Below are 576,716 nucleotides of genomic sequence, written 5' to 3' on the forward strand. Positions count from 1 at the left end.
AAAAAGTGCCCTTTTTGAGAGTGAAGAGCTAGGCGATTGTAAACTTTATATAAATTTTAAGAAAAAAAGACAGGAGACCTTAGATTGCTTTTCTACAGTGATTTGTTGTGACTTAGAAAAAGGAGAACTATAAGAATGCCATACTTGGAAAGGGGAATACTCAGTGCTGGCAAGGCTGTAGTGATATGGGCATTCATACAGCACCAGTGGCAGGCATAAACTGGTGAGGACCTTTTGGAAAGAACTTTGGCAGCATGGGTCAAAGGCCATTAAGTACACATTTATTTTAACTCAAGATATGCATTTGGATGTTGCTGTAATAAGGAAATAATCCAAAAATATAGGAAAGTTGTTTCTCAAAGGTAATATTGGAAGTTGTTTTCAAAATTTTTAAGGGAAGTAAATACTCATCTATAGGAATGATTAAGTAAATATCAAGTCTATTCACTGGAGTTTTAAGCAGCAATTTGAAAGAGTATATAGAAAGACTAAAAATGTTTATGATTTTATGTTAAATGGCTGGTAGACTATATACTGCAGAGTGTCTATGTGAGTGCCCATTCAGACAATTATAAATCCACACAGAAAATTTTAAATCTGCCACATGTGATACATCCCCCAAGTCTTTAAGTCAGTGTCTCTGAAAGACAGATTAGCTGAAGAGTAGTTTTTATTCTCCTTTTTAATGAGCTGAGACAAAATACTCTGTAGGTTTGCTGCCAAGTCCAAGCCTGTACCACTTACCACATGACATGCCAATGAGTGGAGAGACAGGGAGTTGGGGCAAGGAAAATGACTTTATTTGGAAAGCCAGCAAACTGAGAAGATGACAGACTCATGTTCTAAAGCACCACCTTCACTCAGGGTTGTTTGCAAGCTTCTTATATGCCAGTAGGAGGGGGAGCAGGTTAGGAGGCAACTGATGACTATGGACATCTGGGTACCAGCGAGGGTCTAAGGACAGCAAATACACTCTGTGCCCTTGGATAGTTGACTCTTGCCAACCTAGGTCTGGTCACAGTGTTCCAGAAACTCTTTGACAAGGCAATCATTATTTTCATACATATTTCCGTATCTCCAGGAGGAGACAAATTTTGGGTATGTAGCTATTCACAGAAATATCAGACTGTAAGTATAATTTCTTCTGATGATCAACAAGCCTGCTTGCAGAGCTGCAGCCTGAGTGAAGCCCTTTCCTGTTTGTCCCTTTTGGCCCAAAGTTTAAGACAGAAAGAGTAAAATACGACATGAAGACAGAAAATGTTAATTTTTTCACTTGGTTGCAAGTTAACATACCTCCAATCTTGGACCAGTGTGGTCCTCCACAAACAAGGAGAAATGCAGGAAGTTTAAGAATATATGTATTTTCAAAATTTCTCAGATGACTCAGTGATTTCATTCTGAAATACCCTCCCAAAGTGGGGAAACACACCAACATATGTTTAAACAATTGCTTGTGGATGTTCATAAAAGGATTATTCACAATAGCCAAAAGGTAAAGCAATCCAAATGTCCAACAATTGGTGAAAGGATAATTGAAAGGCAGTGTGTCTGTTCAATGTGATACTGTGCAGTAATTAAAGGGAAGGAAGTACTGATATTTAGTCTAACAAGTGACCCTCAAAAACATGCCAAATGAAAGAAGACAGAGGCAAAAAGATCAACATTGTAGGATTCAATTTATATGAGCTGTCCATATAAGGTGAATCTATGGAGACATTGAGTAGATTAGGGGCTGCCAGGGCATGGGAAAGAGATTAACTCTATATGGCCTAAGAGATTTTACTGGAATGATGGGAATGTTGTAAAACTGGATAGTAATGGTGTTTGCACCATTTAGTAAATTTAATAAAAAGCATGGAATTTCACCCTTAAATATTTTATGGTATACAAATTATACCTTAATAAAAGTGTTGAAAGAGTTCTGGAATTCAAGATGGCAGTATGAGAGGTGAGACAGAGAACTCCTCCCAAAACACATATAATATGAAAATACAGTTAATAAAACTAATCCTGAAAGAGCAACAGGAAAGAAGCTTGTGCCAGACTACATAAACCTGGAGAACAGAGTAGACCTCAGGAAACAGGGCAACAGGGCCTCTCCCCTGTGACCCCCAATATCGCTCCATGGGTGGAGCAGCTCTGAAGACGAGAACTTCTGGGCACTAGTGGGTGCCACATACAAATATGAAACATCAAAGGAATCTGGATCAAACAAAAATCTCACAAACACCAGAAAAAGGGCCAAATGAAACTGAACTCACCAATCTTCCTGAAAGAGAGTACAAAATAAAAATCATAAACATGCTAATGGAGGTACAGAAAAATATTCAAGAACTCAGGGATGAATTTAGGATGGAGATGCAGTTATTAAGTAATTCCATATCAGAAATGAAACATACAATGGAGGGATTTAAAATCAGGTTAGATGTAGTAGAAGAGATGATAAATGGAATAGAAATTAGAGAAGAGGAATACAAAGAAGTTGAGGCACAGAGAGAAAAAAGGATCTCTAGGGATGAAAGAATATTGAGAGAACTGTGTGACCAATTCAAATGGAACAGTATTCACATTATTGGGCTAGCAGAAGAAGAGAGAGAAAAGGGATAGAAAGTGTTTTTGAAGAGGTAATTGCTGAAAACTTCCCCAGTCCAGGGAAGGAAATAGTCTCTCAGACTACGGAAGCCCACAGAACTCTCAACACAAGGGATTCGAGGAGGACAACATCAAGACACATAATAATTAAAATGGCAAAGATCAAAGACAAGACCAGAGTATTAAAAGCAGCCAGAGAGAGAAAAAAGATCACCTACAAAGGAAAAACTATCAGGCTATCATCAGACTTCTCAACATAAACCTTACAGGCCAGAAGAGAATGGCATGATATATTTAATGCAATGAAAAAGAAGGGCCTCGAACCAACAAAACTGTATCCAGCAAGATTACCATCTAAATTTGAATGGGGGATTAAACAATTTTCTGATAAGCAAAAGCTGAGAGAATTTACCTCCCACAAACCACCTCTATAGTACATTTTGGAGGGACTGAGATAGATGGAAGTATTCTTAAAGATAAATAGTTGTCACCAGGGGAAATAAAACTACAGCAAAGAAAATAGAACAATTAATTACTAAGCAGAAGCAAAATCAAATCAACTACCAGCAAAGTCAATCAAGGGATAGGCAAAGAGTACAGAATATATTCTTTATGTATTAGAATGGAGGAGGAAGAAAAAGGAGGAAAAAAAAGAACCTTTAGGTTGTGTTTGTAATAGCATATTAAATGAGTTAAATTAGACTCTTAGATAGTAAGGGAATTACCCCTGAACCTTTGGTAATGATGAATCTAAAGCCTGCAATGGTAATAAGTACATAACTATTTATAATCAACCTAAATGTAAATGGTCTGAATGCACCAATCAAAAGACACAGAGTCACTGAATGGATAAAAAAACAAGACCCATCTATATGCTGCCTACAAGAGACTCACTTAAAACCAAAAGAAATACACAGACTGAAAGTAAAGGGATGGAAAAAGGTATTTCATGCAACCAATATGGAGAGAAAAAGCAGGTGTTGCAGTACTTGTATCAGACAAAATAGACTTCAAAACAAAGAAAGTAACAAGAGACAAAGAAGGACATTAAATAATGATAAAGCGGTCAGTTCAACAAGAGGATATAACCATTATAAACATCTATGTACCCAACACAGGAGCACCTACATATGTGAAACAAATACTAACTGAATTAAACCCTCTTACACTTCTGGTGGGAAAGTAAACTAGTGCCACCATTGTGGAAAGCAATATGGAGGTTCCTCATAAAACTAAAAGTAGAAATACCATTTGACCTGGGAATTCCACTCCTAGGAATTTATCCAGAGAAAACAATTTATCAGATTCAAAAAGACATATGCACCCTTATGTTTATTGCAGCACTATTTACAATAGCCAAGATATGGAAGCAACATGAGTGTCCATCAGTAGATGAATGGATAAAGAAGATGTGCTACATATACACAATGGAATACTATTCAGCCATAAGAAAGAAACAAATCCTACCATTTGCAACAACATGGATGGAGCTAGAGGGTATTATGCTCAGTGAAATAAGTCAGGCAGAGAAAGACAAATACCAAATGATTTCCCTCATTTCTGGAGTATAACAATGAAGCAAAACTGAAGGAACAAAATAGTAGCAGACTCACAGACTCACAGACTCCAAGAAGGGATTAGTGGTTACCAAAGGGGAGGGGTGGGGGAGGACATGTGGGGAGGGAGGGAGAAGGGGATTGTGGGGTAACAGGATTGTTGTACAAGGTGTGTGTGGGGTCACAGGGAAGACAGTGTAGCTCAGAGAAGACAAATAGGGGCTCTGTGGCATCTTACTCTACTGATGGACAGTGAATATAATGGTATATGGGAAGGAACTCGATAATAAGGGTGAATATAATAAGCACATTGTTTTTCTTGTGAAACCTTCATAACAGTGTATATCAATCATACCTTAATAAAAAAATAAAGTGTTGAAAAAAATTCTGTCGTTCTTCTCATCTGATATAGTCAATATTAAAAATAGAATTAATTTTTGATATTTTCCATGGTGCACCAAGGTATCTGGTCATGGTCCATTCAGAATATTCCAGGCTGGAATAGGTGCTCTCTGGAGATATGTAAGGCTTCTTTATTTCCTCTCTGCTGGAGCTTATTTGATACATCCTTCAAGGACCTGATGTGAGGTAGGGTCACTGCAACCCCCAGGATGGAATGGCAGGTCATTCTGCTAGTAATCTGCAGAGCTGTGATGTGACCTCAGTGCACCAGCTATGCTCTGTTTTAAATACTTCAAAATGCAGAAAAGTACCCAGTACAACATGATAGACTCATTAAAACCTACTACTGAGATTTAGGAAATTTTAACATTCTTGAAATTCTTTTGTCATATTAAAAATAAAATCTGATTTGGTGAAGTCACCCTCCCACCCTGCATGCTGGTGTCACTTTTTCAGGGGTGTCCTCATAAACCTTATGTATGCTTCTGCGCCACTTGGTATGTTGGTTGCTGGAGTAACAGATTACCCAACTGCATGAGGCTTCACCTGTTCACACATGTTTCAGGCCCCTTAGCAAGGAGGCTGGGTTCAGCACAGTGGAGTGGTGGAGAGCTCAGCCACCATCTCCAGCTCTCCCCTCAGAGCTGCAGGCTGGCTACAGCTCAAGCATCACTTTCCCCCGTAGCAAAGTAGAAAATCAGGAAAGCGTGAAATTTCTCTTTACAAAGGTCTCACTTATCATTCAGAGGAACAACATTAGAAACTTAAATTTCACTTATATTTCTTTTGCCACATTTAGGATCATGCCCACACTATGTTGGGTTGGACTCTAACATAGCCCCACAATTCCTGCCCCTGACAAACATGCACTGTGTAATGGACACCCTTAGTGTGGGTGGTGATTGTGATCATGCTGCAAGGTCATTGCTGTGGACAAGCTATAAATCAGTCAACTCTGAGTTAATCTAAAGAGGGTTGATTCTGGGTGGGCCTGACCTAATCAGAAGATCTTTTAAAAGAAACTGAAACATCAGCGAGGGGAGCTGCAGGGCTGGAAGGAAGCAGCCACATCACGAAATGCCCATAAGTGAGCCTGTGTTCTAGAGCTGAAGGAAGTCCCCCATCTTACTGAGACAGAGACCATGGGTGTAGTTAGAGTAGGGTGAGGGCCTCTGAGAAAAGCAGGGCAGAATATTTAGTCAGAGCAATGTAACAATGGGCAAAGAAGTCCCCATTGAAACTCTGTTAAGCATTATGCAAAGTCAAGGTCACACTAATTCTCTAGGAGAAGATAGCTAAGAATATAGACATCTTTAGTGAGATCAGTTAAAAGTCAAAAGGCCAGGAGCAACTTGGCCTAGAATGTTTGAGTGTTCTGCAAGAGTATCAGCATAACCCGTGACCCCACTGTCACTCCTAGCAATCAGGCTATAACCCAGCCCACCTTGACAGGGCCGGTGATGGAGGTCCACACCCCTAAGTTTTTTTCATGTTTTCGAAAAATCCTCAACTGCCTATAAAATTCTCTAGACAATGCACCATTATGGGCTCTCTTGTCCCCTCCTGGCGTGAGCCAGGAGCTCTATTCTCTCACTTTATTTCTAAATAAAAGCCTGTACCTTGCTCTCCTACCTTGACTGTTTGTGAAGCTCATTCTTCAGCTCCACAAACAAGAACCCCGGCATCATTACAATCAGCAAAAAATGAGGGATCTCCGTTCTGTAAGCATAAAGAAAGGTATTCTGCCAAAAACCAGTGAGCTGGAAGAGGACCCTGAACCTCAGACGAGACCCCAGCTCTGGCTGACGCCCGATTTCAGCCTGGTGAGACCCTGAGCAGAGGATCCGTCTAAACTGTGCCCAGACTCCTGGCCAACCGTGGAGAAAGTAATGGGGAAATGGTGTTTTTTTAAGCCAACATGCTTGAGATGACTTGTTACTGAATAGTAGAATACAAATACATCCCTAAAGGAATACCTGACAAAGGCAATTAGATCAGTTCTGGTCTTCTTTGGATTTATTTCTATCATGTTATTTTATACTTTCTATGTTCCATCCATCTTTGTTGTTCTGTTTTTCTTTACTATCTGTAGCTCCTGGGGAAGTGTGTTCCTGGCCTGGGGTAAATGAACTAGTGTGACCGAAATCAGTCTAGGGAAAAACTAGATTGGGAGAAACCTATTTATTGCTCAAGATGCTGTTCTTCCCCTCTGGCAGCTGCACTCCCCCACCATCTCTCCTGACCCAGCAAGCGCTGCCTCTCCACCAGGCCCTTCTGGGAGAAACTTCGCGGGCGGATCCCTGGTAACTGACAGGCTCTAGACCAATTAAGCAACAGAGGAGAGGAGAGAACAGCTTCTCTCCAGCCCTTGTTCTAGAGGCTGTGGGAAGAAATACCTATTGATATGTAAATGAACTGAGGCCCGGCGAGAGATTATGGGAATACTGCAATTTTACCCCACACGATTCTTAATTAAATTAGCCAGATTTGATCTTTTCATACACACACACACACACACACACACACACACACACACACACACACACACACACACACTTTTTTACTCCTGCTGATTTTCATTTTTGTTCTTCCAGGGGACTATTCTTAAATAATCTTGACCCAGTAAATACCAAAGTGATGCTATATCACTATTATGTTCACTCTCTTCCTATCTTTCATGTCATTATTGCTTAGCATTTTAATTCTTCTTTTTTTAAAATCCTTTCTAAATAAATAGTAAGTCTAAGTATTATAGTGATTATAATAAAAAATATTTAGATTTATTTACATGACTACTAATAACTTAGTTGCTCACAATGGCTCTTTGCATTCGCCCTCCTGCCCCCTTGGGAGGAGCTCCTGGCGCTGAAGACCCTCTTTGGTAAGCAGGGTGGGGTGAGGCTGAAGCAACGGGGGGATGAGAGGGCAGAATGTGCTACCCCAAAGAGTGTGCACTGTTGGTAGGAATGTAAATTGATGCAGCCACTATGAAAACATATGAGAGTTCCTCAAAAAATTTAACAATACAGCTCTCATATGATCTAGCCATCTTCTGAGTACATATCCAAAGGAAATGAAATCACTCTCAAAGAGAGATCTGTGCCCCACCCCCATGTTCACTGCAGCATTATCCACAATAGCCAAGACACAGAAACAACCTAATGTCCACTAACAGATGAATGGATGAAGAGAATGTGAGGTCTCACACACATGAACAGATATACAATTAAATATGAATATTCAACTTAAAAAAAAAAGAAATCCTGCCATTTGTGACAACATAGGTAGACTTGGAGGGCAATATGTTAAGTAAAATAAGACAGAAAGAAAACTACTATGTAAACTCAGTTACATGTGGCATCTAAAGAAGTCAAATTCATTAAAACAGAGTAAAATGGTGGTTTCAAGAGCTTTGGGGGTGAGGGAAATGGGGGATGCTGCTCAAAAGTACAAACTTTTGGTGATAATATGAGTAAGTTCAGAGGATAGAATGTACAGGACAAAGACCATAGTGAACAACACTGCTGTATATTTGAAAGTTGCTTAGTGAGTAGATTTTAAAAGTTCTCTTCACAAGGAAAAATGTCTTGTAACCATGTGAGGTGATAGACATTAATTAAACCTGTGGGTATCATTTCATAATGTGGACAGATGCTAAATCATTGTTTTGCATACCTTAAACTTACAAAATTATGTATCAATTATATCACAACAAAACCAAGAAAAAAAGAATATTTTCGTCTTATAATAGGATATAATTGCTGACCTTGGTTACATAACTAAGGCTTTGACTGGCATGTCATATTTGAAAATGATGTGCACAGAATCAGATGTGATCAGATAGTTTTAAGGAGCTCAGGTTGACTTTATGAAGCCAGTGCTTATAAAACTGTCTTGGAAAACACTGAATTGATGCCTGCCTTAAAGGGTTTTCAGTGTTACAGGTGAGTAAGGAAGGTCACTTCATGACAGGCCCAGGAGTATTAGTGTGTTTGGGAGTCCTTCAGAAGAAAAAAATTCATCCAAATCTATAAATACTACAGATGAAATCTGATGACAAATTCTTACCTTGGCTTCAGAGCCTTGAGAGAGTTTTAAAAATCCCATCTGAGTTTCCTTAAAAAGTTCCAACAAAAAGAACTCAAAAGACTTATGTGATTGATTACCATTATTGCTGAACTTATGTAAATAATCAGGAAAATTAAATGAGATTAGACTTATTTTGCAAACAAGACTAATTTTACTCTGGTTATCTTTAATAACAACTTAAAGATAACCATGGTGTGAAAGTTTATATTCTAAGAGAAAATGGTAGTACATCTTTGTGGGTTATCAGATCTCAGTCTTGTTTATTGTTTTTAAGGTATTTCCCCCTCTTTGTAAACTGAATCCTATTTTCTCGCACATTTTGTCATTGATTACCATTTCCAGTTTTTCTTTCCACCCTCTTGACTTGGCGTCACTAAGAACTAAAACTAAGCTTTCCTGAAAACCCTGAAAATTAAAGCTGGATGATTTGTACAAACTTCAAAGGATTTATCCCCACAACAGTGTGGGCCATCCAAGAATTCCACCACAAAACAGCATCTGCCGTGCTTTGCTCCAGGAGACAGCCATGACTGCGATGCCATAACTAAATATGCTTCCAGCCCCACATCTAGAAATCTGACTGACAACATTGGGTTTATCGTCTGCTTTAACCATGGATCTTTGCTCCTTGTTTTCTCCTTCTAATCCATGTTCTTAATGGGTGTAGATCTATTATCTCACAACTTCTAATTGGAATCTCCCTCCAAGCAATCTACCCAGCAATTTGTGAAACTTCTAGAAATATTTTAGATGGGGGAATTGTGGGGACTACTCAACGTTCAGAAGTGATATAAAGAGTAGTTTAAACTAAAGATATTTGAGATTCAACAGATACAGAAAGAAACCTTCTTTAGCTCACTAAAAGCAGAAACTTCAGGGAGTGAGGCTGTCAGGAATCCCCTCTCCAAAGTGATTTTCTGGCTGCGTAGAAAAGAATGGAGAAGACCACTCACACCTGCATAGACAAAGATTATCACAAACTTCATTTGTTCTCCTAGAAACCTAGTTGTTCTTCCTATATAAACCCTCTCTCTCCTAACCCCCATGTTTGCTTTAGAGTCACTTCTGTTGTGCATTCTGTTTGTATATGAATAAACTCTGTTTACATGCATTTTTTTCTCTTCTGTTAAGGTGTCAGTTTCAGTTTAAATCACAGGAACCCCCCCAAAAAACCTAAGAGGCTAAAAGAAAAGTTTTTTTTCCTGTACAAATACTAAGCTCTCCCAGGTTTTATCTGAAAATGTCATTACATTGTCCCTTCTCTTGAATGATGGTTTGGATGGAAATAATGAGAACTCAGACAGATGTGGACAGTCCTGGTGTTGTATTGGATGGGAAAGGAATTGACAGGAGAAGAATGGTTATAAAACCAATTTCTTTTGGATTCAGTCTGTGCCTGATTCCCATGTGACAAAGTATAGCACTTGAAAATAAGATCTTCAGATTCTACCATCTGCTAGAATCCTGAGACACAAAGAGGCCACCACTATGAGCTAGAAATGCTTCTTTATGATAAAATCACTTGTGTTCAATTTTTGCATATGGAATAGTATTCTGAATGCAGTTTTCAATAAAAAGTGAGGTATACAAGCGGAAGGAGAAAACAAAAAGACTATGCCAAAATACGTAGGAGAGCTGTGTTAACATAATAAAATCTGACCTCTTATTATCATCTATTTTCTAATTAAAAAAAATTCTAGCTATCCTGGTCCATAATGAAAAAAATAGTGTTAAGTTTAGATAAAGGGTCAAGGATTATGGCCTTGCTGCTGGCTGCAGCGTATGTACCTCTTAACAGCTGTCTCGTTGTGTTCTGAATACTGTGGGGATTTTACTGGCTCAAGCACCACAGATACGATTCCAGTAAAATTATAATCAAAATTCAGTAAACAACTTGTAGTAGGCAGTGTATAATTCCAAAATGTCAGGGATCAAGAAAACAACATTAAGGTGCTGACTTTGAAAAGGATCACTGTCACTTTTTAATAAAAACATTTATTTAGCATCACAAACATGCAAGGTATTGGATGTCCCTGTTTTGGGCTGTTTCTTGCTTGAATGAAAGTGAGGATTGCCTCAGATCTCTTTCTGAGGGTTACAACTCTCACCTATCATAAGGCGATAGGATTCTCATTTTGTTAATGGGCACATGGCTACACAGAATAGAGGAAACATTTCCCAGCCTTCCTTGCAGCAAAATGTGGCCATTAGACTAAGTTCAGGTCTGCAAGACAGGATGAGAGGAGTATGTGTGGCTTCTGGGGCATGACCTTGAATGATACAATTGCTCCCTTTCCTCCTCCCCTCCTGCCTTCTCAGACCTGCATGGGATGTATCAGGGAATTGTGCCATTCAACCAGAATTAGGGCATTACTTTAAGGCAGGTCCTGGCAAAATTTTCCTGTAAATAGCCAGACAATTAGTGCTTTAATCTTTGTTACGTAGTGTCAAAGAGGAGCAAAGTCTGACACTAATTAAAGTGTAAGGACAGATTCAATTGGTAATATGATATTGCAGTAGGGAAAGTCCAGCATGAACTCAACTCAACTACAATGTGTGCAGAGGTGACTGGGCATTTTAGAGGGAGGATGAGTGGGTGATTGGGGGCTCAGTAGTTCAGGGAAGGGACACATTACAGGAAACAGGAAGGAGGGTCCACATGACACCAAGGTGGGTTTGCTGATTGGCACTTAATGAAGTTAAGCTCCTACCTTCCTAGAGTGATGGGAAGAATGGGCTTCCATCTTCAGGTGTTGGCTGGAACAAAGAGTAAATTCTGGCAGCATTGAGTGTTCCCAGGCAGCACTTCATGGAGGGCTGGGGTCACCCAGGATGCTGCTCTGAGCTGTTACAAGCTGTTCAAGTCTGTCCAGGCAGAGATTGAGGCCCAGCAGAGAAGGGCCTCCGAGGGACCTGGCTAGCGTTCAAGGAGAGGGTCTTTGTTAATAGTCGTAGTGTAAGTGTTGTACTCTGTTTAGCATGAAGGTGGCCATAAACCATACTTAAACAAGTGGGTGTGGCTGGGTCCCAGGAATACTGTATTCACAAAAACAGGCTGTGGGACTCATTTTGCATACAGCTTAGTTTGTGGTTTCCTGCTCTAGGGAGGATGGAGCCAAAATGTGGAGGTCCTTGCCAGAGGGTGGGGTCCAATCTTCAAAAACCTTAACATACAAAAAAACACAAGAACTTCAGTGTAGGATATCAGTTGCAAAGGTACCTGGGAGGCCGAGTAGGGGACAGGAGGGCATCTCAGAGGCCAGGAAAGGCAGCAGCAGTCTCCTTGGCAGGTGGGAAGAGTACCAGTAGGAGGTGGGCTCAGGGAGCCCTGGACCTTCTCCCTGTGAATCTCTTCCTCAGAAAGAAGATTCCTGCTTCTGAAGCCATGGCTTTTTGCATCTTTGCCAAATGCAGGCCATCCTGCATCATAATTCACAGAATGAGCTCTCCAGCCCACGGTTTGCAGCACTGCTTGAAAAGAGCAGTGTCTGGCCTGGAGGCTCGCACACCCAATCCTTTGAGCCAGGATTTTGGTGAAGTTCTGGAACAGCACTGCCTTCCAGAAATAGGAAAATAATTCCACGTGTAGGTGGAAGTAGAGACCTACCCATCATCCCTAAGATTTTCTTCTGTCCCTTTGTTTTTTCGTTTCTCTTTTTTCCCCCTTTTGGTAAAGCATTTAACACAACAGCTACCCTCTTAAAATTTCAAGTGCACACATGGTTGACCATAGGCACTGTACTCTACCGCAAAAAGACTCATTTTGCAGAACTGAAACTGTATACCAACTGAACAGCTCCCGTTTCCCCCTTCCCTGGCCCCTGGTAACCCCTATTCTGTTCTCTGCTTCTATGTGGTTGAATATTCTGAGCACATATTACAGGTGGACTTATGCAGTACTTGCCTTCTGTGACTGGCTTATTCCACTTAGCATCACATCCTGTAGGTTCCTCACTGTTGCCACAAACAGCAGGATTTCTTTCTTTTACAATGATAAGTAATATTTCAGCATATGGATAGACCACATTTCCTTTATCCATTCATCCATTGATGGTCATTTGGATTATCTCCATAGTTTGAATATTGTAAATAATGCTAGAATTAACATGGGAGTACAGATAACTCTTGAGATCCTGAATTCAATTCTTTTGCATATGTACAATGAAGTGGGGTTGTTAGATCAGTTGGTAGCCCTATTTTTATTTTCGAGGAAACTCCATAATATTTTACATAATGGATGCACTGTTTTACATTCCTATCAGCAGTGTAAATGGGTTCCAATTGCTTGACATCCTTGCCAACCCTTGTAATTTTTTGTTTTTCTGATAATGGCCATCCTAAAAGGTATAAGATGATATCTCAAAGTGATTTAATTTGCATTTCCTTAATTTGCATCAATCATTAGTGACGTTGAGCACTATTTTCTATGTCTGTTAGCCATTTTCATGTTTTCTTTGGAGAAAAGTCTACTTAAGTCTTTTGCACATTTAGATAAGATTTCTTGCTACCAAGTTGGTTTTAGGAATTACTTAGATATTTTGGGTATTAACCCTTTATGAAGTATATGATGTGATGGTTAATTTTATGTGCCAGTTTGCCTGGGCCAAGGAAACCCAGATTAGACAATATTTCTGGATGTGTCTGTGAGGGTGTTTCTGGATGAGAGGAACATTTGACTCACTAGACTGCCCTCCCTGATGTGGGTGAGATTCATCCAATCCACTGATGGCCTAAACAGAACAAGAAAGTGGAGGAGGAAGGAAGGATTTCCCTTTTTTGTTTCCTGCTTTCCAGCGGGGTCATTTGTGTTCTCCTACTCTTGGACTGGGCTTCACAACATTCACTCCCCTGATTCTCAGACCTTTGGATCAGGACTGGAACAGCTCCACCCTTTCCTGGGTCTTCAGCTTATCAACAACAGGTCATGAGACTTCTCAGTCTCTGTAATCACATGAGCTAATTCCTCATAATAAATCTCTTCATCTCTCTCTCTCTCTCTCTCTCTCTATCTATCTATCTATATCTGTCTATCTATCTATCTATCTATCTATCTATCTATCTATCTATCTATCTATCTATCTATATCTATCTGTCTATCATCTATATCTATCTATCTATCTATCTATCTATCTATCTATCTATCTATCTATCTATCTATCATCTATCTATATCTATCTATATCTATCATCTATCTCTTTGTTTTTGTTTCTCTGGAGAATTCCAGTTAATACATTAACACATGTAGTTTGTAAATATTTCTCTCCATTCCTTAGGTTGTCTTTTTTTTCCACCATACAAACTTAAAAATTTTTTCTATTGTGAAAGGAACTGCTTTCTCAGCAATTTTAAAATTTGCAATATAATATTAATGACTATAGTCACTATGCTATATATTATATTCCCATGACATTTATTTTATAACTAGAAGTTTGTGCCTCTTGGTCCCCTTCACTCATTTCACCCATGCCCCCAGATCCTTCCCCTCTGGCAACCACCAGTCTATTTTCTTTACCTATGATTTTTGTTTTGTTTTGTTTTTTAGATTCCATATATAAGTGAAATCATACATTTTAAAAATCATTGCTAATTTCATTAATATAATACCCTCAAGGTTTATCCATTTTGCAAATGGCAAAGTTTCATTCTTTTTTATGGCTGAGTAGTATTCCTATATATATATATATACACATACACACACATATATCTATATATATATGTGTGTATATATGTATATGCACACTGCTTGTTCCTAATCTTAAAGGTAAAGTTTTCAGCTTTTTACTATTCAGCTGTGGGCTTATCAAATATGGTCTTTATTATATTGAGATACATTCTATCTATTCCTAATTTCTTGAGACTTTTTACCATGAATGGATGATGAATTGTGTCAAAGACTTTTTTCTGCATCTATTGATATTATACGATTCTTTTTCTTCACTTTGTTAATGTGCTGTATCACACTGATTGTGAATATTGAACCATCCTTGCATCCCCGGAAAAAATCCTACCTGATCATAGTGTATGGTCCTTACTGTATTGTTGGATTTTGTTTATTAATATTTTGTGGAGGATTTTTTCATCTACATTCATCAGGTATATTGACCTGTAATTTTCCTTTCTTGTGGCATCCTTATCTGGTTTTGGTATCAGGGTAATGCTGGCCTCAAAATGAATTTGGGACCACTCCTCTCTCTTCAATTTTAGGAGTATGAGAAATATAGGTATAAATCTCTAAATGTTTGGTAGAATTCACCAGTGAAAGCATTTGGTCCTGGACCTTTGTTGGAAGATTTTTCATTACCGATTCACTCTTCTTACTAGCAATTGGCCTCTTCAGATTTTCTACTTCTTCATGATTCAATCTTGAAAGATTACATGTTTCTAGGGATTTATTTATCCATTTCTTCTAGTTTGTCCAAGTTTTTGATGTATAATTGTTAATGGTATGATATACCTTATAATCCTTCCTATGGTATTGGTTGTAACTTCTTATTCATTTCTGATTTTATTTATTTGACCCTTCTTTCTTTTTTTCTTTGTGAGTCTAGCTAAAGGTTTGTCAATTTTATCATTTCAAAGAACTAGCCCTTTGAGCTTCACTTTCAATTTTTCTAGTTTCTTTAAGTGTATAATTAGATTGTTTCTTTGATTCTTTTGTTTGTTTCTTGAGTTAGGTATCTCTATGAAATTGCCTCTTACTGCTTTTGCTGCATCCCATAGAATTTGGTATGTTTTATTTGTATTTTTATTTGTCTCAGGGTAGTTTTTGATTTCTCCTCTGATCTCCTTGTTAACCTATTGGTTGTTCTGTACCTTGCTGTTTAATCTCCAACATGTTTGTGATTTTTCCAGTTTTATTCCTGTAATTCTATTCTCATACCATTGTGGTTAGAAAATATGCTTGATATGGTACTAATCTTCTTTAATTTATTGAAATTGTTTTGTGACCTAACATATGGTCTATTCTGATGAAGGTTTCATATGCACTTGAGAAGAATGTGAATTCTACTGTTTTGCTGTGAAATGTTATGTATATGTCTATTCAATCCTTCTAGTCCAACGTGTCATTTATGGCTAATGTTTCCTTATTGACTTTGTGTCTGGATGATCTGTCCTCTGATATAAGTGGGATATTAAAGTCCCTCACTATTTTTATTATTGAATTGTTGTCTATGTCTCCGTGATAATATTTGATTTATATACTTAGGTGCTCCTATGTTGGGTGCAAATGCTTTTATAAGTGTTGTTTCTTCTTGCTGGATTGACCCTTTTATCATTATGCAATGCCTACCTTCATCTTTTATTACAGTCTTTGTTTTAAAGTCTAAATTATCTGACACAAGTATGCATACCTGGGGATTTTTTTGCTTTGTATATGTATGAAACATCTTTTTCCATTGCTTCACTGCCATTCTGTATCCTTACATCTGAAGTGAATCTCTTGTAAGCAGTATATACATAGACAGTATGTTTTATCCATTCAGCCTTTTTACTGGAGAGCCTTAGCTACATTTAAAACTGTATTTCTTTAAGAATGTGTTGATGATGATGATGACTGAGTTCCAGAACCTGGAAGTCCATGATCAGGGTGCCAGCCCAGTTGGTTTCTGGTGAGAACCTTCTCTAAGATTGCAGGCTGAAGACTTCTGGTTGTATCCTCAAGTGGCAGAGAGCAGACCATAGGCTGCCTTTTCATTCTGTTGATTGTTTCCTTTGCTGACAGGAGCCTGTTGGTTTGATGTAGTCCTATTTGTCTATGACTTATATATAAAATAGAGAGCCCAGAAATAAACCCATACATATTTGGTCAACTCATTTTCAACAGGGGTTCCAAGAACACACAATAGGGAAAATACAGCCTCTTCAACCCATGGTGTTGGGAAAACCTGAGACCCACAAAAGAATGAAATCTGACCCTTATCTTATACCAACCATGAAAATAATTTCAAATGGGTTAAAGACTTAAACATAATTCCTGAAACTGTAAAATTTCTGGAAGAAAGAATAGAGGAAAAAGCTTCTCGATGTTTAGTTTTGACAATGATTTCTTTGATGTGATACCTAAGGTACAAGTAACACATTCAGACACACACAAGTAGAACTCCATTAAACCAAATCTTCTTACACTTTGAGGTGGATCACTAACCATAGGTTAAGTTTGAGAAGGAGGTAGTTTGTGGACACTGGGACTGAGCCCTGAGTTAGAACCTGGATGGCTCAATGGCCACTCTGATGTCACATCTAGACAGTGATTTCCAGAGGAATGACACTGAACAGGTCTGATGCTTGTCTTCACAGGGCTTGAAAAGAAGGAAAAAAACAAACGGAGATATTGAGTAAGCACCTTCATATTCCCACTTGCCTCAGCATCACATTTATCTGTACCTGTAATTCTCCTGAGTTAGTTTCCTGATACATTTTTTCTTTTCCCCTTTCCCTTTATTTATAGATGGCTTTTATTTTTTTGACTTTTTGATATTGATTTTTGGTTTTATAATAACAATGCCTTGAATTATTCTAAATTCTGTTGGAAATGGTAAAGTACATAGAGAGGCAGAGAGAGAGGCAGAGAGAGAAAAAAGAAATGCGCCCTTCCAAGGCCTAAACTATAGTCATTTTATATTTTGATTATAATAGAGTCATTTTAGACTATGTATTTGAGGAAATAATTTAAATGCAAAGAAAGATGAAATATTAAAGAAAAGAGAATGTGAAAAACAATGAAACCTTTACTTGTTGTTTATTACTAGAGCCACTGGAATGTATTACTGGTCTGGTTTACTCTTTGTTTTATATTAAAACAGGTCAAGTGGAACCAGGCTTGTTACCACTATTCCAATAACTGGAAGATTTCTATTGGTACGACTGATATTATACCTTGCAATATAAATGCACTGGGAGTTCGCCTCCATTAAATTTCGAATGTGTTTAAGCAGCTGGGCTTTTAGAAATGTATTTACACTGGCATATATTTTAATGCAAGATTTATAACAGAGAAAGGTTGAAAGTCAAATATTTCCCAAGTGGTTGCATTCTTATCATAGATTTTTTTTGTCTATCTTCCTGAAGAAATTATCAGGCAGAAAACTGAATTTTAAACTTGGAATGATGAAATTCATCTGGTGTCTAGGAAACTTCAAGTCAAAAGAGTGAATTCCTTTTTTTCTTTTACTTAAGTATCATGGATATACAATCTTATGAAGGTTTCACATGAACAACATTGTGGTTTCAGTATTCACTCATGTTGTCAAGTCCTCACCCCCTGGTTGCAGTCACTGTCTATCAGCATAGTAAGATACTACAGAGCCTAACAGGAGTGAATTCTTGATGGATTCTGTGACATTATCTGATAATAAACTATGGAAAGTTGAATAGCAAAAACAGTGTGTGCTTTATCCATCTTTCCTTTCTCTTTTTCCATCAATCATTTAAAATACCCCAACATGCTGCTTTTCCTGAAGTGTTTACTTCATGAAATACTAACCTTGCAAGAGCTTCCAGTAAAACACTAAGGGGTGATTCTTATGTTTGCATGTTGTGAGTCTGGCTGGGAAGCATATCTTTCTTCAGGCGTTTGTAACACAGACATGTGTGGAATAGGCCGTAATGGATATGACTGACCCACCTCCACCATTTGCCTAGAAGTGATAGATTGGTTCCAATCAATTACATACATATTTTCTTAAATGATTGTAGTTCTGGGTGTTCCTAAAATGCTTACAAACACTGGCATTTCAGTTTCTTAAAAAAACCAGCATCTCTTCCAAATTTTAAAATCGAGTACCTCTTTTTCTTATAGTGCATCTGGGTCCCTGTCTCTACGACTTTAGCTTTATGTCTGATTTGTTGTGATGGACACAGAAGAGCTTGGAGTTCATCATCTTCAAGTGCTCAGTGATTTGATTGAGGAGACTGAAGATTTTGAGAAGACTGGCTTAGTTGAATGTGTCTTCTTGATGTTATGGTAATTCTCTCATTGCAAATTTTAAAACCCTATTACTGAAGGCTTCACATTCATATTACCCTCTCCACTTGAAGAGAATCTGATTAAATTGATTGTAGAGAAAAGAGAAGCATCCTTTAATTTTCTGATATTTCCATTTTATGCCCTTTGCTGTTATTAATTTGCTTATTAAGCCTACATTTCTGGCTATGTGACTGCCTATCTAATTAATGGATTCCTGTCCTCACACCCCTGCTCCCGACCCCGGGAACACACTGTGGTTTAAGTGTTGTGATGGATGGAAGGTGTTATTGTACTCAAAATGGGGTTTCTACAACAAGGATTGGTTGCTACAGCTTTTATTTTCTCCTTTGTAAGTTATACTTAAGGGCAGGCAGGGGTACTAAACAAAATCTTGTCAGTTAGTTGACAGAGTACTTATACCAATGAGTCCAAACTCAATCTAAAATTCAACTCACAATGTGACACATTTGGACATTTTCTGTGTGACTCAAAAGAAATTCCACTCACCTCTGAGTCAAAATGTCTACTACTCTATCACTATGTATTTCATATGATACAAAGAAACATCCAATATAAATTTTAACTTTAAAATGCAACAAAAATATTGTTTCTCAGTTGTCTTCTAAACAATTACAATTTGGATTCTGTTATTTGAAGGCAATGGAAAAGACAATTTTTACAACATGACATTCCTTTCCTCAATAAAAAACTGCCACAAGTTTATTGAAGTACATTTTTCTATTACAGAAAAGTAAAAATAAGGGGAGAAAGATGCTTCTGTAATCTAGGAGTAGGATTAAAAGAAAAATAAATGTTTTAATTATAGGGTAAAAATGTGTATACATTTATACATTTATAGAATTAGAATCATGCTCTTTTGAAACACATTCTACATTTATTTAACTATGAGCATGATTTTCCCCATGGCATTATATCTCTTTTTAACATAATTTTGAATAGTAGAGCCCTAATATTTGGAAATGTTTTTAAGGAACACAGTTATAAGAGTAAAGAATGCAGATGATATTATTTCTATCATCTTTTTTTGGTGATTTTGTGTCTTTTACCTCTTTTTATTTAAACCCTATCTGCTTTTTCCTTTAATTATCTAATTTAAAAATTTTTCTTTGAAATTTAAAAATATATACTCTCCTTTAAATTTTTTATAGGCTACTTTAAAAACATTTTTCCAAAACAGTTTACTAATATGAGCTAACATCCACAGAGAGATGTGATTTAACGTATAGTTTAAAAATTATCAACGTCAAAAATGAAATATACATAAAACTCAGAATGTATGATTTTACCTCCTTACATCTCTCATGAATGTTGGCTTGTTTGAACTGGGATGTCCTCACTTACTACATTGTTACTTACTTTTATCTTATATATAGAATCCTCTCTCAAGAATTACTTCTTGTTTGTATTCTGTTTGGGAAGCATGCTGGAATCGTTGTTTATTATTTGTTTAGCTTGTTGCAACGGTCATTGTTACTCATTTTCTATTGCAATACCACCATTCTTGATTTTTTTTAAAAGATTGATTCAAATATCTGTAAGCTCAAATACCGTTAGCAATGTTTCCTTGGAGGATATGTTAATAGCTTATACTCAGGCCTTTGGATATTTGTGAACACATTTTGTTGCCTGCGCTCACAAACTATGACTTGTCAATTGTCTTCAAACTCTTAGATGTAGGCCTTCAGTTGTCTCATGTTTTAAATAGTAACAATGTTGATAACAATAACAGAAAGGCCAGCTGCAGGAAATGACCTGTTTTTACCCACATGCTTTTTTCTAGCTCATCGTATCTACCCCTCTTGTTGTCAGAGCTTATGTCTGACAGTCACTTCTCCAAGGGGTGCAGTCCTTGTTATCTCCCCAGAACCTTCCATGAGTTTGCTGGGTCCCATCCTCTACTGGGCCAAGGTCACTGGGCAAGTCAGCCCTCACCTTCTGATGCCAGCATCTTCCATCTCTGATGGATGGTTCCTTTTAATTCTCCACTTCCCACATATTTTCTCTGCTCTCTTTTACCACCAGCACTTCTAAAGAGTAATCTACGCTCATCTCTGAATTCCCTCCACCATTTCTCTTCTAAACCTCTCTCAACATGACATCCACCACCACCACCAAAACCACAGAAGACCTCCTGGTTGTTTCCCAGTGGGTAAGTCTTCAACCTGTTTGTCCCAGAATGATTACTGGGTGCAGCTAATGGTTCCCTCTACCTTGAAATCTTTCATCTAACAGTTTCTAAGACACCCTACTGATTTCCCGCCTACTGCACTCATTTCTTCTTTGCCATATATATTACCTGTATTTTTGTTGTATCCTCATCTCTCCAAATTCTTGACATTATAAAGTTCTCAGATCTCTAGTCATAGGCCTCTCCAGATATAAGGATACAACCATGCCATTGATATCTCCTCTTGAATGTATAATTTGGCATTTTACCTATAACATTCCCAGAAGAAATTTCTTGATTTTTCTGCTCCAAGTCTGTGCCCCTCCCCCATTTTTTCTTTTTCTCAGTTAGTGGCAACCCCATTTTTCCTGTTGATAAGACCCAAAGTCTTGGAATCATTTTGCTCTTCTTTCTTTCATATTCCATATAGACTCCATCAGCAAATCCTCCACCTTCATAGCATGTCCAGAACTTGTCCACTTCTCCCACCATCCTCCTGACCCTTCTGCAACCTACCACGACATCCTAACTCGGGTGTTGTAATGATCTCTCAGCTGGTCTTCCTACTTGTAACCTTGCTCTTCCCCCCATTCCAGTCTGTTCTCAGCACAGCAGACATTTAATTGCCTTAGGAAATGTCACTCCTCTCCTTCAAACTCCCAGGGTCTCTGCAGGTCACTCCCTGTAGCATGTGAAGACTTCGCAGAGCCCTAGAGGGCACTAGACTGCCTGCCTCTTACCTCTCTGGTTGTGTCTCCTACTGAGATCCCTCACCCACTGTTCTGCAGCCCCATGGCCTCTTTGCTGTTCATTCTTCAATGATGTTTTTTAAGTGAGGCCTTCATTAAGATCATTTTAAAATTTGCAACTTCCACTTCCCGAGATTTCCTAGCCTTTTTCTCTGCTTAATTTTTTCCCTGACTTTTATAAATAAGTTTCTACTTTAATGCTTAGATGTCTGTGCCACCTTCCTCCTCCCATCTCATCTAAATGCAAACTCCATGAGGGCAGAGACTCTTCTGTTGTATTCATTATTGCTGGGCACTAAGATCATTAACTGGCATGTAATAAGCACTTTATAAAATTTTCAAATGAATGAAGGATATATCACAATGTACTATAGACCAATTGGTCTAGTAATGTGACAAATATATAGTTGTATGAACACTTTTCAAAGCTGTCAGTGCATTGCTGAATGTACGTACAAACCCTCTTGTATACAACAGCAGAGATCATTCTCTCCACTTTCTTCATTTTCCTTCCCACCTTGTGATGGACACACCTCTCTCTCTTAGCATCTGGCTGCAGGCTGCCTATGGCCAGGTTCAGTGGACTCAACTTGGTCTGTGTATATTACATTTCTTATTTGAAATCATGTTTCAGAATTTATACTATTTTTACTTTCTTGAAAGGCTGAAGTGAATATTATTTTATGTGTGCACATACTTTGAAGAACAATGCTTTTCCCATTTATCATGAATAGTACCTTATTCCTTATAGTCACAGGATATCTTGGTCCACTTTCACCACTTTCCATCTTCCCTGAAAGAGGAGCGGTCCTTTCAGCTACATGTTTTTGCCTAGAATAATGAGGCCAGATTCTCATTATTCTGGTGGTGTTAGGTCCCTCCTTTTAAATCTGAAGTCTCAAACTGGTGGTGTGTGTGGGGCTGCTGGTCAAATTCCTGCTCTCATTAGATTATTTCACATGTGAGCTGGACCCAGGGCAGAGTTTCTCTCCTGTTTTACAGGAAGATGAGAAATACATTAATTGTACATCTGATAATATCCTTATTTCTTTCCATACAGGAAAGAGTGAATGAACAAATATCAACCTAAGATTGCAAAGCTTATTAAACCTGTTTATCACAGGTTATCATCTAAACCTTGAGTCTAAAGTATTATAAGACATCTACTTCCATCCCTGCAGATGTTCATGCACTGGGAGTTCAGCGTGAAGGACTGATGTTTAACAATGAGGATTTATGCTGACAAAGGGTTACAGAACCTGAACAGGAGAGGAACAGCTTTCAGCGGCTGGTTGACTTGAAGTGGTATATCTCTCTGCCCTTTGAGGGAAGTGACGTGAGACATGAATTAAACTATCCTTCTCACCAATGGCCTTTTCCCCAGGAAGAAAAGTGAGAAATTAGCAGTGTAAGCTGCAGATTATAACCATTCCCATTTCAGCTTTGCAAATATTGAAATTTATAGAAATTGCTTTTTAGAGTTTAACAGCAGTCTTCATGGTTGTTACAAGAAGCATTTTAGTCTAATGTTTAAAGTTTTCATAACTAGTATCAGACAGACCTGCATTTGAATCCCAATTCTTTAATCTTCTAGCTGTAAAACATAAAGAGTTAGAATTCCACCTAAAATTTTATCTGTAAAATTAGAAACAACCATTAAGGTTCACAAGTGACTGAGATAATGCTTATAAATATTATCAGAGGTGGTATATAGCAGGCTTGAAATGTGTGCTGGTAATTATTGGGAGATTATTCATGCTCATAATTGCAATATTGGTGAAATTGAATATTGAATTCCTGTCCAGATACTATCTATCATACAGTGAGTCCCTTGTCCATTATTCTGTTATTTTTTCCCAGAAATGTTTGGAATAGAGTTGATCAGTGGGGTTACAATAGATTTGATGTCATTGTTGGAATATAATCTCAGCAATTGTCTGTTCTAGCATAAATGTGTGGCTACCTGGACAAGAAAAAAGTGAAGAATCAATCCAACTTGCAGAATCTTCTATTTTATTGGAGAAAATAAAATTAGAATCAATGTGTTCCATCAAGGGTGAACCAATAATTCATTCCCTGGATCAGAAATTGCTCTACATTTTTAAGCATAAACTATGTCCCTCCTAAAATCAATGGAGTAAACATGAACTGCTTTATAACATCAAATTTATATTAGGTTTCTCACAGAACAAACTTCGCCTCAACAAGAGATAATTAAACTCTACCATAGGCAAAACACAGACAGCATCTTTTAGCTGGTGAAGAACAATGATAGGTTTTTGTTTCTTAGGAGTTGTTTTTGGAGTCTCATCTCAACTTGAGACAACACACACTCCACACACCACACACACACACACACACACACACACACACACACACACACACACACAGAGGTACACATGGAAATGAGCTGTAATACTTCTTGAGTTTTATGCCAAAGCACAGTTAACATAATCACGATCTGTTTGCCTGCTCATATTAACCCTTCCTGGAATATTTCTGAGAAGCAACAGTAGAACAACACACTTGAGATATTAGCACATTTTACAAGGAAAAGTAAAAACTTGGAACCATCTGTGGGACTTAATTTGTATATCTTTGAGCTGAAATTAAAATGCCACTTTAGGAAAGGGAGAAGCAGCTTACCAGTCCCACTGGACGGTACTGTGGCTGCATTTTCAATGCTTTTGTTATTCTGCTTAGATGTAAAAGTAAAACCCCAGGCCTCGTGGGTCTAGTTTCAGATATCTCATCAATATTTCTGTGCATGGAAGATTAGAAAGTGATTAATAATTTTCTATGCTTTCATCTCAAGACTGTTCTTTTCTCTCCTCTTGGGGACAAAGCCCAGGAAGCTATACCTGGTTATGAAGCTGTGGCAGAGTATCTGGAAATTGTACCATCTCAATTTGCTCCATTTCAGTGAAATGATAAACACATAGGGGGGAATTATGAAAAAAGAAAGGAAGCAAAATAACATTACAATCCCAAACCTGAGACATGAAGCTTATCTCCACTCCTCACACCTTAAATTTATAAACAGCTGGTGGAAAGAAAGATGTTCATATACACATATGTGTATACATACAGACCCACATTCATATTTTGTCTTGGAATACAAACACACACATGCACACATACACATCTTTCTATATACATTCTTTGTTTCATTTCGTAGACTTTTCAACTTGCGTAGTATGACATGGAAAAGGTGGCTTCAGAGAGTTTGCATCATGAATACATAGGCAAAGCATCACAGACCTCCTTCCTAATGCATAACTGATTTAAGAAGTCCAAAAATGAAGCAATGTGTCCTCAGAGGATGGTACCAAAGGCCAGGGAGACACTGTGGTATCTTATTTTAGTACAAGCTGTTTGGTCCTATGCATGAAAAACCAAAATATTTGAAATGTTTCCAATTAGGAAAGGAAAATTTCTATGGGTTTGAAGTAAGATTTTGTTTGTCAGAACTTTCAAGTTCATTTGCTATTATTTTATGAAACTTTTGGAGAAGGCTGACTTCCGTGTCCTCCAAGCTCTTTCGCCTCTTGATGCATGTTCATGCCAATTATCACTAGTATTCAAAAATCCTTTAGCTCTATTCTCCTTGCCTTTTAGTTATATTCATCTGTCTAGGAAAAAAAACCCATGGAGAACAGAGTTCCAGCAGAGGTGAGGGATCAAGAGACCATGAAGCAGCTATTTAGGAAAATGCCTCCATAATCTGTAGCATTTTAGACTGCTTGCAACGTCCCTGGATTCATGATACTACTTGAAGGGACATAGTTTTAGAGCTGAGGCTTTGGTTCTGACAACCATAGCCTAAGGGGTAAAGAAATAGGTTATGAAGTTCAACAGAAGTATATTTATTTGCCTCTATTCTCTTAATTACTCATTTTCTTTGCAGAATACTTTGGGGGATAGAGATAAGGTGGCTTCAGAGAGTCCCTCCGATAGGAGGGATATTTTTCAAACCCTTTTTACTATATAACTTCTTTATTTTTTTGCTATTTTCACCAACACTTAATTTTGAAATAATTCAAGTACACAAAAATTTGAAGAAAACTGTAGAACAATCATCGGTACCCAGCTAGGCTGAATAATTGTGGCTATTTTGCAATAATTGGTCTGTATATTTATCTCATCTATCTGTCTTTCTTCCCCCCTGCAGAATGTCTCTAAACCAAGGAACAAATTAAATTTCACATGTGCCCATCATATTGTACATACTTTAGGAATTAACAAGTTAAATTCCTGCTTTTCAAGATGAGTAAAGTAAGACTCAGAAAACATGTAGTGACTTGTGTTAAGCCACATACTTGGTGGTGACTTTCTGAAAACAGTAAGGCAGCAAGATCAGGGTAAGCACATCCTTTTTATATAAGTGCTTAAGAAAAGCAGGCTGTGGAGCCATGAGTCCCTTGTCCAGTGCATTATCGAAGCATTTGTTTCCTCCATGGCCACTTTTGGCATCAGCTGCCCTACATTGGGCATCCAGAGTACAGAGGTCAAAGACCATCTTAACCTCAGCTAATCTTCTCACGTGTACAGATTTTAGAGGTAGGGCAGGTCAAAACGATGATCTGATTCAAGTTTCTGGCTGCTAAATTCTTACTGATTCTACTAAATGAGTGATTCTTATAACCGACATGCGTCAGCATCCGTTGAGGGTGTGTTAAATGTAGATGCCCACCCTCCCAGAGATGCTGATTATCAGCAGGTGTGGGATGGGGTTCAAGAATGTACAGGTCTAACAAGTTCCCAAGTGAAGTGGCTGCTGCTGGTTCAGGAACCACACTTTGAGAGCACTAGAAAAATGATACCGAGTCCCATGTTGGGATTCTGTGGTGGTCATCCTTTAGGCCAATTTTATTGGTTAATATCTTGAATGAATCAGAAGTGATGTAAGCTTAGGAAATAGAGTCCTAGACCTGTCCTTGAACTTATGAATTTCTACACCATATGTAACTATTGGGTTACTTCTTACTTAAATCTGTTCTCTACCTATTAAAGGGAAATGCTCATACCAGGTTATCTCATAGGTTGGGTAAAGGTCAATTAGGTAATAGATGAGACATTTTTTAAACTGTAAACAGTCAGATTCTGTAAAATACCACTGAGATACTACCTTCCCAATGTCTGTGCCCTGTGGAAACAGAAACTTGGCAAGAGGGAACAGGCCAGACCACTGTGGTGGATGGACCTGGGACTTGGCCATGGTACAGGGAAGAGGCTTATTCATTGCTTGCACTTGGTCCTGGGAGCAGACACAGAGAAAATTAGTTAGTGACAAAAGTGAAGTGATGAGTAAGTAAAAAACTATTAGTTTTTGCGATGTAAAGCACCACTATTAGGGGGATGGAAGGATCAAAAAGGAGAAATCACTAAAGTCCATCCCCCTTAATTAAGACAGACATTTTTCTCAATCCTTACATTAGTCTTAAATTAAGCACCATTTTAAAATACATGAATTCTATTAAGTTTTGTTTTCAGGATATGGCCACTCCTCTTAAAATGGGGAAAAGCAGAATTGGTGTAACAGAAGATGAGCTTTAGAGTGGGGCAGAAACCCTTTGCATGTCTTTCCCACCAATCGTATGGAGCATGAGAAGACACTGGGCCTTCGTGAGCCTTAGTTTTCATGACAAAACATTCACCATGCTCTCTGGGGCTAGGTGACTTTTGTGAAAGTGCGTAGCAGAGTACCTGGCCCAGGATGAGTGTTCAATCACATTCAATTGACATGTTTATATTTTACAATCTTAGAGCAGATAATACCACTTTCTTGGAGCATAGATTATGTTCATTACATGGAAACATATAAAAACATCAAAAGAAAAGCTAGGTACTAATTATATGTATAGATTTTGAAGAAACTGTTGTATTCCATAAGCATTTGGCATTATTTACTCCCTCCAAGTTCAGTTTTAATGCTATTATGATTGATGCTGCTCCTGTTTTCTCTTTAAGAGGTTTTTCAGCTTTACTCTAAACAACTCATCCCAGGCTGACTGGGCCATAAAGTATGGTACTCATGTTCTTTAATTTATCATTCTGGCCTGATTATTCCTTTGTATGTCTCACTGTGAAAGAGCCTTGCTGGAACAGGGAAGTTACTCTGGAGGTGCTGGCAAAGCTGAGAATCTTAACATGTGGAGCCTTCACCTTCCTTAACTTGCGTTCTATCCATCCTTACATCTACCCAGACTTATGCAAACATTTCAGGTAGCCCAGTGGAAATCTGTGATGAGGGGCTGCTTGCTCCTTGCCCATGCATGTCACTGAACAGAAGCCAAAATTTGAGGTCCCTTAGGTTTGAGTTTATTCCCTCAACCTGTTTTTGCTCAAGGATTGGAAAAATGTCATATGAAAGGACATATATCCCTTCACAGATGCTGTCATGAAGTAGCTGGTGGCTACTTCTCCATTTTGTTATCTATGCTTTGTGACACAGATTGCACCCTGAAATGAAATCTCAGCTAATGGCAGAGGTAAAAACTATGGGGTGAGAGGTGAGTGGGATGAAGAAGATTTAAACAGGAGAAATGAGATACTCTAGGAAGTATAGAAATTGCTAATGAAAAGTCACAGACACTGAGACAATTAAATGTCCATCAAGATTTCAATAGCCTAAAGCCAGCTTCAAACAAAGTATCCATCTCAGTAAGTGGGCCTTTGTAGTACCATCCATTAGATTTCCATACAGCATTTCAAGAGTGGCCAAAGTTTCAGAGAGTCGGTGTTAGTGAAGAGTGATCCCTGAATTAACTGTCTAGGGTAACTGGCCTATTAGGGAATGATGCTCGCAATCAGTCCCTTCCGGAAAAGACACTTAGAGAGGAACCAGTGAACTAGTCACGTGGAACTGCCCTGAGTGCCCTGGCCATGGCTCCTGTAGGCCCTCCGGCTTTCTAGCTATCATTCGAACAAATGGGAAACAAAAAGAAGCAAGCAACTCATTTAAAGCAAAGGAAGAACGAGTAAATGATTCAGGCATTTTTTCTGGAAATTTATTGCTTTATGGGAGGCTGGATGGGGAGCCCTGAGGGAGGAACCATTTACGCAGAAAGATTTATCAGGCCAGGCATACCGCGTGTATACAGTAATAAAGATGCTAAAAAGGAAGAATTGACGTGAGGAGCAGAGTAGAGCTCATTTTAGATAAGGAACCAAGTTCCATTGAACAACAAATGAAAGCTGAGAGCATGGATGATATTGTGACTTCTTCGAAATGGAGCTAATGATATTAGGAATTTAAGTCAATTGCTAGTACAGGTGCAGTTTGGTTGTAATTAATCATGTTTCAAAGGGCAGTGTGAAGGATGTTTCACAGAGTCCAGTCAGCAGGTTGCCCCTTGTGAAGACGGTGTGCGGCCAGGATGGGAGGCAGCCAGACGTGGAGCCCAGCCAGGCATTGGAAGCGGAAGCCTTGCCCACACCGTGAACCGGCCAGGATCCCAGGACTAGGCAGTTGTTTTTCACAGCAATGGCTGCACAGGGCATTAAAGGAACCATAACAGCACCCTAGCTTATGGGTGTTTCTCTCGTTCTCTGCAGAGCCTCGACCGTGTGTGTGTGTGTGTGTGTGTGTGTGTGTGTGTGTGTGTGTGTGTGTTGCTCCTTCTCAGCAGGAATACAGTTCCCAGTGATTAGAAAATATCTTTTGAAATTCACCTCAGAAGATTCTCTTTTACTGATGGCTGCATGATAAGGATCTTGACCTTTCAAACTACTCTTTATTTAGCTAATTTTTCTTTATTCTTCAAACTCAGTGGTTTGGCTAATTATGTCACAGATAACGTTGTTGGGGTTATTCTTTTATAATTAAGATAATTTCTCTATGGTGAGATCTTCAATTAAATCATCCAAGGAGTAGTCATTGAGGGCTCACCATGCTCCACATTGCTTCCTACCAGTCAGCTGCATGAAAGCTGGGGTTTTAGGAGGGAGCCGTGCGGGCATCTCTTTGCGCTGCTGGTGACTGAGCAGCTCCCCCTGGGAAGGGCTCGGGGAGATGGTGTCCATGGAAAATAATATAAACTCTAGGGAGACTTCTTCCACTGAATTATTTCTTGGGAATAAATACCCAAGGGTTGGATTAATGGGTCAAAGATGAATGACTTTCACTTAGCTTTTGAAATATATTCCCATTATGTTTTCCAAGATTGCACCAATTTGCAATGTTTTCTGGGAAGAAATTAGTGTGATTCTGTTTGTCTCATTTTGGATTAAATCCTAGCATGTATTTAGATTTATGTTAATTTAATAGGTATAAAATTGAATTTCATTGTTGCTTATATTCCTATGCTTTCATTACAAATGTTCTTGGACATTTTCCATATGTTTCTTTATTGTTCCTATTTCCTAGTTTGTGATGGTTTCACTCATAATAATTATTCATCTATCTATTGGAGAGTTGATAATTTTCTTACAATTTTAAAACCATTACTATTCTTGTGAAAATGATACTTGCTAATTGCAAAAACAGTAAGTATGTATACAGAAACACAGAGAAAAGGTGTGATACTATCATTATGCAGAGGTCTAGTACTGAGTATAGGCCAACAGTGTAGTGTGTATCTCAGCTTTGATTTTCCTTAGTTCATTGATGAACCCATTAACTAAAAAAAAATGAATTCCTAATTTTACTCCCAAGTATTATTTTCTTCCCATAGTCTCTGTCCTAAACCCTCCACATGGGGGCCCCACTTTGACTCAGGCCTGCATTCTGCCAGCAAGTCTCATTTATTTTACCTTTTGTAAGCTTTTGAAACATGTCACCTTCTCACATTTACACTGCCTTATTTAAGTCCCTTATCATTAATCACTTGATCAGCTATCTCCAACCTTTTCTTTACATCACTGCCAAAGGTGATTTTTCTACAATCCACTTCTGGTTACTTTAAACAATACTTTGATGATTTCCCATTGTTTCTAGAATAAAGTAATTGAATTGTATTTTGTACTAGTTGAAAGGCATTTCAGCTTCATGATTGCATTACTCATCACGAGGTCCAAGAGACTTTTTTTTCAACACCGAAAAATGGACCAGGCAGGGAAAATATGCTCATTAGGGTTCTGTCTCCTTGGGCGTCAGCACTAGCAGCTGGGATCTGCAGTGGTTCTCAGCTGCCCTTGACAGCATGATGCCTGCCTGAAAAAGTACTGACCCCCTGTCCTAAGCGTTCCATGGGCTATTACATAAAGTCTTTAGTTGCAATTTGGGAACCTTGAAACTTTCACTCCTGCCTAAAGCTCCCAAGGCTTTGCCTTGTACTTCTCAGGAGTACTAACAACAATTACCCTTGTCAATACACAAACAGGCTCAGATGGCTGTCCCCATCTGGCTGGGAAGACAAAATGATGATTGTGGACTTCAGGAGTTGATCACAGTACATGACATAGAATGCCTTGATAGTATTTATGTTGGCATATTCTGCCTCATTTCCAACCACTTTAACTTCTTGTTCAGCAATATTAGTATTACCTAAAGTTCATTGATTTTTGTTTATATCTCTTGCCCAATGTCTTTAACATGTGCTTTTCTTTATACTTAAAATTTCATTTCTGCTTTTTTCTGTCTGGTGAATGCCTATCATCATCATCAAACTGTAGTTCAAATATCAAGTGTTTTGCACCACACCACTCATCACTGTTCCTTGAAGTGTTGATATCCACATTCCTTCTGTACTTAGTGTACATTGTACATATTTATGTCACAATTGTCATTGTTTATTTTGAATATTTATCCACCTGTTTCCCTCCTTGGTCAGACTATGAGCTCCTTTAGGAAAAGGTCTTTGTCTTTTTCATCTTATCCAAATAGATGCTCAATAAAAGTTTGCTGTTTAAAAGAAAAGTAAGTAGAAAATTTGCAAAGCTATAGGCCTCCATAATCAAAGAAGACTATCTTTATTTTATTAAAATACCTTAAAAACATCTACCAGGTTCATGTAGTGTGCTTTAATAATTAAATACAAGTTACCTAAAAAAACACCTGACTGGTTATAGAAGAAGTACCATTTATTATTTATTTATCTTTTACTTTTATGATGACCATTTTCAAGCATACAGGAACATAGACTATTATAATAAACATAACTTTGGGCTTAATATTGGTAGCATTTTTCCATATATACTATATGATTTTTGTTTAATTTTTTGCTGAAACATTTTAAAATCAATTTGATGAACTCGTGCTAGTTGCTGAGTTGTTCATGTCCTGCTGATTGATGGTCTTTTTGTGTTTTTAATGTTCTTGCTTGTTTTATGTCTAGGTAGTACATCAATTGTTAAGAGAAAAGTTGATGTTTCGAGCTATAGCTATGGATCTGTCTACTTCTTTCAGTTCTATCAATTTTTGTTTCATCCTTTCTGAAGCTCTTTTATTTGGTGCATATATATTTAGGAGTACTATCACTTCTTGGTGCATCAGCCCTTTTCTCATTGTAGTGTTTCTTTCATTGTCTCCGGTAACTATTTTCTTTATCTGATATTATATGGTTACTCTTGCTTTTCCATGATTAATGTTTATATATCTTTTTCTATTCTTTTACTTTCAAACTGTCCAGAATGTTATATCTGAAGTCAGTTTCTAGAAGACAATATATGGTTGTATTCTGCTCTAGTAATCTTGGTCTATGAATTGGTTTATTTAGACCTTTTAGCTTTAATGTAATTATTTTATAATAGGAGTAGAGTTGATTCTCAATATATATTGGTTTCAAGTATACAACACAGTGAATTGATATTTCTCTACATTATTAAATGTTCACCCCAAACTAGTGTAGTTACTATCTGTCAACATAGAAAGGTGTTACAGAATTATTGACTACATTCTCTATGCTGTATTTTCATCCCCATGACTAATTTATAATTGAGATTTTGTGCCTCTTTATCTTCTAAGCCTATTTCATCCATCCCTAAACCCTGTCCACTACAGCAACCACCAGTCCCTTCTCAGTGTCTCTGGTGTCTCTGAGTCTACTGTTATTTTGTTCATTTTATTTTATTTTGTCTTCATAGTCCACAAATAAATTAAATCATATGGTATTTGTCTCTCTGCCTTGCTTATTTCAGTTAGCACAATACTCTCTAGGTCCATCCATATCATTGCAAATGGCAAGTTGTCCTTTTTAATGACTAATAATATTCTATTGTGTTTATGTTCCACTTCTTCATCCATTCATTTACTGATGGAAACTTTGGTTTCTTCCTTATCTTGGCTACTGTTAAAAATGCAGCAAAAGACACAGGGGCACATACAGCTTTTCAAACCAGAGATTTTGTTTTCTTTGGGTAAATTCCTACAAGCGGAATTACTTGGTTGAATGGTATTTCTAGTTTTGGTTTTCTGAGGAACCGTCATACTGCTTTCCACAGTGGCTGCAGGAATTGACATTCCCACCAACAGTGTAGGTGGGTTCCCTCTTCTCCACATACTTGTCAAGACTTGTTATTTCTTGTCTTTTGGATAGTGGACATTCTGACTGGTGTGAGGTGATATCTCATTGTGGTTTTGATTTGCATTTTCCTGATGATTAGCAATGTGAAGCATCTTTTCATGTGCTTATTGGCTATCTGTATTTCTTCTTTGGAAAAATATCTGTTCAGGTCCTCTGCCCATTTTTAAATTAGGTTATTTGTTTTTTTGTGTTGAGTCATATGAGTGCCTTATATATCTTGGATGTTAACACCTTAATGGATAAATCACTTATGAATATGTTCTCCTATTCTTTAAGTTGTCTTTTTGTTCTGCTGATGGTGTCCTTTGCTGGATAGAAGCTTTATGATTTGATGTAGTCCCACTTGCTCATTTTGCTTTTGTTTCCCTTGTCCAGGCAGATGTGTCCAGAAAAAACTTCTCATGCTCATATTCAAGAGATTTTTGCCTTTTCTTTCTTCTAAGAGATATATGATTTTATGTCTTTCATTTAGATATTTGATCCATTCAAGTTTACTTTTGTGTGTGGAATTAGACAGTAATCTGGTTTCATTTTCTTGCATAGCTATACAGTTTTCCTAGTACCAGTTATTGAACAGACTGGCTTTTACCATTGTGTATTCATGGCTCCCTTATCTTATATTAATTGACATGTATACGTGGGTTTATATCTGGCCTCTCTATTCTGTTCCATTGACCTATGGGTTTGTTCTTGTGCCAGTACAATACTCTTTTGATTACTATAGCTTTGCAGGAAAGCTTGAAGTAAGGCAGCATGATACCCTCAGCTTTGTTCTTTCTCATGATTGCTTTGGTTACTCAGGGTCTTTTGTGGTTCCATATGAGTTTTAGGATTATTTGTTCCAGTTCCTTGAAAAATGCCATTACCTAAAGAAAACAAAATCCCTGATATGAAAAACTGTATGTACTCCTATGTCTATTGCTGCATTATTCACAGTAGCCAAGATAGGGAAGCAACCAAAGTGTCCATCAATAGATGAATGGATAAAGAAGTGGTACATATACACAATGGAATATTTTTCAGTCATAAAAAGGACAGTTTGCCATTTGCAGTCTGGATGGACCTAGAGAGTATTGTGCTAACTGGAATAAGCCTGGCAGAGAAAGACAAATACTATATGATTTCATCTATTTGTGGAATATAAAAACAAAACAAAACAAATGATCCAAATAGCAGTAGACTCAGAGACACTGAGTAGTGACTGGTGGTTACCCTGTGGGAGCAGGAGGGGTGGATGGGTGGTGAAGTTGAAAGGGATAAAAGAGCACAAAAGTTCTCAATCATAATGTAAGTTGGTCATGGAGATGGTAGTGCAGCATGTAGAATATAGCCAATGATTCTGCAACATCTTCCTGTGTGGACAGATAGTAACTGCATTAGTTGGGGTGAAGATTTGATACTATGTTTAACTGTTGAACCACTGTGTTGTATAATTGAAACCAATATACATTTGTATATCAACCATACTTCAATTAAAAGAAAAGAAAAATGCTATTGATATTTTGATAAGAATTGCATTAAACCAATACATTTCTTTGGGCAAGATAGCCATTTTGACAATATTAATTCTTCCAATCCATGAAAATGGGATAGATTTCCATTTAGTTGTGACTTTTTCCATTTCTTTCATATCAGTGTCTTATAGTTTCAGAGTACAGGCCTTTTGCCTCCTTACTCAGGCTTATTTTAGGAAGGATGGGTATTAGCTCTTTTTTAAATGTTTGGTAGAATTCACTCATGAAACCATCTGGTTATGGACTTTTGGTTTTTGGGAGATTTTTTATTACTGATTCAATTTCACTACTAGTAATTGATCTTTTCAGATTTTCTGGGCTTTTTTACTAGGCTAGTCTTGGGAGATTGTGTATTTGTAATAATTTATCCATTTCTTCTAGGTTGTCCAATTTATTGGCATATGATTTTTTACAGAATTCTTTCATAAATCTTTGAATTTCTGTCGTCAGTTGTAACTTCTTTTTTGTTTCTAATTTTATTTATTTGTGTCTTTTTTTCTTGATACGTCTGGCTAAGGGTTTTGTCTATTTTGGTTATCTTTTCAAAGAACTATCTCTTGGTTTTATTGTTTTTTTTCTATTGTTTTCTTATTCTCTATTTTATTTATGTCTGCTCTGATCTTTTTTATGTGCCTTCTTCTACTAAGTTTGGACTTTGTTCTTCTTTTTCCAGTTCTTTTAGTTGTGAAGTTCATTTGTTTATTTAGATTATTCCTGTTTCTTGATGTAGGTATGTATTGCTATGTACTTCCCTTTTAGAACTGATTTTGATGCATCCCACATATGTTGAGCTGCTGTGTTTCTGTTTTAAGTTGTCTTCATGTACTGTATGATTTCCTCTTTGATCTGTTTATTGATCTATGGATTATTTAGAAGCATGTTGTTTGGCCTCCATGTATTTGTGGTTTTTTTCCAGTTTTTTAATGTAGTTGATTTCTAGTTTCATGTCACTGTGTTCTGAAAAATTCTTGATAGAATATCAATCTACTTAAATTTATTGAGACAATTTTGTGCCTTAATATGTGATCTATTCTGGAGAACATTCCATGTGCACTTAAGAAGAATGTGTATCATGCTGTTTTTTGGTGGAATGATCTGTATATATCTGTTAATTCCATCTGGTCTTACGTGTTACTTAATGTCTCTGTTTCCTTATTATTATCCAGATATCTGGATGATCTATCCATTGACAGAAGTAGGGTGTTAAAATCCCCTCTTACTATATTATTGTCCATATCTCCCTTTAGGTTTGTTAGTACTTGCTTTATATATTTAAGTGCTCCTATGTTGGGTACATAGATATTTGCACCTGTTATGTCCTCTTGTGGACTGATCTGTTTATAATTATGTAATGTCCTCTTTTGTCTCTTTTTAATTTCTTTGTTTTGAAGTTTATTTTGTATTGCTACTCCTGTTTTTTTCTCTATTTTATTTGTATGAAAAATCTTTTTGCCATCCCTTTGCCTTCAGTCTGTGTGTGTCTTTGGGTCTGAAATGTGTCTCTTATTGGTAGAACATAGATGGTCTTCTATCCTTATCCATTCAGTGACCTTCTATCTTTTGGTTAATCATTTAACCCATTTACATTTGAAGTAATTATTGGTAGGCACGCACATATTGTCATTTTCTTAATTGTTTTCTGGTTATTTTTGTGGTTCTCTGTTTCTTTCTTCCTTTTTTACCCTCTTCCCTTGTAATTGGATGACTTACTTTAACATTATGTTTGGATACCTGTATTTTTATTTTATGTCTTTATTATAGGCTTTAATTTTGTGGTTACCATAAAGTTGATATATAGCTTCCTAAATATGTAACAGTCTATATTTAGTATGTGTTTGCTTGATTTCAAACACATTCCAAAAGTACTATTTTTAAAAATTTTTATTTCTCCTCCACATTTTATGTATGATGTCATCATCTACATCCTTTTTTGTGTGTGTTTCCTTTGACTAATTTTACATGTAATTGATTTTACTACTTTTTTTTTTTGAACTTCATACTTGTTTTGCTGTATATTTGTTTACACTGGTGAAAAACATTTAAACTTGAAAATATTTCCAACTAAAGGAGTCCCCTTAGCATAACTTATTAGGCCAGTTTAGCAGTGATTAATTCTTTTACCCTTCATTTATCTGGAAAACTTTTAATCTCTTCTTCAATTCTGAATGATAGTTTTGCTGGGTAGGGTATTCTTGGTTGTAGATTTTTTCTCTTTCATTACTTTGAATACTTTCACCCATCTCTCTTCTCACTTGTGAAGGTTCTGCTGAAAAATCTAATAGCCTTATAAAGTTTCTCTTATAGGTAACTGCACACCTTTTTCTTGATGCTTTTTAAATTTTCTCTTTATCTTTAATCTTTGCCATTTTTATTACTATGTGTCTTGATATGTACTTCTTGTGTTCATTCTGTTAGGGGCTCTCTGGTATTCCAGTGCCTCAGTGTCTGTTTCCTTCCCCAAATTGGGGACATTTTTAGCTATTATTTCTTTGAATAGACTTTCTTCCCCTTTTTATTCTCTCTCTCTTCTCCTTCTGGGACCCCTCTTATGCAAATATTGTTTTGTTAGGAGTTGTCACAAAGCTCTCCTAGTGTCTTCTCATTTTTAGAAATTCTTTTCTCTCTCTGTAACTGAGCTTGTTTGCTGTGCACTTCCTTATTTTCTAGCTTGTCATCCATTCCTCTGCCTCCTTCAGCTGCCATTCATCTCTTCTATTGTGTTTTTCATTTTGGTTATTGTATTCTTCAGCTACGAATGGCTCTTCTTTTACATTTTCTATCTTTTTATTGTAGTTCTCACTAAGATCTTCAATTCTTGGATCCCCACTGCTAGCCTTTATTTGCTTTTTGTGTGAGGTCAGGTATTTCTATTGGGATTTGTTTTGGATGGGGCCACCCTCTGCCTTTCTGTAAGCAATGGTGGACTTCCTTATGTACTGGGCAGGGTAGGTATGTAGGGGAATGTAGGGCTGAGTCAGTGGGGCAGGTGGAGAGTTTCAGAGCTGGCTTCTGCAAGCATCTAGTCAGTTGGGATGAGGGAGGGCTGGAATAGTGTTATCTGCTTGCCCTTTCTCCTCTGGAGATAGGTACCTGGGATCCCCATTCCTCTGGTACAATCCGTTGGCTAGCAAATCTTTCAAAATGTTACCTCTGTGTTGGTACTTAGAGGTATCTACAGATCATGCTGGTCCTCCACAATTTGAAGATTAAAAGGGCTGGATCCCCACAGTTCTCCAACTCTCCCTGGTGCCCAGGGAGAGTTTTGAATATTAACTTTCAATATTCAAAACCTAATGCTATGGGGACTCATCTTCTTGGAGCATTGCTCCAGGGCCAGGTATGCTGGATCCTGAACATTTATTTCTACCTCACTCTGTTCCTCTTCCTCCAATGTGAGGACTGGGATGGCTGAAGAGCTCTGCCCCTTAACTCTTCTCAATGTGTTTTTTAGTTTGCCAGATGTAGATGGTCTGTTCTGTAGTCTTCAGGCCATTTTCAGAGTTGTATTTGATGTAGCTGATTCCTCACTGTGTATGTGGGAGGAGGTTATCACAGTGACCTCCTATTCCACCATCTTCCTCCCAGGCCCCTCTAATTTCATTATTGATATGTAAGGGCTTAAATTTTCCATTTTGTGTTTTGTTTCCAATTTTTCTGCTTTTTTTTCTGGTTCCCCTTTCTTTTCCCTTCCTTTTTGTTTGCTATTTGAGCATTTTTTAGAATATTTAAATCTTTTATAATGTGTTTTAGCACATATCTTGGTTTAGCATTTTTAGTGGTTGCTTTAGGTACAGTATATATACATAACATAAAAATTCACTTGTGTCATCATTTTGCCTTATGTATAGAAATTTTCCCCCATTTATGATTGTTTTAAATACATCCTCTATAAACATTTGAAATCTTAACAGTATTAAACTTTTGCTGTAACTGTTAAGCATAATTTAGAAAACTCAAAAGAAAAGGAAAACCTGTTTATTTACCCATATTTTTGCTTGCCAGTTTCTTTCTTTTGTCTTAATTTCCAAAGTTCTTTTTATCATCATTACCTTTATGTTTAGAAAACTTCCTTTAGTTATCCTTTTATGGTAGCTCTGCTGGTGATAAATATTCTCAGTGAGAATTTTCTTTTATCAATTGATTTCCCCTTCATTCCTGAAGAATATTTTGGTAGGTTATGAGTTCTTTTCCTTCATAAAATATTGTAGCTTGCTGGTCTCCATGTTTACTTATGAGAAATCCACTATCATCGAGTTTGCTTTTCCCTATAGGTAAATTTCTATTGTATTGCTTTTTAAGATATTTTTTCTTTGTCTTTAGTTTTCAGGATTGTAATTATGAGATGTCTAGGTGTGTAGGGCTTGTTTGGCTTGGTGTTTACTCAGATTTTTGAATCTGTAGATCTGTAACTCTTGCCAATTTGAGAAGTTTTCAGTCATTATTTCTTTCAGCCTATGTATATATATTTTAGCCTCACCTCTTCCTTTCTTTCTCAAATTCTGATGAGACAAGTCTTACTTTTTAAAAAGTAGTTCCTGTGGTCCTTATGACTCCATTAAAAAAACAGAATTTGTTTTCTTGCTGCTGTTTGGACTGGGTAATTTCTCTTGTTCTACTTTTCAGTTCACTGGTTCTTCCCTCCAGTATTTTATTCATTCTGTTATTTTGTTTCTTCACTGAGTTTTTTATTTATTGTATTATTTCAGTTCTAAAATTTCCATTTTATCTTTTTTATATTTCCTATTTCTTTGATGAGGTTTTGTATTCTTTAAATTTAAGCATGCTTATAATTGAAGCATATTTATGGTGGCTGCTATGAAGCCTTTGTTAGATATTTCCACCATATCGGTGATTTTGGTGTTGGCATATGTTAATTCTCTTTTGTTTTATTCAGTTTGAGATCTGTTCTTGGCATGATGACTGATTTTTTTAAGTCCCAATATCATTTATTCTTCTTTAATTCAATTTTAAGGCTAACTTGCAGAGGGAAATGAGCTAACATTTTTAATTCAGGCAACTGCTGTTAATTCTCTCAGTAGTTTGTCTCCACCTTGGGGGGAGAAGTCACCTTTTATCTTTTTATTGTTTTTATTTTGGTATCATTAATGTACAATTACGTGAGTAACATAATGGTTACTAGACTCCCCCATTATCAAGTCCTGACTACATACCCCATTATAGTCACTGTCCATCAGCATAGTAAGATGCTATAGAGTCACTACTTGTCTTCTCTGTGTTGTACTGCCTTCCCCGTGCCGCCACTACATAATGTGTGCTAATCGTAATGCCCCTTATTCTCCTTCTCCCTCCCTTCCCACCCATCCTCCCCAGTCCCTTCCCCTTTGGTAACTGTTAGTCCATTCTTGGGTTCTCTGAGTCTGCTGCTCTTTTGTTCCTTCAGTTTTTTCTTTGTTCTTATACTCCACAGATGAGTGAAATCATTTGGTACTTGTCTTTCTCTGCTTGGCTTATTTCACTGAGCATAATACCCTCTAGCTCCATCCACGTTTTTGCAAATGGTAGGATCTGCTTTATTCTTATGGCTGAGTAATATTCCGTTGTGTATATGTACCACATCTTTATCCATTCATCTGCTGATGGACACTTAGGTTGCTTCCATTTCTTGGCTATTGTAAATGATGCTGCGATAAACATAGGGGTGCATCTGTCTTTTTCAAACTGGAGTGCTGCATCCTTGGGGTAAATTCCTAGAAGTGGAATTCCTGGGTCAAATGGTAGGTCTATTTTGAGCATTTTGAGGAACCTCCATACTGCTTTCCACAATGGTTGAACTAATTTACATTCCCACCAGCAGTGTAGGAGGGTTTCCCTTTCTCCACAACCTCGCCAACATTTGTTGTTGTTTGTCTTTTGGATGGTAGCCATCCTTACTGGTGTGAGGTGATAGCTCATTGTTGTTTTAATTTGCATTTCTCTGATAACTAGCGATGTGGAGCATCTTTTCATGTGTCTGTTGGCCATCTGAATTTCTTCTTTGGAGAACTGTTTGTTCAGATCCTCTGCCCATTTTTTAATTGGATTATTTGCTTTTTGTTTGTTGAGGTGTGTGAGCTCTTTATATATTTTGGATGTGAAGCCTTAATCAGATCTGTCATTTACGAATATATTCTTCCATACTGTAGGGTACCTTTTTGTTCTATTGATGGTGTCCTTTGCTGTACAGAAGGTATTCAGCTTGATATAGTCCCACTTGTTCATTTTTGCTTTTGTTTTCCTTGCCCAAGGAGATATATTCATGAAGAAGTCACTCATCTTTATGTCCAAGAGATTTTTGCCTATTTTTTTTCCCAAGAGTTTTATGGTTTCATGAGTTACATTCAGGTCTTTGATCCATTTTGTATTTACTTTTGTGTAAGGGGTTAGACAATGATCCAGTTTCATTCTCTTATATGTAGCTGTCCAGTTTTGCCAGCACCATCTGTTGAAGAGACTGTCATTTCCCCATTGTATGTCAGTGGCTCCTTTATCGAATATTAATTGACCATATATGTTTGGGTTAATATCTGGAGTCTCTAATCTTTTCCACTGGTCTGTGGCTCTGTTCTTGTGCCAGTACCAAATTGTCTTGATTACTATGACTTTGTAGTAGAGCTTGAAGTTGGGGAGTGAGATCCCAGCCACTTTATTCTACTTTCTCAGGATTGCTTTGGCTATTTGGGGTCTTTGGTGTTTCCATATGAATTTTTGAACTATTTGTTATAGTTTGTTGAAAAATGTTGTTGGTAATTTGATAGGAATTGCATCAAATCTGTATATTGCTTTGGGCAGGATGGCCATTTTGACAATATTAATTCTTCCTAGCCAAGAGCATGGTATGAGTTTCCATTTGTTAGTGTCCTCTTTAATTTCTCTTAAGAGTGTCTTATAGTTTTCAGGGTATAGGTCTTTCACTTCCTTGGTTAGGCTTATTCCTAGGTATTTTATTCTTTTTGATGCAATTGTGAATGGAATTGTTTTCCTGATTTCTCTTTCTATTAGCTCGTTGTTAGTGTATAGGAAAGGCAAAGATTTCTGTGTGTTAATTATGTATCCTGCAACTTTTCTGTATTCTCATATCAGTTCTAGTAGTTTTGGAGTGGAGTCGTTAGGGTTTTTTATGTACAATATCATGTCATCTGCAAATAGTGACAGTTTAACTTCTTTACCAATCTGAATTCCTTGTATTTCTTTGTTTTGTCTGATTGCCATGGCTAGGACCTCCAGTACTATGTTAAATAACAGTGGGGAGAATGGGCATCCCTGTCTTGTTCCCGATCTCAGAGGAAAAGCTTTCAGCCTCTCGCTGTTCAGTATAATGTTGGCTGTGGGTTTATTATATATGGCTTTTATTATGTTGAGGTACTTGCCCTCTATACCCATTTTGCTGAGAGTTTTTATCATGAATGGATGTTGAATTTTGTCGAATGTTTTTTCAGCATCTATGGAGATGAACATGTGGTTTTTGTCTTTCTTTTTGTTTATGTGGTGCATGATTTTGATGGATTTTAGAATATTGTACCATCCTTGCATCCCTGGGATAAATCCCACTTGGTCGTGGTGTATGATCCTTTTGATATATTTTTGAATTCGGTTTGCTAATATTTTATTGAGTATTTTTGCATCTACGTTCATCAGGGATATTGGTCTATAATTTTCTTTTTTGGAGGGGTCTTTGCCTGGTTTTGGTATTAGGGTGATGTTGGCTTCATAGAATGAGTTTTGGAGTATTCCCTCCTCTTCTATTTTTTGTAAGACTTTAAGGAGAATGGGTATTATATCTTCTCTGTATGTCTGATAAAATTCCAAGGTAAATCCATCTGGCCTGGGTGTTTTTTTCTTGGGTAGTTTTTTGATTACCACTTCAATTTCTTTGCTGGTAATTGGTTTGTTTAGATTTTATGTTTCTTCCTTGGTCAATTTTGGAAGGTTGTATTTTTCTAGGAAGTTGTCAATTTCTTCTAGGTTTTCTAGCTTCTTAGCATATAGGTTTTCATAGTATTCTCTAATAATTCTTTGTATTTCTGTTGCGTCTGTCATGATGTTTCCTTTCTCATTTCTGATTCTGTTGATGTGTGTTGATTCTCTTTTTCTCTTAATAAGTCTGGCTAGAGGCTTATCTATTTTGTTTTTTTTCTCAAAGAACCAGCTCTTGGTTTCATTGATTTTTTCTATTGTTTTATTGTTCTCAATTTTGTTTATTTCTTCTCTTATCTTTATTATGTCCTTCCTTCTGCTGACTTTAGGCCTCATTTGTTCTTCTTTTTCCAAGTTTGATAATTGTGACATTAGACTATTCATTTGGGTTTTTTCTTCCTTCTTTAAATATGCCTGGATTGCTACATACTTTCCTCTTAAGACTGCTTTCGATGTGCATTCCACAGAAGTTGGGCCTTTGTGTTGTTGTTGTTATTTATTTCCATATATTGCTGGATGTCCATTTTAATTTGTTTATTGATCCATTGACTATTTAGAAGTGTGTTGTTAAGCCTCCATGTGTTTGTGAGCCTTTTTGCTTTCTTGGTACAATTTATTTCTAGTTTTATACCTTGTGGTCTGAAAAGCTGGTTCATAGGATTTCAATCTTTTTGAATTTACTGAGGCTCTTTTTGTGGCCTAGTATGTGGTCTATTCTGGAGAATGTTCCATGTGCACTTGAGAGGAATGTGTATCCTGTTGTTTTTGGTGTAGAGTTGTATAGATGTCTATTAGGTCCATCTGTTCTAGTGTGTTGTTCAGTGCCTCTGTGTCCTTACTTATTTTCTGTCTGGTGGATCTGTCCTTTGTAGTGAATGGTGTGTTGAAGTCTCCTAGCATGAATGCATTGCAGTCTATTTCCTCCTTTAGTTCTGTTAGTATTTGTTTCACATATGCTGGTGCTCCTGTGTTGGGTGCATATATATTTATAATGGTTATATCCTCTTGTTGGACTGAGCCCTTTATCATTATGTAATGTCCTTCTTTATCTCATTATTTTCTTTGTTTTGAAGTCTATTTTGTCTGATACTAGTACCTGCTTTTTTTCCCCTATTGTTTGCATGAAATATCTTTTCAATCCCTTGACTTTTAGTCTGTGCATGTCTTTGGGTTTGAGGTGAGTTTCTTGTAAGCAGCATATAGATGGATCTTGTTTTTTATCCATTCAGTGACTCTATATCTTTTGATTGGTGTATTCAGTCCATTTACATTTAGGGTGATTATCGATAGGTATGTACTTATTGCCATTTCAGGCTTTAGATTCATGGTTACAAAAGGTTCCAGATTAATTTCCTTACTATCTAAGAGTCTAACTTAACTTACTTAGTATTCTGTTATACACACAATCTAAAGGTTCTTGTCTATTTCTCCTCCTTTTTCTTCCTCCTTCATTCTTTATATATTAGGTATCAATTTCTGTACTTTTTGTCTATCTCTTGATTGACTTTGGGGATAGTCAATTTAATTTTGCATTTGCCTTGAAATCAGCTGCTCCACCATCCCTATTGTGATTTTACTACCTCTGGTGACAGCTATCCAACCCTAGGAATACTTCCATCTATAGCAGTCCCTCCAAAATAGACTGCAGAGATGGTTTGTGGAAGTTAAACTCTCTCAGCTTTCGCTCATCTGAAAATTGTTTAATCCCTCCTTCAAATTTAAATGATAATCTTGGTTCCAGGCCCTTCTGCTTCTTGGCATTTAATACACCATGCCACTCCCTTCTGGCCTGTAAGGTTTCTGCTGAGAAGTCTGATGTTAGTCTGATGGGCTTTCCTTTGTATGTGATCTTATTTCTGCCTCTGGCTGCTTTTAACAGTCTGTCCTTATCCTTGATCTTTCCCATTTAATTACTATGTGTCTTGCTGTTGTCTTCCTTGGTTCCCTTGTGTTGGGGGATCTGTGGATCTCCATGGTCTGAGAGGCTAGCTCCTTCCCATTTAATTACTATGTGTCTTGCTGTTGTCTTCCTTGGGTCCCTTGTGTTGGGGGATCTGTGGATCTCCATGGTCTGAGAGGCTAGCTCCTTCCCCAGACTGGGGAAGTTTTCAGCAACTACCTCCTCAAAGACACTTTCTATCCCTTTCTCTCTCTTTTCTTCTTCTGGTATCTCTGTAATGTGAATATTGTCCCGCTTGGATTGGTCACACAGTTCTCTCAATATTCTTTCATTTTTAGAGATCCTTTTTTCTCTCTGTGCCTCAGCTTCTTTGTATTCCTCTTCTCTAGTTTCTATTTCATTTATTGTCTCCTCCACCATATCCAACCTACTTTTAATACCCTCCATTGTGTTCTTTAACAATTGGATCTCTGACCTGAATTCATTCCTGAGTTCTTGGATGTCTTTCCATACCTCCATTAGGATGTTGATGATTTTTATTTTGAACTCCCTTTCAGGAAGAGTGACGAGATCCATATCATTTAAATCTTTCTCAGGAGTTGTATTAACAATTCTGCTCTTGACAAGGTTCCTTTGGCGTTTCATGTTTGTATATGGCGCCCTCTAGTGTCCAGAAGCTCTATTCTGGAGCTGCTGAACCCCTGAAGCAATGTCGGTGGTTTCAGGGGAGCGGTACTGGTGCCTGGGGGTAGGAAAGAGCTGTTCCCCGCCTCCTGGCTGCTGTGTCTGTCTCCACTGCCTGAGTCAGTGGGCTGGTCACACAGGTGTAAGTTTTTGTCCCAGAGCAGCCAGATATGGATCCCTGCTTTCCGCAAGCAGCTGGAATCCCAGTGTCCCCAGGAACTCTGCCTGTATTAACTTTCCAACCCAGTAGTCATGTGAGTCTCATGAAAGCACCATGAAATGTAGGTTTGTGCTCCCAGGGCAGATCTCTGGAGCTAGGTATTCAGCAGACCCAAGCCTTCCACTCCCTCCCTGCTCCATTTGTCTTCCTCCCGCCGGTGCGCTGGGGTGGGGGAAGGGCTTGGGTCACGCGGGGCCACAGCTCTGGTACTACCCCATTCGCTGAGGTCTACTCTTTTCTCCAGGTGTGTGCAGTCTGATGCCATTCTCTTTCCTGTTGCTCTCTCAGGATTAGTTGCGCCAATTAAATTTTCTAATTGTATACAGTTTTAGGAGGAAGCCTCTGTCTCTCCTCTCATGCTGCCATCTTTAATCCCTATCTGTCTTTTTTAATTAAATAAGAATCTTGCTGTACTGGAAAATATGGAAGTTCTCAAAATTGAATAGGGTTCTAATAAAAAAGATCTTCAAGAATCAGCTTGGAGGAGATTCTCTGGGACAAAGTTGGAACAATTAGATCATTACCTCTCCCCCAAAATAATGACTGCAATCAATGGAAACAATGAAAAAAATCTATCAGGGTATGTATTCCTAAATTATTTAGTAATATTTACAAAATAGAAAGCAAAATAAAAAAATTAACATGTATTTGACACTATTGGAGGTGACTATTTCTGCTGAGTCCTTTCTTTGAAAATTGATCATTTGAAGGTAAGAAATAAATATTAAACTGCCTTTCAAGGTAACTAAAAATGTCCATTTCTCAAACAAAAGCTCTTTATACAAAAGGAATCATTGAATTTAATCATGCCCATTTTGCAAATCATAATGGAATAACTGATTTTGGATAGACATCATCAAAAGGTGATAAAATTATCATTTGAGAATTTCTCGGAAATATTCTGACAGTACTGTGAAATATTCAAAGTGTGCAAAGCTATCACTTCATGTATCATTACTAGTCCTGAGGGCTGCAATGTAACTTCAAAGGAGATGTCTGTCTGTCATTGGCTTAACCCAGAGATTAATCTCAGCATCACTGTTAGAGACCTTATGTCCCTATATGTACCCCCTGAGGTGGCACAAATGAAGTACATAGGCCCTCCAGTGAAGAGTCTTCCTAAAATACATAACCTGATCTAGCCAAGCCTGTAGATTTAACTTGAAGGTAACAACATTATATAAAAGACAGAAGAACAAGTTAGAGCACATCAGGATGAAATTTTTAAAATTCAGAATGTGGATCATTTAACAGCACAACTGTGTCATCTTTTCTCTATGTCAATAACTTGAGTAGAAGAAGGGTAGTGCTATTTATTTGAACTTCATTTTAGCTCAGTCAGAGACTTTCATTGTTTTTTAAATATTCAAGCTGACCACAGTAATTATCCTCAAGCATAGATGGGACAATGTCTCATGCCATACGATGTTGCCTAGTCATCACTCTTTATGTAGAACAGATCTGCATAAAAAAGAAAGATGAAAGCGAGGAAGAACCACACCCTAAGTCTAAAAAGCTATGTAACTTGGTACCCCAGACTTTCCCAAGGGAATCCTTAGCCCCTTTTTTCCCACCCCAGATACGGTGGTCATTATAGACAAATGGTCGGAATATGCAGATTCTGAAGTTTCGGTGTTGTCTTTTGCTGTTTCAGAGGTAATTGAGGGTAGTGGCAAAGAGCACGGAGTCTGGATCCAGACCCCCTTCCTTATCCCAGATCTGTCAAGTGTTAACTACAACCTTTGGTAATTTCCTAAATGTATTTGTGCTCTACTTCTTCATACATAAGATGGAGGTAATAATAGTACCTATAGTACGTATAGGGCAGTTTGAGGATTAAACAAATTAACATAAGTAAAGCAGTTAGTAAAACACCTGCCACCTACTATGGCAGTTTTAATGTTAGTGAATATTGCCATTATGACAAATCTTACAGTTGAGCCAAGCCAGATGATTTCTATCTAAATTGTGCCCTGTATAATCATATCCAAGCTCTATCTTCTACCCAAAATGGCCTGAGACTAACTCTGCTCTTGACTTTCACCATATCCTTGAAGGCTTAACTCCTATGTTGATGATGTCTACTATCTTTAGCTAGAAAGTGATCTAATGTATGTCCACTCATCTCTTTTATGATATTCATTCAACTTATTTTTCATTGTAGTTATTATTTCACCTAACATGACTGAAACTACAGATGGTTGTAGATCTTATATTTACAGAGTGTTTACTGTGTGCTAGGACTAATCTGATTGATTTACATGTTTTAAATCATCTAATTCTTCCAACAATCCTGTGAAGCTGCTCTACTTCTTATTCAACCCTTTTACAGATGGGGAGTCTGTGGTGCAGCAAGGTTCTTAACATGCTGAAAGTCACTGCTCAGAAGGGTGGACCTGGGATTTAAGCCCAGGTGGCCTATTCTGGTGCTTGAGCTGGAGCACTGCATTATATCCTGGAATCCTGAATGTCCGGGGGTGTCTGGGAAGAACACTGGGGTGATAGAGTGAGCTCTGTCCTTCTCATCTCCACCCTGTTCAACCACACATTGAAGCACACACTGACAGTTGGGCAATGAAGAAGCTGTGGAGGATCTTCAATGCCTCAGTGTCCCCTTCTCTATATTGGGGAAACTATTTTGCTCAGTTACCTCCCATGGGCTCTGCACCAGAGGAGGCACTCAGCCTTTATTAGCATTCTGATCATTGCTGTCCTCCCCAATTTATTAACTTACTCTGTTCAGTTCAACCTGAGCTGTGTTGGAGACCATCTTCCCTAAGAAGTCCTGTTTGAACATGTTGATGGCATAATTGGACAGCATGTGTGAGCCTAAAGTGAAGTCCTTTATTAGTTTGGTCTGAATGCAAAGCTGCACTCACTTTTCCTAGGTGCTGGAGTCAAGGTTGTAGGTGAACACATACTTTGAAGGGTTAGACCCTAGTGGGGATTGTACTGAATAAAGCAGCTGTTTTTCTTTTCTTTCTTTTTTAAATTTTTAATTGAGGTGTAATTGACATATAATATTATATTAATGTCAGGTGTGCAACCTAGTGATTTAACAATTATGTACAGTATGAAATGTTACCTCATTAAGTCTAGTTACCATCTGTCACCACACAAAGTTATTACAATATTATTGACTATATTTAGGACTTTTCACCCCTATGACTTACTTATTTATTTGTAATTGGAAGTTTGTGCCTCTTAATCCCCTTTGCCTATTTTGCCGGTGTTTTCTTGATACAGAAGTCTTGGCAGATGCTTCCTACTGTTTCTAAGGGATGGAGTCAGCATTGGACATATTTGCCTTGTTCGCTGAGTAACTTCATCAGTTGCTTTTTGTTTGTAAGTGCAACAATCAAAACTCAGGTGACAGGTAGGTAAAATGCATTCTTCTCATAGATTTTCTTTAGGTCTATTAGAAGATGACAACATCAGCAATATTTAGGTAGCATTTCATCCCGTGCCCCTTAGCTGTCCTTGGAGCTTTATAAGTTAGCTCTCCCTCAGAACAACCCTGTAAGGGAAGTGCCATTTGCATCTTTACTTTACAGATGAGTGGCCTGCATCATGGAGATAACAGCGATTCCAGCTCCAGAAGACATAGTGTGGTCATCACCTCTCAGTAGATAGCGACCATGGTTTCCTGCGAAGCCAGCAGGGCCATTGTAGACCCCACCCTCACAGGAGTGGGCAGGACACCAAATTCCCTGGCTTTCTGTGCCTTCAGAAGAGCCCTAGGCTGTGCTCATTGCGGGGACACTATTGCTTCTGATATGGCTATCCTGATACCCTCCCCTGTACCCAGTTGTCAGTGGATGAAAGATGTTAGTGTTATGATCATCTCAGAAAGTGTTTTGCACTTATCAGAAAGGCAGCTGGGCTAAGGTTTTGGCCTGGAGAGTCTTTGGCTCTATCCAAGAGGTACATTTATCCTGCTGGTGCCCTCAAGCTGCCTTTCATGCTTTCATGTAAAAGAACAAGTCAAGATAAATCAAAATGAGGATATGACTTAAGATTTGATTTATTACAAGAAAGACTTGATTCAAGCGTCCTAAGGAGACCAATATACATCACAATTATGAGCTCTGGATCACATTTAGGCATTTCAATTTTCCCACCAATTCTGGGACAAAGTAGACTAAAATAAAATCTTCTGAAGAAATGGCACAAAACCTGTAATCCCAAATAACGATTGCTCCACAGACATGCCGCCTTCTGTGAAAATATAGTCTTGACCTTTCTTCAAATTTCAAATGCATGAACTATTTGAACTTAAAGAAAAGAAACTTGAAATGCACAAGAGGTTTTGGCTGAATGAATAACCTTGAACTGTGAGATCAGATGTATTGATTTATTCTGCGCTTTAGTTTTCTGAACCCTTGAGATGACACAATCTGCTTTCATCCAATGGTCTCAGTCCTGCTGTTCCTCAGGTGAATATTCTAGTCCGCTTGGTGACAGGCTCAAGAAATGCATGCCTCTCCCCCAGTGCCCTGGATTTTATTGCACGTGCCCTGGAGGATGTGCAGAGCATCAGGGCATTCCTGGAGGATGAATCCCATATTACGAGAGTAGGGTGGTTGGAACGGGCGGATAGAAACCATGAGGGGTTTCATGGCATCCACACACAATAGGCAAAAGGCAGACAAAGCACTTCCCATGCAGATGTAATCTAGGAGTGTATGATTTAAGAAGAAAAATCCTCCTGCTAAAATGGGAGAGATAGAAAGAGAATAACAGAAACTCCAGGGGGAAGTTTTCTATTGCCCCCTACCTTAGGTAACTCTTCTTGGCACAGACATGAACTATGTCTAAGATGAAAACAGAGTAATGACAGGAATTGGTGAAGGGCTCAAAGGTGTTTAGTATTAAGCCAGCTGATGGAGATTTATATTAGATAATCTCATAGGTCTGCATATATTCGACTCGGCTTCCCTGGCAGTCTTTGGGACAGCATGTGGGACACACCATTCAGTATATGTTCCTCTGCTCTTGTGTCTGCCAGCAAAGAGAGGCCATGCATTTTCATGCTTATGCATTTCTTAGCACATGGAACCAATTTGCTTTCCTTCCTACAGGATTGTGGCTTGTGAATAAAATCTCTTTCTCTTCCCCTCACTGCTACTTTCATTTATAAATCTCTTCTCGTTGTGCCTCTGAGCATCCTATGTGGCTGAATATCTTCTCTGTGAAGTCCTTAGATCTGTCAGCTTACTTCCCTTCTTAGTATGGGGTCCTCGGTAGCAACTGCCTTTCCTGTTTTTGTCTAGAATACTCCCACACCTTAAGTCTGTTTCTTAGAAGATGAAATCAATTTCACCTGGCTTTGTTGTTTTCTTGCAGCTTTGCCCCCTACCATCTCCAGGTTCATTTTTCAAACCATTTGATCAAATCAGGTGGTCTCTAGGTAAGCACACTTTGCTGTGTTTGTGTGAGGTGCCTGCGCATGAGAAGCTGTTTATTCCTGTATCTGAAACATTAGCCAGAAAAACAAACCTTTCAGCAACTTGATCTGTATAACCCTCTTCAGTTCCCATTTCTTCTGTGTTCATCCAGACTGGGGATCCTTTATGGAAACAGAGGAAAATGGAAATGTTGCCTGTGCCTGCTGCCCTTCCTTCTCTCAGTATATCCCCTTGAGCCGCTTCTCAGGGGTCATCACGTACCGTGCATCCGGGAGTCCGGCTACAGGCAGCAGGTGTGATTTTCTCGGTGGTCTCCCAGCTGTAGAGCAGGCAGAGGGCCCTGTAGAGCACAGCTTTGGCTCTTGCACTCACAGCCTCTAGCTTCCAGATCCAGCTCCCTTTCTGTCCAAAAGTAATTGTTCTCATGCCTTTATTACTAGGCAGAGCTTGCCCACTTCACAGAGCATGCCACAAAATTGTTGAACACTGCATCTATAGTGACCTTACAAACCTATGTTTTTAACAGCCTGTAGGTTTGTAAAATAAGGGGATTTTGAGGTCAGGAGCAGAATGCATTTTTGCATAAGTGTTGTGCATTCATTTGTATATCTGTGAACATTAACTTGTAGAAGAAACATAAGAGTAATTAAATGAATATTTCTTATTGGTATTGAACTCAGAGTAGAGAAGGTCAGACCTAAAATATGTAGAGTATGATTAACATAAGAAACTGGGGATTGGATTATCAAAAGTTTGTTCATTTGTAAAATAGGGATTAAAATAGTTTTTGCCTTATCTACTTATTATGAAGAATAATGAAGTAATCATGTAAGACTCTTAGAATTGTTCTGGATCTGACACATAGTAAATACACAAATATTATTTTTTTAATAAAAGAAAAGTGAGGGGGGAATTTAGAAGGTAATTACATATTTTATAGTTTAGGCAGCATTCCTTCCTTCTGAGGATGGAGAAGTTTAGGCAAATACTGGGAAATTTATCTTAATCAGTAATTTTTTAGAAATTGATAATGCATATTTAATAGGTTTATTAAATATGAAGAAGTGTTATTAACATATCTGTTAGTCAAATTTATATTTTCCTGACATCATCAACTTAGGGATGATCATGATGATGATAAACTGAGAAACCCAATTTAAATAGAGAAGTTCCAGCAGTATTAATACCACAGCTCCTTCTGCTCCCCAGAAGTTTTTCCTTCAAGGTCTCCCACAAAAGAATTTGAGATGCAACATTGAGAGGCTGTGGTGAGCTCATTGGTGGTCCCAGGAGCCAGCAGTCAGGTTGGGGTGCTGGGGAATCGGGGACACAGAGGATCATCCTGACGTACCTGGGTACTCCCCGGGAGATTTGTCCAGGACGGCAGGACTCCAAACCCTGAGCTGGGGTAGTAGGCTGATGATCTAGGTCAGAGGAGGGCTGGCAAATGCTGACAAGGCAGCAGGCTGCCATGGCCCCTGAGCTAAGTTCCAGACCTGGAGGAGTGAGAGTAGCAGACAGCATGCAGGGGAGGGGCGCTGTGCAGTCCTGTGGGGGGCATGCCCACTGCTCAGGGGCTGAGTAGAGCCTGCGGCATGGGGGCCCTGAGTATTTAGACCTTGTCTCCTGGGACCCTGTGGGCTGGCAAAGAGACTCGCGATCTGATGGAATGACTCAGTTCTACCAGTGTGCAGATGGAGCCTTGATCCCGGGGAGCTTGGGTCTGAAACTGTGTCACAAGTGATGTGGGTGTGTGTACATTGTGTGATGTGTGGTGTGTGTGTGTATTGTGTGATGTATGGGGTGTGTGTGCTGTATCTATAGATCCAGAGGTGGGAGACCTGGAGTGAGGTTGATTTGGGGCACAAAATCAAAGTGAAGATGAGATGAACAAAGTCAACAATAACAGTGGGTGTCACTGACTGGGGCTTGAACCCAACGTGCTGTGCTAGAACTTTAATGTAGCTTATGTATCCAGAGACTCAGACAGTAGTTCTTGCTATCCCCATAGAGCAGTTGAGGAAATAGAAACTTGGAGCAGTGAAGCCAAAGGGCCAAGATAATGGAGGAATGGCAGAGCCAGCCCTTTTAGCCAGGCGTATTTGGCTGTAAAGATAGCATCTTTTGATTATGGTCCAGATACTGTCCAGAGCTAATGAGCGCATCTCTCTATTAGGGGAGAGTTCTAGGGTGCCCAACGGCCCAGGGAATGTTGGCTTTGGCTTTGCTTTTCTGCACAGTTGGCTCCTACGTCACTAAAGCCAAGGTCCAGCGTGGCTGCACACCCCACCCATGGTATCATGATCTCAGGTCATCAAAGAAGAAAATGAATACGATGAAGGAAAAGCCAAATCCACTTCTCAAAATAGTCTTAATATAAATGGAGATAGTAAAAAGTTATAATAATGTAATTACCTTTTTTTATATTTGAAAAATAATTATTAAGTACTTGTTATCTGTGTCAGTGTTGGAAGGTTAACAAATGATCATTCTTGTATTTAATCCTCAAACTAAATTTGTAAGGAAACTAATGTTATTTTCAAAATGCATCTCAAAGAGGTTAAATAAATTTCCTTCAGTATTTTATGGCAGGGCTAGGCTTAAAATCCATGGTTTCCTGATTTTTTTTCCTCTACGTGACTTTGCAATTGGAATAATGGTGCCAAATAAGAGGAAAAAAGAAACATTTGGAAAAATAACCGGTTCTTTCAAAGATCTATTTATTTTTCATCTGAAGAGTAACAGCTTCAGATGGGAAGAAATGGCTGCAACAAAGTAAGTTTTTGCCATACTTTCTAGAAAACAGGCACATTGTAACAGCATTAATATACTGAAAATAGTAAGAAGTGGGGCAGTGGGTGTCTTTTTGCATAGGATGGATACCATCTTGAAGTCCTAGATAGAAATAAATATGCTTTGTGTTCAATATTGGGAAGACAGATACAATAGCATTTCCTATATTAAAAAGAAGCAGATAATTAGAAGGGCTTACTTAGAATGTAACGATTTATTTCTTCTTTTGTCCTGGCCCTGCCACAGCTGTGCCTGTTATTGCCAAGTGTCCCATCTGTTATCAGCCGTCACAGGAGTTGTGTGGATAGAATGATACATGCAGCTTTCTCTTGCATTTTTAAATAGGTGTGGACACTTTTCAGGGTGCTGGGAGTGAATGCTTACAGGAAGACTGTGATGTCCCCACAGTAAGGTAACTATATTTTGATTTTTCATATTTAACAGGTCACAATGTCTATTTGTAGATCAGCTCTCAGGAGCCAGCACCTGGGTGGGTCCTCTGTTTTGCCCCCAAACTGAACATGGAGGCCAGGGCTGCTTGCTGGGGCACTGACAGAACTTAGGGCTGGTCATCAGCGATGCCAAAGGTGGAAGAGCTGGCAACTGCAAAAGAAGGAATATCTTTCCTTTCTGATTCATCCCGAGGAGATCAATGGAAGAAGAGAAAATAAATGTTTGATTGTGAAGTTAGGGTTTCCCATGCCAGTTGGTGCTGTGAGTCAAGGGCATCTCCCGTTTGTTTTGGTGCCTACTTTCCTTGGGGGGGGATTCAGAATTCACAAAGCTGTGAAAGGTCTGGGGCTGTCTCAGTGGATTAATCTATAATATTTCAGCCCTCTATCTCAATTGGCTCCTAGATAGAGACACATGTATATCAGATGAAGAAAAAAAAGCTAGGTAGTTGGAATTATTTGAATTTTTAAAAGCTTGAGATTGGATATGATCTTTCAGATGTTTGTAGTTACTGAATAGTATTAAATCAGTGGCAGAAATATTAACAGACTTTGCTGAAAATACACTCCCACCTTTTTTTAAACTTTTCAAAGGCAACAAGTAAGAAAAGATTGCCAGTACATTGTACTTTTTTGACGAGATTCCTCCAGGGAAATTCCATTCTTTGGTAAACTCAGATGCTGAAGGAAAGAGAACTTAATGTAGATGACTGCTTTGTTTCTCCAGTGCCACACTGTGAGCTTCTTGTGCATAATATTCTCATCTAAAGCATGCCCATGTTCTCATGGAGCCTTGAACACACTAAGTCTTTGCAGTTAACAAAGGATGATGGATGTTTCCCACCTCACTGAATATCCTAACATGCTGAGGTGACGGAAGAGATCTATGATGTTTCTAAATAAGTGGCACAATATAGAATAAAAAAAGAAGAAATTGTTTCATTTTTAAATCATTTTTTGGAACACAGAGGCAAGAACCAACAGTATCCATTATTTCTGTGCTGCATCAAAGCTATTCTTAAATAACCTTTGTGTCAGAGCCATGAGCTAGATGACCTCACTTAGTTTCAGTTTTCAGCTGACCTGAGCATCTACACCATAGACCCAGCCATATGGAGAACTTTTCCAACTCAAAATTCATGATAGGGTAGACTGACCCAAACGGATGCTGTATTTATGCTTTATCCAATCAACTCTGGCACCAGGGAGGGTTTGCAGTAGTAAAAAGACAACAAAAAAATGTCTGGGAGTAGATTAGGAAAATAGAAAGTTCTAGAAAACAGGAGATTGTTCTTGATTAGATGTTCAGATTTGGCCATAATGCTTTGTTGAACAGAATGATTCCCTGATGAGAGTCATTCTCCAGGAGGGCTACTCTGGTAGCAGAGATTTTACCTGGTGGGGAAGGAATGGGAGTATCAAGGAGGCTTCTGCAGGCATCCACTATGGGGTGATGAGGTCTGAAGGAGCCAACATTGCAGGAAGCCATTGGCACACCTGAGGGCCACATGAACTTCAGATGGCGGCAGAGAGTTCATTTGGTTTTAACTGTTGTGCAGAGAATTCACGGCACGGCACAGGTGTCAATCCGGCTCCCGGGTACTATGTTGCGAGTGAGACCTGGCAGAGAAAGTGGAGGGAGGGCTGTGTTCCCAAGGGCATAGCAGCAGAGTCAGACCATGAGCATCAGGATTCCCTGAGCAGCAACATGGCCCTGACTGGTGACTGTCCAAAGAACAGTGATATTCCAGGACAGTGGCAGGGGGATCCCAGACTTGACCGAGGCAGGGACCTGTCTACTAGAAATGAGACACAAGTGGGTTGATGTAATCCTTTCAATAAGAATAAAACGATGGCCTCTGTTTAGAACTGGGTCAGAAGAATATTATGCTGAGAGATGTACCATGAGATACTGCCATATGCAGGTGGCAGCCGGACACATGGCGGGGAGCCCAGGCTGGAGGCTCGGGCCAGCACCTCTGTGACATCCATGATCCACATCAGGGGATGTGAGGAGGAAAATGGAGGAGAGGTTGGGGAACAGGAATCACCAGAAAAGGAGGAAAGGAGCCAGGCAGCCAAAACCCCCGAACCCAAAGGGGAAAGGGACATTAAGGAGGAGGGAATAATTACCAATATAAAGTACTACATGAAGATCAAGGAAGATGAAAACCTGAGAATAAGCCCATAAATTTTGGAACCAGGAACTTGCAGGTTGTCTGAGTTAAACACCCCCGACACACAGGTTCAGTCTCTCATTATACATATTTCATATGTCTGAACACTTTGTGTCAGTCCCTGCGAGGTATACAGAGTCAGTCCCCTAGTGGACCAAGGACGCATGCTCTGGCTCTGGTTCTTGATGCTTCTCCACGTTCAGCAGCGACAGACCATTGCATGGTACTTTGACAACATCATTGGCATGTTTCCAAAGCAAGTTGACAACAGTGGTTTCTAATAAGAATTGATCCCTGTCAACTCACTTTCAACACCCCCCCAACCTAGTTGGTGCTGCAGAAAATCTCTAGCTCAGGGATTCATTCTGTGACAGAAGTTACCCAGTGAGTCATTTCCTAGTTCTGAGATTATTTTGGAAATGAGTCATGCTAGAAAGCTTGAAGAGGTAGGAGAAAAATAGAACAGATGCTGGAGGAAGATTCCAGAGAAAGGTCAGTGTGCTGAGATGGAGGACATGTGTGCAGACCAAACTAAACAAAGGGAGAAGTTTGCCCTTCACCGAGAGGAAATTAATGCCTCATGTAGAAGTGCACACATTACAAAAAGGCCTCTCCTCTGGGTAGGCAAGTGGCCAGAGAACTCCCTCTCTCATCAGACAAATCACATGGACTCTTACCTCAGCATGCACTGGGTTTTAGTGTCCACTCTCCCCTTCAGCCAGTGTCTCTGCACAGTGCACATGCTGCACACCTGTACACAGCAGCCCTACTTAATGGCTCTGCTTCATTTGTGAATTAAGAATGTGAATCTTCTACTCACAGGAAAGAGATTGATAGAAAGGATTGGAGGGAAATCCTGTTCACTAAAAATAGTCACCGAGTCAATAGAGGAACAGAACTGGATTCAGAAGATACAAATGAGGTTATGGCCACTTCTGAGCTTGCAAGCAAAGGTAGTCTTGTAGCCACATTCATGTCTGTCTAGATGGTTAGCCATGTGAATGGCAAGGCAAACAGTGGATGAGTAAGTGATGAAGGTGAGGCATGTTGCGAGAAGGCCAGTGGAGAGGAGTTAGGAGTGTTGGCAAGACGGTGGCAGAGGTGATGGACTGTGAGGCATACAAGGCAGGGCTGGGTGGGCATGCATGGAAAGGTCCTGGGGCTGGAAGAACTGATGGTCTAGGAGACAAAAGCCATGGGCTTAGGGAGATGAGCACGCTGGAAGCTCAGAGTTTGTGATCAGAGCACAACACTGGGTCCCAGTTGTGGACCAGTTGTGGGTGGTGACAAATTATGGGATGGTCACTGGACAGCTGTGGTACCATGCAGCTACAAGTCCCAGGAGAGGAGTGTTGGGGAAGCACGAACATATTAATTGTCTCCTTGGCACAGACGTCAGTGTCTTCCTACAGAATCGAGTAGGTGGAGTAGAGAGAGGAGGGCCGAGCAGGTTGTGTGGCGTGAGGGCAGGCCTGGGGCTTGAATCCATAGGTCCTTGTGCCATGGATGTCAGCAAAGAGGAAAAGGGATTTCAGATGCGTAGAAGTGAACTAAGATAATCACACCTCTTGAGTTGCCTTCTTAGCCCCAAGGCAGGGGTCTGTGGAGAATGAGCTGCCTCCTCCTTAAGCAACCACCTTCCTCACAGGAGAGAGGAGTGAGTAACTTTGACGGCTGGGGGTGCAGTGCCAGCCTGGGAACCTAAAGCCCTTGGGGCACATTTATCTTCTGAAGAAATCTATCTCCATCTGCCTCCCAACAGCATCAGTAGCATAGCTGGCACACCCCCACTTTTTTTTAAACGCTGCTGCTTTCTTCCCTTTGACTCAGAACATTTTTCCAGATTTCCAGAACAAAACTTTCTGCCCTCCAGGTTTCTGATCATTTCTAAGTATAATGCTGTTTCTAAGACAGCTGTGACTAAAGTAGCAGGTGTCTGCCCTCAGCCTGGGCATGTTGCATGGCTGAGTGATATTCACAGAGGGTACCCAAGATGCCACAGGTACCTGGACCCAGACTCGGACCCACTGGCTGTGTGCCTGGGCAGTGCCAGGCTGGGTGAGCATCAGATGGAGTTCTTGCTTCTGCTCTGGTATAAAAATAAATTCTGCATTGCCTATTTTTTGGTAGTTCTAAAATCAATAAAAGTGATCAAAGTCCTTTAAAACAATTTTAAAATGGAGTAACCAGGATGGAGGTTTGCATAGACAGGTTCCAGCAACACAAGTACTGCATTTTCTGTTTCAAAAAAGGAGGAAAATAAAATGCAGGCAATTAATGAAAATCATAAATGGGATTCAGTATATAGAATTCTTTAGTGTTCTTTATGAAAAATATGAGTGTAAGTGTAACAAAAGGTAATGGTTCTCGGGAAAATACCACTTTGCAAAAGGGAAGGAATTTCGTTTAACTGCTATCATTTCTCTGATGAAATATTTAGTAAGGCAAAACGTCTTTGAAAGATAGGCACATTTTGTTCTAAATCTAGCTTCTAAATCTGTCCACTTCAATTCAGACAAACCCAAAGGATGTTTCTATGCAGCTCAAAAGACAGTGAAGAACAAACAAAACATCAGAATGACAAGGAAAACTCACAGATAGCACAAAACAATACCATTCTCTGCTGCATTCAACTCTCTATCTGCCGCAAGACAAAAAAAAACTTGATATACTATTTCCTAGGAGTATTTTCTAACCATAAAATAGATACCAGAGAAAATTGAGAAGGGATTAAAAAAAACCGAAAATGGCAGCATTCATAACCTGAGTATAAACCAGTGCTTACAGGGGTTTAGGTACATGAAACAAAATTGCATCTTGTGGAGACTGTTTTGGGGGTGGGAAGAAGAGGAGTTTTCTGGAGGATGTAGTGCTGGAGTTGATCCCCGCTGCTCGAGGGGAAGCTCTCTTTCCAAGAATTCAGGGACTGCTCTAAATCCTTGTATCTCCTTCAGTAGCACTTTTTGAACAGTTGGCAGTATGAACACTCTCATATCATGACACAGTGCAACCATACACGAGATACATACTCAAACCTTCACTGTCTAGTCTCTTTCGCTCTTAAAACAGTGATCTTGACCTATGTTGATTTCAAAATCTACTAATATGTTTCCCCCATAGATGGAATAGTGACCTACTTATGATACATTCTTTTTATTACTGAGGTATAATTGACATATAACATTAGTTTCAGGTGTATAACATAATGCTTCAATATTTGTATATATTGTAAAATGGTCACCATCAAAAATCTAATTAATATCTATTGACACACACAATTTATTTTTCTTGTAGTGAGAACTTAAAGATCTACCTTCTTAGCAACTTTCAAATATAGGATGGAGTATTGTTAACTATAGTCACCTTGCTGTACATTTCATTCCATTTCCTATTTATTTTGTAACTGAAAGTTTGTACTTTTTACCCCCTTCACCTATTTTGCCTACCTTCCTGCCCCTACCCACCATCTCTGTCAATCACCAATCTGTTCTCTGTTATTTGGGTTTTTTTTTAAGGTTCCACATGTAATTGAGATCATATAGTATTTGTCTTTCTCTGTACAACTTACTTCACTTAGCATAGTGTCAAGTTTCACCCAACTTGCCACAATTGGCAAGATTTCCTCCTTTGTTATGGCTGAATAATGTTTCATCACATATATGTACCACACTTTATTTATCCATTCCTCCATCCATGGGCACGTAGATTGCTTCCATGTCTGTAAACAATGCTGCAATGAACATAGGAATGCACATGTTTTTTGAGTTAGTGTTTTGCTTTCTTTGGATAAATAGCCAGAAGTGGAATTCCTGGACTATATGGTATCTGTAATCTTAGTTTTTTGAGCAACCTCCATACCACTTCCATAGAGGCTTCACCAATTTACATTCCCACTGGCAGTGTATAAGGGCCCCTTTTCTCCACATCCTCACCAACACTTGTTATCTGCTGTCTTTTCGATGTTGGCCCCTCTGATAGGAGTTAGATGATACCTCACTGTGGTTTTGATTTGCATCCCTGATGATTAATGATGTTGAGCATCTTTTCATGTGCCTGTTGGCCATCTATATGTCTTCTTAAGTTCTTAATAAACATGTGCTGATGTGGCTTTTGATGCCCCTCTTCTTTCTCACCTTTTTGAAGGTTTTTTCCCATCATGACTTGCTCCCTTTATCTGTGGAACTTGATTGTCACCATCCACTAGGGATGGTGTGCCTCTGGGCCATCTGTGAACACAGCCCTCTTAACATCTAATACTGGTGTTCTAGCATGTGGCTGGAGAAATGAGCCTCTGAGACTTTTCACTTCATCTGAACACAATTGTGTCCGGACTCCAGGGCTCACAGCTTGAGAGGGTGAAACTGTTGCCATGCGGCTCTCTAAAACTGCTGTCATAGCAGGTACCCTGCCTTACATTTTACAGAGAAAATTAATCAATGGGGACATTCTATTTTTCAGCCACCAAGTCCAAGGCTGGCTCCTATCCACAATCTTGGGAGTAACCCTGCCCTGTTCTGTGATTTTGCACCTGTGATTAATGTCTCTTCTCTTGCATCACTGATTTATATCTTTCCCCTCAGCCTACATATATCCCATACCACCCCCATGTTAGGCAATGCACCCCACCCTTGAATGCAGGCTCCTTACCAGAGATCATCATTTTTTCTTAGCTTCTCTGCACAGCTATACTATTGATATACTATTTCCTAGGAGTATTTTCTAACCATAAAATAGATTCCAGAGAAATCTTGAAAGGGAGGCATGTATTTGCTATTTCCACTCAACCTCACCTCCTCACAGTCTGCACCTCTGGGGCATTAGCCCCACAACTCCAGTGAATCTGCTCTTGATAAGGTAACTAATACCTTACACTATGGGAGGTCACTTAAATGGGCCCCTCCTGTTCACCCTCAACAGTGTTTGGCATGGCTGATCACATCCTCTTTCTGGGAAACTCTCCTCATAAACAGATTTTCCTCTGGTCTCACTGGCTGCTTCTTTCTCTCCCTCAGCCCTCCCCAGCTCTGATATTCTCTGTGGCCCTTGTACTTTCTGTCATTATCTAACTCAGCTTATTGTCATTCCCCACTACTAAATGTATGGTCTGCCAGGACAAGGGTATTTTTTCTCTTTTGGTCCCTGATAATCTCCAACATCTACAACAATGTGTTGATCTACAGTCATCATTCAATACTTTTGTTGAATGAATGTTGTAGTGTTTCGGACATGTGTTTTACAATTTATGTATATCTTATACTATCTTTTCTCTTTTTTAAAATGTAATCTTAAGCTTTTAAGACCATCAGTTGTCACCATATGAAGATACAAAATGATGCTTTAAATTGTTGCATGGTATTTTCTGTCATGCTAACAGCATTTTATTAGCCCATTTTCTTACGAATGAACATTTAACATCCCAACTTGGGATGTCACCAATACTGAAAGCAAGTTTAGTCCCATGAATGTCACTTGATAGACTTGTGAACTTCTCTGGGAGGGCTGTACTCAGTAAAAGGGCTTGTTAATCATAGGTTATATGTCCTATACTGACAGACTACTTTTCAGAAGTGAGGTAGAAGTTTGCATTCATACCAAAGGCATGTGGATGCTCTCATTTTCCTATTTATTCCACCAAAATCTATAAGTACCTTTCTTGCTTTTGTTAATCTGATTGGTGTAGAATATCTTTTATAAATTAAAATGAAAAATATATTACAATCATATATGGGCATTGAAATTTGAATTTCAAAAATTTTCACATCATAAACTATTATTCTTGTTCTATTTTCCTCCATGAACATGTGAAATCATTCAGTCCTTACGCACTGTACAAAAATGGGAAGCCAGTGGATTTGGTTAGCAAGCCATGATCTAAGTGGTTGGTAGAAAATGACATTTTATTATTGCTTTTCTTTGAAGTTATCTAACTACAATGAATTTAAACATCTTTTTCTGAACATTTTAGCTTTTTGAGTTTCCCTTTTATTATAGGTCTATTTTCTGTGATTGCTGAATTGCACTCTTATTAGTTTTCCTGTATTTTTTAATATTCATAGGAATCTCACATATTTGTAAATACTGATCTTTGTCAAATTTTACATTTCAATGATCTTTTCTTGGTCTATTGTGTCAGATAGCCTCAAATTTATCTCTCTCATTTGAGCAGATATTTCAAATTTGATACAGTAACTTACAATAGTTTTTTTCATTTGAATGCTTTTTGAGTATTTAATTTTGCTGAAGAGATAATTCCCAACTTCTGGATCACAAAAAATATCATTCTGTATTTTTATTTCTTAGCTTTATGTTATCTTTCACTTTTAAGTCTTTAATTATTCATCTACCTTATAGTTATATACCTTATACTGAAATACATAGACCCAGCTGAATTTTCATGTGAGCTGAACAGTCTTACTGTTATTAAATATTTCTTTATTTCATAATTGGTCTGTTGGTACCACACTCCTTATATATCAGGTATTATTTGTTTTGTGAGGGTTTATTTCTGAGCTTGCTATTCTATTCCAAAAGAGTCCATGGTTTAATTGGTACCACAGTACCATGCTGTTTTATTATTATTAACATCAATATTGTTATTATTATGTTATATTCTCTCTTAAATTCTCATACAGCAATATTCTTTTTATTTTGTCAAGATTAATTTATTTATTCATAGATCTTAATTCCTTCATACACATTTTAAAATAATTTTGTTTAGCACTTACATAAAATCCGACTGTGCTTTTAATGTGATTTCATTACAGATGTGTATTTTTTATTTTCTCTTGCTGATGTAGAGGAATGGTCTTAATTATTTTTAAATCTGTGCTAACAAAATTGTTGTACTATAGTTTTCAGAGAAATCTATGAATAATGAATGTTGTACTTAATTTAAAGAAAATCTATACTTGCTTTTTCTCTTTATATGGCCTCAAAGTACATTTCAGAACTTGTAGTGCCATGCATAATAATACCAGTGCTATCAGGCATCTTGTCTTTTCCCTGCATTTAAAAGGGGTACATGGGGACCTCTTGTTTTGGGTCCTTCATGCAAGGAGTTTTGAAGTCATTGCTCCATCCCACAAGAAAAATATTGAACAAACTGAAAATCAAGAACTCTTCTTGGATTCCTCAGAGAACTGAGGACACAGGACAGACTGCTGCCCTCAAAAGTGTAGAGATAGACAAGCAGAGAAAGTGAATCACAATCTCCAGCACAGACGCCCTGGGGCAAAATTTCCACAGGAACAAGGACTGGCCAAGAGAATGCGAACTGTGATGAGCAAATTGCTGGAGGCACCATGTAGAAAAGATTGCCAGTTAAAAACCCAGAGGCCCAGGGTAAGGAGAGTCCCCACATTTTTGTGAGCTTGATCTCCAGAAACCCTACCAGGTTCTTACAGTAAAGATCAGACAAGAAAACCCTCATGGCTTTGGCAAGGAGAGGGAAAAGCAGCCGCTTGGAAGAGCGCTCAGAGCATTCTGTTTTTCTTAACAAGGTCTGACCTCAGAGAAATGACTTTACCAAAGCCTAACCAACCTGGTGAAGGGAAATAACCAACCCCAGCCTATTCTCAAGTTCCTGTCTCAAGCAAGGGAGGAAAAACAAACAGCCTGAACTAAGAAGGATATATGAAAGTCACATCCCACTGGCTCACAACATTCCCACTGGCTGGGCTGGGAATGTAGTTTCCCTGCCTGCCCTCCCACCTCATACCACCACGTAAATGTGGATCTATGTTATGGCAGGGGAGTACAGTGGAAAGAACTGCATTTCAGACGCTATTCATGAAAAGTTATCTAGGGAAATTTGAAGACAGCAGGAGAGCAAAACAAGGGCACCAGAGGAAACATTAGCCTCTTATACCTATAGCTGGAGCAAACATAAACAACCTAACTACCGACACAAGATAAATCCTCCCATGGAAGACCTTTATACCTCAGCTTCTCTTATGTAATATCTCATGTCCAGATTTTAGCAAAATATTATAAGACACACTAAAAGATACACACCCAAAAAATCACAGTTTGAAGAGACAGAATCAACAGGAAGACTGAAATTATCAGGCTAAGGATTTAAAACTATAATTTTTAAGGTAAAGGTTGTAATGGAAAACATGGAGAACATGTGAAAATAGATGGGTAATGTACACAGAGAGATGCAAACTCTAAGAAAGAATCAAAAAGGAATGATAAAAATTAAAAACAGTGTCACAAAAATGAGGAAAGATTTAGATGGGCTCTTCTATAAATTGGATGTAGCAGAGGAAAAAATCAGTGAGCCTGAAGAAAAGTCAGTGGAAACATCCACAGCTGTCAAAGGAAAAAGAGAATGAAAGAAAGACTATCCAATGACTGTGGGACAACTGAGGAAGGCACAACACATGTACAATGGGAGCACCAGAAAGGGGGGAGGAACGGGAAGAAACGGAAGCATACTGCAGCAGTAATAACTGATATTTTCCCTAAATTAATAGCAGATCAAAGCATAGATACAGAAATCTCAGGGAACACCATGAAGGATAAATAAATTTCATACTCAAGAAGCAGAAAGTCCAAGGAAAAAATTCTTCAAAGAATCCAGAGAAAAATATGTCTTACCTACAAAGCAGTGTGAATACACCAGACTCCTTTCAAGAAGTCATGCAAGCAAGCAGAGAGTGGAATGAAATATTTAAAGTGTTGAAAGAAAAAAGCCGCCAAACTCAAATTCTGTATCCAACAAAGCTATCCTTCAGAAGTGAAGGAGAAATAGAGGCTTTCTCAGATGAATGAAAATTGAGGGGATTTGTCACCAGTAGACTGGGTTTGAATGAGATGTTAGAAGGGATTCTTCAGAAGGAAGGAAAACTGCATAGATAAAAAATTCAGATATATAAAAAGAAATAGGATACATTAGAAACTGAATAAATAAAAATACGAAATATTTTATTTTTTGTAATTGATCTAACATATAACTATGTGTTTAAAATATCAGAAACAATGTATTCAAACCCTTATGACCTTACGTAAATATAATTACCTCACAAATGCCCACCTCCAAAACCATCATTCTAGGGATTATGTCTTCAATATATGAATTATCGGGGATACAACCATTCAACCCATAACAGGTATCAAGCCACAGAGTGACACTAAAGGATCTTAAATACATACTGCTAAATGAAAGAAGCCAATCTGAAAAGACTATATACTGGATAATTTCAACTACAGAAAAAATTTATAAATTGGACTTCATTAAAATTAAAAACTTCTGCTCTGTGATAAACACTATGAAGAGGATGAAAAGATAATCCACAGACTGGGGGAAAATACTTGAAAATCAGACATATGATAACAAATTGTTACACAAAAATATGCAAAGAACTCTTAAAATTCAACAGTAAAACAAATGATCCACTTAAAAATAGGAAAAACATCTGAATAGACGCCTAACCAAAACCTTACCAAAAAGATATACAGAGAGAAAATAAACATATGAGAAGAAACTCAGCATCACATGCTATTATGGAATTGAAAATTAAAACAATAATTACTACTTCACACCTATTAGGGTAGCTTAATTCAAAACACCAACAACATCAAATGCCAGCGAGATACGGAGTGATAGGGACTCTCATTCACTGATGGGAGGAAAGGAAAGTGATACAACTTTGGAGGATAGTTTGGCAGTTTCTATACATCATTTACCATACAGCAGCTGTGTGCTCCCTGATGTTTTCCCAAATGAATTGAAAATTTATGTCCCTTAAAACACCTGCACACAAATATTTATAGCAGCTTTATTTAGAATTATCAAGACCTGGAAGTAACCTTGTTGTCTTTCAATGGTGAATGTATTAACAAACTATAATCTATCCAATGGAATATTATTCAGCAACAAAAAGAAATGAAATACTCTTTTAACTTTAGTATAGTATAACAAAGTACCATAGACTGAGCAGCTTAAGTAAGAGGAATTTCTTATAGTTCTGGAGGCTGGAGCCTAAGGTCAAGGTGCCAGCACTTTTGATGTCTGGTGAGAATTCTTGTCCTTCTCCCACAGATAGAAGTCTTCCTTCCAACTGCGTGATTGCATGGCCTTTCCTTGGTGTGCGTACATGGAGAGAGAGGCAGAGGGAGAGAGGGACATGTCCTTCTCTTCTTATGAGGGCAATGGCTCAAATCCATGCATTGGCTCCCTCACCCAGCTTATGAGGGTAATATGGTAGAAAGATGTCAGAGGGAACTCCTGGGAACTTCCTTCCATAGCAAAAATGGAAAAAGTGCCACATCCTTTGTGGAATTACAGAGATTTGTGCCAACACAGGCTTGGGCAAGAAGTGAACATGTCTTAGAGAATATCTGTGTCTCATCTTAACTCTTATTAAGATGCAGTCTCTTTATTGGAACAAATCTACAAAACCTCTGATGTTTGGTATATAGCAATTAGATTGGAAGTTGCTTTTTCTTATATTATTTGTTAAGTACTATCAGATATAGTTTACCTGGCCAGAATGGCAGTATACTTCCACAGGACTACATCCCTCTGGCTTTCTGTGAAATCTAGTTGCAGAGACCCTAGTCAGTCAGTATTGGTCTACTCCATGGATAATGATTGTTTTATTGTGTCTAGGAAAGAGAGTAGCACTTACTTTACATCCACAAATAATACACATGTATGTCAAAAGTTGGGTGATAAGCTGACAAATTATTGTTGTTGTTATTTTCATATAATAAAATTGATGTTTTTGTTTTGATGTATAGTTCAATGCATTTTAAGACAAGTATAAATTTGTGGAACCACACAAGATCAGAATACAGAACAGTTACCTTATCCAAAAAATTCCCTCAGGAATTTTATAGTCACACCTTTCTCCAATCTCTAAGTCTTGGCAACCGCTGCTCTGTTCTGTGTCCCTATAGTTTTTCCTCTTCCAGTATATCCAGGAAATGGAGTCAAAGAATATGTAACCTAGTAAGTTTTCTTCATGCAACAGAACACCTTTGAGATCCATTCAGGTTTTCATGCATGTCAGTAATTGGTTCATTTCTATTGTTGACTAATGTTCTGCTGTGTGGATATATCCCATATGTTTTATCCATTTGAGTAACTTATAGTTACTTTTACAAATAAAGTTACTATAAACATTAGTGTACAGGTTTTTGTGTGAACATAATTTCTCAGTGCTACTATGTTCCATTGATCCACTTTTTAAAATATCTTTGCCAACATCACACTCTAGCTTTACAGCAAGTTTTTATAGTAAATCAGTTTGAGTCTTCCATGTTTATTTTAAATTTCTCATGTCTATCACTCATCCATTTTTAATTAATTTGCTTATTCATACCTTGTTTATTGTATTATTCAATCTCAATCTTTCCATTTGGTTCCTCTATCTTCATTCTGTATTTCCATTTGTTTCAAGAGTTTTCATAGTTGGCTATTAGATAATACCATGTCTGTGTGGTCTTAGTGTTAGTCTGAATCTTGGTGTTTGGTCCTATCTCATGTGAGTTGAACTTTTCCTAATTTTTTGTATGCCAGATAATTTTGGTTTGTGTTCTAGATACTTGGGTGACTGGCTGCTATGTAAAACACACTTCATTCTTATATATTTAGTCTGGGGTTTTCCTTCTCTTACATTGCAAAAAATATTAAGATATTGGTTGTAGCTAAATTTTCTTAAATTGATCATCTTTGAATTAAAAGTGTTGTGTATGGTCATGAAAAGAGATGGTGCTTTCTCCTTGGATTCCCTTCTTGTCAACTTAGTTTCTTTTTTGATGTCTTTTCTTATATGCTAGTTGGAAAGACAACTGAGTTAATTTATATTATTTGTTTAGCAATCTCCAAGTTTGACAGAACATAGGTTAAAAGCATTGGTTTTCCTAGCAGGAGGCTGAAACCTATGTAGTTCATTCTTTATATTTGCTACAGGTATGGTGGAAACTAGATTTCTGTTCCAAGCTCCTTATTTGGACAGCTTTTATGTGTAATTTCCAGTGTGGCTATCCAGGGTCCCCTCCATAGATAAGATGCCTAATGTGGTAGTGAGAAGCTCTAGGACCTGACTTCTCTCTGGTGCAGCTGTGGCAGCTGTGGCAGCTGTGGCAGGGTTACCACAGGGAACCCGGAGGCTCCCAGTGCAGCTGCTCTCAGATGTTGTTGTTCCAGGACAGTGAAAGGAACTCTGGATACTTTGTTGTACCCTCGGTGTACTATGCCTTGATTTTGCCTTTAGAATGGTAGGTGTAAGTGGGATTTTACAACTGGCAAGAGGACTAGGTGGGGAGGAGTTAATTGGCTGTGTTAAGGTGCAATTTCATTCAAAAGGATGTCTTATATATTTTTATCACCTTTACTTGTAGCTTTATCTACCATATAATGCATTTGTTTAGAAATGAAGTAGTCTAGATACAGACAGCATTTACCACCAAGTGGTCTGATACAACCAAACCCACACAGCTACCACCTGCAGCTTCCATGCACTGGCACCAAACCTGCGTGGCATAGGATTATCTAGGCCCTTGGCTGAGATGGCTTTGCATCAGAGTCCCTGCTCCTCTGGCTTGGTGTGTTTCTTAATGCTCTGGCTGCTGTCTCATTCCGGTGTCTGTTTGTCACTTTGGAGCTCATTCTGTTTCCTTGGGCTTTGTCTTTTCCCCTGATACATAATATTTAGTGGATAACCTGCTAAGAGAATAGGGCATAGCTTGCTCTTCCCAGTCCACCCAACACGGAACACCGAAAGCCCCCAGATGTGCGAAGGCTATCAGGCATTCACATCTTTTCTGTGCCTTGATGGCCTTGCTTGTGAATAAATCAGCCCTGCTCCTGGCTGCTTCTTGACCACCCAGTATTACTGCCTGTGCCACTTCCTCTCCGTAGGACTGGCAGTCACTCTGTCACCCATCTTCACCCCTCTATTCTCCAGGGCTGATCCTGCCCCAGCAGACACGTCCACTTCTGACTGTTGGCTTCTCCTGTAAACCATTCTGTTAACCCTTTTGTTTCTGGCTGATCATAAGTTTGAACTGACCCTTTGTTCAGTAGAATAGCACTTTCTTAATTCTTGACTAATTTTGGGTCAATTTTGCTGGCTTTTTCAAACTATCCTAGTAACCCCAAGGTCCTGTTCTATTTAAGGAGCAGCCTGCCTCTTTCTACTTTCATTATTGCCTTGAAAATGAGAGCTCAGAACACATCATTTTATAAATAGGGTAGATTTTCTTCTTAGATGCATTATCTTCCCCTTCTTCACAGTGGAGATCATTTGTCAGGTTTCTGCTCACTCACTGAGCCCTGTGAGTTTTCTTTTTCCTGAAATTTATCTTTGTCAGCTTGGCATTCCACTACCTCTGAGATCTGCAAAATAGGGTATTTCATGGTATATTCCATTCCTATACCATTTATAAAAGTATAAAAGCAGCAGTGTGTGAGGGACCAAACTGTTCACTTTATTTATCATATTCTTCCAAGACACATTTAATAAAAATGTGAAACAGTGCATGCTGGGTTAGAATAGTGTTTAGTGAGCAGAGGACGGTGGAAGCTCTTGCTACAAGATGAAAAGTCTGTAGCTCCTGCCTTCCAAGAGACAAACCAGAATGTGAGAGAGGCTGCAGCGCTCGGACCCTCTGTGTTTGAGAGCAGGCCACCATCAGTTATCACCTACGAGTGAACAAATATGGACTAGAACTTCAATAATGGCACTCCTCATAGAAGAGGCTTCAAAAAGTGTTGGTTTGCTGCTCTACCACAGGCAACCAGTGTGTTGCAGACACAGGATGTATAATGAGTGAAGGTGTGGAAGGGGAGAATTAAATTAGTGGTTAGACGAGGGCTACACTGTCTGCTGTAGTAGCCACTTGCAACATGTGGCTCCTGAACACCGGAAATGAGGCTAGTCCAAAGGGGCATCTGCTGTAAGCGTAAACTGCATACCAGGTATCAAAGAGTCCAATGGCAACAAAAAGAAGAACATCATTATTTTTCTATATTGATCATAGGTTAAAGCTATACTATCTTGGATATATTAGGTTAAATAAAAGTATAATTAAAACTTATCTCAACTGTTTTCCTTTAATTTTTTTAATGTGGCTACTAGAAAATTAAAAATTGCATATGTGGCTCACATTATATTTCCATTGGCCAGTGCTGGACTAAAGCATGAGGTAATTTTAGGGAAAGAGAAGTTAGAGTCAGAGCATCAAGGGTGTTGAATTCTTGACTAAGTAATTCACTTCCTATTTGCCAGGTGGTGGGACTTCATTGATTTTTGAGTAGAGAAATAAAATAGAATACCAAGGGAAGATTAATCTAGTGGCAGGAGCGTATTTCAATTTCCACTTCCTTATTCATGATAAAACATTGCTCTAAACCTTAATAAGCTTTCATTTTATAACTTTCCAGTTGAAATTTTGCCAAAGGAAAAAAAATGATTTGTATCACCATGCTTATTTACTCATTTTCAGATAGATCCTTGGTAGATTAATGCACCGTATTTCCCCTTACAGAAACCTTGTTACCTCTCTCTGAATCACTTACGTTGGCATAATTGCATAGTGAGCTCTTTTCGATAAATTTTACCTGATTTTAGAGAAGGAAAGTGATTCATTTTCTACTTGCAGGGACTGCCCCGCCACCCTCCTGGCTTGGCACAGTAGGTGTGCAAGAAATTTCTGAAGGCATAGCATTACACAGTAGTTTTAATGTTTCTGAAATTCATGCCTAAATTTTTCCAACTTTGAATTCCTAGATATGAAAGTTCTTTGAGATAAGGAAGCATTTAAAAAAATGTTTTATCTAAGTTTTAATATCCAAGGACATTAAAAAAATGTTTTACATAAGTTTTAATATCCAAGGGATAATTTAAAATATGAATATTTGTTGGGCTTAATCTGATTGTCCTACATTTTCAAGTTAAATAACTGATATAGGTATTTTAATCACTCTTTGGCTTTTGTTTCTTTGATTTTGTTTTTTATTTTGGTACAGAGCTATGGAATTCTGTGCCTACTTACGATCTGCTTCATATGAGCAAAACCTGTCATTCTATCCCCTCCAATCTTTCTTTCAGGAGGTAATCAAAACAGCCTTGATATGCTCCACAGCAATCAATGAGATTTTATAAAAATTGTGTTAAAATTACAGCATTTTAAATCATTATTGTATGATAAGATCTCATTTTGGAACCTGATGTATCTATCCACTTTGTCTACTTTTATTTTCTTTAGTAAAGCTGTATAATTTTGTTTGCATAGAATATACATATTTCTTAATGAGTTTTATCTGTAAGCATCTTTTGTTTGCATAGAATATGCATACTTTTAATTGGACTTTATTTGTAAGTATGTTACATTTTTTGAAACTTTTGGAAAAGTGTCATTTATGTATGCAAAATGCATATTGCTATACTGAAGAACAGTTATTTTCATATTTGTTTTCTCTATGACCTCATTACTGAACTTTCATTATTTCTAAGAGCTTTTCTATTTGTTCTTTTGCTGTGCATCCTAAATCTGTAAGTAATGGTGAATGTTTGTACTTATTTGTCCTGGTCTTAGCCTATCAATAACTAATGCTGTGCCTGGACCAGTCCCTTTGCTTCTTATTTTGACTGCAAGACGCTTTCAGCAATAACCATCAGGAAAGTTTGAAAAAATAAAGGTTTATTACAAGTCCTGGAAGTCTTATAGTACCCCCAGAGCCATACAGTGCGGTTGTAGGGGGAGAGAGAGAGAGCGAGAGAGAGCGCTTTTATTGGGGTCCAGGGTAGAGGCCTAGGGCTTCAAGGGCTCACCCTTTATGGTGAATTTAAAACATAACAGTGGGAATTTAGAGGGTTGGAAGAGAAAAACAAGTGGCCTAAATGGTTGTTTATCAAGATCACCCAATATCTCTAAAACACAGGAATCTCTGTTAGGGGGAGGTGGCCTGGCTCCTTATTTAGCTGTGTAACTGGCAATAGGTTTTTTCCCAGATAGCTGTCTTTGAAGTGGATATCCTTGAATATAATGCCTCTGAAATCAAAACCTAAGTCAGGCACTTGCATTACAAAAAAGAAAAGCAGCTGTCAGGGTTTACACTTTGATCCTTTCCAATGTTTATACTTATTTATATTGACTTCTAAAAAGGCAGGTATCCAAACAACACTGAATAGGGTAGTAGAAGTCATCTTGGGACTTTCTAAGATGTGCATGATGCCTCTGTGAGTTATTATTTCTGTGCTTTTACATGATTCTTTATCATGTTAAGGTTGTGTAAATTTATTACTAGTTTCATAACTACTTGCAAATAAGAATTTTATGAGATGCCTTCCAGAATTATTCAAAACAGTCATGTTTAAGTTTTCTCCCTTTAATTACTAGTATAAGAATTCATATTAACATTATTTTCTTCTAATGTTGAATCACTCTTGGATTAACATGTCATGGTCACAATACAATTTTAATATAATGCTAAAATGAATCTGTTCAAATTATAGTCAGAACATTTGCATACACATTTGAAGATACTGTGTTTGAATTGCTTTGACTAAGTTTGACATCAGCCTTATGTTGGGTTTATAAAAGGAAATGGAAGGCATCAATTATATTTTTTAAATTACCTTTTATTATTTAGAATGGAAACTATTTATTCTTATAAACTTGAAAGGACTTGTCTTTAACTTCCCTGTGGACTTACTGTCTTTTGTCATTTATTTATGTTCAACTTTTCCTTGTTAGTGACTTCTGCATCATATTTATTTGGAGTGGAATTTTATTTATTTGTTAATTAGAAGTCACCAGTTTCACATTTTTTTCTGTATTAGTTTAATTTTTATGGCATATATCATTTTTTTGAAATACATATTCTTCTTTTTTCATCTTTATTAATACTCAATATTCAGTAAACTGCATATGTTTAATGTATATAATTTGATGAGTTTTGACATATGTATCCACCCTGGATACTATCACTACAATTAAGGTAATAAACATACCCAACTCCTCCAAAATTTCCTCCTGTCCCTTTTCTTTTTCAGGTGTGTGTGTGTGTGTGTGTGTGTGGTAAGGACACTTAATATGTATCTACCCCCCATAAGATTTAAATTGCTAAATATAAGCAGTATGTTGTACAGCAGATCTCTACACTGGAACTGATTCAGCTGGTTTAACTAAAACTTTATACCCTTTAAACAACTCCCCATTTCTCCCTCCCTCTGTCCCTTAGCAACCATCATTCTATTTTCTATTTCTGTAAGTCGACTACTGTAGATGCCTCATACAAGTGAAGTCACACAGTGTCTGTCCTTTCTGATTGACTTATTTCAGTCAGCATAATGTCTCCTAGGTCCATATGTCACAAATGGTTGGATTTCCTTACAGCAAAGGAAATAATTAACAGAGTGAAAAAGTAACCTACAGAAAGAAAGAAAATATTAGCAAATCATACATCTGATAAGTAGTTAATTTCCAAAATATGTAAGGAACTCACACTATTCAGTACTAACAACAGAAAACTAAAAATAGTCTGATCTAAAAAATGTGCAAAGGACTTGAATAGACATTTCTTCAAAGAAGAGATACAAATGGCCAAAGATGTATGAAAAGTTACTCAAGATCACTAATGATAATCTAAATCCAGTCACACAGATATAATTTCACACCTGCTAGGATGGATATTATGTATTTTATATGTATATACACATACACATATACATATACATATATATAAATATGTGACATGTATATAAATAATATATAAAATAACCATATATATAATGTGTATATTATTTATATATATATATATATATATATATATATATATATATATATATACACATATACAGATAACAGATGTTATTTAGGATATGGAGAAATTGGAACCCTGTGCACTGTTTGTAGTAATGTATAATACAGAAAACAATATGAAGGCTCCTCAAAAAATTAAAGACATCTACCACATGATCCAGCAATTCCACCTCTTTGTATATATCAAAAGGAACTGAAATCAGGATCTGAAAGATTCCTGAATCCCTTGTTCATTGACCCATTATTCACAATAGTCAGGATGTGGGAACAACCTAAATGTCCATCAGTGGATGAATGGATAAAGAGAATGTGGCTTACACATACAATGGAATATTATACATTAGGTTGTTTTATTGTTTCCATTCACACTTTTCTTGATTCTCAGTGACTTGTTTAGGACTTTTCTCAGTTTAAGAATATTTTCTTCCGTGAAGTCCTTTAGTAGTCCTTCTCTCCGTTTGTGTCATTCACTTTGAAGGAGGATTATAAAGATGTTGTAGCTCTGATTTGAGGACTTGATTTTTATCATTTCTCCTCCAAGTATTATTTATAAATGCTCTTTGTCCCTGTTTCACAAGAGATTCCCAGAGTTTATCTCCTCAGACTTATTTATGTACATCATCAATTATAATATGTACCAATTTCTACAGGTATCTTTAATTATGCTGTGGCAATTTTAACTTACTTTTTCCTTAAGTTAGTCTCCTTTCTTTTTAAATCTCTTCTCTCTTTACTTAAATCTCATTCATATATTTTTACTTTCAAGGATCTGTATTTTCTTTATTTTCCTTCAGAGAACATGTAGATTCCTTTTATCAATTATTTCTTGTAATAAATCTTACACTTTCATTTTCAATATCTTTATGTTATGGTACATTAATTTCAAGACTCATTCTGATTTTCCACCTCTTCCTGTGTCTATACCTTTTGCAATATCACCTTGCCTCTCCCTTCTATTAAAAAGTTCTATTTTCCACCCTTTGAATCTGGGTGGAGCTTGCCACTTGCTTTGGTCAATAGAAGTGAAAGCAGAAGTAACCTGTGCTGTTCTGAGTTGCCCATGCATCAAGAGCCCTTGGACTCTTGTTTTTTCTTGGAGACCTGCCTCTTTTGAGGCAAATGCCCATTGTAGCTGGCTAGTGATGAGATGCATATGGTGAACTGCATCCATCCTCCCAAATGACAGCCAGCCTCCTATGTGAGATACCTGCAGTAGGACCAGGAGCAAAATCTAGGCTTCGTTACCAACCCAAAGTACTCATGAGCTAAATAGTTTTTACTGTTCAAGCCACTATGTTTGAGATAGTTCTTTTTGCTGCTCATTGCAACAGCAGTTAAATGATGATGGCAACATATTTATGTCCTTTTATTTTGATTTATACTCATTCGTAGATATGATCTTAAATATTTTCCAGGGTAATAATTCTACAGGGAAGGACTTTCTTTCTTTTTATCTTATTTGCCTCACTGTCATATGGACAGATTCTTCTCAGATCCCGTATTTATTTATCCACCTGTACATATCTACTTCCCTGTTCCTGCCATTGGCACAGTGGTCAGGTAGGCTGTCATGGCATTTGAAGGACATGCCTTTCAGTTGAGAAAATATTCCCCCATGCAGGTGAAGCTCCACCTAAGAATATTGCCAAATTTCTGTTGATACAGCTGCACCTCGAGTCCATATAAACATTTCCAACTATCGATGATGTTTGGAGAATGCAGTGGGCTCATGTGAAATAATAACTTTTAAACCAGTCCTTTGCACCCCTCCTGCAGGTCCTTCAAATTTGGACTCCACCAGAATTTCCTCTCAAAGTTCACCAAAAAAATATGGCAGTGGGGTCCCATTTGTACCACCCTCAGAAGAGATACATATGTTGATGGCTGACGTGCCTTTTCCTAGTCCAGCTCCTGTGAAAGCTCCTTCCTGTTTCTGATTTTCTTTCTTCATTTCACTTGTTTTCTTAGGAGAGAAGAAGAATTGAGCATTGTGGTACCCAATTCACCCATATTTTGCAGAAACAACTTATATTTGTATTTGTCTAAGTGGGTCACTCTGTGGTAACCATCTCTGTTTTTGGGACAGGAGTTGATACAGGGTGATTCTGTCCTGGAGACCATGGTGGATGAGCTCAGGATGGACACCTGGGCACCCATGTGGAGTCAAGGGTACCAGCATCCCTTCCCCTGGAGCATGGATCCATACAGAATGTGGATTTTTAGCCAGAAGTGTCCAGCCTTATCCTGGGCTGGCATTTTTTATTGTTTGCATAGTAAATATATAAAGCAATGTAATAAAATTTTCCACCATTTGTTGTAGGATTAAAAACAATCATTCTAAAGGAGGAGAGAACAGTAATCAAATGCATAGAAAAGTGAGAGTAATGCTCAGGAAGCTGTTTGGGCTCTTCGTGCCCTTCTAGCCACCAACGTTCTGAGATACACCCTCATTGCTATAGTAGATCCACCCATTTTCTATGGATGAGTGGGACTAAAAGAGTCCAAATGTATATACCCAATGCAATGTATAATTAGTATCAGATTTCCCCAAGGTGGGACTGCCATGACCCTCCCCTCAGCCTGGCAGCTACTGTGGCTTTTCCCTGTTCCAGAACTTTCTGGACATGGGAGGATCTGTGAAAATATTACTGCAGTGAAACATCATAACTCACTGTGAAATATCACTCAAAGGCTTAAAACACTGTGGTCATTCATAAAATAATTACATCCATAAAAAGTCAATACCTCCCTGAACACTATTTCAGTGTACCAGGATTTATGTTTCCTGCATTAGGTGAGTAAAGTTAACCCACCTACAGTGCATAACAAATCCAGAAGGGCCAAGGGGAGGAAAGAGGTTTCACACACACTCTACATTTCTATTAGCCTTTCAGCTAACCACGTCTAAAAGATTTATATAGAATGCATTGAAGCACCTGCATTATTAGAATGGTGTTTCACAGTTTGGGGGTTGAAGTGTACCTCAGGATTCTTAGGAAAGTATGTCAGAACATTTCCAGCTCTTGGACTAAAAAATAATCTCCACCAAGGATAGGCTGAAGCCTGAATTTCATGCATCTCTTTGTTTTATCCCCCTGTCTTACCAAATGCTTGCCACAAGAGCGGTGGTCTGAGTAATTGTTCGATTTGATTCTTAAGCCTCATCCTTTCTTTTTCATCTATCATTCCCAAATCCTTTGGAATTGCAAAGTTCTTATATTTTCTTAGGTAAATATTATAATTGTGAAGCCTTTCTAAGTCACCATATCCTGATTTGGAAATTGGAAATGGTCCTATTTACCCTATAGGTCTATTACAGGATTGAATGAGCATATTATGTAGGTAGAATTGTCAAATTCTGCAAGACAGTTTCTTTCTCCTTTCACTTGTGGCAAGCCTTCCTGACCGCTGGGGACGTGCATTCCACACCGATTTCCCTGGTTGGTTGTGTGGACCTCAGTCACCATGGCCCACTGAATACCTACAAAGTTCCCTTAAGTGGCATGTGTTGGGCACAATGCTTTTGGATTAGTTAAAGGGTGATAAGCAGATTCTTTGCAAAAACAAGTAGATGTCAGACTAGAGAGCCACAGTTCATTTTAGTTAGTACTGGTGGGAGGCTGGTTTGACTATTCTCAAAGTGCATTTTGACCTTTTGTCTTGGAGGCTTGGGAAACCTGAAGTTAGTGTCTTGCTAAAATGGAAGCTTTGCTTAATGTCCAGCTGTTGAGAGGAATGAATTTGTGTTTTGGGGCTTGATAAAAATCTCATTTAGCTACATGTGCACTGTGTCACTAGGGCATCTCTCCAAGACCTACTTCCTGTCTTGTCCTTTTCTTTGAAGTATGAATGCAGTTGTTTACAAAGGTTTAGAAGGTATTTTATTGAAGACTCCTTCTGAGGTAGATATAGATTTGACAAATTTATCATTAAACTGGAGAAGTGTATTTACTCTCTGAAGAATCTCAACCCCATTCTACAAACACCAGCTGTTAAAGCTTTTTAGGTTCTTCTCAATTCTCAGATGAGAAAGGCACAGAGAAAGGACATCACTGTGTTGTTGATGGGTCAGCAGGTGGAAGGGTCATCCTTTTTGTGGCCTGGCTTTATCATGCCCACTGCTATCACCCTGCTTAAGAAGAACGCTCCACATGGGATGCGTTTACTAAATTATGATCAATGGCTTAGCAAAGGGCTCCAGGAGTCAGCCACTAAAAACACCAATTTGAACATTGCATTATTACAATGATTACTGATCTCTTCACTTAATGTTTATGTAACATTGGCCAAGTCTTTTGCCTTTTACATAGCACAAAGCTTGACAGTGACATTTGTTATACTCTCTAAATAAAGAACTATTTTCTAAACAGAAATGCAATTTGATTTTAACCTAAAGGTCAATCTCATCGTTGAGGCAGAATTATAAATGAGGCCATCTTAGAAGAGAAAATAATCAACTATTAATTATTTAAAGTGCTTAATGATGCATGAAATTTGTTACATTTCCAAATGTATTTCTAGTTAAATATGCACAGATGATAAAAGCCTTGGGATCTAAATCAGCAATTAATTTCAAATCAAAATATATTTGAAATTCAGCATTCTAGACTTCTATTTTTCAAAACTAAAGACTATGTCTTGCCTTCACATTTTATTTATAGCTGCAAGTTTCAATAAAATGCACCTGTTTATATTAGAAAGGAAACAGCATATTCTTGCAAAAGCTTTAGAATTTTAAAATAAATTCAAGTCAATATCATTTGAAAGCAGCCCAGTTACATTTTGGAATTTGTGTTCAGATCTCTTCAGTAACAATATTAGAATAAATGCTAGTAAAATATGAAAAAGAATGAGGTTGCTATGTTTAAATATTGTACCCTATTTGAGTTAGGAAAAACGTAGACATTTGAAAAACACAATTAACCTTTGAAAAGAAAAAAAGCCACATCCACATTAGAGAATGGGCAAACTTAACTAATGAAAATTTATAGCTCTGTAATGTTTGCAAAGAAAAAGTCTCTCTCATTTGAAATGTCAGAATAATCTCAGATCTCCTGTTAAACAATTTGCTAAACTTCAAATGGTAATAAATATTAGATTCAATAATTGAAAAAAGTCAAGTAGAATGAGACTACTGAAGTGCATTTGCAAAATGTCTCTGTTTTAAATTCAAACATCTGTTTGTTGATTAAATTATTTATTCATCTTTTCAATCACTCTTCAGCAAATCAAATATCTCCTAGGTGCTGAGGCATTGAACTAGACACGAAAATGAGTAAATGAGTTCCTGTCCTCAAGGCCCTCACAATCTTGAAAGTAAGACCCATATAAGGAAATACTTTAAATGACTTGATAAATGTGTTAAAACAGGTCACGTGGCACTGACTCCTATCTGTTTCCCATATCAGTTATCCAGGCTTCTATTAACACATGGCACTTTTATTCTGTTACAAAATAAAACCTACATTTTTCCAGACCCCTTTGCTGCTGGGTGTGGCCATGGAAAGGTTTTGCTGGTTAAATGTATGGGAAAATGTGTAGGGGTTCTTGCAAACTGTAAAGGAGTAGGACCATGTTCTTTCTACTAAGCAGAATGTAGTCATGATGGCTGAGCAATTGCAGCCATATTGAAATATGAAGCAACCTTGAAAATGCATGCATCTCATGTTCTGGGATGATGGCATTGAAAGAGTGGAGTCTGAGTCACTGCTGATTTTGGATCCTCCAAAATAGCCTGGGTCAGACCATTTCCGAACTTTGTGGTCTGAGATAAAGAAATATAATCCTACCTTATTTTGGAGTATCATGTTATAGAGAACTGAGCCCAACTCTGATACGGTGGCTTATTCAATTATAATAAGCTGGTACCTTATAACATAGCACATACCCTCAAGATGATTCTACTCAGGAGTATTAGTGGTAAAGAAAAGTCTTGGCTCATCTTATATCGTAGAGAAAGAGAAAAAACTATAATAACATTAAGAAAGCATATAATACTGAGATAGATACATTTTCTGAAGAAATTACAGTAGTGGCCTCAAATATGAAGCAATAATCCAGAGGAAGACATGAGAAAAATTTTCACTGTGGAGTCATGACTGAGCAGAATTTTAGTTAATGAATATTTTGGAGGCTGCTTTTGGGGAGAGAAATAATCCAGGCAGTGAGGGCAGCATAAGTAAAAGTAAGGAGACCCAGGCAAGCAGAGAATTTTCTGGAAAATGTAAGTGATTTACTTTATGCTTCAGGTGAGGGCACCTGTGTTGGGGAGAGGCTGGAGAGAAAACAGCCAGTTCCAAAAATGGGCTCCGTCCTGGGAGGTCCTGCTACTTCATGCAAGGATTCACGTCAGAGGAAGATCTTGTCAACACTTGGAAGAGTTGGCATAGGACTGGGATTTCAGACACAGTCATTTAGATTTTCAGAATTAAATATGCCTCTGGAACACTGTGGAAGGTTTCGTTCTTTTGCATGGAATGTTGAGAAGCTCTTCATTTGTTCCATAAAAATAATGAAAACAGACACTTAAGTAGTGCTTAATCGGTGCAAAACACTGCCAAACACTTTGTATTTAGAAGTTTATTTATCCTAAAAACACTGCTGTAGCTATAGGTGCTATTACTAACTCTATTTCACAGGAGAGGACATATGGCTAACAAGTGGAGAAACCAGGGTTGGAGTAGTGAAAAATGGTCAGTCTCCATGAAACAGGTTCTCCCTTTAGTTTTAAGTTATAGCAAAGCAAGAAGAGACTGAATTTGTTTGTGTGGTACTTTAGATTTTGGAAGATCAAGGTCATATTTAACTTTCACTACTATTCAGTGACTTTGTTGTTTCTATCTCCTTTCCACAAAGAAGCTAAGCTTCAGATGAATCCAGTGTCATGTTGGGATGCTGTGCTGGGACTTCAGTGTTACATCTTCACCCATTTACTGGCTACCAGCTCAGCCATCAGTTGCTTTATTGCTGACTCTAAGGCTTGAACTGCTCGTAGACTTCGTTCACTCTGCTCTCAAAGATTGTTCTCTTCCCAGAATGGCCTAAGTCATGTGCAGGCACACCTCGCTGTATTGCGCTTCACTATACTGTGCTTCACAGACATTGCATTTTTATGAATTGAAGGTTTGTGGTTCCCTGTATCCAGCAAGTCTATCGGTGTTACTTTTCAGTAGCATTGCTCACTTTGTGTCTCTGTGTCACATTTGGTAATTCTGGCAATAATTCAAAATTTTTCTTATTATTATATTTGTTATGGTGATCTATGCTTAGTGATTACAACTTGCTGAAAGCTCAGATGATGGACAGCATTTTTTAACATTATTGTATTAAAAAATTTTATTAAAGTGTCAATAATATACAGTCTTATGTTGGTTTCAAATATACATCACAGTGGTTAAACAGTCCCTGTGATCAGCTTATGTTGTGATTATGAATTATTGTGACCTTTTATCCATCTCCCCTCCCCATACACCCACCCCAACCCCTAGTCACAACCTCTGCTCACTTCTCAGTGCCTCTGAGTCCACTGCTGTTTTGTTCCTTCTGTTTTGCTTTGTTTATAGATTCCGCAAATAAGTGAAATCATATGGTATTTGTCTTTCTCCTCTGGGCTTATTTCACAGAGCATAATACCCTCTAAATCCATCCATATTGTGTCCAAATGACAGGATTTCTTTTCTTTTTATGGCTAAATAGTATTCCATTGTGTGTATGTACCACATCTTCTTTATCCATTCATCTACTGATGGACACTTAGGTTGATTCCATATCTATTGCAAATAGTGTGGCGATAAACATAGGGATGCATATATATCTTTTTTTTTTGGTATTATTAATCTATAGTTACATGAGGAACATTATGTTTACTAGACCTCCCCCATCACCAAGTTCCCCCCACATACTCCATTACAGTCACTGTCCATCAGCGTAGTAAGATACTGTAGAATCACTACTTGTCTTCTCTGTGTTGCACATCCCTCCTCGTGTCCCCCCATTATACATACTAATCATAATGCCCCCTTTCTTCCCCCCCTTATCTCTCCCTTCCCTCCCATTCTCCTCAGTCCCTTTCCCTTTGGTAACTGTTAGTCTATTCTTGGGTTCTGTGAGTCTGCTGCTGTTTTGTTCCTTCAGTTTTTGCTTTGTTCTTATACTCCACAGATGAGTGAAATCAATTGATACTTGTCTTTCTCTGCCTGGCTTATTTCACTGAGCATAATACCCTCTAGCTCCATCCATGTTGTTGCAAATGGTAGGATTTGTTTTCTTCTTGTGGCTGAATAATATTCCATTGTGTATATGTACACATCTTCATTATCCATTCATTCATCTATTGATGAACACTTAGGTTGCTTCCATTTCTTGGCTATTGTAAACAGTGCAGCAATAAACAAAGTGGTGCATCTGTCTTTTCAAACTGGGCTGCTGCATTCTTAGGACAAATTCCTAGGAGTGGAATTCCTGTGTCAAATGGTATTTCCTTCCATTTTGAGTTTTTTGAGGAACCTCCATACTGCTTTCCACAATGGTTGAACTAATTTACATTCCCACCAGCAGTGTAGGAGGGTTCCCCTTTCTCCACAACCTCGCCAACATTTGCTGTTGTTTGTCTTTTGGATGGTGATGATCCTTACTGGTGTGAGGTGGGATCTCATTGTGGTTTTAATTTGCATTTCTCTGATGATTAACGATGTGGAGAATCTTTTCATGTGCCTGTTGGCCATCTGAATTTCTTCTTTGGAGAAGTGTCTGTTCAGCTCCTTTGCCCATTTCTTAATAGGCTGATTTGCTTTTTGTCTGTTGAGGTGTGTGAGCTCTTTATATATTTGGATGTCGACCCTTTATTAGATATGTCATTTATGAATATATTCTCCCATACTGTAGGGTGCCCTTTTGTTCTACTGATGGTGCCCTTTGCTGTACAGAAGCTTTTTAGTTTGACATAGTCCCACTTATTCATTAGTGCTTTTGTTTCCCTTGCCTGGGGAGATATGTTCATGAAGAAGTCACTCATGTTTATGTCCAAGAGATTTTTGCCTATGTTTTTTTCTAAGAGTTTTATGGTTTCATGACTTACACTCAGGTCTTTGATCCATTTTGAGTTTACTTTTGTGTATGGGGTTAGACAATAATCCAGTTTTATTCTCTTACATGTAGCTGTCCAGTTTTGCCAACACCAGCTGTTGAAAAGGCTGTCATTTCCCCATTGTATATCCATGGCTCCTTTATAATGTATTAATTGACCACATATGCTTGGGTTAATCTCTGGACTCTCTAGTACTAAATTGTCTAGATTACTGTGGCTTTGTAGTATAGCTTGAAGTTGGGAAGCGAGATCTTCCCTGCTTTATTCTTCCTTCTCAGGATTGCTTTGGCTATTCGGGGTCTTTTGTGGTTCCATATGAATTTTAGAACTATTTGTTCTAGTTCATTGAAGAATGCTGTCAGTATTTTGATGGAGATTGCATTGAATCTACACATTGCTTTAGGCAGGTTGGCCTTTTTGATAATCTTAATTCTTCCTACCCAAGAGCATGGGATGAATTTCCAATTATTAGTGAACTCTTTAATTTCTCTTAAGAGTGGTTTGTAGTTTTCAGGGTATAGGTCTTTCACTTCCTTGGTTAGGTTTAGGTCCTAGGTATTTTATTCTTTTTGATGCAATTGGGAATGGAATTGTTTTCCTGATTTCTCTTTCTGCTAGTTCATCATTAGTGTATAGGAATGCCACAGATTTCTGTGTATTAATTTTGTATCCTGTAACTTTGCTGAATTCAGATATTCATTCTAATAGTTTTGGAGTGGATTCTTTAGGGATTTTTATGTGCAATATGGTGTCATATGAAAAAAGGGACAGTTTGACTTCTTTTTTACCAATCTGGATGCCTTGTATTTCTTTGTTTTGTCTGATTGCTGTGGCTAGGACCTCCAGTACTATGTTGAATAAAAGCAGGGAGAGTGGGCATCCTTGTCTTGTTCCCAAACTTAGTTGAAAAGCTTTCAGCTTCTCACTGTTAAGTATGATGTTGGCTGTGGGTTTGTCATATATGGCCTTCATTATGTTGAGGTACTTGTCCTCTGTACCCATTTTGTTGAGAGTTTCTATCATGAATGGATGTTGAATTTGTTGAATGCTTTTTCAGCATCTATGGAGATGATCATGTGGCTTTTGTCCTTTTTGTTGATGTGGTGGATGATGTTGATGGCTCAGCAATTTTGTTCTTTGGTAGTTTTTTGATTACCGAATCAATTTCATTGTTGGTAATTGATTTTCTGTTTCTTCCTTGGTCAGTTTTGGAAGGTTGTATTTTTCTAGAAAGTTGTTCATTTCTTCTAGGTTATCCAGTTTTTTAGCATATAGATTTTCATAGTATTCTCTAATAATTCTTTGTATTTCTGTGGTGTCCATCATGATTTTTCCTTTCTCATTTCTGATTTTGTTTACATCTGGCTAGGGCTTTATCTGTTTTGTTTATTTTCTCAAAGAGCAGCTCCTGGTTTCATTGATATTTTCTATTGTTTTGTTCTTCTCAATTTTATTTATTTCTTCTCTGATCTTTTTTATGCCCCTCCTTCTGCTGACTTTGGGTCTCATTTGCTCTTCTTTTTCCAGTTTCAATAACTGTGACTTTAGACTATTCATTTGGGATTGTTCTTCCTTCTTTAAATAGGCCTGGATCACTATATACTTTCATCTTATACCTGACTTTGCTGCGTCCCACATAAGTTGGGGCATTGTACAGTTGTTGTAGTTTGTCTCCATATATTGCTTGATCTCTGTTTTAATTTGGTTATTGATCCATTGATTATTTAGAAGCATGTTGTTGAGCCTCCATGTGTTTGTGAGCCTTTTTGCTTTTTTGTACAATTTATTTCTAGTTTTATAACTTTGTGGTCTGAAAAGTTGGTTGGTAGGATTTCAATCTTTTTGAATTTACTGAGGCTCTTTTTGTGGCCTTGTATGTGGTCTATTCTGGAAAATGTTTCATATGCACCTGAGAGGAATGTGTATCCTGCTGCTTTTGAGTATAGAGTTCTGTAGATGTCTGTTAGGTCCATCTGTTCTAGTGTGTTGTTCAGTGCCTCTGTGTCCTTACTTATTTGCTGTCTGGTGGATCTGTCCTTCGGAGTGAGTGGTATGTTGAAGTCTCCTAAAATGGATGCATTGCATTCTATTTCCTCCTTTAATTCTATTAGTATTTGTTTCATATATGTCGGTGCTCCTGTGTTGGGTGCATTGATATTTATAATGGTTATATCCTCCTGTTGGACTGACCCCTTTATCATTATGTAATGTCCTTCTTTCTCTCTTGTTATTTCCTTTGTTTTGAAGTCTATTTTGCCTTATACAAATACTGCAACACCTGCTTTTTTCTCCCTATTGTTTGCATGAAATATATTTTTCCATCCCTTCACTTTTAGGCTGTGTTTATCTTTGTGTTTGAGGTGAGTCTCTTGTATGCAGCATATAGATGGTTCTTACCTTTTTATCCATTCTTTTACTCTGTGTCTTTTGATTGGTGCATTCAGTCTATTTACATTTAGGGTGATTATCTTTAGGTATGTGCTTATTGCCATTGCAGGCTTTGGATTCATCATTACCAAAGATTCACGGGCAGCTTCTTTACTGTCTAATCATCTAACTTCACTCATTTTTTACACTATTATAAACACAATCTGTCTGATGATTCTTTCTTTCTCTCCCTTCTTTTTCTTCCTCCTCCTCTCTTTACATTTTAGTGTTTTATTCTGTGCTGTTTTGTGTTTCCCTTGACTGATTTTGTGGATAGCTGATTTTATTTTGCATTTAGTTAGTATTTGGTTGGTCTGCTTTCTTTGCTGTGGCTTTATTTTCTCTCGTGACATCTGTTTAGCCTTGGGAGCCCTTCCATGCAGAGAAGTCCCTTTAAAATACACTGCAGGGATGGTTTGTGGGAGAAAAAGTTCCTCAACTTTTGCTTATCAGGAAATCATTTAATCCCTCCTTCAAATTTAAATGATAATCTTGCTGGATACAGTATTCTTGGTTCGAGGCCCTTCTGCTTTAATGGATTAACTATATCATGCCATTCTCTTCTGTCCTGTAAGATTTCTGCTGAGAAGTCTGACAATAGCCTCATAGGTTTCCCTTTGTAGGTGATCTTTTTTCTCTCTCTGGCTGCTTTTAATACTCTGGCCTTGTCTTTGATCTTTGCCATTTTAATTATTATATGTCTTGGTGTTGTCTTCCTTGGGTCCCTTGTTTTCGGAGATCTGTGGACTTCTATGGTCTGAGAGACTATTTCCTTCCCCAGATTGGGGAGGTTTCCAGCAGTTATTTCTTCAAAGACACTTTCTATACCTTTTTTTCCTCTCTTCTTCTGGTACCCCAATAATGTGAATATTGTTCCATTTGGATGGTTCACACATATCTTTCAATATTCTTTCATTCCTAGTGATCCTCTTATCTCTCTCTGACTCAGCTTCTCCGTATTCCTGGTCTGTGATTTCCATTCCATTAACAGTCTCTTCCACCTCATTCAGTCTGCTCTTAAATCCTTCCATTCTTTGTTTCATTCCTGTTATCTCCCTCCGGAATTCATCCCATAGCTCTTGCATATTTGTCTGTACATCCATCAGCATGCTTATGACTTTTATTTTGAATTTTTTTCATGAAGATTGGTGATTTTGGTCTCATCAGGCCTTCTCTCTGGGGTTTGAGGGATTTGGGACTGAACAAGGTTCTTCTGCCTTTTCGTGGTAGTAGAATTGATCACCAGCTAGTGGCACATGTGTCAGCTGGGAGAACAAAGTCCCTTCCTGCTTGGTGGTCAACTTGCCCATTTCTGCTGTCTGTGCCAGGCAATCACACCCAGGGAACAGCCTCTGGGTTAATCCTCTGAGCTGCCATGGGTGGGGCAGTCCTCAGGATGGCCTAGGGCACTGGCGGTGGTTGCAGGTGAGCAGTGTCTGTTCGCTTTGAGAACAGAGCTCCTATGTGGCTTCTGGACACTGCTCCAGCTTCCTCTGCCTGTGCCAGCCAACCAGGTGCAGGGGGCAGCCTCTGGGTTAATCCCTGTGCTTATGTGGGCGGGGTGGCCCTCAGGATGGCCTAGAGCACTGGTGGGGGTTGCAGGTGAGCAGTGCATGTTCACCACCAGAATAAAGCCCCTACATGCCTTCTGGATTCTGCGTCCATCTCCACTGTCTGTGTCAGGCAGCTGAGTGTGGTGGACAGCTTCTGGGTGTAGCCGGGTTAGCTGTGTGCTGGGAGAAGACTCTGTGTGGCTGCTGTGGGTGGGGCTGTTCCCCAGCTTGTCTGCAGCCATGGTGGGTCAACTGGTTTGCTTGCAATACCAGTTGTGGGGGGAAATGAATGGCAGGCTGCTTATCACCATGAGGGCCTTTGGAGCTTCATTGCTGCCCAGGGGGTTAGGGCACCTGAAGTTCCTTAAGATTCCCATCTTTCTGGGCTGAGTGTGCCAGGACAATTTTGTCCACCTGTTAAATCTTGTCCCTTTAAGACTTTTAAACTGTCTGCTTTTCTTTTGTCCCAGGACAGCCAGCTGTGGGGACCTGTTCACAGTCTCAGTCTCAGATTTTACTTTTCCATTTCTCTAATCTAGTGCACCATGCAGTGTGTGTCTGTGCTCCTGGTGCAGATGACTAGGGCTGGGTGTTCAGCAGTTCTGTGCTTCCACGTCCTCCCCACTTGATTCTCTTCCTCCCACTGGTGAGCTGGGGTGGGGGAGTGCTCCGGTCCCACCAGGTCATGGCTTTGTATCCTACCCTTTTTCATGAGATGTTGAGTTCTTGCAGATGTAGATGTCTCCTGGCTGTTGTACTGTATCTTCTGGTCTCTCTTTTAGGAATAGTTGTATTTGCTGTATTTTCAAAATATATGTAGTTTTGGGAGGAGATTTCTGCCACCCTAGTCATGTTGCCATCTTGAGAATCTCCTATTTTTAGCTTTTTGAGGAACCTCTATACTGATTTCCACAAAGGCTATACCAATTCACATTCCCGCCAACAGTGTAGGAGGGCTCCTATTTCTCCACCTCCTTGTCAGCTTTCATTGTTTCTTATCTTTTGGATAGTGGTATCCTAACTGGTGGGAGGTGATATCTCATTGTGATATTAATTTGCACTTCCCTGATGATTAGTGATGTGGAGCATCTGCATTAAAGTATTTTTTAAGAATGGTATGCACATAGTTTTTTCAGACATAAAGCTATTGCACACTTATAGACCACAATTTTGTGTAAACAAAACTTTTACATGCACCAGGAAACCAAAATTTCATTTGACTCTTGCTGTGAGATTCACTTTATTGCAGTGGTCTGGAACTAAACCTGCAATATTTCTGATATATGTGTATTAAGCTCAGGTAACTACCAGGCTTGGTCACAGAAGAGAAGCCTAAACACACTCCTGTCTACAGGAGGCAGCAATGGACCATACACAGAGACCGGCCTCTGGAAACTTCCCAGAAGAGCAATGCCTCACAAGAAAGTCCTCTGGGACGTGGTGTTCGCCCTGCCCTTGATGAGGACTGACACAGAAGGTTTGCAGCAAGGTTCTCTGGAGGCAATTTTCCAGGGGTCAGGGTCAGCACTCTATTTGCCTGGTAATCCTTTGGAAAATCTTCTTACGTTAGTAGGACTTCGGAAATTAGACCATTTGGATGTCTTAATAGGCCTCTGTGCTTGCAAAACGACTATTGCCTATCCTTCTATTTGAAAATAATGTATTTTAGGGGCACAGGTAGGAACTTTCAGCTGCATCGTCAAAATCATTCTGGAAAGGAAAATTTATTAATCACTCATCAATAGAAGCAAACAATTAATATTTAATATTATCTAAATGAGATTGTTTAAATATCATTTTCCCCAGCCCTCCTTGATTGCTAAGCTGGTGCTGAAGCAATTCCAACATTTGTGACAGGTTTTGCTACTAAGTTTGAGTCTATATGAGCCTCTGAGGACCAATAGCTTCAAATCAGAACTGGAAGCTTTGGCAGGGCATTTGGACTTCCTTGAATTTAAGTGCTCTTGAGGGGCAAGGCAGCTCATGCTGTGGAAAGAGCAGTCAGGGTCATGAGAGGACAGAGGGGTGGCAGAGCTGGTCGGAATGTTGGATCTGAGAGCAGAATATCAGGGTTTACCTAGCTGTCTGTTCCATACCTTCCCAGATGAGAGAGTGAATGGGATTCTGAACTGATATTTAAGACTTAATCTCTGGTGTTTCCTGGTCCATTTATCTGTTCATTCAACAAATACTATTGGGTGCCAACAATGTCAGGAACTGTTCCAGGCCTTTAGAGTACAGGGGTGCACAGGAGTGGTGAGTTCTAGTCCCCATCATGAAGGAAAAGGGCATGTAATTTCAGACTAGACAAGTAGCAGGAGATGGAACACATGTAATACAACAGAGGTGACTTACCGCAGGAAAGAGGTGCGGGTGTGGGAGCTTTCCCAGCCTGGGCCTCTCAGGAAATGCAGACAGGGAGAGGAGCATGTGCGGCCTTTTAGGAAGGAGGTTAATCCTGTGAAGTCAGTGAACTGACAGGCAGGAAGTATGGAGGCACGTAGATGGGGGAAGAGCCTCAATATGCTAAAAGAATTCTTATACCCACGTCCATCTCCCAAGCTAAACTCAAGGACGTCTAGCCCTCTGTGCTTTCAGGTTTTGCACACACACAGGTGTCCAGCAGAGCGCTCTGAGGCCTCCACTGGGATCTGAGGAGGAAGGGTGTGACAAATTGCCCAGTGCATGAGGGGCTGGTCACAGGAGCAGCTGCAACGCAAGCCCGCCTGGGTCAGGAGCATTGCACGAGAGGTGAACGGAGTTCACCCCTGCGCTGCCTCCATTGCATTCAGCTTCATAGTATCACGCGAGGGCTCCATTTGTGTGAAAATGAGACATCCTCACTTCCTTCCTGAAAGGAGATGCAGCAGCTAATCAGGTGACTTGCCCTTAGTTGGCCACTATAACTACAATGACACTTTTCCTGTTATCACTGGGCAACAGAGCTCCAAAAGGTGTCTGGGTAATCAATCCTGCAGGAACCAGGAAAATGCATCCCTGCCTCTGTCTTATGGCAGTAGCCACATGCCTCAGAGTAACCAGAGATGACTGCCCATGCCAGCTTGCTAACACACTTCTCTGCCCGCTGTTCCACAGACACAAGTGACCAGATGATAGCCACAGACAAGTTCCACAGGACACTAGTAATTCCCTCTGGCAGAAGCATTCTTTGCTGGGAATTAGGATCTCTAACCTGGTTGAACTTGAGGGTGGGACACATGAAGCTTGAGCTCCTTGCATGGACCACTGTTTTAGTCTGTGAGGACATGCCATACTGCCCTGCGGAGAGTGGCACCCACCCTGCAGGTGTTGCCCCTCGGTGGCCTCTCTACTGAGCTGTGGCAGCTTCCTGTGCAGGTCCGTTAGACCAGCCGTGTAGTGCCGTCCTGGGTGATGCAGCTGGATAAGGCAGGGGCACCTCCGGTCACATGCCCACTTTCATTCCTCTTTGGCATAAAATGAGCACCTTGATCTGGGGCAACACAGTGTGGGGTGCCATGACAGAATGAGATTCCCTAAGTATTCACATGGTCAAGATGGTTGAGGCTCTGCCATCCAGGAAGCAAATCCTACAGAAACATGCACATATGTGAAGTGTGCACTGATTTCAATAAAGACACATCACTAACTGCTCCGGGATGGAAAGGGTCCATGAGCTGGCCAGTCTGATCTGATAATGGTTCTCAGCCTTGGTCTCTGCTCATGGCAAGTTGGGAAGGCGACAGATAGCAGTAGCAACTATCTTGGCTGTGGTGAGAGAGAGCAAGCCTGTGACCTTGGCCCTTATGTAAGTCTATCCCTGCTACCATGCCTACACTGTGAATGGGGGACCGGAGTGCAGAAGTGGTTGGGTCCAAGGAGAAAGACTTGATGACATCCATGGGGTGAGCCATCCTGTCCACCTCGCTGTTGGGAGCCTCCTCTGAAGAAGATGCTCTCTGGTAGACATAAGCATGAGACCTGACCTGTGTACTTGCTTCTTGCCTATTCCCACTGTTCTGTCCACATACCAGCCTTTCCTGTACTTGATCTTTGAATTTTGAAGCTTCCACATGTCACTAACTAGCCATGACTTTAACCAGTGCCCAGGGCCCTGCATTTCCATAGCTCGGCCCAACTGTCTCGATATGAAGTGTAGAACCAAGTGGTTGTCTTAACACTGTCCTTGGAGGGATTCCCCTTTACCACTGTTCTTTAGGGCTACGACTAAGTGACACCATGATGTGTCAGAGTCCACCTTCTGCTGACACCAGTGTATTATGTCACGACATCTGTGAACTAGGTTAAAATTCTTTCCCTTTCAGGTGGATATCTGCAGTCTCCATAAATGTTGTTCAAAGCAGCAGAGGCTTCAGGGCAAAGAAGTAGATGCCAGGGCATGTGGAGTACTTGTTAATGAAATGTACTCATTATTCCTCAACCTGCATGTACCTTATTCCAAATGTAACATTTTCATTAAACAATGGATTGTGATACCCACCTGACTAAATCCACTCAGTGGATTTGAAAAGACTTAAATAATGCTCGTAGCTATGGTCATGCAGTCCCTGGGAGGTCAGTCTCCACTAGGTTCCCCTCATCCTTTCCTCAATACTACGTCAGAGCAGATCCAGCATCACTATTACGTCCAGGTTCAAGGTGCCATGGCAGTGGTGCAGTGAGATCTATTCCAGGGATCTCAGCTAGAACTTCGAATTCAAAGTCATGAGTGACATTTCACATGCCATCCCATCCAGATCTATATTCTGACTGTTTCACGCAAGTACGCAAGCCTCCAATTCACATCCAAAATTTTCCCTGGTGGTTGAAATCCTTTTATCACATGAGCTCCTCTTTCCAGGAGTGGGTGTGCTGAGACTTAACTCTAGTTTTCATGCTGGAGGCAATGTGGGCTGGTGTATTAGTTATCTATTGTTGTACAACAACACTTAGTGGATTAAAGCAATAAACATTGATTATGTCATCATTTCTGTGAGCCAGGAGTCAGAGCATCTGTAGCTGGGTGGCTCTGACTGAGGGTCTCTCACAAGGCACAATATAGGTGTTGGTTAGGGCTGTGGTCTCTTGTGAGGGCTCACCATGGAGAGGATCCTGTTTCAAGCCCACGCCCATTATTATTCCAGTTCTGTTCCTTAGAAGCTAGTCACTGATGCCAGCCCACACAAAATGAGAGGATATTGCACAAGAGTGAGAATGTCAGAAGGCAAAAATTTAAGGCCATTCTGGAGACATTAGAAAGATGTGATTCTTTCATCCCACCCTGAACATGAGCCTTAAAGCATCAGCAGTTGAAACAGTTCAGCAGTGAGCAGAGATGAAATTACTTTGAGATTCAACATTCATTAGCTCATGTCCCTGTTCATAACCTTTTAGTGGGTCTAACTGTGTACACTATAGGATAAAATCCAATATTCTGGACTCATCCCAGGCACTTCCCCAAAACACGTCTGCTTATTTAAGTTGCACAGTGAATGACAGAGGACAAAGACCATGTGATGAATTTAATGGGCCCTGGGTGCTTTTGCCTTGTTATACCACTGTGGTCCACACCCACACCCACAGACACGTATACATACACATACATTACATATGCATATAAATATATGCATGCATACATTTATACATATGTAATTGTTTTACGATGACATTGGCATAATGAAAAATATAATCCAGGTTAGAGTGTATTCATTTTTTACTTCTCGTTTAAAAATATAACATAAAACATTTTCATGGGCTCCTAACGTTGTCATGGGTCCTGCATGGGGCGAATAGTCTTATTGTGCCTTGAACAGCAGCAAGTGAAGGAGACAGCGTGAAGAAACTGGACTGCCTAGGTTCGAATCCATTTCTGCCAGTTGTGCCTCATGTGCATATAAGCAAGTACTTGTCTGCAACCAGATTTCTCATCTATAATTTTTGGAGAATCACATTAATCCACTCCACTGTCACGTGAAAGACAAGATAACTTTACCAATATTTTTCCTGGCATCTGAGATGATGGGCATGCCTCATCTGCTTGAAGGTAGGTGTGGCCATGTGACCTCATTTGGCTAAGGAAATATTAGTACAAGTGATGGGTGTCAATTTTGGGTGAAAACATTTAATTGTTGGTCATAATTCTCTCCCTTGCTCTTTATCTTATTCAAGATATTGTAGTAAGAAATATTATAGATTGTGCCCCACCAACTTAACATGGGAAAGTTGCTTGAGTGAACATGAGCTTTGTTGTATTAAATCACTGAGATATTTGGTTGATACAGGACAATTTGGCTGACATATTCTACCTATACACCTTATGCAATATGAAAACAGCAAGAACAGAACCTGACACATCAATACTCAGTAAACATTTTATACATGAGGCAACTGAGGTCTACATAATTTGAATAATTTTCTTTGGAGCCTGATCGTTTGGATTTTATTAGTTTCTAGGTATACAATGTTAGACACATTATATAAAACTCAAAGCCTCAGTTTCCTTATCTGTAATATAGGGTTGATAATAGCACAAGTTCAGTAGCTTAATGTGAATCCAGACATGGATGAGTGCTTCATTTTTCATTTTTAATTCTATTATTGCGTGGTAAACTCTGTGCAAGGTGAATGCACACAGATGCAAATACAAATAGTCTTAGGTTCTTAGGGATTACTTATGCTGTAAGAAGAGAGAAACAAGTGAAAATAGTAGAGTAGTATGCTGAGGACTATGAGAAAGGTATAAACAAAATAATTCGTCCTTAGAAAGATATAACAAAATGCTTTAAATTTGAGTGGGATTTAAATGATAAAATATTTAATCCAGAAATTGAAAGACCAGAATGTTTGAGTTTGAGAAAGAAAGTAAGAGTATTAAGATGAAGAGAGGAACAGTTAGAAACCAGAGAAGTTTCTAGTACTTGAGTTTTGTAAGAAAGCACATAAAACAAGAGATCCAACTGTAGAAGAAGGCTGGTGTCTGAGCATAGAGGTCATTGTGCAGAAAGGGGTCCTTATACGATGTGATATTTTCCTGTGCACCTCCCCTCAGGTAAGCAAGATGCTCTTTCCAGATGGCAGATCTATGGAGATTGCACTGCTCTGAAATCAAGAGGGCCTTTTGTAAACTGGACTTTCATTCATTACAGGGAGAGGTAGGGCAGAGAAACTAGGTTGGTGTGAGAGTTCTTGCAGAGCTCAGGAACTGTTGACATTTGATCCCTTCTTTGTAACTGAAGTGTCACTCCATGGCTTAGATCCCATCCCTCTCCCAACTTCACTGCTTAAAACATCCATGGATCAGTGTCCCTCCCCTCATCTCTCCCACCTGAGTCTAGATGTACTGTGAGGTCCATGACACAGAGATCTTGTCTGCTTTTTTCCTTCTGTAAATCCAGCCCTTCACACTGTGAATACTCCATATATATTCACTGAAGGACTCCCTGAGGGAACAGATTCTTTCTATACTACATCCTGCTAGCTAGTTTGTTGACTAAAGAACACTTCTGATAGTGTCACTTCTGCTCTTAAAAATAATCAATGACTATCCATTACCTATTGAACTGAGTCCTAATTCCTTATTCTCATCTGCAGTACTCCTCACTCTGACCTCAATTACCTTCTCCCAGTCCTCCCACAACCATGCTACATGAGCCTCATGCTCTCACTAATGCATCTGGGAGGGAATGGATATCTCTTAAGGATTTGGGAGGGATGTTGTAATCATAATAGTTAACACATCTTTGGGCACTTATAATGTACTGGATATGGTGTTTAGAATATCAGACACTTGTCAAGAAACCAACATAGGTAGTAAAAATAAAAGAAGGAGACAGGTTATAAATCCGAGCACTGTGATCCCAGTTCCCAGCCCAAGTCACTACACCAAAATGCACTTGTTTACATAGACAATGTTAATGAAGCTCAAGACTCACAGTATAAGTACTAACAGTACAATTCAGGCCACTTAGATACAGACTTTGTGTCATTACACTACTGGAGACATTGCTAATTGTCTGTACTGTTGATCTAAATTCCCGTATGGACCTTCAAATTTGTCCACGCTGTGACTGCTTTTCTATGTCACCAGTTTTACTTCCTGTATTTGCCGTCAAATACTCTTCTCTTGAGGCAAACCCAGAAGATGTGCTGGGCACTGCTTCAGCTTGCTGCCTCTCCTTCCTTCTCCACAAGCGCAACTTTATCCCTGCTGCAGGGCTCACCTGCAGCACTGATGCCCCTTGACAACTTCTTGGACACTCGCTTCCCCAGCCTCCTTGCCAGAAGTGGTTCACTAGAATTTTTTCTATGCCTCCTTAATTAATTTTCCACATTCTCTGTTTTATTTACTCAAAAGTATCAGTAAATATCCCACATTAGGCTCTAAACTATTTGAGGTCAAGGATAGTATGGAGAGAAACCAGTAACTCCAAAGCCCATAGAGAGGCAGAGCAAACTTGAGAGATTTAGACCTGGGCGTCTTCAGGTGCTGTGCAGCTGTGCTTTCTATTCATAGGAAATCTTCCTTTTGGAGTGGTCCATACTTCCTCAATTTATAATGCTTCTATTTACTAAAAATATCCTCCATGCATCTCAGAATTTTTGTCCAAATCACAGTGGCTTTTATTTTCCTAAGCCAGAGGCAACCTCTTTCCTAAACTTATTCAACCTCTTAGCGGCATCGAAGCCACTGCCCACCTCCTCCGTCTTGAAGTGTTCTCTGGTTTTGGTTGCTGGGATGTCATTCTCTTTTGGTTTACTTTCTACCAAGCTAAGTGTTCCCCTTTTAATGTTCTTTGCTTGTTGCTTCCCCTGGAGTTGAGAAGAAAGGTTGGAAGCTCCCAGGGATAAGCTCAAGACCCTCTTCTCTGCTATATACACACTCTTTTCTAAGTTGATTTTGTTCAATACAGTGACATGAAGCTGTGAAGACAAAGAAGTATATTTTTACAAACACACATAACCACACTCCATCAGAGTAGCCTAGGAATACTTCCTAAGACTTGAGCCACAATTTCCACTTCATCCAGGGAATGATGACCTCTTTAATTCAGGAAGCCATGCTCTCTCTATAATTCAAAAATTAAAGTTCTTGCCTGATGGTAGACCTCAATAGATCCAACTGGAGAAGTAAATGGCAGGTGGTCCTTGCCTCTCTTGGCTCTACCAACAGAGCCCAAACTATTTGTCCTGGTGGGTTTTCCCCAGACCTCTTACCCCACCGAATGGTTTGAGAGTCCTCTCTGACAACAACCCATCTCCTTGAAGGAGCTCCACACTTAGCACATTCTAGAAAAATCTGCTTCAGGACAGGGCTGGACTTTGTAAATCACGAAAATTAAATAAAATAATCATTGCATTTATGAAGTTTTCACAACTTCTAAAAGATATGTGACTGACTGTGCAGAGCTGATTATACTTGTCATCCTCTTCAGACAGATACATGTCAGTTTACTTAGCACATGGGTTTATTAAGCAGAATAACATCCCAGTTTTAAAGCTAACTATTAAATGCATGTGTTTAGAAGAGACTACTGTGTTTCATAATATTCATTAAAAAGATGGGCTCTTAATTACAAATTAAGTTATACTTTCATGAATTCTATTTTGATAAAAATATTTATAGCTTTACAATGATCAGTTTTTTTTGAGGAATTAAGTAAAACAAAAAATGTTTGATAGATTTATAGTAGCCAATTTTATCAATTATTTCAAACATATTCCATCTCAGACATCTCCAATGACTTCTTGATAATCCCATCCCTGTGCATTTGAGACCATTTAGAGCAAAATTGTGGAATGGTATTCCAAGGTCTGGAAAGAAAGTAAAAGAATGCTAGATGCCCTTAATTTCAATAGCAAATATTCTTCTGGCATCTGTGGCTACACAGTGTGCGATCTAGGTGCCACCTGTCACCTGTGAGTAGAGCTGTTGGGGCCAGGGGAGAAAGTAATCTAGGTGTTTCTCTCAATTAATGACCGGTGAGAGCCCACTTAAAATGAGTCCTTGAGCTTTGCAGTATAAACACAGCAATTGCTGGTTACTGTTTTCATAGACAGATTTTAGTTGTGACTAGGAAGCATTCTGGAAAAGGTGTGGAATTTGGAATTAGATGGGTGGTTTGGATCTTAGCTCTGTATTAGTATTTTAATCTTTTCCAGAATTTTAAATTTCTCTGAGCCATAATTGTCTCCACTATGAAATAGAGATGATACGACCAGTGCCGGACCACCAGTGTGCTTGTGGTGCCGTGGCACGTGCAGGACTAGAGCCTGGGAGGAAAGGAGAGCATTCAAGAGCCTGACCTACACCAGGCAGTTAGGAAATCCTGTCGAATTAGACATGAGCAGAGCAGAGTGGATCAAGGATTGGACTCAGAGTCGTAAAAGCTCTGAGGGGTGCCAGTTTGTTCATGTTGCTTTGAGAATGTTTGTCTTCAGAAAAGAAAGAATAGATTATTATCTCTCAAACTCTTTTCCTCCAAATCCTGAAGGGCACAGAAGAAGGAGCGTATGATGGAAGTTATAAATTATCCAATGCAAGCTCAGGTTTCTTTGCTATATCCTGATTAACTACTAATGTGAAGTCTGTATTCTGCTTCATAATATATGTATGCCTTTAAAAAAAATAAAACATGATTCTTTAATTAGCTGCAAACTAAATGACTCGACTTCCTCCTTTCCCCAAAGTACTGGGGAAAATTGATATGTCAGAGGCTTTCCCTGTAACTTTTTAGACTCCCCACCCCTTGCCCCCCAAGTCATACAACCATGTGTCCACAGGGTTTATATTTCCCAATTTGAGAAACACTGTGAGATTATAACTAAGGCCTCTCCCAGCTGTAAATTCTGCTTAGTTCATGAGTGGAGAAAAAATTAAAACATAATTAAAAGAATCATTTAAACTGGAAGAAAGTGGATGGGGAGCAATTAACATCAACAAATTTTATCCCCTCACGCGGTCCAACTGGGATATTCTTACAATGAGTCTGAATACACTGGATTTGACCTGATGAAGTTTGTTTGCAATAAACCCTGGGAAGATGGATAATCTTGAAGGAAATGTACAAACCACCTTACAGCAAATGCCAACATAATAAGAAATAAAAATGAGGTAGTAGGGTTCACATTGTGAAACTAATACTGTGTCTTATTTGTGAATAAAGTGAAGCTAGTTGTTGGATGAGACTGATGTGCTGGTGAAGGGGCTTGAACCTTGTCTTCCATACCAATTTCCATTTCTCTTATAATGACTGTGTCCTGCGTTAGGGTCTAATGAAAGAGAAATGGATGTAATGAGGCCATTAAGTATTTTTCTGTTTTGGAAAACATATCAGGAGACACTAGGTTATAGTGTCAGCTATGAGAGAGAATACATAGCATGTGACAGAAATCCTTAATCAGCATAGGTTATTTAACTTGGAGGAGGGATGGGGTTACTTGAAAAAGAAAGACCATGGGTTGAAATTTGAATGTGTTTGAGATGGTAATTACCTACTAAAGTACAAAGCCTTCCAATAAAATGGAATGGAGTGTGCAAATATGCAAGAAATATTTCTCAAACCTATTGGAAAGTATGTCATAGTTGGAGAAGTCTATTTAAATATGACTGGTTTAAGGTACATGTGAGACACAGTGAAAATGGGGTCAGAATAGCCAGGAAAAGGCTAAATCAAACAGACTCTTGTAGATCTACAAATTATTTTATTTTATCCTTGAGTCAATAATGAGGAGTAGTTGAATAGTTTAAAAATGGAAGTAATATGGTGATATTTATCTTTAAAAAGATTTCTCAGGAAACAGATGTTCTTTGGGAAAGAAAAGAGGAGTTTAGAGGTTTAGAGGTCAGTAAAAAGACATCTCCAGTGCCAACATAAAGAAACAACAATGACAAGAATTGAATAGCTATGAAAATGTAAAAATGTGGGCCAACTCCAGAGTTATTTGGAGCTGAATCAACAGAACCAGCTAGTCACCTGATGAGCTTGATGTGATGATGTCAAGGAAAAGTGAGCCTTGTGGGACAATACTGTGTCTGAGATGCTTACTTTTATAGCTTCATAATTTCAAACAGGTTTTGACTCACAGTAGGCATGTGGTAAATATATATTAGCTAAAGAATAAGTATGTAAGTGGTTTGTGTAATTTTTATATTTAATGAGGGCACATGAGAGAGAAAAGATGTCGTGTGGAGTATGAGGTGAAGAGTTATTGGTTATACAGAAATTATTCAAAAGACAGGTAGAAATAATGATCCAGAAGCTTCTAATTTCAGTAACAGTGGAATGAGTTACATTAGATACTTCCTATAGCAGATAACAATAAACTCTGAATAAATATTTAAAAAAACCCCAACTAATTGTAAGTACCTGAACCAAAGCAAGAAGAATGCAGAGATGACTATTGAAAAAAGGGAGTGAAGTTTTCCCTTGAAGTGACTTTTTAGTAAGGAGAGTGTTGAGAAACTAGAGCTCTAGCAGAAAGCCATACTCATTCTGTCCTGAAATGAAAAAGGAGGGAAGCTGGGCTATCAGAGGAGCTTAAGACTGAAGGTTCTAATCCCAAAAAAGGAGGGAATTAAGGTGGAAGAGCCCCCAAATCTACATAATAAACTCTTCTCAAAGCATAATATAACCACTGAACAGTGCATGCCAAAGGGACCTCAAGGAGCTCACTGGTTATCTAGAGGAGAAAAGCTGAAATATTAGAACAAATATCTTAGCTGCTGCCCATTACAAGACACGCAGAGTTTGGAGTCTGAATCCTAACAAATTAGAAGAGCTTGGAAAATACCACAGGTTCTCCATTAAAATAGGCCATTCTGACCAAATGCAACTTCAAACCTATATAATCTCAAAGAACTAATTTCCAAAGGCAGTAATTTACCACCTGCAAGAAAAAAAACTACTCTCTTAGAGGAAGACAACAGAACTCAGAGTTGCTGTGATGTACCCAATGAATTAACAATGATGAGTGTGTAATAAAAAAATTACTAGATATGAAAAAAACCATGAATTTATAGCTTATGCCTAAGAAAAAACAGTCGATAGCAAATGATTCTAAGATGACTCCAGCACTGGAAATAACAGTTGAGAATCTTAAGTTATTATATATGTTATCAAGTATTTAAAAGAAAAAAAATGTCCATCATGAGTGAAGAGATGAGTCTTAGCAAAGAAATGGAAACTGTGAAGAACCTAGAAAAGATTGAAATAAAAGTGTAATATCTGAAATGAAAAATAGCCTGAAAGGAATTAAAGCAGGATAGAAATAATGAAAGAGATTATCAGTGAACTTAAACAAGTCAATAAAAAATTACAAAATTATGTAATCTAAAGAGAGAGAAAAAATGGAAATACATTAATAGAGCTTCAGTAACTCTATAAAACAATATTAAGCACATTTTTGGAGTCCAGAAAGATAGGAGAAAAAAATGACTCAGAGAAAAAAGAAAATTGAAGAAATTAGGTCCAAATCTCCCAATTTGGGTAAAAATCTACTTCTAGATACAAAAATCTTATTAGAGCCCATGCAGGGGGAGAAACAACAATGATAACAATAGAAAGAACCAACACTTGGGTCCATCACAGTTAACTGCTGAAAACTTAAGACAAAAAGAAAGTCTTGAAAGAAGCCAGACTGGAAAAAAAAATCGTGTTATAACCATGTTATGGATCGATGCAATGATGTGAATAAGAGCCCATTTATCAACAAAATCATTGGAGGTCAAAATATAATAGAAAGACATTTTTATGGCATTCTTTCCTTATGGGAAGAATTGCTGAGCAAGAATTATATACCCAGCAAAAATATCTTTCCAAATGAATAAGGAGAGTTTCAGACTGATGAAAGCTGATAAAACTCATTGCCAACAGTGTCCCATTAGAAGAAATATTTTAAGGAACTGTTTAGGTTGAAGGGCATGACATCAAATAGATACTGCAAACTAAGTTGTACAAGAAGGAATGAAAAGTATTCAAAATGTTAGTAAAGATGACATCCTTTTTATCTCCTCCTAAAAAGTACTTAACTGTCATAAATGAAAATTATAACATTTTACTGTGAGATTTATATCTATATGAATGTAAAATATATAGCATTATATTAAAAAAGGATGGTATATTTTCAGTTATACTGTTACATGGTTCTTATATATTGCATACAGTAGTAGGATATTAACTGTAAGTACATTGTAATAAGTTGAGCATCCATAACTTAAGCCCTAGACAACCACAAAAATACAAAAAGATTATCTACAGCTAAAATGTCTCTATGAGAACATTAAATAGAATGCTAAAGATACCTGGTTTTTATAATATAGGACAGGAATAAAAGAACAAAAAATTGAATGGAAAAATAAAAAACAACTAACAAAGTAGCAAACTCCCATGCAACCATATTAATGATTACACTAAATATTAATTAAATAAAAGCACCAAATTAAAACACAGAGATTTTTAGACTATACAAAAAAAGCAAGATCCAATTCTTTAAAAGAAAGTTTAAATATAAAGACAAAAATAGTTTAAAGTAAAAAGAGGGAAAAGATACAGCATGTAAACAATTAGCATAAGAAAAATAGTGTGTCTATATTAATATCAGGCAAAGTAATTGCTTTAGTTTTATGTTGCTGTTATAACAAATTATCATAAGTACAGTGGGCTAAAAAACATTATTTTATTATCTTAAAGGCTGTGGATTGAAAGTCTGATAGGGCTCTTGCCGGATGAAGTTGAGTGTTAGTAGGGCTCTATTCCTTCCTACAACCTCTAGGGGACAAACTTTTTTTTTCAGTTTTAGAATTTTAATTTTATCTGATTATTTAAAAATATATTTTACATGTTATATCTCTATTTAATGATATTTTTCTTTAATATATCCCTTTTATTACAAAGGTAATCTGTAGTCACTCTTTTTAATCCTGTAAAATATGCAGCATAACAAAACTATACAATAATACATAATGCTCATGTATAGTGATAAATGCTTTTAATATTTTGGTATTCATTCATTCTTTTTTGTTTGTTTGTTTGGCAGATTAGGTGAGAATATTTTCCTTTGCCTCTGGAGGATGCCCACATTCCCTGGGTAACTTGTCTCTATCTTCAAAGCAGCAACTTTGCTTTCCTCCGATCCATATTCCATAATCACAACTCCCTCTGACTTCCCACAGAGAAAGGTTCTCTGATTTTAAGGATTTATGTGATTTTAGGCACTGGGTCCACACTGATAATCCAGGGCAATCCCTCTACCAAAAAGTCCTCAGTTCAATCCCATTTGCAAAAGCCCTTTTGCCATAGATTCTGGGGACTGGGCGGGGGGCATGACTATGCTGGGGGAGGCATTATTCTGCCTTTTACAGTAATATTAAAAAATAAGAGTATTCCTATTAATACCATTAATGTTTAAAGAAGGACATTTTATAAATATAAAGAGGTTAATTCATTAGGAACAGAGCAGTCACACATGTGTATGCCCCTGAGAGTAGACAAGGATGAAGCACAAAACTGACTGAACTAAAGGGAGAAATGGACAAATCTGCATGTATGCTTAGAGATTTTACTACCCCTTTCTCAGTGATTCATGGAAGAACTAGACTAAGAATCAATAAGATTTTAAAAGACTATCAAAAACTCTGACCTAATTAATATTTATAGAAAACCACACACAACTGTAGAATGCACAATCTTTATAGGGGCACATTCAAAATTCACAAAATAAGCCATATCAGATATAATAAACTAAGTCTTAATAAAGTTCAAGATTGAAATCTTACAGAATATAGTTTCTGATTTTAAAGGAAATCATTTGAAATCTATAACAATATTACATTTATGAGACCCACATATCTGGGAATTTGTGCACTTCTAAAGAAAACATTTTTCAAAGGAGAAATCACAAGAAAAATATAAAATATTTTCAATCAACTGATATTTGAACTGTAGCATGCAATGGAGCTAAATCAGTGCTTAAGGAAACATGTATCCAAGTGTTTGTGAGAAAAAGTGAAATATATAAATTATGTAAATTTCCACCTTAAGAAGCTAGGGAATAATTCTAAAAATTAATCATAAAGATAAAAAGTATATAGAATAAAAATAAAAGCAGAAAGAGCAAAAAAGAAAAACAAATATAGACTATCAACAAAGTTCAAAGTTTACTCTGTGAGAAGACAAATAAAATGCATATCTGTTAACAATGTGGCTAAAGAAAACCAGTATAGAAAACATAGTATCAAAAACAAGTGATATCCATTTAGATACTAGAGGTGATAAAATGATCATAAGAAAATATAAAGAGCAACTCAATATAAACACTATAGGAAAAATATTTAAAAAGAGAATTTCAAAAATGGTTAAAATGGAATATATGAATATATCTATGTTTTGGAAGTAATTGGTTTCATATGCAAAGACCACCTCACTCAAAAAAGTCCAGGCCAAGGTGGTTTCACTGGTAAATTCTATCCAATACTTAAGAAAAAAATAATACCTATCTCATGCACACTTTTTTTCCAGAAAACAGAGGAAGATGGGAAGAAGAGTTTGCTACTTATTTTTCATGACCAGAATATCCCTGAGCAGCAAAGCAGGAAGACCAATATCTCCATTATCTTTATGTAACTTGGAAAATTACAATGTGGACAATTATTAATTTTTCTCTAATAATTAGGGAAATGTCAGCAAATCAAATACAACTAAATATAAAAAGGTTCGTATATAATGACTTAGTAGAAAAGAAAACATCCATAAAAATTCTCATGTAAGATTGTTAATGGCAGCAATACATGATAGCCAAAATTTAGAAATAACCCAAATGTCCACCAATAGGAGAACGGACATAAAAATTGAGGTATGTTTATAAAATTGAATGCTTCTGAGAAACAGAAATTACTATCTATAAAAACACAACAGTACAGAGGATTCTCTAAAGGATTATGCTGAAAAAAAGCTGTCCCCAAAGGGTCTCTACCATATTAATCAATTTTGTGTGAAGTTGTAGAACAAGCAAATCAAACCAATGGCTATAAAACAGAACAAGCTTTGCCTACCATGAGGAGGTCAGAATGAAGGAACTTCCTAGGTCTTTATCATATTGGTAGTTGCATGTATATATGTATTTCAAACTCATCAGATTTTGCACTGAGCACCTGCATGGATGAATCTCACAAACAAACGACTCTTATTTGAGCACAGAAGTCGGTGCACGGTGTGGCTCCTTTGGGGGAGATGGTGGTCATTGGCTGGAGGAGGCACAGGAACTTCTGAGTTGTTGCCATTTTCTGTTTCTTTACCGAGTGCTGGTTATACAGCTTTGTTCAGTTTCTTGACATTCATCTAGCTCCACACTTGGAAATGTACATTCTGCTGCCTGTGGGTTAGACTTGGAAAGATTTGTAAAAGAGAGACTGAAGTTAGGTGGGGGATGAACAGGGGTCGTTAAAGCAGATGGCCAAATATATGGACATTAACGATGAATCTTTGAATTTAATTATGTTGCTGATCGACATGCATATGCTCAATGATAAAGAAATTTAAAATGTCTAAGTCTATGGAGAATTCTAGGAATATTTCTCTGCAAGCCTGGGGAGAGTCACAGCAAGCAAACACTTGCTGAGGAAGGGGAAGCAGGAGATTCTTTGCTGTACTGGTTGCCTGGCTTACTAATCAGAAAGTCACATAATTCTGTCCATTGTATAGAGATGAGGAAATGAGGTAAAGAGATAAATATTTTGGCAAGTCTCCTGGGGGCTGATAAGTGATGAGGCCACTTATCATCTTGGGCATGACATAAAATCTTATTCTTGATTCATTGTGAAACATACTTCAATGGATATTTTGTTTAGGTTAGTGTAGTTTATGAATACGTGTATGTACGAATCAAATAAGTATTGTTCTCTCTTAGAGCATTTAAAATGTAGAATATTGAAGCAAGCATTTTTATTACTTAAAGATGGGATATTTTTTAGCCATCCCTTTTAATTTGTAACTGTTGGGAAGAGTTAGGTTAGATACTGCAGGGAAGCCGGACAGAGTGAAAAGGAAGTCAGGAAGGCAAGTCAGCAGGGTTATTATCCTCTGCATCAGGGCGGGCCCCCACCTAATGTCAGGCAGGCCCCCAAGTGTTCAGGGAGGGCTTCTTCTGTGTGGTTTGCAAGGAGTTTTAGGCAGAGCGATCCATGCTAACAAGCACTGATTGACAGCTCAGCAGTTACGTCTTATTGGCTGGAGACACCTGGGGTCATCCAACCCGTCCTGCTACTTCCTGCCTAACATGATATAATCGAGATCTATAATAGTCTGAGAAAAGTCTAGAGGGTAGTTTGCATATGCTCTCTTATAGTTCATGTATCTTCATATGTAAAATGTATTCTTCTGATGGAATACTCTATTTTCATATTATTATATTCCATCTAAAGAAGAGTTTATACCCTAATACAAAGTACCTCATACCACCAAAGGGTATATGTCTCCTATATATATAGCTCAGTAGTTCTTGACTTCAACTCTGTAGCCTAATGACCTGAGAACTAGAGGAGAAATTTAAAAATCCTGTTTCTTAGACTCCACTTCAGATATTCTAATTTCTAGATGGCTGGAGGGTCTCTGGGGAGCTCTCCTAGCAAGTCTCCCAGTGAAGGGGGATTTGGCTGAGTCAGGTTTGAGACCTACCAGCTTATATATTGGGAGAGATGACACTATCTCCCATTTCTCAGCTTATTTATTTTATTTTCTAAAAAATTACTGGTGTTGATGCTGTGTTCTCATGTCCCACCCATTTCTGCTCCATTCTTTGTAAGCTGTCCCTCATTTGTAGTTTTCACTAATATGTAGTTTCCCACTCACATTATCACACGGGGCATCTTGTGTCTCCGCACCTGGATGACAATGACAGCACTGTTGACACACCATCATCACTGTACATGCAGACCCCTTTCTCTCCTCAGGAAAAAGGAATCTCTCTCCCTCTGAAAGGTCGAGTCCTCCACTGGTGTTCTTTTTCTTCTCTGTCTTCTCCTGGACATTCACTATCTTCCCCTATGCAGGGCTTATCTCCTCTGCCTCCAAATAATGCCAATCTGACATTGTAAATGAAAATATTGGGTCCTCAAGTGGTCCAGTCATTGCTTAGAGTCCCACTGGACAAAAAACTTTAAAGGAATTTTGAAATATATTAGTGCCTCTCTGGGAATATTGCCTCTACAAGAGACATCATAGTCATGGCAGCATTTCTTAAAACTTTTTTTCTGTCTCCCTCAATTCTTTTATGCTCCAAGACCCTCTTTTGACTAACTCCAAACATTGTCCCTGAATGTTGCTCCCTCTCCCCCTGGTTCCCGGGCTCCTCACCTGCTCTCTACCCCGGATGGAGGACAAGCTGGCTCCCATCTCTCTAGTTTCCTCTTTAAATTTGTGGAGGTGCTGAGAAGGAGGGGGCCTTTTCTTCCTCTAACTGCCTTTTGCATGATTCCCATGGAGAACAGAGGTTTGAAGAATTAAATTCTTGCCCTCCTTCCTTAAATAAAATCTTCCCTCAAAGGTTCTACAAATCCATGACTGTCAAACACCTTACTTCTCCATCAGTGGTTCTTATCCCTCTGTCTTGCTCCTGCCTAACATACCCACGCATGTTCTACAGTAACGGGTCCTCCTTACATCACAAACCTTGTCCTTCCTACTCACACATCTGGCTGAAGGATGTGTCTGCAGCCTCCTCATGCTCCTGAGACACCTAACTTGTCCTCTTGGCTTCTGGACAGCTGTTTCTCCTGGTCTCCTTCCCTTTCCTACACTTCTGATCAGGGGTTCTCTGTCCCTTCTGGCTCTGCTTCCACCTCCTGCTTCCCCGAAGAGCTGCTCTTCTCTCTCTCACAAGCTGCTCCATCGTCTGCATGAACAAATATTATTCTTTTTGAGAAGAACTCTTATTGTTTTCTCTGCCTTATTCTTGTCCCACGTTTTAGTCTCTTAGTTCCACCAGATGTCTCCCTGCAGTATCCCTCCTGTATCACATATCAACATGAGGACAGTTGAGTTCATTTCTTGTTCAATGCTATCCTTTCCCCCATATCCCCACTGTCTGCTGATGGTACTACTTCTCACACACATTTGAGTTCTTTCTGATCCTCCCCTGTTTTCTCCAAATATCTGATCAGTCACAAAGCTTTTTGATGTTTTAGTTTTGGCATATTCCTCCTTGTTGATCCCTTTTTTACATGTTACCCATATGTGGTTCTCCATTACCTCTTGCCAGACTTACGAAAACTTAAAATAGGTCCTTACAATCATAATCCTCAATTTTCCCTGCTCATCATTACTGCTTTAATATTTCCTTGTAAAAATTTGAATCACGTTACTCAGTTCCACATGTGTGGCACACCAAGCACCCTGGAAAGCAGGCACTGAGGGGGATTCAGGGGACAGAATGTTATTAGGGACTGTCTTTGGGATCAGCACCTACAGAAAGGGATGGGAGGAGGGGAAAAGGTTCAGGGAGAAGCCCACTTCCAGCCCTGGCTGACCCCCAGGGAGCTCTGGACCTGCAGTGAACCTTGAAAGTCACCTCCCATTGATTGCGATGGCTGGACGTCTGATTCCAGCACTGGCCAGTCACTGGCAAGGAGTCTTCCTGCAGCTGGTGCCATCCTTGATGGGTAGATGGCTGGAGGGTCTCTGGGGAGCTCTCCTAGCAAGTCTCTCAGTGAAGGGGGATTTGGCTGAGTCATTACACTGGCCACCTGAGTTCTCAGTCACTCCTTATTACTTATAGGCTTCAATGCCAGTTCCTTAGCCTGGAGTTCATGGGCATCCATGGCCTGGTGCAAATGCCCTCTGGTTTGATGGCTCCTCATCCCTATTTTAAAGCCTTTGCTGCCATCATGTTGAATTTCTCAGTATTCCTTCCATGTGACATGCACTCTTTCATCTCTGATTCACACTTTATTGCCCATTTTGCTAAAATTTCCTATTCAGTCATTCCTTTATCTCAAAAATCTCCTTGTCTTCCAAAGTTCATCTCATATGACCCTCTGTCTGAATTGCTCCCTGGTATTCATGACTTGAAGTCATCCCTCCTTACTGTTTCTTTAATTAAAACTTGTATGCATCTCAGTAAAATAATAATAATAATAATAATAATAATAATAATAATAATAAATAAGTGCCTATTGTGCTTACTACCTTTACTATTACTATCATTATTGCCATTGCAATTTAATAGGGCCTTTTTGTTTCCTAAATGCTACAGCAAGAGCTGATCAGTTTCTGGTGTTTATAGCAGTATATTGATAAGCTCTGTATCCACTGGAGTGTAGCCTAACATAACTTTGCATTGACAGTTGGATTCAGCCCAATGCTTGGCTTATAGGAACCAGTAGCTTTCTGAATGGCTAACTGTACAAATAAATGTTATCCAATAATGTGTCAAGTATGGACTTCTCTCCTGTTCTGTTACTGACCTGGCAGAAATGATCCTTGATGACTGAGGACTGCACACTGAGAGGCACTAAGAAGGAGCAATTGATGTCACGCCCCAAGTCTGTAATTTCCCAAAGCATTATACACCGTGATCATTGTCATATAAACACAGCCATACTCTCAGAAATACAATTAAAAAGGGCCTAAATAAGTTCACCTTTATCAATAAGAAGCAAGCATTGTCCAAAGTGCAGGGGAGTTTTTCTTGGTGTGTGCCCTAAGATAATGACAAAAGCTGGGGAGAATATAGATGTGGATACGAGTAATTTAGTTGTACAGCTGAGAGTCATCCCAGTTTGATTAAGTTGAAATGCCTACTTTCCTTTGCTCTTGAGCCTGAAAACTCTCCTGTTTTTCTATAAGGAAGCTTAGGACATACTAGGTAAGATGCTAAGATTATTTAGTAATAAAATAGCATGAGGAGTAGTTTTGGAGAAAGAATGAGCAGGAAAAGGAATATGTTCTAACTTAGCATTGGCATGTTTGTTTTGTACTGTGAAAGATAGCATGCATCAATTATGCATGGATGATATTATTGCAGCAATAATCTTATTCAAGTTTATTCCATTGTAAAATGCAATAAAGAGCTTATTTTTATGTGGGGTTAAAAATTCAATATTTCTCAAGGTGGCTAAGTACAAAAATGTATTTAAAGTCTCCTTTGACCTTATGGAATTTTTCTTCAGGTTGACAAGGGAAAGATGGCTTTGTCTCAACTGGCTCTTGTTTCCTATTCTTTCTTTAAAAAGATCCTTTCTGCAAGTCTGATTTAATCAAAGTGCTGCCATTTTTTAATAGAACAGGAAATCCTTCAAATAACAGATCAATGGAACAGTATGAATCCATCTTTATCACTTAATGAATCCTTAAAAAAAACCCTAAATTAAATTTAATCAGTTTTCCAGAGCATAATTTGCTATTGCCCTTAAAAAACAAGCTTTCGAAACAGTCAAAATATCATCAATTTACAACATCCCCTGCCCTTTAGCAGTGTGAATGTTTAAAATAGCTACAATTACTGTGATTATTAGGAAAGGAAAAGGAAAGTGAAGATTTGCCAAATCACGCCCAATCTAGGTTTTAAGCTGGAAGTAATTAACACAGGGAATTGGCTCTCACACGTCTCTAATTACAGCCACTCCTGCTTTAGCGAGACCGCTCACTAGGGTGGGGGGAGCCACTGTGGATATCGCGATCCTGTGAGTCAGGAAGTGCGTTGGTACAATGCCTACTTATCCCCTGCATTGTAAAATGGAGCCGACAATGGCAGTTTTGTTTCATTATTCAAAATTACATATGAGGTAACTTTAAATGTGATCCACTGAAATACTTACGTAGGTAGAAGACTTCATGTAATTCTGGCATTTTTTTTTTTTAAGATGGCAATGCTAACTTTTCCTATTCTGGATATTATATTAAATCAAAAGTAATATTAAAACATGAATAGATGATTTTGAATTGACCAAGTGCAAAAAATCTTGTAGAATTGTCTTGAGATAGGGTAAGATGAAGCTATGTAAGGAACATGTACACATGTGTACATATGTCTATGCACGTATGTACATATTTACATCAAAGCCAAAACATACATATCAGTGTGAAATATACTTCCTCTGCCCTTGTCCTGCTGCCTTTTCCCGATAGTCTCGTGCCTTGAGCTGCGTCGGCCGGCCTTCCTTCCTCTTTCTTCTCCTCTGCAGTCCATCTCCTGTTAGCAAGACATACATTTTTACTTTGATGATGATGGTACTGCTTCCATTCTGTCCTGTGGTGCTATTTGTCTTCCATTTTTTACAAATAGATTGAGACTCAATTTGAAAAAGCAGTTTACAGTTTTACATCTTAAGTTGATGGAGTAAAGAACATGGTACTCAGAGCCAAAAACAGAAGAATTAAAATAATAATCATTGAAAATTCTGGAGGGGAAAGCAGTGTTTAAAGCAAGCTAAATACCAATCTTTTATACTATGATTAATAGGTGTTTTATGAAACTGATAAGCAAGATAAGGGTTCAAACATAAAAGAAGACAGGAAGCAAAATGGCTCTTGGTGGTTGGTGTTGGCAAGCAGGAGTGGGGATGAGGGATGGGACAGGGGTCCACTGACAAGCTCTTCGGCATGATTTTGCATTTTACCAGCTGCAATGTACTGGATCACTGCATGTACTTCCTGCATAAAATAGATATTAGTAGACTTGATGAGAGGGTGGGAAGGCAACTTCATACTCGAATGTGTTTACATTTCTGACACTTCAAACACCTTTTCTCCTCCCATTATTCATTTACCTTTGGTGTTGAACCCAAAGAATACACTCTGGCGCTGCACATGAATGACATTCCTGAGAGACTCAGCAGAGAGGGCAGTAGGTGTATTCCTTTAATTCCCGCTACTGTAAGGTGCTAGAAATAGCCCAATTCAACATGGAAATAACTGAAGACTACATAAATCTATCACTCCAACCCCAAATTTATTGTTCTCTAATAATCTTTTTAAAATTAGATTACAAAATGCTCACAGTAAAAAAGGCAGTCTCTTCAATAAATGGTGCTGGGAAAACTGGACAGCTGCATGCAAGAGAATGAAACTGGATCACTGTCTAACCCCAAACACAGTCAACTTGAAATGGATTAAAGACCTAAATGTAAGACATGAAACCATGAAACTCTTAGAAGAAAACATGGGCAGGAATCTCTTGGACATCACCTTAGCAAATTTTTTCTGGATATATTTCCCTGGGCAAGGGAAACCAAAGTAAAAATAAACAAGAGGGATTACATCAAACTCAAAAGCTTCTGCAAAGCAAAGGACACCATCAACAAAATAAAAAGGCGACTTACAGTATAGGAGAATATATTTGTAAAGATATATCTGATACGGGTTAACATCCAAAACATATAAAGGCATACAACTCAACACCAAAATCCCCCAAATAACTCAATAAAAAAATGGGTAGAGGACCTGAATAGACAATTTTCCAAAGAAGACATAAATATGTCTTGTGCCAATAGGCACAAGAAAAGATGCTTCACATTGCTAATCATGAGGAAAGTACAAATCAAAATGACAGTGAGATATCACCTCACATCATTAGAATGGCTAATATCAGAAAGAGGTGTCAGGATGTGGAGTAAAAGGAACCCTCCTATATTGTTGGTGGGAATGTAAATTGGTACAGTCACTACGGAAAGCAGTATGGAGGTTCCTCAAAAAACTAAAAATAGAAATACCATCTGACCCAGGGATTCCATTCTGGGAATTTACCTGAAGGAAACAAAATCACAGATTCAAAAAGACATATGCATCCCTATGTTTACTGCCTCATTATTTACAATAGCCAAGATATGGAGGCAACCAGTGTCCATCAATAGATGAATGGGTAAAGAAGAGGTGGTGCATATACACAATGGAATATTACTCAACCATAAAAAAGAAGGAAATCTTGACATTTACAACAACATGGATGGACCTGGAGGGTATTATGCTAAGTGAAATAAACCAGGCAGAGAAAGACAAATACCATATGGTTATTCTTATATGTGGTGATAAAGACAAATAAAATCTCAATCATAACATAAATTAGTCATGGATGAAAGTACAGCATAACTACACTTATTGGGGTACACTCAGTAATGTAGATGACTATCAAATCCACTATGTTGTTCACCTGAAACCAGCATAATATTGTATATAAACTATCCTTCAATAAAAATTATATTAAAATGAAAAAAAGTACTGAGAGTAACTCCAATGCCACAAGAGACATTGAGAGTGTAAAGAAGGGATATCAGAGTGGAAAGAGACAAGGAGCTCAGCTTTGCATAGTTAATCTATTTTATCTTGGCAGGTTTTATGAAAACATATGGGCAAGGAAACAAGTGGTAAGATCTGCTCCAGGGGACCGTGGAAGGAGCCATGCACATGAGACCCCCTGAAGTTCGAGTTTAATTTGCTTCATGTCAGCTCTGCCTCTGGATACCAATTACAAGAATTTGTGATCATGATGGGAAATGAAATAAAGACACATGTCTGAATGAGGGAGGTCTCTTTATTTCATTTCCCATCATGACCACAAATTCTTGTGGAATTATTTTGAAGAATGCCTGGCCTTGCCTGACAGTGGTCATCATACAGACACCCAGTGGGTGCTGTTGGTTATGTAAATTACCATGTGAAGTTAGATTTTGGATACTGGCCTTCCTCAACACATTGTAATTTCTTCAAACATTATTCCCTGATATTCTGACTTAAATTCACCATATTTGGATTTTCACGTGTCAGGTACAAAAAGTCATTTCAACTCATTGTAGGCCTTGACAGCCAGCATTTCAGCTTAAGTGATATCTCCGTCTTTGTTAAGCAGACTGTGTGATTACATAAATACTTTACTGCAGTGAATTTCAAACTATGCTGTAGAAAAGGGAAGATATACCCTAAGGACATCAATCAAATGATGCTGATGGAGAAGGGGGGTGTTCCCTGGGAAAGGGGAGGTCTCAGACACCAGTGGTGCGGCCAAGAGCCCAGGGCCATTCAGTGATACTGCTCTCTGGACTGGGGTCTGGAATACAAAATCAGAAGTGAACACGATCTTCTGTACAATTACACCTATATATACTTTTTTAAATTACCTAACCCTCATTAAGAAATATAATGCAGTTGTGGCCCCATTACAGAGTATATTAAGGTCCTTTATGATACTTAAGTTGATTAAGCACTGGACTGTATATTTCCTGTCAGTGGGTGTCACCTCACCTCTCTGGCCTTCCATTCTGAATCTCAAAGAGGAGGAGGGCCTATGAACAAGTGTTTTTTAAGGCCTCAGGTCCAGTTCTGATATTCCAACTCTGACTGTTGGCCAGTATCTTATGCCTGAATAAGGTTCTCCAGCAAAAAGTGTATCACCATCCTTCTACTGGGGGTCAAAGATGAATAAAGGAAAGAGTATGGATTTTATTCATATCCTGAGTGACTATTTGCTTCTTCTAAGTATATTCCTCATATACAGAATGCTGTGAATGATGTGTAATCCATGTGCCTGTTAAAGTTGCTGAATGAAATTGTATAATGTGCCTAGCATGATGTCTTGTATCTTTGTTTAATTATTAGCTATTATCATCATCATATCAATCAACTTATGGATGGCATTCCTTTGTTCTCTGGCACAAATACAGCTGGGGAGAGCAGCGAATCCTAACATGTCAGCAAGAGAAGACAAAGGGCTTGCAGAGCAGCTGACGTCTGTATGCATGACTCTCTTTAGTGATCCTTGAGAATGCAAATCAGGATAAAGGAAAATCACTTTCTTCCTAGGCCCCAGGAGCTAACTCGTCTGTAAAAATGAACTTCCATTCTCTCTGACAATTAGTTTTACTCTAAAATATGATAATTCTTTGAAGTTGCGCCATGAGAGGAAATATGGCATGCTCCACGTTAAGTAAAGGAAATATATGGTGCTGCTGGAGACATTAATCTCATTTGTTCTACACCTGATTTTCACCGTTAGAATATTGCAGCAATGCTCCATGCTAAATCTCAAGCAATTTAGCTCAGCTAAGTAGATTAGTTAGAGCCAATGCAAAGCTCTACCTTATAACTTTTTTTCAGCAAGAGTGATATTCAGATATATAGTCTGAGGCCTGGACTAGAAACTGAGATGTCAACTTTCTTGGTTTTTACAATATTAGATGTGAATAAAGGCAAGCAAAAACATACCTGTGGCCTGGACTCACTCCAAAACAGTTAATTTTAAGTAACTTTTATACAATTGGTGCCTTTTCCCAGAAGGGAAATCTGTGGTGAAAAGGGCTCATGAAAATAGGTTGGATAGAATACAAGAAGATTGTTATGTATCTCTGCTTAGTTCTGAAAAATTTGTCATTCATTTTTTTTCCCCAAGGACACAGACTTAACTAAGCCATTATTTTATTAAACATTGTTAAGTACTGTGGCTCCATATTAGACTCATCTGGGATTTGGGTGAATGCATAGCCAACAGTTTTGTTTGAGTGTTTGACTTATTACAACTGATTGCCTGCCTTCCTTGGCCTTATCACCATCTGACATCCATGCAGGACTTGACTAGGTCAAATAGTGTCTTCCCAAAGCACACATACCCCCTGAAACCTCAGAATGAAACTTTATCTGAAAACAGAGTCTTTGCAGCTGCAATTCATTAAGATGAAGTCAGAGTGGCAGAGGGTGGCCCTTAGTCCAATGACTGGTGTTCTTCTAAGGCTATGTGAAGACAGAAGAGCATACACACAAGAAAGAGGTCATTTGAAGATGGAGACAAAGACCGGAGGAATGTAGCCGTAAGCCAAGGAACAGCAAGGATGGCCAGCAGCTAGCAGAAGCTACAAAGAGGCAAGGAATGGTCATCCTGGAATGGAATATGGCTCTGTTGGCACCTTGATTTTGGACTTCTGGCCTCTAGAACTTGGAGAGAATACACTTCTGCTATCTCAAGCTGCCTGGTTTTGGTACTCAGTTGTGGCAGCCCCAGAAAGCTCATGTAAGCACTGTGGTCATAGACTCATCATTGAACCTCCGGGTCACCGCAGCTGTCACTACTCCAGACCACTAACTTTAGATCTGATGATCTGCCTTGTTTTGGATATGACCTTCCCAAGGGGAGTTAGCACAATTTATTTATCTTTCTACCTACAGTATCTGGTGGCATCTTCATCTTTTATTCCAAGTGTCAACACTCAGGATCTCATGTTCCATTACAAGCTCTCTTCCTCCTCTGGCCCATGCACCCTCGGATCAGCTTTGCCTAGTGAAGCAAGAGCCCCTCACCTTAGCCTTGCCCTCAGCCCTCAACTTCCTGCTACCTTCTCTGATCCCAAAGTGGGCTGCTCTGGGAAGGTACCAGCTGACCCCTGTGAGACTCGCCTGGCTAAAGGGTGATGGGGCCGATGGATAAAAGCCATCCCCTACTGCTCCTCGGGACTGTGATTAGGTATGTCTCACAGAAGCTCTTCAGTAGGTTCTGAGGATTCAGGACTAGTTGCCCCCAAAGAGTGGAAAATTGGATAACACATGATTTTGTTGACATGCCTTCCTTCTTGGCTTTATGCAATCCTTTGCAATACTACCCAAGTAAGCACCCCACATATATACCACAGATTCTACTCTGCAGGGGAACCCAGGATGACAATTGGTTCTAGAATCAACCCGAGTAATTAGGACTTTATAGGCCTATTAAGTAGGAATTTATAGTGGAATAATGCTCTAGTCATAAGGCAGAAAGTCCCCCTTGCTGGAGTATGTGGCGTGGTGATGGGCCCTCGGTGGAGCAGCACCACAATGCTAGACCCTCACTCCTGAGGGCTGGAAAGAGATTCAGTGGCAAGTGAAGCAATGCTCTGGCACATGAGCAGCATAGGAGGAGTAGGGATGATTTGACAGATTTTAAAATTGGCCAGTTAACAATTTGGAAGTCTTGGTCCTGGGTCAGCCAACTACCAAGTCAAGTGTGCCTTGAAAGGCAGAAATCCTCTATGGCTGTGTTTACAGAACACCCTCATCTCCTACAGCTCCAGGGAGGACTACTTGAAAACACTCAAGATTTCAGTGAAACAAATTCAGATCTACAAAAGTGATGGAATTCCCAGCCTTGGTGTATCTCCCATGAAAAATCAGGGCCCTGATTTAAAAAAGTGTGGAATATGAGATTTGGAATGGAGATATTTTGGACCCAAGTCTGAGAGTCTTAAACCAGATTCCCTTGAACCCTCTGTGAGTCAGAATTAGCCCCTCCCAGACAGGCTTTTACTTGGAGATACCAAATGAAGAAAGTGCCACAGTATGAAATTGGTGTACTTTAAGATAGACTCTCCCACATGTCACTGTCTCCAGGCCTAAAAGCTACATTAGGTCTCAGCCCAAATGGGGAAAATGCAAGCCCAGCTCTGGTGGGGAACAGCTTACACATGAAAGTCATTGCAGGAATCACCTGGTATTTTCCCACAGGAAGTGTGAGAACATACGGAGGGTGTTGGGCAGGGGCAGGGGTCAGGTACTAAGGCTGGATAAGGAGATGTCTTGACATGGGAGCCTTGGTCATGACTCAGAAATACACATCTTGGATGGAACTCATGGAGCTGATCTCAACATTGGAAAGTAGAGAGTTAGTAACGAAAATTGTAGTCCTCACTTAATTTTCATGTTGAAGTCAACTCACAGACACAAAGCCCATTGATTAAAAAGGAGGACTGATCCTCTTGAGGAAGAGCTCTGCATACCTTCACAAGTAAAAGTGATAAGCAACCCCTGATACTTAAAGAGGATCGCAGCCATTTACCAGGGTAGCTGTGAACTAGTAGACTAGTTCATGTAAAGAACACTGGTGCCACATTCTCAAAATTCCCTCATGGTTCTCATTAAATTGTGAGCTAAAGGGGACCAGGCTAACTGGACTTCTGGCCTTAGTCCATGTCACAGTGCCCCAGAGTGGCAGTAGACATGGTTAAAACCACATTCTTCTGGAGTCTAATGGGGTAGCTGCCCTTTGTAGCTGGCACAGCCCTTCCCTTGCTTTACTGTGGAGTAAAAGTCTCTGGGACAGGAAGGGCTATCTAAACCAGGAGAGCAGACCTGAAGAAATACATCCAGGCAGGAATCTTAGGAAACGAAAATGTGGACAAGCCAATGAAAGTCAGCACTTTCATTGGGACATTATTTATACTGAATCAATGGCCACTGTGGTATGTGACTGTATGGCATTTTGGCAGATGGTGTGTGTCTCAGTAAGTTGAGCACACATGTCCAAGAATCACAGGGTGGAAGGAGGGTTGGTCTCTCACATCAGGATTACAGGCGACCCACTTGCAGAGTCTGAGCATTCCACTCTCCAGACTTAGTCTTTGTCCTAGTCTGTAAAGGGCAGTTCTCCCACCAGAGTATCCAGTGAGGGCTCCACTGAATTTGATGTTGCCAATTGATCAACTTGGACTCCTCAGGCCAGCGGACAACAGACAAAGGTAGAAGTTATAGGAACTTAACTTACTCTGTTTATCATGAGGAGTTAAGATCTGTGCTACCCGGTGGTGGCAAAGAGAAATATGTGTGGCCCTCAGGGTATTTACTGAGGTCCTTTGGTGCTTCCATGCTACATTAAGGAATTGGATGGGAAATTGCAGCAATCATATATTGTTAAAAAAAAAAGGCTATTAAGGGCTCAAAACTCTTGGAATAGGGTTAGCAAGCAATCTAAACTAGCTGAGAACTGGGATATAGTAATGGTAGAGAAAAAATAATGAATATTCCTTTTGTCACTGGGACCATCTGTGGTGATAACAAAACTGTAATTTATTCTTCTCTTAAAACTCCTTAGTTAAGCCCTTGCTGAACTAGTGTCTGGCTATCACCTGATCAGGCACAAAATCTCACTTTGGAGTTGGCTTCCTGATATCAGTGTCACTGGAATTCACATCAGGAAGTTTAAGTGCCCTGGAGATCAATACCTGTGAAAGGAGATGTAGAAATGGACAGAGGAACCAAGCTGTGATGCAGTCTGTACAAAATCTTCAGATCCCATGGAGCTGGGATGGCCAGGTGAAGGGAAGAAGGGTGGGTCACTGGATGGACCCTGACAGTTGCTATATTTGGGATGCCTCCCAGGAAGTCCTGTGACACTGGACAGGGTAGTTCTCCTCAGGTGAAAGCAGTTCCCAGAGAGGGACATAGCTGACAGCTGTCGGCCCTCAATTCTCTTAGCAGCTGGAAAAATAGTATCTCATCTAGGAGGATGTGGGCAGCACACCACTGCATTGACTGCACATAGGAACACTGAGAACTGAAGACACCTGCTGCATCCTAAAGAAGAGTCAGCCCTAACTGTCAAGGCACTCAGCATAGAAATGCCTGGACAACAGAGCCTGGAGCTGAAGAGCATAGGCCCATCAAGGGAGCTTTCTGAAGGATGAATTCGAAGGAGGCTCTTTATTATGTAGATGACCTTGGGCAAGTTCATAGAGTTATTATGAGACTAAAAAGAATTAATATATTTGTAAAGCACTTGTCATAGAGTAAGCTCTACAGAAGGATTTGTAAATTGATAAATGGCCCCAGGCAATAGCATTTCATATCAATCATTCAAATATAAGCACAAATAGAAATATTCACATAAGCAGATATCTAGGTACTGCAGATTAGGAAATGTTAGATTATAGAAGAAAGGAAGAAGGTAGTTGAGCAAATTGTTGACAAATTAAACTTCAAATCTACATAATAATTCAAGAATTATAATATGTAAATATAAAATTAAAATGTTTTATGCTTAAGATATATATAAAATTACCTATAAATGCGTATTATATGTAAGTGCTATGTATAACATACCAATAATTATAATAATTATGATAATGTAAACAAAATGTGGAGAAAGATCCTTTTTCACCAAGAAGAATTAACATTCATTTTCTAGCATATGCCTGTGACAATATAGATTGAAATAAAAGATATTTCTACATTATACAACAAAATTTATGCCATAAAAGAGTAAAATAATAATTTTGGAAATGGCAATGAAAATCCCACCATAGATATTTAGAGATCCATTCAGGAAGCCTATGCCTGCAAACATTTCTCCTATCCAAGAAATAAGGATTTCAAGCACAAATGTACCAGCAACTGCTTTGCTGAGCAAACTCAGTGTCACGCCTGTTCATTACTTTCTCAGGCTCCAACACATTGCTGCTCTCCCTTTAATTTCCCACCAAGCACATTGGCCCAGTTGGTTAGAGGATCTGTTCTGCTCTCTCATGTATAAAGGCTCTAATGTATTAGTGGCTTCAGCCCCGAAAGGTTTTTCTCATTACCGAATTCCCAGTAGCTATTTCTCTACGTTGTAATTGGATACCACTTTTAGAAACAACTGTTGAGGGCACACAGTGTCACAAAACTAGGTGCATTCTAGAAAAATGGGGAAATGATGTCCATTAAAGCAGAGGATCATGGACAAGTATATTCTCCAAGGTGAGGGGAAATAATTGATAGCTGAAATAAGGAAAGTCAGACTCATTTGAGTGCTGATTAAAAAAGGATTTAGATCCCTCCTACCTAAACCAGAATCACCCATGACATTTCATTAGTGAGTGCAATCTTTGCCTCCTTTACAATGGGTAATTAAGGCTCTTTGCCAGATCTCCCACATCCCCAAATACATACACACACACACACACACACACACACACACACACACACACACACACACACGTATTGTTCTCTCCATCTATTAATGCTCATCATTATTCAACATTGATGCCTATTATTTCTCAGAACAATATCTCTGTTTTCAGTTAAACACTCTGAAAAGTATTACCTTCAGGAATCTATACTTACACATGAGAATGGCTGAATTCTGTTAAAAATAATGTATTGAATTAGTGGCTGTTCCTGATATAGAGATTAAAATGATGATAATGATATAAATTGATGCACTGAACCTATTTAAAGGTGCTTAGGAGGCGTCAGGCATTCTTTTGGTGTGGAGCAAGCAAAGGTATATAGGTGCTTGCTCTCCACAAAGGAGTTCAGGTCAAGCAGAGCAAATACAGTGATGTGGGAACATTCTTCTGGACATGCGGATGAAGCACATAAGACAGAAAGCCTACTGGTGCCCATACATGCAATGATTACTGCATATCCAAATGCATGCATTGTGATATTCAAGATGATCACTTTTATCATTAGGAGATTCATTGCAGTAATGCCTAAAATAAAAAAAACCAACAGGTGAGAATAGCTGCTAACCATAAAAATTTAGCTGAGTAACCTTTGGTGGAAAACAAAAAGAAAGGTTTCATTTTAAAGGAGTGAAGTATAATATAATTCCTAGGACTAAATTCATGTTTCAATCACTATAATTAACATATAGCTTATGCTATACACCTAAGTGAAATTTTATTATAATTAGTAGAATATATGATTAACTTTGTTAATTTAGTTTGTTGTAATAAATATGGTCATAAGAATGAACAAGAATCTCTTAAATTCTAACAGTGTATTCACCATAATACTTAGATAGAATATGGGAGTTTTTTAGATTTGATGAAATTACAAAAAAGTAAATACATTTGTAACATCAAATCACATCAATTTTTTTTATTGTGGTAAGAAAGTACATTCAAAATTTACCATTATGATTATTTATAAGTGTAAAGTTCACTAGTGTTAGGTATATTTACATTGTTGTAAAACAGATCTCCAGAACGTTTTCATCTTGCAGAACTGAAAAGTCATATCCATTAAACAACAACTCTCCCTTCCTCCCCCTCCCAGTCCCGGTATCCACCATTCTACTTCCTATATCTATGAATCTGATTGTGTTAGACACCTCATACAAGTACAGTCACAGAGCATTTGTTCTTTTGTTGTTGGCTTATTTCATTGTGTATAATATCCTCAAGTTTCATCCATTTTGTAGCATGTGACAGGATTTCCTTTCTTTTTAAATGGGCATAGTATTCCATTGTGTGTATATACCACATTTTGTATATCCATTCATCACATTGAAAAAAAATTTAAACTTGTTTGTCTGGATCTGATCAAGATGGATCACAAGCTCACCTTATCCCACAGACAGACCAAGGCTACGCTACATATAGAGCAATTCTCCCTGAGAACACCCTGATCACTAGTAAAACAGCTCTTTCATAACTAAAGATGCAAAGAATAATCTACATTGGAAGGGTAGGTGGGGCAGATACATGATCTGGTTGGGACCCACACTATGAGTAGTTAAAAGGACTACCAGAAGTGGTAGGAATGTCACAGGTCAGAGATCCACCCTGAGGAGTGAGTGGTTTGAGCTCACTTCAGGAATCCCCTGCCATCCCTGACATCTGCAACAGGAAGACAAGCCTCAATAAACACCTGGCTTTGAAAATCAGTGGGCTGAACTCCTGGAGAGTTGGGCTGTAGAAAACTGAAACTCTCTCAAAGGGTCAGTGAACCAACTCACTCTGAGATCCAGCACAGAGGCAGCAGTTTGAAGGGCCATATGTAAAGGAGATTGTTTGACTGATTTTAGGGCATATGCCAGAGGGGCAGGGATCTATAGGAGCTCCTCCAGTAATGGATGCACTGGCAGATGCCATTTTTCTTGCCTTTCTTCTGCTTAACTGGCCTGATATTGGTTGGGGCTAGTTCTGACACTCTCTGTCTACCTTGCTAGCACTACTGGCACCATCCAGCCTTCTCCTGTCCCAGCGGGTATACCTCCAATGTGGCTCCTCAGCCATGGTACCCAGCAGGTGGACTCAACTTGGGCTGGCACCATATCAAAGCAATTCCTTTACCAAAGTATGTTTAGGAGTTTGGCTCCTCCTACCAATGCACCCACAGCAGTTGGAGCCGGGCCTCTCAGTCAGCTACACCGGGGGTTAGCCATGACCCACAGTATGCAGGTCACACAGGGAACACCCATGGAGCACTTGGTTCTGGTGAGAAGGAACGACTGCACTTCTGAGCCTCACAGGATGTCTTCTACGTAAGGCCACTCCTTCAAGACTAGGAAATGTAGCTGATTTACCCAATAAATAGAAACAAACTTGGAGAGTCAGGCAAATGAGGATACAGAGGAACATGTTCCAAGTGAGGGAAGGAGACGAAACCTCTGAAAAAGAGCTAAACAGAGTGGAGATAATCAACTTACCTAATAATGAGGTCAAAGTAGAGGAAGTAAAGAAGCTTACCAAACTAAGGAGAAGAATGGGTGAACACAGTGAGAACTTCAACAAGAGATAGAAATGCAAAGAAAGAACCAGTAAGAAATGAAGAATAGAATAACTGACATGAAAAAAACAATAAAGGTAATCAAAAGCAGATTAGAGGATACAGAAGAATGGATCGGTGATCTAGATCACAAAGTAGTGAAACTTACCCAAGATGAGCAGCAAAAGGAAAGGAATTTTAAAAATAAGGTTTGTCTAAGTGACCCTTGAGACATCAACCATACTAATGTTAGTATATAGGGGCCCCAAAAGGAGAAGAAAGAGGGAAGGGGACAGAAAACTTATTTGAAGAAATAATAGCTGAAAAATGTCCATTATCTGGGGGAAAAAAACATATATTCAGGATCATGAAGCACCAAGAGTTCCAGACAAGATGAGTTCAAAGAGTTCCACACAGAGACACATAATAATTAAAATGTCAAAAGTTAAAAGTCAAGAGAGGATCTTAAAAGCAAGAACAAAGCAACCAGTTATTTAAAAGGACACCCCGTAAAACTACCAGCCGAGTTTTCATAAGAAACTTTGCAGGCCAGAAGGGAGTGGCATGATATATTCAAAGTGCTGAAAGGAATCGGCATACAAGTAAGAATACTCTATCTAGCAAGATTATCATTCAGAATTGAAAGAGAAACAGAGTTTTCAAGACAAACAGAAGTTAGAGGAGTTTATCACCACTGAACTGCCCTCACAGGAGTAGTTAAAATGACTTCATTAAGCAGAAAAGAAAGGGGCATAACCAGAAGTAATAAAATCATTAAAGAAAATATCTCACTTACTAAAGCAAATATGTAGTAAAGGTAGTGGATCAATCACTTATAGAGCTAGTATAAAGTTTAAAAGTTGAAAATAGTAAGTCAACTATACAATAATTTGTAAAGAAATACATAAAATAAAAATATGATGTCAAATACATAAACTCTAAGGGGGTAAAAATGTGGTGCTTTTAGAAAGAATTTGAACTTAAGTGAACATCAACTTAAGACTAAATATAAAATTCATGATAAATATCCTCTTGTTAGATTGATTCCTTTATCATTATGCAATGCCTTTCATTGTCTTTTGTTACAGTCTTTGTTTTAATGTCTATTTTTTCTGATATAAGTATTGCTACCCTTGCACTCTTTTCATTTCCACTTGTATGAAATATCTTTTTCCATTCCTTCATTTTCATTATACATGTATATTTCAGTCTCTCTATATATAGGGTGCTATATGTTAACCTCATGGTAACTACAAACCCAAAGCCTAGAATAATAAATACATAAAAAATAAAGAGAAAGGAGTCCCAATGTAACAACAAAGAAAGTCATCACAATCACAGGGAAGAGAGCAAGAGAAGAAAGGAGCAGAGAAGAAGTACAAAAATGAGCAAAAAGCAAAATGGCATTAAGTATATACCTATCAATAATTACTTTAAATATAAACGGACTAAATGCTCTATTCGGAACACAAAGGGCAATCAAATGGATTAAAAAAGGACCTATCTATATGCTGCCTCCAAGAGACTCAAGATCTAAAGACTTACATAGACTGAAAATGAAAGGATGGAAAAGATATTCCATACAAGGGGAATGAAAAGAAGTCTAGTATAGCAATACTTCTATGAGAAAAAACAGATTTTAAAACAAAGACTGGAACAAGAGACAAAGAAAGGCATTACATAATGATAAAGGGACCAAAAGGAAGAAATCTAACAAGAGTATATAACAAGTGTAAATATCTGTCCAGCCATATAGGACCACCAAAATATATAAAGCAAATAATAACAGCCATAATCAGAGAAATTGACAGAAATACAATAATAGTAGGAAACTTTAACATCCCACTTACATCAATGGATAGGTCATCCAAAGAGAAAATCAATAAAGAAATGGTGGCCATAAATGACACATTAGGCTAGTTGGACTTGACAGATATATACAGAACATTCCATCCCAAAGAGTGGAATACACATTTTTAAAAATTTCACATGGAACATTTTCCAGGACAGATCATATTTTAAAAGGTCACAAAACAAGTTTCAATGAATTCCAGAAGACTGAAATCATATCAAGCTACAGGAAAGAAGGCTGCACCAGACTGCACACACCTGGAGAACAGAGCAGACCTAACGCAACAGGGTAACATACAAAAGCCTTGATCTGGTGGGACCCAAGTCATTCCCCCACCCCAGCTCACTGGCAGGAGGAAGACAAATAGAGCAGGGAGGGGTGGAAGCCTAGGACTGCTGAACACCCAGCCCTGGAGATCTGCGTTGGGAGCACAAACCTACATTGCATGGTGCTCTGGAGATTAGTGGGGTTGGAAAGCTAAGACAGGTGGAATACTTGGAGAGACTGAGATCCACATCCAGCTGCTCTGGGAAAAAGGAAAGGAGGACAGTTTGAGAGGCTTCCTAGCAGTGAGAGGGCTGCTGAAGGGGTAGGGTTTGCATGGAACTTGCTGTGCGAGATAAGGTAAGGTGGACAAGGTTGTCTTGGCACACTCTGCCCAGCAGGTTGGGAGCTTTCAGGAGCTTAGGCTGGCTACACAAAGAAAATGAAAAAGCCCACAAACAAATGGAAGCTTAAAACATGCTCCTAACTAATCAATGGATCAATGACCGAATAAAAACAGAGATGAAGCAATATATGGAGACAAATGACAACAATAATTCAACACCGCAAAATCTGTGGAACACAGAAAAGGCCATGCTAAGAGGGAAGTATATTGCAACACAGGCCTACTTCAGGAAAGAAGAACAATCCCATATGAACAGTCTAAACTCACAGTTAAAGAAACTAGAAAAAGAAGCACAAATGAGGTCCAAAGTCAGAAGGAGGGACATAGTAAAAATTAGAGCAGAAATCAATAAAATTGAGAAGAATAAAATAATACAGAGTCAATGAAAGCAGGAACCTGTTTTTTGAGAAAATAAACAAAATAGATAAAAAAGAGAGTCTACACACATAAACAGAAACAGAAATGAAAACTGAAAAATCACTGTGGACACCACAGAAATACAAGGAATTATGAGAGAATACTATGAAAAATTATATGCTAACAAACTGGACAACCTAAAGTAATGGACAACTTTCTAGAAAAATACAACCTTCCAAGGCTGACCAAGAAGAAACCAATTACCAGCAAGGACATTGAATTGGTAATCATAAAACTACCTAAGAACAAAACTCCTGGACCAGATTGTTTCACTGCTGAATTTCATCAAACATTTAGTGAAGACCTAATACCCATCCTCCTCAAAGTTTTCCAAAAAGTAGAAGAGGAAGGAATACTCCCAAACTCATTATCTAAGGCCAGCATCACTCTAATAACAAAATCAGGCAAAGACACCACAAAAAAGAAAATTACAGACCAATATTCCTGATGAACAGATGCAAAAATACTCAACAAAATATTAGCAAACCGAATTCAAAACATATAAAAAAGATCATCAAGTTTATTCCAGAGATGCAAGGATGGTACAATATTAGAAAATCCATCAACATCATTCACCACATCAACAAAAAGGACAAAAACCACATGATCATATCCATAGATGTGGAACATCTATTCATGATAAAAACTCTCAACAAAATTGGTATGGAGGGTAAGTACCTGAATATAATAAAGGCTATATGTGAGAAGCCACAGCCAATATCATAGTTAATGTGAGAAGCTGAAAGCTTTTCCCTTAAGATTGGGAAAATGACAAAGATGCCCACTCTTCCCCACTTTTATTCAACATAGTTCTGGATGTCCTAGCAATGGCAATCAGACAGCACAAAAAAATAAAATGCTTCCAAATTGGGAAGGAAGAAGTTAAACTGTTCCTGTTTTCAGATGACATGATATTGTACATAAAAACCCCTAAAGAATCCACTCCAAAACTATTAGAACTAATATCTGAATTCAGCAAAGTTGCAGGATACAAAATTAATGCACAGAAATCTGTTGCATTCCTATACACTCATAATGAACTAGTAGAAAGAGAAATCAAGCAAACAATTCCATTCACAATTGCCTCAAAAAGAATAAAATACATAAAATAAACCTAACCAAGGAAGTGAAAGACCTACACTTTGAAAACTACAAGACACTCATGAGAGAAATTAAAGAAGATACCAATAAATGGAAACATATCCCATGCTCATGCCTAAGAAGAATTAGTATTGTTAAAACGGCCATCCTACCTAAAGCAATCTATAGGTTCAATGCGATTCCTATCAAAATACCAAGAGCATTCTTCAACAAACTAGAGCAAATAGTTTTAAAATTCATATGGAACCACAAAAGACCCTGAATAGCCAATGCAATCCTGAGAAGGAAGAATAAAGTGGAGGGACACCATCAGCAGGACAAAAAGGCATCCTACAGTATGGGAGAATATATTTGTAAATGACATATCTGACAAAGGTTAACATCCAAAATATGTAAAGAATTCATACAGCTCAACACCAAAAAGTAAGTAACTCTATTAAAAAAATGTATGCAGGGTATGAACAGACACTTCTCCAAAGAAGAAATTCAGATGGCCGACAGGCACACGAAAAGATGCTCCACATTTGTAATTATCAGGGAAATGAAAATTAAAACCATAATAAGATATCACTTCACACCAGTTAAGATGGCCAACATAGAAAAGACTAGGAAGAACAAATGCTGGTGAGGATGTGGAGAAAGGGGAACCCTCCTACACTATTGGTGGGAATGTAAATTAGTTCAACCATTGTGGAAAGCAGTATGGAGGTTCCTCAAAAAACTAAAAATAGAAATACCATTTGACCCAGGAATTCCACTCCTAGGAATTTACCCAAAGAATATAATTTCTCAGATTCAAAAAGACACATGCACCCCTATGTTTATTGGTGTACTATTTACAATAGCCAAGGTATGAGAGCAACCTAAGTGTCCATCAGTAGATGAATGTATAAAGAAGAGGTGGTACATATACACAGTGGAATGCTCTTCAGCCATAAGAAAGAAACAAATCCTACCATTTGCAACAACATGGATAGAGCTAGAGGGTGTTATGCTCAGTGAAATATGTCAGGCAGAGCGACAAATACCAAATGATTTACCTCATTTGTGGAGTATAACAATGAAGCAAACTGAAGGAACAAAATAGCAGCAGACTCACAGACTCTAAGAAGGGACTGGCAGTTACCAAAGGGGAGGAGTGGGAAAGGGTGGGTGGGGAGGGAGGGAGAAGGGGATGGTGGGGTATCATGTTTGGTGCACATGGTGTGTGTGGCTCATGGGGAAGAAAGTGTAACTCAGAGAAGACAAATAGAGACTCTGTGGCATCTTACTACACTGATTGGACAGTGACTGCACTGGTGTATGTGTGGTGACTCAATAATAATGGTGAATGTAATAACCACATTGTTTTACTTGTGAAACCTTCATAAGAGTGTATATCAATGAGACTTTAATAAAAAAAGAAAAAGAAAGAAAATGGAAACACAGGTTCCAACATATTGGGATGCAGCCAGCAAGATGTAAGAGGAAAGTTTGTAGGAATACTGGCCTATCTCAAAAAAACAAGAAAAATCTCAAACAAACAGCCTCACAATTCACCCGGGGGAAATCGGAAGAGAACAAACAAAGCCCAAACTTAGTAGGTAATAATAAATATCAAAATGGAAATCACCAAAGACTAAAAAAATTGAACAGTAGAACTAAAAACTAGTTCTTGGAAAAGATAAAATTGATAAACGTCTGGGAAGACACATCAAGAGAAAAAGAAAAAATCGAAATAAAAGATGAGAAGTGATAACTGATGCCATCGAAACACAAAGGATTATTAGAAGTTATTGTGAAAAATTATATACCAACAAGTTAGACAATGTAGGAGAAATGAATAAATTCCTAGAACCATATAATCTTGAATTTCAAGACCGAATCAGGAAAAAATAGAAAATCTGAAAGACTCATTACTAGTAATGAAACTGAACCAATAAAAACAAGCCTCTCACCAAAGAAAAATCCATTTTCAGATGGTTTCACAGGCAGATTCCACCAAATATTCAAGAAGAGTTCATCCCTCAAACTATTCCAAAATACTGAAAAGGAATGAACACTTCCACATTCATTATATGAAGCCAGCATTATCCTGATACCAAAACCAGAGACAACAAAGAAAGAAAATGACAGGACAATATCACTAATGAACATAGATGCAAAAATCCTAAATAAACTATATTCAACAATACATTAAAAGGATTATACACCATGATTAAGTGGGATTTATTCCAAGGATGCAAGAATGGTTCAGCATCCACAAATTAATCATTGTGATACACCACATTGACAAAAGGAAGGATAAAAACCAGATGATCATCTCAATAGATGCAGAAACATGCATTTGACAAAATTCAACAACCATTTATGATACTTTAGACAAAGTGGTACAGAGGGAATATGCCTCAACATAATAAATGCTATATATGAAAAACCCACAGATAACATACTCAATGGTGAAAAGTTGAAAGCTTTTCCTCTAAGATCAGGAACAGGACAAGGATGCTCACTTTCACCACTTTTATTCAATATAGTACTGGAGATCCTAGCCATGGCAATCAGACAAGAAACAGAAAAAATTTACCCAAATTGCTAAGGAAGAAGTAAAACTATCACTAACTGCAGATCACATGACACTATGTGCAGGAAACCTTAAAGACTCCAGCAAAAATTATTAGAAGTAATAAATGAATTCAGGAGAATTGCAGAACATAAAATTAATATATAGAATTGTTTCATTCCTATATACTAATACTGAAGAATCAGAAAAAGAAAATAAGAAAATTTCTCATCTATAACTGCATCCAGAAGAATAAAATACCTAGGAATAAATTTAACCAAGGAGGTGAAAAACCTGTACTCTGAAAACTATAAGACATTGCTAAAAGAAATTGACAATGACACAAATAAAATGGAAAGAAAGACTTCACTCATGAATTGGAAGAATTAATACTTTTTAAAATGGCCATATAGATTCAATGGTTATCAAATACCTCAACCCTTATCAAAATACCAGTAGCATCTTTCCCAGAACTAGAAAAAATAATCTTAAAATTTCTATGGAACCACAAAAGACCTCAAATAGTCAAAGCAATCTTGTGAAAGAAAAACAAAGTTGGAGTTATCACACTCCCAGGTTTCAAACTATACTACAGAGTTCTAGTAATCAAAATGATATAGTACTGGCTGAAAAATAGTCACATAGATCAAGTAATAGACTAGAGAGCCCAGAAGTTAGCCCAGGCTTATATGGCCAATTAATCTGTAATGAACTAGGCAAGAATATACAATGGGGAAAAGTCTTTTCAATAAACTGTGGTGGAAAAACTGGACAGCTACATGTGAAAGAATGAAACTGGATCACTTTTTTACACCATATACAAAAATAAACTCAAAATGTGTTAAAGTCCTAAATGTAAGACCTGAATCCATAAAACTACCACAGAAAACACAGGCAGTACAATCTTGGACATCAATCTTAGCAATATTGTTTTGGATATGTCTTTCCAAACAAGAGAAACAAAAGCAAAAGTAAACAAGTGGGACTACATCAAACTAAAAAGCTCTGCAGAGTGAAGGAAATCCTCAAATGAAAAGGCAAGCTGTTGAATGGGAAAAGATGTTTGCAAATGATATCTGATAAGGAGTTAATATTCAATATGCATAAAGAACTCATACAGCCGAACACCAAAAAGCAATCAATTCAATTAAAAAATGGTCAGAATATCTGAACAGATATTTTTCCAAAGAAGACATATATATGGCCAATGGACACATGAAAAGATGCTCCACATCACTAATCAGGGAAATGCAAATCAAAACCACAATGAGATATCACTTCACACCTGTCGGAATGGCTAATATCAGAAAGACAACAAAAAACAAGTATTGGCCAGGATGTAGAGAAAAGGGAACTTTTCAACATTGTTGGTGAGAATGTAAATTGGTGCAGCCATATGGAGAACAGGACCGAGACCCCTCAGAAAACTAAAAATAGAAATACCATACAATCCAGCAATTCCACTTCCAGGCATTTATTCAAAGAAAATAAAGACAGTAAATTGAAATGATATGTGCACCCCTATGTACACTATGGCATTATTTACAATAGCCAAGATATGGAAGCAATCTAAGTGGTCATTAATAGATGAATGGATAAAGAAGAAGTGGTATTAAAATAGAATATTACTCAGCCATAAAAACAACAAATTCTCATCATTTGTGATAACATGAATAGACCTGGAGTGTATTATGCTAAGTGAATAAGTCAGACAAAGAAAGACAAATACCATATTACTTCACTTTCTTGTGGAATCTAAAAACAAAATAAATGAATAAACAAAACAGAAACAGACTCATAAAAATGGAGAACAAGCTGACGGTTGCCAGAGTTGAAGGGGTGGGGAGATGGAAGAAATAGGTGAAGGAGATCAAGAGGTACAAACTTCCATTTATAAAATAACTAAGTTATTGTGATGTAAACTACAGCATAGGAACTCTAGTCAATAATATTGTGATAACTTTGAATGGTGACAGATGGTAACTAGACTTATCATGGTGATCATTGCATACTGTATATAAATGTCAAATCACTATATCGTATATCTGAAACTAACAATATTGTATGCCAACTATACTTCTACAAAAATAATTTTAAACTTAGTTTTAATATGCTTTGATGTTCTTTTTTCTTTCAAAGTAATACTTTTTTATTTTGGGATATTTGAAAAGTAAAAGCATGAATAAATAACTACTATAAAATACTATAATTCTACCATCCAAAGGCAATCACTGTAATATTATTTAAATATGTTGTTTTCTACACAGCTTATGATAATTTTCATATGTAAATGAAGTGATGCTAATAAATTCATTTACCCAATCTGCTAGTATATCAAATAAGAGACATTCACTGTGATAGTCCAGGGAGAGACCGAGACAGAGATAGATAGAATGGAAGTTTATTTTAAGTAAAGGCTGTGGCTATGTTAGGAAGTGAGTTATGTTTGAAAGAGTGTTTTTGTATATTTTAGTCTCAGAGTCTTCCTCCAGTAGTTTGCATACATTCACATACATGTTTTATGCTTCCAGTTTTAAAATATTTTTATTAAAGTTTTAAATAGGGAATTTTATGAAATATAATTCAATCAGTAATCACTTCCATGAAGAAAGCTTATAGACTTTTGTAAATTTATCTTTTCTAGGGTTTTGCTGATGTATTTTAAGATATAATAACATAATTTATACTTTTGGATTCTTCCTGGGAGTGTAATCTTAATAAGTAAATCACCATCTTTATTTTGATATGTTACAAATTTCCAGACAATCTGAAATAATGTTAAGAGTAAATTTTCTTGTTCCTGTTCTGATGTTACTTATTCCTCTGATATTTCAAGAGACACTGTTGATCTTGATGCTCCATGCAAAAGTTGCAGCAATATTATAGGAGTGTCAGCATTTAAAGCTGCTTGAGTACACAATAAAAAAGTGCATTTTATTGTATGTACCTCCACGGGGAAAAAAAAGCAACCTACCTGATCATAGAGTGTGAAACTATCTTATCCTAGTAACACAGAAAAGCTGCCTTAGTTGGCCAGATTATCACTTAAGTAATTTTCTATATTCATTATCAATAGAGAATATTTCTATATTCTTCATCGAATGTTAGACATCTTCCTAAGAAAGTGTCTTAGGAAGACAACCTGGGAAAATGATTCTGATTAGCTGTTTAAAAGAGGTTGAAATCCAGAGGACATGCTAAACAAAGAGAGAGAGAATATACACACTGATATGTGAGAGAAAAAGAGCAAATGTACCACATGCGAGGGTGTGAGGAAGAATAAGGACAACGAAATGAAAGAGGGTAGAAAACCAAAAAGAAAAAGGGGAAAGAGCACCTGCAGGGAAGAGGAGAGCGCCAAGACCAGGGAAAGTGCGACTGCAGAGGCTCTGCTGTACCTTCACTTCCATTCAAATGTTTGACCTGCTGCATGTGACCCAACATCGACCTTTCTCCTGAAATATTCACTCTCATCTATTTGGTTCATCCACAGAGCTTTCTGAACTTCATTTCTCACAAAATTAGTGCAGCCAATCACAACCCTCCAGGCACTTGCAGGACTGTTTAAGTGGTTTCAGGCCTTCACCAGTTGTGGAATTAGTGTGCAGGGGAAAGGTTAGTTTCGTCATCCACAGATAGACAGCCACCCAACCACCCATATGGCTTTCTAATGCTACAGTGAACACCAAAGCAGAGGACCATGGAGATGGGGTCATCTCCTGAAGGGCCCCTGGGCCCAGGTGGGCAAGTGAACTACCCTGGAGCATGTTTTTCAGCAGCAGCTATGACGGAAAGGCAGGCTGAACATTGCTCTGCACACTTCAGGGTCTGGTGCTCTCAGAAGAATGTCCTGGGTGTGGCCCTGCCCTTTCCTTTAGAGCAATTATGACGTTATATTGCTTCTATGCCAATCTTGAATGCTTGTCTTCAAAGTTGGTCGCCTTTTCCACTTCAGTCCTTCCTGAAGCTAATTCTTGCAAACAGTTTCATGTTGAGCATATTCCTGTAATACCTTGATGACTTCAGAAAGGTCTAAAAGAGATGCCAAGGAATGACCATATCGATGTTTTCTAAGTGTTCTAATTCTTTTTCTTAGTTTACCTTGGAAACATAGTACCCTGTTGCAGTGGTGAATTAATTTATTGAAAAGCTATTCTTTGGAAATGAATTCCTAGTGACCTTAGCATCACCTTCTAGAATGTCTCACCTGGACCTCAAACCCAAACATTGCACAAACATCCACGCTTAGGGTCATGATCGAAATATTCTGGCCCCCTCACAGCAATGCATCCCCTCACCAAGTCTCTAATTTCAGAATAGATTCCTGACCTACCACTCATCTCTAGCCAGAAAGGGAAAAATAAATAAAAATCCATATACACACAGACACAGGTATGCATGCTTTCCGGTTTTCCGTGCACGTGTGGGAAGGTGAAGCAGTGGGTATAAAGCTTGCAAAGGAACATTTTAGAGTCATGATGACTGTGGCTCTTGCTGAAGACCTGGTTGGCAAAGATTCTTATATTAGTTGATTTAGGCGTGTTCATATGCAGACCAATCACTGCTGGTATTGTTACTGGACGTTCGACTTTTTCTTTACGGCTTCACTGGCACATACAGACACAGCCATAACCTAGATGTTAACTGTAATTGGAGGAAAAATGAACAGGAAGCTCTTGGGCTCTCTGCTCCGAGGCTGCTCCTCTTCCAGCTATTAACAGTAGTATATGGTACATGGGCTAAATACCTCAGATGTGAGCTAACTCTTCTTGATAAGTAAACAAAAAATAAGAAAATATTATGAAGCTGGTGGAAAATGAAGGATGCTTCTATCACTTTGCAGTTGAAAGGTAAAAGCACTTAAAAGTTTTTTTTTGTATTTAGGGACCTGAGGCAGAGAAACAGGAAATAAATGCATTTTTGTTATTTGAACCTGAAAAAAGAAAATAGAGGTCGATATTTCAGATTGTAAAATAGCCACTTTGTTTATTTTTGTCAGCTTCGTACTTACTCTTTGAACCTGGTTTTCAAAATGTTTTCTTTTCTCCCCCATCCTAGAAAACAAAGACTCAGAAAAAGAAAAGCTAAACATTTGGCTGCAATGGCATCCTGGGTTGTATTACCAATATTTGTCTCTGTAGACACAAGGGGGAGAAGAGGAAACAGTAAATTAGCAGGTTATTTATTTGAGTACTTTTATTTTTTGCCAAAACTATTAACAAAAGTTGTTTTTAGGAATTATTAAGGATGGACTACATCTACTAAGATTCTAAGGACTAGAAAAGCATCTTGTTCAACATGTATTTTTTATAGATAAAGAAACTGACGCTCAGAGAAGTCAAGGCTTGATCAAGGCCATGTGGGATTTTAATAGCACTCAGAATGAGTCCATTTTCTCTAGATTTTTCAGTCTTGTGTTTCACTTTTTCGACACAAGTCTATATAACGCTTATTTCATATTTCCAGTTGAGTATTAACTGCCCTTAATTCCTACTAGATAAATACTGATGTTAATACAGATTTTAAAAAGAAACTATGAGAATACAGACAAAGCACTGTTACCTGGTATATTTGTCGCTATTAACTTTACTATTTATTGAGCACCATCTCTGGGCTGGGCAGAGTGCTAGGAATGGGGGACACAAGGTGGACAGGTGGTTTATATCCTCTGTCTTGAGAAAGTTACAATCTAAGAAACACAGATAGAAAATGGGGGTGAAACAATGAATAAGGCACATATTGTGATCAGAACTTAGAAGAGAGAGAGAGATCAGCAGTGCGGGGGGCTCCTTTGGGTCAGAAGGAGGGAGTAGTAGGTACAGTCGGGACAGGAGTGAGCTCAGGGGAGGAAACCACACGTGTCCGTGAAAGCATATTGCTTCAGAGTCCACACTGAACTTTGCTTCTGTGGATCTCTGCAGTGACTCTTATCTCAATTAAAAATGCAGACTTTTGTTGCTAGCAGTAAACAGGTGGGAATTACAGAATTCCATGGACAATTTTTTTGGAGGGCAAATTACTCTGAAATGTCTGTTATCTAAAATGTTTTCAACAGAGACCTACAGGAACTCCAAATGATGGACACACTAATGCACCTCAAAAGGAATAAAAATGCCAACATTGAACTGGAATTACCAGAGGAGTCACGACATTCTTTATTTCTGTTTTCTGAGATTGGCTTCTGTCCCAGGCCAGACTGTGAGGCCTTTGGGTCAGAAGGAGGGAGTAGTAGGTACAGTCGGGACAGGAGTGAGCTCAGGGGAGGAAACCACACGTGTCCGTGAAAGCATATTGCTTCAGAAGAGAAAAAAATGCCACATTGAACTGAGAGAGTGACTCTTATCTCAATTAAAAATGAGACTCAGCAGTGCGGGGGCAGAAAGCAAAGTCCACCTGTTTACTGCATTTCTCCAAACCCTCATACACTGGGTTTGATATGCCATAGATGGACAAGAAGTACTATTGATTAATGAGAGAGAGCAACAGTAAGGCAAAATTTTTATTTGTGTGCAGTTACTGATACTCAATTATTTGAGTAGGATTTTGATATGTGTCATAGTTTATAAGCATAATTTATATACTGACTGAGGGGTAGAGAGAAATGATGGTTAATGTAACTCAGGTAGTTTCAGCTTTGAAGCATCATATAGGCACTTCAGCGTAAGAAAGCAGGGTTGGGAGAGGAAACCCAGAGACAGGCAGAAGTTCAAGACACATTAAGTTATAGAATCTGTCTCTAGATAATGCATCAGTAATCCAAACCAGAGAGCTCCATGTGGCACAATGGCTATGCATCAGCTATGAGCATCCTGGATATCTAGGGAGGGTCCCTGCATAGGGTGCGGCAGCAACGCCTCCCAGCCAGGGAAATACTGCACTGCCGACTCCTCCGTGGTTCCCCAGCTAACAAGAACAAAGAGCCATAATACTGACAAGGCATATCAGGTTGTTAGGGCCTTACCAAGCAAATGGAGAGTTAGGGCAAGATGGTCTGCTAAGCCTTCCAGTCATGATGACAATGCTTGCAATTGGAGAAGACATAATTTGTGTGTGCTTTGTGTGTGTGTGTGTGTGTGTGTGTGTGTGTGTGTGTTTTAGAGAGAGAGACAGAAAGAGCTAGATTTTTGCAGTGGTCTCATAAAATGTTTAGCAACTGGTTCTACAGGGGTAGAGTTCTGCTTTGTAGCATCTGCTGATGTCATGGCTGATTTCTGCACCTGTATGACATCACTGAATATGCAACTGGAAGGTGATGTGAATAACTGATCCTTAGGTGCTGGTGCAAGCAGGGCGAGCTCACTGTTACTATTTACATATGCATATGAATGTATCTGTGAAAAGGCTGGGTGACTTTAGGTTACAAATAGGTAATATCTTGAAAAAAAATTAATTAGCTTTTGAGTCTCCATATTCTTAAATTCCTGGAATATCCATTTTTGCTGTCACAGAGCACAGGGATTATCTGAAGAATCTCAAGGATTATTTGGTCCACAGGAGCTCACCCTGCATCTGAACTTCATTTGGAGAGAGGCCTAGACATAGGGTCAGCAGTTCCAGTCCAGAGGGTTCCAGCTGTCTATAGCTGCTACCCAGCATCTAGGCCAGACAATCTGGCACATTTTTGGCCCTTGCTGGATGCCTATGGAGGCCACAGCTGTCCTTCCAGGGCAGTGAGCACTCTCCTATGTGTTGCCCTTGATTGTACATATGCACACGCTCAGCTGTTTTTCCTAGAGTACATTCTCATTTCAGAGGACTCAGGGAGGTGAGGAGGGCAGTCACTCCACACCTCCTCCCTCCTCCTCCTCCACTGATTCACAGGAGGAACTGAGCCTTCGCCCTGATATGTCCAAGAGCCCTACACGGCAGTGGGGTGTACAGACTCAGCAGATGTCCAGCTGAAGCAGCCCCCCAGAGTACTGGTTTTTGGTTATATGCAAAGAAAAAAATGAGCAGCAGTTACCACAATATTTAATATGGTTAAATTAAAACCTAATAGTGTTCAACTTAATGAGTAGGCTTGCTACTTAATGGAGGGAGAGGAGAGAGACTATGATTTCCCCTCCAGCTTCCTATGCCTGGCTCAGCAGTGGATATTTGCAAATATCAAATTTGATATTTGGTCAAATTTCACCTTTTTATGTTCTTTTCTTTACTTCTATGAAATTACTGTTTTTCCAATGCAGCAAGGGCCTGATGGTTCTGCCAGATAGGCTGGGATGTTATGCTGGCTTCTCAAGGCACCTGCTTCAGTGCAAAGCTGACACATATCCCACTGAAAGTTGCCTGTGTACATGTTTCAGTGTGGGACAGTGGTGGGTGGGCTTCTGACTCACTCTTCTGCCGTACATTACTCTGCAAAGCATTTCGTTACTTGCATTCTGACTCTTGGAGTGTTTTGTGTCTGTTTCATTTTGTTTTAATGGCTAGTCCATCCATTGCTGGCTTTTTTGCTCTAATAAAAGAAGAAAATCATTAAGTGCTAGGAAATTGTCATATATTTGGCAGTAAAATGATTGACATCACCTTCAGTTTTAAGAAATCATGTGATCTTTCTTCAACATTAAAATATCGTGGTATTTTGATACAGGCTCTTTGGGAGAGTTTATTGCAGAGAAATGTTACTTGTTTCAGTCACTTGAAATTGTAAGAGTGGTTTTACTGGCATTTTCAGAGACGAGATTTCAGATTCCTGCGTGCCCTCCCCTGCAGTCACTGTGTGGGAAGGAGGGGCTGCACTGCTGTCCACCTCCACCCCACAGGCCGGGCAGCCCCCTGAGTGGGCCTGGATGGAAAGCACAGTGGCATGGCCCCCCACGGGTCAGCCAGATGCTGTGGTTTGCAGTCCAGGCTTTGCCTCTTCTTCACTGTGATATTTTGAACAAATTACTTCATCGTTCCTTGCCTCTGTTTTCCCATCTATAAAATGGGGATAATAATAGTATCCATCTTATGGTTTATTTTGAAGTTGTGAGGAACAGCTCCATGGAAAGTAGTTAGAACACTGCCTGGCCACTAGTAGATTCTCCAAAAACTACCCTTTTGTGACTAAGATCAGTTTTCAATAACTGAGGTCATTGCCATCAGAGCTGGGCAGTCAGGACTTGTCACCATGCCTGCCATAATGCAGTCCATTATATGCTCAAAACGTTATCTGTAACTAAATGAAAATACGTCTTCTCCCGCAGCATGGAACATGTGTTGTTGTGCTGAGAGAAAGGCGACTTTCTGCTGCACAGTGGGCTGCTTGCCCCTGTGGCGTCCTCCTCTCACTGCACAGGTCCTCTTGCAGCCTGGACTGTCCTGCAACACAGGTGGGTAAATATGCTTAACTGAGGTGAGCATTTTGTAACACATATTAATGTCAAATCACTGTGATCTACACCAGACACCAGCATAATATTGTGGGTCAACTATACTTCAATGAGAAAAAATGTGCATTGAGTATCTAAGTACACTAGGGAAGCAATCAGCTCAAATTTTATGTGGTTCCCTGCCCCCTACATCTTTCATACTTGTCTATCTAATTTAGTGACAACATTTTAGCAATTAACTTCTACTTCCTTTTTTCCCGAAGTATTCAACTTGGTTTTCATTGAAACAACTTTTTGTTTACATCCAATTTAATAAGTTTCCATGACATTTCATAAAATCCAATAATTACAATATTGAGCCCAACTGTCATAAGCACATTTGGGAAGAAATGTAACTGACTATTGGTAGAGACAAAACTCAGCTGGGGGAAGCAGAAAAGTGTGCACAGGCTGGGAGGCAGGAGAAGCAGCTGGCTCTTGGTTTCAGCCAGTATGCTTCCTGTAGGGACAGGACAGCAGATCTGGGGGCCCCTGAGGTCAATTAAGAGAACTCATGCTGTATTTACTAGCATAGCTATGGGCATTTCATGTGTAATTTCTCAACAGTGTAATTTTGCTACATGAAGAAGAATGCTGAATAATTGCCCTGCTGCAGTTTCGCTCTCTTCTTTCCTTATGTAAACGGCTCAATTTATTAATTTACAGTGGAAAGCATTATTTCATATTTATCCAAAACTAAAAGTATGATTACCATTTTAAAAGTTTTATTATTTTTTTAATAGCAAAGTCACTTCTTGAGAGGTTGCGCACTGAAGTTTATAGGTAAATGGATCACTGACCCTCTAAAGTCCAATTTTTAGTTCTTTACATGTATGTTTCTTAATCACACCATTCTTTTTAACGCCACTTGTATGGCATATTTCACCATGCATCTTTCATTGTCACAGCTTCAGTTTCTGCTTGCATTGGAGTCCTCTTTACTATTTTTGTTTTTACAACATTTTTTGGAACTGTAAAAACTTAGTTACTATTTTCATCATTAATTTTGTACTTTAGTGAACCTCATTATTGCAGCTAATCAATTTTTGTGAATTAAATATCTAACACAGCACCAATAACATAAATCAACAACTATTGATAACTTGAAAGGACATAACATTGCATTAGCCAAATGTAATGCACTTGAAGTACCTGTGGCCAGAGATAGATCCCCTGACAGGTTTAGTAACCATAAGGTGTGCACAGCCTCTTAGTTCCTCATGATCATTAACATGAATGTCATGAGTTTTACTGAAAATCATAACTAATTTTACCTTTCCAGTGGAGTGTGTGAGGTGAGTGTGTAGGGATGTGGGGTGTGTCTCTATGTGTGTATGTGTAATGAGGATATTTACTCTTTCAAGTAAAGTAGCAACCAGCCTGGGAATCACACAGGTCTGGCCCTGGCCGCTAACTCAGTCTACTTTCCCCCACTGTGACTCTCATTTGAAACAGTTTCTGGCCAGGGGCCCTGGGCAGGTCCAGCTCAACACTTCCTAGAGGACTCCATCCCCAAGGGAAGAGTCCCTCTTCCCTGGAGCTCCTGAGTCCAATCTGTTCCTCAGAGTCCAGCTTTGACAATGGCTACTGGAAGGGGTCACCCAGGGAACAATGTACTACTTGTTTTTGTGCTTACAAATCCAGTGGGGCATATTCAAGATTCTCACACTAATAAAGAAAATCTGCTGTTGTCTTGCTTTCTTCTTTAGATGCAACTTTGGTCTCAACTGCCGCTTGCTTGCAGTATGGATAAGGATGCTGTTTTCACAGGCACATCTACAAGACCATGACTTAGGGCATGCAGTGAGTTCGCGGGCTCGGTTGGAGTTTTGAAGGAATGCCATTCACCTGCACAGACTTGGAGGTGATCTCTTGCCATTGAACAAAGCTGAAGACCATGCAAGGCTAATGATGGCCATGGACTCTGACCAGCACATGTTATCCCAGTAAGGGCCTGGAGAACATACCTGTAATTCAGATCATTCCTGGAGTACCCCGTAGGTAAATAAATGGGGAAATGGTTAAACCTGTCATGTTTAAAAAGCATTTGTAAAGCACTGACAATATCACTGTGATGTCACCAAAATACAATTACCCAAGTTGAATTAGAGACATGTAAATTTTTATTTTCAGCCTTTGCAGTTCCTAATATACTTTAGGGTGGCCCAAATATATATGCACTCATATTTAGAGATGAACAGCTAGAATTTAGTCATCATGATACATCTTCTTTAACACCAGAAAGGTACAGTGGTTAGGGAGTCATTGCATTTCCTTTATGAAATGAAAATAACTCAGATATGACATGGAAAACATTTGCAGGGTGTTGCCTTAGGAAAGCAAAAAGGACTGACATCAGATCTCCTAGGCTGTCTGGCCATTTTATCACCTAGAATTAGCACATTGTTCATGCCCTGTGGATCTCAACTCTAATCTTTAACCCTGAGAGCCAGGCTTAGCCCCATCTTCTCTCTTTATTTTCCCCACCCCCTCCTTCCCCTGGCATGGCCAAAGGAAAACACTCCTGGCTCTTCAAAGCAATACTGGCAGGCTGAGCTACATTTCCATCCTCTACCCTCCTGGCTCCAACACAGCTGGTGTGAGACAGTCTCCTCCTACATCCAGCAGGGTCCTGGATTTGGGGAGGAGTCTAACTGGGCATCAGGGAATTTGTACTGGGAGCGAATGGAGGCCAGGAAGTGGGAGTATCTTCCTTAATTAAGAGGGAACAGAGGAGTGGGGGGACATTCTCAAGAGCCCAGGGAAGAGGAGCAAACCAAGCTAGCAGCTGTTCTGCCGTCAGTCTCCGGGGGACCTTTGCAAGTTCTGAAACACAGGACATGTCAGGGATTGCTTTAATTTTGAACATTTCTGCCACTGTATTCCTTCTGCCTTCTCATCTACTTTTTCCACCTCCTCCTTTGTTGTTCACCTGTCCTGAGGGAAAGGAAATGGTTTTGTTGTGAAATCATCACATGCATTTACCCCCAGTTGATTCTGTGGCTTGTAGAGCAGTTGGATAGAAAGGGTTTAAAAAAATTTCCTTGGATACACAGTTTGTATGTGATTTTTTTTCTTGAGGTTGATGAATCTGATGCAAATTTAATTTGTATCAACAGAATATGTGTGTTTTCTTTTATTGGCTAAGTCCAGTGATATACATATATATTTTTGTGTGTGTGATTTAAAAAAAATTAAGGTATCATCAATATACAATCTTATGAAGGTTTCACATGAGCAATATAGTGGTTTCAACATTCACCCATATTATCAAGTCCCCCTCAACCCCATTGCAGTCAGTGTTCATCAGTGTAGTAAGATGCTATAGACTCCCTCCTTGTCTTCTCTGTTCTGTACTGCCTTCCCCATGCCGCCCCCTACATTATGTGTGCTAATCACAATGCCCCTTATTCCCCTTCTCCCTCCCTCCCCACCACCCTCCCCAGCTCTTTCCCTTTGGTAACTGTTAGTCCATTCTTGGGTTCTGTGATTCTGCTGCTGTTTTGTTTCTTCAGTTTTTGCTTTGTTGTTATACTCCACCAATAAATGAAATCATTTGGTACTTGTCTTTCTCCACCTGGCTTATTTCATTGAGCATAATACCCTCTAGCTCCATCCATGTTGTTGCAAATGGTAGTATATGTTTTCTTCTTATGGCTGAATAATATTCCATTGTGTATATGTACCTCATCTTCTTTATCCATTCATCTACTGATGGACACTTCGGTTGCTTCCATTTCTTGGCTATTGTAATTAGTGCTGAGAAAACATAGGGGTGCATATGTCTTTTTAAATCTGGGATCTTGATTTCTTCAGGTAAATTCCTGGGAGTGGGATTCCTGGTTCAAATGATATTTCTATTTTTAGTTTTTTGAGGAACCTCCATATTGCTTTCCACAATGGTTGAACTAATTTACATTCCCACCAACAGTGTAGTAGGGTTCCCCTTTCTCTGCATCCTCACCAGCATTGTTGTTTCTTGTCTTTTAAATGATGGCCATCCTAAATGATGTGAGGTGATATTTCATTGTCATTTTAATTTGCATTTCCCTGATAATTAGTGATGTGGAGCATCTTTTCATGTGCCTGTTGGCTATCTGAATTTCTTCTTTGGAGAAGTGTCTGTTCATATCCTTTGCCCATTTTTTAATTGGATTATTTGCTTTTCTGTTGTTGAGCTGTATGAGCTCTTTATATATTTTTGATGTTAATCTCTTAAATCCAGTGATACAGTAAAACATCAAATTCATTTAAATAGAATAATAAAGATTTTAGGATTTGAGGAGCAGGCTGTAGAAATGTATAGCTCTAATTACCATCACTGTCCAATCTAGGGACATCTAATCAAATGTAATTGCACTGCAATTGCTTTTAGGCTCTAATTAACTCTTAATGTTCTAACCTAATCCTTTAACTAGCTGTTGGAATCTTGAGGATATTCTTAATATATATTTTGTGATTTACCTCAGGCTTTTTTCTCCAGCAATACCTCTAACCTGGACTATACCAATGGTTTTCTCCTGCAATGTTCTCTGATCTTTTGTAGGTAACTACATGGTCTAATTTCATCCCTGCAAATTATGGGCTGGGTTTAGGAATGTAGTAGCAGACCTGACCTTAAATGATGACAATTTTAGAACCAAGAGATGAAGACAAAAGCTAGGTCACCCGACAACTGAGATACATTTATGGTTCCTGGATATCCAGACATAAATGGTAAAGTAAGACAAATGGGACCTCCAGGAGTACTGGAGGTTTCTCGGATGTCCCCCAGAAACAGTGAGTTAGGGCAGGGAACTCACAACACCTCTGACTCCAGAGAGGTCTTGAGTAAACTTATTCTTGCCCCAGGCTATTAGGTCTTTTTGGACTTTATGTTTGTTGTGAAAGACTTCAAGTCTCTGCGCAACTCTAATTAGATTACATTCTATGTGCATGGGTCACTGAATTAACCATTTAAGTGATATTTTGAAAAAATGTATTTGGGGTATACACACACACATAACAGGAAAAAAAAAGGGTCGTAGGGAATGAAAACATTTTGTACATGTATTTACTCAAAATAATTGATTCCTGAATGGGCTGTCCTTCAGATCTCTAAGTTACAGTCAATAAAATGTGCAGACCTCTACGAAGCACTGTTCAGAAGGAAGGTTGCCCACAATGTCACATGTCAGTGAACTTGAGCCTGGAATCAGTCTGATAGCAGCCTTACCAGGTTAGTCAGCCATCAGAGGATGAGAAATACATTTTTAGATGTATTTATGTTTGAAATTAATTTGATCATATTGTCTACAAGACCAGTAACTGTTGGATGGGCTACTGAGTCCTCCAAAGCATTTTGAAACAGTTGAGCAGAACTGTGCTCTAATATAAATGAAATTTATCCACTGTTGGCTTGATTTTTTTTTTAATGTCCTGCCTCCTCATTTCCTTTTCTAGTGATTCTTGGTAGACAACTGCACCAGTATTCTGTAGTTTATGTCAATTTATCTCGGATGCCCCATCTTCCTGATTCACAATAGCACTATGTACGTTTGGGGTTATAAGGTTTTCCTGAAGTTTGTTTACATCCTTAGAACGAATCCAATATCTTCACAAGTCCTCTGAAGATTGCATTTCCAATATAAGAGGAAAGGTGATTCAAAGAACTATAACACACATCCTAAGTAACTACAAATTACTTCCTTCTTTCTCAAAAACTACTTTCACGGATTAACTTCTTGCTGCATACCATGTCTGGCACAATATATATAGCATAATAACATTCCTACAGTAGGTGATTCAAATAGCTTTTGAATAAGCAGTGTTACATTTCCCTCAATGCCTGGGCTTCCAGCAGAGACTTATTCAGCACTAAATTGGGAATAAATAAAGCATGCTGTTAGGAAGAGTCTCTTTGAGGCTTATGCTTATGTTAATTTATTTAAATATATACAGTAGATCAGAGTGGATCTGAAGATTTAAGGGCTCTTTCAAGTTCTGTAGGTAGACTCTCCTTTTTATTTAAAATCCAGCTATTGCTGATGCAATTGTTTTTATTTTTTTGTCAATTTCTTCTGTTTCAGAGAACTTACACTTCATAACAATTATCATCACCATTGCAACATCTAATTTTTTTTACCCATGTTCAGTGTGCATGGGCAGAACAAGGTGACAATCAGGCTTACAGTTCAAGCTCTGATTGTAGAAGTCACTACTAGGGAAAATTCACAAGGTTAACACATTAAGGGAACTTGGGTTCTTGTTAACTCTGTTTTGTTTTCCAGTTGCAACTTAGCAGGCACCGCAGAACTGAGTACCCAGCATGCAAAGCAAAGTCTCATTCTTGACTGCTGAGCCAAATTATAGAGAAGCTTCCAAACCCACTGAAGGTCGGTCTAAAATGGTCTGGTGACTCTAGGAATCCAGGCAACAGCCACAAAAAGGCCAGGAGAGACGCCTGTGCCGACAGTGACACGGTCTGAAGCCACTTGCCTATCGCACGCCGACACCAGCTATGAACTCCAGTGCTCGTCCTTCACTCTCACCCTCTCATCTCCTGTGCCCTCTGTGAGCAAACAGGACTCCTCCTATACAGCTCTGAAACGCGGAATGGGGTCGCCTCTGTAGCCTCTTCGTCTGCGTGTTCCTCCTCTGCACATAACCCGGATTCCAGAGACTCACTTCCCTCCGCTCGGTGGCTCCTCCGTGGGATTTCCCGCCTGGACCATCGCACTGGCCATGGGGCTCCTCCCCCTGCCTCCCCTCCGGGTCCCTCAGGTGTAGTCCACAGAATTTTGGAGCTATATTTTCTTTTGTATATTCTGTATCAAACCTTTTAAAAACTTATTATTATATAGATCACAAAACTACCATATGGTCTTGATTAAAACATAATCAAACAGTTAGAAGGACATAAAGTAAAAATCTTTCCTTCATGCCACACTAGTCTAACTCTCCAGAAACAGTAATTTTAAACAAAAGCTTCATGCTTTTTTCCCTGTTTACTGATTTTCAGGGCAATGGACTACAAAACCAGTATCACCTACATCTCCTCTCCTCCTCTTTTCTCTCTGCTGATTTTGTCCAATCATTATTTATTTTTGTATTGCCAAAATTTAAAATGTTTACATTTCAGTCTATAATTATGTCTTCTCTGCTTTACTATATGTCAGTTTTAAAATCTGAGAAATAGAGTATTGTGATTATGTAAATATTATTTTCTGCATACTCAAATATTTCTGCACATAGCATAATCAGAATCCTATGTGTACATGGTAACAGCAAACAGTCAACAGTAAGCCTTCCTGTGTGCGGGTTGCATCTGTGAGTGGCCATGCCCATGACATCAAGTGGCTCCTCGAGCCTGTAAGCAGTGAAGTCCCAGAGAGAGTGACTAAGGCAGTTACTGCCAACTCCTGAGTAGCTTGTACTCCCTAGTACTCAGGTGGTAACTGGGCCCGAGGGAGCAGGGCTCAGGGACAGAGACTGTTTGCCTCCATCCTCTGCTGTCTCTATAATGGGTGCTCCTGGGCTAAGCCCTGAAAGGGAGAGGTCCCAAATGTCGGAGTTAGGAAGGTCAGTCTGAGCCAGTGCCTCTTTACCCTTGTGCTGTCTGTAAGGGGGACCCTGGGCTTGGAGATGAGAGTCACCTAGAACCAGAAGACCGAAAAGCCCCCCACTGGGATGACAGTGGGGCAGCTGGGCCAGCCCCAGAGTGTGGGGCCAGGCTGCCGAGGCAGGAGGGAGCGAAGCCAAGGGCCCGGGCAGGATGCCTTCGCCGCCACTGCAGTCCTCGTCATTGAGGTGTCCTTGCTGGCAGCTGAGTGCATTCCTTACCAATCCTTTGTGCTTAGGTGTAGCTCGGGTTTTCCTGTATTTATCCTGCTCTATTTTCAGGGTCAGAGTCACATTTTTCACCAAAGGAAAGTATTGTCCAAGCATTTCTAATTTCCTTCCTTCGTATTTAGTTGTTCATTTCTCTCTTGAGACCTTTTTAAATGGTCATGGATCTCCTAGTTCTATGTTGTGCCTAGGTTTCCTCATTGCTTCTCTCCTCCATGTCTCTCCCCCTTCTCTCTCCCTCCCCCTCCCTCCCTCCCTCTCTACCTCTCCCTCTTGCTCTTACATCTGGTACATTTCCTCAACATCATACTGCGAGGGCCTCAGAGGCACGTGCTCTGCTGTTCATTGTAGCCAGAGATCCTGTTTTCCTTTAGGAATCAGTTTTTCCTTCCCAAAAACTCCTCTTACCACGTTTGCTGGGTTCAATTGGCAGCTAATGTGGTGCAATAAGTGAACACAGCTCAGAGGGCCCTGGGGACTCTATTTTCTCAGGGTCTCTGCAGACAGTTATTCTCTTGGTGCATCTTTTTCATGCTGGTTTTCCTGACCCTGGAGACCTCTGCTATGGGATCCTGTGCTCCCCCATGGAGCTGTTGACTGGTGGGGGGACCCACTGCACTGTGCCATTCTCTTCCCTACCTTCTCCGCCTTCTGCCTACCTCTCTGCAAGAAGGTGGGAGGCAGGGGATGGAGAAGGGGGCCATTCCCCGTGGAACTCAGTCGGGCAGGAAGGCCAGTGGGGCCCACTTCGTGTCGGGAGGTGGTCATGAAAGAGGAGCACCTGTCCCCATGGTGAGAGAGGAGCAGTGCTGGGGCGCCCTTCTCTTCCTCTCCTTTTTTCTCTCCTTTCCCACTGACTGGGGGAGGTTGAGAGCCCCTGTTTCCTGGGCTCCTTGGCCAGGCCAGTGCTGCCTCCTCAGAGAGCAGGTGACTGGGGAAAGGCAGGATGGTTCCAGGATGTAGGGGCCTCCAGGGTCTGCCGGGTACTCCCAGAGGACCCCAGTCCCAGGGCACAGAGATTCAGAGGGTCTCCTGGGACGGGTTAACCTCTGGCTCTGCTTTCCTGATTCATTTCCGTTAACCATCTGATCTTGCTTGTTGCAGATATCCTGGACTGGCTTTCGTCGGCCATTGGTCCCCCGTCTTTTCCTCTGGAACTACTACAACTGCACCATTTTAAGCTCTCTCGAGTGAAGTCTGGGTGGTACTTCAGGAGCGTCGCTTCTCGCCCACTTACACAGAAGCTTCCAGGTCCCTTGTGGCACCTGTGATGACCTGACTGTCCCCATGGAGGCAGTGGCTGTGCTCCCTGCCTGGTCTGGCCTCCCCTCCTTCACCAGCCCCCTGCTCCCGGCCGTGCTCTCGCCTCCACTTCCCAGTGTCCTGGGCCCCACAGCTGACCCTCCTAGCCTGCGGAGTGATGCTATCTGGGGGACGTGCCCCTACTGCACGTCTCCGGCAGCTCTTCCTCTCATGCCTCCTTGTACTTCCCTCAGGCAGCACTTAGCACAGGTTGTAATCAATCATGATATTTTTGCCATTATTTTCAACATCTGTCCTCACCACTACACTGCAGGAGCCATGGCTGAAGGCTGGCGATATTTGTTTACCACACACACACATGGACACATAAACACACCCAAACACACACATATACACAAACACACACACAGACCCTCAGCACTCATTGAGTATTCACTGAACTGGGACACACATATATTTGGTATAGGCTTCTTTTTCATCCATGCCTTTATTCATTTATCTATTTAACCCCAGATTTCATACATTAAGTGGTTCACAATTTCAAGGCTGCCTTGGGCTAGGAAGGATGCACACTGAGGCCCACACACTGTGCCAGGAGCTGAGTGCGCCCTCTGCAGCCCTGCCAGCCTGACAGGTACATGGTGACTTGGAGTCAAGGCTGGAGGAGGGGGTACAGCACTGTGCTGCTGCTCTTTCTCCCCTGAACTCTGTCTGCACGGAATGTACCTCACACTCTGCCTGGACAACCTAGGCGACATGCCCAGGCCTTCCACCGACTGGACCTAGATGACGCCCTGCCCCTCTGACACCCCAGCTGGGCAAACACATGCCCATTATACTCCCAGCTGTCAGGAGTCTGGGCCTGCAGAATAATCCTGAGGAGGCCCCTGGAACTGGGCTCAGAGCTGGTTTAGTAAGGAATTCTATCTAAGGTTGCAGTTCACACACGTGCTCTGGAAGATTATGTGTGGTCTGAATGGGCATTTCCTCTTGATTTAAGGGACCCATCTTTGTGGGGTGAGGGATGGCTTGAGGGAAAACTCTAAATCAAGTGGTCTAGGGTAGAGGCCCCTGTTGCCTGGGTCTAATGTTTCTGGCTTAAAGGAATTTTAGGAGTATCTGAAAAGCTGGTGCAAAGGCCAGAATTACTGGAAACTTCAGCCCTGCAGGAGATGGGTGACCATCAGACTCTTAACAGCACACTGGTCAGTCCCACAATGTTTGGGTTGATCATTAGGAAGAACATGCTGACTGGTGGGTTCTTGAATAATGGGACTATCTAGCTAAGGGAGGAGGGGTGGATCAATATTTTGTGCAAAGATGAGCAGGCACATGAAGTGCATTTGTTAAGGTTTATTTGGATGCAAACGCCAAGTAGTAACAGTTTTCTGTTTCTGAGCACTGAATGAGGGTCCCTGCACTGGAGCTGATGTTTTGCTTTTCTTTGGGCCTTTCCTTTTCAGCTGCTAAATTAGAGAATAAAGGAGAAGCGGGGGCAAACAGTGAAAATATTTCCCCTGCGAGGCCTTGTCATTGCTCCAGAAGAAATACATTAAACCTTGCAATCCTGTTGGAGTCCTAAGAACTCCCCTTAACTCCACTAGCCAGACAACAGCATGAGCTCCTGCTGGCCAGCGGGTGAGGCATTGCAGTGACTGGTCCCATTGCCTGTGCAGGGCTTACCTCCCTGGAATGAAGAATCTGCCTTCCACTTGAACAAAACTGGCTCTCTTAATTGGCAAGAAAAGAGTAGGCAAGATGCGCTAGGGAAGATGAAGCACCTACATTCCTCTCAAAAAGGAGTCAATATATTGGGGAATTTCTAGGGTTTGGCCTGTTTGGAATGAAGGATATGAGGATTGATGCACCAAGAGACGAGGCTGCTCAGGTGAGGGGCTGTAGACAGTCTGTAGCTGGGAAATTACAGTTACTCAAAGGGCTCCATCACTCTTAAAAACAACAGTGAAAACATAATTTGCAGATAGCAATTGTACTTTCATACACATTAGTTAAAACATATAGAATAATGAACTGCTATAAATTAATAGAAATGTAAGCTCACATGTAAATACACATCACATACTAATCACAAAAACATCTACATTATTCAGAAAATTGTTGTGCAAGCATGGGAGAAACTCATTACGTATTGAAGTGTTTTAATTAAGAAAATGAGAAGATCAGTTTTGCCTTTCAGTTAGTTAGCTTTGTGGCTGAAGTCAGAGGACTCAAGATAATTAGATGAGTTAGGAAACTATCGCAGAAATCCCAGTAAGAGAGGACACAAGCTGGGATTAAAGCCATGAAGTGATTTGTAGAGAGTCCGAAGACATTAGCAATTGATTTCTGCTAGGTCTTGTGGCTTAGTGCCTGATGCCTGGCACAAAGAAGGCATGTTTACTGATGGAAAACAATTGAGGTGCAAAGAGGGGCAGAACTGGAGGGTGAGTGGGGATTGGGGAAGTTATGGGGCCTTTAGCCAGGCTGAGTTTGAGCTCACTGCAGAATATCCAAGTGGAAGTGCGCTGAAGCAGCTGACACCTAGATCAAGGATTTAGGAGAGAGACTCGTGCTGGGTAGATTTAGGGGACGGCAGCCTGCAGAAGAGGGCTCCTGTCCGAACTGCCAGGGAAATCAGGTGATACGGGGAGAGACCGGAGAACCACAGCGAAAGGGAAACCAGAAAACCTTCTTATCCTGCATGCAGGCAGGGGGGAAAAGAACTCTTCAGCTCTGCCAACTTGAGATGAGCCAACAGACAAGGCACCGAAGGCAGCCCCCTGGGTTCAGTGACAGAGAGGTTGATGACAGTGTCAAGGACAAACCCAGAGGAGGATGCTGGTAAGAGCGGGACTGGAAACAGCACCCTTTCCACTTGCACTGGCACTTGTCGGCTATAAAGAAACATTCATGTATCATACAGCGGCACAAAGTTTGGGGATAGGCAGAGAGTAGTGTTTACGTGTGAGCAGGACACAAGTGAGAACACAGAAATGCACATGGCACCACCAAAGGCTAAATGCACCTGGAACAGTCAAGGGGGTGTGGGAGTGGGAGGGGCAGCAGAAGGGACACGATGTTCCACTCCCAGGAAAAGTGTGGAGACAGCATCTCAATGTTACCAAAATACACAGTAGCTCCGGTAAGACCTTCTACACTAACAATATTTGCTGTTTATTTTAGCAGAATTGAGGCTTCGGTCAAGTACTTATAAATTACATTTCTTTTTTAACGAATCATGTGACATTTCTGTGCTAAAAACATAAATCATCAAACACATTTGTAAGTTGCCTCCGAATTTTTTTCCTTTACTTTCTCAGGAATGCTCAGCAGAGCCTGGACACGGACAAGGTTTTACATGACCGTAGGTTGTCCTTTCTCTAAATTCATTTCTACCATCTTTGTAGACCTTGTAGTTGCTGAGAATTCATTATATTCTGTAAAAATATTATTGTGTCTGTTTTTAATTAAAATTGGTTCATCAGGTGCACAGCATGGCTGTAAAAGTAAAAGGGTCATTTTTCATCCTGGATTTTCTTAAACGTGTGGTTGGTTTTTGCCCTTAATTGTCTACCAGGGCTTATTGCATTCAGCTTATTATTTGTTTGTATCTCACTTTTTTCATCCAGAATGGTTATCAGACTTTCTAGGCAGATAGGAAAATTTTCTTCCTGTGTAATTTAAGTTATAACTTGATGTAGAAGTTGTCAAAAGATTAATAAAGGCTCTCGTAAACTATAAGAAACATCACAATATTCTGGAAGCACTGTGACATTGTTTTTATTTATTTAATTTAACTGAGGGAAATTCTCCTTTAACATCAACGAGAAAAAAATTGTCCGTGAATAATGGCTTCACCCAGTTAAGATACTTCAGACACATCCTCTACTGGCTCAGAGCCCAATTCCAATGGGCACCAGGAACCCCTGCAGCAGGGGATGCGAGAGCAGGCTGCGGGGGTTTCCCTCCCCCTTGCTGCCAGTGGTCAGGGGCTGCTGTGGTCAACTGGCGTCAGGTACGTGCTGTCGGGTCTTGGTCTTCACCTCACATTCGTTTTGTTCATTTCCTGTTTCCACTATAGAGAATTGGGCCAACGTCCTCAATCTCCCATTGGGGCGAGGGGCTAAGTGTTTGTGTTGGCATCCCGTGATTCTGTGGAGAAAGCTTGGCATTTTCTGTAGTCAGCTTTCTTTCTCAAAGTGTCTACTTCAGAGCTTCTACTCCTCCCACAGATGTCTCTGACTTGACAGAGCAAATGAACTCATTTAGCCGCCTAAGTTGCCACAGGTTCACTGGCTCTCCCTTCCCACCCTTCCCCCGTCCCAAGAGGGGGCTCCGCCTCCCGCTGCAAGACCGTAACACCAGTGCTTTTCCACCTTTTCCTCCGAGGATCATTCTGCCCATCGGTCCACCCCTCTCCTGCATGGCTCTCCTTTCACTCTCCACCAACTGCTGACAGTCAACAGGGGCACAGACTCTTCTCTAAACCTAAGCAGTGTTTGGGGCCCAATACAATTTTATCCACCCTTGGAAATCCTGGGGCTACATTGGACTCTTGCCGATGTTTCCAGCTTCTCTTTCTGAACATTGCTAATACAGGGTATGTAGCACTGTGGACCCCAGACTCCAGCGAGCAAGGGGGCATTTTAGAGGCTTGTTTGCATTTCTGAGTCCATCCTTAGTTACCTAGATTTATTGGATCTTTGGTAGTACCCAGAAATTGAACATTTTAACCACCACTCTAGATGGGCATCCAGCATTTATATTTTGAGAAATGCTCTTTGAATGTATACATTTCCTGGCTCCACTCAGGCTTTCTCAAACATGTTTCAATCTTTGTACCTGCTTTTGTGGCTATCAGATACATCTTTATAGAAGATGCTGTAAATATGATTCTGTGTCAGTGTGGGTTAACATTTTTCTTCCCATGAATGTTTTCTCTCACCACACATTTTCTCTGAGCTACTGATATGGGAGCAAATATATTGACCTTTTTTTTGGGTGATGATATTTTCAAGGTTGCCAGCTACCAGGAAGATCATCCCATTTCATAGGGGACCTCTTGCCTACTGATAAGTTCTTGTATGTAGATGCTACTCTTCCTGCACTGAGGAAATTGACCTCTGCTCCTGGAGACAAAGGACAACTTCATCAGGGGATTCTGCCAAACTCACCTACACATGATGATTATAGGCATTATAAAAGAAAAATTACAATACTCTCTGATCTAGGACTCTATTTTGTTGAAAAATCTGGCAAGTCCTATTTATTTATGCAATGTATTTAATATAAACTGAATTCTGATGGCTGCAGTACATCAGAAAAAGCATTGTCCCTTGAATGGCCCAGTGGTTTAAGGAGGGAAAAAGAAAACTCAAGAAATTTCACGTCAAGGATTTTACTGATGATAATGTGCTGTCTGTTGCCAATATTAAAAAACAGCCTTTTAAAATAAAATTGAATGAAAGATTCTGAAGTTAATTTTTATGCAGTGCCTTTGAGGGCAGCCACTCTAAAAGCAACTGATTGTTTTTTCAGTCGAGTTCATTGAAACCAACATACCACAGGCTCACTCAGCTACCTAAGGGAGGAACATCTCCCTGAATTTGGCAGTTCTGCTGTGTTAAAGTGTTTTTTGCTAATGTAGAATTCAGAGTACCTAGAACAAGGGTAGGGATGTGAAATAAGGGGACAAGTTTAGAGCGTAGTCGATAACCACAAATCGCATGTTTATGTAAAGCTCAGACTGTAAGTAAAAGGCTTGGGCTACCTGGGCAGTTGCTGCAGTCAATTCTGAAAGGCCTGGCACAGCTGGTGCCCCATCAGGATAGAGTGAGTCCTGGCTTCCACTTTACCTGGCTTAATCAGCTTAGAAGCTGCATATCTTGATAAGTAGGAACCTCTAGAAGCCTCCATTCCATTATCTGAGAAGCAGAGATGAAATGATACACCTTCAAATATTATTGGGCCTGAATAAAAACATTTACTCTTAACATTTTTGGAAGAGAAAGCTAAAATTAGCTATTTTTTTTTCTCCCCAAGATTTGATTATTTTGGAAGTTTGGGGAGAGAAACTTTTCTACAGTCTCTGCAGATGAAGAATTGTCACGTGTATGTCTCAGAGACACAAGAGGCTACAGTTTCTTTGTACTTCCTGGAAATTTTTGCTTCTAGAAATTTATCTCAGAACATACACAGTGGCAGACCAAGCCATGCTGTAAACTGTCAAACATCTCATATTCTGTGCTTAACAGAGTCCTTTTCTGGAATTAGCAGGATTTACAGAACTGCATAAGAAGCATGGGTTCACTGATTCTAAGTTCTGGTAGCAGTCATAATGGATGCACATGTGAGTTAACTTCTACTGAGAGATGAGATTAACCCTGAGTCAGCTCCAGTCTAAATGTGTTAGGTGTATTATCTCCCTGAAGCCTAACATAAACTGTATGACACAGGTACTTATATTTTGTACCCATCTTATTGGTGACAAGCTTGAAGAACAAGCAATCTAAGCAACTCAAATTTAGAACAATGTCTACGTTTGTTAGTGTGGAGTAGATTAAGGGATTGTGGATTCGGGAGATTCCAGTACCTGGCCAGTCCAGGGTCATTAAAGGCAGGACAGTTTACCCTCCAGGAGGCAAAGTGGTGATCAGCCTGGACGTGTACCTGAAGCAACAGAGGAGGGGAAGAGGAGAGCTGGAGAAATAAATTCCATGTATTCCAAAGTGTAATTCAACTCACTGAACAGTTATCACACAACTTCTCTGCACCAATCCCTGGCTGAGATCAGGAGACACAAAGATACATAAAAACGAACCCCTTCCAAAGAGTAGCACGTAAGTTGTGATCATTTCACGAAGGGAAACATAAACTAAGCCCAAGAGGGAGTGATTCACTGTCTGATGGCAAAGTGCAATCAGGGAAAGTTTCAAGAGAACATGTCTGAGCATTGGGTTAGTGGAAGATTGCATGCTGATAGGAATGGGGGGGATAGTGCACAAGAGAAATTCCAGGTAGTGAACCTAGCTGCTGAGACAGTTATAGGAAAGAGATGCACATTCAAGAAGCTCTCTTGTTGATGATTCCTACATCTGATAACAAAACAAAAGGAACAAAAGCGAAAAAAAATGGTACTACATCAAATGGAAAGGCTCTTTCACAACGAAGGAAACCATCAACAAAAGGCAACCTACTGAATAGGAGAAAATACTGGCAAATCATATATGTGATAAGGGTGTTAAGATCCAAAATATACAAAGAAGAAGAAAAAGATGAAGAACAAAAAAAGGAGCGCTGATTGTTCTGATATTTCTGGAACATAAACTGTAAGGGTTAGTGGGAGGGAGACACTGGGACACTAACAGAGGACACCTGGAAGCTGGGTGGGTGAACTACAGTCTTGACGATTGTTCTGAGGTCACATAGGGAAGGCACTCAAGCAGTGTTCATTAATGGGAAGTGCGTGACAAATGGCATACATGTAGGAGCAACACATGGGACCCACTGTCCCTCAGACTCCTCCTGGGTCTTTTTGGGGAGATACTAGAAAACCCCTTTTCAGATCCTGGATCACCTGAATCAGTCCATCTCTGTTGGTTTGTCTTAACTCCTGTTTTAAAGAAAGCACTTTGGGCATTTCAGAGACCTAAGGTTTTGAGACTTAGCCTGCAAAAGAATTTGTGAGTCAAATGAATGTGGAATGAAAAGAATTTCTGGGTGTGGTTTTGTGGCTGGGTCCCCAGCACTGCCTGAGAGTATCCCGCGACATGTACTGAAGTTTTTGTGGGAATTGACAAACACAAGGTGATATCTCCAGGTGTTTATGAAGATTCTGAGCAAGGGAAAGATCAGCAAACCTTTAGTGGGGAAATTCAGGTCTATATTAGAAACCCAAAGTGGAGATTCAAGAAATGGCTCTAATCATTTCCTTGGTCAGCCAGTTTCAAGGGGCTTCTCTATCTTACATAGCTAACCTTTAAAAAATGAGAGTAAAAATCAGTGAAAATCTACTTACTGGAATTCAATGAACATAATTAAATCAGGCTTCTGTTTTTTAGAATTCAGTTTAAGGTGGCTGATGTAAAAGAAAAAAACAAGAGTTTTATAAGAAAAAGGGTTTTAAAGCCCAAAGAATCACATTTCCAACATGTATGATGATATTTCTATAACACAAAATCATTAGTAGTCAGGAGGAAAAAAAAGCATTTGAAGAAAGACCTCTGTTTCATTTATATTTTGCAAAAAAATAAAAAGAAAATGAATCTAAACATTTCTAATTAAATAATAAAAACTTCTATTGGTTTTCCTGTGTTTTTGTTCTTATTTTAAGGAGCTGTAAAAGGGTGAAGAGAAAGAGAAATGCCTTTCATCTTCAAGAAAATCGTTTGCTCTCCCGGCACAACTGCCATGTGTTTTTTCTTCCCTTGGCTTTTCCTCATCACCAGTAAATTACTTTGTTCCCTCGGTATTTTGAGTCTTCATTCCTCCTTCTTTCTGAGAAGCTTGACTTTCTGAGGTGCTGCTGTGTATTTCTAGTTTTTCCACTGGGATCTCTTTGAACTTAACTTAGCCCCTTTCAGTCCTTGTGAATTCTTGGTGAGGTCAAAATCCTGACTAATGAATTGCAATGTCAAGTGTTGCTCTTAAGATGCACTCTGTTCAATTCTTAGAGAATACCTTCTTCCGATTAAAAAAGAGATTCTTAATGAAAAGTAAGACAAAAAAATAATCTTTACAAAATGTTTCAGCCTCAGAAGTAGGACTGTCGCTCAGGAGAAACTTCCCAAGTTCTGCTGTGGAACAGGAGGCTGCCAGGAGCCAGAGAGCGTCCCCTGATGGGGGCTCACTGGAGAGGCGCCAGGTTCTAATTCTGGAGGCATTACTGTCAGGATGCACGTTCATCGAAAGACAGCTCTTCAGCTTTTCAGGAGAAAATCTCGGTATTTCTCTGCCTCGCTCTGCCTTGTTCAGCTCTGCTATGAAATCACTCATTATTCCACAGCCTCCCCAGGCCTCCTTCTCTCTTTCTCCACAATGTCCTCATGGTGGCTCTGCACTGAAAAGCCCGCCCAGCAGCAGCACCTCCCTGTGACTGTCACCAGCGCCCTTCTGTGAGCTCTGCTTAGAGAGCTCACTGGCCCCAGATCACAGGGTATGGTGAACACAGGGGCGCTACCTTTCTGAGCTCCCAGAGTCCTTCTTCCTTCCTTTGGCTCATTCTTCTCTTTAAACACCTTCCGTGCACTCCGCTGCACAGGAGTGGCCCGGAGGCATGTGCACAGGCCCCACGGCCTTTGCTGTCAGTTTATTTCAGCTGCATGGTAAGCCAATTAAGATGGCGTAAAACAGTGAAGACATTTACTGGCTCACACCTGACATGAGGCAGTGATGAGCTCAGCCGCTGGATGACATCATGAAGAACTTAGACCTTTCTTAGGCTTTAGCCTGGGTCTTCTGTCTTTTGCTCTTTGCTTTTGGATTTATTCCCCTGTGATGGCAGCACCGTGGGGCAGACCCTTACCTCTTCTCACAACAGAAAATTTTCCTTGCAAAGATTCCCAAATTCCATCCCATGATGGATTTAGTGACTCACTTTCAAAGAATAGTGGATGGAAAGGAAAAACATTAACTTCACAGTGTAGAAACTTGGCAAAGGTCACCATGCTCTGGTGGGAACATCATTTACCTCCTGGATATAATGTGATGAGAGGGGCACTTCACATTTGTGGGGTTCTTTCTACAAACCCAAACGTCAGTTGAATGGGAGGAAAGTGTAAGACAAAACCAATTTGAAGGACAATCTATGAAACACTCATCCAAATCATTGTCATGAAAGATAAAAACTAAGAAACTCACACACGAGAGGAGACAGGAGAAGACAGGACAGTGAGTGTAATGCTGTGTCCTGGACCGGGTCCTGGAGCAGGTAAAAGGGTATCTGTGGAAGAACTGGTGAAATCTGAATAAATTCTGGAGTTTGGTTATCAGTACTTCACAGTTTAAGCTCCTTAGTTTCGACAAATGAACTGAGGTAATTTAGGATGATAACTTCAGGAGAACGTGGAGGTGGATCACAGGCATCCTGTACTCTGTACTGACTTTGTAACTTTTATATAAGTTTAAAACCTGCAATGGAAAATAAACATAAAGTTTTCCATAAACTCAAAACAAAAAACAAAAAACCCAGAACATTCTTTCAAGTATTGGAAGAATGGAGAAAGCCTGCCTAGGAGCCACCGAGCAGATTTGTGAGCTGTGAAGGAGTTTTTGCCTGCTTGAACCTGAGTAGAATAAAGGAAGAAAGGGGCAGCTGCCTGTGGGTCAGGCACCCTACACTGATACACCATTTCCAGCTGTCTCTGAAGAGGCTACACTATGTGTTTTCAGGGTTTTTGTGTGAATTACTGGGTAGAAATTAGCATGTGTATTGGTATGAAAAGTGCAAAAGTTACTGAATCCAAATAGTTCTTGGAGTTGTTGTCTCTCCATACAGCCCCTGTTTGCTTTTGAATATGGCCCTGTGTTTCCAGATGAGCTCCCTCATGTCATTGTGTCATAGACCTTGTGCAAATAGAGGGCACACTGAGCCAGCGGGTGCAGGACCCCAAACCGGTCTGCTCTCCCTCACTCAAGCAGGACCTTTTGCTTTCCTACTGCCACCACTCAGAAGTTGCTTGGTGCTACATTATTTTTGTGCACTTATGGGTGTCTGGAGAACTAGAAGAGTGTGGGAGGAGGGATGTTGGCCTGGGGTCAGGAGGGCAACTCATTCAATTTCAGAGCCAAAAAGGCTTCAGCCCTGCTGTGTAGTCAGCAGAAGCACTGGCTGAAGTACAAGTGCAAACTTCTCAGTCCCAGACAGGAAGGGAAGCTCGTGCAAGATGTAGCAGACCATATGGTCTCAGTGGACCTCAAGCCCAATCCTTCCCTTTCTCAGTGCCTTTTGTGGACATGTCGTTCCTGTGAACAGGGTTCAGGCTTCTCTCCTGGGTCCACTGTCCTCTCTGTTCTCATCAACATCCTTCTCCATCTGTCTTCCCCAAGCAAGCCCAGGAGATAGAGGTAAGAAGCCCAACTCTGCCTCCCATCTGTATACACCTAGAGTTCTCTCTTGTTCTTTAAATTTTGTAGAAAATGTTACCAGAAAGCCTCCCTTTTTTCTCTTAGTGAAATCACATTTCATCCTCTGTGGCATTAGCATAGAGGGCAGAATTGTTGAGTGCAGTGGGGGGTAGGGCAGTGGGGCAAAAACCCTGCACTAGGTTGCAGCAGTTTTCCAGGCTGCAGAACAAAGGACCACAAACTGGAGGACTTAGAGCCACAGAATTGTGAAGTCTCACAGTTCTGGAGGTTGGCAGTCCAAGACCAAACTGTCAGTGGGGCTGTGTTTTCTGAAACCCTCAGGCAGACACTTCCATTACCTCTTCCAGCTTCAGGGCTCACTGGCCGTTGCTGACCCGCCCCCAGCTGTAGTGGCAACCCTTCCATCCCTGCCTTGTCATCACATGGGGTTCTGGCATTGTGTCCCTATGTCTCCCATGGCTGTCTTTTTATAGGGGCACTAGTCATAATAGGTTAGGGGCCCACTCTAACCAGTTAACTTGAGTATAATTTCATCTGAACTAATTAGACCTGCAATAACCCTATTTCCAAATAAGGCCACATCCTAGATGTTGGAAGTTTGGACTCCAACATATCCTTTTAAGGGGACAAAATGCAACCCACAACATACATGAGAAACAACACTACATCATGACCTTTATCTGTCCACCACCCTCCTCTTTCTTCAGACTTTCTCTGGGTCACCTGTGAAAGCCCCTTTTCTGGTCTAGAAATTGGAGGTGGGCTGAAAATGACATTGGGACAAATCAGGAGAGTCAGGGACCACTCTGAGAGTCACTGGCTCTGGCACAAAATGTGAATTTCTAGAATCACAGCTCTGGAGGGCCTTTTACCTGGGCCCTGGGCCTCCTCTCAGGTTGGCCATTTAGGTCTTAATGTGTATGCGTTTTCTCTTACTTCTCTGTACTTAATGTCATATTTGCATTTGCACCCAGCCTCTCAATTTATCTTCCCTTGTGTTAAGTATATTTTTACCAGGAACTGCAAGTCAGTTATTTTATTATAAAAAAATAAATAAGGACTCATTCTCTATCCTGTCTTAAAAAGTAGTGTCATTTATTATTTATGGACACAAATTTCTTTTGGGGAAGGAACATAGCTTATAAATGTAGGTAACAGTAATATTTTTTCATCATAGCAAAAACAGAACCATGTGATTGGAGGGTCCTAGGTAAAAGATGGTTTTCTGATACAGTAGCAAGTAGAAAAGAGAAGGTTATGTGTGTGCAAATTATAAAAAACAGCTATTCATTGACTACAGGAGTTCTGGGGAGTGTAACAGTCATTTACTTTCCATTTGGCAAAGTAGCCATGAATCTGTAGGTTAGGTAGGCAGTGGGCAATGTGGAGCTATAGAAACTCAAAGCCATCCTTTTGGTAGGGTGTTTGGAGGCCAGGCTTTGAGGCCAGAGAGGTTCAGATTTAAACCTACTTGGGCATTTTCTCTGGTGGGACGCTTAGGCCTCACACTCCTTGGCTGTCACATGGAGAGAGAGCTCTGTCTTCCAGGTGCTGTGTGGGGTGGTGCTCAGAGATGCTCACATCAGCACAGTGTCTGGCACATCAGATACTCCTTAATTTCTAGGTCTTACTTAAAAACATTTATATACGTCAAAATGAAGCCCCTTGAATAAAGGATGAATTCTGGGGGGCAATTTATGACTATTTTTAAACATTAAAAAAGTCTACAAAATGTATATGCTATCACTATTACAATGCATAGGCTCCAGTAAAAGATGCTATAATTTGGTCACTTTTTTCTCTTGTTTGGTAATAATTTCTATTTGATTTGGGGCCATGATGTCTCTGCAGCAGCTCATGTATTTAAATACTTCAGCCCAACATTTGTTTGTATTTGTCCCACATGAATTACATGCACAGGAATACTAATAAGATAAAGACCAAAGTAGGTGACCCACATTTTCTGCTTTAGTGTCATTTGGAAGTAGGTGTACAAATACATGAGTGATACGTGCTCTTGCTTCTAACAGATCCGTTGTGGTGGGCAGAATTTCAAGATGGCTTCAAGATTCCTGCCCTTGGTGAACACATGCTCTGAAACCCCTTCCTTAAAACAGGGACTTCAGTCTAAAGCCACAGGAATGGAATTCAGTCAATGCCAGGAGGACCTTGGAAGAAGGCTCCAAGATGTAGATGAGAACAGCCCTGGCCAACATCTTGATTTCAGCCCAGTGAGACCCTGTGCAGAGAAGCCAGCTGAACCAAGGCTGGACTCCCGACCCACAGAGACTGTGAAATGCTAAATGTGTATGGTTTTGACTGGTACATTTGAGGTAATTTGTTACTCATCAAAGGAAAAGTAATATATCCATTTAACATGAAAAAAAAATTGGAAAAGATAATCTCATAACAAAACTTTTCCTATATCCTCATGCATGATTATTCTATTTACAAAAGGATCAGCTCACAGTGTACCACCACGATTTGTTCCGAATCCAGGCAAGGGTTAGCTGGGTGCTGTGCTCAGGATCTCACCAGGCTGGAATCAGGGCTCAGCCAGACTGGGATTTCCTCCAGGACCTCTTCCAGTCTTATTCAGGTTGTTGACAGAATCCGGTTCCTTGCTATGGGGGACTGATAAAAAAGAAACATAAGCCAATTAATAAACTAGAAAGCAAAACAGGTCCTCCCTTGCCAGAGTGAGCATGAGAATCAGTAACTTGCAGATCTTTAAGGTTTCTCATAGTTGTAAAATTGTATGAATCTAAGATTCTTCTTATCTTGATATTTTTATTTGACCCTCCTTCTTCCTATACCCTAAGATGAGTTCTGGAAACGGGGTACTTCATGTCTTTTGTTTCATCTCGTCCATGGACAGATTTTTGTTTAGGTCCTTACAACCTAGAATGCAGGTGTCTCCATACCTGGGAACCCAGAAGTTTGCAGATTTGTACAACCTGAAAATGCAAGATTTCAGATAAAGACACTTGTATCCAAATCACATACTTGAAATTCAATATAAATCAACTCATGGAAAAATCTAAAGGCATGCTATTCTTAATAAAATAAATCATTTGATGCTTCAGACCTTATTAGTGCTAATGAATACCTATGGCAGGAAAAATGCCAGCACTTTTGGTGCTCATATTTGAGACTGGTTTCTTAACAAAGGGCTCTGCATCTCTTCAGAGATTTTCAGAAATGAGCCTTACACTATTCTTTGAAATGGATAGAGGGCCATTAGCTGATAATCTCACTTGCAGTTATTTCATAGACGGTGAAGGTCTTTAGCATGTGGAGGGTCAAATTGCCAAGAACATGCAGTGAACACTGGAGCTGGATCCATGCAGAGACAGCCAATTGGAAATGGTCTCTGACCTGACATTAAATATTTGAGAGCAGTTGTTTCAGGCAAAACTGTTACCTAAAACTGGATTCTTTTAGTTGCTTGTGTGCCTTGTGTACTTTACTGATATGACCATAACCCTGATAACCATAGCAATGCTCAGGAAACACAAGCAGGTCACTCAAAGGCTAAACTAAATGTTAACACATATGTGAAATGAGCACAGTACTTTACATTTATTGTCGAAGTCTCTCTAAAATTAAGAATATAATCTGTGCATTTTCCTGTTCACTGACCAAGTTTTCTGGCAGGTGAAAAAACCGAAATTAGAAAGAAATGGAGGCATTAGATATACATATCTATTTATGAGCATCCTGATTATCAAATATGGGTACAATGTGTTACCATTATATTTCTGGTTCATCTTTTTGAAATGCTCTCCATTTAAGTATTTCATTCAACTATTTTATTATATTTTCCCTAACTCTTACTGAGATTTTAAAAACTACAGGGAAAAGGAAAGACTAGGCTGGTGAGGAGCGGAGGCTGCCCCAAGATTGTCATGAGACCACCCACCCTCACCCTGACCTATGAGTGCAGTAGAGGGGTGCCCACCAAGCTCAAGGACATGATCCATCAGAGCCTCCGTAGTCACGGTCATGGGAGAAAAGGCAGAGAAATCCAATTCTTGTTTTTCCCCCCATATTTTACTAATTAATGCTGGAAGGGGAAAATCCACAAGGTAGGAGAGAGGTGCACGGGACCATCCCTCGAAACAGAATCGCTGTCTCAAGGAAATAGAAACACCAAGGAATCTCCCCTGAATTCCATTCTCGTCAAAGAAAAACATACCACCTACGCTGCTGAAGGCTCAGGAGGCTCATTCTTCACCACTAGGGTTGCTTTTCTTGAGTTCTTGTTCTCAGTTAGCAGTGGAGTAAAACTCCCCAGGAGCTGGAGATATGATGGTTGACCTTTCATCAGAATTTTTTGGGAAACATCTTTAAAAATCCGAAGTTGAAAGTAAACAAAAATAAAACTGACCTATCAGTTATGGCATGGCTATCAGCTGGTCATTACTGAGCTGTTATCAGCTGTTAACTGAGACTATTAGCTAGGTCTAAGGTCAAGAGCAGATATTAAAAGGCATGTCTGAGTGGGAGATTCAGCTATTTGTCTCTGTGTCGAAGTGGTACAGAAGAGTCCCAGGAGCCTGAGTGTAACTGCATATTAACTCAGCTTATCAAAAGCCACTAGAGCCATCGCACTGGCTCCACTGACAGGTCAAAGGGCCTGGGCACTTCCTTCGGTGTGTTCACCGGCCTGCACTAGCCCAGTACATCTGGACGTCCACAGGCTATTGTGCTACCCTTCAAATGGGTCGGCTTTGCCATATGGGCCATTGTGTAAGCTATACTCTGGAATCTGTTTCTGAAATGACACAATATGGTGTACAGTTTGTCAAAATACCAACAAGTCAAGTTGTCTGGGGAACTCGAAAGCTGAGTACCCCCTTTCATAAGCAAAATCAGAAAAGAACAAAAAGATCTTTAGACCATCAACATTCCATGTGAGAAGAAAGGATGACATCAAATTTAAACCAGAATTCAGAGATAAAATTCTAAGATGTATGTTTATTTACAAAACTGAGTGCTCCGTTGGCATAAACAATGATAGGAATGCAGCAATGGTCCCTTTATGGACTTAAAAATTATATACTCTGTTATTAACAACAGCAAAAGAGATTCAGAAGAAACGAGTGAGAATGAAAAAGGAAATTAGGAGTACCCTAAATGTGCTAAGGGGATTTCACACAAACAAGGAACGTCAGGAGGGCCTTTCTAGGTAATGTTTTCTACAATAGGAAATGTTTGCTTTATGAGTACGGATTTATTCTGAGAGCAAGTGTTCCTGTTTACCTATCAGGAGGTTTTACTATCAGGAGGTTGCAGAATCCTCCCTTGCAAAACAGTATTCTCTTTAAGTGGGTTTAAACTGTTACCAGTGAGGAGAATTGTAACCTCACATCTTCATAGGAGGTTAATCCAACCATCTGTCCATAACAGCATCAACTCTTCAGACGGTTTTTAAGACCAGGGCCATGTTGTTCATTTCTTCAAGTGGAGGAAGGAGGGGAAGGAGGGGAGGTCACCTCTTCAAGTTCCTCAGCAGGTTCATGAACTGATGTGGTGCATTTCTGTAAGAACATGTCAACTCCTCAGAGTATCCCAGGAAGCATGCCGCCCTCCCTGTGTGGTGGTGGCACCAGAGTCAGAGAGAAGATGGAAGCCACATCGGGCAGGAAGCTGAAAGGCAAGACAATATGTTGGAATGGGTCATTGGGGGAATTTGAATGTTAGCTTCCTCTGAGTTGTGGATGTTTGCATATATATTACCTTGTGGGAGTCCAAGGGCTTTTAGCACACTCTCCATGTGCTCCAAGGTACTAAAAATGAAAATAGAAAGAAGAAAAAAAAATCAGCCATTGTGCTGGGGAGACAAAAGAGTTGGAGCGGGTAGAAAATTAAAGGAGGTGAGAAGGAGGAGGCTCAAAGGGGCTCAGACAGCTCTGGGGGCCCTGGGCGTGGACATGGGGGAAGTCATGGACAGGGCTGATGGCCTCACAGGCCTGCCGGGCTGCGCATGGGATGGGAGGTGATCGTCATGGAGGCCTGACTATGTGTCAGCTGTCATTTTTGATGTATTGATATGTATTGATTCATTTTGTCCTCAGAAGAACCTCTGACGTGGCCTCCTTGCCATCCTCATAGTAGAGGCTGAGGCTGGGTGGAGAGCTGTGCTGCCAGCAGGGTCCCCAGTGGCTGGGGGACGGCAGGGGTCCTGGCCCCCACTGAGCTTCACGAGCTCCAGACAGAACTCACTCTGGTATACTCTGCACTTTGCTCCTCCAGAGCTCTCTGGTCTTGCAGGCTCTTCCCTCTGCTGATGGTGGTACTGCCCTCTGACTGTCCCCTCGAACCAGGTTTCTAATACTGCTGGTGCCCATGCAGCCACAGCTTCTGGCCCAGCAGCCCGGCCTCTCCTGTCTAACAGGTCACTGTGCTTTCTCTCCCCTCGCCTGCTCTCCTCTTCACAAGGCCCTGCTGGGCGGCACTGACAGCCACATCAGTCAGGGGAATGCTTCTTCCCTTCTCCTTGATAACTAGCGATTCATTCTACTCTCAGGACACTTCTGGGGGCTGGAGGTGAAAGATTCTTAAGTGGTGTCGGAGTTACCAGTTTTTCAGTTGTGCTCGGGGCTGGGGCTCTCCGTGCTGGTGACAGAGATGTGAGCCCCCCTCACTGGTGTGCCCTGGCGTCCCATCCCTCCTCCGCAGCTGCCGCTCTCAGCTCCCGGTCTACGGGGAACCGAGAGTCCTTAGAACTGGAGTTGCCTTAGCGATTCATGACTGTAGTTGAGGGAACGCTTTCTTGAGAAAGGCTGTGCCCTGTGCCACTGTACCTGGGGGATCCACAGCAGAACTCCAACCAGAATTCAGACTTCCCAGCTCCTGGCCCAGGGCGTTTGTCACCACACCAACCTCCTCCTCATGGTCGAGCCACTTGCGTGTGGGGAACCCTAGTTTGTACTGCATGGGAAGTGAGCCCTCTCCATACCAGGGGGTGCCTGGAAAGATGGAAACCAGGTTGGGAAGGGTAGGAAGGGAGGGGGAGGACAGATGGGGCATAACCCCAAGCACAGCCTGGAGCGCCAGCACAAGAAACAGGTCCGTGAAGCCAGTGACCGGCACCGAGCAGTGGGCCTGCTGGAGAAGAGCCCAGCTCCAAAACCCGGGAGGGCGTGCAGAGGGGGGAAGAGCCAGAACAGGTTGAGGAGTGAACAAGTAAGTCAGGGTCATTTGGGATTAAAATCGTTGCATGCTAACTCTTCTGCATCATCGCTTGAGGTGGACCCTGGGATGTGTCTCTAGGCTGTGAATCGGACTTAGCAAGCGGCATTGGTCCCATACGGTCCTGGTCTCTGGGAAAGACGTGGCTTGAAAGTGATTCTTTGGGCAGAGGAACTGCCTCTCCTGGGAGCTGAAGGCTCCAGAGCCATGTTGGGAGGGATGATGAGGTGGCAGTGAGCTATAGAGGCCCCTGGTGGGTCACCAGGACAAAGAGTTGGGCAGGAGTCTGGTGGGAGCCCATGTAGGGGTCTGGAGCATAACAGAAGAAATAGGTAACTGCTCCCCACTAGCCTAACCTGCTGTCACCATGCAATCGCCCAGGAGCAAGGGAATCACACACTAGCAGAAGGGCCTCCTCCCACCCAGGGAGCTCTGCTGGGATGTGGTGCAAGTTCAGGCCACACAGTAGACTAATCCTCATTACCCTGCAGCTCAGCTGCTTTTCCCTCAGGTGTGCAGGGACACAATGTGGGGGGCTTGATCTCTTCCACTCCATGGCCCACTGGCAAGCAATTCAAATTACCTCCTCACCTCTCCCAGCTGTGCTGTCAGGGTTTCCCATCTCGTGATGCTGTCACTAAAACCCGCAGTCCCAAGGAGCTGCCCCGGCCTCCTCTGAGGTTCCTCTCCCCTGCCTCCTTTCTTTGTGCCTTCTCTGCTTCTGCCTCCATTCCTCCCTCTCTGCTTTCTCCTTTCTTCCCTCCCTCCCTCCTTTCCTCTCTCTCTCTCTCTTTCTTTCTATTTATCAACTGTAATGGAAAATCACAGATGTTAAAACCAAGGGCTGCCAAGGCAGAGTCAACACCTTTCATGCCACCTCCCCAAGCCTGCTCTCAAAGTGCTGTTTGTCACTGCCTAACAGTCTCCTTGGTGACAGCTAACAAAGGTGTTCAGTGATCTCTAAATCTGTTTTTCATGACCCATGAACCGTAACTGGGTAATTGTCCACCCTGCATAATCAGGTATAGGGGAAAAACATGAAATTACATCAGGGCATCAGGGTTACCTGCATGGGGGTTTGAATCTCACAGTTACAAGCTTCTTGCAAAATCTCAGATCTTAAAAATGCAACTCCTTCCAATATCATAAAGTTTAATTGATTGTTCATGGTTTGGGAACATGTATATGTCACAAAATAACTTTAATGCATCTTATTTGATTCTCTCTGCAAGTGACAAGCTGGGTATGGACCTGTTATCATTGCCATTTTCTAGATAAGAAACAGATTCAGAGAGATTAAATATCTGCCCATGAAAAGTAGCGGCTCAGGATTGGAATAATAGATAAGGAGTCACCCTTTAAATCAATAGGTTTTCCCACCAAATTGAGAAAATCAAAAAAAGAAAAAAAGGAAAAGAGGACCCCTTCACTCTTCATTGTCATGGAGGATTACTGTTCCTCCTCTGCCCCTCTCTGCAGGGTTTGGTAAGTTGCAAGGATACAGGAAGGCTGAGGTAGGTCCAAGCTGAGTTGGCTGGCATGCACTGTCCCTCTGCATGTGGCAGGCCCACACTGCAGGAATATTCTGGGGCACTTCTCTGATGTGCAGACTGAGGAAACTGGGGTTCAGGAGGAGAGTGCCACACGGGGCCCCTAGGAAAACCCCTTCCCTCAGTTTTGGTTTTCACATAAGATTCCCAGGAGCAAGGGAATCACACACTAGCAGAAGGGCCTCCTCCCACCCAGGGAGCTCTGCTGGGATGTGGTGCAAGTTCAGGCCACACAGTAGACTAATCCTCATTACCCTGCAGCTCAGCTGCTTTTCCCTCAGGTGTGCAGGGACACAATGTGGGGGGCTTGATCTCTTCCACTCCATGGCCCACTGGCAAGCAATTCAAATTACCTCCTCACCTCTCCCAGCTGTGCTGTCAGGGTTTCCCATCTCGTGATGCTGTCACTAAAACCCGCAGTCCCAAGGAGCTGCCCCGGCTTTTGGTTTTAAGCCTGGTTGTCAACGAGCTCTTTGTCACGGCTTTTATTTTAAGGATCCTGAAATAGAAGGATGAGATCAAAGGAGATCAATAGCTTTGAAGAAAAATTGGCTAAGACTACTTAGAGCTCTTCTACTGACAAACCACTTTATTGTTTTTTCAGGTTCCCAGAAAAGTTTCATAAAAACCAGATAAACAGTGTTCAAAATTTCTCATATGTTTTTTAAGATTCTCCTGATACTCAGTTTCCACATCAGATGCCAACATTCCTACATGCAATTAATTTACACATGTTCAGAAACAATCCTCCACTGTAGTTTGTGTCTTCTGTCTTTAACTCTTATTGAACGCTCTTGTAAGCAACATCCATTTGAAGAATTGGAAACTTGCAGTGGCTGAAATACTGCACGGGGATTCGAAAATCCTTTATATAGGAACTCAAGGGATATAATTTTCATGAATCTATACACAGAAAAGTTCATGTCTTAAGAACAATTTGTTGGCTACTCTCCAGCAGAATATAATAAATATAAAACATGAGTAACTCAGGGAGGAATTCATTATTTATTTATTAAGTGCTGTACTGATATCAGACAAATATGCATAAGTTGTGTCAAGTTCTCAATAATGTACATGTCCTCTGCACTGTCTGCTAATATTTCCAACTCAGTATGCCCAGAAAACTTTTGTATCCTTTTATTAGTTCTGCAGTAGTAGTCAGGGTCACTAGACACCCTAGAACTGACAAAAACAGGGACTTAATTCTTACAGCTGGATTGGATTAAGAGCAGATAGAACAGAGAACCCGCACGGAGCTCAGGAGGCATTCCCAGATGCCTGGATGGTGCAGGGATGGATGAGGATATAAAAGGGTGTTTCCACAGCCCAGGGGCCAGGGCGGTGGAGGAGCCAGCCTGGGACACAGCTTGCCCTGATTAGCTGAAGCTGTGGAGGGAGAGGTGAGCATTCGGCAGAAGCTGGAAATACCCCAGAAACGAAGAGGAAGGGGTAGAACCACCCTGACATCTCCCTTCCTCCACCTGGTAATCCTCCACGAGTGGCTCCATGAGCCACAGTCCCTCAGAAAGCTGAGGAAAGAAACTGACAGGAAAGAAACTCTAGAAAGAAACTGAAGGTGAGGAAGGGTCTGAAAGAAAAGGAAACCCCGCATACACTGCCCCATTTAAATCCGACCACAGGCCTGCTGCAGAAATTGAATCACCATTTTACAGGGTCAGAGAGACCAAGGTCAGCAGCAGAAGAGGTAGGACCTCACCCCAGTCTGTAGGATCCCCTTGTCCCTACACCATGCTGTCTCTTACTGTCCCATGCCTGTCTTCTCCTAAAGCAATGACACCCCAGCGCACCAGCGGCCCACGCCTTGCCGCCACGGGGAAACTCCACCAAACTGCCTTAGATCTGCCAGTTCCTGTGACAGTCTCAGCTCTCAGATGAAGAAACAAAAATATACTTTTGGCTGTCCCTTAAATTGTCTTCTGCACGCCCTCCTCCACCAAACTATTAACCAGTCTTTCTCTTACATTTCATCCAAATGTTCTGCCCTTCTATTTGGCTTGTCTTCCCTAACTTTCCGTGTTCATATAAATGTGTTCACTAAGTTCTGTTTGGCTTCTTATTCAAACTGTGTTTTTTCTGATGATTTTAATCATTAGCACAACTACCATCAGAAAACACTTAATATTAAACTCCTGAATAGTAAATTAATATTATTAACATTAATTTTAAACTATATTACTGGAAAGAAACTCTTCTGAATTCCAGGTTTGACATGTGAGTGCTGTTATGTGAATACGCAGCAGGTATCTTGAATTCAACATGCCTTGTACAAGGGCTTCCTAACTTTAGTATTACTGTCGCTGTGGACCATATAATGTGTGGTGCCCTGTAGGGTGCAGACTCACTGTAGGTGCGTTGCAGCATAATCAGTTCCAGTAGCACTCTTTCGTTTCTTCCATTAGAGACAAGCCAAAATGTGTCCAGACATTTCTGCATGTCCCCTGAAGGGCACCGTCACTTCTTGTGGGAAACAGTTGTCCAATACTGAAATTATCTTTGCTCTCCATCTCTGCAATGCTTCCTTTGGTGCACTGATAAATGAACCTGTCGCTCACTATTATTGTTAGTGGCAATACTGGCCTCGGCATCCCAAGGTTTGAATTTATAGCACAATTATATCTTCTCCATATTCTTTGTATTCTACCCCTGCCTAATCATGTAATATTATCTACACAGTGCCTACACAGGGCACATTTTCTGACTTAGATCATGCCTTCATATGTCCTTTTTTGGGACTAGGAAAGTGGCATGATAGTCTAGATTCCCTCCTTCCATTTTCTAAGCACAGTCATCTACTTGCTTACACTGTCATCTCAGCTCATTCTCAGATGCATGCATCTGCTAACATTGCTGCATTCTTTGGCTTCGGCAATGGTTTCCCCATTTATCAATATTGGTAGCAGCTCCTCAGCTATCATTCCAATCAAACACCCATCCATTTGTTTCAAGCATATTTACTGACTGTCAGGTACTGTTCTCAATTCTTTGGATCCACTGGTGAATATGCTGACATAATACTCTCACCTTAGGGTCCTTACAGTCTAGTAGGGGACAAAAAGAGTACAAATACATAAATAAATAACTTATAGAAAATATTAAAAAGGTAATATGTGCTATGGAAAAAGTAAGGCTAGGAAGTAGGGTAGGAAATGCCTGACATGGGCATATGTTTTGGGTTTGAAAGATAGTGGTCACGAAAATCATCATTAAGAAAGAAATATTTGAACAAAGACTAAAAGGATGTGAGAAAGAAGACTGTGAAGATGTTTAGTAAAAGAGGACATAAAACAGGAAACTAGGGTGAGAACACACCTGCAGTACTGAAGGAAGAACAAAGAGGCCAGCATGTGCGAGCAGATCTAGTGATGGCAAGACAGGTGTATGACAAGACCAGAGAGTTAAGCAAGAGGGTGGATGACCTTGAGTGTCTTTAGACAACTTTGCCTTAAAAAAGGCAAATGTTCTCATGCTCTGTTGCAATGGAAAGCCATTGACAGGCTACAAGGAGAGGGTGACATAAACCGGTGTCTTTTACTGCAGGACTATGTGGGCTGCTGCATTAGAAAGAGACTGTGGGGATGGGGGAGGAAGAAGGGAGGCCAGTAAAGAGCCATTGCCATGATCTAGGGGAGACAGAGTAGATAGATAGGTAGGATATAATGCTTGGAAGGGAGATCTGTTAGCTGGACATGGAGCACCCAGCTTGTGTGTCTTGATTATTGAAAGAATAGTATTGCTGACTGATTGGTTGGAGAGTGAGTAAAGTTAAGGTGATTCCAAAATTTTGGCCTGATCAAAGAATGGAATTGCTATGAACCATAATGAGAAAAACAGGATAGAGTAGATTTTTGAGGGGGATGTTCACAGTGTATTTGTAAATTATTAATTTGACATATATTAGATACCCCAAAGGAGATGTCACATAGCAAGAATCTGAAGTTGAGGGGAATCATTTGAGCTGGGATATATATATCCCAGCTCAAATGATCCCAGCTCAAAATATATATATATATATATATATAAAATAAATATATATTTTTAAATATGTTGGTGTACAGGTGATATATAAAACCATGGGACTAAAGATGGGTAATGGAATGATGGAGAAGTCTAAAGGAAAGGATCAGTCCTAGAGACTGGGATCCTCCAGTATTAAGAGGTTAAAGGAAAGAAATCCACAAACTGTGGAATTTGGATAAAATACTTAAGTATCCTGACCTCAATATCCTCACATATCATATGTCTACTCAATGACATTGTTGTGAGAGTAAATGTGATTGTGTTTATAATGTGCTGAACATGGTGCCTGGGGCAGAGTAAGGACTTCATATGGAGGGAGGAGGAGGATGGTGATGATGTGGATAAAGATGGGAAAAGTGGAGGAGGGTCAATACTAGTAATAGTAATAATAATATTACTAATAGCAAAAAGAGGATGCTGAAAATGCAGGAAAGGCATTATCTGCCCTATAGACCTTGCTGTGCTAATTAATTGCTGGCATGCAGATTTTAGGGCTTAGCCTCATCTGAACTTCACCACAACCTTGTTGGTTGCACAGTATTTAACTCATTTCACAGATGCAGAAGCTGGTGCTGAGAAAAATAACTGCTGCTCTAAAACTTACCCGTCTGTGGGAAACAATAACAAAAACAAAAACCCTTGTAGAATCAGATCGAGGTCTTTCCAATACAAAGAACGTGCTCTGTGCTACATCTGTGTTCTGTAAAATGAGGACCTCTAATATTGGGGTTTAAGGTAATTGCAGAAAACCGGCTGTGGTTTATGTGGCGCATTGTTCAAAGTAAAACAGAAAGCTGTCTCTGTTGGTTCCAGGAAATTTGAATCATACTAACTTTTGCTTCATTTGGGGCCTATACCTTACTTAGGTAATTGCAAATGATATAGCATTAGGCTGGCAGTATTTTTTTCTGGGGTGACTTCCATCTGAAAAACATTTCTCTTCTAATGAGAACAAAGGTAGCTTGAAGGAAAAGGGCTATAACTGTATTTCTTTGCTAGCTTTCTTGACATCAACTTGGACTCTTCAAAATACTGATTTTAAAATTCACTGTATCACTGGTAACAAAAATGAGGGGACTTGACATTATTTGGGGGATATGAAGTTAATACCATTATGACATTGTTTCAGGTACATTATTTGAAGGCAATTAAATATTGAAGGTGGTAGTAATGTTTAATGTTGATAGTAAAATTATGAAACTATGGGTATATTTCCTGTGGGACTAACATTTTTCAGATAAGCAGACTGGTTTTGCAGCTGGAAATATTGAATTTGAATTTTGGCTCTTCCAGGTACTACGTGTTTGCACCTAGACATGATATGTCTGCTGTCAGTGCTATAAAATAGGAGGGTCACTGTGAAAGCATTGGGAAACAGATACAATACATCTACACATGCCTGACACACAGGAAGTCTGCTACTGTTAGAAATAGAAGACTGAGATGTTAAGGCCTATGTCCAAAATGAAGTCCTGGGTCACTTTACACAGCTACAATGCACATCTGTATTCTATGACCAGAATTATGATTTCATCGGATTGTATGTTGTCTGTTAGTTTACAAAGATTTCTCTGTTTTATATTTTGTACTAATTTTTATGCTATAATTTCCATGCCTCATACTGTCATTTAACCTTGCTACTTTGTTTTTTTTTATTATTAGTGAAACAGTCTTATTTTAGAAAATAAAATGTGAAATAAATGAAAAATCACTCTTAGTGTCATTGCTGTGGACTGGATTGTTTCCCCCAAATTTGCTTGTTGAAGCCCTTACCTGCAATGTGGCTGTGTTTGGAGATAGGGTCTTTAAGGACACGACAAAGGCCAAGTGAAGTCATGAGGTGGAACCCTGACGCAAAAGGACTGGTGTTCTTATAAGAAAGCAAAGAATGCAGAGAGAGAAAAGGCCGGGTGGGGACATGGTGAGAAGGCAGCTGTCTGCAGGCAGCCGATAAAGGTGTCACCAGAAATCAACACTGCTGGCACCTTGAACCTGAAATTTCAGTGAGAAAATGCATTTGTTTGTTTAAGGTCCCCAGTCTGTGGTCTTCTGCTATAGCAGCCCTGGCAGGAAACCGAATAGAATCACCTTCAATCCTTTTAATGAAGGAGCTTGAAAAAAGACATGGGAATAGATTGAGTTAGGTTTAAAAAGTATTATTGAACTACTGAAATAATTGAGAAGGAGAAGAGCAGCCTGGCACCCAGGACCTGCCCTGGAACTATCAGCTTGGTCTATGGTAGGACCTGGTTTGCCGGGTACTCCCAGCCAGGCCTTTGTGTTCCCTGAGTCACAGAACGTCACCATCAGGTGCCAACACTGTATGATCACTACTGATCAGGACAAAAGTGAGACCATCTATAACAGTAACTAACAGGTAAAACATAAAGACTGTTCAAGTAAAAAAAAAAAACAAAGACTAAACATTGTATCCTAGCTAATATGAGCAAAGGTTGTTTCTTTACCAGTTAGGACCATAGTTGTGGTTTAATTTTTCTTCTTCCCGCATTAGTTATATTGGACATCCACTCATAGAACAACTGCTTCTTGACAGCACTCAATCCAGAGCAAAATCACCTAACACAACCAAACTCTGTAACAACTGTAATGACTGTTTTCTGACTTTCTTACTGAGACCCGTCACCGTTGGCCAGAGTGTGTGTTCCTTCTCCTGGTAATGATGATGAGCCAGACTGTTCAACAGCAGGTGCATGGCTGGTGGTCTTTGACTGATCAACGCTGACACAGTCATTGATAATATTTAAACTCATCTTTGAGTGTTGTCTTCTATCCATTATTTTTCATGATAATCTGACTATATTTCCATTTGTCACTTAATGTTTAAAAAACTAGACCATTACTGATTTCAAATTGTGGTCACAGAGGCCAAATAAATTAATTTCATGCGACATATTTTTCTCCCTGAATCTGGCAGTAAGATGTTGCTTCTGTAATACTGAGTCATATGATTTTAAGGTTTTTAACTGGGAAAGAAATGTAGGAAAGTTGCAAATAAGAGAAATAAAGGAAGAAAGGGAGACTGAAAAGCAAATGAGAAAATAATTACAGGAGAATCAAGGAAAGAATGCTATGGCGACAGGGGCCGCTGCTTCCGTGTGACTAATTTCACGTGGTTCCTTCTGCTTCTCCCTTAAACGTAGCAAAGTCACAGGAAGACATAAAAAAGGCCAAAGAAAATGGAAAGGACCATGGTTTGGCGAGATTTTAACATACTTTAGGAACATATGAAGTGGAGTCAGCAGGTTGCTACTACAGAGGAATGCGGTGTGGGACCACAGGCACATAGCGTTTTTCAATTCTCGTGTATTTGAATGAGAGCCTGCAGGGGCGCCCCTCCCCACTACCCGGGATCTTCGCCCTTCCTCCCCTGACAACACACCCACCCAGCAGACACCAGCCGTTTGCTGCTCTGGGGGGAAAGGTGAGTACAGAGAAAACACAAAGCCAAACTAAGGAATCATCCCTAAAGTAGCTGAATAAAGCCTCTTAAAATATTTGTGCCATTGTAAACCCAGAGTGAATCCTTCTCCCTCCTGGCATTGGTGACCTGGCTTAGTGACGATCAGCTTGCTGTTACATGCACAGTTTGGAATACAGTTCACAAAACCGTGTACCTTCTACTTTATGTGTTATTTAGAGGGTATTTGGAACGGATTTTGACTTTTTTCTTTTTGCTATATTCCATTTTTTTAGAACTTACCTCTCAGTAAGATAAGACTCTGCTGTATTTCTTCTATAAAACAATAACTAGATTTTGAGGGGAAAAAACAATAACCGGGAAACAGGGAAAAATGCCTGGACACTGAGCATATGATGGCTGAACTACACATGCATCAGCACATCTGGTAGTAATAAATCAGAAGATAAGAATTAAATGTTAAAATAAATAGAGTCAATATTATTTAGAAACACATGTAACAACAGATATATATTGCTTGTAGAATAAAAGAGCCAAGCTTTATTTGGTTACATGGGTTATATATGAGGATTTTAATCTATAAAGGTACATACAAAGTTTATGAAAGTATTGAATGAGAACATAGCAATAAAAATAAAATAATTTTGTACATATATGTATATGCAGATATATGTATATATACATGTCAATATGTATGTGTGTACATGCTTGTGTGTTTGTATCTTATTAAAAACTCAGGAGGTTCTATTTTGTAATCAACTAAATGGCTATGCATGTATTGGGAAAAAAAAAGAAAATATATTTCATATATACATATATGTATAGGAATCATGAAGTACTATCAGCACTACCAGACTTTAAAACACAATATGTATTAATAATTTAATCAGTATGACAGGTGAACAAGAACAATGGGACTTACAGATCAATGGGACAAAACAATAATAGCAGAAATATTCCAATATTCTCTCTCTCTCTCTCTCTCTCTCTAAATTTACTACAAGAGAAAGTAAATGTTATACTGTATTTACTGTATTTTACTATAGAAAATGGGTGGCATTTTGGCAAAAGAAAAGAAGCTTTTTAGAATGTGAAAAGATGGGCATTTCTAATCCTTAAACAAATAGACAAGAAATTATAAGTAAATGTCAAACTTTGCCATAAAAAGTGAGAATAGATGATTTGTATATTCCCAAATAACAGAACTAAAATAAAAAGGAAAATCACTGATTCTGTAAAGCATTCATATTAAATAAAAGAGCAAGGCTTAATTCCTTTACTATAAACAATTATAATACAAGTGCTCATATGTTTTGCCCATTGTAAAATCAGGTTATTTATTTATTTACTACTGAGTTGCAAAAGTTCCTTATATGTCTTGGACATTAACTCCTTATTTGATATATAGTTTGCAAATATTTCCTCTCATTCTCTGGGTTGTCTTTTCACTCTGTTCATTGTTCCCTTTGCTGAGAAAACCCTTTTTAGTCTGATATAGTCCCACTTGTCCATTTTTGCTTTTGTTGCCTGTATTTTTAGTCATATCTAAGAAATCATTGTCAAATCCAATGTCATAAAACTTTCCCCTATGTTTTCTCCTGAGAGATTTACAGTTTCAAGTCTTTGGTTCAAGTCTTTAATCCATTTTGACCTGATTTTTGTGCCTGGCATAAGATAAGGTTCCAATTTCAATCTTTTACATTTGGATATCCAGTTTTCTCAACATACTTGTTGAAGAGACTATCTTTTCTTGTCTTCTTGGCACCATTGTCAAAGATAAGTTGGCCTTATATGTATGGGTTTGTTTCTTGGCTCTCTATTCTGTATCTTTGGTCTATTTTTATGGACCTATATGTCACTGCCATAATATTTTAATTATTGTAGCTTTCTCCAAAGAAGACATACAAATGACTAACAGGTATATGAAAAGGTCCTAAATATCACTAATAATCAAAAAGATGCAAATAAAAACCATAATGATATGTCACCTCAGATCTTTTTAAGATGGCTATTATCAAAAAAACAAAAGATCAAAGTGTTGGTGAGGATATGGAGGAATTGGAACCATTGTGCACTTTAGGTGGGAATGTAAAATGGTGCTGCTACCACAGAAAGCAATAGGGATGTTACTTAAAAATTAAAACAGAACTGCTATTATATGATCCAGCAATCTCACTTTTGGGTATTCATCCAAAGGAAATTAAGTCACTGTCAAAAGAGATATTTGCATTCCCATGTTCCCTGAGGATATATTCACAATAGCCAAGATGTGGAAACAATCGACATGGTCATTAGTGAGAGAATGGTTAAAGAGAAAGTAATACATATATACACACTTGAATATTATTCAGCCTTAATAAAGAAGGAAATCCTGCCATGTGCAACAACATAGATGAACTTTGGGGACATTGATTCAAGTGAAATAAGTCAGACACAGAAGGATACATAATGCATGATTCCAGTTATATGAGGAACGTAAAATAGTTAAACACATAGAATCAGAGTAGAATGGTGGTTACCAGGGGCTAAAGGGAGGTGGATATGGGGAATTGCTGTTCAATGGATATAAAGCTTGAGTCATGTGAGATGATTAATTCTACAGATCTATTGTACAACATCATGTCTGTAGTTAACATTATTGCACTGTACACTTAAAAATTTCTTATTGGACAGATCTCATGTTAAGTGTCTCTCTATATAATACATACACACACACAGGACTCATACCCTGGAAAAGAAAGCAGTAGCTAAATTCTCAATAGCCCTTGGCTACCTGTGCTCAGTGTATCCCTGTAATGCCAGGACACACTTCACTTCATGGAATCTCAGTTTTCACATCAGCAAAATAGGGATAATTATAGAACATGTTGTAACATTGTATGGTTACATGCAAAAGGAGGGAAAGATTTGAAAGATTGTCTGGCACATAATAAATGTGACTATTAGTAGTGTCACTACCATCATCATCATCCCAATTTTTCATCCTCGGTGATTCAGGGAGAAATACATTATTCTTTCTATTCTGGAGAACATAAGATCATACGTCAAGAAAATAGCTACAGTTGAGTCTAAACCCAAGCTCTTTTCATTAAATAAACCTATCTCAAACTCTCCAAATAATAAAATAATGAACACTAAAATAATAATCAATGATTTTTATATCTGTATATCTATACCAACTATACATTAACATGAAGATATTTCTGATATATACCAAGTGAAATAAGTATAATAAAAGCTTATGTCTTAACTTTTATTATGTTCAAAGAGCATGTACTCAGGGCAGAAAACAGAAGAGCTGAATAGAGATGATGGCTCTATTTATTTCATATTATTTCATTTGTTACTGTTAGAATGTCTTCACACAATTACTGAAAGTCAGAAGACAAACAATGGTTCAGGATGGACTAATATTTTCTCTTTTAATAATATAACTTACTAAGTACAGGAAAATAAACATCAACAGCAAAGTCAATTATCAGAACTTCAAAAATACAGAGAAATCCAGGTGATATTTAATTCTTCTAACTTGCCTAGAAAATATTTCAAAGAAATACTCATTTTACTATTGAAATCTAGTATGGTGCCATTTGTACTCACATTCTTTATTTATTTTCCCAGTGATATTTCTTTTCGATGGCTATTCCACTTACAACAAAGCAAATGGTTGCATTTTTAGAATTTTGAATTCAATTTATTCTATTACTTCAAAAATTCTTTATAGCTTTATTGAGCTATATTTGATATGTAATATTATATAAGTTGAAAGTGCACAATAGGATAATTTGATACATGTAAATATTGTAAAATTATTACCAAAATAAGGTTAGTGAACACATCCATCATCCCATAGAATTACCTGTGTTTGTGTGTGTGTGAGTATGTGTTTCACATTATTTCCTTTATCTTCTTTATCCATTTCTCAGTCAGTGGGAGTTTAAGTTGTTTCCACATCTTGGCTATTGTGAATAATGCCGGAATAAGCATGGGGGTGCAGTTAGCTATTTGAGACAGTGATTTCATTTGCTTCAGATAAACACCCAGAAGTGGGATTGCTGGATCATATGGCAATTATATTTTTAATTTTTGAGGAACCTCCATTACTGCTTTCCATAGTGGCCGCACCAATTTACATTTCCATCACCAGTTCACAAGAGTTCCCTTTTCTTCCCATCCCTTCCAACACCTCTTACCTTTTGTCTTTTTGATAGCAGGTGAAAGGCGCTATGTCATTGTGGTTTTGATTTTGTTTCCCTGATGACTAGAAATGCTGGGCATCTTTTCATGTGCCTGTCGGCCATTTGTACATTTTCTTTGGAAACCTATCTATTCAGATCTCTCCCATTTTTAAATCAGAGTTTGAATTGTATTAAATTGTATGAGTTGCTTATGTATTTTGGATATTAACCTCTTATCCATACATAGTTGCAAATGTTTTCTCCCATTCCACAGTTTGCCTTTTCATTTTGTTAATTATTTCTTTTGCTGTGCTGAAGCTTCCTAATTTAAAGTAGTCCCACTTATTTATTTTTTTTTCTGGTGTCCTATCCAAACAGCCGTTGCCAAGACAGACATCAAAGCACTTTTTCCTTATGTTTTCCTAGAAAATTTATGGTTTCAGTTCTCACATTTAAGGCCTTAATCCATTTTGAGTTCATTTTGTGAGTGGAATAAGAAAGAAGTCCAGTGTCATTCTTTTTCTTGGGAATACCTAATTTTTTCCAACACTATTTAAGACTATTCTCTCCTTATTGAGTGTTACTGGGACATAGGTTTTGGTTTCCTGCTCTTTATCTTTTGTGTATATACTATAGATTTTAGCTTTGTGGTTGCCATGAGATTTACATAAAACATTTTATAACAGTCTATTTTAAGCTGACTACAACTTAACTATACCCTTTTACACTCGCCCCCTACATTTTGTTTTTGATGTCACAGTTTACCTCCTTTTATACTGTGTATCCATTAGCTTATTTTTGTAGCAATAGTTACTTTAATATTTTTTTCTTTTAACCTTTACTCTAGAGTCATTGGTCAACATGCCGCCATATCACAGTATTACAGCATTCTCAGTTTGACTGTGTACTCCCAGCTGCTGCCTGATGAAGGCCGCTAGGCAATCATCAGGATCCCTGTCCCCCTGTTGCTCTCCCCAAACCCCAGCTGCTGTTTTCCAAACTCTCCATCTGCTGTCCCGCCACTCTCGTGCATTCACCTCAGCTTTCTGGATGGAGCAAGACAGAAATGGGTCTCTTTGGCTGCATCCACACATCTGGAAAGGCGGGGTGCTCATTCACAAGCTTTCTCCTGGAGAAATCCCATTCCAGGGACTCTCTTGGCACTGAGCTGTGTTGCCTTGCGGGTGGGGTAATGCAGACAATGTGAAAATATTCCTTTATCCATTTTAATGCATCCAATCTTGAATTTTTTTCTCTTCAGCAGTATGCTGGAATTTACCTACTGGACTCCTGGACTTCTGCAAAGGCACTTTTTGTCCATAAATGATTGTCAAAATTGGTGTTCTTATGGAAAGTTGTCTAAGATTCTAAGACTTAAGCAAATACCATCAACAACTTCCTCATGCAGTTTTGAGGACAGTGATGGTGGTGGTGGTGATGATGATGTTATTATTAAGCAGACCTTCTCTATGGTAAGTGCAGAACAAGTCAAGTGACCACTAGGTGAAAATGTGTGTGTAGATTGATCGTTTTCCCAGTCTATCTTGCAACTATATTTGAAGCAGAGCTCTGTCCACAGAGAAGGAGAGGTGTGTTGCAGCCTGGAAAAGAAGGGTGTCAAGGGCTGGCCTTGGCCAATCCTGGAAGTTCAGAGATGTGGGTGCCCTATTCCCATTTGTTTGCCTGTTCAGCCAGCATGCTTATCCCTTTTGAACAGATGATTATATTGCACTTGGTAATACGAGCCTTTATTATACAACCTATATGATATCCATTTATATCTGACCTAACAACTACCACTCTGATTATAAGTCATCTCCCATGTAGAGGAAGTTCATGCTGAATAATGGATTCAAGCATCTGGGGGCTCTTGAAAGCTACATTTCTAATGATAAATCATAAACCCCATTCTCATTTCTGCAGTCTGTATCTCATGAGTACTGTCACTGGCAGCTTGTCTTACTGTGGGAAATGGAGAATGGTGGTCAGTGGAAGCGGAAGCCCAGGACTTAATTCTGACCCTGTCTGATACTGGCAGCCCAGGGGCCCCATGAATACATGTGGAGTCAATAGACTGACATAATGTCAGAGTGGGGATTTAGCTTTAGTTGCTGGTTGACTTCCCTAGTGGCATCTTCATTTTATCATGCTCTCTGCAAGACAAGCACATGATGAAGGCTCACAGAAGAAATCATGAGCTCCTGTTCTTAGTGTTGGAAATAAACTTTGTTTAAAAGTTTTCAGACAAGGACAAGACCTTGTAGAAGTAGCTAGGGAATATCCAAGATGATACAGGCTCAGGGAAATAGTTAGAGGTCAAATGCTGAGTATCCCAGGAGGGCATATTGAGGCAGAATTTTGGGAAGAGAGCTATACCATGTTTCATGGGAGAGTGTTTCTGGATGGCTGTTAATTAAGCTGTGCAGTCCTTTTATTAGAGCAACAAATGCCAACGGCTCCTGGTAGACAGTAGGATGTTGTCAGCAAACATTAACATACCAAGCATTATCCGCAAGACCGAACACTGTCTTTCATAAATAAGCACTTATTTTCCTGATGTCCATAAATGCATTTACAGGGCATATATAGGCTATTTTGACATTAAAAAGTTGTGATATACTTCTAAATTCACAGCAGGCATTTTTTAAATCATTTAATCTCTTAATAAATGAAAGTGAAAAGTGCGCTACTACCACCTAGGCCTCCTCTGTGTATTTTGTGGTTGACTTGCATCATCATAGATAAAGTGATAGGGAACTATAATTTTAGAGTATACAAGGAGAAAAGAACGTGGCATATATGGCTGCTCATCCTCACTACTGGCTAGCATCTCAGTTCCCTTACTCTCACTAGAAATGCCGCTGCCACTCTTTGCCTCCCTCTCTCATTTCTGTGTGCACATCATTCTGTAGGGATGTGCATTGATCAGAGCAGGGTAGATTATGCTGTGTAACAAACAATCCCAAAATACTGGTGGCACAGATTCACATTTCTTGTCCTCTTGTCAGACTAAGGGATTCTGTTCAATGGGTCACTTGACTACTCTGGCTGAAGGGTCAGGCATCATCTTGAACAGGACCAGTCATCATGCTGGAGGGAAAGAGCCCTCAAGGCAGAAATCTTCAACAAAACTTATTGGTTGAACTTGGGAAATGAACTCACAGGACATCCAGGGGTTCCTGAAGTGTAATCCTATCACTGGCCCAGAAGGTAGAGAGCCGGGAACTCCTGGTGACCTAGTTCATTAATAGCTAACAGCATTTTGAATCATTGCTTTCATCCAAGTGAAATCTTAGGCAATCTTTTATATAATGGAGATCATTAGAATAAAATGGTCCTCACCATTAGGACAAGGCACCATATCCTTGGAGAGTGAATGAGGTCAAAACATGGCTAAATGGCCCTGATCATGTGCTCTAGCGGCCTCGGTAGGCAGACCCTTTTATTAGTGAAGATAATGATCTCATTAGAGCTTGAGCGGGGACATCAGTGATGTCTAATCAATTCCTCCAGAACGTGGAACACCAGCCATTGATTTTAAAAGAAAAAGTCATGAGTTACTGAACTCATATCCATCCTGGGTAGGTCTCTGAGCAAGTACAAAGCAAAGCACTTTCAAGACCTTAAGCATTTGGTGCACAGACAGCAGAGACTGGCAGCAAGCCTGAGCAGCCCTGGAGAGCAGCATCCAGCTTGGCTACTGTTTTGTTACAGCCAAGGTTCCCGGATGCTTGGTTCTCCACAATTTCAAATAAACTGTATGCCAATAAAAAAAATAAGTGATCAGATTGCCTCCTGAACTGAATTCATTGTGTATCACCATAGACTCAATTTCACAGAAAGAGATGGATAGAAAATTCCTTTTTCAGACCATGTGATTCTGTAGTTTTGGAAGTATTTTCAATGTGTTTATGAACCATACAGCTGGAGGCAGAATATGGAGACTATAAAAACTAAGTTGAGGTATTTATTCCTCATTTTGTAACAAAAAAATATTTTTTTTCCAATGCCTATAATAAAATTGAAAAGAGGGGAGGGCAGTGAAAATGATAGCAATCACCCCTGTCAACCCCAAGGGTGGATCTCTCCTTTCTCCTAAGGCCTGAAACTTGGACCAGCAAGCCCTCCTGAAAACAGCAGAATATTCACTGAATGGTGTTTGAGGAAGATCACGATGATATTCTCATAAAAAGGGATTTTTGAGATGCAAATGGAAGACATACAGAAGTTGAAGGCTGGCGCCATGTGAGTGGTATTAGCCTCCTCCTATGTCTGCTGTAGCCAGTTGCCATATTCAGGGGCTTAAAGCAACACAGATGGATTGCCTTATAGTTCTAGAGGTCAGAAGTCTTTCGGCTCTCACGGTGCTAAGCTCAGGGTGTCTGCAGAGCTGTGTTTGTCTGGGGTCTCCAGGGCACAATCTCTTTTCTTGGATTTTCCAGCTTCTAGAACTCTCTGCATTCTTTGGTGGGTAACCATTTCCTCCGACTCAAAACCTACCTGGATGATTCAAGGTAATTTCTGCATTGCAAGATCCTTATTACATTTATAAGGCCTTTTGGCCACATAAGGTAACATATTCACAGCTTCCAAGGATGTTCATAGGTGTCCAGGCACACCTTGGGAGTGGGGAAACATTGTTCCTCATACTACAGAAATGAAAGAAAAATAAGTAAATAATGAACAGGAAAAGACCTGGACACAATCCGTCCTCACCTCTTGCTGCATCTTAGTCTCCTGCCTTAGTCAAACCTTACTTAATTTACTTGGGACTTTGTCCTTTGTTTCTGTTTTGTGCTAACCACAGAAAATTAATGCAAAATGGACCTAGACTCCTTAGTGGTTAGAGAAAAACATTATGCTAACCTAGAGATGAAGCTTGACAAGTGATGCATTATTCAGAAAACCGCTGAGCACTGAAATTACATATTATGCAATTACATTCAACTCCTGCCCGTTGTTGAAGTTTTTTATAGGTAATTATGGAAGGCTGCAGCAGTGGCCTTTCTACTTGGGTTTAATGTTTCCAGTGGATGCTCATGAATAGTGATATTTTACCTAAGAATAAAATCACTCAGTTCCACTTGAAACACTCATTAGCAAACTTTTTAAATAGTTGCCTTGTCTGAAGCCTGATTAGTTCTGTTGGACTTTGATTAATGTTGCTCATTACTTAGATTAAGCGTTAGCTTTGTGAAGACTACTCCATTGCCTAATAATGTAAAACATTTTACATTGAAAGAGAGTCATCTGGACAAATGATAGTATTTTAATAAATTGACTTAGTGGTGCCATGAAAACCCTCATGAAAGGTCTAGGCACATCGGAAAATGTCACATCTTTAATAGTTTGTAATTAGCACCAGGCAACGTGCTGGTTTCCTGCCAGCTGTAAAGACCTTGTTGCCAATTCTTCCGGAGTGAGATGTGCTATGAACAAGAATTACAGGATGCATATCTTGCTGCTTGAAAACATTGTATTTAGCATTGTTAACAGTGGAGCTTCAAGTTTAAATCTTTGTTTTCCCAATAACCCTAATACACTGAACCTAACCAGAAAACTCTCACCGTGTTTTCCAGGGGAGGTAAATCAGGTACATGCACAGCACACTGTACACTCTTAATTGGACTATTAATATGATGGATGAAGACTCTCATTTACAATTTTATGGGGTAGAACAACATGGCATACAAGGCCTGTTCTGTGTTATGTAAGCAAATGAATGAAGACAACTAAATCCCCATAAACATTTCATATACAAGGCTGTTATTGATGAAAAATCTAATTACATCTTTTTGAAGGGAGGGGTCGAGGATACACAAATTATGTACTAATTTATTCATGGAAATAATGAGCAGTCTAGTTAGCAACCAGGATGTAGAAATAAGGATAGAATACATGTATGTTTAAAAAGTAGAAAACATAAGAAATACAGTTAAAAGTTTCTGTTTTTTTCAATTTTTCCTTATGTTTAGTTTGCTCTGTAAACCACTTTGAGCTAAAAATAGAAATGTGTAAATGACATGACTTCAGACCAATTTTATCATTTATTGGTTGCATCAGTTTTCAACATTTGTATAAATTATTTATGAAAATTTCAAATTTTAAACTGTGTATAGCCTTTAAATAAGAATAAAATCCTTTAGTTTGGAAGTTTAAAAGAAATTCCTGCCTCTCTTTTCTTCATTTGCTTGAAAACATTAATCATGCTAGACTCTCCAGCATTCATGACACTGATAATAAACATTAGACCATACCCATTTCTAAGACTTCTGGGGAAATTATGAGTGTATTTTATATATATATATATATATATGTAAAGAGAACTAATCAGGACACAAGAAATATTTAACAATTTTGGTCATGAAGAAAATACAGATGTACACATATGCAGAAAACCACAAATATACCAGAGTTATTAATATGCTTATTTGAGGTCAAACAGACAAGCCATCTTGTTAATTTTAGAGTTATGTAAATAAATGCTTTTCCATGATTCAATTAATCACGAGGTACTTAAAAAATAGAACAATATGAGCTGGTTTGATTTGGGCTGGGTTCAGGAGGGAGGAAATTAGTGATTTGACGTAGGTAGGGACAGAAAGGACAGCATACGGAAGGGCAGCCCGGTGGGTCAGATCCTGGGTCAGCTCCATGGAAGAGAAGTGGGGGGAGGAGACCAGTGAGCCACTGCTGTTAGACTCTGTGACAGAACGTGCACCTGAGTGGAATCAGCTCTGGGTTATTCCAGCAGAGGACAAGATAGTTGAAATGTCTGGCAATAATCTGATGGTGGGAAAAGTAAAGAACAGGAAATAGAAAAGACTAGAATCTGAGAGACTAGCTAACAGGCTATTTAAAAATCTGGGCTTCTAGGAAGGAAAGGAATGAAGGCAAGAATTACTGAATATAGACGATTTGGCAATGTATGATTTGAATATGGGTACTGAATTTCAAAGTTTTCATGGACTAATAATATATCAGGGATTGACTGTCGGATCGACAAAGAAGGGCATGTCAGGCACAGATGGAAGTGAGAAGATTGATTTGACAAATGTTAAACTGTCAAATGTAAATTAAGTTGATGGTGGGATTTTCAAAAGGAAACATGGTGATGTTCATTAGAGCCATAAACCAGATATATATCCAAAAAGAACTCCTATTATCCTAGCTTCACAATTGCTAATAACATGTCATTAAATGCATCCTACAGAAAATATAGTCAAACCAGTGCAATAAATCTACTGACAGTTCAATCTAAAAATGATGTGTTCAGGTAAATAAGAATTTTGAAGTATCATTTTTTTATGGTCTATTTATGTTTTCAGTAAATGCAACTTGGAATTGATGAAAACAACTGAAGATTTTGACAATACTTTTGAAGGCAAAATTATACATAAACAGCTACTAATTACTAATTGTCAAACCTCCCAGATTCTAGGTTCACTTTTTCGATACCGTATTCACTTGTAGGACAGTAACTGGGAATATTTAGAATTGACAGGATTTATATGAAATGATGATTCTGTTTTAAGTTTACAGTAAAACAGAACATATTTTTATCTGCATTGAACAGTATTTTACACAATCCAATATCTCATTTTGTGTGCTTTTGATGCCTCATAACTTCTTGAACCACATAACAAATAAAATACAAACCAACATCAATATTAATTCCATCATAAATTCGTGGAGCCGAAACTACCAAAGTGGGAGCAAAGTTAATGCATTAGAGAATCTAGTGATTTCTTTAATGTTCTAAGGCACACTGAAAGCTTTCTATATACTTGACATTTAAACTATTGATACTTTAAAAACTGATTTTACACATTCATCAACTAAGTATTATTCTGTAGAATTGTCAGATATTGAATACAGTGTTTCTGCTTATCACATATGCTATACACAAACTCACTATTAATAAAACTCCTTATTATGTGTCAGATATCTCATTTAATTCACAGTATCGTTTGTTTAGGTAGGTAATGTTATTGAACATATTTATAGTTAAGGAAACTGAAGCTTAGGGATTTAAGTCCTTTGCCCATTCAGTTCCTATGTGTGAGAGTTGTACTTCAAACATATTTGGATAACATAATTTATATTATACTCATATGATATGATTCATGAATCTGGTAATTTTTTTCCCATTTTTAAAAGTTCCCATTTAAGAACTTTTGATCAGAAAAGAAACTGTTATATTTACTGAGACTAAGAATTCAAAATATAACCCAGGTCTTTTACACTTTGAAATATTATAGGCACATTACCACTTGCTCAATAAATGATCATTAATTTGTTTCAGAATCTTTTAGCTTACTGCTTTTCATTTTTTTCAAAACTATTTAGTTCCCTTCTGGAATAACTTTCTTTTCAATCCTAAATGTAAATAAATGATGAATATGTGACTGGAGACTTATTTAACAAACTTTGCTCACAAAGTTATTAAGAGCCTATTATATGCCTCATTAGGTAGAAAGAAATGGAATATCTTTGCAGATGAAGACAGCATTTACCACACCCAAAGTTCTCAATCTCTCTAATGTAGAAAGACATATATAATAATGATATGATACAAATAACAAGAAAGGTTGTTCATTTGTGAGCAACAGAAACTAGAGTTAGACTAATAAAATAGCAAATATAGTATGGCGAATTTATAGATTTCAGTTTCAGTGAAAAATCAGTCAGAAGCCAGGGCTACTTCAGGAGTTCCCTTCAATGGGATGGATTAGGTCTAATCATTTCTTTTTTCATTCCAACTGCCATTCTGTTCAAGATTAAAGTCCTTTGGGAGTGAAGTCCAACTGACAAGATTTGGTTCAGATACCTGAATTTTGGCTTGGGTAGGACAGGACACCTTAACTGATAATTCTGCCAATATAGTGGGGAAGAAACGCAAAAGGAATTGAGGCATTGTTACTAGAAAAATATTTTAATAGATGACAAATAGAAAGAAAGTCCTCAAATGTCCCATATAAGTTCTATTAAGCCCCCATCTCCATCTCCATCCCCAACTCCACCATCTCCAGCCCATCTCTATTCCCATCTCCACCTCCATCTCTGTCTTCATCTTTATAATTCTGAAGGACAGTGGTGGGAGGAAATCTAGTAGAGTGGCTTCTACTTTTTCTAGTTCATAGTTTCTTGAATCACTTACTCATTCTTCCATTTTAAAATATATTTATCAAGCCAAAACTCTACTATGATGGAGGCATCACAGATAAATAAAATGAAACATGAGTCTAAGTCTCCACCATTATAGAGCTTATTATATTCTTTCAACAATAAACCAAAAAGTAAAATGGGGTGTTAATCAACAATGAGGGTAAAGGAAATGTTTAGGAGAGAAAGATAGAAGGAAGATGCTATTTAAATAGGGTGGTCAAGGAAGTCCTCTCAGGCAAGGAGGTATTTCCATTGAGACTAAGTACAATTAAGGAGTGTACAATTGAAGCAAAGGGATGAAGAATATTTTAGGCAAAGGGAATAAAAGTGGAAGACTCTTAAATAAGAAGGGGCTTTGCGCTGATGGAAGTGACTTTCTAGAAAATGTGGTTGGAGAGGCAGCCAGGGACATGTAAGGGCACTATAGTCTGTGATAAAAACTTTGGATTGTTTCTATAAGGTGGTGAGAAAATTAGTTTCATAGAGGAAAGCATTATTTGTGCCATGAATGAAAAGCTGAATATGAATGGCTCTTCGGATAGTGAAAAGGCATTCCAGAAAGAGGAAGTGACATGCAGGATTACATAAACATTGATAGAGCGTTTGAACTTTGACTACTTTGGCCAAACAGGAGGGTGTTTCATGGGATGCAGATTATAGATGATGACTATGTCAGGTTGTAGATGTCTACTAAACAGTATGGACATTTTTCTGTAGTCAGTGAGGAATGTAGAAGTATTTTGGAAGGGAGGTAATTGGTGGACAGCTGTAGGAAAAGATGGAGGCAGACATAGGACGTAGGGCAGGGCTTTCCAAGGAGATGTCTCCAGGGAATTCTAGCCCCACTACAGTCTCATTAAAAAATGGGCTCTATACAAAAAGTTCAGAAAGCATACTTTTGAACACCTCCTACAAGTTGGAAATGAACATTCAAAAAGTATCCAGTTAACTGAGTTTAACCCAGAGCTTTCCAACCTTGAGTACAGAACATCTTCCACCTTCTTTTGGTGAGGAAATTTTTCTGCACAAAAGAACAGAGTTCCTGCTAATGAGCATTAATACATCCTGAACTTTGAAGTTGATTGGCAAAGAAATTTAAGGGAATGTGATAAAACAAAGGCATGAAACAAGGACTCCTTTCTATATCAATTGTGGTAATAAGACACTTAAATTAGAACAATGTCAATCAAGCAACAGATATTAATCAGATATTCATTTTCACTCTGTGCAGGTGAATATTGATTTGAATGGGCTGACAATGGAGGAAACCCTAAAAGAGAAGATGATCTTGCATAGTTAGGATTTACAAATAATTCATTGCCCACAGATATTAAAAGACACGAGAAAAGGAAAATTAGTGTAAGCTGTCAAAGAATATGAGCAATGCACAGGAGCACAGGACGTTAGTTTAATAGTCATCCTCAAAGGCTAGATGTTTACCAGGTTGCTTTTAGGTTGCAGGATGACCTTTCATAGTTTAAGGATGAATCAAATGAGCCATGAGAATAATGAAAGTTGCACATTACAGGAGAATAACACATTCCTTATTATTTCAGTGTATATGAAGTATATTAAATGAAATTAAATACAATATGATATTAAATCTTAAGATGAGAAAAGATTGATTTTATTTACATTTGTACATAAAGCTAGTACAGTTCTTCTAGTCTCTGGTTCCTGTCATCATTTTTATTCACCATTGCAATCCCTTCTGCAGGTTTTTCCTCTGCTGACAAATACGAATGGGCCATCTTTTCAATCATTCCCTTGCATCTTGTCCTTGCTTCCTAGCAGCTGAGCCCACACCAGCCCAGCTTTCTGCCTTCCTGTCACAGAGCTGCTGAGCACTCCCATGGAAAATCACCCCGAGCAGCCAGTGCTTATGCACACACCCCTACCTGGAGCCACTGTGTCCAGTTATGACATTGTGGTTCTGGTCGTTTGATGTCCCCTTTATTTTTAGATGAATTCCACACTGAGGAGTACAGTCCTTCAGGCACTGAATCTCCCTTATTTCTCCATCTATTCACTCTGCTTTATCATTTATCTGAACTATTTGCAGTTCGCTGAATGGGCCATGCTTATATGCACATAGGCCTCCAGACGTGAATCCCTTAGCCTCCTTCATAGGGCTAAATGTTCCTCATTCTTCAAGATGTTACTTTACTGACATACACCCTCTCTCAACCCCTCCCGGAAGCCTTCTGTGAGTTTCCTTCCCCAAGAAGGCATTAGGGATTTCTCTTCTTCACCCTGTTAGTAATCTATGATGCTCTTCCCGATATTGCCTCCTTTACCTTGGTACTGTGATTGCCCTCTCCCCTTCCCAGGACTGTGAGCTCCTGAAGGGCTCAGGCAGGATTGAATTCACCAGCTACCAGCACAGTGCATAGCAAATGATGGATGAAGTGAGTATATCTATATTTTATGTGTATAGATATTTCAAATGCTCAGTAGTAAATTATTCACATCTGTTGGAAAGATATATATTTATCTTTATATAGAGAGGCATATATATATATATACACACGTGCACAACACACACACACACACACACACACACAGAGGAGAGAGAGAGATCTGCTACGAGGAGTTGGCTCATGTAATGATCAAGCCGACTGAGAAGTCCCACAATGTACCACTGTGAGCCAGAGAGCTGGGAAGCCAGTGAGGCAACTCTAGGCTCAATCTGAAGGCCTGAGAACCCGGGGAGCTGACGGTCCAAGAGCAGGAGAGGATGAGCCGGGCGTCCCAGCTCAGCAGACAGTCAGGAAGGGGCCAATCATTCCTTCCTTTACCTGTGTCCTCTGCAGGATGTCAGCAGATTGGATGGCGCCCACACATACTGGGGAGGGCGAGCTATGCTGCTGAATCCAGTGATGCAAATGTTACTCTCATCTGGAAACACCCTCACAGAAACACACAGAAATGTTCAATCTGGACGCTCTATGATGCAGTCAAGGTGACACTGCAATTAACCATCACCGGAGTTGAAACTGCTCCATGCAGCTGCAGGCCACTGACTCTCACAAACACGTAAAAGAGATCGTCCTTATTCTCATCAGAAATAGGATCACAGGATTACACTGTGAGAAGACAAGTTTCCACCTGGCTTTTAATCCTGCTCTTCAGTAGACTTAGACTTTCAACATAACAAATTGATATGTTTGGGGTCAATCTGCCATGGCCTCTGAATCTTCTATTTTATCTCCAGTGTAAATTTTTCTGTGAGGGTGTGAAAGGGGCTGTGACCTGTCCTTGTGGAGTCTTGGTCCCTTAATGGACACTATATTTCATAGCAGAGATCCATCTTAAGTTCCCAAGATCCCCCGTTAAATCCACTTCTAGAAGCCAACAAGGACCAAACAGCTGAACAAACTATCAAGGATGGGAGTAAACAGAGAAAAAATGGTTAATTATAGCATCTGCATTTCTGCGTGTGAGTGCAGCAGGCAGAATGTGGCTTCAGCTCAGTCTTTCAGACAGCTGACTTTTTGCAGCTTCCTAGTATAACCCCAAGAATTGGTAAGGTGAAAGAACACACCTTAGGAGTTAGTCGCACCTACACATTTCCTATATGTTGCATCTCACATATCAAATTCTTCATTTTCAATATGGTGGTAATACCCACCCAAGAAGGTTAAAATGGAGACTGAAAGAGAAATCGCATTTACATAGCACAGAATTTGGGAAACATTTATGTTATAAAAATATAAGGGATTATAAAAAGTAATTCTCTTTATGAAAAATAGAAATTCATTGGAATAAGACTCACAGACATGATTCAAGAGACCAGCAGATGTAAACTCTTTGAGCTGAAAAGACAATTGATGACAGCAGGTTGAAGTTGCTCAGAATACAGCAAAAAATTGGTGCCCATATAGACAGGTATGAGAAATATTCAAAATAAAAAATGAAAATGTATCTTCAGAGGGAAAAAAATGTCTTATCTGATGTTCTATTAAAAATACCTTGAACTCATTTCTGACAGTTCATTGATATGTACATGTCTGACATGGAGCCTGGTGTAACGGGAATGTTGACAGCTAAGACTGACGTGGTCCCTTCCCTCAGTGAGCAAGAGCAATATGTAGACAGCAAAGACATTAAGACTCACAACTCAGATCATTACTGTGAATGATTAATTCAAAGTGCCATACAACTGAGTTGGGGAGATGAGAAAGATACTAATCTAGCAAGGGGGGGAAGGAGATGGGGAGCAGGAAACTTCCTGGGCAAGGTGCCATTTACTATGAGTTTCAATGATTTCAAGAAATGGAAACCCAACACATAGTGGCATAAACAATAATAAGGATGGGTGGCATGATGCAGTTTGTTCTTTAAACAATTACTCTGTCTAGTGTGTTCAGAGATTTTGGGAACAAAACATGGATGAAGAGAGACCATACTTTTATTTTTTGCAAAAAGCTTTATTGCTCACAAACTGTGCATCAGTCTTTGATACATTGAACAAGGTCTTTGCCTTAATGGATTCAAGAGAATAGCAGAGGACATATATAGACCAGTAAAGAAGTAAAATGATTATAAGTTGTGATAAGTGCAAGAAATTAAGCAAACAGGATGCCGTGAGAGAGGACAACAGGGAGTGCACTGATTTAAAGTCCAGAAGACCTGAAGGATGCTGGCAACAGTTAACCACAGGGTAATTGGGCCGAGGAACACGGGGAGAAGTAGATTAACTGAAGACACAGCTGGGACATATCAGTCAAATTTGTGATAATTTATGAAGAGATAAGGGGGACAAAGTTGTCAAGAATGATTCTTAGATTTTTGTGTGTGTTGTATTAGGAAGGAAAACTTTTCCTCCACCCTTCAAGTTCTTCTGGCTGGTCTAAGAGCAAACTGGCATAAGGAAGATTAGCAGGAGAAGATTACATTTAATTTCATTTGTATGTTCAAGGACATGAAGAAGTTCAAGGACATGAAGGTAGGATGTGGAATCTATGCCACCCAGGCTAAGGAGAGGGACAGAGGCCTGGGGCTCCAAGGGTGGGCAGACAGCACGCAGCTCAATGGGAAGAACAGGTGTTTGGCAACTAGAGGTTTGCCTGACACACCGATGGGTCCTTCAGATAAAATTTTTCTCTGCTCATATTTCTCTGGTCCTTATTTTGAGTAAGACCCTAATTTTGATTTTTCTAGGTAATTCAGGGAAAGCAAAAGCTTCCCCTAAGCTTGAAGGGGCTCAGCTGCCTTCAGCTCAGAACATGTGCATGACAAGGTGGCACGTTTTGCAGTGAGCTGCCCTTGACCCCTGCAGTAGGCAACTGAGTAAATAATGTGATTGAAAATTTACTGATTGATGGAAAACTATAGTCAGTCATGGCTAGAATGGGAAAATAGGGAATTTGAATTTGGATATAGGTTGAGAAATAATACCTAAGATCATGTAGGTACCTGGATTCATGGGTCCGGAAGACAAAAGACTTGTCCAGATGAAAATGTGATTTTGGCAGTCATCCGATTAGGAGACACAGCGCTCCCAGGAAAGGAGTCAGTGAGGCTGCAGGGGCATCCAGGCACCGTTCCCTTCATCTCTTTCCTGCCAAGCAATTGTTGTTTCATTGGAAATCTATTTACGTCTGGCTGATCTCCCTAAATCAAATCTGACCAAGGATCAATGAGCGTTTTCAGAGTGCCTGCTGTGTGTAGGGCATGCTTGGGAAGCATTCTGTTTGTAAAGGAAAGTGTTAGCAATTTGGAATATTAAGACAACTGCATATTTATAGATAATATAGATGGAATCTTTTCCTCTCAGAATTAAAAAATTCAAGTTCTTGAAATCTGCTAGACTTACCTTTACGTTACATTTTAATAGCCTTTAGCAAACCTCATTTCTTGGTTTATTTATAATTCTGTATCTGCATTTAAAAGCATCCCAGTGCCACCAGAAGGCCAGATCCCTGGAATTGCTTTTGGTTTGTTTGTTTATTTTGCTATCTCATAAAGTGTATGGGGTAACTGAGAATTTTAACACTGTAAAAGATGTAAAGAGAGTGATTTTGAATGTACTTACAATAAGCAAATAAATGGGTGTTTTGCAAAAAGGAAATTCAGTGGAAAATAGGGTTTAGTATTCTTGATTCATACCAGTGTATATTTTGGCCACATCACAAGCCAGAATGACCACTGAAGGCAGAGAATACCGGCACTAGGAGAGGGCACTCCTGATCCCTTACGCATGCACTCTATCTGCAGTGGACACCTTGGCCCTGGCTGGTCTGGGACTTGTAAATCTATGTTCTGAAGTATTAAAACGCCATAAAAAGCCATGCTAGTGTTTGCCAAGCAGTCTTTCTGAAGAATCTGTGGAGGACTGAATGGATTTTCAAATCTGTTTTTCAGTGTGTCATCATCATTCTCTAAATTTAATTCTTTAGGTTTGCTGAAATGTAAAAACTCAGCTAAAAATTTATCTTTTTGTCTATTTAATACAGCAATTTGAATAATACCAGAAGAAAATGGAAGCACAATTACGTGCTTTTTCTAAATTCAGAACTAGTCCAATGTGCTATTTTTATATGTATTGTTAGCTCAGAACTCAGATAAAATTTAGGATTCAAATATAATCTCCTAAACACAAAAAGCAGCCATCTGAACATGAGAATTCCATATTTATGGCTTACAAGAAGGATTTGGATTAGAATAACAGAAAAAGGTGGAAAGCAGAAATTATTTTTTAAAGAAACTTCCATTAAATTTTATCCTAGAAATGAAAGTTCAATATACGAACAATCATAAGAGTTACGAACAAGTACTAAACAGGAAGATGATTCTTCCATCAGCCTTAAAATAAATCAGCACTTCCTTTTTCTCAATCCTTTTATCTTCATAGTTCAGAAACACGTTCTTGTTGTAATCACCTCTAAAATGCAGAAAATGAGAATCAATCACCACTTCTTCTTACATTCTTAAAAAACCACCATGTGACTGAGATTCTTTAATAATTACCTATAAAAAGATGAAGGGAGAATTCCCAAACAACAAGTACTAATACAATCTGGAGGCAAGAACAAATACCCAATAAAGTTTGCAATACTGTATGTCAAGTTAAATTATCAAACAAAACCAGCCAAAACAGTGTCCTCTGAAAATAAAATATATATATTAGATTTGGATATCTCATATGAATTAGAAGAATCTGCTATGACACTCCATACAAGGTACGTTTTTTGATACAGCATTTATTTTTTAATATGAGAAAACATAAAATTGTTCAATGCCTAAACAGACTGAAAACATATATATTTGAATAATAATTCATAATTGACAAAGAACCTAGGTATGCATTGCACATCTCGCTGTGAGAGGGCAATAGCAATGCCATTACCTTGCTTAGTCTCCAAGTTTATAAGAAAAAGTAAATAAGTGACTTGCCCAAGGTCTCATAGTGACCAGGGTGGGATTCTCTTATGTATCCAAACTCCAAAAAGTCTCAGCATGCAATCCTTTTTTAAATGGCCTGGTTTTTGGAAAATGGTAAAATTATTTCCTTTTGTATTAATTTAACTGGAAAAATAGTTCCTAGAAGTTCATAGAGTCACTTTATTCATCTTTTACATCCGCAAGATGACCCATGTTCACTTAAAGGGAGTTGATTTAATATATTCTTTTGAGCAGGAAGAAATGCCTTAACATGGGTAGATTATTATGTATAGTCACTGTCTATTGAAAAGTTGTTAACACTTACATAGGAATAATAAATATGCAAAAAGTTTGGAGTGTCAGTTATAGATGACAGATGATATTGAGTATCCATTTTACCCTGATACCATTGAGATGATGAGTCATGAAATTAATATTCCAAGAGTGCTCCCAAATAATGGACTTCACAGCACTGCCCATTCCATCAATCAACTTGAAAACAGCCTAATTTAAAGTTTCTGCTCCTTCTATGAGGCAGACACAGTGTAAATTATTTTGTAAAAAAGAAAAGGAAAATTTGATTTTTAGTCCTAACAGCAATATTTTCAAATAAGTGTTGTTTTCCTGGTATGTAAATGAGCAAGCTGAGACTTATGATTCTTAGACATTTGCCCCAAATCACATGGCTAGACATGGGGCAGCACAAATTCAAATTCAGGGTTCTCTCCCCCTAGGAACCACACCCTTTCTATTAGGTTAACAAATGAATCAGTCAATTGAGTCAAATATCAGCAGTTTCATACGGTCCAATCTGACATGTGGATCATATGGATTTTTAATAATGGTATTTTCAAAAATTAAAAATGGCAAACAAACCAAGAAAATTATATTTTATTTTTACTTTAAAGTACAATGTATTTATGTATGTATATGTTTATATTTATATGTACTTGGAAAGTACTGAAGTTATTTACAGATTTTAAAATTCAGGGAGCTGTAGTTCTGTGTCCAAAACAACTATGTTTAAAGATAAGAAAACCCCACTTAGAGGGTTTTTCTTCTGTGGAACACCTGTCTGTAATACAGCATGTAAAACGAGAAAAAAAAATGGGAATATGGGTTTTAATTATGACTTCATCCCTGATTAACCATGTGAAGTTTGGCAAATCTCTCCTAACATTCCTATACATCAATTTCTCATTTGCAAAAGCTAGAGAAATGAGAGAAAACCTACTTTGTAGGTTATACTGGGAATTTAGGGAGATTAGGTAGCCCAGTTTACTCCCATAATTACTTCTCAATATTTAAAATTTTTTTTTCTCTGTATAAAGACTGTCCCTCTATTACAGGGAAAATACTTTTATTATGAAGGATATTATTTAATAAATATTGAAAAGTAGTATGTTAATTAATCAAAGGTTGGTATATTAGTCAAGATAGTTTTTATTCTGCTTTAGTGACAAATCCAAAAATCTCCATAATTTATTTTTCATGAACAGGAGTCACTGGGGGTTGATAAGAGATTGTGGTGGGAGGCTCTGTGCCCTAAAATCACTCAGGAGCACAGGCTGGGAGGTGGGAGGCATCTGTGCCTTGAAGCTGCTTTCTGAAAACTGCAGTCCCCTGGGATATGGAGGCAGGCAAAGGCAGAGCAGTGGACGCTGCACAAAAGTGGCCCTGTCCAGCCATGCCCTATATCATTCTACTTACAGGGTACTGGCCAGAATTAGTTCTATCACCTACCTGTCCATAGGAGGGGGAAATAGTAACTCCCATATACCCATGCTACCTGTGGAACACGTTGTGTTTCCAACAGCAGGAATTTATTAAGCAAAGTCTAAGTATACTCTAGAGAAGGGTGGAGAGCAAGCTGTCTGGAACACAGAAGCACCCCACTATTAGGGATAGGGTTGGTTTTTAAAATGGTGGTGAGTCCATCCCCGCATCTTGTGTCAGTTAATTAACATGTTGATTGACAATTTCAGGTGATATGACCTTCTCAGTGAACAGATGCTCACCAATTAGTACCTAAGTGAAACCCAAGGGGCCCAAAACCACAATGTAAACTTATTACAATTAGGGTATAATGAGTCCTGAGGTTTGGGGCATGCTCTACCATCTGGTGATAAGGGGTTGTTGGAATGAGGGAGATCTTGTCCAGGACAGGGCAGGACCCACTCATGTCTGCTTAGCTACCTAACACCCAGAAGGAGAGAGGAACCCATTACTTGTGACCTTCAGATCACTCAAGCAGGTGCTGGAGACTCTGGTGGTTTGAAGCCATGCTTTCAATCACGCCAAAGGGGGATTTCAGCTCTGGCCAAGTGAAATGTAATAATGACAATGGAACGCTGGAGGTAAAAGGTCTTACACCAAGCTTTATCCTCTTGGCGGCAGGTTGAATGCAAGAATCACATCTGCATCTGGCCTTTGCCTCAGCTAGTTGCACAGAGCACTGGGCAGGGTTCATTATGTAGCAACATGGACAATAATGGCTTGTTGCCAACATGTGTGTAAGCATGCACCTACTCAGCAGGCCAGTTACATTATTGCAATTGTGTCATGAGCAAGTAGATTAGGGTCATGTGAGGATACTGACTATAGGAACTTCCATTTTCCTATATTCCACCCCTCCAGGATTCTCACCTCACAATTTATGTGCGCTCAGTCATCTTCAAAGATCCCTGAACAAGAGAGCTGGAACACTGTAACCAGATTCCACAAATAATAATAAAATTGTAAAAACATTCAAACCAGTTCTACTCAAATGAGTTTATGACTTGCACTTTCCTGGGAGAAATCAATATTCCATGATGGTTCCTGTGTAAGAAAGCTGGAACCTTGTAACCATATTCAGCACAGAGGATAGCAACAAAAATTATAATAGTCATCCTCAAGCCTGATGAGATTGGTTACCACCAATTGGTCATTCCAGCTGTATTCAAACAAGTTCTAGTTCACAATTTACACTTTACATGGGAGGTCAGTAGTAGAACTGATAAGGAGCTCCATGCACACCCTGCAAGCAGCAGGTTTGCTGGGGAAAATGCCCAATTCACAAAGAAATTAGAGAACATAAAACTTAAGGGAGATAAGAAACATATTTTAATGACACATAATTTTAAGACAATGGGAAATCTTGTCCATCAGGTAGGATGGATGCAAGAGGGTGGTCCTTGATAGGACCATGGCAGGAAGAAGGTGGGTCCTGTCTGGATCAAGTATACCACACCTTTACCCCTCCCTGTGGGGTTTACTGAGGGTCCATGTATATATAGTGCTACTGGAGGCATACGCACTGGCTATATAAGAAAACAAAACTCCCTGGTAAGATGCTTTTACCTTCTGTCTGTTTAGGGCCAGACAGACATTGCCCTAAAGGTTCCACGAGGGCAAGCCATCATTAGTCCATGTTTCAGAACATCCAAGTCCACTTCCACTAAATGGAGTCTCTGGAGTTTACTGTAGTCAGTGCTGTTAGCAATGTATTATTCTGGTGACCAAACCCTGGCTTCAAAAATTCCTCCTTAGTTTGTATTTGCAGTTATACAGGGAAAGCAACAATGTGTGTTATCATGTCTACAGGACTTAATGTCCCCTTCCAGAGCTTCTCATTCAAATGCCATAGCACTGTCCATAAGCAGACTGACCATCCCTGTAGACTATTAGTGTACTTGCTTCAGGATGAATTTTTACAAACCATTGTTCCTCTCTATTATGCCTGCCCCTGCAGGATTATATGGTATATGAAACTTCCACTTTATTCCTAATTTTTGCACCCATTCTTGAAGTGCATGTCCAGTAAAGTGAGTGCCTTGATTGCTCTCAATCACCTATGGTCTGCCATAGGCTGCAAAGAGATGCTCTGGGCCTCTTTTGGTCATTTGCTGGTCTACATAACACACTGGAAAAGCAACCAAAAGTCTAGTGGCTGTGTCTACACCAGTCATGGCATACTGATACCATTCTGATATGGGCAGAGGCCCAAAATAGTCTACTTGCCACCTGACAAGGGGCATCAGCTCCATAGCTATAGTCTCAGGTTGCTGTGGGACTTGGTATAAGCCCTTTTTAGAGAACACAATGCATTCTTGCTGGGCTTTGCTGACTTCTTCAAAGGTCAAAAGTAGGTCCCACCAATGGGCTACAGCCCACATTGTCTTTTGCATTTTGCAGTTGCTGCCACCAGACAGAATGAGTTGTCAGGGAAGACAGCTTTCCCATCTGTGATCCAGGCAGGAGAATACCATCCACCCACCCCCCCAACAAAATCCAAAAGGTAAAGAAGCTGGGCTGATATAGACTCCATGGGGTTTCTGCCCAAACCAGGAGCCCAATCCATCAGCTCTTCCTGGGTATAGGGGCAGAGCATGGAGTACTCCATGGCCTTGGGAGGGGGCTGCTCTTCTCCCAGAGGAACCTGCAGTTGCTGCATCTTTATTTTTCTGACTACAACTGTGTGGGATTTCAGTATAGGAGGGGTTGGTGCTCTGGCACCACCTCCACCTCCTTGTCCTACTCCGACATATCCCCCACCACTTCTGGAGCTGATGCAGCAATCTCATTTGGCAGAGAGCCTCCTCTGCTGTATTGTTTACCTTCTCCACAGTGCCTCTCAGCTGCACTGTCTCAGTCTTCAACAACTCTATTACCTTCTCAGTACCTCACAGCTGGCGTTCTCATGCTGCCTCTTTTAGTGCTTCTCGCAGGATTACATCCTTCTCCTTCATGGCCTTTGCCTCTTCCACAGCGACTTGCAGTGCAACCATCTCATTATTCAAAGAATCTTTTATCTCCCTCAAAGCAACTCACAGCCTGCATTCTTGTGCTGCCTATTCTCATGCTATCATATATCCTTTACCTTCTCCCTAACACATTGCAGCAATGCCATCTCAGTCATCAATTAAGTTTTTTCCTCCTTCATGAACTTTATCTCTTCTTGTGCTTCTCACAAGAGTGCATTATTCTCCTTTATGGCCCTTCTTAACACTGTGAGGAATAGCCGACACATGGTTCCTGTTGCCACATGGCCACTTTGTTTTTCCAAGGGCAAGCCTATTTTGCAGGGGGCCTCCTCTTCTGTCTCAGGCATTACCTCCACCTCCCCCAAGTCCTGGGGAAGGGCCCACTTCTCTAGAAGGATTGCCACCGCAGACCACATGCCCACTGGGGACATCTGGGTATCTCTTCATCCATAGGAGCAGCCTGCTGAAGTACTCCTCCCATGAGGACAGCTTATTCTGGTTTTGGGTCTACAGCAAATCCTGCTGACTATGCCAAATGTTGTGCTGGAGGAGGATTTCAGATCTGGGCAAGTTCACTCTGCAGTCAGTGAGACTGAATCACAACAACAGAATGTTGGGGGTGAAAGGGTTTATACCAAGCTTTATTCTCATGGTGGCAGGTTGAGTGCTAGAATCACGTCCATATCCAGGAAGTCTGTGATCCTCCTCCACCTTCATCTCTACCAGCTGTGCAGAGCACTGGATGGAGCTCATTATATAGCAACACAGACAATAATGGCTCATTGCCAACAGGTGTGTAAGCACTAGCCCATGCAGTAAGCTAATTATAAAATTGCATGTATGCACTGGGCAAGTAGATGAGGGTCAGGTGAGGATCTCACTTGGCTATAGGAACTTCCATTTGATCTACACCTTCATATCTCCTTTGCTGTGGGAAACAGATTTATCTTTCTGGAAAAAATTAACATGGCATATTTGGCTGAATCACTAAGATTGCTCATTTTTTCTTTTTTTCATTAAATACGTATCTGGAATGCTGTGATTGTTGGTAACAAGGATTTTATAGCCCACAAATAAAATAGTCTCTGATCAAATATATTTGGCACTGTTTAGACCTTTTTCTTTGCTTGCAAAATCAATCTGGAATATTTTAAGATATCTTGTAAGGAGGAAGCAAAGCAAACAAAAACCAAAAGTCTCCTTATACCTCTTTGTCATGCTTGAGTGTAATGTAGAAACTGCTTGTGGGGACGTAGGGGTTCCTGTGGCCAGGATCCTCACAGAATTTAAACCACTTGATGATGTAACTGGCCTGTTGCTAGGCTACTACTTCCAAACCCATAGGCAATAAACTATTATTGCACTATATAGAGAGCTTGGCCCAGAGCTCTGGGCGGAGGCAGAGATGCTTGCTCAACCTACCACCGGGAGAACAAGCCAGGTAATAAACCCTTTCACCCCAAGAATGCTCTACTGTCATATCTTTGGTCCCATTGAATCCATAGTGAACTTTCCCGGGGCTGAATCCTGTTGTCAAAACAGTGCTCTTCTGTCAATACAGTTATGTAAACAGTTGCACTGATGATCTTTTCATAGTTATGTACAATCTTTCATCTTTCAGATTGCTTTATGCTGTGAATAACAACTCTGGGCTTAGGAGCCTTTGCATACACTGTTCCTCAGGTCCCAGTTTCTCCACAGCTAAGCAGATGTGTAAACTCATCCTTAGTGACAACATAAATGCCAATTTCAGGACAATTCTCTCTGTTCCTCCCCCTTTGTTGAGGAAGGTCCTTGAGACATGACTGCCAGTTGATACTGAGCTGCCCCAGGCAAATGGAGGCTCCTCACACTTCCCTCAGTCCTTGGAGTGTGGGTTGTATTTGCCCTCCCAGCTCCCAGAGGCTTCCCCAAGGACATAGCCTTGAGACAGCGATGTGGTCTTGAGACCTTCTGGACAATACATGTGACTGAGCTCCCTTAAGGCCTCTATAAAGCTTTTGAGATTTGTTGGGTGGGTGCAGAAATCTCGTGTTGCGGATGCCCAAGACAGGCTTCACATGTCACTCCTCTTTCTTATACCCCTGCCACCTGCCCATCTGGAGTGGCCCACCGCTTTCTTCAGTCCCTCCCTGCCCCTCTCCCCCATAAGGGGTCAGGTTTCAGATCACCCCTGGCAAGCTCCCAGAGTAGTTTGTGAGATCAACACACTTTTGAGCTCTTTCTTCCCTGGAGTCCTTAGTATGTAAAACTGCCTATGTGAATCTAACCTGAAATAGAGGGTCTGTAAAGAGCAAATTCTCAGAAAGCTCACTGGTGACAGAGCCTGTGTGGTCCTCAAATCTCATTTGTTCAAAGTGTCCGTAACAACACTCTCCATATGTTTCATCCTCATTTTGACTGAACTGGTGTATCACATCAGATTTTCTTTAATAATTTTCCATATTGGAAAAAAATAATCTACCTGTTACTGTACTTCCTATGCATCAGAATCGACCCTCTTAATTTTTTCTTTATTTACTCATTCACTTCTCCACATATTTTATAAAACTGTGTACATTTTATGGTCATAAGAGTATGTTCCATAACTAAATTTTATTTCAGTAGAAGTTTACAGTTTAGGACAGTTATTTTACTTGATAATCTATAAGTGGGGAAGTTGATTCATGAGCATCCTCAGCTGATGCATTTTTTCCTTAATATAGTGCATGTTTATATTTTATGATACTATTTGTAAGTTAGAATAAAGAAGTAAACTTCAAATCATTACGTTATTAAAGATGACTGCACACCCATCTCAGGATGCCTCTTTCTTAGTTGTTAATACATTCCAGGATGGTTTTTCTGAATTCTATTATATAAATAAATACAAAGCAAACACAAGGAGGAAACTTATAAAGAAAATGATAAAAAAATAAATTATAAATTCTAAGTGAAAACAGCCAATCTGTTAGGATACTTTCTTGAATAAAATCACATTGCTACATGTGAAAATGCTTGTTTCTTTCCAAAACTTGGTGTAAGATTTCTCTCAAAGCAGTGAGAATAGTGAGCCCATACTACAAACATACAAAATACATTTGAATTGTCATGAATTTGTGTATGTGTTTCTTTTTTTTTCTGAGTCACCCATAATTTGTGTGTGTGTGTATTTTGGACACAGGTTGATCTACTTTTGAAGCCAAGGGTAAGGTTAAATGATTTCTTTAAGGATTCTCACTCTTAGCTAAGACAGTAGATCTGATAATTTTTTTTTTATCTGACAAAAAATTGTCAGATAAACACCAAAAGCAAATCGATATCAGCTGTGAGGGAGTCTGTGCTCACATTCTGCAGGGCTTTGTCTAACAGGAAGATTTTATCATTGGCACAGTTAAAACCAGCTGAGGGAGGGCAGAGGCAGTGCAGGGAGTGGCAGAGGGGGAAAGACAGCAGTTCTTTAGTGAGGAGTATGACAGATGAATCCAGCTTCAACGGAGAGCTCAGATGACTTTAAAAGTGTCTTTCAAATCAGAGACTCTTAGAACCAAAATTTATGAAGACGCAACTTCTATTCCCATTTCTTTAAAGTGATTCTCATTCTCTAGTCACATAATTTTCTTCCAAGCGAATATGTTTGTTATGAACACAGATTGGTCTCATTGTCTAATCCATTGATGTATGGATCACTGCGCATTTTACAATCAATATGCTTTAACATTCAAATTCTTCACTTACTGATGCGTGCAAGCGTTTTAAACCATGATAACTTTAGCAGTCTTCTCGTCCTTGTGATCCCAAATGATAAACTAAAAGCCTATCATTTCAAACCATCTGCAGCACTGGGTAAATATCACTTTCACAACATCATCTACAGCCATTAGAGATCCTTTGTGAAAAACCATTCAGTGGCCTTTTATTGTTTCTATGAAAAAAGGCATAAAATGATGATACCTCCTCCAATTAACTCTATTGCCAAATGCTGTGAGTGTTGGAAGCTACAAAGAGAAGTTTATTATTTATTCTTTTGGTAGCATTGCATGTGTCAGTCACTAAATAAAGTTTAACAAATTAATAAATCAGGCTGAATACATGGAGACCACTAATTTAAGCACAGTTGTAGAGATAGGTGTAAGAAGTGGGTAACTTACATTTGGGACTTTTCAATGATATTTACATGAGGACTCATCCATTGTGGTGTTTTCCAGTCTTAAAGTGAGAGGAAATCTCTACCTGTATCTGGATAGGCAGATTACATGAATACAATCAGTTATTCAACTTCCAGATGCCTAGATTCTTTAACCCCCTGGGAAATCCAATAAACTTGATTATGGGCTTTGAAGGAAAGGTCAAAAGGCTTCAATTTCAGCAGGCATTTAGTAGTGGTCCTAACTTTGATGAATAATGCTTAACCTTTCTGGGACTTATTTTCTAAACTTATAAATTGAGGCTATATTTGACTCACAGAATTCTAAGTTACTGGTTTGTGTTTAAATCTTGTAGCTCCCAATGTAGTCAAAGCAAGATAAAAGTAGACATGACTTTGATTTTCCACTGGAATGTAAAACCTGATATATGATGAAGGTCATAAGGCCAGTGTCATTTACAAGTTTAATTGAATCCTATTTTTCATTGTATAATGCCAACAGAGTCAAAACCTGGGGGCTAATCATTCGAGAAACAGAAAGAAAAGCATGAATAGAATATCACATGGGGAAAATGATAAGCTATCCTAGAAGCAGCAGATAACTCAAGTGTTGGCAGAGGCTGGAAACAATAACATAGCTATTGCAAAAAATGATAGAAAAGAACAGAGAAGTATGAAGTAAAACAGCAAAAGAGGGAGTACAGTTATAAGAGTGGTATGTGTGCCGCATGAATGCCAAATTAGTCTTCCATGATCTTCCACCATTAACCCAGCTCGCCATTGCTGCCATTTATTTTCCTAACATCCATGGTCACATGGTCAGTCATTGCTTTCCTCTTGCTCTTCTTCAGTAACAAAAACCTCTAGCATACTCCTATTGGCCCAGTGAATACATCATCAACATTCCAGCCCATGCTGTGCCCCCCTGACAATGGTGCCCTTCTGCATGCTCGGCTGTGTGCTTTCCAGTGACCAGCACTGCAGCTTCAGTTCCCCCCACAGGCTTCTGTCTCTGATGGGAATACTATCCTTTCATAGTAACTGACATGTACTTATTCTTCAAGTTCTCTTTCAAGTGTCATAGCCCTCATGAAAATTTAGTGCCTATTCCACGTTATTTTATTATCTCTTCCTCTGTGTTGCCAGGACACTTTTTACATTCCACTTTTTAGCATGTATCATACGGTGACCATTGTGTGTTCTGGACCATGATAAATGCCTTACACTATCTCTTGGATTATTTTATATTTTGAGATACAACACTTTGTAAAATGGGAAGAGAGACATTATAGGAAAATAGTAATTTATCCTCCATTTATGCCATGGTCCCAAGCACATAAACTGGTGAGAGTTATGCCTGGGCTTTCCTGGGATTTGCCTGAACTTGCTCCACCTTATCTGTAAGCATTCCAACCCACCCCCAAGGCAACAGGCCAAGCAGGCACACTGTTCTGTACCAGGCTGCTGCTCTCCCTCTCTCTCTCTCTCTCTCTTTCTCTTTCAGATAATAAAATCTCTTGTGTGGGCCTGTGTCTCCTGAGTCGTTCTTGGTAAGGAGGGTCACAGTGAGATACCCTTTCGGATATAATTTAAAGGTTGTGTACAGAACACAGTTCAAGTATGTGCATATTTGTATATGTGCATGTGTGTGCATTTGTGTGTTTTCATATTTATAAATACAACTTTCTTGAATGATGTCAGTGGATTGTATAGAAAAGATCCATCTACATTGTGTTTTGTTTATACTGTTAAAAATATGTACAAAATATTTGTGTACCTCCATGAATAGTACTGCTACTTAGGCAAAATAGTCTAATAAGTGTTAGGCTAGAGGAAGGAAAAACAGGGACATACAAACAGCACAGAGAGATACCATAAAAGGAGAACAGACCAGACCCCAAGGTCCATGCCTTATATGGAAAGGGGACAGATCTTCCTGAATTCCATCCTTCTGATGTGCCAACTAAGACCCGGATGTCAGCCTCCTCCCTCTTGGAAGGAAAAAAAGTTTCTGGTTGTCTATCATGTCACCTTAGCCTATCATACCTCTCCATGCCCCCTAGGATAGCTTGTCCACTCCTCCCCCTCCTAATCCCCTATAAGCCCCCACCTCCCTGACCGGGTGTGACTTCCCTGGCCTGTGTTTCAGATGGAGGAACATCACCTGGGAATTGCATTCAAATAAACTGCCTGGCCCTTTGTTGCCTCTCCTCGCCTGCTTATTTCAGCTAGAATTTATCTTACAATAAGTTTTCAAATTCCCTTTTATCCAGTACTCTAAATTTTAACCTTTAATTGAGTTGAACTATTGGATAGTCAGTTTTGGACCACATAAGCTTACCCTCACATAGAAGGGCTTTCTGAGCAACACTTTAATGATAGGACCTTAGGTTTTATCTAGAATTGCTCAAAAAACCATCCAGCAAAATTGGCTCCAGGGTGTTTCCTAAAAACATATGATTAAGATGTTTATCTTGGCACCTTGTGGATAAATTTCCATGTGAGACAATTCTAGCACGTAGGGCAGACAGATTTTTGTGTTTATGATGAACTAATGTATTGCTCTATGGCAGAGATGAGAACTATGTAAATTGTCAGGTTTTCCTTTCATCTTTTGTTGAAAGAAAAGTGAAAGTGAATTGATAGCAAATTATGATGAGCCTATTGATTCTTTGAAAATTCTTTCCCCCTTTGTCATGAATCTGGATACATCTTATATTTAAAACCTTTTGTGTATTTTCAAAATAAATTTAAAAACATTTATAATTATTTTAATGGAACAGATGTAGTATACTGTAGTAATACAAATTCCTCATCAAAGATGCTTTATTTGACTTCCTTAACAGCTTTTTAATTGTAGTGGTATTGCGTATAAGATATTTCAACCAGAAATATAGCAGGACTAAAAAAACGCTCTCTTGTGAGGCTGGAAAGAGACACTTAGAAGTCCAGATGGAGGCAGGAAGGTTTCAGCTTTGGGAAGTGATCTCTGTCCAGGGATTTGAGTAAGAGGGAGAACAATATATTAGGTGAATTAGCTCATCAGGTGTAGGCTTAGAAATAAACCCTGGAGGGAGGGCAGGTAAGGAGAGGAAGCTGTATGGCAAAGCTTCGAGGGGTAATCTCATCATCATAATAATAATGTCTGCAGAATACTCAAGAATGTGTACAGCAGTCTGCATTTAGGAAGACATGGAATCCAGGCCTGAAGATGGAGACTGAACAATAAGTGACTTTTGAGAATTGCCACATTGGACAGAGTTGATTTACTCTGGACAGGAAAAGCTGTAACTACCTCTACAGACATCTGGATGTCTTGTTTTCACACGGGGCCATGATAAGGGCAGTAGGGTTCGTGATGAGCTTTTGGAGTCCAACACATCCTTAGCAGCCCTGTGGCCAATTGTGTTTTGACGGTTTCTACCTACATGACTGGTGACGCAGCCAAGCTGGACTCCTGGAACAGAGAGGCACAGAGCCCCCCAGGCTACCTGCCTCCTGCTCTGTGGAGCCAAGGTTCTTCATCCAGACCAGGGAGGCTCAGTCCAGAGAAAGAGCCTGAGGGTTGAATAGGCACTCAGTGTCTGTTGGAAACTGATGCTCGCTGCACTCCTTGTCTGGAAATAAAGCCTGTGCACACACTTTGAGGAGGCTGGTGAGCCTTTCCACATCTCTGAATGTGTGATGTTCGCGGGCCCAGGCTGCCCCAGATAGCTTTGGTTGCTGGTGGAGGCATCCATGAGGCGAACTGGGAGGAGGTGGAGAAAACAGACTAAAATGCAATATAGTGAAGTTTTGTGTGTCATGAAAATGCTCATGCATTATTCATACAACTGTGCCCTTGAAGTCTTTCCCAAAGAAATGACACCAAGGATGGGGGCACATATGAGCCTGCCGCAGAGTGTTATCTCTAGGCCTTCCTCTCTTTAACTTTGACTGATGCCGGAAGAGCTAACAGCTGACAAATTGTGGTCAGCACTCTGTGCTTCAAAGTGAGGGGCTAGGCCTCCTGAGTAGGCCTAGAAAGGAGGTGGAATAAACTGACCCTTAGCTCCAAAGCTGCCTTGAGGATCCTCGGGAAACAAGAGGATTCCTGGGGAGGAATGCAATGGGTTCCAGCCTCCCCAGCAGTGGTGGTGGGAGGCTGCAGGGCATGTGTCCTCCACTGAAGCCGAGTGCCAGGGGCTTCCAGGGGTCCACGGAGTCTGCTGGGAGTGTTTGTGGCTTGGCCGACACAGACCGGTGTCCAAAACGTCTTCAGAGGGAGACTGAAGCAGCCCATGGTGGTAACATGGGCTTTGGGTGGGAAGGAAATATACTCGTATTAGCAGTGTTTCCAGGTCTATAGGGGGCAGGCTAGAGTTGCAAGACAAAACTATAGGGCATCCAGTGGGGTTTGAGTTTCTCAGTCACTGCAATATTTGGAACTGTTTATGCTAAAAATGATTCATTTATCTGAAATTCAAATTCAACTGATTATCCTCTATACTTTTTTTTTGCTAAATCTCACAAATATTAGGCTCCTGTAGTAGAGAATTTTGCTGGCAATTCAGGAGGGTGTGCTGAGAGATTCCTACAGGAAGATGTCAGTGACCCAGAGGCTGGGGGCCAAAATCATGGGTATCTGCTGAAGGAGCTGCATGTCTGAGACTAAGGAGCGGTAGCCATAGGGGAACCTCAGGGATTCCCCAAGGATGCTAGAAAGGGCTGAAGTGATAAAGGGTTCTAAACATCCTCTATGGCCAGAGGAAGCCCCTAGCAAATGACGGGCTAGCCTGTGAAGAAAGACTTGGGCTGGCCCTTCTTCTCCCTTCCTGATGGAGACCCAGAATGTTCTGGTGGATGGGAAGGAGGGTTAGGGCCACAGGTCAGGGAGAGAGAAAAAGCCAAGATGTCTCTTTTCCTCCCTCACTTTCCAGGTTGTCGCTGACCCAAGGAGATGATGCTAGGGGTGATTCCGCCAAGATGAGCCTCTTCACAGTGACTACAGAAAAGAACACGCCCTTCAGTAAACATAAGCTCGCGGTGATCCTCCCACAACAGACGAATTGAGTGGAGTGGATTGTGAGGTGAGTGCTGCAGAGACTTCACAGGGTATCATGAGGTCAGGAAAGTTCATACATCTCTTCGCTCACTAGGGTATTTACTGAGCTCCCACCTGGGCACTGTCAGGAAGCTGGGATACAGTGACAGGCATAAACAGAGAGGGTCAGGAGGCAAACACCAAAAATGGCAGTGAAGTTCACACAGCTGTGAGGCTCACGGAGCATCGTGGGACACTGCGGTGACGCCGCTCTGGTGGTGGCTCTGACAAGTGATTGACGACTAGGTATGAGATGAGGAAGTCCTACAGAAAAAGGGAAATAATATATTCTCTTTATTTTAAAAAGTTTGTTGTTTTCCCTTGTATTTCATTTATTCTTTCCATGATATAAGTGGTAAAATATCTGTGAGTGTGTGTGTGTGTGTGTGTGTGTGTGTGTGTGTGTGTGTTCGTAGGAGGGGGAAATCAGTGTGAATTACTGTAAGAATGCTTCCACTTTAAGCGCTTTGTCTGGAAACAGAACTTGAAGAAACAGGATGGTTGTAGTGGGTAGAGGTTGCTGTAACTGTTTTTCCCAAATAACCTGCAAAACTTCTGCATCCCTCCAGAAAATCAATAATTTATTCTTGATACTGCACTAAATAGACAGTTTTCTAGTCTGGTTTTGGGGTTTCTGTACTGTCAGACCAGGTCATACACTTGCATTAAAAATGTAATGGCCTCTGTGTTCCCACAACTCAATTGAATTTTTTACAAATAAATAAAACTTGGAGAAAACAAACAAATATGCAAAGTGGACCCCTATATGTCATAGATGTCAGAGGCTGAAGAAATGGAGAAAAAAGATAAAATGGGGGAGATTAGGGAAAACCCAGGTAGCCACTGTTACATACTGGCACGTAAGGAGCCAGTCATTACAGTGGGATCATTGGATGGGGCTGCCCAGGGAGTCCTCATGCCTGGAGAAGCCCATGGAGGAGCCGGCTGACGAGAGCTCGGAAGCCCAGAATTATCAGCGACTCCCAGGTAACATTCCAGTCGCTCCACGTGACTCTCCGTAATTTAATCTTTGTTTAATATACTCCCTTAATGGTAAAGGGAGTTTTGTAGTTCCAGTTATTTCTTAGGGGAAATGAACAAATGGGAAGGTGGCTGTCTTCCCTCCCTTCCCTTCTTCCTTCCTTCTGTTGAACATTATGTGAATTCATCTTTGAATACTGGATGTTTTAAGTAACAAAAAATATTTTGTTGACAATATCACTTCTTGGAATAAATGTAATGAAATAAACCCTAATTTTCATGTATACATGAGTGGAGGCAGATTAATGATTACCTATATCATTGTTGTAAAAGTTCCAGCACAATGACAGTAAAAACTCAAGTAATATGACAAAACTTACTTAAATTTATTTTTGATAAATGTGTAATGGAAGAAAATCTATCAGTTATGTTTAAATATTTGGAAATACAAATTCTGGAATAAAACAAAGCATTTCCAGATGCTTTTTGGAAACTCAGAAAGAACAACATGCAAAATTTATGAATGTTCAAAGCAAAGTGGCCTGAAGATTGACAGAAGTTGAAAATGCAAAAGCCCTTGGAAATCTCATTTACTGAATAATAAAGGAGTTAGTGAGGTAATTGATGAGACATTTATTTTACCTACTGCTAATGGTCAAAGTAATAAAGGTCAAAGCTTGCAAAATGATTGATTTTATGCCTCTTTCAAATAACACAGCTTGTGGTAGAGTTGTAGATATCACCAAAAATGAAAAATAGCTGTTTTCATTACAAATGTAGCAAAGTCAATATGGATCAATAAAAAAATTACAAATACAGTGACTGTTTATGCATTTAATCTTTTATTAATGAGATATCAAAATTTAAAAAGTCTATGAAGATATTTAGTTACAAACAAATGATACATTTGAAGAAGAGAATTCTAAACTTACTGGGTTCATGACAAAAATAACAAAAACTGGGATTGAGGTAGGAAATTCAAAACAGATGTTACCAAAGCTGCCATTTTCCAAATGAGCTCATTTCTTCCACATATTCAAGCTGTGACACCTGAAGTAAACCTTGGAGAACTGTGTAGATACATACCTGCCTTTGCTAATTTAGGAACATCTATTACTACTTACTAGCATTTCTAAAATTGCCAATCATGTTAATGCAGGACACTTCTTGATTGACTCTTTGTGTCAGCTTTCCAAAAAGAAACACAGTGTCTACAAACAACTGGCTTATGCTGAAGATTACTGCTTTCTTTACTGTAATAGTCTCACTCATTATAAGTTGCGATAAACTTCCTTAACCATGGGAGGTAGCCTTTGCAAACTGCCAGTGTTCAGCATATGTTGCTAGAATGTTTGCTCATTGGAATAACCAAATTTATCCTTATATGACAACATTCCACGAATAAAAGAATTCTGGTAATGACAAAATCAAAGCTAGAAAGGTAAATAAATTTGTGTCTCTTCACTGTCAAAACAAACTAGCTAATAATCTTCTGAACTACTATATTTTGAAGTTTATGAATAGGTACTGAAATAGTTTATATAAATATCATAAGCATTTTCTTGAGCAAGTAAAGCAAAACTAAACATAGAAACTCTTTCTTCCCATCATTTTGCAGATGTTGCCAGGAAATCTGAACCTGCAACACTGATTGTGGAGTTCTTTAGCTAACTTATTGACAACAAACTCTACTGAGAATCAAGAATACAACTTCAATTAGGACTTTTTCTTTTCTGCCAAAAAATTTGATTACTTGTTTTTTATTTTACAGGGACAAGTACTCAAAATTTGGTATTTCCAGTATGGTTTGACAGCAAGTATCTGCCATGATTGAACCTTTCCTTCTTACAATATGTCCCTTTTGTTGGTCAGTGAAAGCTACTTTAGGTTCCAATTGAGGACTTTATTTTTGACACACATTTCTGTTTTCAGTTAATTGTTCTAATTTATGTTTGTTGGTTTATAATATATTTAGTTTTATGTATTATGTTTAAATTAATATCACTGGTTTTCATTGCATTTGTTTCCAGTCACATTTTTGGAAAGCTATTTTAATTTCCATGTTGATTCTTTTTAGGTTATTTTATAAATTTAACACAATTCTAATATAAATATGAGTGAGTTTTGAAAAGACCTATAAAAGTAAGGAAAAATAAAAAGCAAACATAAAACAAGGAAAGCGAAAAACCTTTGGAAAGGGAAAAGCAACAAGGGAGTACTAATTTTACTTTCTAAGATATTTAACTTAGTATAGCATTCTTTTGCTAAAATGACACATTATTAGCATACTAATAGATATGTATATAGATTGAATAGAAAATCTAGAAATAGACCCAAGTACATATGGAAATTTGTACATAATGAAAAATGGCATCTCAAATCATTAGAGCAAATATGGACTTTTAACTAAATGGTTCTGAGACAATTGGAGGTCCCTTTGGAAAGGGATGTCTGGAGACATTTTTGGTTGTGATAATTAGGAGATGCTACTGGCATCTACTGGGTAAAGACTAGGGGTACTGACAAAATCCTATAGCACACAGGATAGATCCTACAAAAAAGAATTATTCTGCTCAAAATGTCAGTAGTGTCAGTGGTGAGAAGTTTTGCTCTTAATTAGAGATCCATTGGAAAAATTATACAATAAAAAAACAACAAATAAGCAAAAAGGTATAGTCAATAATAACCCAATTGTAGAGAAAATATATTGAATTTGAATAACATGTGCTATATCTGCCAATGAAATGCTATACACATGTAGTAAAAATTGAAAAATATCTCCATGAACTCAAATGCAATGATGTCCATGACAGGTTGTTAATTGGCTAAAGCTATCATCTGTAGATGAATGGATAAAGAAGATGTGGTACATATACACAATGGAATATTATTCAGCCATAAGAAGAAAACAAATCCTACCATTTGCAACATGGATGGAGCTAGAGGGTATTATGCTCAGTGAAATAAGCCAGGTGGGGAAAGACAAGTACCAAATGATTTCACTCATATGTGGAGTATAAGAACAAAGGAAAACTGAAAGAACAAAACAGCAGCAGAATCACAGAACCCAAGAATGGACTAACAGTTACCAAAGGAAAAGGGACTGAGGAGGATGGGTGGGAAGGGAGGGATAAGGGCAGGGAAAAAGAAAGGGGGCATTATGATTAGCATGTATAATGGGGAGGGGGCATGGGGAGGGCTGTGCAACACAGAGAAGACAAGTAGTGATTCTACAGCATCTTACTATGCTGATGGACAGTGACTGTAATGGGGTGTGTTGGGGGGGGACTAGGTGAAGGAGGGAGCCTAGTAAACATAATGTTCTTCATGTAATTGTAGATTAATGATAACATAATAAAAAAAAGATACTGAAAAAAGAATGAATGTAACCCTAAATTGCTAAAAGGGGGAACATAACAAATAGCAGAGCAGAAATAAATAAAATCTAGAAGAATAAAAATAGAAAAAAATCAATGAAATCAAGCTGATTCTTTGAGAAAATAGACAATATAGACCAACTCCTAGCCAAGCTTATCAAGAAAAATAGAATGAGTACACAAATACATAAAATCAGAAACAGAAGAGGAATAGTGACAACTGATACCACAGCAATAAAAATAATTATTAGAGAATTCTATGAAAAATCATATGTCAATAAACTGGACAACCTAAAAGAAACAGATAAATTCCTCAAAGAGTACAACCTTCTAAAACTGACCCAGGAAGAAACAGAAAATCTGAACAGACCAATTACTAGCAATGAAATTGAATTAGTAATAAAACAAGTCACAACAAATAAAAGTCCATTACCAGATGGCTCCACAGCTGAATTCTACCAAACATTTAAAGGAGGGCTAGTACCCATCCTTCTTAAAGTTTTCCAAAGAGTAGAAGAGGAGAGAATACTTCCAAACTCATTCTATGAGGCCAGCATCAATATAATACCAAAACCAAAGACACTACAAAAAAAAAATTTTTTTTAGACCAATATCCCTGATGAACATAGATGCAAACATTCTAAAAAAAAATATTAGCAAACCAAATTCAAAAACAGATGAAAAGGGTCATCCATCATGACCAGGTGGGATTTATTCCAAGGATGCAAATATGGTACAATATTCATAATCATATACCACATTAACAAAAAGAAAGATAAAAACCACATGACAATCTTAATAGATGTCAAAAAAGCATTTGACAAAATTCAACTTTCATTCCTGATAAAAACTCTCAATAAAATGGATATGGAGAGTACATTCCTCAACATAATAAAGGCCATATATGAAAAACCCACAGCTAACATAAATAGCAAATATCTGAAAACTTTTCCTCTAAGATCAGAAACAAAACAAGGATATCCACTTTCACCACTTTTATTCAACATAATCCTAGGGGTCCTAGCCATGGTATCAGACAAGACAAAGAGATAAATGGCATCTAAACTGGTAAGGAAGAAGTTAAGCTGTCACTATTTGTAGATGACATGGTATTATACATAGATAACCTTAAATAATCAACCAAAAAACAATTAGGACTAACAAATGGATTAAGGAAAGTGGTAGGATACAAAATTAATACACAGAAATCTGTTGTATTCCTGTATACTAACAATGAACTAGCAGAAAGAGAAATCAGGAAAACAATTCCATTTATAATTCATCAGAAAGAATAAAATAGCTAGGAATAAACCTAACCAAGGATGTGAAGTACCTGTACTTTCAAAACTCTAAGACACTCATGAGAGAAATTAGATACAAATAAATGGAAATTTATCCTATGTTCATGGATGGGAAGAATTAATACTGTCAAAATGGCCATCCTGCTCAAAGCAATTTATGGATTCAATATAATCTTTATTGAAATACCAATGGAATTTTTCAATGAACTAGAGCAAATAATCGTAAAATTCTTCTGGAACCACAAAAGAGACTGAAAAGCCAAAGTAATCCTGAGGAAGAAGAAAAAAGCTGGGGTGTTGCTCTCCCTGACTTCTAGCTATCATACAAAGCTACAGTAATCAGAACAATATGGTACTGGCGCAAGAACAGATCTATAGATCAATGAAACAAAATAGAGAGCCCAGAAATAAACCTTTGCATATATGGTCAATTAATATAAGCTAAAGGAACCATGAATGTACAATGGTAACAGTCTGGTCAATAACTGGTGTAGGGAAAACATGGACAGCTACATGCAAGAGAATGAACTGGACTATTGTATAAGTCTGTACACAATAGTAAACTCAAAATGGATAAAAAAATCTGAATCTAAGACATGAAACCATAAAACTCAGAGGGAAACAGGCAAAAATCTATTGACCATGAGCATGAGTATTTTTTTTCTTGACACATCTCCTTGGACAAGGGAACTGAAAAGCTTCTACACAGCAAAGGACACCATCAGCAGAATGAAAAGGCTACCTACAGTATGGGGGAATATATTTGTAAATGATTTATTCTATAAGGGGTTAACATCCAAAATTGATTAAGAATTCATATGCCTTTATGCCAAAAAACAAGTAACTCAGTGAAAAAGTAGGTGGAGGATCTGAACAGACATTTCTTCAAAGAAGAAATAAAGATGGTCAGCAGGCATATGGAAAGATGCTCCACATCACTTACCATTAGGTAAATGCAAGTGAAAACCACAATGAGGTATCACCTCAAACCAGTTAGGGTGATCACTGTCTGAAATACAAGAAATAACAAGTGTGGGCAAGATGTGGAGACATGGGAACCCTACACTGTTGGTGGAAATGTAAATTGGTCCAACCACTGTAGAAACCAGTATGGAGGTTCCTCAAAAAACTGAAAATAGGAATACCATAGGACCCAGTAATTACACTTCTAGGAATTTAACTGTTGAAAACAATATCTCTGTTTCAAAAAAGATATATAGATTCCTATGTTTATTGCTGCAGTATTTGTAATAACCAAGATATGGAAGCAACCAAAGCATCCATCAACAGATTTCAGATAAAGAAGATGTAGTACATATATACAATGGAATATTATTCAGCCATAAAAAAGAAAGAATTCCTGCCATTGCAACAACATGGTTGGACTTAAAGGGTACTATGCTAAGTGATATATGGCAGGTGGAGAAAGACAAGTACCATATAATTTCACTTATTTGTGGAATCTAAAACCAAAACAAAACAAAATGAACAAAATAGTAGTAGACTCATAGACTAAGAAGTGACTGGTGATTTCCATGAGGGAGGGGTTGGGGTGAGGAAGATGTGAGGAATAAAAGGGCACAAAAATTCTCAACCATAAGTTGGTCACAGGGACAGTAGTACAGCATGGAGAATATAGCCAATGTATCTGTACCATCTTCCTAAGTTGACAGATAGTAACCACACTAGTGGGGGTAAACATTTTATAATATGGGTAACTCTGGACCAATTGTGTTATATATTTGAGACCAATGTAACATTGTATATAAATGATTCTTTGACTTAAAGAATTGTATGTTAAGATGTAATGGATTTATTGTTATTTTCACATGAGTTAAATAATTTGTTAACTATTCAGCTTGACTTTCTAATACAATAAATATTGATAGTTCTATCCCATGTTACAAAAATAACTAGTAAGAGATTATAGTGCATTATAATCCATTGAGGAGAAACAGAGAGTGAATGAGGGGGTGAGATGATGACAAAGTAATTGGGGTAAAATGCTAACATGCTGAATTCTGAATGACATTTGACAATTATTTCTTTTTTCCTTGAAAATTTTCCAAAAGTTCAAGAATTTTACAAAAGCACCTCACAACCCAAGATATAAACAGAGGACAGAGAAACTATGCACAAGCAGTGAAAGTAATTTCAACAGTAACCAAACTGAAGTCCAGGATTTTAGATCCGTCCCATAGGTCTTGATTTAGATCTCCTACGGTAGGGTTTATTTCCAGTGGTTACTATAGGATGATGCTATGATATGACAGGGCTTCTGTAAGATTCTTCCTACTGCCCAACATAAGTGCAGAGCTTAGGGTTTGCAAAAGAAAATTGAAAACACTTCTGACGTGCTTCGGATTGGGTAGGAGAGAGTAAGCACGCTCCACACTTTCCCTTCCACTGAATACAACTATATAACTGAGAAAGAATGCATGAGAAACTATGTAAAGACTGAGAAGTAATTCCAGCAGCCAGATTGAGGTCACCAAATTGGAGATGATTTTACCATCATATTCTCTCTCTGGTATCTCCATCTGTACTTAACACAGCTAGAAACTCAGAAGTGAGCATCTTGGCACATAACAAGTTTCAGAAGATTTGTGGGTCTGGCTCAGGACTGGAAAAGGGAGCATAACCTTCAAAGGGAGAGCAGAAAAATGAATAAAATAAGAGCTGGTTCTTTGAAGTAATTAAAATTGATCGTTTAGCAAGGTAGACAAATAAAGGAGAAGACATAAATTAATAATATTAGGAATGAAAGAGGGGAATCTCTATGGACATAATGGGCATAAAACATAATATGCAAATACTTTGAGGATCTCTATACCTTGATGGACCAAGGAATGAGTCAATCGAATGAACCAGTTCCTTAAAAATCACAAACTACCAAAATACATTCATATTACACAAGACAAAGTAGTTACCCTGAATAATCCTATAAATATTAAAGAAATTGAATTCATACTTAAACATTTTCTGAAAAAGAAATCACCAGGATCAGATGGTTTCCCTGGTAGATCCTATCAAGCAATTATAGAAGAAATAGCACTAATTCTACACAATTTTATCTAGAATGAAAAAGAATACACCCAGCCCATTTTAGGAGGCCAAATTTGACAAAGAAATTACCAAAAAATGAAAATGCAGACCCATATCTCCCATGGACAATCATGCAATATTTACCAATGAAGTATTAGCTAAGTGCATTCAGCATTGTGTTGAAAAGAATACTATTCCATCACCAAGTGCTGTCTAGCTTGGGAATACCAGCAAATAGTCAAAGAAATCCACCATGCTAATAATCTAAAAGAGAAAAAATCTACACCATCAGCTAATTAATGACAATGTATTTGATAAAATACAATGTTCATTCATGGCACAAATGTTCAGCAAATTAGAAGTAGAAAGGAATGTATGCAGCTTGATCAGGGGCATCTACAAAAAGCTTGCCATAACTTCATGAAAAATGAGAAAGGGTCATAGTCATTTCCCAAATTTGGGGAGTAAGGCAAAATGCTCACTCTCATCACCCCTATTCAACATTGCAGTAGAATGCTAAATGAGAGCAATAAGAAAACAATGAAATAGATACAGAAGAAAAGAAATAAAAACTGCCTTTATTTGTAAATGACAAGATTATATACAGAGAAAATCCAGTGAGGTCACAGGATACAAGTTCAGCAAACAAAAAACCAATGTATCTTTATATACCAACAAGGAAACAAAATAAAGAGTATCACTTTTATTATGTCTGAAAATACAATTCTCATGTATAAATATTAAAAGATGTGTATAGGGTTTATATGGTGAAAACTGCAAGAGAGTAATGAAGGGAACCAAGAAGAACTAAATAAATGAGTCTCACCATGAACTTATATTGAAAGTCTCAGTGTAATTTCTGATGTCAGTTCTTTCCAAACTGACCTATAGATGTAATGGAATACGAATCAAAATCCCAGCTGGATTTTTATAATACAGACAAGCTGATACTAAAATTTTTATAAAATGCAGGGAACTGAAAGCCTTAAAATATTTTTGGAAAAAGAAGAAGAAATTTGGTATAGTCACAAACTACTTGATTTTAAGCTTTGTCTATCAAGCTACAGTATTCAAAACAGTGTTGTATTGTCAAAGGGACAGACATATGGATTGATGAAAAAGAAGTGTCCACATCAAACTCCTAATTACAGCCAGCTGCTATTTGATAAAGTTGCAGAAGCAGTTTAGTGGATAAAGGGTAGTCTTTTCAACACATGTTTTTGAAATATCCATGTTTAAAACTATAAAGCTTTGAGAATAAAACATAGGAAATGAGTTCTTATGCATTGCATGAAAAGTTTGGTCTTTTAAAGAAAACACTGATATAGTAGATTCCATCAGAATTAAAAATGTCTTCTCTGAAAGGCACCATTAAGAGAACAAAAAGACAAGCTATAGTCTGGGAAAAATATTACCAAATAACATATCTAGCAAAAAGCTTGTATGCAGAATAAATGATGAAATCTTTTGTTTTCTTTTTAATTTTTCTGTGTTTTAATGGTGATCAACTGCTGCAGAAATAGGCAGCGTTGTCACTCACACGAGAGGGGTCCCTTCTGTGCCTTTTCTTTCTGTGGATTCCCAGTGACCATGTGGACCTCAGCCTTCTCCTTCACAAGCCCATAGGACCCTAGTTATGTATGTTCAGCTTTAACACATAATTTAAAAAGTGTATTATCTTGAGTAAAATGAAGCGAAACTAGTAAGCATACAAAATAAAAAAAAATCACCTGATGATTAATCAAGAATCAGTTTCTCACAGACAGTCTTTAAAAGGGAAATACAAGAGAACAATGTTTTTTCTTCTTAACATCTGTTACATAGCCTAATCATTATAAATTTCCCCTAATTGTTCAGTTCTATGAATCATCCTCAAATCTATAGAAACTTGTCATGAGCTTTCTTTTCCTATTGTGTTAATTATAATGAATGATTTAAAGGGGAACAGTAGATGACCTTAGCAATATTCTTATCCCTATTATCTGATGACTATTGTGAAAAAGTGAGAAGAATAGCTTCGCTTATAATGATGAAAACTGTGCTTGAAAGAATAGAGTTCCTGCAACTCTAGCAGAAGAAGAAACTTAAATTGGATGTGAATGAACAGGTGGATGGATGTTCACACTGACAGGGTGGAGTGTGAGGATAAATGACTCCAGGATGCAGCCATGGTAATGTTTAAAACCATCAAAAATTCTGCTTCAGAGAAAAATCACCAGTCTTTGTGATGGCAAGGACATTTCTGCATTTATGCCAACCTACTATATTTCAATGTTGATATGCCCTTTTTCTGATGCATGAGCTGGTGAAAGGTAAATGTTACTCTTTTACAGAAAATAAATGGCAGAGGAAAAAAATCCACATTCACGAGAAAGACATCTGCTCCTTAGTTCTAATACTTCTTGGCATCTAAAATTTTAATTTTACCTGATGGCGTTTTGCTCCAGAATATATGAATTAGAGGAAAAGATTTTACATTCATTTATCTTGATTTGCTGTGAAAAGTTCTTGGTACTTTTTTTCTGATTTAATTTTCATTATTCACTCTCAAAAATGCCCTGTTTTGGACATTAAATTATACCATTATCATAATTATGCACACATCCTGGTCTAGTCATGGGCATTTTAATGGATTCTTTAACACTGCTGTCTCTAGACTTCAAGAGCACAAAACTACCTATCCTACTTCCACCGACAGTGTCCCTCCCAGTTATCAGGAGATGGCAGGAGCTCCTGACTCAATAAGTTAGTCTCATTGACTCCTAATAATCGAAAGCATGGCCTTTTCATGGGGAATGCCAGGGCTTAAGACCCTATTTTGTCATTCATCTGCTGTATAACCTTGGGCAAATTATTAACATCTATATATCTCATTCCCCTGGTCAGTAAGAGAAAGTAATAACAGTACAAGCTGTATGGGCTCACAGTAAAGATTAGATGAGCTGACATATGCAAATCACTTCAAAATGATTGCTTCATACTAAGCAGAATATTTAAGTAATATTACCTTAAGTTAAATCTTTTACCCAGCTTCATCTTATTGAGGCTGACTTTCAAAGCCTTTCCTTTTTCTTCACATCATCATGAAAAAGTAATTACTGACTTGCTGCAGGATTTTCATTGGAACCTATATAGTGCCCCTACTTTTCTCTCTTATACACTTAACACCTTTCTTTCTTTCAGAGTCAAATTTTCATTTTACGTCTTTATTTTTCCATGCATTTTTATTTATACTTGATATACTTACATATTGTTCTAGGCTTTCCAATAATAATTGAATATATAGTAGAGGTCAAAATCCTGTGTGTCCTAAAAGAACATAATAAAATGTGATACAAGTCATGGAAAAGAAACACCTTCTCATTCCTAAGTTTATTAAGTGATTTTCTATGCATGATACCATATTTGAATTCCACAAAGTTGTTTTGCATTCAAAAAGAAACGGAAACATGGCTAACTTTTGACATGTGCATGTACAGATTGAAGTTAAATAGAAGCAAGACATTTCTAGAGTCAAAAGTTTCAAAGATGTACTGATCTTATAACTAATGGATTTCCCAGGATGAGATATGATGGGCAAGCATAATCACTTGGTATGTAAGTGGAGACAAGGTGAAGGGCCAGCCTTAGGTTGGAGAGTTGGACTGATGGATAATTAAGTCCCTCTTTCTGTGAAATTTTCAAATCTCAAATACAAATAAGTTCATTTTGGAAATGTATTTGCTAAGAAAATTTGTGGTTAAGCATCTTGCAGAGTGAAAAACATTATTCCAAATGAAACAATTACCTACTCATAAATTAATTCTTTAAATTCAGTTCTTAGTTTTCAGTTTCCTTCAGTTGGTATTTGAACCACATGTGTTCCTTTAGGCATAATATTCAACTGTATCCCCCACCCCCTTTCTCACTCTCCCAAGGAGGAATCTGTAATCAGAAAGACATTGAAAGGCACATTCTGCTTTGATTTGTCTGTAATCATTGTGTTTCCATATATATAACTTGAAAGGCATTGCTACTTATTGTTGAGCTAAAGAGTAGACTAAGTGATTATTTTAAGTTAGCATGGTCCTAAGACCCAGTGTAGGGCATAGGTAATTAATTCTCATCCTCGCACAGTAGCCTGCTGGTCTGAAAGACATTAAGAAGCAGAACTGCTTACATCTGTGTGGGAATGACTGTGACAGCCTGAATCAAACCTGTCCCTCCTGGGATAACTTCTCAAATTGGCTGCTTTTCTCTGTAGGAGTAATTGGGTCCAAATTAAGTAAAATTAAAGTCTGGCTCTGGCAATAGGGCCCCCTGTTGCAGAAACTGCCAGGACCAATGTATGTCTTCTTGATTCTCCTTATGCTCTGTATGCTCCATGCGTGGGAATGAATGGAAAATGGAATTAAACTCTATGAACTCAAAAAAAAGAGTCTTCTTAAAGAAACTTTTTCATTATTATCCTCAGATTTTGAGAGATGCCAAGAGACTTTTCCAAAAAGGCAAGTAAATAGGATAAGTTGTGGCTAGGAAAGCAAGTAGAGAGAAGTCACTGAATGTTCATTGGCAGACATGTTTACCAGACTGGCCCATATGAGAGGAGAGACTGGGGGGGAAACAGAAAGCAGCTAACATGTGCTTCAGGATGAGTGGCCAGACAGCTGCTGGTGTGATGGGACAGAAGGGCCCTGACAGGTCCTCTGAGTTTGCATATAAGCCACCTTAAATTGCAATCAACCATCTTCCTAAAAACAATTCAGCAAGTACCATCACAACTTAGTAAGGAACCCTTGTATGTCCAGCTCAGATCTCTTTCCTGAGGTGTAGTATCAAACTTCATATGTTAAACTTTAATTACAAATCTCCACCTGGATGACTATAAACACCTCAAGTGTTCCATGGCCAAATATCCTGAACATTCTTCTTCCCACCCTGTCGTCTCCATCTGAATACTTTCTTCTCTTATGACTGTTGAGTCCATCCACCCCTTTACCCAAGTGGGAATCCTGGGCACCACTTGCTAGTCCTCATTTGTAAAGGTTTCTCTCATGTAACCAGTGAGCCACTAGGTCTTGGCAATGCTATTCCTGTCTGTCTCCTCACTCTAGTCCCACTTCTGCTGCTTCAGTTCACTTCTGCAATATTGCCCCTACCCCAACTGTTACCATTCACCTGTACCTCCAACCCTCAATTGCATTACGTGTTCCAGTCTTTGCATTCTTCAATGGCTTTTGCCCAGTGGGACACAGTGAACATTTCTGAGCATGCTATCCTGTCCCTCTCTGTCCATACCTCTCTCCACTTCTCCCTGCTTTCTTCCTGCTAGACTACTATCATGCATATTCCAGGGCTTCTGTATTGGAGCCCATATGGTGTTTCTAAGCATGCCCTATTCTGCCAGCCTCTGCTTTCATTACATGTCCTTTCCTTTTTCTTTACTGTATGAATCTCATCCTTTAGTCTTTTCCCTCATTTATGAAACAATCTGTCTCCACACACCCACAGCCCTTCTGTGATTGTAACCACACTCTTCCATGGCATTGTTTACTTGTCTTTCTATTTATCTGTAAGCTTTTTGAAAGGAGAGACTATGTCTTATTCATACATTTAAGTCCTAGCTCCTGGCACAGAACTTAAAATGTAATAGAACTTTAATAAATGACTCGGCAATTCAATTGACAAACCAATTATTATCACTTAAGCAGCTTTGAGTAAAGATTATATGTTGCTGGTTTCGGTTTTGAGCGTAGAATAGAGGCCAGCGCCATGCCGCAGGTCTCCCTTGCGTGCAGTCTGGGTGGGAGAGGAAGAAGTGTGAAGGCAAGAGGTGGGGGCCCAGAGAGGGCCTGGGGGGAGGCGGGGCAGCTGTGCATCTGTAACTAGAGAAGACAGAGCGGAGAAACACTGTCACTGTTCTAACGAACTGATTAGTGTCGAGGTGCCTGTGTCAGAAAAACTTGGTTCTCCTTTTCCTCTGTCCTGTGTATCCCTTCTACTTCTCACACACAACACTTCCCGTCGGACATTTCTTGTCACCAAATATGTGCAGGTTTCTCCCCACACCAAGCAATTCTGTGTGACATCAGCTGGTGTCCTACAATTTCACTCAATTTCTACCCTGGTGACAATGAGCAAACGAAGCCTCTTTGCAAGTGGAGCTGGAGACCTGAAGGCGGCGCTCTGCTGGGGGGCGCCCTACTTCCCACAGGGAGAAGTAAGGTCATTCTTATCTTGACCAAGGTGGCCGCTTTTCACGTGGGAATTTTATCTCTTGCTTTTAAGAAAAAGAAGGAAGATTTCTTCCTGGTCCAGCGTCAAGGCACTAGCCTCTGCCCGCAGCCAGAGCGGAGTCTCCCATGCAAACTCTTGTTCTTCTCCAATGAACGTTTGTTGGAAAGGGCAGCCTTTGTTGGGTCTTAGGAGGGAACTTCCCTCTGCTGTCTCTGGCCTCGCCTACGGCTTGCCGTGGTTTTCATGTCCCGAACTGCAATTCTTCTACTATTCTCAAATAAACTCATATTGCTAGTAAAATAACTGGCTTATTTTTACATTGACATTATCTACATGGACATAGTGTCAGATACCATAGACTCCATCTCACAAGGCTACTCCACCCACTTCAGATACCAACTGCAAGTAGTAGGTCCTGGGTTACCCACGACTGTCAGATTTGCCCACAGATTGCAGGTTCCTGTGTTAGGTAGAAAGATAAACATGAGCAGCTGGGGAAGGGAAGATACAATTCAAGGAAAAACTGCCCAGGTAGCGGGGGTCAACCTGAAGACAAGAAAGGCTTTGCAGGGAGATAACTTCTTTGCTTATAGGGACCAGGCCAAACTGGTCCCAATCAGATCACTGGTACCTTCAAACAAAACTGACCTCATCATCATCCCATTAAGATAAAATAGGAGTTTTGCTCCCCACCTCCACCCACCATGGGCTTTTCGGTGTGCATTTTAGTAAAAGACATGTGCACCAAGAGGAATGGGTGTCTAACTAGAGCTGTCAATCAAACAAGTGTCTCCAGCCTAGGACATGATAAATAGACCTCCCCCACCCCCCACCAAAATACAATATTCAGTGCTTTTGTCTCCCTTGACTCTGGCCTATTCTCCCTTGGGGTGTATTTAAATAAAACTTTCACTCTGACTCTCTATTGTGTCCCTGCCTTTCAATTCTTTGTTTCAGCCGGACAAGAACTGAGGAGAACAAACTCCACCATAACACCAAAACTCCCATCTCTAGTTCAATTAATTTGCCAAGGCAACTTACAGGACTCAGGGAAATACTAATGTTCTCCAGTTTATTAAGGGATTTGATGAAGGATACCAATCAACAGCCAGATGAAGAGATTCTAGGGTGGCATCTGGGTGTTATGAGAGTAGGAGCTTCTGTCCCTATGGAGGTGGGGTGAATCACACTCCTGGTGTAGATGTGTCTGCCAACCTGGAAGTTCTCTGAACTCTGTCCTTTGGGTCTTTATGGAGCTTCATTACACAGGCAAGATTGGTTAAATCATTAGCCATTATTGATTGAACTTAATCTCCAGCCCCTCCCCTGTCCCGGAGGTTAGGGGGTGGGACTGAAAGTTCGCCCCATCTAATCACAAAGTTGGTATAACTGGCAACTGACCCAGTGTTAAGTGCTTCCAAAAGTCACCTCCTTAACATAACAAAGGGCACCTTTATTGCTCTCATCACTTTGGAAAGTCCAAGGGTTTAAGGAACTCTGTACCAGGACCTGGGCTGAAGACCAAATATATATTTCCTATCACAAATCACAATATCACAGTGCCAAAAATGCCTTGATCCATAGAACAGTGGACATTGCTCTTAGGTTCCTTAATGGGGTTATTAACTGGGAAAGTGATGCTAGTTCTCAGACTTCCTAAGAACAGAAGACCTGGCCTGGGGAAAACGGGAAAATTTCAGCCTATTAGAAGGAGCCTCTCAGATGAAGATATGGTATTGTCAGAAGATTTCATTTCCCAGGGCCAGCAAGCAGGAAAGAGATGGCTCCACTCCATTTGAGAGTCTAAGCATTCCTTTGCAAACGTCATTTATTAGTTTAAATAAGACTACCAGAAAGAATCATTTCAAAAGTTGAAACTATTTAAAAAAGACTTATATGTTTTGTGCATTTGAAACTGGATGATAGTTATAATCTACTTTTTAGGAAAACATAAATGCCTTCTGTAGTGTTATAGTTGACCAAGGTGTTTGTAAAAATGAAAAATGCAGCTTTTGATTAAATGTGACATTGCCAAGCATCAGAATTAAGCTCATAGCCTCTATTCAGGTATCTTCACTTGTGAGGTGACAGAAACAGAGGCTGTGTTTTCTGACATGGGCTAACCCTTTCATCACAAAGAGTCATTTAACTTCTCAGGGTCTGTTTCCTCACCAGGATAGACTGAGAATCAAACTTGACATGTGGGTATGTAGCAGTAAATCGACTTCCTAGGTTACAGGAGGAAGTCAGTGGGTTATCTTGTTTGCTTATTTTCATTTTTTACCCTTTCAAGAAGGGTATAAGTGTGGTGATGGAAATTGTCTGAGTAGACTGAGCTATAGGGTGTATGTGTTGTCACCACATTGATGTTCTTTTTAAAGAACAAATCATTTAGTCTATGCTGAAAAAGGAAGAGGGACAGAGGGATGCATGGGAATAAGGTGTCTATCCACAAGAAGCTTGTGGAGGAAATCCTAAAACCTAAACACAGACAGTAGAGGCAGGAGCAGGTAGTCATGGTGGCTGCACGACAGGCCAGGAGAGGGCACCCAGGAACTCAGACCATTTTATCTAAGGATCCATTTCCATAAAAGTCTTTCCCCAAGATATTTTATTTTTAATCCAATTAAAAATGTATAAGCTTACTCAGTAATTATGTTCACTTAAAGTTATGCAAACAATTGCAATTTATTATGGGATTTATAGAAGTCAAACATAATGACATCTAAAAAATAGTCCAGTGAATAATATTTCATTATAGTTTTAAATCTATCATACTTGCTCATTGTACAAAATTCTTTGTTTCTCTAATTAGCATTATTATTAGTATATCCTAGCACAGCATGATTGAATATATCTCATTATTTTTTAGTATCTTTCTTTAACACTTTGTGAGGCAGCAAATTGAAACTTTGGTTCTGAGTTTGCTTTATTCCATTGATTAAAATTAGTGGCTGTCACACTGAAGAAACCTCACAACGATATGCAGCTATAAAAGGATGCCACGTGTGGCTGAATCTGCACACTACCAAACTGAGACTTTAGGATGCGGAGTATTATTTGCCTTTTGCATTTTTTAAAAAGTGTTATAAATAGATTTTATAAACCGCAGATATTATATTGCCTTTTGTATCCTAACACCTTTAAAATTTACATATCTTCCTCTTTACTATTCCTTCATTCAATGAAATGTGACAGTTCCAAAGAGATTTCACCAACTATATAAACTCTTAATTAAATTTAGCTAGTAAATTATTATTGTCCTGATGTTACTTCATTGCAAAATAATCGAAATGGTTTATTTTTTCATATTTTTAACTAAGAAGTTAAGCCTCAGTAAAATTTCTTTAGTTAGGAGAATCCTAAACAAGTTAGAAGAATCTGTTTCCAAGTTATTTAGTGTGCAAATGTTTGGATTTTTAGGCTTTTCACATCATTTTTGGAAAGAAAATCACATACAATAACAATATTTCCAAACAATTGTTTTTGAAATTCCATTTGTTTCTCACATTTTACATAAAAATTTGTAGATACAGATTAAAACTGAATTTTTAAATTTAAAAATATTAACTAGATGTCATATCACTGACTGGATGCATATTACAGTAGTAAAAGTGAGCTAATTTGGAAAAACAGGGTTTAATGAAATAAGATTATTAACTGATATTTATGTTCAATAACTCTTCCAAGCACTTTGTCATGAAGAATGTTTTGAAGCTTTGAATGGTAAAAATAAAAATATCTGCATGACCTTTCCCTTCATATTACAATGTACAATAAAAATGGCAATGTGTTTAGAAGACTTGGTTTTATTAAATTAATATTTTACACTATATTGTGTTCTGGTGGCTGCAAGCTTCCCTACATAAATACTTTGCATGATGTGTCATAGTCTAACCTGCTGTTCACTAAAATGTGTTCTGTATTATTAGATAAAGATTCAGATGAACTATTTAAGTCCCTATGGGAGTATGTTAATTGCATTTTGTGACTTTGTTCTAGTCAATGAATCTGCCCAGAAATGAGCTCCACTCCCAGCATTGGGTTATGGAAATCTCTTAGTATCAAATAACCCTTTTTTCCCTGTGCCAAGCATAAGAAAATCAGACATTTTGTGTTGAAAAGGGAGCACCCAGAGATGACGAGACATAGGACCTTCAGTCACCAAGGAGAAAAATATCCATGGACTAGGAAAAGTCTCATTGGACTGTCAAGTGAATTAGAAACTTGTTTTGTTACAGACAGAATAATGCCTTCCACATAGTTCACATAATGTTCACGGTCTAATTCTTGGAATCAATGAATATGTTAGGTTATGTACCAATGGAGAACAAAAGTTGCAGATGGAATTAAGATAGCTAATTAGTTGACCTTGAGATGTGGAGATTATTCTGCATTATCTAGTTGGGCCTAATGTCATGCCAAGAACTCTTGTAGTGGAAAAGGGAGACAGAAGTGAGTGTCAGAGCAATTCACTGGAGGAAAGATTCAGCAGGTCATTGCCGACCTTGAAAATGGAAAGAGGGCAAATGTTAAAAATGTTGGCAACCTCTAGTAACTGGGGAAAAACAAGAAAGCAGACCTTCCCCTAGAGCCTTAAGAAGGACAGCTTTGATAACACCTGGATTTAAACCCATTGAGACCCATTTAGAAACTCTGATCTCCAGAAATGTAAACTAACAAATCTGTGTTGTTTTAAACTACTAAGTCTGTGATAATTTATTAGAGCAGCAATAGAGTTTAATAGAACCATTCACACTGCATCTACCCTCAATTCCTACACACATCATTGAGTTATAATAACCATGTCCCAGAAACTTTGCACTTAGGTATATAACCAAAAGAATAAAAAGCAGATGTTCAGATAAATGCTTGTAGTATATGAATGTTCATAGCAATATAAACTATTCATAATAGTTCACAAAAACCAAAAGGTAGAAATGATCCAAACATCCATCAGGGGATTACTGAATATACAAATGGTGTCATGTCCGTAAAATGGAATATTATTCCACCATAAAAATGACTGATACATGCCACAATATGGATAAGCCTTGGAAACATTGCTAAGTGAAAGAAGCCCTGACACAAAAGGTCACATTATGATTTCATTTATAAAAAGTATATGGAATAGGTAAATTAATAGAAATAGGAATATGGGTGGTTTCCTGGGACTAGGCACAGGGAGGAATGAGAAGTAACTGCTTAATGAATACAAGACTGTATTTTAGGATGATGAAAATGGCTTAGATTAGACAGAAGTGGTGGTTGCACAACACTGTGAATGTACTTCATGCCACTAAGCTGTGAATAGGTGAATTCACCTCAGCAAAAACAATCAAGTTGTATATGTATGATGAGCATACTCTGCGTGTATGCAGTACTTTTTAAAAGTATAAAATGTATCTGTTTCTTGGGAAAACTAAAATAACCAACAAACTGGCTAAAATAATTTTAACATATGGAAGTGTTTATTTACCAAATAACTGCAAAAATCAACATGAGAAATATCAAACAAAGACTTCTTAAACACTCACAGATTTATTTCACAAAATTATATGGAAAGAGATTGGCAAACCCAGAAGACAGAACAGATTCTCTTAAATGGCATGTAAGAAAGTGTGCAATTTAATCGATACAGTGGCTATAGTTGCACATCGATGTATTGAGGGGCAATGCGATAGTGGGAATCACACCTATCCGAAGTGCACATGTTTTATTGGTGAGCCAACTAAAATAATTTTTAGCTGTTGAGTCTAAGTTGATGGAATGGGATGCAATCTGGAAGAAATTAAAAATTTTGCAATGAAGAGTTTGGAGGAAATAGCATCATGGTATCCAAAACTGTTTACTAATATTTATAAAATAAATCCACTCTATTTATTCAGCCTGGGAGCCCAATGTGCCTGGAGCTGGGGATTCAGTCTCTGATAGAGCTAACCCTGCCCATCTTTACAACACAGATCTTCTGTGTTAAAGGTTAACACAGTGAATTCCAAACAACTAAAAACAAACTGGCTTAGAACACAAATGAAACACATGAAGTAGATTCTCAAATCTGTCCAATGAATGTAATAAGGAATCATCAAGCATATTGATCAAGGTAGTCAGGAGAGACAAGACCAGTGCAGGACCCAGTGCAGGGTGCAATTAGGGGGAGAACCTGATGCAAAAATTACTAGGAATTTCAAGATGGTCACAACAGAATAGTACACCGAGTGTAAGCCCCTCTGAGAGCAGAGTCCTGTGTGACTGCACAGGTCCCACACCAATGAAGTCAACTGGCCATATTTCAGAGAAGACACAGGTTTTGAGCTAGCCTTTCATTTATTTGGTCATTCATCTATTCACTTACTCACCTAAAGCCAGTATGTGAGTGAAGGAAACAGCTAAGGTTCTGCCCGCCTGGAACTTACATGGTGTGATGCCAAAACACATGCATCGCATGTCAGGTGGTGATAGGAGCTGTTTAGAAAATGAAGCAGTGTGAGGGGATAGAGAGTGATACTGTTGGTTTATTTTGGAAATTATGTTAAAAAGATTTCTTTCTGATAGATGAGATTTGGGTATGGGCATAGCTGAAGGGAGGGATCCAGCGAGGCGGCTATCTTTGGGAAGAGGACTCCAGGCAGAGGGAAAAATACATTCATCACTTCAGGCTTTAGATATTTTTGAGCATCCAAACAATGGCAAGGAGAGGATGCAGGATTTTATACTTTCTTTTTTTAAATTTTCTTTAAAAAAATAAAAATTGTATATAATTAAGGTGTACACTGTGATGTGTTGATAGGCATATACAAAATGAAATAATTACTGCAGTCCAGCTAATTAACATGTCCATCTCCTCACAGTTACCTTTTTTCAGATGTCTGTACCTGAGGTCTACATTCTTAGCAAATTTCCAGTATAAAACACATTATTATTCACTATAGTCACCAAGCTGCACACTTGACCTCTAAAACCTCTCACATAACTGCAACTTTGTGCCCTTTGACCAATGTTTCCCTATTCCTGCCCCTGATAACCAAAGTTCTATCTCTATTTCTATGAATTTGACATTTTTGGATTCCACAGGTAAGTAAGATAATGCTATATTTTTCTTTCTATGTGGCTTATTTCACTTATTCCTTTGTGGTGTAGATGTCTGGATCTCCATTTTTAAGGCCGATAATATACCATTTTACATATTTACCATGTTTTCTTTATCCACTCACCTGCCAATGGACACTCAGTTTATTTGCATATCTTGGCCACTGTGAAAAATGCCACAATGGAACTCAACAAAATTTGCTGGTTGTTTGGATGGGGGTGTAAACATAAATCAGGAAGTCTGAGCTGCAACTAATAGAATGGAATTGCCTGCTGCAGAAAAGGTCCTACAGTCTTCCTAAGAGCAGGTCATAGGGAAAAAAAGCGATGATTTTCTTTAGGGGATAAGTTGGTTTGAGATGTCTCTTAAACCTGCAAACAGAAATGTTATAGACAGATTTAGAAACATGAATTTTAAATTGTGGGAAGAGTCTGTGACTGACGGAGGGGACTACAGGACACACATACTGAAGAGGTGATGAGGGCCTGGGTGAGCTGGGAAGAGAAGCGGCACAGAGTACCAGGAAGTGCAGATTCTCAGACCTCAAGGCAGGAAGGCAATCAGCAAGGATGCTGGGAAGAAATGTCCAGTAAAATAACAAAATAAAAAACAGTGAACCTGTTGTCAAGCGAGACAAAGATTCCTGGTGGGAAAGATGGACCAACTGTGTTAAACCTTGAAGGTAAGGCAAGAGATAAGGACTAAGATATTTTTTCACCTTGCTTTGCAATGTGGAGCTTATGTAAACTTGACTAATGGCCCAGATTTAGTTGGTAAAAGAAAAGCAGAGGACATTCCACCACAGAGAACAAAGGCAATTTGGAATGAACAGAAAATAAAGTGTATGATTTATAGCATGTAATCTCAAGGAAGGAGTTTGAACGAATTGCCAATGGAAGGCATGTACCCAATTGAAAGAATTATTAAGATGATGTAATTACTAGTGATCATATAACTGGGTCATGCGGGATGATATAGGTGTATCATCGCACATACCTGCCCAGGAAGAAGTTAGGCCATCAGAGCACATGATCACACTGTAATAACAGCAATTCTTTCCAAGAATCATATCTTCATGCTTTTCCCACACCCCTAATCAATTATGTAAATGCCAGTTGAATTGGAAATATTTCAAGAAAAATAATTAAGAAACTAGAATTGACAAAGAGATAAGTAAGCTACAGTGGGGAGACAGATGTGGGGAAAAAAAAACTTTAAAACATCATCTTGGGAGTTGTCCGCCTTCATCATTAAGGGAGAAAATCAACCAATCAACCAGAAAAGAGGAGAAAGTGCTGAAAGCATGAGAGCAGGCCACGCCCTCATGGTATGTTAAATGTGCTCCAGAATAATGTGGTTTGGCCAGGGCTGTCATCTTAAAACTGAGGACTACATGGGAAGGTTAGACAGATTATCCAAGCACTGAAGTTATTTTGTCTTCGGAACCAAACGTGTATGTTGAAAAATGGAAAATGAGTGAGCAGGGTCATTGCTAGAACCAGAAAAGTTGCTGGACGGTTCAGTTTTGACTGGAAATATTTCAATGTGCAACACTTGTCTTCTGCATTCCTGACGGTTCCTTGAGTGTTTAGCGACCACCTAGGAATGATTTATTAGGAACTGGCAACACTGAATTACAGCAAATTATCAATAGCCTGCTACTGGTCAGGGCAGCTGCTAGAATCTAGTCCAAGCAACTCATAAGAAACTAACAACCCACAGCAAAATCTTAGGTAATTTCAGAGAATTGCTCCAGATTGCTGCATTTCTGGTTCCCACAAGAGTAAACTGCCTATTTGCATTTGAGATTTGATCCTTTGGTCTCACTTTCAGAGAGCAACATAAAAGCACCATGTGGTTCTTGGAGACAGGGCAGGGGGATATTCAGATGAGCAAAAAAAAAAATTCTCTTTTATTCGGAGAGCTTTTAAAACTGGAAATATAAATAATGCTGCTTATGCCCTATAAATTTCTAACTCTTTACAGAAAAAAATCTACTGCAACATTTTTGTTCAGGTACCAAAGGGAGACTGCTGTGTGATGCTGAGTCTACTGGGATTGTGTTCAAAACTGCCAGAGGAGTTGCTGTTGGACCCACTGAGGCTTGTCAGTCTCCCCGCCTCATTGGTCTGCCGACTTTCATCTCCCTGCTAATCTTACCATCCCTCTGCGCAGGATCCCTATAGTATTGTAAACAAATCACCCTGCATCATTCACTCCTCAGGGCATCCTCTGGGGATCCACTCAGCCTAGGGAGGCAGGAGAGCTGCGGTGCCAACGATTTATGATGCTGAACCCACCACCCAAGGGCTTCTCCCCTCACCCTCCCACAAGCTCAACCTTAACACCACAGGCTCTACCGCCGTGTGACTGTCACCACGCTAACACTTCATGGATGAGTCACTTTACTTGGTCTTAATGAAAACATACTCCCATCCCCCTGCCCAGCAGAGACACTTAATTGTTGGAGTCCCCGTGGTGGTAGGCTGCTTGCTCTGCAAGCCCCAGAGATCATGAAACGCTGTTGATGAGGTGAGCTTCTTTCCCCACCCATGATTATTTCACAGTCAGTGGGTGAAGTGTGTGTTGTTGGCCCCTGTCATCCATGTACACCACCCCACTGACAATGACATCCTCCATTTATGGAAGATGTTGTCACCTACAGGCAGACCAGGTCTGGTGTTACCATGTGCTCCTTCCATGCCCAAAGTGACAGCCATTCACACACCACAGCCTACAGCCAGTTGAATCTCCAGTTCAATACCTTGGACTCCTTTCACAGTCGTCCAGAGCTGGGGTGTGGTCACAGCTGGATAGGTGGTGGAACTGCCCCATAGCAAGAATCGTTGACCCTCTAATTGCATTTGCACCACACGATCACTGACCACTCTGTTCTTTCTCTCTTATTCCCAGCTCTTTCTCCAGCCTCCTGAGACCTCCAGACATTTGATTTTCTTATTTCTCACAATCTTTCAATTCCACCTGAACTTCATTTCTGGCTCTGCCATGTGAGTGTAAAGGTGTGCAGCCAATGAAGTGAGAGCTATGCAGAACAGGCCGAAGAGGAACAGGTTTCCTAGGTTTGTGAGGCAGAGGGGAGCATGATAGATGCCTTCACCTCCTGAAGTAGTTAGTGTGATGCGGGAAAGAGGTTACGCTGTTCTGCACACAGCCCCCTTCAGCTGAGAGATGTGTCTGCACAGTTTTCATAGAATAGAGCAGATTCAAAGCTATGATTAAGGTCACTTTCACTTCCATGAGGACAAGTTTCTTTGCTTGCTTATTTGCTCTGTCCTTTTAATCGCTGATACTGCTTTAGTACTTGGCAGGCTACCCGGCAATGAATAGACACCTGTTATTGAATAGATCGATGAGTGAATGAGTGAATATGATTTCTTAAAGAGTAAAACAACCTATTGTGCCAGAAATTGTGCGTACGCCACCACCAATCACTTCAATGCAACAGCCCCAGAGAACAGCCACACTGACACATGATGGGTGATCACAGTGCTTCTACTCCCTGGGCATGTGCAGCACACGTGATGTGTTTTGAAGCAGAAAATAAATTAGAAGAGCTGTTCCAGTGGACAGAACCAATACATGGGAAATGTAGGGAGAAAAGTTGCAATTTGATATAAAGAAGAACTTCTAGCCATGAAAAAGAATTTTTGATACAGAGAAAGGACTTGGCCTGGATGGCTGAGAATCACATACATTAATTTTCATAATAATTAGGTATCAGGTTGTTAGTATATAGGAACTTTTCCCTCAGTCATTTTTACTTCCAGAAAGTTGCCCCTCAGGCTGCAAGGTGCTAACATGCCATTGGGAGAAGAGTCAGTCAATGATTTGTAAGCATGCTTGGCTGGGCTGAGGCTCAGAGGAGTAAATGCAAGTCCTGTCTGCCTTCAAATTATTCCTCCCCAGACACTCACATTTTGAATCGAATCTTGGTCTTATCACTAATCTTCGTAGACTTATTTGAGGACAACTTAAGAAAAGGGGCAGAGTACAAATAACTTTTAAGATGTTAGAGGAAAGTGAAATACAGGACTGTCCTCAGCTTGACTAGAATGAATTTTGGGAGGAGGCCACATGGGGAAGTTTCAGCTTTCAGAAGAAGGCAGCTTTGTATGAATTTTAGCTGTAAGTGGCCCAGAAAGAAATCTATCAACATGGAGAAGAAAAATTCTCGTTTATGAATTTACCTGAGTCCTATTCAGACAAAAACCTAAACCAGCAAATCTAAACTCTCATGTTCAAAGTTGATCTTCAGTTCATATAATCCATACTCTGTAATTTATAAGTGACCATATTCAGGCATCAAAAGCTTGCTGGCCGATTATAATATGAAACTCAATTCATTTGATATGTTTGTTCAGTTATTTCACACTGTTTTTGTATGTAAAGCCATTGAACAAGTTTCTAGTTATCTACTAGATATTTGAGGTAATTAGTTTTGCCATGGATAAATTTCATCAAAATATTCACAGTTAGTGATATTTTTTCTGGTTTTGTTGGGATATAATTGGCATATAACATTGTATTAGTTTTAAGTGTACAACATGATTTGATAAACAAATATATTGAGAAATGGTTACCATACCGGTTAACATATATTACCTCACATAATTATATATTTTTATGCCTGTGATGAGAAATTTTAAGATCTACTCTTTTAGCAACTTTCAGTATACAATACAGTATTGTTAACTATATTCACTTTGCTGTACATTACATCTCCAGATTAGTTATCTTATAACTGGAAGTTTGTACCTTTGACCACCTTCATCCATTTTGCACACTTCCTTAACCCCGATCTCTGGCAACCAACAATCTAGTCTCTGTATCTTTGACTGTGTTTGTTTTTAGACTCCATGTAAGTGAGATTATACAGCATTTGTCTTTGTCTCACTTATTTCACCCAACATAATGACTTCAATGTCCATCCATGTTGTTGCAAATGGCAGGGTTTCCTTCTTTTTTTATGGCTGATTAAGGTTCTATTGAATATATATGTGTTACATTAGTTTATTTAACCTTCCATCAATAGACACTAATGTTCGCATGTCTTGGTTATTGTAAACAACGCTGTAATAAACATGTGGGCACATATTTCTTTTTGAGATAACTCTTTCCCTTTGGATATATGCCCAGAATGGGGTTGCAAAATCATATGGTAGCTCTACTTTTAATTTTTTGAGGAATCTCCATATTGTTTTGAATAGCGGCTGTACCAATTTACATTCCCACCAAATGTGCACACAGGTTCCTTTTTCTCCACATCCTCACCAGTATTTTGTTATCCTGTCTTTTGGATAATAGCCATTTTAACAGGTAAAATAGTGATATTATTTAGAGTTTCAGACATAAATATTATGAATGCTGAATCTACCCTTTTGGAAATCCATGATTTCTATAACTCCCAGATTCTGAATATATTGCAGAAAAGGAAACACTCTTTCATATAGAAGTAAGAAAATTCAAAATATTAATGACAGTGTGTGGCATTACCTAACCGTGGAGTAATGTGGAACAAATGATACCTATTGTAGGTTTATCATCGTCAGGGCCCATGACTATTTTCTGGGGCCTGCAGTGAAACACCCATTTCTTAGCTTTGGTTAAACATCCCCAAGTGTGCAGAACAGTTTGCTTGATGATGTGGGAGTTTTATATGGCTTGATTCCCATGCCAAGCCTATAAGGTAGCTGTCATCCTTATTTCAAATGAAGTGCCCAGGACTCACTCAGAGAGCACGAATCGCCTGCCCAGTGGCACACACAGATGGATGCAAGGATGAGAAGTGCATCTGATGCTGCTCACTTTCTCTGTTGTGACATGTCTGTGGTAATTTGTGAGTGACCTATAAATCATGTTCCCTTCATCCCTGGGTGCCTGCTCTTGAGCCACCCACCCATGGGTCAAGTCAGGTGCAGCCTGGGAGTTTTTCCTGTGTTTTGCTGCTACCTGCAGATGAGAAGAGACCAGCCCCATTCAGACACGGCTCCGGGGGGCTCTGCATCTGGCTTTGCTTGCCATGGTCCTGCTCTTTTCTGTGGAGAAAGAAGGAGGGTTCCTGGACCAGGGGTTTCACTGCAAATGCTCAAAGGAGAGCCATGAGACAGGAGACTTGAAAAGAGTGAGAACCCTGGCAGTCTGAGACAGGGTGACTCCTGTAGTGGGGGAATTTGACCTCATCTTTTTCCTTTTTTTTTGGCTTGTTTAAACTATTCCCAGTTTATTATAGAGTGCACAGCACAGGAGCAGCCAGATGAAGTGACGTGTAGGGCAAGGTAGGGATGGGGAGCTGCCTGGAGCTCCCATTCCCTCCCCAGGTTCCGGCACTTACTTCCATGTGTTCACCGGCTTGGAAGCTCCCTACATCCCATCCTTCACGGTTTCATGGACCTCCCGTTACATAGGCACAATCGAGTAAGTCAGTGGCCAATGTTTTGGGCAAATAATGAGGGTCTGGACTTAATCTCCAGAACTTCTCCCCTCCCCAGAGGTGGAAAGTGCCAACGCTCTAAACATGCCTTGGTGTTTCTGGTAGTTGGCCCTATCCTGAAGCTCTCTGGGGCCCCCCAGCCACTGTCACCTCATTAACACACAAAAGACAACCCCTCAGAAGATTCTGAAGGCCTTAGAAGCTCCTGGATCAGGAACCAGGATACTCACCTTAAATGTCCCTCTGTGTCCCCCTACCGCTGCTCCCTCTCTCTCCCTTGCTGCCACTTCTCTCTCCTCCTGATCCTCTGCTTTTAGTCCCCGCCTCATCTCCTCCTTCCCCGCCCTCTCCCATTCTCAGTCTGACTCTCTCTGAATTGCCTTTCCTTTTTCGTTCACTGCGGTCACAGCCTTCGGCCCCAGCAGGTGGGTTTGAGGGGCTGGGGTCAGCTCAGGACCCTGCCTCTGCACAGGATCATTAGCATCCCGCTTCCTGCTTCAAGTTCATCTCTGCATGTTAAGTGTGGCTTGAACTTTTCCTCCCTTTCTCAGAACTGTTGTTTCTTCCAAATGCTCATAAGCACTTCTAACCACTTTCAGTATGTTTTGATTTGCCAGCTGTTTCTTTCTGGCACTCATTGAAGGCTCCAGCCATCTGCTTACTAAGTAGAATAAGGGAATGTAAAAATACGCTTTTCCTCCAGCAACATGGGTACTGTGACCTCTATTTCTAACCTTGCCGTCAGATACGGGCACTATGACATGCAGAGCATATCTTTACATCTTTATAGAGCGTCTTCAAAATGGGAAAACAAGACCAATTGGTTCCTCATGAAAAAAAGCAAATTGCAAAGAAGCCACCCTCTGTAGCAGTGAGGGGCAGAAGCAGGAAGGAATGGAACAGGTTTTAGATTTATGGCAAGAACTGGGGCTGGGAATCTCTCCTCCTGACTCCCAGATTTGGTCTCACTTCCCATAGTCTTGGGGGGATCTGACTTGGGGTTATAGGGAGGGACGAGAGCTGATTGCTAAGCTCCTGTCAGCCTCAGAAGGCTGTAAGGAAAAGGCCATGTACCTCAAAAGCCTAGACTTAAATCTTAAACTCTCCATGACTTAATCTTTCTTAGTATCTCTTACATCACCAGTGAAAGAGAGGCAGCAATCCTTAAGGCAAATTCCACATGAGAATCGAGGGAGAGAACATTTGTGTAAAATTTGACCGATGATGTGAGAGATTCTGTTAGGTCTGTGGGCTCTGGAAAGGCAAGTTCCTCAACTCAGAGCAAATGTTCAGAGAAGATTTTAGTGCTATGAAATATTCACATGTCCACAGCACGGGTACATGGTGTCCCTTTTGTTTTTATGGAATGCAGGGGCATCTCTCTGTAGGCGTTTTGGCAAATAATGATGTCCCACTGACATTTGGAGACGCGCCATCTCCTCTGCTCCAGCCCTTCGACTCACGTGAGTGGCCCTACTGCAGAATGTCCTGGAGATGAGGATGAACCCACTGCTCGCGCTGGTCCTCAGCAACCGAAGATCCTGGGGGAGGGGGACCTGCACTCCCGGGGGCCTGGACCTGCCTCTCCCACTGTGCCCCACGTCGGGGGAGCTTCGGTGGTGCTGAGGAGACCCCGTCCCTCCCTTCCAGATCACACCCTGGGAGCCTGAGACACGCAGGTGCCTTCAGGACAGGCCCCGCTTTCCTCAGGGATGGCATGGGTCCCCGTGACAGGGGGCGTGCTTGTCCCGGGGGTGAGGGTGAGCACAGCGCCCTGCCTGGAACGGGACGGAGCCCCCATGACACAGAGGCAAGGCTGGGCATGTCCACTTGGCCCCTCTCCAAAACTCACGAACACAGAGGGGTCACAGGCCAGGTAACTGCCGCCCGCAAGTGCACCATTTTCCTAACTAAAACTGATTTTCCTGGCTTTCCTTCAGTCCGGAGGAGCCAGAATAATTTCTTCAAGGGAAAAGCACATCCTCCAGGGACCCCTCTGCAGTGAGGAGGAAGCCCAGGCCCCTCCCACGCGTGCAGCCCCGCGAGCACATCCGGCGCCGGCCCCGCCCCGCCGTGGGGACCTGCGCCCCGAGCCTGTGACCCGGCCTCCCGCCATCCCCCCACCCCACGGGGCGCGGAAAGCTCGCTCCTTCTCATGGCCCCGAACCTGCGGCGCTCTGCTCGGGCCCCGTCTCCTGCGGGCGCTGGACTCCAAGGCCCCGGGTCAGCCTCTCAGGTAGCCCTCCCACCGCCCTACCAAGCCTCCACCAGACCCTTTTCGCACCATTATCCACATTTAGGGAAACTAAAAAAATTTTGTTACCTAATTTTATGTTGACATGTTTCTCTCTGTTTCCCCCGTCAGAGCCGAGCAGGGGCTTCTGGGCCTTGGACCCGCCTTGTCCCCACTGTCTCTAACTGCGTCACCCAGTTGAGAGGATTTGGGAGAGCTCAGGAGCAGCAGTGCCTGGAGCGCGCGGTGCTCTCACCCCCTGGAGGCCGTCCTTGCCTCCCCCCGAGCTTGCAGCCGCTGACCCAGTATCTAGGGGAGAAGACTGACGGAAAGGGGAGAACCGTGTCACCTGGTTATGGGAAAGGCGGTCATGCCCAGCTTGTGAACCTTCAGCAGTCACATAAGGGTGGCCTCGGGCCGAGGACCTGTGTGGCCGGGTCTGGGCGCTCCACTTTGGCATATCTTTCCCAGTGTAGCTTAATGTGCAAGCTTCCCTGTGTTCCTCTTAAGCAGGTGCATCATGTAGCACCTGGCCCACCCACTGCTACATCTGTTCCTGGCAGTGGGGACAGGGCCCTTCACTGCGGCACACAGGGGGTGAGGGCACTTACACCACTCGTGTCCTTGCAGAGAGGATCTGGGACCTAGGCACCACACATCTCAAGGAGCGTCTCTTGTGCCCTCTCTCTCCCTCCTGTTGCTGTAAGTAAATGCTGCCCCGCTTGAGCCTGGTGTGCGCATTGTCTGTCCTTAGTGACCTCCAGGGCTGCACTGGTCTCTCCTGGGTGGCACCTACCTGCCTATTCACCTTGGCCACGTTCAGGCTCTGTTCCACCAGGTGGCACGGCCGCACTGCCCAGTGAGCAGACTCAGCGGCCCAGCGACCCAGACACTGGCAGTAGGGCCCCATGTGAAGGAGCAGGTGAGAAGGGAGATCGTGGAGCCATTCAGGGAAAACTGCCTGACAGGACCTCACGGGCAGCACAGGGTGACCTGGCTGGGAAGCTCACCATGGTGGGGGCAGAGAGGTAGTTTTGGAGAGAAACCTGGCCAATGATGGGCGGGAATGTGAGAATCACACTACTGATGTGACCAAAGCTGCTTTCCCAGCTCTTTCTTTTACTTCCTCACTTTCTTTTTAAGTCAAGATTTTATTTTTTAGAGCAGTTCTAGGTTTACAACAAGGTTAAGGAGGACGTACAGAGATTTCCCATATACCTCCTGCCCCCACACCTGAACAGCCTTCCCCATGATCAGCATCATTAACCAGAATGGTACATTCTTTACCAAAGATGAACCTACATGGAAACATCATAATCTCCCAAAGTCCATAATTTACCTTAGGGCTCACTCAAGTGTTACAATTCTGTGGTTTTGGATAAAAATGTCCCTTACTACAATACCATACAAAGTGGTCTCACTGCCCTAAAAATCCTCTTTTCTCCACCTGTCCATCTCCTCCCCACCCACCCCACACCCACTCCTGGCAACCACTGATTCTTTAATTTTATGCATAGTTTTTGCCTTTTCTTGAATGTCACATCATTGGAATTATAGAGTCTGTAGCCTTCCAAATTGGCTTCCTTGACTTAGTGATGTGCCTTCAGTTTTCTCCATGTCTTTTCACAGCTGGATAGCTCATTTCTTTTTAGCTCTGGATAATATTCCACTGTCTGGATGTAGCACAGTGTGCTTCTCTACTCATCTATTGAAGGACATCGTGGTTGCTTCCAAGGTTTGGCAGCCATTATAAATAAAGCTACTATAAACATCTATGTGCAGGTTTTTGTGAAGATGTAAGTTTTCAACTCCTTTGGGTAAATACCAAGGAACTTTATTGTTAAGTTTATGGTTAAGAGTATGTTTAGTTTTGTAAGAAGCCATCAAAATGTCTTCCAAAGTGGTTGTATTATTTTGCATCTCCACCAGCAATGGAGGAGCGTGCCTGTTGCTCCAGCTTTTCACCAGCATTGCGTTGCCGGTGTTCTAGATGTTGACCACTTTACTAGGTGTGCAGTGTATCTCACTGTTGTTTTAATTTGCATTTTCCTGATGACATATGATGTGAAGCATCTTTCAATAGGCTTATTTGCCATTGTGTCTTTGGTGAGATTTGTTAAGGAATTTGGCCCATTTTTATTTGGTTGTTTGTTTTCTTATTGCTGAGTTTTAAGAGTTCTTTGTGTATTTGGAGTAGCAGCCCTTTATCAGATGTATTGTATGCACATACTTTCCTCCAATCTGTGGCTTGTCTTCTAATTCTCTTAATGTGTCTTTCACAGAGAAGATATTTTAGTTTTAGTGAAGAACAGCTTATCAACTATTTCTTTCATTGATTATGTCTTTGGTGTTGTATCTAAAAGGGTATCACCATACCCAAGGGAGTCTAGGTTTTTTCTTATGTTATCTTTTAGAAGTTTTATAGTTTTGTATTTTATGTATTTGGTCTATGATCCATTCTGAGTTAATTTTTGTGAAAGGTATAAGGTCTGTCTAGATTCATTTATTTGCATGTGGATGCCCAGCTGTTCCAGTACCATTTGTTGACAAGATTTTCTTTCTTTACTATGTTGTCTTTACTACTTTGTCACAGATCAGTTGATTGTATTCATGTGGGTCTATTTCTGGGACCTAAGTTCTGTTCTGTTGATCCATTTGTCCGTTTTTTCCCCCAATACTGCATTGTCTTGGTTACTGTAGCTTTATAGTAAGTCTTGAATTTGGGTGGTGTTAATCCAACTGTGTTCTCCTTAGATATTCTGTTGGCTATTCTGGGTATCCTTTCTTTTTAAATTTATGATTATTTATTTAAAAAACTATAAAATTGTCCATGCATATTGCAATAATCTATAAAAATTCATATCAAAGTTTTTGCAAGGTGGTCATCCTTGGAGAGCTGAAGTAGGATGGATGGTTTTTCATTTAATGTTTTTATATTTGCTTTTATTATGTTTTAAACACTTTTATTGAGGCATAATTTATACATAAAAAACTGGACTCACCCAGCTCCCCTTGAAAGCAGCCACAGATAAAATGTAAGCCCTACCTAAGTAGTTCCTTAGCACATTTAAATCATCCTGGAAACTTTTAACAGTATCTGAAAGTGAGATTTTGGGGAAAATTTGCACTTAATGGTTGTTGCAGGTGGAGGATGATTTTTGGAGTATTAATATAAACACATCACATGAAAATAAATCCTGGTATGTACTGACCACCTCTGTAAATATTTGTGCCTGATTAAAACATGGTCTGCTTTGGATGAGTCTAACCAGTGACCACTTATACTTAATGGACCCAAGCAGTTTGGTCCCCATCATTCCTATTTCATGGAGGAAAGACACAGAATCCCTAATAAGTACAGAATGTTTCATATCCCTACTATGTTAGATATTTCTCAGTATTTTCTTAGACACTGAGGTGTTCCCTAACCTGGGCCTAATCCTGGGCTCTCCAGGACTCATCAGGAGAGGCTTGACCAAGTCCCAGAATGAAAATGACCAGTTTATGGACTGAGTTCTCAAGGGACTAGTGGGTGGTCCATGCTGGTGGTCTTTAGGGCTGCTAAGTGAGCAGATTAGGCCTTTGTAGTTTTATGCACACAAACTCCTAATCTGTTGCTTTCTCTGACCTATGGTTGCTGGATAATGCACATGCCAGCTGTGTTGTCTGAGCCACTTCACCCTTTCTTCCAATCTGTACAAGATAATGCTGCTGTCCATGAATTTCAGAAAATGAACCCTGCCACACTAACCTCTCTTCCAGAGGATTAGATGGAAGTATATCATTGAACATCATAATGAAGCAAGGGTGTGGAAAATGTGATTTCTGCTAGTGCAGGCTCTCAGTGGTTTGTGCGTGGCTCACTGCACCCCGGATGGAAGACCCAGCACATAAGTGCTTCTCCAGGGCCTTGGGGTGGCCAGACCTCCCAACCTCATCTTCACCCAGGGAATGTTTGAACTGCTTTTCTAGGTACCTGGAACATGCCTACCTCCTGAAGCTAGAATCCCGGCAATGGGATACGTGGTCAGGGGGGGATGGCTTTCAGTAGTATTAATTCAAGTGCTCAAGAAAAGTCATGTGCTGCCTGGAGGGTATCTGTATCTCTGTTTCAAGGGTCAGTGATATGCTCCACTTGCCAATGAAGTCTGGAACATAGTGAGACTTAGTAAACACTAGCTTCCTTTCCCCTGTCTTGTCTGCTTTGAACCCTAAGAAGGGAGCTGAATTCTCACATGAAAAAATGCAAATACAAAAGAAGTTTCTACCCAGCTCTTCTTTATGCCTATTACAGATTGATTGATTGATTTCACTACAGTGGAATTACTTTTATTCCAGTTTAACTGTGAGCTACAAGAGTTGGAATAATTGCTTTGTCATCAGTAATTCATTTTCATTCTTGGACACTTAAAGTTGGAGCTAGAGTAGAACACTTACACACACTGAAACTATGCTTTATATGAAGATTAATTCAACATATTCTAAAATTCACCAGGTGAAATAATGCACTGCTTAATTACTACAGTGCTTGAATGCTATTTCAGAGGAAAAGAGGAAAATAAATCAGACAATATGACCCTTGATTTCAAAGACATCTGAAAAGTCTCTGAGTGTTCTATTTCCACTAAGCTAGCAAATGACAGAAGCTGCAGAAAGATGTGGTATGACAGGAAGGCAGGGCCTGGCCTCAGACTCCCTGCACCTGAGTTCCTACATTCCTTTTTCCAGAACTAAACCTGCTTCCTGACTCAGAAAGCCGTCTCAGGTGGTTCCATCTTCTCCAAAAATTGGTCTGGGGCTGATAATGTAGCTTTATTTTCAAATACAAAGATGAATTGTTTAATTTAGTTACTTTAGATAATTATTCCCTATCAGTCTTGACTTATTTTCCTTTTATCAGACCAAATCTCCATAAACTTTGCAGAAATGTCTTACTGATAATAAGTCTGTTATGACACACTTTATACTCTGGCATTAATAATCTGACAGCTACAGACAGAATCAAAGAAATACCTGTAATAAATCAGTTTATTGTGGGTGATTAATAAGGGGATTGAAACTCAAATATTCCAAACACGACATTTGAAATAACATCATTTTATTCTTTCAGAAAAATTAGCTGTCGTAACTTAATATGTATATTATTAGGAGTCAATTAAATAGGTGGGTGTAAAGCTTCATTCATTTTCCTGATACATAATATATACTATAATAAGTATTGGAAATGCGTACATCTAATAAGCTTAAGGTTTTAGGAGCTTGGGACCCCAGTAGGATGGGATTGAACTGAGCTGTACAAAAACGTTCCAGGGTGGTCCTCTCCTAGTTTAGATCTTTAATTTGAACTAATTCTGTCTCAGCTCCAGTCTGCTGTGGGCAGGGTAGGTGCTGGCAGCTGTGGTCTGGCCTGGTGGGAAGGAAGATTTGCTACTGACATCATTAAAGTGGCAGGTGCATGGTGACTATGCAAATTGACTTTGATTGATTGAAAACAAATTAAAACAAATTGACTTTGATCAAAAAATTGCTGCTGGACTCTCTAGAGTCAATGCACCCTTTATTGGCTGCAATAGGGTGGGCCATTTGTATCACCACCCCCCACCTCACTGGGGACACCACCAGTGTGCTGGAATCCCAACCTCTGAAGTGCCCCTGGGGTTTGGGGTAAGAGTAGTGATCCCAAGGCACTTTCTTCCTTATTTAAAATTATAATCTGATTTTCCAGCCTCAACCAGTACTTCTATTTTCTGTAAAGGGAAGAAATCTATCCTATATTTGAAACAACCAATGATAGATTTAAGCAGAGCAGTATCTTATTTATCTGGTGAGTGAATCTTCAAGATACCATTTCCCTGCTTACAAGTTTAAATGCAAAAACAATGTGTTCTTCTAACCATTAAAAAAAAAGTTATGAGCAGAGTTGTATTCAGCACACAACATGATCATTTTCATTTTAAAATTTTGTTAAGATGTATTGACATTCATCTGGGCAATATGGAAGTCATTCATAGAAGATGAATTTAAATGAGTTAATGCATTTTTTAAAGCACTATGTAAACTTCAAAATGTTACATAAAGTGCTAGGATTATAAAGTGAGCATCTAAGCACCTCATTTTACCCACAACCACAGCAAACCTTGGTAATTTGAAAGGAATTGGTTCTAACTGTTCTGTGAATTGGTAAATCCTGTGGGTATTTAGACATGGATAGAGGGAGATGCTGCTGAGTTCATGCGGTTCTATTCCTTTGTTCTGTTTTCCCTTTCTCTTTTAACCTTACTTTTAATATTACTGATTCATGCATTTATTTATTTTTCTGGAAAACTTGCTATAAGTGCCTACTGTGCTCCTGGCACTGTGGCTCAAGGGAAATGCTAGGATTTGATCAGATAGAGCTTGGGGACATCTAAGTGAACATTAGTGGGGATGTTTTATTTTACAAAGATGAGCAATACAGCCTTTTCCATTACTTAAGTTTCCACAGTCATAAAGAGTTCCTTCATGCTGTCATCTTGCTGTCCCCAACCCTAAGGTCTTTTGAACTCAGTGCTCCAACATGCATTATCAAAATGCCCATCATCAGTGCATACCAGTATAATGGTGTTCTTCAGCTACATTCATTCTTACTTAAGGCCTGAAAGAGATGAATTCACAATATGATTTTTATATTAATTGCTGAGGGTAATGTGAGAGATATCTCTGAACACTTAAAGTGAAGCACATGTTTCACTTCAGATAGTTTCTTATGTAAAAAGGGAAAAATGATATTTTAATGTTATTCTTGTTATTGAGATCAAATAGGGAGTAACATATATTTACCCTAGGAAAAACCTATAGAAAGCAGATTGCACCCCCAGCAAAGTTGCACCAGAGAAAATAAAATCAACATCAAAAGCGATACAGAGCAGAAAGTTCAGAAACTCAAATCATAGAAGAAGGAATTTTTCTGAGAAGCCTATAATTTAGATCTGATGTTCTAGAATGTCTTGAAAGGGCCACAGGAAAAAAAAAATGAGGTGAGATGGGAATACTCAGAATCACAATTTATATTAAGGCAATGGACAAAGATGGCAAAAGACAAAAGTGAGAGGGAGGAGCAATAAGAATAAAATCCCTATATTTAAAAATAAAGATATTAAAATTTTATGTTTGAATAATTGTGAAAACATTTATAATGTAATAGTTTGCACATTTGTCAAAAGTTAAGTGAGTAACTAGATAAATGGCAAGCAGCATCTTTATTTTTGGTTCTCTGCAACTAATAAAATATTGAACAGAGTATAAGCCTTACAACCAAAGCAAAATAGGCAAGATGCAATAAAGAAACAAAGAAGCATGATTCAGTGGAAAGGAGGAACTTGAGTGCTGTGTAATAGAGATGGTGGATAACCTCATTCAGTGAATTCAGTCCTGTTTCTTCAGCTCTGGCATCCACATCTTTCTGCAATGGACCAGAGACCTGCTGAGCAGTATTGTATGCCCAACTGGCCTTGGCACTCTTTATATAGGGAGGTGCAGCCAGTGCAGGCTTGAGATCAGGGACACAGGACCGAGTCTGTGGTCTTGCTGTCACTGAAAGATTGACTGGCAAGGCTGCAAAGAATTAAGTAGTAATAGACCCAAGCAAGTCATTTTTATTGTTTTTATTGCAAATCTGATTTTTTAAAGATGTTACAGTGCTGTCCAGTCAGGCAGGAAGTGTTGGCCTTCCCTGGTGGCAGAAGATGCAGACAGGCCAGGGGTCGATATGTAGTAGTTTTGATGGGGAGTGTCTTTCTTTTTTATTGTCTTCCCCATAGTTCTGACAAACATGACTGTTACCAATGGCACCAGTAGCTCACCTACGCCTGTTATTGGGCCCTCAAAAGTCCTGAAACCATTGTTGGTGTTAAATTCTCAGAGCTTTCCTTTGGCCAACTGCCACATTCAAGAAGATGTTGCTCTTTGACCTAAGAGGTGACACTTTAACAAGACCATCCTCAGGGATAAAAATGACATTTACAATGTAAAATTTATAGCCTTGGACACTCATATGGGTAAATAATTTGACTACTGAATAGGCAACTATTTTGCTTTGGATTCAAGAGCAAGCTTCTTGGATTGAAGCACATAGTCTTGTATTGATGTCAATTCCTCCTCTGAGGGTTAAATTCTGTCTCTCCATACCCGTGCCCTGCTGGCCTGGTCAATAGGTACCTGGACTCTGTCGAGAAAGCCTGTATGAAGGGGACTCGTCACAGATGTATCACATTAGTGAAGTTATCCATGTAACCAAAAATTAGTTAGACATGCCTGCAAGACTTTGATGACAAGGGATTGATAAAAAACATCAAATGTCAACAGCTTTACCTATAATTTTCTTATATAGCAACAAATCTGAAAGCATCCAGATTTTGTTGCTTTTGGGTGTAACTTGTCTTTGCCTTAGAATTTCTTATGGAATCATGGCTGCTCTGATCAAGTGTAATGTCTCTCTTCCTCTCAAGCTTAGGCAGACCCTCCCTACCTGCCCTGGATATCAGTCTGGCATGCTCCTTCAGCTTTGTAAAGGTAGGTTTAAGGGCTAAAGTGATTGGCAAGTGTTAGCTCATATGCAGCCCTGCTGCACTCAAAGTAAAGTAACCTGAGTATTGATTCCCCACCTCCAACAAAATGTCTAATGTAGACAAAGATACTACAACAGGTAGAGAGATTACAGCTACCAATGATAAAGGCCGTTTGAGCAAGACAAATAGAACCATGGTCCAGGAGCTTAAAATGGACACATCTGAAGAGGAGCAGCGAGTCAATATATTTTCCAAGAACAAAGTTGACCTGTGAACATTCCACCTGAAGGCCACAGTGGAAGGTGTCTGAAATAATGGAAACATGATCTTCAACCTCAAGAGGTCAATCACTGAGGGGGGGAAACACACACTCAATAAGTAGAGAGACTCATGCATAAAACAAGGTGTGGTGGACTCTGTTTCTATCCTAAAAAAAGGATAGGAGTTAGAATAAATAGAGGGGGAGATGATTTATAATGGAGAGCCAGGGGGTTAGCTGGCATAGAAGGAGGAAGGGAACTGAGATTGCTCAGTAAGGTGGACAATGGGAATGGGAAGGGGAATGCAGGAGAATTTTAGTAACAATAGGGGGGGGAAGGAATTTCACAGGGATTCTGGGAGGGGGTGCGGAATACACTTATTTGAATCTTCTTACCTTCCTTTTCTTCTCTGATTGTTTGAATATAGCCTGAAGAAGTATTAGATATTTATATTTTTCATAAATTTTAACTGGACTAATGTTTTATTATATGACATTTTGCAAACTGGTATTAAACATATTTGCTTAAATAATTATTTCCTTGATAAAATTGAATTTAGTGTGGAAAATTCAATATTTGACAATTTCAATATTCATAGACTAAGTAATAACAGATCCATGTCAGGGGAATATGTACTATTGCCATGTACACAATAATATTTTTGTCCTGTACCAGTTTAGGCACTTTTCTCATGGTAATAATCTCCTCTGTAAATATATGATTAAAATGATAGGTATTGTCAAGTTGTATAATGCATCATACATACAATTCCAATGGCTCAAGAGATTTCATTTTAACATTAGCTTTTAAGAGAAGAGATTAAATGAAAATCCTCTTATTTCTGTATCTGTGAAAGGTTAAATCCATTTACCAAACTGCGTGTCTATTCACTTAGAAGGTAGCTGTAAGAACAAAGAAGTGAAATTCTACTAGTTTTTAGAGATGGGTAAACAATGCTTTCCATGTGATTTTAATCTTTTTCATGTCTTAGTGATGTCTTTAGATGAGGCTTAAAGACCACGACCTTTTCAGGCTGCTGTGTAACCCTGTTCAATAGTCCACTGAGAGTGAGCCATTGACATTCATGCCCAGCCTTGTAGCCAGTCATCTTATTCATGAATAGAATGACTTTGTAGCACCAACACTGACTACCTGGATTCTAAAGACCAGGTGTTGATTCAGCTCTGCAGGTTGATGCTGTCTTGAGATGCCTGAGTGTCAAGGCAAAAGCATGGGCTCGCTGCCTTCTGGGCCAACCGGTTCGTGGCAGAATCATTCCCTTGCGGCAGCATGACTGAGGTCCCAGTTTTCTTTCTGGTTGTTAACCAGAACTGCTTTCCACTCCTAGAGCTGCCCACAGGCCCTCGCCACGGGGCTGTCAGCTTCCTTCCAACGTGTATTTGTCTAAAATAGTATCTTTCTGACATGATACATTTCTTTAAAAGGGCTAGGCCCAACCAGAATAATCTCCCTTTGGATTAATATGAGTCAACAGTTTAGCATCCTGGCCACAGGAGTGAGATCCTATCATATTCTTTTGCTCTACCCACAAGGGGAGGAGGTTGTATATGGCATATATACCAGGGAGGGAGTAATCTTAGGGGCCACCTCAGAACACTGCTGCTGCACACTTATCATTCTACAGGTCTCTCTATCATTCTAAATTTCTTAGATTCAGAGAAGAGATTAACATTGCAGAAGACTAGGTAATCTTTCAGCTGAACTGGGACAGCTTTGTGCTTTTTTTCTGTCATGCCTGGAAGTCTGGTACCTTTGCCCATAATGAGTGAAACCGAATGTGCTTCTTGAAGTTTGCAACTTCCCAGAGGTACCGAAGATCAGCGTCTCCACATTTCTGAGAATGTACTGATTGGGGGTTTACAGCTGTGTACACTGAAGCCAGCCTGGCTTTGCTGGAAGACTAGGGCGGGGTGTATAAAAGACCTTCGTGGAAACTCTGGCCTGGGGTTTCCTAAAGACAAATTTCCCTACACTTACCTCATGGTTCATAATCAGGGTGAGGCTTGTCTGTGGGAGCCCAATCACCCCAAGTTCTCCAGACACAAGAATTTCCTAGAATGTGGGTCTGTAAGTGCTGGCACTGGGAAAGCCTAGGAAAAGTAGGTGTGCTGGTCACCCTCAGCGTATCACATGCCTCTGAGCCTGGCTGGGCAGGGAGCAGGACACCACTGTCCTCTGAGGCACACAGTGACTGCCTGGGTGATATTTCTCTCTATCCTTTATCTTTCCTGAAGCTCTGTGTGAGTTCACCCTGTGAGGTCTTCTGAATCCTTCCAGGGCTCCTACTCTACATCATAGATGCAGACATAGGCATTTTAAAAGTGAATGCTGTACGGGATAGGCAATGATGAGTAAGAACTAAGTGTTTAGAGACCTAATCCCATAGCCCTGAAGGCTGCTGAGAAAGAATATTTGTCCCCATTCAGGAATGTTGCTAATGCTAATGTCTGCAGGGACCTTTGCAGGGCTGTGACCTAAGAATTACATATGAGGGCCATGTATATGATTTGACATGTGATAAACCCCCAAAATACTCAAGTCTGAAAACTGCTCATATGCCATACTCTTATCCAAAGAAAATCTTCCCACAAACTGGAATAGGGAAACTACTGAAGAGAAAGAATCCTAGTTTTCCCCTCAGGTCTAGCTTGTCAGCTTCATACCTTAGTTGTAGTTGTATGATATCATACTATGATGTTGGTATTACCATCATGTAGGGTTCTGACAGTACTTTACAGCGTATCAGATTTTCATGTACATGTTATCATTTAATTTTCACAATAACCCTTTGCAGGATACAGGATCCTTTGCTGCATATCCACATTGGGAAGATCTCCTCTGGATCCAGTCCTTGTGTCAATGTACCTCCTGCTGTGTGGCACACACTCCAGTGTGCAGTGTTCCTGCCATGCCCTGGGAGGTAACGAGACAATCTCCTATGTGAAACTTTCTGAAATTTGTGAAAGCTTTAGACCTCATCTCTCAAGTGCCTCATAAGTCTTTACAGTCTTGTGGCAATGCCTTGAAGTCAAAGGCATCCCTATCAGCCCATAGCCATATATACATGGATAGATAAATATAGATATAATTTCATATAGTTAAATATATATAGATAGATATAGAAATATTGGTGGATAGCTATAGATAGATAATAGCTAGTAACTCTGAGCCAAGCTGGTTCATTATTTCACATCAATTTTCCATCTTGATTTTTCCCTTAGTCCTATATCTAGGGGAAAGAAACCATCTAGGAGAGAGAGAGAAAGATACTAAGCTTCACTTTCTGACATAAAAGGGGAATAGTAATTCATAGGATTTCTGCTGACAAGTTAAGAAAAGAACTCAGGAATTACAAAGGCAATCAGTCAAAAAATGGCTTTGTGAATATTTTACAACTTTTTACCTGAATTCTGCTTTGCTATAAAAACATAACCCAAATTGAAGGTCACAGTAAAAAGCAACTGGATTTGTACAAATATTGTGAATGTTCCTATTATTTCACAGTTATTTTTCTGTAGTCAATCAGACAAAATTCCTTTTCAATCTTAGCATGAAGAGAAGTTGTAGTTCTTCTATCTTTGCCTGTATTTTAACTTATGGTCATTGTGGACTGATACACTAAGTTTATTTTTTCCATATTGATTACAAGAAAGGTGAGAGGGAAACTTCAAGTGAGACATGCCAAATGTGTAAGTGAAGATGTCAGGTGTGTTTAATCTTACCCACAGCTCTGTGCAATGTCTTCATCCATGTTTTCTTGTCATTTCACTCACTCTTCAATGAAGCTCAGTGTATTAGCCATGTTTGAATAAAGGCTTTTGGTGCTCCATCCTGTTCTTTCCGGTCTGGGCATCCATGCTCCACTTCCTGCATTTTTAGCTCCTAACTGACTGAGTTTACAACCTTCTTAAGAGACACCAGGGGCACCTGGAGCTGTTTGTCCCCAAACCAAGGATTTCGCTCCATCTGAAATCCCACACTGTGTGGCATCTTCCTCTTCCTCCTCTGTTTCCTGCATGTCTTCAGAGAATACATCTTTAATGACAAGAAGAAAACATGCCCTTAACTCAATATGTGCATCTGGAGATTGTAAACTAAAACATAATTTACAATATCATATATGAATTATATATGTAATCTTTAAAGGATAATCTAACTTCCATAGCTAATTTTTAATGATTGAAAATGCCTACAATAATCGGTAGGAATGGGGAAGACAATGATGGGCTGGAAAAGGTGTAAAAAAGGAAGAAAGGAGGGTAACTTCTCTGAGTAGACCTTCTTGAGAGTTTGACATTTGGAGCTGTATTAATGTTTCATATTCAACACACACACACAGAGGATCATCAACAAGGATGGGAAAAATAATCCCTAATCTGAAACAGAAACAAATGTACTCACTGTATTTAAAATGATTAGCATTGCCACAGTAGGTGAAGCAAACCAACACAAGTAGTGTCTGTGCACAGTACTCTGGCTGTACCCCCTTGGGCTGTGTGCAGTGTTCCTGCCCTGTCTGGGAGTTACGACAATCACCTATATGCACTTTTTCTCCATTGTGGATCCCATTAGAACTCAAATCTCTCTATTGCCTGAGGAGAAAAACCATAATAATAACTAGATGATTTTTTTTCTCATAGAGATATGAATTTTTTCATAGAAATGACTTTTTGTACATTCTGGGGCTGAACAAAGAGTAAGTGTATTGTGGATAGTGGGAGCCAGACTTCTCACTGTCAATGATAGTAATTATAAATATCTAGTGAATCCTGCAGTGCTGCATTAAGTCAAAGGTACCAGTATGAACTCACAGTTACACATGGATTGATAGATAAATATACATATATTTAGATAAAGCTAAAGTCATATATAGATATAGTTATAAAGGTTGAGAGCTATATATGTATGTATCTAGCTTAACAGTAGAGATATAGATATAGATATATGTGGATATGTATTGGATGTAACTATCCATACCTGTATAAACTATAAACTATCATCTACCTCTATCTGTGTCTAATCTATCATCTATAATAGTTCATTTCTCTAATTGCCATAGTAATCTGTAATTAGTAAGCTTCATGCCCACATCCAGTGAAGGGAAGCAAGGCTCCTTGGAGAAGAGGCTTGGGCCAGGGCTGGGGCAGCACAAGTGTGGGGTGAGCCTGCAGTGCTCCCTCTGTGTCAGAACCAAAGGGGGTGCTCAGGGAATCAAGGAACACGACTCCCTCGCTCCCCACACACACCAGAGCTGTACTTGAGGGATGCTCATTGGTTAATCCTGGGACAGTTTGCATATCAAAACAAACGATATTGGTTATTACCTATTAAATAAAACAAAAAACCATGAGTTTATAATTTCATGTTCGGGGGCTTTTTCTGACAGTGGAACCCCAACTAATGTTTATAGGAAGAATGATAAACTTAGGAAACTATGACTTAGTAACTACCATAGTAATAGCTGTTTCAGATAAACCACATTGGTAGATGCTAAAACCCGTAGGAGAAAAATTGATGAGCAATAGGATATTTACATATTCTCAAAACATCTGCACTTATTACACACTTATTACAAAATAGTAATTTTACAGTGGAGAAATATGGCAGACACAAACTTAATCAAGTGGTTGGCATCATCACTATTGGGACAAATTGTATTCTAAGCCTTCTTAGATAAGACAGTGGGAAGATCCCAGCACCACTTTTGGGATATCTTTAACAAAAATGAATGAAGTCTATTCAGTGGTGAGGAAGCATTAGACAAATTCAAACTGAGGAACAGTTAGAAAGTAATTTTGTGTGCTCATTAAAAGTCAAGGTCATTAAAGATAAAGCAAAATTAAAGAAATATTCTGGATTATAGAAAAAAGATGAAAACTGAGCACAACTCATAATCTGGGATTTTCTTTCTTATAAAGAAGATTATTGGAACAATTATTAAAATTTAATTAATGTATGTAAATTAACTGATAGTTTTTAAAATCAATATTAATTTTCTTATTTTATAATTGCACTGTTATTATGTAAGAAAACATCCTTGTTTTTAAGAAATGCACACTGATGATGAAGGAACAGCAACACTACAGTTTATTCTCAAAGGCTATGCAAATGTATTTGCTTGTGTTGAAAGAGATAAGGCTGAAGCAAATATAGAAAAATGTTAACAATTGAAGAATCTGTGTGAAGAGTATACTGGAACTCTTTATACTAGCTTTCTAACTTCTCTAAGTATGAAATTACATAAAATGTAAAATGTTGCATAGTAATCTGTTATGTGTTGCTTATTACTGCAAAGTTTTCCAGTTTGTTGTTTGACTTTTAATATTATTTTTGATTACTTTTTTATTCAGTGGAGTTTTCCTTTACATATTTGGCTTAGCTATTATGCATTAGAGTAATTTCCATATTGCTTAGAAATTCTTCTCTTACCCCAAGAGTGGATAAGTAATTACCTGTTTTTAGTCATCGTTCTTCATCAAAATTAGACATCTTGATTGTAAGATAACAATTATTTCCTACATCACTAAGAAATAAAACATGCCATCCATTGTAAGATGCACCACTCTTTCAATGATACTAAAATATTGAAATATATAGATATTACAACTGACAAAATATAGTAGCTCTTTAATTATTTTGTAAACATTCAACTCTTCAATCCATTTAAAAGTTATTTCAGCATATGTTATTACAGGTTCCTTTATGGCTTCTTTGCTATCTAATATATTATTCTAGCATCTGCCACTACCTTTCTATTCACTGACTCAACCTTTGTTTTTTCACAGAGAATGTAATCTATTAATCTTGAGAGCAAGACTCAAATATTAATCTTACCTTTGACAATTTGTGTTATGATTTATGTTTCGATACCTACTTTTTGGTTTACTTTTTTGCTGTATTTATTGTCTTTGTTTTGATTCTCTTTATTATTTTAGAAAGGTTATATGCTGCTTTAAATTTTAACTGTTGTTTTTATGTTCTTTTAACAAATCCAACATGATCAAGTTCAATGTGGACTTCTGATGTATGCGCATCTATCTAGGGAACCCAGGACATGTGTACCTATAATATTCCTAATGTGTAGGGGCATGCTTGGCTCTCTGGTTCAGTTTCTACCCAATTACCAAGGAGGGATTATTGAGCCACTCTGGTAAATTTTTCTGTCTATTCCCAAGCAGCCTCCTGAAGAAGATCCACAAGTCTTCTGATCAACTATTGAGCCAAGATGAGAAATCTTGTGTGTTGACATAGCAACTCCACCTCATGGTCATATTAAGTTAAGGAGGGAAATAAAGTTCTGGGCATGCCATCTGGTCTGCAGAGAAGGAGGATCTTGTTTTTGAAGACTTCCTCATGCATAAGTTTCTACAAATATATAAAATATTAGGGAATAATACTATCATTAATAATGGCAAGACAGAAAATGACAACACTCAGTAATGCTGAAAGTCTGAGTCATCATCATACTGCCTCCTATGAGATATGTGTATGTGGTGCTCACTCATCAACTTCGGTGTTCTTCATGAGCTAGGGGACAAGGTCATTCATTGCTGACAATTAAGAAGCAAGTGCTGGGTGTGAGGGGTGTACTGAAGTTTTGAAAAGGATGTAAAAAGACAAAGCTAATTTTATTAGGAGTGGGTAACTGAACTGCAGAATAACATTAATGCCACGATATTTAATTAAGAGCATAGTCAACATTCTATTAACGTGCAATTAAGAACATATAGTGATACAAACCATGTTTTTAAGGTTGTTTCAATATTTTTCAGCCCTGGTTTATTCATATAAAAGAGATTTTTGTTTCTTTCCATAGCAGAAATACATTTTACAATGTTTGACTACTTCCTTGAATACTCAAAAATGGAAAGAAATAAACTGCATTCTTACAAAACCATTTTAGGGTTAAGTGGGTCTTATTTTAAAAATCCCATATATTGAGGCAAAATATTCATTTTGCTATTTTTATCTGTTGCTTCTGGATCTGCTCTCTTGAACTTTATCACTATTTTTACATCAGCCTCTGCCTGCTTACTCGTGACCCTGTCCTGTCACCTAGACGGGATGGGCAGACACAGCTGTAGTTTAGGACATACAGTTCGTCCTCGGAAGGACAGAGGCACTGTTTGTTGAGTCTTCCTCCTTTGAAAAGTATTTAATCATAAGATTTATTGCCACAAGTATCTAAGCATGTTGATTTTTTAGTGTGTTTAATGTTTATGATATTCTTACTTGATACAAAATGCTCAAACTAAGTTTTAAATATAATTTTAACATAGATGAAGAAGTGATACATTTTAGAAAAAACAAAAAGGAGTAGGAATGATGGTTAGTGCCTGCAGCTTTTTCTTCAATTCTCACATCTATATTCTAAAATTAACTGAGTCCTGATTCCTTGAGAGGCAAATGAAGAAATTACTTTCATTGGTCAACTTCTGAAAGAGCTTTCTTATATTTTATATACTTGCAGTAGTGAGAAAGACTAGGAGAGAATGAGAACATAACGTATAGAGGAGGTACAATGCATAAATAACAAATGGTATAAATCAGCAAAAAAGCTCAAGGTCTGTATAGAAATTGTTTACAGTTATCCTGCTATAAACCCAACAAAAAAGAAAGTTTAAATTTATAGTGTGTTTAAGTTAATGTTGTTATACATGGTCATTTAACAAAGAGTTACAGTTTCAAGGTATAGTGTCAGTCTGTACTACCTGCTTATAATTCACCTGCAAAAAATACAAAGCTCCCAGTGTATCTGCAGGATAGAGAGGATATATAGAACTTGGAGAAATAAGTCCAGAGTGTTGTGAAAGGGCTGAAGTTGATGCTTGGAACACAGGCTACATTTACAGACACTTCTACCTTTTGAATTTGGCTGAACTTACTAGAATTTATTGTACAGAACTGAACGAAAAAGGACATTGAAGTATTTCCCTGCAAATAAAAGCCATAAAGCAATGTGTCTTGAACCTAAATAACAAAAGTTTCTACTCTTTGTCTACATAAATTATTTTAAAGTAGACTTTACCCATTTCAATCAATTCACTGCCCAAAGAGGAGATTTGGAAATGTTATTCTCCTCTTTTTCCTTCACCAACTAAAGTCAGCATGTACTTCCTTTAATCCAGCATTCCCAGTCTATCATAAATGGATTCTGATTTAAACTTGCAACCAATCATTCCAGTTCAGCTCACTATGCCTCCAGCTACCCATGCTGGAGCACAACCTGGCATACCTTCTAATGCCCTGCTTGTCACTCCTTGTCTGGCTCATCTCAGTGGGGTACAGCCCCTGCAAATATGATGCCCAACATGACAGAAAAAATCTCCGTATTTCACAATCATTTTTATGAAAGTTATTTGGACTGAACAGAAAAACAAACATGTCAAGCATTTCAGAGATTTTAATATATGCTTTAATATGTTCTGTGCCTGATACAATTTTAGACCTAAATTCAAATACATATGATCTCTCTCTTTCTCTCTCTACACACACACACACACACACACACACACACACACACTGAACAGAAATGTGTAAGTGTTCATTATTATATAGTTAGCTCTGTAACTTTCATATTAAAATTAAATTGCAGGCAGCCATTAAAGATGATAGTGCAGCAGTAGTTTTAAATATTTTTTTTCCTGGAATAAGTTCACTTAAATAATAAATGTTTATCTCTTATAGTTTCCAAGGTACTTTATTTTAGAGGGATCAAATTTCCTGCTTCTTCTCATTGTAATATAAATGCTATAATTCATAATGAATATTAAAATGTTATTCTTCATATGTATTTTCCATGTAGAAAATATACAAATAGAAGTGGATTAAAATATAAATGATTATGATCAAGGCTTTGTTAATCTCCCTTGTCTTTTTTCTGGGGTAACCCCAGCAGGCCTCACTCTTGACACAGGGCACGAGCCTACTTACAAAATGAGGTCAGCCAGAGCCTATCCAGAGTCTGGCAATGGAGAAAGGGAAAGACAAGACCCAGCAGTGTTCTGAGCCACTGCATTGACTACAATTAGAGACGCTGCGGTCTCCAGTCCAGGAAGGTAGGTGTGTGTGCACCTTTCACTTAAGGTGACCTGAGTTGGATTTGCATCATTTGCAACGGGTGCTCTTTGCACATCTCTTATTTAGGTCTTTAGATTTCACATTGTTTTGGATATGTCTCATTGACATTAAGGTCCAATCTGATATTAAATCTTTGCTCCATCTGCAATAACTATATAATAATAAATGAGGATATATAAGCTTCTAATTCTATCAGGTTACTTTACATGTTGCCCTTTAAGCTTATAGGCAGTTTTCCCCCTCCTAACTAATTTTGTTAATTTTCCTTGTATTTGCTCTTTATCACCTTTTTTTCTTAAAACATGGATGTGAAAGTTTCATTCATCTCTCAAGCTGCTGAAATATTGCAAGAATTTTTTTGTTAAGAAAGGACATATGGATGTTAGTTATACCTCCCGGGTCCTTGTCTAAGTCCCTTTGTTCCTACACAGAAATGATGGTTTGTCTGGGGTTAGAACATTTGCCTCACAATATAAAATCCTTCGAAGCAGTAGATATCAGGATTTGTGGAAGTCTGAAGCCAAACATTTTTCTTTTGTAGAAATCTTTAGGGCTCTTTTAATTTGTTTCTTAATTACTTAATAGTCACACATTTATTAAAGAAATTGAATTTGTGATAAATCAAAGTACCTAAAAACGAAACATCCAAACTATCTCACTTCAACAGTTAATTGTATTAAATCTTTAAATAGAAATAATGGCAATATTGCACCAGCTCTTCCAGAGCATATGAGATAAGGAATTATCCTTTCACATTTTTCTTTTATAGACCATCATAAATAGCATTGATATAAAAACTGACAAGTGCTATATCTTACTTTGACCATCATGAAGTCATGAGGTATCTCTTTCCACACTAGCCATTCTGTCTTCCAAAATCATGCACCTAGAAAAATTTTATGAAACAACTGGTTACAAATATTGGATAAGGTGATCCCTGAAAAGGGAGAAACAAGCAAGATACCAGAAGGCTTTCTGCCTAGAAGTAGTTGCCAGACTGAAGCACAGGAATGAATTGCCTAAACAGAGTAAAACAATCTTGTAAAGATGAAGGAGTAGAGAACGCTCTGGAAGTCTAGGACAGCTGACATTTGTGCAGCAGAGTAATGGACAGATGGTTGCACACAGTTGCTGAAGTTGGCCTTATACTTAGCTACACGTGGAAAGAGATGTTTTGCAACCTGGAAGGGAACAGCTCCTGGGGATCTGTAAGATGAGCAGAAAAACCAAAGACGGGGATCCTCAGAGAACTAGAGAAATAGGGATTGGACCCTCAGAACACCCAGGTATTAAACTGAGTACTGCCTGGTCAGGTCCATTTAAACCTTCTCTATCAGAGACTAGGTCAGTGGACTACCTAGTCTTCCAAGAAAAAATGAAACAAAACCAACACTAGCTTTTAAAGTAAAAAAACTCCCTTCAAGAAAAAACAAATTAAAACCAACACTAGCTTTTAAAGGCATAGAACAAATATCCAGATTCTTAAAAACATTATACCCAAAACTTAAGGTCACTAAGTTACATAACCAGGGAAGCAGGAATATAAAGAGGTCCAAAAATGAAGGCAATGTTGAAATAAGGAGACAATTATGTTTAAGCAGATACTATATTCACACCTATGGAAATAAACTAAAAGAGGGACATAATGAGCGAAGAGTAGGATATCTGCAGAAATATAGAACATATGAGAATGAAATTGAAATTCTCCAACTGAAAATTAAAATATGTGACAAAAATTCACCCAGTCAGAATAATAGCATATTGCAAACTGCAATGGAAAGGCTTGAGAACATGCAGATGGGGAAAAAAGAGTGGGAAAAAGTGAACAAAATCTTGACCACCTGAGTGCAATACTGCTACCACACATGAGCAATCTGAGACCCAGAGGAGAAGAAAGAGAGAGGCTGGGTAGAAAAATATTAAAACAAATAACTCTATTTTGGATTTTGTTCCCAAATAAGAGGACACAGGTCCAAGAGGCTTAATAAATCCCAGTCTGAACAGGCCACCATAACCATACTAAAGTTCACCAGACTTAACAGAAAAAAGAGGAAGAGAGAATTACACACCAAGATCAGCAATTTAAAATGCACTAATTCTTGTAGAAAGCAGTGCAAGTCAGAAAAAATGGAAGAATATCATTAAAGTGAAATAAGAAAAAAAAATCCTCTCCAAACAGAATTTCCCTATATAAAGAAAATACCTATTTTCAAAAATGAAAATTACATAACAATACTTTTAGATAACAAGATCTGAGACAATGCTTAACCTGCAGATTTTCATTATTGGAAATTTTAAAGGCAGTTCTTAGGCTGGAAGAAAAATAATAAAAGATGAAAATTTGCATCCAAAGAAATGGAGACCACTGAACATTGTAAAGATACAAAACCAGCCTAATTTGCATATCTCTTAAATTCTTTTTCATGAAAATTAACAGTTAAAGACAAATTAATAACCAGTTACCTTGGAGTTTATACTATATGCAGAAGTAATATGTATGTGGCAATACCACAAAACCCTAGGAGAGGTAAATTAGTATTTAAAGCAGTAAGGTCACATGTGAAGGGTTATAATACTAATCCATGAAAAAATTCCATGAATTCAGAATGGATAGTGTATAGGCAATAATTATGTTTAAGAAAGGGAGAGTTATACCTACAAATCCCAATAGATTTTTAAGTAGAATATTATAAATATTCAGCTCATACAAATAAGCCTGGAAGAAATGAAAAAAAAAAAGACAAGTTTAACACTACCACGATGGTACATTTAAAGCCAATTCTATTTATAATTTCATTATATGTGATGAACTAAATGCTCACCATAAAATGGAGATCAAAATTACAAAAACAGTTTTTTCATAAAAACAAGGATGGTTAAAATTTAAAAATGGAAAAGTACATGTAACACATTCACTAATCGTAAGACAATGGTAGTGACTATGTTACTGTCAGTACATTTCAAATATCTTGAAATTTTTACTATGGCCATATTTTTCTTCACCCCCTATGACATATAGAATATACTTGTAACATGATTTAATGTCTTTGCTGATGTCATTATCTCTGTCATTTCAGAATTTTCTGTTGATCAGATCATTTTACCTTCATTCTTTGCATAGCTGATCATTTGTTTTGAATTGGACCTTGAGAAATGGAAAACCATTAAAGAACTGAAAATTACTTCTAAAGGTGAAGAATAAATAATATGAAATTAGATGTGAACTGAATAAGAATAACAGCCCATTAAAGGTTGCAAAAGAAATGGTTATAGAACTACAGACACACCAAAATAAACTGTTAATAAAGTGAAGCACAGAGAGAAATTTGAAAAATGGCCAGAGCATCCATTGCCTGTAAAAAATATTAAGCAATATTAAATATGTGTAATTGATGCCCCAAAAGGAGGTGATGGGCTATGCAAATATTTGATCAAGTAATAGCTACAATTTTACAAATTAATGAAAATAATGACTTCACATACCAGTGCCCCCCAAGCTCAGTGAACCCTAAACAGAATTTACATAAGGAGAACCACATGAAGTCATATAATAATCTTATCACTGAAAAATGAATGACAAAGAGAAAAGCCTTAAGAGCAGTGCATCACACACATAAAACAAACTTATATTTGCAATAGATTTCCCGTCAGTAACTATGAAACAAAGAAGGGAATGGAGTGAACTTGAAAGTCCTGGAAATATAACCTAGAATTCTATTTCCAGCAAAAATATGTACAAAAACAATGGACAAATGATTAGTTCAGAGAAACAAAAGTTTAGAAAACAAACTGCGAAGAAACCAGCACTATGAGATATGTTAAATTAAGTCATTTTGGAAAACAAAGACACCAGATGGCTATTTCATCTACAAAAGTGAGTGAAGAGTACGAGAAATGGCGAACAAGGATAAGTGTAAAATAAGCCACTTTTCTCATTTTTATATCTCTTTTAAAGATAATCATTTAAAGCAAAATTTACAGTGTTTTTACTGGTTTATCATATGCATGTAGATATATTTTTATGATAACAATAGCCCAAGGATAAGAGTGGGAGAGAGAAGAAAGTACTCTCACACAGCCCTGAGGTGGTATAATATCATTTAATATTTGATATTACAGGTTAAAGATGTATACTGCAAATCATAGAGTAAACACACACTATATATATCCCCATCTCCCCCGATGCAGACATACACATGCCACACACACACTACACAAAACAAGCAGGTACCATTTATCAGCCAAAACTGAGATAAAATGCAATCATTTCATACACCTCAATTCAAAGGAAGGTGGAAAAGGACAGAACAGGAATAAGGAGCTGATCAAACACATAAAAACAGCTAATGTCATGGTAGATTTAAACTGAGTCATAGTGATAGTTACATTAAATTAGATTCTCTAAACACTCAAATTAAATGGCAGATTATCAGAATGGATAAAACAAGATTCAACTACTCAGAACAAGAAATTCTTTTTGACAACAATGACACAAATTGCTTAAAATCTGAGGGGTGGAAAAGATAGAAAACCTGGTCAAAAGGAAAAGGAGTGGCAATATTAATACTAGACAAGGTAGGTAGACTTCAAAACAGGGGGTATTTCCAGAGATAAAGAGTGTTACTATATAATAATAAAAGGATTGATTCACCAAAAAACAGCAATCTTAATTGTGTATGTACCTAACAACAGAACTTTATAAATGCATGAATCAAAACTAATATAACTGACAGAAAATATAGACATATTTATAATTATAGTCATTTAATATTCTTCTCACATAAACTGATAGAATTAAAGAAAATAATTTTTATGATACCAAAGATTTGAACTAATCATCCAAATTTGAACCAACTAAATATACTACAATCTGCACAATAATAACAGAATTTAGTCATTTCAAGTACATGTGACACATTCACAGCTAGAGCATTTTCTAGCCAAAACGTAAGTCTCAAATATAAGAGGATTGAAATCACACAATATGTGATCTTGAACACAAGGAAAATAAGTGAGGAATGAATAACAAAGGTACCCCCCAAAGGTTATTAGGATATTGAATAGAACACTTCTAAACAATCTATGCATGAAATAACAAATCACAGGGAGATTTTAACATTTTTAAGTGAAGAGAAGTAAAATAAAACATTAGAATTTGTGAGATGCACTCAAAATATGGCTTAGAGCAAAAATTATAGGGCTAGGGGCAGGGCAAGGCCTGATGCTGGAAAAAGGAATGGTGTCCAGTCAATTATCTAAGCTTATACCTAGGGAATCTAGGAAATGTAAAGAAAATAAAACACAAAACAGAAACATGCAGAAACCAACTACATGAAGAGCTTTAAAAATAGAGACACATCATTGAAAAAATACTAGTTCCTTAGAAAGATATAAAAATTGATATAAAAATAGTCTAATCAGGAGGAAAAAAAAAGATATGATGCAAATAAACAAGATAAAGATTAAAGAGGAGAGAGGGCTTTAGGCCTTAGAGACACTATACAGGTAAGGACCATACAACCTACATAATGTTGTGGAATTATGGTAAAACATACATCTGACCAGAAGACCAAACAAAAGATATCTATAAGAAACTGCATCTATCATGGTGAGCATTTAATAATGTATATAATTAATGAGTCAATGAGTCGTTCATTAAAAACCAATATTATATTATATAATATTATGTGTAAACTGTATTCCAATAAAAAAAATGATTAAGTGTTAATTCTAAACATTAGGAAGTAAAATCAAAGAGCCAAATGAAATAGTGAACAGCTCTCCTGTATCAAAAGTTCCCATATTGGGACATCCAAATGCTAAGAATGAGAATAGAATATGCTCAACCCTATTTCTAATCAGGGAAATGCAAATAAAAATCACAATGTGATATCACTGTACAGCCACCTAACCCATATGGCTATCATTTAAAAAAATATTGTGAATCAACAGGAACCCTCATACACTGCTGGTGTGAATATAAATTGGTAATATTGGTAATGCCTCTTTAGAAAAAGTTTAATATCATCTATTAAATGTGAAAATGATAACCCTGAACATCCTCTCCTAGGTTTATACCCAAGAGAAATGTATACCTCTATGTGTGTAGCAACGGGAACTTGTGCAGGAACAGTCATAGCAACTATATATCATAAAAAATGGAAATAATAAATATATCCATCACCAAGACATTAAAAAGTTAACCAGAAATATAATAAAATATCAGAGAACAGTAATATTCATGAACTACAGCTGCAGAGAATAGCATAAGTGGATCTCAAATGAAATTTTGACCAAGATAGAGGCAAAAATAACATTAACTTTGAGTCCATTTACACAAAATGAAAAAAAAAAAGGAAGAACAATTGTATGTAGATGTTTATGTGGTAATATGACACAGAAATGGAAAGAGCAGTTATTATAAGCATCAGAATACAGCGCTGTGCACGATGCAATTTGCAATTAAAAGGAAAAATGTTTAGGTTGGATTAAAGAATTTAGTGAAATATCCTATGACAGAATTTAAAAAACTAACTGTTTCAGCTATAACTCCTTGTGAATGATTAAGGAATTATCTCATTAACAATGTAAATGTTAAAATACAAGTTCATAAATATATGGAGAAATACATAGATATCAAAATTATAAATATCCAATAGAGAAGTATATATACAACTACTTTAATAAGTTTTGAGATAGTAAAAATGCTAATTCACGACAAAATAATTTTAATTTTATAAAACTTTGTTAAAAATCCCTTTTTTCCCTTAAATTTGAAGAAATAAGGTTTTAATACTTATCTAAAATAATACCCTTAGGGTATTCATCCTCAAATAATGAAAATAATGAAATGTTTCTATATTTTGGAATATTTGACTATATTAAAATAATGCTATGGAAAAATAATAAAAATTAATGGGAAAAATTATATAAAGTTATTTTAACATATTTTTAGTACTAAATATATACCAACAGATTTATATAATTATGGATTATGTATAAAATATTACTGATGTTTATTATTTTTCTGTAGGATTATATATCTTATATGTCTCAAATTTTTAGTAAACATAGGTTACTTTAGTCATAAAAAAATGAACAAAATAGTAAGTATAGCACCTAATAGAATATTTTTCACAAATAACATACTGATGTGTATTTAATAAGACAATGTGTCAATATTCGTAATATGTAAAACTTTCTTAGATTTGGCAAGAAACATTAAAATCCGTTCTTGAAATTGACTAAAGCATAAGAGTCAAGAAGTTCAAGATGAGAAACTAGAAAAATACATTCAATGTGTAATAAAATGCACAACCAAAAAATAGAGATATCTTTGGATTATAAAGTTGAATTTTCAATAAAAATGTTAAGGCATTACAACGTAGGATTATACAAGAATTCACATAGTGGTGTTAAAAACTTAAATGTGTATTAATTTTTAAAATTTTACAATTTGCATCAAGAAACATAAAGCATTCTTTCATATTGACCTGGTAATTCCACTTTTGGAATTTATCTATAATTCAGAATAGTAATAGGATTTTATGTGTAAAGACATTTCTTGCCATAGTATTTAAATAGAAAAACTGATTTCTACCTAAATCCACCTCAAACGTGCTTAAATGCACTCCCAAAATCCCTAGAAAATGCATTTTAATATGATTTAATCATACAATGATAAAAGAAAAATATGTTCTTTTAGAAGTCACTAAAAATACACGTTGCATGGTATGGCAGACCAAAAGAGACTTCATTTTATTTTATTTTTAAAATTATGTTTATTAAGGTATAATTGGTATAGATCTATCCTTTACATAATTATCCCCTTTATGAGGCAGTTATGAGTCCAACCTTTTTAATGCACAGTACTCTGATTGTTGGCAAATACGTAAGTGGTTTAGGTACCATGATATCAATCTATACTTTACAAAACATTATCCTAAAATATTCCCTTATTCTCCTGTGCAAATAGTCCCCTCTCCACAGCCTCAGATCGGTTTTCTGACCCTATCATTTTGCCTTTCCCAAATTGGATTGTAAATTGATGCGCTATTTAACTTTCTGAGTCTGGCTTCCTCTCTTTTGTCATAATGTGTTAAAATTCATCCCAGTATCAGTACTGGGTTGTTTTCATCGCCGAATACAGATGCACCGTCTGTTTATCCAATTATTTGTAATGGGCATTTTCCCCAATGTTTGGGATTTATGAATAAAGTCACTATAAATGTTTGTGTACTGGTTTGTGTGTAGATAAATGGGTATTCATAAGTGTCTTGTTTAAGTTCTAAATGCATATTTTCCAGACATATTTTGTTACTGATTCTTAGTTTAATTTCTTTGTGGTTAGAGAAGTATGCTATGTGTGAACACAGAACTTTTAATTTGAAAATTTTCACTTTTTAAGCTGAGGTCTATATCGATGACTTCCATGAAAAGAATATGAATCCTGCTGCCGTTGAGCAGAATGTTGGTTGGCAGCGATATTCACGTTTTCTTTATTCTTAGTAACAGTCCATCAAGGAGCGCTGTGAATTGCTGAAAGATCATTGAAATCTCCATTCACGGTGGACTTTGTGGGGCAGACTGAGCCTCCAAGGCCGGGCTGCTCGCCTGACCCGCCAGCTCGCCCACCCTCCACGCCCGCGGTCAGGGCTCCGGCCTGGCTCCGGAGCGCGTGCCCGCGGGGCGCTGCTGGCGGAGGGCCGCCGCTGTCTGCGTCGAGGTGCGAGGCCGTCCGCCCAGGGCTCGTGCGCCTGCGCAGGGTGGCTCGCTGCCTGCAGACGCCGCGCGCGGGGACGCAGCCCTAAACCAGCCGCAGGGCGAGTGGGGCTCCGAAGGAGCACACCTCGTCGATTGTTCGGTGCCACGGAATCCAGCGTGAGCTTGCCAGGAGCTGAGTTCCTGCGCTGTAGACTCAACATCTTTTCAGTTCTTTTTTTTTTTATTGAAGTATAATTGATATACAATATTATACTGGTTTCAAGTATACAGCACAGTTATTCAACAGTTACACCCATTAGATCCTCACCCCCAACTAGTGCATTTACTAGCTATCAGCATAGGTAGATGTTACAGAATCATTGGCTCTATTCTCCATGCTGCACTTCCATCCCCGTGACCAACTTATACTGTAACTGAGAACTTCTGTGCCCTTTTATCCTCCTCACCCTCCCCACCCACCCGCCCCAACCCCTCCCCCATGGTTCATGCATTTTGAAGTTCTGCTCTTATGTGACACACATTTGGGATTGTTCGTTCTGCTTGATGACCTATCTGTTTATCATGATACATCTTTCTCCCTTTTTGCCACAGGCATACATCCTGTTCTGAAGAACAGCCACATTAGTTTTCTTTTGTTTAATGTTGTTAGTGAATCTTTTTTCATGGTGTGTCTAAAAGTTTTTAACATAATATCATTAAATTTAAAGAACATTTATTGCAATAGGACATAGTCTGGCCTTGTTTTTTAACTTAATATAAAAAATCTTTCATTTAATTGGTAATTTATATGTAAGGAAACTATTGACATGGTTGTATTTAAATCTATCACCTTGTCAGATGCTTTTTTCCCCCATTTTGTTTAGTTTTTATCTATTTACTTTTTTTCCCTTTTTTTCTGCCCGCTTTTAGGTGAATTGAATGCTTGTTTTTTTTTTTTGTTTTTTTTTGACAGGGCATCTCTCATATTTATTGATCAAATGGATGTTAACAGCAATAAAATTCTGTATAGGGGACTCAATGCACAATCATTAATCCACCCCAAGCCTAATTCTCATCAGTCTCCAATCTTCTGAAGCATAACGAACAAGTTCTTACATGGTGAACAAATTCTTACATAGTGAGTAAGTTCTTACCTGGTGAACAGTACAAGGGCAGTCATCACATAAACTTTCAGTTTTGATCATGCATTATGAACTATAAACAATCAGGTCAAATATGAATATTTGTTTGATTTTTATACTTGATTTATATGTGAATCCCACATTTCTCCCTTATTATTATTATTATTTTTAATAAAATGCTGAAGTGGTAAGTAGATGCAATATAAAGGTAGAAAACATAGTTTAGTGTTGTAAGAGAGCAAATGTAGATGATCTGGTGTGTGCCTGTAGACTAAGTGTTAATCCAAGCTAGACCAGGGCAATAAAACATCCACAGATGCAGATTTCTCTCAAAACAGGAGGGGTGAGTTTCTAAGCCTCACCTCTGTTGATCCTCAATTTCTCACCTGATGGCCCCCCTGTGACTATGCCTGTCTTAGGTTGTTCCTCCCTTGAGGAATCTTACCCGTCTCTGGCTAACCAGTCATCTTCCGGGGCCATACAGGGAAATGTAAAGTTGGTAAGTGAGAGAGAGGCAATATTGTTTGAAAAGGTTAGCTTTTTAGTTCTTTGCAGATTTATGCCTGGTGGCTTTTATGCCCAGTATTTGTCTTGAGGTATCTTTATCACTTGGAAGAATTATGATACTCGGTAAATTCGATTTGAGGCACGAATTCTATTTAAGGGTTGTAATTAGGAAGGAAGAAGAAAAGCTACAGGAGTAGCAGATGGAAGAAAACATGGGAAGATTGATTATTTCTTTGACATATCTTCTTGTAGAGTAACTTAAGCATGTATAGGTTTTAAATTACTAATTAAATTGCATACAGACATTAACATAATAGGAATACAGTTACATAACCAAAGCAGACCTATAATTACCAGCCATCTCCAGTGAAACCAAGAAAACCAGTTAGGCACCTTAGGCATTTGTGAAAACTTATCTATGATATGGTGGATATTGTCCAACTGAACTTGAACAGTCTGAGAGAAATCAGACAAATTAAAACAACCCATTCTTGGGGACTGTTCACATCCCATATGTTCTTTTAACAGTAGATAGTCTGTAGTCGTAAGATTTTGGAGCACTACAACTTGCACTTCTCCTAATTCTTGGTTGAGTTCCAACAGTACAGATCCAGTCAAATTCGTTGTTTTACTGTATGCACAGGCCAGCTAAGATATCTCCTTCTTCATTCCAATGGCAAGTCCAGGAACCAGTGGGATGAATGCAGCTACAACTGCAGCATCACCCGGATCTTTGTTGAGGTTTTTTGGTGATCATCTTCTGGTATGACTCTTCCAGAGAGTGCTGATGTTGGAAGTTCTTCTTCATATTGTATCTTAGTTCATTTTCTGGGTAGCCAAATTAGGCTTTCATCCTCTGTATAAGCACAAACAAACCCTTTGCCTACACTTTTATATGCCCTTTATACCATTGTGTAGAACTCATTGGATGTCACCACACAGGAACTGCTGTTAGTCCATTCTTGGGTTCTGTGATTCCGCTGCTGTTTTGTTCCTTCAGTTTTTCCTTTGTTCTTATACTCCACAGATGAGTGGAATCATTTGGTATTTCTCTTTCTCCACTTGGCTTATTTCACTGAGCATAATACCCTCCAGCTCCATCCATGTTGCTGCAAATGGTAGGGTTTGCCCTCTTCTTATGGCTGAGTAGTATTCCATTGTGTATATGTACCACATCTTCTTTATCCATTCATCTACCGATGGACATTTAGGTTGCTTCCAATTCTTGGCTATTGTAAATAGTGCTGCGATAGACATAGGGGTGCATCTGTCTTTCTCAAACTTAATTGCTGCGTTCTTAGGGTAAATTCCTTAGGGTAAATTTGACCTAGGAATTCCTGGGTCAAATGGCAAGTCTGTTTTGAGCATTTTGATGAACCTCCATACTGCTTTCCACAATGGTTGAACTAATTTACATTCCCACCAGCAGTGTAGGAGGGTTCCCCTTTCCCCACAACCTTGCCAACATTTGTTGTTGTTTGTCTTTTGGATGGCAGCCATCCTTATTGGTGTGAGGTGATACCTCATTGTAGTTTTAATTTGCATTTCTCTGATAATTAGTGATGTGGAGAATCTTTTCATGTGTCTGTTGGCCATCTGTATTTCTTTTTTGGAGAACTGTCTGTTCAGTTCCTCTGCCCATTTTTTAATTGAATTATTTGTCTTTTGTTTGTTGAGGCGTGTAAGCTCTTTATATATTTTGTATGTCAAGCCTTTATCAGATCTGTCATTTATAAATATATTCTCCCATACTGTAGGGTTCCTTTTTGTTCTATTGATGGTGTCTTTTGCTGTACAGAAGCTTTTCAGCTTAATATAGTCCCACTTGTTTATTTTTGCTGTTGTTTTCCTTGCCCGGGAAGATGTATTCAAGAAGAGGTCACTCATGTTTATGTCTAAGATGTTTTTGCCTATTTTTTTTCCACGAGTTTAATGGTTTCATGACTACATTCAGATCTTTGATCCATTTTGAATTTAATTTTGTATATGGGGTTAGACAATGGTCCAGTTTCATTCTCCTACACGTAGCTGTCTGGTTTTGCCAGCACCATCTGTTGAAGAGGCTGTCATTTCACCATTGTATGTCCATGGCTCCTTTATCAAATATTAGTTGACCATGTATGTTTGGGTTAATGTCTGGAGTCTCTATTCTGTTCCACTGGTCTGTGGCTCTGTTCTTGTGCTAGTACCAAATTGTCTTGATTACTATGGCTTTGTAGTAGAGCTTGAAGTTGGTGAGTGAGATCCCCCCTACTTTATTCTTCTTTCTCAGAATTGCTTTGGCTATTCAGGGTCTTTGGTGTTTCCATATGATTTTTGAATTATTTGTTCCAGTTCATTGCAGAATGTTGCTGGTAATTTTATAGGGATTGCATCAAATCTGTATATTGCTTTGGGCAGGATGGCCATTTTGACGATATTAATTCTTCCTAGCCACGCACATGGAATGAGTTTCCATTTGTTAGTGTCCCCTTTAATTTCTCTTAAGAGTGACTTGTAGTTTTCAGAGTATAGGTCATTCACTTCTTTGGTTAGATTTATTCCTAGGTATTTTATTCTTTTTGATGCAACTGTGAATGGAATTGTTTTCCTGATTTCTCTTTCTATTGGTTCATTGTTAGTGTATAGGAAAGCTACAGATTTCTGTGTTAATTTTGTATCCTGCAACTTTGCTGTATTCCGATATCAGTTCTAGTAGTTTTGGGGTGTAGTCTTTTGGGTTTTTTATGTACAATATCATGTCATCTGCAAATAGTGGCAGTTTAACTTCTTTTTTCCCAATCTGGATTCCTTGAATGCTTGTTTTTAAGATTGCAATTTTCCCATGCTCTGACTTATGAGCTACAGCACTTCTCTAATGATTTTAGTGCTGTCTCAGGGTTTGCAACATACAGCTTTACTTCACCACCATCTGACTTTAAGTCACTACACTGCTGCACGGATAAGGGAGAACTTCACAATAGTGTATTTCCAACTGCACCCTCTCAAACGGTGCTTGTGTTCCTATATGTTTTAAAATATGTATTTTTATCACTCAAAAATTGATAAATTATTGATTTCTTTTTACTGAATATATCTTTTAAATAATTCAAAATAAAGAACGTGGCTTTCAAGTTATATTTCTGCTTAACATTTCTGAAGCTATTCCTTTCTCTGTGTAGATCTAAGTTTATGTCTGGTGTCATATTCTGGCAGAAATAAGGTTTTTACTATTGCTCTTAGTTCAGATCTCCCAGAAATGAATATTCCATTTTTTAAGTATTAAATGTCAACCTTACTTTTTTTATTAAGGTATAAATGATAAACACTCTTATGAAGTTTTCATTAAAATAAACAATATGGTCACTACATTCTCCCATATTATTGAGTCCACCCCCGTATCCGATTGTAATCATTATCCATCAGTGTAGTAAGATGCCACAGAGTCACTACTTGTCTTCACTGTGCTACACTGTCTTCCCTGTGACCTCCCTCACACCATGCGTACTAATCATAATACCCCTCAATCGCCTTCTCCCTCCCTCCCCACCTGCCCTCCCCAGCCCCTCCCATTTGGTAACCCCTAGTCCCTTCTTAGAGTTTGTGAGTCTGCTCCTACTTTATCCCTTCAGTTTTGTTTCGTTGTTATACTCCACAAATGAGGGAAATCATTTGGTACTTGTCTTTCTCTGCCTGACTTATTTCACTGAGCATAATACCCTCTAGCTCCATCCATGTTGTTGCAAATGGTAGGATTAGTTTCTTTTTTATGGCTGAACAGTATTCCATTGGTATACGTACCACATCTTCTTTATCCATTTACCTACTGATGGACACTTAGGTTGCTTCCATATCTTGCCTATTGTAAATAGTGCTGCAATAAACATACAGGTGCATATGTCTTTTTTAATGTTAGAACTTGTTTTCTTTGGGCATTGGAACTAGGATTGAAATTCCCAGGTCAAATGGTATTTCTATTTTTAGTTTTTTAAGGGACCTCCATACTGCTTTCCACAATGATTGAATTAGCTTACATTCCCCCCAGAAGTGTAGGAGGTTCCCTTTCCTCCATATCCTCACCAGCATTTGTTGATCCTAGTCTTTTCAATGTTGGCCATCCTAACTGGTGTGAGGTGATATCTCATTGTGGTTTTAATTTGCATTTCCTTGATAGTTAGTTATATGGAGCATCTTTTCATATGCCTGTTGGCCATCTGAATTTCTTCTTTGGAGAAGTGTCTGTTCATATCCTCTGCCCATTTTGTAATCAGGTTATTTACTTTTTGGGTGTTGAGGCATGTGAGTTCATTATATATTTTGTATGTTAACCCCTTTTCAGATATGTCATTTATAAATATATTCTCCCATACTGTAAGATGCCTTTTTTTTCTGCTGATGGTAACCTTTGCTGTACAGAAGCGTTTTAGCTTGATGTAGTCCCATTTGTTCATTTTTTCTTTTGTTTCCCTTGCCTGAGGACAGGCATTATAGAAAAAATTGCTTGTGTTTATATTCAGAAGATTTTTGCCTATGTTTTCTTATAAGAGTTTTATAGTTTCATGACTTACATTCAGGTCTTTGATCCATTTTAAGTTTACTTTTGTGTATGGGGTTAGACAATAATACAGTTTCATTCTCTTGCATGTAGCTGTTCAGTTTTGCCAACAACAGTGGTTGAAGAGGCTGTCATTTCCCCATTGTATGTCCATGGCTCCTTTATCATATATTACTTGACCATATATGCTTGGGTTTATATCTGGGCTTTCTATTCTGTTCCATTGGTCTATGGTTCTGTTCTTGTGCCAGTACCAAATTGTCTTGATTACTGTTGCTTTTTAGTAGAGCTTAAAGCCAGGGTGCGTAATCCTTCAGCTTTATTCTTCCTTCTCAGGATTGCTTTGGCTATTCGGGGTCTTTTGTGGTTCCATATGAATTTTTGAACTATTTGCTCTAGTTCATTGAAGAAATGCTATTGGTATTTTGATAAGGATTGCATCGAATTTTTAGACTGCTATAGGTAGGATGGCCATTTTGACAATATTAATTCTTCCTTTCCATGAACATGGGATGTAATTCCATTTATTGCTATCTTCTTTAATTTTTCCCATGAGTGTCTTGCAGTTTTCAGGGTATAGGTTTCTCACTTTCTTGGTTAGGTTTATTCCTAGGTATTTTATTCTTTTTGATGCAATTGTGAATGGAATTATTTTCCTGATTTATCTTTCTGCTAGTTCATTGTTATTATATAGGAATGCAATAGATTTCTGTGTATTAATTTTGTATCCTGCAGCTTTGTTGAATTCATATATTAGTTCTAGTAGTTTGGGAGTGAATTCTTTGGGGGTGTTTTATATATAATATCATGTCATCTGAAGACAATGACAGTTTAACTTCTTCCTTATCAATCTGGATGTCTTTTATTTCTTTGTGTTGTCTGACTGCCATGTCTAGGAACTCCAGAACTATGTTGAATAAAAGTGGGGAGAGGGGGCATCCTTGTATTGTTCCAATCTTAAAGGAAAAGGTTTCAGCTTCTCACTGTTAAGTATGATGTTGGCTGTGGGCTTATCATATATGGCCTTTATTGTTTTGATATACTTGCCTTCTATACCCATTTTGTTGAGAGTTTTTTATAATGAATAGATGTTTAATTTTGTTGAATGCTTTTCCAGCACCTATGGAGATGATCATGTGGTGTTTGTCCTTCTTTTTGTTGATGTGGTGGATGATGTTGATGGATTTTCGAATGTTGTACCATCCTTGCATCCCTGGAGTAAATAGTTCTTGGTCATGGTGGATGATCTTTTGGATGTATTGTTGAACTCAGTTCACTAATATTTTGTTGAGTATTGTTGCATCTATGTTCATGATGGATATTGGTCTGTAATTTTCTTTTTTGTGGTGTCTTTACATGGTTTTTATATTAGAGTGATGCTGGCCTCACAGAATAAGTTTAGAACTTTTAACTTGTATTCTACTTTTTGGAAAACTTTAAGGAGAATGGGTAATAAGTCTTCACTACATGTTTATAAAATTCAGCAGATGGCTCTCTGGTCCAGGGGTTTTGTTCTTAGGTAGGTTTTTGATTACCAATTCAATTTCATTGCTGGAATTTGTTTGTTCAGATTTTCTGTTTCTTCCTGTGTCAGTATTGGAAGGTTGTATTTTCTAGAAAGTTGTCAATTTCATCTAGGTTATCCACTTTGTTAGCATATAGTTTTTCATAGTATTCTCTAATAATTCTTTGTATTTCTTGCAGTGTCTTTAGTGATTTTCCTTTCTCATTTCTGATTTTGTTTATGGGTATAGACTCTCTTTTTTTCTTGATAAGTCTTGCTAGAGGTTTATCTATTTTGTTTATTTTCTCAAAGAACTAGCTCCTGGTTTCATTGATTCTTTCCATTGTTTTATTCTTCTTGATTTTATTTATTTATGCTCTAATCCTTATTATGTTACTGCTTTTACTGAGTTCAGGTCTCATTTGTCTTCTTTTTTTAGTTTCTTTAATAGTGAGTTTAGACTGTTCATATGGGTTTGTTATTCTTTCCTGAGGTATGGCTATATTGCAACATACTTCCCTCTTAGCATGGCATTCACTGCGTCCCACAAATTTTACATTATTGAGTTATTGTTGTCATTTGTCTCTGTATACTGCTTGATCTCTTTTTATTTGGTCATTGATCCATTGATTATTTAGGAGCATGTTCTTAAGCCTCCATGTGTTTGTGGTCTTTTATGTTTTCTTTGTATAATTAATTTCTAGTTTCATACCTTTGTGATATGAGAAGCTGGTTGGTACAATTTCAGTATTTTTGAATTTACTGAGGCTCTTTTTGTGTCCTAATATATTATCTATTCTTGAAAATATTCCATGTGCACTTGAGAAGAATGTGTATCCTGCTGCTTTTTGGTGGAGTGTTCTGTAGATATCTGTTCAGTCCAACTGTTTTAATCTGTTGTTCAGTACCTTTGTCTCCTTATTTTCTGTCTGTTTGATCTCTCCTTTGGAGTAGGTGGTGTGTTGATGCCTCCTAAAATGAAGGCATTGCATTCTATTTTCCCCTTTAATTTTGTTAGTATTTGTTCCACAAATGTAGGTGCTCCTCTGTTGGGTGCATAGATATTTATAATGGCTATATTATCTTATTGGACTGACTCCTTTATTTGAAGTCTATTTTTGTCTGATACAAGTACTGCAGCACCTGCTTTTTTCTCCCTGTTGCATAAAATATCTTTATCCATTTCTCCACTTTTAGTCTGTGTATGTCTTTGGGTTTGAAGTGAGTTTCCTGTAGGAGGCATACATTCAGGTCTTAATTTTTTATCCATTCAGTGACTCTATGTCTTTTGATTTATGCATTCAGACCATTTACATTTACGGAGATTATTGATAAATATGTGCTTATTGCCATTTCAGGCTTTAGATTCGTGGTTACCAAAGGTTCAAGGGTAACTTCCTTACTGTCCAACTGTCTAATTAAACTCACTTAGTGTGCTATTACAAACACAATATAAAGATTCTTTTTTTTCCTCCTTCATTCTTTATATATTAGGTATCATATTCTGTACTCTTTGTATATCCCTCAATTGATTATGGGGGTAGTTGATTTGATTTTGCATCTACTTACTAATTAATTGTTCTGCTTTCTTTAGTGTGGTTTTATTTCCTCTCTTGACTGTTATTTACCTTTAGTAACACTTACGTCTATAGCAGTCCCTCCAAAATGCACTGTAGAGACGGTTTGTGGGAGGTAAATTCTCTCAGCTTTTGCTTTTCTGGAAATTGTTTAATCCCTGCTTCAAATTTAAATGATAATCTTGCTGGGTAGAGCATTTTTGGTTCAAGGCCCTTCTGTTTCATTGCATTAAATGTATTATGCCACTCCCATCTGGCCTGTAATGCTTCTGTTGAGAAGTCTGATGATAGCCTGATGGGTTTTCCTTTGTATGTGATCTTTTTTCTCTCTCTAGTTTCTTTTAAAAGTCTGTCCTTATCCTTGATATTTGCCATTTTAATTATTATATGTATTGGTGTGGTCTCCTTTGGGTCCCTTGTGTTGGGAGATCTGGGCACTTCCATGGCCCAAGAGACCTATTCCTTCCCCAGACTAGGGAAGTTTTCAGCAATTACTTCCTCAAAGACATTTTCTATCCCTTTTTCCCTCTCTTCTTCTTCTGGTACCCCTGTAATGCAAATATTGTTCCATTTGGATTGGTCACACAGTTCTCTCAATATTCTTTCTTTCCTAAAGATTCCTTTTTCTGTCTGTGCCTCAGCTTCTTTGTATTTCTCTTCTCTAATTTCTTTTCCATTTACTGTCTCTTCTACTACATCTAATTTGCTTTCATTAAAAAAAAAGTTTTTTTCTAATCTGCTTTTAAATCCCTCCACTGTATGTTTCATTTCAGATATTGTATTCCTTAATGATTGAACCCTACTCCTGAATTCTTCCCTGAGTTCTTGAATATTTTTTGTACCTTCATGAGCATTTTTATTATTATTTTTTTGAAATCTCTTTCAGGAAGATTGATGTGTTAGTTTCACTTGGACTTTTTCTGGTGTTGGTGGGATTTTGGTTTGCACCAGTTTCCTTTGACATTTCATATTTGTACATGGCACCCTCTAGTTCTCAGAAGCTCTACTCTATGGAGCTGCTCAGGCCCTGGAGAGATGTTGGACATCACAGGGGAGTGGTGCTGCTGCCTGGGGGGAGGAAACAGCTGTGCCTATCTCCACTTCCAGAACAAGTGGGTCAAGAATACAGGTGTAAGCCTCTATGCTTTGTCTGTGTAGCTGCCATAGATGGGGCCTCCCTATTGCTGGACTGACTCCAGGGCAGGGGCTTCCTGTTTGTGAGCCAGTGCCAGCTGGAAGGAAGGCAAAGCAGGCTGCGTATCATGGTGGGGGGGCCTTAGAGCTGCAGAGCCAGCCAGAGGGATGGAGTACCTGAAGCTCCTGTAAGTTCCCAACATGCTGGGTGGAGTGCACCTGAACAATTTTGTCCACCTGTCCATTCTCCTGAGCAGCAAGTTCTGTGCAATAGTTGCTCCTTTAGCATCCCTATTGCTCTTAGGAAGTCTTTCAGAATGCCCGCCTTTCTTTTGTCCCAGAGCTGTTGGATGCAGATCCCTGTTTTACACAAGTGGCTGGAATCTCAGTCTCCCTAAATATTGTCTGTCTTAGCTTTCCAACCCCTCTAATCTCCAGAGCACCACACAATGTAGGTTCGTACTCCCAGAGTAGATCTTCAGGGCTGTGTGTTCCGCAGTCCTAGGCTTCCACCACTTACCCACTCCATTTCTCTTCCTCCTGCCAGTGAGCTAAGGTGGTGGAAGGGCTTAGGTCCTGCTTGATCATGGCTTTGGCACACCCTGTTCCTTGAGGTCTATTCCTTTCTCTATATGTTTGCAGTGTGGAAGAGCCTTCTTTCCTGTTCCTCTTTTAGGATTAGTTGTATTAACTATATTTTCATATTATATGTGTTTTTGGGAGGAGGCCTCTGCCTCACCTCTCACACAACCATCTTTAATCCTCCAAGCTGTCAACCTTAATTTTTAAAAGGTATCTTCACCGATATTATTCTTCATTTTCAGATTTTATTTTTAGTACTATTAAAATGATTCTCCATTTTCTTTGGTTTCCATGATTTCTGACTAGAAGTATGCAGTAATCCTTATTTTTGCTTTTATGTATATAATGTGTCTTTTATCTAGCCATTTAAAAATATTTCTTTTAATCTTTGTTTTCAAGTCCTTGAATATTATGTGTCCAGTTTTTTTTTCATTTTTACACTTATTTTCCATCGATTTTTCTGAAATTCTTGGGTCTGTGATTTGATATTTTTCATTATTTTTTTGAAAATTCTCAACTACTATCTCTTTTCTTCTTTGACTTTTCTTTCTTTTGCCTCTGGTGTTCCTAATGTGACAGACCATTTTGCATTGTGCACAGCTCTTGAATACTTTTTTAAAATCCCCTTTTTTTGTTTGTGCTTCGGTTTTTATTATTTCTGTTGTCTTATTTTCCAGTTAATTTATTTCTTCTCAACTATTTTGAGTCTACTGATACTCCCATGAAGGGAATTCCTCATCCATGATAGTGCATTTTTATTTCTAACACTTGTGTTAGATCATCAATTCTCTGATGGATCGAGGGAGAGTTGATGGTTTTCACCTTGTTCAGATTTTTTTCTTGTCATAAGGATGGTGTGTTGACCTCCAAACTGTCTAGATGCCAGACTGGAAGGCTTAGTCTCTTGCTGCTTTTCAGTTCCAGCTGGCAGCCTATTGGAAAAGGCAGGGGGATGCTAGGTTGCCCTGGACTATCCACAGGATGTGTTAGGCTGAGTGTGCCTGCCTTGAGGGTGAGGCTTCTTCATTACTTCTCCCCTGCCTAGGGCCTGGTGTTTCTCTCTGGTCCTTTCTGAGAGAGAGAGTTTCTGGGAGAGAGTTTCCTCCTTTTCCCTTATTGGTAAGAGACCCTGGCTCGTATCAGTGTAGGTGCTGGGTCACAGTATTTGCTGCTCTTTCCCTAGGTGCACAGTGATTTAACTTTACCACCCCATCAGCAATGGGCCCTAGTCATGACAAGGTGGGATGATTCTCTTCTAGATACTTAATTTCATTGTTCTTTGTGAGAGAAGAGGGCTCAGGGAGGGGCACGGACTTCATGCCTTTCCTGCAGGGGCTGATCCTTGCACATCTGTCCCACAGAGGGAGAAATTGCCTGGTCCTCAGCTCTGTCCCCATTTTTCTTGTGAGCACAGGATGGAGGTCCATAGGAGAGAGATTGAGTGGGTGTGAACTTCCCTTATGACTTGACTTCCTTTAGTCTCTTTTCTGTCATGCTAGAAAGCAGTCTTTACCCCTTCATTATCCTTTCAGATGACTGATTTTCACTCCTTATCTTGTGCTTTGCCTTGGGTTTTCCATCCTGCACATCCTAACTCCCATGTGGGCACCTGACTTTCCTTGGATCTCAGGTTCCTTTGTTGCCTGTAACCGCAGCTCTCTGATGGTTTCAGAATATGCTGTAATTTTGTAGGTTATCAAGCCTTTGTCATTGTTAGCACTGTAGTGTCTTTTTATCTAGCCTTCTAGGCAGAAGCAAATCAGGATCTATTTTCTTTAGAATCTAAGTTGGGTTTAATCATAGTAGTTCAATCATGATTATAGAATGTTTTTCAGTAATTTCTCTGTTACTTATTATTCAACATTATAATGAGGGTGAAAATATATTGTTTATTTGCATGTCAAAATTTTGAATGATATTGTGTAACTGACAAAAATATCTGAAGTGTGCTATAAGGTGAAAAAAATAGAAATCCATGGCATAGGATAATAAGGTAAAGAATATCATAAGGTCTTAAATAATTGTTATAGGCAGAGAGCAAATAAAACATGTCTTCAAGAGCAGAACAAACTATATTTTCAGGAAAGGAACACAGAGATTTGAAGGGAAGTCACTCCCTTGAGCCCTCCTAAAAGAGGCAAATTGTGATATAGTAGACAATACCTGAACCAGCTTCCCAAAGATAAATACACATTTTATGTGCAGACATGATTCTTCTGTGTTCCTCTATGGAAGCTGAGGGTATAGTGCCAGACCCAAATTCAATACAAACAGCAATCAAGGAGCCCAAAACAAACAACCTCTCCAGAAAACTCTATGTAGGTGTTTCTACTTGATTTTTGAATAATATATAGACTATAGGCAGAAGTGGACTATATGTCATCAAGCAACTCTCTATGAATGGTAGTTTCAAAGTAAGATATTAGTTAATGTTAAGGAGGAGTATGTATTCCATACACACACACACACACACACACACACACACACACACACACACACATATATGGAGAGAGAGAGAGAGAGAGAGAGAGAGAGAGAGAGAGAGAGAGAGAGAGAGAAAGAACCTGAATGTAGAGCATTCTATCATGGCAATTGGAAAAATCTTCATTTACATAGGATCTTATGAAATAAAGCACCATAAAGAATTCTGAAGCCTGAATATATGGTCATCTTAATTTTGCATTATTAGGAAATGATGATTAAGCATGTATAAAGAGCCAAGATTCTTGTTAAGGAAATGAAAACTGGAAGTCCTAAGGCATCATGAATTTCACATGGGTACTTGCTGTGGAAACCACAGGCCATTGTGCATTTCAAAAGTTTCATTAACTCTTCAAATTTATATATATTTTAATAGGTCTTCAAATATGACACCATGTATTAGATTTTCCTTTGTAATTTCAATGATCTAACCCTTCATTCCCCTTCTGTGACTTCTCCTGTGATCCCTCTAATGAAACTGGAAGCTTCTATGACAGGGCAAAGTATGTTAATCATAAAGTATCTAGTTACATGACTTACTAGAAAAAGCCCTTCCATAGAAATATGGGAACTCTGATGCACTTTAGACCTTGTACTTTTCTGGTGATAAATGAAGTTATTATTAGCTAAGCTAAAAGGATAAAAATATCAGTTCATACTTGTTGATTTTTGTTCTGAGGAGTCTTTTTTATCTTTGATGAGAAACTGCAAAAACTATATAGGTCAACTTGGGTGATATTTGGTGAAAGGATGCTTTTCTGCTTAAGGCACAGATGGTAGTAGCATTGGTGGACCTAGTATCTTTCTGCTGGAAGGGGAAAAATACCATAGAGGAATGAAATTAAAATCATGTTCAATAAGGAACATTTCCTTTTTCTTATTATTCTTCTTCTTCCCCCAAGGTGAATTGTGAGATAATTAAGCATCTAGCATGCCACCAAATAACAAAAATATTGTTCTTTAAAACTGAAAAGTTCACTTTAAATACCATACCTATTCTACTTTTACATAGAGGAAAACTGGTCTTCAACACAATTCAGTCATGTTTTGGATGAAGAATAACTTCCTCTGGAAGAATCAGGTAGAAATCCACATATTTTTTATATTGTCTACACATTTGAAATGGAGGTCTGTATAGTTTCAGAAAATGGGAACTGTAAGATAAATTTTAGCTAAATAAGCAGGCAAAGAGCGGCAGCAGAGGGCCAGGTAGTTTATTTGAATGCCACTTCCATGTGATGTTCCATGGTCTGAAACACAGGCCAGGGAAGTCACACCCAGCAGGGCAGGCAGCAAGTTTTTAAAGAAGGCAGGGGGAGGGAGAGCAAAAGTGTACAGTGGCCCAAGGATTGGCTTGTCTAGGGTACGTGGGGGTCTCTCATTGGCCTTTAGCCAGGTACTGGAAAGTTACCACTAATCCTTTAGCTTGGGGGAAGGGCTCTAGTTGGGAGGGTTATCCGATCAGGCTCTGGAATGTTGTCAGACTGGAACCTGTTGGTCTCTTCACCTTGTTTGGTGAGGCCTGAGCTTGTTCATCAGACTCACCCCTTCCCCTGGTGCCTGTAGCCTAACAGGAACAATATCCGTATTTGGCTTATATAGGGTTGATATGTAAGTACTGGAGATACGCATTTCTATTAGGCAGTGCTCTGACAAAAGATTTAATCCAGTTGAGAGCAGCCTAAAAATAGTTTCTGTATCTTCTAATACTAACTGTGTCACACACTACCAATAGGCTTGGGAAAAACTCACACCATTTGGTATGTTATTACAGTCACCCCTGTAAGATAGGAAGACCAGTGATGCCTGACCTCACAGGAGCAGCAATGGAGAGGAAAACCTTCAGTGCAGAAAAAAGTCACTATTATTGACAGTGCTGATAATATTCATAGAATGTCACCATATGTTATAGAAACATGGGTTGTAGCAATTTTCATGATTCTGAGTGAAAAAAATGAGGATTTTTCTCATGTGCAGGAAATGTGAAGATACTCTGTTCTGTTTTTGAGTATTTTGGATAGACTGCCAAGGAGAATCCTGGTATAAGCATAGTAACAGGAGGTTAGGGACCCATTTTAAGGCCAATAAGACCACATATAATTACACATTTCCTTGCTTTTTGTGCCCTTCCACCTCATCAAATTTCCATCTGGATCATCTTTTTTCTGCCAGAAAAACACCCTTTGGTGTTTCCTATAGGATAGATCTGTGAGTCACATTTTTCTCACATTATGTTTGCCCAAAAACGTCTTCTGTCCTCATTCTGGACATATATTCATGATAGCTTGAGTTCTAGTTGGACAATTGTCTTTTCCTACTGCCATCTTCTTTTTCCCTTCTGGATGGAGGTGTCAGTCTCTGTCTGTCTCCTAAGAGGTCTTTGTTCCCTCCCTCCCTTGTGCTTTCTCTCCTCTTTACATCTCACCAGTTCTTGGTGTGTTTATTTTTATTTGTCTTGCTTGGGGTTACTGTGCTGGCCTTCTGGAGGCTGTGACTCAATATCTTCCATCAGTTTCAGAAAGTTCTCAGACATTGATTTTTCAAATATTGCATTTGCCCCAGTCTCACACCTCTCTCCTTTTGAGACTGTAAATACCCTTTTTGTTCCTTCTCCCCTAAGCTTTTGAACCACCTACAATGTTTTTAATGTCAGTTTCTTCAGTTTTTAGTTCTGTAATTTCTGTCTAGGTCAGTGTTTAGATTCTAATTTTCTTCCAAGTTTCTGAATGTTGTCTTTAATTTTCCTTTAACTTTTCTTACTATTGTCTTATAGCAAAATAATTTATCCCTCTTCTTATTCCTTTCCTACTTTCTATTGTTCTCCACTAGAAATATTAAAGATATCAACTATCATTTTCTTCCCCTTCCTCTATCCAGAATGTTTGAGCAAATAGTCATTTGTAACCAATTATCACCAATGAGGTTCTTTTTGCTTTCCATGTAGGACACTGCCACTTTTAATTTTTGTGTTCGATTTATGGGGTTCTCTCACTCAACACTTTTTTTGTTAATATTAATGTCATCTTGTCATTTAAGTTCTACTCTTAAATATGCACAATACTTTTCTAAACTTTTATGTGGAAACCTCTAACAATCCATTGGTTTTCTGAAACCCATTCTCTAATTGATTCACTAAAGGACAAATGAAATAAATATTCCCCATGATCTCACATGCTCATAACTATGTTTCCTTTAAGCTTGAAAATCAATTTTTATATTAAATCTTTTGTTTACATTCTTCTTTCTTTGAATATCTTAAACATGGAAATCTGTTGTCTTCAGGCATATAGTACTATTGTAAAAATGTTTGATGGACTTATGGATTCCTTTCAGTTAAAAGAAATTTTATCTTTTTTGCCTGGATGCAGAAATGATTTTTTAAAATTTAATTTCAATAGTTTTATTAGAAATGTCTTGATTTTAGTAACGACTCTATAGCATCTTACTACACTGATGGATAGTGACTGCAATGGGGTGTGGGGGTGAGCTTGATAATATGGGTGAATGTTGAAACCACAATGTTGCTCATGTGAAACCTTCATAGATTGTGTATCAATGATACCTTAAAAAAAAAGAAAATGTCTTGACTAACTGTTTTGGATTATCTTACCAATACATAACATATTCTTTCATTTTTGTAGTGTTCTGTGCATCACATTGGTTTTTAATTTTTATCTATTATTAGAATGAAATTCCCTTGCAGAGAATGAGGTGAGCCTGAAAAACTGTTAGCCTCATTGCTGCAGGCCTTACCTTTCTTTTTATCAGCTTTACTGACAAATAATTGGCAGATATAATTGTATATATTTAAAGTGTGTAATGTGATGGTTTAATATACATATGCATTGTGGAATGATTACCAAGATCTAGATTAACAAGCCCATTACCTCACACCATTAACTCTTTGGTGTGTGTGTGGTGAGGTTTAAGATTTACTCTCAACAACTTTCAAGTATTCAATCCTGTATTATTAACAAAGGTCAGTATGCTGTACACTAGGTTATCAGAACTCATGCTTCTTACAACTGAAAGCTCACACGCTTTGATCTCCATCTCCCTATTTCCTTCCCCCAGGCCCCGGCAGCCACCAGTCTCTTCTCTGTTTCTTTCTTTTTTTTTCTAATTCCGCATATAGGTGATGCCCATGCAGTGTTTGTCTTTCTCTGTTTGGCATGTTACATTGAGTATAACACCCTCCAGTTTCATCCATGTTGCTGCAAATGGTAGGCTTTCCTTTTCTTTGAGTGGCTGAATACTATTCCACTAAATCACACCATATATATACATTTTCTTTATTCATTCACTGAAAAACATCATTTAGGTTGATTCCATATCTTGCATATTGTGAATAATGTTGAAATAAATGTGGAGTGCCAATCCCTCTTTGAAGCACTGATTTTATTTCCTTCAGGTGTACCCAGGATTGGGACTTCTTTCATTACCTTACAGGATTCAAGTCCATGATCTGTCCGTATGATCATCTCACCAATACTTTCAGAGATATGTCCCTTCCCCGCTGATAACCGAATCTCACTCCTTTTATCCCAGAGCTCCCCATCTGATGGATTTCTATTATATTTTGAGAAAGTTCTACTCACTGTAGAACTTCACATTTCTCAGAATATTTCTACAAGTCTGAAGGCCTGGGTTGTGCCTTTGCTTCCATCCCCTGTAATACAATCTCATGTTGGAAACTACAAAGATCATCTCAGTTTAAAGTGCTGTCACAAATCTATCTGTTGAGCACTTCAGCTAAAGTGTAAGACCTTCTTTTTGGAGGTGAACAGTAATTTGCAATCACTTCTGATGGTTTGCCCCCTCCCACCTCATGTATCTTTAGAAAAATATTATCATTTATTTTTGTTGAAGATATTATTTGGATTTTTAAAATTCTTCTTTGCTGTTCTATTTAATTTATCAGTTTAAGGGAAAGGATTGGATAGATCAAGTCTTGTGCCAATGTCATCATCTTGCTTCTAGATTCAGTGACAAGATTAATACCTGTGTATGATAAGTTCAATTGCGGGAGCTACAATGGGTATGTATTCATTATATATTGTTTATTCTAGTTTTATTAATGCAATCTTATCTCCAGATGTGTCTGGTTATTTTTTATTATGTACAGGACATTCTCTTTACAAAATTGTTTATAGAAATAATATGAGTCTAGGATGATGTTACTGTTTCAGAGAGTATTTCCACTTGCTTTGGCATGGTACCTTGATACTAGCAATCTGAGGCTAACTCAGTTTCCTTCAGGGGATTAAAATAAAAACTGAGCTATAGTCTGTATCACAATATATATACTCTGGTAACATTTCTCATATGGCACAGTGGTATGATCACAACTCAAAGCGGGGACTGTTCGCCAGGATTCCCTTTATAAGGCCCACACCCCAGCTCCCACTCTCTGAGATCCAGGCAGCTTTCAGAGCTGCCCACAGCTTCACTGCCCCCCACCAGCCTGAGCCATCCAGTCAAGTGTAAATGTGCTCTAGCTAAGCGACTGGCCTTGAGCCGCTCTGTCTCCACTCAGTAATTCTTCCCCATCCAGATAGTCTTTACAATCATATTTATGTATCTATGTGTGTTTACCTTTTAAAAATATTTTGACCAGAATTTTCCTAGTTTCCTCAGTGGAAGAGGTGCTTTGGTTTATCCAGTCTGCTACTAACAGCAAGGCAAATATCCCCAATAATGACTTCACCTACATTTATGACTTTGAATATGCTACTGATATTTAAGAATGAAAGAGAATAGATGATACATTTTCTTGCCATGGAAGTCATGTTTTCTTTTTAATCTGGGACATGTAAGCAAACATGTTTCTCAAAGAAATATAGCCAAGTTCAGTCTTCTCTGAGTCTCACCTGCGGACACTCTTCTCACTCAAAGCATTCTTCTCTTTTGGGACAGGGGCAGGGGCTGGGGGTGAGTTGGTGGATATCTATTATGTCAGAGAACAGCTCATTTTATAAAGACTAATATTTCTAAGAAATAGTATAATAATGAATTGCAAAAGAAATAAACCATGAATGTAAAAAGGCAATAGATTTAAAATATCTTTATCTCAAGATAATATCATAAGTACATTTGTCCCTAATGAAATAAAAATGTTCCCATTAATTATTCTCAGGATGCTAAAATTATTACAGTTTAGCTTCTCTTCTCTCTGAATTTTCTACAATGCTACAATAGCACTAATTTTATTTTATAATAAAAATTGGCTTCTTACAAATTATCTTATAATTTAAAAAATAATGCTTGTCAGAAGAGAGCAAAAATAAAACATATTCCTTTTCCTAATGAGTAATTTGAAATTTCTCTGCTTATACATTTCTTTAGACTTCTCCAATTTTAATATGAGACATATTAATTAAAGAAAACATAATTTTTTTTCATTTGAGATAAAGATTTTCAGAAAGCACTTTTAAAGGAACAGTCCCTGTGGGTTAAGAACATTTTGAACATTGAGCTGTTAACAGCATATTGCTCAACTATTTGGCTCGACAGGCCTTCCCTTTAAAGATTTACATGGTTTGTCACATGTGAAGATACATTTGTTATTACTATTGATTAATCACTTGTCATGATTAATTCAACATTGATCTAACTAGCCATTAGCGTGTAAGAAACTCTGTCAAACAATTGACGAAATCAAATGTTTTCACAATCTTAGGGTCAAGATTAATTTGTTTCATGACTTAATAATTTTTGATAATACTAAAAGAATGATATGACCATGATTTTGCACACTTTGGCATCATCACTGTCAATGGCCCTACATTTTTATTATTCATTTATCCTTTATAGCAGAAGATTGAACTTGATTATTTGTTATGTGCTTTGGGGAACTTCCTGTAAATGTTCTAGATAATGGAACATAGTAAATAAGTTACTGTTTTTTTCTGCTGATATCTCATATAAATTCCAACACATTCTATGCCTAGATGAAAATACTTTTGGGTTGATTTTTATGTTTTGTGAAACTGAGTATGAATTGGTGTTTTGACATAGATAACCCAGGGAGTTGCCTTCTGTATGTTCCAGGATTTGTTGTGTTCAAAGAACCAGCCAGATATTGGATCCCTCTTTGACACACTGTAAGGAGTCAGTGGGGGTGTGCCAGAGGCCTGTATGTGTATGGGGATAAGTACTGTTGATAAAATATGGTCTCTGACTAATTCATCCCAAGCTAAGAACTTGCGGAGAAGCTGATAATCCTTATGGACCCTATTTCTAATAAACTACTGACTAAAAACCTGAAATAAAAAATTGTCCTATTTTCTTTTTCCTTTCCTGCTGTGTGCATGTATTTATATGAAAAGTCATTCAGCAAAGTATCTTTAATAATTTTCCTCCAGAGAGCCTACTGCCTAATGAATTTGAAGGACTTCTGCAGGATATATAGGACGATGTGATTTTAGAACCTATAATTTCAAACTTACCATTTATATCCAGCCATTCTAGATCAAGGGTATCATTGATCACCTGGAATATATATAAATGATTGCTTCATCTTAACAATGTGGAAGATTACAAGCCAGTCATTTTACAAAGTGTTTCCCATTTCCCATTTCTCATGTTTTCTCATGATTTGACACACTATTGAGTATTGTCAAGAATATCACATATGGGATACTCTGATCTCTCCCTTGCATCCTTTTTGGTAACATACACATTTAATGTCTTATAATTGGCAATATTAATTTAATTGAAGGGTGAAAAATATAATATATTTAAAATACTAAAGTAATTGAAAGGTAGAAAGGTAGGCAGCCTCTTATTTCTTCTAGAAATTTCTGACAATTCTAGTGGTGCTTTTTGGCTTCTGCTCCCAGTAGAGGCACTAATAAGCTAACAAGCTGAGCAAAGATGCTAACCTGCTCATGGGTCTAGTGAAGCAAAAAGTGTTTCAATAACAGAGGAGAGGTGCCTGGAATTATCATGCAACATTACTGTGAGGTACAAAGGGTAAGGATTATTTGAAATACATATTTCCTCACAGTATCTGAAATTAGCATCTAGACGCATAAATACCTGATTGAATTAATCTGGTTTTACAGGTGACATGCTTATGTATGTAAAAAACTGAAGAGCATCTTTGTATAAATTATTAGAAGAATTGCTAGTTTACTAAGTTTATTGGATAAAATAAGAAAATATATGTTAGTTGTGTATGTGCCAGCTTAAAGTGGTATAATATATCAAAATTATGTCTTCTTTTTGATGAAGATTCTATAGTATAAAGAAGTCAATTACCCCCAGATTGACTTAAGTTGATTAAAATTGACAAACTAATTCTAACTTTATATGGAAATAAAATGCTGAAGAGAAGCCAATACACATCATTGTGTATGAACATTGTTTTTCATTTCTCTAGCTGGGAATGTGATTGCTGAGGTACATAATAAGTGTGTTTCATTTTCTAAGAAACTGCCTAACTTTATTCCAAAGCAGCTGCACCATTTTGCAATCCCATTTGTAAAGTCTAAAAATTGCTCCATATCCATGCCAAAAACAGTATTTTCAGTGTTTTTATATAAAAAAATCTATTTTAATATATGAGTTGTGGTGTTTCACTGTGGTTTTAATTTACATTTCCCTAATGCCAGGGAAGTGCTTCCTGAATCTAATGGAAACATGCTTAATGCACTAAGAGATGATTGAAGAGAGATGGCCACACTAACCATTGACTAAAATTAATTATAAATCTAAGATTTTAAGAAAAGCACATCTACAGTGGAAGAATAGTATAAAAATATCTTATGATTTACTGAAATAGAAACAACACAGGAACCCACAGAAGCACGCCAGAGGAGAAGAGGGAAGGAAAAATAAGTGTTGCATGAACTTACTGAAATGACAGGGTATATGTGAGAGTCAAAGTACATTATTTAAAGATAATTAAACAAATAGTAGGAAAAATCAAATGAATGTTAATATTTAATGATCTAAATTTCCACTTTAAGCCATTAGGAAAGAAGAAAAATTAAGCCCAAAGTAGGCAGAAGGACAGCAACAATTAAATTATGATGAGAAACTATTGAAATAGAAAAGGTATAAGAAAAATTAATAAAATATATTTTTAAAAGACTGATAAAATTGATAAACTCCTAGTTTGACTACTGAAGGAAAAAAACCATATTAGTAATCAAAGTAGGAATATCACAATATATCCTAGATGTAAAAAGGTTAAGAAGGTTATGTTATTAATTTTTTACCAATAAGTTTAATAACTTTAACAAAATGAATATATTCACTGAAGACATAGCAGAAGAAAATTGACTAAATGTAGAAATTCTGAATACCCATATATTTATTAAAGGTTTTGCAGCATTTGATAATTTACTATATTAAAGTAATAAGGGAGAAAAATATTATGCTTATCTCAAAAGTTATTTGGCAAAATTCAGCACACATTTGATAATAATACTCCCCACAGCCTATGGATTGAATTAAATTTCCTTAATTTGCCAAATAATAGTGTCTCAAAGATTTTCATAACCTTATCCTCAAAACCTTCAGATGTTACCCTAACTCACAAAAAGGAATTTGTAGATGGCATTAATGTTAAAGGCCCTGATATGGGAGTTGATTTTGGATTATCTGGTGGGCTTGGCCTAATCATATGAGCTCTTAAATTAGAGAACCTTCTCTGGGTATGGTTAGGAGAATTCCTGCCTGGTGAGAATTCCACTTACTGTTGCTGTCTTTGAAGGTGAAGAAAGAAGCCACAAGCCAAGAAATGTGGTTGACCTCCACAAGCTGGGAACAGACTTCAGGTGCCAGCCTACAAGGAAATCAGTACCTAAGTTCTGCAAATGCAAGGGACTGAATTCCGCTGACAGTGACTGAACAAGGAGGCAAATCCTCCCGCACAAACTTCAGGAAGGGGCACAGCCACACTGATAATTTGATTTTTAACCCAGTGAGACCTGTTTTGGACCTCTGACTTACATAATTTTAAGGTGATAACTTTTTAAAGTTGCTAAATTTATGGCAAATTGTTATTTGTTAATAGGTAACTAATATAAACATCTCTGAATAAAGCTTTAGCTACTATCATACTTAAATGTAACATATTGAACATGTGATAGCTAAGACTGACAACAATGAAAGGTTATTTGCTCTCACTGTTTTATTAAATATTTTATGAGATGACTTACAAAATGCAACTAGACATGAAAAAGAAGTAAAAGTATCCATATTGTAAGGAAAAAGTAAAACTGTCTCCATTCAGACACAATACTGTCTATGTAAAAGATTCTAAGGAATTTAACAAAAAGAAAGAAAGAAAACAGCAAGTCTATTATTTATATTGGCATTCAGTTATTGGAAAAATAAAATTTAAAATAGCATCATTTAGAAAATGACAGACAAACCACTGGCTTGTATTTGTAACACATAGATATGTCAAAGGACCTCTACTCAGAATATATAAAGAACTCTTACAATTTAAAAATGAAGAAAGACAACCCCCAAATGAGTTTTAATTATTTAATTGTTGACTTTGGGATTTAAATTTTTGATAAACACATACTGTATAAAATAAAACATAAATTCCAACTGAATATGAAAAAGGGAACAGCAAATTAAATCAAGAATGAGGCAACCTCACAAAACTACAGGACAGGCTAAAATTTAAAAGACTAGAATCTTAGTGTTAGAAAGGATGTAGAGAAGCTGGAACCCCATCCTTTTTTCATGAGAGTACAAAATTGCACAACCATTTTAGAAAACAATTTGGCAATGTCTAATCAAATTAAACATAAACTTGTCTAGTGACCCAGCTATCTGTTTGCTGTTATTTACCCCAGAGAAATGAAAACTAAATGCAGCTTAATGGACGACAGCCATATGCTTAAAGCAACTTGTTATCCATCAATAGATGAATGGATAAATACGTTATGTTGTCACCGTACAGTGGGATACTTCTCAGCATTAAAACAGAAAACAACATAGAGGAATCTTGATGATATTATTCTGAGAAAAAGGAAACAGTCCCCAAACAATGATTGTCTTAGCGCAAGTGTTTGAATGTAGATCCAGAGCCCAAAATACTGCTGTGTGTTATTGTGCCTCCTCTCTACCCCATCTCTCTGGTATAGATCACTGCAACTTGTACAGTGCATTTTCAGATTCTCTTTCTTTCTTTCTTTCCTTCTTTCTTTCTTTCTTTCTTTCTTTCTTTCTTTCTTTCTTTCTTTCTTTCTTTCTTTCTTTCTTTTTTTGGTCATTGACAAATTTCTTTTTCGTAGTGTAAAGTAAAATCCACAATTTATGGTGATTAGGGCATTAGGTCATGGTCATCTTTGGGATCCATTTGTTTGATTCAATTTGTGTGAAATTCAAGAACAGGTAAAGCCTAATCTGTAGTGATAAGAGTGCAGTCTGCGCCTGGTAACAGAAGTGGGAGATTGCCTACAAAGTGGTGTGAGACAATTTCTGGTGTGACAGAATTGTTCTATATGTGGTTTTGATGATCTTTATACAACTGACTACATTTGTCAAAGCATGTAAAAGTGGACTGTGCACATAAACATCTGCATTGATAGCTTTTGATTTAAAATAAAACTGTAGGAACAATCAGTAGCATTTATATACACAAGCAATTAATAGGTTGCTGATATAAAGGAAAACTTCCTTTTTTTCTGGTAAGGAAAAGGTAAAATGTCCAGGAAAGCAATACAATAAGAAATGTGCACAATAGCTAGGGGAAAAATTTTTAAATCTCCCTGAACACACAAAAGTAGGCTTGAGCAAATGACAAAATTCCCATCTTCTTGGATAGGGTGACTCAACTTTATAAAGATGTCAGTTCCTTTTTTTGTGTGAATCTACACATTTTATGTAGTCATATAAAAACTGTAAGCTTTATTTTTTTGTTTTTGGAGCAAGATAAATTAATTCTAGAGCTGATAAAACCGTCAAGAATATGTAGGGAAATTCTCAAAATAAAAAACAAAACAACAACAAAACTGCAGAAAAATCTTGAAGTTTACATAAATTTTTAGAGATCTGATTCTAAAATGATTTTTGTATATATTTTAGGATAGAGCAAAGGAATAAAATCACTGGTAGCTTTTGTACTCAGTGTTTTCACTATGGGTAAAGGGAAAGAGTGTATAGAGACTAGGAGAATATGAGGAAGAATCCAGTAGTGTTAGATTTAAATTCAAGGTGTCAGTATGAACATGAGATTTTTAAATACAGTTCTTATTTCTGTCTACTAAAAGTGCTTAGAAGCATTGATGGCCAATTAGTGATGAGAGCAACCAGAGATTAGGTTGTGAATATCTTTCCACTTAAAAGAAACTGGGGTTCCCTGGAGAAATGGCTGATTATAGGTTTTAAGTGAAAAAATAACAAAGTGAACATGAAACGTGTCATTGTTTCAGAAAGCAAGAATAAGGAATACTTTTCTTCACAGAATAATGCCAGTCAATAAATGTAGAAAAATAGGATGAATAAAAAAATAATTATTTTTTCTCATTCTATTTCATAACTGATTCAAGCAATTGTGATTAATGAATAAACATCTGGAATGAACAAGAGAATTATGAAGACAAATACGGCCAGTACTAGTAATGAAAAGGAAATAAATACTGTAGATATTTAAAAGGGAATGAGAGAATATTACCAGTAAATTCATGCAAATAAAATTTAGATGAGATATATAGATTGTAGAAAAATAATATACCAAAACCTAAACAAAAGAAAGAAAATCTGAATTTATATCTATTAAATAAATTGAATCTTAATTAAAAACCTTCCTCAAGGAAAATTCCAAGACTAAATGACTACAATGATAAAGCTTATCAAGTATTTAAGGAACAGAAATGCTAATATATTACCAATTCTTACAGAGAATACAAGAAAGTAGAAGTATTTCCAGTAAATTTAAAGAGTCCAGCATGACACTATATACAAACCTGAAAGGAGCTTTATGAGAAATGTATATTGGAGAATAATCTCATTTATAAAGTTGATGGGGAAATCTTTGAAAATTAACAAAATAAGTCCTGTGATATGCAAAAAGAATGACATATTAGGAGTAAATTCATTTTAATCAAGGAAAATGAATTTAGTTTAACATTTGTAGTGTTATTAATGTAATTTAACACACTAAAATAAAGGAGAAAATATTATTTTACTGAATATGGAAATAACAACTTAAGTAGTTCACCCCCAGAACAAAAGGCTGACATGGCATTATGAGGCACTTCACAAGACGTAGCAACAAGGAGGCATTTCTGTGAATCATGAAAGGGGCCTCAAATCACACACATACCCAGTAGCCCAGAAATTTTACCCCTAGGTATAAAACCAACAGAAAAGCATGAATATATATTTAACAATAATCAATGCAGAATTGTACACACTAACCCCAAACTTGAAGCAGCTCTAAATTCCATCAGTAGTCAAATGCAGGAATCATTACTGGTAAAATATAAAAGAACTAAATAAAGCAATAGGAGGATCATCTCCCCTTTAGGTGAACCAAGACCAGTGGGATAAAGGCAGATAGTTTCCGTCTCATCTTTATATACCATAGAATATTTTGGAACTTAGTTACTCCTCAAACCTTTCCACTGCAGCAATAGCCAACATGAAATAATATACCAGTTGTATTGCTCTGCCTCTCCTTACGCTACTTCCTTTTGCTGATCTTCCATACCATAAACTGTCATCTTCTTTGTAAAGTATTGACATCTTAATCCTTATCTGAGATTCTGCAATTTAAGACTTAGCGCAAAACAATACCTTTTCAAGTTTACAAGATTTTGCCAAGTAATTTTCTAGATCGATTTACTGCTATAGTAGTTAGATCAATTTACTCCCATGATGCAGTTGTGTTCTGGTTACTCCATCCTTGTCAACACTTCTTTTAATTTTAGCTATCTTGTGGTTCTACTATGGTAGTTAATTAGTTGTAGTTCTTCTTTGCACCCCATAACAATGAATGATGTCAAACAGCTTGTCACATCATTTTAATAGAGTTATTGGTAACTTTAAGAACCTCATTTGTTATGAGATTCCAGGAAGATGGCAGAGTAGAGAGAGCCTGAATCAACCTTCTCCCTCCTACACACAAACTCAACACCTACACATAGAGCATTTCTCCCTGAAGAAAAATACAGAATGAAATGAATATCTTCTACACATGGAGGGAAAGAAAGATCTCATAAAAAGAAAAAAATCGGCAGGAGAGACAGAGACGTAGTAAAGGTGGGAACCCCACCCCCACCCAACCCAGAGACCAGCAAAGGAGAGGGGAAGGGATAATGCTGAGAGAGCCCTGCATGGATGTCCTGCCCTGAGGTGCAGGAAAAGCCTTGGTGTTAAACTGCAACTAGACCGTAAGTGAGAGAACCCAAGTTTCAGAACTAAACGATCACCACTTGTAAAGAAACCACTGGAAGCAATCAGGGGTTGGAAGAGACAGTCAGCCCTACTGTTTACTTTCCTTCTGCACATCTTAGGGTAGCTGAAAGCAGGATCTGGGTGCACTGACTTATCTCATACTTGGTATAGGCACCCCCCTGACCCCTGCCCATACTCAGGCATGCTTGGAGGAGATCCAGCAACCTGTCCTTTCTGCTGACTGCCATCCACCATCCCAGCATCCATCAGTGGGACTGGTAAGTTGCCCAATCCACAGGGAGGGTGAATGGACTGTGGGCTGGTACTTCCAAGGGAACTACCCAGAGCAGCCCAGAATGTGTATCTGCTTCAGGGGAATGCCTACAGGGCCTGTCTTCACCCCACAAGCAGACCCAGTGGTTGCCAATGTGGGAATTCCTCAGAATGTCCCACAGTGTGCACAGGCTTATGGGTAAGGACTCAGCTGGTGCCATTTAAAGAAGAGACAATACATATATTTCTTAAAATATTTAAAAAATATAGAAGCTAAGATACTACTTCCATAGTTATTGTATGAAGCCAGTATTGCTCTAATATCAAAACCAAAGACATTATAAAACAAGAAAATTAGAGAACAATATTCCTGATGAACAGAGATGCAAAATTTCTCAACAAAATATCAAACCAAATTAAAAAATACATCAAAAGAATCATTCATCACAACCAAGTGAGATTTATTCCAGAGATGCAAGGGTGGTACAAAACTAATAAAGCAACCAATGTTTTACACAACATTAACAAAAGGAAGGATAAAAAACATTTAATAATCTCAATAGATATTGAAAAACCATTTTCATTCTTGATAAAAACTCTCAGCATAATAAAGGCCAAAAATGGCAAACTCACAGCTAACATCACACTCAATGGTGAAAAGCTGAAGGTTTTCCTCTAAGATCAGGAACAAGACAAGGATGTCCACTCTGACCACTTGTATTCAACATAATATGGAGGTCCTAGCCATAGCAATAAGACCAGAAAAATAAGCAAAAGGCATCCCAATTGGTAAGGAAGAAGAAAAACTGTCACTATTTGCAAATGACTATATATATATATATATATATATAAAACCGTAAAGAATCCACCAATAAGAACTAATAAATGGATTAAGCAAAGTTGCAGCGTACAACATCAATTACAGAAATCTATTCCATTTTTATATACTAATAATGAACTAGCAGGAAAAATATCAAGAAAACAATCCCTTTTACAAGTTGCATAAAAAAAAAATACCTAGGAATAAACCTGACCAAATAGATGAACGTCCGTACTCTGAAAACTGCAAGACACTGATGAAAGAAATTGGAAAAGGACACAAATAAATGGAAACCTATCCCATCCTCATTGGTAGGAAGAATTAATATTGTAAAAATGGCCATCTTGTTCAAAGCAATTTACAGATTCATTGAAATTCCCATCAAAATTGCAATGGCATTTTCAATGAACTAGGACAAAGAATTCTAAAATTTACATGAAACCACAAAAGACCCCAAATACCTAAAGCAATCTTGAGAAAGAACAACAGACACAAAGATCCATGAAACAAAATAGAGAGTCCAGAAGTAAACCCATACACTATATGGTCAATTAATATATGACAAGGAGGCCATGAATATACAATGGGGAAAAGACAGTCTCTTCCATAACTGGTGTTGGGAAAACTAGACAGCTTCATGCCAAAGAACAAAACTGGATCACTCTTTTACACCATACACAAAAGTCAACTTGAAATAAAGACGAAAACATAAAGCACAAAACCATAAAACTCATAAGACTGCTTAGGCAAAAATCTCTTGAACATAAGCATAAGCAATTATTTTCTGGACATGTCTCCCTGGGCAAGGGAAACAAAAGCAAAAATAAATAAGTGGGACTACTTCAAACTAACTAGTTTCTGCACAGCAAAGGAAACTATCAACAGAACAGAAAGGCAACCTCCAATATGGGAGAATATAATTGTAAATTACATATCTGATAAGGGGCTAATATCCAAAATATATAAAAAATCTCATACACCTCAATGTTGAAAAACCAAATAACTTGATTAAAAAACAGCAGAGCCGAGGGCGGAGCCAAGATGGCGGCGTGAGTAGAGCAGTGGAAATCTCCTCCCAAAAACACATAGAGCTATGAAAATATAACAAAGAAAAATCTTCCTAAAATAGAGACCACAGGACACAGGACAACATCCAGACCACATCCACACCTGCAAGAACCCAGCGCCTTGTGAAGGGGGTAAGATACAAGCCCCAGCCCGGCGGGACCCGAGCGCCCCTCCCCCCGGCTCCCGGCGGGTGGAGAGAAACCGGAGCGGTTTTTTTTTTTTTTTTTTTTTTTTTTTTTTTTTTTTGGTGAGCGCTTTTTGGAAGCCTTAGAGGGACGGGCCCCCGTTGCTGGGGAGGCAGGGTGGCGGGACCGGTGAGGAGGTGCCTGGGAACGGCGCAGGAGGACAAAGAATATCCCGCGTTTCTCCCTGCGAGACCTGGGGGCAGGTGCCTGAGACCGGTGCCTGAGGACGGAGGAGGTCGCGCGTTTTTCCCCTTTTTTTTTTTCTCTTTTTGGCGAGCGCTTTTTGGAAGCCTTGAAGGGACGGGGACCCCAGTGCTAGGGAGGCACGGTGGCGGGACTGGTGAGTGGGTGGCTGGGACCGGCGCCTGAGGACAAAGAATATCCCCCGTTTTTCCCTGCGGGACGGTGGGCGGGTGCCTGAGACCGGCACTTGAGGACAGAGGAAATTGCGCGTTTTTCCCCTTTTTTTTTTTCTCTTTTCTGCGAGTGCTTTTTGGAAGCCTAAAAGGGACAGGGACCCCGGTGCTAGGGAGGCAGGGCGGCGGGACTGGTGAGTGGGTGCCTGGGACCGGCACCTGAGGACAAAGAATATCCCGCATTTTTCCCTGTGGGACCGGTGGGTGGGTGCCTGAGACCAGCACCTGAGGACGGAAGAAATCGCGCGTTTTTCCCCTTTTTTTTCTCTCTTTTTGCCGAGTGCTTTTTGGAAGCCTTGAAGGGACAGGGACCCCGGTGCTAGGGAGGCAGGGCGGCAGGACTGGTGAGCGGGTGCGTGGGACCAGTGCCTGAGGACAAAGAATATTGAGCGTTCCTTCCCTGCGGGACCGGTGGGTGGGTGCTTTTTGGAAGCCTTGAAAGGACAGGGACCCTGGTGCTAGGGAGACAGGGCAGCAGGACCAGTGAGCGGGTGCCTGGGACCGGCACCTGAGGACAAAAAAAAAAAAAAAAAAAATCGCTTGTTTTTTCCTTTTTTTTCCTTTTTTTTTTCTCTTTCTTTCTGTTCCCTCTCTCATTGTTGCTGCTGTTGTTTTGGTTTGGAGAGTGCTTTTTGGAAATCTTAAAGGGGCAGGACAGGTCACTTAGACCAGAAGCAGGGAATCTGGGGATCTCTGGGCACTCTAACCCCCTGGGCAGCAGGGAGCACAGAGACCCCTTACGGAGATAAATAGTCTCCTGGCTGCTCCCCCTCCAACGGGGCTCCACCATTTTGGAGGAACAGCCCCAGCCAGGCCAAGCCCACAGCAACAGCGGAGATAAACCCCAAAGCAACTGGGCGGGAAGCAGAAGCCCTGTCTGCGCACAGCTGCCCAGCACAAGCCACTAGAGGTCGCTATTCTCCCAGGAAAAGGCTACAAACCAACAAGAAGGGAAGCTCTTCCAGCGGTCACTTGTACCAGCTCTGCAAACTATCTCTATCACCATGAAAAGGCAAAACTACAGGCAGACAAAGATCACAGAGACAACACCTGAGAAGGAGACAGACCTAACTAGTCCTCCTGAAAAAGAATTCAAAATAAAAATCATGAATATGCTGACAGAGATGCAGAGAAAAATGAAAGAGCAATGGGATGAGATGCAGAGAAAAATGCAAGAGCAGTGGGATGAGATGCAGAGAAAAATGCAAGAGCAGTGGGATGAAGTCCGGAAGGAGATCACAGATGTCAGGAAAGAGATCACAGAAGTGAAACAATCCCTGGAAGGATTTATAAGCAGAATGGATAAGGTGCAAGAGGCCATTGAAGGAATAGAAGCCAGAGAACAGGAATGTATAGAAGCTGACATAGAGAGAGATAAAAGGATCTCCAGGAATGAAACAACACTAAGAGAAATATGTGACCAATACAAAAGGAAAAACATTCGTATTATAGGGATACCAGAAGAGGAAGAAAGAGGAAAAGGGATAGAAAGTGTCTTTGAAGAAATAATTGCTGAAAACTTCCCCAAACTGGGGGAGGAAATAATCGAACAGACCATGGAATTATACAGAACCCCCAACAGAAAGGATCCAAGGAGGACAACACCAAGACACATAATAATTAAAATGGCAAGGATCAAGGACAAGGAAAGAGTTTTAAAGGCAGCTAGAGAGAAAAAGGTCACCTATAAAGGAAAACCAATCAGGCTAACATCAGACTTCTCAACAGAAACCCTACAGGCCAGAAGAGAATGGCATGATATACTTAATGCAAAGAAACAGAAGGGCCTTGAACCAAGGATACTGTATCCAGCACGACTATCATTTAAATATGATGGTGGGATCAAACAATTCCCAGACAAGCAAAAGCTGAGGGAATTTGCTTCCCACAAACCACCTTTACAGGGCATCCTACAGGGACTGCTCTAGATGGGAGCACCCCTAAAAAGAGCACAGAACAAAACACACAACATATGAAGAATGGAGGAGGAGGAATAAGAAGGGAGAGAAGAAAAGAATCTCCAGACAGTGTATATAACAGCTCAATAAGCGAGCTAAGTTAGGCAGTAAGATTCTAAAGAAGCTAACCTTGAACCTTTGGTAACCACGAATCTAAAGCCTGCAATGGCAATAAGTACATATCTTTCAATAGTCACCCTAAATGTAAATGGACTTAATGCACCAATCAAAAGACATAGAGTAATAGAATGGATAAAAAAGCAAGACCCATCTATATGCTGCTTACAAGAAACTCACCTTAAACCCAAAGATAAGCATAGACTAAAAGTCAAGGGATGGAAAAACATATTTCAGGCAAACAACAGTGAGAAGAAAGCAGGGGTTGCAGTACTAATATCAGACAAAATAGACTTCAAAACAAAGAAAGTAACAAGAGATAAAGAAGGCCACTACATAATGATAAAGGGCTCAGTCCAAGAGGATATAACCATTCTAAATATATATGCACCCAATACAGGAGCACCAGCATATGTGAAGCAAATACTAACAGAACTAAAGAGGGAAATAGACTGCAATGCATTCATTGTAGGAGACTTCAACACACCACTCACCCCAAAGGATAGATCCACCGGGCAGAAAATAAGTAAAGACACACAGGCACTGAACAACACACTAGAACAGATGGACCTAATAGACATCTATAGAACTCTACATCCAAAAGCAACAGGATATACATTCTTCTCAAGTGCACATGGAACATTCTCCAGAATAGACCACATACTAGCTCACAAAAAGAGCCTCAGTAAATTCCACAATATTGAAATTCTACCAACCAATTTTTCAGACCACAAAGGTATGAAAGTAGAAATAAATTCTACAAAGAAAACAAAAAGGCTCACAAACACATGGAGGCTTAACAACATGCTACTAAATAATCAATGGATCAATGAACAAATCAAAATAGAGATCAAGGAATATATAGAAACAAATGACAACAACAACACTAAGCCCCAACTTCTGTGGGATGCAGCGAAAGCAGTCTTAAGAGGAAAGTATATAGCAATCCAGGCACACTTGAAGAAGGAAGAACAATCCCAAATGAATAGTCTAACATCACAATTATTAAAACTGGAAAAAGAAGAACAAATGAGGCCTAAAGTCAGCAGAAGGAGGGACATAATAAAGATCAGAGAAGAAATAAACAAAATTGAGAAGAATAAAACAATAGCAAAAATCAACGAAACCAAGAGCTGGTTCTTTGAGAAAATAAACAAAATAGATAAGCCTCTAGCCCAACTTATTAAGAGAAAAAGAGAGTCAACACAAATCAACATAATCAGAAATGAGAATGGAAAAATCACAACAGACTCCACAGAAATACAAAGAATTATTAAAGACTACTATGAAAACCTATATGCCAACAAGCTGGAAAACCTAGAAGAAATGGACAACTTCCTAGAAAAATACAACCTCCCAAGACTGACCAAGGAAGAAACACAAAAGTTAAACAAACCAATTACAAGCAAAGAAATTGAAACAGTAATCAAAAAACTACCCAAGAACAAAACCCCGGGGCCGGACGGATTTACCTCGGAATTTTATCAGACACACAGAGAAGACATAATACCCATTCTCCTTAAAGTGTTCCACAAAATAGAAGAAGAGGGAATACTCCCAAACTCATTCTATGAAGCCAACATCACCCTAATACCAAAACCAGGAAAAGACCCCACCAAAAAAGAAAATTACAGACCAATATCCCTGATGAATGTAGATGCAAAAATACTCAATAAAATACTAGCAAACAGAATTCAACAGTATATCAAAAGGATCATACACCATGACCAAGTGGGGTTCATCCCAGGGATGCAAGGATGGTACAACATTCGAAAATCCATCAACATCATCCACCACATCAACAAAAAGAAAGACAAAAACCACATGATCATCTCCATAGATGCTGAAAAAGCATTTGACAAAATTCAACATCCATTCATGATAAAAACTCTCAGCAAAATGGGAATAGAGGGCAAGTACCTCAACATAATAAAGGCCATATATGATAAACCCACAGCCAGCATTATACTGAACAGCGAGAAGCTGAAAGCATTTCCACTGAGATCGGGAACCAGACAGGGATGCCCACTCTCCCCACTGTTATTTAACATAGTACTGGAGGTCCTAGTCACGGCAATCAGACAAAACAAAGAAATACAAGGAATCCAGATTGGTAAAGAAGAAGTTAAACTGTCACTATTTGCAGATGATATGATACTGTACATAAAAAACCCTAAAGACTCCACTCCAAAACTACTAGAACTGATATCGGAATACAGCAAAGTTGCAGGATACAAAATCAACACACAGAAATCTGTAGCTTTCCTATACACTAACAACGAATCAATAGAAAGAGAAATCAGGAAAACAATTCCATTCACCATTGCATCAAAAAGAATAAAATACCTAGGAATAAACCTAACCAAGGAAGTGAAAGACTTATACTCTGAAAACTACAAGTCACTCTTAAGAGAAATTAAAGGGGACACTAATAAATGGAAACTCATCCCATGCTCATGGCTAGGAAGAATTAATATCGTCAAAATGGCCATCCTGCCGAAAGCAATATACAAATTTGATGCAATCCCTCTCAAATTACCAGCAACATTCTTCAATGAATTGGAACAAATAATTCAAAAATTCATATGGAAACACCAAAGACCCCGAATAGCCAAAGCAATCCTGAAAAAGAAGAATAAAGTAGGGGGGATCTCACTCCCCAACTTCAAGCTCTACTACAAAGCCATAGTAATCAAGACAATTTGGTACTGGCACAAGAACAGAGCCACAGACCAGTGGAACAGATTAGAGACCCCAGAAATTAACCCAAACATATATGGTCAATTAATATTTGATAAAGGAGCCATGGACATACAATGGCAAAATGACAGTCTCTTCAACAGATGGTGCTGGCAAAACTGGACAGCTACATGTAGGAGAATGAAACTGGACCATTGTCTAACCCCATATACAAAGGTAAACTCAAAATGGATCAAAGACCTGAATGTAAGTCACGAAACCATTAAACTCTTGGAAAAAAACATAGGCAAAAACCTCTTAGACATAAACATGAGTGATCTCTTCTTGAACATATCTCCCCGGGCAAGGAAAACAACAGCAAAAATGAGCAAGTGGGACTACATTAAGCTAAAAAGCTTCTGTACAGCGAAAGACACCATCAATAGAACAAAAAGGAACCCTACAGTATGGGAGAATATATTTGAAAATGACAGATCTGATAAAGGCTTGACGTCCAGAATATATAAAGAGCTCACACGCCTCAACAAACAAAAAACAAATAACCCAATTAAAAAATGGGCAGAGGAACTGAACAGACAGTTCTCCAAAAAAGAAATACAGATGGCCAAGAGACACATGAAAAGATGCTCCACATCGCTAATTATCAGAGAAATGCAAATTAAAACTACAATGAGGTATCACCTCACACCAGTAAGGATAGCTGCCATCCAAAAGACAAACAACAACAAATGTTGGCGAGGCTGTGGAGAAAGGGGAACCCTCCTACACTGCTGGTGGGAATGTAAATTAGTTCAACCATTGTGGAAAGCAGTATGGAGGTGCATCAAAATGCTCAAAACAGACCTACCATTTGACCCAGGAATTCCACTCCTAGGAATTTACCCTAAGAACGCAGCAATCAAGTTTGAGAAAGACAGATGCACTCCTATGTTTATCGCAGCACTATTTACAATAGCCAAGAATTGGAAGCAACCTAAATGTCCATCTGTAGATGAATGGATAAAGAAGATGTGGTACATATACACAATGGAATACTACTCAGCCATAAGAAGTGGAAAAATCCAACCATTTGCAGCAACATGGATGGAGCTGGAGAGTATTATGCTCAGTGAAATAAGCCAAGCGGAGAAAGAGAAATACCAAATGATTTCACTCATCTGAGGAGTATAGGAACAAAGGAAAAACTGAAGGAACAAAACAGCAGCAGAATTACAGAACCCAAAAATGGACTAACAGGTACCAAAGGGAAAGGAACTGGGGAGGATGGGTGGGCAGGGAGGGATAAGGGGGGGGAAGAAGAAGGGGGGTATTAAGATTAGCATGCATGGGGGGGAGGGAGAAAGGGGAGGGTGGGCTGCACAACACAGAGAGGACCAGTAGTGACTCTACCACATTTTGCTAAGCTGATGGACAGTAACCGTAATGTGGTTGTTAGGGGGGACCTGATATAGGGGAGAGCCTAGTAAACATAGTATTCTTCAGGTAAGTGTAGATTAAAAATTTAAAAAAAAAAAAAAAAAGAAAGAAAGAAAGAAAAGGGGGATTACTCCTTAACAGGATAAAACTATTGGTAAATCAAAGATCAACGCATGCTTTAAATATCCTTAATGTTGATCACTTAAAGGGTGTCAGATGATCAGCTATGGAGGTACTCTTTGCTGATAATATTCCTTTCTCTTAATTAAAAAAAAAAAAAAAAAAAGCAGTTCCTGTGTGCTGACCTCCAATGAGTTCTGCACAGTGGTATAGAGGGCATGTCAAAGTGTGGGCAAAGGGTCTGTTTGTTTCTACGCAGAAGATCAAGGCCTAGCTTGGATACCCAGAAAATGAACTAAGATACGATATGAGGAGGAGCTTCCGGCATCAGCACTCTCTGGAGGACTCGTGCCGGGGGATGATCATCAAAAAGCCTCCACAGGGATCCGGACGATGCTGCGGTTGTGGCTGCATCCAGCCCACCGTCTCCTGGACTTGCCATAAGAAGGAGGAGGGAGATGTCTAGGCTGGCATGTGCATACAGTGAGACAACGAATTTGACTGGATCTGTACTGTTGGAACTCAACCAGGGGTTGGGAGGGGTGCAAGTTGTAGCACCCCAAAATCTCATGACTATAGACTATCTATGGTTAAAAGAACATATGGGATGTGAACAGATCCCAGAAATGGGCTGCTTTAATTTGTCTGATGGTTCAAGTACAGTTGGAAAATATCCATCATATCATAGATAAATTTTCACAAATGCCTAGGGTGCCTAAATGGTTTTCTTGGCTTCACTGGAGATGGCTGGTAATTATAGATTTGCTTTGTTTATGTCACCGTATTCCTATTATGTTAATATGTGTGTGCAAATTAGTTAGTAGTTTAAAACCTATACATACTTAAGGTACTATACAAGAAGATATGTCAAAGAAATAATCAATCCTCCCAAGTTTCCTTCATATGCTACATCTATAGCTTTTCTTCTTCCTTCCTAATTACAAACCTTAAATAGAATTCGTGCCTCATATCGAATTTACCGAGTATCATAATTCCTCCAGGTGGTAAAGATACCTCGAGACAAGTGCTGGGCATAGAAGCCACAGGGCATAAATCTGCAAAGAAGTAAAAAGCTAACCTTTGCAAACAATATGGCTTCTCTCTCACTTACCAACTTTACATTTCCCTGTATGGCCCCGGAAGATGACTGGTTAGCCAGAGATGGGTAAGATTCCTCATGGGAGGAACAACCTAAGACAGGCACAGTCGCAGGGGGGCCATCAGGTGAGAATTTGGGGATCAACAGAGGTGAGGCTCAGAACCTCACCCCCCCTGCTTTGAGAGAAATCTTCTGCATCCGTGGATGTCTTGCTGCCCTTGTCTAGCCTGGATTAATACTTAGTCCATAGGCACACACCTGATCATCTGATCATCTACATTTGCCTTCTTACAGCACTAAACTATGTTTTCTACCTTTATCTTGCATCTACCTACCACTTCAGCATTTTATTAAAAATAAAAATAATAATAATAATAGGAGAAATGTGGGATCAACATATAAGTCAAGTACAAAAATCAAATGAATATTCATATTTGACCTGATGGTTTATAGGTCATATTGCATGATCAAAACCGAAAGTTTCTGTGATGAATGCCCTTGTACTGTTCACCATGTAAGAATTTATTCACTCTGTAAGAATTCGTTCACCATGTAAGAACTTGTTCGTTATGCTTCAGAAGATTGGAGACTGACGAGAATTAGGCTTGAGATGGATTAATGATTGTACATTGAGCATTGACCCCCCTATACTGAATTTTATTGTTGTTAACAACCATTTGATCAATAAATATGAGAGATGCCCTCTCAAAAAAAAAAAAAAAAAAAAAAAAAAAAACAGCAGAGGACCTGAATAGACATTTTTTCCAAAGAAGACATACAGATGGCCAAGAGACACATGAGAAGATGCTCAACATCAGTAATCATTAGGGAAATGAAAATCAAAAGCACAATGAAGTATCACTACATACCAGTCAGAAATAGCCCCTATCCAAAATACAAGGCATAACAATTATTTACCAAGGGTGTAGAAAAAAAGGGAACCCTCCTACACTGTTGGTGGGAATACCCAGTCTCTGCGGAAAACAATATGGAGATTCCTCAAAAAACTAAAAATAGAAATATCATACAACCCAGTAATTCCAGTCATGGGAATTTACCCAAAGAAAACAAAATCACTAATTCAAAGGATATATGCACCCCTATGTTTATTGCAATATAATTTACAATAGTCAAGTATGGAAACACCTCAAGTGCCCACTGATAGATGAATGAATAAAGAAGATATACATACGCATAATGAAATATAATTCAGCCATAAAAATGTAGAATATCTTGCTATTTGTGACAATGTGGATGAACCCAGAGGCTATTGTGCTAAGTGAAGTAAGCCAGATAGAGAAAGACAAATGCCATATGATTTCATTTACATGTGGAATCTTAAAAACAAAACAAACAAACAAAAAAGAAATAGACCTATAAATACTGACAACAGACTGTTGGTTATCATACAGAGGGGGTAGGTGAAATAGGTGAAAGGGATAAAGAGGGGCATTCTCCAAATTATAAAATCAATTAGTTGTAGGAATGTAAGCACAACACAGACAATATTACCAGTAATACTCTAACATTTTGGTATGGTAATGGGGTAACAACACTTATCATGGCAAGCATCTAATAATGTATATAATTATCTAGTCACTATGTTATACATCGGAAACCAATATAGTATTGTGCATCAGATTTATTCCAAATAAAATGAATCTCACTTGTGAGTAGCTCATTCAAGTATTTTACCATTTTTTCTGGCTTGTGCTTCTGTTTATCGGTTTTTTTTCTTTTATACATTTAAGGTATGAGACCTTTACCACGTAGGTATGCTGCAACCATCTTAGTCCACTCTATGGTTGCCCTCTCTTAAAAATGGTGTTATTTTGAAAAAGAGGTTGCTAACTTTATTGAAATCTGTTTTTTTCCTTATGTTGACTAGTGCTCATTGTTGTATTTAAGAAATCCTTGCCCCACTCAAGGTCATGAGGATCGTCTTCTGTGTTTTCTTCTGGAAGCCTCAAAGTTTTGTCATTATAGAGCTAGAATCCATTGGGGACTGATTTTTGTATACAGTGTGACAATAAAATAAGATTCATTTATTTATATATAAATATATATAAATGTATAAAACAATGGAGCCACTGTCTATTAAAAAATAATTTTTCACCACTGCCCTATAAGAGTCATAATTGTCAGAAGCTTGAGAATACCACCTAGGATAAACTGAAGAAAGACACATCTAGGCGGTTCATAATCAAACCAATGAAAAAATCAAAGATGTGTAGAAAAAATACATAACATACAGAGCAAATGATTCAAATGACCATTTACTTCTCATTAGAAGCAATGGAGAATGAACACAGGAAAAAGACATCTTTGAACTGTTGAAAGATAAGCACAAACATTATCTGCCAATGTAGAGCTCTATAGCCAGTGAAAATATCCTTTAAATATTAAGATTAAATAAACACATTTTCAGAAAAGTGCATTTGTTTTCAGTTGACCTGCACCATAGAGGTTCTAAGGAAAGTTCTTTAGGCTGAAATGAAATGATATCAAACAATAACATATATCATCCAAAGGAAGGGAGGGCATCAGAATGGCAAATAGGTGGGTAAATGTAAAAGGCTATTTTCCCCTTAAATTCTTTAGAATATATATAAATAATGCATATGGTAACCATTTCATAAATAGTGACCCTCATGATAAATAGGCCTATTTATTTACAAATTTTTGCACTTTACGGAAAATGGTACAATATTAACTCTAAGTAAACTAAAAAGTTTAAGAATGTATACTATAATCCATGGAATGACCACTACAGAGTAATATAAAGGGTTATAGCTAAAAAGCCAAGAGATGAATTAAATGGAATTCTTAAAGTATCTAAAAAAACATATTATAAACCATGTGCAAGGATTTTGTAGGAAAATTATACTGAGTAAAAAAAAGACTATGGATATTGAGATATATACAAGGTTCCTTGGACTATAAGGCAACATATATTGAAGACATCGATAATCTGAAAAATTGAATTTTAGTTTTAATCTAATTCTAATCAAATTCCCCAAGATAATATTTCATAAGAATTGACAACTTTATTCTAAAATTTATATGGGAATGAGGAGACTAAGAGGAGTTTAGATACAGTTGATCAAAAAGAGTTAAAGCAGAAAGTCTTGCTGAACTAGCTATTAAGACTGAAAATAGAGCTCATAATTAGCACAGCATTATTTTAGTGCAAAGAGAGACACAGAGACAAATGAGACAAAACAACAAAATCTGGAAACAGTTCTCTGCACTGACACTGGGTGTGCGGCTAAGTGCCCCTTTAGAGCAGCAGGCAAAGATGGTCATTGCACCGCTGGTGTGATGATGGGCTTCCCAGATGTTAAAAAAAAAAAAGAAATACGACTCCTATCCATACATAATAATCATTTTTGGGTGGCTTATAGACTTAATTATGTAGGTCAAAATTATGAGTGTAGTGGAAGATAATTTATTCTAGGACCATTATGACCTCAGAATTGGTAAAGTTTTCTTAATAGAAACATCCTTGTTTTAAGAGAATTGCCTTAAAATCACAAGATACAGTTAAAAACAATCTAATGGCCAAAAATTTAGAAGTCAGAAAATAGCAAATAATGAGACTGGAGCAACAGAAATTTCCATAGGCTTGAAGAAAATGTTAAATGGCACCTGTCACTTGGAATATAGTTTGGCAGCATGGATGAAAGTTGAATCCAAAGGGCCTACAAAATCTTACTCTTGGGTAAATGTCCAAAAGGATCCACTCATGTGTGCTTCAGATCCATGTACAGAATGCCATGATAGTGAAGAAGTAGGAAAAAAATATAAACAAATATCCATCAAAAGTAGAACTGATTAACACATTGTGGGATGCATGCTCATCCATCAGATACGGTATGGGAATAACCACAAAGAGATCACAACCACGTACACAAATACGCATTGCTCTGGCAACAGTAATATTGGATGAAAAGGCAAGGAACATAGGAATGCACAGAATATGATTCAAGTTAAGGAATGGGAGGACAAAAAAACATCCTGTGAAGGGAAGCACAAGTAGTTGATACAATATTTTCAGAAGAAAAGCAAGTAAGGGAGCGTCAGATAGTTCAGGAGGGCAGTTCCACGTGCTGGGGTGGAGGCTTGCCTGTGAAGGGGCGCGTTGGGGCTTTCTAGAGTGTCAGAGGTCGTTTAATGGGTATTCATTTTATAATTATTCCTAATTCAGTAAGATTACATCTACTTACTTTTCTGTCTGTGCATTGTATGTTACACTAAAATATATTAAATGGCATTGGACCTCCTAATATATTAGATGATGTTATTTACTATACAAGTTATTTACTAAATATCAATTTATTTATAAACATATCATTTACTAAATATAAATTTATTTTCAGTATGTTTTGGAAGATATTTTACCTCATGGACATATACTTAAACAATTTCTACTATAGAAATTTTAGGAGTTTAAAAACAAGTTAGCAAGTTTTTGCCTCTTTTTCTTATTTCTCTCCTCATAAACCATAGTGATGGTTGTGTGCATAAATAAATAAAATGTGTAATTAATTCAAATGCATTTTTACTGGAGCATGGAGTTCACATTGACTCTGGGGGCAATTAAAGAAGACAGCATGACCAACTGTTTCTTTGTCAATGTAGTGTTAAATGACATTATGACCGCATCTGACTGCCAGCACTCAGAGCAACATGGTTTCCTATTCTGCTTAAATGCTTCTAAATATCTCAATATTTACATGAAAAAATTAATACAATTTTATCACTAAATATGCATGATGTCACTGATTTTACTTGGTCACACATTATCAGTAATCTTCTTGGTAAATAATTAATTTTGGTGTTTTCCTATGTGATGTCCTTTATATCAAATATACAAGTATAAAGGTATTTTTTTCCTAGAAGAATGATGAATATATCAAATCTCACTTTTATTTCCTACCCTGTGTGCTAGATAAATGTTTAATATCACATTTTTTGACATAATTTGATAATTTCTCAGAATTTTGTTTTGACTTCTGGTACTTTACTTCCCTTGATATGAAAACAAGATATTTTTAAAAGTACATTTAACAATTCTGTTATAAGGGTTTTTGGCAATTCACTAAATCCTAAACCTTGGAAGAAAGCACATGTGCACACCTCTTCATACCCTACAGGAGCAAAGCAATGACAGGTCAACCCCAGGAAAATTGAGGGATGGGGTGTGATAAGAGCAGGATACTTCCTGAGCAAAAGGTACACTCAGCTTCATTATTCACATTCAGATATACATTATCTTCTAAAACTGAATATAAAGGTACACTTCATTTCCTCTAGACCTCCTCTACTTAAAGCTTTAATTATATTGATAAACACAATTTAAATAATTTTCTTTATGACATCATTCTTCCTCTCAGGAAATTTGTTTTTTAAAGTAAAGAACAGGGAGGCAACGTCAACAGTGAAAAGAAAAGTGAGCTCCTCCTATTTCCTCCCAACCTACTTCCCTTTATCTCTCTTCCATCCCTTCCTTCTTTCTTTAATTAATAATTTGTCTAGTGGTTTATTATAGGTGAAATGTTCTTTAGAATTTTCAGAGTATGTCATCTTGTAACTTCCAGCATTGCCAGTCACACACTCTCTCTCACTCTCTCTCTCGGGAAACTTGTAGAATCTTCTCTTGGTTTTAATTGCTCTGGAATTTCCTAATAATGTACTTTGCTGTAGATCTATTCCTTTCAATTACAAATAGTTGGGGACTATTTAATTGTTAGTAGAAATTTCTTTGAATTATTTCATTAAAATATCCTAATCTATTTCAGTTATTTTTCTCTTGTTCCAGATATCCTATTATTAAGACATTGGACCTCTTGGGCAATTGTTTTCTTATATTCTCTCTGTCTCTCTCTCTTTCTTTTTTTTTTTTTCATTGAACTCTATGGAGAGAGAAAGGAGCTCTTTCATTGAAGTTTTATTTCTGCTCTCATGTTTTTAATATCCAGGGGCTTTTTATGTTCTCTGAATGTCTTTTCTCTTTTGTGGATGCAATATTTTCATTTATGAAGAGGTTAATGATGGAGTTTACGTATTTTTCTCCCTGCCAAGAATGCACCAGTTTGGTATTTCTTTGGGATTTTCTTTCACATTAGACATTTTCCACAGTGTCTAGGAATGTTTGGCTGGCTGCCCATAATTTATCCTGGAGAACAAAAAAAAATATTGTCAACTCAGATTGCATACTTGGGACATGTTGTATTTGAGTTTCACTATAAGATGATAAGGATGGGCTAGTTTTGGGACAACTGTCATTTTATGTTTTTTTCTTTGCCCTCTGCCTGAGTAGAATATTCAGAGAAAAGTACTTAATATTCTAACTCAAAGATAATGGATTGATCATGGCTTCTAGAAAGGAGGAGGTGAGCTCTAGAGGGTGACATTATTCAAGATTCATTTTAGGAAAATTCCCATGACCCCCCTCTTTGTGTCATGGTACCAAAACTCTCCACTGTGCCAGCTTTTCTCCAGCCCAGAGGCTGTTCTTTCGAGGAATGAAAAGTTCAGCATCAGCAAGGGGCTGTAGTTGCTTAGCTACAGGATGTGGAGGAGAGTATTGGCATGTAAAATCTTATCAAGCCAGTTTTACCACCCCTATTATGTCCACACCTCCACCCTATCAGTACCAATCTCACCATACTGCTGCTCATTCCTGGTCTTTGAGGACCCCACTGCAAGACAGTGCTTGGCAGATTTCCCTATTGGGATGGGAAACAGCTTGGTTGGGTCTCTGCAGCAGTCAGAAATTCTGAAAAACAGAATAACACAAAACCAGACATTGCAACTAGGAAATCAGAAGAGAGTTTAATAAAGGGGTAAAGAAGTAGGCAAAATATGCAGGAGCCCAAATCCATAGTGAAGCACCCCAGGTGTAGTTGGGAGGGACCCGGGAAGTCCCTTCCCGAACCTGCAGTGACAGCTATGTGCAGAGGGGCTTCCTGACAGGAGCTTTGATCCTTGGATGAGGAGTGTGGCCCAAGAAGTGAGACTTGGAGACACGACCAGGGGATCCAATCGATCAGCCTCTCCCTCCTCCCACCGATCTCCTGCCGGACTTCCTGTTGGTAAACCTATTGAGAAACCAGAACAGAAGAGAGCCCCAGTGATGCTGTCCTTTCAAGTCAGCTTTCTGGCATAAAGAGCAGGGTGTAACCATGTATGGGCATACTGATGATTTCCTGCAGGGCACACACTTCTTGCTGCCAGCATCCAGGTGAAGTCCCTTCAGCAGCTGAAGCATCATGGGATGAGTATACTCTCCTCTGGAAGTCTAAATTTTAAGCCACTATCCATGCACTTCTATGTAAGTTATTGGGGATAAGATTTTATAAAACGTATTTGCTACAGGCCACTTATTTAATCACATATCTTGTGTCCTGCCCTCTGCCAGCCCCTGGTTTGTTTATCTGATTCTTTTTCTTGCAGATAGCCACCACGCTTGCCCATTGATCAGGGATACTGAGAAGAAGAGTACTAAGAGGCAGCTAAGAGCATCTCTTGGGCTCCCATGAAAATTCTTCTTCACATTTTTTGGCAACCCATTTTCCACTTCACAGTCTAGGTCAGCCCCTCTTGACAGTTCATGGCTCCTTCTCTGTCAGTTGTGTTTCCGGTTTGAGGAGTCAAATGGTCAGAGGAAAGACATGGTGTCCATTTCACCAAAATCGTGAGTACATTCCCATTTGGAAGGATCTCTCATTTGTGCATCAGTGAATCTGCATTCAGTGTTACAGGGACAGATTCTACCTATATCTTTAAGTGTGTTTTTACGCAGTCATTGAAATATATATTTTGTTATCCAACAGGCACATTTCTGAGTGAAAGAATCTCATAATTTGGTCAGACAGTAGACTTCCAATGGACCTGTCTGGGCAAACCAGGATAAGTGATCATCCAGCAATGGCTGGAGAAAGAGGTTGATGACATCAGAAGCCATACACATTGATGCTGATATTCCATTTGCTGTTCCTTCTTTTTTTCTGTGTGTAGGGAAGTACAAGGTGAAGCACATGCTTCTTGCTTTAGAAGGGTTAAACTGATATGCCTCAACCACTAGATTGGTGTAGTATATCTCTGTTGCATTCTTTTCTTCAGAATGTGAAGGTGTCAGTCATCATTGTGATCCTAAGAATGCAGTCTTCTTTTTGGCTTGCGATCTGGCAGGCAATGGGTGAGACGATTCCATGAAGCTCTTTTGGGAATGCTACTTGGTACCACGGCACAAAAGAAATATTTTCCTGTTCTATATTCTGAAATTCAGAAAGTGACTCACTGGACCACTGTGAGATGTCTTGGGCCAAGACTTCATCTGTATGTCTTCTACAGCACCCACTTTGCACCACAGTGACACTTCAAGTCCCAGGGATTAGGATGTCCATTCAAAAACAGCATAGATGCCTTCCATTTTTGGTGCATAATGAGAAAAAATAAAGGTACCCATGGCAATGGCCATCCTTATATTCCCAGGTTAACATTAAAAAGTTCACAGAACACACACATTTGGTGAGATCACCGTGATAGAAAGACACAACAATGACAAAAAGACCATTGCTTCATTCTGTCTAAGCATGGGCAAGCAGACAAACATAAACACCTGTGAAGCCACAAAATTTGCCCATCTTCTCTCCAGGTACCAAGAATAGTTGCAAGATTGCACGGTTCAGTAAGGGATTCAGCATTGTTCAGTGCTCCCAAATGAAAGGCATCCAGATGGCACTCAGAGCATTTGTCCTGGTGCTGACAGCATCCAATCTGGAGCAAAGCCCTACTTTGTTGATCTTCCCTCAGATTGTTTATAACAAGTCTAAACCCTCAAGCAGTTTTGCTGGTTCGTTTTATGTGTCAACTTGGCTGGGCCAGGGTGCCTAGATACTTGGTTAAACATTATTGTGGATGTTTCTGTGAAATCATTTTTAGATGAGATTAACATTTAAATCAGAGTACTTCGAATAAAGCAGATTACCCTCCGTTATATGACAAGCCTCATCCAATCAGCTGAAGACCTGAAAAGAACAAAGACTTACCTCCACCCTCCCACCAGAGAAAGAAGGAATTCTGCCAGCAGGCTGCCTTTGGACCTGGAGAGAGACTTTTCTCCAGTCTCCTGAACCACCCTGCAGATTTAGGACCTGTACCATCGCAACTATGTGAGCCAGTTCCTTAAAATTCTCTCTTTATACATAGATGGACACACACACACATCCTGTTGGTTCTGCTTCTCTGAAGGCACCTCATTCACAAATCCCCTCTTAATCGCCTCTTACTGAGGAACTCCACAGTTCTCCATGCTGTATGTAAACTCAACTTTGTTAACTGACAGTATTCCTGGTCATCTCTGGGCTCAGAGAGTCAATAATAGTTATCCTGATAAACAGCCAGAGATCTCTTTGGCCAAGGTGTGAGGGAGGATACAGAGAATCACCTTTGACCTGTTTTACGGTTCTTTTCCAAACGGATGTTGCCGCTCCCTCTGCTGAGGTGTCTAGGGTTGTGAGCCTACTATGCTGGGGAACTTCTAAGTGACTGCGAAATTTTTTTCATAAATTTTGCTTCTGTCCATCATTCTTAGAAATATGTATAACACCACATTTGTATGTTGTATATTGATTTGTTATCTGGGACCTCCGATCACCACAAATCCCTGCGGGTGAAATTACTCTTATTGCCAGAGCTCGTCATTCCCTCAATGACCAGAGAACATGACTCCACCACAGCGTTCCCATCACGGATTCCTCCCTCCGAGCTACAGGCGACAGAGAGGTTTCAAGGGTGCTGGGCACTCCTCACTCAATTATTTTGCATTTGCAAGGGTGCAGAGAGTGTCCTTGGTGGCCTTCCTGAGGAGCTGGGTGTCCTGGTTGCACACAATCCTTTTAAGCAATGCCATTCCCCTGAAACGTTGCTTCCTCCCTACAGTGAACCAGAGGTGTCCCGGCCTCTGAGCCTCACTTATTTATGTATGCATTGCAAGGACTTCAACTACACAACCAGCAGAAAGTAAGTGACACAGTCAGACAGCTGAGTCATCTATTAAACCCTGGGTTAATGTGCTCATTTTAACTAATCTAGCCCCAACTGGATTTATATTGTCCTAACACTCTTACAATCCATTGTGACATATATGCTATGAACTGCTGTCTGCACACAATCGGGAAGGCACATTTTCCAGTGCTTGGGTGCTCTGTTCCTGTAGAAGCTCTCCTACTTCTCTCCCTGGGTTATGATGGGATCCAAATCTCTCTGAGGGCCTCAAGGCAATGGAGGATGGTGACTCTGTATCTTCAGGAACTTCCTGTGAGCAAGTGCTTCAGGAAATATAATGGGAAATCATTTGCACAAGTTGATGTTTCCCTCATCACTGAGGTTTGAATCTCAGGCAGTGTAGGTAACTAACCTAGACATAATGGATCGACCAGAAAGCCAAGCTACAACTATGTCTCTTTTGTGTCTATTTAAATGTCCCCATCCCTGACCTCAGGATCCATCCAATGCCCACTATCCTAGTCTTATCAAGCATTGAGCTTGGTGCTCAGCTGTATCTGCCCTGGGACTGTAAGGGAGGACGGCCTCCTCACACCTGTCTTGGAAGGTTTCTAATGTTTCCTGGGTGTTTTCAATTGGATGTCCAACAATTTCCAATCTCTCTGTGCCTCGGGTATCAGAACCATCAGGAAGTCAGAAGAGGCTTCACTTTTATAATTCCTTTGCCTGCCAGAATGACTGACTGCCTTGGGCGTTTGATCCCTCAAGGCCATGTGTTACATCTGTTCTCCATCCTAAGCATGATTCTGCTGCAGGCCATAGACCACCTGTGTCCCTTCCCCACCCACCCACGCAGTCACCCTGCACTTCTTAAACATGAGAGAACTCAGTCCCAGAGTGTTCTAAGGACCCCTGTACTTGGAACACTCCTGTTCTTGATTACCAGACCGGGCAGGGTCCTGACAAGATAACAGATTGTATGTTCAATTTGGATAATTTTGAGAGAATGAGGAATCTCTTTACAAAGTGGTAATCTGGGTGTAGGGCAACTGTAAGGTATTGTAGCTCCCAGGACTAGTAAGAGTGGGGCACCATCACCACCCCAAGCTGAAGGATGGGACAGGGAGTGGTTACCAGCAGAGGGAAAGACAGGCAGACAGACTGAGAGAAAGAAAGAGAGAGAGGTGGAGAGAGAGGTGTTTAGAGGCTCTCATGACAAAACCTGAGACATCTGTCTAGGATCTGAGGCCAAGCTAACTTGTCACGGATGGAGCTAGAAGAATGGACACCTTGGTCTCACACTCCTCCACCCTGTTTGCGTTCCTCTGCCTTAACTTAGTCAAAAGTCAGGGATGAGAAATTCCGTTGATTTTGTGTGTGTAGTTCAGCATCAGGGTGCACAGCTGGTAGAGAAAGGAGAATGGATCTGAAGGAGCAGCCAGGAATGGTCCAGCTTACAAACTTCTAAGTCAGTTACCTCTTGTCATATTATTGCCAATGTCTTTGTGTTTTTACATATTTTTATTATGTCAAAATAAAATGAAAAATACATAGGTTGATATTACTGATGCAGTTACTAAAGGTTTTCTTTCCAAGGAGCTTGGATACAAAGGGAAATAGAGAAATACAACAACTAATAGAAGACATGAAGTTCAGGCATGAAGTGCCTTTTGAGACATGCCTCTTTCTGATGGGAGTATCTCATGTAAAAAGGATGCAGTTGCTAAAATTCAGGATCCAAAACCTATCTTCCTGAATCAACACATATGGTACCAAAATCTCACTTTGTCTCTGCACTAAGTCTGGCCTTGTCTTCCATTTTCCTAAATTTTTTATCATACTGATTTCATCATCAGTTTATGAACATTTCTGACTTTTGACATAGATTCAGATTTATGAGAACCTTCCTTTTACTTCCTTCTTCCAAGGCTTTATGTGATTTTTTTCTGTCTTCATATATATTTTTTGTTGTTGTTACTCTATGTAATAAATAAAAGAGAAAAACAAAATTTGGATATGTAGATTGTATCATGGGACCACCTTTGTTTGTGACTTAAGTAGGAATAATTTTTGGTCAATATCTCCTTTCTAAATTCCTGGCATCAGAGAAATTTATAGAGAACTGATCACACTCCCTGGGTTGGGGAGTCCATGGCATCTCTTCCCAACTATAAACTTTCTTCTTATCTGAGTGCATAGATTCTTAATGTTGCTTGATTGGGTCATCTGTTATAACTTAGAGCTTACATTTTATTTGCAAATATATAATGGGAATTCCAGTGAAACAAAAACCATGTACACATCATTTTTTCAGAAAACTTGCTAAGTATAAATACTAAGTACACCTGCTAACAGATATTTAGAGTGAATGAATATATTCTAGATAATAGAAGGAAAAAGATACTTGACCAACCTCAAGACCTGGACTATATTTGCAGTTTTCAAGTGAATAGAAACTTTCTTTTAACTTTTTTCAGTTTGTTTTGGAAAAGGACATCCTTATGCTGAGAGAGATAATACAAGAATTCAAAACCTGTTTGCATACAGAACAGTGACAATTGTGGCTTAGCAATGCTGATACAAATGTGAAACAAAATGCAGAATGAAAAATGTTTTTGCTTTTAATTCCACATATAAATTATTCATCCATATCTTTATTCAGATAGTGTTCTTAGAGGCATGGACACTAAATTTATGTTATAATTTAGTGATTTTTGTTTTTTTAATGTCATACCCTTTAAAAATAAAAGAGTAAAAATTTTAACCACCATCAATTATGCTTAGGAATTTAAAAAAATGTATTCTTCAGGATTTGCTTTAAAGAAATAGTAAATGCAGTTGTTGTAGTATACTTTTTGCTATTATATGATCTTCAGAACTTGCACAGGTCCTAGACATCTTTAGTCCTCGTATATTGTACTACATATTTCTTGCTTTTTTTTTTTGCTTCAAAACTTTTTCCATTCTAGAAAGTACAAATTTTCATACTCTAATTCCTGTCATTCAACATTTTCTTGGTAAAATTTTCTATCTAGCCAATCAGGAGGCATCTGACCCAATGTGGGTGAATCAATGGTTTCCACCATAAGCTGAATGACACCATGACCAAGACAGGCACAGACTGACTAAAACCAACAGCTTGGACATTGCGACCTTGCCCACTATTTCCAGCTTTGTGGATTCCGCATTCTGCTCTGGGTTCGGTCTTTTTGAGGCCTGATTCTTCAGTTTTCCTTTAGTTGTAAGGAAACACATATCTTTCTTGTTTAAGTCTTCTGAAGTTCGTTTCTGTTCATTGTAAACAGTTCCCTACCAATACAGTTGACATCCCTACAGTGGCTTAAAAAAGTTTACAATTTCACTTTTTCTGACTAAAATAGTTTAACTATGATTTCTGTCCTTGTCAACAGAAAAGATCTCGACTAGAAAGCATCAGTATTGATAGAGGGGTCTGAAGACTTGTAAGACCTAGAAGAATCTTTCCAGGCTCACTATACTGAATATTTGATTATTTTCACATTAATATTTTTGCACTAGGTATATTATTATATGTCAGGCATTTTAAATGCCTTACATATGTAAATTCATTTCATTCTCATATTTTAGGAGTCAAGTATAGACTCAATATAATGTGATTTGTAAAATATACATTATGCTCTCTTTAAGGGCTAGGGACTCATTCTTACCTAGTGTCCTATTTCAGCACCTGCCATGCTATGTGACATATCACAGGTACTCAGTAAAATTTTGTTTAATTAATCAAACAACATAGACATATCATTATATACCCATGATTGTTGGCAGTGAACATCTATGTATCAGCATACACTCTTTCCTTAAAATAAATATTCTCATGTTGTATGCATAAACTGCTACCAAGAGCATGGCACATTAGTATCATGGGACCCTACAGATCCATTTTTGGGGTTTTGGAAGTGAACCAAGAAGACAAATGTGCTCGATATCCGGTAGCTGAAGCCATAGGATGTCAACTGCAGGAACAGTTTGCCATGTTCAGTGCCATGCAGGTAAAGCAATCTTCTGCAAGAAACCAGAGTTATCCCAGCACATGAAGAAAAGCACAAATGAGACTAAGAGGTATAGATTCTAGATCTTCCTGAGAGAATCCCACATAAATAAATTTCATTGTTCAACTATAGAGTCTATGGGACATCTCTGGCTGTTCCACTGAATATTTCATTTTTCCAAGTACACACATGAATTGTTATTCCTTTTGAGCTTTGCAATATGATAGCTTTGCAGCAAAATATTCTTTTTTAATGGTCTAGACCTATTTTATGAAATCCTATAATTGTATCTTATCTTTTACTACTGTTATAACCTATCAGAGCATAGCTTTATTATAATTCATGCATTAAATGAATAAAGCATTTGAGACACTTATCTCTCAAGTCTAATTTATTATATTAAGCTATTATTATATGGTAATATCACTCTATTGCTAAAAATAAGTGATATGCTCTATAATCTGGATGTAACCTGGAATTATCTTTCCACCTTCATATTCTACTCTTTTCAATAGGATCTTTGAACTTCTGTCAGGCAATAGTCCTTAGATTTTACCCAGATGCTTCTGAATTTTTTCAAACTTTGTACTTCTTTTTACAAATTGTGCTTCCTTCTGGAAATGCTATCTTAGGGAAAGAGATTTGTACTGGATTCTGAGTCACCAAATCCTGGACCTTCATGGTCTCTTCATACTCACTTCATCTGTAGAGGTGACAGATTCAGCCAAGTGATGCAGAATATCATTATATGTAACACAGTCAACTTTCATAAAAGGTGACTTTTATGAGCAGAGTCTTTGGAGAGAGCTGGTAAGTACCAAATCTTCACTAGGTTTGTTAACTGAGCTGGGAAAAGGGAATTAATACATTATTTTATTGCTGTGACAGTGTGGAAGATGAGAAGTGGTTGAAAAGAAAGTTCAATGACAAGGAGAAATACAAAGTGCAGCACATTGTCCACTGGTGAGCTAATTATCTCTTTACCCACCATCAAACTTGCCTTCTTCTACCACATCTTCCTAGTTACATATTTGACCTCCGACAGAAATATTTTTTCCATGAGGATAAAAATACAGGAAAGCAAAGAAGTCCTTGAGTGTCCTATAGAAGTAAGAATGAATTTCTCTATTCTATTGTCCCCAACAAGATGATAGTATGAAAACTGCATCTCACCCATTCTTCTAACTCTCATATTGAGCATGGGGCCTTGCAGAGTGTGATTCAGTACATGCACATTTAACTTTTGAACTACCCCACTTCTATGAAATAAGTACATTCACTCCTATATCATCCCTTTATATGTGCACTAGGAATCCATTACTCATTGGTGGGATCAAAGTGAGAATACTTGAAATTGGTAATCAAAATATGGAAATACATTTTAAAAATAGCATAGTCATCTAAATTCTGTAAAATATATAAAATATATGATGCACACTACATTTAGTCATTTTCCAGATGGATTTCAACATCTATGTTTAGTTCTTTTGTAATACATGAGTGACATGATTTGGCAAAACCATTAAATACATAAATATGTAATCCATGGTCCAGACCTTGAAGAGGGAATGGAGGCATGATCCACAGCTGTATTGGAACAACCAGCATAAAGGAGGGCTGTTCTAGGCACACTGGAACATCTGGTTGTCTTATTCATAAGCTGTCTTTGTAAACTTAATTCAGGACTTTCAAGCATCAAGATACAGACAAACACTGAAGAATCTGTTGTACCATGCTGACATACAGAGAATATGCTGGTTTGAGGAAAAAATCTTGTCTTTACTACTCACTTAAATATTTAGTCACATATTCTTTAATTATTGTATAGAAATAGGTTGAAATAGGAAAATTAAAGCAGTGATACTGGGTTAAGAAGTGTAGTTTTTATACAAGTAGTGTATATTTTGAAAGATGTGAAACATTCAGCAAGGTAAATGCAGAAAACACTTAGAATGGATTATTCTAGTTTCCTGTAAATTATTAAATATAAGATAAAAAATTAAAAACATGATTGAAATTCTGGAAATTCATCATCAATGTTATCAATAAAAGACATGTAATACTAGGAATTTATAATATTATTTACATCTTTGGAAATGTAGAACCATTAATAGTATGGATACATATTACTCAGTTTTGTAGATTACATTTACTTAATGTTTCATCTTTATGTATGCGTTGGACCTTTTTCATTTCTCTCTGTGTATGGATGGAAAGAAATGTAGATATATACACAGATGTTGATAGATAAATACAGATATTAGAGAGATAAATGGTAGATAGGTACAGAGAGATAGATGATAGATATTGATATACAGTCTTTCAGAAGAGGAGAGCACTTCTTTGCTAACAATCTCAGCCTAAGAACAAATTTCCTCAAATACTAAGAAGAAAATACTGGACTTGTAATCAGTATGAAAATAAACAAAACAAAAAATAGAGCTTTCTCCAGTGGGAAACAAACTTGTTATGTGTTTATAGTGATTTATGCTGATAATACATGCAAAGGAGATGCATGCCCTTCTGGGACCAGACAGAAAATGTAAATGTGTGCACATGCAGGGTACAGGAGCCCACAGCAAACTGGAGAGGAAGCAGTTCCCCATAAGGGCATTTGATGCCATCAGGACATCCCCAGGAGTTCTGAGGGACAAATATGACTCCTCAGATGCCAGGTTTACATTTGGAAAAACAAAGTCTAGGGGACACAAGTAGGGGAGGTTGGTCAAGAACGTGTGTTCGTCAGTGTGGTATGCTGAGTTCCTTACCTATGCCCTTGCATGTCAGCCACACAGCCAACTTTAAGAGAAGGATTGTGCATCCCTTTTTATAAACAAGAAGTTGAGGGTTCACACTTATAAATTACTGTTTTTCAGTAACCAATGCAGTTTGCAGAACAGTGTTCTGCAGGAGCTTCTGACACTGAGATCTAGTGCACAAATATAGCAATAACTTCCTTTGTGTTCATCTTCAGCTTCTGAAATCAATGCTTTTAAGCACCATCATGTGCAGAAACATCCATTGTACAATTCTGGGAGACTGAAAGGTGGGTCATGTGAACTGGAAAGTTTGCAAATCAGGAAAGCATTCCTTTTGTAGTCAGTAGATGTTATTATGCCCTCTGAGGACTTTGTTCATTTTGACTTTGAGGAAAATAGAGTTTTAAGAGCACTTGAGTAGTCTGGCAGAGCTGATTAAAAATGAGGCCTTTAAACCCTGGGATAATGTAGTCCCCAGCAAAATGGAAACACAAGCTATGGCAAGGGTTGGAGCTTCAAAATCTGCTAAGATTAATGGAAGTGAATTACCATTGTGTTCCAAAGGCATATGTTTGGGCACCAGTGAAAAATGACACTAAATCTCAACTGGAAGCTCCCATATTTCCTTTAACAATATGTTTAAGATTTAAACTCTTGTCAGATTTCAAAATTAAAATGCCTTTGGTGCCAACTGGGAGAGGCCTGTCTATAGGTAGATATTTTCATTAAGGACAGGAATCACTTAAGATATCTTTAAGCTCAAATCTTCAGAAATCCCTGACAGCTGTTAACAAATATATTAAATAGTAATAAAAAATTGTTGAGTGGAACTAACATAATGAAGGCATTACTCTATGCCAGACACTGTACCAGCTTGTTTAGAAGACCGATTTTACTGTGTGTGTTTGCTTATTGTTATTCCAAAGGAAACAAAAACATGAAATAAGAACCATTAACCTTGTTTTATCAAATAAAGAAACCTAAGATTCAAAGGGTGAAGTCATTGTCCCTAATCATGTAGGGAGTTTTGCTAGCAGAAGGTCATGGTCTAGCAGAATAAAGACCGTAGTGACTATGAAGTCTTTCTCAGTCAGCGAGCCAAACACCTTGGATCAAGGTGTGTATAAACATAATTGCTCACATACTTGCTGACTCATGTTCTATTCTTTAGAGCATGAGATAACAAAAAATATTCTTTAATTACACATAAAAATGAGTATTCAGTGCATTCAATATATATGCACATTTTACACATGCTCATGGAAGTTAGATTTATTAGCTGGTTTCAATGCCATGTCAACAGGACAGATAAAAATCAAGGAAAACTAACAGGCAGAGAAGTAACAGTGTCCACAATCCTCTGCTGTGTCAAATCCACACATTTTAGGTAAGGGAAGTGGTCCTTGTGCACTTTGGCCAACATTCCCCTGAGAGGGCCCAGCCCCCATCTACACTCTACTCATTAGAGGGTGAGTGACAGGCAGGGACATCCGAGTGACTGTGTAACCTGGAAGTTGTCCTGATCCCAGAAGGGACCTTGTTGGAAGAGGGGGCGCTGTGAAGTCCCGAAGCTGGTACCTACCTGTCCTGAGTGGCCAGATTGGCCGGGCCATGTGTCTGTGAAGCCCTGAGACCATGGAAAGTGCAGCCTGCAGGAGCCTCCCAGTCTGTGCCCTACGTTCACATACGTAGAGCTGAGCGAGCATTCAGTCCAACCGAGGAAGCCCTTCCCGCGGGAAAGGGGTTGCTGGCAGTCAGGGATGGATGGATGGTGTGGACAGGGCCCTCAGGGAGTCTGGGCTCAGAACTCGAATGGAAACCCATTCTTCTAGAAATGGTTCGAAATGGTGTTTTTCAGCACATGAAAAAACACCCTGGGGGTCCATCTGTCCCACTGCACCTCGCCTACCCTGGTTTCTCATGGACTGTGGCGTGGAAGCACGATTTGTCACACGCATTACAAAAGCTGAAGTGCTTTGTGAACACCCATCAGCACTTTATTGTTTCCTTTCAATGACTTGCTGTAGGGAAATGCACTGTTCTTGCTTCTATTTTACAAAACGTTACAAGATACTGTAGATGACTACTGTCCTGGCAGTCATATCCTTGATGTTTTAAAAACACTGTACATGTTAGAAATAGGAAATAATTCCAATGGTGAAATTATCTTTTCCAAACTTGAAAGAGACAAGAGTCTGTAATGAAGTTAACAGATATGATTCAAAATTAAATTTTACTTAGCCATATTAGCAATGATGATCCAGTTAACTAAATATTCACTATCAGTGGTTATGTGTGCATTTATTTGAAATATATGAAATGACTAGCCCATGTATGAATTTACAGAACTGAAAATTTATTCATCATTTCCTTAAAGAGATACTCATTTATTATTATTATTTTTTATTTTCTAATAACTGAATTATACATATTTGTTTTCTAGGAAAATGCCACCTTGATTCAGAGTTCTGTTTTTCTGAATTCTATTTTTTCTGCTACCACTAAACACAATTGGCCTGTGTGCAGTAAGTGCTTCTGAATTCCATGATGAAAAACTGAATCTTGCTGGCATTAAAAATTACGTATTTCTATCAGGGCTAAAACTTATGAGCATGATTGTTCTAAAATGTACTCTGGATGTCTGAGCACATAACTAAGAGAGGATGAAAAGGAAAGGAAGGACATGTCTCCATAAAAATCAGTGTACACAGGCTTTCCAGGGTATTCTTTTTAACAGTGACAATCCAACAGCCAAAACAGCTGAAGGAGGTCGGTTTTTGTGGCTTTTAGTGCAACATAGATTTTTGAGAGCCAGACACTGGGTTAACAGACAGACATCGATTTTGTGTCTCATAAGTGAAATTAGTCATCAGTAGAGAAATTTACAATATTTTAAGTGATTTCATATAACAAATCCATTCTGAAAAGACCAATTATGTACTCATACTAGTAGCTATTTTTTTTTTATCATTGCCTCTAAAATAATTTGGATCCTGTGTAAGGACTAGATTTGTCTGACTTCATTTTTCTTTGCAGATTTGATCATTAGGTTGACTAATTACCAGGTCTGATTCTGGTTATCTGAGCATCTTCAACTCACTTAAATTGTAGGAAGGGCACCACAAATTTAGGCAGAGGTTATTTAGCACAAGAAACATTTTGCTCTTGTGATTAAACATTCTTTATTCAAGCTTAGTATTTTATCATAAAATGTGTTCATATTATGTCCTTAATAGTTATAATAGATTTTAAGAAATTATATTATACTATTTATAATTTATGTCACCTTATCCTAATTTTTTGTGAGCTATTTCATTATTGAATTTAGACGAAAGTAAGATTTTTGGTATTGACAATTTTTAGGCTATTCTGTTTAACTATGATATAAGCTATTATTTTAACATCATATTCAAGGGCCCTGCAGCACACAGAACACAGAATGACTTGCAATATGCATTCAGTATGCCAGCACACATTTTCAGTTATAGTTATATATTTATCAGAAAAAATGCATGCTGTCAAGAAAACTTCTGTTTCATTTTTTTCCCTCCTTCAAATTCAATAACAAGGACAAGTCATTTTAAATGTTGCTCTGGGCTGACACTGTTTTGGAAATTGGAGCCCATCTGAAAGTCTGTCTCAGAGCTGCATGAGGAGCTCATGTAAACTGGAAGCTGTAATGGAAACAGCACATACTTTACTGTAGCTGCACAGACTCTGCTCCACTTGGATAAAATAAAGCAAAGTTCATGGCAGACCACCCTCCACTGGGTGTGTATTAACTTTAGATTTCCAGATAAGAGCAACCATGTCAGTAATGAAAGCATTTCAGTTGACTTCCCCGAAAGAATTTTGCTTTATTATATTTTCAAGTCATTGAATGTGGCATTTTACTTCATCAATGATTGTACTTTGGAGAGCCACTCAAATGTGAGAAAGACAAGTCTAAGATGTAGGTTCTGTGTGAATATGCAGAAAGATATAACACTTCTGCATTGGATTGGAAAGCTGAATTTGACAGATCTTGGAAATAAAATACAAATCGTTTTATTTTGTGTTCAAGAAGTAGAAAGTTTCACTTTTCTATATTAGTTGGAAAATGAAAAGATATTATTTAAGTATAAGGCTTAATTTCAGCTTCCACAATAGGGGATTATTAGGAAGACAGACAACATAGATTGACCTTAAATAATGCTTATTATTTAGTGGGTCAGACAAGCACAGAAATCAGACTTCTTATGTCTCAGGGCTATACTGTTGACACAGGCAATTTATTGGAAGTCCTCTGCTAAAGTTACTGAGTGGGTATTTGTATTGAAATCTGGAAGAAACTCACAAACAAGGATTTGTATTTAACATGCATAAACCAATGTAATAATACAAACTTTCAGTTCCAGTTCAGAGATGTAGAAAGCTGGAAGGAGTGTTGTTCCTGTCAAAGATAAACAAAGCTGGACACTAGTTAAAGAGGTAAGGACAGATTTTAGTCAATAAGAACTATTGCAAGAGAGAAAAATGTCTAACATGCACTGAACTCAAACTTGACTTGTGCAGAGGTGACTGAGCATTTTAGAAGGAGGATGAGTGCTTGAGTGGGGGCTCAGCAGTCAGGGAAGTGACACATTGCAGAAAGTGGGAAGGAGGGGTGACCCCATGACACCAAGATGGGTTTGCTGATTGGCACTTTCTCCAGGGCCGTCTTCAGGTGTTGGCTGGAACAAACAGGAAATTATTTTGACAATGCTAAGTTTTCTCAGGCAGTACTTTATGGAGGGCTGTGGTCACCCTAGGATAAGGCCGTGCCCCATTAGAAACTATGTTAGCGTTTGTTCACATCTGTCCAGGCCAAGGTGGAGGCCCAGCTGAGAAGGGGCCTCAGAGCAGCCTGGCTAATGTTTAGTCAAGGAGACAATCTTTGTTACTCTTATTCTTACAGCAAGAAAAAACTGCAAAAACTGCAAATTATCAACTTTTCTTGGACATATCAGAAAACTGCTGTCACAGAGCAAACAGCTAACCTGAAATTTAGAGTTAGAGGTCTGGAGAGACAAACAGGCCCTGGGCATTTGCTTACCTGGGCAGAAATCATTAAATGCCATATACACGATAGGAAGATTCAGTAGGAAGTCTTAAGCAATGAACTGAGTGTGTGGTGGGACCAACCTGACAGAGAATGACTTTCCTGTTGGCCTCAGACGGGGAGGTTTGCATCCTCTTGCAGGAGGCATTCTGCCCACGAGGTACTCACAGGAAGATGGGGGAAATCCTGGGAAGGCTTTTCCTGCAGTGCTTGGAGAGGGCAACAGCAGCCTGTGGGAAAGTTCTGCCTAGGTCACCCTCTATTTTACCCTGAGGAGCAAAAGCTTTAATCTAAAGGAGGAAGAGTACCAGAAACTGCCATAGGACACCAATAGAACTTGTGCAGTGTGGAGTGGGGAGGGAAGGCAGACAAGCTTTACTCCTGGCTTGTGGGAAGGAGCAGGGAGTAGGCCCAGGCATGCATGCAGAAGAGTAGCAGGGACACCTGTAGTTCAGACCGAGCTCAGGTTGGCAGTGCCTCCTTACCACTGAGGCTGTGAAGCTGCCAGAGAGTGTTCCCTTCCAGCCCCACAACAGCACTGACAAGCACTGAGTAGATTCATATACAGGAGAACAGTAGATCAGTTTTCTCTGGAGGACCCCAAACCAAGACTACAGTGACACCCCTCTGATGAGTTTAGCCAGCACAAGCACTCTCACTAGAGGGGCTGGAAACCTTTGGTGCCCTGATAGTAACCACAGGGACAACAAATGTTAAACCTCGCTTAAACCCAACAGCAAACCTGGCAGAAGGAAATGCTGCTGATTTTGAAGCATAACAATTATTTACCTAAGTACCTTCAGTGAACAATTGTGAAGCATAGAAATAGGAAATAACAGTCTGAAGAGACAAAACAGTCATCAGAACAAGACTGAGAATGTGGAAGTCAGGGAATTTAGATAACTATCAGTAATATCATAGAAGCACATATGGAAAGTGTTGACAACATGCAATACTGAATAGCTTGTTTCAGTAGAAAAATGGCAACTATAAGAAAGATGAAATGGAAATGGTATAAACAGACATAGTGAACTATTCCAATTGTCACATCAGTAGAACCAGCATAATCATAAAGAAAAAATAAAGGTGTCTTGATCAACAGCGGATATGACTATCTATTGTATGAAACCCCAAAGTATCTACAAAAAAAAATCTTTAAGAATTCATATGAGTTTAGTAAGGTCACAGTAAGGCAGGTAATAGAGGGAGGCAGGTAGATAGAGTTCAGGGTCCCTGTAAATTTCAAGAAGCTTCAGGGCTTATAAATTTCAAGCCCTTCTAAGTTTCAAAAAGGTCCAATCCAACTCAGCCACTCAAAAGTACACTTAATTAGATAGAACTCAGCTCTGATTGGTTATGCCCTATGCAAATCAAACAGTGTAGTTTCAGCCAATCAAGAGCAGGTTGCAATGTCATCAGTTCAGTTCTTCATTTGGTCTAGGGAGGGTGGAACTTCCTTCTCTCAGGAGGCAATAGAAACCCCTGCCACCACAGCCTTGATGGGACCCTCCTTTGGAGCCCCTCCTGAGTAGCAGGAGCTTTCTCTTTTCACTCATTAATAAGAGCTTTGCTGGTTGCTCCTGTACTCTTGTCTGCTGGCTTCAATCATCATCACCTCCAAGACGCCATCTCGGGAAAAACAGCATCACAGCTGGTAACCAGTTACAAAATTGATATTAAAAAAACTGTCATAATTCTATATCTCAGTAATTAAAAAGTGCATGGGAAAAAAACACACAACTATATTATTTCCAAAAATACCAAAAAATAAAGTATGGGAAGCAATTGCTTCTTTACACTTGGTGCAGGAAACAGAGGTTTGGGGCATTTCTCTGAGCCTTTCCTGGTCAGGCATGCTGTCCTGCAGCTGGGTGTTCTTTCAGTCCAGCTCTGCCCCCAGTCTACTTGTTCTAAAACCAGGAGGAGGCCTTGTTAAGAGTTATTGGATACATGCAGACTCCTCCTTTATGTCTAGGGCACCCAGGGATCCTAAACTCTCATGCCCGTCCATTTACAGCCTTTAAAGATGTGTTAAAATTATAACTTGGTTCTTCCTTTTTTTTAAAAAAATTGAGATATAATTGTCATGGTATAAGCGTAGGGTGTGATTTCTGATTCAATGTACTTATATATTAGAATATTATTACCACTGTAGCATTAACTAACACCATCATGTCTCATAATTAGCATTTCTTTTTGGAACATTTAAGATCTAGTCTCTTAGCAACTTTTGAGTATATAATACAATATTCCTAACTATAATCATAATTCAGTACATTAGACCCCCAAAACATATTCATCTTATAATTGGAAGCTTGTACTGGTTGGCCAATATTTTCCAAATTCTCTCACTCTCTATCCCCTGGCAGCCACCATTGCACTCTGTTTCTACACATTCAGCATTTTTAGATTCCACGTATCAGTGAGATCATACAGTATTTGCTTTTTCTGTCTGACTTATCTCATTAAACATAATTCCCTCAAGGTCCATTCATGTTGATGTGAATAGCAGGATTTCCTTCTTTCCAGACTGAATATGCTATTGTGTATATGGATACAATATTTTCTTTATCCATTCATCCATTGATGGACTCTTGGATTTTTTCCATATCTTGGTTACTGTGAATAATGCTGCAATGAATATGGGATGGCAGGTAACTTTTTGATCCTGTTTTTAATTCCTTTGGGTGTGTAGTGGGATTTCTGTATCATATGGTAGTTTCCTTTTTTAAATTTTTTTGAGGAATTGCTACACTGTTTTCCATGGTGGCTAAATCAATTTATATTCCCACTGATAGTGAACAAGTGTTCCCTTTTCTCTACATCCTCACAACACTTATCATTACTTGTCTTCTTGATGATAGCCATTTTAACAGGTGTGAAGTGATAAATTATTGTAGTTTTGATGTATTACCCTGATGATTAGTAAGTTGAATATCTTTTCATGTATCTGTTGTCCATTGGGGTGCCTTCTTTGGAAAAATATCTATTCAGATCCTTTGCCCATTTTTAAATTGGATTTTTTTTGTTGAGCTGTATGAGTTCTTTATATATTTTCAATGGTAACCCCCTAACAGATATATGGTTTGTAAATATTTTCTCCAATTCTGTATGTTCTCCTTTCATTTTTGATGGTTTTCTTTGCTTTTTAGTTTGTTGTCATCCCACTTACTGACTTTTGCTGTTTTTGCTTGTGTTTTTGGTGTTATAACAAAAAAAAAATGTTGCTAAGACCAATACCATGGTTTCTTTAGCAGTTTAGCAGCACCCTGGGCAGCTGGGAAGGTTGGACACTCACTTATGGTTCTCTCTTTTCCCCACAGAAGAGAGCACTCGCTTTCTTTGTGTCTAAGCTGTGCCAGCTTATGGGGAAGGAGTGAGGCAGTGTGACCAAACTCATTTTTTTTTCCTCTCTGCTGGATTGCTGGGACTTCTCCTCTGGAAATACGGACTTTTACAAAGGTTCTCTCATCCATGGTATCTGCATAAGTCAGTGTTACCAGGTGCTCCTGACCATGGCTGTGAGGAGGCTAGCTCCCAGGCTCCTGTTAGTTCCCACAGCCCAATGGACCTCTGTGTGCCTATTATCCAATGCCCCCTCTATGCCTACTGCCCAGTGCACAGTGGTGGGACGTGTTCCAGGTTCCCTGACATACGGTACTGGATCCCATAACTCCCACAGTTGCTCTTTTGTTCATGGAGAGACACCAAATTTTAGTTGTCAAAAAGAGGGGACAGAAATGAGAACTGTCTTTTACTGCCATGATGCTGATATCACTGTTCAACTTGATTCTGTGTATCCATATCTATAGCTGATTTATCTTCTTTTTGCTATTATGCAAAGCATTAAATTGTTTTAAGTTTTAAGTATCATCTTTTCTTGGAAGGGCTTGTCACCAATAAGTTTTTAGTTTGCTAGACAACCTTAAAACCTCAGCTGTCTGCTAGACTCAAAACATTATAATTTTGTAGAATATCACTCTTGTTTCATTGTTGGGGTCGGGAGTAATATTTTCTTGTGACTTTTCCTCATTCTAGAAGTGAAGTCCTTTGGCTTTCATTTAAACTGTTTACATTTTGCCAAATAATGTCATCTTTTTAACACACTCACAAATTCAGTACAATTGAATTATGCTACTTATAAGAGAACTAGATAATCATAAAATATGGTTCAATTTGCATCTATCCAGTATTGTCTGGTAATAAGAATATTGTTTAAATTGTGGGATATCTGCTTCCAGTCCTAAAGCAATAACTTAGATTAGTAAACTTCCATCTGAAAATTCCCACAAGCATGAAAAGAAAATACATGAAGAATCTGCTTGAAAGCATTTGAGTCCTACTAATACAGCTAGTGAGGGTGGCGAAGATGCAGGTGAGAGGAAACACCCCCAGGTGGGCCCAACAGCATACCCAACTTCCCTGGAAGTATCTATAGTCAGTTAAGCAGTGGTAATAAAGCTGAGAAGGCCATCAGACTGCAGTGTCAGAGAGGTAGAGACCGTCTGAGGAATTTATGAATATTTTGGGAAAGAATAAACTGAAATCCAGGAACAGGCAGGGAGGATAGAATTGGCTAAACCCACAGTTTAATATTTTTATTCCTGAGGGACCTTCCTATAGGAATAGGTAGGACCTAAATATAGATCAACCCTTATAAAAATGGAACTCATGTTAGATTAGCTCAATAACTTGCTGGATTCAAGTGATCTCGTTATGTAATAACTAGTTTCAATAAGCAAAAACACATTCTTATTAGAGGAAGGAAACCATCACCCAGGAATTCTATCAGCTCAGGAAAAATGAGTAAGTATACCAAGAGTTAAAATAAAGAGAAAAATACGCAAGAGTAACAGATCCTTAAGGCCTACAAATATTGAATTGATCAGAGACTTTAAAATGATTATGATCAATATGATAAAAAATGTGATACAAAAATTACCAGAGAATGGTATTAATAAATAATAAAATGGAAATCTTTAAATAACAAAGCCTGTATTAACTGAAATAATGAGCTCAATTGTGAGTTTAAGAGGAAATGTCATAGCAGCAGATTGCATAATCTCAAAAATAGTTTACCAGATGTTCAGACTAAAATAGAGAAAGAAAAAAAAGACTAAAATACATAAAGTATTGTATGAAGCATGTAGTTTAAAGTAACATGTTCTAACACAAATATAACTGGTATCCAGATAAGTAACATAGCCATACTAAGAAGACAAATAGGGAGTTCTAAGAGAAGAAGATAGAAACACTACTGGAAATAAATTGAGGTATTTGATGATAATGGGAGTTCCTAATTAAATGCAAAATCTAATATTTTTATTTTGAAAATACCTAATAATCTACCTTCAAAATATAGGCAACAACTGCAATCCCATGAATTTCAATGATAATGAAATTCAAATTCAAGTGGAAAATATTTTAAACCTCTCCCAGTAACATAAAACAAATTGCCTGTGTATAGTAATTTTGAAGAGCATTATCAACATATTTGAGCTTATTCATACAGGAAAGCTAGAAATCAATGAGTTAAATGTCCATGTGACAGTTTAAATCCAAACAATGTAAGGAAAATGATGCAAACATGATAAAAAAAAGCTAATGGAATAGAAAACATAAAATAAAATAAAGTAGAAAATGTTTCTTTGGTATGTTGTATAAAAACTGATAAATATTTAGAATAATTAAGAAATCAGAGTAGCTTCTAATTACTGAGAAAGCAGGCATCATTTATGACATTACTGGTAATGAAAAAGATACATTAGGAGGATATTGAACAATTTAATGGAAATAAATTACAAATTAAATTTTAAAATGAAATGTCCAAATTCATGCATGAGCAACAAAATTTATCAAAACTGAAAACTGATGCAAAAAGAGATAAAAATGTCATAATAGTCCTGTCTCAAACCTATAATTAATTTAAAAATTGCAGAAAGAAATCTTTAGACTTATATGCCTTCATGAATAAATTCCAATTATTTCAGGAAAAGTATATAAAGAATAAAACATTTAAAGAAGTAAAACAAAAATAAATTCTTTCCCAAATTTAAATTGGAGAGTATTTGCCAACTAATTTCTTGAGGTTGTGTAATGTTGCTACCAAATTGTGAAAAGCACATAAAGTACATGACAGTAAAAAAAAATTATGTCAGTCTCTCACACGAACAGCAAAGCAAAATTCTTTAAGAAAATATAAGCAAATTTAATATAATAATATAGAAACCATTATCTAATTTATCACTACTCTGTGGTTTCTTCCCTACCTCCAAGAATTTAAGATTGATAATGCAGTCAAAGATTAACTGATTTTATTTTCTACATTAACAATATTAAAAAAGAAAAAAGTCTGATAACCCCAATAGATGCAGAAATTAAAATTAATTTAAAAAATTATTTGGTAAAATTATTTGACAACAAAATTATTTGATAAAACATAAATTTTAAAATTATGAATAGTTGTTAAATATTATCAAATAGTTTTTCAGAACTATCATAATACTATATATCTTCTCAGAAATTTGGTGTAAATAAACTAGACGATGAAATATTATGTATTCTCTCTGAGCTAGGCAATACAACTATATTATAGATACGATTATGCCTATTCAAATTCTCCCTGCAGGTCCTAACCAGAACATTAAGTCAAATTCATTCACTCTCTTCCTCTCTCTGTCTCTGTCTCTCTCTGATGTCAGGAGATATCTTATAATTTCTATATCCTGATAAAAGTACAGATAAATTATTTGAACAGCCACAATTAGGGAGAATTTTTGAGAAAGGCTCTCTCGAAGGTAAGGATTGTGTGCTTTGCAACCAAAATGATTAAAAGAAAAATGTCTTTAATTTGTCTTGGAAGACACATTTTCATCAGAAAAGCCAGTTTTGTGGTTATATCATGCAGTTTAGCTTGACCCATCTCCCTTTCTCCAAAGTACCATGAGAAATTGGTCCTCATTGAAGGGCCTGTGGCCCCAGAGGAAAGGGTGCTCCTGCTTTTGTCTCCAGCCAGTTTTATGCCATTGGGTGGGCTCTTCTCCATTTCCGGGTCTCTCCATCACTATCATGCAAGAGAGTGTCTGTGCCATGTGACCTCTGAGCTGCCTTCTACCTCTGAAACTATATGGCACTGTGATCTTCAAGGGAAAGCCAATTTACTGTCCATAAAAGACTGTTGAAAGCACAAAGCTCTTAAAGTTGCAGATTAAGTGTTCTAGAAACACTAAAGATCAAGTTGTAGATAAAATGTTCTAAAGTTAATAAGGGTCCATAAAGCCTTTTCTCTAAGACCTATGCTTTTCTCTCAAATGAAGAAAACCTGAGTACTTCTATAATGTAATACCAGGAAAAATACTTAACATTTAAAACCTTCAAGGAGACAAGAGCCACTCTCTTAATGTATGTAATCGTTAACCCCTGTTAAATTTCCCCACTCTGAATGACCTAGATTTATCAGAACAAATGAGTAGATTCTCTTGGGGGAAATGGTGAGAGAAAACTGGCCTTTCTAACCTCCCAAGTACTTGTGGAAGACCTGAGAATGGCCTTTGGGAAAAGGATGCACTTTTGAAGTCATACTTGAAGTTGAATCATATCCCGTAAATTTCCTCATCTCAAAGTCTCACTTTTCTTATTGATAAAATAGGCAAAATAGATGCTATTCCTGGCAGTTCTCAATCCCGGCAGAAGGGAGGACTAGCAAGAAAGAGGTGTGAGTGTGGAAAGGGTATAGTTCCTTATTCTTTGTGTCCACTCGTGGCAAGGGAGGCTTGGACCCTCCATCCCGGCTCACTACTGGATTCTGATGAGTGGATCTATCACCCCATAGGGAGTTCGCACTGGCTATTGCTCCCCACACAGTATTACAACATGGTTCCCAGTGGATCTGATCTGTCAATGCTCTGTGTTACTACTCTCTGAAACACACTGTCGGGAAAATTTCCCTAAAATGTACTTTGCATATTGGTTTCTTATTTTAAGAATGCACAATGATTTTTATTTGTTTACATGTTAAATCACAAATCCTGATCTATTCTTGTCACAGTTTTACTGCTCACAGCTAACATTGCTTTACATCCTCTTGTAGCTGCTTGTGTCTCTGGAGCTGCGTTCACACTCACACGTCCATGATGCATTAATGAATTAATCCAGGCCGGAAATGGAGGAAGGAAAGAAGCAAATTCTTAGCAAGTACGTGTTCTCCCATCCTGTATGTCTACGTTAGTTATGCTATTCTTAACGGTGCTATTTTTTCAGTTTCTTTCTGGGAAGGAAACAAAGGATGAACCCTGCAAGTCAAACAGCAGCACCGAAACCCAGGCTATGAGGTCATGTTTGGGTGTCAGAGACTTAGATGCTTTAGGTAATTAAAAATTTTTATTTTTATTGTAATGACATGAACAAATAATGAAGGACACTGAAAAAAATCACATACAATTTACAAAATGTTTAAGAGGTTTGAAAGAAAATCTGGCATTTCTAGCCAGCCGGTTTGATCCGTCCTTACTGTACTCACTTGCTGCGAAGCTACTTGGGAGAAAGGACAAACAGTGGGCAACGGGAAGAACTGAGATCCCAGCTGAGATCCGGCAGCTGTGCACATGGGCTGGAATTCTGCCACTTCCTTCACTTACAGTGAAATCTGTCAATCTCCCTGAAGCCTACTCCTGTCAATCAAGGAAATCAATGCTGATGAAAGTGTGCTAAAAAGAAACAATGTGATGTATGGAGGAAAAAACTCTTAAATGTTAGCAGTCTTCTGCATGTTTAGGTAGGCTTCCCTAAATAACCCTAAACTATAGCTTTTAACAACCCTCAGAAATGATCCCTATGTTGGTATTTAAATTTTTCTTATAGTGCATTTTTACGTAAATATTGCTATAATTTTTGTATATATATTCCATGTGATTTGTGTATTTCATTGTGTGTGTTTTACAGGTTAATTTTTATTATATTACATTTTTTGACAGATGTTTTCACTTTCTTTCTTATACATGTGCCACCTATTCTCAATAGGATTTGCACTAATGTCTTCTCCTATTAGGTAGGTTTTTTATGGCTTACAAGACAATGTTAAAACAGTATTATTAAATATTAATATGTAATATTAACTTAATAAAATTGATGCTGTTGAACTTGGATATATGTGAATGTGCTCAGAAGAAAATTTAGATTATGAAAGGCTTAAAGTGATTAAAACAGTGAACTAAAAATTAGTAACACCCACATGAAAGCTTGCCCAAGTGCTTACTAGGTACTTGAAGGCCTAAAGAGCAATGTATGCAAATGCAACTCTTCAGGTTCAAAGACTAGTCTTCCTTATTGCCCCCACCCCGCCCCACTTTCTCTCTCTCTCTCTCTCACATACACTCGTGCCTAATTACCTGGCAGAGGTGTGACCAGGTAGTCCACTGGCATAATCATAACAGGAGGCCTGGAAACATGGAGGCTCAAGGAGGGCTGTCATTCTTCAACAGAGAAACATCCTCCAGGAATCAGAAGAGCAGAACGAGGTTGTCCTTCAGGGTCTCATCCTGACAATTGTTGTGTAGTCACAGAGAACAGAGCAGTGTAATCTGGAACCGTAAGTATTTACCTTAACAGAGGCTGTTGTTGATCTTGGTTAACCTTTTCCTGCAGGTCTGATATGGAACTGTTTCTTTGTAATTTGATGCTTTTCCCAGGGGCAGCACATTTATTTACAGTGTCAGTGTATTGTCATCTTTTGTATTGCTGACTCCTGGCCTCTGCCCCACTTCCATTCTTCCAGAGGCATCTGTTTGCCTCAGGGATGCAGGATCCTGTGATGGTCTTTTGATGTGTCTACATGACTAGGCTCAACACCAGTAATTGAATCAATCACTAGTCCAGGTGTTGCTGTGAAGATATTTTGTAGATGAGACTGAAGATGGTAGTCCAAGTCAGTTTGACTTCAAGTGAAGGAGATTATCCTGGCTAACCCTGAAGAACCTGATTCAATCAGCTAAGAGGCCTCAGGAGCAAGGCTGATGCTCCCTGAGAAAAGAAATTCTGCCTGGGACTGCAGTGCTGGCCTGGGCATTCCAGCCTCTTCTTGGCTGCCTGTCCTACAGATCATGCAGGTCAGATTTGGCCAGGTCCTCGTGATGCATCTCTTAGGGAATATTTCCTTCTGCTTCTGCTCCTCTGATTGAAGTCTGACTGATGCAGATCTCATAGCAGTGATGCAAGGAGAGGCACTACTCCTCAGGTTATGATTCCTGAATACGATTTTTAAATCAGTGATAAGGCAATTAACTTAGAAGTGCTATTTTAGATATAAAAGACAACCTGATGAGTTGGCCACTATAATTACATTATCCAAGTCTGAAGAGAACTCAAGGTATGATTAAGGCAGAGTGCTTCTCAACGTTCAGATGTCTATGCTTATATGGAATCTTGCTAAAATTCAACTGCTGATTGAGTAGCTGTGGATTGTGTTTGCAGATCCTGCATTTCTTATTAATGTGCATGTGATGTCGGTGGCTCTTGGGCCACAGACCACGGTTTGAGTAACAAGGACTTAGGGAAATCATATGGCCCAATAAAGTGTCTTGAACTCCCTTCTTTGGACTCAAGGCTTGGAGAAAGGTTTATTAGGCTGACGGGAAAGATCAAAGCAGAGGGCCTTTGCCCGGCTGGCAATCTGAATCCCTGTAAGAGATTTGCATTGGTACAGCAATAATGTCTAAGAGGTTGGTAAGAAAGATACTCTTTGTAAAGAGAGGAGTCAGGTGCTTGGGTTTAAAGGGTCTTTATATTTCTCTTCAGGAAACCCAGGGGTCTTAGGTTCTTCCTGAGAACCTTTTTGAAGGGTCACAGAGTTCCTGCAAGCACAGATGGGTCAAGTGAAATCTGGGAGCAGGCATCAAAAGCTTTGAAAGTGGGCCAGATTGCAGAAATCTCAGACCTCCTGATGGGTGACAATGCACTGAATGAAGAGACAAACTGGTTTCTCAGGGCCCAACTGGCAGAGACGGTATTCCATCTTAACCAGTATCAAGAAGGGCACAGACACTGCAATGTTTGGATTGTCGATCTGGGGCCTCCTTCCTTTCAGCCGACACAGGGTGATGTAAGCTGCCCTAAGTAACCAACACACCATCCTGGAGAGAAGCTAAGGACGTCTGGATATATAAGCATTTCCAAAGTAACTAAAAGCCTTTATTATCACAAAAAGGATGCTATAACTCCACAGAGAGAAAATAAATGGGTTTAAATGATTAATGGGAGCATTATTGGTATTATGGCTCAAGGGTGTTATAGATTAAAAGTGCTTTATGTCATGGCCTATAACTAATCCATATTTATTACTTTATTTCTTACAGAAAAATAAACTAATTGTAAAAAGTGAAATTTTGGAACCCAGCCCAATAATAATATAAACACTGAATGAACCGTATTACTCAACACGTATCTTCAATTTGAGAGTTGTGTCAAATCACAGTTCTGCTTTTGGCAAGAGCAAAATGGGTTGTTTGTACAATCCTTGCTGTTGAAAAGAACTTGCAAAGTTGAGTAAGATGATTTCCAAGAAAACATGTGTTTAGAGTTTTTCTGACAGTGAAGATTTAAAGGCTCATGATCTGGGAGAATTGGGAAGATAAAGTTGAGCACAGCATCTGGATTCTCTTCTCTCTTTGAAGCAACTTCTTACATTGAATAGAGTGTTTGGGGCTCAAAAATTTAATTGACTTTTAGAAGATTCATTTAATAGGGCATATAGATCTGGAAGTCCAGATCCTGTCCTGGAACAGAGTCCTTGGCCAATATCAGGCTTACATTCTAAGTAGAAAGATGAATGGGAAGTAGGCTGACCTTTGTAGGGACTGAATGCCATCTTTAAACTTTATCCATCTATGATTGAATTAAGATGATTCTGTTTATTAGTTTAGCTAACTTAGCCTATTTCACCCCCACCACCAAAAAATAAATAAAAGATTAAGGGACCATCGAAACAGTTTTAAAAAATAAGATTGTGGATTTAAATTTATCAATAATTAATAGTCAATATTAATAGACTAAATATTCTAATTAAAAAGTCATTTCACTGGATCAAATAAAAATATGTACCTCTTATAAGAGACCACAAATATAATAAAATAGAAAGGTCAAAATTAAAAATATGAAAAATGAAAGCATGCAAATCCTAATCAAAATGAGCTTCTAGAGCCATATCAATACCAATAGTAGACTTTAAAGCAAGAAGCATTTCTAGATTTAAATAGGAATTTTCCAAATGGTGACAGGGTCAATATAACTTTAAATATATTATAATTTTAAATCTTTACATATGTAATAACGGCTTTAAAATAAATAAAGCAAAAATTAATAGCAAAAAGAGAAAATATATATTCATATCATTGTGGGTGATTTTAATACCTCTATCAGTAACTGATAAATAGAAAAAGAGGGAGGCAGAGTCAAGATGGCAGAGTGAGTAGAGCAGCGGAAATCTCCTCCCAAAACCACATATATTTATGGAAATATAACAAACACAATTCTAACAAGCACCTACTGAAGGGGGTAAGATACAAGCCTAGGCCCAGTGGGACTCGAGCGCCCCTCCCCCCAGCACCCAGCAGGAGGAGAGGAGTCAGAGCAGGGAGGGAGAGGGAGCCCAGGACTGCTGAACACCCAACCCCAGCCATCCTCACCAGAGCGCAGTCACAGAGCATGCGTGAGGTCCTGGATACTAAGGAAACAGGGCAGCAAGACCAGTGAGTGGGTCCCTGAGGCCAGCACCCAAGGACAAAGAAAAGCGAGTGGCTTTTTTAAAAAAATTATTTATTTAATTTTTTTTTTATTGTTGTTGTTGTTTTGGTTTGGCGAGTCCATTTTGGAAGTCTTAAAGGGACAGGGTGGGACACAGTCCAGAGGCAGGGAACCTGGGGATCTCTGGGCACTCAAACCCCCTGGGCAGCAGGAGCACGGAGGCCCCTTATGGAGATAAATAGCCTCCTGACTGCTCCCCCTCCAACGGGGCTCCACCATTTTGGAGGAGCAGCCTGAGCCAGGCCATGCCCACCGCAACAGCGGAGATAAACTCCATAGCAGCCAGGCATGAATCAGAAGCCCTGTCTGCGCAGAGCTGCTCAGCACAAGCCACTCGAGGTCTCTGATCTCCCAGGAGAGGAAGGCCACAAACCAACAAGAAGGGAAGTTCTTCCAGCTGTCACTTGACCCAGCTCTGCAAACTATTCCTATCACCATGAAAAAGCAAAATTACAGGCAAACCAAGATCACAGAGACAACACCAGAGAAGGAGACAGACCTAACCAGTCTTCTGGAAAAAGAATTCAAAATAAAAATCATAAACATGCTGACGGAGATGCAGAGAAATACGCAAGAGCAATGGGAGAGGTCCGGAGGGAAATCACAGATGCCAAGAAGGAGATTACAGAAGTGAAACAAACTCTGGAAGGATTTATAAGCAGAATGGATAAGATGCAAGAGGCCATTGATGGAATAGAAACTAGAGAACAGGAATGCATAGAAGCTGACATAGAGAGAGATAAAAGGATCTCCAGGAATGAAACAATATTAAGAGAACTGTGTGACCAATCCAAAAGGAACAATATCCATATTATAGGGGTACCAGAAGGAGAAGAGAGAGAAAAAGGGATAGAAAATGTCTTTGAAGAAATAATTGCTGAAAACTTCCCCAAACTGGAAGAGGAAATAATCAAACAGAACACGGAAATACACAGAACTCCCAAAAGAAAGGACCCAAGGAGGACAACACCAAGACACATAATAATTAAAATGGCAAAGATCAAGGACAAGGGAAGAGTTTTAAAGGCAGCTAGAGAGAAAAAGGTCACCTATAAAGGAAAACCCATCAGGCTATCATCAGACTTCTCAACAGAAACCTTACAGGCCAGAAGAGAATGTGGCATGATATATTTAATGCAAGGAAACAGAGGGCCTTGAACCAAGGATACTGTTTCCAGCATGAATATCATTTAAATATGATGGAGAGATTAAACAATTCCCAGACAAGCAAAAGCTGAGAGAATTTGCCTCCCACAAACCACCTCTACAGGACATCTTAAAGGGACTGCTCTAGATGGGAGCACTCCTACAAAGAGCACAGAACAAAACACACAACATATGAAGAATGGAGGAGGAATAAGAAGGAAGAGAAGAAAAGAATCTCCAAACAGTGTATATAACAGCTCAATAAGTGAGCTAAGTTAGGCAGTAAGATACAAAAGAAGCTAACCTTGAACCTTTGGTAACCACGAATTTAAAGCCTGCAATGCCAATAAGTACATATCTTTCAATAGTCACCCCAAATGTAAATGGTCTTAATGCACCAATCAAAAGACACAGAGTAATAGAACGGATAAAAAAGCAAGACCCATCTATATGTTGCTTACAAGAAACTCACCTCAAACCCAAAGACATGCACAGACTAAAAGTCAAGGGATGGAAAAACATACTTCAGGCAAAAAAAAAAGCGAGAAGAAAGCAGGGGTTGCAGTACTAATATCAGACAAAATAGACTTTGAAACAGAGAAAGTAACAAGAGATAAAGAAGGACACTACCTAATGATAAAGGGCTCAGTCCAACAAGAGGATATAACCATTCTAAATATATATGCACCCAACAGACGAGCACCAGCATATGTAAAACAAATACTAACAGAACTAAAGGGGAAAATAGACTGCAATGCATTCATTTTAGGAGACTTCAACACACCACTCACCCCAAAGGATAGATCCACTAGGCAGAAAATAAGTAAGGACACAGAGGCACTGAACAACACACTGGAACAGATGGACCTAATAGACGTCTATAGAACTCTACACCCAACAGCAACAGGATATACATTCTTCTCAAGTACACATGGAACATTCTACAGAAGAGACCACATACTAGCTCACAAAAAGAGCCTCAGTAAATTCAAAAATATTGAAATTCTACCAACCAATTTTTCAGACCACAAAGGTATAAAACTAGAAATAAATTCTACAAAGAAAACAAAAAGGCTCACTAACACATGGAGGCTTAACAATATGCTCCTAAATAATCAATGCATCAGTGAACAAATTAAAATAGAGATCAAGGATTATAAGGAAACAAATGACAACAACAACACAATGCCCCAACTTTTATGGGACGCAGCAGAAGCAGTCTTAAGAGGAAAGTATATAGCAATCCAGGCACAATTGAAGAAGGAAGAACAATCCCAAATGAATAGTCTAACATCACAATTATTCAAAAGCAACAGGATACGTATTCTTCTCAAGTGCACATGGAATATTCTCCAGAATAGACCACATACTATGCCACAAAAAGAACCTCAGTAAATTCCAAAAGTTTGAAATCCTACCAACCAAATTTTCAGACCACAAAGGTATAAAACTAGAAATAAATTATACAAAGAAAGCAAAAAGGCTCACAAACACATGGAGGCTTAACAACATGCTCCTAAATAATCAATGGATCAATGACCAAATTAAAATGGAGATCCAGCAATATACGGAAACAAATGACAGCAAATAACAAAAAGCCCCAACTTCTGTGGGATGCAGCAAAAGCAATCTTAAGAGGGAAGTACACAGCAATCTAGGCATATTTAAAGAAGGAAGAACAATCCCAAATGAATAGTCTAATGTCACAACTATTGAAATTGGAAAAAGAAGAACAAATGAGGCCTAAAGTCAGTAGATGGAGGGACATAATAAAGATCAGAGAAGAAATAAATGAAATTGAGAAGAATAAAACAATAGAAAAAATCAGTGAAACCAAGAGCTAGTTCTTCGAGAAAATAAACAAAATAGATAAGCCTTTAGCCAGACTTAGTAAGAGAAAAAGAGAGTCAACACACATCAACAGAATTAGAAATGAGAAAGGAAAAATCACGACGGACCCCACAGAAATACAAAAATTATTAGAGAATACTATGAAAACCTATATGCCAACAAGCTGGAAAACCTAGGAGAAATGGATGACTTCTTAGAAAAATACAACCTTCCAAATCTGACCCAGAAAGAAAGAAAATCTAAACAGACCAATTACCAGCAATGAAATTGAATCAGTAATCAAAAAACTACCCAAGAACAAAACCCCCGGGCCAGATAGATTTACCTCAGAATTTTATCAAACATACAGAGAAGATATAACACCCATTCTCCATAATGTTTTCCAAAAAATAGAAGAGGAGGGAGTACTCCCAAATTCATTCTATGCAGCCAACATCACCCTCGTACCAAAACCAGGCAAAGACCCCACCAAAAAAGAAAACTACAGACAAATATCTCTGATGAACGTAGATGCAAAAATACTCAACAAAATATTAGCAAACCGAATACAAAAATCTATCAAGAACATCATACACCATGACCAAGTGGGATTCATCCCAGGGATGCAAGGATGGTACAACATTCAAAAATCCATCAACATCATCCACCACATCAACAAAAAGAAAGACAGAAACCACATGATCATCTCCATAGATGCTGAAAAAGCATTTGACAAAATTCAACATCCATTCATGATAAAAACTCTCAGCAAAATGGGTATAGAGGGCAAGTACCTCAACATAATATAGGCCATATATGATAAACCCACAGCCAACATTATACTGAACAGCGAGAAGCTGAAAGCTTTTCCACTGCGACTGGGAACAAGACAGGGATGCCTACTCTCCCCACTGCTATTTGACATAGTACTGTGGGTCCTAGCCACAGCAATCAGACAAAACAAAGAAATACAAGGAATCCAGATTGGTAAAGAAGAAGTCAAACTGTTACTATTTGCAGATGACATCATATTGTACATAAAAAACCCTAAGGACTCCACTCCAAAACTTCTAGAACTGATATCGGAATACAGCAAAGTTACAGGATACAAAATTAACACACAGAAATCTGTAGCTTTCCTGTATACTAACAATGAACCAATAGAAAGAGAAATCAGGAAAACAATTCCATTCACAATTGCATCAAAAAGAATAAAATACCTAGGAATAAACCTAACGAAAGAGGTGAAAGACCTATACCCTGGAAACTACAAGTCACTCTTAAGAGAATTAAAGGGGACACTAACAAATGGAAACTCATCCCATGCTCATGGCTAGGAAGAATTAATATCATCAAAATGGCCATCCTGCCCAAAGCAATATACAGATTTGATGCAATCCCTACTAAATTACCAGCAACATTCTTCAACGAACTGGAACAAATAATTCAAAATTCATATGGAAACACCAATGACCCTGAATAGCCAAAACAATCCTGTGAAAGAAGAATAAAGTAGGGGGGATCTCACTCCCCAACTTCAAGCTCTACTACAAAGCCATAGTAATCAAGACAATTTGGTACTGTAACAATAATAAAGCCACAGACCAGTGGAACAGATTAGAGACTCCAGACATTAACCCAAACATATATGGTCAATTAATATTTGATAAAGGAGCCATGGAGATACAATGGCGAAATGACAGTCTCTTCAACAGATGGTGCTAGCAAAACTGGACAGCCACATGTAGGAGAATGAAATGGGACCATTGTCTAACCCCATACGCAAAAGTAAATTCAAAATGGATCAAAGACCCGAATGTATGTCACAAAACCATAAAACTCCTAGAAAAAAACATACGCAAAAACCTCTTAGACATAAACATGAGTGACCTCTTCTTGAACATATCTCCCCGGACAAGGAAAACAACAGCAAAAATGAACAAGAGGGACTATATTAAGCTGAGAAGCTTCTGCACAGCGAAAGACACCATTAATAGAACAAAAAGGAACCCTACAGTATGGGAGAATATATTTGAAAATGACAGATCCGATAAAGGTTTGACATCCAAAATATATTAAGAACTCACCCACCTCAACAAACAAAAAACAAATAACCCAATTAAAAAATGGGCAGAGGAACTGAACAGTTCTCTAAAAAAGAAATACAGATGGCCAACAGACACATGAAAAGATGCTCCACATCGCTAATTATCAGGGAAATGCAAATTCAAACCACAATGAGGTATGACCTCACACCAGTAAGGATGGCTACCATCCAAAAGACAAACAACAACAAATGTTGGTGAGGTTGTGGAGAATGGGGAACCCTCCTACACTGCTGGTGGGAATGTAAATTAGTTCAACCATTGTGGAAAGCAGTATGGAGGTTGCTCAAAATGCTCAAAACAGACTTACCATTTGACCCAGGAATACCCCTTCTAGGAATTTGCCCTATGAACGCAGCACTCAAGTTTGAAAAAGACAGATGCACCCCTATGTTTATCGCAGCACTATTTACAATAACCAAGAATTGGAAGCAACCTAAGTGTCCATCAGTAGATGAATGGATAAAGAAAATGTGGTACATATACACAATGGAATATTACTCAGCCATAAGAAGAAAACAAATCCTACCATTTGCAACAACATGGATGGAGCTAGAGGGTATTATGCTCTGTGAAATAAGCCAAGCAGAGAAAGAGAAATACCAAATGATTTCACTCATCTGTGGAGTATAAGAACAAAGGAAAAACTGAAGGAACAAAACAGCAGCAGAATCACAGACCCCAAGAATGGACTAATAGGTACCAAAGGGAAAGGGACTGGGGAGGATGGGTGGGTAGGAAGGCATAAGGGGGGGGAAGAAGAAAGGGGGTAATATTATTAGCATGCATAATGGGGGGTGGGAGAAAGGGGAGGGCTGTACAACACAGAGGAGACAAGTAGTGATTCTACAACATTTTGCTATGCTGATGGACAGTGACTGTAAAGGGGTTTGTGGGGGGGACCTGGTATAGAGGAGAGCCTATTAAACCTAATGTAATTGTAGATTAATGATAACAAAAAAAGAAAGAAAAGGGGGATTACTCCCTGATAGGATAAAACTAACTGTAAATTAACAATTAATGCATGCTTTAAATATCCTTAATTTTGATCATTTAATGGGTGTCAGATGATCAGCTATAGAAATACATTTTTCTGATAATATTATTTTCTCTCAAAAAATAAAAGCAGTTCCTGTGTGGTGATCTCCAATAAGTTCTTCACAATGGTATAAAGGGCATATCAAAGTGTGGGCAATGGTTTCTTTGTGTTTATACAGAGGATCGAAGCCTAATTTGGCTACCCAGAAAATGAATTAAGATACAATATGAAGAAGAACTTCCAACATCAACATTCTCTGGAAGACATTCCAGAAGATGATCATCAAAAAACTTCAACAAAGATCCTGGTGCTGTTGCAGTTGTAGCTGCATTCATCCCATCTGTTCCTGGACTTGCCATTGGAAGGAAGAAGGAGATCTCTAAGCTGGCCTGTGCATACAGTAAAACAACAAATTTGACTGGATCTATACTGTCGGAACTCAACCAAGAATTAGGAGAAGTGTAAGTTGCAGCGCTCCAAAATCTTGCGACTACAGACTATCTACTGTTAATAGAACATATGGGATGTGAACAGTTCCCAGTAATGTGTTGTTTTAATTTGTCTGATTTTTCTCAAACTCTTCAAATTCAGTTAGACAATATCCATCATATCATTGATAAGTTTTCACAAATGCCTAGGGTGCCTAACTGGTTTTCTTAGTTTCACTGGAGAAGGCTGGTAATTGTAGGTCTGCTTTGGTTATGTAGCTGTATTCCTATTATGTTAATGTGTGTATGCAATTTAATTAGTAGTTTAAAACCTATACATGCTTATGTTACTCTACAAGAAGTTATGTCAAAGAAATAATCTTCCCATGTTTTCTTCCATCTGCTACTTCTATAGCTTTTCTTCTTCCTTCCTAATTACAACCCTTAAGTAGAATTCGTGCCTCATAATGAAATTACCGAGTATCATAATTCTTCCAAGTGGTGAAGTTACCTGAAGACAAATACTGGGCATAAAAGCCACGGGGCATAAATCTGCAACGAATTAAAAAGCTAACCTTTTCAACCATTATTGCTTCTCTCTCAGTTAACAACTTTACATTTCCCTGTATGGCCCTGGAAGATGACTGGTTAGCCAGAGACGGGTAAGATTCCTCAAGGGAGGAACAACCTAAGACAGGCACAGTCGCAGGGGGGCCATCAGGTGAGAAATTGGGGATCAACAGAGGTGAGGCTTAGAACCTCACCCCCCTGTTTTTAGAGAAATCTTCTGCATCTGTGGATGTTTTGTTGCCCTTGTCTAGCTTGGATTAATACTTAGTCTGTAGACACACTCCTGATCATCTACATTTGCCCTCTTACAGTACTAAACTATATTTTCTACCTTTATCTTGCATCTACCTACCACTTCAGCATTTTATTGAAAATAATAATAATAATAATAATAATAGTAATAAGGGAGAAATGTGGGATTCACATATAAATCAAGTATAAAACTCAAACGAATATTCATATTTGACCTGATTGTTTATAGTTCATAATATGTGATCAAAACTGAAAGTTTCAGTGATGACTGCCTTGCACAGTTCACCATGTAAGAACTTATTCACTATGTAAGAATTTGTTCACCATGTAAGAACTTGCTCGTTATGCTTCAGAAGATTGGGGACTGTTGAGAACTAGGCTTGGGGTTGATTAATGATTGTGCATTGAGTTCCCTATACAGAATTTTATTGTTGTTAACAACCATTTGATCAATAAAAATGGAGATGCCCTCTCAAAAAAAAAAGAAAATAGAAAAACAATCAATATTAGTATAGAAAATTTGAGCAAAATAAATAATTGACCTAACTGATCTAGACAGATCATCTAAAATTTCAGAATGTTTACAAGTGCACCTGGAATGCCTACTGAAGTCAACCATGAGCTGTGACTTAAAATGGATAAAAGGATTCATTGGTAGGTCCCTTCTGGAAAGCAATCTGAACAGGTCTTTCAAGTGTTTTAATGTATTCTTATTCTTTTATTTAGAAAGTTGTTTTTGCTATATCTATATAATTAATATTATGCAATCAAATAGTACCTTAAAGAAATTTAAGGATATTGAAATATGTTCACAATCAAGTCTTAAAACAGACAATACAATAGGAAAGATAAAATCACAACTATGTAGAGTAATTTGCACGGTATCTTCCAACTTCTGCCCAGTAACTAGCTATTTAATTATGTGAAGGTGTTCGCAGAAAGGAGTATGTTTTCTTTCTCAGTTTCCACCCAGCATTGTCCTTTGTGTTCTTCCTGAATAAGCTTTTTGTGAAGATGAGATCCTCAGTGCTGACATATCAAGAAGCCCAGTATTTAGTTTCGATGGGAATATCCGTCAGATCTCACTAAGTCCATTCACACTCTAGATGTAAGAGCACCATTTATTTAGTTTCTTCTGGCTACAAAGAACAAAAGTGTTTTGATGCATATTTTCACTGCATACACAAATTATCAAGTCTATTATTGAGCAGCTAAATTTGTCACATACTAGCTTAAGTGCACTAGTGGAGTTAATTCATTCTGACTGCATAGTATTTGGGTCCTGTAGCCATCTCTTGAGTCAATGTTATGTATTTATCAATGTTTCTGGGAGCAGATCAAGTCACTGAATTTGTCTACCCATTACTTTCTTTTATGTCCTCATTTTTCCTAGGGTCACGTATTAACTCGGAAAGGAAACAGCACCATTACTCCAAAGGTTAGATAACTCTCCACTGAGGCATTACCTGCCATGCATTTCACCTCATAAAGTGCTAAAGTACATCACATTTCTTGGATATTCCTTTTGTGATGAACACTTTCTCCAACTGAAAAGATTAATCATCAAGAAACACCATTTGGTAGCTTTTCATAGCACAACCACAGGGAAAAAGTTACATGTTGTGACATAAAAAATCACTTCTCAAACATATAAAAAATAGGTAACTTTGTCACTTAATAAACATACCCACAGGGAAATATCTTGAATGATGAACACGGACCATGAAGTGAATTAAGCTAATGAACAAAAAGTTCTTCAGACAGGAAGTTCTGCTATGTTTGTCTGTTCCTTGTTTCTATATGCAATTTTTCACCTTTCTTAATAGAAGCAAGACAAATGACTCTTTCACACTGACATTTCTATTTTTCCATTTTTTATATATAGCCTGAAAAATCCATATATAATTGTCACTTAAATTAACATAGCAATCAGCATACAGAGGAGTAAAAGGCAGTCTTTGGAAACAGCCTGGATCCTGCGGGTCAGTACCTGAAAGGTAAGGAGACCTCAGAGAAATAAGTGCAGGAGTTTTCACCTCTCTGCAAATAGAACAAAGTAAACTTATCTTTTATTAATGGCTTAAAATCTGTTCTCAAAGCAAAATTGAATTAAATGATAAATGTTAGATAATTAGATTATGAATATGGGCTATCACAGGTACCTACTCTCTGCTCTTACTATCACTTTGGACCATAAAACAATCAAAACTCCATCAAGATGACAGTGCCTGTGTTCAAAAATAAAAAACCAAACTTTCCACTTTTTTCTGGTTCCCAGACACCCTTGTTACTTCTGTGTGTCGGTGGATGTCATGGTTGCAGCCTTAGTTGACTTGGAATATAAAAGTGCAAGTTAACATGTTTAAGTTCGAGAGCTGCTTGCTGACACCTCCAACGTGATATCCCCATTTTTTATAAATGCTGCATTTAAGTTGTGTATACACATACACACAAAAACACAGAATGTTTAACATAGCATGGTAAGATATTGTTGCTATCTCCATGTAAATTAACCTCTATAGGCAATATTGTGACTAATTGTGTTTGGTATGGACAAAGTAGAAATGGATAGTAAGAGATGCCAATAAATAAAAATGCCATGTTATGGAATTTCTGGCCACATGTTCACAAGCGCTTCTCTACTCTCACCCTTCAAAACATGTCAATGCTGGGAAGGCTTACTTTTAGGTATTGCTTTGCCTTTAATAATCTTCTCTTCTCTACATTGCTATGGTTCATACCCATTTCACTGGCTCAGGAATTTTCTGAACTCAAGCCTGTGAAACAACATGCCCCTTTTCAGAAATCTCCTCCTCCTCAGTGGTTACTGGCTGTGGTAGGAGTGCCATGATCCATACATCTGCCCTCATGGGAAAGCTGGCAGTGAGATGTCCTCAATGGCAGTGATTCTCAGGACCTTTCCACAATCTTAAAATTACTACACCCCAAAATGGTTTTGTTGATTCAGATTGTATTTTTCCACATTTACCAATTAAAAATTAGGGCTGAGATATTTTAAAATTTCTCAGTTATCAACTAATTTATAAGTAACCCAGGTTATGTTAACATAAATAACTTTTTTTGTGTGTGAAAATATTATAGTTTCCAAAACAGGGAAATTTGTGAGAAAAGTGGTATTGCTTAATATTTTTGTGAATCTCTTTAGTGTCTGGCTTATATTCAGTTAGCTGGAGTCTCATATCTGCTCCTGAATTCAGTCTGCTTGTGTAGTACATGTTATAAAGACTCCAGATATCCCTACGGTATTCTCATGAGAGAATGAGGATGAAAAAGGCAAATAATGTCTTGATATTAATTGCGGAAATAACTTTGACTTTGGAAATGGCATGAAAGCATCTCAGGATTTGCAGGGATCCTCACTAATTTTTAAATCAAATTGATTACAAAGCTCTGACTTCTGGACTTTCTGATAGCCTCTAACTTCACCCTGTGTTATGTCAAGCAGGATGAAGTTCCCTGTAATATTAACTATGAAAACCTACCCATAGATAATTTTTTAAAAATTTTATTTGGTATCATTAATCTACAATTACATGAAGGACATTATGTTCACTAGGCTCCCCCACTCATCCAGTCCCCCCCACATACCCATTCACAGTCACTGTCCATCAACATAGTAAGATGCTGTAAAATCACTACTTGTCTTCTCTGTGTTGCACACCGAGCCCCCCCACTATACATGTTAATCGTAATGCCCCCTTTCTTTTTTCCCACCCTTATCCCTCCCTTCCCACCCATCCTCCCCAGTCCCTTTCCCTTTGGTAACTGTTAGTCCATTCTTGGGTTCTGTGCTTCTGCTGCTGTTTTGTTCTTTCAGTTTTCTTTTGTTCTTATACTCCACATATGAGGGAAATAATTTGGTACTTGTCTTTCTCTGCCTGGCTTATTTCACTGAGCATAATACCCTCTAGCTCCATCCATGTTGTTGCAAATGGTAGGATCTGCTTTTTTCTTATAGCTGAGTAATATTCCATTGTGTATATGTACCACATCTGCTTCCATATCTTGGCTATTGTAAATAGTGCAGTGATAAACAGAGGGGTGCATCTGTCTTTTTCAAACTGGAGTGCTGCATTCTTAGGGTAAATTCCTAGAAGTGGAATTCCTGGGTCAAATGGTATTTTTATTTTGAGCATTTTGAGGAACCTCCATACTGCTTTTCCAGTGTAGGAGGGTTCCCCATTCTCCACACCCTCGCCAACATTTGTTGTTGTTTGTCTTTTGGATGGTAGCCATCCTTACTGGTGTGAGATGATATCTCTTTGTGGTTTTAATTTGCATTTCTCTGATGACAATCGATGTGGAGCATCTTTTCATGTGTCTGTTGGCCATCTGAATTTCTTCTTTAGAGAACTGTCTATTCAGCTTCTCTGCCCATATTTTAATTGGACGACTTGCTTTTTGTTTGTTGAGGTGTGTGAGTTCTTTATATATTTTGGATGTCAACCCTTTGTCAGATCTGTCATTTATGAACATATTCTCCCATACTGTAGGGTAACTTTTTGTTCTATTGATGGTGTCCTTTGCTGTACAGAAGCTTTTCAGCTTGATATAGCCCCATTTTTTCATTTCTGCTTTTGTTTCCCTTACCCGGGAAGATATGTTCAAGAAGAGGTCACTCATGTTTATATCTAAGAGATTTTTGCCTATGTTTTTTTCTAGGAGTTTTATGGTTTCATGACTTACATTCAAGTCTTTGATCCATTTCGAATTTACTTTTGTGTATGGGGTTAGACAGTGATCCAGTTTCATTCTCTTACATGTAGCTGTCCAGTTTTGCCAGTACCATCTGTTGAAGACACTGTCATTTCCCCATTGTATGTCCATGGTCCCTTTATCGAATATTAGTTGAACATATGTTTGGGTTAATGTTTGGAATCTCTGTTCTGTTCCATTGGTCTGTGGCTCTGTACTTGTGCCAGTACCAAATTGTCTTCATTACTGTGGCTTTGTAGTAAAGCTTGAAGTTGGGGAGTGAGATAGCCCCCCGCTTTATTCTTCCTTCTCAGGATTGCTTTAGCTATTCGGGGTCTTTGCTGTTTCCATATGAATTTTTGAACTATTTGTTCCAGTTCATTGAAGAAAGCTGTTGGTGATTTGAGAGGGATTGCATCGAATCTGTATATTGCTTTGGGCAGGATGGCCATTTTGACGATATTAATTCTTCCCAGCCAGGAGACTGGGATGAGTTTCCATTTGTTAGTGACCTCTTTAATTTCTCTGAAGAGTGTCTTGTAGTTTTCAGGGTATAGGTCTTTCACTTCCTTGCTTAGGTTTATTCTGAGGTATTTTATTCTTTCTGATGCTATTGTGAATGGAATTGTTTCCTGATTTCTCTTTCTATTAGTTCATTGTTAGTGTATAGGAAAGCTACAGATTTCTGTGTGTTAATTTTGTATCCTGCAACTTTGCAGCAATATTAGCTCTAGTAGTTTTGGAGTGGAGTCTTTAGGGTTTTTTATGTACAATATGATGTCATCTGCAAATAGTGACAGTTTAACTTCTTCTTTACCAATCTGGATTCCTTGCATTTCTTTGTTTTGTCTAATTGCCATGGCTAGGACCTCCAGTACTATGTTGAATAACAGAGGGGAGAGTGGGCATCCTTGTCTTGTTCCCGATCGCAGAGGAAAAGGTTTCAGCTTCACACTGTTCAGTATAATGTTGGCTGTGGGTTTATCATAGATGGCTTTTATTATGTTGAGGTACTTGCCCTTTATAGCCATTTTTTTGAGAGTTTTAATCATGAGTGGATGTTGAATTTTCTCGAATGCTTTTTCAGCAACTATGGAGATGATCATGTGGTTTTTGTCTTTCTTTTTGTTGATGTGGTGGATTATGTTGATGGATTTTCGAATGATGTACCATCCTTGCATCCCTGGGATGAATCGCACTTGGTCATGGTGTATGATCCTTTTGATGTATTTCTGAATTAGGTTTGCTAATATTTTGTTGAGCATTTTTGCATCTACGTTCATCAGGGATATTGATGTGTAGTTTTCCTTTTTGGTGGGGTCTTTGCCTGGTTTTGGTATTATGGTGATGTTGGCTTCATAGAATGAGTTTGGGAGTATTCCCTCTTTTATTTTTTGGAAAACTTGAAGGAGAATGGGTATTATGTCTTCTCTGTATGTCTGATAAAATTCCGAGGTAAATCCATCTGGCCAGGGGGTAATGTTCTTCTGTAGTTTTCTGATTACCACTTCAATTTTGTTGCTGGTAACTGGTTTGTTTAGATTTTCTGTTTCTTTCTGGGTCAGTCTTGGTAGGTTGTATTTTTCCAGGAAGTTGTCCATTTCTCCTAGGTTTCCCAGCTTGTTAGCATATAGGTTTTCATAGTACTCTCTAAAAATTCTTTGTATTTCTGTAGGGTCCGTCGTGATTTTTCCTTTCTTGTTTCTGATTCTGTTGATGTGTGTTGACTCTCTTTTCCTTTAATAAGTTTGGCTAGAGGCTTACCTGTATTGTTTATTTTCTTGAAAAAACAACTCTTGGTTTCATTGATTTTTGCTATTGTTTTATTCTTCTCAATTTTGATTATTTCTTCTTTGATCTTTATTTTGTCCCTCCTTCTGCTGACTTTAGGCCTCATTTGTTCTTCTTTTTCCAGTTTAGATAATTGTGATGTTAGGCAATTCATTTGGGATTGTTCTTCCTTCTTCAATTGTGCCTGGATTGCTATATACTTTCCTCTTAAGACTGCTTTTGCTGCGTCCCATAAAAGTTGGGGCATTGTGTTGTTGTTGTCATTTGTTTCCATATATTCCTTGATCTCTATTTTAATTTGTTCACTGATCCATTGATTATTTAGGAGCATATTGTTAAGCCTCCATGTGTTAGTGAGCCTTTTTGTTTTCTTTGTAGAATTTATTTCTAGTTTTATACCTTTGTGGTCTGAAAAATTGGTTGGTAGAATTTCAATATTTTGAAATTTACTGAGTCTCTTTTTTGGGCTAGTATGTGGTCTATTCTGTAGAATGTTCCATGTGTACTTGAGAAGAATGTATATCCTGTTGCTGTTGGGTGTAGAGTTCTATAGACATCTATTAGGTCCATCTGTTCCAGTGTGTTGTTCAGTGCCTCTGTGTCCTTACTTATTTTCTGCCTGGTGGATCTATCCTTTGGGGTGAGTGGTGTGTTGAAGTCTCCTAAAATGAATGCATTGCAGTCTATTTCCCCCTTTAGTTCTGTTAGTATTTGTTTTACATATGCTGGTGCTCGTGTGTTGGGTGCATATATATTTAGAATGGTTATATCCTCTTGTTGGATGAGCCCTTTATCATTAGGTAGTGTCCTTCTTTATCTCTTGTTACTTTCTCTGTTTCAAAGTCTATTTTGTCTGATATTAGTACTGCAACCCCTGCTTTCTTCTCACTTTTTTTTGCCTGAAGTATGTTTTTCCATCCCTTGACTTTTAGTCTGTGCATGTCTTTGGGTTTGAGGTGAGTTTCTTGTAAGCAACATATAGATGGGTCTTGCTTTTTTATCCGTTCTATTACTCTGTGTCTTTTGATTGGTGCATTAAGACCATTTACATTTGGGGTGACTATTGAAAGATATGTACTTATTGGCACTGCAGGCTTTAAATTCGTGGTTACCAAAGGTTCAAGGTTAGCTTCTTTTGTATCTTACTGCTTAACTTAGCTCACTTATTGAGCTGTTATATACACTGTCTGGAGATTCTTTTCTTCTCTCCCTTCTTATTCCTCCTCCATTCTTCATATGTTGTGTGTTTTGTTCTGTGCTCTTTGTAGGAGTGCTCCCATCTAGAGCAGTCCCTTTAAGATGCCCTGTAGAGGTGGTTTGTGGGAGGCAAATTCTCTCAGCTTTTGCTTGTCTGGGAATTGTTTAATCTCTCCATCATATTTAAATGATAATCATGCTGGAAACAGTATCCTTGGTTCAAGGCCCTCTGTTTCCTTGCATTAAATATATCATGCCACATTCTCTTCTGGCCTGTAAGGTTTCTGTTGAGAAGTCTGATGATAGCCTGATGGGTTTTCCTTTATAGGTGACCTTTTTCTCTCTAGCTGCCTTTAAAACTCTTCTCTTGTCCTTGATCTTTGCCATTTTAATTATTATGTGTCTTGGTGTTGTCCTCCTTGGGTCCTTTCTTTTGGGAGTTCTGTGTATTTCCGTGTTCTGTTTGATTATTTCCTCCCCTAGTTTGGGGAAGTTTTCAGCAATTATTTATTCAAAGAGAGTTTCTATCCCTTTTCATCTCTCTTCTTCTTCTGGTACCCCTATAATATGGATATTGTTCCTTTTGGATTGGTCACACAGTTCTCTTAATATTGTTTCATTCCTGGAGATCCTTTTATCTCTCTCTATGTCAGCTTCTATGCATTCCTGTTCTCTAGTTTCTATTCATCAATGGCCTCTTGCATCTTATCCATTCTGCTTATAAATCCTTCCAGAGTTTGTTTCACTTCTGTAATCTCCTTCCTGGCATCTGTGGTCTCTCTCCAGACTTCATCCCTTAGCTCTTGCATATCTCTCTGCATCTCCATCAGCATGTTTATGATTTTTATTTTGAATTCTTTTTCCAGAAGACTGGTTAGGTCTGTCTCCTTCTCTGGTGTTGTCTCTGTGATCTTGGTTTGCCTGTATTTTTGCCTTTTCATGGTGATAGAAATAGTTTGCAGAGCTGGGTCAAGTGACAGCTGGAAGAACTTCCCTTCTTGTTGGTTTGTGGCCTTCCTCTCCTGGGAGAACAGCGACCTCTAGTGGCTTGTGCTGGACTGCTGCATGCAAACAGGTCTTCTGATTCATACCTGGCTGCTATGGAATTTATCTCCGCTGTTGCTGTGTGCGTGACCTGCCTCAGGCTGCCGCTCTGATGATGTGGTGGAGCTGTGTTGGAGAGGGGGGCTGCCGGGAGGTTATTTATCTCCATGAGGGCCCTCTGTGCTCTCTGCTACCCAGGGAGTTTGAGTGCCAAGAGATCCCCAGATTCCCTGCCTCTGGACTAAGTGTCTTGGTATGCTTCCATCCGGTTTTGGGGTCCCTGTCCCTTAAAGACTTCCAAAAAGCACTCACCAAAAAAAAAAAAAAGAAAAAAAAAGAAAAAAGTCACTCGCTTTTCTTTGTCCTTGGGTGCCGGCCTGAGGGACCCGCTCACCAGTCTTTTTGCCCTGTTTCCTTAGTATCCAGCACTGCACGCATGCACTGTGTCTGCGCTCTGGTGCGGATGGCTGGGGCTGGGTGTTCAGTAGTTCCGGGCTCCCTCTCTCTGCCCGCTCCAACTCCTCTCCTCCTGCTGGGAACTGGGGGGATGGGCGCTCGGTTCCTCTGGGCTGTAGCTTATATCTTACCCCCTTTGTGAGGGGCTGGGTTCTCGCAGGTGTGGATGTCGTCTGGATGTTGTCCTGTGTCCTCTAGTCTCTATTCGAAGAAGAGTTGTCTTTGTTATATTTTCATAAATATATGTGGTTTTGGGAGGAATTTTCTGCTGCTCTACTCACGCCATCATCTTGGCTACACCTCTTTTGTGTGCTATTTTTTATTTCAGTTCTCAATTCTTTGGAAAAAATGCTGAATAGGATCAGATCTATAAATGAGTGGCTTCCAGATAAAGCCAGGAGTTTTTAAGCAACTCTATATGGGTGTTTTTATGAGCTCTCCTTCTCTTTCCTGAGCTCTGCCTTCTCTGCAAAGTATCTCACCTATGCTTTCTAGCTCCCTGTGCTTCCCCTTTTCAATTCTGTGTCTAAAAATCTGGGACTTTAATTACCTTCTACCTCACATCACTGTCACCCTGTCTGCAACCAGGAACAAGTGGCTGAAGGGCAGAGAGAGAAAGAAAAAAAATAATGGGGATTTCCCAGCATCTTGGGATCATAGCCTCTCCGATTTGAAAGGAAGGTTTAGCTTCCTCAGAATTTTGAGCTCTGTGGGTTCCCACTGCTGTGCTGTCACAGAAATGTTTGGGGAAGAGTCCCACCGAAGAGAAAAGAGTAAAAAGCAACAGGGATTTTTCACTCTGTTTCTAAGTATTAGGACTTTCTTTTATCTCCCTGAGACAGACTACAAGGGTTTCTAAAAGCTTTCTCTGTCTACATCCCTGTATCTACTATTGTTCTGGGCTGTATTTGTATCAGTCCAGGACACCAGAAAAGAAAAAAATGGTAAACTCATGGTTGTTTAGGTGGTGGGTTGAATTGTGTTTTTTCCTTTAATCACCCTGCTGCTATTTTCTTTTGAATCCTGGAGTATCTGGCCCCAAGCATTCATTCAGATTTTATAGCTACATTCATTGACAGATACAGTACATTTATCCCATTAAACCTTGAACTGAACTTTAACATGTCACCTTAAGACATTAACAAATGTTAAAGAATGCCTATGATGTTATTGCCATCATTTAAAAATTGGTAAAGAAAATAGATGTATGATGTTTGTTCAGAGTAAGTCTCCATGGACAATGTCCAAAATCTCAGGGTTCAGCTGATCTGATTGAAGTCTTCTACTACTCTGCTGTTGGTCTGAGCATCAGCAGAAATACCCCCAGGAGTATCTTTTTAGGTCAGAAGAAAAAAGGGTATTGTTTTAGATTTATAAATTTTCAGTATCATTATTTTAGTTAAATCATATTTAGCTAACTTCCTTCAAAATTTTTCCGTTTATGTTGACAGACTCACTGAGTAAAATTAGAAGCTTGGATATTCAAGAGATAAATTTGTCTAGGAGAGCAGTATTTTTGAGCAAGAATTTTGCATAGGGAACAACTTATTCATTTGTAATTCTCATTGGATTAACCTGTCAGTCATTTAATTTCCGTATGTGAATAGGCACAATCAAAGAATGATTCAGAGTCCACATGAGCCATTGGTAAGTTTCCAGCTAGAAAGAAGTTCCTTCTTTATCTCTCAGAGCCTTCCTTGGGAGTCTTGTCTCTTGCTTTATATAGTATACTTTATCAGCATTCCTCTTATGAAGTTGTATCTTTCTGAACCATTTGAAATTTCAGCTGTCCTTCTCTCCCTCTCTTGTCATTCATTTGCTACATTCTTCCTTGTCTTCCTAAAACAGAGCCGCTAGGTCTCATGTCACTTCTAAGTGACTTAGAAACGCACACCTGTGATGACGCAGCCCCCACCCAGACACAGCAGAGAGAGCACTTTGTCATTCTCTTGTGAATGCTGGTATTTTACAGTTTCCTCTTTGGTTATCTTACTGTCTATTATAAACACCATTTTTAGGTAATTGCTAGAACAATCAGGCTTTTAGTCATCACCTACATGCTGAATGTCTTAAATGCATTGGTCTAGCACTAATTTTCCTCAGAAACCCCGATTCTTATTTCCTCTGGGACAAACTTTCCTGCTTACCCTAAATTTTCCTCCAAATAAGCATGCTCCAAAAAGAAATTTACTATTTATTGCTGCCTCTGATTTAAAAAAAAAATACCTTATGTGTTCTAGCTCTTAAGCCACCACTCATCAATATTTGAAATGATTTAATTTTCTCTCTCAATTGTTCTTTAGTTTACTATTTTTTTAAATCACTTATTAAAGTATAATTGACACACAAAAATCAGTACATATTTAATGTATACAGCTTGATGAGATTGGAAGTAAGCATGCCCCTGTGAAACCATCACCACGACCCTGCCATAAACATACCCATCACCGCCAAACATTTCCTTCTGACCTCTTTTTTAAAATATTTTTTTTGGTGTTAAGAATATTCAGTATAATATTTACGCTGTCAGAAAATATTTTAAATACACCATATAACATTGTTAACTCTAGGCTGTATGCTGTACGTAGGTCCCCAGGACTTATATTAGTCAATAGTACAAAGTTTCAACTGTACAAGATGGATTTCCTGTGTCTTCAACTAGGAACAATGTATCTGGAAGGAACAGGAGGAATCATTAAGACAAATAATCATGTCTTCCGAAAAATCTCACTCAGAAAAGGTCTATCTCACTTCTTTTAAATCCCAAATATGGTGACCAGTTCAATTCTAAGATGAAAGTAAAATCATACTTAAAAAGAGTTTGCAAAGTATGCTACAGCTTTTCTGAAGCATTAAAACCAAACCTTTGTGACTTTCAAATGTCTGTGCCATCTTTTTTCTTACTAATATTTTTTTAAATTTAGAGAACATGTGTTTTGCTTAAAGACCTCTTATTGTCCATTTTTGTATGGCATAAATACACAGCATTTTAAAACTCAGCAAGAGATCCCAGTTAGTTAGCACTTAAAGTCACAAGCATGCTAGGATAAAATAAAACCAATTTATGAAGAAGTAGAATATCTGAGAGCTTGACTCAAATGTCACACATTAGAGCAAACTGAGTCCTGCATAATGTGCAGGGCACAAGACCTCCGGGTCTCATCTGGTTTCCATTTAAAAAAGAAAAATTCATACACACTTCTTTCTGCCTAAATGTAGGGGAAATATAGAATAGATAAGTAATTTCCCATTGGATGAGTGTTTTTGTGCACTCAGTTTGTGGTGCTCAAAATGTCTGGGTTTGATACAATAAGGATCATCCCCATGTGACCAGTGGATAAACTGATGCTCAGAGACAGCCAAAAACACATCTACCTTGAAATTAGTGGAAAGAAGATATAAGCTATGTCATTTTTCGCCAAGTGTGGTAATCTTTCTAGTTTACCAATTTGTCTGCATAATTATGGCATTTATTGTAACAGGATTGGAACTAAAGTTAAATTATTAGATATTTGGTCAATAATAATGCTTCACTTTTTTGAATGTTGCAAATAACCTACTATTTAAAAAAATTAATAAAATATAACCTCTTCAGATGGTAATTTAGAAATGCATTTTATGTGCTATCAGTTGTGGTAGACCAAAATTGTGGACTGCATTAAAAAGATGTCCAATAAAGCTCCTAAAAGCTGCCATAACTGAAGTTACTTGTGGAGAAGTGCCAGACCTTGGTCTTTAAAATGCAAATTAGAAATGAGTAAAAGTATACTATTTTTAGCATATGAAACTGATTCTGAAATCTCCATAGCAACTACTAAAATGTTAAGCATATATTATATGATTAAAGTTATCAAAGATAGCTTTCTTTCAGCCTAAGCAATCGCAAACCTGATGATGTCTTTTATTCCTTTTCAGAAAGTCCCACCAAATACACCTCTGGAAGATAATTTGAAAGCTTTTATCTATGATGGGCAAATCTGATTAACAATTTTGGAAATAAAATGTATTGCTTTAATGTAAGTGGAATCCAAGATTAATCTCTATACTAAAGAGGTGCTTGAGTTAGTTTAGGCAGCTGTACCATGTGATGACCCTATCTAAAGAAGGTAGGAAATAAAGCCCTTTATTATACTGCACCATTTCAGTGATAATGAACATTGTTCAATTAATTTTATTCTTTATATTACTTTGTGTTATATAACTGCATGTGTGTGTGTGTGTGTGTCTGTATGTGTGTGTGTCTGTGTTAAATACATAAATACATTTGTCTTGGGCAAGTACATAGTAATGCTCTGGTTTCAGCATCAAATAGAAAAGACTGTTTTAAATAATGAAATTATAGACTCCTCATGGATTTCTGGAGCACTGTTTTTTGGATTTTGTACAATACCTTTTGATTGACCTATTCCAGGTATGTTCTTCCATTGTGAACATATAATACACAGTTGCATGAATTATCTTCAGGCACATGTGCAGGAATCATAACAATTTTTAGGTCTTTTTTTTGTATTTCTGTAGTTTCTGGTAAATTATATTGGGCTCTGAGATTTTAGAGGACTCAGAGACCTTGATTCAGGCAATCTATTAAAATCTGTCAAATTAAATACAATTAGGTGTCAATTAAATTTGGGTTCGAAAAGCAGCTATATAAAAATGAGCCAACAAATTGGAAAGAAAAGGCTTTATGCATGTGTATATACCATGCATCAACAGTATGATCGAATGTCAAATACAAACCAACAAACAACCGCAGAGACCAATTTGATGTGAAGACACAGAAATGTCAATGTGGTGCCTTGTAAAAAAGTTGAGAATAAGCTGAATACCTACAGAAGATGAACAATTTCCTTTGTCCCCTGGTTTTTCAAGGTGTTCTTCTGGAGAAGGTTAATTCTCAATTGATCTGGGTTTCCCCGTTTTACTTTGTACACCCATACAGATTACATATTAATATTTATATGGTTTTCAGTAAACTAGATTGATTACCCTTCTGAATTGTAGACAAGGGAGTTTATTTTAATAATCACCAGAAGTAAGTTCCTCTTCTGCCCCCTGTTCTTCAAGTTCTACCTGTTTAGGTGTTATTTTTAGCCATTGCTTGTTTTCTTGAGCTTGAGCACTGTTTCTCTTAATACCTGCTACTTTCTTTCTTATCATTTTAAGAGAAGCTTTGTCCCTTTGTCATTTGTGGAGGGTGCCTTGAGTTTGTCTGCTGCATGGCTGAATCATGTTTCAGAAGAGCCATTTCTGCTTTTATTTTACACCTGCTACTGATTTTTAACTTCCTTGTATTCTTCCAACCTTGTAGTCATTCCATTTTTCATTTTGCAGTGTACCCTCCCATCTCTGCCTTATCATTTCTGGATCCCCCTTACAAATGACTCCGAGTGTTTCTTGACATTGTGTCCCTTCTGCAGTGATGATGGCAGCAGGTGGGAGGAAGGACTTGGTATCTGTTCTTATCTACATTAAGGCTTCATGTATTATGAGTATTGGGATTTTGCAGCTAGGTATCTTCTTACTTATGTAGGTATTTATTTGAAAATGTCTCTCTATAATGTAACATGTTGTCCTTCTGTCTTTCTAGTACTACTGCCAATTTTTACCTTTTCACAAGAGCTGGAAAAACTTTTTTTGGTGTATGTGCGTCTCTGACCATAAACCTGATACTTTTCCTTCTTTTCTGATGTGGAGTGGTCAAAACTAAATAGTATAGAAATAAAAATGAGTACTTTTGACTCCTCACCATTTGCCAGGTATTCTTTCAGAGCTTCTGTGAATTAGCACATTGTGGCCCTATAAATACGTAGAATCATTATCCCAAATTAAGACATGAAAAGTCTGAGGCAGAGAGAGTCTAGATGACTCATTCAGGCACACAGATGGCATTGGACAGGACCAGGACATGAGCCCAGAAAGCATGGCTCCAAAGCCCAGGAAATGTGGATGTGACAATGGCCACCCTTCCCAGCACTCCTGTGAACCCCTAACCTGCTACTAACCCAGCTACACAAACCCCCAATTATCTATGTCATATTTCTTGTAACTTTAGCTCAGAGAATAAGAAAAAGAGGAAGAGCATACCCCTAAAATGAGCTTTTATGTTTTACCTAGAGGTTGGTGTGAAAACGTTTGCTAGTACATATCACTTAGCAGAAACATTAAGATGTGCTAAAGCCTTGTTTAGAGACAAAGGTGCCATTGCAAATGATTTTGAAAAAAAATCCATGTTATACATTAAGAATATACTCAATGGAGTAAATCTACAATGTCATTTGTGAATTTCTGTCATCAGCTTTAGAAGGTAAACTGACAATTGATACATAAAAAAATATATATTAGACACCACAGTGTCTCCATTTAGCAAAGTGGTGAGAGTCGTGGTTTGTTGGGAACAGGGGCTTTCATATTAAAGGAGAAAGAATAATTTAAAAAATATAAAGGTAATGCAAAATAAAGAGAAAGGTATTGGAATAATGGGGGTGCACTCTTTTCTAGGCAAGCGCTCTGCCCTTTGACCTCCTTCATTTGAACAGAGATTGGCAGAGCTACCGCAACAAACTCTAGGATTAGAAAGATGGGAATCTAGACATCACATCCCCCTAACTTCTTAACTTTGGATTATTCAACTCTATGAGGACTGGGCCCATCCACAGTAGGCTAGAAAGACTTGGGTCCTGTAGTTTTGGGTTTTCAGTCTGTTGATATGATACATTAAGTTAATTGATTTTTGGTTTTAAAACAAACTTACATTCTTGGGATAGATTCCAGTTGATCACGATCTATAATCTTTTCTACATACCACGGAATTTGGTTGGATAGTATGTGTTGATATCTTATATCTATATTCACAAGAGGTATTGGTTGGCAGTGATCTTTTCTTGTGATGTCTTTGATTTTAGTATCAGGGTAATATTAACCTCAAAGAATGAATTGGGAGTGTTCCCTCCTCTTCCATTTTTTTGGGAAATGTTTGTGAGTAATTGGTATTTATTCCACTTAAAATGTGTGGTAGGCTTAACTAGTGAAGCCATGTGGGCTGGGTCTTTTCTTTGTAGGTAGGTTTTTAAATTTTTGACTAATGTAATTATTCTGTTTGTTACAGGTTTATTCACATTTTCTATTTGTTCTTGAGTTTGTTTTTGTAGTTGATGCCTTTCTAGGAATTTGTTCATTTCATCTAAGTCAGCTAATACATTAGTGTACAGCTGTTCCTGGCATATTCTTTTGTAATCACTCTCATTTATGAAAGGGGGGTGGTTATGTCCTCACTTTCATTTCCTGTGCCAGTAACCTGAGCCTCCCCCCTCTCTCTGTTTTCCTTACTCTGTCTTTCTGGACATTTGAATCATTAGTCAGACTAAAGATTTGTCAGTTTAGTAATCTTTACAAAGAACCAGTTTTTTGTCTCATTGAGTTTCTCTACTGCTTTTCTGTTTTCTGTTTCATTAGCCCCACTCTCACCTTTGTGATTTTTCTCCTTCAGCTTTAGGTTTAGGTGGCTCTTGCTTTCCCAGTGTTTTAATGTGGAAGGTTAGGTTAGCTTGTTGATTTTAAATCTTGCTTCTTTTTCATGCAGGCTTTTGCAGTACATTTCCCTCTAAGTACTGCTTTCGCTACATCCTGTAAGTTAGTGTATTATATCTTCATTTTCATCCATCTTCAAGTTTCTAATTTCCCCTGTGATTTCTTCCTTGGTGGATTGGTTATTTGGCAATGCACTTATTCACTTCCACATTTTTGTGAGTTTCCTAAATTTCTTTCTGTTATTGATTGCTAATTTTACTCCATCACAGAGAATATATTTTGCATTATTACAATTATTTTAAATGAATTTAGATTTGTTTTATGGCCTAGAACATGGTCTAAGAAAGTCCCATGAGTAATGGAGAGGAATATATATTCTGCAGTTCTTGGGTGGAGTGTTCTATAGATGTATGTTAGGTCCATTAGGCTTATAGTGCAACCTCGTTCTGCCTTGTTCAAAGGAAACCATCTACAAAACAGAAAGGTAACCTATCATATAGGAAAATGTATTTGCAAATGATATGCCTGATAAGGGGACAATATCCAAAATATTTAAAGAACTCATAAGACTCAACAACAAAAAATCAACCTAATTAAAAAATGGGCAGAGGATCTCAATAGATATTCTTTCCAAAGAAGACATATAGATGGCCAACAGACACATGAAAAGATGCTGCACATTACCAGTCATCAGGGAAAGCAAATCAAAACCACAATGACATGTCATCTCACACTAGTGAGAATTGCCACTATCCAAAGGCAAGCAATAAGTGTTAATGAGAATGCGCAGAAAAGAGAGCCCTCCTATCATGTTGGTGTGAATGTAAATTAGCTCAGTCACCGTGGAAAACAATATGGAAGTTCCTGAAAAAAAACTAACAATAGAAATACCATATGGCCTAGTAATTCTACTTCTAGGAATTTATATAAAGAAAACAAAATCACTAATTTGTAAGGATATTTGCACTTTCATGTTTATTATTGTACTATTTACAATAGCCAAGATATGGAGGCAAAACCAAAGTGGCTATGAATGGATATAGAAGATGTAGTACATATACACAATGGAATACTACTCAGCCATAAAAAGAAAGAAATCCTGACATTTGCAACAGCATGGATGAACCTAGAGGGTATTATGCTGAGTGAAATAAGCCAGGAGGAGAAAGACAAATACAATATGATTTCACTATGTGGAATATAAACAAAGCAAAACAAATGAACAAAACAGCATTAGACACATAGACACTGAGAAGTGACTGGTGGTTACCATGCAGGAGGGGTTGGAGTGGGTGAGTGAAATAGGTGAAAGGGATAAAGAGACACAAATTCTCAATTATATATAAATTAGTCATAGGGATGAAAGTAGAGCATAGAGAATATAGTCAATAATATTTTGATATCTTTCTATGTTGATAGTAACTACATCACTTGGGGTGATCATTGAATAATATAGGTTAGTGTTTAATCACTATGTTGTATACTGGAAACATGTATCAGTTGTGATTCAATAAAAGATTTTTAAAAATTAAAAAATTTAGGAAAAGAAATTCTGCTTTGTTTTCTATCTGTTATTGGTATTGAAAGAGAGGTATTGAAATTTTCAGCTATGGTGATTGAATTGTTTATTTCTCACTTCACTTTTGTTTTCATTTGTTTTGTTCTGATATTCATTATAGCTGCTATAGCTTTCTTATGGTTGCTATTTGCATGATATACTCTCCATCATTTCACTTTTTCTTTGTATCTTTGAGTCTCCTGTAGATAGCGTATGTTTGCCTCTTGTTTGTTTGTTTTGTATCTAGTCTGATTGGCTCTATTTCTTATTGAATTGTGTAATTCATTCACATTTAATTTTTTATTGCTATAGTTAGATAGCTGGACTTATATTTACCATTTTTCTTTTCACATTCTATATGTATCATGTCTCTTTTGTTCCTCTGTTCTTCATTTCTGCATGGTTTTGCATTAAGTTAATATTTTCTAATACAATTTTAAACTTATTAGTGCCTTTTTTTTCACTATATACAGATTTTTAAGTCATTTTCTTAATGGTTTCAGATAGCTGGAGTTATATTTACCATTTCGCTTTTCGTGTTCTATATATATCATGCCTCTTTATTTCTCTATTCTTCATTTTCTGCATGGTTTTGCATTAAATGAATATTTTTTAATACAATTTTAAATTTATTAGTGTCTTTGTTTTTCACTATATACAGATTTTTAAGTCATTCTCTTAATGGTTCCTTTAGGAATACTGCATACACCATAACTTATAAGAATCTGCTTCAGATTTATACTAATTTAATTCCAGTGAAATATAGACACAGTATTCTCCTACCATTCTATTCATCTTTTCTCCTTTGATGGAATTATTATTACATTTTGCAAATGCATATGCTACAAACTCAAATATACCTTATCATAATTATTACTTTTTATAACTGTATATCTTATAAAGAAGCTGAGAAAAGAAGAGAGAAAAAGTGTATATTTAGAGCTTTTGTGATATTAACATTCTAACTTAACGTTTCTGGCTCTTCTCATTTGTTTCTGTAGATACTAGTTGCCATCTGGAGTCATTCACTTAACCCAAACAGCTCTTCTCCTACCCAACTCCTTTATTTGCTGTTATTGGCAAACATATTATGTTAAAGCCTGAAAAATAAGATTATACACATATTATTTTATGTAACTTCTCTTAAAATAAGGAGAGCAACAAAGAAAATTATGTTTATGCTCTCATAATTGCATAATTAACTTTATGTCTGCTCTTTGTTTCTTCATGTGGGTTCAAGTTGTCAGTATTTACTGGCTTTGTTTCTGAATAACTCCACTTAGTATATCTTGTAAGGTTTGTCTGCTCACAAGAGTTATCTCTCTTTTCTTTTTTTAAATCTGGCAGCACCTTTACTTGACTTCACAGAAAGATAGCTTTTCTGGATCTGGAATTCTTGTGGCATTTATTTTTTGTTCTTTAAGCACTTTGAATATCTTACCCTGCTGCCTTTTGATCTGTGTTGTTTCTGATGAGAAGTGATGTTTTTAATCTTATTTTGGCTCCTCTTGTAAGTGATGACTCATTTTTCTTGAACATCTTCCAAGATTTTCTCTTTGTCATGGGCTTTTAGCATTTTTATATGATGTGTCTGTAGTGCATCTCTTTGAATTTATCCCAGTTGGAGTCTATTGAACATTGTGCACATGTAGATTCATGTTTTTCATCAAATTTGGAAAGTTTTTAAGCTGTTATTTCCTCTAATACTGTTCTACACCTTTCTCTTTCTCCTTTCTTCTGACACTCCATTATTCATAGGGTGGTGCCCTTAATGGCATCCTAATTTTCTTCAAGGCTCAATTCTTTTCTGTTGTTCTTTTTGTTCTTATTCATGAAATTATACAATCTCTATCAGTCCGCCTTTAAGTTTACTAATTCTTTCTTCTTCCACTTCAGATATATTATGGAGCCTGCCTAGTGAAGTTTTCATGTAATTGTTTTAATTTTCAACTCAAAATTTTCATTTGTTTCTGATTTATAATTTCTATTTATCGACACTTCCTTATTTATGAAACTGGGTCCTCATCATAACTTCCTTTGCTTTGTTAAGCATGATTCCCTTCAGTTCTTGGAATATATTTTTAATGGCTACTTTGAAGTACTTTTCTGTTAAATCTGCTATCTGGTTTTTCTGCTATGGGCAGTTTTTGTTGCATGATTTTGACTAGTTTAAAGGTCAGCTTTTCCATTTCTTTGCATAGGCCATACATTTTCTTTTCACAAACTAGACATTTTAGATAATAGATCACAGCAAATCCGTGTACTCTTTCCTTTCAGGGCTTGTTATTATTTCCCTGCTTACCTGTGCAGTGAGTGGCCGACTATTTTAGTGAAGTCTGCTCTTCATCCTTCCCTTTACAGGATGAATCTCCTGTTATTTTTCCTCCATGGATGTAGCCTGGGCTATGGTCCCAGGCACTCCTGGGGCACAGCGGTCAGGGCAGGCCCTTTGTCTCTTTCCCTGTGCCTAAGCTTCATTACTTGCTGGTTGATTGCATTATCGATCTCAACAAGATCCTGTGACTTAAATTGTTCCTCAGATTGATCCTATTAGAAATGGATTCCTTTACAGATTAGATTTTTCCATTGCTGTTTGAGGTGTATTGTGACCCCAGGAGAGCTGTTTTGTCTCTTTTCAATCTTTTCTGGTAAACTTGTGCCCACGGTTTAGCTTGTTTCTCCAATGAATCCATCAGCCTCCTCTTAATTGCTTTCCGTCATTGATCTTGATCATGTCCTTAGACTTGAACTTCTCCATACTTTGTTGCAAATAAAGGTAATTCTGCTGGGAAGAACTTTGGAGTTCTTTGCTTCATGGCATGTTTAGCCCCCTGTGAAGAATATAAGCCCAAGGTCTGGAGCTGGGAATGGGGACAGTCAATGTTTCTGGTGACACTCCTGCTTTGGGAGCTCTGTGGCTGGGGAGGGCAGTATACTCAGGGCTTCTTGTCTTGCCTCTTCCAATGTAGAATCCACGACTGGCAAGCTGGGATAGGAATGATCACATCCCCAGTGCTCTTCTAGAAGAGCATGCTCAGTAGGATCTCTGTCATATGGCAGGGGCTAAGAGGAAGGGAGCCCCATCTCTCAATCAGCCCCAGTCTCTCACCTAGAATGTAGCCTCTGAGAAGGTAGTGGGCAGGGTGAGAAGTGCTGATACTCCTTCCCTCCTGGGAAGATACTGTAACCTTCCAAAATGAAGGGATCTTGGCTGTTCCCATCTGGAGCAGAGATTCATGCTGAGCTGAGAAGAAGGAGAGAAGGAGCAGGTCATGTAACAAATGCCACAGGATGTTTTTACTGATTTTTAGAATATTTTATTGAATAAATGTTTCTTCTTTTGCTGTACACAATTAGCATCATACCCAGAGACTTTTCTCTCTGTAATCTTCAGCAGTTTTACTAGTGACTGAGTGTGTGGACCTCTTCATGCTTCCATGCTGGAAGTGGAACTCTTTAGATGTTTTTATACATTTCATAGTGTGTTATATCCATCTTCCTTGCAAAGCCCTCCTCCAGGAGGAGGGAGGCCTGACATGTAGATCTGGACTGGCTGGACTGTGGTGAAGTATAGGACCTGAAGGGAGAGCTGTAGGCCAGGGAAGTTGCATTCCAATTGCAAGTGAGTTTTAGTCTTAAGCATGATAAGTTGCAAACCATGGAGAGTCCAGAAGGAAAGAATCTAGTATAAGGAACTAGGTAATCCAAGAGATTTGGAATCCTGATCTTTTAAAGATACCCTAACGTGACACTGGACATTACAGGGAAGCCTCTTATATCCTGGTAACTTGTGTGCAGGGATGGCTCTGTCATTCAGGCATTACACACGGATCTTCTGGAGTTATGTTTTGACCCAATTAATAAGTATAATTCACATGCCATCTGTCACTTTTGTATGCTCTCCTATTTACCTTAATTGGTCAATATTTCTTTATCATGGGGAAGAGAGATGTGTATTTATGATTTCCTTTTTAAAAAGTATATTTATATATTCTTTCTACCAGAATATTATACTTTTTAAGAAGAGTATGTATGCATTTTAAAAGATCTCCAGGCTTCCTGAATGCTATTGACTTTATAACTTCGAATTTTATCTATGTTCTATTACATTCTGAAATTCAATGATTATCTGGAACATTTTCTCATTCTTTAGTGTTAAACTCACTTTTGGAATCCCATATACAAATAGTCCTCAAATTAATTAACAAATGGATCAATTTTTATCCTTCTTTTCTTTGAATTTAAAGAAATAATCCTAACCCCCCCAAAAAAATGATACACATAGACATACACACATGTATGTATATATATACATCTTCATATATATGTTTATGTGTATCTGTATGTATATATATAAATAGTGTAGATTTCCAGCATTGGAAAGTTTTTGCTAAGCAATTTATTAAACTTACATAGGCTGGAGTATTTCAGAAAAAATACAAATAATATTTTCAAAGAAATTTATCGCCATCATAATTCTTATCTTAGCATGGTTAAGCAGAACAAAACAAAATAAAAACAAACCAGACACAGCTTCCTGCACAGGAGGATAAAGTGGTATAACTTTCCCCTCTGTCTACCACCACCAAGAAAAAGAAGAAAGAAAGCAAACAGGCAAAATAAAATTTTGTAAGGCAGTAGTATCTCAAAATATTTTTAAGATGTTTCTTTTAGTGATAAGAATATGGATAATTGTATTTTGGAGCTTTTGTGTGCTCTATAGTAAGCTTGGATTAACTTGGATTAACTGTGTTGCAAAAAGCATGATCAGGTAAACATGAAGTTGACCTTGTAGTCTGGTTACTGCTACATATAGACGGTTACACAACTGCTCTTCCTGACTGCTTTCTTTGACTCACTGCTTTTCTGGTAGTGACCAAACTTTCACTTTGTTATACATAGCTATTTGCACAGAGCAAAAGTAGTTGTCTCCACTTCACAACATATTGAAGTATTTTCAAGTCTGGGTAATTGAAGTACCACATTAGAACCACCTGGGCTGACTCTGAAACTTCTTTGAATTAATATTGCATTTATAACTTATTTCGAAACAAATTTATGTGGGATAATAGTTTACTGTTACTGCTCTGATGAACATATAAGTGTTTTGTATCACTAGCTATAAATAATATTAATAAATTACTCCATGTACCCAACAATGACATAAAATATGGGAATTTTCTAGCGATTGCATAAATTTCATAAATTTAATTAAATTTAGTCATTATTTATGGAATTATCATTTATTAGATTCAATAATGCTCTGTATACCTGACAAGTATGGAGCATAAAAAATTGTGTGATAAGTTGCATTTGTCAAAAAATTAATTTCGATAGTTTATAATCCTGGGGCAATGACAAATGGGCAAGTGTGGGGAACATGCACCAAATATTAATGATGTGGCCTTGAGGAAACTGAGGTTCAATGTGTTCGTGTGACAACTTCTGCGCTTCACCAACTCCATCAATAAGGTTGTAGTTTATTTCTGCTGCATCAAGAACAGCCTGAACCACCATTACTTCTTGTGAATCCTGGACAGTCACTGGAGTGGTTCTTACTCACCATTTCCCTACTTCCTCACCCTAGAACTGAGTGGCACGATTAAATTGTAAAGTGATCCCCTTTGCACTTAAAATGGCTTAAAAGGCATGGGACCTGGTCTCTGCCTCCCTCTGACCTCATCTCCTGTCTCTCCTCCCCTCTCCTTTTCTTCTCGCTTACTCTGGTCTCCTTCCCATTTTCCTATTTCTTTGCCCAAACACTCTTCCCACCGTGTGTTGAGTCCCTCGTATTACCTCCACCTCAGAGACACCTTTGGGAGCGCTTCACTAGCAAACACCCCTCTTTCCCTCCCGATCACTCTGCCGCACCACACCATTATCTCCTCGTAGCAACTGTTGCTACCCAAACTCATTTTACTGACTTATGTGTTGACCTGCACATCTCCTGCCTTCTCTCGGTGGGACCTGTTTTCCATGTGGGCAGAGAGCCTCCTGTTCTTGTTCTGTGTCCGCAATAACTCACATATTGCTGGACACATCCTTGACAATCAATACAAATTGACTGTGCAAACTAATGAACTTATTTCTATTCCAAGACCTTTTCTGTATCCAATGTGCCTTATTTTTTAACTCTTTAGTGAGTTCACTAGTATTTTTGTGAAAAGTAATAAGACACTTTAAATTTGAGTGGAACCACTTTGTTTCCCACCCATGGCATTTCAGTGATCAGAATGGCCTGGAAAGGCCAGTGTCCGAAGTGCAGTGAGGATCCGGGTCCTTCTGAGACCATTAGGAATGTCTGAATGTCAAAGAGCTTATGCCGTAGAAGAGAACCCTTCTCCCTTAACCTCCTGCAAACAATCATGCAGCCACACTGTCCAGTTTACTGTGATATCCCTGTGATAAGGCACAGTGGTTCCCAACTATTGTGTGCAGCCGAGTCACAGATGGAGGGTTACGCAGAAGGACATGTCCTGGGCTCCTCTTCTGGGTATACTTAGGGCATCAGAAGGTTTGGGGGTGGAATCCAGCTTCCATGTGTTGAGTATGTATTACATATTCTTTGATGAGCTCCAGAGATTGAGAACCACATCCTGAGAGAGATCATAGTTTCTTTGCAAAGGAGGTGTTGGCAGTAGCTGGCTGTTATCAGAGAGACGTCAGATGAATTCAAACACAGAGTGACTGTTTCAACCAGATGACTGTGAATGACCCTTTCAGCCCTAAGGTCTCAAAACATGTGAACAGAAGTCTGGAAAGGTATGATTTCAAAACCCATTTAACTATGACTTCAATGATTGTGTTATTAGGTATTATAAATCATAGAGGCTACTTTAGAGTTGTTTTCTTTCTGAAAATTAAAAGTTCATTTTTATGAAATGAGGGGCCCAAAAAGTTTAAATACATTATTTAAGCCTTCACAGCCACGTAGCCACACTGCTACAGAATTCTTCTTATGTCTTCTCACTAAAATATTTCCAGTTCTATGCCAGATTCCTGTATCATGGAAACACTATATTTATTCACCAGTTTTGTGAAGCAGCACTATGAAACAGAAATGTGAATCTGGTTAATGCACTAAATTTCAAAACCATCCAACTTTACTACTGGTAGAAAGTTTATGCTATTTGGAATTGGAAAAATCATAGAGCTATCCATGAGATTTGTTGCTGGGAAAGTATCACGTTGCTCTGTCCTGACTTACTCCTGGCCAAGAGGGATCGCCAGTAGGTAGAACATGTGGCTGCTGCTGGATTTGGACCCTGGCTTGCATTTGTTTTCATGCTCTGCACCTTTGAAACCTTGAGATCCCTCTCAGTTACATGCTCTTTGCTCTTCCATCAGTTTAAAGCACCAGTGTATACGCATATATTGTTTCTTAACAGTCTAGTAAGAAAACATTTCAGTGTACTGTGCAGTGAGCAGAAAAGTCAAGTTTTAGATTTTCTTCTGACATAAATGAATCTCTATCCCTGAGAGGTGTTGAGCCTGATAACAACCTTTTGCTTTATCCCTGAGGGGCACATCATCAATTTAAATTTCTGTCTTAGCGAGTTTGGGAGGGGGGGATTAGAAACCTTGTTTTTTATTTGAATTACTTTTTAAATTACTTAAAACTTCAAAGGAACTACTTGCATTTTTATCTACAGGGTTTAAGCATTCATCTACTTACTTGGTAAATACTTTGGTTATAATTTGCTAATTTTCTTTTCCATATCCACTTGTTCAGAAACAAGACCACAGCCCAAAATGGAACCGCTAATGATAAAGCCTGTGTCACCAAATGGAAATTTAATTACAATTTTCTGCTCTCCCAGAAGTGGGAACTTAACCCAGTCGGGAATGGCCTCATCAGCACTCGTCAATAATCTGCCTGAGAGGCCCCTGTGAGCCCCTGGAGGAACCTGGCCATAACCAACCTGCCTTATTACCTAGGACAGCCTCCCCGCCCCCATTCCCTCTGCCTATAAAAGTGCTTCCTTATTCACACAGCTCCTCAGAGCTCCTTTCTGTTTGCTAGTTTGGAGGCTGTCCTATTCGAATCAATTTTTGTTCAAGTAAACTCTTGCCATTTTTAATATGCCTCAGTTTATCTTTTAACACCTTATATCATTAGATGTTATACTTCGTGTTTTTAAAATAAATAAATCAATTTCCTATTCATATTTACATGTGTTTTGAAAACCAAAGCACAATTAGCAACTGCTAGTTTCATCCATTTGATAAGTATTTATTGAACACAACCACCTCCAGACAGCTGCTGGGGGTGACCCCACGAGGCAGCGTGGCTCTCCAAGCCGGCCATCACAGGGAGGTCTGAGGACAGGTGAGGAAACAGGTACGGGACTGTGACATACTCCTCAAAGTGTGGTCAGGAAGCACTGCTTCTAACATTTTAAAGGAAATACGTCTAGACTGATCCGTGGAGATGAACCGAAGTGGGAGGTCAGCAGAGCCTGTGAGTGCCAGAGCCTGGGCTGGGGTGGCAGAATGAGCGGCCGGTGCTTCCGGGCAGAGAAAGCAGTCCTGTGGCCTTGAAAATGACAGCACCAAGGGCTCCTTCAAACAAATGGGCCGCAGTGAGTATGGCTACAATGCAATGAGGGGAGTGCCCGGGCTGGCGTGGAGTGTATGTTAAGAGTAAAAATGAAACTACAAAAGGAATTTCCTTAAAACTATGAGGAGAGAATTTTTTTTTATCTTTATGTTGAGAGCAGTGAGAACTCACAGCTGTCAGGCAGGAGGCATCCCAGCCCAGGAGACGGGCAATGGGAGAAAGCAGTGGGAAGACCCAGGTGAGAGTTCTTCTGTTAAATCGCCCCCCTGCCCCCCAAGGTGGTACCTGGAAGTGGGGCCTTCTGAGGTGATGAGGCCATGAGGCTCTGCCCCTATAAGAAAGGCCCTGGAGAGCTGGCCCCTGTCATGTGAGGCCCAGTGAGAGGCTGACAGTCTGCAGCCAGGAAGAGAGCCCTCACCTCACCTGGGCCCCACCATGCCGGTGCCCTGATCTGGGGCTTCCAGCACCCCGAAGTGTGAGAAAAAATTCCTCTTGTTCATAAGCCACCCAGTCTGTGGTGTTTTGTTGAGCAGCCCGAATGGACTAAGACACCCTTTAACTTGTCAGTCACAACCAGCTTTACCCTTGGTTGGCTTTGTTTCTTTCTATGGTTTTTCTCTCTGTAAACTTTCCTCCAGATTCTGGTAGTTTTTCAAGATGGACTCATCTAGGAGAAGGAAAGGAGAGAATGAGAAGGTGGGAAGGGAGGAAGGGAGGGAGATGAGAAGAAGGAAAGATTCCTGGATGTCACCTGTGGTGCTGATTTTATGTATCACCGTGGGAGTGTTCTGGGGTGCAGTTGACATTTCTGTCAGTGAGTAACGGAGGCCTCCATGACTCTGTGGGCCTCCGTGATCAGCAGAGGGCCTGAAAGGAAAAGGACCACCCTCTCTGAGGAAGACGGAATTCCCCAGGAAATTCTCTGCGCACTTCCGGGCCCCAGCAGCGTTCCCAGGACTCCAGCCTCCATCTGGAGCCGCACCAGGAGCCTCCTCGGCAGCCTGCAGGCTTGGGACTTGCCTTCCTCCATGGTCGTGTAAGCAGATTCCTCACAGTAAAACTCTTTATATATACATGTACATCCTATTGCTTCTGTTTCTCTGAAGAACCCTGATTAATACAGATTTAGGTCCTGGGAGTGGTTTTGGAGGACCAAAATCTTCACGGTACATTTTCTGAATAGATTTGGGGATTTCTGGAATCGACTTTCAAATATGGTTAGATAGAAAGACATTAATGACTCTGTTTCTAATAGTAATGATAGTCCACGACATGATCTGGCCATAGAGATACTCCTAGTCAAACACTGTAAGAAGCAAGGATCTGAATGACCATGTATGAATACATAATGTATTTAAGTCTTTTTGTCAAACTAATGAGTATAATGAGGTTGGCTGGTTGCTCCCAGTGTCACTGGACAAAGTAGGGAAGAAAAGGATAAGTTCAGGGATTAAGATTCCCAGCTCAAGGGCCACATGGATGATGTGAACGGTTCCATCTGCCCTGAAAGATCCATTCTGAAACCGCAGTAACTGACATTACTGTGAAGCAAACCCATGATCTCATCCTGCCATTGACTGGTGTACAGGGCGCACCAGGTTCTCAGCCTCCCAGGGCGGCAGTTGTTACAGTGAAGGCATTGAGGGAAAGGAATGCAACCTTGAAGTTGGAATGGGGCCATGTGGGAAGGCCCTGATGGACCTGGGAACACTGCACCCTAAGTTCTGATGATTTTCCTTTGCTGGTAGAAGAAGATTTGCCACAATCGCCTGAGGGGATTAACTCTGCATGGCCTGAGGAATCTGTATTGGCCTGGGGAAGCGGTGATGGCCTGGGGAAGCTGTGTTGGCCTGAGGAAGCTGTGATGGCCTGGGAAGCTGTGATGGCCTGGGAAAGCTGTGTTGGCCTGAGGAAGCTGTGATGGCCTGGGAAGCTGTGATGGCCTGGAGAAGCTGTGACGGCCTGAGAAAGCCATGATGGCCTGGGGAAGCTGTGATTGCCTGGGGTAGCTGTGATGGCCTGGGGAAGCCGTGATGGCCTAGGGAAGCGGTGTAGGCCTGGGGAAGCGGTGTAGGCCTGGGGAAGCTGTGATGGCCTGGGGAAGATGTGATGGCCTGGGGAAGCTGTGACAGCCTGAGGAAGCTGTGATGGCCTGGGGAAGCTGTGAAGGCCTGGGGAAGCCGTGATGGCCTGGGGAAGCCGTGTAGGCCTGGGGAAGCTGTGATGGCCTGGGGAAGTTGTGTAGGCCTGGGGAAGATGCGATGGCCTGGGGAAGCTGTGATAGCCTGGGGAAGCTGTGTAGGCCTGGGGAAGATGTGATGGCCTGGGGAAGCTGTGATGGCCTGGGGAAGCTGTGTAGGCCTGGGGAAGATGTGATGGCCTGGGGAAGCTGTGATGGCCTGGGGAAGCTGTGTAGGCCTGGGGAAGATGTGATGGCCTGGGGAAGCCTTGATGGCCTTGGGAAGCTGTGATGGCCTGGGGAAGCTGTGACAGCCTGGGGAAGCTGTGACAGCCTGAGGCTACTGCCCTGCAGCATGGTGTTGCTTCTCAGGATCTGTACCCACACCCTCTTTGCTTCCAGATCTATAGCCTGCGTGCAGTCTCAGCAGAACTCTTAATAGTGAGGTACAAAGTGTGATCCATGATGAGAAATACTTAAGTTTGCTAATTTATACAGACAAAAATCTCTGGAATATATGTGGGAACCAATATTAAGTGTGGAAGGATAATGGAAGGATCATAAAATTGTATCAGGCCAAATTTATTGATACGGGCCCACTTAGGAGAGAACCTACTTTGATGTTGCAGCTTGGAGAATCAGCTGTTTGGTCCTAATGGCTGGTTGGCTGAAACATGAAAAATGGTCCATGGTAAGTGAGTTATAAATGCCAGACTTGTCTTAGTTTACTTAGAGGAAGGGATTGAAAGATTTAGGGAGACTGGAATGTTAGAGTGTTTTGTCATTTAAGACCTCATTGCCTGCCTGGGTGGGACCAGGCGACAGGCCTTTCACCACAACTGTGAGAAATAAATTGAATACATGTATTTCAAATGAACTGAATTAAGTCAATGAAAATATTGAAAGGAGCCCCAGCATCTGTGAAGGTCTCCGTGATTGCCATTGTCTGTAGGTCAGACCTCCTAGTTGGAAGTGCAGCCCCTGAACTGGGAGCCCTAAATGCAACGTGAGTAATTGGATCCTGGGGTGGAAGGCGCCAACAAGTGGCACTCAGCTGCCAAAGGTAAGGTGGCCATGGTGACCCTGACGGACAGCAGAGTAAAAGCAGCAGTCACCACAGTCTGACTCACGCAGACCTAGGGCATTGGCTAATTGATTGTGGTGTTCCTGGAAGGAAAATAAGAAGCCTGTGAACTTTCTTGATTTGCATAAGCAGAAAAGTTGCAGGTCAAGTAAACAAATTCTAACCTGAATCACAAAGACAGACTTGAGCTCTCAATCATTTTCCAGACTTGAGCCAGTTTACAGACCCAGAATCCCTTGAATGAACTTGTGTCCAGGTCCCCTTGAAGGACTCTGATACACAGCCAAAAATGTGTATTGTTATTCCTGCCAGTCCTCCTCAAAGGGACTTATGATCCTTTGCCTAGGTAACCATGAATTGAGGAAAAGGAAATAATCAGAAGCTTTGGGGGCTCCTGAACACCAGCTCTGAACTGACACTAGTTTCAGGAGACCCAAACTGTCACTGCGGCTACAAGTCAGATAAGGAGCTTACAGAGGTGAGGCAATCAGATCTTATCATGGATGTTTAGCTCAGGTCCCTCTCACAGTGGGCCCAGTGTGTCCCTGAACCCATCCTGTGGTCATTTCTCTGATTTTAGAATGTGTCATATACTCAGCAATAAGCAGAATTATCACATTGGGTTGGTGCCTGACCTGTGGAATGAGGGCTGTTGTTGTGGGAAAGGTCACATTGAACCATTAGAACTGTTTCTACTAGAAAAATCTTAAAGTAAAAATAATATTGTATTCCTGGGGGAAATGCAGATTAGTGCCACCATCAATGACTTGAAAGGTCTAAGGATAGTGATTCCTACTACATCCCCATTCAGCTCTCCTTTTTGGTTTATACTGAAGACAGACAGAACTTGGAGAATGACAGATGATTATCATGACCTTAATCAAGTGGAGGCTATACTTACATCTGTTTTGCCAGATACGGTTTAATTGCTTGAGGAAATGAACACATTCTGTGGTACGTGTATTTCAGCTATTGAGCTGGGAAATGCTTTTTCCTCCATCCCTGATAGTGAAGACCACCAGAAGAAGTTAGCCTTCAGTTTGCAATGCCAGAAATATTCCCTCACTCTCCTGCCTCAGGGTCTGTCAACTTTCCAGCCCTATGCCATAATCTAGTTCACAGGGATCTTGATCACCTTTTGCTCCCACAGGATATGGTGCTTATCCATGACGTTGATGGTATTAGGCAGATTGGACCTGGGGAGGAAGTAACAACTACTCCAGATTTACTGGAAATACATTTGCATATCAGAAGGTGGGACATACCAAATCAAATTCAGGGGCCTTCCATTTCCATGAAATTTCTAGGGGTCCAGTGATGTCAAGGTAGCCCTTCTATGGTGAATGATAAGTTGGTTTCCAGGCTCTCTTACAACCTCTAGCTAAACAGGAGTGGTATGAAATGGGCCTCTCTGAATTTTGTAGGCAACTTATTCTTGAATTGGGTCTGTTATGTCAGCTCATTTACTGAGTGATCTGAAAAGTTGAAGTTTTGAGTGAGGCTCAGAACAAGGAAGACTCTGCAGCCAATCCAAGCTGCCATGCAAGTTACTCTGCCCCTTGGGCAATGAGAGCCAGCAACTGCCATAGTGCTTGAAGTGTTATTAAGAGATAAAAATATGTGTCAATCCTTTGGAGGCTCCTAGGTAAATCACAAGGCAGGCTTTTAGAATTTTAGACCAAAGTGTTATATCCTCTAGGGATTATTCTGCTCCTGAGAAAGAGATCGATACCTACAACTGGCCTTAGAAAGACTGAATGTTTAATCACGGGCCACCGGACCTTCATCTGACTTGAGCTCTCCATCTTGAGTTGGACATTATCTGACACCAAGCCACAGAGTGGAATGCACTGCAACCACTCTATCACCCAATGGAAATGGCAGGTATGTGAGACTGGGCATGAGTAGGCACTGAAAGCACAAGTAAGTCACATTAAGAAGGGCCCAAGGAGAGGCTTAAAGATGGCAACATGAGAAGTGAGATACAAATTTCCTCCCCAAACCACATATAATATGAAAATACAACAAATACAATTAATACTGAAAAAGTGACTGGACAGAAGACTATGCCAGACTGTCTACATATGGGGAAAAGAGAAGATCTCACAGAAAAGGGTAAAGTACCAATGCCGCAATCTGGTGGGACCCAAGCCCTCCCCTGAACCCAACTCACCAGCAGGAGGAAGAGAAATAGAGTGGGGAGGGGATAGAAACCTAGAACTGCTGAATACCCAGCCCTCAGATCTGCTCTGGGAGCATGAACTTACATTACATGGTGCTCTGGAGTTTTGTGGGGTTGGAAAGCAAAGATAGGCCAAATACTCAGAGAGATTGAGATTCCAGCCACTTGTGGAGAACAGGTACCCACAACCAGCTGCTCTGGCACAAAAGAAAGGTAGGCACTTTGAAAGACTTCCCAACAATGAACGAGCAGCTAAAGGAGCAAGGATTACACAGAGCCTGCTGCTGAGGAGAAAGGGCAGGTGGACAAAATCATCCAGGCAAACTCAGTCCAGCAGGTTAAGAACTTTCAGGAGCTTCAGGCACTCCATCCTCCTGCCTGTTCAGACATGCTGAGGCCCCCCACCATATTACACAGCCTGCCACTCCTTACTCCCAGCCGGCAGTCATTCACAAACCTGTTGCCCCCACCATTGCATCAGGCCAGACAGAGGATGGCCCTGCTTGTGGCAGTTACAGGAGTATAATGCAGAGGATCCTCTCTGCATGCTTAGCTCACTGGCCCTGACAGTGGAGGCAGGAACTGCATCCAGGAAGTGGGAAAGAGCTCTTTCATCCTGGAAAGCACTAGCATCACCTGCTTGCAACCCCCATCATCGCTCCAGGTGATGAGAAGCTCCAGAAAGTAGACTTCTGGGCACTAGAGGGTGCCACCTACACAAAGTTATTATTACACAGTAATCATCACAAAGATGAAACAGCAAAAGAACCTGAAACAAGCCAAAATCCCACAAACACCAGAAAGAGAGCCAAGTGAAACTGAAATCACCAATCTTTCTGATAAAGATTTCAAAACGAAAATCATAAATATGCTCATGGAGCTACAGAAATATATTCAAGACTTCAGGGATGACTTCAAGTAAGAGCTAGAAGCTTTGAAAAATATAGTATGTGAAATGAAACATACAATGGAGGGTTTTAAAAGCAGATTAGGTGAGATAGAGAAGACTGTCAATAGAATAGAAATTAGAGAACAGTAATTCAAAGAAGCTGAGGTACAGAGAGAAAAAATATCTCTAGGGATGAAAAAATATTAAGAGAACTGTGACCAATCTAAATGGAACAATATTCACATTATAGGGGTACCAGAAGAAGAAGAGAAATAAAAAGGGATAGAAAGTCTCTTTGAGGAAACTATTGCAGAAAACTTCCCCGATTTGGGAAAGGAAATAGTCTCTCAGGTCATGGAAGTACAAAGATCTCCCAACACAAGGTACCCAAGGAAGACAACACCAAGATAAATAATAATTAAAATGGCAAAGATCAAGGACAAGGACAGAGTATTAAAAGCAGTCATAGAGATAAAAGATGACATATAAAGGAAAACTCACTGGTCTACCATCAGACTTCTCAGCAGAAACCTTATAGACCAGAAAGGAACAGCACGGTATACTTAATGCAATGAAACAGAAGGGCCTTGAACCAAGAATATTCTACTTAGAAATATTGTAATTTAAATTTGAAGCAGGGATTAAACAATTTCCAGGTAAGCAAAAGTTGAGGGAATTTGTCTCCCACAAACTGTCTCTTTGTGGAAGTGCTCCTAAGGGTAAATAGCTATCACCAGGGAAAGTAAAATCATAGTAAAGAAAGTAGACCAATTAATTACTAAGCAAATGCAAAATTAGATCAACTACCCACAAAGTCATTCAAGGGATACACAAAGAGTACAGAATATGATACCTACTATATAAAGAGTGGAGGAGGAAAAACAGAATGGAACATAAACCTTTATATTGTGCTTTAAATAGCTTAGTAACTGAGATAAATTAGACTGCTACATAGTAAAGAAGCTATCCCTGAACTTGTGTTAACCACAAATCTAAAGCCTGAAATGGCAATAAGTACTTATCTATCAATAACCACTCTAAATGTAAATGGACTGAATGTACCAATCAAAAAACACAGAGTTACAGAATACATAAAAATCAAGACCCATCTATATGCTGTCTATAAGAGATTCACTTCAAACTCAAAGACATACACAGACTAAAAGTGAAGGGATGGAAAAAGATATCGCATGTAAACAATAGGGAGAAAAAAGCAGGAGTTGCAATATTTGTATCAGATAAAATAGACTTCAAAACAAAGAAAATAACAAGAGACAAAGAAGGACATTACATAATGATAAAAGGGTCAGTCCAACAAGAGGATATAATCTTTATAAATATCTAGGCACCCAACATAGGAGTACCTATATATGTGAAACAAATACTAACAGATTTAAAGGGGGAAATAGAATGCAATGCTTTCATTTTAGGAGACTTCAACACACTACTCACTCCAAGGACAGATCAACCAGACAGAAAATAAGTAAGGAGACAGAGGCACTGAAGAGCACATTAGAAAAGATAGACCTAACACATCTGTAGAACAGTCCATCCAAAAGCAGCTGGATACACATTCTTCTCAAGTGCATATGGAACATTTTCCAGAATAGATCAGATACTAGGCCACAAAAAGAACCTCATAAATTCAGGAGATTTGAAATTGTACCAAGCAGCTTCTCAGACCACAAAGGAATGAAACTAGAAATAAATTATGCAAAGGAAACAAAAAAGCCCAAAAATACATTGAGACTTAAAAGATGCTTATAATAATCAATAAATCAATGACCACATTAAAACAGAGATAAGCAATCTATGAAAACAATAACTCAATACCACCTAATCTGTGGGACGCAGCAAAGGTCATGCTAAGAGGGAAGTATATTGCAATACAGGCCTACCTCATGAAAGAACAATCCAATATGAACAGTTGAAAATCACTATTAATGAAACTAGAAAAAGAACAACAAATGAGGCTCAAAGTCAGTAGAAGGAGGGACATAATAAAGATCAGAGCAGAAATAAATAAAATGGAGATGAATAAAACAAAGAAAGAATTAATGAAAGCAGGAGCTGGTTCTTTGAGAAAATAAACAACATAGATAAACCCCTCACCAGACTTACCAAGAAAAAAAGAGAGTCAACACACATAAACAGAATCAGAAATGAGAAAGGAATAATCACTGTCAACACTACAGAAATACAAAGAATTATTAGAGAATACTATGAAAAATTATATGCTAACAAATTCGATAACATAGAAAATATGGACAACTTTCTAGAAAAATAAAACCTTCCAAGATTGACCCAGAAAGACACAGAATATCTGAACAGACCAATTACAAGCAATGAATTTGAATTGGTAATCAAAAACCTACCTCAGAACAAAACCCCTGTACAAGATGGTTTCACTGCTGAATCTTATCAAACATTTAGAGAATGCCTACCCATCCTCCTTAAGTTTTCCAAAAAGTAGAAGAGGAGGGAATACTTCCAAACTCATTCTATGAGGCCATCATCACTCTAAGATCAACACCAGGCAAAGACACCACAAAAAAATAAAATTACAGACAAATATCCCTGATGAACATAGATACAAAAATACTAAACAAAATATTAGCAAACTGAATTTAAAAATACATTAAAAAGATCATCCACAATGATCAAGTAGGATTTATTCCAGGGATGCAAGGATGTTACAGTATTTGGAAATCCATGAACATCATCCACCACATCAACAAAATGAAGGATAAAATTCACATGATCAACTCCACAGATGCTGAAAAATCACTTGACAAAATTCAACATCCATTCATGATAAAAACTCTCAATAAAATGGGTTTAGAGAAGGGCAAGTTCTCAACATAATAAAGGCTATATACGACAAACCCACACCCAATATCATACTTAACAGTGAAAAGCTAAAAGCTTCTCCTCTAAAATCAGGAAAAAGACAAGGATGCCCACTCTACCCACTTTTATTCAGAATAGTACTGGAGGTCCTAATTACAGCAATCTGACAACACAAAGAAATGAAAGGCATCCAGATTGGTAAGGAAGAAGTTAAACTTTCCCTGTTTGCAGAAGACATGATATTGTACATAGAAAACCCTAAAGAATCTACCAAAAAATTACTGGAACTAATATCTGAATTCATCAAAATTTTAGGACACAAAATTAATACACAGAAATCTGTGGAATTCTTATGAACTAGCAGAAAGAGAAATCAAGAAAATTGTAAATTCCATTTACAATTGCATCAAAAAGAATAAAATACCTAGGAATAAACCTAACCAAGGAAGTGAAAGACCTATATCCTGAAAACTACAAGACACTCATGAGAGAAATTAAAGAAGATGCCAATAAATGGAAACACATCCCGTGTTCATTGATAAGAAGAAATAATATTGTCAAAATGGCCATCCTGCCTAAAGCAATCTACAGATTCAATGTAATCCCTATCAAAATACTCACAGCATTCTTCAATGAAATAGAAAAAATAATTCTAAAATTCATATGGAACCAGAAAAGACCCTGAATAGCTATAACAATCCTGAGAAGGAAGAATAAAGCAGGGGGAATTATGCTCCCCAACTTCAAACTCTGCTACAAAGCCATAGTAATCAAGACAATTTGGTACTGGCACAAGAAAAGACCCTTAGATCATGGAACAGCGACTAGGAAGCCCAGATATAAACCCAAGCATATGTGGTAAATCAATATACGATAAAGGAGCCATGGATATACAATGTGAAAATGACAGCCTCTTCAATTGGTGTTGACAAAACTGGACAGCTACATGTAAGAGAATGAAACTGGAGTATTGTCTAACTCCATACACAGAAGTAAACTCAAAATGGATCAAAGACCTGAAAGTATGTTATGAAATCATAAAACTCTTAGAAGGAAATATAAACAAAAATCTCTTGAATATAAACATATGCAACTTTCTCCTGAACAGGTCTCCTCAGGCAAGGGAAACAAAAGCAAAAATGAGCAAATGGGACTACATCAAACCAAAAAGCCTCTATACAGCAAAGGACACCATCAGCAGAAAAAAAGGCATCTTACAGTTTGGGAGGATATATTTGTTAATGACATATCTGAGAAAGAATTAACATCGAAAATACATAAAGAACTCACACACCTCAATGCTGAAAAAGAAAATAATGGGCATAAATAAATAAATGAATAAATAAATGAATGAATGAATGAATAAATATATATATATGTATATATGCCAATTATAAATGGACAGAGGATCTGAACAGACACTTCTCCAAAGAAGAAATTCAGATGACCAATAGGCACATGAAATGATGCTCCACATTACTATTTATTAGGGAAATGCAAATTAACACCACAATGAGATAACACCTTATACGTGTTAGGATGGACAACAATGAAAAGACTAAGAAAAACAAATGCTGCCAAGTATGTGGAGAAAGGGGAACCCTCCTATACTGCTGGTGAGAATGCAAATTAGTTCAGTCATTGTGGAAAGCAATATGGAGGTTCTTCAAAAAACTAAAAATAGAAATACCATTTGATCTAGGAATTCCACTCCTAGGAATTTACTCAAAGAAGACAAGATTCCTCATTCCAAAAGACATATGCACCCCTATATTTATTGCAGCACTATTTACAATAGCCAAGATATGTAGGCAACCTACATGTCCATCTGTAGATGAATGGATAAAAAAGAGGTGGTACATATACACAATGGAATATTTTTCAGCCATAAGAAGAAAACAAATCCTACCATTTGTAACAACATGAATGAAGCTAGAGGTTCTTATACTCAGTGAAATAAGCCAGGTGGAGAAAGACAAGTACCAAATGATTTCCCTCATTTGCGGAGTGTAAGAATGTAGCAAAACTGAAGGAACAAAACATCAGCAGACTCACAGACTCCAAGAAGCGAATAGCAGTTACCAAAGGGGATTGGTCAGGGGGACTGTGTAGGGATGGACGGTAAAGGGGATTGAGGGGCTTTATGATTGGCATACATGGTGTGTTGGGGGCTCATGGAGAAGACACTGTAGCACAAAGTAATGACTGTAGCATCTTCCTACACTGATGGACAGTGACTCCAGTGGGGTGTGTGGGGGACCTGATTATATGGGTGAATGTAGTAACCACAATGTTGTTCATGTAAAACCTTCATAACGGTGTATATCAATGATACCTTAATAAAAAAAGAGAAAAACAATAAAAAGAATGGCCCTAGTGCCTGTGGTTTCCACTTTTGCCACAGTGCCTTCTCCCTCCCAGTCTGCACCTGTGGCCCCATAGGGAGATCTTCATGACCAGCTGACAGAGAAAGATAAAGCTCAGGCTTAGGTTATAGATGCTTCTGCATGATTTATGCAGGCACCACCTGAGAGTGGACAGCTGCATCCCTAAAGCCACTCCTGGAACATCCTTGCAGGATGGTGGTGAAGGGACATCCGCCCAGTGGGAAGACCTTAGAGCAGTTCACCTGGCTATGTGCTTTTCTCAGAAGAAATGGTCAGAGGTATGATTATATACAGAGTCATGGGTTGTGGGCCATTGTTTGGCTGAATGGTCAGGGATTTGGGAGTAATATGATAGGAAAATAGGTCTTGAACATTTGGGGAAGAAGTATATAGGTAAACTTCTCTGAATGGGGGAAAAATGTGAAGATATTTGTCTCCCATGTCCATGCTTGCCAAAAGGTGTCCTCAGAAGAGGAGGATTTTAATAATCAAGTGGCCAGGATGACCTGTTACCAGTCAGCCTTTCCCTGACCACCCCTATTATTATCCACTGATATGCACACAGTAGGCATGGTGGCAGGGGTGGAAGTTCTGCATGGGCTCAGCAATGTGGGTTCTACTCACCCAGGCTTATCTGGTCATGGCCAGTGATGAGTGCCAATCAACCAGCAGCAGAGTCCAATACTGTCTCCAATATGATATGGTGAAATAATAGAGAAAGATATTTATATTGGTTTCTGTCACAGCTCCTAAAACCCCCATAATTTCTGAAGTGATAAGAATACTGGGAGCATATCTTGTTCTAATAGTTAGTCTGTAACCCTCATCCCTGACAGGGTCTTCTAAAAACCTTGTGAAATTCTAGGAATTTACAATACAAGAGCACTAGGAACATCTTTTGTTTTAATGAGGTAACTCTCGGTGATGGGAACTCATCACCAAAAAGACCAAGCCATAATTAAAAACTTGGAATTTTCAATCCCCTTACCCACAATTTCTCTAGAAAGGGTAGAGGGCCTGGAAATCGAGCTAATAATTGAACTACACTGGTCTACTTGAAGAGGACTCCATACAATTCCAATAGTATGGGATTCAGAGAGCTTCCAGATTGTTGAACACATCCATTCCAGGAGGCTTACGGACCCCAGCTCAGTGGGGATGGAAGACCCAGCACTCAGGTCCCGTCCAGACCTCCCCCTGTGTTTCTCCTCATCTGGCTGCTCATCTGTATCCTGTATCATATCCCTTAATAAACACTGTGTTTCCCTGAGTTCTGTGAACCACTTTAATACATAATTCAAGGTAGAAAAGGTCATGGGAACCTTCCATTTATAGCCAAGTCTGACAGAAATCATGGGTAAACTTGGAGATACTACTTGTATTTGGCATCAAAGTGGGGGTACTCACATAGCACTGAGCCCTTAACCTGTGGATTCCAAAGCTTTGTCCAGGTAAGTAGTGTCAGAACTGAGTTAAATTGTAGAACATACAAGATTGTTTTGCCGAAAATTGCTTGGTGTGGGGGGAAAAAAAACACATACATTTGATGACTAGGCATATTGTGAGTGTGGTATAGTGTGACAGTAAAGGAGAAATACAGGAGGGAAGGCTAAAGTTATTTCTGAACAGAGGCACCACTTATGAAGGTAATCTACCAGCTACCTGGTAGTGGATTGATCACACTGAACCCCTTCCATCATGGAATAAGCATCATTTTGTTCTTACTGGAATGCACATTTCCTCTGCATAGAGAATTCGCCTTCCCTGCACAGAACGCTTCCTCCAAAACTACCAGCCAGGCACTACATCCAGACACTCACAGAATGCCTTCTCTACCATTGTGATATTCCACACAACACTGATTCTGACCAAGGAATTCACTACACAGCATGTGGCCCATGCTTATAGAATTCACTGGCCTTACCATGGTGCTGGCTTGATAGAACAGCTGAATGACTTTGGAAACTCAGTTGTGGTGCAACTTAGATGGCAAAACCTCACAGGGCTATGACAAGGATCTCCAGGAAACACAGAATAGGTAGTGGAAGGAGCTTGTTATGAATACCAGCTATGACCATGTGACTGTTATAGATAAGGGGTATAATTCTTATGAGAATTTCCTCTTTATTTTCTATGTATAGGTATTTTTTTGTGTGTACGCACATATATAAAACATTTGTTTTCTTCCCTCTGTCACTCTCTTATTATGTCACATAAGATGTATGGCTTTTTTATCATAACCTATAGGGATAAAATTGCAGTATTTCCAGAATCTTTCCCCTGGCCTTAGTGCATCTCCGTATCAATAGGTGATTACAAGGGGGTGGGGATCAAGAGCAACCAGGACCAGAGAGGTTTGGTGGGTCTTTTTGTATCCAGGCCACAAGAGACACAACAGAGCAGGAGTAGACGACTGCTTGTAGGCAATGAAAGGCTTTCTCCCACTTTATTTCTCCCTTTGACTGATTTTGGCTTCAAGGGTTTATTTGCCCCTGGCTGGGAACCTGTTTTCCCCGCAGAGTTATTGTGTTTAAGTATCATTAACTTTACATCCTAGTATATAAGTTGCAGATATCAAGAAGACTAAATGTCAACCAAGGACTCTGTTTCCCATCCTAGGTAGAGGCGTTTTGTGTTTTTGTTTAAATGCTGTACAGTTGTGTTGTGTTGGGTGGAAGTATGATCTCTTTATTGTCTTTATTTGGAGATCAAGCATAGTTTCAGGGGATGCATATGGCTGCCAAGTTGACAAGAGTTGGGTTTGTGATGGTTAATTTTGTATCAATTCAGAGGGTGTTTTTAGATGAGATTAATATTTAAATTGCTGAATTTTGAATAAACAAATTGTCCTCCATAATGGTTTTGCCTCATCTAATCAGTTTGAAGTCCAAAAGCATAAAAAGACCAGCCTGGCTGAGCAAGAGGGTGTGCTCCAGCAGGCGGTCTTCAGACTCCAGCTGTGCCCATTCCTCCTCGATCATCATCCTGCTGGCCCATGCAGCAGGCCTTGGACTTGACGGCCTCCATTACTGCAGAAGCCAATTTCTTATTAGGAATCTCTGTGTATATATACACATTCTATTGTACCCATCACAGCATGTGGTAATACTGACGCACCCTAGGAAATGCTTGAAAATTTTACATTGGTTTCACTTCAAGATGAAAATGTAGAATTAAGGACCCTTTTTTTCTGATAGGTTTTCTAAAGAAGACTTGAACAGTAAAGAATTATAACAAATCTCTTTCTGCATATATACACACACACACATCCTGTTTCTCCAGAGAAAACAGACTAATATACGGCAGTTATCCAATCAGCAGTTCTTGGAGTATCTTCCTAGTGGGATATTTTTAAAAGCTCCCCATGTGATCCTTTATGTAGATGCGTTTTTAAAATTCTGAATTTTTATCCTGTTATTCAAATACATTATAGGTTCAAAAAATAAGACCTGTATTTTCAAATCAAAAGAACAGAAAAAGTTCTCAAGTGCTTAACTCTTTCATTAAACTCCTGGAGTGATAATAAGAGAAAAAAACCAGATGGGTCAAATAATAATAAAGAAAGTCAGGTTCCTGCTAAATGGACTACTGCTGTCATAAATACCAGTGTTGAAACCCATGGTGGCAGACTTTGATGTGTGTGTTTGTGTGTGTGTATGCACATGTTTGTGTGTGTATGTGAGCATGCATGTGTCCATGTGCATGCATGTGTGCACTTTATGGTGAAAGCCACTTATTCATTAGCTAAGTATGAGGCTGGGCATAATGAGTTTAGACTTACTAAATTTGATATGGGTCAGAATAGCCTTTGGCTAAATTTGATTTTGTCTAGTAATATCAGGAAAAGGAAATTTAATTTTGATGATCAATAATTGACCAAAGAGGGTATATTAATTGCTGAATATTAGGCCCTTGACTCGAACATTAAAGCAAGGACTTAAATAGCCCAGGTCCATTTCCACCTAAGTTATGTTGCTTGATTGCATGTGCCAGTGCTGTGGCGGGATTTAAAGGTTAACAATGTTTGAAAACTTTGTATTTGTTTCATTTCAAGATGAAAAATGTAGAATTAAGAACTTTTTGTTCTGGTAGGTTTTCTAAAAAGGAATTGAATGGTAAGGAATAAGTAGTAAATGCTACATATTCTTATTTTTAATCAAAACTTTTGTAGAGGTTATTGCTGGATTTTGTTAGAAATCAAGTTAATCTAGATTGATTAAGTCCATGTTTTTTTTATAGATATTAGATGAAATTTTTATAGATTTTAGATGAAATTTTATAGATTTTAGATGAAATGTAATCCTACATTGAAAAAAATAGAGCCTTTAAAATACTTTAAACATTTGGAGGTCAGGGACAGAATCTTCTTAAACTGTACAGTGTCCTGTGGCAGCGGATAGGTGTCAAGTCTGTGTTTTATACTTTGTGTGTATCAGACATTTCACATGCTCTATTGTTTATCATAATCACTTCAGGAAGTTAGCAAAAGACCTTGAAAGAAAACTAAATCCATGGCTTTCAAAATAGTGGACTTTTTACATGATGTTGATATTTGGAGGAAATCTTGAGAAAAATAGTAAACACTAAACTTTAAATAGGATTTCAGGAAATTGTGGAATACAAAATGTGGCTATCTTTTATTCTGTAACTGAGCACCAGGTGCATGATGTATTAGAGATGCCAGTTGAATTGAGCATGTATCCTAATAGGACAAAAGCAATTTGCTTTATCTGACTAATTGAGGCATAAATAATAATAATGATCAGTCCTGTAAAAAAGAAAAAAGACTCATTAAAAGCAGGGTGTGAACAGTAGTGCAATGTTAATTTGGTTAACATTTCTAAACCCATATTGATTTTTAAATCGCCATTCTTGAATGTCCAAAGTTCAGGAATCCAGAAATACTTGGCAGAGTGTTCAGTATCTACATTTCATGATGAGCAGGCTCAAGTCTCTTTGATGAAGTAACCTTTAGTATATGTGGGTGGCCTATGGAAGTTGGAATTAGTAAGTAGGAAGCTCACGTAATCACTGTAAGCAAATGACCTTGAAAAAATATGGAAGCTTGACACCTAAGTGGAAGCAAAGCACACCAGTGGTAGTGTAGGGTGACCTGGGGCACTTGGAGGGCAATACTAAAACTCTCTCACAAAGCACCATCCTTATTTTGGCAACTAGAATCCCACCAGGGAATAGCAGTCTTTTTCTGAAACATTTCGGGCTGGAGGTACCCCTATCAGATGTGACGCTTAGAGCCCAGGCACCACGGCAGGGGGATTTTCATCCTTTCTTTGAGCTGGTCTGATGCAAACAGCTGACGTCTGCAAGCCTACGAAGGGCTAGGTGAGGGAGAGAAGGGGAAAAACTCATGGTGTCAAACAAAAATAATGGTCATACTTCTTAATTTCCTACTTTGCCCTGGGCTGAAGACACTAAAATCATAACATGGAAATTAGAGTCACTGGACAGAGTTTACCAACAGAGAATAATGTATCTTAGAACCTGCCTCAAATCATGGGAATATTTATATATAATGCCTACTTTTCTTGAGAGAGATTTGTATTGTGTTTTGTATACTTAGATGTATTTCCTAACATTTCTTTTCCTTGCACATATTTTTCACTTGTGCAGCCATAAGACATATTCCATTTGTAAAGCCTGCTTTCCCCAGGAAGATTCTCTAGAAAGGAGTTTAATGATACATAATAACGCTTATCACAAGATGGCTTATGATGCTTTTCTAATTAAAAATAAATACTCAGTAACTCATCATTCCAGATTCTGAAAGTGTAGAAAAGTAAAACTTGAGCTTCTGGGTGAGGGGGAAGAAAAGGCCATTGTGCTGCTTTACAGAGTTCACTTTTATAAAGGAAAAAATTCCTACTCATTTACTGATTCTTCTGGTGTACTTTTCAAACATATAAATAGTGGCATATCTTGTTAAGTGCTGTGAGCAGAACAGTACTGGTCCTTACTAAGGAAGTTGAAATCCATGTTGAGACTTCCATCTGTACCGGGATGTTAAGACGGTGCTCTCAGGAACAAATGTCTTATTATTGGCATGGAAAAAGAAGAGCGGTAGCACACTTAGAACAAAGCCCTACAGACAATAAATACGTAAAAACATTTGTCATCATGATTATTTATGCATTTCAAATGGTTATTGTGACTTTTTTTGGACTGTTCTAGATGGAGTCCTGACGAGAAGCCAGGCAAAGTCACAGTCTCTCGAGGTTTTAAAGGGTCAAATATTGGGTTCTGACTTCTGGCCACGTTACAACTACTTAAACATATTCAAGATCTAGTGTGGTCCAGCTTTTATGGTCTCTGTGGTGGCTAGCAAAGCTCCACTTGATTGTATGTCTTGTCTGTTGTCCAAAATAAGTTTTCCCAAATATTTCATTTTCTAGAAGAAAACATAGGCAGTAAGCCCCTTGTAATGAGTCTTGTGATGATTTTTCAGGTTTGACACCAAAAGCAGAGGCAACAAAAGCAAAAATAAACAAGTGGGAATGAACTAAACTAGGTAGCTTCTGTATAATAAAGGAAACTGCCAAGAAAAAAAAAAGAAATGACAACGTACGGAATGGGAGAAAATATTTGCAAATATCCAAAATATATAAAAACTCATGCAACTCACTTAAAAAAATCAGATTAAAAAATGAGCTGAGGAATTGGAAAGACATTTTCCCAAAGAAGATGCACAGATGCCAACAGGTACATGAGAAGGTGCTCTACATCCCTAATCATCAGGGACATGCAAATCAAAGTCACCGTGAGGTATCACCTCACACCTGTTAAAATGCTATTATCATAAAGTCAAGAAATAGCAAGTTGTTAGTGAGGGTGTGGAGAGAAGAGACCTTCATGCCCTGGTGGTGGGAATGTAAATTGGTGCAGCTGGTATGGAAAGCAGTATGGAAGTTCCCCTCTAAGTGAAAAATAAAACTGCTATATGATCCAGCAATTTCACTTCTGGGTATCTATCCAAAGGAAATTAAATCACTAATTTGAGAAGCTATATGCACTGTATGTTCACTGTAATAATATTTATAATAATTGAGGCACAGAAACAATCTAAGTGTCCAGTGACAGATGAAATGATACACACACACACACACACACACACACACACACACACACACACGCACAATTGAGTATCATTCAGCCATAAAAAGAAGAAAATCTTGCCACTTAAAACAACATGGATGGACCTTGAGGGCATTATGCTAACTGAAATAAATCAGGCAGAGAAAGACAAATACTGTATGACTTCTCTTATATGTGGAATCTTAAAAAAAATACTGAACTGAACTTATAAATAGAGAGCAGATTGATGGGTCAGAGGCATGGGCTGTGGGATGGGTGAAATTGGTAAAAATGATCAAATGTACAAACTTCCAGTTTCAAGATAAGTACGTCATGGGTTGTAATGTACAGCATTGTGACTACAGTTAAGAATACTGTATTGTATATTTAAAATTTGCTAAGAGTGAAGATTTTAAAAATTCTCATCACAAGAAGAAAAATTTGCAACCGTGTGTGGTGATATGTGTTAACTAAACATTTTGATAATCACTTTGCTGTGTATTCTGTATATCAAATCATTATATTTTATACTTCAAACTTACTCTATGTCCATTTTATCTCAATTAAAAACAATCAAATCACATAAGCAGGTAAATGGTTGTTAATGTCCAAAAATGAAAAGCAGACTAGCCCATTAAAGAGAGAAACATTTTTTTCCACAAGAAATTCAAAGAAAATTTGTATGATGTAAAACATATTGTATACCACAAAGAGCAGTGTCATCAAATGTAGTTTCCTTAAGATGTTTCACATGGCCTTTTTTTTTTTAGTTGTATTCACATTGAAGATTTATTATAGCAAAAGAGAAAATACTCAAAGGAAAAAGGCCCATGAGGCCAAGTCCAGAGCTCACCAGGAGCAGGCCCTCTCCCGGGGGTGGGGGTGGGGGCACACAGAACGCACACGGTTCCGCCAGTAACACACAATGTGTGTGAGTATTGTCTACTGTGAAAGTTCGTTAGAGACTCACTGTCCAAGATTTTTACTGGGGACGACTGCTTATGCAATCTTCATCTGTCTAGTATGTACCAAAGATCCAGACACCCAGATGAAGGACAGGTTTCACCATGAACTATACTGTGTGCACCATTCAGGCACAGCAAGCCACTATTACCTTTAAGGTAAAGTTTTGCACCAGTGTGGGAAAATGCCTAATACTCAAGTTCCCCTGTTAGCCAAGGTCCTACTGGCAATTAAGGTTTTCTCAGGATAGTGGTTAATGCTTTTTTTGCAGATTCCATTAAAATAATGCACTAATCACTCACTAAATTGAAAAAGAGTAAGTGTCAAGCTTTGCTCAATGAGAAAGGCAGTCTTTTTCTTTTGGGTGTTTGCTAGAATTGAAAACACTGATCTCCCATGAAAAAACAATTGTATTGCACACTAGATTATTTATGCTGCTTTTCTGTGATATTTTGAGTTCAACCTTCTTTTTCCCTCTTTTGCTGTTTTTATAGTCATCTTATCAGCACCTGTGAAGAAATGTAATTATAAACAACATTTAGGACTTTCCATCTTGAATATAAATTCACTATTATCTCACTTGTAAACATTTGAGGATTTTCACATTTTCAGAATTTGAGAAATATGTTTCTGTCAGTTGTTCTTTAAAAAATATGATGAATTCACATAAATTAACTCAAGATAATTCATATATTTAATGTTCCCATGAAATTAGTCTCTGGGACTTGGAGGTCTCATGACAATCTGGCTAATAGCAAGTCCAATGCTGACTGAAGCATATTATGAAGATTATAATTTGGTACAGCCAAAGTGAGTGTAAATCAATTCTGTCATAGAGTTAGAAGTTACAGACCATGATCATTTATTCAGAGACTTAAGAGTTCATGGAGGTAAAACTGTTGAACTTATCTGCTCTTACCCTCTGGTTCCCTTGGCAGCTATAAGTCTGTGCCAGTGGTGCACACACTGCTTGCTCTGCAGTCTGATAATGAGGATTTGGAGCCTCTGGGACAGCCAAACAGATACACCCACAGCCCGGGGGAAAGCATCTGTGATTTCTTGTGCAAAACAGCCCAGGTGAAAAATAAAATGGAGAAATAATAAAGCCTCTTGTTTAAAAACTGAATTTTGAAAAAATTTGTACCCTCCCTCAGCTTGTGGTCCAGCGAAATGGATGTCAGAGACAGGTCATAAGTCATGAAGATATGCAGAAGTCAGACAGCAATATGGATATTTTATAGAAGAAAGTAGTCATTAATGATTAGGCAGGAAGCTACCTTTGCCAAGGATTTTGGAGGCAGAATATTGAGTCCGTGGAGAATTAAGTTCCATACTGGTGTTCTGAGCGCTGAGCTCGCAGCCCACCAGCCTGCTGGGTCTCCTCTGTTACCTCCCTGGGACCGCATCCTCATTGTGATAGATTCAGCTTTAAAAGATATACCTATGCAACACTAATTCCTTTCTGGGTTTTTTATTACCCTTGGCTTAATATTGTTCCCAAAGTATCATAAAAGAATATATTAATGCAATCACAGTTTTGTGGTTCCCAAAAAGGTTTTGGATGACTGATATTTACTATGCAATATGAAGGCTTATATATTACCCAAGGGCATGAAGATAGGAAAGAAGAACTTATGTTTCTTCAATCCCCAGATGCCTCCCTGAATTATGAAAATGCAGTACACCGCATGAAAGAAAACTGAGTTAAGAGCAAGGTTTCAAAAAATGTTATAATTCAGTAGCAATCTGTGCCCATCAAAGGCTGGTTAGGAAAAAAATGTATGTCCAGTAACCCTACTCAGAAACCTTCACACCAGCTGATTGATGATGATTCACCCAAAGAAAATTTTTGTATTCTGTTCTCCCTCAGATCAGCCACTCACTGATAGTAGATGTGAAGAACACATAAATATGGGCTCTCTTATTCTCTAGGCAGTAACTTCTAGCCATCCTGAGCATAAGGCTTGATAGGTACAGACGATATTGCAATTCTTAACAGCATCACAGATCTTACTAACTTGCTACCATGAAATTCTGCCTTAGTATTATAGTCAACACATCAACTACACTTACCCTGTTTGTACAACAAATATACAGTACTCCCTTCTGTCCATACCTGTCATCCTTATTTGCCATTCAAACTTGCAACAGGCAGAATGCAACATTGTTCATTCTCCTACCTGATACACATCAGCAGGCAAAGTCCCCACTCCTAAATGCCAAGGGAAAGCATACATATAGGTGAGCAAGACACTAACCAATGTTTTAATAAAAAGCGGGCACTATAGAGCAATTGGTCACCAGTCTGGCTCAGAAATCAGGCTGCCCAGATGCAAGGCCATGCTACACTGCCTCAATTTGGGCAGGTCATATAATTGTCCTGTATATTTGTTTCCTTCACTGGAAACCAGTGATAAAATGGGTCTCATCTAATACTGCTGTTGTGAGAATTAAACAAGTTAGTTTCTTGCAAAATGTCAAAAATTATTCTTAGCACAAAATATGCACACAATAAATATTAACTACTGGGTAAATTATTTCCTATGGGATTGTAAAACCCCAGGAAGCAAGGAAACAAATCACTTTTTGTCCACTGCTATTTCGCCAGAGCAGAGTGCCTGTCTTACAGCAGATGTTTAGTAAACACTGAATGAATAAATGGAAGGGACGCTGGCATAGTTCTATTGTTGAAAGAGGCTGATATTTTTACATATGCAAAACCTTGTTTTAAACAATTTTGGGATTCAAATATGCAGTGTTCATGAACCCAGCTGTCACAAATTTAAGGATTTGTGTATTACCAATATAATCCTCCTTCAAAAGTTCTCAATCAAAAACAACCTTCATTAAGTGTGGTTTTATTAGGGTATTTTCCAAATGTATGTAAAAGAAGAATTCATTAACAGTATGAGTCAGTAACGTTTATAAATGAATAATACATCATAAAAATAATATGAAGCAATGCCTTTACCCTGAGAATATTCTCCTTCAAAATTAGGAGGCCACGCCACATTTTAATAGGTAAGTTAGAAAATAAGGGCATGGGCAGGGATGGGGTCCTATCACATGGGAAGTTTGTTTTCTGGGGACAGAAACTAAATAGGACTCTGTTAACACCCGACCCAAACCCTAAAAACAGAAAGTAAGTAAGAAATCTTGTCAAAGTAGGAGGAATATAGTTGTTTCCAGGGTGGGAGGGGAGTTGTTTCCTCCCTTTAAATGATGCGCTGTCATCTGAGAGGCCCAGCCACACACCTGAATGTGCAGTCATCAAGGGCTCTCATTGATTTTGCTGCAGCCATGCATGTCGGGCAGAGGACACTTCAGAAACTCTGGCATCTAAGGTAGCAGAGACACCCCATTTCTAATCCTCATGGCCTGATAAGTTAAGGCAAAGAATAAATGCTGCCCCAGGGTAAATTTTTTCCCAAGACTTATAATCTTCACTTTGAATGCATGGCATACATATTGACTATATGTTTTCTACTGAACTTTAAAAACTATTATTTTTACTCAGCATGCTCCTAAGTGGGGCAGGACTGTATTCTCACAATAATATTCCCTGGTAACTGGGGAGGGGGATGTGGTGTGGATGGAGACCTCTTATCTAGTGACCTCAGACAGTCACAAGAACCATTTCCTTGAAATATGTGCTTTGTTGCCCTTTTATTATTTTTCTGGGCTAGGTTTATGTCATCAGGTACCTGAGTATATCTCCTCTCTCTGAAAGGTATGAGACTGCTGACTGCTTTGGGGTTGATGCCGTGGTGCACTGTATTAAATGCCCTGCTGTTCTCCTTCTGATCACTGCTATAAACCACATTTTGCTAACTCATGGGGTCATTCATCCCACTGAGGTATGAGTTAGTTTCTATTTGCTCACAAAGAAAACAACTGTACATATATGTCTAAATGCAACAAGCAATATTCTACATGCTATTAAGAAGACATCTCTGAAATTAATTTACTTTCATGGACCAAAAAATTGTATTGGGCATCAAAGGATATTTCATTCTCCTATAATTTAGAAAAATGTGGTTATACAGAAGCCTTAAATCATTATTCCTTGTTTTTAATCATTTGAACAGTATATTAGAATAAACAATGGATTTTCAGCCTTTCTACATTTACCTTACAAAGACTGGCAGTTGTCAATCCTGGTTATCTTGGAAATATACTTCATTGTTTGAAATAATCCACATAGAATTTTCAAATATTTTTTAAGATACTGTCTTCAATATGCAGCTAGTTCACCTACATTTTTCTTAAGATACAAAATCATAAATTTTGTGTGTCAGGAGCTTAGTCTCTGCACTTGCTTTGAAAGAAGTGTTTTATGTGTCAAAGACTGAGTAAACAATTAAATATTTGAAAAGAATGGCATAATTCTGTAAAACTGAGGTATTTATACAAACAAAAGAAAAGACCAGAGGGTAATGGAGATTGATATAGCTAGTAGTCAGTGATCAGATTATTGCCAATAACAGGCTAAATAAAATAACTTGGATTCATGTGCAATCTGTGGCTTTTTAATACTTTCCCAGGAAGCACTGCTGATTCCGAATAGGATCTTCAGAGTGTGACAAAATGCATGATCTACAAGTGAACATTAGAGCATGTCTTGACTGGCAGACCTCAATATTTTCAAGTGCTTCCAGATATAATCTGAAGTTCTGAGCGAGGAACAGCTTAATGTCTTAATTGATGAGTCTTCTAGTCAATTAACGGAGTAATGAGATAAAACTTGTTTGTGTGCAATCACTTACAGAGGTGATTTTTGTAAGCTACAAACACCAACTAAAGGGGTTTTTTCAGATGAGCACATCAGGGTCTATACATCCAACGGTGTTAGAGTCCCTTCAAGAGAATTGCCCCGAGATGTAAAAGATGAGGAGCTGTGGCTGGTTTGGGGGCTTCTTACATGGATCCCCATTGATGTCTGTGCCACTGGCCTTTGTTCTGTTTCCACAGCATTGAGTCCAGCAGGGCTGCAGGGCAGGTGTGCTCAGGCCTGAGCATTCCATGTACACTGCCTGGCATTGAGCTGTGCCCTGGATAGACCCACAACTGAGAAAGTGCTGATGGGCAGATGCGGTGGTCTCTAGCAGGCATCTAAACGCAGGTCTGAGGTGGGGAGGGATCGCCATCCTCATTCGTGACCTTCTGGTGAAAGATTTTGAGTCACAAGGCTCTCACCTTCCTGGGATGACGTTAATGATTCCTCTTTTTCTTGTCTTGACTGTAGGGATGTTGTATTATTCCTTAAAAAAGAGAATTCTTTAATGATTTTCCCAGGAGCTGTGTAGGACACATTTTTCTGACAACTAATACAATGCTTAGTAGAAGGAGATGCAGTTATACAAAGAATGATGTTAAACTAATTATTTAAATTCTACTTTTGAAATGCTTGTGTTTTCTCCCTGACTTTTTTCCCCCAACCAATCAAGGACAGATAGTGTGAATAGCATAATTAAGAATGGTTCTACAGCTTTACATTTATAAAAACATTTTTCAAAGGCTGATATATTTAAAAGCAAATTTAGCATGGGATATTGGAATCAGAAAATGTATTGGTTGACTGATCTTATAGAAGGCACTCAGATTCCCTATTAAATCAGACATAGGTTTATATTCTGTAGGAACCTTTGATGTTTCTGTTCTTCTGGGTATACAACAAAACCTGCTCCCATCTCCTTCCTGTTATAACAAGGTTTTTTCTCGGAGCACATGATAAGTACTTGCTGTGGCTGATGATTTTTTTGGAATCACCAGAAGTTTAGAATTAGAATACTCAAAACATATTCTACTGATGATGACATAGACTAACAAAACCAAATTTAGGCCAGTCCATGAGATTATAAATCTATAAAAGTATAAATATTATGTTTTCATATTTATTTACAGTAGTGCAGATTAGAAACCTTGAATCAAACCCTAGCTTTATGATTTGTTTTAATGTATCTTGGGTTATGTCTTAGTCCATTTGGACTACTATGACAAAATATCACAGATGTGGTGGTGTATAAACAACAGTTCTGAGGCTGGAAGTCCACGATCAAGGCACCAGCAGGTGTGATGTCAGGTGAAGGCCTGTTCCTTGGCTCATAGACAGTCTTCCCATTGTGTCCACACGTGCAGAAGGGGAGAGTGATCTCTCTGGGATCTCTTTTATAGGGGCACTAATCCCATTCATGAGGGCACCACCCTCTTGACTCTATCACATGGTAAACGCCCACCTCCAAATATCATCACACTGGGTATTAGGGTTCAACATACAAATATAGTGGGACACAAATATTTAATCTATAGTACATGGCTTGTTTCAAGGGAAGTCTTTTGCAGAGAACATGGCCAGGAGGCGAGATTTGGGATCACTCCCCTGCAAACCAACTGAAATGGCACATTTTCTCATAGGTTGGAGGGACTGAGAGGTGTTCATGGGCCTGGTGTGTACTGAGGAACAGGAACCGTCACAGCGACTATTTAAGAGGTGGTTCGTGGCCAGGGCCTTTGTCACTTTACATCTTCATAATTAACCTTGTAAATAAGTCACCACATTAGTATCATGCAAATGTAATAAAGCCTCTAAACAGCTCATTATTTCCCCCAATATCACACCTAATACCTAAGAAATAAATGATAATACATGTTCAATTCTGGCTTACCTGGGCTTCCTTACCTTAGGCCGCATTGTACTTGGAGTAAGGCTCCACTTTCTACCCTAACTGCTCCTGTGGGCTGGAGAATTATATGTGGGATTCATGTATTTACACATAGTATTTATTTTAAATGTGATTCTCTCTTTCTCTCTCTCTCCATGTGTGCATATATATACATATATCATTGTGTGTGTGTATGTGTGTGTGTGCGTGTAAAATCTCTTAAATCTTTACTAAGAAATGTGTGATTTATTGGTAATACTATTATTTCAATCAATCTAATATTGATGCATTACCATAAATATATTGAGAATATTCTTTTTGTCAGGCCAGTCAAGCTCCAGCTGAGGCTATCCAAGCATTGCCTTCCAGCTGTTACTAAAGAGGACTGCCCCAGAGAGCACATAGGACACCTGTACACTTTAGAACAGATGTGCTGTAAGCCACTGAGATTGCAGAGGACACAGGGACAGAATTGATAGGGGAAGGGAAACTTGATTGTCCCACACTAAAGCTTCTTTTGGATAATGCCCCCATGTTAGCAAAGTGAGCAAGTTCACAATAACAGGAAGACATCAATGTATAAACCATTCATGAAACGAATATACATTTTAATTTGTTCTAGTACTGAGCCCCCCTTCTGACCATCACATGCCTCACTGGCATTTCAAGCTGATGTGTTTTGCTAGTTTGGTGATGACCTCCTGTGTGCTGTTTGGAGTTTTAGGGACTTCTTGTCTTCCCGACCTTTCACTGTTGGTGAGATGAGTGATGCCAGACTGTGTCCTGAGGTCTTTAGAAGTCAACCCCAAACTCTCAGGAAAGTCCCTTTCTTCTTACATTTGACAGTTATACTCAACATTGTCTTAAGCTTTAAGTATTGGAAAATGAACAGGATTATAAAGAAATATTTCAGTATCAAAAAGAAATGTAAATGACACATAAGCATATGAAAAGTACTGACCATCAAAGAAATGCAAATTAATCGTCAAGTTCTCACATTTTATCAAATAGACACAGTTAAAAAAAAAAGGTGAACCTTTTTTGGTCCACGTATGGGTCACACTCTTGCTGGTGACAGCTCTTCACATGCTGGTCCCTCCTGCAGTGCCCCTGCCCGGTGTGACCTTGCTGCTCAGTTACGGCCCAGTCAGCCTTGAAATCTTGCCAAAGCCACATTGGTACCTTACCCATCTCAGGTGAGCTCTTCTGATATGCTTTATATGATCCTTTATATTTTTTCTTGTTTTACTTCTTAGAATACTAAGTTAAATGTATAATTGTGTAATTATTCTTGTTGCTTTTATTCACTAGAACATATTTTTAGGGATTTTGCTGGCCATGGATCCAGATCTTTATTTTTTCCTCTACAAACCATAGTTAAATAATTGTTAGACCATGATTTGTGTGATTTATCCATGATGTGAAAGATAACTCATTGACATGTTGTTCTGGAGCAGTCTATCCTTTTCTCACGAATCTGAAAAGCTCTCTTTGTCATATATCAAGTTTCCATACAAGCATGCATGAGTTTATTTCTGAATCTTTTATTATGTCTCAGTGACCTACTTATCTATCTCTACAACTATATCAAATTTCATAAACATAATTTATAGTATGTTCAATATCTATAAATGTAAATTTCTCCATATTTACTTGTAGAAAAATATCAGTTGTCATCTCTTTGCCACCCGCCCTTCAGTCTCTTTATCCCCTTCTGCAGGAAACCTGAAAAATGAGATATTAAGTTTTTGTAATCTGCCTTCTTTGCTTCATCTCCTTATCTCTCTCTGCTACATTCTGGGTACTTTTTCTTATCAGATCTACTTTGTTGCCCACTAATTTTCTGTGGAACTATATCTGTTTTGTAGTTTAACAAGATCATAGGGAATATCTTGTTGATTTTCACATGTTCCATTCTATACATTTTGTTTGCTAGTTTTTTAATTCTCCCTGGACATTTTTATTATCTCTTACTTTTATGGTTTTCATGTTCTCTTTTCTTTCCAAAAATATTAAGGATCTACTTTTTTATTCTCTATCTCAAAAATCTCAAAATCTGTGGTCACTAAGAATCCTGGGTGACCTCTACTACCCTCGGCATGATTCTCTAATTTCAAGTGTGAATTTGTGTGTTGGATGCTTTTTATGTGAGAAGAGTTTGAGGAATTCCTTCTGCTACTGACATTTGGAAAATAATATTTTGAACCTATTTTACACTTTATTATTTATTTTGTTTGTTTGTTTGGTTTGTTTGCTTGTGCAAGACCAGGCAAGCATTGGGAGTTCAGGCTCCAAGCTCACAGGAGAGATGAGGTGTGGTGAGGCTTTACTCACTTCCACCCAGAGCCGACACTGAAGATGGGCAAGGTTCCTTCATGCCTCTCTTTGTAAGATTGTTACTTTATTATGATTACTTGTACTATTTGCATTTCAGCTTTCACTGAGGCAATGGCTCACTGCAGGATGTGGTTTTATGTGGGATCCCAGGTACAGTGTCTACTATGTCCATTAAAACTAGAGGGATTCAGAACACATGGTTTATCTTTGCTATTCCAGATTCAACCAGGTTTGCATTTATTCTGGATTTTTTAGTTTTAAATAAAATATTGTTATTATTGTCAAATTCAGCTTCTGCCATGGTCTGGTTGAGAGTATATGAAATAGCACTTGTGACCAGCAGAGTGATCTTTCTTACCAGGTTAAGCTAAAAAATGGGCAGTGATGACCCTTCTTTTTTCTCTAACCCTTTCCATGCCCAACAGAGAGCTCACTTTTCTCTTTTAAGAACCAGGTTAGAGCTTTTCTTATAAAACATGGTGCTCTCAGGTGTAAGCAGAGGGAACGGCAGGTGTCTAATTTGACACAGGTACACAGCTATCTCCACCGGCTCTGTAGTAAGTGGACAGTTGTGTCCTGATCTGTGTAACCTTCTAGCTTTATTTTGCTGAGTTTCAGTGTAAATTGTCTTGTGCGTGTAAGAAGAGAAAAATGAAGTCTGTTACCACTATCAGGAAGAAAGTTGCAGAGACCTAAATGGTGACGTATCGTGGCTGTCAGTTGCTTTACAAAGAGAATCATTAATTCTAATACTGGTTTGCTTTTTTTCCAGGCAATGTATGGAATCAAAAGAAAACTGTTGGACATTTATTCCATTAAAGGTAACTGGCACTGAAAGGTAAAGATAAAAAGCTCAATACTAAAAAATTATTTTTCAGTGGCTTACAAATCCAAATACATATTTTGGTGATTCACAGCATCATGGACAAAAACAGTATTGTTATTATATTAAGAAACTTCTAAAGCAGAAATGCACTTGAATTGGTTATTATAAAAATACATACTATTTCCAAACCAGTTACACTATTCTATCAGTAAAAAGAAAATCTATGGTTGTTACAGATATTGTACACATATACACATCTACATACATAGTTATCATAGTTTAACTACAACTACTAACTGCATATAATGATGCAGGTGTTAAATCATACAGACATCAGTGAAATAATACATATATTATATATATTCATTTATATGTCAGCATAGCAAGATATGCTTTCTTTTCTTGCTGCCTAATAACAAATTAATTAGAAAGGTATGTGATTCTTAAAGAGCTCCTTTTTAAAGTTAACCTGCATGTCTACAATTGTATTAAACTATATTTAGTAAAAGCCCTCTCAAACCCGTTGTGTATTGCATGCATTCTGTTGGAAAATTGTAATAAAGCTATGATGCCTGAAGGCACATATATTATCAGCTTCAGAAAAGTGTTCACATTGAACACAAATCCTGCAAAGAAAACACAACAATTTATACAAAACCAGTGAGGGAAGGACAGAGCAATGAATAACAACAGCTCAGGTGATGTACAGGAGTTCCTATTCTATAGTAGCACTTTGGAACACCTAAGCAGCAGGAAGACTCTTCTGAAGGAATGCCAATGTTTAATTCATTAATTTGTATTCTATAGCCAATGTAAATGAATTTGAGATCAGCCATGATTTTACAAATTTAAATTTAGAGGAATATTCAACAGAAGAATGAGTTATTAATTGACAAATTTTTTTGTGTAGTAATACTTGTAAAAGAAAGGTTCTTTGGAGAGGGACAAATTGAAAACATCCATGAAAGCACTTGGGCTGTAATTTACACATCTCAATATGAAATGCGTTTGAATTACTAACTTTCTTCATTTGGCGGATTTTTTCCCCTGAACTCACCAGTTGTTTCAGCATCTGTAGAGAGAACATGTTTTTCTGTGGTCTACAGAGGAGAGTCAATGAAGATGTCAAAATATTCAAATTTATTACTATAAATTGTGACCCTGAAAGGGTTGCAGGTAGTTTTCTTAAAACAGATTAAAAATATTGAGCACTTACTTCAAACATTACATTCATCAGAAAAATGTCCATGGGCTAGTCTTAGAGACACTTGGGCAAGGGGCAGAACATCATGCATGTGTGTTTGCTGAAGTAGGTTGGAAGTTCACTTCTGCCATCAAAGACAACTGAAAGGAGAATTATAAGAGGTGCTAAATGGAGCCATGGACAGTGAATGTAGTCAATTAGGAAGCAAGCCATGAGACAGCTTGACAGTTTTTGGCAAATTACGTGAAGCTCAAGAACGCAGGGCAGAGGAAGGGATAGGAGAACCAAGAGGGGCCACATGAACGGGATACTGAATGTTCATGAAGCCCTCAGAAGCTACAGATTGAGGTGGATGCTTGTTAGCAACGCCTCTCCCAGCCAAAGTGTTTTCTGTCCAAGAAACACAGACAAGTCCACACTACCCTGCCAGAGACCAGCCCCAACGGGGGGGTGTGAAGCCCAAAAGGATGAGATGGAGTCAGCGCATGGAGAAACAGGACACAGAGTCAGATGGAGGTGGTCTCTCGACAAAGTGCCAATGACAGCTTTATTTATACCATTTTTCACAAGGATATAATTATTTTTTATTATTCTGATGATTAATTAGTATAGGCAGTTGATTAATAAGTATAGGCAAGCTTTTTTCTTTCTTCTTCTTTCCAATCTGTTCATGGTTGGTCAAGTGTTAGACAGGTGTTTGTTTTTCTGTTCCTTGACAGAAACTTTTCCTGTCAACATGGACTCTATTGTATTTTACATTTCTATGCAACGCAGTTTCTTAGTAGTGCATGTGACCATAGAAGCGTGCAGTATGTAGCAGCGACTATGGAGTCTATCAGCTCAGGGTGAAATACAGGTCACCTAGTGCCACAGTTAGCTAGGATTCTTTCCCACAAAAATATTCTTAGAGGCTTTAATAAATTTATATTCAATCTAAAATCATAAACTCATATCTTCATTATACACCCCTTTACAGGGCACAGTAGGCAGCAAACTACATTTCTCTTTCATCTGTGTGGATACCAAAATCTCCCTGACATATGCTACACAGGTATCCATGACTCCACTACTGCAGGGACTAAACAAGTTCTTACATGGTGAACAATGCAAGGGCATTCATAACATAGAAACTGTTTCTGTTTTAACTACAAACCTTAAACTATAAACAATCAAGTCAAATATGATGTATGATTATTCATTTGATTTTTATACTTTATATGTAATTCTAATAAAATGTTGATGTAGTGGGTAAATGCAAGATATAGATAGAAAGCATGATTTAGTGTTGTAAGAAGGCAAGTGTAGATGATCAGGTATGTGCCTATAGACTAGGTATTAATCCAAGCCAAATAAGGGCAACAAAACATCCACAGGTGTAGACAATTTCTCTCAAACTTGGGGGGATGAGGTTCTAAGCCTCACCTCTGTTGACCCCCATTTTCTCACCTTATGGTCCTCCTGCGACTGTGCCTGTCTTAGGTTGTTCCTCCCTTGAGGAATCTTACCCGTCTCTGGCTAACCAGCCATCTTATGGGGCTGTACAGGGAGATGTAAAGCTGGTAAGTGAGAGAGAAGTAATATTCTTTGAAAAGGTTAGCTTTTTATTTCTTTGCAGATTTATGCTCCGTGGCTTCTATGCCCAGCACTTGTTTTTAGGTATCTTTATTTCCTGGAAAATTATGGTATTTGGTAATCTCACATATAAGGCACAAAGTTTAGTAAATGGCTGTAATTAGGAAAGAAGAAAAAAAAACTATAGAAGTAGCAGAGGGAAGAAAATATGAGATGATTAATCAAGTGTCAGACAGGGTTATTCTATTCAACATTCTCTCATAACTCTATTTCTAGAAAACTTTCCATCACTAGTTTCACTAGCATTGTAAACAACGGGGGCATTCTCAGTGGAAATGGGGTGATCAATGTTTGACTAACTAACAGTGGGTTTCAATATTCTATGCCCAGATTGCCATTTGGCCCCTGCGTGTTCCATTCTTCAGGAGCACTTCCTGAAAAGCTCCTGAGAAACTTATGTTCTCATCCTTTTCACACTGCTCAGCAAAGGTTAGTTAACCCTTAGCAAAAAATGCAGGTAACAGCAGAGCCAATAGTATAATAGAAATAGCAAAATCAAGGTGGGTAATAGGGGGAGCCAGCTGCGAAAGCCCCTGCTTTGTGGGGGTCTTCTTCCAGCTTGAGCTTTGCTACACGGCTTGAGTAGCATGGCTCCCGGCACTGCCCCTCAGGTTCAGGGGAAAGCCACACGTGGCCAGCCTTTCTTATCCTCCCTGTGTCTCTCCTTCCACCTGCTGGGTTCTTTCTCCTCCTCAACTCTGATTCTGTGGTTACCCTGGCATCGTGGGTGGCTGTGAAAGCAACAATACGTGTCTGTTCCAGCATTTAAGAGGTGAGGCTTCCACCCCCTTGCTTGTCTTAGAAGATTACACCTGGGCGTCCCGGGAATGCACCAGGACTGGAGGTGAGAGAGGGGAGACTGAACACGAAGGAACCCTCAGAAACTGCCTATTTATTCTATCAAGTCTTATCTTATTCTATCAAGATTTAATCAGGAATGACTAAATTGTAATTTGCACTACTAGAAATAACAGGAGCTTATGAAAAACTTGAACTTAGTTGCAAAATCATAGTATGTATTTCTGCCCACTGGATCCTGAATGTGAATTCAGTCCTACTCCATGTATAAATGTACCATAATTACTAAGACTTGTTTTTATGGTGCTGGGAATTCAGGTAAATTTTATTTTGTATTTGATATGTTTACTATACAATGTATTTACAGTAATGTATGAAATTTAGAGCTATTAAAAAAAGTAAATGTTATTCCTGAGAATAAAAATTCAACCACAGACTTGGCCCAATGTGGCATATGAAGCCCAGAGAAATATCAACCAGGATAAATTTTACTGTAACACAAGAGTTCCTGAATCAAAATCACCATGTCTTGGTTTGCTCCATCTCTGACTGACTCTTCCTGTTGCTTACCCCCTTTTCTCCTGGCTTCTCTTCTCCTTGCTTGTCCTTTCCACTTGGTGACCTTGTGGGTGGAGAGTCCCATTGAGAAGGTCTGGCTGCAGCTCTCAGCAACATACAGGCTAGGGTGGCAGGGGCCAGGGCAGCCGCAGCATGCACAGAGAGGAGCCTGCTTCAGAAACCATCAGGCAAGCAAAGGACCAGGGTGTGGCAGAGGGACAGAGTGAGCTGCCTGGAAGGTGCTCCTGCCCAGGCCTGTCCCCTCAGGTGTCTCTCTCAGGGCCTGGAGGCCCCTTGACTGCTATGCCAAAATCTGGCTTTTCCCCTAGAATCTTCTTCATGACAAGGGATTGTTTTACCTGTGAATTAATTAGCACGCCTGTCCTACTCTAAGCTACCAAGACACAGATCCCCAGTTCATTCCGTGCACTCCAGTGGGAAATCGCAGACCAGCAATTGATCAGTGGCTTCTGAGCCTTTCATGTTTGCGTCTTGACATATGCTGGATCCAGATGAATAGATGGCTGTGGTCCTCTCAACAGAAATAACAATGTCAACTTCACACTTGTTTTATGATGGAAAATCTTTGCCATTATAGTTTTCACATGAAAGATATATTTGCCACTTCCCAAATGTCAAGTCTAATAGAATGGGGGATATAAATGATATATTTCTTTGTAGCCATCAACCCTCTAAGGTTATGACATGATGTGACATACCTATTTGTCATAATAAAGTAAGCACTTTTCCTGATGTCTTGAAATTTTGTTGTTTCCCAGGGCTGAAAAGAGTCTGAGTTCACCCTGAATTGTGTATATTTTATTAGCATGAATCATGTCAGGCCTCATGTGTAAGTAATTAAGTTATTACCAGTGATATGCCCACATTTAATATTTCACTGTGAAAAACAAGTTATCAAATTTTTATATTTTAAATGAAAGTAAAAATAAACTTTCAAAAATAACCAAAAGAAAGAGAGAGATGTAAACTAATAGAGCCAAAATGGGATCCATAACTCCTTTCTAAAAATAAATATATTTAGTAAAACCTTTTGTTACTATATATATGGTAAATCAAATGTATGTGAAACATGGTCCTATATCTTTAAATAAACAAAAACATAAGTTAATTGTGTATTAAATGTTCATATGATTAAAATAGTGAGTATGCAAATGTTCTATCAATCACTTGTCATCAAATGAACATTTGAAAGAAATTCAAGTCATAATAATCTCTGTTTATATTTCCTATTTATTTCTATCTCCACTTTACTCTCTAAGTCCATAAAATAAAGAAAGAAATTGTCATTAGTCACCACTGGATCACTTCCTATTTTCTTAAAAATTCTATCATTGATAAAAATAGCAACAACAGTTTATGATATGAAGAATTCATATCAGAAGGATGAGAATATTTATATTTTAGCTTTTGCTTTCCCTATGGCTCCTGAATTAACTTGAATTACTTTCTGAAAATCATCCCAGATATACATGAGTCAACAAAGCAGATATGCTTTTTGGACACCATTTCTACTGGGCTTTTAAATATAGCTTTACTTAAAGTGCATAAAAAGGGAACCATGTTTTAGCCATGGTCCCCTGTGACTTAGCACCTTTGCTGCTAAGTACCACATTTCCTGCTCAACATTTTATGCCTGCTGCCACACACATGGGACCTCTTCTGCATTAAAAACTCTGCAATATTGAGAATGTAAAGTGGTGCAGTCACTAAGGAAATACTATGGATGTTACTCAAAAAATTAAAAATAGAAACTACTATGTGCTCCAGCAATCCCATGTATGGGTCTATAGCCAAAGGAATTGAAATCAGAATTTCAAAAAGGTGTCTGCAATCTCATGTTGTCTGCAGCATTCTTTACAATAGCCAAGACATGAAACAGCCTAAATGAATGGATAAAGAAAATGTGATCCATATACACAGTGGGATATTATTATCCACCATGCACAGGTGAGGACGTGAAGCAGCTTAGCTGGGTCACACAGCTTGTTCAAGGTTGAAAGCTAGTGAGTTCCAGGATTTGCACCCCGAATCCAGGCTCCAGTGTTGGTCCCCAAACTATTAGATCTACTCCCTCCAAGTGCCGCAGGGCTACAGAAACACATTCCATCGTTACTATAAGTGGTCAATAAATTGGTCGTTTTGAAGGTTACTAACTGGGGATACTGTGCTCTTATTTTTTTCTCTACATCAGTGAAATATGTCATGTTTATTCTGACAAAATCTGGTTTCCCTCCATACAGAGTTTACTTGTAGAGTATTACAAATAAACTATTTTTCTCAATGTAGCATTTCACTTGCACTAAGTTGGAAAATGTGGCCCTTCTGTTGAATGTAAGATTTTTAAAGGAATTGTAATTTTTAAGTATGCCTTCTTTAAGATATTTTTTATTTGTTTTTGCTTTTGCATATCTCAACTTAACAGGACAATATGTAAGAAAACGTTAGCAAATACTTGCTCCACCTCCTACCTCTCCATCACAGAGTAATAGGGAAAGGTGAGGTAGCCCTCACAGGCTGCTTATTCACCGGAAGCATCCAAGGCACAGTGATTATGGAACATGAACACATCACCAGGTACAGATTTTATCTGGGCAGCTGGACATGGTTAGTTTTCACTGGTGGACAATGTTATTGGATTTATGTGTGTCTTAAATAGAGTCTCTATAAAACTGACCAACCTGGAAGCTTATGTTCTTTCTGTATTTATGCATATTCCTTGGTAACAGCTTTTCTGTATTATGATTTCCACAGCAAGTGTGACAGCAGATGTTAGAAAACATTTGTTCTTTGAATTTTCATGTGGTATAGCTATACAGTTATAGCTTAATGCTGTGTAAGGATTTCCATCCTGAAAATTAGATGGCAATTTCTATTTAGAAATCTAATAATTTTTTCAAGTTGATAGCACTGTTTCAAGTCACCCATCAATGAATATTTTAGAACACATGTACTCTCACTTATATGATTAAGTTTATACTGTTATACACAGTTACTTAAACATCCCTTAAAAAAAAAGTTTCAGGTGGAGCCAGGATGGTGGCATGAGTAGAGCAGTGGAAATCTCCCAAAACCACATATATCTATGAAAATATAACAAAGACAACTCTTCCTAGAATAAAGACAAGTGGACACAGGACAACATCCAGACCATATCAACACCTGCGAGAACCCAGCACCTCGCAAAGGGGGTAAGATACAAACCCCGGCCCACTGGGTCCCGAGTGCCCCTCCCCCGAGCTCCTGGTGGGAGTGGAGAGGTCTGAGCGGGAGGGAGAAGGAGCCCAGGACTGCTGAGCACCCAGCCCCAGCCATCCGGACCAGAGCACAAACAGAGTGCATGCGTGGGGCCCTGGATACTAGGGAAACAGGGCAGCAAGACCAGCGAGCGTGTATCGAGGATGGTGCCGGACAACAAAAGAAAAGAGAGTGGCCATCTTTTTTTTGTTGTTGTTGCTGTTTTGTTGTGGTGGGTGCTTTTTGGAAGTCTTAAAGGGACAGGGACCCCAATACTAGGGAAACAGGGCAGCAAGACTGGTGAGCAGGCATCGGAGACCAGTGCCGGAAAACAAAAGAAACACAAGATGCCACCTTTTTTTCTTTTTTTTTTTTTTTGTTGTTGTTTTGTTTTGGTGAGCGCTTTTTGGGAGTCTTAAAGGGATAGGGACCCCAATACTAGGGAAACAGGGCAGCAAGTCCGGTGAGCAGATGCCCAAGGCTGATGCTGGAGAATAAGGAAAAACGAGCGGCCATTTTTTTTTTTTTTTTTTTGTGGTCATTGATTTGTTTTGGCGGGCGCTTCTTGGAAGTTTTAAAGGGGCAGGGCGGGACACTTAGTCCAGAGGTAGGGAATCCAGGGATCTCTGGGCACTCTAATCCCCTGGGCTGCAGGGAGCACGGAGGCCCCTTATGGAGATAAATACCCTCCCGGCAGCTCCCCTTCCAAAGCAACTCCATCACTTTCGAGCTGCAGCCTGAGCCAGGCCATGCCCACAGCAACAGCAGAGATAAAGTCCATAGCAGCCGGGCAGGAAGCAGAAGTCCTGTCTGCGTGCAGATACCCAGCACAAGCCACTAGAGGTCGCTATTCTCCCAGGAGAGGAAGGCCACAAACCAACAAGAAGGAAAGCTCTTCCAGCTGTCACTAGTCCCAGCTCTGCAAACTATTCCTATCACCATGAAAAGACAAAATTACAGGCAAACCAAGATCACAGAGACAACACCAGAGAAGGACACAGACCTAACCAGTCTTCCGGAAAAAGAATTCAAAATAAAAATCATAAACATGCTGATAGAGATGCAGAGAAATATGCAAGAGAAATGGGATGAAGTCTGGAGGGAGATCACAGATGCCAGAAAGGAGATCACAGAAATGAAACAAACTCTGGAAGGATTTATAAGCAGAATGGATAAGATGCAAGAGGCCATTGATGGAATAGAAACTAGAAAACAGGAATGATAGAAGCTGACATAGAGAGAGATAAAAGGATCTCCAAGAATGAAACGATATTAAGAGAACTGTGTGACCAATCCAAAAGGAACAATATCCATATTATAGGGGTACCAGAAGAAGAAGAGAGAGGAAAAGGGAAAGAAAGTGTCTTTGAAGAAATAATTGCTGAAAACTTCCCCATACTGGGGGAGGAAATAATCAAACAGACCACAGAAATACACAGAATCCCCAACAGAAAGGATCCAAGGAGGACAACACCAAGACACATAATAATTAAAATGGCAAAGATCAAGGACAAGGAAAGAGTTTTAAAGGCAGCTAGAGAGAAAAAGGTCACCTGTAAAGGAAAACCCATCAGGCTATCATCAGACTTCTCAACAGAAATCCTACAGGCCAGAAGAGAATGGCATGATATATTTAATGCAATGAAACAGAAGGGCCTTGAACCAAGGATACTATATCCAGCACGACTATCATTTAAATATGATGGCGGGATTAAACAATTCCCAGACAAGCAAAAGCTGAGGGAATTTGCTTCCCACAAACCACCTCTACAGGGCATCTTACAGGGACTGCTCTAGATGGGAGCACTCCTAGAAAGAGCACAGAACAAAACACCAAACATATGAAGAATGGAGAAGGAATAAGAAGGGAGAGAAGAAAAGAATCTCCAGACAGTGTATATAACAGCTCAATAAGTGAGCTAAGTTAGGTGGTAAGATACTAAAGAGGCTAACCTTGAACCTTTGGTAACCATGTATTTAAAGCCTGCAATGGCAATAAGTACATATCTTTCAATAGTCACCCTAAATGTAAATGGACTGAATGCATCAATCAAAAGACACAGTAATTTAATGTATAAAAAAGCAAGACACATCGATATGCTGCTTACAAGAAAGTCACCTCAAACCCAAAGACATGTACAGACTTAAAGTCAAGGGATGGAAAAATGTATTTCAGGCAAACAACAGCGAAAAGAGAGCAGGGGTTGCAGTACTAATATCAGACAAAATAAACCTCAAAACAAAGAAAGTAACAAGAGATAAAGAAGGACACTACATAATGAGAAAGGGCTCAGTCCAACAAGAGGACATAACCATTCTAAATATATATGCACCCAACACAGGAGCACCAGCATATGTGAAACAAATACTAACAGAACTAAAGGGGGAAATAGACTGCAATGCATTCATTTTAGGAGACTTCAACACACCACTCACCCCAAAGGATAGATCCACCGGGCAGAAAATAAGTAAGGACACGGAAGCACTGAACAACACAGTAGAGCAGATGGACCTAATAGACATCTATAGAACTCTACATCCAAATGCAGCAGGATATACATTCTTCTCAAGTGCACATGGAACATTCTCCAGAACAGACCACATACTAGCCCACAAAAAGAGCCTCAGCAAAATCCAAAATATTGAAATTCTACCAACCAATTTTTCAGACCACAAAGGTATAAAACTAGAAATAAATTCTACAAAGAAAACAGAAAGGCTCACAAACACATGGAGGCTTAACAACATGCTTCTAAATAATCAATGGATCAATGAACAAATCAAAATAGAGATCAAGGAATATATAGAAACAAATGACAATAACAATGCAAAGCACCAACTTCTGTGGGACGCAGCGAAAGCAGTCCTAAGAGGAAAGTATATAGCCATTCAGGCACACTTGAAGAAGGAAAAACCATCCCAAATGAATAGTCTAACATCACAATTATCAAAATTGGAAAAAGAAGAACAAATGAGGCCTAAAGTCAGCAGAAGGAGGGACATAATAAAGATCAGAGAAGACATAAACAAAATTGAGAAGAATAAAACAATAGCAAAAATCAATGAAACCAAGAGCTGGTTCTTTGAGAAAATAAACAAAATAGATAAGCCTCTAAACAAACTTATTAAGAGAAAAAGAGAATCAACACAAATGAACAGAATCAGAAATGTGAATGGAAAAATCACAACAGACTCCACAGAAATACAAAGAATTATTGAAGACTACTATGAAAACCTATATGCCAACAAGCTGGAAAACCTAGAAGAAATGGACTACTTCCTAGAAAAATACAACCTTCCAAGACTGAGCAAGGAAGAAACACAAAAGTTAAACAAACCAATTACGAGCAAAGAAATTGAAACGGTAATCAAAAACTACCCAAGAACAAAGCACACAGGCTGGACAGATTTACCTCGGAACTTTATCAGACACACAGAGAGGACATAATACCCATTCTCCTTAAAGTTTTCCAAAAAATAGAAGAGGAGGGAATACTCCCAAACTCAATCTATGAAGCCAACATCACCCTAACACCAAAACCAGGCAAAGACCCTACCAAAAAAGAAAATTACAGACCAATATCCCTGATGAATGTAGATGCAAAAATACTTAATAAAATATTAGCAAACAGAATTCAACAGTATATCAAAAGGATCATACACCATGACCAAGTGGGATTCATCCCAGGGATGCAAGGATGATACAACATTCGAAAATCCATCAACATCATCCACCACATCAACAAAAAGAAAGACAAAACCCACATGATCACCTCCATAGATGCTGAAAAAGCGTTTGACAAAATTCAACATCCATTCATGATAAAAAATCTCAGCAAAATGGGAACAGAGGGCAAGTACCTCAACATAATAAAGGCCATATATGATAAATACACAGCCAACATTATACTGAACAGCGAGAAGCTGAAAGCTTTTCCTCTGAGATCAGGAACTAGACAAGGATGCCCACTCTCCCCACTGTTATTTAACATAGTACTGGAGGTCCTAGCCATGGCAATCAGACAAAACAAAGAAATACAAGGAATCCAGATTGGTAAAGAAGAAGTCAAACTGTAACTATTTGCAAATGACATGATACTGTACGTAAAAAACCCTAAAGATTCCACCCAAAAACTACTAGAACTGATATCAGAATACAGAAAAGTTGCAGGATACAAAATTAACACACAGAAATCTGTAGCTTTCCTATACACTAACAATGAATCAATAGAAAGAGAAATCAGGAAAACAATTCCATTTACAATTGCATCAAAAAGAATAAAATACCTAGGAATAAATCTAACCAAAGAAGTGAATGACCTATACTCTGAAAACTACAAATCACTCTTAAGAGAAATTAAAGGGGACACTAACAAATGGAAACTCATCCCATGCTCGTGGCTAGGAAGAATCAATATCATCAAAATGGCCATCCTGCCCAAAGCAATGTACAGATTTGATGCAATCCCTATGAAACTACCAGCAACATTCTTCAATGAACTGGAACAAATAATTCAAAAATTCATATGGAAACACCAAAGACTGTGAATAGCCAAAGCAATCCTGAAAAAGAAGAATAAAGTAGGGGGGATCTCACTCCCCAACTTCAAGCTCTACTATAAAGCCATAGTAATCAAGACAGTTTGGTACTGGCACAAGAACAGGGCCACAGACCAGTTGAACAGATTAGAGACTCCAGACATTAACCCAAACATATATGGTCAATTAATATTTGATAAAGAAGCCGTGGACATACAATGGCAAAATGACAGTCTCCTCAACAGATGGTGCTGGCAAAACAGCTACATGTAGGTGAATGAAACTGGACCATTGTCTAACCGCATATACAAAAGTAAATTCAAAACGGATCAAAGACCTGAATGTAAGTCATGAAACCATTCAATTTGTGGAAAAAAACATAGGCAAATACCTCTTAGACATAAACATGTGTGACCTCTTCTTGAACATATCTCCCCGGGCAAGGAAAACAGCAGCAAAAATGAACAAATGGGACTATATTAAGCTGAAAAGCTTCTGTACAGCAAAAGACACCATCAATAGAACGAAAAGGAACCCTACAGTATGGGAGAATATATTTGTAAATGACAGATTCGTTAAAGGCTTGATATCCAAAATATATAAAGAGCTCACACACCTCAACAAACAAAAAATCAAATAATCCAATTAAAAAATGGACAGAGGAACTGAACAGACAGTTCTCCAGAAAAGAAATACAGATGGCTAACAGACACATGAAAAGGTGCTCCACATCACTAATTATTAGAGAAATGCAAATTAAAACTACAATGAGGTATCACCTCACACCAGTAAGGATGGTTGCCATCCAAAAGACAAACAGCAACAAATGTTGGCGAGGCTGTGGAGAAAGTGGAACCCTCCTATACTGCTGGTGGGAATGTAAATTAGTTCAACCATTGTGGAAAGCAGTATGGAGGTTCATCAAAATGCTCAAAACAGACTTACCATTTGACCCAGGAATTCCACTCCTAGGAATTTACCCTAAGAACGCAGCAATCAAGTTTGAGAAAGACAGATGCACCCCTATGTTTATTGCAGCACTATTTACAATAGCCAAGAATTGGAAGCAACCTAAATGTCCTTCGGTAGATGAATGGATAAAGAAGATGTGGTACATATACACAATGGAATACTACTCAGCCGTAAGAAGAGGGCAAATTCTACCATTTGCAGCAACATGGATGGAGCTGGAGAGTATTATGCTCAATGAAATAAGCCAAGCGGAGAAAGAGAAATACCAAATGATTTCACTCATCTGTGGAGTATAAGAACAAAGGAAAAACTGAAGGAACAAAACAGCAGCGGAATCACAGAACCCAAGAATGGAGTAACAGGTACCAAAGGGAAAGGGACTGGGGAGAATGGGTGGGTAGGGAGGGATAAGGGGGGGTAAGAAGAAAAGGGGTATTAAGATTAGCATGCATAGGGAGGGTGGAAAAAAGGGGAGGGCTGTACAACACAGAGAAGACAAGTAGTGATTCTACAACATTTTGCTATGCTGATGGACAGTGACTCTAAAGAGGTTTATAGGGGGGACCTGGTGTAGGGGAGAGCCTAGTAAACATAATATTCTTCATGTAAGTGTAGATTAAAGATAACAAAAAAAAAAAAAGAAAGAGAAGGGGGATTACTCCCTGATAGGATAAAACTAACTGTAAATCAATGATTAATGCATGCTTTAAATATCCTTAATTTTGATCACTTAGAAAGTGTCAGATGATCAGCTATGGATGTACACTTTTCTGATAATATTCCTTTCTCTTAAAAAAAAAAAAAGCAGTTCCTGTGTGGTGACCTCCAATGAGTTCTACACAATGGTATAAAGGGCATATTAAAGTGTGGGCCAAGGGTCTGTTTGTGTTTATACAGAGGATCAAAGCCTAATTTGGCTACCCAGAAAATGAACTAAGATATGATATGAAGAAGAACTTCCAACATCAGCACTCTCTGGAAGAGACATACCAGAAGATGATCACCAAAAAACCTCCACAAAGATCCAGGCAATGCTGCAGTTGTAGCTGCATTCATCCCACCGGTTCCTGGACTTGCCATTGGAATGAAGAAGGAGATATCTAAGCTGGCCTGTGCATAGAGTAAAACAACAAATTTGACTGGATCTATACTGTTGGAACTCAACCAAGAACTAGGAGAAGTACAAGTTGTAGTGCTCCATAATCCTACAACTACAGACTATCTACTGTTAAAAGAACATATGGGATGTGAACAGTTCCCAGGAATGTGTTGTTTTAATTTGTCTGATTTTTCTCAAAATATTCAAATTCAGTTAGACAATATCCATCATATCATTGATAAGTTTTCACAAATGCCTAGGGTGCCTAACTGGTTTTCTTGGTTTCACTGGATATGGCTGGTAATTGTAGGTCTGCTTTGGTTATGTAGCTGTATTCCTATTATGTTAATGTGTGTGTGCAATTTAATTAGTAGTTTAAAACCTATACATGCTTAAGTTACTCTACAAGAAGATATGTCAAAGAAATAATCAATCTTCCCATGTTTTCTTCTGTCTGCTACCTCTATAGCTTTTCTTCTTCCTTCCTAATTACAACCCTTAAATAGAATTCGTGCCTCATATCGAATTCACCGAGTATCATAACTCCTCCAAGTGGTAAAGATACCTCAAGACAAATGCTGGGCATAGAAGCCACAGGGCATAAATATGCAAAGAAGTAAAAAAGCAAACCTTTTCAAACAATAAGGCTTCTCTCTCACTTACCAACTTTACATTTCCCTGTATGGCCCCGGAACATGACTGGTTAGCCAGAGACGGGTAAGATTCCTCAAGAGAGGAATGACCTAAGACAGGCACAATCGCAGGGGGGCCATCAGCTGAGAAAGTGAGGATCAACAGAGGTGAGGCTTAGAACCTCACCCCCCTGTTCTGAGAGAAATCTGCATCCGTGGATGTTTTATTGCCCTTGTCTAGCTTGGATTAACACATAGTCTACAGGCACACACCTGATCATCTACATTTGCCGTCTTACAGCACTAAACTATGTTTTCTACCTTTATCTTGCATCTACCTACCACTTCAGCATTTTATTAAAAAAATAATAATAATAAAAATAAAGGGAGAAATGTGGGATTCACATATAAATCAAGTATAAAAATCAAACAAATATTCATATTTGACCTGATTGTTTATAGTTCATAATGAGTGATTAAATCCAAAAGTTTTTGTGATGACTGCCCTTATACTGTTCACCATGTAAGAACTTATTCACTATGTAAGAATTTGTTCACCATGTAAGAACTTGTTCATTATGCTTCAGAAGATTGGAGACTGACGAGAGTTAGGATGCGGGTGGATTAATGATTGTGCATTGAGCATTGACTCCCCTATACAGAATTTTATTGTTGTTAGCAACCATTTGATCAATAAATATGAGAGATGCCCTCTCAAAAAAAAAAAAGTTTCAAATCACAGATTTAATTTCCTTTTCTCAGCACTTCCATTAAAACAACATATATATTTAGATTATCTATACGTATGTATATATGTTTGGGTTATTTATATTTTATATAACTCCTAAGGGACTTCTGGAACACACAGAAGGTTTTAGCCACTTTTGAATGATAGTAAATGGATGGGTTTTATTTATGAGAGAAGCCAGCCAGTTGAAACAATTTAGATTCAGTATGGGTAAGGAAAGCAAACACCCAGGTCCCTGGCACCCATCAGAACACAAGAAAACTGATCTAAAGCCATCAGGGACCAACCCAGAGGCCACGTGGGGGAAGGACAGCGCCCTCCTTGTTGGGGCATCACAGCGGCCACTGCTTTTGTTACTGTCTGTCAGTGGACAGAGTTTCAGAGAGAAAGGAGCTTTGCCTCAGTTCATTTCAAGCTGCCACACAAACACAGGTGTACTGGAGGAAAAACGTATTAAAAGTCATAAATGCCTCTCCAGGATGAAAAATGCTGTTCAAGTAGCCAGTTAGAGGTAACCTCAGGGTTTCTGCCAGCTCTTAATGTTTCTGACATAATGACTAAATGGTGTGTTTGTTCTGCTGAGCACACAGATTTAGTTATGAAAGTGGTCTTAGAAGGGGGAGCTGATTTCTCCTGCATAATAGAAGATGAAGAGGATGCACTGTGGGGGGAGTGGGTGACCTGGAAGGTAGGGAAGGAGAAAGAAACCTGGAGGAGATAGAAGCAGGCAAGGCAGCCGGCACCAGGCTAGGAGATTGGCGGGGCTGCCCCTGCGCTGGCATCACAGTGAAACCCCTGCGTCTAGGTAGCTGATAGGCTGCAAGAGAACAGGATGATGCTTAAACTGCTTCGCTTACTACTAGGTCAGTTCTTGCCAAGTCCCAAAACCATCAGCAGAAACTGCTACTTTCTCAAACACTTGGTTTCTGTGTGTTTGGGGTGCTTCCCATTGCTTGTGTATTTCTTCCCTTTAATGAAATCAAGGAAGGGCACCTATTCCCCCACCTAGGCCCTGGTGGTGGGGAGCAAGATGGAACGTGCCAGATACCAAAATGATCCTAACCTAACTTTGGCAGAAGCAGACGCTGGGACTCCTGTAGTGTGAGGAGGTCCTTGGGTTTTAACAAATCATAAAATGTGGCTCCAGCTGATATTTTCTAGCTGTAAGTAGCAAGCCATCTCAGTGACATTTGGATATGACATAGCATCACACTACAATCCAGAAAAGGCACACTCTGGCTTCCCAGGGAGACTTTTATATTCACTAGTAGCTCCTCATCTTGACAGAAGCTGTCTAACCTCCAAGGTTATTGGAAAACTTAGGTCATAGGTAGGTAGGTGATCTTTAAATAATTCAGAGAACATGGGGAATGCCGTTAGAATCAGAAGGGTGGACATATGTTTATGTAAAACAGTATCATGTATTCTGTGTTCTTTATTTAAAAAATTTTTCTGCATATCTTAAAGTATTCTAAAGTTAAAAAAATAAAACATAGAAAGCATGATATTTTACACAAAATATTTTATCATTGCTTGCAACTATTAAAACTTTTACTCCAAAAAAATCAATCCATATGAATATGAATTCCTAAAAACATTCAGTAAGCTCAAACAAACACTTTTCCGCTAAATATGCTCAGAGCAGCCCTTTTCTGACAGGATCTCCTAAGGGCTCCCAGCTCTGGGTTCAGTTACTGTCTCCACCACTCATCTTGCATGTTTTGCTTCCTTGCTCCATGCATGCTTTGTGTTCCCAAATGACAGTGTGTCCCGGGCATGCAGAGGAGTCTTCTACCCCTTGGGATCCTCTCAGTATCCAATTCAATAACAGGCATGCACTCAGTCAGCAGATACTTAATGAATAGTCATATATTCCTGTAGCTGCTCAGAGTTTTGGCTCGCGCTGTTTCGTTATCTGCAAATTTCTTCTCCAAGTGCCCGGTGCTGTCTGCAGCTCACGCATTGCTTATTGGAGGACTCATGCCTGCTGTCCTTGTCCTTAGGGAAACTGGGTAAAGCTGGTTTATACAAAACCTGTCTTTTCTTTCACCATCAATCCAAATCGGTGAATTTCTACTTAGTCTCTTTTCTCATACCACCTGTTGGTAGCTTGTGAAATACAGCAGTGAAATATTGAGTTCTAAATATAACTGTGACGCTCCCATAGAACTGACCTTTGACACTTCAACAGCAGCATTCAAGGCAGCCCAGCAGCCTGGCAGGAGTGGCCGCAAACCTCTGCAGTGCGGCAGTCCCTGCTTGCTGAGGCAGATTTTGATGAATGTTTTTCCTTATCACACTTGGAGCTCCTAGAATGTTACTCTTTTGGGTTTTCTGTCAGAGTTTTAAAATATCTAGTATAACTACACTCAAATGTAACAGTTTAAAGAGCAAGCTGTACCCTCCACACGGGAACTTTCTAAATGCTGGGTTCTGGTCACACTGAGGGAAAACTGCTTTTATAGATCATTGTTTTTAAACGCTGCGTTTACAAAGACACACCATGATTTTACTTAATTGTGTGCTTATATAAACTAGTCGAGGAGAGTATATAAATTTTCAGAACATGGTTTAATTAGATTGTTTATTATAGGAGTGATCATCAGCATTTAAATGGCAAAACTTGACCGTCTACACCTGGGAAAAGGAGAGAAAGAGCGTGAGGGAGTCAGGATGTTTGATTTTGCAATTCAATATGTATTCATAAAATTTTTAGAAATGAAATAAGGTTTTGAGTTCAAGATCCTCAATGAATTTGTATTCCTTGTACTACAGGAAGGAATGGCTTTAAAAATGCAGGCGAATGCACCTGCTGTTGAGGATAAAGCAATCCTATTAACAAGTAACCCCAGGCAGCTTCATTAAGAATGTAAACTGCCTCGATTACAGCATTTGCATGGATTTTTCTGATGCTGACTTGAAAACATAAATGGTAAGAACTATAATAATAAAATACTAAAATTTGGGAATTAAGGTCTAACAAATGACCACTTACTTGTAGACAGAAGTGTTTTAAAATAATTTTTATGTCTAGTGTGTTTTTTTTTTCATTTAAATTCTATTAAATTTCTAGGTAATTTCCTGGTTTTTTTGATAGACAAGTGAATTTCTGAATCTAATCACAATCTTTTTTGTAATAGTCATATATGCTACCTTTAGTTCACATTTTGTTCTTTGGTTATATATTCCAAATTCATTTAAAATAATAATAATGCTAACAATCATTAGTTGTGCTGAATTTTAAAAGTATTTTCTCTGGAATTTTGCCTTAGAAAGTAATAATGGCTGTAGATAAATATTCCTTGCTATGAAAAGTAAATATCTTTGTGTTCCACCTTCCAAAGGTTTATGCTTATTGCCTTTTTAATCAGGGAGTGTATTTAATTGCATTGAATAACTTCTGAGATAATGAAATATGTCTGTTGCTTTGATGTATTATAGAAATAGTTTCCCAAATATAATGTTAGCCTTGTATTCTTGGCCTAAATCCTACTTGGTCTTGGTTGATTATTTTTTAATATACCATCAAATTTAATTTTCTTGTATTTTAATGTAATTTTCTTTTTTTTTAAATTACAACTGTTATCTTAATTGGGATTGGTTCACCATTTTCTATTTTTGCACTTTCTGGATCAGGGTTTAAACTGAGCATTACTATAATATTAATATAGTTCTTCTGGTAAAAGACAAAATCAAAGCCCCAAATTGCATTTTGCCTCAAATTACATAAGCATTAAATCCCTCTAATATTCTGCAAAATTAGCATGCAGAAATATAAGAAAAGGCCTCCTACTTGGATCTGGACTGCATGAATCCTTGCTTGATCCTGAAAATTCATACATCAATCCAATGTCCCATTTATTATTTTTATTTTAATATGCATATTTATATAGCCCTTGCATAGGGGCTGCAACATAAAATATAACCACATGAGCCTGCCATGAAAAGTAGATTCTGTCTCCTCCAGGATTTTTTCCACTCTCCGGAGACAACACCTTTATTTTTTCTATGTCTTATGTAGGAATCCCTATAGCTCTAAATAATAACACTTCATCACTGTACTGGACTTGCTTCTCACCATCAGTGTGATCACTCGAGCTGCGGTCAGGAGGTTGTACCAGCCCTGCAGCTCCACACCTGCCAGTGCTCAAGAGGGTCAGCTCCTCTGACTCAGGCTGTGACTTTTGGAGGAGCTAGTGTGACAGTAGTTGGAGATTTCAGCCCTTCTGCCCCCACCAACCACAAGGGCCACATCCTCCAAATCAGCTCAGGGCCACTGCTTCAAACATGGAGAGGCTACAAGTCAGCAAGTATAGATTACACAGGAGCAAACAGAGCTGAAGATGGTTTCCGTTCCCTTGGTCCCCAGTGACATTCCGTGGGCATTCAGATCCACTCGGACATGAAGCCAGAAAGTCCCTGGTCTTCTCAGTTATCTATTTGAGCCCCAAATTCCCTTTTTTGCATAAGGTAGTTTGCAATGGATTTCTCTTACCTGCAACTGAAGCACTTCTGGGCACTTACCCTTTGCCGTCTGGTCTCTTAAGTGCTTTCTTGAATTAATTAGATAATCTGGACCACAACTCTTTAAGGTGGATGTGCTGAGACTATCCACATTTTAGACATGAGAAAGGAGTGAAATTGAGTACCCTGCCCAAATTTCAAGCAGTGCTGGGATCTCCTACTAAAATTAAGGTTTCAAAATTAGAATAAGAGCAAAGCTGCTTCCCAAATGTCACAAACATGGCTGACCATGAGGAGGAGAGGTTTGTTAGCTGACATGGTCCCTCTATTCCACCTCTAGCTGAGTTGCACACTTACAGTTTTCATGAGTAATGAATACCCACGACGAAAGAAAAATGAAAACTAACCCATAAGTATGGCTAGTTATTACTAGGGCAACAGAAAATTGCAGCATCTAAGAGGATTTCTTCTTAATACAATGCCAGTGAAATGTATCTAGAACAGACATCTTGAAGGCAAGGGGTGAAACTTAACACCTCTAGCCTGATAAGAAAGACCTCAGTAGTTCTCTCTGCCACTATTTCCTTCACTGGTACTTTTTTCCCTGTTAAAAACTTTAAATCTATGAACAGTTGAAACTAGAAAATAGAGGAGGAAAGTGGAATAGTGGTGGTGAATCATATCCTGGGAGGAAGAATTGTTAGAGATAAAATACTGGGAGAAGGAAAAGGAGGCCTGTTTGAGGGCAGGCAGGTTTCCACGTCCTGCATCAATAGCGTGTCAGGGAGGCTGGGCGGGAAGGCAGGGAGACAGTCCTGCAGAGCCCCACGGGATGAAAACCTGCCCACTTGCAGAGGTGTTTAGGCCACAGGCCAGCCTTCCAGGCAGGTCCGTACCTAACAGGAGGAATGCAGTGCTCAGAGCACACAGCCACACACCTCATCTGTTGGACATCACCTGTCTGGATAGACTTTCCAGGGACAGAATTCAAACATATCCAAACAGGAAGTAAATGCTAAAAAAGGGACTTTGTTGCAGAGTCATGTTAGAATAATATCTTTGAACATAAATTTTAGAGGCACAAGAAGACAATTTTAAGAAACTCATTACCAAGAAAATGCTCTACAACTCAGCAATATTTCAACTATGAAATAGGAGCATAAAGTTATAATCAGAGGATAAGGTGGAATGAAAATAGGAGAGAGGAAGATACACTTGTCATTTCAGAAAGATTTCTAAGTAAAAATGAAACATCCCAGTCAAAAATCCACACTGGGACTAGGGTGCCCATAGCTGTCCTTGGCGAAGTTTGGTCTGCTCAGGAAGGACAGCACTGAGAATGTGAGGGACACCTCAAGAGGCTGTGTGTGGAGGAAGGTGGCTGAACTTGAGAAGGGACTACTGCTGAAGATGGTGGGCACCAGGGCAGGGGAGGCTGTGGGAGGCAGGTCATGGGGATCTCAGTCACAGCTTGGGAAGTGACTCCATGGGCTTGTGTTCCCTTGATAAAAGAGTCACACTGTTCCCTTAAGATTTGTGTACTTTAGATATGTTACACTGTGGTAAAATTTTATTTAAAAATCACTGTCAAAGAAGAAAGTCACTGCCTATTTGGGTCCAAAACACAAACCCAAAGATATAAATGAGAAATCATACTGGGGCTTAAAAGAAAGAACACATCTAGCCCTACCTTCTTCCCCAGGTAGCATGCAATTAAAAAGAACCTATCACATTTAGACAAAGATTGATTTTGGAGAGCCATATCCAGATAGTTATGAGCATGTTTTTAAGCATAAAAACATATTTTTTTGGTTAATAAAAATCTTTTAAAGTGACAATACATAAAGATTTAAAAATGTGTACTAATTATATACTTTAAAATGATTTTATATAGCTTATCTGCTTTTTAAAGAAAAGTCAGTAGAGAACTATGACATACCACATTTTATATGGCTTGAAAAGCAAATCTTAAAATGTTTCATTGATCTGCATTTCTTTCATTACTGACGCTCTACAAGTCGGTAAGTTTGAGAATTGGAAAAAGCGTGTGATTAGAATGACTCAAAATATTTAACCAGAAAGAAAAAGATATATGTCTCTACTTTCTTTTTTAATGTGTTACAATAAATATAGTTCTGTATTTCTTTCCAATATATGCTTTACACCATAGATAATTTTTTGCAATAAAATTATGTGCTACATTTTAGTTTTCATATGTATTAAATCATTATATTTTTCAACTGACAGTGGAGGGATTTTCACACTTTTATTAATTATTAATTTCTCCTTTTTGAGGATAAATAAGGCAAGTTTATGAAACTTCCAAAGTTGCAGTAGAAAGCAGAGTTACTGCTTCCTTCTGTTCCTCCCATTCATTGTTCTTTTTGGAAAGCTATTAGTTTCTTATTTATCCTGATTGCATAAATAATAGATTGCATATGTGCTATTTTAATGCAAATATTAACATGTTATATAATTAATGTTCTTAAATATGGTAGTCTTCAAGTTTTCTAGAAAAAATAATAAAAATACATTTAATGTAGTTATTTTTAACTTTACCTTGTTCCATAATGTCAGCATATTTTTCTGATGGTTATTTTAAATTACATAATGTAATTTATTTGTCCAGGTCTATTATTTCCTATTATGAGCAGAAGTACCAGATATACATGGGTGTATAGTTGCATGTGAGTGAGTGAAGGAGTTTGATCATTTCTGCTTGCTTATATTTTTAATAAATGTTCAGTTTGTTGTCTTTAGAGACAGTAAGAGTAATATATTCTCTATATCAAAACCCACAACAAACAAAAGAATCATGGCAGACACTGGTGTTGCTAACCAGTATTTGCTGCTTCTTTCCCTCCCAGGTGGATTAGAGGTCACGTGACCCAGCCTTCTTAAATGGATACGTGTAACTACTTTTGGCTAATGAAATGTGAACTCTTAAGTCCTGAGACAACACCCAAGCTGAGGAAGTGAAAAACTTGTCAAGTTTTCCAGCCTTTCTTCTCCTGGCATGATCAGAGAGAAGGCTGCCTGGTGAGCCAGAAAAGCAACAAAATTTTTGGCCTAGATGGAGAAAACTGCCTTGGAGCACCAATCAGACTCATTGTCCCCTTTGTATGAGCAAGAAAGAATGTTCTGTGTGCCACTGCACTGAGATTTTTGCAGTTCCTTGTTACTATAGAATAGCCTGTCCTGAGTAACACAAGAGAATTTGTCTTCCAGTTTTCCAGGAATCAATGTGCTTAGGTTGTTATATATTTGTACAGATCTATTTTTCTCACATTTAAATTACTATGTAATATAACACCTGTATAAACTGTCCATATCCTGCTTATTCATTTGTACAAAAATCCTTGAGATCATTTTATGTGAGAGCTTAAAGTTCTTTTTCATTCTTTTCAATACTGTATGTGGATATGCCATAATTTAACCAGGCTATCTGATGCATATATGGCTCTTAGCCATTTTATAATTGTAAACCATGATGGAAAGTAATTTCTATATATGCAGTCTTGATTTTTATCCATTTAGAGAGAAAATTACTAAAGGATGAGAACATTTGGAATTTGGGTCCTAAGAAGCAGGCCCTAATCTTCTTTCCTGATATCAATATGTATTTTGGTATATTTAAATGTTTTGCATGTAGAATTTGCAAATTGTTTTTTAACTTTAATGAGCGAGTTATTATCTTTTATTATCAAATGACCTTTTACAGGTTGTGTTCCAAATCATACTTCCAGATGGAAAGATGTAAAACTAAGTGCTTATGTGGTAGGCAACAGAGTGTTAAACTCTGACATTTCCAAAATGGTAGGTGAAAAAAGGTGTGTATCAGGTACATTGATTACACAATTACAATAAGCAAATCTGAGTAATGTTTCAAAGTGATTCATAATTCCTATTCTGTGAGTGTATGCTCTTACTCTTTGTTCATATTTTCTTTTTCTTTTATCTCATGAAGTTCATTATATGTATCAAAACTAGAGTCTTGAGCTTCCTGGAATTCAATCTGGTATGACAAGTGTCATACAAGCCCAACTTTTTTTCTTTTTAATATTGACTCATAGTTGTGCCAATAACTTTTTACTGTTATCAAAGTATTGCTTGTTTCCCATTGGTATTTGTCTTCTCCTATAGTAACAGCATACTAACTCTTCTGTTTTAGTCATTCTCTATATATTTGGTAGAATTGCTCTCTTATCATTCCTCCTGTTTTCAGAATTCTTTTGAATACTCTCTATGACATTTTGATTGGTTTATCTAGTCTTAGAAGTTACTTTTATTTTTGTTAAGATTATATTTAACAGATTATGTAGTGATAATTAATATATTTACATTTTCCTTGGGGATTTCTATTCAAGAAGAGAATATTTCTTTTAATTTTTCAAGTTATTTTTTACATGCTTATTGATATTTTTAATTATTCATAAAATTTTTGCTAATTGACTTTTTGGCTTTAGTAAATGAATTATTTTCTTTTCCTTTTTATTATTTATTATGATTTACTTGTATTATTGTGTCTAGATTGAACTTTTATTTAGGACTATTAATTTTGTGTATTGCATGTATATAAATACTGTGTGATTGTGTAATTTGCACATATATAATAAGGAATTCTTTATAAATAAGGAATTTTTCTCTTTTTCTAACACATTTTTGAATACATACATCTAAATTTTCAGATTCAATATCACTAATAGATAATAGTACTCTTCTCAAACCTATTTTTTTCTTAGAATTTTTACATTTCCTGTAACTTCAAATATAATGGAATATTTTTCATAATGTCTTATTACACTCTTTCAATATTTTTAATACCTGTAAGATCTGTAATGATATATGATATTTTCTCCTCAATTTTAGTATATTGTAGTTTCTCCCTTTCTTTTTGATTAGTCTTGCTAGTGCACATTTTAACAATCATATCAAAAGACAAATTTTGGATTCTTTGATCTTTTCTTTCTTTTTATTTTTTTAGTTTTATACATACCTACTCCTTGTTTCCTCACCATTCCTTCTTTGAGTCAATTTTATGTTCTTTTTCTAATCTCTTGAGTTATTTACTTACAATGTAGTTTTCTATCTATAAAATTCTCTTTAAGAAATTTTTAGCTTTTGGTCTTTGTAACTGATGTATTGTTTCATGCTCATTCATTGCAAAATACTTGCTGATGATTTCCTTTGTGACTCATGGACTATTTTGGAAGATACTACTTAACTTCCTAATAGTTGGAGATTTTCTAAGTTATGTTTATATTATTGACTTATCAGAATACAATTGTGTAAGAAAATGCTATATATAATTTCAATTCTTTAAGTGTTGAGATTTGATGATCCAGACTTTGTAAAATGTATATGCACTTTAGAAGAATGTATATTCTGTTATCTTTGGGTACATTATATATTCTATCAATTAGGTCAGATTGCTTAATCAAGTTCAGACTTTAGTGTTTTCTGTCCTTCTTTTGCCATAAGAAGTCTCCAATATGAGTCTGAATTTGTGTATTATCTTTTAATTAACTACTTTTACTATATATATTTTTCATTTATGGTAAAATATACATAACATAAAATTTACCATTTTATCCATTTTTAAGTGTACAATTCAGAGGCATTAAGTACATCACTACTAGCACACCCTTCACTACCACAGATCCACAGAGCTTCTTTCATTGTGCAAAACTAAAGCTCCATATCCATTAAACAGTAACTCCCCATTCCCTCTTCCCCCAGACTATGTAACTAACCTGCCTCCAAGTGTCTCATGTGAGTGGAATCATAGTACTGCCCTTCTGTTATTGTCTTATTCAACTTCGCATAATGTCTTACTGGTTTAACCATGTTGTAGCATGTATCAGAATCTTTCCTTGTTAAGGCTAAATCATTCTGATTGTATGTATAAACACAGTTTGTTTATCTATTCATCTGTTTTCTTCTACCTTCCTTCTGTTGTGAATGGTGCTGCTATGAATGTGGATGTACAAATATTTCTTCAAGACTCTGCTTTCAGTTATTTTGGATACCCTGAAGTGCAATTGGTGGATCCTATGGTAGCTTTTTTATAATTTTTTGAAAAACGATGATAGTGTTTTCTATAGAAGCTGTACTCACAACATTTCACAAAGGTCTAGGTTTCTTTACATCATCACGGACACTTGTTGCTTGTTTCTTCCTCCCTCCTACCTTCCTTCTCTCTCCAACCCCAACCCCACTTTCTCTCTTTCTCTTTCTTTTAAAAAAATAATACCCATCTTAATGAGTGTATAGTGGTATCCATCATGGTTTTGAACCTTAATGTCTAGTGAGGTTGAGCATCTTTACATGTGCTCACTAGCCATTTGTATATCTTCTTTGGAGAAATGATCTTTAAGTCCTTTACCTACTTTTGGATTGTTTGTTTGGTTCTTTGTTATTGGGTTTTGGGAGTCCTCCATATATTCCACATATTAATTTCTGATCAGATATGTGATCTTTCAAGAGTTTTCTTCCATTCTGCAGGTTGCTTTAGATAGTTTGAAACTGTTTTATTGGTTGAATGTAAATTTTGAATTTTATATATTTGTGGTTAGGAATCTCTTTAAATAAACCTTCATATAAATGCATGCAATTATTATACGATATTAGGTTAAACTTCTATCTTTTTGGTTCCAGAGGTGAATAATTAATAATTTAGGCTTTTATTTTTTATGTATCAATTATAGCTTATTTTGTGTCTATAATTAAAAATATTAAATATTTATCTTGATATTTTATCTATTTTCTATATGTACTTCATCATCTGAAAGCTTTCCTCAACTGGTTTAACACTAAATTTCAAATGTTTGGCTTCTTCTTGGAGCACAAATAGTATCATTTGGAAGCTCAATCTTTTCTGTATATATTTGATGCCAGCCTCATTTTTTCTTTAGTTGGCTGGAAAGTGGTAGAACTCATTTACTGAGTTTATATTCATAGATGATAAGAACATAATGTAAGGCTTTGTTATTTTTAACTTGACAAGTCCTTCAGCAGAAAAGAATATGGTAAGAATATATTAAGAAATCACAGTTTATAATAAAATCCACTGGGGAGTTCATTAGAGCACTTTCTTTTTTCTTCATGATAAATGCAATTTCGTATCATGATACAAAGTGGGAGAGCTGAGAATATTTAGCAAGTAAAAATAAATAAATAGAAAGATAAAATGGCTTGCGATAGACTAAAGTGTATTTTGTTATAAAAATCATTAATTACTTCAAACTAGCTTTATAAAACTTAGATTTGGAAACTTTGTCTTGTTTCTTCCCCATAAATGAACATGCTTTTCTATTTAACATACCATTCATTTATTTGTTTAGCAATTTCAATGCAAAGTCTAACAATTTAAGTTTGTTGATGGGAGAGAAGCAAAACCGAGCTGACCTTGCCAGTAGCAGGAGTGGTCACGCGCAGCCAAAGTGAATCCACCTGGATTGTGAGGCTGGCTTCTGGAACTACAGTGAGAGCTCTGTTGGTTCACTTGCTGGTGAAAATGGTGGAAGATATCCCCAAAAATACCAATCCCTCAAGACATCTGGACATGGTCCTAAGACCAAGCAACAAATAAAGAAACATCAATTCAAGAAAATTTATAGAAATTTGGCAAGAAAGGTGAGAGTCTGTAGTACTTGAATCCAAATCAATTCCTCCTTTGTCCCCCCCCCCCCCCAGCTCATGGAGTGGAGAGCCCAGCCCAGACGACTGCAGCCAGGGGCACAGAACTCCCTCTTCCACCTCCCAGCTGTCTGTTACAGAGCTGAGTCCTGGGAGGGGCAACTAAGAGATGGAGTCCTTCTGCCCTCTTCTCCCCACTCATGGACTAGGCTTTACTTTGGAGGCAGGTTTCTGAGAATCCTAGGGCCCTGATAGCCCTCCCTCTGGATCATGAGGAAGTAGCTCTATGCCAGGAAAGGCAAGCTGAGAGGAGCTCACACTGTTTATTCCCCTTCTACCAAGTGTTCAGCTCCTAGAGCAGGATGTCACTCAGAGAGAAGCTTGCTGTTTCCCCAGCTCCCAGTTCCAGAATCCTCACTCTGAAGTATCATCTGGGAGGAGAAGACAACCATAAAACATAACTCCAACTCTATTCACAAAACAATTGGCTTCATTTGCAAGAGAGCAAGGAGAACTTAAAACCTACAAGTGCCCTGAACAGTGGGGGTGCTGGTAGGATGAAATTGGGAGGAGATGCATGGAAAGGATGAAGATAGATCATAGACTATAGGTTGGCCAATTGTAAGAGAGAACCAGGGAATGGGGAATAAAACAGATGCTAGGTGCCTGCCTGTGGTCAAAACTAATATCAAACATTGACCTCAGAAACTATTCTTTCCAATGTGGAATTTATTCGGTTAGTTTGTAGAGGGATTTATGCCCCTGAGCATTGTTGAAGATACTAGAGAAATTGGCCTAAAATGAGAGGAATTTAACAGTTGCATGTGGTCATGGTGGGAATGGAATAGGGCGCTATTACTACCATTGTCATGCAAGGGATGACTATGGGAATACCCAAACGTACACCTCCCTGAAGAGAAATATCAGAAGCTTAGTACTATGCGAAGGGGAACAGACTTCCTCAAAATAGATGAGCTAGTCACTAAACAAATAAACAAGTAAATAACAGTTACAAGCCCTGGTAGGGTGTTTACCTAGATTTGGCACTACATATTGTCTAAAATAGTGTTTCCAATCAATATTACAAGACATGCAAAGAAACAGGAAAAATTCCCATAATATCTCAAAAGACTAAAGTACTTTGGAATAAATTTAACAAATAAGTATAGGATTTTATTCTAAATCCATGAAACACGTCTGCAAAAAACATTTGAGACATTTAAATAAATGGATAAAACATTCTATATGCATATATTGGAAGATTTAACATTAAGATGGTAATAGTTACCAAACTGATGTATAGATTCTACACAGTCTCTATCAGAATCCCACCTGACCTATTTGTAGAAATTGACAAGCTGACTCTAGAATTCAAATGCAATGTCAAGGAACTCAGAACAGTTAAAACAACTCTGAAAATGAAAAACAAATTAGGAAAAAGCACATTTTCTCGATTCTAAACTTGCTACAAAGCAATGGTTATCAAGATAATGTGGTGCTGGCAGAAGAACAGACATTCAAACCAATGGAATAGAATGAAGAGTCTGGAAATAAATCCATGCATCCCTGGTGTGAAGTAAATTGCAAAATTTCCAGAATCTCCCACCTGGCCTTATTCCCTGTACATATCAATAGGTGTTTACCACTGCAGCCTCCCCCAGCCTCTGGGGCAAAGGGTGGAAAGATAATGGCCATTCTCTCCTCCCCTCCATTCCTGGTATGTAATTGGCCTGGCATCTGCCAGTCACCAAGGACCCACTAAAGGAGTTCCTTCTGGAATCAGGGGCAGGAAGCAGAGAGCGAGCAGTGGCTGTGGGAGACGGACAGGGCTGCACCTGGCCAGTGAATTCAAGCAAGCTGTCAGCAATAAAAAATTGGTTTTCCCCCCAGACCTTCCTTTTCCCTTGACTTATTTCAGTTTCACCAGTTTTGGGGGGGTTTCACCCCAGGCCAGGAACACTTTTCCCCCTAGAGCTACACCTGACCAGCTTATTTTCTACAAGGATACCAAGACCATTCAATTGGAAAAAGAGGATTTTTTCAACAAATGGTTCTGAGACAACTGATAGATGCATGCAAATAAATGAAGTGGATCCTTACTTCATGTCGTATACATGAATTAAATAAAAATGGAACACAAACATAAATGTAGGAGTTAAACATACAAAACTTTTAGAAGACATAAAGGTAAATCTCCATGACTTTGGGCTTAAGAAAGACTTCTTAGATATGTTATAAAAAGTATGAGTAACTGAAGAAAAAAACAGGTAAATTTTACTTCAACAACAAAAAACTGTGCTTCAAATGACACCATCAAGAAAATGAAAAGAGAACCCACAGAATGGGAGAAAATATTCATAAATCATAACTCTTATAAGGGTCTTGCATCTGAAATACATAAAGAACTCTTATAAGTCAAAAATAAAAAGATTCAAAAAATTCAAAAAATAGACAACATATCTGAGTAGACATTTCTCTAAGGAAAATACACAATGGCCAATAGGTACATGAAAATATGCTTGAAATAATTAGTCATCTGAGAAATGCAAATCAACAGCACAATGAAATACCACTGCACATACACTAGGATGGCTACAAAAATAGAATCAAGTAACAATAGCTGTTTGTGTTATTTACAGAAATCAGAATATACATACAGTGCTGGTGGGTATGGTAAATGGAGCAGAGACTTTGGAAAATTGTCTGGTAGTTCCTCAGTTAAGCATAGAATTACCAAATGACCCAGCAAATCCACTTCTAGGTATAAACCCAAGAGGAATGGCAACATAATGTCCACACAAAAATATATACAAGGAAGGCTTATAGCAGCATTATTTATAATGACAAAAAGTGGATAAAATGAAATTTTTCATCCATGAACAAATGGATAAAAAATGTGGTATAACTGTACTGATGCATGTTACTACATGGATGAAAACTTGAAAACATTATGCTAAATGAAAGAAGCCAGTCAAAAAGAACACATGTAAATCCTTTCTAATGAAATTTCCAGAGCAGGGAAATTATAGGATAGAATAAAGATTAGCTGTTGTACAGCATTGCAGCAGAATGGTGAGTACAAGAGTGATAGCTAAGGGCAGCATGTTTCTTTTTAAGGTGATAAAAATGTTCTAAAACTGACTGTGGAGATGATTTCAAATATATATGAATATACTAAGAAACAATGAATTATATACTTTAAATGGTGGATTATGTTATGTGAATTATACATCATAAAGCCATTTTTAGAAAGCAATATATACTTATTAAAAAGCACAAATTTATTCATGAAAGTTTTTAAACTCAGCATAAATTTATAACCTGGTAATGGAAAGTCAGGTGGACGTCTGGGTGGGAAGGAATGTCAATGACTAAGATATTACAAGTAATACTTAGAAAGAAACACTGAAGGAGCAAACATTACAGAAAAGGTTTTAGGGCAAAGACTGTTTTTCTCAAGAAGTTGGTCAAATTGCTTTACCTCAATAACCGCTTAAAAATCTACAGTATCTTATATAAGAAATCTCAATTTAGGAAATAAGAATAGAATGTCCCTGGGCAAAACATTTTGACCAGAAACCTTCTGTGTCATGGGTGAAAGATGGCGACAAATTCTTTGCCATTCCTCTCATTAAGAGATTCCCTTCTATCAGTCTGGGTTGGCCTTAGTGACTTTCTTGATTAATACCATGTTGCCAAAGGTTCGAATCTGAGGATATTTTATAAGAAGGCATTTAGAATAATATTCCTGGGAGCCCTGATGTGTAATGTAAGTTGAATACCTCCACACTGAAGAGACCGCTTGCAGATACTTGACAGCTGCTTCTGAACCCAGCCTTCAGGCTCTCCAAGCTAAGGTGCCAGGCACGTGAGTAAAGCCATCCTGGGTTGTTCCACGCTGTCCCATCTGTAACCTGATAACGCTGAATGACTTCAGGTGACATCACCTTGATCAGAAGAATTAGCCTGCTGAACTTTCCCCAAATGCCTCACCCATGAAATCATCAATGGAATAAATTGGTTATTTCCCACCACTACAGTCTTGGGTAGTTTATTTCAGAGAATTCAGAACGAAACACCTCTTTCTCCTCTACCCCAATAAAACCTACCAGGCTTCCCCAGAATTAGTGTTCCACAGAACAAAGTTTGGGAAGCACTGAACTCTTTGAAATGTTTGTAACTCTATTTTATTTTTTTCAGTTTATATATTATATTATAACACATTATATTATATATAATATTACATTATTATTTCCCAATTATACTTTATAATATTAAATATAAAAAATAGCTTTAATAAAATATCCAAAATTTTTTTCCAACAGTTTAAATATATTAGCAAGATCTAATAGACAATACTAAATTTAGAGGGTTTTTCCTTTACTTATACCTGAGCAGTCTATTGAGCAATGAAAAGAATTCCAAACAGGAAGGCAAGAACAGTGAGAGAGCAGGATGATGATATGGTCTAGATACAGAGATTTACATTTACTTCACTGAAACGTAAAACTGATATTGATGACCTTATGAGACTTGAGTCCTTTGATATAAGATACAACTTCTCCATTGATAGAGGTTTGTTAATTAACGTTCTCAGAAATTAAACCAGATTGTCCAAGTCTTTAGTAATGATATATTTTGTTTCCAATTTGCCATTTTTCAGCTAAAATAATAATTCTTCATTTTAATTTGTATTTCTTTCATTGCTCAGATTATTCAAGTATCTTGCAGTCTGCTTGTTCAATTTGGTATGTTTTTATTTTTTATGAATTAGTTCACTCCTTTGCTTACTTTTTATGGAGGTATGTCTGTTTATAGATGATTCATAAAACTCTTTTCTATACAAAGGATATATGCAGAAAATAAAAAATTATAGTCAATATCTTAATACTTTGCTTACTACCAGAAAAGTTTCTTTTATCTCTAGAATTACTTATGTTAATTTTATATGAACATATTTTCAGATTTTATCAATTTCTTATTGTGATAAAATACACATACAATGAACCATATAAACCATTTTAAGTGTACAGTTCAATGAAATTAAGTACATTTATATTGCTGTGTAACCATCACCACTACCCATCTCCAGAAATTTCCTCACCTTGCAAAACTGAAGCTCTATCCCTGTTAAATAACACCTCCCCATTCCTACCATCCCCTAAACTCTGGCAACCATCATCCTTCTTTCTACCTTTATGATTCTGAATATTCTAGGTACCCTATATAAGTGAAATCATACAATATTTGCCCTTTATTGACTGGCCTATTTCACTGAGAATAGTATCTTCACAATTTATTTGTGTTGTAGCATGTCAGAATTCCTTTCTTTTAAGACTGAGTTAATATCCCATTGTATGACTTTACCATATTTTGTTTATGTTCTCATCTGCCAGTGGACATTTGGGTTGCTTCCATGTTTCAGGTATTGTGAGTAATGCTGTTTTAACAGGGTGTACAAATATTCTCTTTGAATCTCTGATTCAAAAGGATAAGTGCCCCCCTATGTTTAAAGTCACATTATTTAACATTAGCCTGGATATGGAAGCAACAAACGTGTCTATCAATAGATGAATGGATGAAGAAGATGTGGTACATATACACAATGGACTATTATTCAGCCATAACAAAAAAGAAATACTGCCATTTGTAACCACATGGATGGACTTAGAGAGTATTATGTTCAGTGAAATAAGCTAGGCAGAGGAACATGAATAATATACTATTTCACTTACATATAAAATCTAAAAACAAAACTAACCAAACAGTAGACTCACAGACACTGAGAAATGACTGGCAGTGTAGAGTGGGTGAGTGAAATAGGTGAAATGGATAAGGAGGCACAAAATCTCAGTCATAATATAAATTAGTCAAGGGGATTAAAGTGCAACATAGAGAATATAGTTAATAATACTGTAACATCTTTCTACATTGACATATAGTAACTGTAACAGTTGGGTGAGCATTTAATAATGTAGATAGATAGCTGTTAAATCACTATGTTGTATACTTGAAGCCAATATAATGTTCTTTATCAGCTGTACTTCAATAAGAATATCAAAACAAACAAATAAATATCTCTTTGAAACACTCCTTGCAATTATTTGGGGTATCAATCCAGAAATAGAATGCTTGGAACATAAGATAATTCTACTTTTAATTTTTTGAGCAATCACCACACTGTCTTTGACAGAGGCTGCACCATTTGACATCTATCTCTACGAGAATGAACAAGGGTTCTGATTTCTCCACACTCTCACCAAAAGTTGTTACTTTCGTTTGCTGAAATTTTTTATAGTAGTTATGTTAATGAGTATGAAGCAATATCTCATTATGGCTTCTATATGTATTTCCCTGATGATTAGAGATACAAAACTTTTTTTCATATGGTTACTGACTATTCACATATTTTCTCTGAAAAATATCTATTCACTTCCTTTGCTTAGTTTTGAATTGGGTTGTTTGGATTTTTGTTGTGGAGTATTAGGAGTTCTCTAAATAATCTGGATATTAAGCTTGTATAAGACATATCATTTGCAAATATTGACTCCTATTCTGTAGGTTTCTTTTTTTATTCTGTCCTTTGATGCATAATTTAAAAAAAATTTGTAAAGCACAATTTATTAATTCTTTTCTCTGTCACCTGTGCCTTTGGGATTATATCCAAGAAGTCATTGCTAAATTCAATGTTGTGAAGCTTTCTCCTCAAGTTTTTTCATATGGGTTTTATAATTTAGCTCTATGTTTAGGTCTTTCAACCATTTTGAGTTAATTTTTGTGTGTGATGTTAGGTAAGGGTCCAACTTCACTATTTTCCATGTGGATATCCCATTTTCCCAGCACTACATGTTGGAAACACTGATATTTTCCCACTGAATGGTCTTGGCCTGCTTCACACACAAAAAGTTGATTTTTCAGCATTTGATTCTCTTGTGGGCTGTATGTCTGTCTTTATGCCAGTATCCTACTGCTTTGATTACTATAGGATTTCAGTAATTCTTAAAATCAGGAAATGTGAGCCCTCAAACTTTGTTCTTCTTTTTCATGAATTTTTGGCTATTCATGATTCCTTGTGATTCCGTAACAGTTTAAGGTTGGACTTTGTGCAAAATACATTGTTAGGATTTTGATAAGAACTGCATTGTACCTGTACAATAATTTTATCAGTATGGACATATTAATAATAAATGTTCCAATCCATGAATATGGTGTCTTTCCATTTATTTGTGCCATTTTTAATTTTTTCCAGCTATATGCTGTACCTTTCATTCTACAAGTCTCTCACCTCCTTGGTGAAATCAATTCTTTTTTTTATGATATGGTAAATGGAGTTGTTTTCTTAATTTTTTTCAGATATTTTATTCTTACTGTATAAAAATGTTACTGATTTTTTGTGTTCTGACTTCATACTCTGAGACTTTGATGAATTGTTTATTAGTTCTAACTGGCGTTTTGGGATGTCTGTGGAATCTTCAGGTTTTCTGCATATAATACCATGCCATCTGTAAACAGAGATAATTTTATTTCTTCTTTCGTATGTAGATGGCTTTCTTTTTTTTCTAATTGTTCTGACTAGGGCACCCAGTACTGTGCTCTATAGAAGTGTGAAAGGCAGAAAGCTCAAAATAACCAACAGTATTGAAGAAGAGTCGGAGGGCTGACACTACTTGACTTCTGAACTTACTATAGAGTTACAGTCATCAAGACAATGTGGCATTAGTTAAAAAATAGATCAGTGGAACAGAATAGACCCACACAAATATAGGCGATTGATATTTGATGAAGAAATAAAGGTAATTCAATTGAAAAAGGATAACTAATTAACAAATTGTGCTGAGATGACTGGATATTAACATGAAAAAAAAATCTATTCACAATTCTTATACCCTTCCCCCAAATTAACTCAAAATTGGCCATAGACCTAAATGTAATACCTCAAAACTCCTGGAAAGTAACAGGATAATCTAGGTAACCTTGGGTTTGATGATGCAATTAACAATTTTTTTTTTTTTTTGCAAAAACGCTTCCTATGACAAGATAAGCCAAGCCAAAGAATGGGAGAAAATTCTTTGCATCAACAAAAGGAGAACCAAAATTACAATAAAAACTGGACAGAAAGGATATGAATAGACGCCTCACCAAACAAATATACAAATGGTAAATAAACATTTGAAAAGATACTTAACATTACACATTATATGCAGTTAGGGAATTGCAAATTAGAATAAATACTACACATCTATTAGAATGACTTAAAACACACAAAATGATCTAGCAACCTCACTGCTTGGCATTTACCCAAGAGAGCTGAAACATGTCTACACAATCACTTGCACATGGCTGTTTATATCAGCTTATTCATAATTGTCCAAACTTGGGAGCAACCCCTTTGTCTCTTGATAGGCAAATGGATACACAAACTGTGGTCCATCCAGACAATGGCATATTATTCAGTAATAAGTAAATAAATAATAAAAGAGAGCAAGAGAGCTATAAAACCACAAAAAGAAATGCAAGAAAGTTAAATGTGCATTGCTAAATGAAAGAAACCTATCTGAAAAGTCTACAAATGTATGATTCTAAATATATGATACTCTGGTAAAGGCAAAACTTTGGAGAGAGTGAGACAATCAATACTTTCCAAGAGTTTAAAGGAAGAAAGAAATGATGAATAAGTGAAGTACAGGGACTTTTTTGGGCAGTGAACCTCTGCTGTGTAACATTGTAATGGATACGTGTCATTGCACAACTGTCAAAACCCATATACTGTACTGACAGGGAAAGATTTACAAGGACAGCAATTTATGAGGGCTAGCGGGTGGCTCCCCTCTGTCTCGATCCCCTCTTCAACAGAAACAAACAAACAAAAACACTCCCTTGGTTTCCTGCTCTGCGGAGCACCGGTTCCCAAAGTTCACTCCCTCCCCCGTTGCCTGCATGCTTTCTGTGCATGAAGGAATGTTACAGATACAGAGGCAGGAAGATATATATTGCTCCCTTTGCCTTTGTTCAGGGCATACTTTTTGGAAGATTACTCCCCTCTGAGCTGGTATGAAATAAAGCCTCAACACTCAAAGACCTCCGAGTGCTGCTTGGTTCTTCCTTCAGCGATCCAGTCCAAGTTTTTTTCCAGTATTTTGCATAATAGTACACAACCAAGAATCAGCCTTAAGGTACCTTAGATATAACTTGACACTAGAAATGAAGACATTTCTCTGGTAAAGTTACTGAAAAACAGTCCTTGTCACCAAAGTCAAATCACAAAACATAATGACAAGGTTTTGAGGAAAGGAAAGAATAGTTCATTAATTTTCCATCAAATGAGAGACTGGCAGGCTCATGCCTTAAAGAAACACTAAATTCCCCAAAACACAAGCTGTTATGGCTTTTCAAGGGAAAATTGCTGAAGAGAGGCTGTGGTGTTCATGACCACAGACACATAAGAGTAGCAACCTGCAAAGATCTAAGCAGGCATTCTTGCACCAATTCAATTGCTTTTTGTTTCTCTTATCTGTTCCTCCTCAGTACTCTGGGACAGAATGGCTTGGGTTCTGCAAAATTAGCTTTCCAAATTATCTCTGATCCTGAGGCTCAGAAAATAGGGAAGACAAAGACAAACTGCCACCTGTGAGTTCTCATAAAGTTTTTGGGGGTTAGTTGAGTTCACTTTCATGTTAGTTTTAAATTTTAAACCCAGAGATTTAATTCAGCTTTCCTCTGTTTCAGAAAGATTATGTGGCCAATTAAGAAATATGACTTATTTATTCAGTTACAAGGAGGTATATTCTCAATACAAATGGTAGCTACCTTATTTGTGCAACTACTAAACTAATACATTATCAATTTATAACTATGCTATGGCTTTTATGAAGGACTTATGCTATTTACCTATATTACACATAATACATCGTATAGTGTATGTAGAAATAGATAATTTTTTCTATGTTACTTAGATCTATAGATTTTTGTTTAATATTTGCTTAAGTGACACATTATGTAAAGGTCTTCCATTTCATATTCCTTTTAAAACAATTTTTAATATACACCAAGTGTCATGATATTTTCTACTTGTGCTTTCATTTTCACATTGAAGCATATCCACTAACAACTTTAAACAACATTCTTTGGTCAACTTCGTTTTTAAATTTTACTTGGTCTGAAGAATATTATTTATTTATTTATTTATTTATTTATTTATTTATTTATTTATTTATTTATTTAGGTATCATTAATATACAATTACATGAGCAACTTTGTGGTTACTAGATTCCCCCCATTATCAAGTCCCCACATACTCCATTACAGTCACTGGCCATCAGTATAGTAAGATGCTATAGAGTCACTACTTTTCTTCTCTGTGCTATACTGCCTTCCCCGTGTCCCCCCACCATGTTATGTATGCTAATTGTAATGCCCCTTATTCCCCTTCTCCCTCCCTTCCCACCCACCAGTCCCAGTCCCTGTCCCTTTGGCAACTGTTGGTCCATTCTTGGGTTCTGTGAGTCTGCTACTGTTTTGTTCCTTCAATGTTTGCTTTGTTCTTATGCTCCACAGATGAGTGAAATCATGTGGTACTTGTCTTTCTCTGCCTGGCTTATTTCACTGAGCATAATACCCTCTAGCCCCATCCATGTTGTCGCAAATGGTAGGATTTCTTTTCTTCTTATGGCTGAATAATACTCCATTGTGTATATGTACCACATTGAAGAATATTATTATAATAATACTGCCTTATTTTACTTATTATGTGAATGATATAGTTTTGATTATATATATTTGAAAAATGATTTGATATAATTGCATGAGTTGAGACTCCTATAAATATCATGTGTTTAAATTCCATTGTTATCATTAAAAAATCAAAATATTCTTTATTTTGGGGGGATTTTTACATTAAAATTTATTTTTATAATTGATCTAATTCAATAATCAGTATTTTTTACTTCCCAGTTTTTAAGGTTTTTTTTATTGTTTTCTTTGTTTTCCTTTTTCCCAGAGTTGGAAAATATTTAAAATCTATTTTTTAAAGACTCTGGTCATTATATGCATTTTTTTTGATAGGGCATCTCTCATATTTATTGATCAAATGGTTGTTAACAACAATAAAATTCTGTATAGGGGGGTCAATGCTCAGTGCACAATCATTAATCCGTCTCAAGCCTAATTCTCGTCAGTCTCCAATCTTCTGAAGCATAACGAACAAGTTCTTACATGGTGAACGAATTCTTACATAGTGAATAAATTCTTACATGGTGAACAGTACAAGGGCATTCATCACAGAAACTTTCAGTTTTGATCACGCATTATGAACTATAAACAATCAGGTCAAATATGAATATTCGTTTGATTTTTATACTTGATTTATATGTGGATCCCACATTTCTCCCTTTATTATTATTATTATTTTTAATAAAATGCTGAAGTGGTAGGTAGATGTAAGATAAAGGTAGAAAACATAGTTTAGTGCTGTAAGAGGGCAAATGTAGATGATCAGGTGTGTGCCTATGGACTAAGTATTAATCCAAGCTAGACAAGGGCAGCAAAACAGAAGATTTCTCTCAAAATAGGGGGGGTGAGGTTCTGAGCCTCACCTCTGTTGATCCCCAATTTCTCACCTGATGGCCCCCCTGCGATTGTGCCTGTCTTAGGTTGTTCCTCCCTTGAGGAATCTTACCCATCTCTGGCTAACCAGTCATCCTCCAGGGCCATACAGGGAAATGTAAAGTTGGTAAGTGAGAGAGAAGCCATATTGTTTGAAAAGGTTAGCTTTTTACTTCTTTGCAGATTTATGCCCTGTGGCTACTATGCCCAGCACTTGTCTCGAGGTATCTTTACCACCTGGAGGAATTATGATACTCGGTAAATTCGATATGAGGCATGAATTCTATTTAAGTGTTGTAATTAGGAAGGAAGAAGAAAAGCTATAGAGGTAGCATATGGAAGAAAACATGGGAGGATTGATTATTTCTTTGACATATCTTCTTGTAGAGTACCTTAAGTATGTATAGGTTTTAAACTACTAACTAATTTGCACACACATATTAACATAATAGGAATACGGTGACATAAACAAAGCAAATCTATAATTACCATCCATCTCCAGTGAAGCCAAGAAAACCATTTAGGCACCCTAGGCATTTGTGAAAATTTGTCTATGATATGATGGATATTGTCCAACTGTACTTGAACAGTCTGAGAGAAATCAGACAAATTAAAGCAACCCATTTCTGGGATCTGTTCACATCCCATATGTTCTTTTAACTGTAGATAGTCTATAGTCATAAGATTTTGGAGCGCTACAACTTGCACCCCTCCCAACTCCTGGTTGAGTTCCAACAGTACAGATCCGGTCAAATTCGTTGTCTCACTGTATGCACATGCCAGCCTAGACATCTCCCTCCTCATTCCTATGGCAAGTCCAGGAAACGGTGGGGTGGATGCAGCCACAACCGCAGCATCATCTGTATCCCTGTGGAGGTTTTTTGATGATCATCCCCCGGCACAAGTCCTCCAGAGAGTGCTGATGCCGGAAGCTCCTCCTCATATCATATCTTAGTTCATTTTCTGGGTAGCCAAGCTAGGCCTTGATCTTCTGCATAGAAACAAACAGACCCTTTGCCCACACTTTGACATGCCCTCTATACCACTGTGTAGAAATTATTGGAGGTCAGCACACAGGAACTGCCTTTTTTTTTTTTTTATTACGAGAAAGGAATATTATCAGAAAAGAGTACCTCCATAGCTGATCACCTGACACCCTTTAAGTGATCAACATTAAGGATATTTAAAGCATGCGTTGATCTTTGATTTACCAATAGTTTTATCCTATCAAGGAGTAATCCCCCTTTTCTTTCTTTCTTTTTTATTTTTTATTTTTTTTAATCTTTAATCTACACTTACATGAAGAATATTATGTTTACTATGCTATCCTCTACATCAGGTCCCCCCTAAAAACCACATTACGGTTATTGTCCATCAGCTTAGCAAAGTGTTGTAGAATCACTACTTGTCCTCTTTGTGTTGTACAGCCCACCCTCCCTGCCCATGCATGCTAATCTTAATACCCCCTTTCTTCTCACCCCCATTATCCCTCCCTGCCCACCCATCCTCCCCAGTTCCTTTCCCTTTGGTACCTGTTAGTCCATTCTTGGGTTCTGTAATTCCGCTGCTGTTTTGTTCCTTCAGTTTTTCCTTTGGTCTTATACTCCTCAGATGAGTGAAATCATTTGATATTTCTCTTTCTCCACTTGGCTTATTTCACTGAGCATAATACTCTCCAGCTCCATCCATGTTGCTGCAAATGGTTGGATTTTTCCACTTATTATGGCTGAGTAGTATTCCATTGTGTATATGTACCACATCTTCTTTATCCATTCCTCTACCAATGGACATGTAGATTTTTTCCAATTCTTGGATATTGTAAATAGTGCTGCAATAAACATAGGGGTGCATCTGTCTTTCTCAAACTTGATTGCTGCGTTCTTAGGGTAAATGCCTAGGAGTGGAATTCCTGGGTCAAATGGTAGGTCTGTTTTGAGCATTTTGATGAACCTCCATACTGCTTTCCACAATGGTTGAACTAATTTACATTCCCACCAGCAGTGTAGGAGGGTTCCCCTTTCCCCACAGCCTTGCCAAGATTTGTTGTTGTTTGTCTTTTGGATGGCAGCCATCCTTACTGGTGTGAGGCGATACCTCATTGCAGTTTTAATTTGCATTTCTCTGATAATTAGTGATGTGGAGGGAGCATCTTTCCATGTGTCTGTTGGCCATCTGTATTTCTTTTTTAGAGAACTGTCTGTTCAGTTCCTCTGCCCATTTTTTAATTGGGTTATTTGTTTTTTGTTTGTTGAGGCATGTGAGCTCTTTATATATTCTGGACGTCAAGCCTTTATCGAATCTGTCATTTTCAAATATATTCTCCCATACTGTAGGGTTCCTTTTTGATCTATTGATGGTGTCTTTAACTGTACAGAAGCTTTTCAGCTTAATGTAGTCCCACTTGCTCATTTTTGCTGTTGTTTTCCTTGCCTGGGGAGATATGTTCAAGAAGAGGTCACTCATGTTTATGTCTAAGAGGTTTTTGCCTTATGTTTTTTTCCAAGAGTTTAATGGTTTCATGACTTACATTAAGGTCTTTGATCCATTTTGAGTTTACCTTTGTATATGGGGTTAAACAATGGTCCAGTTTCATTCTCCTACATGTAGCTGTCCAGTTTTGCCAGCACCATCTGTTGAAGAGACTGTCATTTTGCCATTGTATGTCCATGGCTCCTTTATCAAATATTAATTGACCATATACATTTGGGTTAATTTCTGGAGTCTCTTATCTGTTCCACTGGTGAGTGCCAGTACCAGATTGTCTTGATTACTATGGCTTTGTAGTAGAGCTTGAAGTTGGGGAGTGAGATCCCCCCTACTTTTTTCTTCTTTTTCAGGATTTCTTTGGCTATTCAGGGTCTTTGGTGTTTCCATATGAATTTTTGAATTAGGTGTTCCAATTCATTGAAGAATGTTGTTGGTAATTTGAGAGGGATTGCATCAAATCTGTATATTGCTTTGGACAGGATGGCCATTTTGACGATATTAATTCTTCCTAGACATGAGCATGGGATGAGTTTCCAACTGTTAGTGTCCCCTTTAATTTCTCTTAAGAGTGACTTGTAGTTTTCAGGGTATAGGTCTTTCACTTCTTTGGTTAGGTTTATGCCTAGGTATTTTATTCTTTTTGATGCAATGGTGAATGGAATTGTTTTCCTGATTTCTCTTTCTATTGGTTCATTGTTAGTGTATAGGAAAGCTACAGATTTCTGTGTGTTGATTTTGTATCCTGCAACTTTGCTGTATTCCGATATCAGTTCTAGTAGTTTTGGAGTGGAGTCTTTAGGGTTTTTTATGTACAGTATCATATCATCTGCAAATAGTGACAGTTTAACTTCTTCTTTACCAATCTGGATTCCTTGTATTGCTTTGTTTTGTCTGATTGCTGTGGCTAGGACCTCCAGTACTATGTTAAATAACAGTGGGGAGAGTGCGCATCCCTGTCTGGTTCCCAATCTCAGAGGAAATGCTTTCAGCTTCTCGCTGTTCAGTATAATGCTGGCTGTGGGTTTATCATATATGGCCTTTATTATGTTGAGGTACTTGCCCTCTATTCCCATTTTGCTGAGAGTTTTTGTCATGAATGGATGTTGAATTTTGTCAAATGCTTTTTCAGCATCTATGGAGATGATCATGTGGTTTTGTCTTTCTTTTTGTTGATGTGGTGGATGATGTTGATGGATTTTCGAATGTTGTACCATCCTTGCATCCCTGAGATGAATCCCACTTGGTCATGGTGTATGATCCTTTTGATATACTGTTGAATTCTGTTTGCTAAAATTTTATTGAGTATTTTTGCATCTACATTCATCAGGGATATTGGTCTGTAATTTTCTTTTTTGGTGGGGTCTTTGCCTGATTTTGGTATTAGGGTGCTGTTGGCTTCATAGAATGAGTTTGGGAGTATTCCCTCCACTTCTATATTTTGGAACACTTTAAGGAGAATGTGTATTATGTCTTCTCTGTGTGTCTGATAAAATTCCAAGGTAAATTCGTCCGGCAACGGGGTTTTGTTCTTGGGTAGTTTTTTGATTACCATTTCAATTTCTTTGCTTGTAATTGGTTTATTTAACTTTTGTGTTTCTTCCTTGGTCAGTCTTGGGAGGTTGTATTTTTCTAGGAAGTTGTCCATTTCTTCTAGATTTTCCAGCTTGTTGGCATATAGGTTTTCATAGTAGTCTTTAATAATTCTTTGTATTTCTGTGTAGTCTGTCGTGATTTTTCCATTCTCATTTCTGATTCTGTTGATTTGTGTTGATTCTCTTTTTCTCTTAATAAGTTTGGCTAGAGGCTTATCTATTTTGTTTATTTTCTCAAAGAACCAGCTCTTGGTTTCGTTGATTTTTGCTATTGTTTTATTCTTCTCAATTTTATTTATTTCTTCTCTGATCTTTTTTATGTCCCTCCTTCTGCTGACTTTAGGTGTCATTTGTTCTTCTTTTTCCAGTTTTGATAATTGCGATGTTAGACTATTCATTTGGGATTGTTCTTCCTTCTTCGAGTGTGCCTGGATTGCTATATACTTTCCTCTTAAGACTGCTTTTGCTGCTTCCCACAGAAGTTGGGGCTTTGTGTTGTTGTTGTCATTTGTTTCTATATATTCCTTGATCTCTATTTTGATTTGTTCATTGATCCATTGATTATTTAGTAGCATGTTGTTAAGCCTCCATGTGTTTGTGAGCCTTTTTGTTTTCTTTGTAGAATTTATTTCTACTTTTATACCCTTGTGGTCTGAAAAATTGGTTGGTAGAATTTCAATATATTGGAATTTACTGAGGCTCTAGTATGTGGTCTATTCTTGAGAATGTTTCATATGCACTTGAGAAGAATGTATATCCTGTTGCTTTTGGATGTAGAGTTCTATAGATGTCTATTAGGTCCATCTGCTCTACTATGTTGTTCAGTGCTTCCGTGTCCTTACTTATTTTCTGTCTGGTTGATCTGTCCTTTGGAATGAGTGGTGTGTTGACGTCTCTCAAAATGAATGCATTGCAGTCTATTTCCCTCTTTAGTTCTGTTAGTATTTGTTTCACATATGCTGGTGCTCCTGTATTGGGTGCATATATATTTAGAATGGCTATATCCTCTTGTTAGACTGAGCCCTTTATCATTATGTAGTATCCTTCTTTATCTCTTGTTACTTTCTTTGTTTTGAAGTCTATTTTGTCTGATATTAGTACTGCAACCCCTGCTTTCTTCTTGCTGTTGTTTGCCTGAAATATGTTTTTGCATCCCTTGACTTTTAGTCTGTGCATGTCTTTGGGTTTAAGGTGAATTTCTTGTAAGCAGCATATAGATGGCTCTTGCTTTTTTATCCATTCTATTACTCTGTGTCTTTTGATTGGTGCATTAAGTCCATTTACATTTAGGTTGACTATTGAGAGATATGTACTTATTGCCATTGAAGGCTTTAGATTCGTGGTTTCCAAAGGTTCAAGGCTAGCTTCTTTAGTATCTTACTGCCTAACTTAGCTTGCTTATTGAGCTGTTGTATACACTGGAGACTCTTTTCTTCTCTCCCTTCTTATTCCTCCTCCTCCATTCTTCATATGTTGTGTGTTTTGTTCTGTGCTCTTTTTAGGAGTGCTCCCATCTAGAGTAGTCCCTGTAGGATGCTCTGTAGAGGTGGTTTGTGGGAAGCAAATTCCTTCAGCTTTTGCTTGTCTGGGAATTGTTTAATCCCGCCATCATATTTAAATGATAGTCGTGCTGGATACAGTATCCTTGGTTCAAGGCCCTTCTGTTTCATTGCATTAAATATATCATGCCATTCTCTTCTGGCCTGTAGGGTTTCTGTCAAGAAGTCTGATGTCAGCCTGATGGGTTTTCCTTTATAGGTGACCTTTTTCTCTCTAGCTGCCTTTAAAACTCTTTCCTTGTCCTTTATCCTTGCCATTTTAATTATTATGTGTCTTGGTGTTGTCCTCCTTGGATCCTTTCTGTTGGGGGTTCTGTGTAATTCTGTGGTCTGTTCGATTATTTCCTCCCCCAGTTTGGGGAAGTTTTCAGCAATTATTTCTTCAAAAACACTTTCTATCCCTTTTCCTCTTTTTCTTCTTCTGGTACCCCTATAATACAAATATTATTCTTTTTGGATTGGTCACATAGTTCTCTTAGTGTTTTTTCATTCCTGGAGATCCTTTTATCTCTCTCTGTGTCAGCTTCTATATGTTCCTGTTCTCTGGTTTCTATTCCTTCAATGGCCTCTTGCATCTTATCCTTTCTGCTTATAAATCCTTCCAGGGATTGTTTCACTTCTGTGATCTCTTTCCTGACATCTGTGATCTCCCTCCGGACTTCATCCCATTGCTCTTGCATTCTTCTCTGCATCTCTGTCAGCATGTTCATGATTTTTATTTTGAATTCTTTTCCAGGAGGACAGGTTAGGTCTGTCTCCTTCTCAGGTGTTGTCTCTGTGACCTTTGTCTGACTGTAGTTTTGCCTTTTCATTGTGATAGAGAGAGTTTGGAGAGCTGGTATGAGTGACCGCTGGAAGAGCTTCCCTTCTTGTTGGTTTGTGGCCTTATTCTCCTGGGAGAATAGAGACCTCTAGTGGCTTATGCTTGTCAGCTGTGCGCAGACAGGTCTTCTGCTACCTGCCAGTTTGCTATGGAGTTTTTCTCTGCTGTTGCTGTGGGCGTGGCCTGGCTGGGGCTGCTCCTCCAAAGTGGTGGAGCCCCGTTGGAGGGGGAGCGGCCTGGAGGCTGTTTATCTCCGTAAGGGGCCTTTGTGCTCCCTGTTGCCCAGGGGGTTAGAGTGCCCAGAGATCCCCAGATTTCCTGCCTCTGTCTAAGTGTCCTGTCCTGCCCCTTTAAGACTTCCAAAAAGCACCTTCCAAACCAAAACAACAACAGCAACAACGGAAGTGGAAAAAGAAAAGAAAAAAAAAAGGAAAAAACACGTGATTTTCTTTGTCCTCAGGCACGGGTCCCAGGCACCCATGCACCAGTCCTGCCACCCTGCCTCCCTAGCACTGGGGTCCCCATCCCTCTAAGGCCTCCATAAAGCACTCGCCAAAAATAAAAGGAAAAAATGCGCGACCCTCTCCGTCCCCAGGTGCCCTTCCCAGGCACCCACTCACCAGCCCTGCCACCCTGCCTCTGTGGCACTGGGGTTCCTGTCCCCCTAAGGCCTCCAAAAAGCACTCGCCAAAAAGTGAAAAAAAGGGAGAAATGGGCTATTTTCTTTGTCCTCAGGCGCCGGTCCCATGCACCCGCCCACCAGTCTTGCTGCCCTGCCTCCCTGCTATTGGGGTCCCCGTCCTTCCATGGCTTCCAAAAAGCACTCACCAAAAAAAAAGGGAAAAACGCGAAATTTTCTTTGACCTCAGGCACCGGCCCCAGGCCCCCGCCCACCGGTCCCGCCACCCTGCCTCCCTAGTATTAGGAAAAATGTGCGATTTTCTTTGTCCCCAGGTGCTGGTCTCAGGCACCCGCTCAGCAGTCTTGCTGCCCTGTTTCGCTGGTATTGGGGTCCCTGTCCCTTTAAGGCTTCCAAAAAGCACTCTCCAAAAAGAAAAAAGATAAAAGGGGAAAGACGCACGATTTTCTCTGTCCTCAGGCACCGGTCTCAGGCTCCCGCCCACCGGTCCCACTGCCCTGCCTCCCTGGCATCCGGGTCACCGTCCCTTTAAGACTCCAAAAAGCACTCGCCAAAAAAAAAAAAAAGGGAAAAGTGCGTGATATTCTTTGTCCTCAGACGCCGATCCTAGGCACCCGCTCACTGGTCCTGCTGCCCTGCCTCCGTAGCACCGGGGTCCCTGTCCCTTTAAGACTTCCAAAAAGCACTCGCCAAAAAAAAAAAACCGCTCCAGTTTCTTTCCACCAGCCTGGAGCCGGGGGGAGGGGCGCTCGGGTCCCGCTCGGCCGGGGCTTGTATCTTACCCCTTCGCAAGGTGCTGGGTTCTTGCATGTGTGGATGTGGTCTGGATGTTGTCCTGTGTCCTCTGGTCTCTATTTTAGGAAGAGTTTTCTTTGTTATATTTTCATAGATCTATGTGTTTTGGGGAGGAGATTTCCACTGCTCTACTCACGCAGCCATCCTGGCTCCGCCTCCTATATACATTTTTTCAAAATCATTTTAAACAATTATTTCTTTTTTTCTGATTATCAGTATCATATGGGGTTTTGTTCTAGTAAAATAAAGCAATTACAATTTTTTCTTTCCTCTTTTTTTGTCAACCATACTTAAAATAAAATATGAAGTAGGAGACATTACAACTGATACCATAGAAATATGAAGGCCTATAAGAGACTACTATGGACAATTATATAGCAACAAATTGGATAAATTAGAAGAAATGGGTAAGTTCCTAGGAAACATATAAACCTAAGACTGAATCATGAAGAAATAGAACATCTGATCTGATCTTATCAATAATGAACCAGGAGATTGAATCATCAGTCAAACCCTCCCCTGCCAATAAGGTAAATCCAAGGACCATATAGATCACTGGTTGATTCAACCAAATATTTAAGGAAGAATTAATACCAACTTTTCTCAAACCCTTCCAGCAAACTGAACAGGAGAGAATACTCCCAAAGACATTTCAAAGCCAGCATTACCCTGATATCGAAGTCTGATAAGGATACTACAAGAAAAGGATACTGTAGACCAATATCTTAAGTGAATATAGACAGAAGAAACATTCTTAAAAAACATTAGCAAACTGAATTCAACAGCACATTTAGAAAGCCATATAACATGATCAAGTAGCATTTATCCCTAGGATGCAAGAAGGTTTTGACACATGCAAATGAATAATTGTGAGACATCACATTAATTAAATGAATGATGCAAATCACATGATCATTTCAATAGATGCAAAAAAAGCCTTAGTTAAAATATATTATAAAAACCTCAACAAATTGTATAGAAAAGGTATATACCACAACATAATAATGGCCATATAAAACAAACTCACAGCTAACATTACACTCAATGTTTAAAAGTTTAAAACTTATTTTTTAAGATCATGAACAAGGCAGGTGTGTTCCCTCCTAGCACTACTTACTCAACATAGTCCTGAGAGTCCTAGCCAGAGTAATTGGACAAAAAAGGAAATTAAGAGACTTCTGAATCAGATAGGGAGAAGTAAAATTGTCTCTCTTTGAAGATAATATGATCTTGTGAATAGAAAAACCTAGTGACTCAACCAAGAAACTGTTAGAACTAATCAATGAATTTAATAAGAATATAGTATGTACAGTCAACATACAGAGATCAGTCGTTTCTATATTTTAATAGCAAACTACTGAAAAGAAATAAAGAAAATTAACCCTTCTACATAAGCATATAAAATAACAAAATACTGAAGAATAAACTTAACCAAAGAGGTGAAAGAGCTGTATACTGAAAATGATGACTTTGATGAATGCTATTACCTAAGTTACAAATGAATGGAAATATATCCCATGTTCATGAATCAGATGAATGAGTATTTTGAAATTGTATGTACTGCCTAGAACTATCCACAAATGTAATTCCATTTCTGTCAAAATTCCAACGGCATTTTTCAGAAATAACTTCAAGAAATAAACAATAAATAATCTTAAACCTTGTATGGAGCCACAAAACACCGTGAATAGCCAAAGCCAGCCTGAGAAAGAAAAAAGCTGGAAGTGTCACACTTTCTGATTTAATAATGTATTATAAAGATACAGTAACTGAAATAGTATGCCACTGGAATAAAAATAGACATGGAGAGCAATGCAAAAGAACCAAAGCTTGCAAATAAACCCTCTCATTTATGGTCAGCTAATATTTGACAAGAAATCCAAGAATATTCAATGGAGAAAAAGTTGTCTTTTCAATTATTAGTGTTGGGGAAACTAGATATTTACATACAAAAGGATGAGATTGGACCTGTATCTTAACACCACTCACAAACATTAATAGGAAATGAATTAAGGCCTTAAATACAAGACCAAAAACCGTAAGACTCCGAGAAGAAGATATAGAGAAAAAACTCCTTTACATTAGTCTTGTCCACAAACTTGTAAATAATGCCAAAATTGCAATCAACAAAGGCAAAAATAAATATGTGCAACTACTTCAAACTGAAAGTTTCTGCACAGGAAAAGAAAAAATCAATAAGATGAAAAATCAACACATAGAATGGAAGAAAATATTTGTAATCCTATTTGTTGGATAAGGGGTTAGTATCCAAAATATGTAAGAACTAATACAACTCAATGGCAAAACAAAACAAAAGTCAAATAATCCAATTAAAACATTGATAAAGGACCTGGATAGACAGTTTTCCAAAGAAGATACACACATGGCTGACATATACATGAAAATCAGTGACACCAACATCGTTATGAGGGAAATGCAAATCAAAGCCATAATGAGACATCACCTCATTCTAGTTAGAATGGGTCCTATCAACAAGACAAGAAATCATACATGTTGGTGAGTTTGTAGAGATAAGGGAACCCTCGCACACTTTTGGCACAAATGTAAATTGGTGCAGCCTCTATGGAAAACAGTATGGAGGTTCCTCAGAAAAATTAAAAGTAGAAATACCATATGACCCAGAAATCCTCCTTCTGGGTATATCTCCAAAAAGAATGAAATCAGGGTCTCAAAGAGGCATCTGCACCCCCATATTTACTGCAGCATTATTCACAGTAGCCAAGACATGGAAACTATTTACATACCTGCCTGTGGATGAATGGATAATTGTGGTGTGTATTTATATGAAATGGATTATTATTCAGTCCTGACAAAGAAGGAAGCCCTGCTATTTACCACAACATGGGTGGACTTTGAAGGCATTATATTAAGTGAAATAAATCTGACACAAAAAGACAAATACTGTATGAATTCTCATATACGTGTGATCTAAAAAATGCTGAGCTCGTGGAAACAGAGAGTGATATGTTTCCTGGTGGCTGGTGGTGGTAGACATGAGAAGATGTTGCTCAGAGTACAAACTCCTAGTTACAATATGAAGAAGTTCTGTGGATTTCATGCACATTAAACTGAGGTGGTGGAGGTATTAACTAACCCTATTCTGGTAATCATTTGCAATATTTAAGTGCATCAAATTATCATATTTTATACTTTAAACTTACACATGTCAGTTATATCTCAATAGAGTTAGAAAAAAAGTCATTGTAAGTTTTGGGATGCTGTCTAGACACAAATTTCATAGTAGCCAATGCAAATTTTCAAAAATTCTAGAATTTTCCCTTGAATTCTAGAATTTTATCATTGACAACAAATACTGCTAATTGTTTTCCTATAAGTTACAGGCTTACATTATTAATTTTCAGGAAAATTCATTCATAAATATCCAAGTCTAAATAACCTTAATTTGCATGCCACTTGTTATTGCAATTAAAATGGCATTCTATGAAAAATCAACTAGTTTAGTGGACAACACAATCTACATGTGCTTTTCAGTGAAATAAAGATTGTGCCACAGGAGTGTTTTATCTGTAGTCCCGTTTTGTCACAGCAACTGTGTAAGAAGACTCGTGATACATGTTTTAAAAAAGAGCTTTACTGTTTCATCAGTATCAGTGTAATTCTTGATGAAAATCAGCATTACTTTTTTTTCTTGAAATTTCAAGTAGATGGCAGCTAAGACAAGAATGTCAGCTTTGTCTGTTGCACTGCTATAACTTGTGCTAAGGTGCACCGATTGCTTTGGTGACATCAGAGAAAATGTTAGCACACAGAATATGGCAGGCAGTATCTTAGCATTGATATAAAATAATTTTTACCACACGAACTCTGAAAGGATCCTGAGGTATCCGAGGGTAACTACCGATACTGACCTCAGATTTCATAACCAGAGCACTCATAATAGAGCTATACAGCTCATTTTATAGTTGTCATTTATTGTGAAACACATTTTTCATGAATTGACGCCTGAACAGTTTTATTAATTCATTCCATCTATTTTATGAATAATGTGTATTCATCCCAGACATCTTCAGTTGAAATTTTTCAGTTTGTGAGATTTGATATTTTTTTATGTTTCCTGCTACTTTTAAAAGTGAGAATTAAAATTGAAATTTTTACCCAAATGTCACCTTACGCCAGATGTGATTAAATTAAGGAACATCATTGATTTTTCACTTCTGCAAATACAAGCATAGAGCATGATACGCAAGCAAACCACTGCCAGTTGAAGTAAAGCCTCAGCTATATTCAGCACTTGAACACAATTTGATTTACAAATCTCTTCCCAGCCATTTTTCTCCATATTTCAGATGTTCAGAAGCCATAGAGACTACAGTTTATGCTCTCTCCTCTCTATGCTACTACAATAGATGGGTGGCCACAGGGATAGAGGAAAGGCCACCAAATCAGAAAGGCTGGCAGTTGGAAGTGTGCATTAGTGGTGACATGACCAGCTTACTCTATTTTTAATCTATTGCCTGTCCTTTTCTCACACACTTGAAATAATCCGAAACCTCACCTCACTAAATACATTTTAATATGTAAACTATAACAAGCAGAAATGGGTTTTAAAAGGCTTAATGATACTTAGACTAATTATTTCAAAGTGTGAATTTCCCCATTTATCCAAGATCATCAAGCCTTCAGGAATAACTGATTGGGCTACTCTATGTGCAAAACCATTTAAATGCAATAACTTGGGAATATTCAATGAAAGATGACCTTTTTCCTTTGCAATCTATAATTAAAATGCCAATTTTATCTCAGCAATCTATATAAATTTACATTTAGAATGAGCAAATTAAGTTTTTATTATAGCCTAGAGTATTTATTGTTCCTCTTTATGTTTGGCCATTTTTAAGGGAAGGAGAAAGAGTGTTACTCCAGAAAATCATTTGAAAATTTGCCTTTGCAATTGATAATAATGTAGCCAGTGTAGTTTGTCAGGTGCCCTATACATGGTTATTCAAAACCAGCACAATATTAGATGTAAGATGGTTTGTTTAAACATGGCAAAGCCAATAGCACTATGAGTGAATGTACTTTTTTAATGATCATAATTTACATGCTGTAAAGGCAGCAGCTGAGGAAATGTGTTAGTGCGCACTACAGATGACTAGGCAGAAGATAAAAATCAGCACAGGCTTTCCAAGTAACTCTATTTTCCTATTTAAGGATACTTTGCTCATCACGGCAGCTGGGGAAACTCATTAAGTTACTGGAAATGAGCCTGGTTCTGTTTTTATTATCATTCTGTGATAAAGACTCCTGGACAGCATGAGAGAAATGTTAAAGAAAGGGTTCTGCAGCACTGTTTTTTTTCATAGAATTGCATATTTTTGTAATGACAAATACAGTTGTAAAACACAAGATGTTTTTCATTCCCAAACTGGCTGAGGGGAAGGCCCTTGAAAGGGAATAATGTTTGGTTCAATTTTCATATTTCAGCATGATGCTATACATGTTGATGTTCTCTCTTCTTCCGCAATGTTGGTTTCTAAGTAGAGCTACCGTCAATGGCTCTGCCCAATATTAGGATTGAGTGGAGGTAGAGGGTCTAGATGAAGTAAGAGTCAGACCTTCCATGAAAAGTACCATTTTTCTCCATAATGCAACAGAGGATTCCTGGTGAGAGTATGGCTTTGGGAAATAAAAGATTGTTATATGCAAAGAACTTCAAATTATTTTGTTGTACAATTGAAGAAATTCAACTGAAGGGTACAATAAATGCCTATATGCAATTAGTTAACTGAAATGAGATGGATTCAAATTCAGACCCATCTGGTTCTGAAGTCCATGGTTTGCCATTGTTTCGTATATACCACCTTCCTGTCACCATGAATATTCCCGTTTCTGCCCATCCCCCTGCTCCCTCCCTTCTCCTTTTGAAAATGGAAAATTTAAACTGGTTATTAAGATTTTTAACTATAAAATCTTCATATCACAAGTGAATCATCTTGTGATTGTCTGTGGGAATATAACTATAAATAAAAGTTTACTTTTATAGCTGTTGCCCAAATGTGTGTGTGTTTTAAAATGACATTAAAATTAACATTTAAAAAATCTGTGTAAATTCACTAATTTCAAATATCACTAGGAAGACATTACAAATTCATTCATTACTTATTTGCTAAATTTTCACAATCCGGGAAGCCATATGGAAAATGCATAAATGAAAGTGGAGGGGTTAAAAAACTCTTCAATGTCTCCACAGCCTGAGAATGACGAAATAATGACTGAAATTACAGAAGAGGAGATGACTTTTTTTATTTTTTTTTAGGAAGAGGTAAGACTTTTGTTTCCAGTCAATATAGAATAGCCCTATTTCCCTCAGATCCTTCCCCTTTGAGCTAAAAATCTGTGAACATAACACAACAAGCAGACACAAGAAGACTCTGGCAGGAGGAAAGGAGAAGATGGTTGCTTAGGGGCCTCAGCACAAATGTGTGTTACTGGGTTTCTTTTTGCCTCCCATTTATACCAGACATGACACCTCAGAAGCCTCTAAATTGGATTCACCAACAGGCATAGAAAAAACAGTACCAATAACACGTCTGTTCTCCCTAGCCAAATAATTCAGAAATGGCGGTCTAACTGAACAAGTAACATTTTTGGCAAAATTCACCCTATCCCATCAAAGCCCTGGAAAATTGTCCTTCACCCCTACTGTGTGTCCAGCATGACTAAGCTGAGAGCTGATTTTTCCACCCAGGTCCCTGACCCAGGTGAGCAGTCAGCATCCTCTTACGTCTCCCTCCATGACGTCAGCAGGCTGAGCAGAGAGCTGACCTTCCATGTCCTGTGCAGTAGAAGCAAGCAATGTTTTGATTCACTTGCTGAAGTGTTATCAGTAGGATTGGTCAGGGAGCTGGTAATCCCCCCATGCATGGTAGAAACAAGCAGTGATCTGATTCCCAACCAGGGAAGGATCAGCAGAGCCCTGTGGCAACATGAGCTTCCACCCAGCTGGCAACAACAAGGCTACATAGTGCCAGACAAGGCTAGTCACCCCTGGATCACCCCCTCTGCACCCCAGAGCCAGTGGGACTTACTGGAAGCTGAATCTCCCTACCATCCACAGCAATAAGACTGAAAGATGCACTATGAGGGGGGATGACCACTCTGTTTCTCCTCCACTCCTGGCATCAGTAGGACTCAATGAAAAATTGAGCCTCCAGCTCCACCCAGCACTCAAAGAAATGTCAAAGGTCATGGAAGATGCAGCTGGTTGGCCACCTCTCTCTACTTCTCTCTTCTGGTACTGGTGGGATCCAGATTTCTGAGTGTTTGCCTCTTCCCTGTAGCAGTAAGAAGTATGAGTTGGCCGTCTGTGTCCCCACTCCCTGAGTTAGCAGGACCAGGAGTGGAGGTGCACATCCACCCATCTCATCTTCAATGAGCAGTCTGAGTCAGTTTCCCGCTTTTACTTGGGCAGCTTGGGCAGGCCTGGCAGAAAGCTGAACATACACAACTACCTGTCCCTTACATCACACCTTGGCAGGAGGATTGACTGCTAAATATGAAGAGCAAATACTATCTAGAGTTTTATAATAGCTTATCCAAAACGTCCAGACATAATTTTAACAATCACTTGTTGTGGGAGACAGATGAGGGGGGGAAATATCACCATTTGAAATATACCAAAACATTCTGTTCTTAATAAGGTCTGCCCTCAGGAGGAACCATTTTATGACAGCCTGACCGGCTGGGATTTCATCACAGCCTAACTTATCTGGGAGAAAGGAAAGGCCCAACTTCAGCCCTTCCCAGCCATCATGTCTCACTTAAAGTTGGAGGGAGAAAAATTGTGAACCACTTTTGAAGTTCATACCTGGTGAGGTTCACCAAAAACTGACCCAGTCATAGGCCTGTAGAATACTTCCTTTCCCTACACCTTACCAGTGCCTTACTAAAGCTCTATTTACTGCAGCTCCTCTTACCTAGCACATCAAGTTCAGTTATCAAGAAAAAATGCCAGACATGCTAAAACTAAATGATAAAAAGCATGATTTAAAAAGACTAAAAAGCATCAGAACCAGAGTCAGTTATGTGGCAAAACACTAGAATTATCAGAGTATGATTTTTTAAAATCATAATTCATATACTAAGGGTTTTAAGGCTCTAAAAGAATATAATGATCTCCAAAATCATCACTCCATCCTAAGAATGAGTAAAAAGCTAACTGAACTGAAAATCAATGACTATCCACAGATCCATCAGTAAAGTAAAGGGATAAAGCAAACCATGGCCCCCCAAATTAGAGACAGACAGGTACATGCAGATCATTATAACTTAGTGAAACAGAAACCTCTGTAGGAAACAGTACCAGGTACATTATGTTTGTCTTTTGATAAAAAATTACAAGACATACTAGAAAGAAAAATGTGCAATTTGAAAAGACAAAGCAATCACCAGAATCAGATTCAGACATGACTGGGATGCTAGACTTATGACTGGGAATATAAAACAACCATGATTAATATACTAAAGGCTCCTATAAATAAGGTAGACAACATCTAAGAAGATATGGGCAATGTAAACAGAGAGATGGAAACCCTACAGAAGAACAAAAAAGAAATGTTGTAGATTAAATACACTGTGACAGAAATGAAGAATGACTTTCATTGGCTCATGAACAGACTGGACATGTCTGAGGAAAGAATCTTCTAGCCTAAGGATATATCAAGATAAATTTTCAAGTGTGAAAAGCAAAGAGAAAAAAAAAGACTGAAAAAGATAGAATATCTCAGAACTGTAAGACAATGACAAATGGTATATGCATGAAGAATAGGAAGCCCAAAAGGACAATTTACAAAGGAACAGAAGCAATATTTGAAGCAATAATTACTGAGACTAGCCCCAAATTATCATCAGACATAAACTGCAGATCCAGGGAGCTAAGGATAACACCAAGAAAGATAGATGTCAAAAAATACACTCCCACATATCATATTTAAACTTCACAAAATCAAAGATAAAGAAAATATTTTCAAAAAAGATGGAGGGGAAACACATTCCCTAGAGAGGAGCAGAGTAAGAAAGACATCCAATATCTCCACTGAAACCATGCAAGCAAGAAGAGAATGGACTGAAATATTTACATTGTTGAGATTAAAAGCCCAACAAACCAGAATTCTATACCCTGTGAAATTGGCCCGCAAAAGGAGATTTGGAGACTTTTTCAGACAAACAAAAACTGAGGAATTTTGTAACTAGTAGACCTGAAATGCAAGAAAAAAAAAGTCATTTCCCAGAGACATCATGTCTAAATGAAGAAAGAAGAGTACTGGAGAAGGTAAAATAAGAACTTGCTGTTTTTCTTATTCATAATTGATCAAACAGACATTACTGTCTCTCAATTAGCTACCAATCAAAGTCAAATGAATTACAGTCATATGAACTGATCCTCTGCTACTGAGAAAATTTCCAATTTAATATTGGTTGTGCAAAACTATCAGGGATATTCAAGGGATAGAGATAAATAAAAATGGCCTGTACTTTATGTATCTTTATAATTTTTTCAAATACTTTTGGAAAGTTTTTAATAGAAAACAAGAAAGAAGGTCTTTGTGGACAATAACCCATGAGATAGATAGATCAATTGATTGCATCAGGCATTTAATTGCAGCAGAAAGAACATGTCTTGTAGCCATATTGACATGAACTGAAATCTCAAATCTGCCACTTTCTAATTGTGGATTTTGGATAAATTGCATAATCTCTGTTTTTTCTCTGTCCATCTCTTTCTCTCCCTCCTTCTCTCAGTCTCTTTATAAATAGAGCCATAGATAGATTGGGGTATGTGTGTGTATGTGCATTTATATAGTTGGCTTGACTAAGTTGTAGGCAGAAAAGCCTTTACTTTTTATTTCAGTTAAGCTACTGAAATTCAGATAACTCACCTTCATCATTTAGAGTTCTATTTCTTCCACATATCATTAGAAGTCTTGATGGTGGTGGCCCAAGAATAAATGATTCACTCTGCAACACTGGGGCTCTTCTGTATTTCTGATCAGCTTTCATCTTCATGGTCACCAATAATTGCTCCATCTTTTGGCAAAAATGAGCTTGGGAAATGTCAGTGGTTGCTTGATAGCTATACTAGACCCTTTTCATCAAAGTAACTATGGCATTTCTGAAAATAACTACCAAGACATATACTCATGCCTACTTTCATTTTTAACTAAGAACATTACTTCTGTAATCTAAATTGTGATTTTGTTTAATGAGCAATAAGAAAATGATGTTTATTTTCAAACTACCAAGAGTGTTTAGCATACCTCAATCCTTGTGATTAACCAATGCCCACAATCACCCTTTTTCCTATATGTAGAAAGCAAAGTAATTCTCACCCCAGAAACACTACCCTCAAATCTCACCTAGGTACAGTGGATAGTTTGAAATACAACATTTCTGGATGCTGGAAACCTTTTCTTTCATTTAATGTGGAAGTCACTGAGGGTGTTCACTGTCATTGATATTTTCTCCCACTAGACGTGTGGCAGGATTTAACTTCCTCAGTCAAATTCAGCTATGGCCAAAGACATGTGAGTAAATGTAGCATGTGTTACCACTGGGTCAAAACTTTAAGAGCCTGTACACGCTTCACCTTGTACCCATTTTCCCTCTGCCATAGCAAGAAATGGAAATTTCAAGAGGGTGGTTACTACATCAGCCTGGGTTGACACAGTGCAGGGCCCTCGGGCAGTTTTGCTCTATGTATAAAAATAGAAAGGAGTAACCTTTGTTGCTTTCAGCCACAGAGTTTAGGGATTGTTTACTACCTGATTAATTTAGAAGTTGGCTCTTAAAGGCTTATGTTTCTGTAATAAAAACCTAAACTATTAGACTCTGGCTTAGTGCTCAGTTCACAGGTGATGAAGAAAGTCATATTGGAGGCTGGTATGATGGGAACCTTTTATGCAGTGGGAAACATTTGCTGGAACACTTGCCTGAGATATCTTGGAAGGCAGATAATGTTCTCAATTAACTTGCAATTTTAAAGGGAGAGCTTGAATAAACACAACATACATGGTGTGGGTTGATTATTAGAAGTGGCAACTGAAAAGAAACCAAAAGAAATAAGCTCAAAGGAGAGAGGCTAGTTTGTAGGAAAGTCTGAAGGAAAAACAGCAAGTAAAAAATCTGCAGAATTTCAGAGATGGACATGCCAATTTTATTTTAACCCTTGACCTGTAAAATCAAACTAACAGGATCTTTCTTTGAGTAGCAAAGGATGATAAAATAATTAGTTTTTCAGGGCACAATGGAGTAGCTTCAGTCCTCCCATTTCCTCCTTCTTGCAAGTAAAAAGCCCCAGATATGAAGCAATAAACTACCATGAGGATACTCTGAAGGGTGGGGAGAAGGACAAGGTGGGCTGTCTAGGGATCCTGGAGCTGAAGAAATAGTACCCTGGTAAGCTCCCAGCATTTCCTTATTGCCTCGCACATATCTCAGGAAAGTGCTGCAAAAGCATCTCCACTGGAACTGCCAAAAGGTGCTCACAAAATGATTTCCAAGAAAACTTATTCTGTTAGTCAAAGGAAAGGGAGCAGCAGAACGGAAATCTTTTTGTCAATATCTAACTAACTCAAACCAAACACCACTGTAAAAAATTGCCCCTTCTGAAGTTTTTGTGGGGACACGTGGAGAGCCACCTTAACCCCACGCATCTGCCCTGAAAGTCGACCCCTGAAACAGTTCACAGGTGGTTCTGATTCTGCCCCACTCTGGTGTCTGAAGCGCCCAAGAGAAAGATGGGAATCAGCTGAAAGATAAAAGGAGGAACAGGCAAATCCGCAGTTATAGTTAGAGGCTTCAGCACTGAAGGAACTGCTGAACAGAAAATCACCAAGGATACAGAACACTTGAAAACACGGTCAACTAACGATATATAAATCCACATAGAGATCACTCCACCTACCCACAGAGGGTACACATACTTTCAAAAGCACATGGGACATTTACCAGGACAGACCATATATTGGCCCATAAAACAAAATTCAAAAAGATTTAAAATCACGTAAAATATGGTCTGGGTCCATAATGGAATCAATCTAGAAATCAATAACAGGAAAAGCAAACCAACATCCAAACCCTTGGAATGAACCAACAAATATTAAAATAATCCATGAGTCAAAGAAGAAATTTCAAAGGAAGTTAAAAAATATATAGAACCTAATGAACATGAAAATGCATCCTATCAAGTATGTGAGAAGCCAAAACAGTGCTGAGGGAGGTTTGCATAGCACTTCATGCTTATATGAGACAGAGAAAAGGTCTCAAATCAGTAATTTAAGTTATTCCCTTAATTAAATAGGAAAAACAAAGCAAAATGAACCTGTGGAATGCAAAATAAAGGAACTCTAAAGGTTAACAGAATGAATAAAGTTTAAAAACACAGGAAAACAGTTAAAATTGTTAACAAAAGCTGTTTCTTTTCAGTAAAACTGATTAAAAAATCTAGCAAGACAGACAAAATATAAAAATAGTAAAGACACAAATTATCATTATCAGGAATGAAAATTGTCAACACAGAAGATCCTGCTGCCATCAAAAAATAATATAGGAATAATATGAACATTTATGCTCATAAAATTGATGATTTAGTAGAAATGAACCAATTCCTTGAAACCAGAAACTATCAAATCCAGCCAAGATGAAGGAGGCAATCTAAATAGTCTTATCAATAGGTTAAAGAAGAAAGCTTATGCAATCATATCAACTGATACAGAAAAAGCTTTTGACAAAATCCAAAACCCAATCATAATAAAAAATAAAAATCTCAGTAAACTAGGGAATGAGGGACTTCCTTCACATAAAAAGGGCAGCTACAAAAATGTCTATAGATAATATGATATTTAATGATGAATGCCTTCCTGCTAAGACTGGCAAAAAGAGAAGGATGCCACTCTCACCATTCTCTTTCAACGTAGTACTGGAAATTCTTACCAGCACAATCAAGCTAGTAAAAGAAATAAAAATTGCACAGATTGGAAAGAAAGAAATAAAACTGTCTGCATTTGTAGATAACATGATTATTTATATATAAAAAAAATGCTAAGAGGTCTACCAAAACATTCTTAGAACTAATAAGAGAACTTGGTAATTTCATAGGATATAAATTCAGCACATGTAAACCAATCACTGGGCTATATATAAATAGCAAACATATGGCACTTGAAATAAAAAGACAATATAATTTACAATTGTTAGACAGAAAATGAAATGCATGGGTATACACTATCATGTCATGTATTAAGAATTAGAAATATCCAATCAGAGCAGACATACATAAATGGAGAGATGTACCATTTTCATGGAGTGGAAGACTCATCATAGTAAAAGTGACAATTATCTCCAAATTACTTTTATGATTTAATGAATTACTAAAAAAATCCCAACAAGGTTTTTATAGATATAATTCAAAATTTATATAGAAGGACACACATGTTCTGCAACAGATAAAAACCAACTAGATGAACATGAATGAATTGGGAGGAATCACTCTACTTTACATTAAATTTTAACATATACTGACAATAATCAAGACAGTATGCTATTGGTGTAGAAATAAACACATATATCAATGGAACAAAATAGATAACCGAGCAGGTTTTCTGCCTTTACTGCAGTTTTTGTGGGGCCACAAATGTGGACACACAATTGTGCCAGATTGATTTTTTTTTGTTATCATTAATTTACAATTACCTGAAGAACATTATGTTTACTAGGCTCCCCCCTTCACCAAGTCCCCCCACAAACCCCATTACAGTCACTGTCCATCAGTGTAGTAAGATGCTATAGAATCACTACTTGTCTTCTCTGTTGTACAGCCCTCCCCATGCCTGCCACCCCCACCACATTATACATGCTAATCGTAATGCCCCCTTTCTTTGGAGGTTCCTCAAAAAGCTCAAAATAGAAATACCATTTGACCTAGGAATTCCACTTCTAGGAATTTACCCTAAGAATGCAGCACTCCAGATTGAAAAAGACAGATGCACCCCTATGTTTATCGCTGCACTATTTACAATAGCCAAGAATTGGAAGCAACCTAAGTTGTCCATCAGTAGATGAATGGATAAAGAAGATGTGGTACATAAACACAATGGAATATTATTCAGCCATAAGAAGAAAACAAATCCTACCATTTGCAACAACATGGATGGAGCTAGAGGGTATTATGCTCAGTGAAATAAGCCAGGCGGAGAAACACAGGTACCAAATGATTTCACTCGTATGTGGAGTATAAGAGCAAAGAAAAACTGAAGGAACAAAACAGCAGCAGAATCACAGAACCCAAGAATGGACTAACAGTTACCAAAGGGAAAGGGACTGGGGAGGATGGGTGGGAAGGGAGGGATAAGGGGGGTTTGCAGATTGATTTTTGACAAAGGTGGAAAAGCTATCTGATGGACAAAGGATAGTCCTTTCAAGAAATGCTGAACACCATCCATAAAACTTAATTAGAAAAAAAATGAAACTAAAATGGATCACATAATTAAATGTAAAAAGCTACACTGTGAAGCTTTTAGGAAAAAATAAATCACTGGAAATTTTTGGGCTCTAGGCCTAGGTGAAGAGATTTTAGACTTGACATCAAAGTACAATCTGAAGAGAAAGAATTAGTCATTTGGGCCTTATGCAAATGAAATGTTTATTCTGTGGAAAAAGCATATGCCACAATATTGGAAAGGCAAGCTACACCCTATTTGGAGAAAGTATTTGCAAATCACCTATCTGATGAATAAATTAGTTTCTAGAATACATAAAGAACTCTCAAAGTTCAACAGCAAAAACAACCAGAAAATGGGAAAAGATCTAGATACATTTCACCAAAGAGGACATACAGATGGCAAATAAGATGGCAAATAAGCATATGCAAATATGTTTATAATCCTTAACCACTAGAGAAATGCAAATTAAAACCACACTGAGATATCATTACATAGCTCCCAAAATAACTTACAGTAAAAACAACACGTCCTGGTGAGGAATGTGAAAAAACTGAGTCGCTCATAATTTGCTGGTAGGAATGTAATATATTACAGCTACTCTGAAAAAGAATGTACTGGTTTCTTATAAAACTAAACTTATGTTTATGTTTAGTTCTAGTTTTATGTTTAGTTTTATAACATAATATGTTATGATATTACATAGGATGCTGTGATTTTACACTAAGATATTTATTTAAGAAAAATGAAAACTTATTTTCACCAAGTAAACATACATAAGAATACTCTTGGCAGCATTATTTTCAATAGCCCTAAAGTGTAAACAGTGTGATATCCTTACAGTAGTGTGCAATCAAACTGTGGTATTCCATGCACTTGAACACTTCTCAAAAATAAAATGGAATAGGTTATTGATACATGTAGTAACTTGAACATATCAAAAGAAATATTCTGGAGGAAAAGTGCCAGCACCAAAAGTTTATACACTGTATGATTTCACTTATATTGCATAGGCAATTGGAGAACAGTACAGTGATGGCAAAAATGCAGGAGTTAGGAAGGTTGTGACATATAAGTGACTATTAAATATCATTGAAACAGAATTATTTTGTATCTTGACTGTGTTTCATGAATTTACATGTGTGACAAAGTTGCATTAAAATGAAAGCAGACACACATACATGCAAGTGAGTGCATGTACACGTAGTGAAACCTGAAGAAGGTGGATGAATTGTATCAATGTTAATATTATGGTTGTGATATTTTACTCTAGTGACATAAGGTATCACCACTGGGATGAACTGTGTGAGAGTGTATAGAATGTGTGTCATTTCTCACAACTGCATGTGCATCTGCTATTATCAACAATTTTTTTTTCAATAAAGTTTGAGTTAGAAATTGAGGGTTTGACTAATGTCCTTTGTGGGTTTGACAAATGTCCATTGTGAAGTCCTCTGAATGAGTAAAGCTATTTCAGGGCCAAGGCTTAATGAGCTATGGCATGTCCTCAGCTTCTATTTTATCTCATTAAACAGGAATGGTGTTGAAAGCTATTCTAAACTACTGGAGAATCTAGGAAGACTTTAGGAAGACTTTTTTTTTTTTTTTTAATCTGGGCATATTGCTGGTCCTCAAAGAGACTAGGTTTTTTATTAAGGAATAAAGTAGAAATCTATACCATAATTATCATTAGAAACAATAAATATTATAGGTCAATCAACCTTATAGGTTATCTCATAAATTAGTCTATCAAAGCAAAATTAATAAAAAACAAATCTCATGAAAGACAGCAATAATAGTCCAATTATGTTTAGTTTTTTTTGATTGTGTGATACCAATGAGGTACGGTTTTGAGTCACGAGAAAACATAGTACTTTACAATTCACCTGATATATTTATGACCAATACCTGTAATATATCTGGATCTTTAATTGCAATCAACTGAATGAAAGTCTGGAAGAAACAGCTCTATGATGGTGAAGTTTAATAAATATTTTTTTTGTCTGGACAAGTTAGGTACTTAAAAGTTATTTTATAAAGACCTTTAATAAATTTTAGAAGTTTGTACTTAAGTGAAATATTAGCAAATATCTGTTTTCTGGGAAAAAAGATACAATTATGAACTGTTCATTTACTTCTGAATTGTCAGGCATAAAAGTCTGCCTTCCTTTTATTTCAAAGTAAATGTAGAATATAAGTTGCAAATGACTTTATAATGAGGGTGGTTAAAAGAGCCATTTTCAGGCACAAGACTGTTCAGGGCATATGGATATCTTTTTAGTATTTGCTTAAATAGCTAGACTGATAGACAGAGGCTCACAGTCACTGTTTAACTTAGTAGTTCATGCATTTACTTACCATCACAATTTTTTAACACTTGTATGACAAAGTCTCTTGAGTATGTTGCAAATGTCACATATACTATGATTTCACGAATATCATATTTCCTATTCTTGTGGAATTGAGAAACTAGTAATGCGACTGGTAATCAGGTATTTGTAAAATGGTGCTGTATTAATTGAACTAAAGACAACATAAGATTGTGTCTATTCAGAATGAGCTTGTTACCTTCCCTTGATTGGGGAGGGTAGTCGTTTTGACATTATGAACTGGAAGTTAGGGTCAACTCAGGAGATTTTTGGAGAGCTGAGGAATAAAGTGATCACTTATCAGTTCTCTAGCCCTTTCCTCCAAATAAATGTCAATGTAAAATTTAAATGTGCAAAAATTATTTTCCACTCATTTATTCAGCAACTACTTATGGAACATTTATTGTGTGAGTGGTATCTCATTCTTAAAAATTTCAGCCTCCAAAATTTCATTCTTTAATTCAAAGTCATTATTTTTGTCCTCGAATAATCCATATTGTGAGTGTTGATATAGAGACATTTGCAAGTGTACAGAGAGCTTTTTATGTATATACCATTATTAAGACAAAATTAAAATTTGAACTTTCTTAAACAGTCTAGAAAATGCACCATTAGCATATTAAGTGCAAGAAAGTCAGTGATCTTGATTAAATAGAAATAAACCTAATGTTGGTGAACATGTATTATGTGCAAACATCTGAGCCCAGTGCTTTACACTTAATCCTCTGACAGTGGTATTGGTAGTTGCATTTTAAAGATGAGCAAATTTATATGTACTTAATACCTAACTTTACTGACACACAAGAGGTAGGTGGCAAAGTCAGGACCCAAACTAAAGGCTTAATGCTTCTAAACCACACTGTTTACATTAAACCAGTGACCCTGAAATTTAATCTGGAGGTCCAGGGTGGGTCTGCTATTCTGTGAGACATAGCATTTTAACAACTTTACACAAATCAGAGTTCAAAAGTATTATCAAACATTTGTGATAATCTTGCAGGAAACACCTGGTGAAACCAAGATTTGAACCTAGATTGGATGAAACCCCACAAAACACTACCTAAAGCATATACTATCAAGAAAACATTCTCAAATCTAGAATGGACAAATCTACATTCTTGGATGAACCTCAACCTTCACCTCCCAGAGTCCCTTTATGCATCAAACACAGAGGCTGAATCTGATAATAAACAATGGTTTAAAAATTAACTCTCCAATAATAGCATTAGTCTTCTGCAACAGAAAAAAGATTGGTCATTTTTTTTAGCTGACCAGAATATTTGGTACTAAGAAGATTTTGATGGAAAGGAAAATCTAAAAGGAAATAAATAAAAAATGCAAGCTACTCACAAAAGTTTATAATAGAAGGTAAAGAAACATTATCATCTAATTCTGATAAATCAGAAACGATTGTTAAATGATCCATAATTTTTTCTTCTTGCGATGTGATTAGGTACTCAACATTCCTTGAATTTTATCCTTCAGTATTTTCAGTCCATTTTCTTATCTCTTCTGCAAGCAAATCTTTGTTGAATGAATATTCTGAATATTTTGACATGTACCACTCAGAACATATTTTATGTTTTCATCATGTGGAGATTTAAACCTCATGGCTTAATAGACCAATAGATATTGATATGAGCTTTCACTGAAATGTGTTTTTTTCAGTTATAAACAATAAAACATCTGTGTGCTACCTAAGCAGGAAGGCACTGAAAAGCCTGTGAACACACCCGGCCCCCTTGCCCCCTGCTGTATCTGTACCCTTCAGTAAGAAAAACAAGGAAAAATCACCCAGAAATTGAGAGCTGATTGTGTCCAGCACCCGTGATTGATGCCCAGCAGTGATCCTGAGCCACTGTGCACTAGCATGAAATTCATTCCTCCTCATGCCTTTTGGTTTCAATTTTTTTTTCTGACAATTATAATTGAATTGCATTTAGACATGAAACCACGTAGTTAAGATAAATTTTTCTTTCACTAAAATCATACAGCACCGTGGAATGGGTCCTTATTTTACAGTCTGAGAAACCTAATTTGGAGCATAGGCATTTCATACATTAGCTATGCGGCCCTAAGACCTTAAGCTACCTGTACATGCATCAATTCACTCAACTCAACAAATACCTAGTGACTGCCCGTGGTGGTCTCCTCTGTGACAGATATTAGGGAATCAAAGAAGAACACAGCATAGGCTGTCCTTAAGGGCTTCAAACATCAGTAGGAGAGGTAAAATTTTTAAACAAAAATGTGCCATGCATTGTAAAAGCTAATGCTATAAAATTGTGCACAGGTTCAGTGGAATATAATGAATAAAAGGTACATTTCTACCCGAAAGAATGAAATTCGGTTTCATAGCTATGATCCTCTGAGCTAAATTATGAAGTAAATATGGAGTGGGCGCTCAAAGAGAGCAGGAAATGTGAGCATAGAAATGGCATGTTGAGGTGTCTTTAAGAAGACTGGACCAGCTGGGGGGTGGTGCTATATGGTTGAGGGAGATGGTGAGGTGGAAGACGGAGAGAGAGAGAAAGGCAGGGGTGAGATGATGGAGGACCCTTCATGCCAGAACAAGGAGGGTGTGGGACACTTTGCTCTATAAGAGTTCAGGAGCTGAATACATGGTGGATAACACCGGAGGGCATCATGACCTTGACCAGGAAAATTGGGATCCCTTGGGATCAAAGGGACAGTGAAGGGGGTAGCTGTAGCTATTAGAACATCTACATGTTTAGGGATAAGAAGTTGAGGCAAGTTAACCCTCACTGGTTTAACTTAGAGAATAAGTAGCATAAGGAGGCTCCACTGAGGAAAGGGTCTGCACTGGCTGCCCCATACCAGCAGACAAAGTGATAGCCAGTTATAGATGAAGGGATTGTCGGAAGGGCATCACTAGGGGCCAGCTGGCAACCCTGATAAGAGATTGGTAATGGCAAGAGGCACTTTTGAGAAAGTCACACTGTGATTCTCTACAGCAGCACTCAGACACCAAACTTTAGGAAGGGAGGGAAAATTTTGACAGACCCAAAGCTGCCTTGAATAGTTTCAGTTTAGTGTGAGTATTTTCTTCCTTCAGGAGAAGTTATTTCTCTTTGAAAGTCTGCAGAATTCTGTGCTAGTCTTGAGGTTCAGTTGTTAATTCATATCAAATATGGAACTGATTGATCATGGAATAGATGGATATATTTTACTTTTCAGTTTTAATTATTCTTTTATTTTAGGAAAAATGCTAATACATTGAAAATGTATTATCTTTCATTCACTGACTTCTTCACTTCAAAATTTAAATTCATTATGGATTGACTTTACCCTCTATTTAAGATATACTCTCCCTGTTTCTCATCTTTTTTTTTTATTTCTTGATTTCAGTGGAATTAACTCAAACCATGAGATTTGGTTCCCAGCTTCATCTAGTTTGTTTCTCAATGTTCCCAAGACATTTCTAACTCATGTTTTACCTTCTTCTGCAATTATTTTCTTACCACTGTGATCTCTCTTTCCATTTTCTTAGGATGCTTTACCTTTTCATTTTTGTTTTTATTTAATTCATGGATTTTAAATACTTCTAAATTAAAAATAAAAGACCTATTGAGAATCTTTTTCACTTAAAATACATTAAAATAGATATATTTTTAAAGAATGGATTGTTTAATTTTTGTGTGCCTGCTAAGCTGCTTTCCTTTTTGGCAGTAATATATGTGCATAATTAAGAAGCTGTTTCTTTTCATCTTGTTCAGCTTAATGTTGGCAGCTCTTTCTAGACACTTTATGTACTTTAATTATGTTCTCTCCTTGTTCAGCTAAGGTCTGTTCTTCTCCCAGCTGCACTCTGACAACTAGGTACCAGTTTCTGGACCTGGCGTTTGTCGAGAATGGGTGGAAGGGTGAGCACTTCCCTGCAGCTCTCTTCACCATTGATTTGAAAATTAGAGTTTGAAATATTCTGAATATTCAGATAAATGGCCTACCTCAAGGAAACTCCATCTCCTTACGGAGTATCCTGTTCCTGCAAAAGATTGCCTTGGGCTGTGGGTGATTTCATCCAATCATAGGTGAAGTTTGGCCATCTTTCTCTTGCTGAGATCCTGAGTATTTCTAAGTTTTCTCTGTGCTTTCATCTTGAGCTCTATGTTAACTTTTCCCTGATCCGCACACCTTCCCCTTGGTTTGCTTCTCTCCCCATTAGGAAATAATATTGACCTATCAGTTTCAATGCTGACCACACTGATCACTGACATCTGGGTTCTGATCCATGAACGGATACTGGAGAAGTGGAGAGATTCAAGCTTTGCCTGAATGTTTTATTTCTCTTATTAGCTAAACATTTTCAAAATTTGTACTACAGCTGTCTGTGGACTGCAGATTGAAAATGTTAGCACTAAATGACATTTTTGAACTTGCCTATGAATCGTGAGTTCTGCTTGGTGGGAGATGAGGCAAGAGGGATCTCAGACAGGTTGAGGAAACTCCCTTTGAAAAGAATTTTCCATTTTAGGGCATTGACCGCATCCCCAGATCCCTCTGCTTCTTGAGGAGTCTGTTGTTGGTTGAATTGTGTTCCTCCATAAAGATATGTTGAAATGGTGACCTCTAGTACCTGTGAACATGATCTGGTTTGGAAATAAGGTCTTTGCAGATAATCAAGTAATCACATTACGATAAAGTCATACTGGATTGAGGTGGGCCCGAAATCCAGTAGCTGGTATGTTTAAGATGAGGGAGATTTGGAGAACACAGAGAGAAGACAGCCATGGAAGATGGAGGCAGAGATTGGAATTATGCAGCCAGAGAGAGACCAGGAAACTCATGGAGACAACAAAACCTGTAAGTGGGAAAGAAGGATTCTTCCCTGGAAGCTTTCAGGGGGAGCATGGCCTCACCAACATCTTGATTTTGAACTTGTAGATTCCAGAAATGTGAGGGAATGAATGAATTTCTGTTGTTTTAAGCCCTGCTGTTTATTTGAATTTGTGATAGCAGCCCTGGGAATCTCCCGAGGGGCCAGTGATTTACCATGAGTGGGAGACAGGGAAGGGCATGTTCAAAAGCTTGAACATCAGTGCCACATTTCAAGTTTTATTCTGAAAGTTCCTCACTGTATGGGTACTTGAATAACTAACATGACTTCTCTAAGGCTGTTTCTGTAAAATAAGGACAGCCAAGCCCAGGCATAAAATACTGAAAGAACCCATGTGTGTTGTGTTCCGTGTCTGCTCTCCTCAAGTAAGGATGGAGCAAAAGGCCCACAGCTTCAAATTAACCATGCCTCTCCCATGAAATATGAAAATTAAATGAGGTAAATGTAGGGAATCATGCTTTTACATAGCATTTCTTTAGTTTCCCTGGATGTTAGCCTTTATATCTCTAAAATTATACTTTTTTTGTATTCATTTGACACTTATTTAATGAATACCATGTGTCAGACACTGTACCCTTCATGGGGAAGGCAATGGCAGATTTATTACACATAGCTTCTGACCTTTTGAAGCTTGCATTCTGTGGGGGTGACAGGCAATAGAAAGAATACAAACCAAAAGGTGCAAGTATTTTACTCAAAACTTGTGCAATATACCCCTTCCTGAAACAGAGGGTTTATAAAAGATAATAAGGGTGGTCTAAACTGGCAAAAGAGCTTCCTGATGATATGGCATTTAAGCCAGTATCTGAAGGATGAGAAGGAACTGGGCCTGAGAAGGGCCACGTGATGAATGTTCCAGAAGACAATTGCATGGAAGAAATGAGAGAGAAGCATTTGAAAACATGCTGCAGAGCAAGAAAAAGCAAGTGAGGATAGGTCTGAGATGAGGTTATGGATTTCATCAAGAGTCAAACTACACAGGACCATCTAAGCCTCAGTAAAGACTTTGAATTTTATTAATAAGGTGATATGCACTCCTATGCTTATCACCACATTATTTATAATAGCTAAGATATGAGAGTGTCCTTCAACAGATGAATGGATAAAGAAGATGTGGTACATATATACAATGGAATACTATTTAGCTGTATAAAAAGAAATCCAGCCATTTGCAACAATGTGGATAATACCATCTAGATCTCTAGACGGTATTATGCTCAGTGAAATAAGCCAGGTGGAGAAAGACAAATACCATATGATTTCGCCTGTTTTGGAATATAAAAAGAAAGCAAAGCAGAATGAACAAAACAACAGTGTAGACATATAGACACTGAGAAGTGACTAGTGGTGACCATGGAGGATGGTTGGAGTAGGTGGGTGGGGAGGTTTAGGGGGATAAAGAGGTACAAAAATTCTCAATCATAATATAAGTTGATCATGAGGATAATAGTAAAGCATGGAGAATACTGTCAATGATTTTTTTAAGATCTTCCTATGTTGACAGACAGTAACTACACTAGCTAGAGGAGGTGAGGGTTTAATAATATGGGTAACTGGTGAATCATTGTGTTGTATATTTGAAACCAATAAAAAATTGATATCAATGATACTTCAATAAAAATTTAAAAAATAAGGTGATATTCCTTGTAGGCTTTAAGTAGAAACATCATGTTCAATTATTGATTAAACAATTGTTGATACATTGTTAGAGTGGAGAGTAGATATGAGGAAGATGAGAAGAAATTGAGTCAGTAAGAAGGCCATTGTAGCAATTCACAAAGAGATGGTGCTGCATTTGGAAAACACGGTGGCATATGGACAACAAAAGAACAAGATATTGTTAAGATGTGGAGATGACTGGGCTTGTTGAGGAATTGACTGAAGGATCAAGAGGCATGAAGGATTACTTTTCTGTTTGGTTTAAAAAGCTAAGTGGGTGGGACTTCCATTTCCTGAGAACAAAACTGGAGAAGACTGGGATAAGACTGGGTTACTTGGGGTAACTCTTGGCTGCATGATAGAGAAGCTAGAAGAAGAGATTAAACAGGACCTGGAGAGGCTGGAGGGAAACCAGGAGAATGAGTCTGGAGGGAAATCAACAGAACTGACTGTTGTGGAAAGAGCATACATAACTCTGTTGAAGCTGCAGAGGTTCAGGAGATGAAAAGAGAGGCGTGCATTTAGACCTGACAACACGAAGGTTGCTGGTGACCTGGAAAGGCAGTTTTGGTCAAGTGGTGAGAGAGGTCACTGGTGCATTCACTTCATGCAAGCCCATTAGGCAGGATATGTGAATCATATAGTTTTCTATATATAGAAAACTTGAAAAAAAGGGAAAAGACTTAGGAATGAAACTTGGTGGTAGGGAGATTCTACAGGCTGCTTAGAGTATCCCAGCTTCAGAGTGCTAGGTTGAGGAGGAGCTTGCTGTTCAGAGCCGTGTCCCAAAGGAAAGTTCTGACATACCTCTGGGCTGACTCTGGTCACATGAGGGGCCCTGGAGAATGAGAAAGGTCCTGGTGTGCTTCCAGGAAAGCAGAAAACTCCATTGGGCAAAAGATTTATAGCTGAAACAGCTCCAGAGAGCTGACATTCAGCAAATCCCCCGCTCAGTGGCTGGTCTGTGCAGGCCCCACTCAGGGGCTCACAGGAAGCAGGAGGCAAGGGGGCCCACTGTCCAGGCTAGTCTACTTGGGGGTTATTCATCCCTGCTCCAAGCTTGGGGTAGGAGGGAGACACACTCCAAAGACGGTAACAAGCTCAGTGTGCTAAGCCTTCACAGGCAATGGGACAGCCTCCCCCCAGCCTCAGGGGTCAGGGGACTGAGATGGACACAGAGGTATGGTTCTTAATGAAGAACTGACTTAGGCAATAGGGAGAATATATTATCCTGGAGAGGCAAAGCCTATGAAAGAGGAATGATATACAATATGCATATTTATGTATATAAGAGAAATAGGTAAAAGAATATGGTCAAGTTTCTGTCAAGGAGGTATTAGGAATTTCCAATAAACTTGTTGCGCTATAATGTGTTATAAGAAATACATATTTGGTCATTCAGATGACCAAATATATCCTTCCCAGGCATATTTAGTTTTCATCCACAGTGTCTGAAAACACTTAAAGGTGAAAGAGCCTTAAAGGTGAAATGGGTGTCTTGTCATGTTAATGAGACTTTTAGACCCAACCAAGGGCAAGCACTGGAGGTTGAATCAGCCAGTGGCCAATGATTTAGTCAGTCATGACTATGAAATGAAACCCTCACAAAACCCCAGGAGAAGAGCATATTTCTCTCTTGAATTCTGTTTCTCTCTTGGAGAAAGCGTTCATGCTTGGGAAACCACAATGTGTATACGTGCCATGGAGCAAGGCCCCAGGTTCCATGTAGATAGAAGCTCCTTTTTTTGGGACCTTGTCCTATGTATCTCTTCATCTGGCTGTTAATTTGTATCCTTTACGGTACCCTTTATTAAATGGATAAACATGTTTTGTCAGAGTTCTGTCAGCCACTCTAGCAAATTAATTGAACCTAAGTGGAAGGTTGTGGGAACCTCCAATCTCAAGTCAGTAGGTCAGAAGCACAGGGAACTGTCTGGGCCTTGTGACCAGCATCTGGAGTGGGGGGTAGAGGGCAGTCTAGACGTAGGACAGAGCTCCTGACCTGGAGAATCTGGTGCTGTCTCTGGGCAGATAGCATCCGAATTAAGTTGAGTTTCCCAACACCTGCTGGAGTTTGAGAAATGTTTGGGGTAAGTATGTGTGGGAAGACCCTCTCCTTCCACAGACACTGAAATAGGGTTGACCAGTCTGAAAGGAGTTGGTGTAGAACACACCTGTCCTGTCTGAGTGGGTGTTTGCTTAATGCATTAAATATAAATAAATATATAAATATATATATATCTGAGAAAGAAAGGTCCTGGCAAATTCTGAATTGCTATACTAGACTGGAATTTAAGGGTAGCCAAAAACAAACTCAGCCAAAATACCAGAAGACAATAAAAGGCATTTGGCCAATAATTAATGCAATAAGCTTTGGATGAAGTTTCACCTGCAAAATTAATTCAATGTGGGTTAAATATGAATTTTGACATTAAAAAGAAGTGAAATTTGAAGACCATTAATAATGACTAAAATAAAAGATAGTGTCTTCAGGAAGGAAGTATTTAATGAAGTGCCACAAAGGCCAATAATATGCCTGATATTAATTAACTTATTAATTAATTATATGATGAAAGGCATAGGCTTCAAGTAAATGTAACTTTCTGTTGACAGGTAATGAAGGATGGTGACAGCATTAATAAAGATGGAATATGCAAATGGACATCAAGAAATGAGAAGTTTAACAAGTGCATTTTACGAAGAAATATTTACTTTTGAGATGGACAAAATTATGAAAAGAATCTAACCTAATATGTTGGAATTAAAAAATTGGTGTAGTTATTTATGTGATATGTTTATATATTAAGCTAAAAGAGAATGCAAGCAATTAAATTTGTTAGTAAATGGTAAACCAGAACTAACTAGAACTAAATAGATGGTCCCAGCATAACTGCTGTGTCAGATAATGCTTATATCTGTAATCATATATCAACTTCCCACTTAAAGTGTAAAACTTAGGTTGGCAAAGTGTTGACTTTGCTCAATTTTATGAAATCTGTGGAGCATGCAGGGTATTGGAGATGGTGCTGGGCTCCATGTCTCCGTGGTGCATGTGTTTATAATAGTCACGGCCCAGCATCATGCAAGAGCCTGAAAGAGAATATCCCACCAGATGCCTTTGTGGAAACGACTTCTGGTGAATAAATGGAATGCTGCATCTCCTAAATACAAATTCCACCCAATTATTTTTCATCGCTTTCTCTGCCACCAGCCTGGTCCAGGCCATTGCCTTTCCTTGTCTGAAAGATTGCAAGGGTTGTGTGTTTTGCCTCCCAGTTTCCACCATTACCCTGGAGTCTATTCTCCACCAGGGACCAAAATGGTCTTTTGAAAATATGTCAGAGCATTCCATCCTCCTGTAACCTCCTTAGCTCCACATCTCATTCAGAGCCAAGTCAGGAACCCTGTGGTATTCCTGCCTCCCTTGTTTCTCCTTTCTCATCCTCTTTCAAACCAGACACAAGCCCATGTCAGGGCCCTTGGCACCGTCTGTCCTCACCTTCTGGAGCATCCTTGTCACTGAGAGCCACACAGAATTCCACAGCATGTCACCTTGTCTTTGATGAAATCTCACTCTGAGTGGGTCTCCTCCAATGCTCTACTTATAACTACAATATTCCTCAGCAAGCCTCACTCAAGTTCTTCCTGTATTTCTCTCCATACAAAGAATCTTCTTTTAATATTTTGTGTAATTGTTCCTTCTCATTTCTATCTCCACAACTAAAATATAAACTCCATGAAGACAGAACTTCCTGCCCATTTTGCTCACTCTGTATCTCTAGCACTTAAAATTACATCTGGCACAAACAGATACTTAATAAATACTTCTCAATGAATAAATAAATAGAGAAGAGAGAGGATAAAATTGTTGGAGTGATGTAAGCAAGTAGCAAAAGGGATGGGGATGTTTCAAAATGGAATGTCTAATTTTAGATCAGAACCAGGGAGAAAGGGAGGGAGCAAAGAATATGAATACAGTTTTCTACCATCTGCCAGTCCATGGTTTTATTACCCATTTTGCTCAGAATATAGATATAAAATAGGTATATTACTTACTTGTTCAGTCAAAGACCCCAGTATTTGGCATATGCACCAGAAACTTCAGGAAATAAAATAGAATGTAGAAGAGTAAAAATAAATATGGAATTATTGAGAGTTGGCTGTGCCCAGGCCACTGGGTCTTTGACTTAGTATACGAGTGGGACATTTTGACATGGGTAGATCAGAGAGGTAAATATAGGGCTAGGTTCACTGTTTTAACTCATTTAGGGACCACAGGCCCTAAGAAACATGATTGAATGACCTTGACTGATGACTACAGCTCTGTCCAGAGACAGGTGATTGTTCTTTAGTGGCCTGGTTGCAAATGCTGTGTTCAAACAAAAGTGTGTTAGGGGTGGGCTTCAAGCCTCAGGAAACATGCCTTGGTTTTAGAGGCCTCTGAAGACACAGATAAAGAGGGTCTTATGTTCATGTAAGACTGGGCAGTTCTGTACATGCCTGTGAGCAAGGCTGTGGTGAGACTTGGATGTCTGTGTCTGTGGCTCCTGGCCACCGAGTAGAGTTGGGGCCTCAACCACACTGGGTCTTACAGATACAGAGACCCTCAGATTTCATGCTTACTGAAGCTCTTTATGCAGATACAGCCCTAGCTTAGCAGACCTGTCTGAGATGAAGGCTTCACTACAGACAAAGGGTATTTTCTTCTACATCCCTTTCATCCATATCAAGGCACAGAAGCGTATTTCCTGTTTATAAACTCCAAGCCACCAAGTAGGCACTTACTAATAATGCTCAGCCTAGGTAACTGGCTGCAGATTAGCCAATTTAAACAAACTATGTGGTTACACCAAACAGGGAACTATGGCAGGGCAGACATGGGGCCTCAGGGCTTGTCCACAGGCTCAAATGACACACTGCATATGCACCACATGGTACCCAGTTAGTTCTAGATTTTTTAGTCCCACGGGAAGGAGATGCATTCCTCAATAGGCAGATATATAGCTACGGATTATTCCACAGCAATTATCTAGACAAATCTACAGCAAGAGTCCCATGACACAGCACTCTTCCTCCAAAGGAAGTCTTCATGCTTTGTTAATAATTCAGAACCTGAATGCCAGGAAAGCATGCCTTGAAGAAGAGATGGAAATTAACTGATCTTAAATATGTTAGGGAAAGAGGTTGTAACTCCTGGGGGAAAATATTTTCCCAGCTTGGGGCAAAAGCTTTTGAAATCAAAATCAGTCAAAGGGAGAAATAAAGTAGGAGAAATCTATTTATTGCTTACAAGCAGTTGTCTATTTCTGCTCATCTGTTTCTCTTGTGACCTGGCTGCAAAAACGGACCCCACCCAACCCCTCTGGTCCAGATATGCCCTCACTTCCCTTGTAATCACCTATTGTTACAGAGATGGGCTACCTCTCTCCACCTCTTGGAAACACCTATTGACACGGAAATGCACCTAGGCTGGGGGAGAGATTCTGAAAATGTTGCAGTTTACTGACAGCTCATCCCTCCAGAAATTTTGCCTCACAGTTTACTTGATCCCTATCTTCCACAATGGCCCCTGTGAAAGAAAATGGGAGCACTGTAACCAGAATAATAACATATAATAACAACAGCAATAAAATCATGATAATCCTCAAGCCAGAAGATTCAGCTAACTTCAAAGTCCTATGCAAATTTAATCCATAGCTTATCCATTCCACAGGCAGGCAGTAGTTGAACAGGTAGGGAGTTCAGAGCAATCATCACACAGGAGTTGCAGCCAGGGGGTGGGTCCAGGCCACAGGGACTGTAGATGAAAATAACATTAAGAGCAATAAAATATATCTTAATGACACCAACACAAGAGAGTGGTCTTGTGACAGGACAGTGGCAGGAATGGGATCTCGTCTTGGTCTAGTATACCAGCCTTTGACGCCCCTCCCTGTGGGAGTTACAGATGGGTTAATATATAGGGCTATGGGAGGTACACGCACTGGCCATAAAGATAAAACAAAACTTCCCCGCAAGATGCTCTTACCTCCCGGATGTTTTGGGTATGCTACTATGATCTTTCAGGGCCCCTCTGCTGTTACTCCAGTAACACAGGAGGCCATTTTCCAGGCCTTTTCCCCAAGGTGCCAGAGGAGCCAGACATCACTGGTCCTTGTGTTGAAATGTCCAGGGCCTCGTCAACTCAACAGAGTCTCCAGGGTTTAACGTAGTTGGGGCTGGCAACAGGATGTTGCTCTGCTGGCCATATCCTGACTTCAATAACTCCTCTTTGGTTTGCACATACAGTTATATAGGAGAGGCAGCAAAGTGTGTGAGCATGTCCACAGGGCTCAAGGCTCCTTTTTGGGGCTTTTCATTCAAATGTCATAGCACTGTATGTAAACTAATGGACCAGCCCCATAGACTATTGGTGCCTGACTTTAGGCCAGATTTCAGCAAACAATTAAACCTTTTTGTCATGCCTGCCCTGGTAGGTTTATATGGTACATGGAACTTCCATGTAATTCCTTATTGCTGCACCCATTCTTGTAATGCATGTCCAGTAAAGTGGGTGCCCTGTATGCTCTGAATCACCTGTGGATGGCCATAGGCTGCAAAGAGATGCTCTGGACCCCTTTTGGTGGTTTGCTGATATGCATAATGTGCAGGAAAAGCAACCAACAAGCCAGTAGCTTTGTCCACACAAATCATGGCAAACTGATATCCTTCTGATATGGGCAGAGGCCCAATATAGTCTATCTTCCACCTGACAAGGGGTCTCAGCCCCTTTACTATTGTCCCATGTTGCTGCGGTACTTAGTGTAAGTCCCTCTTAGAGCACACAGGCACTTCTTCTGGGCTCTGCTGACTTCTTCAAAGGTCAACATCAAGCCCCACTGGCAGGTTACTAGCCAAGGCACCTGGGCCAATGTGTGTGCTTCATCATTTCCTGGGGATGCCAAAGGCGAATGGCTAGTCACATGATATATGGTAACTCTTTCCCCCAAAAGGGCTGGTGACCAACCATCCAGTTGGCCGGTACCATGTCGGTAGCCACAGAGTCAAGCCCTGATAGACGGCCCAGCTGTCCATGCAGATAACTATAGGGGAAGGCTTGTGGGTGATCATGAACCATACTGCCTGCAACTCAGCCCATTGGCTGCTCTTCCCCTCTCCATCCTCCATCCATATTGTCTCGGTCTTAGGATGGAAAGCCACAGCCCTCCATTTCAGGGGCTACCCACAACTGGAGCCATCTGTATACCAAGCATCTTCAGTATAGAGGCTTTTCCCTCCTGATAAGGACTCTCACCTACCAATGGCTGAAAAGCAAGTTCTTCCTGCTTTTCACTGGTATATGTCACTGGCCCCAAAAAGCATTGGAGTTCTCCACTTAAGGTGTTATTGGAGAGGGCGCTATGCTGCTGTAAGTATGCACCCCATTTGGCCAGTGTAGGCATCTGTGCCATGACACTCCATGGTCTTTGGGTCCAGTCTCCACCCACTCCACAATGGTATAGGTGGTTATTACCTTGGTCATAGCTGTTCCAGTAATGGGCTCCATAGCCAGCAAGGCATGGTACACAGCAGCCAGTTGCTTCTCTATCAAGGTATACTGAATCTCAGCTCCTTGCCATAATTTTTACCAGAATTCAATAGTTTGACACATATGTTCAAGCCTCTGCCAAAGTCCCTATCCATACCCATCTTTGGTTACATGAACTTCTATTTGGAGCTCTGCATATGTTCTCCATCTAGTGGGTAAGTATGGTAAACCACCCTGATTAGGCCAAAGTGCCCTGATGGCAGCAGTCAGCCAATCCAGAAGTGTCTGATTCCTTGTGGTGTAATGGGTAATTTTCAACTGCTGCTGGAAGGAAGGGTGAGTCATCAGGGAAGCCAGTCTAACCATTTCAGCCTTTCCTAATGCCTTCTCTACCATTTCTGGGGCTGAAGGCTCCGCTCTTTCCTCATTGTCCCCCATGGCCTCCTGCAACATGGATTCTTCAGCTGTCTCCTCCCTCGCTGCTAATGTATCTTCCAGGAGCACGACCTGTCTTCTCAATAACCCACATCTCTCTTCCTTAAGCACATCCTGTAGGTCATCACCCAGCTCCTCCAAGTGATGCTGAAGTGTGTCTCTCTCCTGCTGAGTCTCTCTCCCTCCTTGATAACACTTTCCACTATTTCGAGGAAAAAAGATCCTATGATCCCAGCTGCTACACGGCCACTCAGGGCGTCTATGCCGTCTTCTATCTCATGTAGGGCTAATTCCACAGCTTCCTGTGTCTCCACCCTTCCCCAATTCTGGGGAAGGCCCCACCCTTCTAGGAGGTGCTCTACCCTAGACCAATTCCCCAGTAGTGGCTCTCCAGTTGGAAGCCCCACAGATAGGGAGCTCCTGGGTGAAGCACCCTCTACTGCTGCAGCCACTGGGGCCTCTGCACCATTCACAGGGAGAGTTCCAGTCATCTCCCCACCATCTCTAGGGGCAGTCTGCCCAAGGGTCATACCCATGAAGACAGATTTCAGGTTCAGAGGTCCTGCTAACTACCACCAGATGTAACTCTGGGGAGTGGAGGAATATTTTCCCAGCCCAGGGCAAAATACCTTTGAAATGGAAATCAGTCAAAGGGAGAAATAAAGTAAGAGAAACCTGTTTATTTCATACAAGCAGTCATCCACTTCTGCTGACCTGTCTCTTGCTACCTGGCTGTTAAAAGGGACCCTACACAACCTCTCTGATCCAGATACACCCTCATTCCCCTTGTAGTCACCTATTGATATGGAGATGGACTACTTCTCTCCACCCCTTGGAAACACCTATTGATATGGAGATGAACTAAGCCCGGATGAGAGATTCTGGAAATGTTGCAATTTTACTTACAGAAATAATTCAAATGAAACCTGCCATACTTTGCGTATTTATCAATAAAGCAATGAGTCTAGTGTCTCCACTGTGGACAGGAGGGTCCAGTAGGAGAATCTTCCTCCCAGGTGCCTTGAGTCCTGAGGCCAAAGTGAACTACTTGCTGGTCTTTTCTGAACTTACTCTTAGACGGCTGCAGCTTCCCATCAAACGGAGGTCTTAGGTAAGGGAGTACTCCAAGTGTTCCATCAAATCTACTGGGTTTGAAACATAATTTAGTAACAGCAACTCAGTCTTCCTCTGGTAATTAATATAACTTAACTTATCCTTCACACAAAAAGCAGACCATTGAATTTGCCACCTGCAATATTTTGCAAATATGGTTTACAACAAAAATACTCTTCGTCTGTAGTGGAGCCTTCATCCCAGACAGGCTGGCTTCGGTATGGCTGCATCTGTATGAGAAGCTTCAGAGGCCTGAATTCTGAGGCCTCTGCATCCATAAGACCCAGTGTAAGCTAAGCAGACTTGCCACTGGGCGTGGTTGAAATCAGTGGCTGGTGCTGGCCTAGCTGCTATCTGCAGCAAGGGGAAGCAGTCCAGGCCTCTGCTGTTGAATGAAGAGCCCTTCCCTGGTGCAGCAGGGCATGTCCCAGGAGAAGGGCCAAGCAAGGGAGCAGATGTCTGGAGGTTAAGCTGTCTCCCCTTGCAGCTTATTTGTCCTTCAGGACTCTCTGGGGGCTGTTCTTTCTTACATGCCTTTAAAAAATGTATGACCTGCTGCTATGCAATTCCTATTATGCAGTTTACTGTTGCAAATCACATCCATTTCCTTATAAACAGCTTGTCCCTAAATGTTCTGCTGATCCATGGTCAGTCTCCCATTAACAGTGTTAGAGCTGCTTGCCAATTAGAGAATGGCTGTCAGCCGAGAAAGTCAGAGATTTGCTCCAAAATTCTGGTGATCTTTCTCCTGCCACTTCTCAGTGACCCCACACAGCATTTGGTGAGCCCCAGACACTACAGACCTAAGGGCAAGGGCATTTTCCCAGCTGCAGGGACTGCCTATGGAGCCCTTTCATGCCTCTGCATTTCCCAACTTAACACTGCCAGGCTTAGTGTTGACCAGTTGAAATGGGCCAGAGCAGTAAACCCCAAACCTCACCGAGTATTGTGCACCTTTATATTTTGTGGGGGGCACACAATGAAGGATCCTGTCTCTCATTTGATTAGAATCAATATCCTAATACTTCCCTGACAAGTCTAGTTCTACAGCCTGCCAATATGGCAGGTTCTAAGATTTCACAGGGTTTATCTCCCACTTCTGCCAGTCTATTAAAGCATCCAAGTGCTTATTACTTCCTATTCACTGGGTCAAGGTGGCATATTATCAATGTAATGAACCAGCAAGAAATTATATAGGATGTCAAGCTGCTCAAGGCTCCTTTGGACTATATTTTGGCAAAGAGCAGGAGAGTGGACACAGTCTTGAAGCAAGACAATGAAGCTATTTGCTGCTTGTGTAATTACAAATTACTTCTGCATTCCCTTACTGCTAAGGATTTCCAGGTCAATAGCTGTGCCAAGTGTCAGAAGCTAGGCTGATTTTCTCCAGGAAATTTACTCAGACACATGATCATCATCACCAGATGCAATTTATGCTTATAAAGGTCACCTTTTGCCACTCATCTTGCATTTGCTAGGGTTAATCAGGTGAATGAGGATATGGCAGGGATTGGTCTTTAATGTGACAGTAGTTTGTGGAAATTCTCCAGGGATGTAGTTATGCTTTGGGTTAATATTTTGATATGCACGTAATGTTAGTTCCACGGGTGTCCATTTGACTTTTCTCACCACAATGACCTTTACAATTCTTTACTCTGACACTGAGAAGGTAATCATTGTTTGGATCCATGGTCTAACTGGGAGTCTCTCTTACTGGGGGGCAAGTCTCTATTCTGATTGGGGAACCATTGTTTCCTGCGGGTCTCTGGAAGTCAGCTGAAGCAGTACTTTAACAGGTGGGCAATTATTTTCATTTCATGAGATATTATTTTGCCACGGCCACAATTTAGGATTGCCAGATAAGTTACAGAATTCCAAGTCAAATTTCCATTTCAGATCAACACAAATGCTCTTAGTTAAACATCTCCTGGAATATTAAAAAGTTTGTTGTTTATCTGAAATTCAAATTTTACTGGGTATCCTATGCTCTTTCCCCCTAGATCCTATAATAGGGCACACCTTTGTTGTTTAAAACTCTGATTAATGTTGTGGATTATTTTGGTGATTTTGCCCTTCTTGTCTTTGATGGTTCAGCGTGGACAGCTGGCCTGCACCGTTCTGGACTCCTAGCATGACCATCATGACCGTGGCATCAAATCCCGAAGCAGTGTCCAGGAGAGTTCTGTCTGAGGCTTCCATGACGCTGTGTAAGATGCTGTGGGGATACATAGGCCTGATGCTCATGTATGCGCCAACCTCAGAATTTCACATAAGGTCACACAGCATGAGGCCACTCATGCCAATAAGCCTAGGAGCTGGTATCTAAATGTTCCAGCCTTTCATCTCTTGAGTGCAAAATTTCTACAAGGCCCCTCATCACAGTGTGCTCCAGCCTCGGTTCTCGCCGGGACACCATGCCGTGCACCGCATGTTGGCTTTCTTGCCTTTCACGCTTCATTCTTCCCTTTCCCTTCCCTTCACTACTGGGGTTATTCCCAAAATAAAGTGCCTGCACAAAAGCCCTGGTCTCAGGCTCTGTTTTTGAGTCTACAGCACCTTGCAATTATCTTTCAGACTTGGTCTTCAGCTCTGTCCATATGTGGCTCCTCCATAAACCTCCCTGGAGATGAGGGGCTTGTTCAAAGTTTCAGCAGGAGCAGCCTTGGGGTTTTCCTCAAGCTTCCTTGAGCTCACGCTGTGAGCTTTCCATTTCTCTTTTTCTCTGTGTATGCTCTCTGCTTTTACCTCATCAATTAAATGTCACGGCTATTTGAGTTACCGTCACTGTGACCTCTACTGCCCTTGATTCTCTGCTACACATGCAGTGCTACTTAGAATGAAATGTGACCACCACATAGCTCCAATCACATTTGCCCATCCTCCCTCACAGAGGTCATGCCTCGTGTTATGTACAGCTGAATCATGCATTCCTGTCACTACATGTAATATGTGACCAATCCAATCTCAGAATACCACTTCATGTGCTTATATCCTGGGGCTTTCTGAAATGCCAATTATTGTAATGGTGAGAGGCTCAAGGAAAAAGAAAACATGTTTCTTGGAAAATACAATTCAATAAGGATTTATGTATAGAGTGACTCCTTGCAAAGGCTGTAATACAGTGGAGCTACTGTGGTGGAGCAAAAACCTGGAACTAGTATTGGCCGAGCTGCTGTCACAGGCCCACAGGCCTAGGCCCACTGATGTGATAGGTTGGGGTGATTACTGGAACCCAGCAGGAGAGTAATTGTCATGGTCGATTTTATGTGTAGATGTGGCTACATGGTTTCCAGCATTTGTTCAAATGCTATGGTGTTGGTATCGTTTTAGCTGAGATTAACATTCAAATCAGACTTGAAGCAAATAACCCCCCACACTGTGGAGTAAGCCTTTTCCAATATGGTGAAAGCCTTAGGAGAAGAGGCTGCCCTCCTCCAGATAGGAAGGAAAGTTGCCTCCAGATGGCCTTGGACTTGAGAACTCAGCATTAATACTCTCCACGTCGGTAGCTTGTCAGCCTGCCCTGCAGCCTGCACTTGCCCACTTTCAGTTATGTGAGCTGATTGCTTAAAATCGGTCTCTCTCTCTCATTTCTTGGTCTCTCCATCTCTTTCTCTCTGTGTCTCTCTCTTGATATATATATGTTATATATGTTTATGTATTTACACACACACACCCAAGATCTTCTTGGTTCTGTGTCTCTGGAGAACCCTAATAGTCATGCATCATTAAGTAACTCACTAAGATCAACAACCTTTTCAGTGAGGGGACCCAGCTAGCCAAGCCAACCATTCAGTGAGGAAGTGAGGGTGATAAGCACCCTGATCCATTTCTGTCCTGTGTTTAAATTCCTACAGGGCTCCCCATTGGCTAAACCCAATGAAGAAGAAAGCTAACCCCTAAGCCATTCAGAGCAGCCTCTTAGGGATCGTGGGGTAGAGACAAGGAAAGCAGATCCATAGGGCATGTCTCTGGTGGGGGCACACCACACTTCTGTCCATTTTCCCTTGCTCAGCCCCCGTATTTCCTGAAGAAAAGCAGCATTGGAGTACAGGAGCCCTCTGTCCCTTGTGCCCGCATGTGCTTACGCCACACAGCTGAGACATCAGTACAGCCATTATAATACTGATGATGTTATTTTGATCATCCTTGTCACTCATCTGGCTTATTTTTCCATTTATTCACAATTTGGGTGGGAAAATGAGTCCTCTTTATAATGACAATAATAACAATAACAAGATATCGGCCATTCTGTTAGGCAAGAATTTTACAGAAGTTATTTATTTAATTATTCCATAAATATAAGTGTTAACATTAGTCTTATTTTGTGATAACTTGAAACTTGTGGTCCAGTGATAATTGTCCTTGAATGTTGATGAGAACTCATTAAATTCTAATTCTAAAGCTACGTTTTCTCCATGATACCAACCCTCTCAATTATAGCACAAAAGCAAACATTACAAGGAAATGAAATAAATTGTATTTAAAAATTATATCACTGACTGAGATTCTTAAATTGAATCAAGTACATTCTGCTATGTTCCTTTATATAAAAATTATATGACAGTTCAAATGACAATGACAATTAGAAGACAAGAAATATGTCATATTTTCCATTGAGAATACATTGATAACAGATTAGTTGTGAGTTTAAGACAGAGGTGCATCTATGTTGATGCTGTGTACCCATTAAATCTAAATTCCACTGGAAAAATCTTGATTCATTTATTATCTTTACATACAATTTTTCAGAAGAAACATATTGACTGACATTCCAGGGAAGCATGAGAACTGAATTAGCATGCTGAACTCAATGCAAAGTGACAAAACAGGAACATGATTTTAGCTGGGGGTCTGATATGTCCTGAATAGATTGACCTCTGTCTCATTCTACTCTCACTAGTAAGTAAGGTGTGCTAATTTTTTTTGAAGTAAGGTAATTTTACAGGACCAGGACACACCCTCAGTGGATTCCTGGTCATTTCTTTAAACTGATTTCTCCATCCATCTGGATGTTTTCACCAAGTCCCGCTGAGGTGGGTGTCAGTGTTCAGATGGTGATGTCATGAGATGGTCAGGGGACATAGTGGGAGGGACTTTGGAAGGAGCCCAAGGGAGATATGGAGAAACAGATCAAGATCCAATCAATAAGGCATGGGGACCATTTTATCCTGAATTATGCTCAGACCAATGCTGCAGGGAAGATCTCCCTGAATACTGAGGACTTTCAGGAGAATAACCACATTTGTTCACTTTCCCATATAGCTTCCTTGAAAGAAAGCAGAGCCAAGCAAATATGACAGCATCTTCAGAGGGATTGGCATGAGTCCATAATGGGGAGAAAAGCATGTCTGAACTCCTAAACCTTTCCTCAGGGAACACATGGAGCCCCCATACCTACTCTGTGTCAAATACCTAGAATAGGGTGTAGTGGGGTGGAAGGATTCTGAGGAAGGTGGATGCACTGGTTCTTTCCTTTTTGCTTTTGCCATCCTGACCCTTTCCAGAACAAAATAGAGGTGAGCATGAGTTATGATATGATGATCAGGGAGAGCTATTTTATTCTTAATATGTAATTTAATGCTTTGTTGAGATCCAAAAATATAATTTAGCTGATGAGACCTAGAATTCAAAATGCATTACAAAAACAAATCATAAATCACAGAATAGCAAGAGAGGAAAATGGATTAATCAACCTGCTGTTGAAAATAGCAGACTCCCTCAGAAAGAGTCTCTAAAGTTCCAGTGAAAAATTCCAGTTGATTAATGCATTAGGTTCACCACTCAGCTTCAAGGAGAGGAGTAGCTGCCCTCCTGACAAGAAATTTGAGAAGACAATGGAAGCAAAGGCAGAGGCCATTCAAAAGGACACATTTTTTAGGTTCCTGGTCCATCTAACTGCTGGGCACAGCCAGAGAAATTTTTTCTGGGGGACTTGGGAGAAAGTTTAAGGTCATCAGCACCAGTGCTTATGCATCTGGCTGCAGAGGCGTGCATGTACTCAACAGAATGCACCAGGCATGACCCTGCATTTTTTCCAGGTAAAGGACTCACTGAGTATCTTGGTGTCCATTGTATGCTGGTCTTGCCATTACTACTTTATCTTATGAGAAATGCACCTGAGTCATTAAAAATTCTTGGTTATTGGCTTTCTTTTACTTAATTACAACTTTGGAAAAGAGCAGGGCCCACACATTAAAAATGCACAACATTTTCTAGAAGATTTTGGTGGATTTCACCACTGATATTTGGCTGGATATTGTCAGTACTTAGGAATTTGGAGTTTTATAATCCAGGATGGTTGTCTATTTTTCTGGACCCATTTGCTTGCAGCTATTTTCTAGAATACTGCCTTTCGAAGATGAACAAGACAAGTCAGAGCATTAGCAATATTGATAAAAATAACTCAAAAACATAATCTATCTTTTTAAAAAATCCTGCTGTATTAACATCATAAATGAAGCGGCCACGTTGCAGGCGCTGGTGCTGCCAGTCATCTACAGTGAGCACTGACTAACAGCCTCCCGCTGGGCCCCATGTTTAATGACGTAGGATGCAGTCCCAGGATACATTCTATAAATCCTGTCTCTGTAACCTGTCACACGTTGTTAAAATAATGCTGCATTTAATCAATGGAAACTGACACCAGCAGGTAAGAGGGTTGCAACCTTCATTCATGAGGCACAGGAAGCTGCACAGGAAGAGGTTTCTCGGTAATGTGCCAAGATGCGTGGCATCAAACAACAATCGTGAAGAATGAAGAACTTAAGAGGCTGGGATCACAGGGAAGAGAGGGAACACGCAGAAGGGTGAGCACTTCCCTTATAAATAAATGGTCTATTGCTGCCTTGCTGATAGTCGCTCCTTTTGTCTGGGGAAGCAAAGTCACAAACGAGGTTGTTACTAACAATGATTCCCATTATTTCACCCTGTGTCCCTCCTGGAGGAAGGTCCCTGCACATTTCATTGTGTCTGTGGGTTTGCTCACTCTCATTACATAGTTTCTGTCAGACTTATTGTCATTTAGCTTGCCAGCTCTCTATCGTATTATTGAAGTGCAGAAGAAATAAGAATGATTTCCTTCTATACACCTAACTCAAGGTCTTGTGGCTGTTGTTTAGGCTATACTCTGCAATCAGTTAAATATTTTCTCCTGAAATATAGAAGACTTAAATTTTAACCCATTTGTCAAGTGTCATGGATTTTTAAAGGACTATATTTAGTGTGAAAGTCCTCTGGCTTTTCTCAACCAGCACAGGACAGTGGAGAGAATCAAATATACAATGAGAAAACCCAGTGGGATTGCCAGGAAATGCCTAAGAGAAGCTTCCTAAATGGGGAGGGAAACAATTTAAGTTTTACAGTCATTTAATGTCATTACAGACACTGTGGCTGTTGAGATCCATGTAAGAGGAATATCTGATGACAGCGAAATGTCACCCGACTGCATCTGGCCCCTCCCATGACAGAGAACATCACCCTAAAGAGAAAAGTCCCCCTAAAGAGAACTGATGGGCATTTGGGTAATTGAAACTTGCTAAAAATCAAGGTCAGTTATCATCCTGGACACTTAAAATACATTACTATTAATAGCACCCAGCTATGCTTCACCATTTCTTGCCCAGACTAGCACAATCATCTCCCTTTTTAATATTTTGCCTTCAGATAAAAGTTCCTAATTTTCCCTCCTTTAGTTAAAAGAAGATAAAAATCCAATAGGTTTCCTGGCTCAGGATTTTAGAGCTTACAATTAATTTAGCACTTGATATTTTATTTGACTCTTGAAATGACCTTGAAAGATAATAGGTAAGTTACTATTGTTTCCCCATGAAAAATGCATGTTCAGGAAGATACACACACACACACACACACACACACACATATATATATACATATATACATATATTTATAAATGTAAATATGGCTTTGGAAACACAGATGATACATGATGCATGATTTTAAAATTTTATTTTTTTAAGATTGTAGGTTTTACAGTAAACTATAGGAAAGGTTTAGATTTGTGGGTATGAAAACAAATCACATGTCACAAATTTGGACCATTATCAATTTACAGTGGTGTTTTGGGGAGTCAATGTCCATTGTTTTTATTCATTTATTTTTCAAGGGTGGGCTACATAAGAAAATTTCTTTAAAAATGCACCTAAATGTTCTGAAAACCAGGTATGTCCCAAATAACTTCCAAGAGTATTTCTCGTGGCTGAGCCAAGGCAGTGACAGGAGCAACATTGTATCGGTGAATTGTGCTCTTTTGATCATCAGTGATTTTTCTTCAGGTCCATGTTTAGACCCCACCCTATATATCTTGTCTGGGAACCTGCCATAAGTATGACAGACAGCATGGTTCAGCCAATGCTGTGATTCAGAAAGAAAATATGGGATGGACCCTGAGAACTCCCTTTGAGCTCAGTAACACAACCTCCTGGAAGGGCTGTGTCCCCCTCATGCAGTCTTTGCAGGACTGGCAGGAGCCTGTGTCCCTTCAATCAGCCAGTACAGAAGAGAAGGACACGCCAGGGTCTTTCACCAGGCTTCTGCCAGGGATCTCTCTTATCAGAAGAGTAGGCCAAGCCCCCCACAAATGTAAGTCATTCTGTATTTTCATTCATTTCATCTCAGGGAATTTTACTGAGTACGTGAAGTCTCAGGCCTTGGGGCCCCATTTCCTGACCTACCTCCTTCCTGTTCTCTGACCTCTCCCTCAGGAACCTGCCAGCAAGGGAAGACTCAGCATGCACTTCTACCAAGGATTTTTCCCTACTCCCATAACCCAGGCTAACAGTCAACTGTAACCATTGTGAATATACTTCTATACTAGTTATTAACAGTTAGTTACAGTCATTGAATAACAGTAGTGCTGTTCTGGCCCCGTACTTGCCCCTGTAGTGCTGATTGATCCAGTCCCGGTGAACTCCAGCTGGGCACTGATGGGCTGCGTTCTGAAGGAAAAGCAGGTAGCTGAGGTTGATTTAGAGAGGTACCGGTGGGGCGGTGCTTGCCACGAGGTCATACAGCCACTGACAGGCTCTGGCAATTACCTGAGTGTGATGGGAAGCCACTGAGGAACTGTGCTCTTCAAACTTATATGATACAAAATATTTTTGAAGGATTATACTCACAGCTATTTTGAAAGTATCAGACCATTTTAGCAGCTGGTCCCAATAATCCAGCTAAAGTATGATGGTGACTTATGTCAGGGCAGTGGCAGAAATGGTGGTTATATGTGGTCAGCTTCTGGATATATTTCAAAGGTAGAACTGAAGGCATTGATGGAAGTGGGTAGAGTATCTGAGGGACGTAGGAACTAAAGATGGCTTTCATAGGCACAGCTCAGCAGTTGGGAAGTAGCACTGCTATCAAGTGGCACAGGAGCTACCAAAGGAGAAGGAAGGACACTGGGATAGGCTGGGAGTGGGTGGGAGATGAGGAGTTTATTGTGGGACATGTTCAACTCAAGGTACTGGTCACATCTAAATGGAAATATCAAGGAGGCAGGTGAGTAAATAAGACCAGAGTTCAGGGCCAAGATCTGTGCTTTGGATATGCACGTGGGTCCTTGGCATGTGGAGAGAAGCATTCCAAGCCAAGCGTGTAGCCAAGGATTGAGCTCCTGGGTTTTCCAGTTTTTAGAGGCTGGGATATGTGCAGTTGCAGACTAGGATATTGACAGGAACATCTAGTGAGCTTGAGGAACACCAGTTTCTCGAGAAAAAATAGGAAAAATGTTTCCAGAAAGATAGAGTGATCAGTTATGATAACACTACCCAGTCGAGGGGGATGAGGAGCAGGAGGCGGTCACAGGGCCTATCAGGAGTGGGCAGTCACCAGAGATCGTCTAAGAGCACTCTTTAGTTTGAAGATTTACACATCTAATTGATAATACCATAAACAAAAAAAATGCAAACCAAACAAAAATAAAAAACAAAAAGGCTACAGATAATTAATTCAGTGGTGTATATATGAAACTGAGCAATTATCAAAGACTTACATTTTTCAACAAAGGAATTAGCCCGCAGGAACTACATCCGGGAAGGCTTTCTGTTCCCTCATTGGGTGCTTGCCTCCGGCGCACGTGGCTCCTTTGCTGCTTCCCTTATTGTACTCGGACGGCTTCCCTAATGCACCACAGGCGGGTTCTGACTGCCATTAATGACTGGTTTACAGAGTGCACTTAGTGCACAAGAAATTGCTGATGTTTTCCCACCATCACTTCACTGTAGCATAAGGAATGCCTTTTTTGAGAAAGGTCTAGAATAATCTGTCCTGATCTTGCTGCCGTTATCCCCTCCAGGGTGAAACATGTCCCAATAACTGTCCCAGCCCTTCTTACCAAGAAAATTGGTTTCCCTGTGGAAAGGCTGCAGTCACCTTAAAGCATGACTAAGGATTGGTTCATTTCTAATCTCACCCTATTAATAGCACTCAGCTATGCTTTGCCATTTCTTGCCCATTCTAGCACAATCATCTCCCTTTTTAATATTTTGCCTTCAGATAAAAGTTCCTCATTTTCCCTCCTTTAGTTCTATGTGCAGTTCCTTATCACTGTGAAGATAAAAGTCCAATAGGTTTCCTGGCTCAGAATTTTAGAGCTTACAATTAATTTAGCACTTTATATTTTATTTGACTATTGACAGTGTTCAGTTTTTCATATGATGTCTTACTGAGGACTTCAGTGTTTCACTGTCTGTTGACCAGAGGCTGACCTCAGTCCCTTGTCTTGTGGTCCTCTCCATAGGGCATCTCACAACACAGCAGCTCACCTTATCCAAACAAGCAAACTCGAAGAAAGAGGAGAAAGAGAAAAAGAAAAGAAAGGAGGGTAGATAAATAGAAGATAGATAGATGATAGAAGGAAATATAGAAAGGTGATGGATAGATGGATAAATGGATAAATAAATATATAGATAGACAGATGATAGATAGAGGGATGGATGATGGAAGGATAGATACATAGAGAAGAATGTGTGTAAGCAGGGCAAAAATCTGAGTATTTTATAACCTAACCTCAGAAGTGACATCCCAATACTCTTGTCATATTTTATTCATTAAAGCAAGTTACTAGGTCCAATTCTTACACAGAAGAAAGGATTGCAGTGGGGTAAATATTAGTGGGTAGGGATCATTGAGAGCCATTTTGGAAGCTGACACAATGTTAGGTCATAAAACACAATGTGTTACCTAACACAATGTTAGGCCATAAAAGACATCACAATTTCCAGCTTGTTCCACATGTACAAGAAGCTACATAGCAATATATACACATGGCAAGGAGCTAAGGCTTTCTGCTAAGACCTAATATGAACTTGCATGGGAATGAAATACCTTAGAAGTAGATCCTCAACTTAGCCAGACCTTCAAATGACTACTCAACATTTTCATTGCAACCTCATGACAGACACTGGATCAGAACCACCCAACTAAACTGCTCTCAAATTCCTGACCCACAGAAACTGAGTGAGTAATTTTGGGGCAATTTGTTATGCAGTGGTTGATAGCTAATGCATGCAAATGTTTGCAATTTTGCTTTAAGAGGTTTCTCTATGGACCTTTCTGGGAGTGTCATAATCATAAATACTTCCATGAATGCATCCATTACTCGCTTGTATAAAATCCCTCTATTACTGATGGGTTCTTCATGTTCCTTGTGAAAAATTGTGGGAAGAGCTGATTTAAGTTGTCATCAGCCTGAGATTTGAGGACTGATTTTTTTTCACTTTAACAGGACTTCTTTTGACAATAAATGCTATGCAATTTAGAATTTTACTTGTGAAAAAAAAATTTTTTTCTGGAAAATGTCTAGCATAGTTTGTTAAAATTGCAGCATGTATATTGGGAAGTCTTTTGGCTGAAATTTTCAGGATGTCAGAAATTTTACTTAGCTTTAAGTTAAAATATTATAGAAAGAGAAAAACTGTAGTTTCTCTGCAGCAGCCTGATGGTTCTTAAGGACTGGAAAATCCCCAGATTGTTTCCTTGCTAAGGAGCTTACTTACTTAACAGGTCACCTGGAACTGGATGGAATGAATCCCAACATCAAAATGTAAAGGCTTTACCAACTGCTCACCCTTTAAGCAATAGTTCCCATTTTTATGTTTACTGCTGTCCTACTGGAGACAGTGGGGTTGCTGTCCCCCTGGAGTTAGTGAGAAAGGTGAGCTGGGGTCTTGAAGCATCCCATTCACTCTCAGTGCCCTGAGGTAAAAATGCAATAAGCTTTGGGACCCCTGCTTGCCTACACCCTTGCCCATAAGCATAGCTACACAATTCCCATCCAGTTTGAGCTCACTGAACCCTGAGCTACACACACACACACACACACACACGTACATGCATAAAGAAAATGAAATCCTTTCTGGTCCTTCCGGCCTGCTTTGCTGATTTTGATTTATAGACCATATTATATAGCCTTTGCCCATTCCATTTACAGAACGTAAATATCTCTTAACCTCATAGTACCAACAGATAGCATTTCTTTCTTGAATGTCCCATGTATTTTATCATCTGACATAGAAGTTTTCCCTGAGGCAGCTACACACATTTTGGTAATGTCATCAGGAGAAAACAGAAGTTAGTTATATTGACCCTCAGATTTGAATTCCCACCATTCTCTAAACTGGGGGAGTAACTTTCTGATTGTTATTCACCTCAAGTTAAAGTTCAGTATTGAATTCCTAGTGGGACTATTCATAGCCATAAAATTTCTGAATATTTTTAGGGAAGTCAAGTGGTATAAAAATACTTCAGTATCTGGCTCTCCAGTCTCTGATTTAACTGGTACTTAAATTTAGCTCCTTAAGTATCTTCTTAAGGGAAAGGAGTTCAGCAGGAGTCAAACAAAGCTGAAGTGCCTGTTCTCACTGAGCTGTAAGGTCGTCTGCTCTCCATTCCTTTCCCTAAATCCTTCTTTTCTTTTCTCAGGAGTTTTCATTCTTTTTTCATCTAGATCCCATAGGAAGTCAGAGGGGACTTGGACAGATGCCACGTTCTCCTCTATGATGGATTTTGCTTTGACTTTCATCACCATGTTATAAATGAGAAAAGAGGTCATTTTTTGAACATGCGTTCTATGCGTAGCTCATACAATGCGTTAGCTTGAATACAGGCTTTGTCCTGAGAGCCCTTGCCATCCGCTGAGGAGTGGAAAGGTCATCATGATAGCTAACAGTTATTTAAGGGATACTACTTTAGTGTAATTTATAATTATAAATTATAATTTGTTTAATCACCACAACAATCTTAGGAAGCAAACACTGTTAGTATCCTGTTCTGTAGATGTGGAAACGGAGGCATAAGAGGTTCGGCACATTGTCCAAGATAATTGGGCTAGTAGGAGGCAGACCTGAGAAAAGAATCCACAATCTCTGACTCCAGAACCCTGGCTATTGGCCACTAACTAATTGCTCCTCTACAACAACAGCAATGGAAGCCTGGGCAAAAGTCTCTGCTGGTCCTGACCACAGAATTCCAAGCAAGGGAGGGATATGACGACGTGCATTCGCCAGAGCACAGTTGCAGCTGGGGAGCATCAGGATTGATAATGTCCACTAGCTCCTATCCCCCCTAAAGCCTTCCCAGCAGCCTATGCCGAGCTGGTCCCTGTTGTTCACAGGCTCCTGCTGGTGCCTTTGCTAGGATGGTTCATAGGCAGTTCCTCCTCTCGCACCTGTGAGCTCACTGTCAGTTGCCATGGACACACCTTCTCCTCCTCAGTACATCCTTTCTAATCCACTCACAGGTGAACACTTGCTCTCTTTTTTCCTCCTTGCAGCAAATCTTCCTAACATCACTCAAATTCATTTGCCTTGAACGATAGGTATTTTGACGTAAGACAGAACTGTGTAGAAGGCATTAAAATCAGGGTGGCAACATTTAAGTTTAATCATCTATTTAATAGAACACTTCCTAGGGTCATCGGAATTGTCAGGGACATTAAAAACTGTTTAACTGTTTAAGGGCCATTAATCTGCTAGACAATGCTCACTAGATTTCAAGGACAGATTAAATTAAGTTAGAGTTGCATTGTGAAGGGATGCTTAACATATTTTCTTAAAATCATGCAATTCAATCAAAACAAAGAAGCATATACAAATATCTAGAAAATAAGGAAGAATAGTTGGTGTGTAGGAATTGGCAAAGTGCACACAGACAGAAAAAGCAGATCGTTGCAGACCCTTTAATTGTGAACGAACATTTGCAAAACAACTATTTCCCCTGTTCCAGGACTTCAGAAATCAGCTGGGAAGGAAAGCTTCATGGTCTTCCCTAGGTCCTTGTCGAGTCCCATGTTTAGTCTCTGTCCACATGCAGCTTTTTATCAAACCGTTTTCCAAATATAACCATTTCTCTGGATAGATTCTCATTCCATGGGGACAGGTTCCCATTTCCTCCCTTCCTCCTGGAATGCAGTGTGTGTGCAGGTAGGAAACACAGGCTCAGACCTCCTCCCAGCTCTAATTTTCCATCCTGTGGATCGTCTCCATCCTTGTGGATTTAGTAGCCAGGCTTGAGTATTTGAGACTATGTTCCAGCTACTATGGGGAAATAAGTGAGTAAATGAAAACTTCAGGCCAAGAAGAAGAAGACATAAGGAAGCAGACAGAAAGGGTCTGTTGGATGTCATAGCTGTTTCATTCCCGGGTGAAATCACAGCAGGAGCACCAGACCCTGTTTAGAAACGAGTAGCTGCTAGTGAGTAGATGGAGAGAAGATCCCACACACCTCTCAGTATGATTTCCATTCTGGCGCTTCAGGCTAGCACCAGGGCAAGTGAGGGCAGGCTGCATCTTGAAGAGTCAGGCAGGTCAAGATGAAGAGCAAAGGTCAGCTTAGGGCCACAGCATTTATCAAGCATCGTCAGGTGCTGTGTTGACTTACATGTTTGAGAAAGGATTTTGGTGCCCAGCAACAAAACTCTGGAAATTAGAAAATGTCCTGTGTAATGAAGAGAGTTTGAAGGGCTTCTGCTCTTTCCCTAGGAACAGGCTTACAGCTACTCCAAAGAGATTCAAAATACAAATTAAGTTTAATCATAGAAAACTAAAATGATGTTTTCCACATCAAAGTGGTCAGCAAAGGTGCACACCGACAATGTGCAGAAAAACACAAAGAAGAAAACAAGTGTATATCAATATGATTGTTTATTCCACCACCCAAACTTAACACGTCATTGATATAGTTCTTGCCAGTTTAATTTCCTTGGGCACATATTTTAATATTAACAACAACAAAAACACAAGCAACAAAAATAGCAGCTCTGATTCAGAGTCATCTCTGCAAAGTGTCTTAGGGGAACAGTGATGGATATCTTCAGAGGAGATGCTTAAGCACACCTATTTGGCTACAGGGCATGTTCTGAAAAGAGAGGGAAGAACAAGGAGGAGCTGAGTTGGTGATTTGGTTGTATTTTTAGTTCAGATTTGAGAGTAAAAGTAAGGGATGTCAGAATCACAGAGTAGTGTGGTTCCATTAAGGATCTAAACAGATAAGAAGTTTCCATTGCCAGAGAAATTTCAAGGAAGTTTATATGTAGTATATAATTTTAACAGGGTTTGGATTTTGATATACTCCAATCCCACTTGACTACACAACATAGTAACATAATCCATGAGAGTCCTTATCCTGTGGTAACTGGCATTAGTTGCACTTTTGAGAACTCTCTTAGGGGTGAGGTTTGCAACAAAGAGAATAGCTGGCACCAGGATTCTGGCAACAGTAAAAAAATCTAGCCCATTGGGCATCATTGGTGGCTTGCCCACTGATCACTCAATTTTCTGTTTTTCTCTGCTAAGGAAACCCCAGATCGTTCTTTGACCCACAATAATCTCAACTAAGTGTGACTCCAGTTGGGCTGAAGAGATTTCCACTAATTCTATTAATTATTAGTTCAGACCATTTGATCCATTTCTGGTCAATTATAAGTGAGGAGAGGTTTGCTGGAAGCTTCCATAGAAGTTATTCGCTCACAGTTGAGAGCAATGAGTCAACCTCCACCTGGAAACCAAAAAGAAGCAGGTCTGCCCAGCTCCTCGGGCGTCTGTCTCTGCTGGTGAGGGCCAGGCTTGCGCTAAGCCTGACCACAGATAGCAGAGGAGGAAAGGACATACACCTGCCCCTGTGCAGACATCCTGGGCCATGCGGGGGTCCACGCCAGAGCTGCCCTGGCCCCTCGGCCAGCCCTTCACTGCGCACTGTCAATCACAGGCCCAGATTGCATTCAGTCTTTTTGCTTCTATATCCACGAAGGGAATTGATCAGCATTTTTTCCTGGTGTCTCTGCTTGACAGATATTTTGTGAGATATTTTGGATGTGGCATTTTTAGAGTTAAAGTGACAATGTATTTTATGCATTTCAATGTTTATTGGTCTAATTAGGGATTTTTTGTTGTTGCTAATTGAACTGAATGGATTGCCTAGAAGACTGTCTATTTTAAATTTATAGGCATGTATTTCTCATATAAATCTCTTAAATTTTAATGCTGTCTATATATTTGGTATATTCTCCTTCTGATTTGATGTTTTCTGCATTTGCTTGTGTTTTTAATTAGATTTATTGTATGTTTACCTACTTTTTCTTACTTTTCAAAGATTAGCATATGGTTTTAATTTTAAATTTTCATGTTCATCTTTTCTGAAAGAAGTTTTCCTTTTTTGTTTCTTTAATTTCTCCTGCTCCTCTTTAATGTTTATTTTAGTTTTTCTTACTTATTTCCTTGAATAATTTAATTTATTTAATATTTCATACCTAGTCTGAGTATTATATTTTATGTACTTGGCCCAACTTTAAATAGTGGAAATTACTCTTGTACTTTTATAAGCTGTGTGAAATAGATTTTGCCATAATATTCTTGGACTGTCACATAGATTTTCACTGTAACCTGTGAATGCGGTACACACGCAGCTTCTTCCCCCCTTTCCCATTTCCCACTCTGATGCTGTATAAGAAGCTCAAAGGGCTGCTGTGAGGTATGTACGCAGTTTTGGAAGAGGAAAGAATTCATCTACGAAGAGTTTATGTAGGACACACTGAAGGAGCAGAAAATGGAAGAAAACATGTCAAAGTGACTCTACCAAGCAGAATTGGACTTTTTTAGGCCCTGCAAATTATACCTTACTGATTTATAAAAGTGATGATTGACATTCATTAGGTGGCTATTATGAAAGAAAGACAGAGAGAGAGAGAAGGAAGGAAGGAGGGAAGGAAGGAAGGAAGGAAGGAAGGAAGGAAGGAAGGAAGGAAGGAAGGAAGGAAGGAAGGAGGGAAGGAAGGAAGGAAATTAAAATTCATTAAAATTTTCATGAGAAAATTTCACTCATTTCATTTATAAAACTTCAAATTATGTTTATCTTCTACTTTATTTTTGTTTGTTTCTGACCTAATGATGTGTATTTAAAATATCTTACTCCATTAAGTCAATCCTTTAATGAATGTTTTTGAGCATCTATTTTATGATAGGTCACTATAGGGTTGTTAGGGTTTCAACAGTAAACACATTAGATAAAAGTATCGGCTTTCATAAAGTTTGCATTCTAAAGTAAGCAAGACATGATAATCATGCAAAAATTGGATATATGATATTGCAAAGGTTGGCTACTCACGAAGAAAACTGAATCAGGGAAAGAAGAGAAGGATGTGTGTGGGAGGTGCATGGACTTGTCATCAGTGGTGTAGTGCGGCTCAGTCAGAAGGTGGCTTTGAAAGTGGACAGAAGCCGTGAGAGCGCGAATGTGGAGCTATCAGGTGGAACCAGGATGCTGGAGGAGACAGAGCCAACACAGGTGCCCTCAGGATAGAGCAGGCCCGGTGCTTTGTAACACAGAAGGGCAGTTGGAGCAGGGGGCTAGGGAAACATCACGGGAAATGGTGCCGGAGAGACTGAGGGGAGGGCCAGGGCAGCCAGCGTCCTGCAGGACTAGGAAACACTGATGTCTTTGGCCATTTGACTCAAGGGAAATAGTAAAACTTGGATGGGGTGCGGGTGCTGAGTGCTTCGTGTGTGCTCAGCCTGTGGTTGTGGCGGTATTGGCTAGCAATGCCCGGGTACTCACCTGGCCTGTACTACTCATGGAGAGTCCCTACAGAGGTCTCCCTGACTGGAGCCCAAATTGGGGCTGGACCAGTCCCTATGGTTCTTATGATTGCAGGGGGCACCTCAGCCAGCAGAAAGCTTTGAAAAAACAAGGTTTATTACCCACAAGATCTGGAGAAAACACAGCACCTGGGGCTACACAGTGAGGTCATGGGTAGAGGGAGAGAGAGAGAGAGCAGGGATTTGGGACTCCACCTTTATTAGGGTTCAAGGGTGGGGTGGCTAGGATTTCACAGGCTCACTTTTTATTGAAGAACTTAAAACAAGAGCAGGAAGGGAAAAGTGGGGTCACTCAAGTGGTCCGTTAAGCATGGTTACCTAAGGCTTTCTAAAAGGAGAACTTCTCATGGGTAGGGGTGGCCTGGCCCCTCATCTGGTTTCTGTAGCTGGTGACCGTGCCATAAGTGGGCAACTGGTGTGTTTGAGAAGAGTATCTTTGAAAAGGATATCTTGGCAATCGAAAACTTAATGTCAAGTCCTTACACGCAAAAAAGGAGCACTAAGTCTTTGGTACCTTGTTTTAAAAAATGGCCATCGCAATTCTCCCGTGCTTCTCTGCTATGTGACTCCACAGCTTTGGCCATCAAGACGGCAGCCGAGGAAGCTGGGCTGCTGCGAGGCTGCGTTAGTCTGCCCAGGCTCCAGGACAAGATGGCGAAATAACATAGACTAGTGACATAAACACCAAAGATGTACCTCCATGTTTCTGGAGGCTAGATGTCCAAGATTTTTTACATGTAATGTTACGTGTGCACGTGCAAACATATACAAGTTATGTACAGGCCACCACCCGGTAGTTCATTGAATATGCATCACCCACTTCATTGACAGCGAACTTCTTGTGAACAAGAATCATGTACAATTAGTGTACATTGTTTTCTTTTTAAAGTGCCTGAAACACAGTTGTCATGAAAAAAAAAAATGCACACTTGCTCCTTAGATGTTTTTAGGCAGATGTTTCTAAAGTCATAGATAAGTTTAAATTTCGTAATTCTGTCTAATTTTCTTCAATTAGCAAAAGATTTTGTTGCCATTGACAATGAGGTAAATTTCAGCACTATGCATAAGCATATTCTGCATACATAAATGCTGAAGCTGTGGTAGTTTAATTTTATTCTTTCTTAGAGGAGACATTATATTTGTACTGTTCATTTTCTAGATGGCTTTAAACTCTACAGAATCCATGAATACTATGGTCTTTTTTTAAAGGACACCCAATTGTCTCCAATCAAGCTCAGTATGCATTTAAATGTTAAGTAGATGTTATTTCTGATTGTTGTATCTGAAGGTGTTTCCTGTCTGCAGCCAAATATAAAAGCCAAACTTAATTGATTTTTTTGAAGTTCAAGATAACCTTGTGTCTAACATTTCAAGAAGTTCATTAGTGCTGTCAGCCTCTTCCTGTAGAATGCCTTCACATCAACAGATTGTAATATTGGTCCTTAATTTACATAATAGCTACACAACAGAAGTCAAGGGGAAAAGAACGCTAGTACAGTCACACTGGTTACACTGTCCAGGTGCTGTTATTTGAGAAATGCAAGATCACCCAATATGCCAAATGGACCCTGTCCTACTGGCTTGCAGCTCCTTAAGTTCAATCTTCTTCTCTTGATACAGTACTGCTTGACTCTCTAACCATGAGTTCCCAGGGATCCCAAGTAATGAACAGAAGAGGCCAGTCTGGTGCACAGGATCCTAGGAGGTTCTTTTGTCTATACCTCTCGTGTCAGCAAACTGGTTTTCAGTTGGGAGTTACAAGCCCAGACCAAGAGTGAACATTCACGGGACCAAATCCCCATCCGTGTTACCCATACTGCCTATACTACCCCTGAATCCATCTCCATAGCAACCCACAAGCTGTCATACCCAGGCACCGTGACCCAGGAAGGCAGCAGATCTCCATCTACAAACATGATGTCACTCCCAGTTCAGAGATGCTCGTTCTCAAGGCGCCTGTGTGATTCTCTTGCACATGGTTCTCTGTGCTGCTTAGTCTGACCTAATCCTCTCTTGAAAACTGTTTGGAGCTGGGCCTCCGGAGGTCCTGATAGAAGGGCTACTGCTTACAGCCGTGTGTTTTCTAATACTTTCCTCATCAGTAAGTTAGCAAATACAACAAGAGTAAAGATTGTAAAGGGAAAAGTGAAAATGGAAGATAACTTTTGAATATTGGTCTCTGCCTAGATCTTAGCCAACTGTTTCCTATTTCACAGAAAATTATTTCTGAGAGAGAAAAACTGATAGCATCCACACTCATTACTTAGGCTTTGATGAGGGAAAAAGTTTTAAAATCTGACTTTATATCTGTCAAGTACTAAGATCAAAGGAAGTTCAGGATGCCACCAAGAACACCATGTTGGATAAAGCCATTTTTTTAAGTGTAAAAAAAAGAGAGGAGTGTGGCTGCCCATGTAAGGTGGTGTTGTGGTGGCCATCACCTCACCTCTTCTGGTGCTCAGATGGGGTCCAGTATGGTTCACAACAACTATTTTGAGTATTTCTTTTTTTAAGCTTCCTGAAAAATCACCATTGTATACTGATTTGTTATGGCTCTGAGAGCGTTAGGATTGTTCTGCCAAATGCAACTCGCTTCCCCCAAGAAGAGATCACTTCAACCATTCATACGTCATCAGTAGATGGGCACTTTGTCAGAAGCTTCTAAGGTATTGTCATGTGAGCAGGAAACTGGGCAGCAGTTTAGAACATAGACAAATAAAAGGATATCTGGGGTGTAAGTGCTGATTGGAAACTTCCCTTCGAGTGGATGGTGTGTGTGTGGGCAACGTAGGGGCAAGCAGTGCCCGAGGAAGGCAAAAGTCTGGCTCAACTGGAAGTTCATGGGCACCAAACACAGGGCATGGTCACTTCATAATTTTGCCAAAGGTCCTGCAGGGGAGTAAGATTGAGCCTCATAGCGGCACTTTTTATTTGTTGTGCCTCCCTTTCCTGTTCTCTGGATAAATATACTCATTTTTGTTGCAAGGGCTATTGATCTTTTCAAGCATCATAAATTCTCCTGAAGAAAAGAAACAAATCTGAGCCAATAAACTAAGCTTTACCTTCTCTTTATGATCTAAAAAATAAAAATCTATATATTTTAGAAACAGGAGAGCACAGAATAGCTTACTATAAAAGACTTGAGGAGTTATACTTGCTTTTGTTTTAACACATAACTGTTTCATCCAAATACTAATTAGATTCTTAGGATTCTGAAAACTTCCCTGTATGTACCTTTTGTTATATTAAAATTTATATTATGTGATACGTGTTTTTCTTAGGGGATAGGATTGTAAATCTCAGTGTCTTCTTAAAATACAATCATTATCAAAGGTGTAGGATGAATTCATTTCAACCGTAGAACGTGGTATTGGTGTTTCCCTGGATATTGGACAAGTAGATTGTTTGAAAGCATATCCGTAATACTTAAAGACTGTATATATCACTTCTATCAAGTCTGGGAAATTAACAAATGTTCTCACGTGTATTGTTTAGAAAATTCTTTGAAATAAAACTCCAAGAAATACATAAATAAATTACTACAATGAACTGTTATGGCTTCCTAAGATCCATTTGGGAATGTTAACCATTCTTAGTGTTCTGTGAAAGACCATGTTTCAAAATGTATTAGTGTAAATATGTTATAGATGAAACTTTCTGTCCCATGCCTGTAAAATCCCACAAAAAGTAATAAAAACCTGGAAGTAGGATCCATGTTGCATTTCAGCCAGCGGGCTAAGGCCATCTCTCCAGTGGCTGCAACTGAGCCACATAATTTGAATATGTGCTGGAAACCTGAGGGCAGGACAGAACATAAATTAAAGACCAAGAGTTGATGTTTATAAAATCTACGTTAGGGATGCTATTTGTACAGGTTCCCACGATGATCATGTCTCGTGAGGTGGGCTCTGTGCAAGCTCTCTGGAGGGGCGGGTTTTGAAGCCTGTTGCTTGCCTTTCATTTATGGTATGATCATATTAAGCTAAATCAATGAAGATCATTCCTTTTATGAGTTCCATTAATTAACTATGAAAAAATATAGCATGGCTACCAGTACACTTGTGATTGATGTCACAGCAACTTTTTTTAGCTCTTCCATTTCTTCTTCCTTATTTGCTTAAACTCAGATTTTAGGCTCTTTTTGGGGTAGACTAGGCTTTTTGTTTTCTTTGTGAGTTGCATGCTTGTCCCACATCGCTGTGCTTGTCCCCTTGCTGCAGCAGGCAGACAGGAGCCCAGAGGCGCTTTCTCCTGAGTCTGAGCAGCCCACATCTGTTATGTAAACGCCCCCTCTATCAGTCCTTCCATTTCTGAGACCCTGTTTTTTGTTTCATGTTTTTGCCATCAAATATGGTGACATGAAGTGAGCATATTTTCTGTGTGTCCTTGTGGGCTGTGCACTGTGTTTCTTTGTTTCCCTTGGAGGCCCAGCAAATTGATGGGTACAGACATGATGCAAAGACATTTCCTGAATAAATAAATAATGAGGAAGTTTTTCCCTGATCAAAGTATTACCCTAATTGATTCTCATATATTCTAGAATGTTGCAAATCATTCAGTATGGTTCCTTTGGCATCCATCTATCACACATTCGTTCAGACTCGACATGGAATTATGAATTATTTACCACAGCTGTCTGGAAATTAGAGCATAACTGACAAGACTACTATTATAACTTTGTTATTTTCTTTACTATTCTAGTAAGATACAATTAAATCTAAATATATTATGGTTGGGCATCATAAAAACTGCACAGAGACAATAGAGAGTACACGTTCCAAGTATTACTTTAATAAAATATAAGTCTATAATATTTCCTGAGTTATGCTCAAAATAGCTAAACTTACCTTGGTGAAAATCAGAATAGTTTTATCCTGTAAAAATATTTTTACATAATCTTTTACATAATTAATGCCAAAAGCCTCATAAGCCATTTGGCGCTACAGGTATTAAAACATGAAAAAAAAACACAGCTTAAAAGAAATATTCACCTTCTTTAAACTAGATCTAGAGCAATTTATTTTGCTTTGTAGGAAAAAGGGTACAGAGTAGCCAAAATAACGGTGCCAAACATCTGCTTTCCTGATATGAGTCTAGATTAGGAGCGTTTGGTCCTTGTTTCTCTCCAAAAAGGCACTGCGTTACTTATCCCAAAGAAGCAGCTCCCCACCAAAGGCAATTGACAAACTGGCAAGCGGGATTGCGGCGTCAGGCCCAAGTTCGCATTAGGCCGTCAGTCCTGCTTTATCTTATCCTTCACAAAGCTCTTGCCACAGGCCCAAATGTATTGGCAAGTTGCCATAGTTCTGCTCAAATAATGGAATAAGGATAGATTTTTAATATAGAGGTAACATGGCTCTGAAAACGTCCCAGCGCTGTCTCAGTAACGACAGCTTCAGACTAGTGTCACTGCGCCTGGCGTCCCCTCCCGCGGGCAGGTCCACGCTGCGCCTGGACCCCTGGGGGGAGCTGCGCACTTGAAGAGCCCCCAGCTTGCAGCCCCTGGGGCCTCTGTTGCACACAGAACTGCCTGCGGCCTCCCAGCCAGGGTAGAACGAGGTTATTTGCATTCAGGCTGGCAAAGTGGTGCCTGGCTGGAGGGAAGGTATGATGACAGTGTGGGAGTAAGTCATGAAAAATACTCTTTAACCCTGTGGTTGTGTATGTGCGCATTTAGAGAATTGTTTTGAAGTTCCTAATAGTATGTCCACAGGAAAAGGGGTTCTGGACTGGTGAAGACCAGTGCTTCCCCACAGAGGGTATTTGCTGTCTCCCCCATGCCCCATCCAAAGTAAGAGCTTGCCTCGTGTCTCAGTCTCAGAAAGTCTGGTAAAATAAAGGACATATGCAATTTATAACTATGTGATCATATAAAATGTAATTTATATATCTCAGATCAAAATGTAGATCCTCCTGATAATGTTTAGAGAATTATTTCATTGTATGATATGTGATTTCATCCAGTAAAGGAAGTATGGGATGCTATTTTATATCATTCATTTATTCATTCATTCATAAATGTGTACTTTTGCCTATACTGTACTATAATATATAATATATATGTAGAACCATAGTGGAAAATTACTTTGCTATGCTCCATGCCCTCACGGAGTCTCAAGCTTTTGAAGAAGGCCAGTGTTTATAAGCAAAATAAGTTTCAAAAGGAACAAGCCATGATGATGAAACTGGCAATAATCCCACATTTGGAGAGGCTGCCAGATTTTATCAGTCAGGGCGGACAAGGTACAGGTTTTGCTACAGTAACAAGCAACCCCTACCTCTCAGTAGGTTACCATTAACAGGAAGCCAACTGTTCACTCTGTTAATGTCACCCTCAGTAGGCTATGTCCCTAATCACTCCAGGACACAGGTTCAACAAGGAGAGGAAAAATGTTCAGTGACTGACACCAGCTATTAAATTCTCTAGTTTGGTAAAAGCACATTTTGCAGTCGTTCACAATCCTCTGGCCACACTGGCCCTGGTGCCCCACCCAGCCACAAGGACCATACCCTTCAGTCTTTGGAACCTAGAGGAGAGACAAAGGCCAGGTGTCAGGGAGCTGCAGGAGTGATGCCATGGAGACCCTGCTCTGCATCATCTCTGGTGAATTTCCCTGTAACTCACCATGCCCTTTCTCCCTGGCTCATACATTATTCAAAATCTACAAATGGAAAACTTCCCCTGAGCCAAGTTGGCCCTTATTTTTAATCCCCTAAATCATTTCTTAAAATTTCTTTTTCTTCTTCACTGTATTCAGTGCTGGCTGTGAATAAATATTTACTAAATGAATTAACATTTGGCACATACTTGCCACCTGGTAGTGATGGAACTTAGATTCATCCATGGAAATTCCTCAACACTTAAAAAAAAAGTGTTTCAACCAATAACTGAATAATACATACCCCCATTAGAAATTTATAATGGACATAAGTATATTATGAAATTTGATTTAAAAATAAGAGTTTTGATAGATAAGTGTTTTAGAAATAGGTTCAGTAGTCAAATAATTTCTTCTTTTTTTAATTCCACTTCCCCATTAATTTTGTTAAAATTTTAATTCTATAACTTTGGAATAGTGACAATAATATGTACCTCATTGTTTTTTTCTTTAGTTAAATTATGTATTATATAAATCCCCTAGCTCAATACCTCCCATAGTAAATAAATAACAGCTATTATTATTATTATTGTTATTGCAAGGACAGAAGTGTAACTTTTATAAAATTTTAAAGGGAAATCATTATTTACATTGAGTTCCATGAAATTCCTGAAATGTGTTAAGAAATCACAAAATATTTATATTTCTAAAATCTATATTAATAACATTCCAAACCACCCTTATTTAAAACAGTGAAGGTTGATAAATTTAGCTAAGCACAATTTATAAAAATATGCACAGATTCCAAAGGTAAGTGCAAAAGTGAGAAAATTATTGGCACCTCATTCAATGGCTAAAGTCTTAATCTTTAAATATACTAAGAACTCTTATAAATCAGTTATAAAAGTAACTATAACAATATCAAAATAAAAAAGCAAGTGATATAACAGTGATATAACTAGGCATTTCACAGATATTGGAATACAAATGTCTCTTCTAAGTGTAAAGTTCTCAGCCTTTTTTATAAAGAACTCTGTGTAAGAGAGTTAAAACTACAGTCAGGTTATTACTTTTTCCCAGCCCATTCATGTAAATCTGCATGCTTCCACTCTCCTAATAGGTTTCTGATATGGTTTGCTTAGAGACCCCCAATGAGTGCCTCTGACCTCAGAGAGTATAGCTTTCACTGGCCGCCTGCATGAACAGATTTTTATTTCTCTACCACAAAATGTTTTACATAGCATCTTCTCATAATTGTCTCTGGGAAGAATTCATCTTGGGATTTCCATGATGAATTAGTTTCTCAGAGACAAAATGTTGTATTATAAAGAGTTTTACAAGAGCATTTTTTTAAGTGTGAGGAATAAGAAATTATTTTAATAAGTCATTACATGAAGTAAGTTTGGAAATTGTGGACAAATGTCAAGTTGTATTTATTGCAAAGATAGCTGCAAAAAAAGTAAACTAATGTGATCATGTGATATGACTATAGGTCTGTAGCTGGCATATTAGTGGTGAATTGAGGTGAACAGGAAAAGAAAAAGAATCAACCCATGTGTTAGGTTGAGGAAACTAGAGAAGTTTTTGTAAATATTCTTAATATTGAATTATCATCCCACAGTGAATAAGTTGGGGAATAAAATCTGTAAGATGGGGTTAGATGACAGTATACAGGCTAATGTTATCTTCACTAATTTTTGTGAGTACTTCAGAACAAATGTTGGTGTGGAATTTTATAAGCATCTATTTCTTAGATAATAACTTAATAGTATCGAGTGATTTTAACATAAATGCTTCTAGACTGATATGAGAACTGTCTTCCAATTCAATACCACAAGGAAGCCTGAACACTACCCAGGCGTTGCTGGGTGTCCAGCTCTGTCTGGCTTCTTTCTTGGCAGCTTTTCTTTTCCTCTCCTTGAGACATTTGTTCCATTAGGCTCTTCATTTCTCTCCGAGGGTCAGAGGTGCGTCACCAATCAATCAGGGCTTCAAAAGCAACAGCCCCCATCCAAACCTGCCTTTATTTTATTTCTGTTCTCAATTCTGCCTCATTTCTAAAGTTCATGACATCTGTCAGCTGATCTTTCTACAGCAGCCACAAAGTTGTCAAGCTATGTTATTTCATGACTCCTTCCTCCAGAGGAATTCTTTCAGCTCCTCATGACTTAGCTTTGTTTTTGTTGCTTTGGAAACTCCTCTTCAAACCTGATTTTCTCAGGTCAAATTGACTATGTTTGTCTATGCAACACTGAACACAGCTCCTTATCCTGCTTGCTGGTGTCTAGTCAGTCCCTGTGCCCTGTTCTTCCTTGAAAATTCCATCTGTCCATTGATTCTTACTGCAAGGTCCACCTTCCCCCACAGCCTGACTTAGGCTAAGGTCTTCACGATACTGTAACCTTCTGCCACTGATTACCTAATTCAAATGATGGTGGCTTTTCAGAATTCTCTTTTAAAATCTTGATATTAGGTACAAGATGGTTTCAAGTATCAGAAAACCCCATTAAAATCAGTTTGAGGATACAACATTAATACACAGAAATCTATGGCTTTCCTGTACACTAACAATGAACCAATAGAAAGAGAAATCGGGAAAACAATTCCATTCACAGTTGCATCAAAAAGAATAAAATGCCTAGGAATAAACCTAACCAAGGAAGTGAAAGACCTATACCCTGAAAACTACAAGACACTCTAAAGAGAAATTAAAGAAGTCACTAACGAATGGAAACTCATCCCATGCTCCTGGCTAGGAAGAATGAATACCGTCAAAATGGCCATCCTGCCCAAAGCAATATACAGATTAAATGCAATCCTTATCAAATTACCAACAGCATTCTTCAATGAACTGGAACCAATAGTTCAAAAATTCATATGGAACCACCAAAGACCCCGAATAGCCAAAGCAATCCTGAGAAGGAGGAATAAAGTATGAGGGATCTTGCTTTCCACCTTCAAGCTCTACTACAAAGCCACAGTAATCAAGACAATTTGGTACTGGCATAAGAACAGAGCCACAGACCAGTGGAACAGAATAGAGACTCCAGACATTAACCCAAACATATATGGTCAATTAATATATGATAAAGGAGCCATGGACATACAATGGGGAAATGACAGCCTGTTCAACAGTTGGTGCTGGCAAAAGTGGACAGCTACATGTAAGAGAATGAAACTGGATCATTGTCTAACCCCATACAGAAAAGTAAATTCAAAATGGATTGAAGACTTGAATGTAAGTCATGAAACCATAAAACTCTTAGAACAAAAGATAGGCAAAAATCTTTTGGACATAAACATGGGTGACTTATTCATGAACAGATCTCCCCAGGTAATCGAAACAAAAGCAAAAATGAACAAGTGGGACTATATTAAACTGAAAAGCTTCTGTACAGCAAAGGACACCATCAATAGAACAAAAAAGTATCCTACAGTATGGGAGAATATATTCATAAATGACAGATCCGATAAAGGGTGGACATCCCAAATATATAAAGAGCTCACACACTTCAACAAACGTAAAGCAAATAATCTAATTAAAAAATGGGCAGAGGAGCTGAATAGACAGTTCTCCAAAGAAGAAATTCAGATGGCCAACAGACACATGAAAAGATGTTCCACATCACTAGTCATCAGATAAACGCAAATTAAAACCACAATGAGATATCACCTCACACCAGTAAGGATCGCCACCATCCAAAAGACAAACAACAACAAATGTTGGCGATGTTGTGGAGAAAGGGAGAACCTCCTACATTGCTGGTGGGAATGTAAATTAGTTCAACCATTGTGGAAAGCAATATAGAGGTTCCTCAAAAAGCTCAAAAGAGAAATACCATTTGTCCCAGGAATCCCACTTCTAGGAATTTACCCTAAGAATGCAGCAGCCCAATTTGAAAAAGACAGATGCACCCCTATGTTTATCACAGCACTATTCACAAGAGCCAAGAAATGGAAGCAACCTAAGTGTCCATCAGTAGATGAATGGATAAGGAAGATGTGGTACATATACACAGTGGAATATTATTCAGCCATAAGAAAAAAAAAGTCCTTCCATTTGCAACAACATGGATGGAGCTAGAGGGTATTATGCTCAGTGAAATAAGCCAGATGGAGAAAGACAAGTATCAAATGATTTCACTAATACGTGGAGTACAAGAACAAAGAAAAAACTGAAGGAACAAAACACCAGCAGAATCACAGAACCTAAGAATGGACTAACAGTTACCAAAGGGAAAGGGCCTGGGGAGGATGGGTGGGAAGGGAGGGATAAGGGGGGGAAAAAGAAAGGGGGCATTATTATTAATATGTATAATGTGTGTGGGGGCATGGGGAGGGCTGTGCAACACAGAGAAGACAAGTAGTGATTCTACAGCATCTTACTATGCTGATGGATAGTGACTGCAATGGGGTTTGTGGAGGGGACTTGGTGAAGGGGGGAGCCTACTAAACATAATGTTCCTCATGTAATTGTAGATTAATAATACCAAAATAAAAAAATAAATTAATTAAAATAAAATAAATTAAAGTAAAACATTTAAAAAATCAGTTTGAATAAGAAAAGGTATTATTTCAAAGAAGAAGGAGATAGATATGAAGTACTTTTCAGGATCAGTTAACTCAGCTTCTTCAAGCTGGAAGAAGATGAAGAGAGGGTGAATGTTTTTCAGAAAAAGCCTGAGAGCAAGGACAAGGAAGGCAAAGAACTAAAGGTTAAGAATCTGGAAACAGAATCAAAGAAGTTGAGAAGCACAGGGAAGATTAGTTGCAGAACTACATGCTGGAAAAAGAAGAGGCCCAGGCCAAACTATTCTGAGTGGAAGAGAAGCAGCTGGAGGCTTCCAAGTTGGGTCCCTCTATCAAGAAAAAACCTGGTCAGTTTGATCTCCACAGAAGCCTGAATGGTTCCTCCAGAGGGATGAGTCCAAGAATCTGGGGCAGTGGAGATATGGAGCCACAGGGACATTGAGAGCTGATCCGCCAGAGACTGAAAGGGTGTGTATTCCACACGGCACGTAGGTTTGTGACTCCATCTCATGTTTGCCCTGACTCACTCAGCCAATGGTCATGCCTGTCCAAAGTGTCCAGTCTTGGGTGGAGTGGGATAGACCATGTTCAATATTGTTAGAAATGTGGGAAAACAGGTGCTCTAGCTCTCTCCTGCTAGCATGTGCTCCACTGGTATGACATTTCTGGAAGACACCTTTGTGTGCCTTTCAAAATCAAACATCTTCATTTACTTTTACCCAGGCTTGCCACAGATATATTTGCTTAGGTATGCAAAAGAGCATATACAAGGCATGTTTGCTGCATTGCTGTCTATAAAAGTTTGTAAAAAATACAGATGTTTTTCAGCAAGAGACTGCTTTAATAAATGATGTCATAATCCTTCCGTAATATACTATGTGACTGTTAAAAGGATTTAATGGAACTAGATTTTCTGATATGGAGTAACTCCAAAAATTTAGTATCAAATAAACAAAGCAAATGTATAACAGTGCTCATTTCCTTGATTGAATACAATGTGTTTATATATCCATTTCAAATATCCATGGATTTATAATAGTATATATAAGAACCTAAGCACCTATTGATATAAGTTGAATAAAGATGTGAAATTTTGCTATGATGTGGATGGACCTAGATGGTATTATGCTGAGTTAAATAAGTCACACTGAGAAAGATAAATACATTATTTTACTTATATGTGGGATCTAAAGCACAAGACAAATGAACAAAACAAAATAGGAACAGTCTCATACATACAAGAAACAAACTTGGTTACCAGAGGGGAGATGAGTTGGGTAGGGGGGACAAAATAGGTGAAGGGGATATGTAACTACAGTAATAAAATAAGTCATGGGGATGTCATGTACAGCGTGGAGGATATAGTCAATAATATTGTAACAACTTTGTATGATGACAGATGGTAATTAGACTTATCCTGGGGATCATTTCATAATACATAAAAATACCAAATCACTATGGTGTACACTACACCTGAAACTAATAGGATATTGTATGCCAATTATGTAGTTAATAAATGTTGTAATAGTTCTTCTGTGATATACTATGTGACCAGTTAAAAGAATTGGATAGAACAAATCACCCTTGGAAAGGATAATCTAGGTAATTTCTGATAACATGTGAATGAATAAATAAATCTCCTCGCATACACACACACACAGAAGTATCCATCTTTTGCTTTGCCATTCTCAAAGTTTTGGCTTTACTTTTCAATTTTCATTTTTGCATAATGATTATAGCAGCTCCAGGCATCTCATCCTCACCCAACAATACCAAAGTGCTTGAATTTTTCTAAAACACACACAACTTCAAAATCCATGCTATTGATATGAAGTTTTGGGGTAAAAAGCAATGGGAAAAATTTTCAGTTCTCTATGTAAGGATTTTGGATATTGCCATTCCATCCTAACATCAAGTATAAAGCTGAAAAGATTTAAAAATTAGCAATTCTGTTTGGATCCATAAAAAAGGGGAGGACAAAGGGCAAACTGCTGCCTCTAAGATTGGAGAAAGAGGTGAATACCTCTCAGTGTGGGAACCAGTGCTGCAAGAGGAAAGCCTGAATTGTAATCAATGGATTGCTGGAGGCTCAGTGAAGACAATTCTTAGTTAAAATCTCCCTGGGGACCGAGTCACTGGAGGATACTTACACTATCATAAGATTTATCTCCTCCAGGAACTATATTTCCATAGTATGTGACAGGAAAAAATTCCCCTGGGCTTCCAGTAGGAGAAGAAAAAAAGTCATCCTGAGTTAGCCAGGACACTCTGTTCTTTTTAACAAGGCCTACACTCAAGGGAAACTGGTTAACCAGAGCCTAATCTGCTGTGGCTGTAGGTGAACCCGACCTGGTAAGAGAAATACTGAACTCCGGCACTCTAAGGCCATCTATCCCACACAAGGTTTGGGGGAGCACTGAGTAGTACTTGCTGATTTCACAGACCAGGGCCATAGGTTCACCAAAAGACTGAGACTTAATAATAGGACTGTAGAACCTTTCCCTCCCCCCATATCTCACCACATTACTAAAGACCTGTTTACAGTAGTTACACAGTACATCATGTCTAGCTATCAAGAAAGTCTTACAAGCTATACCAAAAGACATAAAGTGCAGCTGGAAGAGACAGAGCAAGCATTAGAAGCAGCCGTGGCAGGAATGTTGAAACTATCAGAATGGGAATTTAAAACAACTACAATTAATGTATTAAGGGTTCTGATGGATAAAGTATGCAACATGTAAGAACAGATGAGTAATGTAAACAAAAGGCTGGAAATCCTAAGAAAGAACCAGAACCAGAAAGAAATGCTAGACATTAAAAAAAAAAAATCTTTAATGGAAATGAAGAATTTTTTTCATATTCTCATTAGTAGGAAAGAATATCTGAGTTAGGGGCTGTATGAACAGGATCCTCCAAAACTGAGAAGTAAAGAGAGCAAACACTGAAACAAAAAAACAAAAAAACAAAACAACAAAAACAACAAAATAGGCCAACTCCAACAAGGGCAACATACTTTCATGAAAGTGTTATGTACTTTTACAGGGAATACCAGAAGAAAAAGAAAGAGATAAGAACATCAGGAATATTTGAAACAATAAATACTGAGAATACTCCCAAATTAATATCAGATGCAAAATCACAGATCTAGGAAGCTCAGGGGACATTTGGATAAATGCCAAAACAAAAACAAAACTGCACCAAGACATACCAGTTTCAAATTACACAAAATCAAAGATAAAGAAAAAATCCTGAATGAAGCCAGAGGAAAAATAATCCTATAAAGAGGAATAAAGATAAGACTTATATCCAACTTCTCAGAAACCATGAAGAGAGAGTGGAGTGAATTATTTACAGTATTTGGAGAAAGCAAACATCCATCTGGAATAATGTACCCTGTGAAATTATCCTTTAATGTGAAGGAGAAATAAAGACTTTCAGAAAAACAAAAAAAGAAGGAATTCATTGTCAATAGGCCTGCCTTGTAAGTAATGTTAAAACAAAAGCTATTTAAAGAGAAGGAAAATAATACGGGTCAGTAACTCAGATTTACTTAGAGAAATTAAGATCATTAAAGAATGAATATGTGAAGGTAAAATAAAAACTTTATTTTTTTCCTAACTATCTAACAGTTTGTTCAAAATAACAACACCGTAATCATGTTTGCTTATGTATGTATCATATGTGTGTTTGTATGTGTATATATATATATATATCCACACACATATATATGCTAATGTATACTTATATATAAATGAGGTGAATGACAGGAATGATGCAAGTAATGTAAGGGAGGAATTAGGATTATTTTGTTGTTATAAGGTATTCACACTCTCTATGAGTTGATGTAATATTAATTGAAAATACACTTGGATTTGTTCTAAAAGTACATTGCAAATTCATGGGCAACTACTTAAAAAGTATAACATATGTTAAGAAAGGAGAAAAGCTGCAACTATAAAATGCTCAATTAAAACCACAGAAGGCCGAGTGAAAAAAAGAATAGGGACAACAAATAAACTTCAGTAATGAACATGGCAGGTACCAATCCAAGTATACAAATAATTACTTTGAATGGCAATAGTCTAAATGCACCAGTAAGAACTGAGACTATCACAGTGGGGCAATAAAAAAACCCACTATACAGTGTCTACAAGAAATCCACTTTAAATAAGAAGATACATATAAATTAAAAGTAAATAGGTAGAGAAAGATACACCATCCTAACAGTAATCAAAAGAAGCAAGGGGAGCTCTATTAGTTTCAGACACAGCAGACTTCAAATTAAAGAAAGTTATCAGGGACAAAGAAGAGTATTACCTAATAGTCAAGTGGTCAGTTCTCCTGGAAGACATAAAAATTCTTAACATATATATGCATAACAAAAAAGGTCAAATTACGTAAGGCAAATACCAGTAGAACCACAAGGAGAAACAGATGAATCCACTATTATTTCTGGAGATCTCAACATTCTTCTCTCAGAAATGGACAGACCCAGCAGACAGAAAATCAGTAAAAATATAGCTGAATTCAACAATACCATCAATTAACAGGATATAATCAACACAATACCATCAATTAACAGGGTATAATCAACATCTGCAGACAACATCACCCAACATTGACAGAGCATACATTTTTCTCAAACTCACATGGAAACATTCACCCATATAGGCATCATATTTGTTAAAACACAAATGAACACATTTAAAAGAATAGAAAACATACAATGTCTGCTCTCAGTCCACAATGACTTAAAGTAGAAATGAATAATAGAAAGATAACTGAACAATTCCCAAATATATAAAGATAAAATTACACATTTCTAAACAACACGAGTGAAGCATATTTTGAGAAACAAAAAATATTTTGATCTAAATGTAAATGAAAACACAACTTATCAAAAGTTGTGCAATGTGCCAAACACAGTGCTGAGAGAGTAATTCATAGGACTGAATGCATCTATTAGAAGAGAAAAAAGATCTGAATCAATCACTTAAGTTTCCATTTTAGGAAACTAGAAATAGAAAAGTAAGTTAAATCCAAAGTAAGCAGAAGAAAAATAATAATGATTAGAATGGAAATCAATGAAACTGAAAATGGAAAACCAGCAGAGAAAATCAATAAAATCAGAAGCTGATTCTTTGAAAAGATTGATAAAATTAAGATGCAAACTAAAGAAAAAAAGAAGACACAAATTGATATCAGAAATGGAAGAGGGAACATCCAGGTCCCATGGAAATTAACAGAATAATAAAGATAAATTATTAATACCTCTGTTCCCACATATTTGATAACCTAGATGAAATGGACCAATTCCTCGAAAGACATAATTTACTCAAACTCACACAAGAAGCAATACATGATCGGAATAGGCCTATACTTGTTAACGAAATTGAGTCAGCAATTAATTACCTTCCAAAAGAAAGTACCAGGCACAGATGCACTCGCTGAGGAATCCTACCAAACTTGTAAGGAAGGAATTATACCAATTCTCTACTCTCTCTTTCGGAGAATAGAAGCATAGAGAGCATTTCATATTCATTCTGTGAGGTCAGCATCACCCTAATATCAAAACCAGAAAGACATTACAAGAAAAGAAAACTACACACCAATGTATCTTATGAACATACATACAAAAATCTTCAACAAAATATTGGCAGATTAGATCCAACTCTGTGTAAAAAGAATTACACACCATAAAAATGTGGGATTTATGCAGGGTATTCAAAGATTGTTCAACATTCAAAAATCAATTAACATAATCCATCACATTAATAAACTGAAAAGGAAAAAAAAAATCACATAATCACATTATCTGATGTAGAAGAGACACTTGATGAAATCCAATACCATTCATAGAAAATGAAAAAGAAACCTCCTAGTAAATTAGGAGTAGAGAGGAACTTGATATAAAGACTATCTCTAAAAATTCTAAGCTAACATCATACTTAATGGTGAGAAACTAGGAGCTTATCCACTAAGATCAGGTATAAGGCAAGGTTGTCCCTTCTCACCATTCTTTTTCAACATCATACAGGAATTCTATGCTAATGCAATAAAAAAAGGAAAGGAGATAAAGTATATACATTTGGAAGGAAGACAAAAAACTGTCCTTATTCTCAGCTGACATGATAGTTTATGTAGAAAATCTATAACAATCAACAAAACCTTCTGAAACTAATAAGTGAGCATAGCAAGGTTGCAGAATACAAGGTTAATACACAAAAGTTAATTGTTTTCCTATATATCAACATTGAGCAAGTGGAATTTGAGAATCAAAAACATGATACCATCTACATTAACTCCCCCAAAGTGAAATGCTAAGGTATAAAATCTAACAAAATATGTACAAGATCTGGATGAGGAAAATTATAAATCTATGATAAAATAAATAAAAGAACTACATGAATAAATAGATAGTCTACGTTCATGGAAAGGAAGAACCAATATTGTCAGTTCTTTCCAAATTGACCTATGGATTCAATGCAATCCCAATAAAAATTCCAGCAAGTTATTTTATTGATATTGACAAACTGATTCTAAAGCTTATATGGAGAGGCAGAAGATCAGAACAGCCAACATAATATTTAAGGAGAGGAACAAATTTAGAGGACTGATGCTATGTGACTTCCAGACTTATAAGCTACAGTAGTCAAGACAGTGTAGTATCGGCAAAGATTAGATGAATAGATCAACAGAAGAGAACAGAGAGCCCATAAAGAAACCCCTATAAATATTGTCAACTCACCTTTGACAAAAAAAAGCAAGGGAAATACAATAGAATGGTGGTCTTTTCAGCAAATTATCCTGGAACAGCTAGGTATCCACATGCAAATAAATGAAGCTAGACACAGATCTTATCCTATTTATAAAAATTACCTTAAAATGGATCATAGACATAAAAGTAAAATATAAAACTCCCAGAAGATAGCAGGAGAAAACCTAGATGACCTTGTGTACAGTGACATCTTTCAGATACAAGACTGAAGTATGATCCATGAAAGAAAAAATTGATAAGCTAGACTTCATGAAAATGGAAAATTTCAGCTCTGCTAAAGACAATATCAAGATAATTAGAAGACAAGCATGGTTTGCAAGCTCCTTGTGAGCTTCCCAGGTGTAATGTGAAACTGTCCCTTATACGGAGAGGGCAGGGAGGGATGGAAGAAAAAGGCAGGACATTCCAGATAGGCAGATGGCAGGTGTAATAAGCCAGGGATCTTACATAAAAGGCTTGCTTTGGATGGATGCAAGAAGAGGAGATCTCTCTACTTACCTGCCAGATCCTAAAAGGTTCTATAGAGGCCTTAATTGGTTTCAGTCACATCTGCTGTCCAGGTGGTCTCAACATCAGGTCACTCTCAAGGATGTGTCCTTGGAACAGCTTCTGGGAGTGGGGAAGACAAGCAGAACCCACATTCTAAAGATAAGGAAGGAGGTGAGGAGCCTCCAACTGCTTGGATTCAGCTCGTGAGCCAACTGGTGGTCACGTCCTCTCTGTGACCTCCCTCAGCACTCCTTGTGACCGGCTCTTGCAATCTCACATGCCCGTCCTGTAAGGGATTTCACTGAGCAGTCAGAAAGGGGTTCCACTAGCATAGAGGTGGTTTTTTGGTGGCTATCTGGCTGCATTGGAGCAACAATATAGGCATATCCAAGATGAGCACAATGTTTCAAAAATCAGCAACAACTTTTCCTACTAAATGCTCCATGATCCCAACCTGATTTGTTAGGTCTCTTAGGCCAAAGAGGAGGGGAGGATCATTCAGGCTGTTTACTTGTGTCCTCATGTGATTTAATGAAGATGATACATTAGCAGATTCATCACGTATGAACACATTCTGTTTGGATAATGGCATAGGTGCCTCCTTGTGAGACACATCCAAGGCCATCCTATTTTGGAGAACAGATTTTTTTTACTAGAGACATTTCAGTGTTCAGTAAGAGCAAGTTTTGTTGGCTATTATTCAACGTTTGCTGAGAGAATTTATTAAGGGTGTCTATATGTGCTGTAACATCCTCTAGGTCAATGGAGGGAACAAAGGTTATACCATTGGAAAATAGAACATGCCCACCTGACATTGGGAGTAGGAAGGTTGGCATTTGTATGAACTTGACTTAATTGAGCATACCATACATGCTGGCAGGTGTGAGGAGATGAATTGGGGGCAGAATATGCCAGACCAGGAGCCCCACCTTCTTCCCATGTTGGATCATCCAGTCCAGGGAATTTCACAGGTCTGGCTTGCAGCAAGATAACAGAATCTTAGTGTAGACTGAGTAGATACCCATCACTGAGGGATATGAAATGATTCACCCATCCTGGCAGGATATACCCTTGCAAATCCCAGTAGATGACACCTTTCCCAGGCATGATGAGCTCGGTGTTCTCAGCAGCATAACACATTGATCCATGGTGAGAGTCAGGGCAATGGCTGTTTCCCATGAATTCTATACCTTTTTGGTTTGGGGTGCCTTGACAGGGGTCCCCAGTTTGCCATATGGGACCATAGGCCCTACTAGTTAATCATTCAAATGTATTAAAGCCTGGGTCAATGCTTTAATCCACGTGGTCAAGGTGATTTTACCTGTGTAGTAATTTAATTGCTGTTTTAATATTCTACTTTCCTTGTCTACCAATCTTGCAGTTTACAGATGATAAGGAAGATGGAACCTCCATTCACTGGTGTGTTCTTTCGCTCAGTCTTGCACATCATGGATGTTGAAATGTGATTCTCAGTCATTGCCTAGTAGATAATACTATCCACACATGCTACTCAGCTTTTCCAGTCCCCTGCTGGTGGCAGCCTGGTTTGCAGGGTGACAGGGGAAAGTGTGGGTAATTCCAGATCCAGCGTCCACACAAACAAAGGCATATTTAGAACCTGCAGTCACAGGGCAGGGGTCAATATAATCAATTTGCCAATCCCTCACTGGTTGGGAACCCCAGGGGACAGCCCCAGACTACTGTGTCATTGCCTTGGCTATTGTTCACAACACACAGGACATGCTCTTACTGCATTAACCAATTCTCTGTATTTCAAGGGAAGCCCTGCATGCTTGGCAATATTCCACCCCATTTGGGCACTGTTGTGGCCACTCTTTCTATGTGCCTAATCTGCTATGTTTACCGAAGGGTCAGTTCCCAGGGCTTATACCTGAGCTTGGGCATCAGCTTCCTGATTGTTAGGGGGTGTCAGAGCCTCAGAGCTGGGACATGAGAACAGAGTGAGTGGCCTCTGGATCTTGCAAGTGGAGCCAAATGTTCCCACAGGGGCTGATTCCACAACTTGTGGATACAACATGATTCCACAAAGGCTTATTCATAATCATCCAGCCCTTGGCATCCATTTGTCCAAGCCATAGGCTAAATCCCTTTAGAACTGACCACCTGTCAGTGCAAAAGGTTAATGTCCAGGACTCACGAATGGTCACCAGCCAAACCATTCAGTTCACCCACTGGCTGCTGGGTGAGAGGCTCTTCCTTGAGAAGCTTTGTGATCCTGCTCGGAGGTGTTGCTCTATGGGAGAATATCAGGTTTCTGTCTCCTACCAGATATGAGACCGAAATCCCATGGAAACTTTTTCCTTCTGTTGTCTTTGCCACATATCTTCCAGAGTCCCAGACACGTCCTGCTCAAGTGGTAGTCCTGCTTGGGAGATGCTCAGGGCTTTCATCTGCCTTTGCCTTCTCAAAGGCTGTTTGCTACTCTGATTCCCAAACCCCTATGTGCCCTTTCTTGACTAGTCAGTGTAAGGGATGGAAGCACTGCACCAGGTGGGAAATTTAAGTCCTCCAAAACCTTGATGAAGGCTTGCAGCTCTTTCACACTCTTGGGAGTTGGATAATCTTGCACCTTATCAATCACAGCTTCTGGGACAACATGTGTCTTACTGACCAAACTACTCCCCAAACCTTATGGCTGTGTCTGGGCCTTGACTTCTCTGTGGGGTCACTCACCTCTTCTCTCACAAACGTCCAGCAAAGCCACAGGGTGTCCTCCAGCAGGGGCAAGTCCCCACACATCACCACACTGTCAGTGTGATGGGCCCATTTGTCTGATGTGGGGAAAGACAGGGACAGGCCTCGGGCTGCCACCCCATGACACATGGGGACTGTGCAGGTGGCCCTGGGGAAGCTCTTGAAAGGCCCATTGTTGCCCCTCCCACAGGAAGGTGTACTGACTGTGACTCAGTGGCCCAGGGCTTACTGGAAAGGCATTTTCTAAGGCCGGCACAGCGTGGCACACTCCTAGGATGACAGCCAAGGGATCTGGGACAGTGGCGATGCTGGGCACAGCCGCATGGATGGGGCACCACCCTGTTCAGTTCCCGGTAGGCCACTGTCGTCCACCACGAGCCTCTGGCTCTTCTGCCTGCCATGCTGGGCTGCTGAAAGGGGCAGGGCGGTCAGTGCCCCCACAGTGTAGTCCTTGGGAGGGTTCTCCTACGTCCTTATGCCCACAGGCGATTTATATTGCTCGACAGTTAACGCTCTTCTCAGCAGTGCAGGCTTACCGGTCCCCTGTCGGCCTTTCCCCTCTGTGCTGGTTTGATTACTTTAACCTGGTGGCAGAATTCACTGATGGGTTTGCAGAGCTTGACCTTATAGGATATCAGTGCCCAATACGTTTCCTGGCATTGGGGAGATAAAAGCCTCATGTTCTCAGGGGAGACCTCCAATTCGCAGTGTTGAAGGGACTTCCTGAATAACCGTTTGTTCCCATCACCATCGATGGTGCCCAGGGGCCAGGGAACTCCTGAGGGTCACTGGGTGTCACAGTACTTTTGGCTCCAGTCACCACCAGAGTCACCAGCTTTTGTTTACTTCTGGGGACCAGTGAAGAGCGAGCTCACTATGGGGCCCCTGAATGCCTCTGGTAGCCATCCCTGGAGGTGGTCTTGGCCTGCTTCCTGAACCGAGGAGTGGGAGCACCCTCCCAAACAGGACTGCACCCCTGGGGCCTCTGCGGGAGCTGCAGGGCCTCAGGGACGGTGGGCAGGAGGGGCAGGTCTGACTGCTGCTAAGGTTGTGAGGCTTATCGCAGGCCGACCATCACAGCACTGGGGTGTTGGCCTGTTTATGTGGGGTCCCTGCAGAAATGAAGTCAAACCACAGCTGCTTCTGGCCTGTTTCTGTCTGACCCTGCTCAGCCGACTGGGACAGCCTTTCGGCTTTGTGAGCTCCCTCTGGCTCAGGTCTTTCCCACTTCCTCTGTCCATTCCCGGGACTTGTCAGATTCCCCCAGATCAGCAATGGATTGCCCAACATCATAAACATCTTGTCCCACGACTGTGCTCAGCACAGATGTCAGTGTCCCACACCAGGAGCTGGGGGTGGGCTGAGAATCTTAGCTTTCCTTCCTGCAGTGAACGTGGCCCCGTCTGGGCCCTCAGAGGCAGGGGATAGGGTACCCTTCTCATTCCCATTCTCTAAGTATTTGCTGCCCTTTTCCTATATTCTGAGGGTCCCACATGCCCAGGGATGCCCCCCTCACTGGCCAGGTTTACCTGAAGGCTAGAATACCTGCAGGCTCAAACCCCCATGTGCCATGTAGGCACTCCCAGAAGGCCAGGTGTGTGGTGATGCTCATTTCTTGCCTCCTGCCACATCGGAGATGCCATCCCCTTGAACCCATTGCCGACCCTACCTCGCCTGGACACTCCCCTTGCTTTGTGCTGGAACGTGGCCACTATACCATAGAGTCCAGCAAGCATGTATTTGCTCATCGGGTGCTTTCCGACTAGGGCTGCCCCCTGGCTGGGCTCCCGCTGGGCTTTGCTTTCCTGTATGAGGGCACAGGGTTTTTGATGGTTTTACTGTCAATCACAGCAGCCTCCTGTTCACTCTCATCTCTTTCCCAGAAATTATCTTAGCCACAATGTGCCATTTGTGGGTTCCTCAAACAAGCCCAGTAAAACAGCCAGCACCTTTGGGGTGGCCCCATACTCACGCCGCAGTCCACAGGGATATGACATATGGGCCACCTCTCTCCACAGAGCGGTGGCTGGCTGACGCAGGTTTTTCCCTGTGGATACCTATTTCCCAAGGCCCATCTCTTCAGTCCCCTGCTTGCCTTGCCACCTGTTGGTGAAAAGCTGCTCAAGAGCTTCCCCAGTATAATCTGAACATGGCCCCCATATGCAGAGGGCAGGGAAAGACTGAGGAAAGAGGCAGTCTCCTGATAAATAGATGGCAGGTATAACAAACAAGGACCTTACATATAAGGCTTGTCTCCAGTAGCCACAAGACAAGGAGATACACACACACACCTGCCAGAATCTTAGAAGATTCTACAGAAGCCTAAACTGTGTTCAGTCACATGTACCATCTGGATGGTCTCACCCCCCACATCACTATCTTAGGGGTAAGTGTTTGGTTAGCTTCTAGTTTGGGGAATGCCAGCAGAATGCCCATTCCAAGGACAGGGAGTAGTGATGAAGAACCTCATTTTCCCAGGTCCAGATCATGGGTCAGCTGGTGCCCATGCCTTCTAAATGACATCTCCAACAAAGCCACAGAATGGGATAAAATATTTGCACAGCATACATCTGACAAAGGACTAAAACCTACAGGAGCTCTTAAAACTCAACAAACAACAAGAAAACTAAAAGATGGGCCAGAGATCTTAACAGAAACCTCACCAAAGAATGCAGATTACAAAGAAGATACACAGATAGAAAATGCAGGCTAAGACAATAATGGCATACCTCTACACACCTATGGAGTAGCTGAATTCTCTAGCACTGACAGCATCAGATGTTAGTAAGGATATGGAAAACAGAACGCTCTTGTTTTCTGGTGGAATGCAAAATAGTACAGACACTTGGGAAGAAAGTCTGTCAGCTTATTACAAAACTATAGGTACTTTTACCATACAATCTAGAAATCACTCTTGTTGTTAGAAGAAAAAGCTAAAAATATATGCCGCACACCTACCTGCATAAGAATGTTTTTATATGTATGACTTTATTCTTAATTGCTGAAACTTGGAGGCAACCAAGGGTGAATGGATAAATAAGCCATGGTACATCCAGAAAATGCAATACAATCAGAGATAAAAAAAAAGAAGTGAGATCTCAAGCTATGAAGAGGTATGCATGTTACTATGGAACAGAACCCAGTCTGCAAAAGTTGCTGACTGCACTTCCGAGTACATGACATTCTGGTCAAAGAAAAGGCTGTTTACTGTATGTAAACAAATTAAACAATAAAAAGTCAGTAGTTGCTGTTGCAGGGAATCTGAATAGGAGGAAAACAGAGAGATTTTAGGGTAATGAAAATGCTCTCTATGACATTATATTGATGAATGTATTTCATTACATATTTTTCCTAACCCATACAATGTTCAAGTCCAAGAGGGACTCTTAGGTAAACTACAGACTTTGGGTGATTCTGATGTGTCCATGTACATTCATCCTTGGTTAAAAATGTACCATTCTGGTGAGTGATGTTGATAATGGGGGAAGCTCTGTATGTGCGGGGGAGGGGTTATATGGAAAATCTTTGTGCCTACCTGTCAATTCTGTTATATACCTAAAACTGCTCTAAAAAAAAAAAAGCAATGGGAAACTTTTGAAGGGTTTAAAGTAGGGGGTATGTCTATCTGGATATTAAAAATTACTTAGTTATCAGTGGAAATGACAATCTGGAGGTGTCAATATTGGCTATTACTGGTAGGCAGATGAGACCATCTTGGTGTACAATTCAGTGCCATCAGTGATGATAGAAAGAGTAGACAGATTCTGGCAGTACTTAAGGAGGTGTAATCAACTGGCCCTGGGAGTGATTGCATATGTGGGAGTCAGCGTATGGAATATCAAGGATGACTCCCAAGTTGACTGCTTGCATGTGAGATGTTTGATGGTACTAGTCACTTAGAATAAAAACATGTAGCATAAAGAGCTAAGATTTCAGTTTTAGACAACTGAGTGTTATACACTCAGTAGATACCCAGTAATGAGCTGAAATGGGGATAGAATATCTATATCCAGAGATCTGTATCTATCTACATCTATCTATATCTATATCTATATCTATATCTATATCTATATCTATATCTGTATCTGTATCTGTATCTGTATCTGTATCTATTATCTATCTATATCATCTGTATCTATTTGCAGTCAGTCCTCATTATTCACAGATTCCATATTTGTAAAGTTACCTGTTACTAAAACTTACTTGTAAACCCCAAATCAATACCCATAGAACTTCTGTGTGATTCACAGGTGTGCACAAAGCGGCATGATATTTGTGTGACTTCATGCTCATGTCCTCAGCTGAAGTTGAGGAAGTCAGTACTCTGCCTTCCTGTTTTAGCCCTCACACTGTAACAATTGTCCCTTCTGTGGTATATTCAGCTCCACATTTTCATATTTTTGTGCTATTTGGGAAGATTTTGATATTCAAAATGGCCCCACGTGTAGTACTAAAGTGCTCTCTGGTGTTCCTGAGAGTATGAGGCTGTGATGTGCCTTGAGAGGAAAACACATGTTCTGGATAAGCTTCTTCCAGGGGTGAATCACAGGGCTTTGGGCTGTGAGTTCAATGTTAATGAATAAGCAGTTATATTAAAGGTGCTTTTAAATGGAAACACATTTTTAAAAGAAATTTTTAAGTTTTCTTTTTTTTTTTTGGATTGATTAGTTGATAAAATGTAACCAGAGGCTTACCAAAACCTAACCCTGTATTTCTCCAAGGAGCAATGATCCAGTATTCACTAATTCAGTGTTCATGGTGATTTTATAGCACAGAATCACTGTGAATAATGAGAAATGACTATGTATATTTACCAACAAATCCATGTGCGCAGATTTGCTGGGTGAGGGTGGTGGGATTACATTACACCATGAGCAGAGAAGCGAGGGACCAGGATGGATCTGGAGAATTTGAAAATGTAAAGATCACGTAGAGGATGCACATGATGAGCATGTGGGGACAAACTCAATATCTACTTCATTTCTTTAAGTCCATTGTTGGTCAAGTTCTAGGTAAATGGATGAATTGCTGGTGTTATAAAATGTTCCAGCTCTTTCAGAGAACAGCATATCAACACTTCCAAAATAAGAGAAATATGTGTCATTCACTTTTTCCCAATAAACTACTGATGGGAATTTATCTCAAGATATTTTTTCAGTAGGTCAAAAACAAAGAACTAAACTTATAATATCACAGAAACCTCTGCATAATTCTGACAATCTCTTTTTTTAAAGTTTATGTGTTCATTTCAATACAAAGGTAGGAATATTATAAAAATGTGAATTTTCTTTGGAAAAATACCAATTGTATATTTTATATACCTTCAAAGACATATCAATATAATTAACATATATTAAAACTACTAAGTTACTATTATTTCATTTGGAAATTATTTTAATATATCTCATATGACAAGAATTTTCTGATACTTTCTAGCATATGAGTTCATTTTGGCTTTGATGGTCCTGCACAATTTCAATTTTGCATAAATTGATGATATGATTGCATTGTCCCTGTAGAATATTTTAAAACTTGCATTATGTAAAATATCAAAAATATACAAGTTAGAAAAGAATAAGAATTTAGAAACCATTTTCAGGCATTTGACCATGCAGGTATGTGATTTTATATTTATACATATCTATTTTAATGACTGAAAAGTGAGAGAAAGTAAACAGCAAACAAAGCCAGTCCTTATCACAACAAGAAGCCTATTGTAGTTTCTCCCAGTATAGATATGCTGATCACCTGTCTTATCTGTGAATTGGTAGCTGGGGACTTTAAGGGTCAGGACCTTCTATATGCCCTTCTACATGTGCACTAACTATTACCCCTAACACTTTTCACTGTCCAGGTTGCCAAAACCAATCTCTGTGCCATGGGTTAAAATAGTTTTCTGTCTTTACCCTCCGTGAATATTTTCATTCTTTCTTATAAGTCATTTTTCTTACATGTACTCAACTGGCCCAGCACTTTCAGTATCCCCCAAGACCATTATATTTATGACTCATGCACAATTCATGTGAGTCTTGACATAAATTACACTGGAATTACACAGAGATGATGTAAGACAAATGAACAGAAAGAAGTAACATGAGCCTGGAGGCATGGGAGTTACATTTAGAACCGTAGCTACTCAGTTTTCTTAACCAAGGGAAATGTTTAGGTCTCCCTGGATTGGCTCAGTTGTGGTTTGACTTAAAGCACAGAACAGAGAAACTCTATAGTTTCAGAAAGAGGAGATGGATCTGTAATTTTTCCATTCTGTACTATGCTGTATTTCTGTACTGTACCACTATCCAGTTATTTCAAGACCAATCACTAGACATTGTTTCCTTCCTAAACTATTTTCTTGTTTTAAGATTCATTCAACATATTTTAAACATATTGTTCCTGGCTTGTATTTTACATTATTTCAATAATTTTTTTCTGAGTTTTATGTCCCTTCAATATACATTTAATTATACCTGATATATATTGGGTTCTAATATCTGGCAAGCTCTTTCTCCATTATTATTATTTTTATTTCAGAATTTATTAAATTGTCTTATTCATTTATTTTATTAATTAATTCTAGAATCATGGTGTTAGGTTTCATAAAGTATCTCATTAAGCTTTTAATTGGAAATTCACTCGATTTATAACTTAACTTGGAAAGGGTTGTCACATCTTCATGAATTCTTTTGAATTATAATTAGACAGTCATGGATTTTCATGCCTGCAAGAGCCCATAAGAGGCTCCTGATTTCTACTTAATGCTTGAATCTTAGGCTCATGCCCAGATTGTGCTTCATGACAGTGTAGTAAGTGTTTTTGTTGCTATTGTTTCTTTAGTTGTTTTTGATGATGTTTCTCAAGTGAAGAGACATGTGAGAGCCCTGAGAAGGAGCCGGGAGGAGAAGGCTAGAGGGTGGGCCTTGGAGCTGAGTGAAAGTTAACCAAAGTCGTAGTTGACAAAATCTTGTAAAAATGTGGGATAGTAAAATTAATGAGCATGGAAAGTTTGGAAAATCTTGGCACAGCTGAATTTCAAAGTTCTAATTCATTATAAATTAGTTTTGTCTCTCAGCTTTACAATTTTGTGTCAATTTCCACACAGTTCTGTTGGCCACTATAGACCTAAAACCACCTCCAGACACTGGAATCGAGTAGTGTTCTGTATTGGACCCTGGGGAAAAAAAAAAGAATATGAATAGAAATTTGGCAAAATCCAAATGCCTGGAGTTCAATTAATAATTGTATATCAGGTTAATTTCTTAGTTTTGGTAAATATACCATGATAATTCCAGGAAGTGTAAGGAAATGAGGATAATGGGAGATACTGAATGAGTGGTATATAGAAACTCTGTATGTTATCTTTACGTTTTTGTAAATCTAAAATTATTCCAAAATAAATAATTATTTTAAATAAGGATGAGGACATAGTAAGAGAAAACTTCATGCTGATAAACTTCACAATTCAAAAAGAAAACTACATAAAGTCACGTGATGAGTATCCATATTTTACTCTTGTTCTTTGATTTCTATACTTACAAATTCATTATCATCATGGAGTTGCTTATCCAAAGAATCACCTTTAAAGATTCAATTGCATTTTAGCAAAAATATGTTATAAAGTATTCAATTAATTTAAAATTTTTTCACAGATTGTAATAGATTACTAAAATCCTACAGAAAAAAAAAAGCACTTTTATTTCAGTCTCAGACCTATTCATTACAGCCATGCTTCTGGAATAAACCTATTGGGATGTGGAATCTGTGAACCTTTAGGCTCAGCATAGGGAAATTTTCATGTATATACAAGAGATGAGAAAGATAGTATCACAGCTAGAAAACAGGTCACCTTTCCAATTCATTTATTCCTTCGGTACAAAGTTATTGAATACTAGCGTATGTGAGGCTGTGTCTAGGAGGTGGGTAGTTGGATTAGCAAACTGAGCCCTCACCCTTATGGAGTTTACATTTCAATGGCAGGAGAGAAAGTGAATAAGCAAACTACCTATCATACAATTTCAAGCCCTGATTCATGTTAGTTGAGCAGGATAAGGACAGGGGGCTTAGATCTCTGTGACCAGGTTGTATGGTATCCCGCCATCTGCTTTCAATCTGTTACAGAAAATACTGGAAAACCTAGACTGGATCTGATGGAAGAACCAAGTGGCACTCGGAGGTCTTGGAGTGTTGAGGTTTCAGTTTACACCGGCGGGCCCAGAGGGGAGTAATCTCTGAAAGTCTGAGCCCTGAGCACAAGTAAGAGGAGCAATTTATATTATTTTGCTATGTGGCATTTCAGCATGTGCAGGGCAAAAGGAGAGCCTGGAGGAGGGGAGGGGGGAGCTGGGAGGGCTTTGCCAACTGGGGAAAAAAGCGGTTTGCTGACCTTGACAGCTGTGTTGAATATTTTCCTTATCAAATCTGCATGAGAATATCCAGCTCATGCAAACATTAAGATTAACAGGTAGCTAAACCAGCTTCAAGAATTTGGGTACAGTGAAACCCAAAAATAAATTATTAGTCACTTTTGGCAGAAAGCACCAGTTTCAGAAGCCAGAGCAGAGAATTCTCTGGAACCTTCCCTCAGAGCTGAGCTCAGGAGATGCTGAACAATGTAACAAGACAGAAATAAATTTGTGGAGCTGGGCAGAGTGCAGGCTCCACATTGACCATATGCCTCTAACTCTATTTAAATATTTGTCTGTTTGGAGAACTGCCTTGTAAAGTTCACAGCTTACACATAGCTCCGCAGGAACCTTGGCCAGTCCCTGCAAATTTCAGACACCAGCCACAAATAAGAATTGAAACAAGGGACTCCCCCCCCGGGCATTGCAGATGGTGCAGAAACACACGGTCAGAGCTACATCCATGGCTTTGGGACAAAAGTGGTCGGCTATGAAACAGCCGTGTCCACTACTGCATGTGCTCAGTCACTCATTCGGAGGCACTTTCATTTTCCATTTACATAGATGTTGATTTCCTCTTTATGTTTAGCTTTAACTAATCTGTCCCAGCAATTTATACTGTCTCCTATTCTGACAATCAGAATAAATATTTCTAGAAACTAGTCAATAGAGGCAAATAATTGAACTCTAAGATATTACTTTTAATCTTCATCAAAATCAGCAAAACCTGCTATTTTAAAAGACAAACTAATAATCTACCTATAGTGTTTTTCTTCTATGAATAAAAGATAGGGATCTTTTTAATATTAAAAAGAGAAATGACTGGTGGGAGACCTGTGTCAGAAGGCCAGCTAAGGTCAGTGTTCCTGTCTGCAGCTCAAGGGCTGGCGTTCTCTCTGTGTCAAGCTAATGAGTTCTTCCGGGGATCCGACTCACCAAACAGGCCCCGGGAGAGCTATGTTCCAACAAACAGATCTTACCACTAACGACTTAGCATCATTCCATACTCTCTAAATCTGACTGAATTTTTGACAAAATGGTTGCTCTCCAAAGAGCTTGTGATATTTAACCCTCTACAAATAAACAGCAGAGCAGTACTGAGATTAAAAAATATTAAAACGGTTTTAATTGATGCCCTGAAGGATGAGGATGATTGAACAGAGGTTGCAAATATCATCTGCTGCAGTCTATTTGGCCAACGCTGCTTGAAATTCCATCTTTTATATGCCCAAACCATTTCAATGATAGTTCTCGAATAGGAAAAAAGAAGTATTCCATCGACTTTTGAATTTTGAATTTTTGTCCCAAAGTCCTTAGTATATTCATGATATCAATTCCAGCAAACACTAGTTGATTAGCCCCATACTTAATGATGTGCTTTATGTACAAAATTTCCATTAAGCAGGCAGGTGTGAGCCAGAACCTAAGGTGTGGTTTAGACCTGGGTAAATCTCATGTACAGTACCAGCTGGAAATTCATTTAATTAGGGTTTCTGACGGTGGAATGTTTGCCCTTGTGTTAATTGGTATCCTAAGGGAGATGAGAATGACATGGGTAGGCAGCGTGGACTCTCATGGGCCTGAACCTCTGGTTGGCCCTCTAAAGAGGGATCATCTGAGAAAAGTTGAGCAATGCGTTTATATAAAGCCTCTGGGAGTCTCAGAGATGTGCTATGGCTGCACCATGAACAGTGAAAAACACAAGTTCTTCCCATTTCCATGAGGAAACTCATATGGCTTCAGGACAAGTGAGAATCTCCAGGAGCAGCATCCAATGCGTCCCTTGGGAGGTTTTATCTCCACAGGAGCACTGATACATAGAACTTTGTTGCAAATTTTAGAGTTGACATCAGTCTCTAGGTGGGAGTGGTGAGGCACTAACTTTGTATGCCTTATGGACAGAAACACCTAAGTGAGGGCAAGAATAGAATAGGAGAAGCTTAATGGTTTGTGTTATACATCTCTGCACGTTCCAGGAAATGACAAAGAAAAAAAGGTGAGGGTCTTTAGAACGTGACAAGATTTTATGAGATTTATTGGTAATGTGAGATTTTTTGTACATCCATACTGATAAGACTTGGGAAGACATGGGTTATCCTTATCATAAATGTTATTATTATTTCCCTTTAATAAATGAAGAAACTGGGCCCAAAAGTATAATTAACTTCTCTCATGGTTATTGACTGAATAGTTTAGTGGTGCCTGTCAACCTGGCACCAAGGTCCATGTTCAAATAGGTTTCTGCTCTTTCCTTGGTTACGTAAAACTACTGTGCATCTTACTGGGTGGGTCTCAGGAAACCTCTTAAAGCTACATTGTTTCCATCTTCTCAACGCTCACCTGTGGACTCCATAGCCATAGTTATTGGTGTCAGCTACGTAAAGTTCGTATAAAGTTCTTAACTAACTCATAAGGAAGAGGAAATTTTCATAGAAGCTTACTAGTTAAAAAAAAAAAGAGTCATTTGTTAATATTTTCCCACAAAAAATAATTCCAGGAAGAAAAAGTTTACTGGATAATTCTATAAAACATTAATGATATAAATAATTTAAGACACCCAAAATATTTTCCAGGTTTGAGGAAAAGAAGAACATTTTATCAATTATTTGGAGAAGCTACTATAATTGTGATATCAAAACTCATAAAGGCATAAAAAATAATATAACAATCCAATCACATAAGTGAGCATTGAGGAGAAAATCCTGAATAAAATATTATCAACTAAGTATCATAGTGTATTAAAAATGATAATTCATCAGGACCAAATTAGATTTATCCTGGTATTACAAGGTTGGTTTAATATTTAAGAGCCAATTGATATAATTTAACATATTAGTAAGTATAGTAATATGAAAAAGGCAGAAGTTACTAATAAAATGCAATCTTATAATGATAAAAAGCAAGCTAGGGAAGGAAGACAACTTTTAACACAGAATATCTCCCTTCACAAATAATACTGTGAAATAATCAGAATAAATGGTTTATTCTTTATTCCTGGTACAGAGTTCCTAAAACCCTTATAATTTCCATAGGGGTAGGGGTCCTAGAAGCATCTTTTGTTCTAATATTTGGTCTTTGGCCCACCGGTTCCTAATAAAGCACTCCTGAATCCCTTGGAAATTCTTTGCAATAGGAGCATTTTTTGTTCTAATGAGGTGATTTTTGGTGGGATCCTGAATAGCTTCAGGATAGGGGCTGGTCACCAGAAGAACCAAGCCATGATTAGAAGCCTGTAGCATTCAGCCATAACTGCTTATACTTACATGATGAAGCCTCCATAAAAACCCTAAAATTCGGGTTTTGAGAGCTTCCAGATTGGTGAGTGCATCACCACGCCAGGAGGATGGCCCATCCCAAGTCTGGAGGACAAAAGCTCCTGCCAGCAGGACCTTCCCAGACCTCACTCTGTGTACCATGGCATCTAGCTGGTCATCTGAACCCTTTATTTTGTTCTTTATAATACGCTGGTATACACGAGCATTTTGTTGAGGTATATAGGCCATTATAGCAAATCATCAAGCTTGGCGATGGGTCCATGAGAACCTCTGATTTGTAGCTGGATTGGACAGAAGCATGGGTGCCGTGGGATTCTGCTACTCATGACTGACACCTGAAGTGGAGGGTGGTCTTACAGGACTGAGCCCTTAACTGTGCTATCTGCAGTAACTCTGAGTAGTTAGTGCCAGAACTGAATTGTAGGACACTCAGTTAGTGATCAGAGAGTTGGCTGGTGGGGGAAAATCCCATACACATTTGGTATCAGTGCTGTGAATAGAGGAAACAGGGTTTCTTTAAAATGCGATAAATGACATTTATAAATAGTGGGGAAACGTCAACAACATTCTTTTATTTTTAAATGTGATTTTGCTGTCATTTAAACAGAGTAAAATGAGTAAAAGTGCTTTGCTGGGTGTGTATGCATATTTATCTGTTTATCTATTGTACCAATTATCTATCTCCACCTAGATTAAGATATAGAATATTTTTTCCAGTATTATAGTTTTATTAATCTGGAAGGAGGGTTAATCTTGTCCCTGTTACTTCATCTTGGCCAAAAGTGGAAATCTTTATGGTGTCCTTTGATGAGTGTATATGATTAACTTTAATATAGTTTAATTTATCAATTTTTTCTTTGAGTTTTTGATGGTTGGCTCTCATTTTTATTGTCAATTTATTTTTAGTACATCTTGTAGTTTCTTGTTCTTATGTCCTGTTGAATAAACATTTTCTTCCTGTAGGTCGTTAAGACATGATCTTCATTTTCTTCTAAAAGAACTATATTTTTACTTTTTACCTTTAGGTCTATGATCCATCTCTAATTATTATTATTATTATTATTATTATTATTATTATTATTATTATTATTATTTAGTGTGTGTGAGTATGGTGTAAAGTTGACTTTTTCACAATGGCAAAAACAATGGGAATATGCTCATTAATGTTAAAATTCAGTAATAAATTTTGCTGTCTGTACAATGAGATACTATGCAAGACAGCAAATTGATGAACTAGCACTAAAATCACAATGGATAAATATCATAAACACAATGCTGAGTAGAATACATCAGCCACGGAATAACTTATAATAGTTTCATTTGCATACAGTTCTTAAGCAGGAAAAACTGGGCAATATATTTAGAGGTACAGAAATAATCTAGAGTAAAAACAAGGAAATGATTATCACAGATTTTGGGAAAGTGATCATCACTGGGGAGATGAAAGGGCAGTAATAACAGGAGTCAGTGAAAAGGTTCATCATAGTCTGTTTCTCAAAGTAGGTGGTTTTTTTTTTCTCTTATCAAATACGTATACATATTTTTATGTTGGATACATGTCAAAATAACAAGACTTTTTATTGTTATTGAGGGAAAACTTCAGTGACAAAGTGGACAAAACAGTAGAATAACACTTAAAATGGACATAAAATTATTATATATAATATGAAATTATTATAATAGCATGAAGTTATTATATTAAATATTTAAAGTGGATTGTTTTTGTTTTTGTTACCAGCATCTGGAAAAAAGTGCATTAGCTTATCCTTCAGAAGAAAATTTATTTTTTCATCTTAATTCTATAAATTTCAAGTAGAGAAATATCTAAATTATTTATTTATTTATTTTTTATTTTGGTATTATTAATCTACAATTACAGAAAGAACATTATGTTTACTAGGTTCCCCCCTTCACCAAGTCCCGCCCACATCCCCCTTCACAGTCACTGTCTATCTGCATAGTAAGATGCTGTAGAATCACTACTTGTCTTCTCTGTGTTGCACAGCCCTCCCTGAGCCACCCACGCACTATACATGCTAATCCTAATGCCCTCTTTCTTTTTCCCCACCCTTATCCCTCCCTTCCCACCCATCCTCCCCAGTCCCTTTCCTATTGGTAACTATTAGTCCATTCTTGGGTTCTGTGCTTCTGCTGCTGTTTTGTTCCTTCAGTTTTCCTTTCTTCTTATACTACACATATGAGTGAAATCATTTGGTACTTGTCCTTCTCCACCTGGCTTTTTTCACTGAGCATAATACCCTCTAGCTCCATCTATGTTGTTGCGAATGGTAGGATCTATTTTTTTTTCTTATGGCTGCATAATATTCCATTGGGTATATGTACCACACCTTCTTTATCCATTCATCAACTGATGGACGCTTAGATTGCTTCCATATATTGGCTATTGTAAACAGTGAAGCGATAAACATAGGGGTGCATCTGTCTTTTTCAAACTGGAGTGCTGCATTCTTAGGGTAAATTCCTAGAAGTGGAATTTCTGGGTCAAATGGTATTTCTATTTTGAGCATTTTGAGGAACCTCCATACTGCTTTCCACAATGGTTGAACTAGTTTACATTTCCACCAGCAGTGTAGGACGTTCCTCTTTCTCCACAACCTTGCCAACATTTGTTGTTGTTTGTCTTTTAGATGGTGGTGATCCTTACTGGTGTGAGGTGATTTTAATTTTCATTTCTCTGAAGATTAGCAATGTGGAGCACCTTTTCATGTGTCTGTTGGCCATCTGAATTTCTTTAGAGAACTGTCTATTCAGCTCCTCTGCCCATTTTTTAATGGGATTATTGGCTTTTTGTTTGTTGAGGCATATGAGCTCATTATATATTTTGGATGTCAATCCTTTATCGGATCTGTCATTTATGAATATGTTCTCCCATACTGTAGGATACCTTTTTGTTCTATTGATGGTATCCTTTGCTGTACAGAAGCTTTTTAGCTTGATATAGTCCCACTTGTTCATTTTTGCCTTTGTTTCCCTAGCCTGAGGAGATATGTTCATGAAGAAGTCACTCATGTTTATGTCCAAGAGATTTTTGCCTATGTTTTTTTCTAAGAGTTTTATGGTTTCATGACTTACATTCAGGTCTTTGATCCTTTTGGAGTTTACTTTTGTGTATGGGGTTAGACAGTGATCCAGTTTCATTCTCTTACATGTAGCTGTCCAGTTTTGCCAGCACCATCTGTTGAAGAGGCTGTCATTTCACCATTGTATGTCCATGGCTCCTTTATCATACATTAATTCTCCATATATGTTTGGGTTAATGTCTGGAGTCTCTATTCTGTTCCACTGGTCTGTGGCTCTGTTCTTGTGCCAGTACCAAATTGTCTTGATTACTGTGGCTTTGTAGTAGAGATTGAAGTTGGGCAGCAAGATCCCCCCCACTTTATTCTTCCTTCTCAGGATTGCTTTGGCTATTCAGGGTCTTTGGTGGTTCCATATGAATTTCTGAACTATTTGTTCCAGTTTATTGAAGAATGCTGTTGGTAATTTGATAGGGATTGCATCGAATCTGTATATTGCTTTGGGCAGGATGGCCATTTTGACGGTATTCATTCTTCCTAGCCAGGAGCATGGGATGAGTTTCCATTTGTTAGTGACTTCTTTAAGTTCTCTTAAGAGTGTCTTGTAGTTTTCAGGGTATAGATCTTTCACTTCCTTGGTTAGGTTTATTCCTAGATATTTTATTCTTTTGGATGCTATTGTGAATGGAACTGTTTTCCTGATTTCTCTTTCTGTTAGTTCATTGTTAGTGTATAGGAAAGCCACATATTTCTGTGTGTTAATTTTGTATCCTGCAACTTTGCTGAATTCTGATATTAGTTCTAGTAGTTTTGCAGTGGAGTCTTTAGGGTTTTTTATGTACAATATCATGTCATCTGCAAATAGTGACAGTTTAACTTCTTCTTTACTAATCTGGATTCCTTGTATTTCTTTGTTTTGTCTGATTGCCATGGCTAGGACCTCCAGTACCATGTCGAATAACAGTGGGGAGAGTGGGCATCCCTGTCTTGTTCCCAATCTCAGAGGAAAAGCTTTCAGCCTCTCGCTGTTCAGTATGATGTTGGCTGTGGGTTTATCATATACGGCCTTTATTATGTTGAGGTACTTTCCATCTATGCCCATTTTGTTGAGAGTTTTTATCATGAATGTATGTTGAATTTTGTCGAATGCTTTTTCAGCATCTATGGAGATGATTATGTGGTTTTTGTCCTTCTTTTTGTTGGTGTGGTGGATGATGTTGATGGATTTTCGAATGTTGTACCATCCTTGCCTCCCTGGGATGAATCCCACTTGGTCGTGGTGTCTGATCCTCTTGATGTTTTTTGATTTCGGTTTGCTAATATTTTCTTGAGTATTTTTGCATCTATGTTCATCAGGGATATTGGTCTGTAATTTTCTTTTTTGGTGGGGTCTTTGCCAGGTTTTGGTATTAGGGTGATGTTGGCTTCATAGAATGAGTTTGGGAGTGCTCCCTCTTGTTCTTTTTTTGGAAAACTTTAAGGAGAATGCATGTTATGTCTTCTCTGTATGTCTGATAAAATTCCGAGGTAAATCCATCTGGCCCGGGGGTTTTGTTCTTGGGTAGTTTTTTGATTACCGATTCAATTTTGTTGCCAGTAATGGTCTGTTTAGATTTTCTGTTTCTTTCTGGGTCAGTCTTGGAAGGTTGTATTTTTCTAGGAAGTTGTCCATTTCTTCTAGGTTTTCCAGCTTGTTGGCATATAGGTTTTCATAGTAGTCTTTAATAATTCTTTGTCTTTCTGTGGAGTCTGTTGTGATTTTTCCATTCTCATTTCTGATTCTGTTGATTTGTGTTGATTCTCTTTTTCTCTTAATAAGTTTGGTTAGAGGCTTATCTATTTTGTTTATTTTCTCAAAGAACCAGCTCTTGGTTTCATTGATTTTTGCTATTGTTTTATTCTTCTCAATTTTGTTTATTTCTTCTCTGATCTTTATTATGTTCCTCCTTCTGCTGACTTTAGGCCTCATTTGTTCTTCTTTTTCCAATTTTGATAATTGTGATGTTAGACTATTGATTTGGGATTGTTCTTCCTTCTTCAAGTGTGCCTGGATCACTGTATACTTTCCTCTGAGGACTGCTTTCGCTGCATCCCACAGAAGTTGGGGCTTTGTGTTTGTTGTTGTCATTTGTTTCCATATATTGCTGGATCTCCATTTTACTTTGGTCATTTGATTATTTAGGAGCATGTTGTTAAGCCTCCATGTGTTTGTGAGCCTTTTTGCTTTCTTTGTACAATTTATTTCTAGTTTTATACCTTTGTGGTCTGAAAAGTTGGCTGGTAGGATTTCAATCTTTTGGAATTTACTGAGGTTCTTTTTGTGGCCTAGTATGTGGTCTATTCTGGAGAACATTCCATGTGCACTTGAGAAGAATGTGTATCCTGTTGCTTTTGGATGTAGAGTTCTATAGATGTCTATTAGGTCCTTCTGTTCTATCATGTTGTTCAGTGCCTCTGTGTACTTACTTATTTTCTGTCTCGTGGATCTGTCTCTTGGAGTGAGTGGTGTGTTAAAATCTCCTAAAATGAATGCATTGCATACTATTTCCTCCTTTAGTTCTGTTAGTATTTGTTTCACATATGTTGGTGCTCCTGTATTGGGTGCATATATATTTATAGTGGTTATATCCTCTTGTTGGACTGATCCCTTTGTCATTATGTAATGTCCTTCTTTATCTTTTGTTACTTTCTTTATTTTGAAGTCTGTTTTGTCTGATACTAGTATTGCAACACCTGCTTTTCTCTCTCTGTTGTTTGCATGAAATATCTTTCTCCATCCCTTGACTTAATCTGTGTATGTCTTTGGGTTTGAGGGGAGTCTCTTTTAAGCAGCATATAGATGGGTCTTGCTTTTTTATCTATTCTATTACTCTGTGTCTTCTGATTGGTGCATTTAGTCCATTTACATTTAGGGTGATTATTGAAAGATATGTACTTATTGCCATTGCAGGCTTTAGATTTGTGGTTACCAAAGGTTCAAGGTTAGCTTGTTTACTACCTTACTGTGATCTCACTTGCTTATTGAGCTGTTATAAATACAGTCTGATGATTATTTCTTTCCCTTCTTTTTCCTCCTCCTCCATTCTTCATATGTTGGGTATTTTGTTCTGTGGTCTTTTTAGGAGTGCTCCCATCTAGAGCAGTCCCTCTAAGATACCCTGTAGAGGTTGTTTGTGGGAGGCAAATTCACTCAACTTTTGCTTGTCTGGATATTGTTTAATCCCTCCTTCATATTTAAATGATAATAGTGCTGGATACAGTATCCTTGGTTCAAGGCCCTTCTGTTTCATTGCATTAAATATATCATGCCATTCTCTTCTGGCCTGTAAGGTTTCTGTTGAGAAGTCTGATAGCCTGATGGGTTTTCCTTTGTAGGTTACCTTTTTGCTCTCCCTGGCTACCTTTAATACTCTTTCCTTGTCTTTGATCTTTGCCATTTTAATTATTATGTGTCTTGGTGTTGTCCTCTTTGGATCCTGTCTCTCGGGAGTTCTGTGTGCCTCCGCAGTCTGAGCAACTATTTCTTCCCCCAGTTTGAGGAAGTTCTTGGCAGTTATTTCTTCAAAGACACTTTCTATCCCTTTTGCTCTCTCTTCTTCCTCTGGTACCCCTGTAATGCAGATATAGTTCCTTTGGATTGGTCACACAGTTCTCTTAATATTGTTTCATTCCTGGAGATCCTTTTATCTCTCTCTGCATCAGCTTCTATGCATTCCTGTTCTCTGGTTTCTATTCCATCAATGGCCTCTTGCATCTTACCCATTTTGCTTATAAATCCATCCAGAGTTTGTTTCACTTCTTTAATCTCCCTCTGGATATCTGTAATGTCCCTCCGGACTTCATCCCTTAGCTCTTGCATATTTCTCTGCAACTCTGTCAGCATGTTTATGATTTTTATTTTGAATTCTTTTTCAGGGACACTGGTTAGGTTTGCCTCTGCAGATCTTTTCTCAGGTGTAACTATCTTGGACTGGACCAGTTTTTTTTGCCTTTTCATAGTGATAACAGCGGCTGTTGGCAGGTTACAGGTGTGTCAGCTGGGAGAAGTCCTTTCCTGCTTGCTGGATGCTTTGTCCTTCTCTGCTGCCTGTGATGGTTACCTGCACTCCTGGAGCAGCCACTGGGTTAGTCCCCTAAGCTGCTGTGGGCGGGGTGTCCATCAGAGCAGCGCGGAGCCCTGCGGGGAGAGGCAGGCATGCCAGGTGTGCTCCTCTGTGCTAGCAGCGACCCTGCCGGGCAGCTATGAAACATCAGTGGCCTTTGGGTCTGACCTGGGTGGCTGTGCATTGGGCTGGGATTCTGGTCGGCTGCTGGGAGCATGCCTGCTCCCTCTGGCTCCGCTGCAGGTGTGCGTGGGGCTCTTTCACGCAGGCTTCTACCAGGCTCTGACTTCACTGCCACTGGTGTGCGTGAGCCGTGCCCGGGCTGTTCTGTTGCACCGCTGCTGGCTAGCACAAGCCTCTCCTGCGGCACACAGATCTGCTCTTGGTTCCTTCTGGCACTGCCTTCCCCTGCGTGTGCTGCCATTCTCCTGCTACTGGGCCGGTGTGTCGGGGTCCATGCCAGTTGGAGAAATGTCTGGCAGGCTGTTTAGTGCTATGAGGGGCTTCAGAGCTGCACTGCCTCCGTTTAGGGCACCTAAGTTTCCCCGGTATTCCCAGCTGCCGTGACAACTTCGTCCAGCTATGGGGTCCCTGTCTCTTTAAGACTTTCAGAAAGCACTCTCTTTTCTTTTGTCTCAGGGGCTCCAGTTGCAGGGACCTGCCCGCAGGTTTTGCTTTTCCATTTCTCTAATATCCAGCACCCCGTGCACCTTGTATCTGCATTCCAGGTGGAAATTTCTAGAGCTGGTTGTTTAGCAGTCCTGGGTTTTCACTCCCTCCCCGTTCCAACTCCTTTCTTCCCACTGGGTTTTGGGGTTGGGAAGCCTTCAGGTCCCGCCTGGGCGTGGCTTGTATCTTACCCCCTTTGTGTGATGCTGAGTTCTCACACAGATGTAGATGTATCCTGGCTGTTGTACTGCATTCACTGGTGTCTCTTTTAGGAATAGTTGTATTTATTGTATTTTCATAAATATATATGTTTTGGGGAGGAGATTTCCTCTGAAGTACTCAGACCGCCATCTTTCCGTGATCAGAAATATCTAAATTTACACAACCTTTTGATGCACTGTAAAGCAGCAATAAGAAGACAAAGATTGAACAGATTTGTAATAATTAAAATAGTCCTTTGTTTCTAGAAATATACCCTGGGCAAATCTGCTTCTTGCTAGTTCAAAAGCCCAAAGGCACTAACATTGAATTATAACAGAGCCTGGCATATATAACATTTTCCAATCCAGAGTTTTAAGGTCCTCAACTTTGAAATTAATTACATTTAATGCTTTATTGAATTTTTCAATTACTGGTCACTCCTGGCCAAGACTCTTCTCTTGAATTTCTAGTATGATATCACTCCTTTGTTTTTAAATTAGGAGGAATTGGCATCTGCTTTTCTTTTCTCATTAGTTTGAGTAAGAAGCTGAGTTCTGGCTTCTCTGAAGTTAAAATCACTTCTAAAAACACTGTTCTACAGCAGCAGTTCTAAAACATTGCTGCACATTATAGCTATCTTACAGTTTTGAAAAATACCAATGTTCATCTCACCCCAAGAAAATATACTTAATTGGTTTGGGATGTTAAAAGACCTGAGGAATTTTGAAAGCTAAATAATAAGTGATTTTAATACACAGTGAAGTTTGAGAGTCTCTGCTCTTCATTCTTCTCCTTTATATCTGCTTATACATGTAGACAATTTTACAAATAAATAAATGTTTATTTATTGATAATGTGTAGTCATTATATCTTGACATTGGAAAAAAGATAACTAAGCAGATATTAGAATGAAATCACTCAATCATTACTAACACAGATATAATTTAGTGCTTGCAAATTTTCATTATATTTGCTTTCAATCCAAGGTGAGAGAATCATTGTTTTCTTTAATGAGGAATTGTAACTTGTGCCTTCTGAATTGCTGTGAGTCAGAGATATAATACCTATGGCTTATTTAATCAATAATGATACTTAAATTTTCCAGAATCCTTTTATGTAATTCAAGGAACCTGTTAATTTAGATTAGTCCTGGCCTCTCCTATTTTTGTAGGAGATATCATGAATGCAATAAAATCTGGGAACCCAAACCATAAAATCCATCTGCACAGAATCCATAGGAATATTTTTGCATAATAACAAATAGAAAAAAAAACTCAATTTTGAACAAAAGAATAGTTGTAATAATTAGCAAATTTTAATTATGATAAAATTACAAAGTTTATTTGCCCTAATGCTCAGGGTGTGTAAATTACAGTCAACAAACTCAGGCAGGTGTTAGTGGGACAAAGGCAGATAGAGTTCAAGGCCCCTGTAAGTTTCAAGGCCCAGGTAAATTGCAGGCAGGAGGGATCTAGGGTCAAGGCTTCACGGTAAACAAGAAGCCACAACCTGGACTAATCAAAATTCAGCCTGAAAAATAAGAGTTGTTTTTTTGAACACAGCTTGACCCTAGCTACAAGACCTCAAACATGCAAATTTCTCTGTGCTGATAAGCCCTAGACACTGCAGTGGCTGATACATCCTCCTTTGGAGCCCCTCCTGATTAGCAGGATTCATTTTCTTTTCACTCCTCATTAAAATCTTTGCTGGCTTCATTCCTCATCAACTCCAAGACACGATCCTGGGGAAAAACAGCATATGAGCCAGTAACAAAACTATTTCAGAGGTAATTGCTGCTTCTATATACATTTTAGAAATGAAGAAAGTGAGGAGTAAGAAGCTTAATTAATTTTCCAAACATCATGTATTTTGTTCATTTTAAATATTATTTTAGCCATTGAAAAGCTATCACCTATCTCTTTATCATGGATCTATGCCAGGTGTACTCTATTGAAAAGATATGGATGGCAAGAAATAGACATTATTTGGGGAAAGGCAATTCAAATATAGAACAAGCTAAAACAGTGATAAAACAGTTTACAAGTGTTTACTGTGTATCTTGTATATCTTGAAGGCTGAAGAGATTTTATCTTATTATATCTATTTAGTAAGCCTTGAAGGTAGCTCTTGATTACCCCAATAAGCAGGTGATAAAATTTTTAGAGAGTATAGATATTGATATACAATCTGCCAGTAAATTTTATGCCCTTCAGTTTTTTCATGGTCTATACATTCACTGAAATGTGAAAGTCTTCTTTGTGTTTGTATAATTTTGAGTTGTAATGGACTCATTAATTGTATTTGTGCATTGGAAGAATGAGCTAAACATTCAAAAAAAATTACAGGTGCCTTGAATATTATTAAGCAGAGAACCAGCCAAGGAATTCCCCTCCAAAAGTTGCAGCTGCGTCGTTGTATAACCCAGGACTTCCCAATTCACATGTGAGTCAATCAAAGAAGGCATTATTGAGGATTTTTCTAAATTCTGACTCTTATCTATTTATGATGGTTTGACCTGCAGTTTTTCAACTCTACAATGATGTAAAAATGATGTGTAGTCAGTAGAAATCGCACTTCTAATTTAGAATTTTGCTCTTTTCCCAGGCTAACGCTATGTTGTCAGCTCCTCTTTTGTGATGCTGGGGAGGGCAGCCAGCACAGCTCCCAGCCAGCCATAGGGTCAAAGCTAAACAACCCATACACTGACAGTCATCCTGTACCCACACAACCATTTCACTTTCAGTACAGTATTCAATACATCATAAGGCATATTCAACACTATTATAAAATGTGTTTGATGATTTTGTCCAACTATAGGCTAATGAGAGTGTTCTGAGCACATTTATGGTAATGTGGCCTGAGTTATATTTTGTTCAGAAGGTTAGGTGCCTTAAGCCATGGGCTTATTGGGATGTAACCCCATCATAAATTGAGGAAGAGCTGTAGTTTTTTACTTCTTAATTTTAATTTTGAAACTATTGTAGATTCACATGCAGTTATAAGAAATAATATAGAGATTCCATATAATCTTCCATATAATCTTTCCCAGTTTCTCATAACGGTAACATCTTATATACTATGATACAGTATTGCAGCCAGGAAATTGATCTTGATACATTGACCTGCCTTATTCAGATTTTACCAATTTTATAAGCACTCATGTGTCTGCAGTTTTACCAACTATGTAGATTCCTTTAACCATCATCAAAGTCAATATATGGAACATTTCCATCATTAAAAGGATTGCTCATGTCACTCTCTTACAGCCACTGCCAGCTCTCTCCTTCTCCTTCCCTAACCTTCTAGCAACCAGTCCTCTGTCCTCCATGTCTTAACTTTTGTCATTTTAGGTATGTTATATATATGAAAACATATAGTAACATTCTTGAGAATAGATTTTTTTAATTCATTCAGTATAATTCCCTTGATATACATCTAAAGTTTTGTGTCTATCAATTGTTCCTTTCTTCTATTGGTAAGTAGGTTTCCATGGTATGGATGTAGCACTTGATTTTTTAACCATTCACCTGTTGTAGGATATGTCAGTTGCTTCCAGCATGGGTGTTATCAACATTGTATACAGATTTTTGCGTGAACATAGGTTTAATTTCACTAGATAAGTATCCAAGGGGGGAAATATCTGGGTTGCATGTCAACTATGTAAGAAACTGCCTTAGACATTTTCCGGGTGGTTATGCCATTTTACATCTCGCCACCAACATCTGAGTGGTCCAGTTTCTTGAGATTTTAGCTATCGTTTTGGTATTTTCACCAAAATGTTTTATATGTAATCCATTCTGCTTAGAAATTTTGTGATATCTCATTGTGATTTTAATTTAGAATTTCCTAATTGCAAACAATTATGAAGCACATTCCCTGTGCTTATTTGCCATCTGTATTTCCTCTTCAGTGAAATATCTATTCATGCTTTTGTTGCCCAGTTGTAAATGGACTGTTTATTTTTGTTTGCTTATTTTCTCATTATTGAAAAATATTTACTAGTATTTCATTTAATTACATTTTTTTTCTAAAGCTTATAGGAGAGTGTTCTTAATGCCATAGATTTTAGGTATCTAATTTAGCAAAAAAAATATTTTCTTTATTAAAAGTCATCACCTGAAAGGCTTTTTCTCCAAATTTCCATGCAGTTGATGGTAAATGAAGGTCTAGATGTATTATTCAAATAAATTATAAATGTATCAGGTGAGTTGAGATGTACTGTGTTTCATGTCATGAATTCCATATTAATCAGCAGCATGCACTCACTGAACACTTTAATTAGAATGCTTTAATGAGCTGTAGAATTTTAAAACAATAATTTCACTTTGATAGACTTTATTCATAGATAACTATAGAACCAACTGATCCGATTTAGTGTTTTTAAAGATAATTTTTATTATAAATTTTTACCTGATTCCTTAATTAAAAAATAATAAATCCTTAGAGAGTGTTAGTTTGCCCACATAAAAGTATTCTCCCTAAATTCTGCAATAGGTAGGAATGTTATGAACACCACTGATGACTAATGAAATAAAATAGAAGCCCGAGAAATGCCACAGTCTGGCTACATCTTCTTTCTGAAACAGCTTTACTCATTCAAAGAACTTAACACTGGGTGTCAGTCAAATCCTTGATTTGACATTTAATACAACTGTAAAAAAATAATTGTAAATGTACATGCATTTATAATATTTGATGCAGAGAGATTTTTCTGTGCCTTGTACCAAATTCTCCCTAGAGGTAACATCTTATATAAATATAGTACAATATCATAACAGGAAATTGATATTGATAAAATAAACGTATCTTCAAATTTCACATTATATGCACTCTTATGTGTGTACAGATTCATGTGACTTCCAACACAGTCAGGAAGTTGATGGTAAGCACATGTTTAATTTCAGAAAAAACTGCCATATTCTTTTTTTCAGTGTGGCTGTACCACTCCTACTAGCAAGGTGAGGGTGATCTAATTTCCCCACATCCTAACCAGCAGTGGTATTGTCACTATTTTATATGTTAGCTATTCTGATGGACATGTAATTGTAACATTTCATTTTGGTTTAAATGTGTATCTCCTGAATGGCTAATAATGTTGGACTTCTTTACATGTGCCTACTTGTCATCTGTGTATACTCTGTGGTGGAATGTCTCTTTATGCCTTTAATCCACTTTCTAATTGGGTTTTTTGACTTTCTTACTGTTGAAGCTAGCATGATTTTCTATATAGAGTTATTATAGCTATTGTATATTCTAGATACTGGTTCTTTGTTGGATATGCAGTTTGCAAATGTTTCACCAAGTCAATAGTTAATCTTTTAATCCTTTTCATGGCTTTTCACAAAGCAAAGATTTTTATTTGGTTGTTTTTTAATTTTTTTTGCCAATTCATCACTTTATATTTAATTCCCTGATCTACTTTGTGCTAATTTTTGTTAAAAGGCATGAGGTTTTGGCCAACATCCACTTCTATGTGTATGGCTGTCCAGTTGCTTGATCACCATTGATTGAAAGGCTCTCCATCCTCCCTTGTTTGTTCTTACACATTTGTCAAAAATCAATCAGACATATATGTGTGGGTCTGTTTTGGGGTTTTTCAATTTTCTTCTATTTGTACATATGTCTGTTTCTCTGCTACTATCCTGTAGTCTTGATTATTGTAACTATATGATAAGTCTTGAAATCAGTAGTGATTCCTCCTATATTTTCTTTGCCAATATTGTTTTCATTACTCTAAAGACTGTAATTTTCCATATAAATTTTATAAAAAACCTATCTATATTTATAAAAATCCATGTTGGGATTTGATGATAATTGCTTTGTCCTTCAGATAAAATTGAGAGATATCTTTAAAGTGCTGATTCTTCCAATCCATAAAAAAAATCTCTCTCTATTGATTTGTGTCTTCTATGATTTCTTTCACTGACATTTTGTAATTTCCAGAATACAACTCCTATAAATTTTTTAGATAGATACCTAGCTGTTTCATTTTATTTGAAGCTATTTTAAATGGTATCATGCTTTTAATTTAAGTTTTCATATATTCATCATCAGTATATAGAAATTCAATTGATAATATGAATTGATCATATATCATTCATCCTTGCTGAAATCAGTTATTAGTTCTAGGGGGTTTATTTTTTAGTAGATTTATTGTGGTTTTCTATATAAAAAATCATGCTGTCTTTAAATGGAAATAGTTTTCTTTTCCTTTACCAATCTTTGTTATTTTCTTTCTTTTTCTTGACTTATTGCAATGGCCTGAACTTCCAGTAACAATACTGAATAAAATCAGTAAAGCAGACATCCTTGCTTATTCTCATCTTAGGGAAAGGTATTTAGTTTTTCACAGTTATGTATGATATTGGTCGTGATTTTTGTAAATGTTTTTTAATGACTTGTGGAAGTTTCCTACTATTCTTAGCTTTCTGGGGATTTTATCATGAATGTATATTGAATTTCATCAAATTAATTTTCTGCTATGGTTAATATGATCATATGATTGTTATTCTTTCGCTTATTGATATGGTAGGTAGATTATATCAATGCTTGAATAGTATATATCTGAAATAAATCCATCTGATTATGTATAATTCTTTCATTGCTAAATTAAATTTGCTAATAATTTTTGGGGATTTTTTTATGTCTTATTAATGAGATAAATTCGTCTGTAGTTTTCTTTTTCTATCTTTATGTGAGTGGCCAATTCCATATATTTATAAATTTATTTGAAACTTCCTTAACTAATGGATTATTTAAATATATTAAATATAATTTCTTGGTGTTTGGTTTTTCTTCTTTGTTCTACAATTAATTTTTAGTTTAATTCCATAATGATCAGAGAACAGTCTTTGTGTGATTTCATTAAAAAAATGTGAAGGTGTATTTTATGGCCCCAAATATGGTCTATCTTGGTGAATACCTCATGCTAATTTGAGAAAAATATGTAGTCTGATACGGTTGGGTAAAGTCTTCCCTAAGTATGTTTAAACCTATTGGTTATGTTTTTTGGTTGTTCTATATCCTTGCTGATTTTCTGTATAGTGTTTCTTTTAAATACTCATACTGGGCCATTGATATCTCTAACCGTAATTATAGATTTATCTATTTCTCTTTTTGGTTCTATTAGGTTTTATCTCATGTATATTTGAGACTGTACAGTTTTATTCAAAGACATTTAAAATCATATCTTGGTAGATTCATCCTTTTATCATTATATAATATTCCTCATTTTCTGTAGTGATTTCCTTTGTTCTAAAGTCTACTTTATCTGATATTAGTATGGCTACTCCATTTTTTATTAATATTTGGATGGTATACCTTTTTCTGTCTGTATACTTCCAACTTATCTATGTTCTTGTGTTTTAGGCAAGTTTCTTATAAAGGCCACAGAACTGGTTTATCCACCCTGCCAAAATCTGTCTTTTAATTGGTATATTGAAACTATTTACATTTAAATTAATCTTCAATATATTACAACTTAGGTTGCCATTTTGTTATTTATTTTCTATTGGTTCCTCTTATGATTCTGTGTCACTTTTTTTTTTTTTTTTGGTCTTCCAATGTGTTACTTGAACATATTTAGGATCCCAATTTGATTCAGTAGTACTGTTTTTCAGCATATTGCTCTGTATAACTTTATGGTTTCTTTAGGTATTAATTTATTCAAGTAACTTATCATAGTCTACTTATATCTATATTTACTATTTCAAATAAAATGTAGAAAACTTCTTTGATTTTGTTTTCTTTGCTGCCTGTACTTTTAAAATATAACTGTCTTGCATCTTTTCTCTACATATATTAAAAACTACATCGGATAATAGAATTTTTGCTTTGACCATCAGATATATTTTAAGGAAGTCATGAGAAATAAATGTTTATTATGTTTTGTCCCTATTTTTATAAATGATTCCATTCTTCATTATTTTCTTAAGAGACAAGCATTCATGTTGCCATTCTGTTTCTCTCAGAGCGACTTGTTTCAGCCATCCATTAAGGGCAGCTTTGCCAATGACAAGTCCTCTTAGCTTTTCTTTTTCTGATAATGTCTTTATTTCCTTTTCACTTCTGATGAGTATTGTCACCAAAAATAGAATTTATGCTTTACAATTTTGTTTTAGCACTTGAAAAATATTGTGCTACTTCCTTTTGCTCTTCATAGCTTTGATGAAAAATCTGTTGTAATTCAAATTGGTGTTCCTCTATAAATCTTGCATAATTTCTGTCTGAATACTTTCTTGACTTTTGATTTGTCTTCAGTTTCAGCATTTCAATTATAATGTGTCTTGGCATGGATTTGTGTTAATCCTATCTGGAGTATGTTCAACATCTTCAGTCTGTAGATTTGTGTAATTTGCCAAACTTTGGAAGAAAATCCAAGCCAGTATTTCTTTGAATACATTTTTTAGTTCAGCTCCTTCCTTCCTTCTGAGGTTCTAATGACAGCCCTGTGAACTTTTTCCCCGCAGGTCCCTATATGTGTCCTTTATTTCTTTCCAGCCTATTTGTTCTGTGTTACTCAGATTAGATAAATTCTATTGATCTCCTCCCAAGTTCAATAACCCTATCCTATCTCAACTCCATTCTACTATTAAGCCCATTTAAAAAGTATTTTATTTAGAATCTTTTATCGGTTCCATAGTACTTGTTTGTTTTTTTTATACCTTCCATTTCTTTGATGACTTTTTCTGTTTTGTATGTGTTTCAAGATGATCTGTAATTGAGTGTATGGTGTATGATGACTTCTTTGAAATATTTGTGATATAATGCCTATATCTTATTTGTCTCAGTCTTGACATCAGTTAGCTATCTTTTCTCACTGAAGTTGTAATTTTCCTGGTTCTGTGTATAATGAGAAGCTTTATTCAATTTTATCCTAGACATTTTGTATATGTATGGGACTTCAGATACCACTTCATTTTATTTTCTCTATATTTTTAGTATTTGGGTTTTAGCAAATAGTCTCTCTGTTAAAGTGTTGTCCAAGGTCCAGGTAGTTGGGGTTTGTGCTCAGCTTCTGCTGGACACCGTCAAAGCAGTGACCGTGCTTCACACTGACTTGCTTCAGATGGGTGGGCTGGGAGTCCAGTTCCTTGGTTGTCTTCACTAATAACTACCTGATTAATGTGATTCACTAATTCTCCACTGCCTCTCTGCCTCTAAGTGGTAGTGTGAGCTAAGCTCCACACTGTGCCCCCTTCCACAGGGTAGGCAAGGGGGGAATCAGAATATAGAATAGTCCAGCCCCCCGCTACCTACTTTCTCTTCATTAATGTTGTGTGTGGATGGAGGCTCAGCTCCCACTGGTTAGTCAATCATTTTTAAGCTCTAATAATGATCTGTGATGCCTACAGCTTCAAAGTAAGTGAGGGATTTTTCAACTGACTATAAATAAACGTAAAATGGAAATATGTACCTCCCAAGTTCAACACTGTAGTTCTGAATTTTAGATACTGTGAACCAAGGTAGGAGGAGAGGATAAAAATAGCGAACAACAAACAAAAAACCTTGTCACTTTCTGGTGGAGTTTGGCCATCTCCAATATCATCCATACTCCTCTGGTTTGTAAAACATAGAAAAGAATGCTGAAATGGATGCAAATGCTATTGTCTGAAGCATGAGAAATATGTTATAAATTTGGAAATTATGATTGTACTAGAAACTAACTCATGGTATGGAATAATTTCAAAATATTCCTGCAAGTGTACACTTTCCTCTCAAAATATTAGCAGACAATTCATGAGCAAAACTGTAAGGGGTGACACCACATTGAGAGTGTTAGCTGGATCTCAGAATTGCAAAGTCAGAAATAGAGTAATTATAGGGCTTTGAATCTGGGCTCAAGCAGTTCAAGGCAGGTATTTCAATCCAATATATTAACTTGCATTGAAAAAACTTCATCATATAATAGTTTTGGATTTGATAGGACAGGTTTTCTTTTAAGATAGGAAGATACACCAGTGATTCTTTCTTCACACACATAGAGGAAAGGCCACATTCAGACACAGTGCGAAGATGCCCATCTACAAGCCAAGAAGAGAGAGGTGTCACCAGAAACCAGTCCTGAATATATCTTGGTCTTAGAAATCTAGACTTCAGAATTGTGAGAAAATAAATTTCTATTGTTTAAGCCACCAGTGGTAGTTTGTTATAGTAGCCATATCTGATTAATACAAAACTGTTGTTTGAAAAGCCATTATGGTTCATTAAATTTCCAATGGTGGGCATTTCAGCTGCTCTAAGCATTATTTTTTTGGCTGTGTAATCATTTTTTCACATATTTTACCAATCAGTGCTTGTGCAACAGCCTTGAAGACTCTGGAAACCACATATGTGGGTATTGTAACATCATTAAATACAAAGAGAATGATTATGGTCACAGTTGTAATCCACTTCCAATTCAGGAACCAGAAGTTTCCGAGTTAAACAAATGGACAAACAAGAACAGATTCCATCTTTAATTCAAAAGGTTCATAGAAATAGACATGAGTATTACACTAATTACATTATGCAATGATAATTGATTCATTTCCTTGATGTAACTAGAAATATCAAAGATCTCAGAAAGGCCGCTACAGATGTAAGTAGAACATTCTTCCCATTAAAAAGCACAAGTACTCCTTCAGAAGGGTCTAGAGAGCTTCTGTTTTGAACCAATGCCTGCACTATCACGAATTTTTCAGTTGAGATTTCTGTGTCTTCATGGACATTTTTTAGCTTTTTTGCCATCTGAAATTGTTCCCACTTGCCACAGCTCTTGTAAAGTGTAATGTAACTGGCTTGAAAAGAGCAGAACATCATCTCAAAATCCCCTTAAATGTTTAAGTTTGTGGATGAACATTGAGGCTTTTCCTCTTTCTTGCATCTATTTCTCCAGTGATTTCCTGTGTTAAAAGGGGAGAAACATTAGCCACAATGTGCTCTTAGTGAAATCAGGGACTATCCTGGAAACAGGTATTAAATTAAAAAGATAAAAACTCCTATAAAATTTACTGGCATCCACAAATCCAGGACTGTCCTTGGTCTCTATTGACCAAAACATCTCCATGAAGTTGCTAAGTTTTTGTTTTTAAATAATTATGACATGATTCAGAGGTAGGTAAGTCCCAGGTGGGAGGTTATAAAGTAGAAATAGCAAATACATCAAGGGTTAGAGTTGCTGGGGAATCAGAAGATTTACAGACATAGTAAGACTTCTTTGAGATCTATCAACATAAGACAGGTATTAAATATATACTCCATGTTTTCTGTTCTTTCCTGAGTTTTCTTAGAAAAGTTTGATTATAGAGTATCATTGGTAGAAATGGTTTCTGTTATTTTGGCGAAATCAGAGGCCTCCCTTCTTTATATGTGAAGTTACAGATAGTTTTAGATATTTAGGTGTCTGGGCTATTGTATTATTTGCCATATAGTCAATTAGTGACTGAGCCCAGTTACTAGTGGAGTTAAATATTTAATTAAAAGCATTAATTTAAACAGAGCTTCTGGGTAGTAAAAAAGTATGTGCAAACATATGAATCATTTCAACTATATTTTTTAACTAAATCACAAATTACAGCCAGATATTGAGCTCATACCCCAGAATGACCAATAATGCAGACAGCCTGGATAGAGATACATAACATGTAACATGGAAGTACATGGTTAAAATATAAGCCAGCGTTTGGTTACAATCCAGAACCTTAAATGAGTAAAGATTAGAAAAAAAGCAAAGAAAATAACAAATAAAAGCATGCAAATTAAGGCATGACAGCCATTAGGCACCTAAATCATATTCCTTGGGTTTTCAGTGGAAGCTGGTCATGTTATGAAGTTTCTTGATCTGAAGTTTTGGGGGAAGCTGTCTATATTTGAAGATTTCATTTAAAGGATTTTTAAACTTTTCAATGTTTTAAATCTCGAAACAAAATGTCATTTTAGGTAATGAGAGTTAACAGTTAATTTTTTTTTTTTACGTGGGACACATGAATCCAGGATCTATACCTTCATATTTATGTACTATAGTATATGTCAAAAGTAAGTCACATGATTTTTTTCAATATGATTCCAAGGCAAAAGCCTTCTTGAGAGGTTATGAAGGAAAGACAGTGAATACCTATTGGTAATAAGGCTGAATATATTACAAGAGTTATTTGTAGTACGTTGCCCTGTTTGCCTGAAATGAGGTAAAACTGTAAAACCGGAGTTATATCTAACCTGTTAGGGTGACATGTGTAAATTCATTTGATGAAAGTCATCAAGGACTAGAATGTGGTGCCCTAATGGCCCTGAGACCCAGAAGTTACACCCCCAGTCAAGGAAGCTCTAGAGTTCTAAATCATTTTATCATTTTGACAGTTTGAGTTTTGAACTGACATTGACTCTACTTTTCCTGAGGGCTGACGGTGATGGGGTCATACGAACAATAAAGTTTATGAGTAAGTGGCAAAGTTGTATAAAGTTCTCTTTTACCAGTGCCAGCAAAAAGAATGGCTATATCAATGGAGAGAGGTTGGAATTCCTCACATGGGGAACAAAATATAAACATTTGGTCATTTTATATTTTAAACTTTTGTTTTGCTTATTATTTTTTCTTTCTTTCTAATGCCAGCACTGTTACTCTCTATCAAGGAAAAGATTCAATCCACTCTGAATAAACCAATAACAATTAGGACCCGTTAAAAAGAAGGCCCATGTAGGTGTTCATGGAGACAACTGAGGTTTGGGTTGTTCACTTCCCATCTTCCTCGTCTGATCAGGTTAATTCCAGTGACAGATGCGCTATGAACTCCAATGTGTGAGTTTTTCCTTATGACCAATTAACTCAATTCTCTGTGAACACTGAGTGTCCCACAAATTGAACTCAGTTATGACACTATCTGCCCAGAGACACCCACTGTCAGCTGCCACAGGTTAAGGGCTCAGTCCTGCAGGAATGCCCCCACTTCCATTCCCGTTGCAAGTCCAGGTTGTTATCCATTCTTTTGACCAAGTGGCTACATTGGATGTTCCCATGACTCCCTCTTCAGGTTAGTTAATTTACTAGAGCAGCTCACGGAATTTCGGAAACCAGTTTTCTCTGATAAATAGGGCTGGGTCCCCAACACAGGAGCTTCTGTCCCAGTGGAGCTTTAGGCTTGGCACATGGATATGTTTGGGGTCCTCAATCCAGAAACTCTGAACTCCATCCTTTCAGGTTTTTATGGAGGCTTCAGTACCTAGGCATGATTGATTAAACCATTGCACACTGGAGATTATTTCAGCCTCCAAAACCTCTCCCCTCCCTGAAGATCAAGGGGGTGGGACTGAAAGTTTCAGCCCTCTAATCACATGAATGGTTCCCCTGGCAACCAGTCCCCTGCCTATGGTGTCTTCCAAAAGTCAACTCATTAACATAAACAGGTGTGGTTGAAAGGGGTGTGCTATGGATATCAAGATGCCTTTAGAGCTCTCATCACTTAAGAAATTCCAAGGGTTTTAGGAGCTCTGGGCCAGAGACCAAATGAAGAGAAAAATCTATATTTTGCATTGTAAATTACAATGTCACAAGGATAGAGACACTCTGAGCGATCATTGTAGATGTCCTCCATTGATGCTGACAATAATAGACTATCCTTGCTTTAGTGGATTATTTCATGGAAAATATTTATCAGGTTTCATTTGGGATTCTCTGACACAAATGAGTTGATATTATGAAAGTTTCAGAGATTATTCTCATACAATTGACAGCCAAAATAGTTCCAATAACTTTTCAGATTCCAGAGTCAACTTTTACAAATATTTTAATATTAATATTTTAATGATTTTGAAAGTAATTTTAATAATTTACATTACTTTTAGTACTTTTTAATAATTTCTTTGAACCTCTCCAAAAACCCGGCATCTTGAGGTATTGTGGGACCCAGGGGCTTATGAGGAGTCATCTAACTTGTAGAGTGATAAATGAGGGCATTTGCTTTTGCTTCCATGTTACTCCTTACATGAACTTGTATGATAGTCACCGTCTCAGAAGGTATCAGAACATTTAATAATTCTTCAATATGTTGACCATTTCTAATGTGTTTCCTAATTAGGCTTAAAACTCTAGCTTCCACAGCATTTCAAAATAGGGTCTACTCCAAATGCACATTTGTTTTCTGTGTATATAGTAACTCTCTTCTTGACTGGCAATCTGCAATGAGTTTGATAGGTTCTGCCATATGAACAAATTTTACTTGGGCTGGGGGTCATATTCTAGGGATGAACTGAAATCTCTTAAGGTATATCCTACCTGAGTGTTTCCTCTTTCAGTCTTAAGACATGGCCTTAGCTCACAACCAAAGTGAAATCTGGGGTTGCTAGAGGCTAATAAATCTGTTCATGGCTTAGCCAATTCTCAGTCAGAGGAGAGATATCATGGGTTTCCTTTCTTCAGTAAAAGAAAAAGACTGGCAGGACTTACAAAGTTATCACAATGGATAGGAATGTATGGAGAATAAAATAAAATTTTCTAAGAACCAAGCTTGCATACTGAAAAACATGGTAAATTCTCAGTAAGTGACAAAGATCATATAGTATAAGGGGCCAGAGTGTTTAAGAGACATCTTAAAGTTGCCATCAGAAACCTTCACTGAATTGTCTGCTTGTAGCCCCTCAACAAGGTGAGTAGGGGTGCAGTCCTAGATCTGAAGAAAGGAACTGGTATATCACAATCCTTTTGAAGTTGAATCAGACTATCAAGGTTTATCAAAATTGATCATGTACAAATAGGTGTAAGGATTTATAATAATTAGAGTGAAGGGATGTTGAAAACATAATTTTAATTTAAAAAATGCCATTGATAGTTAGGTTCTTGGGGTATCTTCAATTACCAAGAATTTGTAATGTCATTCATATATGGCAATTATGGAAAAATTGGGAACACATTGTCTGCACAGTCAGTGAGACCTAGAAAACCATTTAAGTTTCTCTTAATAATTAACCTAGAAAAAGTTTGCAAGACTTAATCTATTGGGATAGAGATATTTCACTCTTTGGGATTGTCTTACTTCAGGCTACTTAACAAAGTGCCATGGGATTCTGAACTTAAGTGGCATATAAAAAACAGACATTTATTTCATATAGTTCTAGAGGCTGGAATTCTGACATCACGGGTCCAGCGTGACTGGGTGAGGGCTCTTTCCTGGGTGGCTGACTTATCATTGTGTCCTCACACGGAAGAAGGGGCTGGGGAGCTCCTGGCAGCTCTTATAAAAGCACTGATCCCATTCATGAGGGCTCCACCTTCATGTCCTAATCGCTTCCCAAAGACTCCATCTACTAATATAGTCACCTGTGAGGATTAGGGTTTCAACAAATGAACTGTTGGGGTGCACAAACATTCAGACCATTTCAGGGATTAATCATGACCCATATAATATATTCAGTATGACAAAATGGTGAATTTTGGGGGGAATATATATATGCATATGTGTATGTATGTATATATATATATATATGTACACAGAGAGAATATATTGAGCTAAAATAGTATATGTATATGTGTGTATATATATATATGCACACACACAGATATATACATATACATATGTATATATAGAGAGAGAGAGTTAAAATAGTAAATCTTAGTGGACTCTTTATAGTATATCCAAATTTCACCCACACATTACTTAAAGGCAGAATCACACAGAAATGTAAAATCCTTAAGTCTTGGTTAATCTGTAAAAAAAGGGTGTCTAAGTAAACCTCTGGGGCATCACTATTCAGGTAAATTGTTGAACTTCATGGGAAAAGTCAAACAGGTGTTAATTATCTTGATCTAAAGCAACACTGAAGAAAGCAGAACAAAGTTCTATAACAGAACATGTGGCCTTAGCACTGAAGATAAAATATACTTTTTTTTTTCCCATAGCATGTCTCACACTTCATCGGGATCTTTAAATTATGCTTAATTCAGACATAAAATAGGATAGTCGCTTGAATTTGAATGTAGCATGCATTCATGTAAGGGGCAGGAGTCCAGTATAAAGAAGTTATGGGCATAGGTTTAGACTGAAGAAATCCATAATAGTATGAAAACAGTTTTCATGTCTTGTGTTTCAGACTCTGACCTATTATTGGCTTTCACCAATCATACACTCAACTACCTGTAATTTTTAGTAAATGGAGGCATAGAAGACTGGCCTCAGAAAGGTCTTGATAACTGGCCAATGGCAAAGTTGTCCACTGGACCCAAGCCAGGAGGAACCTTGTACACACCTCAGGCTCCGAACTGATTCTAGAAACAGATGTATTAGGAACGATATTTGTTCTTTCCTAAAAGCATCCTCTAATAGACTCAAAACAAAAGATGACAAGGGGACCAGAATGCCTTAGGCTTTACTATTTCATGTCCACAGGCCATAGCACGAGATGGTTCAGTGTATACCTTCCCATTCTCAAAGCCACCCCTCAAATTCCCACTCAGTGAATGAGCTGAGTGAGAAATCAATCTCCCACAAATAGAGAAGTGGTCAAGGAATTACAATGATTCAAAAAGTTGTTATATATAAAAATGATAGTTACATTGTTCTGAAAAGGAACCAATCAAACATAACAATAGTTTCTGGAAAAGAGAAAAAATATATTTTAGCCCAAAATAAAGATAAATTACAAGGATGGATTAAATAATAAAATGAGAGCACTAAATAGATTGATGATTTGAAAAATCAAGTTAAAATCTTTCATCACTCAACATAAATGATGAAAGAGATGGACATATAGTGTTGAGGAATATGGAGACTGAGTGGGAGAAACTGGATGGGCTGTAGAAGAGCAAATAAAGATGATAGAGCAGCTATTGTGGTACTGATGGCACAAACCAGGAAGGGCCACACAATAAGGCAGGATGGTGATAGAAAACCCAGGCCAGAAACAGCCTTGGAATTGCAAGAATATCTCCTTTGGTTGTGCTTCACTTTATATTGAATCTTTTACAGATTAATTTCTAGCAACTCTGTGACCAGCAATTCGTTGGCACAAATTATCCACCCAACACTATTTTCTCACTTCAAGTCTTTGTCACGTTTTGGTAATTCCCACAGTATTTAAGCTTTTTCATTACTACTATATTTCTTATGGTGATCTGTGATCAATGATCTTTGATGTTACTATTATAATTGTTCTGGGGTACCATGAACTATACCGATAAAAATGGCATGTAATCTATAAATGTGTGAGTGCTCTGACTACTCCACTGAGTCGTCATTCCCCCATCTCTCTTCCTCTCCTTGGGCATCCATGTACCCTGAGACACAACAATACTGAAAGTAGGCCCTTTAATAAGCCTACAGTGGCCTCTAAGGGTTCCAGTAAAAGGAATGGCTGCACGCCTCTCACTTTAAATCAAAAGCTAGAAATGATTCAGCTCAGTGAGGAAGGCATGCCAAAGGGCAACACATCCCAGAAACTAGGCCTCTTGTGGAAAACAGTCAGGTTGTAAATGTAAATGAAAAACTTTTGAAGAAAATTTTAAGTGCTACTTCAGTGAACACACAAATCATAAGAAACAGCCTTTTTGCTCATAAGGAGAAAGTTTTAGTGGCCTGGACAGAAGATCAAACCAGCCACATCATTCCCTTAAACCAAAGCTAAATCCAGAGCAAGATCCTAACTCTTGTCAAAACTATGAAGGCTAAGAGAGGTGAGGAAGTGGCAGCAGAAAAGTTTGAAGCCAGAGAGGTTGTTTCATGAGTTTGAGGAAAGAAGCCATCTCTGTAACATCAAAGTGCAAAGTGAAACAGCAAGTGCTGATGGAGAAGTAGCAGCAAGTTATGCAGAATATCTAACTAAGATAATTATCAATTACAATTACTGAAGGTGGTGACGCTAAACAGACTTTCAAAGTAGAGAAAACAGTTGTGCCCTCTAGAACTCTCATAGTTAGAGAGGAGAAATCAATACCTCGTTTCAAAGCTTCAGAGGACAGGCTGATTCTCATTAAGGGCTAATGCAACTGCTGAGTAAGTTGAAGCCAATGCTCATTTACCTTCTAAGCATCTCAGGGCTCATTTATGTTAAAGCTACCCTGCCTGTGCTCTGTAAAGGGAACAAAGCCTGGAGGGCAGCACATCTGTTTACAACATGGTTTACTGACTAGTTTAAGTCCATTGTTGAGACCCACTGGTCAGAGAAAAAGATTCCTTTCTAAATGTTGCTGCCGATTGACCAAGCACCTGGTCACCCCAGAGCACTGATGGAGATGGACAAGGAGATTAATGTTGTTTTCATGCCTGCACACATAACATCCATTCTGCAGCCCATGGATCAAGGAGTAATTTTGACTTTTGAGTCTTTGTATTTAGGAAATATGTTCCATAATGCTATAGCTGCTATGGACAGTGACTCCTCTGATGGATCTGGTCAAAGTGAATTGGAAACCTTCTTGAAAAGATTCACCATTCTAGATGCTATTAAGAGCATTTATGTTTCATGAGGAGAGGTCAGAAGAAGTTGATTCCAGCCCTCATGGATGAGTTTGGTTCAAGACTTTAGTGCAGAAGGTGACTGCAGATGTGGTAGAAATAGCAAGAGACCTAGAAATGGAGCCCGAAGAGTGGTCCAATTGTGGCAAACTCATGATAAAACTTTAATGGATGAGGAGTTGCTTCTTATGGATGAATAAAGAAAGTGGTTTCTTAAGGTGTAATTTACTCCTGATGAAGATCTGAAGTGAAGACTGTTAAATGACAATAAAGGATCTAGAATGTTGCATAAGCTTAATTAATAAAGCAGTGGCAGGTTCTAATATGATTGGCTCCAATTTTGAAAGAAATTCTACTGTGGGCAAAATACTATCAAACATCATCACATGCTGTAGAGAAATCATTCATGAAAGAAAGGAATCAATTGATGTAGCAACATTCAGTATTGTCTTATTTTAAGAAATTGCCACAGCTACTCCAGCCTTTAGCAACCATTACCCTGATCAGTCTGTAGCCATCAACAATGAGGCAAGACCCTCTACCAGCAAAAAGGTTATAATTCTTTGGAAACTCAGATGATGGTTAACATTTGTTTTAGCAATTAAATATTCTTAAATTAAGGATGTCCATATTTTAGACATAATTCTGTTGTACACTTAGTAGACATATAGTTTAAACCTATCTTTTATTTGCACTAAGAAACCCCGACATTCATTTGACTTGCTTTATTGTAATACTTACTTTGTTATGATGATCTAGAAACAAACACAGTATCTCCAAGGTATGCCTGTACACTACTGCGAATACCATTACAAGTCCTAAATATTCCCAGAGACATAAAGCTGACTACTCATATAGTGGTGAGAGATCAGTAAATGATAAATGGTCTACATAGTGATAAAAGATTTCATAACAGTAGCACTGGGCAGAAGAAATCAATGCAAGGACTCCAAAATTCTGTGGGGAAATTATTTTTAATACCCCAACTCAAAGTAGAAATTAAGTATGAGGATAAATACATTTCTCATAGTAATACTTTAAGGATATTTTTATATTACACTATATAATATATAATTATATAAATACATAGGTGTGTTTATATATATATATTATATATATATATATATATATATAATATTCTCTGTCCTGGACTACTATACTCAGTCTTCCTTGAACTCTTTCTATGGTCTGAATGTTTGTGTCCTTCCAAAATTTGTATGTTGAAATCCTAGCTCCCAAAGATGATGGAATTATATGAGGCCTTTGGGACCTGCTTAGTGCGTGAGTTTGGAACTTTCCTGAATGTGACTAGTGCTTTCATAAAAACAATCCCACAGAGGGCCTTTGTCCCTTCTACCATGTGAGGATATAGTGAAAAGAAAGCCATTTATGAATCAAAAACTCCTCACCATACAGTGAATATGAGGGAGACTTGATCCTGGACTTCCCAGCTCCTCAAACTGAGAAATAAGTGTTTATTGTTGATAAGCCACCCAGTCTATATTATTTTTGTTATAGCAGCCCAAGTGGACTAAGCTCTGTTCTCAACTAAGCCCTGACTTTTGGGTTTGCATATTCATCTCTGAATCGTGTAATTTTCACAAAAACCCTGTTGTCAGTTTAGCCAGATTTCCCATCCTCCATATCTGATCACCCTCAATATCTGATTGGGTTCCTCATCCTTCATATTCCCTAGGTGATGACTGATCACCCTGCTCTGTTTTGGGTAAGAATCTGCTAGGCCACTTTAGCCAGAACCCCCCTTAACCTGAGGTTTCCTCTCAGTAATTTTCCATCCACTGACCCCACCCTGCTCCTTGGCTAGAGATTCCCACTTGTCCATACTGTTTGGATTTGCACCTAATCTGCCTTCCACTGCGGACCTCATTGTGGTGGTTTCTATTACTATCATGATAGACTCTCTTGAACAATCTTCCTTACCATCTTTAACAAATATCTTGAAATTTTTGCTGTTGTCATTAATTGTGTAAGGGTGGGGGTGGGAGGAGGTTTAAAATTGCAGTATTTCCAGAATCCCTCTCCTGGCCTTATTCATTTGCATATCAATAGGTGTGTCTTCCCACATCTTCTAGAGACAAGGAGTGGAGGGAGGCTGTTCTCTCCTCCTCTCTGTCACGTAATTGGTCTTGTGCTTCTTCCTTCTGTTGCATAATTTGCTGGGGATCCACCTGCAGAGTTTCTCCAAGAAGGGGGCTGTGGAAAAGTGGGCTGCTCCATGGCTGGAGGGACAGGAGCAAAAGCGGTGACCAAAAGAGAAGAATAGAGCTGGGCCTCACTGTGACAAGTAAATAGCTTTCTCCCAATCTAGCTTTTCCATAGACTGATTTCAGTCACACCGGTTTATTCACCCGACTCCAGGAACACTCCTCCCTGGAGCTAAAATGTGTGTGTGTGTGTGTGTGTGTGTTTTCCACCAAATTTGGGAGGAAATAAAGGAAAATATTATTTCATGAGATACATGAACTAGAAATAAAGACATTTAAAAAAAATCAAGGGGCGGAGCCAAGATGGCGGCGTGAGTAGAGCAGTGGAAATCTCCTCCCAAAAACACATAGATCTATGAAAATATAACAAAGAAAACTCTTCCAAAAATAGAGACCAGAGGACACAGGACAACATCCAGACCACATCCACACATGCAAGAAACCAGCGCCTTGTGAAGGGGGTGCTTTTCGGAAGCCTTGAAGGGACAGGGACCCCGGTGCTAGGGAGGCAGGGCAACAGGACCGGTGAGCAGGTGCCTGGGACCAGCGCCTGAGGACAAAGAAAATCGTGCATTTTTTCCTTTTTTTTTTTTTTCTTTTTCCTCTTTCGTTGTTGCTGTTGTTGTTTTGGTTTGGAGAGTGCTTTTTGGAAGTCTTAAAGAGGCAGGACAGGACACTTAGTCCAGAGGCAAGGAATCTGGGGATCTCAGGGCACTCTAACCCCTTGGGCAACAGGGAACAAGGAGGCCCCTTACAGAGATAAATAGCCTCCAGGCCGCACCCCCTCCAAAAGGGCTCCACGATTTTGGAGGAGCAGCCCCAGCCAGGCCACGCCCACAGCAACAGCACAGATAAACTCCATAGCAAACGGGCAGGTAGCAGAAACCCTGTTTGCGCACAGCTGACAAGCATAAGAAACTAGAGGTCGCTATTCTCCCAGGAGAGGAAGGCCACAAACCAACAAGAAGGGAAGCTCTTCCAGCGGTCACTCATACCACCTCTGCAAACTATCTCTATCACCATGAAAAGGCAAAACTACAGGCAGACAAAGATCACAGAGACAACACCTGAGAAGGAGACAGACCTAACCAGTCCTCCTGAAAAAGAATTCAAAATAAAAATCATGAACATGCTGACAGAGATGCAGAGAAAAATGCAAGAGCAATGGGATGAAGTCTGGAGGGAGATCACAGATGTCAGGAAGAAGATCACAGAAGTGAAACAATCCCTGGAAGGATTTATAAGCAGAATGGATAAGATGCAAGAGGCCATTGAAGGCATAGAAACCAGAGAACAGGAATGTATAGAAGCTGACATAGAGAGAGATAAAAGGATCTCCAGGAATGAAACAACACTAAGAGAACTATGTGACCAATCCAAAAGGAATAATATTCATATTATATGGGTACCAGAAGAAGAAGAAAGAGGAAAAGGGATAGAAAGTGTCTTTGAAGAAATAATTGCTAAAAACTTCCCCAAACTGGGGGAGGATATAATCGAACAGACTACGGAATTACACAGAACCCCCAACAGGAAGGATCCAAGGAGGACAACACCAAGACACATAATAATTCAAATGGCAAGGATCAAGGACAAGGAAAGAGTATTAAAGGCAACTAGAGAGAAAAGGTCACCTATAAAGGAAAACCCATCAGGCTGACATCAGAATTCTGGACAGAAACCCTACAGGCCAGAAGAGAATGGCATGATATATTTAATGCAATGAAACAGAAGGGCCTTGAACCAAGGATACTGTATCCAGCACGACTATCATTTAAATATGATGGTGGGATTAAACAATTCCCAGACAAGCAAAAGCTGAGGGAATTTGCTTCCCACAAACCACCTCTACAAAGCATCCTACAGGGACTGCTCTAGATGGGAGCAATCCTAAAAAGAGCACAGAACAAAACACACAACATATGAAGAATGGAGGAGGAGGAATAAGAAGGGAGAGAAGAAAAGAATCTCCAGACAGGGTATATAACAGCTCAATAGCGAGTGAAGTTAGGCAGTAAGATACTAAAGAAGCTAGCCATGAACCTTTGGAAACCACGAATCTAAAGCCTTCAATGGCAATAAGTACATATCTCTCAATTGTCACCCTAAATGTAAATGGACTTAATGCACCAATCAAAAGACACAGAGTAATACAATGGATAAAAAAGCAAGACCCATCTATATGCTGCTTACAAGAAACTCACCTCAAACCCAAAGACAAGCACAGACTAAAAGTCAAGGGATAGAAAAACATATTTCAGGCAAACAACAGTGAGAAGAAGGCAGGGGTTGCACTACTAATATCAGACAAAATAGACTTCAAAACAAAGAAAGTAACAAGAGATAAAGAAGGACACTACATAATGATAATGTGCTCAGTCCAACAAGAGGATATAACCATTCTAAATATATATGCACCCAGTACAGGAGCACCAGCATATGTGAAACAAATACTAACAGAACTAAAGAGGGAAATAGACTGCAATGCATTCATTTTAGGAGACTTCAACACACCACTCACCCCAAAGGATAGATCCACCGGGCAGAAAGTAAGTAAGGACACACAGGCACTGAACAACACACTAGAACAGATGGACCTAATAGACATCTATAGAACTCTACATCCAAAAGCAACAGGATATACATTCTTCTCAAGTGCACATGGAACATTCTCCAGAATAGACCACATACTAGCTCACAAAAAGAGCCTCAGTAAATTCCAAAATATTGAAATTATACCAACCAATTTTTCAGACCACAAAGATATAAAAGTAGAAATAAATTCTACAAAGAAAACAAAAAGGCTCACAAAGACATGGAGGCTTAACAACATGCTACTAAATAATCAATGGATCAATGAACTAATCAAAATAGAGATCAAGGAATATATAGAAACAAATGACAACAACAACACAAAGCCCCAACTTCTGTGGGTCGCAGCAAAAGCAGTCTTAAGAGGAAAGTATATAGCAATCCAGGCACACTTGAAGAAGGAAGAACAATCCCAAATGAATAGTCTAACATCACAATTATTAAAACTGGAAAAAGAAGAACAAATGAGGCGTAAAGTCAGCAGAAGGAGGGACATAATAATGATCAGAGAAGAAATAAACAAAATTGAGAAGAATAAAACAATAGCAAAAATCAACGAAACCAAGAGCTGGTTCTTTGAGAAAATAAACAAAATAGATAAGCCTCTAGCCAAACTTATTAAGAGAAAAAGAGAATCAACACAAATCAACAGAATCAGAAATGAGAATGGAAAAATCATGACAGACTCCACAGAAATACAAAGAATTATTAAAGACTACTATGAAAACCTATATGCCAACAAGCTGGAAAACCTAGAAGTAATGGACAACTTCCTAGAAAAATACAACCTCCCAAGACTGGCCAAGGAAGAAACACAAAAATTAAACAATCCAATTACGAGCAAAGAAAGTGAAACGGTAATAAAAAAACTACCCAAGAACAAAACCCAGGGCCGGACGGATTTACCTCGGAATTTTATCAGACACACAGAGAAGACATAATAGCCATTCTCCTTAAAGTGTTCCAAAAAATAGAAGAGGAGGGAATACTCCCAAACTCATTCTATGAAGCCAACATCACCCTAATACCAAAACCAGGCAAAGACCCCACCAAAAAAGAAAATTACAGACCAATATCCCTGATGAATGTAGATGCAAAAATACTCAATAAAATATTAGCAAACAGAATTCAACAGTATATCAAAAGGATCATACACCATGACCAAGTGGGATTCATCCCAGGGATGCAAGGATGGTACAATATTCGAAAGTCCATCAACATTGTCCACCACATCAACAAAAAGAAGGACAGAAACCACATGATCATCTCCATAGATGCTGAAAAAGCATTTGACAAAATTCAACATCCATTCATGATAAAAACTTTCAGCAAAATGGGAATAGAGGGCACGTACCTCAACATAATAAAGGCCATATATGATAAACCCACAGCCAGCATTATACTGAACAGCGAGAAGCTGAAAGCATTTCCTCTGAGATTGGGAACAAGACAGGGATGCCCACTCTCCCCACTGTTTTTTAACATAGTACTGGAGGTCCTAGGCATGGCAATCAGACAAAACAAAGAAATACAAGGAATCCAGATTGGTAAAGAAGTTCAACTGTCACTATTTGCAGATGATATGATACTGTACATAAAAATCCCTAAAGACTCCATTCCAAAACTACTAGAACTGATATCGGAATACAGCAAAGTTGGAAGATACAAAATTAACACACAGAAATCTGTAGCTTTCCTATACACTAACAATGAACCAATAGAAAGAGAAATCAGGAAAACAATTCCATTCACCATTGCATCAAAAAGAATAAAATACCTAGGAATAAACCTAACCAAAGAAGTGAAAGACTTATACTCTGAAAACTACAAGTCACTCTTAAGTGAAATTAAAGGGGACACTAACAATTGGAAACTCATCCCATGCTCATGGCTAAGAAGAATTAATATCGTCAAAATGGCCCTCCTGCCCAGAGCAATATCCAGATTTGATGCAATCCCTCTCAAATTACCAGCAACATTCTTCAATGAATTGGAACAAATAATTCAAAAATTCATATGGAAACACCAAAGACCCCAAATAGCCAAAGCAATCCTGAGAAAGAAGAATAAAGTAGGGGGGATCTCACTCCCCAACTTCAAGCTCTACTACAAAGCCATAGTAATCAAGACCCACTCACTCCCCATTTAATACCCCCATATTAGCTGTTAAAAAAACCAAGATCTTTCCGCCTTGTCCAAGACCTTCGCCTCATCAACATGGCTGTTGTCCCTATCCATCCCTTAGTTCCAAATCAGTACACCCTTTAATCGCAGATCCCTGCCTCAGCCTCCCACTTCTCAGTCCTAGATCTCAAAGATGCATTTTTCCTATCCCTCTGGACCCCTCCTCCCAAGATTTTTTCACCTTCACCTAGATAGACCCATACAGAAGACATTCTGAACAACTCACTTGGACAGTTTTGCCACAAATCTTCTGAGATAGTCCCCATATTTTTAGACAGGTCCTAGCTCAGGACCTCAAACAGTTTCATCATGATCACCCCGAGTCAACCTTATTACAATACGTGGATGATCTTCTACTCTGCAGTCCCACGTGGGAACAGTCTCAACTTGACACTGCCTCCCTACTTAACCTTCTAGCTTCCAGGGGTTACCGAGTATCCCCTGTCAAAGCTCAAATCTCTTCCCTTCCTGTCACTTACCTCAGATTCCTTCTATCTCAACAAAGAAAGTCCATTACCATTACCTTAGACAGAAAATGGCTCCTCTCTGACCTGCCCGTTCCCAAAACCAAGACAGAAATCCTTTCCATTCTAGGCCTGGCTAGATATTTTAGAGTGTAGATCCCTAACTTCTCCCTGTTGGCAAGACCCCTATACGACCTCAGCAAGGGCCCCCCTAAAGAACCATTATACTCCTCACCCCGACACTCCTTCATTAAGCTCCGTCAAGCCCTTGTGGAAGCCCCAGATCTCCATCTTCCTGATTTGTCAAAGCCCTTCTCATTATACATTCATGAGAGGTCCAGTCAAGCTCTAAGAGTCCTAGGCCAATATTATGGCCCATCCTTTGCCCCAGTAGCTTATCTCTCCAAGCAATTAGACCCCACAGTTCGGAGATGGGCCCCCTGCCTATGAGTATTAGCCACTAGGCAGCTCTTGCAGAAGGAAGCTCATAAACTGATATTCAGGGCACCCCTTACCATTCTGTCCCCACATCACCTAAAAGATCTCTTAACCTACAAAAGTTTACAGACTCTCCCTCCCTCCCTCCAGACTCCTGACCTTACTGTCCTCTTTCCTCCAAAACCCCGTTCACCCCCTTTGCCATCCATACCCAAATCATGACTTTTTCCTCCCTTACTGCTCTTTTGCTTTTTTTCCTCATTCCTATTGTCTTCTCTGCCACCCCAGACTCCTTTGTATGGTGATTCAAAGTCAGACAGACTTACACACAGCATCAAACAAAAGTTACTGCCCTCATTGCCACACCAGACTGCCCTCTGAAAAGCTACTTTGAGCTTTTATACCTCCACTTTCCTCCCTCCACTGAAATGTTCACTAGCAGCTACCCTTATTCTCCCTACCTCTGCTTCCTCTATGACCAAAAACAAGCCTATTGCAGGCGATGGCCAGACACCTACAGGAGATGTCCCTACTGGTCTTGTGCCATTCACTACATGGGTAACTTCCAGTACCCTCAGTATTACTCCTCCAACCATTTCATGAAATATCCCAACGGCTCATTCTCCTTATCAATCCCAGATCCCTGGGACTCTCGATGGGCTGCCAGAGTCACAGCCTCAGTTTACTACGGGAGGTCCTCGACCCCCCATGGTACCCTTCATATCTCTCGAAAGTATGTTCCCTCTCATTCCCAGATCTCTCAAGTTGCATCAGATATCAGACATTCTGAAAAAGTCATTGTCCAAACTCTTGATGGCGCCTCTTCATCTTCTTATCCCCGACCCTCTTCCCATTTCTCCTACTCTTCATTACAGCTCATTCAGGACACCACCATCTTTCTCAACCACACCCTTAACACAGCCAATTGTTTCTTGTGTGCATCACTACAGCGCCCACTGCTGGCCGCCGTGCCCCTTAATATTTCCAACTACTCCTTCCATGCAGAAAGACAACCCCTCTGCCCCCTGGCAGTCATACCCCTATGGGAATCAGAATATGCAGATAATCTCACCATCCACCACTGTGTAGGCCCAACTCCACCCACCTCCAGCGCACTTCACTGCCTCTCTATCCCTACCTCCGGCTCTAAGACTTTTATGCAACCGGGACACTACTTTTGGTGTAATGGCAGTCTTTTCAACTCACTGCCTCTCAACTCTGATACACCCTGCATTCTCGTCACCCTAATCCCACAGTTACACTTTACAGCATGGCAGAATTTCTTGAGCTCCAACCTCCCTTGCCCTCGTGCACAAAAAGAGCTGCTTTCCTTCCCATCATGGTCAGTAGCTCTTTGATCACCTCAGCCATTGGGGCAGGGTTTTCAGGAGAAGCCTTGGGTCACTCTCTATGGGCAGTTAGAAATCTCAACGCCAAACTTGAGGGAGCCCTGACATCCACTGCCGATTCCCTAGCCTCTCTCCAAAGACAGGTCACTTCGCTAGCTAAGGTCACCCTTCAAAACCGGCGGGCCCTAGATCTGCTTACAGCCGAGAAGGGCGGCACCTGCGTCTTCCTCCGGGAAGAGTGCTGCTATTACATCAACGAATCCGGCATTGTAGAAACTGACATCACCAAACTCACTGACCTTGCCTCCAGCCTCCACTCTGCTTCCTATTCCAACCCACTCTCTTCAATACTAACAAACCCCCTCCTCACCTAACTCTGGCCCATTGCAGGCCCCATAATAATCATTCTTCTCACCTGTCTCTTCTTACCCTGTATAATAAAGTTCATCAAATCCCAAGTCGGAAAAATCTCTAATCAAGCTTTCAACCAGCTTTTACTCAGAAACTACCAGCTTCTGGCCACAGAAGATCCCTCACCCTCACATGACCTCCTCACCACACACTGAGATGGACCCCTCTCTCCACTGGAAAGTGTTCCTGGAAACAATGGCCGCAGACGCCTGGCTCCTGACACCCATATCCTCTTGGCACCATTGGAATCAACAGGTCCTCGACCTATGGTTACAGGGAACCTTCATTGATTTCCAACCTGAAGAAGTCCACATCTACTCGTCCTTACTGTGGGGAATCCTATCAACCCTTTCCTCCCAATCCTCAAACCCTCACTCCCTTCTCCGCCCCCTTCAGCAGGAAGCAGTCAGAGAGAAAGCTACGTCCACAATCCCATAGAGGAGAAAGGGGGGAATGAAGGGCCCCCACCAGTAAGATGGCAAACGTCCGGCTTCTCTTCGGGGTCTTCAGTTCCCGCCGGTGCCACCTGAAGCCCAATAACCTCTCGCCCCCCTCCCAATCCCCGCACCTAGCCAACAGCCACCAGACCCGTAGAAGTGACACCTCAATCAATTCATGCCCCTTCCTATATAACCTAGCACCTTTCCCTAATAAAGCAGAATTCTCCGGTGAATTGCTGCTGTGTGTCGCCCCTTTCCTTTCACTACTCACAAGTGGTCTATAAAAATCTTTTGCCATTCAGCTTTCTGGAACTCCTTTCTAAAGATTGGATGCTGTCTGACTCAATGAAACACTGAACAAAGCCAATAGGATTGTGAGGCTGAAAGACATATGAACAGGATGAAGCAAGGATGGGGCCCACCAAGAACTCAGAGAGTTAATCAGATAAAGCCAGAGAGAGAGAAAGGACTCACAGAGTTAATGCCCTTTGCAATGTGAGCTCATTCCACATGCTCTGAATCTGGGCTAACCTTGAGACTTGCTTTAACATCATGATTAATTTTTGTAAAAATGCTGAGATGTGAAGAGCAGAGAGGGAACAAGAGGGATTTATCTTGCAGCTAAGAGCAGAGAGTTGGCGCTTAAGGGCAGAGAGTCCTAACATACTAAAGAATATGTTAGGAATATTAAATCCCTAACATATTCTTCAGTAATCAACCAACAACTTATCCTAAGGCAGGGCAAGCAGTCTTAACTGATGTGTTTCCAGTACTTAGGGGTGGCTACATCTTGGAGAGAAACAAAAGTTTACCCTACCGAATTACCTAGAGGACTGACATATTGTCTCTCATAGACATCACGAGACCGCCTGAAAAGCCTATGTCCCCCAACCTTTTACCTTTGTCCCATTCTTGAAACTCCTTAAAAGACAGAATCCCAGCTTGTGAGTGCTCTTCCTCCTCTCTGAGGTTGCCCGTACTCACTCTTATTTGAATGTGTCATTCTTTCTGTCCTACTCCAGATAAGTAGGGAGAGGCTCCTGAGAGCTCTTGATTTGGGCTTGAAAGTTCCCATTGCTGGGTGACTCAGACGGACCTGCAGCTGTATGATCATGCTCCTTTGTAGCCTGTCTGAAAATCTATTTTCTTAGCCTTTGAGAAGTTGTCAGAACATAATTTCATTCCATCCAGTGCTTTGTGGCTCCCCCAAATCCTGGGGTGGTAGGGACTTAGTTCCTACACCATGCAGATTCAAGTGGATGTGACACCAGGTGACCCTGGCTTTAGGAGTTGGCAAGGGATTATGCCCTATGTGGAGAAGCCATTCAATGAGCTTCCCTTTCTTCCCTCTATTTTTCCTTCCTCTCTGCTTTATTCGAGTAAACCTGCCTTTGTCTTTCTTGACTCTAGCCCACTCCTCCCTTGGAGTGTGATCAAATAAACCTACCTTTTTCTACCTTGACTCTAGCCCCCTTCTCCTTTGAAGTATATGCAAATAAAACTTCCATTCTGCTTCACTACTGTGTCTCTGCCCTGTGTTCTTTGTTGTGGTGGAGACAAAAACGGAGGACAAACTCAACTCCCAACAGGATCTTTAAAATTTACTGTTGAATTCTGTTTTTTAACGGGTATTGGGGAATGGGAAGTTAGACACCTCTGGGAGTAGGATGGAAGCATACACAGTGAAGTGCACATGGTCTGTGACTTTTGTTGGAAGGACAGACAGTGCTTCACACCCCGGTTCTGTTCTATCTGTGGTAGTGGAAAGGTGCATGTGGAGACTGCAGTGTCCACTGAAGGAAGTGTATTACCCAGTTCACCACCATAAAGCCAACCCATGCAAGCATTTAGGAAGTATCCTTTTAGGATTCCCTCCCCCCTTTCTACTGCACCTTTTAATTTTTTAATGTAAAATTAAAATAGTGTTTTAGGGCATATTTATACTATCCCAAAATTAAAAGAAACCCATGACATTATATAAGAGAAATAGAATCATAGTAGTGTTTCACAAAATAAGAGCTGATATTCACTAAAATAGTTAAATGGTATGAACAAAGAGTGAGTACTTCCAGGGTGGATATTAAACAATTAAGGATGGGAAGACAAATATTAATTTGATTCCTTACATGTGGGATATATCATAGGATATAAAATGCAATTCTAGATTTCTTTAAAAAGATACAATATGTTTTCATAGATTTTACACCCTGGTGTATCCAAATATTCTTCTGTTTCATTTTCCAGGATGAAAATTTATATCAAATAAATAAACCCATTGGAAACTTTGTACGAGATTTAAAAAAAAAGGAATCATAACACAATAATCTAGACTTTAAATTATTAGATCATTTGGATTATATCAAGTCTAGACAATAATCTAGACTTTTGTAGAGACATAGAAAGTCAGGCAGTCTTTAAGGTTTTGAATGTAAAACTCACTGAATCTTTTCAAAACTCATTAGGGAGGTGCTATATTATTTCCCTTGTACACATGTGAAAACTAAAGAACAGAGGGCAGGCGTGTTGCTCCAGACTCTGAGCTCCTAAACTCTGAGTCAAAGCACCTTCCTTTGTAGGCCTTCACCAGTGTATTTAAAATTAGAGCATGAATGTCTTCTATACAGTGAAGGGACAAAAATGTTATAAGGATTAAATGAGATGTTATAAATGTCTGTCATCCAAGGAAAGACGTGTACTTGAAAGACAAAATGTAAGAGGTAGAATGGGAGAGAGAGGACTTATCAAAGCCCTATCAAAGTGATTGCTGTTAATCATATCCTTCCCTCTCCAAGGGAGAGAAAAAGCCAGCAGCCACCTAGGAAGTTACTTTACTTTGCATGGAGTTTCTGGCCAAGCCTTGATGTGGGTCCACTGATAAGAACTTTCACATTCAAGTCATTTTTAAGTCTTCCTCTTGTACTTGATATTTTATGACTGAGATTGAAACTCGTGACAGTTTCTTTGTTCTGGAAATCTTTCAATGAGTGTATTTCATTTGAAATTTCAAATATCCAAATTACATTTCTTAAACTGAATTAATATCTCATATCTCATAAAACAAAACAAAAACTAAAATCTCAATCTCATTAAGTTGGCATGAATTTGGGATGCAATAGTTCTACCCTTTTTGAAAATTAAGATCAAATAAAAATAATTTCTTACCTTTCTGGACAAAATAAATAAAAAGAGTATGCTAAAATTCCTGCAATATCCATAAGACATTCAAAGAGCTCCTTTTCTCAGGAAAGTCAGAGCATTAATTTTTTTCTTTCAGTTTGGTAATAAAGACACTTAAAGAACTTACTAAATAAGTCCTCTTTTCAATCTGAAGCACACATACTTTGTTAAAAAATTACAGTGATTTAAGATAATTTTGCTATTAGTATTCAAGGTCAAATAATACTAGCAAAACTGAAGAGAAGGAAGATTCAATATATCTATAAAAATATAAACTTTGCCATGAAAAGTTACTTATCACTAATTGGTTTGAAATAATGAGACATTAAGCATATGTTCAGTGGGGCTTACACATCAAAAACTTGTACACAATCTGTTCATGTGAATTGTCTATTGAAGACATGGGGTGATTAGGTGTGTTTAATGAGCAATGAATTTAAGGAAGCTTTGCTGCACATGAAAAGTACACAGGTCAGGAGGTCCAACTGATGAGAAATAGAAACACTTGGTCAGAAGTTCAATATGAGAGATGGAATCATTTTCAACTCAGTTTGATCTTGTCTTCTGCTCCTCCATCTGGGGCACTCTGGAGAATGTGCCAGTGGTTTCTGTTACTAAAACAGGCCTATGTGGCCATGTCCAAAGGAGAACTGACTGGGGGAGTTAATTGCTGTGTGTAAAACGAGGAATTTGAAGGACCTGGTTGGTTATTCTCCATATAAAACTCTCAACTCGCTTCTCAGTGACTGTAACTTTAAGCAGCTTCTCTTGAATCTTCCTCAATGTATTTTGATCATAAAAGTTAAATTCAAATAAAAATATGTGCAGAAGACTGAATTTTTGTTTTGGTAGTGCTGAATGATTTTTGTGTAAGTTGCCTAAACTTTAGAACAATGCAAACATTTGTTTACAAATTGAAAAAATACATAATATTGTAAGGTTGAAGGCACTGGGGGAGGGGTGAGCATGTCAGACACTGTGACGTGCCAAAGTCCCTGGCTGCTGCCCCCTCCCAACCTGAAAAATGTGCCTTAGGCTAGCCAATCCTCATGCCGCTGTAAATCTAAGCTCTGCCTTCCCCTACCTTCTTTAAAAACTCACTGCCTGTCTACTTTCGCGTGACCTCCCTGGCCTGTGACAGGAAGGCCATGGAACCTCGCCCGGGGTATTCAAGTAAATTACCTGGCCCTTTGTTGCCTCTCTTTGCCTGCTTATTTCAGCTAGAATTTATCTTACAAATATGTGACATTCATTTCAGGCATAAAATTCTATAGTCAGGTTTTTACCTGTGAGATTGGAGGCCATTTAATTTACAGGAGTTTTTTTCCTTAGATTGAAGGCTCTGTCTGTCCAGCTCTAGACAAGAAAGAAAAAGTGATATGAAGCATTTCTCATGGAGGATACATAATATTGAAAACAAGGAATAGTGATACAGGTTTGGAAAGGCTGAACCAGTAACAGGGGGCTGTCCCGTGGTGCTTGGATCCTTAAGGAGGCCACATTTTACATCAGATACTCAGGAGATTTAAAAAAAAGTTAAATAAAAAGCCCAGAATGGGAACCATCCACTGCTGGAGCCAGTATTGCGAATTCCAGAAAGAAGCACCTTGTGGCCTCCCTTTCCCTGTCCCCAGCCAGGGTCTCCCACAGGTAGACTCCAACAGAAAGCTGACTGCGAGAGTTTGGGAAAAGGAGTTTTCAGCACTCAGCCCAGCCTTGTGGAACACAGGGTCAGCTAGGGTAGGTTTGATGCTGAGAAAAGCTGGTAAACCACCACCAGAGGGGAAAGGACACGTCTTCACCTCAATAAGTCTACCTGACAGTTAGTGCCCGAACACCAGGGCCCTCAGTTATTTATTGCCTTGTGTGAAAATGGTGAACCTAATGTGGCAAGTTAACTAATGAGAGGAACAAAGAACTCTGCCATAAACTGGTCTATAGGATATGTAATATACTGCAACGCTTTATAGCTAATGTGACCATTTCTGTCAAGATAAGCCCTAGTAAATCAAATGCATATAAAAATTAAATTATCTTTCCTTAAAAAAGGAGAAAGAGAAAATAGCAGGTAGGACTATATATATCTAGGCATATATTTTTGTCCATATGACATACAGGAAAGTATAATCTGTGGGAAAATTATTGAATTCTAATAAAAAAGTTTCTTAAATTGATGAAGAGAAATAATTAATAATGGAGTAAGTATATGTCTCATGACATGAAATCTGTGCCCCATGAATTAGAAGAAAAAAAAGGTTTTTATTCTTAATGTAAGAACTGATAAATGGCCATCTGGGCTGACACAGGGATGGCACGAGGCTACATTATCCGCCCATCTTTATCGCTCAGAACCATTGCTTCTGCTAAACTGTTGTTTTCATTCCTTCTGCTTTTACAGACCTTTTACTTCTTCTATAATGCATTATTCAAGTATCTGATTTCATATTTGTTTGTTTGTTTGTTTCTTTGTGCTTCATTTACTTGGATACAAGCAGTTGTACCACGGTGTCTTCAAAAACATTTTTTATCTTTTTTTGGTGAAAGACAAAATCTTACACACAAATCAAATATATGAAAAAAAAATTGACGAGCAACTTGAGTTGAAAGACAGGTGAAGGCAACCTGTTCTCTGTGCCCCACCTCTCGTTTGCCCCAGGCGGCCCCCCAGAAGCTTCAGTGTTATGAGGAAAATGCCCAAGAGCCCCTGTCCTCCAAAGCAGCCTGTTACATTATGGACTGTAGCATGTTGGTATAATCACTATTTAAATATGCGGTAACAACTAAGGATTTTGCAATGAGACCAAATTAAAGGTTATTACTTTTGCCTTTATTAGATTATTTCTGAATTAAAATTTAGATTAATATGCATTTGCATTTCGGTGAACAAG

Source organism: Manis javanica, chromosome 6 (genome assembly GCF_040802235.1).
Source record: "Manis javanica isolate MJ-LG chromosome 6, MJ_LKY, whole genome shotgun sequence".
NCBI classification, from domain to species: Eukaryota; Metazoa; Chordata; class Mammalia; order Pholidota; family Manidae; genus Manis; species Manis javanica.